The 553,506-nt window shown below is 43.2% G+C and overlaps 70 protein-coding genes, 9 long non-coding RNA genes, 6 other non-coding genes and 1 pseudogene across 132 annotated transcripts; 48 read left to right on the top strand and 38 right to left on the bottom strand.

The window, feature by feature from the left end:
• Positions 1–29,503: 29,503 nt before the first annotated feature.
• Positions 29,504–30,943, bottom strand: LOC6903097 (malonate--CoA ligase ACSF3, mitochondrial-like). The gene is made up of 2 exons (XM_002132773.3): positions 30,463–30,943; positions 29,504–30,391 (listed from the first exon to the last, which is right to left on the bottom strand). Exons 1-2 carry the CDS (start codon positions 30,569–30,571, stop codon positions 29,622–29,624), a joined length of 879 nt encoding a protein of 292 aa, XP_002132809.3. The 5' UTR covers positions 30,572–30,943; the 3' UTR covers positions 29,504–29,621.
• Positions 30,944–56,964: 26,021 nt separating this feature from the next.
• Positions 56,965–57,700, bottom strand: LOC26534110 (uncharacterized). Its single transcript, XR_004469382.1, has 2 exons — positions 57,487–57,700; positions 56,965–57,426 (listed from the first exon to the last, which is right to left on the bottom strand). It is a non-coding gene; the product is annotated as an uncharacterized lncRNA (long non-coding RNA).
• Positions 57,701–60,026: 2,326 nt separating this feature from the next.
• LOC6903093 (uncharacterized) lies at positions 60,027–62,181 on the bottom strand. 4 transcript variants are annotated; one of them, XM_033379962.1, is made up of 2 exons: positions 61,441–62,181; positions 60,027–61,176 (listed from the first exon to the last, which is right to left on the bottom strand). In XM_033379962.1, the coding sequence occupies exons 1-2, from the start codon at positions 62,039–62,041 to the stop codon at positions 60,203–60,205; spliced, it is 1,575 nt and encodes a 524-aa protein (XP_033235853.1). In that variant the 5' UTR covers positions 62,042–62,181; the 3' UTR covers positions 60,027–60,202. The 4 variants fall into 4 exon arrangements, with proteins under 4 accessions (XP_033235853.1, XP_033235854.1, XP_033235852.1 ...); XM_033379963.1 differs by having other exon boundaries at positions 60,027–60,546; XM_033379961.1 differs by having other exon boundaries at positions 60,027–61,195; positions 61,460–62,181.
• phr6-4 ((6-4)-photolyase) lies at positions 62,105–64,412 on the bottom strand. Its single transcript, XM_015180780.2, has 4 exons — positions 63,629–64,412; positions 62,503–63,571; positions 62,333–62,437; positions 62,105–62,271 (listed from the first exon to the last, which is right to left on the bottom strand). The coding sequence occupies exons 1-2, from the start codon at positions 64,293–64,295 to the stop codon at positions 62,637–62,639; spliced, it is 1,602 nt and encodes a 533-aa protein (XP_015036266.2). The 5' UTR covers positions 64,296–64,412; the 3' UTR covers positions 62,105–62,271; positions 62,333–62,437; positions 62,503–62,636.
• A 157-nt stretch (positions 64,413–64,569) lies between these two features.
• Positions 64,570–65,867, top strand: LOC4817297 (sperm-associated antigen 7). The gene is made up of 2 exons (XM_001356835.4): positions 64,570–64,736; positions 64,816–65,867. The coding sequence occupies exon 2, from the start codon at positions 64,859–64,861 to the stop codon at positions 65,657–65,659; it is 801 nt and encodes a 266-aa protein (XP_001356871.3). The 5' UTR covers positions 64,570–64,736; positions 64,816–64,858; the 3' UTR covers positions 65,660–65,867.
• A 692-nt stretch (positions 65,868–66,559) lies between these two features.
• On the top strand, positions 66,560–69,171 carry LOC4816933 (transmembrane protein 230). 8 transcript variants are annotated; one of them, XM_033379971.1, is made up of 9 exons: positions 66,560–66,700; positions 66,852–66,915; positions 67,095–67,134; positions 67,321–67,362; positions 67,537–67,592; positions 67,767–67,824; positions 68,010–68,055; positions 68,342–68,812; positions 68,906–69,171. In XM_033379971.1, the coding sequence occupies exons 8-9, from the start codon at positions 68,612–68,614 to the stop codon at positions 69,092–69,094; spliced, it is 390 nt and encodes a 129-aa protein (XP_033235862.1). In that variant the 5' UTR covers positions 66,560–66,700; positions 66,852–66,915; positions 67,095–67,134; positions 67,321–67,362; positions 67,537–67,592; positions 67,767–67,824; positions 68,010–68,055; positions 68,342–68,611; the 3' UTR covers positions 69,095–69,171. The 8 variants fall into 8 exon arrangements, with proteins under 8 accessions (XP_033235862.1, XP_033235861.1, XP_033235860.1 ...); XM_033379970.1 differs by having other exon boundaries at positions 68,240–68,812; XM_033379969.1 differs by having other exon boundaries at positions 68,120–68,812.
• Positions 66,953–67,026, top strand: LOC6903092 (small nucleolar RNA Me28S-Cm2645). The gene has a single exon (XR_053117.2). It is a non-coding gene; the product is annotated as a small nucleolar RNA Me28S-Cm2645 (small nucleolar RNA).
• On the top strand, positions 67,172–67,244 carry LOC6903091 (small nucleolar RNA Me28S-Cm2645). Its single transcript, XR_053116.2, has one exon. It is a non-coding gene; the product is annotated as a small nucleolar RNA Me28S-Cm2645 (small nucleolar RNA).
• Positions 67,399–67,471, top strand: LOC6903090 (small nucleolar RNA Me28S-Cm2645). Its single transcript, XR_053115.2, has one exon. It is a non-coding gene; the product is annotated as a small nucleolar RNA Me28S-Cm2645 (small nucleolar RNA).
• LOC6903089 (small nucleolar RNA Me28S-Cm2645) lies at positions 67,628–67,700 on the top strand. Its single transcript, XR_053114.2, has one exon. It is a non-coding gene; the product is annotated as a small nucleolar RNA Me28S-Cm2645 (small nucleolar RNA).
• LOC6903088 (small nucleolar RNA Me28S-Cm2645) lies at positions 67,860–67,934 on the top strand. The gene has a single exon (XR_053113.2). It is a non-coding gene; the product is annotated as a small nucleolar RNA Me28S-Cm2645 (small nucleolar RNA).
• On the top strand, positions 68,098–68,169 carry LOC117184284 (small nucleolar RNA Me28S-Cm2645). Its single transcript, XR_004469612.1, has one exon. It is a non-coding gene; the product is annotated as a small nucleolar RNA Me28S-Cm2645 (small nucleolar RNA).
• A 438-nt stretch (positions 69,172–69,609) lies between the features above and the next one.
• On the bottom strand, positions 69,610–74,759 carry brun (trafficking protein particle complex subunit brun). Its single transcript, XM_001356833.4, has 10 exons — positions 74,081–74,759; positions 73,264–74,022; positions 72,333–73,204; positions 72,032–72,275; positions 71,415–71,971; positions 70,897–71,351; positions 70,648–70,841; positions 70,395–70,586; positions 70,125–70,332; positions 69,610–70,067 (listed from the first exon to the last, which is right to left on the bottom strand). Exons 1-10 carry the CDS (start codon positions 74,271–74,273, stop codon positions 69,806–69,808), a joined length of 3,936 nt encoding a protein of 1,311 aa, XP_001356869.2. The 5' UTR covers positions 74,274–74,759; the 3' UTR covers positions 69,610–69,805.
• Positions 74,760–74,834: 75 nt separating this feature from the next.
• Positions 74,835–77,610, top strand: LOC4816930 (eEF1A lysine and N-terminal methyltransferase homolog). The gene is made up of 8 exons (XM_001356832.4): positions 74,835–75,004; positions 75,067–75,189; positions 75,252–75,488; positions 75,545–75,752; positions 75,814–76,432; positions 76,493–76,685; positions 76,740–76,879; positions 76,937–77,610. The coding sequence occupies exons 1-8, from the start codon at positions 74,913–74,915 to the stop codon at positions 77,344–77,346; spliced, it is 2,022 nt and encodes a 673-aa protein (XP_001356868.2). The 5' UTR covers positions 74,835–74,912; the 3' UTR covers positions 77,347–77,610.
• A 173-nt stretch (positions 77,611–77,783) lies between these two features.
• Positions 77,784–83,696, bottom strand: LOC6903087 (uncharacterized). Its single transcript, XM_015180779.2, has 5 exons — positions 83,506–83,696; positions 83,198–83,418; positions 80,545–82,580; positions 78,809–79,505; positions 77,784–78,743 (listed from the first exon to the last, which is right to left on the bottom strand). The coding sequence occupies exons 1-5, from the start codon at positions 83,637–83,639 to the stop codon at positions 77,950–77,952; spliced, it is 3,882 nt and encodes a 1,293-aa protein (XP_015036265.2). The 5' UTR covers positions 83,640–83,696; the 3' UTR covers positions 77,784–77,949.
• Positions 83,697–102,672: 18,976 nt separating this feature from the next.
• On the top strand, positions 102,673–105,298 carry IKKepsilon (I-kappaB kinase epsilon). Its single transcript, XM_001356831.4, has 6 exons — positions 102,673–102,838; positions 102,907–103,933; positions 103,994–104,273; positions 104,339–104,411; positions 104,476–104,600; positions 104,667–105,298. Exons 1-6 carry the CDS (start codon positions 102,755–102,757, stop codon positions 105,235–105,237), a joined length of 2,160 nt encoding a protein of 719 aa, XP_001356867.2. The 5' UTR covers positions 102,673–102,754; the 3' UTR covers positions 105,238–105,298.
• A 401-nt stretch (positions 105,299–105,699) lies between these two features.
• Positions 105,700–108,091, bottom strand: LOC6903086 (malonate--CoA ligase ACSF3, mitochondrial-like). Of its 2 annotated transcripts, XM_033379960.1 has the most exons (4): positions 107,718–108,091; positions 107,468–107,660; positions 106,112–107,396; positions 105,903–106,071 (listed from the first exon to the last, which is right to left on the bottom strand). In XM_033379960.1, the coding sequence occupies exons 1-4, from the start codon at positions 107,805–107,807 to the stop codon at positions 106,041–106,043; spliced, it is 1,599 nt and encodes a 532-aa protein (XP_033235851.1). In that variant the 5' UTR covers positions 107,808–108,091; the 3' UTR covers positions 105,903–106,040. The 2 variants fall into 2 exon arrangements, with proteins under 2 accessions (XP_002132804.1, XP_033235851.1); XM_002132768.3 differs by having other exon boundaries at positions 105,700–107,396; positions 107,718–108,090.
• A 597-nt stretch (positions 108,092–108,688) lies between these two features.
• Positions 108,689–112,821, top strand: LOC6903085 (uncharacterized). Its single transcript, XM_002132767.3, has 2 exons — positions 108,689–108,799; positions 111,703–112,821. Exon 2 carries the CDS (start codon positions 111,708–111,710, stop codon positions 112,503–112,505), a length of 798 nt encoding a protein of 265 aa, XP_002132803.3. The 5' UTR covers positions 108,689–108,799; positions 111,703–111,707; the 3' UTR covers positions 112,506–112,821.
• Positions 108,764–109,913, top strand: LOC4816866 (uncharacterized). The gene has a single exon (XM_001356830.4). It carries the CDS (start codon positions 108,800–108,802, stop codon positions 109,595–109,597), a length of 798 nt encoding a protein of 265 aa, XP_001356866.3. The 5' UTR covers positions 108,764–108,799; the 3' UTR covers positions 109,598–109,913.
• A 1,844-nt stretch (positions 112,822–114,665) lies between the features above and the next one.
• On the bottom strand, positions 114,666–149,059 carry Hr38 (Hormone receptor-like in 38). The gene is made up of 5 exons (XM_001356829.4): positions 148,091–149,059; positions 119,855–120,198; positions 118,019–119,188; positions 116,621–117,719; positions 114,666–116,543 (listed from the first exon to the last, which is right to left on the bottom strand). The coding sequence occupies exons 2-5, from the start codon at positions 119,873–119,875 to the stop codon at positions 116,287–116,289; spliced, it is 2,547 nt and encodes an 848-aa protein (XP_001356865.4). The 5' UTR covers positions 119,876–120,198; positions 148,091–149,059; the 3' UTR covers positions 114,666–116,286.
• Positions 149,060–162,046: 12,987 nt separating this feature from the next.
• On the bottom strand, positions 162,047–163,769 carry LOC4817097 (uncharacterized). The gene is made up of 3 exons (XM_001356828.4): positions 163,144–163,769; positions 162,380–163,086; positions 162,047–162,319 (listed from the first exon to the last, which is right to left on the bottom strand). Exons 1-3 carry the CDS (start codon positions 163,679–163,681, stop codon positions 162,263–162,265), a joined length of 1,302 nt encoding a protein of 433 aa, XP_001356864.3. The 5' UTR covers positions 163,682–163,769; the 3' UTR covers positions 162,047–162,262.
• A 366-nt stretch (positions 163,770–164,135) lies between these two features.
• Positions 164,136–168,164, bottom strand: CarT (Carcinine transporter). Its single transcript, XM_001356827.4, has 7 exons — positions 168,072–168,164; positions 167,779–168,003; positions 167,241–167,426; positions 166,854–167,112; positions 166,208–166,799; positions 165,745–166,143; positions 164,136–165,678 (listed from the first exon to the last, which is right to left on the bottom strand). Exons 1-7 carry the CDS (start codon positions 168,162–168,164, stop codon positions 165,393–165,395), a joined length of 2,040 nt encoding a protein of 679 aa, XP_001356863.2. The 3' UTR covers positions 164,136–165,392.
• Positions 168,165–168,545: 381 nt separating this feature from the next.
• On the bottom strand, positions 168,546–171,859 carry TM9SF2 (transmembrane 9 superfamily protein member 2). The gene is made up of 5 exons (XM_001356826.4): positions 171,491–171,859; positions 170,783–170,977; positions 169,738–170,720; positions 169,518–169,677; positions 168,546–169,458 (listed from the first exon to the last, which is right to left on the bottom strand). Exons 1-5 carry the CDS (start codon positions 171,632–171,634, stop codon positions 168,955–168,957), a joined length of 1,986 nt encoding a protein of 661 aa, XP_001356862.2. The 5' UTR covers positions 171,635–171,859; the 3' UTR covers positions 168,546–168,954.
• A 342-nt stretch (positions 171,860–172,201) lies between these two features.
• Positions 172,202–177,038, top strand: Fs(2)Ket (Importin subunit beta Fs(2)Ket). 4 transcript variants are annotated; one of them, XR_001451233.2, is made up of 7 exons: positions 172,202–172,626; positions 172,782–172,987; positions 173,508–173,749; positions 173,805–174,833; positions 174,910–175,842; positions 175,901–176,354; positions 176,483–177,038. XR_001451233.2 is itself a non-coding variant. In XM_015180774.2 (6 exons), the coding sequence occupies exons 2-6, from the start codon at positions 172,930–172,932 to the stop codon at positions 176,297–176,299; spliced, it is 2,661 nt and encodes an 886-aa protein (XP_015036260.1). In that variant the 5' UTR covers positions 172,202–172,526; positions 172,782–172,929; the 3' UTR covers positions 176,300–177,038. The 4 variants fall into 4 exon arrangements, 3 of the variants coding, with proteins under 3 accessions (XP_015036260.1, XP_015036259.1, XP_001356861.1); XM_015180774.2 differs by having other exon boundaries at positions 172,202–172,526; positions 175,901–177,038; XM_015180773.2 differs by having other exon boundaries at positions 175,901–177,038.
• Positions 177,039–182,162: 5,124 nt separating this feature from the next.
• Amacr (Alpha-methylacyl-CoA racemase) lies at positions 182,163–183,543 on the bottom strand. Its single transcript, XM_001356824.4, has 2 exons — positions 183,360–183,543; positions 182,163–183,307 (listed from the first exon to the last, which is right to left on the bottom strand). Exons 1-2 carry the CDS (start codon positions 183,465–183,467, stop codon positions 182,294–182,296), a joined length of 1,122 nt encoding a protein of 373 aa, XP_001356860.1. The 5' UTR covers positions 183,468–183,543; the 3' UTR covers positions 182,163–182,293.
• A 155-nt stretch (positions 183,544–183,698) lies between these two features.
• On the top strand, positions 183,699–185,976 carry Ns4 (Nucleostemin 4). Its single transcript, XM_001356823.4, has 4 exons — positions 183,699–183,989; positions 184,093–184,421; positions 184,489–185,683; positions 185,742–185,976. The coding sequence occupies exons 1-4, from the start codon at positions 183,911–183,913 to the stop codon at positions 185,870–185,872; spliced, it is 1,734 nt and encodes a 577-aa protein (XP_001356859.1). The 5' UTR covers positions 183,699–183,910; the 3' UTR covers positions 185,873–185,976.
• Positions 185,885–189,637, bottom strand: Rhau (RHAU helicase). Its single transcript, XM_001356822.4, has 6 exons — positions 187,657–189,637; positions 187,216–187,599; positions 187,038–187,151; positions 186,496–186,768; positions 186,310–186,438; positions 185,885–186,074 (listed from the first exon to the last, which is right to left on the bottom strand). Exons 1-6 carry the CDS (start codon positions 189,516–189,518, stop codon positions 185,996–185,998), a joined length of 2,841 nt encoding a protein of 946 aa, XP_001356858.2. The 5' UTR covers positions 189,519–189,637; the 3' UTR covers positions 185,885–185,995.
• A 1,369-nt stretch (positions 189,638–191,006) lies between these two features.
• Positions 191,007–201,510, top strand: dia (diaphanous related formin 1). Of its 3 annotated transcripts, none has more exons than XM_015180772.2 (5): positions 191,007–191,262; positions 193,670–193,986; positions 197,991–199,937; positions 199,997–200,527; positions 200,591–201,510. In XM_015180772.2, the coding sequence occupies exons 2-5, from the start codon at positions 193,671–193,673 to the stop codon at positions 201,061–201,063; spliced, it is 3,267 nt and encodes a 1,088-aa protein (XP_015036258.2). In that variant the 5' UTR covers positions 191,007–191,262; position 193,670; the 3' UTR covers positions 201,064–201,510. The 3 variants fall into 3 exon arrangements, with proteins under 3 accessions (XP_015036258.2, XP_033235490.1, XP_001356857.3); XM_033379599.1 differs by having other exon boundaries at positions 191,007–191,578; XM_001356821.4 differs by lacking the exon at positions 191,007–191,262 and adding an exon at positions 193,479–193,605.
• LOC117183948 (uncharacterized) lies at positions 192,832–193,728 on the bottom strand. Its single transcript, XR_004469094.1, has 2 exons — positions 193,628–193,728; positions 192,832–193,529 (listed from the first exon to the last, which is right to left on the bottom strand). It is a non-coding gene; the product is annotated as an uncharacterized lncRNA (long non-coding RNA).
• Positions 201,511–206,831: 5,321 nt separating the features above from the next.
• Positions 206,832–224,531, top strand: cad (caudal type homeobox). Its single transcript, XM_001356820.4, has 2 exons — positions 206,832–208,075; positions 223,132–224,531. Exons 1-2 carry the CDS (start codon positions 207,310–207,312, stop codon positions 223,602–223,604), a joined length of 1,239 nt encoding a protein of 412 aa, XP_001356856.3. The 5' UTR covers positions 206,832–207,309; the 3' UTR covers positions 223,605–224,531.
• A 320-nt stretch (positions 224,532–224,851) lies between these two features.
• Positions 224,852–227,715, top strand: LOC117184154 (uncharacterized). The gene is made up of 2 exons (XR_004469395.1): positions 224,852–225,109; positions 227,025–227,715. It is a non-coding gene; the product is annotated as an uncharacterized lncRNA (long non-coding RNA).
• Positions 226,957–228,080, bottom strand: LOC26534325 (uncharacterized). Of its 3 annotated transcripts, none has more exons than XR_004469392.1 (3): positions 227,752–228,078; positions 227,582–227,685; positions 226,957–227,520 (listed from the first exon to the last, which is right to left on the bottom strand). It is a non-coding gene; the product is annotated as an uncharacterized lncRNA (long non-coding RNA). The 3 variants fall into 3 exon arrangements; XR_004469393.1 differs by having other exon boundaries at positions 227,398–227,517; positions 227,752–228,079; XR_004469394.1 differs by having other exon boundaries at positions 227,399–227,520; positions 227,620–227,685; positions 227,752–228,080.
• A 2,425-nt stretch (positions 228,081–230,505) lies between these two features.
• Pomp (proteasome maturation protein) lies at positions 230,506–231,296 on the top strand. The gene is made up of 3 exons (XM_001356819.3): positions 230,506–230,660; positions 230,724–230,989; positions 231,046–231,296. Exons 1-3 carry the CDS (start codon positions 230,658–230,660, stop codon positions 231,176–231,178), a joined length of 402 nt encoding a protein of 133 aa, XP_001356855.1. The 5' UTR covers positions 230,506–230,657; the 3' UTR covers positions 231,179–231,296.
• On the bottom strand, positions 231,296–240,326 carry vari (MAGUK p55 subfamily member vari). 2 transcript variants are annotated; one of them, XM_033379947.1, is made up of 9 exons: positions 240,217–240,326; positions 240,048–240,145; positions 234,567–234,719; positions 233,853–234,350; positions 233,000–233,260; positions 232,729–232,939; positions 232,335–232,666; positions 232,187–232,261; positions 231,296–232,004 (listed from the first exon to the last, which is right to left on the bottom strand). In XM_033379947.1, the coding sequence occupies exons 1-9, from the start codon at positions 240,323–240,325 to the stop codon at positions 231,828–231,830; spliced, it is 1,914 nt and encodes a 637-aa protein (XP_033235838.1). In that variant the 5' UTR covers position 240,326; the 3' UTR covers positions 231,296–231,827. The 2 variants fall into 2 exon arrangements, with proteins under 2 accessions (XP_033235838.1, XP_033235839.1); XM_033379948.1 differs by lacking the exons at positions 240,048–240,145; positions 240,217–240,326 and adding an exon at positions 237,712–237,756 and having other exon boundaries at positions 231,828–232,004.
• A 1,599-nt stretch (positions 240,327–241,925) lies between these two features.
• On the top strand, positions 241,926–263,191 carry LOC4816935 (protein FAM107B). Of its 2 annotated transcripts, none has more exons than XM_015180769.2 (3): positions 241,926–243,058; positions 262,477–262,681; positions 262,749–263,191. In XM_015180769.2, exons 2-3 carry the CDS (start codon positions 262,530–262,532, stop codon positions 263,026–263,028), a joined length of 432 nt encoding a protein of 143 aa, XP_015036255.1. In that variant the 5' UTR covers positions 241,926–243,058; positions 262,477–262,529; the 3' UTR covers positions 263,029–263,191. The 2 variants fall into 2 exon arrangements, with proteins under 2 accessions (XP_015036255.1, XP_001356853.1); XM_001356817.4 differs by lacking the exon at positions 241,926–243,058 and adding an exon at positions 257,810–258,117.
• A 441-nt stretch (positions 263,192–263,632) lies between these two features.
• Positions 263,633–266,175, bottom strand: LOC6903084 (uncharacterized). Its single transcript, XM_002132766.3, has 6 exons — positions 265,357–266,175; positions 265,119–265,291; positions 264,973–265,061; positions 264,242–264,553; positions 263,902–264,178; positions 263,633–263,844 (listed from the first exon to the last, which is right to left on the bottom strand). Exons 1-5 carry the CDS (start codon positions 266,052–266,054, stop codon positions 264,095–264,097), a joined length of 1,356 nt encoding a protein of 451 aa, XP_002132802.3. The 5' UTR covers positions 266,055–266,175; the 3' UTR covers positions 263,633–263,844; positions 263,902–264,094.
• Positions 266,176–266,219: 44 nt separating this feature from the next.
• Positions 266,220–267,262, top strand: LOC6903083 (uncharacterized). The gene is made up of 2 exons (XM_002132765.3): positions 266,220–266,398; positions 266,458–267,262. The coding sequence occupies exons 1-2, from the start codon at positions 266,345–266,347 to the stop codon at positions 267,178–267,180; spliced, it is 777 nt and encodes a 258-aa protein (XP_002132801.2). The 5' UTR covers positions 266,220–266,344; the 3' UTR covers positions 267,181–267,262.
• Positions 267,263–270,926: 3,664 nt separating this feature from the next.
• Positions 270,927–274,174, top strand: LOC4817449 (glyoxylate reductase/hydroxypyruvate reductase-like). 2 transcript variants are annotated; one of them, XM_015180768.2, is made up of 5 exons: positions 270,927–271,025; positions 272,393–272,812; positions 272,877–273,214; positions 273,275–273,400; positions 273,883–274,174. In XM_015180768.2, exons 2-5 carry the CDS (start codon positions 272,415–272,417, stop codon positions 273,999–274,001), a joined length of 981 nt encoding a protein of 326 aa, XP_015036254.2. In that variant the 5' UTR covers positions 270,927–271,025; positions 272,393–272,414; the 3' UTR covers positions 274,002–274,174. The 2 variants fall into 2 exon arrangements, with proteins under 2 accessions (XP_015036254.2, XP_001356851.3); XM_001356815.4 differs by lacking the exon at positions 270,927–271,025 and adding an exon at positions 272,132–272,232.
• Positions 274,175–274,494: 320 nt separating this feature from the next.
• Positions 274,495–275,976, top strand: LOC4817036 (glyoxylate reductase/hydroxypyruvate reductase). Its single transcript, XM_001356816.4, has 4 exons — positions 274,495–274,993; positions 275,160–275,491; positions 275,548–275,673; positions 275,735–275,976. Exons 1-4 carry the CDS (start codon positions 274,569–274,571, stop codon positions 275,851–275,853), a joined length of 1,002 nt encoding a protein of 333 aa, XP_001356852.4. The 5' UTR covers positions 274,495–274,568; the 3' UTR covers positions 275,854–275,976.
• Positions 275,977–276,265: 289 nt separating this feature from the next.
• Positions 276,266–279,230, bottom strand: Oseg5 (intraflagellar transport protein Oseg5). Its single transcript, XM_033380362.1, has 6 exons — positions 278,793–279,230; positions 278,272–278,728; positions 277,985–278,212; positions 277,541–277,920; positions 276,949–277,476; positions 276,266–276,888 (listed from the first exon to the last, which is right to left on the bottom strand). The coding sequence occupies exons 1-6, from the start codon at positions 278,927–278,929 to the stop codon at positions 276,285–276,287; spliced, it is 2,334 nt and encodes a 777-aa protein (XP_033236253.1). The 5' UTR covers positions 278,930–279,230; the 3' UTR covers positions 276,266–276,284.
• A 2,941-nt stretch (positions 279,231–282,171) lies between these two features.
• On the top strand, positions 282,172–293,048 carry LOC6903082 (uncharacterized). Its single transcript, XM_002132764.3, has 3 exons — positions 282,172–282,527; positions 288,143–288,328; positions 292,457–293,048. Exons 1-3 carry the CDS (start codon positions 282,458–282,460, stop codon positions 292,672–292,674), a joined length of 474 nt encoding a protein of 157 aa, XP_002132800.2. The 5' UTR covers positions 282,172–282,457; the 3' UTR covers positions 292,675–293,048.
• Positions 293,049–293,389: 341 nt separating this feature from the next.
• Positions 293,390–294,470, top strand: LOC4816793 (uncharacterized). Its single transcript, XM_001356813.4, has one exon. The coding sequence runs from the start codon at positions 293,405–293,407 to the stop codon at positions 294,398–294,400; it is 996 nt and encodes a 331-aa protein (XP_001356849.4). The 5' UTR covers positions 293,390–293,404; the 3' UTR covers positions 294,401–294,470.
• A 3,161-nt stretch (positions 294,471–297,631) lies between these two features.
• On the top strand, positions 297,632–303,164 carry twit (target of wit). The gene is made up of 3 exons (XM_001356812.4): positions 297,632–297,913; positions 302,168–302,380; positions 302,446–303,164. The coding sequence occupies exons 1-3, from the start codon at positions 297,844–297,846 to the stop codon at positions 302,661–302,663; spliced, it is 501 nt and encodes a 166-aa protein (XP_001356848.1). The 5' UTR covers positions 297,632–297,843; the 3' UTR covers positions 302,664–303,164.
• LOC4817153 (uncharacterized) lies at positions 302,990–303,930 on the bottom strand. The gene has a single exon (XM_001356811.4). It carries the CDS (start codon positions 303,899–303,901, stop codon positions 303,155–303,157), a length of 747 nt encoding a protein of 248 aa, XP_001356847.4. The 5' UTR covers positions 303,902–303,930; the 3' UTR covers positions 302,990–303,154.
• A 3,673-nt stretch (positions 303,931–307,603) lies between these two features.
• Positions 307,604–309,559, top strand: LOC4817460 (uncharacterized). The gene is made up of 3 exons (XM_001356810.4): positions 307,604–307,760; positions 308,223–308,399; positions 309,183–309,559. The coding sequence occupies exons 1-3, from the start codon at positions 307,700–307,702 to the stop codon at positions 309,389–309,391; spliced, it is 447 nt and encodes a 148-aa protein (XP_001356846.4). The 5' UTR covers positions 307,604–307,699; the 3' UTR covers positions 309,392–309,559.
• On the bottom strand, positions 308,258–309,232 carry LOC117184053 (uncharacterized). The gene is made up of 2 exons (XR_004469227.1): positions 309,143–309,232; positions 308,258–309,039 (listed from the first exon to the last, which is right to left on the bottom strand). It is a non-coding gene; the product is annotated as an uncharacterized lncRNA (long non-coding RNA).
• A 2,665-nt stretch (positions 309,560–312,224) lies between the features above and the next one.
• LOC6903080 (uncharacterized) lies at positions 312,225–314,964 on the top strand. The gene is made up of 3 exons (XM_002132762.3): positions 312,225–312,385; positions 312,450–312,626; positions 314,559–314,964. The coding sequence occupies exons 1-3, from the start codon at positions 312,325–312,327 to the stop codon at positions 314,765–314,767; spliced, it is 447 nt and encodes a 148-aa protein (XP_002132798.1). The 5' UTR covers positions 312,225–312,324; the 3' UTR covers positions 314,768–314,964.
• Positions 314,965–316,174: 1,210 nt separating this feature from the next.
• On the top strand, positions 316,175–318,767 carry LOC4817216 (uncharacterized). The gene is made up of 3 exons (XM_001356809.4): positions 316,175–316,728; positions 317,110–317,283; positions 318,241–318,767. Exons 1-3 carry the CDS (start codon positions 316,677–316,679, stop codon positions 318,465–318,467), a joined length of 453 nt encoding a protein of 150 aa, XP_001356845.3. The 5' UTR covers positions 316,175–316,676; the 3' UTR covers positions 318,468–318,767.
• A 364-nt stretch (positions 318,768–319,131) lies between these two features.
• LOC6903079 (uncharacterized) lies at positions 319,132–320,062 on the top strand. Its single transcript, XM_002132761.3, has 3 exons — positions 319,132–319,409; positions 319,517–319,693; positions 319,814–320,062. The coding sequence occupies exons 1-3, from the start codon at positions 319,361–319,363 to the stop codon at positions 320,038–320,040; spliced, it is 453 nt and encodes a 150-aa protein (XP_002132797.2). The 5' UTR covers positions 319,132–319,360; the 3' UTR covers positions 320,041–320,062.
• Positions 320,063–320,731: 669 nt separating this feature from the next.
• On the bottom strand, positions 320,732–376,305 carry sky (GTPase-activating protein skywalker). Of its 15 annotated transcripts, none has more exons than XM_033379994.1 (13): positions 376,221–376,305; positions 374,453–374,704; positions 356,084–356,721; positions 335,928–336,130; positions 335,665–335,869; positions 327,586–327,710; positions 327,175–327,503; positions 326,940–327,111; positions 326,540–326,569; positions 324,870–324,956; positions 323,418–323,576; positions 323,134–323,354; positions 322,909–323,050 (listed from the first exon to the last, which is right to left on the bottom strand). In XM_033379994.1, exons 3-13 carry the CDS (start codon positions 356,232–356,234, stop codon positions 322,909–322,911), a joined length of 1,824 nt encoding a protein of 607 aa, XP_033235885.1. In that variant the 5' UTR covers positions 356,235–356,721; positions 374,453–374,704; positions 376,221–376,305. The 15 variants fall into 15 exon arrangements, with proteins under 15 accessions (XP_015036242.1, XP_015036248.1, XP_015036245.1 ...); XM_015180760.2 differs by having other exon boundaries at positions 376,115–376,277; XM_015180755.2 differs by having other exon boundaries at positions 326,540–326,566; positions 376,115–376,277.
• On the bottom strand, positions 340,225–346,858 carry LOC117184025 (uncharacterized). Its single transcript, XM_033379997.1, has 2 exons — positions 346,544–346,858; positions 340,225–340,410 (listed from the first exon to the last, which is right to left on the bottom strand). The coding sequence occupies exons 1-2, from the start codon at positions 346,841–346,843 to the stop codon at positions 340,396–340,398; spliced, it is 315 nt and encodes a 104-aa protein (XP_033235888.1). The 5' UTR covers positions 346,844–346,858; the 3' UTR covers positions 340,225–340,395.
• An 803-nt stretch (positions 376,306–377,108) lies between the features above and the next one.
• Mtp (microsomal triacylglycerol transfer protein) lies at positions 377,109–381,361 on the bottom strand. The gene is made up of 6 exons (XM_001356807.3): positions 381,122–381,361; positions 379,320–380,116; positions 378,323–379,253; positions 377,726–378,266; positions 377,486–377,653; positions 377,109–377,414 (listed from the first exon to the last, which is right to left on the bottom strand). Exons 1-6 carry the CDS (start codon positions 381,201–381,203, stop codon positions 377,264–377,266), a joined length of 2,670 nt encoding a protein of 889 aa, XP_001356843.2. The 5' UTR covers positions 381,204–381,361; the 3' UTR covers positions 377,109–377,263.
• Positions 381,362–382,269: 908 nt separating this feature from the next.
• On the top strand, positions 382,270–390,430 carry Sptz (zinc finger FYVE-type containing 26 spastizin). The gene is made up of 8 exons (XM_002132758.3): positions 382,270–383,002; positions 383,055–384,821; positions 384,962–386,252; positions 386,316–387,988; positions 388,050–388,308; positions 388,372–389,471; positions 389,526–389,653; positions 389,708–390,430. Exons 1-8 carry the CDS (start codon positions 382,919–382,921, stop codon positions 390,174–390,176), a joined length of 6,771 nt encoding a protein of 2,256 aa, XP_002132794.2. The 5' UTR covers positions 382,270–382,918; the 3' UTR covers positions 390,177–390,430.
• Positions 390,431–390,613: 183 nt separating this feature from the next.
• Positions 390,614–392,360, bottom strand: LOC6903075 (aspartate aminotransferase, cytoplasmic-like). Its single transcript, XM_002132757.3, has 4 exons — positions 391,869–392,360; positions 391,309–391,783; positions 391,081–391,249; positions 390,614–391,021 (listed from the first exon to the last, which is right to left on the bottom strand). The coding sequence occupies exons 1-4, from the start codon at positions 392,265–392,267 to the stop codon at positions 390,676–390,678; spliced, it is 1,389 nt and encodes a 462-aa protein (XP_002132793.2). The 5' UTR covers positions 392,268–392,360; the 3' UTR covers positions 390,614–390,675.
• A 338-nt stretch (positions 392,361–392,698) lies between these two features.
• On the bottom strand, positions 392,699–393,784 carry RPA2 (Replication protein A2). The gene is made up of 4 exons (XM_001356806.4): positions 393,656–393,784; positions 393,534–393,595; positions 392,913–393,472; positions 392,699–392,850 (listed from the first exon to the last, which is right to left on the bottom strand). The coding sequence occupies exons 1-4, from the start codon at positions 393,666–393,668 to the stop codon at positions 392,772–392,774; spliced, it is 714 nt and encodes a 237-aa protein (XP_001356842.2). The 5' UTR covers positions 393,669–393,784; the 3' UTR covers positions 392,699–392,771.
• Positions 393,785–393,824: 40 nt separating this feature from the next.
• Nthl1 (Nth-like DNA glycosylase 1) lies at positions 393,825–395,327 on the bottom strand. The gene is made up of 4 exons (XM_002132756.3): positions 395,129–395,327; positions 394,577–395,071; positions 394,344–394,514; positions 393,825–394,284 (listed from the first exon to the last, which is right to left on the bottom strand). The coding sequence occupies exons 1-4, from the start codon at positions 395,231–395,233 to the stop codon at positions 393,868–393,870; spliced, it is 1,188 nt and encodes a 395-aa protein (XP_002132792.2). The 5' UTR covers positions 395,234–395,327; the 3' UTR covers positions 393,825–393,867.
• A 1,425-nt stretch (positions 395,328–396,752) lies between these two features.
• LOC6903072 (GPN-loop GTPase 1) lies at positions 396,753–399,228 on the top strand. Its single transcript, XM_002132754.3, has 3 exons — positions 396,753–398,097; positions 398,368–398,724; positions 398,786–399,228. Exon 1 carries the CDS (start codon positions 396,851–396,853, stop codon positions 398,015–398,017), a length of 1,167 nt encoding a protein of 388 aa, XP_002132790.2. The 5' UTR covers positions 396,753–396,850; the 3' UTR covers positions 398,018–398,097; positions 398,368–398,724; positions 398,786–399,228.
• Positions 399,229–399,417: 189 nt separating this feature from the next.
• Positions 399,418–400,847, top strand: LOC6903071 (vicilin-like seed storage protein At2g18540). Its single transcript, XM_002132753.3, has one exon. It carries the CDS (start codon positions 399,515–399,517, stop codon positions 400,493–400,495), a length of 981 nt encoding a protein of 326 aa, XP_002132789.2. The 5' UTR covers positions 399,418–399,514; the 3' UTR covers positions 400,496–400,847.
• A 983-nt stretch (positions 400,848–401,830) lies between these two features.
• LOC26533108 (uncharacterized) lies at positions 401,831–413,059 on the top strand. Of its 2 annotated transcripts, none has more exons than XR_004469232.1 (3): positions 401,831–403,180; positions 411,386–411,633; positions 411,740–413,059. It is a non-coding gene; the product is annotated as an uncharacterized lncRNA (long non-coding RNA). The 2 variants fall into 2 exon arrangements; XR_004469233.1 differs by lacking the exon at positions 401,831–403,180 and adding an exon at positions 407,186–407,646.
• LOC26532186 (uncharacterized) lies at positions 411,206–426,004 on the bottom strand. Its single transcript, XR_004469230.1, has 3 exons — positions 424,912–426,004; positions 415,010–415,165; positions 411,206–411,567 (listed from the first exon to the last, which is right to left on the bottom strand). It is a non-coding gene; the product is annotated as an uncharacterized lncRNA (long non-coding RNA).
• Positions 417,138–418,115, top strand: LOC117184054 (uncharacterized). The gene is made up of 3 exons (XR_004469229.1): positions 417,138–417,554; positions 417,631–417,679; positions 417,743–418,115. It is a non-coding gene; the product is annotated as an uncharacterized lncRNA (long non-coding RNA).
• Positions 418,546–434,685, top strand: LOC26533278 (uncharacterized). 2 transcript variants are annotated; one of them, XR_004469231.1, is made up of 4 exons: positions 418,560–418,781; positions 418,843–418,933; positions 431,625–431,839; positions 431,898–434,685. It is a non-coding gene; the product is annotated as an uncharacterized lncRNA (long non-coding RNA). The 2 variants fall into 2 exon arrangements; XR_001451225.2 differs by having other exon boundaries at positions 418,546–418,781; positions 431,625–434,685.
• A 3,054-nt stretch (positions 434,686–437,739) lies between these two features.
• On the top strand, positions 437,740–441,019 carry LOC4817014 (protein-glucosylgalactosylhydroxylysine glucosidase). The gene is made up of 6 exons (XM_001356805.4): positions 437,740–437,883; positions 438,597–438,973; positions 439,033–439,720; positions 439,792–440,310; positions 440,371–440,867; positions 440,927–441,019. The coding sequence occupies exons 1-6, from the start codon at positions 437,780–437,782 to the stop codon at positions 440,974–440,976; spliced, it is 2,235 nt and encodes a 744-aa protein (XP_001356841.3). The 5' UTR covers positions 437,740–437,779; the 3' UTR covers positions 440,977–441,019.
• LOC4817013 (U4/U6.U5 tri-snRNP-associated protein 1) lies at positions 440,960–444,594 on the bottom strand. The gene is made up of 5 exons (XM_001356804.4): positions 444,275–444,594; positions 443,062–443,957; positions 442,448–442,995; positions 441,386–442,379; positions 440,960–441,321 (listed from the first exon to the last, which is right to left on the bottom strand). Exons 1-5 carry the CDS (start codon positions 444,486–444,488, stop codon positions 441,166–441,168), a joined length of 2,808 nt encoding a protein of 935 aa, XP_001356840.3. The 5' UTR covers positions 444,489–444,594; the 3' UTR covers positions 440,960–441,165.
• A 21-nt stretch (positions 444,595–444,615) lies between these two features.
• LOC6903069 (uncharacterized) lies at positions 444,616–445,146 on the top strand. The gene is made up of 2 exons (XM_002132752.3): positions 444,616–444,709; positions 444,771–445,146. Exons 1-2 carry the CDS (start codon positions 444,695–444,697, stop codon positions 445,005–445,007), a joined length of 252 nt encoding a protein of 83 aa, XP_002132788.1. The 5' UTR covers positions 444,616–444,694; the 3' UTR covers positions 445,008–445,146.
• Positions 445,005–446,040, bottom strand: zuc (Mitochondrial cardiolipin hydrolase zuc). The gene has a single exon (XM_001356803.4). The coding sequence runs from the start codon at positions 445,890–445,892 to the stop codon at positions 445,170–445,172; it is 723 nt and encodes a 240-aa protein (XP_001356839.3). The 5' UTR covers positions 445,893–446,040; the 3' UTR covers positions 445,005–445,169.
• Positions 446,041–446,779: 739 nt separating this feature from the next.
• On the top strand, positions 446,780–447,693 carry dgt2 (dim gamma-tubulin 2). Its single transcript, XM_001356802.4, has 2 exons — positions 446,780–447,089; positions 447,147–447,693. The coding sequence occupies exons 1-2, from the start codon at positions 446,882–446,884 to the stop codon at positions 447,632–447,634; spliced, it is 696 nt and encodes a 231-aa protein (XP_001356838.2). The 5' UTR covers positions 446,780–446,881; the 3' UTR covers positions 447,635–447,693.
• escl (embryonic ectoderm development protein escl) lies at positions 447,646–449,751 on the top strand (the record flags this gene model as incomplete). Its single annotated transcript, XM_001356801.4, has 3 exons — positions 447,646–448,136; positions 448,197–448,389; positions 448,458–449,751. Coding segments are annotated over 3 exons (1,584 nt in total), but the record flags the coding sequence as incomplete, so codon positions are not given.
• A 125-nt stretch (positions 449,752–449,876) lies between these two features.
• On the top strand, positions 449,877–451,078 carry Ada1-2 (transcriptional Adaptor 1-2). The gene is made up of 2 exons (XM_001356800.4): positions 449,877–450,784; positions 450,850–451,078. The coding sequence occupies exons 1-2, from the start codon at positions 449,994–449,996 to the stop codon at positions 450,974–450,976; spliced, it is 918 nt and encodes a 305-aa protein (XP_001356836.1). The 5' UTR covers positions 449,877–449,993; the 3' UTR covers positions 450,977–451,078.
• On the bottom strand, positions 450,990–452,411 carry LOC4817357 (mediator of RNA polymerase II transcription subunit 15). 2 transcript variants are annotated; one of them, XM_001356799.4, is made up of 2 exons: positions 452,209–452,411; positions 450,990–452,153 (listed from the first exon to the last, which is right to left on the bottom strand). In XM_001356799.4, the coding sequence occupies exons 1-2, from the start codon at positions 452,283–452,285 to the stop codon at positions 451,091–451,093; spliced, it is 1,140 nt and encodes a 379-aa protein (XP_001356835.3). In that variant the 5' UTR covers positions 452,286–452,411; the 3' UTR covers positions 450,990–451,090. The 2 variants fall into 2 exon arrangements, with proteins under 2 accessions (XP_001356835.3, XP_033235714.1); XM_033379823.1 differs by having other exon boundaries at positions 450,990–452,163; positions 452,209–452,360.
• Positions 452,412–453,024: 613 nt separating this feature from the next.
• On the top strand, positions 453,025–474,489 carry Ccdc85 (coiled-coil domain-containing protein 85). Of its 2 annotated transcripts, none has more exons than XM_015180751.2 (4): positions 453,025–453,838; positions 471,737–472,972; positions 473,037–473,282; positions 473,349–474,489. In XM_015180751.2, exons 2-4 carry the CDS (start codon positions 471,839–471,841, stop codon positions 473,847–473,849), a joined length of 1,881 nt encoding a protein of 626 aa, XP_015036237.2. In that variant the 5' UTR covers positions 453,025–453,838; positions 471,737–471,838; the 3' UTR covers positions 473,850–474,489. The 2 variants fall into 2 exon arrangements, with proteins under 2 accessions (XP_015036237.2, XP_002132787.2); XM_002132751.3 differs by lacking the exon at positions 453,025–453,838 and adding an exon at positions 465,538–465,615.
• Positions 474,490–475,281: 792 nt separating this feature from the next.
• On the top strand, positions 475,282–478,349 carry LOC4816806 (uncharacterized). Its single transcript, XM_001356798.3, has 3 exons — positions 475,282–476,330; positions 476,397–476,816; positions 476,880–478,349. Exons 1-3 carry the CDS (start codon positions 475,880–475,882, stop codon positions 478,157–478,159), a joined length of 2,151 nt encoding a protein of 716 aa, XP_001356834.2. The 5' UTR covers positions 475,282–475,879; the 3' UTR covers positions 478,160–478,349.
• Positions 478,350–478,753: 404 nt separating this feature from the next.
• LOC4816947 (lactosylceramide 4-alpha-galactosyltransferase-like) lies at positions 478,754–480,467 on the bottom strand. The gene is made up of 3 exons (XM_001356796.4): positions 480,308–480,467; positions 479,656–480,243; positions 478,754–479,597 (listed from the first exon to the last, which is right to left on the bottom strand). The coding sequence occupies exons 2-3, from the start codon at positions 480,225–480,227 to the stop codon at positions 479,015–479,017; spliced, it is 1,155 nt and encodes a 384-aa protein (XP_001356832.4). The 5' UTR covers positions 480,228–480,243; positions 480,308–480,467; the 3' UTR covers positions 478,754–479,014.
• Positions 480,468–480,711: 244 nt separating this feature from the next.
• Positions 480,712–483,969, top strand: Prp40 (pre-mRNA processing factor 40). 2 transcript variants are annotated; one of them, XM_015180750.2, is made up of 7 exons: positions 480,712–480,856; positions 480,917–481,306; positions 481,380–481,612; positions 481,672–482,726; positions 482,784–483,149; positions 483,206–483,286; positions 483,347–483,969. In XM_015180750.2, the coding sequence occupies exons 2-7, from the start codon at positions 480,951–480,953 to the stop codon at positions 483,635–483,637; spliced, it is 2,382 nt and encodes a 793-aa protein (XP_015036236.1). In that variant the 5' UTR covers positions 480,712–480,856; positions 480,917–480,950; the 3' UTR covers positions 483,638–483,969. The 2 variants fall into 2 exon arrangements, with proteins under 2 accessions (XP_015036236.1, XP_001356833.1); XM_001356797.4 differs by having other exon boundaries at positions 480,712–481,306.
• A 129-nt stretch (positions 483,970–484,098) lies between these two features.
• On the bottom strand, positions 484,099–486,156 carry LOC26532247 (lactosylceramide 4-alpha-galactosyltransferase-like). The gene is made up of 4 exons (XM_015180749.2): positions 486,060–486,156; positions 485,718–485,956; positions 484,864–485,650; positions 484,099–484,805 (listed from the first exon to the last, which is right to left on the bottom strand). Exons 3-4 carry the CDS (start codon positions 485,424–485,426, stop codon positions 484,223–484,225), a joined length of 1,146 nt encoding a protein of 381 aa, XP_015036235.1. The 5' UTR covers positions 485,427–485,650; positions 485,718–485,956; positions 486,060–486,156; the 3' UTR covers positions 484,099–484,222.
• Positions 486,157–486,407: 251 nt separating this feature from the next.
• LOC6903067 (lactosylceramide 4-alpha-galactosyltransferase-like) lies at positions 486,408–487,754 on the bottom strand. Its single transcript, XM_002132750.3, has 2 exons — positions 487,103–487,754; positions 486,408–487,044 (listed from the first exon to the last, which is right to left on the bottom strand). The coding sequence occupies exons 1-2, from the start codon at positions 487,669–487,671 to the stop codon at positions 486,462–486,464; spliced, it is 1,152 nt and encodes a 383-aa protein (XP_002132786.3). The 5' UTR covers positions 487,672–487,754; the 3' UTR covers positions 486,408–486,461.
• Positions 487,755–488,473: 719 nt separating this feature from the next.
• Sf3b2 (splicing factor 3b subunit 2) lies at positions 488,474–491,199 on the bottom strand. Of its 2 annotated transcripts, none has more exons than XM_001356795.4 (5): positions 491,058–491,199; positions 490,342–491,006; positions 489,309–490,278; positions 488,998–489,242; positions 488,474–488,920 (listed from the first exon to the last, which is right to left on the bottom strand). In XM_001356795.4, exons 1-5 carry the CDS (start codon positions 491,079–491,081, stop codon positions 488,548–488,550), a joined length of 2,277 nt encoding a protein of 758 aa, XP_001356831.3. In that variant the 5' UTR covers positions 491,082–491,199; the 3' UTR covers positions 488,474–488,547. The 2 variants fall into 2 exon arrangements, with proteins under 2 accessions (XP_001356831.3, XP_015036234.2); XM_015180748.2 differs by having other exon boundaries at positions 490,342–490,997; positions 491,058–491,192.
• Positions 491,116–492,401, top strand: LOC4817009 (histidine protein methyltransferase 1 homolog). Its single transcript, XM_001356794.4, has 3 exons — positions 491,116–491,254; positions 491,311–491,893; positions 491,957–492,401. Exons 2-3 carry the CDS (start codon positions 491,381–491,383, stop codon positions 492,365–492,367), a joined length of 924 nt encoding a protein of 307 aa, XP_001356830.3. The 5' UTR covers positions 491,116–491,254; positions 491,311–491,380; the 3' UTR covers positions 492,368–492,401.
• Positions 492,400–494,229, top strand: GABPI (zinc finger DHHC-type palmitoyltransferase GABPI). Of its 4 annotated transcripts, none has more exons than XM_015180746.2 (4): positions 492,400–492,486; positions 492,711–492,841; positions 492,929–493,822; positions 493,873–494,229. In XM_015180746.2, the coding sequence occupies exons 3-4, from the start codon at positions 492,972–492,974 to the stop codon at positions 494,057–494,059; spliced, it is 1,038 nt and encodes a 345-aa protein (XP_015036232.1). In that variant the 5' UTR covers positions 492,400–492,486; positions 492,711–492,841; positions 492,929–492,971; the 3' UTR covers positions 494,060–494,229. The 4 variants fall into 4 exon arrangements, with proteins under 4 accessions (XP_015036232.1, XP_015036233.1, XP_033236737.1 ...); XM_015180747.2 differs by having other exon boundaries at positions 492,711–492,852; XM_033380846.1 differs by having other exon boundaries at positions 492,471–492,486; positions 492,539–492,852.
• LOC4817355 (uncharacterized abhydrolase domain-containing protein DDB_G0269086) lies at positions 494,191–497,162 on the bottom strand. Its single transcript, XM_001356792.4, has 5 exons — positions 496,887–497,162; positions 495,476–496,818; positions 495,029–495,419; positions 494,442–494,965; positions 494,191–494,380 (listed from the first exon to the last, which is right to left on the bottom strand). The coding sequence occupies exons 1-5, from the start codon at positions 497,109–497,111 to the stop codon at positions 494,230–494,232; spliced, it is 2,634 nt and encodes an 877-aa protein (XP_001356828.3). The 5' UTR covers positions 497,112–497,162; the 3' UTR covers positions 494,191–494,229.
• Positions 497,163–497,304: 142 nt separating this feature from the next.
• Positions 497,305–499,108, bottom strand: SerRS (Seryl-tRNA synthetase). The gene has a single exon (XM_001356791.4). The coding sequence runs from the start codon at positions 498,970–498,972 to the stop codon at positions 497,467–497,469; it is 1,506 nt and encodes a 501-aa protein (XP_001356827.1). The 5' UTR covers positions 498,973–499,108; the 3' UTR covers positions 497,305–497,466.
• A 91-nt stretch (positions 499,109–499,199) lies between these two features.
• On the top strand, positions 499,200–500,635 carry LOC4817138 (uncharacterized). 2 transcript variants are annotated; one of them, XM_033380847.1, is made up of 2 exons: positions 499,200–499,391; positions 499,457–500,635. In XM_033380847.1, exon 2 carries the CDS (start codon positions 499,503–499,505, stop codon positions 500,517–500,519), a length of 1,017 nt encoding a protein of 338 aa, XP_033236738.1. In that variant the 5' UTR covers positions 499,200–499,391; positions 499,457–499,502; the 3' UTR covers positions 500,520–500,635. The 2 variants fall into 2 exon arrangements, with proteins under 2 accessions (XP_033236738.1, XP_001356826.1); XM_001356790.4 differs by having other exon boundaries at positions 499,201–500,635.
• cnir (cornichon-like protein) lies at positions 500,538–501,511 on the bottom strand. Its single transcript, XM_001356789.4, has 3 exons — positions 501,318–501,511; positions 500,935–501,257; positions 500,538–500,869 (listed from the first exon to the last, which is right to left on the bottom strand). Exons 1-3 carry the CDS (start codon positions 501,393–501,395, stop codon positions 500,797–500,799), a joined length of 474 nt encoding a protein of 157 aa, XP_001356825.2. The 5' UTR covers positions 501,396–501,511; the 3' UTR covers positions 500,538–500,796.
• A 647-nt stretch (positions 501,512–502,158) lies between these two features.
• LOC6903066 (uncharacterized) lies at positions 502,159–503,166 on the bottom strand. Of its 3 annotated transcripts, none has more exons than XM_002132749.3 (2): positions 503,021–503,166; positions 502,159–502,953 (listed from the first exon to the last, which is right to left on the bottom strand). In XM_002132749.3, exon 2 carries the CDS (start codon positions 502,950–502,952, stop codon positions 502,314–502,316), a length of 639 nt encoding a protein of 212 aa, XP_002132785.2. In that variant the 5' UTR covers position 502,953; positions 503,021–503,166; the 3' UTR covers positions 502,159–502,313. The 3 variants fall into 3 exon arrangements, with proteins under 3 accessions (XP_002132785.2, XP_015036231.2, XP_033236739.1); XM_015180745.2 differs by having other exon boundaries at positions 502,159–502,964; positions 503,021–503,163; XM_033380848.1 differs by having other exon boundaries at positions 502,159–502,964; positions 503,017–503,124.
• Positions 503,167–503,969: 803 nt separating this feature from the next.
• LOC26532958 (ficolin-2-like) lies at positions 503,970–505,038 on the top strand (annotated as a pseudogene).
• Positions 505,039–505,216: 178 nt separating this feature from the next.
• Positions 505,217–517,994, top strand: LOC6903065 (hemocytin-like). Its single transcript, XM_002132748.3, has 16 exons — positions 505,217–505,362; positions 505,416–505,978; positions 506,047–506,334; positions 506,447–506,890; positions 506,947–508,897; positions 508,961–509,625; positions 509,720–510,268; positions 510,335–511,603; positions 511,665–511,749; positions 511,875–512,872; positions 512,931–513,090; positions 513,147–513,430; positions 513,496–514,867; positions 514,939–515,731; positions 515,790–516,744; positions 516,799–517,994. Exons 1-16 carry the CDS (start codon positions 505,274–505,276, stop codon positions 517,902–517,904), a joined length of 11,571 nt encoding a protein of 3,856 aa, XP_002132784.3. The 5' UTR covers positions 505,217–505,273; the 3' UTR covers positions 517,905–517,994.
• The last annotated feature ends 35,512 nt before the right edge of the window (positions 517,995–553,506 follow it).

Below are 553,506 nucleotides of genomic sequence, written 5' to 3'. Positions count from 1 at the left end.
GCGACGCAAACTAATTTCAAAGTAATTACGAAGCACAAAAGTGTTGATATTAGACTGCAGGCACCACTCGACTAGTCGCGGGGGGCGGGGAGGGGGTGGGGCTACGGGCCAGCTGCAAAAACAACATGACAAAATGTCGTCAGCAGGCAGACAACAAAATCAACAAACGACGAACACCGACCGACCGACGAAAAAAACCCAAAAAAGAGAGGAAAACTTGCCGGCAAAACAGCTGCACAAATGCCCGCCCCTCCCCGCTCCCCGCTACACACCAGCCCCCCTTAAACAAGCAACGAATGCGCCCCGTCAGCGCAGCATCATCAAGTGCCGTTAGCCGACTTTTTGGCGCTGCCAACTTAACAGAAAGGAGAGCAAAAACCACCCAAAAAAAAAGAGAGAAGAGAAGAGTGCAATGAAAACAGTACAGTGGCTATTCGGAAAGAGGGATGCGCGCTGTGATCGTGGGATAAACTCCTATTTGGTGACCCCCCAAGGCCCCCCCTGTAAAGCGGGGTATCTGTGGGCCGTTAAAGAACCCCAAAATGCTGTCACAACTTTGGACTTTAATGTGCGGTTGGGGAGAAATTAAAGACGGCAATGGGGAGCCCCCCCCCCCAACCCCCCCCCCTGGCAAGCCCCAGGCGATAGCCTAAGTAGCTGCTATGCGCCGCGGCCTGGCACAACAATTTTCTATTTATTTGTGTAATATTTTACAATTTCATAAAGTAAACGAACTCGGGAGGAGGAGGAGGAGGAGGGGGAGCACCCCAAAGGCGCTAACAGGAAGAACAAAACAACACACACACACACACAGACACACACACAGACACAGACACAGACTTGGCGGAAACGGAAGCTGGCAGAACAAGAAACGCCGAACGGGGGCAAAAACAAAAGGAAAATGTGGAAAAGCTTCAGCTGCAGAAAACAAAAGCTAGAACTCCGGCAACAGAAGTTGAAACAAGCAGCAGAAAATACACACCAACACACACACACACACAGAGAGAGAGAGAGAGAAGCCCATACAAGGACTCACACACTTGTCGTCCTTTAATGCACTGTTTTTAAGTAGATTTTGGTGTAGTTAATGTTTACACGGTTTAGGGCTTCAAAAGGGGCCCACAGCTGCCGCCTTATAAAGTGGATTCCTCAAACCAACTGCCCATCGATAAATCCACTCCATGTAGACCACAAAAACCTCTAAAACAAGATCTCCATCACACCTCAGGTGTGTCTCAGGTGTTCCTTGGGTAATTATTTAAAATCATCCATAAATATTTAGCAAAAAATTATTATGCCAGGAACATATTCTGATTATTTTAGACAGCCCAACAGGACTCGAAGGACATCAGCAGCAGCACATCTCTGGGCATTCTGGTCACGTTCATAAACAGGCATTTTATGTGAGGTCTGGAGACAGCTGTTGCCGCTGTCCGTCCTTCGAGGGGCACAAATGAGGGGCATAATGAAAATATTTACAAGATGAAAACTTGTTTTGGGGTTCGAGATCGTTGTGTGTGTGTGCACTAGGACATAAAATTAGCATTTTTATGCCGGCCAGCACACAATTAGAAACAGTTGCTCTTCGGCCCAGCCTCTGGCCATTCGAAAGTTGATGTGCAACTCATGAGCGCTGTAAAACGGTCCACATAAAGTGAACTTTAATGGCAGTCGAGCAGGTGGACACACAGGTTGCTTGGCTCCCATTTACAAGGACATTAAATGGGCACCCAGACAGGCTCCCCCGACCATCTCCGGCAGGGCATTGCCCAAAAAAAGGACCTCAAAGGAGGGCTAGTTTGGAGGCAACGAGGCTGGGCTTCCCCTCGCCCCTTTTTGGGACGTGTCAAACACCTCCTTAAACCAATAGTACCCTCCCCCCTGCTCTGGAGCTGCTTTTTAATGGCTTCGACTGCGCACACTTCGAGTGCCGTTAAGAGGGGGGCGATAAAATTCAGCACGGGGCGTGGATGCTGCCGGAATGGACACGGAATGGTTACGGCCATGGTTACGGTTGTGTCTGACTGACCAAAGCCTGCAATTAAACTCACACCAGAGCGCACCACAGCACAGCACACACAGATACACAGATACACAGATACATATCCCATTTCATCCTGGTCGAAGTTGCTGCATTGAACTGCATTGCCACCGCCCCCTGCCACCTGCCACGCCCCAGCTGGTGTGTTAATTGAGGTAAATTACGCCATTTTTATTCCTCTCTCTCTGTTTCTCCTCCTTTTTTTTGGCAGGGCCCCTCCGCCCAGGTTTATTCGGAAATTTATTTGTTTAATTGCATTATTTTTTTGGCGCGCATAAAAAAAAAAACATCTGCCATAAAATTGTTTTTATGGCCCTGGCATAAGCTGGAAATTTATTATTGCTGTTTGGCAACGCCATGAAACGGCTACGAGCCGCGGCGTTTAATGAAATTTCGTGATATATATGTATATATTTTTTATTCTATGGCCATTATTTAGCACAATTTTCTAGGAATTTATTCAACAAATAAAAGGCATTTTTGTGCGGCTTCAAGTCTCAATCAAAAGGCAGTAACTACTCGCAAATTCTACTCATTTCATTTGGCTTTGGCTTTTGGTCTAGGGCTTCCATTGGTGCTGGGAAAAACTAGTTGAAAGCCTGGTAATCTCTGGCAGAGCTTAGCTCTCGTTTGGACAGATTTTTGGCGTGGCATGGAGCACCCAATCAGAATCGAAATCAGAATGCCAAAGCCCCAAAGCCACCCCCAAAAAACGTATGAATCGGAGAGGATAAGATACGATGGGAGAGGCTCCTGCTGTCTCAAGCATTTAAGCCTAATTTCCAGGGGGGGTTGGGGGAGGCACAAAGAGAATGGGGCAAGAGAGCAGAGCAGGCCTCCAGGCAGGTCCTGGCAATTACAGTTAAGGCAATTTTCGCAACGTGTCGCTAGCTCTTTCAATCTACCCCCACCCCCTACCCTCCCCCACACTCTACACTGGGAAAAAATGTACTAAATATAGATATTTCCATAGATCGAAATGATAAGTTCTTATATTTCTGATGGGAATAGTTTGTTTTTTTTTTTTGCACCTTTTGCACCCCTCTTTTTCTCTCTGTTTTTTGCCGAGTGTAGAGAGGAAAGCCCCTAGAACAGACTCTAATCACATACCGACTGCAATCGGCTTTTGTGCTCATGGGGCATGCTTCTGGGGCACAGAGCCCCAGTCCGTGCCGCATCCTGTTGATGGCCTCGTTAGTTGCGACTTAGAACGAGCCGCAATACAATCAAACGAGCAGGCTCCAGGGCCCCCCCCCCTCCCCCTCCCCCACACACACACACACACACGGCAATAAAAATGAATGTCCTGGCCGAAAAAAGGAGGCCAACCAAATGCCATCAAGCCAAGGCTTTCAAGTTTTAGCTGCCATTTGCATTTAATGTGCAGTTTTTTTTCCTAAAAAAAAAGAAAAGAAAAAAAGGAAATTGAAAACTTTTTCCGGCAGACAAAAACTTTGGCAATTTAATTAAAGCGAAGCGAGAGGCAAGTCCTGATCAAGTCAGGACACCTTTTCGCGTGAACTTTGGCGTCGTTTATGGGGGGTGGAGGGGGACCACCCCCCCTGCTGGTGGCATGCAACTGGTTGCACGACATTTTATGGACCATTCAAAAGCGCTACAAAAATGAATCACTAGCGATAACAGTTAGGGGCGAAAACTTGCAGTTTCCTTGATTACAGACAAGTTGCCAAGGAAGGGGGCCAAAACGGTGGGCGGGGGGCCCCAACGATTACTCATTCACATGACAAGCAGAGGGATACGACGAGTGGGATACCCTCTAGAGAAGGGGTAGATGTCCCAGCAGTGGAAGAAGGACCTGTTCCAGGGTACACCCAGGACCTGGAGAAGGAGCCATCCAATGCTTGGATAGGATTTAAATCTTAACTGTCATTAGTGCCGCAGCAGAAGAGAGCACTCGGAAGCGTTTAAGTGCACTTGAGTGGATTTTAATGGACTCAACTGGTTAAGAGGCGAAGGCAGGAGGCGAAGGAGGAGGCGAAGGAGGAGGCGAAGCAGGAGGCGAAGCAGAAGGAGCTTCTCTTGTCACTCTAATCAAGCCTTTTGTCCCTGTATCTGCGATGTAGTGCGTAATGAGCAGAAGGCAGCCCCCTGCTCCTCTCCCTCTGTGGCCTGCCACTTTGTGTGCAATCAAGTCAGAGATTGCAGCTCTCTACAGTGTTTCATGGACCATTTAATAACCAAAAACATGGCTAATTAGGACGGGGTACTTGAGTGGCCAGGAGCCATTTCCATTTCCATTCAGGAAATCAAAGCGCTGATGCGTGAGTCCCCCCCCCCCCTCCTGCGTCCCAGGGATGGGATTCTCATGCAAATAAACAACAACTGGAACTGAAAGGAGGGGGGTGGGGGGGGGAGCACAACAATGACTGGCAAAAGTTGTAAATAGGCCAGGATTTCTTGTTACAAATGCTCCATTCAATACAGCAGAGCAGAACCCCGACTCGCCTCGACTCTCGCACTTGTATGGCCTACTTCATTAATATTTATACAAAAGCGTGACGAGACGAGAAGAGAAGAGAAGTTTCCTTTCCTCAACGCACAACACAACAAGCCCCCCCCCCCCCCCCTTCGCTTGCCCCACTTGTACTTCTGTAAATGGTTTCGCCCTGTGAATCTGTAATGGCCGTAAGGGAGGGGGAGGGGAAGGTGGAGACGGTGGCGGCTTGGGGTTTGGCGTTTGTTAACTTCTGGCATCGTTTTCACTGTAATTGAACTATAAATAGGCAGAGCTGAACATTCATATCCTTGTTTATTCGGGACCACAGTCGGCATTTTGCATACGATTTACGAGAAAAAAAACGAAGGAAGGGATTTGGGAGGTACATCTTTGGAAAGCCGAATATGCGCTAGTCGGAGAAATATAACAGATGCAAAAGATAAGATATAATATAATAATATATAGATTATTCATAATAATAATATTATTGGTAATAATAACATAACCATAATAATAATACCATAATGATAATACAATAATAAATAGATAAATAAATAATAATAATAAAAGTAATAATGATAATACGAAAATAAAAAAAAATTAAAAAAATATAATGATAATAATATAATTATAATTAAAATATAATTATTAATATGATACTAATAATATAATAATAATACTATAATGATATTAATAATAATATAATAATAGTGGCGATAATAATAAAATAAATAATATTATTATAATAATAATGATAATAATAAAATAATAATAATTAAAAAATAATAATAATGATAATAATAATATAAGAATAATAACTCTTTTAATATAATGAAAATAATAACAATATATATATATTGGATATAATATATCCAAAATATTCTTTCCTAAAGCGAGTAGGATTTTTTGCAGGACTTTTCCTCTATTCGAGGCCCATAGATTATGACTCTTTCAGAGCACAATTTCTTTATAAAAAAAACTACAAATATGGCCAAATCGGTCAAGAAATCATCTCTTATATAATTAAAAATATACATCAAATATAAATCAAAGCATAAATCACTCCCCGAACCCCCCAATTAATGAAAAATAAAATTAATCAATAAAGAATTGAAAATCAAATAAATAAATCAAAATTTACGAATTAAGATTGTGTTTAGTTTGTATTTATTTATATTTATATGCCAATTATTGGCACTTATTTATGGCCCATTGATACAATGCCATTATAGCCGGATGCGGCCCTGAAATGGAGACCTGCTTTAATCGAGGTCTTTTTGCTCTTCTTCTGCCATATTTGCAGAGTCCTTCAAACACAGACGTTGCGAATGGAATCAAAATGGAAATTTACCAATTTTTGGGGTAAGTTGACACAACGGCAACATGCAACAAACAAAGGCGAGAGCCTTTACCACAAAATTTCAAATGCAGAAAATCGCTTTTCCAGCACACACAAAAACACAAAACTTTCAAGTTGGCTGCACTTGTGTGTGTTTCGGAAAATTGATATATTTTTCGACTCAATGGAAATGGAAATGGAAATGAAAATGTAATTAAAGCAGCTTATAAGTAACTTGCAACAGCCATCAGGCTGCCCCAAATATTTGCCCTGCCCTCCTCCTCCTCCCCCTCCCCCCTCCTCTTCGTGTCATTCAAATAAACAAACTTGCAAAATTTGTCCAAGCAGAAAATTAATTTCCAAAATTTCCATTAGACGAAACGGTGGAAATCGGGGGGAAAATCAAATCAATTTTAGAAATGCTTAAATGCTTGTCTTTTAGTCCCCAAAATAAACACACTATACGTCACAAAGGCTTGATCCTTCTTAAGGGACTTTCCAGATCCACTTCCCACGGCCTTAAACCCTTTGATGAGTGCTCTAGTGGTGCTCCTTTGGCCGCAAACTTCATTTTCCGGGGCCATTTGGGTCTCCGAGAGAGAGGGCGATCCCTCCCCCCCTCTCCCGCTCTGGTAGTGCACCGAAAATGAAGTTAAAGCTCTTTTTATGGCGGGGCAGGATGTCCTTTGGCTGTTTGCCCTATGCTCTGCTTCTAGCTATCCTTGTGCCCCCCCCCCCCCCCCCCCTTGTTGTTGCAGCTGTACATCTTTGTTGACTTAGCCCTGCCCCCCTGCCACCGTGCCACACGCGTTGGAATTTAATTTGCCGCCCAGGACACTCGCTGCAAAACTTTGTTTACATTTTTGTAGGTACCTTTTGCTCCTTGGAATATTATGCAATTAATTCGTTAGACGTTGCACCTTTTTTGGGGGGAAAAAAGGGCTTCCTTTCCCTTCCCCTGGGGGGTGGAGGGGCAGAGTAATATATTAACAAAATCCGAAAGCCTGCATATGCTGCCCAGCATCAGAGAGTCCTTTCTTTAGCCCATTTGGAGAGGTGACCAGCTTGACTTTTTCCTACCATTTCCGTGTGCTGTTTGCTCAAGGATTTCCTTGTGGCCAGGACATGCACAAATATGCATGAGCAGGTTTTTTGCACTCAAATGAGAGATCTGATGGAAAGGCAATATTTTACAAGCCCAAAAAAGAAGCCACAGCTAATCCTTTTACAAGGCGGCCAAGGACTGGAAATCCTCAGGAAAAAGTGCTCATGCATATTGCATAATAAACACACACGCAAGGACGAAGGACTATGCATATTTGTACAGATTTATATCTGTGATTAAACAAAACAAAACAGGATGTGGGGATCGTAGGTTAAATACCCTTCGAAAAAGGGTATTTCCTTGAATATCAATATAAATAAATGTTAAAAGACTTTCCACAAGAAACCGGCAACCGAAAACAAATACCAACAAGCCAGTGGCTCAATGGCGTTGCAGTTGCAGTTGCAGATACTGAGATACATTTACATCTAGAATTACATGCAGGGATTTGCATCCTTTTTTGCTGGTCTGAATATTTGCATACAAAGCATTTGGATTTGACTTTTGCTGCCAGCAAACAAAAAATAAATGACAAATAAAATAAATTATATACAATGTAAATGGACAGATGGTCACAGGATAAGCTCCAGACAGTAGCCCAGGAGTCGGCATAGAAGGACACAAGGCACAACAGCCCTCTACGTGACTACGACACGACCAATTAGTGTTTTGGCCCGTCCTGGGGGCAAATTAAAGACTTAAAGCATATGTAACCCCATGCCAGAAAGCCCTGCCCGCCCTGCATGCCCTGCCCTCCCCGTACTGGGCTCCCTGGCATGTCTGTAATTCAAAGCAGGCATTGAATTCAACACCTTTTATGAAGAGCCGTCCTGCCCCTACAAAATCCAGCCCGAGAGGACGCGGCACAAAGGAGCTGTGTGTGCCATTGTGGCAGCCTGTTTGTTATTTGATGACTATTTTAAGGACCCTTTGCTGGGGCATCGTTTGGCCTAAGTGCCGGCTCACAGTCGCTCGTCGCTGGCATAGAGGATGAAATGATAACAGGACTAGACACGGTAAAAGGAGTACGCAAATTTGATGAAACTCCCCAAGAAAATTGCATTCGAGGCCCCCCGTCCTCCCCCTGAATGGGGCTTGTGTGTGGCTGATTGGAGAACACTCTAAGGGCCGTGCAATTTTCAGAAATATGAAGCCTTTTTATGGCTGATCTGTACTCCAAAGAGCACAACTATAGCTTCCATCTCCATCGATCCTGCCTTCATTTCCATAGCTCTCTCTCTGAGCACTTAATCACTCCATTAGGGTCTTACTGCCGTCCATCGGCGGGGGGTACGACAAATGAAATTTGCTCAACAGAAGCCCCAATGACAGGGCGGGGGGGGGGGGGGGGGCCGACTTCAAAGTGAATGAAAATCGCAACAAGGAAAATCCAACTTTTTGCAGAGACAGAAAGGAGGAAGAGTGACAGAGCAGGGGGAGGCAAGAGGTGGGGTTGGGTGCCAGGGAGAAGGTTAAAAAGTAAACAACCATTATGCACTCTACATAAATGGTGGGTGGATGGGTGGCTGGGGGGTGGGTGGGATGCTATCGAGAGGGTAAACGGCAGTTGGGCAGCATAAACACATTTTACGAGCCCACTCACACACACACACACACACACACACACACAGATACACACTCTCACACACACAAAGCGAGAAAAATAAACAATTTCATAAGATATGCGCAAAAAAAAAAAAGTGAAAGAGAAAAAAAAAACAGCCAGAAGAAAATGTTGGTAAAATATCTGAATATATATGAGAGAGGCCAAGGGTGGGGGGGGTAAAAGGACAACCGCAGGGGAAGAAAAAATGCAAAACAAACAGAAAAAAATATAGAGGAAGAAGGGGAAGGTGAGAGGGGCAGAGAGGGGGGCAGAGAGAGAGAGGGGGAAAGGAGACCCAGGCGACGAGACACTTTGCCGCCAACGCAAACAAACCCCCACTCCAGTCGCCAGTCCACAGTCGCCAGTCCTTCAAAAGGAAAAGCTGGTGGCGGAGTCGCCTGAAAGCCAGGGGGGTGGGGGTGGGGGGGGACCACCGGAAACTGCCGGCGACGGCAATGGCACTGGCGACATCGTTGGCCACTCAGCAACGTTTGACACTTGAAGCAAATGACAATGTGGCAAGGACAACGTAAGGACACTGCCAAAAAGGGGACAACAGGAGTCGCCAAAAGAAAAAGAAGTACTACAAAAAATATAAAAAAAGTGAAAGCCTCGACCAGGGGGTACCCTACATATTCTTTGACTGTTTTTGTCTTGGATTTTAGGGAATTTAAGGCTTAATTTTTACCATAAATACATATAAATATATATTTATGAGATATTATTCATTAAAATATAATTTATTGCAAATATTTAAAAATCCCCAAAAATGTGGATTCTGTATAACAGCTTTTTCTCCTCTTTTCCCGCCTGAAAGGCTATTAAATAATTTTCCAAATAGTTCTGCCTGTTACATAAATCCCTAAAAATCCCACATACCCCTCTACCCTCTCCCCCACTTTCCCTACTACTCAGTAAAGGGTACCCCAAAAAGGACGAACTGGTATAAATATTTCAATTTTTATGCAAAAATTTCACTTATGTATATTACAGATACATTCTGTAGATACATTTATGTTCGTTAAGTAAAAATGAAATATTGAGCGACCATAAAATTAAGCACACACACACACACACACACACATGCAAGCAAAAAGGCAAAAAAAAAGGGTAAAAGGGAGAGTGGCAAATGATAGAAGGAGGGAGGGAGGAAGGTAGGGAGGGATGGAGGGAGGGAGGGGGTGAAACGGCGGACAGTTGGCATAACAAACTGCTGATAAAGCGGAAAACTCGCACGCGAACAGCGAGGAAAAACACTGGAAAAAGAAAAACATCTGCGGGAACAAACAGTCGTAAATAAATGGAAATACTGTCCAAGAATTGTCGCCAAAAAGGGGAAAATAAATTTTCAGTTTCAATTTCGAATCGATTTCGATTCTGTTTGGGCTTCCGTTTTTGGGTCTACGGTTCCCTGAAGATACAATATATAAATATCTATCGATAGAGGGCTAATTTACAGAAGGAATGCAGAGGGAGGGAGAGAGAGAGTGCCGCTAGCTTTTAAGGAATTAGGGACATTTATTTGTGTCTGGCCTAGAACTCGGCCCCTCAAACCCCTCAATGCCTCCAATGGCGGGGCCCTTTTACTACTTTTACTCTTCCACTCCTATAGTACACCTCTGGCCTTCCAAAAGGCCCATCTGTGGGGATGAAACATCCCAGTATAGACTCGGAAAAGGTTTATTGGCCCTCCAGAAAGTAAATCATGGAAATGTCAGCTTTGGATCCGCTAATGTTCGGTATCTTTTCAGGTATTTGCATCAGTTGTTCGATTGGGGGTATTTTCCATATTCTTAGCCCCTCATTTACCGTATCAGCGTTTGGCCACGCCGTTTGCTAGTCCTCGTCATGGCCACACCCACTCATATGCCATGCAATTGCCAATTCCCCTGTCAATCAGGACTCTACGAGTAGTACTGGATGTTTTGCTTCCTTCTTTTGTTGAGCCTCAGCTGGTGGTGGCCCAGCCCCAGTCCTTGCCTCAGTCTTTGCGCCAGTCCCTGCCTCAGTCCCTGCCACAGTCCCTGCCTCAGTCTTCCCAGTCGCTGCCCCACTCCCCACTGCTTATCAATGAAGGCGCCAACTAAGACGCGCACTGAGTGGCCCTCTGCCCGGGAAGGACTGCCAGCTAGACATTTGCAAGTGTATTTGGTTGTTGGCTCTTTGTTGTAACATTGACATTTACGCAACATGTCCCTGTTGCATGTTTGCAATTTGCATTTGCAAATAGTTGCAAAAACGAACATCAAATGTGGCCCTAGACGGGGGGCATAGTGGATGGGGGATAGGGGGTGCGAATATCTATGGGTTTTTTGGGTGCCACAGAGAGTGTGGCAGTGGCAGCTGTGGCACTTGGTTTAGCTGGCATTATTTCTCCTGACTTTCCCTTCGAAAGTTTGTAAATATGCATGCAAATTTTCCTCCATATCTTCCCCCCAAGCACCCCTTTTGTGTGTTTTTTTTCGAGGATTTTCAATTTTGAATGCCTAGAGTCTGGAAAATGGTGGGTGGCACACCCACACACACACACACACACACACAGAGAGCAGTTTTAGTTACAGTTTCGGTTTCATGTTTGGCATGTTGCGGCAGCTCTTGTTGTTTGCCTCATGGCATGCATTTTGATAGTTTCGGTTGCCCCTTCAGACCATAGCCGATCCCCCCTAGCCCCTACCCCCCCTCTGTTGCATAATCAAAATGGGGATTTTCATAAATGCAGATACAATATGGGGGGCGAGGGGCAGGGGCGAGGGGCAGGGGCGAGGGGCAGGGAGGGGCGATATGTGGATACTGCAAGAGCTCTCAGATGAATTGGAATATTGGAATATTGGTTAGAGATAGTTATCTCTCGTGTAGTCTCTCCTGTTGTGCGTTTTTCTCGTATTTCTTGCTTGTGGCATTTTCCCATTTTCCAATTTTTCATTCGAATCCCATCTGAACGTGGCGTTAATTTGCATTCTCATGCCCCGCCCTCCCCCTCTTTTATTCTCCATTTCACTCCTGAATTAGCATATTGATCCCCAGTGTTGTGTGGCTGTGGCTGTGTGTGGCATGCCACACATTGTTTGCACTTCAATTAATGCCCACATTTTTCCAGGAAATATTATATATTTTGTTTGCTTTGTTCTGGTTTCTCTCGCTCAAACGGGAATATGTTTCGAAATGCCATTAGAAATGTTTGTTATGGTAATGGCATCTGCCTAAAATTGGTTGAAAATCGAGAAGAATGAAAGAAGAAGAATGCCTAGAAGAGCTATGGAATAATTTCACTATTTTTTAGGCAGAAATCATTAAACTAAAATTGTTATTTTAGCAGGAAAAATTGTATTAATTTGTAAGACTATTTTTTTGCCTTTAATTATAATTTATTATTAAATTTGTTTGGCTTGAAATTATCTTTTTTTTTATTAGATATTTTCTGTTCAACAAATCTTTAAAAACAATCACTATTTTTCTATAAAAAGTGCTGACCCAAGATTGGTGTTATTTTAGCAGGAAAAATTTTATTAATTTGTAAGACTATATCTTTGCCTTAAATCAAAGACTATACAATAGTTTTATAGTCTTTGCTTAAATGCCAAATTTTTTGGTTGAAATTATCTCTTTTTTCAGTAGAAATTTTCTGTTCAACGCATTGGAAAATTAAGAAATAAAAACTCTATACAAAAACTGAACCAAAATGGGTCTCATTTTAGTAGGAAAAATTGTATTAATTTGTGGGACCTTTTCTCTTCCTTTAATTCCAAATTTTCGGCTTCGAAATAATCTCTTTTTTGAATAGAAATTTTCTGTTTAACGAATTGGAAAATTCAGAAATAGAAACTGCAGACCCAAAATCATGGAAATCGTTCTTTAAATGCACAAGCTTTTCATTTAGAAATTCTCCAGCATCCAGCACTCGCCCTCAATCAAGTGTTTCCGCTTTTGCTAAATATTCTCGAAAATCAGAGTCAATCTCTCTCTCGCCCGACGATGAATGCAATTAAGAAACGGTTTGCCATCATTTTGGCAAATCACTTAAAATTATTAACAAACAAAGTTTCGAGACGGCTTGGCCTAAAAGCCTCGAGCCTGGTCCATTCAATATACAGCCGTGACGGTAGACGAAAATGAGGGAAAAAATCCAAGAAAGGCAGGAGAAAATCCAGATAAGAAAATCAGGAAAACCATCAGGGGGTTGGTGCTTGGGGTGGGGGTTGGTTTGGGGGTGGGGGGAAAAGTGCAAATCAGGCAAGTTTTTCCGTCTCTCCCACCTTTTTGCTGACTTAACCACAAACAAATGATGAAAATGAATGACTACATACACGAATGAATGAGTGAGTGAGTGAATGAATGAACGAGTGGGGCGAGTGAGTGTATGAGCGAGTGCATGAATAAATGTATGAAGTGATGTTTGCATGTGGAACGCGATGCTGAAAGCAGCTTACTCACGTTTGTGTAATCAGTGGGAATACCCAGGACCAAGACCAAGCCCGAAAAGAAAAACCAAATTCAGGGGGGGTCGGGGGGCGGCAAGGCTGAAGGAAAAGCGATGTTCATTTTGTCAGGGAAAGGCAGGCGGAAAGCCAGAAGGAAAGAGGGAAAGCAAGGCGAAATGGGAAGAGCAAAAGAATGCTTCAAGTTCAATATATAGACATGATGACATGGAAGCACTCCAGTCATGCCTCCTGCTCCCTGCCGCGGCTCCCCATGCTCCTCCTGCCCTTGCTCCTTCTGCTCCTCCTCCCTGCCCCTGCTCCTCTTTCTCTCTCCTTTTGACTGACACGCCGTCGTTTGGCTGATGAAAATTCCATGTGACAATCGCTGTAAGCCATGTGGCTGGTGGTGGTGGGGGGTCGGGGGGTGGGGGCGGCTGCCCTTGCTTAGGGCGTGGCCAGGCAAATACCTTCATTGTATGTCAACGTGTCAAAGTCAATTCGACTTGCGGTTGTCGTCCTTGTCGTTGACAATTTTCTTTCCTGCAATCCTGCAATCCGCCCACAGGACTTGCGCCAGGAGCTGTCTTAGATTGGCTTAACTTTTGGCCACAATGTTAGGGTCGGGGCTTTAAGGCTTTTGCTCTCTAACTGCATTAGCCATGACTCAACAACAGGCACCTCCCCGCCCCCCGCTCTCACACACACCCAAAGGCATTAAAACTACTTAACGAGCAATTAAAATCAAACCATTAAAAAACACGAAAATGCAAGTCAATTGCATTTATCAAATGCTGCCAATTAGAGCAAGAGAAAGCGAACAAAAGAACTGCAAAACTGAAGAATGGCAGGAGGGGGGGGGAGTGGGGAGTGGGTCCTGGACTGGGTCTGGGCCAAAAACAAAAGGCAAGTCAGAGCACTAAAAATTTATGACAGCAACTAACCTCAAAATGTGAATGGCACCGGCTGCAGCCAGGGGGAGGGGGAGGGGAGGGGGAGGGGGAGGGAGGGGCACATTACCAGCAGAAGCTCGGCCAAAGTTTGAGGGGGGTACCCTTACCCTTACCCTCAGAACTTTAATCTGGGGGGTACGATTAGAGTACGCTTTCGTGGGGAGTTATGGATAAGGCAGGGTATTGGATAGTACGCTTTGTTATCGAGATCAATGAGCAGGAGAGCAGAATCGGAAGGCAGCAGCAACCCACGCTGTGAAAGCTTACAGAAGGAAGGAGCGAGAAAGAGAGGCGCCGAGAATCTTGAGCCGAAGTAAGCGGCGAAGTCGAAGATAAGAAAAAAAACGAAGCCGACGACTTTAATCAAAGGTAGAGAGGGAGCAATAAAAGATTAGATTGTTTTTTAGTTATTACGCATTTTCCCGATAAGAAATTAACAGGAGAGCAGAATAAAGGCGGCAGCGGAAGACCACAAATGGAGTGGAAGCAAGAGAAAGATGAGATGAGCCACACAAAATATATATACAAGCCGATCTCAAACGAAAGCTAGACCCGAATTGCCGAGAGTGATAAAGTTATACCTCAAATGGATAAAATATACTCCTGTGTCGTATACTAAATATGTATGAATGTATATGCAATCACAGTAATCAAATCAGTAACCAGGAGACCAGCAAGGCGAAGAAAGCTTTCATATGTGGGCAGAGGGAGAGCTGAGAAAAGCTTTGATCAACAGAATGCAAGACACGAAGACATCCCTCTGCCGAGGGCCACAAGCCGAAGTACTCAGCCTCGTTTTTATGAAAGATGAGCCGACATTTGTTTATCGTGAGCCGAGCTCGAGCTGGAATTGAAGAGAAGGGCAAGGCAAGCCGAAGCTGAACAGGGGGAAAGCTTTTAGCTAGGGAGAGGGAGAGAGCGATAGAAATTGTGTTTGTTGGGAGAGTCAGAGTCAAAGCGCGCCACGTAGCCAGCCACCGAAAGCTTTTGAAGATAAGAAAACAACAAAGCAAAGAATCTCAACGAAGGTTCTAGTTGAGGGGGGGATCAGGTGTAATGGAGGAAGGCAGAAAAAATGCTGAGCACCGAGTATTTAATAATTTTTTGTTAGTATTTTGTAAACTTATTTTTTTACATTGCCTTGTTTATCAGAAAATATTTACCAATTCGATTTATGTACGACACTATAAAATGATCAGATGTGGTATACATGGTGAATGCTTACCCCAACAGCCAGAGAAAAAAGCCCTGAAAAGAGGATAAATATACATTGATTAAAATATTTATGCCATTACATTTGCACCGAGAGTGCACATTTTTAAATATTTTGACACGAGTATACAAATATTTTATCTAAATACAATATGCAACAATTTTAAATAATTTTCTTTTATCCTTAAATTAAATATATTCCACATTTAAATTAATATATATATATATATAAAGTGTTTTATATTAATATTTAATATGTATTATATTATTATTAAATTAAATATGTATTATAGTATTTTTATATTAAATATTTATTGTATTATTATTAAATTAAATATTTAATATATTATTATTATATTTATATTAAAAGATATTACATAGAATAAAAATATCTAATATTTTTTATTCCATTTAATTTCTTAAGCTTGTATCTAAAAACCGCATATTTAATTTAAATGTGGTTGCTATATTTCTTTCCAGTGTACAAACTCTTTCAATTGTGGTATTTCTTTTGAAGTGAAAAAAACCCTTGTCACCCAAAAAGAGTATTTAAGCTTCTGCTGATGCGAAAATAATTTACAATTCTCGCCGGGTTTTTGTGGCTTTTGCCGTTGGCGCCAATGATGTCGAAAGTTGATTACGGTTTAATGGCCAAGGCGTTGCACAAAGTTTTTTGTGCCCCGCCAGCCAGCAGGCAGGCAGGCATCTCTGCCCCCAAAAACACTCGCTCTCCCTCTCCCCCCCCCCTCTCTTTCGAGGAATAAAGCACATTTCTAATTATTTAATGGCTGCACTGCATGCAGTTTTGTTATGCAAATGGCCTCATGGCCTGCCAAATATTTACGACCTGGGGCGTTGCTGGTTTGCAGTACATTTCCATAGATTTTTCTGTGCTTCTCTCTGGTTTTTCTGTTTATTTGGAACGCAACTGCAAAGCGAAACTTTCCAATCATTATTGCAGCAAAAGAAGAGAGAAAGAGAGAAAGAGAGAGACGGACACACACTTGGCTAGGCACGTAATGGCCTGCCTTTGTGCAGTGATACGTGCGAGGCAACCAACAATAAAAGAGAGAGAGAGAGAGAGGAAACAAAGGGGCGCTAAAAAGACCAAGCCCCAGCCCATAACGGGTCTTAAAGTGCTCTGAAAGTAGGTGAAGAGCCATACGGGGGACGTGGGGGTGGGGGTGGGGCCGTGGGGGGGTGTGTATATTACGACAAAGGCCAAAGGTTCTTCTCACTCTGTCTCCGTCTCTCTCCCCCCCCGGTAATCTCCATTGTTTTGCACTCGTTTCGGATTTTGTTTTATTGTTGTGCAAATTTTACACCCATTTGACTCGGCATTTGATCAGATTTGCACAAAAACTCCATATAAAATGGTATTTCCGTTCACGAAAGAACCTTAAACATTCGATTCGTTGAATTGCATGAAATATTCGTACAAATATATGGGTTTTCGTAGCGCACTTTTGTGGGCGGATCTGTCCCGTCAAAGCCAAACGCTAATTGAAATTCCTCCTCCTCAAAAGCCGCACACAAAAAGGAGCTTGTGGCACATGAGTACACACACACACACACGCACACTTATGCTCGTCACATTCCCTCGTAAATGGTTATCGATGCATCCGGCAGCTGTGGCTACTTCCGCTCGACTGGCCCCGCTTTCGATTCCGATTCGGATTCGGATTCCGATTCGGATTCCGATTCCTCTGTGGGGCAGCCAGCATTCAATGAGCGCGACGGATTAGCTTCTCGCCGACCACAAAAAAGGAGAGGCGGAAAGGCGGAAAGGACATGGAGGACGAAATGAGCCTGACAAAAGCGGCATGCGACAGAGTCCGTAATGATGCGGAAGTGGACAAAAGGCCCGGCCCCGCACAAAAGGCAGTGGCCTCGATGCCAATGGCAATGCGGGGGCAATGGGGGGGGGGGGGGGGGGAGGAAAGGCATTCTAAAACTGCGGTCAATTGAAATGGCAATCAAGTTAGTGGGCACGTCCTCATCAAAAGGCCACAAGGACAGACAGAGAGAGGGACTGATGGACAGCAAGGAAGAAAGAGACACCGCCACACAATGGCCGCATGGAGGACGAGGTACAGTGCCACAATTTGTGGAAAGTCACACCAGCCGAACAAAAGCCAAAGATTTGTCATCAATAAATACAAAGGACACGAAATTAGCGTTTGTCGAATGAGAAATGGAATCAGTACTTAAAAAAAAGAAATTTAACCCAAAAAAATACTGAGAGAAAGTATATGCTTTATATATCCTTACAATATACTTTGCATCGCTCTTTGAAGCATTTACTCTCCACCAATTGAGTCTCTCTTCAAAAAAAAAACAAGCCACAAATCAAGAAAAAAAAAGCATTAAATAAAATACTCCGTAGAGCAAAAGACTCAAATTAATAGTGTCTAGAGAGTGACTACTCTCCCGCTCTCGGGGGGAGAGGGAAGGGGCCCCCACAGTGGACGGGCACCCATTTTCCCGGCCAGACATCCTGGCATTTTGGAAAACGAGCGCCGGATATGTCCAGCGGCAGCAGCACAAAAAAAAAAAGAAAGAGAAAAACATAGAAAGCCAGAGGGGGAGGGGAAGGGGGGGGAGTGCAGAGGAAAAACATCCCATTTGCGGTGAAACGTAGCCAGCTGTGGGGGTCAGAAACCATTGCCTACTTCCGGGCGTTTAGCACTGTTCAGCACTTTTCAATTTAGTTGCCATCGCCGTGGCAATTGCAACCCCGGACTTGCAACAGTGCAACAGCAAGCTTCCTCCGTTTAGCCACCATTTGATGGCCCCTTTAAAGCCGTTTCAAGCCATTGCAGACAAATCCTTTGGCCGTGCCACCCCCCACCCCCCACCGCCTCCAGCACCGCCACCGCCAAAAACAGCAAAAGACCAAAAACGCTTTGCGGTTTTCCAGCTGCCACTTCTTCGTCTTCTTTGCCGTCTTCTGGTTTTTCTCTGGTGTTCTGGTATTCCTGGGGGGTGAGGGGGGGGGGGGCTCTGCGGTGCCTGCCGCAGTTTTGTGGCAAACTTGCCAGCCAGCCCACCCGCTGCCACCATTCAAAGTGGTTTTGCTACCCCCTCCACCCCCTCCCCCCATGGACTCGGCTGCGTCTGTTCATGATTTATGTTGTCTCTGCTGCTCCGAGCTTCAAAATCTTTTGCTGCAAGTTTTTGTGAAGCGCGAAGAGATGACAACTCGACTTGTCAGTCAATGCAGTTTGCGGTAGTTGTTACGGAGTTAACCTTTCACTGAGCCAACAACAGAAAAGTCAGCGCCCAAGCCAAGGATATTCCGACTTGGGAATGCCCTTGAAAAAATATTCCAAAGGTAATTCAGGGGCTTTTAAAGATGTCTCTTATGCAGGGCTATAGTCTTGTCTGCCTCCTACGATCCAGCACGAAACGTGTTAGGTTTCCCCAAAAAAATCCCAAAAAATCCCGAAAAATCCTAAACTAAAACTCTTCAACTCCTTGCCTCTTGTGGCAGTCTCTTGTGGCTGTCCCCCCAGTCCCCAACTATTCCCACATTTGTTTGCCCAACTACTTTGAGCCAACCTAATGGGCTGGTGTCTTCGATGAGTTTATTTGTTTGCACAACTTTTGTCTTTGGCAAATTGTTTGCCTAGTCCTGGACAATTTAGTTACGAGAATTATCGTTCGGTTGTCAAGTGTGTGGACATGGCTTTCAGGACAACAAATTTGCCCGGGAGAAGTTTCCTGGAGAGAGAGTGAGAGAGTGCTTGACACGCGGCAGGGAAACGACAGCCTGCGAAAGTTGGTTAATTGAATTGAGGCCCAGAAGGTGGTCCAAAATGTATTCCAGTGTATTTTTTTGTGTTTCAATTGAATTAATCTGATATGCTCATTCGTCTAGGAAAGGCTTGAGATATTCCACACAACCCACACTGCGTATACGCAATGCACTTCCATACTAATCCACATTTTACTCATTCCGCTCTGTTTCTTGCAGGACATCAGGCAAAAAAAAGAAGAAAAACCCCGGGAAAAACTAATCTGCAACTGGGGAAACTTTGCGGGCCACTTGGTATGTTAAATCTGCGTGAATTTATCAACTTTTCTAATTAACCAGCACTGGAGGAGCACTGGAGGAGCACTCCACGCGGGTGTACTTCCCCGTCTGGTCCTAAAATCTGTTTACATTTTGCCACATGAGAAATTGTTGGCCATGGAGGCCCCGGGCGGGGCACAGTCGGACATAACTTGTTAACGGTTTCACTTATGTAAGTTCATTAGCTGAAGGAGGTGGAGGAGGTGGAGGAGTAGGAGGAGGAGGAGGAGCAGGAGGAGCAGGAGTAGCTAGCTGGCATCTGGCAATCAATCAAATCAGCATATGACCAACGTTCTGTTGGATTTTGCGGCTCGCCTCTCGAGTGGAAATAAAGAGAAAATTAGAATGCACACACAGTGCACCTGATGGGTTGGTCGATTGGCTGGTTGCACAGAGGTGTTGCATGAGCAGAGCAGATGGCCAACCGCAGGTCGGTTGCTCGGACAATGCCCGAGGGCTGAGCGCTGTCACGTGAGCGCCCGAGCAGGGCAATCAACGAATCAGGCAACCAATCAAGCGGCGTGTGACATGCAACTGAAGCGTGTACGTGCCCCAAGACCCCCCCCCCCCCCCCCCCCCCCCCCCGATGCACAGTGGTGCATGCCACGAAGATTCTGCGTGGACTATCTTCCACACAAGAACCCACAATCAAAGACTGATTATTCCACGGTGCAGCAATATAATGAAGAATGCAAGTGGGGCTCTCTTTTCCCACAGCTGGGACACAGCTCTCTCTCTCTCTCTCGCTCGCTCTCTCTCTCTCTGGCACTGCATTATGGACTCTGTGAACGTGCGTCTGTCAAGTTGCCAGCTAGCAGGTCCTTCCTGGCTTACAGACCAGTCCTTGCCGGTCCATGCCATTCCGTCTATCCTGCAGTTTCGCTTGGTTTCGCATGTCAGCACTCCTGGCCTGCCCCCCTGCCTCCCTGCCCACTCCTGTCGGTTGTCCGTTTAGTGCTTGCGACACGTCAATGCTTTCATCATTTAATTAACTGTTTCGTGTGGCTAAATGGCCAGGTGAAGTTGGCAAGGAAGGCTGCCTGCCCCTGCCCCTGCCCCTGGACTACGTGCCGGCAAGATGCAGGAGCCAGCAGGGGGTCCTTGGTGGCACACTTTGCATGTCAAATTTGATTGATCGCTCATCTGTGTGGGAGAGCGGCAGAGCGGCAGAGCGCCAGAGAGGGGCAGTTAAACGGGAAATTTAACTGTCAGTTTTGCTCAGTCGTCCGAGCAAAGGATGCTCCATCGATGGATGCTAGTGGGGTTTTCTTCCAAGGACTAAAAGTATATCTTCTGGGGGATTGTTTACTGGTTTAAATCTCTACCCAACGACCTCCTTCAGATATCCTCTTAAACTTTTTTCCCAAAGCCCAAAAACTCCGAGAGAGAGAAAACCACTAAAAGCAAACCAGCAGACTATCAAATTAGTTGGATAAACTTGTTTAGCAAATAATTTATGGTTTCCGAACAAGTCTGAACAACAAAAGGAGGCGGTCTGTGCCGTGTCCTTCCTGCCAGGCTCCTCCCTTACCTCTGGCCATATCCGTATCTTCTTTTGTACGGATTGAAAAGAAATCCAAAGCTGATTTATGTTTTTATTTTGTGCATTATTTGGGAGTTTATATTTAAAACATTAGACAACGTCAACGTCCACAGAGACAGAGACAGGGACACTGAAGAGATAAAAACAGCTGAAAGCAGCACAAATAAAACTGCAACTGCAGCAACAAAAATCCAAATAAATGTAGGTGGAAAAGCACTGCAAAACAGGGGGGGTGGAGGTATGGGGTTTCATAGATAAAGCGTCGGGCAGCAAAGGGCAGACAGACAAATAAAGCGGAAATGTTAACATCAACGAATGGCGCCGGCAACAGAGAGGGCGAGGGGGAGGGAGGGAGGAAAAGACAAAGCGAGAGAACAGCAAGAGATGTATTTTTCAATTTTCGTTCAAAGAACTCGTGGAGTACACACTTATACCCTGTAGATCCTATGGGGTCTAAAGATAGAGGTTTATATATCATATAAATCGGGGAGCGGGTCGCGAAGGAGCAGGTCCAAGGAGCCCCAGGAAACGAGCAAATCGAGTGGCAGGAATGGAGACTCTATGTAGGCCCTAAAATGTGTCAAAAGGCTGCCCAAAAAGTGAGAAATAATGATGGAAATGGCCTAGGTAAATGATAGGAAAGAAGAGGTGGAAATAAAGTGGAAAATAAAGAAAGAAGAAAGCAAAAGAGGTACAAAAACCAGGAAAAAATACTGACAAATATCAAAAGAAATCAGAAGAAAAAAAACCTGGAAGATCGGCGAGTAATTAGGCCCAAAACGAGTGCCTAAATTAGGTCTAATTTTGCCCCTTTTTTGGCACACTGCCAGCACAGAAAACCCACAAAAAAGAAAGCGAATGAATCCTAAAACACATAATAAAATTCTTGAAAAATAAACCGAAAATACTTTCATCAAGATGCTCTTTGGCAAAATGTCACCTGCTTCGGCACACAATATCTCGGCTTCAGCTACAGAAAAATCTAGAAATTTTTGTCTTTACAAAATTGGAGTCTGAGTGAAAATGAACGACTATTTTTTGTACCCCGAGGAACGCAAGTCGCTCGACAGTTGGCTCCTGCAACGAGGCATCAGACTGAACAGCCGCACTCGTAGCCTGTTCCGGGATCCACGGCCCGTGGCCGGATTGGTGGCCAAGATACACAAGGATCTGGTGGATCTGAGCGTGTACAAGGCCTGCAGCAGCCATTCGATGATCCTGAACAGCTGGAAAATATTCGAAATTCAAGTGCTGGACAAACTGAACATAGGGGTGTCCGAGGTGGATCTGGAGAACCTGGGGCTGGGCACCAAGGGAGCCATCGATCAACTGCTCTACTGCATAATGTACACCGAAACCGAAAACCTCTGAAATGATCCGCCCGCCTTCGTATTAAAGCGTTTTCCATCACCAATTCTTTTGGGGTTCCTTTCTTTCGATGGGTTTTTCCCTGGCGATTGGCTGAAAATTCCATTAATTCTTGTCATTCCTCGCGGAAATCCCTTCCCTTCTCTAGTTTCCACCGACTACTGGGTATCCAAAGGTCGAGGCCCTGCTATTTGCTGTTTGTTGACTCCATTTCCGGGCTAGCACATGGGAGCAGATTTCCCCACTCGATTAGGCGTATAATTTATGTTGCAATTTACAGATATTTTCGGGAATTCCAATCGACTGCCACTCAGGCAGAGAGATTTATGTTGCACGAACAGCTCAAGAGGCAGGTGAGAAGTTGTTGCAAGTTGTTCTGTTGACACTAATGCCCCGGAGAGTGGCATAAGAAAGAGCAACTGCCTCTGCTCGGAGGCAGGAAAATGGCGAGAGGTGAGAGGTGGCCAGGACAATGGCGCAGGACCCGAATGAAAGGAAAAGAATAGCAGTCAAGTTGGAGGGGGTCGTGGGGGGGAATGGGGGCTGCGTTACAACACAAATGTCAAGTAAATAGTTGTTTGCTCAACAATTGGCAACAGGCTGCCTGAGAGAGATCCCCTTCAAGCAGAACAATTCCCTCCTCGAGGAATACAAATGTTCCTTTCATCCTGAATCTTGAATGTTGAACGTTGAGCGTTGAACGGTTCTCAGGCTCGTAAACGAAAACTTAGGACATTACCAGCAGAATAGGAAAACAATGAGCCACTGAAAGAAGCTCGTCCATGAAACAAAGGACAGGAAGAAGCAGTTAAGCTTTTTATAGAAATATTAAATATTTAGGAAACGACTTTCGGCGAATCCCCACTGCAGAAAATGAAATGTAATAGTTTAATCTGTAATCCTTAATATTGCTATGGATATAGATACACTTTTGTAGCATTGGATGCCCTTTAATCAGCTGATTATTACCAACAGTCCAGGGTAGGCCAAGAAGGTACATATATCGATTGATAAAAAGATATGAATAAACCTGACTTGAAACTACTTTTGAGGAATTAATATCATGGTGCACTTATTTATGGGGTTACTTGTAAGGAAATCACTAAAGATCTCTACATGTTCATATTTATAAATTATAATCAAAGAACATATGAAAATATTTTTAAGATAGTCTGGAGCCAGCTGAAAAGACGCCCTATTCAAATTTATGTGTGTTTTTATTAACATTTTTATTTATTTTTGTATTTTTATTAATATGTGTATTCATATTTTTATTCATGTGTTTATCTACATATATGCGTAGAAACTCATATATTTTTTTTTTTTATATTTATTTATATTTTTACTCATTTTTTTGTTCATATATTTATTCATTTTTTATTCATATTTGTATCATATTTTTATTTGAATTTAAATTTTTATTTTTGTTTAAATTTAAATTTTTATTTATATTTCTCCTCATATATTTATTCATATTTGTGTTTATATTTTTACTCATATTTTTATTTACATTTGTTGTATATTAGTACAAATATTGTTATTCATTTTGTATTCATTTTTTATGTATATTTGTATTCATATTTCTTCTCATATTTTTATTCATATATTTATTCATATTTGTATTCATTTTTTTATTCATATGAGTAGAAATATTTTTTTATATTTTTATTCATATTTTTATTAATTTTTTTATTTATATTTTTTTGTATATTTGTCTATTTCATTTTGCACAAAATGGTATATTTTACCAATGCGAAAGCTAATTTAATTTTCTCTCGACTCTTCGTGGAACTAAAAAACCCCCAAAAACCCTTCGAATGTTCAGCGTTGGATTCGCATCAGCGGAAATGTCCAAACTTGTGACATGTCCATAAAGTCCTTGCCTTTAATCAGTTGTTCCTTCAGTGGAGGCGACAGGCGCTGTTAAAATTGACTTTTAATCCAATTATATATAGGATTTTGCAGCTCGTTCTGTTTGTCAGAAACTTTTTCCATTTCAAATATACAATCCAGCAAATGTCAGTGGAGATTTTTACTTTGTGTTTTTCAGGCATTTCTCTCCTTGTGTTCCGCTGAAGCCTGGCTATTTTAATACCGTTATCAGGTAACATGTATCTCTGATAGATTGTCCGCCGCCTGCTAAAACCCGATCCCCAATCCCCAATTCCTACCCGAATCCGAATCCGAAACCATCCACTCAGCTTTAATTTGCCTGTCATTTCGCATTCCCTGCGAGGGTCTAAGCTGACATTTGGCCCAGCCAGCTGCCCCCCCAGCCGCCGCCCCACCGCTTATAACCTTTTTCCCCTTCAGTTGGCTACATCTTCACACACCCCCTGGCCATCCCCCCCCCCCCTAGCCCACTGCCCGACAACTTTTAGCCAAGCTGCGCACAAATTTCTGAAATGTAAGCGAAAAAGGGGCGAAAAAAAGCACTGGCACAGGTCGCCCAAGAGGGGGGAGGGGGGCTGGGAGTCCACCGTGGAATGAAACTAATTACGTGGACGACTTTACACCCAGATAAGACTCGAATCACCAAAAATGAAATGAAATTTCTTTCGCCTTTCGAGCGGCGAAAAAAATGCAGAAAAAAAACACGATAAAATGGCGACTGCTGCCTCCATCCTTGAGGCATGCAAAATGTAATGTATCTAACGTCATTAGGCAGCAGAAAAGTGTGAAAGCCAACCACGCCACGACCACGACCACGAGGCAGGTTAATTACGCAACAAACAATAAATTACTGGCTCCACGGAAATGCAAAAAAAAAGGGGGGAAAAAAGGAGAAGAACCAAAAAAGAAATAAATTATGTATGGGATAGCGGACGTTTAGATACACTTTCGTTTAAGGGACATTCAGAATGTTAAAGGCAAAAATTCTGTGGGCTAATCTGCGGGGCAATAAACGATGGGGAAAAAAGTAAAATTCAATTTAATCTAAAAAAAAATTAGCATCCTTTTTCTATTTGGGTCCAATATAATTTTATAACATAATATACAAATAATAAATAATAAATAATATAATATAACCAGACGGCGCTAACATTGCACGACACGACACAGAGTGCGTGCGGGAGACATATAATTATTATTTTTGATTTTTATGGAATACATATTATTATAATTATTATTCTTGATTATTATTGAATAATTATTATTATAATTATTATTTTTGATTTTTATGGAATAATTTTATTTTTGATTTTTATTGAATAAATATTATTCTTGATTTTTATCGACTAATTATTATTCTCGCCTTTTATTGAATAATTATAATAATTATTATTCTTGATTTTTATTGAATAATTATTATTATAATTATTATTTTTGATTTTTATTGTGTAAATCTTGATTTTTATTGAATAATTATTATTTTTGGATCAAACATTTATTTTATAATTGATGCTGATAAAGAATATATATACTTTATGGGGTCGGAAACGATTCCTTCTGGACGTTACACACATCCATTTTCACCACAAACCGAATATACCCCAATACTCATTTTGAGTATCGGGTATAAAAAACATTCCTTTGATCCAGAATATGCTATGGTTTAAGGCTTCCTATACGCCCCACTCAAAGCAGCGCAAATACCCTTTACAAAAAATGAAAAAAAATATATATATATCTAATGGAAGATAAAAAAAATCTAGAAAAAGAAGAAATTAGCGAAGGTCCGTCCTCCGTGCTCCGTGCTCCGTGCTCCGTGGTCCTTTCTCGTTCCCTTCGTTAACCCTAATCAGCTTAGAGGCACCCCGCACCGCCCCTCTCTGTGTGCCACCAGTGCCCTGAAAGGATGATTAAATTTTTGTTTTCTCGTCAAATTCCAGGCAACATTGCGCATTCGCCATGTGTTGCATTTAGTTCCTGCAGCAGCCCCCTCAGCCCCTCCACCATCTGCCAGTCTTGGCTGTCAGTCTTCTAAGCTGCGTCCTGCCTGTCGTCACTCAGTTGCCTCGTGTCCTGCTCCTTTCAGTCTGTCTGTCCTTTCTCTCTCTCTGTTTTCACTTAATTTCTTTTGCTATTTCTTTTTGCTTCATTCCTCCGCTGTCTTTGTTTTTGTGAACTCGTCAAGAAACGAAAGGAATTTTTTAATTATAAAATGTGTTTATCCGGAATTAATTGTTATTTTTCCTTTTTTTTGTATTTGTATTTTTATTTTTTACCAGCTGTCCGAAAAAAAAAAGTAATCCAGCAAAATAACTATCTCTCTATCGCGCTCTCTGGATCTCTCTTTCTCGTTTCGCTTTTGTTAAATTACTCAATTTTTAAGCTTTGACTTTTTGTCGTTTGGTGGCGGAAAATAACGGGAAAAGCTAAAGGACTTTATATCTAAGAGGATTATAAACCTTTCGTTTGGGTACAAATTCTTTTGTGTATTATATTTTTTGTAAATCCTGGAATGCAAAACTCGAGAAAGCATATTTTTCTTTATTTATTTTTCTGTAAATTTTAATTGAATTATTTCCAAAAGAAATTCCTTTGCATTTCTCATCAGATGTTTTTGCCATTCGGTTGTGAAATTCTCAGTTGATTTTCTGATTTCCATAGAATAATTTGTTCAAAAATTCCATAATATTTCGAAATAGTTTTCTCTTCAAAAAGTATTGTTCCCTCCAGAAAGATGGCGCAGAACGTAGCGACACGCAAGTCGTCGGTGCCGGGAAAACCCAAGACCCCGAAGATCAGCGACTTCTCCAAGACGGTGGCCGAATCGACTGCAGCCAAGGACAAGGTGGCCCAGAGCCAGTCCCTACAGCGGCCGCTGGTCCTTCGCAAGCCGACCCCGGAGAGGGTCCAGGGCAAGAGCAGGCCCCAGGACTTCCAGGATCCCATGCAGTCGATCAGATTGACGCGATTGAAGCGTTCCGGGCACTGGTGCTATCAAGACCTAGACGTAGCCACATACCAGAGCTCTGGTCTGCCCACCCCACTCGGGGCCCCAAGGAGCGCGACACCCGTGCCCAAGCCCCAAATTGTTTCGCCCAAAAGGTCCAAGGAATCCAAGGAGCCCCCGGTCCTGGCCCAGCCCAGGTCCAAGTCTCCCCATCGCGAACGCAACAACAAGACCAAGAGCTTCTTCGACAAGTACCTGAAGTTTGCCTACGATCTGAGCACCCCCGAGGGTGTGCGCCAGCTGGAGGCGCACTTCTTCCCCGACCAATTGGCGGAGGAGCCCAGCACCAGCAAGGCCGTGGCCCCCGTTGCCACCCCCCCGGGCAATATCGTCGTCACCAAGCAACTGAATGCCACAAAGGCGGATCCACGTCCGGGCAGGGAGGAGCCGACCAAGCGCGACCATGCCATTGAGACGATTCTCGAGAAGAGCAAATTCTACTAGAAGTCGATTGCAAAATTTCCCAGTCATTAATGCTATTCTATAGAAAATTAAAGCCAACAAATTCAAGATTCGATTGGGCAGGGATTTGTGTCGGGGGAAATACGTTTCATTACCCGGCGGTATTACGGTATTACGCACTCCACCAAAGGACTAATAAGCGTTAATAACAGCTTTAGTGAGTGTGTGGGAATTAAGAGAAAACAACAGCAAAGTAATTAAGGATTAGGCAGGCCGAATATGTAGATACCCCTTAAAGGAAATATAGGATATACGAAAGATAGGCCTGGACTTTGATCTTATAAAAACTTAAAAATAAAAGAAAATTATTCCTTTTTTGGGTTACAAATATCCAATCAAAATCATTATACCCCTTGCATACCCTCTACTCTCGCAAAAGACCATTTTGGCACACAGCTTAAATGAAATTTATTGTGTGGCATACAGCCATCCCGCTCACTCCCCCACTCGCTCTTTGTCTCTTTTCGCTGTATGCAAATGCTGTATGTATTATGCTTTGTTCAACACAAATGCACACACACACACACACACGAGCGCGCGTGAAAAAGTACCGCAAGCAAGCAAGCAGGCGGACAACAAAAGCAACAAAAGCCACGCATTGGGCATTGTAAATCATAATCAAAACAATAGAACAAATGAAGCTAATGTGGCGCAAGCAGCAGCACCAGAATGAAAGCCATCGAGAGAGAGCGAGAGAGAGAGAGAGGAAGATAGATTGTGTGGGAGAAGGCGTGAATGAATGGAATGGAAGCCAGAGATAGTGGAGTGGCTGGCTAGGGTGTGGTCAGTAAAAAACCTTTAAAGTTGGCAAATTAAAATGCAGAAAATCTGTAAAAATCAGACGAAATTTGGTGTAAATTTCCAGACGGTTGTAGACTAGGAAATACCTGGGAAACAGGGGGTTTGATGGGTTTTGTAGCAAATATATATATACAGACTGCTTGTCAATAGGTTAGACGCACTCATCCTTGCTTTGAAATTTGTATTAAAACTTTTTATGAAATAATTCTTGAATTAATATGCAAAAATCTTGCTTATTTAACGATTATTCTTTGTTCTTTGTCTAACCTCTGCCGTGCAGTGTTATGTATTAATAAACCCCGAATAAATCAATCAAACAATCCACCAGGATCCACATTTAGAGTGCCCAAAGAGTGATTTAAAAATCTATATATTTATAGACAGGGTAGCCCGTGTCATTTCTCTGTGTCGTGATTGTTAAATTGATTTACTGCATGCATATTTTATTCAATTAATATTGTTTAACAAAAATAAAATAATACCCGCCCACAACAATGGCCTGTAATTAGTGGGAATGGAATTGATTTATGCGTTTGCCGTCGGTATATTGATGCGATGCAATGCTGTCCGGCAGGGCAGGGCAGCCGGCAACAAAACGTGCTTAATGAAATGCAAACAATATTCAATTTAATTCAATTCTGTGTATTTGTATGTGTATTTGTATGTGCCGCGTGTGTGCTTATGTACAACGGCTGTATGTAGCTGGTTGACATCGGGTCAGATCTATTTTATCAAGTATTTGGTCCCCTTCAACCAGCTGTATCAGTGGTTGATTCCAACAAAAAACAAAAGGCGCCAACAAATAATAAAGTGAAAAAAAATATATAAAATAAATTAATTAGTGAGCTGAATGCAAAATATTTTGCACTGCATTTAATCTTGGAAAATATTCATGGATCGAACAACAAAAAAAAAACAGAAAAACTTTCCGTTTAAAAAGCCAAGCGCCGCTGAATTCCTTCCCTATTTACATGGACCCCATTGTCATTTCCCGCTATTCGCAGGCAACGCCGTGCCGTGCATTCCAGAGCCGCTTGCTGCTATGCAAAAAATCCTCTCTCTCTCTCTCTCTCTCCCTCTCTCTCTCTCTTACAGCCGCTGCGAACGAGTGCAAAAGAGGGCTTCCTTTTTCCAAGGGGCTAGAATTTCCCTCCGCTGGTCCTTGAAAGGAAAGGAATCCAAGGTGAAAGAATGTCGTTGTAGGGATTTTTGTATGAGACGGAAATGTGTTTTAATAGAAATTTCTAATGCCTTGATTTTATTCAGATCAAAGTTTAACAAAAAAATCCCAAAGACATCTACACTGGGAATCGAATGAAGGCTAAGAGCATTAGCAGTGGCCCCTAGTTAGCGTGGAGCAGCTTTACGACTTGGGGACACTTGAAGGGCGGCAAGAGTTCCTGGCAATATGTCTCGATGGTCTCCAGCTCAATCTGGACGTCGATTGCCCCACACCGAAGCCGGGATGGCCATGCGAGAGGAGCAACTTCTCCTCTTCCGAGGCGTTGACCTGGAGACCGCCTTGCTAATGAAGTAAAAGTTGTCGTTGTAATAGGCGCATATGTCGCCGGTGGGAATGAAGATCTCCTCCTGTGCATGTGCACCATCGGCAGGACCGGCAGCAAGGTGTCGCTGGGCCCCAGGCGCCAGGTGTTGATCAGGCAGCGGATCTGGGCGTCGACATTGCGGTGGGTGAGCAGCACCGGCTTGGGGCTGTGGGTCTCGTTGGACGTGGAGGTGGACGTGGAAGCGTAGAAGTCATTGGGCAGCATGGCCTCTGGCATCAGAACGCCCGACTCTCGGCTGACCACCAGCTGCTGGGTGTACATCGATGTGGAGGAGATTTCCTTCACTGGAGGCACAAAGTCATGGTCCAGTACAATGGTGGCCGCCTTCAGGGTCTGGGCCAGTTCGTCGACAATGCTCGCGTTTTCGGGAGTGCCAAGGAACAGCTTTGCCTTACAGTCGATTGCCTGGAGACGCAACAGCTCCAGGCTTGGGCTCGTACGCAGGGGCACTGCTACCTGGCCGGACATCCAGCAGCTCCACAGCATCACAATCCACATGGCATCGTTTGCACAGAAAAATCCGACAGGCAACGAAGCGCCGCTGCCTGAAAGAACAAACTTTGAGGTGTGAGTGACCCACACTTTAGGTGCCAGGGGTTCAATGTTCAATATCTACCGCATATATTGGAGATCTGTATGGATAGTCGCTTGGCCGCCATACACAGCTGGAGGTAGGTGAACTCGCCCACATTATCTCTAATGGCCAGATCGTCCGGATAGAGCATGGCCTTCTTGTACGTTGGCCACGGCAATTTGCTGCCGCGCTCCTCCGCGTTGAAGCTCTTCCGCAGAAGGAGGACGGGTGTGGCAACTGGGCATATCGCTTGTGGAGCCACTCACGGGCGCCATGCCACACGTGGCGGCAATCCCGCAACAAATTTGCAAACATTTTGGATTTCATTTCGTATTCTTTCGCAGCACTGTCTCGCGTTTCACACGATGTTCGAGATGTTGAAAAGGATGTTAAAGCTACTATATAAAACTTTTACGAATTTTTGTAATTTTCTGTTTTTTTTTTTTGTGTTTCAGCTTAGATTATACCGATTTTGTAAATTGTATGTTTTGTGATTCGTTGCAAGTGTTTTACTACCCCCGGCTATGGGATATGATTGAGCTATTCTAACAAACTGATGTATTTTAAATTCATGGCATACTATTTTGTTCTTTTTTTCGATTTCTAGAATTTGAAAATTTAAAAAAAATAAACCTAAAAGTAGGCTTTTTGTAGAAATTCTAAAGCACTGGCCCTGAGAGATGGGATAAACATAGAGGGAAGCAGAGGAGGGTCCACAGCCGCCAGTTATGATCTAATTTCAGTTCTTAGCCGACTCTGCCAAGCGCCCTTCGAGTACTGGCTGGAAAATGCAGCTAATTTGATGAAATTCCGCCGCCCAATACCCCCGTTTCGATGTCGAATGCATTAAGACTAAGCGAATTAAGTATTTAATGTTTAAGTACGTGATATAGAGTGCATGTTGCACATTGTATTATATGCAAATATTTGTGAGAATTTCTGGCAAAGGCAAATACAAGTAAATCAAACATTTTGCATTATTGAAAGGCATTCGACTCCTGGCCAAGAGCCAGGATGGCCAATATGAGCCTGGACATGCAGTTCTATGAACGCGGCCATATCAAACAAAATGAATTTAATTAATTTTATAGCCTGAGAGGGGGGCTGGTTGGGGGGCTGGGGTGCCCAATGGCCACTCAATTAGTTAACAAGCTGCGTTGGAATTTTCACTCTAATCAACTCGATTGGAGTCCGCTCAAGAGCTGCCCAGAAAATTTGGCAAATCAAGTGATATGTAAATATCGAACCAGAATTCATTCTCTTTTAAACAACAATTAATAAAATGAATCGAATCGCTGCAGGAGAGGGTATATTTTAGGGGTCCAACTGGGGTTTGGCATATGGTAGGGTCCCCACCCGCCGAAAAGGGTATGCCTGTAAACTGCATAATCCAATTGAAAATATAAAGTTAAAGCCATGGTAGATAGAGTAGCAGCCAAAGGAGAAGAGAGAGAGACAGAGAGAGAGAGAGAGCCGCTTGGAAAAACTTGATCAAAGACAACTTTGGCCTCGGGTCCATAAATTATTCAATTATGCGCAACCCGAAAGCAATCGAATCCAAATGAAACGAATCGAATCGAATCGAGCTGAATTGAAAGTTCAAATTGCATTGAATTTCAAAATGGTCAGGCGCTTAATCAAGGCCCCAACGAAATGGAGCAGAAGCACCAGGAAAAGCAGCAAAAAAACAAAAAAAAACAGGAGAAAAGAGGAAAAAAAAAACAAAAGTTGCTTTCTCTCTCGCAAGCGGAATTCAATTTAATGTAGATTTACATGCAGGCGAGGTCGAGGCAGTTTTTCTTTATTTTTCAATGAGAACGCTTGACAAATCACCGCACAGGAGGAGGGGAGTAGAGGGGAGTGGCGGGGAGGGGAGTGGCATGGAGGTGAGGGAGTCTGCCTGCCTGCGGCCGTGTCATGAAATGAAATCGACATGAAACCAACGTGACCAACGTCATTAATTATCGCCGGCAACGCTGTACCCTGCTAATTACGACATGGCCAGGCGCCTGGCCCCCCCTCTAGCTCTCTGACCTCCCCCCTCTACCCTCCCCCGCCCTCCACTGAGGTGAGTTTAAGTGCGCAATGGCGATGGCACGGAGATGGGTTCAGGATGTGGCCGTGCCCTGTCCGTGCTGCCTGGCAACATGACGGCGCACATTTTGCATTTCGACCACGAATAAAAAGTGTGTGCGGCCTGCCGCAAATAAGTACAGTGTGCAATGGCCCCGCAGGGGGGGACGGGGAGGCCTCAATGGGCTCCGCAAACCCAAAGTTAATTCGATGGGGGGGGGGGGGTTATACAGCCGCCGTTACTCACATTATTATGCATTCGTTTCACCTTAAAAAGTGTCTGACTTCCTGTCCGTATTCCACTCGGACAGCCCCAATGGCCTCCCTAATGGCTTTTCATTTTTTTTACGTTCATCAGAGATGAAATACAATTTTAAAATATTTAAATACACCCATGGCTCAAGGATATTAGACAGTATAAAATAAGGGTATTTATTAAAGGATTTATTGAAGGACCTATTTCATATGCAAAAAGTCAAGTTATTATTCATTTATTTATCACAACACTTGTACCCTCAAAGTGTGTCCTTATTGTCCTGCATTGCCTCTCAATTTGTTTGGGAAAATGCGGTGGAGGGAAGTGAAATTTGATGGAATGCTCAGGAGCTCAATGGAGCGGTACAAAGACGACGAGCTGCTGACCGCACCATTCATTTTGTCATTTTACAAACGAGTCGCCGTAAAAGATAAGTTCCACCAAGTCCTTACGCTGCTTGAGCCACTGAAAAGCGAAAGGATACACACAACAGGCACTGCAGGAGCAGCAGCAGCAGTAAATGGGACAGCAACAGAGCTAGAAGAGAGAAAGAGAGTCCGAGATTTGGGATACCCTAGGACTCTCCTCCTTCCTCTATGAGTTATATGATGAAGTCTTTTGATTTTGATACAATTTCAGCCCATAATTCTCAGGGAAGATGTCTGGATGATCCAAGGTATAAGGCAAAAGTTCCATAAGTTCCTTGCTGATCAGGGAAAACTTCCTCCTCTGCCTTGCCCTGTAGTACCCTGTAGTACAGGACGCACACAAATAGCAACAACTGGCAGTCGCTTTCCTCTCCGAGTGCCAGCAAGCAACCGCAGTGAAAGGCACAAAGGAGCCCCAGCCAGAGCCACACCCAGAGTTATTTCGCTGAAAAAGCCCTAAGCAAAAGCATCAAGAGGATGAAGAAGAAGAAGGAAAAGAAGAAGAAAGGGAGAGGATTATTTTTGGGGTTGGGTGGCGATTCTGATGGTTCTGCGGTTATGTCAATATGACGACAATAGGATTTGCTACGATAAGCTTCTCCTTGTGGTCCTTGATTCCTTAGTGGAGTGTGATGGGGACAGCGACAGCGACAGCGACTGTCGTCCATTCCCATCCAAGTGACGGTCCTGCTGTACTGCTCTCCTGCCGTCTGCTCTGACGTCTGTGGAGCTCGTGGCTGATAAATGAAATTCGCAAAATAAATGCACTGAAGTGAGCTTAACTCGGCCTCAACTCAGTCAGTCGTCCCCCACGGCACCCCCCCACACTCCATCCTGAGTGTCGACGTCAGCAGTTCATAAATATTTTGCCTCATTTTGCCGAGAGTATTATTTTATTCCCACTTGTCAAAGCAAAGTGGAACACAATCCACACAATCCATACAATCCAACTACGAGTATAGCCTCCAGTTTGTTGTTCAAGGCCTGAACGGTACGGGATGGGACAGGGGACAGGGGAGCCTGGCTATTGCAGATATCGAGATGCGATAGAGACGATACAAGATTGGCTTCAGATGTTTGCATGGCTTTTCTGTGGCTGTGACTCCACTTGTGGGATATTAATTACTTGTTCTTCAGTGGCCTTTTGCTTTCAGATATCATCGAAAGATTTGTTCAAAGTCCATTAGGGAAAGATCTCTAGAGCGCACATCCATATAACACATCACTTAATCAAGCTTAATGGTTCCTCTAGTTCCTCTAAGATTCAATTATCTAAATAGAGCACAAAATAATAACAACCACAAGTTGTTTGTGTTTAAGTTGGAGTCAAATAAAAATCTCATTAATATTTCCAAATGGCTATAGATGACACTTTTTTTTATAATAAATGGCAAATCAAAAGATTCATCTTTTATGGTGGAATTTTTATATCCGATTCCGATTTCCGTTCCGCTCTTTCGCACAGATCAATTGATGGAATTTCAAGTATCCTTGAGTTTAATCCGATCAACTGTATTTCAAGAAAGAGTGCACTTCCATTAACCAAATTTATAGAGAATGTTCAAAAATTATCCTATATGATACAGTGCGTTGCAAAAGTGTATCTACACTTATCTGCAATTAGTGCAGGTGTCTATTTATCGCACCATGCAAATCAAACAAACCAAGGATTAAATGGCTTTAAAAACAATTTTTTAGGGCCAATTAAATTTATTAAAAGAACAAAGTTTAGCCTTAATTTGGCAAGCAATTCCATCATCCTTATATTCATGGATCCTACTGTACCGATGGGTCATTAAAAGTGATGCTCGTCCACGTTTTACCGCTCACACGTATATGAATATCCGATAATTATCGTTTGTTTTGTCACTGGCAACATTCGCATTAATTGAAGTGCAGCATGAAATATTCCCCATTTAATGGCGAGCATTTAAAATAATTTTAAATGAACCGAACGCCGGCCATTCCAGCGACCCAGAGCCATTAAAGAAATAATAAGTGGATGTAATTTATGGATTGAAGTTTTACACCACAAAATAAACATTAAAAAAAATAATAGGAGGAACGTTGTGAGTCGCAGTCACTGCCGCGACTCTACATTTATACCCGATACTCAGACAGTACTGAGATTTAGGCGCTCATCGGGACGGATAAACGGACAGACATGGTTATTGATACTAATCAAGAATATAATCAAGAAAGGCTTGCTTCTGCATAAATCTAATAAAACCATACAATCTTTTTGAGTATCGGGTTTCAAAATCTCTTAAAATCATTGGTAAGAAAAGAAATGCATGAACAGTGGGTAACAAATATTATTTCTTTCGTCTCTTTTCTCACTTACCCGTAATCTCGTACGATTCTTATGATCCAGCTGGAGAGAAGCTGGGAAGCTACGACAAAACCTCGCCGAAGCCGCAAGCGAAACGCACAAAATGATTTCCAATATGAGCGCAAAATTTAGTCATTTTATTAACATGAGGTGAGGTAGACAGGAGAGAGTCAGATCAGCAGAGCTGGGAATGCCTCACCCTATTACGAACTTCACTTGGAACGAGAGCACTCATTCTTTCGTTCTCTTCTTCACTGCATCCCACTACTACTCTCCAGTAATGGGAGTAGGAAAGGGACAAAACTTGACGTATTTTCAAGCACACGCACACACTATAACGGAACAAAAACGCATTTTATATTTTTACACATAAAAAAAAGAATTTATGTTTAAATAATATAATTATTTACATATACATATGTATGTATATCAAACACTGCACATATATATCACACATTGCTGCACTTTTCCTTCGTAGATCTGCATTTTTGCCGCCATTCTGCCTTTATTGCGCCCCCACCTTTGCCAAACACTTTTGTTGCACTAAAACAAAATTCTTTTGTACATTTACTTCACGACACCGCGACATTTTACCCATTTTCCGAATTTTCTCGAATTTAAACGCTGAGCTGACTTACGAACGCACAGTTTTACCGACGGTAAAATGGAAGTTAGAGCGCTGCAAATGCCTCTCTGATCTCCTTTTCGTCTTCTTCTTTGCTCCCTCTCGCGCTCTAATCGGGTAAATTTGCGAAAACGAAAAAAGGAGAAAACGAAACGAAAACACATTTTGTATATTTCCACAAGAAAAAAAAGGATTTATGTTTAAATAATACGTTTATCTGCATATATATCAAACATTGCACATATGTATGTACATATGTATATGTACATAGTATATCACAAATTGCTGCACTTCTCCTTCGTAGATCCGCATCTTTGCCGCCATTTTGCCTCTATTGCGGCCCCGCCCTTTATTAAACACATTTTCTTGCTCAAAAACACACTTTCTTATATACCCACAGAATCACTACACTACACTTCACTTCACACACCTGCCCAACGTTTTTCCGGTAGGACTTTTCACCATTTTCCCGATTTTCACGGCTAGAAACGCGGAGCTGACTTTCAAACGCACGCTTGGGCCGGGTGAAAAAATTAAAGTGAGAGCGTCGCAAATGCGTTCATTCTTTGATCTCTCATTCTGCTGCCAAAGGCGTAGCTAGTATTTCGCGAAGGGGGACGTGATTGTTACGCATAAGATGATGTAAATAGAAAAATTGATTGGGAATATCATATCAAATCAATTAAGCAAAACGTTGTTTTAAATATGCAGAGAAAATTAAATACACATATGTTTGCTACTATTAAGCATGCTGAAGGGCGGGCCGGCTTCCCCCTTCCACCCCCTTGGGTACGCCATTGCCAGCTTTGAGTGAGAGCGATGCAAATGCGTTCATTCTATGCTCACCTACTCCTCTTCCTAATTGCCATCACTCCTCCCACGCTCTCTGCAGCAGCTTAGGCTCATGATGAAATTACACTCGCTCCAAACTCGAAACTCACAGCAAGCTAGGTGCTTCTCTCTCTAACTCTTGGTGCTCTCAGCAGTGCGGAGCGTAATATACATAAGACTCAATAGAAAACTAGCGGATAATATGATCAAAGAGTGATCAAAGGAGTGTGGGAGTGGGAGTGAGATGGTGATGGAGAATTACAGTGCGCGGTGTAGGTGCAGCCTATGGTGAAGTTAATTAATTTAATTAAATTAACTGAATTCTCTTTGCAGTAGCAGAGGAATAAGTTTAAACATCTGAAATATATTATGGTTCCGTTGTCTCCCTATTTTCCATTTCGTTTTCGCCAAAGTAGCTAACGAGAGTGGGAGAGAGCGCAAATAGGAAGAGGAAAAGGAGATCGAAGAATGAATGCATTGCAGCGCTCTCACTTTCATTTTACCGTCGGTAAAACCGTGCGTTTGTAACTCAGCTCCGCGTTTAAATTCGAGAAAATGCGGAAAATGGTGAAAAAATCGAAGGGAAAATGTCGCACAGTTGTGTGAAGTGAATTTTAGTGATGTAGTGATGCAGTGATTAGATGATAAAATGTACAAAAAAATGTGTTTAAGTGCAAGAAAATGTGTTGAACCAAGGACGGGGCGCAGAAATAGGAAAAATGGCCACACAAATGCAGCTCAACGAAGGAGAAGTTTAGCAATGTGTGATATATGTGTGTATTCTCTGTGTATGTAGACAAGCACATTATTTTTGCATAATTTTGTTTTTCATGTGCCAAAATCTAAATTGGTTTATTGGTCGTTTCGTTTTTTTTTTCGTTCGATCACGTGAGTTCCATCTATGTATGTGTGTGTGTGCGTGCTTGAAAATTCATCAAGTTTTGTCCCTTTTCCACTCCCATTACTGGAGAACAGAAGTGGGATGCAGTGAAGAAGAGAACGAAAGAGGAATGAGAGCTCTCGTTCCAAGTGAAGTTCATGAAAGGGTGAGGCTTGAGTGAGAGAGAAGAAAGGAATTTGTTTTCTTTACTATTTATAATTTGTTTCTTTGAATTTAGTATAAGGCTTATGCACTTTATTTTTTGTTTGTTGCATATATTTTTTACGGCTATAATATTGCCTGGACATTTACATTCTTGCTGAGTTTGGCGCCGTCAAAGTCGGGCACAATGGAAATCTTCTTCAATAAATTAAATCCTGAAAATATTCCCTTGGGCTAGGGGTTTGAGGCTGTTCATCAGAGCAGCACAGCCCATCAGCTTCTCCTTCTAAGCGCTGGGGAAACTCCAACACGCGTGGAGTGCAATACCCATCCGACGGCTCCTGAGAGCGAAGCCAAAATCGAGGGCTAACTTGAATTTATGGCAGGAGGTTCTTCGCAGGCGATTGCAATCTATGAAATAAAGCTTCTGTTCCACATCCCCAAGAAGCAGGTGTCCGGTCTGGCAGCTTTTGGACGTTCCAAAACCGATCAGCGGTTCCTGGGCAAAGACTTGCTGGATCCTGGCTGTGAATTCCAACAAAAAAAGGACTGCCCTTCACAGCCCAGGTCTTCGTTTTTCAGAGTTCTTTCCTGGCCAAGCCAATCCCCCAGAAAACTGGGGAGTAAGCAGTTGAGTGCCTTTTAACATCTGGGAAGAGGTCCAAAAAGTCTTATGAATCCTTTTCTTTCAGGTGGACTTGAGCATAGAAGAGAAACAAGAAAAGATTTCCCATTTAAAGGTACAATTTCAGTTGATTTTAATTCAGATTTCCCCTTGTTTTTTTTGCAAGTGGAAAATCTCGGGCAAATAACTCACGGAAAGGACTTTGAAGAAATCTCTGCTCTCATGTCGTTTGCTTTTGCTTTTGCAGGTGATTCGGTTGTGGGAGTCCGGGCCTTAGGCTGGGAGTCTTCTAATATGGCCATATATCTTCTGCTGACATAACTTTTTATGCCCAAAAAGGACTAAAAGGACTAAGCGTCAGATGAGTGCGATGTCTCTGTCTTTGTCCCTGTCGCTGTCGCATTCCCTGTCGTGCCTGTCGCCAGGGGAGTGGGTGGGGTGGGGGGGGCGTTTCTGGGGCGAGAAGGACTTCCGGAAATACGCTTCACGTTTTACTGAATTTGAAAATTTGAAAATTATTCATGAGCATGTGGAAATTAAATTCAGGTCCACACAAAAGAGATTTATTTGCCCGCCTTTCTCCAGCTCTTCTATCCCATCTCTCTCTCTCTCTCTCTAGCTCGCTCTAGCTCGCTCTATGAAATGGAATGAAATGAAAAGGCACTAAGACCAGGGCCAACTGGCTATTTATCTGCCTGAAGCACTGTCTCCAGCTCCACCTCTGGGGCTCTTCTTGGCCGTTTCTTTGCCATCTTCATCTATTGCCTTCAATTTCTTGCTGGCCTTTTGTAATTTTTGTTCATACTCTTTCAAGGGCGAGTAATGGAAGATTTCGTGGCAGGGTAAAGTCTTCTAAAACTATTGCGACTTTAAGATCTAAAAGCCCCACAGAACGCTTGTGTTTTTGAGTTAGAAAGCTATCCGTAAGCTATAGAAACTGGTTGGAAACTCCCAATTCTTTATCTAGTAATTTCCATTTGAATTTCTTCTAGCCATCCCTTATGTGTACCCCAATCCACTGAACATCCATCCACTATTTCCAATGCATGTAATATTTTTCCATACATTATATGCCCTAATCTGCTAAGCATCCATATATTATCCGCCCCACCCCAAGGGTATTCCAAACTTCGGCCAACCGCATCGAAACTCCTCCCCACTTACTATTTTTTTTTTTTTTTGGTATTTGTCCGACTTATCGCAAGTTTTCCATTATAAAATTAGGTCAGCTGCAAAAATAATTCAACTCAACTATTTTACCAGTCGGTTTTCCTTTTTTTTTCTACATTACATATATAAGTTTTTTTTTTCTGCTGCGGTCGCCAGACAAATATTTAGTTGGCGGGGGGTGGGGGGCAAGGAAACGGGATCCGGAAAATGGAAAAAATGCTAATTTGTCAGTTTTACGCTGACATTGGTCCGAGTCGGAGTCCGAGTGGGATAGGACTCCCGGGTCTCCGATGGGACTGCCAAAGGAGGATGCCATCCCCAGGGCCATGGCCATTTGTTGTTGTTGTCACCCAATGCCATGCCCATTCCATTCCCGTTTTCGGGTGGGGTTCCTTTGGTCTGTTGTCATAAAAATTGTTTCCATTACATTATGCTGATTTCGTGCATTTATTCGGGCCGACTGCCTGGCATGCCTCTTGGAGGGTATCTGCTTTGTGGCAACTTAATTTCCATTTTTTTGTAGATTCCGCTCTGGCCAGGCCAACTCCCATTCGTGTGTGTCCACTGTAGCCTGTGTGTTTGTGTACTCTGACCAAAAAGCAATTTCTATTTTCCTCATATCGGACACAGGAAAGTTCAGTTCAGATAGCGGGAGAAAGAAACCCCTGGCCAAACAATATAAATACGTTTTCTTTAAGCTTTTCATATTTTCCACTTGGACATGGATACCCTCCGATAGTTTATCCTGCTTGTCGATAATGGAGTGGTTTTTATACAGGTACAAATATGGCCAGCTAAGCATTTGATTTGATTTGATTTGATTTAAGTAGCGGCCACTTATTTTTTGGTCAATAAATTCCTCTGAAAAAAAAATACAATTTTTACCGAATAAATATCAAAAATCAGGGACGTATCTATAATTAAGATCGGTTGAAAATAAAAGAAATTGGCGCAGAGAGACGTTTAAATTATATATTTTAATTATAAATAAACATTTTATGGGTCTTAAAATATATCAAATAAATTTATAAGATACATATTAGTAGTTTGTGTTTGCAAATATAAATTATTCATGTTAAAAATATTGTTTATTTTTTTCAGGGCAAATAAAACTCTGGTCTTTCTGGGATACCTTAGAAATCTATGGAGCGAAGATATTAAAGGCAAAAAGGAGCTTGAAATATTCCTAATAAATTCTGTAAAAATGTAGCTGTAACCCCTTCGAACCGTTCAACCAGATTTTCCTTCATTGAAGTTTTCCCATACACACCTCTATCTTGAAAAAGACACATCGAACCGAACTCATCAACCGCCAGTCAAATAACCAGAGAGGAGCCACACGAGCAGCAACAACTAGGCGATGCGGACAGGCGACAGCCGAAGGACGCGCGACATGTCAATGCAACAGCCACAACAACAGTAACAATAACCGTTAGAAGAAGGGGAAACAGAGAGCGAACCACCAAGGACCGACGTCTTAGATACTCAGACATGGGTACGCCTGAGAGATACGAAAACGGAGTGAGGAGTAAATGTGTAAATAGTCATTAGATTTGGTTAAAATTAAATCAGAGATCACTAATAGGAGCTTACAAAAATATAAAGTAGAAAAAATACATCTATACCATGTTTTTAAGAGGTGTCCTGGAATAAGATCTACTTTTATGAGCAATATTTTTGAAATAAATTGTTTTAAAATTCTCATTAATTTTCTTGTATAATAAAAATTGAAAATAAAAGTCATTTGAAACACAATTCTTGTATTATCTTCCAAATCATAGTATAAAGTTTTCGTATATGTACATATATCGTTTCCTGAACCTCTTTTTGGACCTAATGAGACCTATTTATATACCCAGCTGCCACCTACACAAAAACTACAAGGTATATGCCAACAAAAGACTAACCTCAAGGGTATTATAGAGCTAGCTTTAAAACTAAGGTATAACCGAACGGAAGAACAAAAGAACTTGTTACTATCTTATCATCCCTATCTTACGATCCCGATCATCCTTTGTTATTTCGGAGAGTGTGCTGTTCTGCGTTGAAAAATCGTAGTACTCTACCTGCCAGGGTAAACAAAAAAAAAAAAAAAAACTGTCACTTTACGCTGATTGCATCAATTGAAGCTCCACTGTGGCGCACGTCCATTCATCATCCGGTTGCTTCATCAACATGAGATGACATGACAGCGTCGGTTGGGACGGCCCTTTTTCCCGCTTCTTCGAATCCGCTCCACGCCCCCTTCCCTAGATCCACGCATGGCCCAACTAAACGAAGGTTGCAGCCAAGGCCTATTCTTATAAGGTGGGGGGATCTCAGGCGGTTAACCACCAAGGCAGATCGGATAAGGAAAGGAACAAAGGAACAGCTTGGGTACGGCGTAAGTGCCTCACCTTAAAAAAATACACCCTGGCTTCTACGAACTAAAAAAAAAAGTAAAAGAGAAATAAGAAAGGGGGGCAGGGAGTGGGAGTGGGCGTGGGCAAAAGTTTTCAACTTCATTTCGTGCTTGGGATGGACCGAGCGTTCGGGGGGGTGGGAGTGTGGCGGGGGAGGGCACACACAAAGAAAAATAACGGATTCTTGGGCAAACAGAGGACTAAACGAATTTCGAAAATAAAATTACAACTTTTTCGTCCTGGACCGAAAGGGTGCGAGAGAATTTCAGTTCGTTTGCTGGTTTCCCCTCGTCCACCGACCGAAAAATAGAAGGAATCCTGAAATTAGTGCCCAAATGAATGGCGGCAGCGGATGCGCGCACGTCTCACTCGTGCCTCGTGCCTCGTTCCCACTCCCCCTTCTCTATTTGTGTGACCATGGGTGTCAGTTCCTCTCAAAAGCTGGTTGTTACACGATGCGGTTTTTACCGATGGTTCAGGCATCGGCACCAAGGCGATTCCGATGGCATAAACTCCAGACTATTCCATCAGTTCCATCTTTTAGATAATGAAAAACATGCCCTAGAAAAAGGTATCGTGTGGGCACACCTTAGGGAGGAGTGAGAGCGACTGAGATTGGCCTGAGATTTTTTTTGTGAAGCTAATTCCTGCATTACGATTCGTTAGAGCGGACTTTGGCGAGGCTTTCAGACCAACAACAACACCAACAATTGGCCAAAAGTAATCAGGCAGGCGAAAATGAATGTGCCAGGAGTGGGCTAGCAAGCTCCTCTGCCCAGGGTCGTGATCCTGTTCGTTAGGGATGGCAAAATCTATCGATATTGAACGGATTTACAGATAGTAACTCCTCTAGGAACCTACAAAAGACTTTTTGTGCCCAATTAGATGCCCTTACAGCTTCTAGCATCTAAACGGCACACCCTTAACCGATCCTGTATCCTCTGAGAGATCTTCCCAGTTCTTTCTTGGGCCCCGCATGTGGGCCCATCTCTAATTAGCAGTCGAAAAGTTGAGCAGCTTAATTGCTTTCATTTGGCCTGGGCAACGACGCATCAATATGACGCTGATTTTTAATACAGTCGAGAAGGATACCTACCCCAAGGAGAGCGGCAGGGGAAAGTACAGACGAGAGGGGTGGAGGAGAGAGGAGTGGAGCAGTGGAGAGGACACCGTCGCTTTGATGGCTAGGAAGAAATTTTCCAGTGCACTTCACTTGGCAAACAATGATGCAAGAAATTGATTTTCAACAAGCTCAAGCTCAAGTGCGCTTCAACCAGCCACGCCCACACAAATGCAGCCCCATACACCCCCCCACCACCCCCGCACCACCCGCTCTGTGTACATTTGGCACTTGGGGGCGATGGCGGCAAAAGGCGGCTCCCTGACTCGTCTGACTTGATGATGAAACGTTGTCTAAGACAATTGCTTTTTGGTCCAAAGTGCAAGAAATAGATAAAATTAGTGAGGGGCGTGGCAGGGCAGCAGGGCTGTCCCAAGTGCTCCTTGACAATTGGAATGGAATGGAAAAAGGAGCAGCTCTCTGTCTCTCTCCGTCGAGTGGTGCTGCAATCTCGGTCTCAAGCCAAATCCCCAAGGGCCGAAATGAGAAAATCTTTTTTAAGATTATTTTCCAAATTTGATTCATTTTCTTTAAGGCGGCAAGAAATTAGCAAAATGCTTCATGTGTGGCCGGCTCAAGGGGCACCCCTTAGGTCTTGGCCTGGGACTCTTTGGGAGATTGTGGATTGGAATCGAGGATCCAGTCGGGATCGTTAGGGGCTGGCCCCTTGAATTTGGCCTTCTGGTAGGGTACCTTCTTATAGAGAATGAGGGCAACCGCCTTGGTAAAGGCGTGCTGGAAAAAGGGAAACTAGAACAAGAACTCTGGATTTCCATGGCTTTAGAACAGATTTACATACACATACATTCCATGTGTGTACATGCGTGTGTGTTTCGCATTTAGTTTAATTGGATTTTTCCACATTTGTTGTTTCTGCGTGGCTTCCAATTTTCCGCCTCGTCAGGATTCTTTGGACTGCCCCTGCCTCCGCATCCGGTCCGCCCCCGCCCCCTTGTTTGTTCTTTGAGGAGCTGCATTTGCATAATGTGCAATTATTTATAAAAAAAAACTTCTGTCTCGCTCTCTGCACTGCCTGCTCTCTCTCTCTCTCTTTCTGGCCTTAACACGACTGCAACCCCTCTGGCGATGTTAATTAAAAATTATTGTAATTTTTTAACGCGAAATTATGCTCGAGCACTCGGCCCTGGCTCGGCATTTATTTATTGAAAGTGCACTTTTCCACCACGCAAGAAAAACAAAGCCACATGCCAGAGGTGCTGCTACCACACATTAAAATACCTCTAAAACATATATAACATGCCCAACCGATGAAACCTCATTTGAAACGGATGAAAATCCACATGAAATGAGCTCCAGGAAGGTCTCACAGGCCGAACCCGTAAATAGGAACTGAGATCCCGAAGAATAGATCCCCACATGGTGGCATTCAAAACCATAAAAGAATGGGATCTGAATCAGATCATCTGATCAATCAGTATCTCTTTAAAATGAAAATCGATCGTATATACTGGACCTCAGGCAATTACTTGGAGGCATAATGGATTCTCAATTGAAGGAGCTAAATAGTCTGAATGGAATGGAGGACAGAGGCATAGACGGCGCAGATCCTGCACAGGAGAAGCGCTAAATTTGTGAGGCATTCCAGCCTAATTTATTGTAGGGTAAAATATGTGAAAAATAGACAACTTTGAAGGGTATTAAAAACATTTATTGGAATTAATATTAGTTCCTTCTTCGCAAGCTTTTGGGAGTCTTTGATCTACAAAAACAGGGCAGAAAAACATTTAGATTGGGCTTGATTTTCTTATTGGAGTCGTAGCCAGTATTCTGTAACCCAGTATCAGAGATGGGGAGATCCTTAAGAGTCATTATGTCATTGGCTAGAATTGTATATTCTGTGGTACATAGGAACTTCTGGCTTCCTAGCCAGCGACCTTCGTTACGATCGTTATTTGCTATTAAAAATCATACATAAAATAAAACACCACCTCCCTGAATTGAAAAGATATTAAAGAACGAATCCTTGATGCATATTTCAGCCCCTGCAATGGCCTGACGTACTAGAGCCCAGGACTTCGCAAGACATGCCAAAAAACATAGACTTAAATGACAGGCCAAAGCCTTGAAATGCCATCAAATTACAAACCCAACGAAAAGCTAGGAATTATCCATTTTCATATGGTGGAGAAAGCCAGCAAAATGTGCCGACAATCCACTTTGATCTGCCATAAATCTGATCAATTTTCAAACTTTAAGCCCTAGAAATGGAGGCTGTGGCCTCTTGTAGATCCCGTACCGGGCGGCCACTAATTAAAGGAGTCTGTGGGCTGTGGGAGTCTCGATTGTGCTCCAGGTGGCTGCTTTATGTCGGAAGCATTTTCGAATGCTTCAGAAAATATACACAAAAGCCTGCAGGGCAACAAAGGGTGCACACATCCACATCCACATCCACTGGCACATTTGCATCCACACTCTCGTTTATGGAAATTGTCATTATACAATGGAGCCGTGAATAATAGGCCCGACCCAGATGAGGTGCATTAACCAAATGAACCGCATCGCAAGCAATAACAATAACACACACACACACACACACACACACACACACACACACACACACACACGGAAAACATCCGCCCAGAGATACACATCGGGCCCACACTCAGATACAGCATTATATCCAGCATCTTGTATCAACAGCCGCCCACAGGGCGTATGCGTAATGCGAGCCTTCTGAAAGGAAAGGGGGCGGGTGCACCCCCGAGAGATGGGAGAGAAGAAGTGAGGGATATTAAAACATTTGCTAATCGAATAAACCAAAGAGAGACATTCAGTGTTTTATTAACTACTTTATTTATGGCTTTAAAAACAAAAATACACTCCACTTACGAGAACTAGTGAGCCAAAAAGCATCGGCAATCGGTGCCCAATTGATGCTCCCTGCAGTCGTAGTGCATGCCCTTTGGGCAGCTGCGCTTGATCCTTTGAAGATGGACAGGCTTGCACTCGCACAGCTTCTCGTCCTTCGTGTGGACGCATCTGAGCAGCGTGCTGCCCGGGCATGTGCTCGGCCCATACCGCCTTATGCCGCTCCCCGCGGAGCAGCACAAGATGATGATAAGCCACACAACAACCGAATGCATTTCCCTCAACGATAATGGAAACACTGAAGTGCGAATCCGGCCATGCGGCTCCCCGTCTAATCCGCAACGAATTCAACCTCAAATGTGGCAAATGGGTGGAATTCCTGAATTCAGCTTAAAGCGGAAAGAGCTGGGCCCAAAAGCCAAATTGGGCATGGGGCATTTCTTCTACACTTGACAAATATTTGGAGTCCTCCTAGACCTCCTAGTCCTCCGAGTCCTCCATTTCAGACCAACAAAGGCAGGCTTCTGTCCTCTTTCTATGTATATTTTCTGCGAGTGTAACAAGCCAAGACCAATTAGTCCCGGCCGCCTGGCCTCTAGTTGGAAAATGAATACGCAAAAGCCTTGCAGATCGGTTCTGGCGTTGGGGTTGGGTCTGGGGCTCTGCTGCACTCGTTGCTGGTCAGATTGGGACATGCACAAATCGCATTTGATTCAATTGAAGCTCAAAATTATTGATTGAAAGGCAGCAGCACCATCCACCGACCCCAACCGCAGCGGAGTTTTCTTTCTGGCGGCTGCGGAAAATTGCTCGTTTGCACATGAGCTCAGCTGAAAATTGCAACGCGAGACACGTAGAAACGAACCCTGGCCAAATGATTGGCCGTGTCAGAAAAACTTATCACGAATCTCTGGAACGTCCGTTGCTGCTTTTCTCTCTCTCTCTTGCTTTCCCCCCTGCCAGGGCTGTTTATCAGACGAACTCTGCGTTTTCAATTACGCTGCAAGGATAATATGCCATAAACCAGAAACAGAGAGAACTTTGCCCCCATCTCTCGTGAAGTCTTCTGGAATTGACTGCCAGTTGAAGCGGTTATGAAGAGCAATCAAATAAAATCACAAAAAGTAGATGGATACCACAAAACTCTTTAAATAAAGTCTAGGAGAATAGTCTTGGGATAGAAGAGGGAAATATATGCTTGGGAGGGAAATATATACATACTTCTTTGTTCCTGAATTTTTTAAAGGTATTTTTTGGAATTTGGAAACTATATAGATCCCACATTCTAGAGCCAATCGCTGCCACACATATCAAATACGAGCCTCCTTCTATGCCCTCCTTCAATAGGAACGATCCACCGCCTAAGCCAGGCTCCTCTTGAAATTCCAAAGGCTCCCAAGTCCTCATTGGATTGCAAGTAACTTGTTAAATTCAATTGATCTTCGTTGAACCGCTTTAGATAACGCCTTTTAAGACCAAACCAAACGAAAAATAAACCCCCGTCATTACATCAAGTTCAAATCCATTCAGAGTCTTGAAAATCTCTCGAAAGCTGCTCACAATGGCATCGTTAATGGATCAATGGCTGCAATCAGCATCCCCATCCAGCAATCAATACCCGATGACTCCGATTGCAGGCAATCCAAGCTAAACCACAAACGGAGGCCACTCGACAGTCATCAAAGCTGTTATCTAATGGAATTCTTCAACTTCTGACCACCAGACGCACTCCACAGGGGGCGGGGGGAATGGGGTGCAAGGGGTGCAGGGGGTGGCATGGACGCTGCACAGCTTGGGCCATAATTAAACATGAAACGCATTATGGCGCTCTAATGGCTAATGATGGCGGGGTTGGCGGGGGGAGAGAAGCCAATTTGCATTTTTATACCAAGGACTCAGAGGGCGAATGCGGGGTGTATTCCAGCAGGAGTTATACCGAAACTTAGCCCACAATAAGGGCTATTACTGCTTGTTTTATTTAGGTTTTTTTCTCCAGAAATTCCCACCATATTAACTATATTTATCGGCTCTAGTATATAGCATCTATAGCCCCTTTCCGCCTGGACTGCAGCCTGCAATGGAATTGAAAATTAAGCCATTAAACTGGGAGGGAGTCCAGGCCAGCAGGAAGGAGATTAATGATTCTCAAAAGGAAGGAGATGGACAGCTGGACAGAGAGATCTGTGTGGTGTCCGGTTGGGGGTGAGAATTTCCATGCAATTATTTCCATATCAACTTGAATGCTCCGTGAAAAGTCGCGCGCGGCGGAGAGCAATGAAAAACCGATTTGTTGCTGTGACAATTGTAATTTTTCACTCGCTTGATTTCATTGTTTGAGGGAAACTGATGCTGCCACAGCCAACAGGACCACTTCCTCATCGGTGGCTTTCCGCGGCTCCGCAGATAATCAGAGGTTCGTTTCCTTCGGCTGTCCCTCCAGAGCCCCTGGTTCTTTTCGTTGTGCATTTCATTTAAATGATTACGGTTTTTCATTTTCCTTTTTGCCCATTTATTTCCCCCTCTCTGTGTGTTTTCTTTCTTTGTTTTTTGCGACCGCCTGGCGACGCATCACGTGGAGGCATACATTTTTCATTGGCCGTCTTTTGGGTATATATTTGGCACTCCATTGGCAGGGTTCCTGGGGATGACCAATTGGTTTTATGGGGCGCCCATCCTCCACACTTTATGCCTCCCGTTGGCCTGTTTACGAGCCTTTTCTTTCCAATTCATTTTGTTAATCAATTTGTTTGTTGGTGGCTGACTAAAACAACATTCGCCTGCCCTCAAATGAAAGGGAAAAAGGCTGGGTTCCCCCCTAGAAGATAACTCAAACACAAAACTCTTTGTTTAAAGTAAAAGTTTCGAGTTAAATTTACAAAATACTATTCTCCATAAGAGACAAAGGAACTGTTGGATATTATTTTAAAAATAATGATGCTGCTCGGAGCAGCTTTACAAATGTAAATATACTTTTGTGCCGAAGCTATCTAGTTTCAGAGTCTTTTTTTATAACAAAAAGGGGAAACTAAAGTTGTTTTATTATGACATTTCTTCGGGTATGGAATTACACTTCATTACAAATAATGATGGAACTTGCCTCAAAAGTTAAACAAAAAGCTGGAAGGAAATTTAAGGGATCCTTTAGGCCCGTCTACACATATTATTATAACCAAAGTTTAATAAGAGCTTAATAAGTTGAACTATGTTTAAGCCACAAGTTTGATGGTGGGCAAAACTGTTTTATGCATGCAAAATAGTTGAATAGTTTTTCATTTTGCCACTAAAATTAGCTCTCCGCAAATTGAATACATCTAACCAGCATGGAAGTATATATATATCCTATATGTATATATATATGGTAGCTCATGTAAAAAATAATGTGAGGATGCGGTCCAGTCCAGCCTCTGCACATGTCAATTATGCAAATTCGTTTTTCGCTTTTATGGCCACCACGAAATGTTCCCGAAAATGTTTTTATAAATTCATTAGAAAACTAGTCCTCCACTTCAGCTCTCCCTCTCTAGAGCTTTTCCTCTTGGTCACAAAAATGTTTGCCTAATTTGATTTTCTTCTCAACAAAAAAAAAGGGAAAAAGGAGAAGCTGAAAAGATAGTTGCAGTTGGGGGAAAACTACAAAATGATAAGTTGAAAGTTTAGTTTGATTAGGCGGAAGACGAGAGTGTGTGTGTGTGTACACACGAATATATGTAAGTAAAATTGAATAAAAACGAAGAGAGAGAGAGAAATATAAATATGGAAAATGGTAAATAGCAAGAAGACAGAATATGACACTTTATATCCTGTTTCCCCAGGACATATGCTACACAGCCAGGCCGCAATGATATTCAAGGCAAAGGCTCATGGAAAAGGCTTTAAGAAAAAGCCCAGCCCTTATGGCTGGAACCCTCTTTTATATGCCATCTCCTGCTGCCCAAATTCATAGTTCTGTGAGTAGAAAATCACCCCACAATGAGCCTTGGGATCTTTTATTAAGCCCGATCTAAATCGGTCAAGTTTTGCCTCCTAAATATTCCCAAAATTTCAATTATTTAAACACCATCAGCATGCGCAAATAATGAATTAAATTTCAAATAAATTTCAATTACCAAAAAAGAGAAATAAAACAGCGACACCACAGCGTTGCAGGCCACCGACATGAAACAAAAATACTCTGCAAATGCAACATTTTTAAAATATTATCTTTTGCCCCTCCCCCTCCCCCCACCATGCCATTTGGCGGTCCCAGAAGCCAGAAGCCCAGAACCCATCCAGAAAGAGAGTGCGGTCCCACTGATGGGGCATAGAGTAATATTTATTATCACAAAACATTTGTGCAAATGTCCTTCTCGCATAAGCAACGACGATGTCGGCCGGTCCTTGGAGAACATTTATCTTATTATCTTTGCAACAACAGCAACAATGTCGCATAAATAAGACTCAGTACAGTCCGGAACAACAAGAGCAACAACAGCAACAATGAGATGATGAGCAACATTAGGCAAGGACAAACAAAAGCCAGAGAAGGCTTCACCGAGGCTCAGACAAAAACCAAAAGTCAAGTCAGGCCAACAGACCGCAGAACAGAAACAGAAACAGAAACAACAACGGCACTATACCCGTAAAAGGGCAACAGAAACAATAAAATACGAGTAAGAGAGCTATAGCCGATATTCCAGGGTCTATTTGGGATATAGGATACCCCTTTGTCAGATATATTTTCAGATACAATCAATCTTTTGGTATGAGAGCAAAAGATATACAATATTTGGATTTTACCTTGGAAAAAAGTTATTTACATGTCTAAATAAATGCAATATGCATATACTTTTTTGCTTAGATTACAGGGCAGAACAAGTCGAAATTTTTGGCTAAAGCCTTGCTACCATGACAGCCAAGGCAGGGCCTTAGGCTGAGGCAGAGCCAGAGACAGGCCACAAAAGTTGCTCATACGCCCCGTGTGCCTCTGGCCTCTCTCTCTCTTTCTCACTATTTGTGTGTGTGTTTTTCACACACAGATGGAAACTTTTTGCATGTGGAAAATTTTTTAATTGATTAAAGCCGCATTTGCATTGCGGCTTACAAGCAGCTTAACATTTTGCGTGCTCGTCCCCGTATTATTTTTGGGGCTTTCTCTACTTCAACCTTCTGTGTGCCGCCGGCCAAGTTGCAATTGAAATTTGTTTGAATTGTGCATTTGGCATTTTGGCCAAATGGAACCATATAGTAATTAAAAATCTACCGAAAGTGTGCAGCGTTCCCTAAGCAAATGGATCAACAGAAAAAATGTATACAATATTTACACAATTGTGGAAATGCTGAAAGTGATATTGTTAAGCCCATGCCAGAGTTTTTGGCCATCAAAAATGGCGAGCATCTGTAAAAATAATGGATTATATTCGAGGATTTGCCGTGCGGTTTTTTGTATCCCTTTCGAAAGAATTTTCCGTTTCTAAATGGTTTTGTTTTGTGAGAAATTTGATATGCGCGTAAATTATTCAGAACAATTCATAATTCCATGAAAAACTATTAAATATCTCTTTGATTATTTACAGAAATTTATTCTCTTATTACAGACTAAGAAAAAACGTTCCGCCTAACTAATTTTATTCATCTGAATATCTGAATTTTTTTGTATAGAAATTCCTTTAATTTTTTTCTTTAAATGTTTTAAAAATGCAAAAAATGTTTCGCTTCTCAAATAACTTTTCCATCAAATACTCGTATATTTTTGGTGTATCCTGAAACAGAAAAAAAAGAGCAGGAAAAGGTAAAAGGGACAACACAAATGGCAACCGAATTGCCCACGGGGATTGCAGTTAAGCAGGAGGGCGGATCCAGGGCGTGGAGTGCGGAGAGCACTCTCCCGGGTCCTCTGAACTGGGCCTAAGCCAATCTGCTGCAAATGGAAAAATAATAAAATCAAAAGGCCAGAAACCAAAGCCAACGCAAAACCAAAACCAATGCAAAACCCCAGCCAGCGGGGCCGCCAGAGCCAGAGAAACTTTAGCAATAAGCCAAACGGAAAACTTGGACTCATAATCAGGCGGTAAAGGTCGAACATTTTCTTGCGGCTGCCAAAAATTGCAAATAACAAAATAAGGGAAGAAAGCAGGGAATGAGTTCTTTCCTTAACGATTTGCATTGATTTCTTTGAGCCTTTTGGCTTGAGTACAGGAAAGGAATTCGGAGTACATATATAATACATAATATGCGTAGGTAGAAAAGAAGAATTGGGATTATATGTGAGAATTATGTACATACTCGTATGTATATTCGCCCGAGAGGATCGAAAAAGTGCTGGAAAATGCACCAAAAAGGGCAGATTTTATTTTGTCCCATTAGGCGGCCACTTGGTTGGTATTGGGTTTAAAAATTAGTCTGAATAATTTCTAAAAGACCAAATTAAATAAAAGTAACACATATTCAAAAATCTGTTGTTTTCTTTCCGAGTTAGTTGACGTTTAAATAGGCCATATAATCTTCTTTTATGCTCTTTTAGACAGTAGAGGTTTGAAAAGAAAGAACCCCCCTAAATCCATTTCATAATCCTATTTCCATACCTCTAATTAATCCACATTCAAACCAACTAATTCCTATAGCACTCGTAAATTTTGTAGTGTAATAAAAAGTATCTCAGTCCTTTGAAGTCTCCTTTCCTTTATTTGCTGCTGGCTTGGGGAAAATTATTTAAAGTTTTGCTTGCCACATCATTAAAGTTGGCCAGAAATTGAAATGCTGTCTGGCAGCTATTTTGCTGTTGTTGTGTGCAAAAGTGGATCCTGCCAATGTTTATGCAATCCTGTGGCCCCACAGCGGCAACTGCAACCGCAACAGCAACAACTACAGCAGCAACAACATTAGCAACTGGAACAACAGGAATAACAACAACCAAGTCATTTTCTTGTAAAACATACAAAACATTTGGCCATTTTTGACTGCGCCTGTGCTCCACTTTATTCTGGTGCACAGCCCGATAGGGTATTGCGATTTTACACAGATATATGTCACGCAGAAATGAAGGTATAACCGATACTATCGGGCATAGGTATTGGCAAAAGATACTCGTTATGGAGAGCTTCTTTGGCTTCAGGGTTTGGGCAGATTTTCCTTGGGGATTTTGGCTTGGATCGAATCCATATCGTCTCCAATTCGTAAAACATGGGTAGCCATTGGACCTGTTAGGGTATCGAAAGCCCTGCCCCACGTTGCTGTTTAACTTTGCTTTCTTGTTGTTGCTTTTGGCCATTGTTGTTGTTGGGCAATTTTGGTAGACAAGTTTTGGGCAGTTGTTGTTTTTCAATATTTGCTGCTGCTGCTGGTATCGCCCTTGTTGTTGTATTTGTTGTATCTGCGGCTGCTTTGGCTGTCTGTGTTCCTTATCGACTGGGTCGAAGGGGTATATCCGGTTGTAACTGATGGCGGAAAAAAAACACAGATGTGCCATCAGAGGTGCACACAAAAACTGGGAAATATTTTACAACCAGTTAAAGTGTTTTATATTATTATTTAATTCTCCTATAACAGATACTTATTAGTCGATTCCCCCCGGGGTGCTCTTTCCTACCATACGAGTATTACCCATTTCTTGTGTATTTTTTCTGGCGTCGATTTTTCCCCCATTCAGCATTCGCACAATTTCCGCTGCCTGTCGTGTGTTTTGTGTTTTGCTCGCTTCGCTACTAATTTTTGCCGCATGTTCATGAACCAAAAAATGGCTGTTGCTCCCATTGCCCCAGGCCACTTCCTGTCCCCACTCCCCGGGAGCCAGTTTCCCAGTGCCTGGCACACACGGCGTATGCGTGTTGTTGAAGGTTGTTTCGTGTGGAGCCCATAAAGAGGGGATTACGCGTCGATAGTGGCTTAGTTTTAATGCCCCTTTTTCTGGCTGTATCTTTTCAAAGAAAGATACATCTGCCAGGGTATCCAAAGCTTTGGATCATCCACCTGGCCTTCTATCTTGTTGTTGAAGTTTTTTCTCTTCTTGTTGGTGTTGTTGTGGAATTTTTTTGGGTTTTTTTCGTTGACAGTTGGCAGGGAAAATATTAACGATGCCAGACACACATACATTTAGATTTGTGCCTTTATGCTTTTCCTCTGCTTTCTTTCTTTTTCTTTTTCTATTTTTTGTTGTGTTGTGAAAAATATTTACTATAGTTTTACCGTTATTCTCGGTTGGTTATGTTCCTGTTTTTTCCGTTGCCGTTCGCACAGTTTTCCAACTATTTTTCCGTAATTGCGGCGCATTGTCATTGCCATTAGGTCTCTCTCTCTCTCTCTCTCTCTCGTTCACATAGCACTGTCTCTTTGTGTATTTTTTTGTATGCATGATACACTCGTATATCCGTAGTTTTTTCCCCCACAATTTAAGAACTTTTGCTCATCTTTTTACAATATAATTGAATTTATTTTTGGGCAACGTGCGTTTCAAGTTAATTGGAAGCGAAATTGACGTAATGAAATTTGTTGGTTTTTAATTGAATGCGAGTAAAATAAATAATAGATGGGAATATCATATCTCTTTTGTTTATAGATGTATGTTTTTAATAAATACTAGACAAAAAATAGCAGTATTTCCCTTCAATATATAGAGAAGTCTTCAGGAATCGTTGAATATGTTCCATCTGACAGTTTAACTTTTATTTGGTCTGAATTTATAAGATATCAAAGCCTGAAATCTATGAAGACTTTAGTTAAGATTTAAACACACGTACAGGAACTGATTTAGGTCCATTTTTCCCCTTGAAAGTACGATGGAAATGCTCCTCTTTAAACTCTTTAACTTCCTTAAAATTCTCGGACCTTTCAAGAGATCTACTATGACATGCACGCTCATTAAAGGAAAATACTGAGTAACACTCTACCGCTCTCTTCCCCTCTCTTTTGACCGCCATGTGCAGCTTCAACACCCATCAGCCAACGCACAGGAAGCTTCCAAGTAATTAAAAAATATACCCAAATTACAGGGAACAATGGGTGAGAACAACAAGGGGGAAACGGCAACTGGCAAACGGCAATCATAATGATTGCACGAACGTAATGCAATTTAATGGCCAACAATGGAGGCGAGGACAGTGCCAACTGATGGGCGTAACCACACTCGGACGGGGCTTCAAGTGTTGCAGATATTGGTCAAAAGTGCCGCCAATACTGGGCCGGACATTGAACTGCAGTCGGAGGCGGAGGCGGAGGTGGGACAACAAAAGCCACAGCAGTGCCGAACCCGTTGAGAGATAAACGCCCACATGGACAGCAATCCAGTCCGGTTCGGTCCGGTCCGGACAGGATGAACTGATGGACGGACGGCGACAGAGTGCGTTCACATAATAATAATGGAAATAATTTAACTTATTGGATTTTAATGGGATTACACATGCGCAACATGCCCGCTGCGGGTATTAAAAGTTGGTCAGCTTCCCGGACACGGACCCGGAATGGGCCCTGGACCGGACTGTAATGGCCCTTGGCCAACTCCTGCCCAACGGAAATTCCGGCCAACCCATGATGATAATGATAATGATGATGTTGATGGGCCTCATCCACCCACAGAAGCGGGGAGGGGTCTGATGCTGATTTCTGTGATTGCATCCTATTGATTTTTCGTTTGCAATTCAAAAATAAGTATATAATTTGAGCATAAAACATGGTATTGCCTTCATTCATAGTCCATTTGAAAGCCTCACACCAAACTTTCACTCTTGGCTTTCACTCTTCACTTTCCTTTAAGAATCCTATTGTAAGAGCCACATTTTTATATACAATGCTTCGGTGTGGATAGCTTTAGAAATGACTCCTTAAATACTGTTTCGAAATACCACAAACCAAAAACAGAATATCCTATAGGCTGCGTGATGTTAATCTCTGATTTCTGTGTGGGAAAAAAGGCCTTGAGTTTTTCCAACTACGTTTCATTTAAGCCCGGAGGCCCTTAGTCTGTTGGCTGACCTACTCCTGGCGGGCAGCGTTTCAAGCGTTTTCAGTTACCGTTCATTCGCCCGGGACCGAAAAAAGTTTTCCCCCCAGTCGGACGGACGGACAGTCAGTCAGTCGTCATCGGGAACACCACAGAGCAACAACTACAACTGTAATAACAACTGAAGCATCAGTACAGCACACCGCAGGAGCCACAGCTAACCACATCATTTCCAGGCGCAAACTGCCGCCGAGAGCCATGTCCGTGTCCGTGTCCGTGTCCGTATCCGTGTTTCCCTGTCCATGTTCGCTGTCCTGTCCTGTGCGGCGTAGGATATTGCTGTTGATGACTTTGATATGTATACTCCTTGTATCTGTCTGTCTATGCTTCTGGCTCTCTTCCTCCTCTCCCCCCCCCCTCGTACATTGCTCATTCTCCCGGATATAGACACACTCTATCGGAGTGTGCGAGGATTTCGATTTCCATCTTAGGAAGTGCCATCCAAAGGTATCCGGAACACAAAAAGGGAATGGGAACAGCATCTAAGAAGGTATTTGCACCTATAGGTCTTTAGGTTTTGCGGATAATAACATACGGTACGAGGAATACCTCGTATTCTCTAAAAAATATACAATTTTATTGATACAAATATATCTTGCAAATTTTGATGAAATTCAACAAGACGATAGGCACTGCCTTGGGGTATTCAATAGGTAATCTCTATCCGGATAGATACAATAAACGATCACTACTCCGATCATTTAAAGTTGGCCAGGTCCTCGGACAACTCCTTCGTGTCCTTCGACTCTGTGAGATAGCAGCCTAGACGACATTACTGCCATCATTTCCAGTGATAAAGGAATCCTTGAAAATAGTGGCACCTGTGCCGTCTCGACTGCCATCTTGCAGGACCGGAGGATGTATCAAAGGATCTGGCAAACTTTAAAATGGCCATTCCGTCCAGCAAAAGGATGTTTCATACAAAAAAACAAAGGCGTTGAGTTCCTAGAGGGACCTGGAGGCTGCCACTTCGACCTTCGACGAGGGGGAATGCGAGAAAAGGTTGCGAGTCCTGCATCTTGAACAAAATGCCCTTTGCTGCTGATGTTCGGGCGACCTATGACAGAGAGTGCCTGACAGCTATCCTGGCTTCGCAAGAGGTTTCGGGCTGCGACGAGGCGAAGATTCCAGGTTCCTTAGAAGACAAGCCACATGGAGTCAACAAACGCCTGCGGCCGTGGTCCCGCGGCGCCTAAAGTGTCGCCTATATGCTGGCAGAAGCCTCATCAATTCATCATCATCGTCATTAAGGCCGAGTCTTGGTCTAGGAAAATGTAGTGCTTGGCAAACACACCGCCATCTGCTACAGAAGGAAACACGGGTTTGATTGCATTTGACCTACCTATTGAATACCCGTACATACCTGTACAAGCCCGACAAATTAATGTTGCTGTTCTGCAACCCAAAGATACTTAATAGCCATAAGGTTCCCAGTACAAAGGATGGACCCGCACCGACTGCTTGTTGGTGGATCGTCTTTCCCTTCATGAATATATTTCAGGAGCACCTCTAGTCGAAAGATCCGACCTAGAGCCGAGGCCTATCCAGGCTCAACTAAATAAATATTTATTTCCAAATAAATCTCAACAAAATGTCACTTTGAAAAGCATTCTATTCTCCCCCGAATTTCATTTGTTTTCGTTTAGATTTTAAATTTGGTTTGGGATCATAGTAGCCCACTCTGACATCCCCTGTCGGAATTCATATTCACGTCAAAGGATTGGGCATATTGCCTCGAAATGATGTGTACAACCATCGAATGCATAATCCTATCATATCAATTTGTGTTCTGTGTGGGAAAAGGTAGTTGTTGTAGGTAATTCTCCCCCGTTCGCTGTTCATTATCAATCTGACCGACTTTTGTTTCTGGTTCCCCCCTCCCCGCCAATATATGTACATACGCACTGTTGGCTGCAGGCTCCAGTAAGCACTTGCCCATTATTTTTATTGCCTTGCCATTTTCTGACCGCATTTTAGCTTCATTTACAGTTATTTGCATTGCCCCACCTGCACGCGGGCCCACAATCCACACCACCACGCCCTGGGGCGTGCAACCGCAAATTCAATTTTGGTTTTAGAGCCGGCAAACATTTTGCAGCATGTTTATGTCCGTATGTCCGTGTGTCCTTGTGTCCGTGTGTCCTTGTGTCCGCTCTTCCATTGTTAGTTTGTTTGGCGCTGCCCCAAACCCACGCAGCGAGGACAGTGGAGCACCATCCTACGCGTTTTAATGCAATTTATGTGAAGTGTTTGGCCCCGACCCCGGCTCCAGCTCCAGCTCCGGTTGCCAATGTGACCACAAAACGATCTTTTGTGATATACATGTATAAAGTGCGCCGAGTGGGCCGTGCACCGTGGTGCGTGTCCCGTGGAGCGGGCAGACACTCGTCCAGCCGCAGGGGCAGTGCAGAAATTGGACTCTAGTTCGGTTTTCATTTAAACATGACCAGGCAGGCGCCAGCTGTCAGTCCGCCCGTGGCCATGTCCATGTCCGTGTCACAGTCGGGCAGATAATCATCGGGTCCAAGCGACAAACAATTTTGCAGTTTTGCATTTGGTCCTGTACACGTGGAATCGTATCCGATTTCATTAATAAGTGTCTGCATTGGCATTGGCGTGCAAAAGGAAGGAAGAGCACGTTTTGAACAAATTGTGGGAACTCCTTTGTGATTTTCCTTGTGGCTTTCCCTTGAACAATAATACATTTCTATTTGCCAATATATTTGCATATTTGATAATCTACAGGAAAATCTACAAACCTCAGCAGACACGAAGCGGTGAAGCTCTCGTGGCGCCATGTATCCGCCTACATTATGGGTAAATAGGGATTGCTTTAGGGTCTATCTATTAATTAATTAATGGAAGTATTCTTCCGCTGGGGTTGGTATCTTGCATCTTCTTCATCTCCTCCGCCTCTTCCTACCGTTGTCTGAAGCAGGGGGCCCTGTATGTACACCTTTTGTTGGTATACAGATCCAGATTCTTGGTGGCCAGCAGCTGCTGACCTGAATGCATACCCTGTACCCTGAATGATTGACTGAATATTGAATGACTGACCTGAATATAGACGATTGTAAGCCCATTCTAGCCGGTGGGCGTCGTCAGGTGGCTGAAGGGTATGGTGAAGTCTCCTCCAGGAATGATTGGAATGCAGCTGCCGGCCTTTAATCGCGAAGCGGCAGACGCAGAGCGCCTTTCAGCAACCGAATGTCAGCGTTTACATTGTTCTGGTGGATCATCGTTCTTCTACAAATCCTAGCATTATTCTCAGTGTATTTTGTTTTGCAGTCCAAGCATTCACTACACGATTGTTCGCATTATCTTCCGTTGCCTTCTCTTCAATTTACCGTTTGTTCACTGGCTGACCGACTGCTTTGCATGCTCATTCACGTCCCCGGCTGTCCCATTGCGGTGTAGGTGTCAGTGAGAGAGCGCTTAGGCAGAGAGACGACACGCTCAGAGAGGATCAAAAGCGACAAGATGAAGAGAGCGCGCGTTGAGCTTGTTCCTCTCCGACAATGTGCGTGGGCCAGAAAGAGAAAGAGCGACCTGACAATTGCGTCGCAGAAAATGATTGTATTTGAAGAATGGTTCTGCAATGCTCTAAGAGTAATATTATTGCATATGTAGTTGTATACATATGTACATATGTATGTATGTATATTATTGGCCACAGTTGCCTCGCAGAGCATCTCGCTGTTTTGCAATGGAAATAGATCCAAATTCTAATGAGAACCCGACATTATCTTATAAGCATATTGGGATGATAACTGCTGGCCCGAACATGGTAGATAATTCCACTGTTAGTACATGCTTCTAAATTAGATATACATACATACATATGTATCAAATATGTATATCTTTGTATATCTAAAGAAGTTTTGATAGTAAAATGCCCTCAAATTACGCTGATTAACTGATTCTTTATTATTGTAGGGATTGTGCCGGCCGGCAATTGCATTGTTTGATGCGTGACTTTGTTAAGGGAGAAATATTGTAGGCTAAGTATTGAACAAGTGTAGGTGTGTGGATCAAGCGGTTGGATCCAAGAATTCGTGTAGCAGGGAATCTATGAATCCCTACTTTTTGTCAAATTTGATGATGCGCATGTCATCGGCGAGGGTCTCCAGATCCTCGGTATCGCGGCGGAAGCGATAGGTGCCCATGTCCTGGGAAGCGGACTCTGGCAGCTTTACGGTTATCCCCTTGTACGAGAACTCGGCTTCACGGGTCTTCGGTACCTTGAGTGCCATCTCGGCATTGTATTCGTCGTCGTCGCCAATGTCGACGTGAGTGCTGTTCTGGACAGTGGGATCGCTCTCACCGTCCTGATTCCAACCATCGATCTCAATGGGATGAATTGGATTGCCGTCCAAATCCACCACAGAGCTGCTGTTGACAGTTGAATCAGAAGGACCGTCATCATCGCTAGCTGTGGGAGCCTGTGTCCCCTCGGCATCAGCAGTGGCCTCAGGCGATGACTGTCCCTTGGCGTCCTCCGTGGTCACCGGATTTTTTGGGACAAAGGGGTGCTCCTTCTCGAGCAGCGTCTGCGATGTCAGAAAGCTGCGACGGAGCTGCAGGTCAGCTTGGTCCGACTGCTTGCGGCTCAGGAGGCTAGTGGCCATTCGGGACATGGTGGCACGGTGCACGAGTATCTTGTTCCGCAATTTCAATAGATTGGCCTCCACATCCAACACAGAGCTGAATTTGGTGGTCGAATCAGAAGGACCATCACCATCGCTAGCTGTGGGAGCCTGTGTCCCCTCGGTATCAGCAGTGGCCTCAGGCGATGACTGTCCCTTGACGTCCTCAGTGGTCTCCGGCTTTTTTGGGACAAAAGGGTGCTCCTTCTCAAGCAGCGTCTGCGATGTTAGAAAACTGCGACGGAGCTGCAGGTCAGCTTGGTCCGACTGCTTGCGGCTCAGGAGGCTAGTGGCCAATCGGGACATGGTGGCACGGTGCACGAGTATCTTGTTCCGCAATTTCAATAGATTGGCCTCCACATCCAACACAGAGCTGAATTTGGTGGTCGAATCAGAAGGACCATCACCATCGCTAGCTGTGGGAGCCTGTGTCCCCTCGGTATCAGCAGTGGCCTCAGGCGATGACTGTCCCTTGGTCTCCGGCTTTTTTGGGACAAAAGGGTGCTCCTTCTCAAGCAGCATCTGCGACGTCACGAAGCTACGTCGGAACTCCATGTTAGCCGTGCCAAGATCGTGAATGTTGAGAGCGTGGCCCGACTGGTTGCGGCTCAGGAGGCTATTGGCCAAGCGGGCCATGGAGAATTTGGTGGTAGAATCAGAAGGACCTTCACCATCGCTAGCTGTGGGAGCCTGTGTCCCCTCGGCATCAGCAGTGGCCTCAGGCGATGACTGTCCCTTGGCGTCCTCAGAGGTCACCGGCTTTTTTGGGACAAAAGGGTGCTCCTTCTCAAGCAGCATCTGCGACGTCATGAAGCTACGTCGGAACTCCATGTTAGCCGTGCCAAGATCGTGAATGTTGAGAGCTTGGCCCGACTGGTTGCGGCTCAGGAGGCTATTGGCCAAGCGGGCCATGGAGAATTTGGTGGTAGAATCAGAAGGACCATCACCATCGCTAGCTGTGGGAGCCTGTGTCCCCTCGGCATCAGCAGTGGCCTCAGGCGATGACTGTCCCTTGGTCTCCGGCTTTTTTGGGACAAAAGGGTGCTCCTTCTCAAGCAGCATCTGCGACGTCACGAAGCTGCGTCGGGAATCCAGACGAACCTTGCCAAGATTCTGCATTTTGATGGAAGCGACGACGACACCGTCTGACAGCACCTGCGGCTTCTTGCGGCACATCAGGCCAGTGGCCATGCCACATTGCGAGTTCAAGCGGTTCACGACGGCCCGGTTAATGAGCATCTTGCACCTCAAATCGGGAAATTTACGAATCATTTCAAGCGTAACTATTTTCGACCGTTTCCAACTTCACAGGGACACAAAAAAAAAAAATAGATATAAAATTTACTCGTTTTTTTACAAACAAAAATTGGAATCGGAATGGGTCTTGACTTGCCGAAAATTAGGTTTAGACTGAGATTCTGTGGAACCTACAAACCAGTTCCCACAAAAATCGTGCGGAAAGTCGATTTCAAGGCCTAGTTGTTTTGAAAATTTACAACAATCTGAAACCAACAAAATGCAAGTCACAAAACCAAAGCAATCTTTGAAAAAGTATTCGTTTACATCGTTACTTAACAGATCAGACTGTGTCCAACGGACATTCCCTTGGGCTGGAACATGGTGATGGCTGACCATTCGGGATGCTTTTGTCGATTTCCCAAGCATCCACTGTACATAAATTAATAAAACTTAGCTGAATAAATGAATATTTAAATGAATTCATTCATATGCACCTTCAATATATACAATTTCTAGTCATAGTTCAATTCCATTCACAGAGATTCTGCAATCACATTAAAGATTCCTTTTAGAATAATACAAAACATGTACCCCTATTTGGGGTAGCATAACAGTTGATAGATGGTCATCATCGTTTGCGTTTGGCGGCATTTCCTATGGTCTTTGCCACCTTCCGCTTGCCTGGGGCCTCAGGCGAGTCTTCCTCCTTGCCAGTGCGCGCTTCCCGATTCACTTTGTAGGCAGCACTCATCCGCTTGATGTTCTCCTTGTGCACCAGCTCGTGCTTTACGATGCGATGCGGATAGTCAACGCCCAGAACGCAGCCGTATTCCCGCTGGTCGGCCAGCGTGGCTTTCCAGGGCTCGTAGATGCAGCCATTCGGATACTTGGCCAGCTCTGGCACATACTTGCGTATGTAGTGGCCCTGGGGATCGGTTTTCTTGCCAAATGCAACCGGGCTGTAGACCCGGAAGTATTGGTGAAAGAAGGCCGATGCCGAGAGCCACATCCAGTTGCCGGCATTGAGGGCCCAGTCCTGATCCAACAGCAGCTGCTCGAACACACGCTGCCCCTCCTCCCAACTGATCCAGAGATCGCCGCGCGTCAGGAAGCAGGCCACTGCGTGTCGGGCCAAGTGGTGTATCCAGCCCTCCTGTCGCAACTGCCGCATAATGGCATCGATGAACGGGTAGCCCGTGCGTCCATGGGTCCAGGCCTCCAGATGGTCGGCCTGCTCCTGCCAGGGTATTTGCAGGCAGTACACATTCCCGAGCATTCGGTCGAAGTTGGGCTCGGCGGCAGCCACCGTGTAGTAGAACTCACGCCACAGGAGCTGTCCGATGAGGGAGACGGGCGGCTGAGAGTGCTTGGACTGCCTCTTGAGAATCGCCTTCAACTGCTGATGGAAGAGCCGCGCACTGAGGCACCCGAACTTTAGATACGGACTGAGCACTGTGGTGCTGGGCTCCAAAGAGTTGGGAGCCGTGTTCGGCTTCTCGAAGCGAGCCACCCAAAGCTCATCCCTCAGCGATTCTTTCATGCGCCTTAGACCCTCGGTTTCACCTGGATAATGTTTATCAAAATTGCGTTACTCTTCTTAAATTATAATTGATTTCTTACCGCCAGGAAATTTATTGGGTCCCAGATCCTCTGGCCTCTTCACCAACTGCTCTAAAGTAGGACAATCGTAGGCATTGTCGTCCTGCTGCTCCACTTCATCCTTGGGTGGCAGAGCTTTCTTTGCCAATTTCTCCGGTAGCTCCAGAACCTTGGGAACCTTTAGCTGGTCCACCACACTCAAAAACTTTTGATATGTTATCGGAGCCTTGCCTATATTCTTGGCAATGACCAGCTCTGGATTGTAGATCGTATGGGAGCAGTGAGTGTCCACCTTGATGCCCTCGGCTTTGGCCAATTTCTGGACAGCTGCATCGCGTTGTAGGGCGTAGGGCTCTATGTCTGTCTCAAAGGTCAGCAGTTCAACTCGCCAGCTTTTAAAGACACGGGGGAAAACATCCACGGGCTTGCCCCGCACGACAAACAAACGTGAGTTGAGCTTCCTCAGCTGTTGGTCCAGGTCGTGGAGAGTCTGTTGAAGGAACCGCCAGCGGTTGGCGCCCACCTGCATCCAATCGAGAATACCAGGATCCAGTATGAAAATGGGTCGCACATGGAATTTCTCAGGCGCAGCGTTGGCCGCCGAAAATATTTGCGTCAAGGCGGGATTATCGTGGACGCGGAGACCTTTGCGGAACCAGTGGACAAGTGTGGCATGCGTCGCATCCATGTCAGCACGTCGCCAATGCTCTATAAGCGTATTTATTTGGATTTATTCTGCAAATTCAAACACACGGCCCGCGCCAGCTGTGAGAGAGCTGCCAACCTAACCCAATTTTAGTTATTTACACTAAAAAATCCTAACAAGTGCATAAATCGCATTTAAACTGTCATTAAAAATAAAATAAATTCATATTTAACACAGGCATGAGGACACTATTAATTGAAAGTCGGTTGTAAGAACTCTTGAAATAATTATATTCTGTAATCAGCTGTTGTTTAATAAAAATACAAAATTTCATAATACCCAACGTGTTGGCAGCTCCGTAAATTATTTGGTGCACAAGCACCGGTTGCCAATACAATTTTGTAAATATTTTTACACAAATAAAACAACTAAACTAGCTATAATCGAACAGTTTGATAAGCTCTTAATAGTCGCCGGAGAGTGGTAAGGAGTGGAGTAATATTCAGACGAGGAGAGCATGCTCAATCAACACAAATTTCCCTGTTTTTGTTTGCGGCGTCAGGCAGTAGCCCCCTCGAAGAACACACAACACAAATAGGGGCAAAATGGATCTCCTCGACTCCATACTGAACGCCATGGATGCCCCTCCATCGGCAAGTGAGCAGCAAAAGACGCTTATCAAGAAGCAGCGGGAGCTGATGGAGCGCATGCAAAATAAACAAAAGGAGGAGCTGTCGAGATTCCGCAAGTATGTGGACGAGCGAATGGCCCGTTTTGCCAAGGACGATCGGGTGTGCATCGAGTTCCAGCCTCTGGATAAAGTGCACCGATCGGTCATTCACGAAATTGCGGAGAACGGTGGCTTTATAGCTATGAGCTTCGGCCAGGAGGATGTCGATCGCCATTCGGTGGTGTACAAGAAGGAGCATGCCCCCGGCGAGGATGAGGTGACGGCGCGTCGCAATGGCGATGGCTGGAACAAGGAGATAGCCAAAGAATACGCAGAACAAAGAAAAGAGCGCCTGGCTCAAGAGCAAAGCAACAAAAGGGCTTCCACAGCAGCAGCAGCAGCAGAGGCGGGCTGCTCCACAGACCCAGATAATACAGCGGGCGAGGTGAAGCCCACGACCAATTACAAAGCAAAGTATGCCCATCTGATAGGGGAATCGGCGGGCCTGCAGGCGGCAGGCAAAACAGAAACAAACCAAAGCTATGGCTTTGTGCCCAGTAAGAACAAGAAGGACATGCGCTCCATCGAACAAACTCTTGCCGACATACAGGCCAAGAAACGCCTAAAACTCCAGCAACAGCAACAGGAGCAGCAACAGCAGCAGCAACTAGAAGAAGAGGCCTTAGAAGTCAGCCAGTCAACGACGGAGGACCCTCCTGCTGTTGATCATCAATGAAAGCAATACGATTACGTTTTAGTTCTGTTGGTTTTGATTAGTCACATGCAATGTCTCATCGACTGCCATGTAATAATAAGTAATAAGCAATGTAATTTGTTGGCTGATTAGGATGCAATAACTGAATGTTTTTAACGTTGTATATCAAGTGCAGAGTGTCCAATTCGCATTATCTATTTATATAATAAAAGCAACATTTTTAACTGTAGATCTATGAAATCTGTGTAGCGACCGCTAAGGCTTCAAAAAGTATCAATTTTCAAGGAACTGATTTCGTTTTTGAGATCTATTCGTATCATTGCATTGTTCATTGATTGCCAATATTTTAAGAGGCTCTATCTCTCTCTTCTGTAAATCCTCTCGGACTCCGTGGAGCATATAGAAATGCATAATGTTGGAAACATTCCTTCGAAATCGGTATGGTTCTGAAAATAGATCAAATATCTAAGCGGGTCTGAAGAATAACCTTATAATATTCCAAGTATAGCTTTTCCAATTTCCAAACTTCTATTCCCAACAACGGACTCGATGTTTTTAAATCGATATTGGCATTGATTTGATTGTATGGTTGTGTTTCAACTATAGTGACTGAAACACGGTCCAGGATGTGTAGGAAAGGGTCCTAACACTCCTTTTAAATCGAATAACAGAATCGAGGAATATGATTTCCGATTATGGAGAGAGAACACTTAACCCATTGTAGACCACTGGATATTAAAATATACTCCACGAAAATTATGAATTTTGTAAAATTTTAGCGCAGGTGAAGGTGAAGGATATCAAGGTCATAATTTTTTTAAGTAAAGAGAAAGGATGGATATACAACAAAAATGTACATAACTTTATTATACGAAGTTAAATTCAAGTTGATAACCTGTTTAAAAAGCGGGGGGTTAAGTGGGCTAAGTTTATTCAATGTATTGTTATCGAGCGGTCACACTGCACACCACGTGTCGGAACTCGGCGAAAAAAGATATGAATTTCAAAAATGAAATGTTTCATTTTAAGCATGATTTAAAACCTTGGTGAAAGAAAGAAAAGGTAAGTTGTATGTAAAGAAGAGCATTCCTTGAAGACACCTTTAGAATGAACATCTGACGTCCATGATGTTAGTTGGGAATACAAAAATTACTGCGCCATGCGGACAATTCTGTTTAACCACAACTAATCAAACATTAATTCTGGTTTGCAGATGTGTCAGCCATTACAATCCAACGACTGAAGGAAATACTGCAGCAGTACCTGCGATTCCTTTTGTAAGTGAACATTTTTAAGGACTGCACCACATCACGTTTTGATGTGATGATAAACTATGATAGGGACATCTGATGTCCATGACTGATTTATCTTGATAGTAGAACTGATTACTCAATCCTTTTAGTCCATGCTGCTTTTTATAAACAAATTCTAATCCCAATAAATATTTCTTTTACAGAGGAAAGTGTGATTTTCAATGGACACATCGTATCTTCCCTGTAAGTATTGCCCTATTTACACAATTCACTCCACTCTCTCTCTCTGATGATACCTTTGATAGGGACATCTGATGTCCATGATTGATTTATCATGATAGTAGAACTGATTGCACGATTATTTCTCTCTACACATGTACCCCTGTCATGAGAAAATTCTCACTTATCCATATATTTCTTTTTTTACAGAGAACCCTGGCTGGACACATCCGCAGAACAGTCATATACTTTGTAAGCAATTACATTTTAATAACTAAATATTGATACCTTTTTGTGATGATACCTTTGATAGGGACATCTGATGTCTATGATTGATTTATCATGATAGTAGAACTGATTGTTCCACTCTTTATCTTTCAATATCCCTTTTATGAAAGATTCTAATCGAAATTCATTTCTTTACAGAGAAAGGTTCTCTGCTCCATGGACACATCCATAGACTAAGCGGCTAAATCTGCCTTGTAAGTATTGCCCTTAGTTTAAAATTTACTCTACTCTTTTCCTGATGATAGCTTTGATAGGGACATCTGATGTCTATGACTGATTTATCTTGATAGTAGAACTGATTACTCAATCTATTTAAGGCATATTCCTTTTATAAGTAATGCTAATCCACATAGTTATTTCTTTTACAGGTGAAAAATGTGATTTTCAATGGACACATCCTAAGAATAGAAGGATTATATCTGCCTTGTAAGTATTGCCTCGTGTACACAATTCACTCCATTCTTTTTCTGATGATAAACTATGATAGGGACATCTGATGTCTATGACTGATTTATCTTTGATAGTAGAACTGATTGTACCACTCTTTGTCTCTCAATTTCCCTGTCATGAGCAATTTGTACTTATCCAAATACATATTTCTTTTACAGAAGACCGTGGATGGAAGCATCCTGAGAACAGTCTGATTCCATGTAATTTGTAAGTACATGTATTTAAATACTACATAAATTATGATACCTCATGGTGATGATACCTTTGATAGGGACATCTGATGTCTATGACTGATCTATCATGGTTTAACATTCTGAATATTTGTTTTGTCCAGTCGAAATGACAGTTGAAATTACAGTATATTATAAAAAAATGTTTGCTTTTATTACAGACAGGCCGTAAAGGTGATAGATCATTGGGATTCTATTGATAGCTTCGATACCATCTGTAGATTGATGTTCTCGAATTAAGACATTACGAATTTCCCTTTCAGATGCTACTGGGCATGCACAAATATATTTCGTACAAATCAACAAATGTTTCATTTTTTTGGTCTCAATCGAAACGCGGGCTGTATTTTGGGTGCTGCCAACTCGCTACAACGAACAGCTGTTTGGCCATTCCCAACAGGTTGGCAGTCTGGGCGCCATCTGTTGACAACAAGACTGATAAGGCAGCGTAAACGTCGCCGCTAAAATTGTGATCGTTCAGTCCATTCATTTTCACGGGAGATCAAGATCAACCAGTTCACAAAAATCCAAATATGCTGCCCACCAAAACGGACTCCCGTCGACGTCTCAACGTTGGGGGCTCCGCCTCACCGTCTGGCGACTACATCAAGGTGATCGATGGACAGACCGAAACGGATGGATTTGTGAACGAGCAGTGGATGGAACCGGAGTTGATTGAGCCCACGCCATGGAAAACGATACTCATCATCCTCATCCTGTTCATAGGCGGCACAGTGCGTTCAATTTTCGCCCAGGGGCCTCCTTGAGGGCCTGTCCGGTGACTCATAGCCCCCTTTCTCTGTAACTCTGTCTTCTTTTGTTCTCAGATATCTATTTGCTTTGCCACCAATCTATGGATGGCGGATATCAATCGAGAGCGTAGTGACCGTGTATGGGCTTTGTCCATTATTGGAGCACTGACCATTATACCCGGCGGCTACTATATGTACGTGCTCTACTGCGTTCTGCTGCATCGTCATGGCTACACCATGGACGATATTCGTCGACTGGGATAAGGGATCACAAATTTGTGTTTGTTTTTTGTCGTACGTTTTGTCAAATACAGTTTTATTGCATTTACTTTACACTACAATTATTCACACATTTCATTGGCATAATTATCTTAGATCCTTCGAAAAGGGTAGCAACAATTCTTAATGTTTAGTTCTTTCTATATAAATCCATGTGTATTGCCCCCGCGTCAATTGATTTTTGCAGTAGTTTTGCATTTGCTTTTGCTTTTTGTATAAAAATATTTGTAAATACGAATTTTTTATCAAAATGTATAATGCTTGAGTGGTTTTTTTCGTGCGCGAAACATTTGCTATCTATATAAATACACCACTTTGCAAGCCTAAAGCTGCATAACTCTTGATATATATATATATATATATGGACTATACGATTTATATTATGGCCATTTTTCTCTATCAAGCATTTAGTTATGGTATATATACGTTTTTTGTTTATGTTTTGAGCTTAATTATATACAATTTATGCGTATTTATTACTCGGTTTATAGTTTTGTTTCTCTTTACGAACAATTGCTTTTGATATTACCACAAGCCTAGGGGTATAACAGAGCGGGGGTCAAACTATATGTGGGGGCAGCCATTACATATACACACACACACAAGAGACTCACGCACATAAATACATATATGTAGTAACGAAATTAAACTAGAGACATTAACAAGTGTTGTTTCCTTTCCAACTCTTTCGCCGCCTCACTGCTCAACAACGGTCACCTCTATGGGCGGTATAAACTTCCAAACATGCGCCTGCTGCTCATCATAGCTGGACGAGAACATATCTAATTGACCTCCGACAATATTTGTGGCGCTCGGACAGGAACGTGCTGACGGCTGTTGCTGTTGTTGCGGATTGGTGGAGCACTCAATGCCGGCCTTAAAACGTCCAGGCGTAAAGAATATCACAGAGCAAGTGTGCTGCGTCTGCTCCTGCTTCTCCAGAATGGGGATTGCAATTCTAAAAAGGAAACTCAATCAATTACAAATTGATATATATTTATGTTTTGGTACTGACCTATTCGGCCCTGAGAAGGCCACGCGTGTCTCCAGATTGTAATTCTCCATTCCATTTAAATAGTCCTGATAGAACTTGATGCTCAACACCAGGTTCTTGAGCGGCTGCAGCGAATCATTGGTCAACTGAATGCTAAGCAGCGCCCGCTGCCCCACCGTACACACAAGTTCGCTGTGCGGCTGCACGGGCGTGTCCTGAAAGCTAATAGCTATAAGAAAATAAGAAAAGTCAGAGATTTCAAAAAGAAATGTAGACTCCAGTATAACTTACACCACTGCAAGGGCGAGACGGCAGTGAGATCCACCATGGACTGCGACAAGACTATGCCCCGCAAGGAGGCAATGCCCGCAATATCGGTGCCAGTCAGCAGCCAATTGATTTTCACCCGCTCAGCTATATGCTCCGAGCAGAGTTTGCTCAGAGCATCGTTAAACGACAGCAGCTGCGTTCGAAAACAGAGTTCTGCAAAGGAATTTAATTGGGTTTTAATCCCACACAAGGGATATAGCACAATATATCAAACCTCTCTCTAGATTCTCCGCAACTTCGGCTGCCCGTGCCGCACACACTTGCTCCAGGGAGCAACGATCCACTGGTATGGGCACACGGCAGCTCTCTTTGGCCTCGATGAGTATATTCTTGTTGTCTGTGTAATTGAGCGACATCTCTTGAGCGGTTAGATTGGATATATCCAGCACCAGGTAGAACTGTGAAGCTCTAAAAAGGCAACAGGAAAATTATGAAAGCTCTTTTGATCGTTCCTCCCACTTACATTTCGGCTGGCAGGACATCCCAGCTGGTGATCTGTGCACTGGGCAGCAGCTCTAAATTAAAGGACACTGCACACTGGCGGCAGTATCCCGCCGTCAGAGCCTCCCCTCCTGAGTATTTCAAGCGGATCTGCGCCTCAATGTGCTGCGAATACTGCGAGCCAAGGCTGGAGGGTCCTGGCTGCAGGCTCAATGCCGCCAGTGAAGGCTGCCCCCCGGACATGGTCGAACGGAAGCTGGATGTTTGCGGCTCCTGCCGACGATGCTGCGGTGAGCCAACCCTCGAGGGCAGGCTGGCATGACCTGAGACGGACATCAGGGAGGAGCCATAATCACCAGCCGCAGGACCACTCGAATGCACCGAAGACGGGGGTGGCTGGGGGCAAACGAAATCCGCCTCGGCATACACTTCCACCACAAATTCAATGGAACCCTGCGGCGGAACGGGCAGCTTGGCCTGCAAGCAAAAGGGAATTAAGAATCAATCATCAGGGACCTCTCTTTCCCTCTTGAAACTCACCAGCAATGTCTCTTCATCTATCCGAAAGATCTTCTTTTGCAGCTCTTGCTCTACATTGGAATTAATGTTCACCTCCAGATGTTCCAGCGGCAGGGTGGCGCTCTCATTGGTAATGGTTATGGTGCAGCTGGAGAACTCTCCGTTGTACAGCGTGAGGCTGGCCGAGGTGACGACAATATCCGCACTATTCAAATTACTAAATGTGGCCGTCTGTGGCAGCGAGGTCTTGACGGATATCCGCGGCAGGGCTGGTATCACCTCCACCAGATAGTTGGGCGGAAAGCTACGGCCGCGCATATGCTTTAGTCGACAGTTGGACTTGACGCCCAGCGTGTGCGTACTGTAACCCTGGAGATCCAGTTGCCCTGTCTCGATGGGCGTGCCATGCAACGGCACATAGGTGGGCACATGCGGCTGCAGGACAATGGTCTGGGGCAGGGACTCGAACACCACGCCATTCGTCAGCAGTCGCATATCGGTGACCGTCAGCTCGAATGGCAGGGGATTCCGCAAGCGCACACAGACCTCGCTCAGATCGTTTTGAACCCACAAGAAAGCTGCAACCAAGGAAGAGAACTGTGACAGATCGATTCTACATCTATAATGCTCTGGCTTACCTATTTTATTCTTATCCTTCTTCTTGTCCCTTCTATCCACGGAATTAAAGTGTATGGGCGTGAACAGAAACGGCCCGCTGTCTGCCTTGGCCACCTTGATCCGCTGCGGCCGTAAATGGGGGGGCAAATCCTTGACCTGGAAGTCCAGGCAGTAGGGCAGATCTGTGAGATTGGCGGGTGGTATCACAGTGCCATTCTCCAGCACCAGCGGAACAGGCGAGCCCTCGCACTGGGCGCTCAGATTCTAAAACGGAATTTCATTAGATTTCCCTTAAGTAATAGGTATATTTATTGGACCCACCTGCAGTTGTACAGCCATTTCGCTTTGTTCTGTGGGTGACATGTTGTCCCATTGGGTCTGCAGTAGGAACGTCATATGCCGCGTGGCCAGGGCCGAGTGTCCCAGTCGGCGGGCAGCCGTGATGAGACTCTGAACCAAATCAATCTGCAGTGCCGGCCAGCCGGCAGCATTCTCCAACACTTCCAGCGGATCCAGACACAGCCGATATCCTGTAAAGCTGCCCAACATCAGGCGATAGCTTTGATTCCAGTCCGGCGCCTGGCTGCCCTGCTGGACATGCTTCAATGCCGCCAGACGCTGAAAGAAGGCCGCCTTCCGCTGGTATCCGATCTGCTGATACAGATCCGTAATGATCTCGAATCGCTTGACGCGCTCCGGCTCGCTCATGCTCAGATTGATGTACAGAATGTTCTGCAGGAACATGGCCACGTCCAACGGACGATTCTGTTCGATGCAGATGCGCGAGGCCTTGAGCGCCGCCTCCGTTTCAATGGTGGCCGCATGGCGGTATTTGCTGTAGTTGATGATCGCCTTGCGATAGTAGTTGGTGATCTCCTCGGCCTTGAGTATGTTACCGGGCAGCTCCCCGTTGCGCTGGTTGCTCAGCGGAGCTGCCGATATTGTGGATGTGGAAGAGGTGGTCGTGGATGAAGTGGTTGGCGTGTCCGAGGCCGAGGAATTATTGCCCGTCGTCACCAGGGAAGATACCGATGAGCAGGAAGATGAGTTCGAGGTGAGCTTCTGTTGCTGCTGAACTGCCACTTCCCCATTGGCATTGGCGGCAGCGGTCGTCGTCGAGTCGGGTGCTGTCACCTTTTTGGTGGCATCGCTGGCTCGCCATTTCTCTGGCGTGTGCCTCAGCGGGGAGGTGCCTGCAAAACCCATAAAAAGGATTATATTTCTGACCTTTTGGAGTTGATTTCTCACTTACCCGCCTCCTGCAGCGACGAGTTCCTATGCAGCGTCTCAATCTCTCGCATTTGCGGATACAACAGCATGGCTGATGCCGCACACAGGCCCTCCTCGGTGGCCCCCACCCACAGGGAATCGCCTACAGATCTCAACGTCTCGTTGGCATTATGATAGAGACTCAGTGCATCATCGACGAGGCCCGCTTGCAGCGACAAGTCAGCCAGATTCTTCATCACGCGCCCAACGCAACGTTTCCGATTGTTCCGCGACTCCATGTCCAGGCCCACAAAGTCACGCTTCTCGAAGGGGGCCAGCAACAGGCTCACCTTGTCCGCCTTCTCCCGTGAACGCTCCAGCCGCCGCGACTCCAGCACCCAAAACAGAGCGCTCACAAAGTCCCCAATGCGCGACTCCAGATCCGAACATGAATCCTGCTCGCGATAGAAGAACGCCTGGGATTTAAAGTTGGAGGGCGTCGTATAATCATCCTGCAAGCGACGTGAAGCCGTGGACTTGTCTTCGCCAATGGTCTCCAGGACATTGGGATCGTCGGGTCCAAAGAAAATGGCACGGGATTCGTAGAGAGTGCTGCCATAGCGCACCTTTAGGGACTCGTGCTGGCGGCAGAGCTCATTCAACTCCGTCTGGTTGTCAAACTTGCCAATGGTGACGAGGCCCAGCAGGCGGCGATGTGTCTGAAAGTCGCCCCAATCATTATGCTCCACGGGATGATCATGGATGAAACGCACCCAAATCGTGCGTGTGTTTCCACTGGAATCTTTAAGAGAACAAGCATTTATATACATTTCTAAGGGGAGGAGCCCTCAAGCACTTACCATTCACTTTGATGCTGTTGACACGTCGCACTTTCTCAAAGGCCCGCTGGAGGATGCGTGCCCGCGAGGGTCCCACACCTCGGAGCAGCACCAGGAGGGAGCTGTGGTGCAGGGCATTCTGTTCGTAGTCGGGTCGTGACATAACTGGCTCCACGCTACCATGAGACAGCATAAGACCGACCGTAGCACGCATTTACACACACACGGCGCTCGCTAGCTCGCTCGCAATATACCTCGCCAGTTGGCCGGGGTCTGGAATTTCACATTGGTTCTCCTGTATACGATTCGCATGCACACCCCTACACACCGCTCTGCTGCCTGTTATTAATGTGCCTCTCCTCAATTGATTTCCATTGTTTTGCATTGATATGTGGAGCCAAGTGGAGCAGCAGCAGCAGAAGCAGAAGCAGCAGAAAGGCGCCTCCCCCTTTTGAGGTGGTTTGCTGTTCGATGATGTTACTGCTGCTTTCACCTCGAGAATTGCCTTTCTAGCACGTTTTCTGCTTGGGGTTCAATCTCCGCATAGATTATGCAGGTGGTACACCGCAGAATCTAGCTTCAATTTCTGTATAAATTGAATTTATGTTGTGTTTTAATGTTAATTTTACAGAGAAGTTGTCCAATCAGTGCATTGTCGCTTAGTCCGGGTGAATGGCAAATTGCAGAGATTTCTAGCGGTCTGGTCACACTATTGCTATGAAAAATCTAAAAATTACACAAAAATACCGATATTGTTTTAAAAAATACACTGTGCTTCGATAAAAATATATATATCGATACATGGATATATTAAAGCCGCCTTATTGTTTATGCATAATTCTATAATTTAACAATGAATTTACTGCCGAAAACACGCGAAGAGTTCGCGCAAACCGACTATTGGAACGAGTTCTTCAAAAAGCGTGGCGAAAAGGCTTTTGAATGGTAGGCAGACGGTGTTTTCCTTGGCAACAAAAAGCAACATGTGTTTTCTTTCTATTTCCTAGGTATGGAGAATATCTGGACCTGTGCGATCATATACACAAATACATCAAGCCAGTAGATAAGATTCTGATGCTAGGATGCGGCAACTCCAAGCTGAGCATGGATATGTATGACTCGGAATACAGGTACGAAACATTCAGTACCTCTCTCTGTAAAATTATAACCCAAAGTTGCTTTTCTTCCGCAGGGATATAACGAATATTGATATCTCCCCGGTGGCTGTGAAGAAGATGTTGGAGCAAAATGCACGTACGCGTCCAGATATGAAGTTCCTGCAAATGGATGCGACAGCCATGACGTTTCCCGATGAGAGCTTCTCCGTGGCCTTGGATAAGGGCACACTGGATGCCTTGTTTGTGGACGATGCCCCAGAAACTAAAGCTGTGGTGGAGAACTATTTCAAGGAGATTCTACGCACCATGCGGTTCGTATGCTGGGCTTTAAAGCGATTCGGATATACCATCGTTTATTCCATTTTAGGAATGGCGGTCGCTATTTTTGCGTATCCTTGCTGCAGGAGCACATTCTCAACTTTCTGGTAGAGTTCCTACCCCGTCACAACTGCATGCTGCGCATTGTCCACTGTTTGGGTGTGGAACAGGCCAACAAGGAGAAGAACGCCGACGATGCCATGAAGATGCCCGTTTTCGTGGTCATTGCCACCAAATTCAAGAGTCTTCCAATGCCCGTTAGTAGATCCCAAATAATTCCTTATTCCATAATTCCGTAACTCCCTCCGTTTTGTATAGATTTTGGAATTCGGTTTAGGTAACGATAAAATGCAAAGATTTACCGAGTCTTCCGAGCTAAGCAATGCCGTGCGTTCTGTGCAAAAGGCCGCCTTGGTGTTCAACGGACTGGCCCGCTCCAGCATTGCTGGTCACGATGAGGTGACCCTGGACCTGTATCGGGCCTCGGAGAACACCCCTCGCTATAGCATATACATTTTAGATCAGGCGGCAGCCAGAGGCCTGAACAAATATGCGGCATTTATTGTGCCGCAAGGCAGGGAGATTGAGTGGCTCTTTGGCACCCCCTCTGGACGCAAGAAGCTGCAGGCATCGGCGAATTTTCAACGTCTCGCGGTGGTTACGCTGCATCGCGACCAAGTCTACAACACGCTCGAGGAGGTCCAGGCAGAGCTGGGCGATACCGTGTTCAGTCTGGCTCCGCACGGTCATATTAAACAGATTCCCTATCTGTCGCTGGGCAGCGATGTGGGCAAGCGGGAGACCCTGATCAGTGGCTTCTCCAAGATATCCGGCGAATTTCGCATCGAGGAAGTGGAGGCCGGGGGCAAAACGTTGCGTCGCCTGATATTCCTCAGCAATCAGTTTGTTGTGCAGTCGGAGGCCTTGGTGAAAACAAGTAAAACAGAAGAATTATCCTCTTTGAGAGATTTCTAATGTTCTTCATATTTAATTTCAGTTAAAATCAAAGGCAAAAAAGAGCGCAAGAAGATAGACTTTGGTTATTTGGCCTGCCAGCATCATTTGTACATGTCCGTGGGCGTCCAACTGGCCACAACTCTGCAGAATCCCAAGAAGGATGTGCAAAAGGATGTTCTAGTCATTGGCCTCGGAGGCGGCGGCCTGTGCAGCTTCCTTCATGCCGCTCTACCGTAGGTTGACACAGTGCACATTCTACAAATTTTATAATTTAAATCTCTTTCCAGTCAATCGCGAATTACGGCTGTGGAGATAGACCCCATAATGCTGGAGGTGGCTGAGCAATATTTCGAGCTGAAGCAGGACAAACGCTTCCATGTGGTCATTGACGATGGTCTGGCCTTTGTGGAACGCTGTCGTAATGAAGGTACCTTTGATTTCCCCTGGCAAAGACGCTTCTCTAAAAGGAATATTCCCTTTTCAGATATACACTTTGATGCAGTCCTGTTCGATGTGGACAGCAAAGATCTCAGCCTGGGCATGAGTTGTCCCCCACAGGGCTTTCTAGCCCACGATGTACTCCTGCACATCAAGGAGATCATTGGACCCAAGGGTCTGTTCATGCTCAATCTGGTGTGTCGCGATGAGACCCTCAAAACGGAGGCCATTGCCAATTTGCAAAAGGTTTTCCCGGCCGTCTGCAGCTACAAACTGGAGGAGGACATCAACGAGGTGGTTTACTGTGCCAACGATGAGAAGTACAAAACTGTGGAGCACTGGCAGAAGGCCATGGGCACTGCGGGCCGTGGCCTAAACACGACCATCAAGGAGCACAAGCTGGCCAGCGAGGACCCCCTCGAAGTGGCCGAGTTTCTCAGTGAACTGAAGCTATAGAAAATGATTCGGTTTTTAAATAAATGTTAATTGTATTTTAGTTATAAATAAAAAACTAAACTATTAACTAATTGTATTGTAGAATTGCTAATAATAACAAGAGCTAAGTGTGGCAAAAAAGTATCGCAAAATGTTTTCGCTTTCAACTTAAAGTACGCTAAATCGTTGGATTTAGGATAGCAAGAATAACGAGGCTTGGAATATATCATCATATATCATAGATTATAAACTTAAGCTGGTAATTAAATTAACTCAGTTAAACGATTTCTTTCGTATCAATTTTCATTAGGTTTCGGTTTCTAGCAGCAAAGGCACACGCACCCGCACATCGTTGGATGCCAGAAAGGATTACAAAATATAATAAGTACTATACTTAAATTTGTTGTTGTTTCATTACAGTCATTTGCAGTTTAGTCTGCAACACAAAAAAGGAACTCTTCTTAAATGGAATTAGGGCCATAAAAAAATATATTTTTTACAAACAATTACTTCAACCATTTTCTGGCTCTCTTCGTGGGAACATCTTGGTGAACACAATTGAAAAGGGGGCAGGGTCTAGTGGCAATAAAAAACTCACTGGGACTTATAAAAATAAAAAATAAATCAAAAGACTTTGCGAAAGATATTATTGAAGGCGCGCTGTTTCTTCTTCGCGGTGGAGGAGGTGGTGCTGCCGCCGCTGTTGCTGCCACTGCCGCTGGCACTGCAGCTGCTGCCATTGCCATTGCCATTGGGGGTAATGCTGCTCTCCCCCGAGGAGCGTATGGCCTCGCCGAGTATGCGAAATGAGTTTTGTGTCGAGTTGGAGTTCGAATTGAGTGAGAAATTCACCTCCGACAGGGAGGAACTGTCCAGACTGGAGTTGGGCAGGCTCTTGGTCTGCTTTGAATGGTGATTCGGCTGCTGTTGCTGCTTCTCGTTGCGCTTCAGGCGATACCATTCCCAGGAGGTGGACTCGTGCACCGAATGGCTGTTCTTGATCCCGCCAAAACCATTGTAGTTCCCACCCTTGTTCTTGCTTTTGCTGAACGGCGACTTGAAGAAGCCCGGCGACGAGAGGCGTCGCGACGACTTCTTTGTTGCCTGCTTCTGGGGCTGCTCCGGCGGTTTCTGTGCTCCATCAACCGCGTCCAGTACGAGATATCCGGAGGGACCCTCTGGCATAAACTCGTTGTAGGCCAGATCGCTGGTGGGTATAAAGTTGGCCAAATCATCGTCGTCCAGCATCAGACTCTCATCGAAATCGCTCTGCTCCTCCTCGGCCAGCTCATTCTGCATCATGCTGGCCGGCGCTGACTCCTGTCGCTTGAGGGCTAACTGCTGCTGCAGGGACTTCTTTCTGCCGGCCTTGCTTCCCGCCGACGACGATGGCTGCTGCTTCTGGCTCTTCAGGGTATCTGCAAGAGGTTCTATCGATTAGGATTATTCTGCCTTGGATTGGAGTGGCATTCTTTGAGCTTACCCGCATCGAAGAACGTGTCCAGCTGCTCGGCGGCACAGGATGTCGTCGCCGCCGTGTCCAGGCTGTTGTGCCACGAATGTTTCGCTCCCTTTCGGCGGTGCAGCGAGGCTCGTAGATTGGGGTTCCCAGTCATCATATTGGCCGCAATGTTGTTGTTGCTGCCATAGCACACGGATATCTTTCGCTGCCTGCTGGACAGATCCTGGCAGCCCCCCACCAGCTGACTATCGCCACAGTCCTTCAGTATGAGCATCGCCTCCTCGCTGGGTCTCCGCTGCTTGGGCGTGGACTGGTTGAGCATCTGTTCGTAGGATTTGCGGCGATCCAGCTTCGGCTTGGGCACCTTAGCATGGCTGGACGGCTGCTCCTCCTTGAGCTGCTGCGTCTGGCGGCGCAGCTTGCGGTAGTAGACAGTGCCCAGGACGAGCATCAGGAAGATGCACGTGCCCACAATGATGATGACCAGAATGCAGGCCTGCACCTGATAGCTCAGGGCACGCACCTCGCCGGCCAGCTCGGCGCTCTGCTGCTGGTAGAGCTGCTCCTGCTCGATGTACCGCCTGCTCTGGTCCTCCAGCGAGCGCACCGTCAGCGTCTGTTGCGTAAGCGTCTGCTGCAGCTCCTCCACCTGCTTCTTGTAGCGGCGCGAGAGCTCCTCCAGATACTGCCCGGACAGCGACATGTTCCTTTCGAGCGCCTATGGAAGACAGAACAAAAGAAGGAAAGGTTTTTATCGTGGCTTTGGATTTGGATGACGTCCGTAGGCAAGGCAGCGGTGGCCTCAACTTTCTGCTAAAATGCTGTATTAGCCCTGGGGCGGAGCCCCTGAACGGGAAGTGACTCTGCTGCCACTTGTAATGAGCAGCCAACACGCAAGTGGGCCCATAAACAAGTCAGAAACTGATTGGGTCAACAGGAAACGGAATAGGGGATACTCTTTTACTCTTTTTTATCGGGGGGAAAAGCTTCCGGAAGGTGGGGCCCTATTTTGTTCTAAGGCAGCGGTGTGGAAGCTTCTTGAATTTGCATTACAACAAGAGAACCCTAAGTGTTGACTCGAGACTCGAGTTCGCAGTCTTTAATCGTCATGCACATGACATGTATTTTGCTTTTGGATGCTCGGGCATTCTCCTTTAAAGCCTTGCGCTTGTGCAGCTCAAGAGGAATGTGAATCGGTTCCAATCTTGAGTCGAGTCATGCACAAGAAATATATTTTGTTTTTTAAATCTCACAGCAATGCGAGGAAAGAAATGAAGTATCCCTCTAGGACTCCTTTGGGCAAAGACGTGATCTTTTTAGGCCAGAGAACAGCCATAGATAGAGAGAGAGAGAGAGAGAGAGAGCGACTATGACTTGGTCAAGGAATGAAGCGCGATTATTGGAATCGAATCTAATTGATTTTGCCATTCCCTCTAGACATACCCACACCTTTCCGGCTAACATTGCTGTAGGCAAAGACATGACTAAATAATGGCCTGACCCTTCCCCAAGGCCTTCTCCCTTCTATCGATTTCACCGAATTCTGTAATAAAGGTCGTACCCCTTTAAAGGGTATCATTTCGCTTTTTGTTTTCCTTCTAAAGCAAGGGCCTTCCATGGTCTTCCATGGCCTGTGTGCGTGGGTGGGTGGGTTGTTTGTTTCGTCGTTTGTTTGCAGGTGCCACGCCAACTGGTGACGCACATGCCGCAGGGCCTGGCTGCAGAATGGAGCTCGCTGTGGAGTTCTTTGCACTCACCTTGATGCGATTGGAGAGGCGTATAAAGACGCTCTCCGACTGCGCGCCATTTGTTAGCTTCTGTTGCAGATTCACATTGGATCCGATGCCTCCTGCTCCTGCTCCAGCTCCAACTCCAGCACCAGCACCAGCTCCGCCTCCGCCCAAATTGTTGCCATTTGCATTCCCCGCAATGGCTGCTGCAGTGGCGACGGCTGCACTGCCTCCTGCGGTTATGGAGGCCACTGTGGTGGTCAGCAGATTGTCCAAGCTTTCCCAGCTGGCGGGACTGCCGTCCTCGATGGCCAGCTCTGCATTGGCCAGCGGCATTTCGCTGGAACTGGGTGCCAGGGTAGAGGTCTCCCAGTCGCTGGGCGACTCCACCAAATTGGGTGCGACAGGAGCGGCGACAGTTGGCTGTGGGGCCGCCACAGGCACTTCCAGATCCTCCAGTTCGTCGGACACATTGAAGATATTCACATCTGCGGGAGTGGAGTTTGTTGTGGAGGCTGTTGAGGTCGTTGAAGGATCTGGTTTCTCACGGATTGAAGGCATCTCTTGGCTGGCCACAGCCTCGGGCGTCATGATTTCCCCGCTTGGCGGGGATTCTTGTAGTTCTTCCCGAATCACCTCCTGCTGGCTGCTGGCCTCTCCTGCCGCTGTGGCATTCTCCTGCTCTTGTTCTGGGGGCGGCTTCAGTTGCGGGGCCTCCATCTGCTGCTGCTCCACTGTGATGTTCTGCTCTGCTTGCAGCAGCTTGCACATGGCACCCACATGCTCTGCCGGCAGCATACTCAGAAAGTAGCTCTGACGCTTGGCCAGCCCGCTGGCAGATGGGTTGCCCCTCAGACTGATGCCGTACTCCTCCAGGCACACGCGGCTCTGCAGAAGATCGGACCTCAGCTGGCTGTGATTGAGGAGGCCCTGCAGCTGCTGGAACTGGCACGAGAGCAGACTGTTGATCCTCTCGACCAGCGTACTGTTGCAGCTGGAGCAGCTGAATGCCCCGAGGGCGGGTGTTCTGCAGAGCAACGACTCTGGTGACCATTTCAAGGCCTTTGTGGGTTTCAGCAGCACCTCGCCGGCTTTCTTGACCATCTGGATGACCGCATCGGAGGCGCTTTGAAAGATGCCACCACCACCGCCGCCGGCTGTGGCCTTGTGGCTGCTGCCCTGCTCCTGGCCGCCGCCACCAAAGTCATCGTCAAAGTCGTCCAGCTCGTCGCTGGGCCGAATCTCCGTCTCGAAGGCCTCAAACTCGGAGGTGCCGAACACCCGGAACAGGGAAACCGGGCAGAAATGCTCCTTGGAGTAGTGCGAATGGATGTCCACGCGCACGAACTTCCCAAACAAATGCGGATGCAGCTCGAACGTCTGCACCGTGCGCTTGTCCTCGGCCGCAAAGCGACCCACATTGCTCCAGTCGCGGGTGGGAAACCGCTTCGAAACGGCCACCGTAAAGTTCTTGGGCGACGAGCTGAACAGCTCGAAGTTGGCCAGCTCCACCTTTTGGGCCTGGATGGCCTCGCACAGCTCCACCACGAACCAGATGCGACTGCCGCACGTGCTCAGCATGTACTCGTCGCTCGAGTGGGTCAGCACGGCCCCCGTGTTGGTGGCGTCTCCGTTCGAGGCAATGATCTTGGCCCCACAGTCGGGCGAGGCGTAGTTCTTGGAGCGCAGCTTCAGCGTCGATGGCTTCCCACTCGCCGATCCGGTGTTGTTCCTCCGCTGGGCCGAGTTATTGGCCACCTGCTGTTCCAGCTCCATGGCCTGCTCGCGACTGGCCTCGGCCTCCATCTGTTTCTGCGCCCACTCGGAGAACACCGGCATGGGCACCTCTTCATTGGCTTTTGTGAGATTCGCCTTGGCCTCGGTGTCGTTTGCAGTTCCCTCTCCCTCTCCCGCTCCCGCTGCTGCTCCGCCAGTCTGCTGCTCATCGCTGGTCACATTACCAGTGCCATCGTCTCCTGGGGCGCCTACAGCCTCTGCTGAAGCAAGCAATCCATCCAGGTCGACGCCTCCCCCGGGATCATTGATTTTCGGCATTTGTTCATCTAAAGGGAAACAAAAATTTATTAGTTCTATGGAAATTTAGCAAGAGTAGAGAATTTTAACAAAAATGAATATCAGAGCGTTTGAATAAAGTTTATTTTACTTTGTCAATGAGGACAATATCTTTCAGTAACTGTTGGGGTTTGGGTTACTTATTGACAGGTTGTTTAAGGACAATCAAAAGCAAAGCAATTTCAGATACAGAGAGATCCCAAGATAGTCTTGGGAGGTTGGAACAGATAAATAAATATCTGTAAAATCGGTAAATATCGAGAAATCGAAGAGAAATAGATTTAGTACGCAAAAAGATAAATATCGCTAAAATCGATAAAAATCGAGGATGCTATTAAAGATCTATACTCCTTAGGTATTTCACTGGAATATCCCTCTCTTTGGAGCTGAATTTTCTTCAGTTATATACTCTTGAAACGCACTATACATGGTAGATCTGCATATATCGATAAATATCGTAAAATCGATGATGAAAATCTAAGATCTTCGCTCCTTAAAGAAGTTACAAACAGATTTGTGTTTTGAGCTTTATTTTCACTACCAAATAAACCTCTGAAACGCACTGTACATACATAATTGTGTACATTACCCAGAACTATGGCCTTACCCTTCTGAGGCACTTCCTTGGCAGCTTCAAACAGGGGCAGCAACGGTTGCTCCTCCTGCTCCTGCTGCTGTTGCTGCTGCTGCTGTTGTTGCTCCTCGCTCTTGTTGCTCGTCGGCGACTGTATCTCCTCGAGAATAACAGACTCCAGACGATTCTTGATACGATCCAGAGGCAGCTCCGTAACTGTGACAGTTGGCAGCTCCGTTATGATCTCTGGAAAGCTACAGAAAAAAAACCAATAAAACAATTAGTTATTAATGGAATACAGTAGATGTAATAAATATACAGTATGTAAGGATATATCCCACCTCATGAACACCGTTGATATGGCTATTATTTGCGAGAACCATATAATCCAGAAGAATATTAAAAACATGGTTAAGTTCGTTTTCAGCTTTTTCAACTCACAACAAATGAACCTCACAGCGAATTGTAGCAGCATTTTGTTACATTCGATTTGTGTGTTTTGGGATGTGTGGGGGGGCTTCGTGTTTTACAATATTTATACAGAGATTATTATAGATCAGTACGTCGAGTACATCGAGAGCAACAACAGCTGTGACCATAAGAAAGATATACTCCGTACACCCGTATATACGTGGCCACGTCGGAACCTTTTGGGTGGATTGTTGGCGGCAGCAACTTACCCCCCGGTTAAAACCCTACTGGCGTAGTCTGGAGGCAGTGTCTGAGGTGTCTCTGAAGTGTGTAAATATCGAAACAAAAAGCCTCTAAATGACAATGGATTACCCAGTACTTGGCCAGAACAATAGGTCTAGGGGATGCTCTGCTTATGATGCAGAAATGATTCCATTCTCAGTTTATTCTTGGGGTTTCACGTGGGTTTCTTTTGCGTTACAATTCGGTGTTATTTGGGGTAGTATTTCGATTTGCTTGAGTACTAAATACTAGGGTACTAGGTCCTTCAAATCTCTTTTGGGCTAGCCTTTGCCTGTGCCTCGACTTCGTCTGTTCCTCCATGCATTGGACAGCGGAGTCGGTCCCCAAATTGACTATTCGGGCTTCGGTAGAAGGCATCCCACAGTCGTAACTCCCAGTACCAGTTATTTGCCATAAAAACTACACAATAAATGCCAGAGAGCTTCGGTTCAGCAGTTGAAACAGCTGTGAGTGACGTTCCACAGAACTCTGAGCGGCAGAGAGCGAGCACTCTCGCGGAGCACTGACACGGCCCAGGAATGGCTTTCCATATTCAACGAGAAACACACAAATGAATAAATGTATTCACGAGTTAGTGTTCTTGAAGGGAAATCTCTGGGGTAAAACACACACGGTTCAAAGTGCTCTCAAATCTGATTACAGAAACGGAATTCCCGCCCATATTTCAAAACAAAAACACTTTCGAATATAGAAAATTATATTTCTCAACATTGTAAAAGTATTTTGGTGGCAAAATTTCATGTGACAGTCGGTAGATTTGACAGGCCGCACTGTGAAAGCCATCAAACTAATTAAACAGACAGAAATAAGTGCATATAAGGATATACATTATAGATCTCTGATGCATCTACCGATCTGATCTGTGTCAAGTGCAATGAAAAAGTGCGTGCTAATTGGGGGCGTTTCGAGATTATAAATAAAACATTTGCTGATTTGCTGGCGAAATAAAATTGTGTCAAGATTGTAATTAATTTTAAATGCATTTTTTTTTTCTCTGTTAAAACTGAATCTGGTCAGTGACCGACCGTCTTCCGACCAGAGAGCATTCTCCTACAATGAATTGCGACTTCATGGGGGCACGAAGAATGTATCTCACAGATGCATATACCACAGCTTCCATTATGGGCACAAATACTGGCATACATTATGTCATGGCTGCGCTTTGTTGTTGCCCATAAAAACGCCTCAGCATTTGGATTTCCTGCTTCTTTATGAACAGAGAGACACAAAGTCGCAGAGAGGGAGATCTCTCTCTCTTCCTCATAAAGCGTCTGTACTCTCTTGGGGAATTTCCCATTTCCGTCACAAGTGTTAATATTGGATTGGAGATACATACTACGGGTATTTGCACAGTCTGTTTAAATCTAGTTCAGAAACAGAAGAAAGAACAAGAGGCTCTGCCACCCTTTGAGGTCCAACCATCATATTGTGATCCGATTGTGCTTAAATTTAGCTTATATTTGTAAATATTCCATGTTGTTTTTCAAACGATTGTTTCCCTGCGAGCTGTCAATGCCAATGACGTTGATTCGCTGTACAAATTTCCCATAAACGAACGCACACACACCGGCACACGATTTGGCGCTTGTTACAAGGAAATCCCGAACAGACGTAGATCTTGTCGAACAAATATTGTCTTACAAAATGTATAAATTTGGGGGTTTGGGCTCGGGGTTTTAGATCAGTAGAGAAAAATATTTAAAGGAGCAGTAGGAGGAAGAAGAAACTGTGCCAAAACAGAGAAAGAGAGAGATCCATTGAAAGATTCATGGGAATGTCTATATCGCATCTTTAGTTGATAAGGGTCAAAAATATATACCCTTTTTTGGGTAGGAAATGCTATAGCTCTAACGAGCGGCAGGTCTAACCGAGGCTCTACATTTATAACCCATATTGACACAGTATTTGTGTTGCTACAAATACGAGGTAGAGTATGTGTGAGAGAGAGATAGCGCTACTCGCTCCTTCTGGCTATAATAATGATCCGATCTAAACCAGATTCGGTAATCTGGAAGATTTGGCCATTTTATTTGATTTGGTATTCTTGTAACTGTAAAATTGTGGATGCCACAGAATTTCGACACGTAAAATGCATTGCAATTTGAAGTTTTTCAAAATAGTTTTCTAAAAAATCATCTCAACGACTTGACATTTCCAGAGTGAGCCGAACCCCCCTTCAAGACTTTTGAAAGTCAACTGGTTTGTGGACATTATGTATACGTAAATTTGAACTTTGTAAACTCTGAGATGTGACTACTTTACTCACAAAAATATGAATAAATTGTACGGCCCATTCATCTGTTGAACAGTTCATGAATCGTTTCGTTTATCGCAAAACACTTAAATAATATTAAGCGATCTATCAATTAACGACAACTTAACGGGCTGATAAAACACACGCAACTCGAGCCATCGTAAAAAGTGCTGGGCAAACAAATCTACAATTGCCGCTGGGGCAACAACAACAAAACTAGTATCTATTAAAAAATATAAAAAATGCATTGAGCAGAAAATAAATTTCACTGCAGTGCGCTTTCAAAATGGAAAAATCACTAAAAAAAAAAAAATAATATATAAGAAAATGAAAAATATGTTATTGAAATACAAATAAATTATGAAAAATAAATACATTTTGAGGCATGAAATATACAAAGAGTACATACTCTTGAGAGGTCAATAAAGGGTCAGTAAAATTGATTCAATCTAAACTCAGCTTTGGCTTTGCGCCTCACGTGTGCTCCCACTCTCACCCTCTCCCAGTGCGGCTTAGCAGTTAAAGGAAAATTTGTTCATATTTTTCAAGAGCCACCGAGCCACAACTCTCTTCCATGCAGTAAGAAAGGAATATACTTAGGCAATAATTATAGAAAAATTTTTACTTTAAAAATTCATAAAAATACAAATTTTGATTAAAGAAAAGCTCGTTTTTTCATAGATATATATACCATATTTTGGGTGGACACATTCCTGATCCCAACTGCTCTCAGCCTTCCACTCTCTCCCCTACTCAAGCGAATGCGTGTGCCTGATGCGGCGCTTTGATACTCGACTCTAGTCTCTATTTGGATACGTCTCTATAAGGAGTGGTATTATGTCCAGCGGTATTACAATTACATTTTCCCAAGTTTTTCAGACTCTAAAATAATGAGCAAAGTGTTTTCTTTGAGTATGAGTGCTAGTAAAGCCATAAAGTCCTAGAAAGTTTGTTGATTCCTCATGTTTTTATAGTTAAATCACATAGATGACTTCAGTTACCCTTGAATTATCCGATAAACATGTAATCTCCCAATCCCAATCAATGTTCAACTCCGTGAACTCATCCTCGAGCAAAGAGTGCAATCAAATCGTTCAAAACCTGCTCTATATTTTGTGAGTTTTGCGTGGAGGAGATGTGTGCATTCCATTCCACCAAACTATATACATGTATATATATATCGACGACTATGTAGTATTATATATGGCCCAGCAGCAACAACTATGGCCCCAGCAACACCTTTTCTGCGGCATGCAACTTGAGATGACAACAAATACAAAAAAAACTGATTCAACTTTTGAGTGGTCTTGGACCTCCACTTGCACCTCACAAATCTCTCATAACGTCACCACCGCCGCGCGCCGGCCAGGCAAAGTGGTTCAAAAGTGGCTTCAAAATTTCGGCAAACCGGGGGGGAGGGCAATGGAAATTGTGTAGAGACAAGAAAAATGGGTTTCGAGGGACGACATGCAACAATTAGCGCATATTTGTATTCAGTTTTATTGCATAATAAACCAAGGAGCAGCACAAGTAGCTTTTACTCGGCTCCGCTTCAGTTTCAGCTTCAGCTCCAGTTTTTCTGATGTGTGTTTTCCGTGAAAAAAGGGTCTCTAGAGAGCTAATTAAACGAAAATTTACATCTGCAAATTGCAAGAGCGCGACGCGTCGGTGGGTCGGGTGTTTAGTTCCTCTTTCTCCATTCTCTGAAGTGGAGTGAAAAGTGTATCAAATGGGTGTTAGCCAGCACCTAGCACTGTGACTGCAGCCAAACATGTTAAATGTGTCCAATCCGTTGAAAGCTCTCTAGACTCTAGCCAGAGACACTGCCCCATTCACAAGAAGTCTCCTCCCATGGAGGGAGCCCGAACGCACACATACATGTGTAAATTTGGCTGATATACAAAAGTATTCTATAATAATTATTGGCCTGCATCGCAATTCATGTCACCGAACGCCCACATCACACCACAGACAAAAAATCCCCCCATCCACATCCGCGGCATTGCACTGCACCCGAAGAAGGAAACTACCCAGCAGCTGGGACTCTATATTGTATCTATATATGTATGTATCTGTAGTCTATGCATGTATTTATGACTTGTCTGCCAACCTCAAGTCTCAAACCAACAAATATGAATGAAAGATAGCTTCAAAATAATCATTAAGGCAATGTTTAGATACTCTTTCCACTCGGAGGGGAATATTCAAATATTTGAAATACCAGAAATAGCTAAACGAATACTTCAACAAACCAGAAAAGTACTAGAAAAAGGACAATAATACTATCAAAATATGGTGTCATAACAAAAACCAATCTTTGAAATACCAGAAAATACTAGAAAAGTCCACAAGAATATTAGACAGATCTAAGCTACATATAAGAACTAGAATTAAGATTAAGAGCAGAAAAAAAATACCGAAAAATATTAACGTATACAACAAAAATTCTAGAAAAATGTCACTACAAAAATTTTAGGAAAATGCAAATAAAAACAACTAGAAAAATACCATAAAAATGCTAGACAAAGATCTTAAAGTTAAAAGATACAAGTCTCTGATAAGAACCGAACATTCAAGAGACAACTTCTTCCCATGATTGCTATACGACAGATGGAGTATACGTTATCTTTCTTGAAAAAAGAGCAGACCATATCGCAACTTTTATCTGGATAGGGGTAGGTAGATCTTAAGAGTAAAATCAAGATCTGAGAAAATACATTCCACAAAAACCGATGAACAGAAAAACAAATAAGTCTAGGCACAGTATCGTCTCATTTCCCGATGAAGAAGTTCACTTACTAGTAGATTTTGCATGGCAGAAGTTTCGTGTAGTAGTTGCTCTAGGAAGAAGTTTGTTTCATAGTCGGAGAATCTTTTCTTTCCGCCCAACACACATCTCATCAAATGCATAGTACCCCCATTCGATCAGGGTATTGAAATGCAAACTGTCTGCCTCGGCAGTAAGGCAGTAAGCAGCAGCAGCAGCCGTCTACCGTGTTTCAATGTATCTAACTACCATGTAAGGCAGATTGGGTTAACCTGGAGCTGGAGCTGAAGCTGAAGCTCTGGCCGTTCCGTTCCGTTCCGGCACTTGAATTTTGCCTACAAGTTTGTCAGGAATTTCTGGCTTTTCTTTTGCTTGCATTTTTAATAAATTAATAAATGCAAAATATTTCAACAACGATGTGAAAATTGGTTTACATATTTTTTGTCGTCGCACAGTGTGTGTGTTCCGGTGTGTGTGTGTAAAAAGTGAAAATATTTTGCGGGGGCAAACCGCTCCACATACAAAGCTTCGATTGAGGAAATCTTACTAGACGTAAGCAGCATTCAAAATCTGAAAGCCCCAACTCAAATTAAGTATCTGCAAGATTCCTAGAAAATATTGTTCTTAAGAAATCTGTCTCTATTTTAGAAAAATTTCAAAAATATATAGGTTAAAAAAAATAAAGATGAAGGATATTCTTCGTAAGCAAGCTTGACCTAATTATTTAAAAATTACGCTACAAACATATTCCAGAAAAAATGCACAAATATTAGAAAGAGCATAACTTTTGCCATTTATGAAAAAAGTTGTGGCTTTTTGTAATTTTCTTCGGCTTTCTATGACTGCGAGTAACTATTTGGAATCCTTTTTGTCTTAATCCTGGAGCGTATTCTCCATAATTTCACGAATAAATCACTAAGTTGATTTGTAAATATATAATTGATGCATACATTAGTCGTCTTGCTGACTGCAATTTCCTGGAAATTTGATTTAAGACAATATAAATCGTAGCTAAATGATTCTGGGAAAAAGTCGGAACTGGCTATAATTTCATTAAAATAACCAATATATGTACGTATATTTATTTTTAAATAAAAATATTCCATATATAATGTAACGAACATTCAATTTAAAACAGAAAGAGTTAAAGAATAAGGAAATAAAATGTATCAATCTTTTCTTTTTCTAAAATATTAAAAAAAAAAACTAGCATTTTCTGGTCCTTTTCTAGTAGTCTCCCAGAATCTTGAAAATTTTCTAGATTTTTTGATTTTTTTTTTTTAGTTATTTCTGGTATTTTAAATATTTAATCAAAATTAATTCATCTCATAGAAAAGATCTGTTGGATATATACATATGTAGAATGCGGATAAACTGAATCTTTTCTTGATGGAATTTTTAATATTAAATAAAATATTTATTAACATTAATTGCTCTAAGCTTCAGACATAAGGAAATATATTTAGTAAAGCATTTAGGCATCGTAATGTCTAATTAATCGTATCTCTCTGTCAAAAATCACAAAAAATAAGTTGAAGTTCAACAAAAGTAAAAATAGTTCCCAAAAAGAGTAAAACATTAAGTATTGTGAATTCTGAATGCAGTTTTCTGTGTCTCTACTTTATAGATAGATGTTTCATCTGGATTGCGGCCAAGTATTTAAAGCAGAATTATTTTTTAATGTCTTTTTGTTGTTATGTTATTCTCGTTTTAACATTGAAATGTCTCAAGCACATAAAACATCACCACAAAATCATAATTTCATATATAAAGATATATTCTATGAGGTATTTAGAACTGCAAAGAATGCAAGAGAGGAAAATTGCTAAAAATTTCCACCATTCAATCACAGAAGCAACATCAGTTCAAAAATCTCGCAAAGATCCCCTATTAAATCACAAAAAATAAAAACCAATCTCGTATTTACTCCCAATTTGTTGACTTTTCTTTCGAGGAAAAATTTGCACAACTTTAAGTGGATACAAATAGTGATTAAAGTGGAGCGACAACCGTGAGCAATTCGGCTGCCTTTTGCTTTTAATTGATGGACAAACTATGGGATATAAAGATACACATTTTGCTGTGGCTGGAAGTGGAGGTGGCATCCGGTTGGCCAGTTCTCCCTCAAATATTAACTGAACTTCGCTAAAACCACAATCAATATTTGCTAACGAAAAACATCCATTCCGTTCCATGGACGGGGAAATAATTGCAATTAAGAGCTATTATTCGTATTTGTTCAATCGACTCGAGGAAATATAGTTCGATGGGCCCTGCCTTAAGGCCCGATAAAAGTACATATCCTTCAGAGGTCACAGCTGTCGTTTTTGTGGCATAGTTGGTTGCTTTTCCCTTCAAGGACCTTACATTACAATTTAGCAAAAACAAAGTTTTAGTGCACTGCAGGCACACATGAGAGACACTCAAAAACACTCGCGCTTGTTGATTTGATGCCACAAGGACACGGCTGTTCCTTTTTGCTATTGGGTCTATCGATAAGGAGGCGGCTCCTTGGTCACACACACACGCCGTTAGGAGGAGGCCACCACCAACCAGGGAGCGAGGCGAAGCGCACGATCGCACCACTGGAAATCGAAATGAGAACTGAAACGAACGTATTACAGACTCGAACTCTAGGTAATTGCGGCTCCCACGAGTGTGTGTGCAGATATATTTGCCATCTGAGACGTAGATACAGATACAAAAGAGAGCAAAACCAGCTCTGTGGACAAAGAGAGACAGACACACACAGAGAGAGAGAGAGAGAGAGCATTACCTCAACAATCGAGAGACATCGACATCGTCATCGGCATCGGCATCGGCATGCACTTGCCGAACCGACTGCAGCGTCCGACTGCATTTTACCGGCAAACTTGTCGCACCGCTCTCTGTGGCATGCCTCTCCGCCGCTCTGCCTCTGGGATCGTGTTTTTGTGCATGTGTGAAAAACTAACGCCATGGCTCTGCTGCTGCTGCTGCTGCTGTCTGCAAAATAAACCCAAATTGATGACCAGAAAGGAAAGCCAACAGCTCTGGAAGCGCTTAAGCCATGCAAATGCTGCTCCCAAAAGTGCCCCAAGTGGAGCGTCCATCAAAGAACCTCCTACCCTCTCAGGGGGGGGAAACAGTTTTCTGCAGTGAAATTCAAGTCTGTTTGAGTTTTCAGTGTGATCAGTGATCAATCAATTAATTGGTAAGGAAGTTATTCATTTCTAACGCTTGACAGATGTCGGGGAATAAGTTTGTGATTGGTTGAGGATTTAGAAATATATTTTGGAATTTCGAACTAAAGATTACTATATTTTTGATGCAAATTCAGTGACTATTATTCTTCATTTATTTCATTTAACTAGTTGTTATATCATTAACTTTAAAATGAGAACACATTTCTAATCCATTTAGGTGCTCAAAAAGATTTTAAAAACATTTTCTAACTAAAAATTTTAATTCTTTTTTGTACAGTCATTGATTTTCATTCATGCAAGGGTCTGAAACTTCTGAAAAAATTGGGTTTTCAGTACATTTGGGGCCGTAAAAGTTTATATTTGCCTCCAAGGGATCTTTCTGCCTAGAAAATTGATACTTGGTCTAGATATCCCTCATTTGATATCCTTTATTTTATATGGATACCATCAGGGATAGAATTTGCATAGATTCTTAAAGAAGCAGTTAAAGAATATTAGCAGTTAAATTTAAATTTAAAAGAAATTAAGTTTTAATTAATTAATTAATTCTATTCTTCGAAAAATTAGCCAAATAAATGGGGAAAAATGTCAATCAATAGCTTTAAATATGTCTAACATATTTTTATATTTCGGGACAGACCTTTGTATTTCCATCCTCTATCCCTACCTCTAGCATACACCTCCTTTGGCAAAAGAAAAAAACCGCTTTAAATGCATTATTTTCAAGAAATTTCAAGTCTCTTTTTGGGCAATCTCTGTCCATAATCCTTCGCTAACCCACAGTTAACTTTACAAATTTTAACATCCCTCGAATGATATGGGAAAAACCTCTTTTCAGTGGCCTGTAAGACCAGTTCCTTTCAGTTTCTCGAAATATGAATACTACTCGTATATTCCCGCACATTTGATATTGTCTGCCGTTTATATTACCTCACATTTGATGTGTCATATATTAAGCCATAACAGATGATATATGGCTGCCCGGTGTACCGAGCCCCTATAAAATGGTCTGGTAAATTCCTACAGATTTCATTCAGACAAACTGCCAGCCAACTACCAAGATTCAAAGCCAAAGAAAGAAGAAAAAAATAATGTATATATTTTATATTTTTATTGGGAATTGGGAAAATGCAAATCCACCATATTTCCCACCCACAACGGTAAAGAAAGAAAAGCCACGTTTTTTTCTCTCGTTTTCCTTATGGTTTTTGCATCTTTTTCTTCTGTCTATGTGTGTGTGTGTGTGTGTGTGTGTGCCTTGTGCTTTTTGTGGGTTGAATGTGTTTTTTGTGAGTGTTCCTTGCTTGGGGGCACAGCTGCATTTTGGGTGGCAAAAGGTGTCGGAAACGGCTTTAGCCCCCACAATGAATGCAACAGCCACAGGAAGCCTGTCCGTCCGTCCGTCCGTCTGTCTGTCTCTGGGTTTGGCCTGGACTTTTGCCTTGTGACAGGTTTATGTCTAAATCTGTTAGCCAGCCTTCAGCCAGGACCCAGACCATTAGCATAAGGCGTGGGCCAGGCCCAGAAAAAAAATACAATAAAGGAATCGGTGGCTTCTGGAGTCGTAGCTATTGATACTCTTGGAAATGCAGATACAGGCAGACAAAATACCGAATCGCTTGTTCCTCTCATTCGAAACGAATGTTTCCTTTCGCTTATGAGACATTTTTAAAAGGAAGCAACGTTTTTCCTTCCTCTTTGACCTGGAACCCCAGTTTTCCTTTCCTTTGCCACCCTTTTATCCTCCTTTTTTGCTTCCTCTGTTGCTGTTATTTGTAACGAATGTATCCTTTCACTTATGGGGCATTCGCATAGCCAAAAAACGTATCAACGATTAAAACAACAACTTCTGGAGTTCTGTTTTGATTTCCGATCCCAATCGATCATCTGTATGCCATAAAAGTAGTGATTGAACCTTTAAAAATCCAACCTTTCGTGGTCCATCCTATCTTTATTCATAGAACTATCAATCTTCTCTTCTATCAAAAAATATATTTAATGAAATGGCTCTTTGGAAAGGGTATCAAAGTGAAATAGGAAATATCTTTATATAAATAAAATGTTTATGGCGGGTACAGTCCAGGACTGTATAATATGGTTTATGGTTTAGCAGATACCGATCGATGGCTGGCGAATGAAAACAGGGAAAATTAAGTCCATAAACTTAGGCAAATATTTCGACGGGAGGATAATTGCAAGTGCAACGGAAAGTGAAATTGTTAATCGTAAAATCACAGCAGCAGCGGCGGCAGCAGCGGCAGCGGCGGCACCAGCGACAACATGTGGGTTGTTGCGGCATGGGAGACAGATTGCAACACCGCTCGTGGGGCAAATAGGGTCCATAAAAATCGGATTTGCCTCCTAATCTGAAGAGAGTGAGAGAAAGAGGCTTTGAGAAAGGGAGATACGAGAGGCACATGCAACAGAGCCGCCATTTGTCTTTTGATGATGTTGTGGCAATTTGTTTCGACTCCTTTTTGTGTGCAACGTGCAACAGCAACAGCAACAGCAAAAAGGTTACAACGGGCCAAAAGTGTCAATTGAATTGAACGATGCCAACTGCCATCGATGGCTGCCACAGCCGCAGCCGCAGCCACAGCTACAGCCTCCGCCTTCGCCCCTCCACCTCCGCTGCATGGATGTTGCCGCTGTGGCTGTAGCTGTACCTGTGGCTCTGTTGCAGTTGCACTTGTTGCCTCTGCGCTATTGCCCGAGACAGCAAACGCCATTGAAAGATAAACACTTGTAATGCGAAAGTGTTTTCGAAGCCCCCAAGCAGCCAGTCGAAGCGCTTACACAATGAGAGCCATGGCTGGTAGTAATACTCGTGTGGATCAGGCAGCACCAGCAGCAGGCAGCACCATTGAGCACACACACGAGTTGTTAAGTGGTTGACGGAGGCATTGCCAAAGCCTTCCCAGTGGGTGGAGTGTGGAGGCTGTGGAGGTGCTGTTACACGGGACAAAGAGGGGCTCCGTTCGAGAGTATCGTTGGGGAAGAAAGTTTCAGTTGCACATCGCACACCTCTCTGGGAGATTGCTGGGCGGATTCCAGTTCAGAGTTTAGGTCAAAGTAAAGCAATTGAACTTTGTGTAAAGGCAGGTGTTAGAGATAACCGCCAGATGCATAATTAAGATACGTATTTATCTTTGGCCGCTATCTACCGAAGGATAATAAAGATACAAGTCGTTATCTGATGGTGGTATCTTAAAGATATCTGAATAGATTGTAGTGATATCTGATTCCAGTCGTTGGATGATTATCCCAAAAAAGATTTTTTAAGCCAGCAACATCCACACTTGTGCCTGGGATTTTGAAGAGATTTAAACGATCTTCTGCATACGAATTATGTGTGTAGATCTAGTGACTTCCGATAGTTGATAAGCAAAGTTTCAATGATAGAACAAATCCCAACATTGTGGCTCTTTTCTCGCCTCTAGCCTCTTTATAGAGTGTCCCCCAATAGGGATTCCTGATGTACAGCGTCTCCTTTTGCACAGATTCATCCAATTCTTTCCTGTTACCATGTGCCACATTTCGAGTGGTATTTAAGCAATGAAACCACGGACATTATTATCCATATGATCTATGATCTTTCATGCTTGATACTTGAGTCGTTAATTCATAATTCATACCCAGAACTCATCTAAAACGCTTGCCAATCTCTCATTTATTGATTAACAAAGAATGGGACAACATTTTTAAAGGGTCACCAATCCATGTATTCTGCAGAATTACATTCGAAATGTTCAATATCGAAAAAGAATCGAACTCGAATGAATTTGTGTACTATGCTCGTTAGAGACGAAGACCCACGAAGGCAATATTTGTGACGGAGATTTGTAAAAATAAAGCGTATTGGTAGTCGTTGTAGTAGAGAATCAAGAAAGAGCAATCAATCAATAGGCAAAGACGTAAACTACGCAGTAGTGTAAGCCGTTATTCTTTCAATTCGTATTTGCTGAGAGCGTGGCCTGAGAGCGAAAGAGAGGCATCTCAGTCGATTGTGGGGCGGTTGTGAAATAGAAGGAAGATCAGAAAGGAATTGCTGAGAGAGAGAGAGAGAAGGCAATAGGATGATGCAATACGACAGTAAGTATTGCAGAAGATAAAAAAAAGCTGGTACAAAAAGAGAGAGATGGAAATCAAAAACAAAACAGCGACTCACTGCGCTGCTCCACGCACCTAAAAATGCAGGAAGAAGAGGAAGGCAGCCCTGCTGGACGTCACCGAAATGTAAACGAAGATTCCACAAATGAGAGTTCGAGTGTGAAAGAGAGAATGAAGAATGAGTGCCGTAAGAAGACCGCTTGTTTCGAGCACCCACACCCACACCCACATACACATGCACATACGGATATGGGTTTTCGTTTTGTTTTGTGCTATTAATGCAAATTAAATTAATTCTTGACGAAAAAGAGGAGCGATCCACACATTGCATTTATTTTGTTATCCTTTGGGCCTCCCAAGAATAAATCGTAGGTGCAGTTGAGAGCTGGGGCTATCTATGGCACTTCAAAACAGATTTCCACATTGAAAACAGCCTATAAGGCCTAGTGGATTTCATAATTAATTGCACTTATTTAATTAACAATTCTTAACCGCTATCAATGGTAACTGTTAACTTAAGTATCCACTGCATTTCAATTATATTTGCCCCCAATTTCACCCCGAAAACCCATTCCGTTACCTGCCCAGCCAAAGGCAATAAAAACCCCCCAAGTGAAGTAAAGTTTTTCCACTGAAAAGTTTCATATTAATTTGTTTAACAGCAGAAAAAAAAACACAACAACAAAAAAACAACAACAACAACAAACAAACAAACAGAAATGTATAATAACTCAAACAGTCTGCAGGCAGCGGCAGCGGCAGCAGCTGCCTTCCCCCGTCACTGCCTCCCTTCCCTCCTGACACCTACGCGGAGGTAAAACATTTTTCACTCCGCACGATGCCAAAACGTCTACACGTCCATGTCTCTGTCTCTGTCTCTGTCTACGTCTCTCTTTCTCATTTTCTATATCTCCGTGGCATTTTCGCCAGATAATCATTAACAAATAACAAATGCAAAGGAGAAAAAAAGAGACAACAACAACAGAAACAACAAAACATGAGAGGAAAAAATGCCGGCAAATGCAACGGCAAAAACCGATGCAAAAACAAAAACAAAAAAAGAGCAACAAAATATAACCGGCTTCTTTTGTGTTGTTGTTTTTTGTCTCTCTCAATTCCAGAGAGTTTTATATTTATTTTCATTTTCATTTTCATTAGAGAGGCGCCTACGACTCGTGTCTGCTGCTAAATGAATCAGGGGAAAAAAATGAGAAAAATGCGAGAGGAATGCGAATGCCTTGCAACAAAATTAAAAACAAAACAAAAGACAGAAGACAAAAGACAGAAGTGAAGGCGTACGAACAGTGTGGGGTTAATCAATGCTGTTAGACGAGATTCGCAAGAGATCCAGTAATCGACCGATCAACGATAGACAATCAACGATCAACGTGATCAACAATCAGCGATCAAAATTGATTGACGAAAGTCAATGGGCGCACGCTCACAATCAATTAAGTATCTGGACATTTGAGGTGAGGCTCCGCTGCACAGCTCCTGCGCTCCACCGATCCGCTGTTTTGGGGAGGGGAGGGGAGGGGATAAGATCATTATGGGAGGAGAGACTGGGGACTGGAGACTGCAGACTGGAGAGTGACTCCATCAGATCTCGTTGAGCGATCATTGACAGGCGAACAAGCATTTTTCTTGGCGATTGTGGAGGAGATTTGCATAAGCGTCAATTGGTTGGATCACCGCGAGATCTGTGGCCATTTTATGGGCATGTCCATTGAGGATCGGCATACATGATAATGGCTTTTTGCCAAGTTTGATTACACTTACACCTAAACAAGATCATGATGCATTTGAAAGCCTAAACTGTAAAATCTTTTTAGAGAGTCCTTTACATCGAAAGTGAAAGTACGAGTGAGCCGTACGAAAAGAAAGATTCGCTAGCGTCCCCCAATCACCTGCCAAGACACACACACATATGGTATGGGGGTATCTCTATGGTATGTGTGTATGTCTGGAAGGCTCCTCTCTCGCGCGAAATGGATTTTGATTCTGTCTACTGCGTTAAGAAAATTTATTTATGTCTAGTCTGTCAAGAGAGGGGCTGCTTTTTTTTTCGGGCTGGGAAAATCGTTTCGGGGGAAAAGGAAAATGCAAAAAAATGAAAGTAAATTTCATACTGATAAAGCCATTTTCGGAGGGGGAGCCCAGACAGACGGGAGACACAAACATGACATCGAATCGAATCCAAAAACTCTGATTCGCTGCCATTTAACACTTTTACTCCCGTGCGATAAGCAAACATCGAAACCAAACCAAAAACCGAATCGAACTCAGCCGAAAACCGATATCGAGCGATGCTCTCGAAAGCCTTTAAAGGATCTCCCCCTCCCCAAACGATTGCTGGCGTTGGCGTTTAGCGTTTTTTCTAGCGTTGCCATTCGATGGGGGGGCACCCACAGCGCCTTTGAATCGTTAAAACTTGGTTTATTTCATTTCTAATGGATACCCTTTCCGGGGGTTCTGTAGATCACCGAAAAGGTACTTTTCTTAACCAAGATTAGCGTTTCCTGCATGAACAGAGCACTTGAACTTCCTATCTTTTTATTTTGTTTTCGGATTCTGGGGACCGTATGGGGCTCGTATGGCGGAAAGTATCCTATCCATAATACCCCTTGTTGCAAGTGTATAGCCATCATCGGCCCGTTGAAGTTAGCTTTCATTAATGCCTTCTTTTTTGTTGGTCGGTTTTTGGGATGAATGAAATGGCCGGCCACCAATAGATAGGCCCAGGCAGACAGTCTGCCGGCTAACTGACTGAATGACGGACGGACGGACGGACCGGACCGGAGAAGGAGGCATTTAGAAAGTACGCGCATTTGCCGTTCCACACAAAGAGAGGGAGCCCAGAGAGGAGCCACGCAGAGCAAGAGACAGGGAGAGAGAGAGAAAGAGAGAAAAAAGCGATCGAAGGAAGGGGGAAAATAAATTGAAAAACTGTAAAGCAAATTACCGGCAAAAGGCATTGTGACAAGACATCGCGTGGGTGTCCCACCACCGCCATCGCAGCAGCTACTAAGCTGCGAATGCAATGGAATGGAATTGCTATTGGATGCCGTTGCAGCAGCAGTCAGATCATGTCCAGAGACAGGGTATATAAGTCATACATACATACATATACATGTATGTATATGTATGCCCCGCGGTTACGACACACATGAATTATTATTTAGGATATTTTACCACACGTCGTCTTTTAAATGCTAAATCCTCATTTGCTTAGGGCTACCCATAAAATATCATGCATGCTCGTACTCGTTCGGGGGTGTAGAGTAATTTCTGGCCCCAAAAACACAGTCAATCCACCACCGTTTCCAATGTCAAGATCATGTTTACAAAGCAAATGATGAGACAGAAAAATTAAGCAAAAACTGTTCTCATTATGGGAAACAAGAACCTCGCCTAGAGATAAGATAGCTGAGGGTTTCCAGTAGACTAGACTAGAGGACATATCGCATTGCGGATTCTGAGCAAAAAAGTATCCATTTAGAGCATGTGGAAGGGGTTCGGTCTCTTAACACTTTTCAGCGATCATTTAGCACCTTTCAATGTCAAGATCAGGCCTAAAATGCTGTACTATACCCACTAGAAATTCGAGAACTCACTTAGATGGCGCCTGGCACCTGTCAGCCCGTCCATAAATAAACCCCACAATCATAACAAACAATCCACTGAAATTAATCAATAACAAGAGCTTAGGCAGGCAGGCATGCCTGGGGGGAACTCTATCAATGAAAATGTTTACAACAAAACACGCATGCGGATGTTATACTATACGAAAATATACCCTATAATCTACAGGGTAATACCACGCTGGGCGGTTAACAACAACAACAGATCGCAATTAGCAACAGTTTCCCGAGCATTTCCCCGTGAGGTTGGAGTGCGTCGCGTGCAAATTTGTAAATACTCGTACGAGTAGAACTTTGTGAAAGGCGAAAGGCCTGGCCTGGCCTGGTCTGAGTGTTTTCGAAACGAAAATGAAACTCGATGAGCGCTGAGCAACAACAATCGTGGGTATCGATAATTATAATATTGGACAGTGTATATTTTTAGAAAACAAAGGCAAAAACAGTGCCAATATTGACCTTGCGAGTGAGTGAAAGGCACAAACCAATTGATCTTCCACTTTTGACGAGTTGCAGCATGTGAACGAACTCGGATGTGGGCACGATCGTGCGCGTAGCTCCGAGACGTGACAACAATAACAAAAAAGGCCGATAAGCGCCGGCGGCCCCTATGGCAACGAAATAGCTTTCAGAACTGATAAGCGCTGGCATAGTAGTACTTACTAGTACTCGTCGATGAAGGCCAATGGTATGTTTTGTAGCACACACGCTGAACCCGCTTACATCGGAAATGAATGGCGATTTAATCGCCAGTCGTTCATGCGGCGTGGGGGGCTGGCTTCGTCACGGGAGAGTGAGAGAGATAGCAAAGAGATAGCTCAGAAATGCAGTTAATCTTGTTTGCTTGTTCTCTCGAGTACTGGCTAAACAGGGCAGCAGCTGCTTGGCAGTACACGTGTCAGGGGGTGTCTCAAAATTAAGTACGATTCCGGTTCTGGAATGTTCTATGTATTTATTTTTAGGTGCAATTTTTGGTTTAATTGTGATTGCATCAAAATTGTAGCATCAGGCATATCAGATATCAATTACACAATCTTGAAAATTCTCAAATTTCGCTTGTTACACTTTGGTGGCAAACATCAGCTGCATCGTTTAAACAGTACTTGCCTCTCTTTCTCTCTCTCTCTTTGTGTTCTCCTCCTTGCACTTCCATCCGTTCAAGTTCAAGCAACTCACTCTCTCTCTGTCACTCTGTTGCTTTTCAGCCTATCCTTTTGCTAGCCTTCCGCTTCGCTCACTCGCAAACTCTCACTCTCTGACGCGTCACGGGCTCTCTTTGGGCATTTCTCACGTTCAAATTCAAGCAAATATGTCACGTCAATTGGGAAATTACTTTTAAATTGATAACTAGCATGATTACGCCACAGGGGGTGGAGGTGGTGGAATACCTTCCCACACAGAGCGAGCACACGTCAGTGGGTCAGAGCTTATCAATTGCAAACGCACACACACATATGCACACCGAATGTCGATTGCACTTAAATATGCACAAATCAATAGGCACTTACCTCTCTCTCCCCTGCTGTTTCTGTGTCTGCTTCTGCCGCTGTTGCTGCTGCTGCTTTTCCTTTGGTGGCTCTAACTGTTCAGACTCACTAACACTATGCGGATTTCCAGCATTAATATTATTATAATTATTATTATTTAATTGATTATTTGGCACTTGGGCTGCCGCTTCACTAGGTAGCTCGTGCCTTTCATTAGCAGCTAAATTCAATTCACTAGCGGGAACCGCACTAACATATTCACTATGGCTATTTACACTATGCGGCGGCGCTGATGCCGCCTCCAAGACTTTGCCACCATGCACTGACGTGTCTCTGCCAGAGGTGGTCGCCGCCGCCACCCCCTTTGCTTTTTTCGGGTTTTCACTAGTTCTTGGCTGATTGCCATAATCGGACTCCACTAGGGGCTCCCCATCTGCCGCCGCTGGATGTGTATCGGCGGTTGTGGCAGCCACCTTTTTCAGTGTTCTGTCGGGTGGGGGCTCCGGCGTCACTGTGGCTGGCTTTGGTGGCGCCTCGGGCTGATGTCGGTGCTGGGCGCTGGCTTGTTCCGCTGCCGCAGCTGTGGCTGCATCTGCATCTGCTACCCCACCACCACCACCACCGCTCTTTGTGTCCGCATCTGCTGCAGCCACATTGTCGTATAGCCAGAAACAGCAGCTGCAATCGGAAACAGGAACTCGAATTAGAGGAACGATCTTTTATTTTCTTTGGTCTACCGCTTTCTTACCTTAGTATTAAATTTATGTACATGAAGCGCACTAAATGCAGTCGTATGTGCATTTTATAAGCTGGCTTTTCTTTATTTTCCGATTTTTCTTAACTGTTTTCGCACATACGATTTTCACGGCCCCAAACGAAATTCCGGTATTACCTAAGTATCTTCCGTCTATCTTCCGTTCCGCGTTTATTGACCTTCTTTTAATATCACTTAAAAGCATTAAATTATTTTTCCTAATTTTCCGTATCCCTAAAAATAATAATAAATAAGCTGCCAAAATTTTAACGCGCACGTAAAACAACAAAAAAATCAGCGGTGTGCAATATTTTAATTAAGGAACTATCGATTGGCTTTTTGATAGATGACTATCGATAGTTTGCTTTGATGTGCATACCTTTTTAACAAAATACTCTGCAGCCTGTTGCCAACAAAATGTTGATGGGAATAACATAGGCCAAAAGAGTCGGCAATTGAATCAACCCATAGGCCAGTAGGTGGATAGCGTATAGAATATACGGCTATAAACTTTAATTTTCCAAACAAAACGCCTATACGTTTTGTTCTTCGCAAAAAAGTGCCGATACCAATCAAGCCTATATATCGATATATTGATATATCAAAAATTTAACATCCCTATAACAGAAAATTCCGATGCAGAAAAACAAAGAAAAATTATAAAAACAACAAACTGCAAACATGTCGTTTCTGCGTGGCTCGGTCAGCTATGTGTGGTGCACCACCAGCGTGCTGGGCAAAGGCGCCACCGGCTCCGTTTTCCAGGTAAAAGACTCACTGTCGCTTCCAATGACTTTCCTATTGTTGACCCTCTTTTCCGCCATCTCACGCAGGGAGTGAACAAAATTACAGGCGAGTCGGTGGCCGTGAAGACCTTCAATCCGTATAGCCATATGCGGCCGGCGGATGTCCAGATGCGAGAATTCGAGGCCCTCAAGAAGGTGAACCACGAGAACATTGTCAAGCTGCTGGCCATCGAAGAGGATCAGGAGGGACGTGGCAAGGTGATCGTCATGGAGCTGTGCACCGGAGGCAGTCTGTTCAACATTCTGGACGACCCGGAGAACTGCTACGGCCTGCCCGAGCACGAGTTTTTGCTGGTCCTGGAGCATCTCTGTGCGGGCATGAAGCATCTGCGTGACAACAAATTGGTTCATCGCGATCTCAAGCCCGGCAACATTATGAAATTCATTTCGGAAGATGGCCAAACTATCTACAAACTGACGGACTTTGGTGCTGCCCGCGAACTGGAGGATAATCAGCCCTTTGCCTCGCTTTACGGCACCGAGGAGTACCTACATCCCGATCTCTACGAGCGTGCTGTTCTGCGCAAGTCCATCCAGCGCTCGTTTACCGCCAACGTGGATCTGTGGTCGATTGGTGTGACCCTCTACCATGTGGCCACTGGAAATCTGCCTTTCCGTCCCTTTGGCGGTCGCAAGAATCGCGAGACAATGCATCAAATCACCACCAAGAAAGCCTCGGGTGTCATTTCCGGCACACAGCTCTCGGAGAACGGACCCATTGAGTGGTCCACAACCCTGCCGCCGCATGCCCATCTGTCGCAGGGTCTCAAAACCCTGGTGACGCCCCTTCTGGCTGGCCTGCTGGAGGAGAATCGCGAAAAGACTTGGTCCTTTGACAGATTCTTTCAAGAGGTTACACTCATCCTGCGGAAGCGGGTTATTCATGTTTTCTATACGAATCGAACGAGTTCCGTGGAGGTATTCCTGGAGCCTGAAGAGCAGATTGACAACTTCCGGGAACGCATCTTCCTGCAAACAGAGGTGCCCCTGGAGAAGCAGATCCTGCTGTTCAATAACGAGCATTTGGAGAAGAAGGTCACCCCTCGCACGATTGGTAAGCACAAAACGTTTCTGGGAGTCGCGTTCCATCTGCAATAAAATAATTCTGTTCCAGCTAAAGCATTTCCCACCACAACCACAGAGCAGCCCATATTCCTCTACAGCAACGATGATAACAATGTCCAGCTGCCACAGCAATTGGACTTACCCAAGTTCCCAGTGTTCCCCCCAAATGTATCCGTGGAGAATGATGCCAGCCTGGCCAAGGCAGCCTGTAGCGTGGGCCACGAGTGCAAGCGACGGGTGGACATCTTCACCTCAATGGATATACTCATCAAGAAGGGTGTGGAGCATTTTGTAGAGATGCTCATCACCACAATTACCCTGCTACGGAAGTGAGTACTGGGAACATTGATCTTCTGTGAGTACTCTACTAACAATTCCTTTTATCTAAATGCAGAAAAACCGAGAGCTTTGACAACCTCCTATCCACTGTGATTGATTATGCCGATGTGGTCCAGAGTACGGCCAAGGTGAAGTGATTGGTTTTTGTCTGTATGTGAATCCATTTATAAAAATATTACATCCTTCACGCAGACAAAGGGAGATCAGGAGCTGAAAATCCTGCTGAAGACATTGAAAAATGTAAAGAACGATTTTGATGGAGCCGCTGATGTCATCTCACAAATGCATAAGCATTTTGTCCAAGACGACGAGCTCAAGTGAGTTGGAGATATAAATTATCTGGCAGATTAAGAGTATATCTTGGGATATTTCTCTAAAAATAGCGATCAATGGACCTCGTCGATGCATGGCAAGAAGTGTCCCTGCCGGACGAGGGCCAGCGCCCAGGCTAAATATCTTGTGGAGCGGCTGCGCGACTCCTGGCAGCATTTACTCCGTGATCGTGCCACGCGTACGCTCACGTACAACGACGAGCAGTTCCATGCGCTGGAGAAGATCAAAGTAGATCATAATGGCAAGCGGCTGAAGGCGTTGCTCTTGGATAATGTGAATCCAGCGGTGGCCCAGATAGCCGAGTGCCTGGCAGATTGGTATAAGCTGGCGCAGACGGTGTACCTGAAGACACAGATCCTCGAGAAGGATGTAAGGGATTGCGAGCGGAAGCTAAATGGCATACGCGATGAGCTGTATCACATCAAGACGGAACAGAGTCTGGATGGGGACACAAATACCATGCACAACAATATACAGCTGCTCAAGATGAAGGAGCGGAACACGCTACGAGAGATGCAGCAGCATCAGCAGGAGGTGATGGCTGTAATGAGGAAAAACAGCGAACTAATCACATTTCTGAACAAATTAGGTATCGCAAATGGCAGCCTGGAAACAAGTTAGCTCTAAGTATTTAACAAAAACAAAATACATAAATCATAAGATTACATAACACACATGCCTATATGCTGTACTCCATATAGAAAACCAGAAGGGATATATTGAGCAACCCAAAGGGTCGTTGGTTATTCATCTAGCCAGGCTTATAATCACGACTTATGTGGATTGAAATGTATTTTGTAAAAGGATTTCCAAGGATCCAAGGAATTCAATTCCAGCCATGCAAAAAATCGTCTTTTACAGCCGCTCCGAACGAATCCAAACGAATCTGATTTCAAAATTATGTTGCAGAGGCCTCTTGGACCTATAAATTGCCTCCTCCCGTCCTTGGCATTGGGAAAGGAATGCAATCTAAGCTGAAAAAATGTCGTTGTAGCCATTTTTCATAAGAGCTCGCTGCTAGCCCGAAATATGTTTCAACAGAAGTTTGAAATGACTTGACTTAAAGAAAATCTCATAATCAGATCAAAGTTTAAACATATTATTTTGTTATTATTGTTTCGAGTTTTCTTGAATTTTTATGTCATGTTTTCAAAATTATTGTTTCCCACAACTTTTGGTCCGTGCCGTGTCCCATATACACATCTACACTGGGAATCGAAACTAGTTAACGTGGAGCAGCTTTACGACATGGGGACACTTGAAGGGCGGCAAGTGTTCGTGGCAATATGTCTCGATGGTCTCCAGCTCAATCTGGACGTCGGGCGAGACAATGCAAACGACACAGAGTCGATTGCCCCACACCGAATCCGGGATGGCCAGTATGGCCACGTCGTTGATTTTTGGATGCGAGAGGAGCAACTTCTTCACTTCCGAGGCGTTGACCTGGATACCGCCGACGGTTATCACATCGCACGCCTTGCTAATGAAGTAAAAGTTGTCGTTGTAATAGGCGCATATGTCGCCGGTGGGAATGAAGATCTCCTCTACTTCCATCCCGGCCGGGAGCTCCTCCCCAGAAAGACGCCTGCAGGAAATCTCCAGTCCTCCTTGAACAGCAGCTTTGGCGGGATCAAAATTACGCACTGGAATACTGGAGGCCTCACTCAAAGGCCCTGTTTTCACAGGGCCAGCGCCATGGTTCTGGCACTTGAAGATCTCTTCTCCCGTTGGACCCATCAGTCGGGCAGTGACCCCCTGGAGAGGAGACCCCAGCGTGCGCGGCTTGTAGTTGGATGAAACGAATCTGGCAGTTGGCTTGGGGACACCTTTTTCGGGAACCAATTTGGGCAGCTCCTTCGGACCCTCCTCGATGGTATGGCCCAGGACGAGGCCCGTCTCCAACGTGCCGTAGTATTCCAAGATGTGATGGCCGGTGATATCGCGCCAGTAATTGAACACCGAATCCGGCAACAGAGCAAAGCCAGTGGCCATTAAACGCATCTTCTCGCTGCAGTGCTTCTTAATGTACTCGACCATGTGTTCGTCTTTGAGGAACATCTTTTGGTATTCGGCAATCAGTTGCTTGTACACGATGGGCTTGGCCAGGAAGCAGGTGCAGCGCTTCTTGCTCGACAGGTTGACGCCCAGCAGCGAATTCCAGATGCTGCTGGCGTTGCAGCTCGGCTCGAGTACCACATTGCCGCCAACATCTAGCACTGCCCCAATGGCGATGTGCATGTGCACCATCGGCAGGACCGGCAGCAAGGTGTCGCTGGGCCCCAGGCGCCAGGTGTTGATCAGGCAGCGGATCTGGTCGTCGACATTGCGGTGGGTGAGCAGCACCGGCTTGGGGGTGTGGCTCTCGTCGGACGTGGACGTGGACGTGGACGTGTACAGCAGCATGGCTATGCTGTTCTCGTAGAAGTCATTGGGCAGCATGGCCTCTGGCATCAGAACGCCCGACTCTCGGCTGACCACCAGCTGCTGGGCGTACATCGATGTGGAGGAGATTTCCTTCACTGGAGGCACAAAGTCATGGTCCAGTACAATGGTGGCCGCCTTCAGGGTCTGGGCCAGTTCGTCGACAATGCTCGCGTTTTCGGGAGTGCCAAGGAACAGCTTTGCCTTACAGTCGATTGCCTGGAGACGCAACAGCTCCAGGCTTGGGCTCGTACGCAGGGGCACTGCTACCTGGCCGGACATCCAGCAGCTCCACAGCATCACAATCCACATGGCATCGTTTGCACAGAAAAATCCGACAGGCAACGAAGCGCCGCTGCCTGAAAGAACAAACTTTGAGGTGTGAGTGACCCACTCTTTAGGTGCCAGGGGTTCAATGTTCAATATCTACCGCATATATTGGAGATCTGTATGGATAGTCGCTTGGCCGTCATATACAGCTGGAAGTAGGTGAACTCGCCCACATTATCTCTAATGGCCAGATCGTCCGGATAGAGCATGGCCTTCTTGTACGTTGGCAAGAGCAATTTGCTGCCGCGCTCCTCCGCGTTGAAGCTCTTCCGCAACCTCTCAACGTAATCATCCTGCGCAGAAGGAGGACGTGAGTGGGAACTGGGAATATTGCTTGTGGAGCCACTAACCTTGTAGACCAGATTTAAGCAGAAATAACGCTGTGTCATCGGGCGCCATCCCACACGCTGGCGGCAACCCCGCAATAAATTTGCGAACATTTTGAATTTCCTTTCGTATTCTTTCGTTCAAAAAGTCCTTTACTCACAGCACTGTCTCGCGTTTCACACGATGTTCGAGATGTTGAAAAGGGATAAAGCTAAATTTTTGTGTAAATTTCTCTGTTGCTTTTACTTTTTTTTTTTCACCACAGATTTCACCGGTTTTGTAAATTGTATGTTTTGTGATTCGTTGCAAAAGTGTTTGACTACTCGGCTATGGGAAATGATTGAGCAATTTTGACAATCTGATGCATGTACTGATGTACGTGTGATTGTATACTCATGGAATACTACTATGTTCCTTTTTTGTTTAGTTTCTAGATTATTGTTTGCAGTCCCAGTGAATTAGAGTAGAATATTAGCCTTTCCTAAGTGCTTTAGTATTTACAGCATTAATTTTCATTCAAATTTTATAGACGAAACATTTCACATTCAGACATCCTTTTGAAAAATCAGAACTTAAAAATACTGTTTTAGCTGCAAATTTGTGCGCCACCACATCTCCAAGGAGTACATGATCGTGGGACGGCTGTGGGAAGGGAGTGCTCAAAAAAATTAAGGGAATGAGACTCCATCGTAATGGATTTGAATGCCCGCCCTACTATCGTCCACATCTATATCGACTTATATATCGCTAACTATCCACAGAGTTAAATTCCTATCGATTTTTGTATTTATATTTAAATAAGGGATAAAACGACATTTACAATACAATTGTAATACTATCCTTAAAGAAGCCGAATATAGCACTTCATTTAAATATTTACCCTGACCAAGCACTTCACTTACAGAACTATAAACTATAAAAAAATAATTTTGTGACGTCTTGCATCCCACCTCACACGCCTTCATCACCTTGAACACTATCGTTAAGATTATCGACTACTCACAAAAGTTTGACAATCGCTCTCCGAACATCATCATTTAGCACCGGCGTCATTGTTTTGATTTCGTTTTGTTTTGAGTTTGTTGTATAATTTGTTTCTCATGAAATGATGCTATACCTTCTGGTGAAAATTCTCAACTGCCTGGATGAAGCCCTGCTCCGGCCACTAGCTTATGTTATAAATAAGTTCGTAACCGGCGTGTACTACTTTGTGTGGGGCAGCTACTTTCTCGGCTACTGTTTGGTGGATGGCAGTACTCGGGCCTGGCATCTGATGATATACGCTGGCTGCGAGCTCCAACGCTATTACAACTTGCTGTACAACAACTTCCTGGATTTGGCGGACTATTTCCGGGGCGGCACACGTGGTGGACTTATAAATGCCAGAGATTTTCTCCCATCCAGTGCCTTGTTCTTTTTGGGCCTGCTCGATGACATGGGAAAAGTTGTACTTTGGGTGATTCTGCTTCTATTGGACTATATACAGGCCTTTCTGGCCCGCTGCCTGAGTTTGTTTAACAGTTTCTTCCGGATCTCGATTGTCGTCGCGCTGCTGCTGGTTCTCTACATGTTCCGGCGCTACGTGTACTTGCTACTCAACTACCAGCTGCAGCGGGCCCGCACAGAGATCTCAGAGAAAACGCAGAGCGCTTATCTGTGGACAGAACGCCAGCTAAACCGAATAAGTTGGAGTGATTCTAGCGAGGCCAACGATGGAGCCCCACCAAGTAGCGGGAGCTGTGTGGTGTGCAGGGAGCGCCGAACCAACATTGTGATCCTGCCCTGCCGTCATCTATGCCTGTGCGCAGAGTGCTCAGTGCAGGTGCAAGCGCACAGGGACACGCGGGATCACTGTCCCCTCTGCCGAGAGTTTATTGATGGCTATCTGCAGGTTTTTGTATAAAGACCTTTACATATTTTATAAGTTAGTTGAAGAATCACACCCCTACATAAGACTGCTAATTCGAATGTCAAGCTCCAATAAAACTAGCATAAGTTAAGATATATCCAAAGATATAGAACGAAAGACAATACAAAAATCCTAAAAGACTCAGGAGAAGTGTCTGCAATAATTTTAATAATAATAAAAAATATTTTTAATTTTACGCACAGCTAGAATAAAACAAAAGAGCATTCGAATCCCAGATGATACAACACGTGAACTGTTTGTAACACATACTCGGAGAAATTAAATTGATTTAGTTTTTATTTCAAACCAATTAGAATATACGATTTTTGTTGTATACATTTATGTAAATACGTTTTGGTTTGTATAACTAATTTGTTTAAAAGACAGATATAGAAAAAATGTTTCATGTTTTTATGTTTAGGCTTACATCTTTATTTAAATATAAATTTAATTCGAAATGAAATGATTTGCTTTGCTTTGTATTGAATTGAAGAGTAAATTGAATTGCCCGATACATAAATACATACATACATATATATATACCTATATATAAATATATATTATGTACTATATATGTATCTATACCATAACATTCATATGCATATTGTTTCCGATATTTAAGAGTTAAATGAAACGTACAAATTAGAATAAAATTACACAACGGGCTATATAACCATAACGCTTCTCTGTACTCATCTATATAGCATAAAATAACTGTTACACTATATGTATACTTATAGCATCTTTAGGTATTTCTTCTGGTACCGGTCTTTGCTAGTAGTAGGCGCACAAATAGGTTGAATATAGCTTAAGTTACTATCTCTGTTGTGTGTTGTGTGGTGTGGGTGAATCTCTATCTGAGGGTGTGTTTTGTGGATATATGATATATGATCTGATCTGCACCAATAGACGCATTATGTATAATATTATCTTTCGAAAAACATCTAACTAATGCTTTAAATTTAATTTGTGCCAATTTGTTTTTTATATAAAGCTTGAGGCGCTGCTCCTAGTCTAAATCTGAACTCTTTTATAGTAAAATATATATGTATATATATTTCAAAATATATAGTGTGTAGGTGTATATATTATGTATATCATTTTCATAGCATGTTTAAAAAGTTTTCTTTTAAAATCGGTTCATCGAAAAATTTCACGTTTTACGGTTGGTTGCCATTTTTTTCTTATTTGGTTTTCTCTTTTGTAACTTTATCTCAAAAATATGAATCCACACTTGACATTCACATATAGTAGTACTATATGTATGCGTATGTACATATGTATGTATATATAAAATTACAAAAAGAACAACGAACCCAAAAAATATGTATTTGTATGTTCCGGTTATGGCTATATAGTATGTATATATGTCGCATTTGCGCCAGAAGTAACTGGTAAAAGTTGTTGTTTTTTCTTTCTATTCAAAATATATGTATCTGTATATAGTATATAGTATGTATGAAGGTTTCATGTATTGTATGTTTTGTGTAGGTACAAAGTAGTTTCCTTATGACTATTATATATCATATATATGTTATTATATGTAAGTGTGTCTGTGGTGCGTGATTGATATACATTGTTGTAACGGCTATAAAATGGCATCGTTTTGAGGGTTTCGAGCCGTGGGACGGCTGTGGGAAGGGAGTGCTCAAAAAAATTAAGGGAATGAGACTCCATCGTAACGGATTTGAATGCCCGCCCTACTATCGTCCACATCTATATCGACTTATATATCGCTAACTATCCACAGAGTTAAATAATATTCCTATCGATTTTTGTATTTATATTTAAATAAGGGATAAAACGACATTTACAATACAATTGTAATACTATCCTTAAAGAAGCCGAATATAGCACTTCATTTAAATATTTACCCTGACCAAGCACTTCACTTACAGAACTATAAACTATAAAAAAATAATTTTGTGACGTCTTGCATCCCACCTCACACGCCTTCATCACCTTGAACACTATCGTTAAGATTATTGACTACTCACAAAAGTTTGACAATCGCTCTCCGAACATCATCATTTAGCACCGGCGTCATTGTTTTGATTTCGTTTTGTTTTGAGTTTGTTGTATAATTTGTTTCTCATGAAATGAAATGATGCTATACCTTCTGGTGAAAATTCTCAACTGCCTGGATGAAGCCCTGCTCCGGCCACTAGCTTATGTTATAAATAAGTTCGTAACCGGCGTGTACTACTTTGTGTGGGGCAGCTACTTTCTCGGCTACTGTTTGGTGGATGGCAGTACTCGGGCCTGGCATCTGATGATATACGCTGGCTGCGAGCTCCAACGCTATTACAACTTGCTGTACAACAACTTCCTGGATTTGGCGGACTATTTCCGGGGCGGCACACGTGGTGGACTTATAAATGCCAGAGATTTTCTCCCATCCAGTGCCTTGTTCTTTTTGGGCCTGCTCGATGACATGGGAAACGTTGTACTTTGGGTGATTCTGCTTCTATTGGACTATATACAGGCCTTTCTGGCCCGCTGCCTGAGTTTGTTTAACAGTTTCTTCCGGATCTCGATTGTCGTCGCGCTGCTGCTGGTTCTCTACATGTTCCGGCGCAACGTGTACTTGCTACTCAACTACCAGCTGCAGCGGGCCCGCACAGAGATCTCAGAGAAAACGCAGAGCGCTTATCTGTGGACAGAACGCCAGCTAAACCGAATAAGTTGGAGTGATTCTAGCGAGGCCAACGATGGAGCCCCACCAAGTAGCGGGAGCTGTGTGGTGTGCATGGAGCGCCGAACCAACATTGTGATCCTGCCCTGCCGTCATCTATGCCTGTGCGCAGAGTGCTTAGTGCAGGTGCAAGCGCACAGGGACACGCGGGATCACTGTCCCCTCTGCCGAGAGTTTATTGATGGCTATCTGCAGGTTTTTGTATAAAGACCTTTACATATTTTATAAGTTAGTTGAAGAATCACACCCCTACATAAGACTGCTAATTCGAATGTCAAGCTCCAATAAAACTAGCATAAGTTAAGATATATCCAAAGATATAGAACGAAAGACAATACAAAAATCCTAAAAGACTCAGGAGAAGTGTCTGCAATAATTTTAATAATAATAAAAAATATTTTTAATTTTACGCACAGCTAGAATAAAACAAAAGAGCATTCGAATCCCAGATGATACAACACGTGAACTGTTTGTAACACATACTCGGAGAAATTAAATTGATTTAGTTTTTATTTCAAACCAATTAGAATATACGATTTTTGTTGTATACATTTATGTAAATACGTTTTGGTTTGTATAACTAATTTGTTTAAAAGACAGATATAGAAAAAATGTTTCATGTTTTTATGTTTAGGCTTACATCTTTATTTAAATATAAATTTAATTCGAAATGAAATGATTTGCTTTGCTTTGTATTGAATTGAAGAGTAAATTGAATTGCCCGATACATAAATACATACATACATATATATACATATACCTATATATAAATATATATTATGTACTATATATGTATCTATACCATAACATTCATATGCATATTGTTTCCGATATTTAAGAGTTAAATGAAACGTACAAATTAGAATAAAATTACACAACGGGCTATATAACCATAACGCTTCTCTGTACTCATCTATATAGCATAAAATAACTGTTACACTATATGTATACTTATAGCATCTTTAGGTATTTCTTCTGGTACCGGTCTTTGCTAGTAGTCGGCGCACAAATAGGTTGAATATAGCTTAAGTTACTATCTCTGTTGTGTGTTGTGTGGTGTGGGTGAATCTCTATCTGAGGGTGTGTTTTGTGGATATATGATCTGATCTGCACCAATAGACGCATTATGTATAATATTATCTTTCGAAAAACATCTAACTAATGCTTTAAATTTAATTTGTGCCAATTTGTTTTTTATATAAAGCTTGAGGCGCTGCTCCTAGTCTAAATCTGAACTCTTTTATAGTAAAATATATATGTATATATATTTCAAAATATATAGTGTGTAGGTGTATATATTATGTATATCATTTTCATAGCATGTTTAAAAAGTTTTCTTTTAAAATCGGTTCATCGAAAAATTTCACGTTTTACGGTTGGTTGCCATTTTTTTCTTCTTTTGGTTTTCTCTTTTGTAACTTTATCTCAAAAATATGAATCCACACTTGACATTCACATATAGTAGTACTATATGTATGCGTATGTACATATGTATGTATATATAAAATTACAAAAAGAACAACGAACCCAAAAAATATGTATTTGTATGTTCCGGTTATGGCTATATAGTATGTATATATGTCGCATTTGCGCCAGAAGTAACTTGTAAAAGTTGTTGTTTTTTCTTTCTATTCAAAATATATGTATCTGTATATAGTATATAGTATGTATGAAGGTTTCATGTATTGTATGTTTTGTGTAGGTACAAAGTAGTTTCCTTATGACTATTATATATCATATATATGTTATTATATGTAAGTGTGTTTGTGGTGCGTGATTGATATACATTGTTGTAACGGCTATAAAATGGCATCGTTTTGAGGGTTTCGAACCCGAACCTAACTTACATCGCTTTCAAACTGTATTGGTCACCTGTCAACTTGTTCCTGTGTTTTTGTCCTGTTTTATTCCCGTTCCTAACCGTTACAAGTTCAGTTTGTAGTTTTAGCTTTAGTTATAGTTTATTCAAAGTGCCGTCTGCTTATGAATTATTGCTCTAAATTTCTAAATTTGTCAACTTGATCAGTGATGTAAATGTATATAATATATATATATGTATATGTAAGTTTATAGCTTCAGCTTAGCCGCATGCAGATCATTGTTTTTATTCTTAGTTTATCTTGGCCTAAGTTCTTCTTAAAGATGGTACAAAAACTACTTGTCTGAACATCATCGAACATCTGTCTCTTGTGCTACATGTACTGTAATAATTTATTAATGATCTATCTAAAATGTATATTTTATATAGGCATGCCAATCGGTTTCGTTTCGTATAAATTATATAGATAATAATAACACTTAACGGTTCTGTTCTGTGCACTCGAAAGCTTGAAGAGATATGTATGTTGCTCATATTCAAACAATTTCTTTTTTCCTTTTTTCAGTTAACATTTTAGTTCTATAAAAGTCTTGAATTTTACACATAGAAAATGTTTTCCTTTAATACAAACATTAATTGGAAAGTTGCTAAAGGCTGTACTTTGAAATTTCCTCGAAATATACTATTAAATATTTCTTGCTAGCTAACGATCTTAATTTTTTGTTTTGTTTTTGTTGTTATCAAAGAAAAGTTGTACGTATAAAATAAACCATACAAAAGTTAGACATCAAAATATATAAATTTATGCATGTATTGTATATGTATTATAGACATAGACATACTATATATTCAGAGTTGAGTTCAATGCCAATCTATCACAAAATCACATAGAGGGGGTTTCCTATCGAAATAACACACATATAGAGAGAGTGGCAAACGGATCGATCGATCCATTTGCCTTTTCTTTGAGAACTCAGTTGGAGTGGCTAAGATTAAATAAGGTTTTTTATGTTTTTTTTTTATCGTTTCTCGTTTGGAACGTACACACTATACACATATGGGTTTTGGGCTACGCTACCGAAATACTTAGGTTATGTTATATTCTAGAGATTAACAGATATATCTTTTCTTATCGGCTAGATTTGTGTGTGTTTGTGTGCAACAACTCTCTGTGTCAGACACAATCATCACAAAAAGGTACTTAAACTCTCAATGTGCACTGGTTGAGTGCATTGTTGATACATAACTTGAACCAAAGTATACCTAGTGTTATCCTATATATCTAAACCTATCTATAGATTTTACAGAAATACTTGGTTGGGGTAATGGTTGGGAATTATCTTAGCTAGAGGGCAAGCATGGCATTTCTATGATATGATCTGATAGTTGATTTTCACAAACTGGATGTTCTATCCTAAAAGAGGAAAACATTAAGAAAGCAAAACATGGTTATTGGCTATTGAATGTCTCCAATTTATGGCCATTCAACTATTATTTAGTATTTTTTTCACTTATTCTGGAGGGACCTTTCTAAGGGCTCATATATATCCTACAAATAATAATCGCATAGCTCTAATTGTGGTTTTGTAACGCTTAAAACAATTGACTAGAAGGTAGCAAAAACAAAGGCAAAAGAGCGTACTGTCCAGGCTGTGTGTCCGTGTGTCTGTCTGTCGATTTGTCGGTCGGTTAACAATGAATGTTGAGCAAGCTCAGAGCTGAGTCGGAAGGGTTGTGCTGTGAAAGTGTTTGCCATTGAAGCCATTGAAGTCCGTGGGTCTTGTGCGTGCACGCCTATTGATTTTGACAGTTGAAATTAAACAATTTGAACAATTAACGTCAACAAGTTGTAATTTCCTTTGGGCGCTGACAAGTCACGAAGGAGCCAGCAATGCACTCCGCTCCTTACGAAACTCTTTCAAATATTCATGTCCGTAATTATCCGAAGGGGATGATGGTTGTCTAACTATCTATCCTCGAACTATAGATATGGCCTGGGTCTGCTGCATACTTGCACTCACTGGGTTTTTTGTTTTCTTTTTTTTTTTCTTTTCTTTGATTTTTTTATTGGGGTTTCTACTAAAGCTAGTTATGGATTACCTAGTTCTTAGTGGGTCTAACTTAGGTCTAGGTTGAAGGAAGCAATGTTGTGATGTGGATTTGGACTGCCTAGAAGGGCAATGTGGTGACGAACATGTTCTCGATGAGGGCTGGCGCTGGCACCAGATCCTCCAGCTTCAGATAGAAGATCCGCTGCAATCCCTGAACACTGAGGGATCGCAGCTCCGGAAGTTTCCCCAGAAGCCGGCTGAAGTAGTGCTGCTTCTTCTGGGCCTCGGCATTGTAGGTGACATGATCGCGCAGACTACCAATGATCTTCATCTGCAGCTGCTCCACCTTCTTCGGCTCACGCAGGCCATGCCGCTCTAAAGGGGTTTCAAGGAAGATATATTTCAGTAAAGGACGATTCTCTTTGGGATTGAGTGGATGAGTGGATGCCTACCTGTGATCAGCGTGAGGGCACAGAGACAGGCAAAAGCTGATATGTCAATCTCCAGGCTGTGAAGACTCCGACTAAAGTCCATGATGTCGTTCAGCCACTCGCCGAAAGATCGCTGGCACTGACTGCGATGGAGCACGGTGCCGTTGCAGAAGATCATCTTGGTGTCGTCGCTGCGGGCGCGATAGGACAGACGCAGGACGAACAGCTCCAGGGAGGCCGACTGGAAGAGCAGCTCCTGATCCTCAGGCGTGAGATCCAAGTAGCCGGGTATCTTCTCCGCAAACTGTTTGATCACATCCACCGAACTGGTCAGCAGATGATAGAACTGCTGCACCTTGTCCGCCTCGCTCATCGACGGCTCCTCGTAGTGGGTGTAGTCCAGGCACGAGGGATCGGGCGTGGTGTCCACATGGCTCCTCACCAGAGCCGTTATCAGGGAAATGGGTGGGGATGGCGGCGACTCCTGTGGCGATTTCGGCTTTGAGGGCAGACGACCCCGACGTCCTTTGAGGGAGTCCGTGCGAACCACTTCCTTGACCATGCCAACGACCAGACACTTCTGGAAGCGACAGAACTGACACCGATTGCGTCTCCGCTTGTCCACCGGGCACATCTTGTCCGCCAAGCAGACGTACTTGGAGCCCTTCTGCACCGTCCGCTTGAAGAATCCCTTGCAGCCTTCGCAGGTCCGCACGCCATAGTGCTGACAGGCGGCAGTGTCCCCGCAGACGGCGCACAGCTGGGAGGCCGCTTGCAGCAGTCGTCCCGCCTGGAGATCTGCCCCTGCGGCACTTGCCGGAGAACTGGCCGACGAATTGGGCGCCGAACTCAACTGCAGAGGATGGGCGTGGGCATGGGCATGGGCGTGATGCCGCTGACCCAGCGTGATCTTGGCCAGCTTGGGGCTCTGGGCGGAGGTACCGGCGGGTGAGACTGTCCGCTGCACAGGCAACGAGGATCGACGCACCGGCGTCGGCCCCACTGAAGCAGAAATGGAGGCTGCTGCCGCCGCCTCCACAGCAGCTGTGGCCGCCGCCAGTTCCGAGATGGTGGGAAAGGTGGGCAACGAGTAGCGTTCTCCATTATGTGAATTGTAGTTCTGGGGATTAAAGATTAGAGATAAAAGATATGATAGAAATTGTATTGAAGATCCATAGATTTGGGGGAATACGAAAATAAAATGTGGCCTTTGTTCACTTTGGATTTACCCTCGAAGAAAATTGAATTCTACTTGCCTTATGGGATCGAATTGGTTCGTTTTCATTGATATACTTTTCATACTATAGGTATAAATATGCATCTATCTCCATAGATTGTCATAGAGTTTAGGTAAATTTAGGACCGAACATATCATGGACTTGTGGGCTTACTTTCAGTCTAGTTATATGGTTTACTTACATGATAGTTTGGCTGCTGTTGCTGCTGTCCGTAGAAATTATCGGAAGCGGAGACACCATTGTACTCGTAGAGGGAGCTGGCCGAGGAGCTGGGCGAGAGATTGGCGCTGGCATTGACGGCATTGAAGTGTCCGTGGTAGTTGTAGCCACTGCTGCCGCCGTTGTTGTTGTTGTTGCTGCCACTGCTGCTGCTGTTGGGATGCGGATGTGAGTGCGACATCTGGGACTGGGACTGGGACTGTGTCTGGAGCGTGTGGAGCTGCTGGAGCTGGGCGGGAGCTGGAGCCGGGCTGGCATTCCACCCGGACATAACCTCGGCGGCACTGGTCAGGGGGAAGCAGTCCTCGTCCATTTTGAGGGTCAGCACCTGATCGGTTGGCGTGGCAGCCGCCGTCGAGGAGGAGGAGGCCTGCTGGGGACTACTGCCGCTGCTACTGGTGTACTTTAGGGAGTAGGTCTCCTGGAAGCTGGGCAGGCTGCTGCCGCAGGACAGAGGGCCACCGATGGGCGAGATCAGCTGGATTTGGCCGGAACCGGGTTGCCGCTGTTGCTCCTGTTGCTGCTGCTGCTGCTGCTGGGGCTGTTGCTGCTGCTGCTGCTGCTGTTGGGCGTGGAGGGCTATGGCTGGATCACTGCTGGAGCGAAGGCTGAGCAGGCAGAGCTGCTGCTCCTGCTCAGAGCTGAGCTGCTGCTCGGGAATGGAGGAGAGCCGCTTGTCCCGCAGACACGTGAGCTTGGTGAGGTTCTCGATGGAGCTGGTAAGATCCTCGCCAGATGGATTATCCGGATAGCCGCTGGTCGTCGGCGAGAGCAGCGAGTTGTTCGAGTCCGAGGGGAAGAAGAGATCCGAGAAGAGCTCACTGTGCGATCCGGCCACGTCGTTCAGGTTGCTGATCAACTGATCCTCCTCATGGGAGAGCAGTGACTCGGTCTTTAGCAGGTGTTGTTGGGAGTTTAGGATCTGCTGATGATGATGTTGTTGCTGCTGCTGCTGCTGTTGCTGTTGCTGCTGCTGATGCTGCAGATGTTGCTGTTGGAGATGATGATGTTGCTGCTGCTGCTGCTGAAGATGATGGTGTCCAGCTGCTGCTGCGGTTACCGACGACGTTGTGGTCGTCGTCGCGGATTGCGAGGAGAAATTATCAAAGGGCGACAATGAACTAAAGGAGCTCTGCAACGAAAGACAGTCCACAGCCGACTAAATTAGTAACTGAATGAATCGCAGCCTGATAGCTAACAGAATAGGCCATGGATATGGGTATGCTCGTATGGATTGGTGGAGTCTAACTTTCCCTCAGGACATGCGCAATTCCTTGAGCCACTGCCATTGGTTCTATGCCCTGAGCCACCCTTAGGATAGCACTGAACAACTCTTTAGAATGTTTTCCCAATTGGTTATGGTCTGGACAAAATGTTTTCCAAACACATATTTCTCCTAACAATAGACATCTAATTGTTCGCTTGGTGTTGTGGCTGCCTATGGGCTGCCTTTGGGGTGTGTTATGAGTAAAGACAACTTGACTCCACTTAACTCTTCGCAGCTGGCAATTAGCGTTTCCATTCATCTTTGGATTTGGTTATGCATATGGACATGGGCAATTTGCATACCATTTTTGCACACTTTACGCTCAGGATGTTTTCTTTTCTTTCAAATAGATACCACAGCGGGATATGGGGATTGGAAATTGGCAATATTTATGGAGTTTCTGGGAGTGTAAATAAATTTAAATATTGTTTTCTCTATCAGATGATCCTACCATTAATGAATAGTTATGACTTTTTCCCATGATATCCCTGGAGTATATTTATACTTATATTTTATATATGACGATCTTACATTGGGTTGCAAAAGTAACATGCTTGTTGTCGCTGGGTTATTAAGCCTCACTTGGCTGATTTTTGTTGTATGGATTGCTGCTGCTGTTGTTGCAGTTGCACTCGCTGTTGTTCCCCCTGTTGTTGTTGTTGTTGTTGCTGCGCCTGCTGTTGATGTTGCAGATGTTGCTGTCGTAGCCGGAGCTTCTGTAGTTTCTGTTGCGCTGTCAGTGTTGCTGTCAGTTTTCCCGACTTTCCGCTCGACGAGGAGTTTCGACTTGCGGGGCTGACTGGCTGCTGATGTGGCTCCTCCTGCGGTTACTGCTGCTGCTGCTGCTGTTGCTGTTGCTGTTGCTGCTGCTGCACCTGCAAAAAGGATACAAAAGGAAAAGGTCTTTAGCAATTTAGAATACTTTCGAAGTCAAGCGGGCGTGAATGCCATTGCGGCGGGTGTCTCTGGGGTGCGCTTAATGCTAAATGGTTGGTGAAATGCCACAGAAATATATCTGCCATGACTACTGTCTCAGATATGAGAAGATTCATAAGCTGCCGTTGCCACTGTTGCCGCTGTTTCTGCTGCTGCCGTTCGTTGCCCAATTGTCTTGCGTTCCACACGCAAGCCTCCTCCGTATCGAATGTCTTAATTAGAAATGCTCAAAACTCCACCGACTGTCCACATATATAAATATATAGATGTATATGGAGAGGGTGAGGGGGAGCGATGCCTGCCACGACACCTCCCCATTGTGTCGCGCGGGGTTAGCATGAGGCAAGCTCACGTTGCAACCAAGAAACGAAGATGTTGCCAAAAAAAACTCACCCCAACCCCCCAGTAAAAAGCAACCTAAACGAAACGAGGATCACATCTCCATCTCTCGGTTAATGCGGCACATAAAATGTAATAAATTGTGTTGTCCGTTGTTGCACGTTCCCTGGCTCTGGGTTGGCTGCCCCATTGGCTCGGCCGGGGCATCGCGTTGTTCCCTGCCACGTTGCGGGTGTTCGCTGCTTTTTTTGTTGTTTTTTTTTTTTTGATTATAATAAATATTTTGGCTTATTCGCATTGCAAAATCCTCATCGAATCTGTGTGGCAGCGCGGTTCGTTTTGTGGCTTTGTGAAATCATTTTTCATAATTTGCATAATTTTGTGAAACGAAATTATTGAAAAATTGAAGAATAATTGAAGAGTATTCTCTTGTAACGATAATAGAAAAGGGAGATATTTATGAGGATTGCAATTGGGAGCAAAATGTATTAATATTCAATCGAAAAATTACACATTCTATCCTATAACTATTCTTCTATAAATTGTCTTTTTTTGTATACAAATTTTCCTCTGCAAGTCCGCATAAATCTCCAGCAAGTAATAAACTGTCATCAAACCCATTAATTAAGCCAACCCATAATTATAGCCAAACTTCAACAAAACTATTTTTCACACATGGCGAGTATCTACATACGAATACTCGTATATTGTATACCTACAATATTTCTCACTAATCAACTTTTGCTGTGTATTTAGTTATTTTTCACTGATTTTTTACCCCCGACTTTAGTTGACTTCTTGGCCGTCTGACTCTTTTGACACTTTTTATCTGCAAGAATTAGTTATAGCCCGACAAAAAGACGTAAAGAAACAACTAAAAAACTGAAAAATAATAATCATGGCCCACCACCAGATTGTGGATTGTGGATTTCCTAACGTGTGTCTCTTGGCTTGAATTTGACAAATTAATAAATGATTTTGGTTGCTGTTTGGCTGTCGTGTCAGTTGTCGTAGACCCAACAAACACCGAAAAAACCAGCAACAAACAACACAAAAACCGAGAAAAACGTGGACGCAGTTCATGGAGGGCAGTCATAAAAAAAATATGAAAAAAAATATAGATAAATGTGTGTATATACAATTTATAAATATTCATGATAGGTGCATTTCAGAGTATTGAAATATTGCACAAATTTATGCTTGAGAGATTTGTCCTCTTTGATGGGAAAGAAAAAAATATAAAATTATTGAAATTTTAGGATATTTTTGGGAATCTGCTTTTCTCTCCATAAAAAACGATCAATAAATCCACTAAATGCCTGTGTTTAAATGGATTCCACAAGTTTAAGACAAGATAAACAAATTTCACTTCAAATATAACAACTTCCCATTTAACTCTTTAACAAAATGAGATATTATATCTCTACATGATGTTGGTGAAACCATTAATCATCTTTCAACCAATTGAACAATTTTCTTTTGCAAAGAAAACCAATTATTTGGCCATAAAAAGATTACAAATAGTACAATAATTGGTTGAACGTTTTTCAAAATAATCAGCATGTACAAAATCTCTGTAAAATTAATGTTATAGGATAACGATCCTCGATAAAGGGATAAACATCAGAGTTTAATTACATATAAAATAGCTTGTTAATTGATTTAAAAAATTTTATCATTTAAAAATAAATTATATAGAACAAAAAATATCTAAAGTGGTTAAAAACTTGCTTCTATCATAAATTTAAACTTATCTCCAGATCATTCATGATCACTCGTTATCGCAATTACATTTTTCAAATTCTTAAATTACCTAGGCCCCTTAGATTTGACCCACAAGCGAAAAAAGAGCCAGTAAATTACTTGTAACATCTTCCACACACTCTAGAAAACGTTCTCCGACTCTACCAGAATTTCAAGTTTCCACCGGCGACAAATCGAAAAGGCATAACTTGCCTTATAGATGATTAAGCGCTGCATTTGGCAACCTCAAGCCAACTTCCATATGGAAAAAAACTAATCATAAATGTTGTTCTATTGGGGTTCTGTTGTGGGGTGCCCCGGGCCCGTTTCCCCCATTTTTGGGTATGGCTATATGAGAGATGGCAGAGGCAGGTCGGCACTTTGGCACTTTGGCAGTGACAAATATTCAGACATTGTCGGCGTCTCAATCGCTTTGTAGAATGCCATCTCAAAACTATGTCAAATGTTGGATTGAATGCAAATGTGTCCCCCTCCATCCTCTAGCCGATGATATAACAGACTCGCAGAAGAATGGAGTGGAGTGGAGTGGAGCGGATCTTCTGCTGGATGAGCAATTAACTATAGGCTAGACCTGCTAGACAATAGACGGAGGAAAGGTCTGAGATTGCATAAATCAATCAAATTGTCTCTCACTCTCTGTGGCAGGAACCCTGAGTTGAGTAATAGATCCAATTTCGATATGAAAATTTTCGATTCGAGGACGGTTACAGAAATTGGGTTTTTCTTCTCCTTCTACAGTTTTCAGAGTCAGCTTTTTTCTGCTCAACTTTAAATACCAACCCCATTACCCATTACCCATTGGCCATTAAGCATTGCCGCATCAGCCCATCCGCCGTATCCGAGTGCAACTACAATGAACAACAACAATTGATGAAAATCGACAATTAATAGTGAAAGTCTAGTCTCCAGACGAACGGCCTCCTCCTCATCATCATCATCATCATCCGCCGCCTCCCCAACAACAACAACATCATTATCATCATCAAAGGTACTGCAGGAAGAGACTATACCCAAAAAAAACAAGCAGGGGGAGACTGGGGACTCCTCTATGTCTATTAGGCCAAACGTCGTCGTCGTCGTCGTCGTCGTCTTCCACTGCGACTTTTGTCGCTGTCGTGGATTTCAAAGGCGATACCATCGAAGCCGCCGCCGCCGCCGCGCAGTCGCAAACGAAAACCTGCAACAAAATGAGGAGTAAACTCCTTTGGTGCCCACAGTCCAAAAAAAACACAAAAAAACTGTAGTGAACCGAACCTGAAACCCATTTGTATACTTCTCACAGATCTTCACACGAAGTCTGGCTGTGGCTGTGGCTTGTGTTGCACCCACTGACTCAATGACTGAGTGGCCAGGCCGGGCCACGGATATACGGTATGGGTATGGGTTCCCTCTGACCCAACCGAACCAAGAAGAAGACGATCCAGACTCGCATTACCATTTCTTTGGGTCACTGCACAAGACGAGTGTACCCCGGCACCCTCCCAGCATTCAGTCTGTCAATTTCGGCAGATGCCTACATGTCCAAGTCCATCCATTGATCAGGCCATTGGCCAAAAGCAAGCCCCAGCCAAGACTCTACCAACTCTGGCCAATGGAGTTCGCAGTTCAAAGTACAAGACTCTAGCCGGAGCATGAACAAAAGCCTTGCAAAATAATATGTATTAACGATATTATATAAAAAAACAGACTCTGTTGGAAAAACAAAAAAAATTAGCAAACTTATGCAATGGGCCAAGAAGACACGAGAAGAGGCAGAGCCCCAGAGAGACTCTGGGGAGGAATGGTGTATCTTTTTTTTTGGGGATTTCTCTCTCTCTCCATTATAATAAATTTGTTAACGATGCCTCGTCTCGCAGAAGGAGGCCGAGAGATGAAAATCCCCCTCGCTCCAAAGGAAAAAACAAATAAAACAATTAGAAAACTGCAATTTTTCAGGGAAGAAGATGTACGAAAAATGCATCCACTGGAAGAAGAAAAACCCCAAAACCCAACCCGAATTTGCAATTTTTTTACAGATACTCGTATCGTTTTTGCTGCGGTTGTAAATTTTGCTTTGGGGCCATCAAACACAATGGTCTAAAATGGGCAATCTTCAATGTTTATCGCGCACTCTTCCCGGTAGCTTTTTTGGCAGTAGCCGACGGTAGTTTTATTCGGGAATCTGTTTTTTTTTTTTATTTTTTATTTCTATTTTTATTTTCTTTGTTTGCGATTCGATGCCGAGCTTCATCTTCGATGAATTGCTTTCTAAATGACCCAAGGCCATATTGGGGCGAATGATATTTCATATTGATCTGGGAACAGCCCTATCCTCTGTCTGTCTGTCTATCTCTCTGTCTTCGGTGGCATTGTTTCTGGCTTCTTGTGGCACACAAAAAGGGTGTGTACCAAAAACATTGTGAATGTGGGAGCAACAGCAAAAAGTCTTGAATCATTTGCCTAAGGAACTTGACTTTTGACATCAAGTGAATATGAAAATCAAATCATTAGTGGGTCATTTCTGGGAATCAGCTGATTATCTATCCATGAAGGCAGTATGGAATGTTTCTTCATGCCAAACACTCCATCAAACACCCAACAGTTATTCCCAAACGCCCTGAAGGCATGTCTAATTAGTAGATCCCCACCCACAAATATATATATAGAGCCACACGATAATGAAACCACCCAAGCACGATCATCGGAGGCTGAGAGAGACGAGACTCTTGGCGAATCAATTATGGCACCCACTAAACCAGCCAGGCCCCAGCCCCCAGCCCCCAGCCCCCACTCGGTGGTCTTTGGTGGGGCCAATAGCCAGTTAAGTGTTGGTCGTATAAATCAAGTTATATGGAATCTTCGGGCAATTCTTGGCCATCGGCAGACATCGGCTGCGATGCCGGTGCTAAAAAGCACACACACGGTGTAACTATTAAAATCCTATAAATCCGTACAATTAAACGTAAGCGAAACTGTGTCAGCAGTGTCTCAATACCCGTACATGTTGTAGATACAGATGGTGATGGCGATGGAGATGTAGATACAGATACAAAGTGTATATAGAACTATCCATGGCAAAAGGTCAGTCAGAGTTAAACATCGAAAGTGTTTGGCTCCTCAGCTATCAAGATGAACAACAACAACAGCCACAACATCATTAAAAGACAATAACATGATTTTGTTCAAGAATTTCAATTGAATGAATGACTCAAAGCCATATCCAACAACAACAAAATCGAGTAAAAAAAGCTGAAATTGTCGCAACAATTCGTATAAATCTCTTTGCGCCACTTTGAATGCTAAGTAAACCACGAGACATCGTCATCGGTTTTTAATCGCTGCAAAAATCATCGAAGGCCATCTTGGACATTTCATGGCACCCCACAGATCCCCACCGATCCCCCTCCAGATCCCCTCGAGAGAGACCAAAACCAGAGACGACCATCCAAACGGATTGAAGTCATTTTTTGAGCGCATCTCAACCAGTTGCCCCCCAATCATGAATCTGTCTGAATGTATCTGTATCTGTATCTGTAGCTGTGTCTGTATGGGCAGTCACCTGTGTATTGGCCAATACTCTTGCTCGAACTCTTGCGTTGGCTTTGGCTCTGGCTCTGGTGGCACTTGTCGCCAACTGCAGCCAGCCTCAGGAACTTGCCCAAAAGCCGGCAATGGGTCAGAGAGCTCCACTCAGACCCAACCCAATGTCCACTTGATCATTCATTATGCAAAAAGCGGATTCATAAAAGTAAAAGCCAACGCCAGAGGCAGCGAGTAACCAAATCCCCTACAAGCTGCGGCCACAGGCTACTCAGCTACAGTGCGATCTGTAGATCGCCAAAGATATTTATTTGCATGAAATTCTAATAAAAGAATTTGCCGTTAAGGTGTTAGCCGCGGGGCCCAGTTGCCTCGGATCTGCTTCTACTCATTCTGTAAACTGGTTTAATTGAATTGTTATATCATCAGCAAAGCATCTGCATCAGCATCAGCATCATCATCTCAATCGATGTACGGCTAAGGCAGCCGTACTTTTAATACTAAAAGATACTTCGGAGAGAGTGTGTTTTCTAAAATGAATCAAGTCAGCAAATGTCTCTAAAAATAGTATCTGGGTAATAAAGATATATTGCTTGTTCGAATTAAAGTATGCGTTTGGGACAAAGATACCTTCAGATGGATTGGAAACAATCGGAACAATGTGGATATCCGATATATGAATGTATTTCAAAGGATCGAAAGGATGAAATCGAATCTGTTAAATTTGCTGTTGGATTATAAGAAGATATAAAGGAAACCCAAATTGTATAATGTATCTGTATCTATATCTGTCGTTGTGGGAATCAAATATATATTAGAAAGGTCTATGCATGAGAATAGAAAACAGGAAAAAGGTGTCACCTAACAGAATTGAAAATTGATATTCATTTCCTCATCTATCTAGGATACTTTCCATTTCCAATAATCCTTGAATTATTCAATCTTCCAATGCACCTAAACCCGTAGATTCTTCCCTCCAAATATAGTACAGTTCAATCACGACTACAATGCTCTGCCCATTTAGAAGTCTCACCCTCCATCGCCACTCCACTCCCTCGCCCACAACCAAACCCAATGCTCAATCCGAAAACCCAATCCTCAATCCCCAATTGCCGAGCTTTAGACTCTTTCCCCCACATTTATTATACAGATTGAAGCCGCCTAATTTGCATCTTGAGCGGCGCCCCACCAAACTTGGGCTGCAGCTCGACTGAAGCTGCTGGCGGGTCAAAGGTGCACATGATGCTGCAGTGCATCAGTGTTGCTGGCGACTGCCACGGAGTCGGAGTCGGAGTCACTGCCTGGGCCTGAGCCTGAGCCTGAGCCGCTGCCACCGACTGATTGACATGACTGAGACAAAGATAAATAAGCTGCCAGTTTTGGAACGCCGCTTACATAATTACGGGCATGGAATGGAACTTTTTTTTTTGCTTCCTCGGCTTTCGGTTAGACAAAAAAGGTTTCGGTCTAAGCAAAAAAAATCAAAGATTTCTTGGCTCCGTTGCCAGGCGAGCATCCGACATGGAATCGAAGCCGGCAAAGAAGGTGCAGCTGATGCGAGAGGTGGGAAGCCACCTCTTGGCCGGCCACCAGCTCCTAAAGAAATAAATAAAAACCAGTAAGCAAAGCCGAAGCTTGGGGATACCCTTCATGGCATTCGAATCAAACTTTGTGGAGATTAGAATTAAGGAAATTTCTCACAAAGATAGGATTTGCTCCTAAGACAGATATAAAATAGAGTCTTATAGTCTTGTCTTTGTCTTAACTTGAGAATCCAGGACGTAGCCTGTGTTGGGGAATGGGCTGCAACGATCAATCAAATGATTCTTTGATTCTATATTTTTTAGATGAAAGATCCCTGCTTCTTCGTATGGTAGCAATCACCATACCTTCTCTGCCAGGGTATGCACATTTTTGGCACAATTTCTTTTCTTTTTTTTGGTTTACCAGCATCTTCGCTTGTTGCATTGTGCTTCTTTTTTTCGCTCCTACTGACTGAAATATCAGCGAGCTATCAAAACACGCGACGTTGACGTTGGCCAAGTATCTAATGGATATATAGATACACCGTATCCGACTGGCAGTGGAAGCCCCCTTTCAACCGAAACTTTGACTGGGATTGGTGCCAGCCCTCTTCCTCCTGCGATTGGTACTCCCTTCCATGTCCCAGACTGGAACTGCTACTCCCTCACTTTGGAATCGTATTAGTGTTAATTTCGAGCTGCCTTCTACTCCTACCCTTTGTCCATTGTTGCACGTTTCGGAGTTTTTTTTTTGGTGTTTTCGCTTTCATTGGAAAAACAAACAGTTGGAGGAGGGCCGTGCAGCAGGGTAGGGAAGGGGCTGGGGCAGGGGGATCATTGGTTCCCCAATCGATTACCCTGCCCCTGCGATCCAAGACAGAGCTCTCCGTGTTTTCCCAGCAGGTTGCAGCAGCCGGAGCAGCAGCAGCCACAAACACCAAAGGCAACATGCATTAAAACGCCAATATTACCTTTTGTCTTGCCTTCGTATCTGTATCTGTGAGATGTACCACCAATCCCAGCCTTAGACCCACTTCTCCGCTCCGCTCCCCTCCACTCCACTCTCCCCGCTGCTCTATCAAGCTGCAAATTGAGCCTAACCCATATATTTGTCGTTGGGGGCCTTATGAAGATTTGATTTAGTGTGAGCGCCTCGGCTCGACGCGACTCCACTCGACTTTGGGTACGGGAAAATTGTTCGTTTGCATATCTAAATTTGAGTTTTGTATCTGCCAGATACAATAGATTTATCTTTTTGGGAATTTGCTTACCTTTGGCTCAGGCTCAGGCACAGACTCCGGCACTGGCACAAGGCGGCTAATGGTTAATAAAGAGATTCTTGGGAAAATGTTTTTTTTTTTTGGGGAAGGTCTACCAACGGAAATTATTACAAAGTGGATTTCGAAGATGGGTGTTCGATGAATGGAAAATTTATCTGCAGAAGCCGAAGAATCAAAGGAATAAACTGAAGAAATATGTGAAAAATATACTGGTGTAAAAATTCATCTCTAAAAGTGTCTAAATTTGTCTTTAAATTCTTGAGCAACAATTTCTAGTAATGTAATTCGTTAAGAGTTAAAAATGTATGTTTAATGCTATTTTAAGAGGGGAAACCCCTGGCCAAAACAGCATTTCAAAATGTGATCATCAATCCGTTAAGCAAATCCGCATCACCATAAATTCAATTTCAATATGTGACTTTAATTGAGCGCAATTAAAGCGTTCAATGTTGGGGAAATGTTAGGATCATCTAAGTACCATACCAAGACCATATGAGGACTCTCCAAACGAGCACCTGATCACCTGAACCCCCAGACAAATGGAAACTGAAACCGAAACCGAAACCCATCCAACGATCCCCAAGACTTTTTATTTTGCATGCCTCAACAAATTAATTGTGTAATTAAGATTCCCCTCCAACCAAATACGAAGAAAACCCAACGCATATGGAGTTGAAGATGGCTCTGGGTCTGGCTGTGGCTGTGGCTTTGCCTTTGGCTTCCTCATCGTCCTGCTAAAGTCGTGACTCTTCTGCAAAAAAGCCTTTGCTGCCTTTTTTTGTGTGTTTTTCTTTTGGTTGCTGGTGAAATCAGTTTGCGATCTTTTCACAGCAATAATGCATATTAAAATGCCACGCTAATTGTTATTATAGGCAGACGACTACTCCATACCCTCGACTCCGCCTCCTCCGCGTGGTACTCCTACGCTTACCTCTCAGGTATCCTCTATACCATCCCAGGGTTTTGGACTGGCAATTAAGTAATAGACAAACAGAGTTTGGCATCGCTTCTTTCATTTGGCGGGGCTTGCGTGTTGCCAGTCAGTGGCAATGCAACACCAATGGATGCGATACAACAACAACAACAACTGCAACAACAATCGCTACAACAACAGCCCATTGGATGGACAAATTTTTATGCACAAGTGGAGACCATAGCCAAGGCGTTACTGTCCGTGTCTCTGTCTATTAATTACCGCCAAAAAAGTCTGCAAAAATTGTCTTAAAAAAAGTAGAAATTTGGCAATAAAAAGTGTAAGAAATAAATGGAAATGGTTTTATTTTTTGTGCAGAAGATTTCCTCAGGACTGTGAGAACTTATCTCACACAGAAAAAAAGAATAAGGTATAAGAAAAAAAATAGATTTCTCCGATTGTTTTATAGCACTGAGCTTTTGCGTTCGGGGGAGCGTTGTCACGATGCTGTCCCCCTTAAGTTTTTTGTTTTTGGCTGCAGTGCGCTCGGTGGTGTCTCCACTCGTAATCCCTGCCCTAAAAGCGAAACACACAACAATGAAAACTGACTTTGGCGCCCCCCACAACCGAACCCGACCCACACGACCATAATAAAACAATTATGACAAAAAACAAAACAACAGCAAAAGCAAAAGCAGAAAACCCCACAAAACTCCACTCGAGGCGGAGAGTAGAGCGACCTATCGATGGCAAAAAATTTATCACACCTTAGTTAACCTCAACACCTTGCCGTGCCTGAAACACCGAACACCAAACATCGATGGAGACGAAGACGAAGACGTGGAGCTGGAGCTGAAGCTGGAGCTGGAGACAAACGTGGCTGAGTGGAATGTGCGCCAGACAGATCCCCGAGTGCCACAGAGAAATATTGCAAACGTCTCGACTTTGACTTACACTGACTGCAATAAGTTAATAGTTCGAATTCGATTTCTTTCTGGGGGGGTGGGGTGGTGGGACGGGGGCTTCAAGCAGGAGAAGAAGAACTTGAAGCCAAACTTGGAGTTTTTCCTCTGGCTGGAAAACAAAGCTTGTCTAATGCCAAAAAAACGACAAACGAAAAGCGAAATATCGAAACGAAAACGGAGTTTGGCTTTTGGGTGCGTTCCGTGAACTCCACGATGTTTTTTGTGTGTCAGCCGGCGTGCCACAGACGCCGACAACCAGGCGAAACACCAGGCAACATCGGTCGGCCGCAGTCACAACTGGTGCTAATGATGTAGCCCGATCATCGTCATCATCATGATGATGATGATGATGATGCTGCTGCTGATGCTTCGGGGCGCTTCGTGTGCTTCATTATTGATTTAATAACAGACCTGAAGACACGTTTAAGCTGCAGTCAGAGGCAGAGGCAGAGAGAGAGAGAGAGGAGCGAGAGCGTGTGCAGCAAGTTGCACTTCAGCTCAGAGTCAAGTTGTTGCCGGGCCTGCCTGACGATCCTCATGATGATGCTGATGATGATGATGATGATGATGCCATGCATTCCACACCACACCAAAAATATCCAAAGACACCCATAGAAAAAGATGAGCTAAAATTTAAACCAAGCCAAAAAAGACAGAGTCATGTCAATGTGGATGGCAAAGGCGCTAAGGATGGTATGATATGGTATGGGATGTGGATAGGATATGGATGTGGCTATTAAGCTGGGGTGGGGTTCGATATGAATGAGGTGGGGGTGGGGGCATGTATGTGCCGAAGTTCGGAATGGGATATGCTTGGGCTGGTATATGGATGGTTAAAGATGGTGTGATGATGATGTTTGATCATCATGTTTGTGCTTTATATCGCGACACACATACACCTCCAAAAGCAAAGTGTGGCTTGGAGTTAAGTTTTTCTTGTGGGCGGCATCAAATCAAGATGGGTTTGGGATGGTATGGGATAGTTTTCGTTGGGCATGTGAAGCAAAATGAAAGTGAAAGAGTTTTTTGGGTAATACCAAAAGCAAATATCTATGTAGATTTCGAAGTAATGCTTATTAAAGCATAATAAGGAAGCACCCCGAAGGTCGTTTCATGGATCGTATTTGTAATTTTATGGGTTTTTATGGGTTTAAAGATGGTAAAGATGCCCAAAAGGGCAGTACGTAACATTTTGGAGAGGGGGACATATGATTATACAATGCTTAAACGTTGAATATAATAAAATAATAAGAATATAGGTAGTCTATATAATTCAATAAAAGTTGCTCAAAGATCGTCATCTTTTGTTGGGGTTTCGGAAAATGTTATAGAATTAAACTTGATCTTAGTCTTATTCTTAATTTCAAAGCGAATATATTTAACCACAGATCTTAGCCACTTATCCTTATATTAATATTTAAATTATGCTAAAATTCGCAATAAAATTAAAACATAATTAGCGCCATTTCCGAAAGACATACAAATCAGTAAAGCAAATTCCACTCCATATTGTTTATGCAACAAACATTTTTAGATCTGTTAATTCTTCATTTTGATTAGCTTCAATCTAGAAATAGTTGAAAGGTAACCTGACACCGAAAAATAAACAAAAAACATTGCTCTACAAAAGAGCTCTGGCTCTGCTCTGGCCAGAAGAAATAATGATAATCTATGCGATGACAGCTCACTGAGCACGGGGTACGCGACGGACACGCAAAAATAAAGCTGTAAGAACGTAGCACCATTTTTTTTTTTTACTTTGTTTCGCTGTTGGTCAAAACCAGTTGACGATGATCTGATGCTGAGATCCATCCATGGGAAGCAAGAAGCCATTAAAATTGATTACAATTTAATGCCGATGCGATTGCGGCGGCTGCGGCTGCGCCGTCTGAGGCTTAATTTAGTCAAATCAACGCTTTTGTAGAAGAATGTCTCTAAATCTTCTATTTGTTTAGCGCACTTAGCAGCAGCGTCTCGGAGTCAAAGTCGGATCGAGCTTCAAATGAAAGCAAAAGCAAAGCAAAAGCAGACCCGCAACAAAGCACGAGCAGATCGAAAAAGAATATAAATCACTGCGAAAACACAAGAGTCACAGTTATGAAGCAGCAAAAAAAACCCCAAGAATACAAGTGAGAAGGTCGTATAGTAGTTTGGACTATAGAATACCTAGCACTGGGGACAAGTCCCCTGGAAAATAGAGAGCGATTGCTTGCATTTCTGGAAGTACACCAATAAAGTATCCCAATTATAGCCCTTATAATTATCCGATCCGAGGGTTTTTGGTTAATGGGTAGATACTGACTGAATGCATAACTTTATTAAAATATAATACCATATCTTTAAAACCCTGAATACCACAGCGTTTATCATTTAAGACAAAACTATTTCAAACTTAATAATATTATGATCTTTTGCTCAAATGGTTCGATCTCCTATACAGAAAGTCTTCTGCCAGTCACCTTACCCTCCATTAAACATACCCACTTCACTGCCCAAGTACAGGGTATCAGCACCAAAGAACAAGCCGCATCAGAAGCAACAGAAATGATGCGGCGCATGCGCAAAACATTCTTTGTTTTTACTTTTTTTGCTTTTACTCTGCCGTTGCTCTGCTGTTGCCTGCCGTCTGCGCTTTATATGGCGCGATTAAAATGCTGCGTTTGATTCTAAGTCGGTTCGGCTCGGAGCGGGATGGGGGGCTGTGAGGGTGGGTGGGTCATAAATTCAGAGACTAACTATAGAAGCGGCCCCGCACTGCGTCCGCGCTAACCGGTTGGATCACTTTTACTCTCATCGTTAGGCGGATTCAGTCGCATCGCATCCATGGGTTCGATCCACTGGCACCGGCACCTCTCTCTCTCTCTCTGCCTCTCTCTGTCTCTCTCTGAGTGTCTCTCTGTGCGAGTATGCAGTGTGTCATCAAGCTAATGCTGGGCCGTAAACCAATTTTAATTTATGCTAATTGTTCCAACCTGGCCAACGTCAATTGGGCGACAGCACGCGAGAAGATGTGGCCAAAATCGGATTCCGAAATCGCTATAATTGTTGCTCGGACTCTACTTAATTGGCAGTCACAATTTGTTAGACCTTCGCTGGTGCGGATGGATCGATGTAACCCAAAAAGAAAAACCAAATAAATTCGAAAAAAATAAAAACCGAAACCATTTTTTTTGCACGCATTTCTTTCGCTTCGATCGGATTGATGCACAAGGTCGGCATCGGCATCGGTGTCGGTGTCTCTCTACCGCTCTTTGGGGGAAGCGGTGATCGATGCACAATTGGCGGCAAGTGATGGCTGCTGTGACGATCTGACGATCACCGATCGATCTAACAGCCAATCCAACAATCCGACAATCCGACAATCCGACAATCCCTGCGATCCACCGATCACCGATTATGCTGATTGGCACACTCACACACACACACAGAGACACAGAGACACAGAGACTGGCAAATATAAAAACTTGCCCCATAATTCATCGCATTTTATTTTTATTGTACTTAGAGTCCCGCAGTCCCACAGATTTTATACGAGTATTGTGTATATTTTTCCTTCTTTCTGTGGCGTGTTAAATGCATAACAAGGTTCTTGTTTCATCCGTTAGATCCGCAATCGAAAACGGAATGACTTTTTCCCTCTATACACACGTTGGGGTCTATTTTTCTTCGCTTCTCTCCAGCCCATAAATCATTCAATGCTGTGGGAATCGAGTACGCTTCGCGAGTATCCATAGCCGTGTGTTGTCTCTGGAGATGGCGAAAAGTTCAATGTTAAGCGGTGGGGGCCTCTGTGCTCGCGCGGAGACAAAAGAATTTGCCACAGTTCAAAGCATCATTCATTATCCAATTGCGATCGAGCAAAGACCGTTTAGACCGTTAACAGTTAACGGGGCAAGTCAGCCAGCCAGCCAGCCAGCACCGAGAGCCAAAAAGGTCTAAACAAATTGAATATCCAAAGAGCTCGAACCGAAACTGGGCGCGTTTCGGATCTGCTATTTGTCTTTGGCCATGTTTTGTTTGCCTTGCTTTTGGGTTCGGGTCGGGTCGATGGTTAGTTGGACTCGCTATTTATTGTGTTATTTTATGTGGTTCAAGGCTCACTCAGCGCCAAGCACAGGGGCTCTAAGGATGTGGAAGTTGTGATGGTACTGTTGTTGAGGGGAGTGTCAGTCAGCTATCATTATCATAGTCACAGCATTTCAGCTGTATTTACTTTTTTCAGATAAATAATCGATAAAGAATCGATGAAAGTTTGTTAAGTAAAGGATATGGCATCGATATAACATCGATAAATATGAAATATCAAATGGGAACCTCAAAAGAAGTCTTAAAGTCAAACTACAGATGTGAAACTATTAAAAAAGTAATTGTACATAAACCTACGATTAATAATCGATAACTGTGAAAGCATAACTCTTCAATAACTATTTATTTAGCATATTCATATAATTGAATACATTTTAATGTTAGCTTATCCAAGAGCCGCTCAGTTATCGCTTGCCATTAAAATTTTATTGATAAATTCTTATCAACTGTGGAATACATAACTGTCATATAGTTAATCGATTAATGGGATTTGCTCTCCATACCGAATGCACTGATTTGTCACTAGTCAGATATTAATAGCGCCATAACTTAGGCCAAAACCTGTAGCCCCCCGACAATTATTTAACTTTCAAATGAACATTGTGTTGGGGTTGGGGGGATGTCTGAAGAGAGTTAATTAAATCGATTGCAAAATGAATGTGTTAATTGACACAAAATGTGTGTGTCTTCCCAACTGAAGATCAGAGGAGAGAAGCGCTAGAACAATGCCAGAGGGAATACCCAGTACGACCCAGTAGCCGCCAACAAAGTACACCGATGGTCATAAAAGTGAAGGCTTCCGATGGCCAAAACTGCAGCTGAAGCACATCTGCAGGGGAATAGCTTTGAAGCTGTTTGCCATTTGGTCAGTCTGTTCGTGAAGTCTGAGAACTTTCAAGTCATATACACAGATACAGACACACATACAGATACAGATGCAGAGATACACGATGTACATATGGGTATGCTTAAATTTTTATTTGCTGTCTGGCACATCGCAATCGAGTTCGTTGACGGCTTTTAGCATCTGCAAAATGTAACTAAGCGCCGTGTTAGCTGCTTTTTTGCTCTTCGCTTACAGCCGCTTTAATTGAGTATATGAGAATGAGAATATTAGATTTTCAAGGCCAGTGTCCGCTGGCTTACTATAGTTTCGCAACGATGCTCGGCGACTGCTCACGAATGGAGCTGGGAGCTGGAGCTCGGAGCTGGAGATGTGGTGGGCGCCTCATCAAGTATCTAGAACACAATGCGGGCACTCGGACAGAAGTCCAAGGACCAGTAGCTTAGGTCAAAGGGGGGCACACAAAGTGTTCAGTGACAACATTTAATGGTGGGAAAATGGAGCGGACTCTGGTGCTGTTTTCATAACGATATTCTGAATCATTTTGCTGTTATCTCAGTATCCCCCTTTTATGTGGCACCTCTGTAAAAGACTGCATTTAATTTAAAATAAACTTTTTGTGCACCACACAAATGGCCTGGCCATAAGTTTTATTTAATTTTTTGCTTGGTCAAGTGTGGCTCTCATTCTCCACCGAGTGTTAATTTTTTGCTAAAAGCAACTCATTAGCCAACCATATTATGATGGATATAACGAAAAATTCATTAAACATTTTTATGATGCACCAAACAGTTAGACGGGGCACCGAGCGAATAGCCGAGGACCATAAAAATGAAGATACAAGTGCAGATCGAGCTGCCCAGATACTGCTGAAAGATACAGATACACATTTCGGTTGACTTAATGTGTTCGCATAAATTAAACGCTTAATGGTGCCTGCAGATGACGCCCGGCGGCGCCCCACCACTGTATTTAGATCCTGTTCTGAATGGTTTATGAAGAGAGTGAAAGTAATACTCATAAAGTAAATATCTTTTTATATATGAAGGAGTGTCTAGTCGTTATCCTGTCTATATACCTTAACGAGCTCAATCATCCCTGATTCCATGCATCTTTTATCGGCTTGCAAGCCAGTTCCATGCCACATTCCCCCTATATAATATCTTCTTAACGATAGCAATCTTTCAAGACTGCTTCCTACAGACATGTGCGTTCCTAATCGATTCATTTATAACTGCATTTATCAGCATCTGTCCATTCGTTATGCCTGACAAACCCCCACCCGAAAACCAGACACAAATAAGAAGCATAACAGACACCTATGATCATATATAACAATTTAATATTCTCAAAAAAACCAAACCTGTTTTTCTTTTATTAGAACTGGGTTTCCAAAGTGCAGGTTTGCCCTGCTCTCCGCCCAGACTGCAGACGGGTATCGGGTATTGGACCATATCTTAGGACAGATCGGATGTCATGAGCCCAGAACTCATTTTAATCACAAAAGCATCGCCATAAAGCGAAAGCTTCGATCATAAAAATAAAACCAAAATAAAATTCTTTTCTTCGTATTCTAATTTCGTTCCGAGCAGAGCTCAAGGTCATCGCAAAGTTTGAGTCACTATTCATAATAAAAGATACTTTTTTGTAGCTCTTAACTTTATTTTGTTGCTGTTGCTGGTCAGGAAATGCGCGCTGAAAATTTATGAATTCAAACGCACAGATACAAGTTTTCACAGAGCTCACAAAAGACTTTATGATTATTATAAGCAAATTATGAAACGTCTTATGTGGAGAGAGAGAGAGAGGTGGAGAGAGGGTAACAGATACTTCTCTCTCTCTCCATTTCGGATCCGTTATTTTAATTGCAATGTTCTAAATTTTGAGCCACAAATTTATGGCACGCTCGAGCAAACACGAAAAAACCGGCTAAAAACACACACAAAAATTATGGAAATTTAAAGAAGTATTTTATACATCTTATATGGCCAGGTAGATACATATATGTGCATATATATACACGATTTCGATACAAATGATTGAGGAACGCGTTTTGCATTGAATGCTTGATGTCACTGCTGCCTGCCTGCCCGCCTGCCTAAGTATTTGACAATCTTGTCACAAACTCTCTCAAACTCCGTGTCTCTCAGTCTCAGTGGGCTTCTCCGTCTCCGTCTCCGATTCTCAGCTTGTGTTTGACTTGGTAATGAGACACGCTCGTTGTCGCTACTTCAATTAAGCCAATCTTGATGCCGTTAATGATTGTGTGCGATGGCATCTTCACTGTGATTTTTATGCAATTTGCAAGCACATATGAGTGTGTCTTTTTTGTTGTTTAATTTTTTGTTTGCTGGTTTGTTTGTTGTGTCTTCTAATTGTCAGATATGTTGGTGGCTACTGGAATCTGCCATCTGCTAAATGTTCACGGACCATTTAATTGGCCATTTAATTGCCTGACAAACTGTTGTTCTTGTTGTTGTTGTTGTTGATGATGGTTCTCCGCTGGCTTGTGTGTGCCACACGTGGTATACTCAATATTACGCATACGTAAAGAAAAAGAGAGAGAATCGGAGGAAACAGAAAACAGATAGTTTGTATTACCGTCTCGCTTCCGCTTTGACGTCATCAGTTCTATTTGGGACTCTTGGCAACAGCCGTGAAAATCCTCAAACCCGCCTCGAAACAGTCCTGCGTGGCTTTATCGATCGAATGTGAACCCAACGTCGAGTGCAGCCGCAGTCCAAAGCCAAGGACGTCATCAGTTTCAAGTGCGTGCTCTACATATATACATACATACATACATATATAAACCACGCCACAACACACCACATCCATGTATAGTATATATAGCTATACATGTTTTCTCAGCCTGACTTTGATTTGTGTAAACTTGCAAAGTGTTTGGGGTCTTTAATTATATGACTCTGGCACGAGCCGCCACCCTCCCATCCCCCACCAACAGACGTCTGCTTGGGGTCTCACTTCTATAATTGCATGTGTTGTATGGTTTATGTTGCATGTCGGTGGCATGCCAGAGAAACAGGCAGTTCTTTGACGCACTTCCCTCTACTTAAGGCACATTTGATTAATCCATGAATTATTGAACGGATACCAAGTTCTATGGTGTTTTTGTAGGTTTCTGTTCATATATTGATTGGTAATGTGTGTGGTAACTTGGACAATAGACTTACTTAAAAGGCAGGGAATATTCTATCTAATAGTATCTTTAGTATCTTTTGCATAATATTAATAGTTCAGAAATTGCATGATTTGTATCTCATAAGTAAAGCAATGCTTAGAAATAGGAAGCACGTGTTGTAGAGAACACCTCCTTTTGATAAACTTCTCCCTAAATTCGACCACTTTCTTGAACCAATCTGTTTACTGGCTTTAACTCTCTTGGTGAGACGAATCAATAAAGTAACTTCTGTGTGTATCTTTCACAAGCGAACAATACAATAACCGCTTAAGAGTCCTATCCCGCAATTTCGAATAGTTCTATATTTCATAATAAATTTCCAGCATTCCTTAAATCTCTATTGAAATCCTTTTTTTAATTTCCCTGTATTTAAGTATCCCATTAAATCACCTATGCATTTTTACTATCCCGATTTAGTGCGGTTCTCCAATTTTACTGGTAATTTCTCCATTTATATCCAATGGCAATTCCAGTTTAAATTCAAACACTGCTCTCAAGGTCCTTTGTGCCAAAGTGCCAACCATAAAAATGAAACAAACTCAAAGTTTTGTGCTAAAAGAGGGCGTGCTATATCAACAAACTGCAGTATAACCGTAGAGTGTGGGTCTGTCCCGTTCTTGTTGGGGGGTATCTACAAGTGTGAAATCATCATGGGGCCAAACAGCACCAAAGAAAGAGAGAGGGAGAGAGAGAGCGCGCAACCCAGCAACGACCTTGAAAGCAACTTATGCCACGTGAGAGTCGTGAGGCACTCTCCGGGCGCACTCCGTGGGGTGGTTGGCCCATGGGTTGGGGGTTGTTTTCCACTCGCTTTCCTCGCAGCTGTTATACAGAGGACCGGGCCCCGACCTACAGTAGTACCCTCTCAATGACGTCACAACGCGGCAAGCATGGCCTACTACAGAGGGTGGTATCTATATCTGTATCTTTAGCTCTGTTTTTAGGTGTGTATCCATGTGTGTGTGCATCTGTATCTGTGTGTGTGTTTTGTGATGATTACGCCATCAAAGTTTTTCTCTCTGGAAAGAGGGGCTCGGGTGGACTTCGATTTTTTTTCCCTGCTACGTTTTATTTTTGCACGTGAGCTCTGCCTCCGCTTCCACTCTGTTTTTGTTTTTTTCGTGGCTAAAAGGAGGAGCTTTTGTGTTTTGTTTTTGTATTTTTGTATGGCCCAAAGGGGAGGACGGTTTAAAAATAGTTGGAGCTAAAGGGCTTCGTTTTTTCATCTCGGGCAATTTCAGTTTGCTTTTTAGTTTTGGCTACTTTTGCAATTTTCATTTGCAATGAAAAAGTTTTACTGTGTGCTTTGATTTTTTGGCTGGAGTCTGCCCCAACACCTTGGCTCCCACTTGGCTTCGCTTCGCTTCAGTCTGGCCGGGTCGGGTCTGCTGTGTCTTTCTGTGGGCTGTCTGTCTGCCAATCAAAGCAGATGCTGCTGGTGCCCCTCCATCGGCGGGGAGCTGCTTCGAGCATTGCAATTGCAAATCTGAGTCGCAGCTTCAGACTCCAACAACGGCTATGGCAGCGGCTGCGGCTGCGGCTGTGGCTTCAAGTGCGCCCAAGAAAACCAACGAGCAAACAAACAAGTTACGCGCCAAAACATGAAATAAACAAGCCAATTGACAATGTAACCGAAAAACTTGGGGAACCTGGGGGAAGAACTGAGGCAACGAAATGTAGATACTCTACAAAAGGGGTCGGCCATGCGGTTCATTGAGTGTCATGAGACCCTGTTTGAGACCAATTTGCCAGCGAGATGGATTCTTTCAGAGATAGAATCTTAAGAGGACCATGCCTGGTTAGTTGAAAAGATTTAAAAAATGGCGTTACTCCATCCCAATCCCCATATACCCCTCCTCTAATAGATATCCCACACGTTAAAAATCTTTCAAATTTGAGCCTCACTTAGCCAGACGCAGCAACAACAATTTGTACAACGACTTGTTGTTATTTTTTCCCCCCTATTTTGTATGCGAATTTTCCTTTTAGACAAGAACTTGCAAAAGGCAGACATCAGACGGCAGATGAATCTTCTTGGCCAGACAGGTAGCAGGCAGGCAGCAAAAAGCAACAACTATTAGCAAACAATTTCTGTCTGATTACAAAACCAAAGATACACACGCACCCAGAGGGGGTAGGGGTAGTGGTAGGGGGAGGGGGAGGGAAAACTTGTTGGCTTCTTTTTTTCTTCCATTTGGCGAACACATTCGTCAAGGTGCCACCGCATAGGAAATCCAATGCGGCGAATACACAATAATTAAAATAATAAAATAAAATTAAACAAGCAAATATTATGGACAATAAATTTTCTTGCTCGATTCGACGCATAAATGTGTGTTTCGTTTTTGTTTCTGTTTTTTTTTTAATGCTTATGTTTTGTTGCTTCTATGCAATTTTCCGCAGAGGTTTTTCTTTTTGGTTATAATTCTTAACTTGTTTTTGGGAATTTTCTTGACTGATTGGAATTTATTGCCCGGCCTGTTCTCTGCTGAAAATTTGTTAAATGTTGTGTAATAGTTTTTACTATTTTTTTTTATAGAGTTTAATTACAGGCCGATAATTTGAATGGGTGCGGGGAATTAAGCATCAGAAGACACTGGCAGATGGTAGATGATGGTGTAAATGATGGCAAAATATATTTAAATTTACGGGTATAAAAGGGAAGCTCTTGGCAAAAGTAGTGCGATCTTTTCTGATATTATTCAGCAAAATATATCTGGTATACATATCTATTATACTTTTCCTGATTAAATGCTATTCTAACAAAGACTTGGCAATGACTGAGCCAAGGCAACCCAATAAATCTAAACGCCCAACGCCCCTCAACTGGGTCTGCTGCAAATACAAAAACCTCAAAAATCAAGACAACGCCATCAAGCTCATCAAGTGCATGGCAAAATTAAGAAATAACCAAAAAATGTACAACAAAAAGTAAGAAAAATAAGAAATAAAAAAAAATAAAAGAAAAACAAGGCACCAACAAGAGGCCAACGGCCAGGCAATCCAATCAGTTTCAAATTAAGGTTTACATATTCGTATGCGAGTGCCCCCCAGCAACCCAGGCAGGCAGGCAGGCGGGCGGACAGTCGAACAGCCGGACAGGCAGTCAAAATTGACCAACAGCCAACAAAGTAACCAAAAATTTAAGAAGCCAAACAGAGATGCAGAGACTCCGAGTGAAAGAGTGTGAAGAGGTGCACGGGGTAAAGAGAGAAACCGTCTAAAGGAAAAAACCTGCTGTCTGTGATGTCGGATGTCGGCTGTCTGAACTCTGGCGACGCCTTTGCCAATGCATTCCCATGATGCCCCATGATGCTGATCAGCAGATGATGATAATGACGATGGTGGTGGTGGTGGTGGCGGTGGTCCCGTCTTGGCTCTAGCCTCAGACGGACAGCACGTTCTTGTTGCATGCCACAGTGTGACATCGCCCAATCGCCATGTGATTTGTGGACATTGCACTCGCATTGAGGTGTGAGGAAGGAATATACTTGGTGCGAATAGAGGAAAGGAAACGCAATTGAAATCGAAATCAAAACAAATGCAAGTGAGGAATAGGAATAGATAACGACTGGGAGGTACCCATTGAATTGGTAGAGATGATACTAAACACAGGCGATGGAGAGACATGTCTAGGAAAAAGTTAGGATTCAATGAACTGAAGCATAGAAGAGTATAGGGAAGCATCTATAACTTATATTTCTTTCTAACTCTGAAGATAATTGAGTTGGAATTCATTGAAACGAAATCCTATTTATCTAGGAATCCAAAGAATATTCATCCGCTACAGGACCGCCTCCTGCACTGAGAGAATAACAAAGTAAAAAGAAAACATAACCATATTCAAAGAATAATTTGCCTAGATGTAGAATCTAAAGATTCCAGTAAACCCTCCAGTCTTTCTTTCAACTTTTACACTTGGAATCTATAGCCTTATATGTACATACATAAATATACGAGATTTACGATATTATCAACCCATTGCATTTCATGCCCCCAAGTCACAGGCAAAACTATGCGGAATTGAAAACCACTTGAAATTATTTCATCGACCCGAACCGAGATCTATTCCTGTTTCAGATAGAAAATACCTTTCCCTCTCTCTCTACACTTTTGGACATCGAGAGAAGTAGAGATCGGATGGGGAGTCGCGCTGGCTAATTACGCGGCAATTGTTTAAATTTAAAATAAAACAAACGAATTTAGAAATTATTTTAGCAATGCAGAAGAAAGCACTGCCCGACAGGAATTTACGCTTTCCGTATTTATTTTCGTTCATCAACAGATCGTGGCATCGTGTGAACCAATTGAAGAGCAGCACAGCAGCACAGCAGCCCATCGCGTCGGATCCAACGATCCAACGGATTGAATCGGACGGCAATTAATAACGAAACAAGCACACAATCAATATAATAAATACAATTAATCCAGGCAAACTATAATTATTACGTAATTGAGGTTGGTTCCCCCCATTTGCAGCTCTTTTATTATCGTCGTATTTTTCGGCCAGATTTGTGTGTTTTTTTTCTGCGGTTATCGATTGTCTTGATAAGCAGACGAAAATGGTGGGGGGACTGGAACTGGAACTAATGCTGGTCTATGGGGGGAACTGCCTCTCGTTGCGGCTCTGGCGTCCCCATGTCCAATGTCTTGGCCATCGATCAGCGATGAAGACAATAATGGCAACTCCCCTACATGCCCCTACCCATACCTGCCTCTGCCTCTGCCACTCTTTTCGCGTGTAGTATCTCTCTGCATTTTGTTATAAAATTCGCATAAATCAACACAAATAATTAAGCAGTCGCTGGGCAATCTCCATGAGACGCTAATATCGAGAGTTTCTGAGAGTTTCTGTCCCATCAGACGTCCCAAGACGCGGGCTCCGGCCATCATCCCCGTCAAACACAAAGCAAAAAAAACCACCACCACAGCAACAAAACAAAAAATCAAATTAACAAATTCGCCTTTTTTTATTGTGGTTTTTACTCATTGGCATAGTGCGAAAATGAAGAGCAAAAGTGCCAGACGAATGTGAATTAAATGCAAGTTGAGATAGGTTCGAGATACATTAGGGCCTGAACTCGGGTCAGGAACTAGGAAGCGATCAGCGCCAGAGATTAGTAAAATGGAATTCATATTTATCACAGCTTAATGGAGTATCGATAAAGATGGGACTTGTGAAATGTTATGGACTGCAACTAAATTAGAGATTGATTCATATATCGCTTACAGATCTGGGTAGGCAGATATCTTCTTTATACAATCGATTCTCACATATTCGTAGTAACTTTTAACATAATATGATGTCTATTTTCTATAAGATATCTACTACAAAATTATTCCATAGGTTTTAGCCTTTGTAAAACGAAAATCGAAGGCAGAACTGTACAAATACTGGAAAGAGTAAGTCTTGGCTCAGAGTTCAGCCCAATAATTCTTTTTCAAATAAAACCCCTTGAAATGATACAGAAATCTCTGTATTTCCTATTCCTCTAAACAGCTAAAAACGGCTAAAATGCTACAATTTTACTGCTCAAAGAATTCGTTCCGTATGGGGCTTCTACATATGTACAAATTTTACTACTAAACCTTTTTACCTCTTCTTGTATACCATTTATAGGCCTTCATTGGTTACTTTTTACTCTCTATTCCTTCAATTACATGAATTCCTTCAATTCTTTTCGTAAACCAACTCCTTACGTCCAAAAACTCATCATCTGTTCTATCAACCAAAGTTTACCCAATCTTCTTCTGTAATTCTTATACAAAACAAACGCCACATAGCAATGACCCTTTTAGGCCAAACGTTTTGAGCCAAGCTTCGCATAAACCTCAATGATGAAACAACCAACAAAAGCATTTAATTTTTATTTATCCTCTATCTCTGTCCCTGTCCCAGTCCCAGTCCGAACCAAATGACCAATTAGAGGATCCCAAATTCCCATAAAACTAAGCATCGCATACTCGCAAGAACTGTTGGGCATATACACACAGATTTGTTAGCATGTTAATCATGTTAGTGGGTCTAACACCTAAACACCGATACACCTGCTGCTGCCGCGTCGGGGTCTTTCAAGATAGAAGTAACAAACACTCCAGCGACAACAAACGCAGCTCTGGGATGGTCGACCATCGACTACTGGTCTTGTTGGTAGTCTGATAGTCTGGGCTCTATGCAAACCGGTGTTCGGGGAGAGCTCTAAGAGAGTGTGTGTGTGCGATGGCCACATCCACATTGAGGAGAGACCCCGGCAAACCAGCAGCCAACAATCAACAATGGCCATCCCGACAGCTGCCACAAAGATAACTCAAAACGCACGACGGATCGTGAATACTGCCTATACAATGGACTGCGTATCGTATCGGACGCGGACTTCGGAGTCGTCGGTAGCTGTAAGTAGAGATCTTTTGTTTTTTTTCGATTTGGGGTGTCATAGATACGATACGAGCATTTTTGCATCATTTATCAAGTCTCATTTGGCTGGGGGTCAATCAGACGAGGACGATCCATAATGATCCCATCCGAAAAATCTGCATTGGATGGATTGGATTGTACGAGGCGCCTCATGTTGAAATGCAATTGGTTACGCCCAAAAAGAGATGTGGCCAGAGATGTTTCGAATGAATAAATAAAATCAGAAATAATATTTTCACACGCCCCATAGAGTGGATGGAAAGATAGATACAAAGAAGAGAGATGGATATGGGGGTAAACAAAACCCACAAAAAATACAAAACAAAAACCTGCAGAAGAGGCTGATGACTCGTGATTATTTTAAAAGCATTTCGGCCACCTCATCCTACGGAAAACCCATCATCCATGCCCCGAACCATCTTCTCCGAACGACGTCATCAGCACGTGGCCTGGCCCCCCCTTCGAAAACCCATATAATATGCATAATAAAACTAATTCTGATCTAATTATGATATATATAGAGATGCATCTGTCGCTGACGCAGTTGCTGGCTGGCTGTTAAAACTATTTCGTCATATATTTTTGTGCAAAATTTCGTGGCAGATGATGACGTTGCTGCACTCGTGCCGCGTGCAGCGTGCAGCGTGCATCGCGTTTTCCTTCGGTTCGCAGGGGAAAATATTGTGTAAATTGTGTCCCGTGTAATCCGTTAAACTGGCTGTAACGTATTGCATTCGATTTCATGGCGTCGCTGGCGTCATGAGCCCCAGCCCTTACCCCAAATCGGAGGGCCTAGACCTCACCTGGTCATATGTTCTGTGGGGTTCTTCAACGGCAATTTGTTTCACTTTGGTTTGTCATCCGCTGTCGGGCAATTTTTTGGCGCCCATTGCCGCATTACGAGTGCACATACAATATATACCAAAATGTATAAATAGAGCGCTCATTTATGTGGTTTTTGTTTTGCTACTGCTAATAGACGTCTATAAGGAGACGCTGAAGGGTTTGTATGGGGCGTTCCTTAAAATTGCAATTAATACGCTTGTTTTTGGCAACGATTTGTTAAAGACTTTATTTTTTAGATTGTTTAAATACTGTTAGATGCTACAAGCACTAGAGTTCATTGAACTGTAGGCTGGTTTTAAGGGAAAAGGTGTTCACACTATTATTATCCATTAAACAAAAAAAAGTTGCCCAAAAGTTCCTAAAAGCAAATTTCTCAAATGTTACAGAGTATATTCTGACTATTATAACACACATTGAATAATCCACTGCTTTAGAAGCAGCTAACAACTGTCTAACCGATTTTGGCCACAACAAATGCATTGGTAATGCTTCTCAAGCCGTTTTAGCCACACACCAGCAGCGATAAAGCGAGCTCAATAAAATGGCCAAAAAATCATCCCAACCCCTGCTTTACCCCCTCTGTGTGCCGCAGAAAGCAGCCTTATATCGTCCTCCCTCTGGGTATGATTTTGTATATCCTTTTGCGGAGGCTATTACAATTTTGGACAAAGTTTTACAAACGCTGCTAGTGATAGTTCCTTAAAAAAATACGACCTGCAAGGGTATCAACTGGTTCAAACCCACAAAGGCATGAATTTCTGTCCTGCGGTATGAATGTTTGTATTTCTGTTTTATACGGTTCTTGGATATTAATAAAAATGCATTGGCAATGCATATCCCTCGATATCTTTCGCTCTCTCTCTGTGTGTGTTTGTGTTAGTATTTTCTCTGTTTATTGGGCAGCTTATAAATCATTTTGCGTCAGGCTGTGTCCGCTGTACTATCCGCCGTTTGCTCTTCTGTCCGCTGCCGTCTGCTGCCACTGGGACGCTTTGCTGACGCTGGTAAACATGTGTATTACAGCGGCAACAAAAGCCAACCCCAACAAAAACAACATAAAACGACAACGCGCCAAAGCAGAGAGACAGAGAGACAACCCACACAAATGCAAACACTACACTCACATTTGTATTATTTGTTGAATATTTTCACCATTTTTTTATGATGCATTTTGAGCACTGTTGATGAAAATTTATGTCGTCATTGTCGTGCGTCGTGCCACGCCCCCCATTCCTCAGCCCAGCCTGTGGGACATGCCCTCAAGCCATTTGGATTGAGCAAACCGTTTACCGAACGGCTGCTTCTTCTGCTTCTACTCGTATGGGGCAATGCGTATACGTGATATTGCGTATACGCGGCGTGTGCGATTAGCAAAAACCCAGCACCGAAAAATAAAGGAAAATAAAAAAGAAAAAACCAATACATACACGTGTTTCCATTGGCATAAAAGCTGGTGGTGCCACTGCCACTGCCACTGCCACTGCCACTGCTGTTGCTGTTGTTGGTGGGACTGCAGGAGGACGAGGAGCTGGATACGGAGGTGCAGGTGGATGTGGATGTGGATGTGGAGGAGGAACTGCAGCAGGCCAAATGAGTGATATCACAGCCGTCGGGAAAGAGATTGCGGCAGGGATATATCAAAGGCGGCAAGGGTGGTGGCAACAGTTGATGTTGGTGTTGGTGTGCCTGAGAGTGGTGTTGTTGGTGGTGCTGCTGCGGCTGCTGGTGCTGCTGATTGTTTAGATTCTGTCTATAGCAGGAGTTATTGTTGATCTCATGGTAGAGACTGCTCTCGTAGGGGGACAGGGCGTACAGCGAGGCTTCACATTTAATGGGCGGCTGCAGCAGCATCGATGCAGGCAGATCCTGATGGCTGTTGTTGTTGTTATTATTGGTATCGTTATTGCCGCCCTCTTGCTTCACCACAATCAGCGAGGCAAGACGATCGCGCATTATAGACCCCCGAAAGTCACAAAAAACTCAAAAGATGAAGCGTTCTCAGATGAGCAAAAGGTGCGTGCGATAATGATGTGAGGATGGGAGATATCCACAACACAAAAAGATAGAGACATACACAAAAACACACAGATCACATGGACAACACGTTTATATATCACATATAATGTATGGGTAGGCACCTGTCTGGCGCCCTAGGCGGCGCTTGTGATCCAGCACGTCGGCCAATGCGGTTTTTGGGCGACCACCAAATTCGCCGAAAGAACGTTCCAAAGTTTCACTTTCAATGATGCGGGTGGTGGTTCGGCTGTTTTCCGTTTCCGTTTTGGCACAGCTCCTGGTTGTTCTTGTTCTTGTTGTCGCTATAATCAGGCCTGACTGTAGTCGTCATTTTTTGTTGGCTTCGTCCTTGCCACAGCTGTTCTTATGGTGTGTGTGTGTGTCCTTAGACTTGAACTTGCTGAACAGTTCTCTCTGCTAAATTGCTTTTTGCTTTTCCTTTATTTCTGGACGTTGTTTTTTGTTTGTTGTATTTTTTTTGGCGTTTGCGCAAAGCCCAAAGCAAACTAACGACGTAATGACTTACGCACGTTTCTTGTGTGTGTGTGTTTGTGTGTGTATATGTAAGGCGTAGTATGTGTATATGTATAGTAGTAGGAGGCACAAGGACGTTTCAAACACACGCGGATAGAGAGCTTATTGTTCTGCAGCACGTGCTGCGAAATTATTCAAAACCCTTTTCCGAAAATGTCACCAAAGAATGTCTTTCCCAAACGTATTCCGAAACTATAAAACTGTTTTCCCATCGAGGAAATTATTACACATACGCCGAGTGGTCGACCGGCTTCCGTTTCCGCATAGAACGCATTGAAATTGAATAGAAAATCGAATTTGAAATTCAATATTCGAACAAATGACAAACGAACGAAAACACCAACAACAACTTGTTGCAATCGCGAACCAGCACTTTCTTGTGGCTTTGTTTAGTTACCGTTAAATGTTAATACTGATCGCGTTGACAGGAAGAGAGAGAGACAGTTTGAGAGAGAGGCTTTAAGTACCGTTAGTTAGAATTTTTAGTTAATAATATTTGTTTCGAGCTGCCGCCTGCTGCTGCTGCTGCTGTTTCTGTTGTGTGCTGCCACTCTGAGAGTACAGTTGTTAACAATGCGGCGTCTGTGACGCGACTGAACTTATCTTTACGGTTACACGCGACTATATTCAAAGCAGCGGCGGCGGCAGCGTCGCTCTGCCTCAGCTGGCGTCTGTATACGCCGTTGTGCTCGCTCTCGGTGCTGCGCTTTTTCGTGTGTGTTTTGAGAGAGTGTAAGGGCAAGAGTGAGAGTGAGAGAGTGAGAGTGAGATAGCGCGAGGGGACACGACCTACCTTTTGTTGCCGTTTCGTTGGCCCGAAGTCTGTCGGCCAGGTTATTACGTCATTGCCAGGCATTACCAACCAAAAATACAACAACAAAAGCTTAGCTCGTGCGAGGAAAATCGATGACGTCGTTGTTAAGGCGCCTGCGCCGGCCCCCCTGCTGATTCACTTCACTCCTTCCCTCTCGCATCGAATGCAGTGCACTGGGACAGTTTTTCCACAAGCAAAAAGGAAAAACGGAAATTATGTGCGTCATAAACCCGACACAGGCCATCTCTTTTCCGCGTACACACAGCTGTTCTTCCTCATCTGTTGTTCTGCCTTTTACCTGTTCTGTTCTGTTCTGCTTTCTCTTCTGGGCTCGGCCCTTTCTCTCTCTCTCTCTCTCTCTGTACTGTTCTCACGCCCACCTGGCAGCCTCCTGGCATCAGTGTGTAACTGTTCTTATTCTATGAGTGGGCTACATACAGATGAATGCCTCTCTGCATCTCATTCCAGGACTTCCGCCTTGCCTGTGTGGGTGAATCATGGCAGCATCCTAGGCTTTCATGGAATAAATACGTTAAAATATGTATTTCGCAGAAGATGTGGGTGCTAGTGCTACCAGGAGATAATTATTTGCACAACTTTTTGGAGAGCAACACAATTTCAAGGAAAATAAATTAGAAAGGAAGAGGATTTAATCAAGAATGCCAAAGAAAAAGGGCTTAAGGTCTGAGTGGATACTTAACCCTGAAAGATTTGATTTGTATTTAAACGCTTCTGGGGAAGCTTTAAGTTTTAAAGAGCAAGGATTTAATGTGAATGCATGTTGGGTGCTATGAAGCTATTATAGCCGGCTGCTATGAAACTATTAAAGGTGGCTGCCAGGAAACTTTTAATAATGTTTTTGAATCTATGAAGGTTTTTATTTATATTGAATTATTATAAATGCACGTTCCTAATGAGGATTATCGCAATTCGAGCAGGTACGATAGGAATTAGTAAATACTGTATCATACAAATACATTTTAATGGCTCTCTATCGGTCTATCCTCCACTCCTAGCCTCCATTCTCTGTGCAATCCATTTATTTAGTTCAACTCGAAGTCAATTGCATTTCACACCAAATCTAAACCAATTCAAGATTCGTTAACCCTTTTACCAATTTATAACAAATTTGCTCCATTAAGCAGAGCACCCCATAAACATGATCACTCTCCAACGTGATAACCATTTCCCTTCCCTTTCCCATCAACGATCCCCCTTTCTTTCTTCTGAAAAAAGCAAAAGAGGCTGCACCACAAATCATTTTTGGGCAAAATGCCAATAAACATGATCGAATTTTCCCCCCATTCGCCCTCGGAACACTGTCTGTCTCCCGATGCCCCTAATCCCCTCTTTCTGGTTTATATTTTTTTTGATTTTTTCCCAGATCAGGCTGACATCTTCCCCTTCCGCTGATGCCATTGAGATCATCCTCTGCCCGAGATCGGCATCATCTGTGCCCGAATATTGGCGACTTCCCCATGTATCCCTGGTCTACGCCCTTCCCCAGATCACGTTATTTTCTACGCCGCTAACGATCCTCTAATCTTTTACTCATCTCCGGATTTCCACAGATCTCTGCCTCTTCTCTAAAGCACCAACTGATCTTCCTCTTCGCCCCCTAATTCCGTACAGAAAAGAAGAGAGGGAATTATTAATGCACTTTACCATTGACACCGGCGTTTTCAGCTCGTAAACAGCAGAAGCAGCGGCACAAATGCACTCACACCATCGCACAAAGCTTCTCTTCTCTCCAAAGCTCGGCTTCAGTTCGAACGCCGGCTGCGCTGCCCAGCTCCACTGCCTATGAGAGTGAGAGTTAAAGCGCGAGTCAGACTCGTCTTTGAGGCGGCGGCGGCGGCTTAGTAGGTGAGGCCCGGCGGCAGCTAAATTTTCGTTTTCATTCGGGTCTGTCCTCTCTCTCGCTACTATGTGCTGTTGTTGTAGGTGTCGTCCATGTTCGTGCTCGGGTTCGTGTGTTTGGTTGCATTCGCTGTGGCTATTTTTAGACAGGTTCCAAAGCCACGTTTTCTAACTGTTGTTAGCGTACGGGGGATCGAGCTTCAAGCTTGGGCTCAGCATCAGCCTCCCCGACAAAACGTGAGATCGCAGTCGGCCGGGCCGGGGCAGCGACTGAGACTCTGGCAGCGACTGCGACAGAGACACCGACTGAAGTTTTGGGCGCAGTGGGCTCTTCCTTTCGTTTTAGCTAGATTTTTTTCCCATAATGCATTTGGTGCCTGAGCTTCGTTCGGATCGGTCTTGGGCCTGGGGATCTGAGTGCGGGGGATGGGGACTCTGCTGTGGTATGGTGTGGTGTGGCTTCTCGTGTACATATATATTAGGTGGATTTTGGGAGCGACGCAAGTGGAACTGGTCTCTGGCAGGCACCATGCATGTACGATAGTACTGCCACTCCGCACAGTGGTTCTGGCTGTGCTGGGAATGTGGAAAAAAGGGAAGTAACTTTTATATGTTGCTATGATATTCAGAAAGAAGTTTATAAATGGTGTGGTAATATACAAAAGATTAAGTTAAAGTACGAAAGTAAGTAAAGATTCATTGTAGGCTTTTATAAGAGATTTCTCCCGAAAAATTGTGTTTCATAATAAAATAATATATAACTGCATTTGTTTTCTTCGTTTGTTTATTTATGCTAGGAAAATTTGAGGTTGGGATCAAAAATTGCAAGCCTCTGTGAATTGGATAGCACTATCTCTATACAAACTGTTCTATATACATATTAAATACTGAGTGTTAATATTCCAAGTTACTAATAATCAAATATTAACTATTTAATGGAATAAAACATTCACTGGGTACCACTGTGCCTGCTGCTGTTTGCTGACCCGCTCGTGGCCCCAAAAAGTGCATGCAAACAGCTTCGCGTTGGAGTTTCTGCTGGTCTTGTTGTTGTTATACCCTATGCAGGGGGTATTATTATTTTGTTCAAACGTTTTTGAATGCTTAAAAGAAAGCATTTTATTCAAAGAGAATACAATTTATAGTAATAAGACGAGTTGTTGTAGCCATGGCTATAAAATATATGCCCTCATGATTGATCAGAAACCTGTAAGCCCAAAGAAACCATAGAAGTTTTTCTTGCTGAGAGAACCACTCTATAAGTACTACCACTCTAAAATATAAAGTGCCTTGAAAACGATGAATCAATCTGTCAGGGTATCAGCTGTTTCGGCATCAGAGCCTATCCTTTCTTTCTTGTTGTGTTTGCTATCGTTGTTGAGTTTCCTCCGAAGAGTGCCTGTTGTTGTAGTACTGTAGTTGTTGTTGTTACTGTTGGGCTGTGGTATTGTTGTTGCTGTTGGTTTTATTGGCTGTATTAAGCATGAGATGCCAAAGCCAAGCCAAGCCAAAGCCAAGAGTTGAAGCCAAGAGTCGAAGGCAACTTTTGGCACTCCTTGCTTTTGTCTCTCTGCCTTTTGTCTATTATTTATTGTTGTTGTTGTTGTTGTAATTGTTGTTGCTTTTTGGGGCACTATGATGATATTCTAAATGTGCCGAGCCAAATTTGCTTCGTTTTGGCCAAGTCTACTTTGGTTTGGCTGGGCCTTAATGCATGTATCATTTTCGCATCGTTGCGCCGCGACTTCGTGAGTTTAATTTAAGGAATTTTTGCTCTTTTTGATTGCTATTTAGGCTTTGATTTCTGCTTGGAAGTCCCCTCTCTCTCTCTCTGTCTCTCTGTCTCTCCCCCCCCTACCCACCTGTAAATTTCAATTAGCATGCGGCACTTTGGCATTGTTGTTTTTTCTGTTGCTGCCGCATTTGCAACGGCGCCTCTTGGCTCATTTGCATAAATTGCTTTTGCGGATTCGCCAACCCTTTTTTACCCAAAAAAAAACAGAAAAAAAAACACAAAAACATTACTTTCGATGCGCCTCCTGGCCCCAGCCTTGCCCAGAAATGGTTTCGGTGGATGGGGACTTCCTCTATAAAGCCCAAAAACTCCATTGACTGCTTAGCCTGCAGGTGCATTTTGTGGCGAATTATTGTCATTATTTTTGTTGGCCTTTTTTCGGCTTAGTTTCTGACTTCGTTTTGCTATTAATATTTGTAACTTTACATAAATATATATGTAGATTTTTGGTTTTGCCAATTTTGTGCTATTTTGTGCCTAAATAACATTTTTTCGGTGGGCTTAAACATGTCATAATATCATCAAGTATACGCCCCGTTCGGCATGGAGCTCTTTTCCTCGCGGACTAAAGGCGCTCAGACGATGAGGCAATGCACAACATTTGCGGTCTTAAGTGGGGTATGTTCGATGGTTAGGGAGATGATTTACGGGATCACAAGTAAATTATTGGGTTACATATTTACTATTCGGGGGAAGTCTATGAGAAGGGTTTCTGTGGATGAAGTGAAAAGCGATCAAAATTGGGATAAATAGGAAATTATTTTTCGATGAAATATGACTTTATCTTGTAAGCGATTGGGGTCGAAAAAATGTTTAAAAATTATGGCCACAAATTCATAAAATCTTGGGGATTATAAGAAAGAGACTCAAACGAAAGTGTGTTTAAAATTTAGTAATCAAAAAAACAGTTTTGATGGGTAGTTTTTATTATAAGAAAGATAAAAAGGCTGAACGAAAAATACATAAATAGAAAACTAGAAATATAGAAAAATTATATTCGTTTGGCACAAATGCATCCAAGAATTCTATTACTTCCTACAAATCTAAACCTTTTGTCAAAAGGCTCGAAATATTATGAACAAAACTGAGGAAAATATCCTACTACTACCTAATTATGGTAAACAAACGCTTATTAATATTGCTTTTATACTTCAAAGGAATTATTTAATCAAAAAAAATGTTAAATGGCGTACACAAATGAAAAAATATCTTTACATCCCCAACCACTGTCTTGTACCGATTTTCTCTACCGCCGCCATTCCTGTCTAAACCAAAAGACATATCGAACGCATTCCCATTATTCCTGTCGGCCGCAATGCGACCTTGAGGTGTGCCGCAACCATCCACCATCCAGCTGACTCTGCTGTAATGGAATGTGTAATACCCTACGCAACAATCGACACGGAATGGACACGCAATCGACACACGCAATCCCAAAACGGGGGAGCGATTCTCGTATGGTGGCTGTGGCCGGAAGCGCGGCATTGATTTTATTGTCTGCTTCCGTTGCGTCCTAACCGCGTCACGTCCTCTAACAAGCCTCCCTCTGTCCTCACTGCCTTTCCGCCGTGTTCGTCACACACGCCCCTAAGTAGGCAACACTTTGTCCTCTCTTTGTTTGTTTTTGTTTTGTTTGTGTGTGTGTGCTATCCGTCTCCCTCTCGCGCACTCGCTTCCTCCGTGCGTATTTTGTTTAGTCGCCCATTAAAAGGGTTCCGCCGGTATCTCTGTGCGGCTGCCGGCTATCAATGGAATGGAATTAACTGACGCACCTCCTGTTCCGATTCAAGCCATTCGCATACGTATATAAAAATGTATCTGTGTCCTCTACATGACGTCGACCAAAATATTAGTCAGATACCAGATTCAAGCCCACAGAGAGGGAGACCTAGCCGGCGTTTGGCATTGTGTGTCTTTGACCTCAACGGGACAAGCCCAAAATAATAGATACGATACTGGGCACGTATACGACGAGTATTAGTAGTAGCAGATAATGCGAGAAAAATCAATACCACTAGAGGAATGGTTGGGAATGTAGGGTATACATACATACATATATCCATGTATGTAGGTCTATGACGGCTCAAAAGAAGGATGGAACTTGGTTAATAACTGGTCTGTGGCCTGTGGCTTGTGTGCCTAGCCTTAATTACTTTACCTAAGCCATTTCTAAACTGAATTATAGATGAGGACTGTGATTTGCTTGGGTTGTCGTTGCTGTTGCTTTTTCAGGTACTTCTTCAAAGTCTGTTCACTTGAGGAACAAAGTTTGTGTTGTGTCATATGTGACACAAGCAATAGAGAACTTTTGATAAGGGACCACTTAACAAACTATTTAAACTATTTAACAAAGATCATTTGAGAGGCAAAAATACTTTAATAAACTCTGAAAAGTATGCTAAAAGGTAGAATCGTACTGATTTCATTCAAGAAAAGGCTAAGCATTTAAATACAATGAAAATTAAAATATAGTTTTTAATTAGTTATAGTTATTTAATAGTTATGGTTTATAGTTATGCTCCTAAAAGGATGACAGTATCAAAAACAATAGAACTCAACTGAATGTTCTCCCTGTATGTACAAATTATTGCTTTAAAGTTAAATCTTTCATTTAGTCAATTACTTAATTGTATAGCCCTTAAATACATAATTTCTCTGAATCGATTTCGTTTAAACGCTTTTAAAGTACTTCCCAACCCACTTGGTTCCATGTCATTTCATCCAACACCCAATATTCATAAATAAACAAGCTCAAGCACAGAATATGAATCTCATTAGCTCCGGCTCCGGCTCCATCTCCGTTCTCATCTCGGGCTCTGTCTACGTCTCCTTCTCAGGTTCCCCAATTAACTTTCCCGATTATCAATTTCCAGCGATAATTGGCAGGAATTATTTATAGCTGGCCGCACGGCGGTCGGCCACAGCCTGCTTTGGGGCGGCACGCAGCCAATGACGTCACTGTCGAAAGCGAGCACAGAAATCGATGCGAAACAAAGACGTCATCGAAGTGGGTGGCGCGTGGCCGTGACGCGGACATGCGCAGTGGAGCAGAGCCAGACGGCCAGACGGCCAGACACCCAAAGCCATGAATGAATGAATGAACGAATGTGTGGGTGTGGGTGTGTGTGAGTGGCAGGGTAGCACACCAGGCGGGGCAGTGGGGCATGAAACAGGTGAGTAGGCAGTAAACAGAGCAGCAGCAGCGGCAGAGCCGTGGCAGAGGCAAAAACACCGGCCGGCGGCGCAGCGTATATTTTATCTTTCTCCCTCTCTCTCTCTCTGTCGTTTTCTATCTAGCCATCCCTCTTTCGGAATGTGTGGCCTTGATGACGCCCTTGATAAAAGCCGAGTGCCAGCTAGCCATCTCGCTCTCGTCTGACGTCACTTCACTTCACAACTGTACTGGAGGGGCGAGCAGTCGCCTTTCTATTTTGAGGCCTCCCTCAGGTGACGTCACGGTATCGTTATTGTCCGCCTGTGTGTGTTTGTGTGTGTGTGTGCACTCCATTGCACCGGAAATACACGGAAATAGCCAAAGGATAACGACACGTGCATGAGGCCTGCCTGACATTCCTCTACACGACTTTTCCGACAACTTTTCTCTCCATTTTTCATTGCGTGGAGTAAAAATAGTTGGGCAAAAGCCAGAACCAGAACCAAAACAGGCACTTGGCCATAAAACTGCAGCGTGACATAAATTGCACAAGAAAGTCAAGTGGTGATGTCGGAAAAACCGAAAGGAAACTTTATAAATAGAGTTTTAAATCGGGTAAACTGCCAGTTTAGTTATGGAAAAATATATATTTAGTTGAGTGGAGTAACGAAAACGGAATGTTTTTAGATCGCATATTGGATTGGAGTGTTTCCGACTCATATTTCAGTTTATTTAAAGACTCAGATAAGGATAACTCATTCTTATACACACAATTCTGAACCCAGTTAAGGTTTTACGGATATTATTATGATTAAATCACCACATGCTCGGCATTTCATAGGTACTTATAATAATTAATCTTTATATGATATTATAGTCATGGAAGAGACTTGTATATAGAACGTTACATTTATACGTGTAGTATACATTAATATTAGGGAAATCGTTTCGATCTCCACAGATGCAGGTGATATCCGCCTCATTGGAGCACCGTCTTATTTGAAAATCACAATCAACATTTGATTTATGCAGATGGCCGATGTTCTAAAGGTTGCCCAGGCAAATGGATTGAATAACTCGAGTTACCGTCAACCCGTCAACCCGCGGCCATGCGATACCGCCATACCCATCCACGTCCACATTCCCACACCCAATCCCCGAGACCCGAGATCTAACAATGTTCTGAGAGATGCTCGCGACTCGAGTCTGGTGGGAGAGGCGAGAAGCGAGTGGGGGGCTGGTGCATGTGAGAATTGCCATAAATTAAATGGCCAGCACAATCTGTCAGTGATAAAGAGCACACGATGTTCTAGACAGAGCCACAGGCAGCTCCAATTGCTGGCCCCCTAACATGGAAGAAGATGCCACTGCACTGAAAGAAATATCGTTGAACTTGGTACCATCAAACTTTTTAGTTGAGAGTTTATGCAGCTGAGGATAACTTATGGAACTTTAAATTAAAGGATACTCTTCTCTCTGTAACAAATATTGACCAAATTTTCATATTTCGAACTTCTACGCTAAAAAAAAAACTTCCCCAAAGCAAATACAATAGTCTCTAATACTGGGTAATTAGGAAACAATTTCTCTCAGTGCATATCTAATTCCAATTGTAGACAGGTCTAATTGCTAGCTCCTAAGATAGAAAATGAAGTGACTACACTGAGAGAAATACCTATATCTGAAACGCCTAATCCCCAATGTTGGTTGAACAAAAAGTTCTCAATGAGCGCCCCCAACAAAAATACTTTGGCCAGAATAACGATTACAATTTTATGAAAATTATAAATGAATAAAACAAATGGAACTGAACAATTGAGTCCAACTCCATTTCAGAGTTTATCCATCAAGACTGGACTTCTAAAGCATTACCAAGTGCTTTGTTGGCATCCCAGGCTACGAAGATCGGGTTCTCATTTGGATGATTTTGCAGAGCTATCTCAAGTCCACCTGAAACAAATATAGAGAATGAATGTGCAATATTGTGCCGGAAATGCTAGCTACGCCCGCATAGCACTTGTCAATGGCAAAGATGTCTCAGAGGATGAATTCCCTTCGACTACGACTTCGATATACGACAACTAATGAGGGGCAATGGCGACTGCCATAGCAAATGGTGCCATTGCGAGTGGTTACGTTTCACTTTATTTTTCAATACATAGTAACCTTACCAAATTATGCTAATTTCCTAGCAATTGCTTAATTTCCTCTTCCATCTGTTATCTATCATTGGATCTATCATTTTTATTTCTTTAGTTTATTTAACTTTTTTGTAATTACGAATTTCTCAGACTTCTTCCAAAAATTTCTATAACTTGTTTGGATTCTCGCCCCCAAAATAGCTCTCAGTGTATGAACATTGTTGCAGTCTCCACCAGATGCAACTGGTTGCATGTTTGGATGCAACTAAGTGGCATCTTTTGGTCCATGTCGACTTCTATTGGCCATTTTCTCACCTGCGGCGCTTGGACGACCGACCAAAGGCGACCTCGACCTGTCTCAGGCAAAGGCAATGTGATATGTTCTAACTGTATGTACGAGAACGTACTGTACTGTCTGTACTGTATGTGTGTGTGTGTGTGCGCGCGAGAGGTTCCACTGTATTATTTATTGACATTCAGTGTGGCAATAGTTGTGGCATGTTTTTATGTCTCTATATTCGAAAATTGCATAGATTTGTATCAATTGATAGCGCAGAACAGAAACCAGAGACATAAGACCTGAGACCGGAGATCGGAGACCCGAGACCCGACAGAACCCGGCGGACTACGAGGAGTAGGAGAACTTGGTCAGCAATTGAAAGGCACAACATGCAATCGCGTTGTCTGCCAGCGGCTTTTGTCAAATTGAAGGTAGCTTCCATATAACATACAAATATCCACATATATAGCCACATATATACTTGTATACGAGTACTTACATAGGTAACACGGAGATCCGCAGTCCCCTTGGACCTGGGCCAGACCGAACCGAACCGAACCGATCCGACCAGGTCGGGGGCACCTTGACAAGCCTAAGCACGTCTTCGACTGGCAATTGGCCCGAGATGTTGGCTCAAAGATGCTGGCTGGAAGCTCACTTCGTGTGGCTTGGCTGATTGTTTTTTCTCGGCTCTCGGTTTCTACATCTTGGATTCTACTTAGACCTCTGGTACTTGTGCAGCTCAAAAGGTATATGCTATTTGTATTGGTGTATGTAACAGATTGAAGAATCTATCATATATTTAGTGAAGGGTACTCGTACTTCCGATCTAATAAGTCCAATTATTTCTTTATCCTAGATATGCCTTCTATCTATCTTAAATAAAAAATAAAATCAAAAATATGCATATTAAAATTAATATAAAATAAATCTATCACGATTAAGCAAAGGTTTATTATTTAAAATCAATGAAAATGCATTTCTTAAATATAAGTAAGTCTTTTAAAACTGGAATAAAAAACCAAATAAATAAATAAAAATCTGTACGAGCTGCGAGAACCCTGAGACCATGAAAAAAATGTATGATTGGTACAGCTATTTCTATGATCTTGTGATCTGACAAGCATCTCAATCTAAAGGAGAACAAATTCCCATTTATAAGCATTCTTTACGGAGAAAACCCAGGTATCCCCATAGTCGTTAGTTGTCATACAATAAATAACCATTGAAACTTCGTTCCTATTCTTTTATTGTATTTTTTTCATTGAATTTTTTTGGCTATTCAGAATGCGCGGAATTAATTAAACGGCTTAAATAAGATGTACTAACAATTTGTTGCTAATGTGCCAATCATTCGCTTCTCCCCCAACAACTGCACCAAAAAGTTCATCCGAAGAACTAGGGAGTGTGCATCTTTGCAAATTAACTTTTGCATCACCAGCATCATCATCATCATCATGATCAGAAGCAGCAGTGCAGCAGCAGTGCAACATCATCGACAAGTCCCCAAAGTCGTGCATGAAAACATCTCCGAAGAATCATACAAATGCATTTGGATCTGCCCCAAACAGCATCAGAGAGCATCAACAGGCAACAAAAAGAAACGAAAATATTGTAATTTTAATATTAAATTAATGTTGGCAACTCTTAGTGGCAGTTGTTAGTGTTGCTGTTGCTGCTGCTGCTGCTGCTGTGTTGCCTGCCTGCCGCTGTTGTTGCAGCATGTGGCGTGCCACAAAATAATTTGGCGAATACAAAACAAAGTGGGTCGTTCACTGCATGGGCTGTGGGTGTCTCATAAACATTTATTTCTTTCTTGATTTTTGAGCAGGGCAATAAATGTTAACCGAAAATTAAAGAAATTAAGAGATTTTTTTGTAACCTGTTGGGAGATCTCTTAACAAGCTAAGTTTTACTGAAACTGAAAGTATTAGGTTTCCTTTTTAGTAAACAGGCGTGTACTAAGGAAGGAATAAGGAAAGTTCCCAGAACTGGAATTGGAAAAATAGTTTATGTATGTAGGTTATTTCTGAAAAATATCGACCAATAATGTTCACAGATACTTTTAAATCAAAGAAAATATTATTATAGATCATATATGTAAATATGTTACATGTATGCCAATGAGGCAAGCCATCAAGAGAGAGATCATGTGTCCACCCCCGGCTCACTCGCTTCTCAAATATGGGACAACCTCGAGATTCAAATGTAATGGAGATATAAAAATATGCCATCAAACGCATATTTTTTAGATAAATTGCATAGAAATGCAACATCCCTGGATTATAATATTCCTTAATATTCTTGAGTGGATCTACAAATAATAACACTTTAAGGGCACCCAAGGCAGGCCTTAAATAATAAGGTCAATCAAAAAATGCCAAAAATGGAAAGTATTCCCTTTTTATTTGTAGCGAATGAGGCAGGAATCTCCCTTAGGCTGATTAATAATGGCCAAATTATAAAACCAAAACCGATTAGGTTAAAGATGTATGACCAAAACCATTTATACCTCTCCCTACATGCTTTTAGTGCACTTTTCCTGGAGGCCTTTTACTGCCTTTCTACTCATCGCGAAGAAAAAAAACATCGTAGCAAGCGAGATTCCCGCCCCTTTTGGAGGTTCTTCTCGAGCGTTAAGCGACACTAAAAGTTCATCCATTTGAGAGGTGTGTGCTAAGCGATAGCAAAAGCCATTTCCCATAATCGCAAGGCCCCCAAACAACAACAACAACAACAACGACAACAACACGAACGAACGACAACACGAATTTCTATGGGCATCGGAGGGGTAACAATTTTAAGGCTTGTCTCTTATGAAATAGCAGCAGAGATTTTTAAATAATTCACAGGCGTGATTGGACACGCTTCGAGTATACAATCTATCTATCTAGGAGCGGACAGACAAAAACCCTCCCTATGAAGAGGGGATAGAAAACATTCGCCGCTTAATTTGCTCTTCTCATGCAAACTCTCCGCGGATCGAATGATGGCTGGAGAAGATGGTCGATGGCCCCAAATGTCAACGATTTGGACCAGTTAAAGTACACTAATTAGTCAGCTACTCGTACTCGCTGTTGAACATGGCAGACACCTGAACATGTCAAGGCATTGGTGCTCCATCCCCCGCCCCCAACCCCTAAGATCAGAGAGTCAAAGCGATTGCTGCCGACAACCATTTAAGGAGCAAGTCGAGGTCAGAGCCAGAGCCAGAGACGGCCACCAACAATGTGGAAGCACGCAAACCAGAGCCAGCGCCAGCGCCAGCACAGAGAGGAGAGAGATTGGATCGATGACTAACCAACGGACTGAACTGAACTGGACTGGACTGGCCACAGGTGAGTATTGGTAGCATGATATAGCCAACTGGTCTATGCTTCCTGCTGCTAACACAGACATCATCACAGCAAAAGTTCAACAATTGAATGCGAAATTTATTGCCAGCGATCTCTGAATCGAATCGAATCGAATTGAATCGCGGATTCCACAACCAGACCAAATATCGTTGGGGTATTGTTTTAATACGATTTTGGATTTCTATTTAATATTATTAAATGCCCAAGTGCCGCAGCACACGCTTGTCCCAACAATTATCCCATTGCTAATGGTGTATTGTGTGTACGATCATAAATATTGAGCACAGCACTTCCTTGTGGATCGACTGGATCATGACTAAGAGCGGAGGGATCCCATTGTCTCTTGCAAACCGATTGTTTCTATTCATGGACAAAGTTAAGCTTTACATTGTTCAAGGGCGCCAGATACTCGATGGACTGGAAGCGAAAAAATGATGACAATATTTATGAAAAATCTGTGATGATCACACTACCCACCGTGAGCAGACTCTCCTTGATCTTAGTGCCCAGAACATTGATCACCAAATGGCGACGTGGTGAGGGTTTGGCCAGACAACCGATGGCATTGAGTACAAAATCATTGGTGATCTGGCTGCAATCCTTCAGGTCGATCAGCTTCAGTTGTCCGCACTTTCTCAGCAGACGCATTATACCCACGTCGGTGACGCGACCGCAGAAGGACATGCCAAAGGACTCGAGCACACTAAGATCGTTGAAGAACTTGAAATGATCATCCTCCAGGACGTCATTGCTGCTCCAGCGCAGCTCCTGCAGCGATTGCAGTTGTCCCAGGACCCGGGCATGCTCATTGCTGATCTCAAACTGGCCGGACAAATGCAGATGAGTGAGATTGCTGCCCATTTTTTTCTCGGCCAGCGTGGCCAGGAATCCGATGTTTAACTCATTGGAGCTACCCCAGGTCTTGAGCGTGCAACGCTTTAGCTTTGGCAGTTGGGCAATCACCTCAAAGTGGGTGTCACAGCCGGAGAAATGGAGCTCCTCGAGGTTCACACAACACTCGGCTATCTTACCGTACAGGCTATCGTTCATCACCTCAAAGCTGCAGTCATCCAGGTTCAAGAGACGCAATGTCCTTAACGGTATGCCAAATGCCCAATAGTTCCAGAGCAAACAATTGCGCAGTATCAGCGTATGGAGCTTGGGGAAACCGCACAGATGTTCGCCTGGTGGCAAAACTTAAGTTAACAAACAACACAATCATAACAAAGAAATCCCCCCACCCGTATAACAGCCATTGATCAGCTCAAAGTACTCCAGACCCTGATTGGGCTCTAAATCGAAGCTAAGCACATCCTCCGCATCCAAACAGTTGACGGTGATCCGCTTCAGGTGCTTCATCCGTGACATGATTGTCCGAAAGTGGAAGTCGTCGGTGACATTTGTATAGTAGATCTCCTCGAGATTAAAGCAATACTCTGCTATAAATTCCACCACCAGGGACTCCTTTTCGTACCAGTCACAGTTTACATGCAGCACTTTGATGAACGGCCCCGCCCACATAAAGAAATTGATCATCTCTGGCAGCTTCATCGTCTCCAAATCCTCCACATCGAGTATTTGTCTCTGTTTGCGGGCCCACATTCGGAAGGCCTCACCGAGCTTGGGTGCCGTACAGGCCAGACGCACCCTATCCGTCAGATCGATCAGATAATCGTACAACCGCAACATAATGTCCTGGTTTAAGTCCAATATGTGGGTCGAGCATCGGTACACAGACCGAAGGGGTGCGAGGCCGAAGTGTAATTCAACATCACCCATTTTGCCAAATGGCTTTATAACTTAAATTTTGATTCTTGGTACATTTTTGACACATACAATTTTGTATAGTAAGTATCTCAGGGGTGCTCTGATATCTCAGGGGTATTTTGTTCATATTATGTCGTGTAGGGGAACCGGAAGGTGATGTGAATAAATCAGGTTTTAAATGGATAATCATCGCTATACCAATTTATGTTGTTTCTTAGATTCAATCGACAGACTGAGGAAGATTACGAGCATATGGAATATGTATAGAGTACACATTTGTTGATTTAAAAATGTGTATTAATAGATTTGAGTCGATTTATATTTATTTTATTTAAGATTAAGTATATTTCCTATTAATATATTAAATATTAGATTATTTTTTAAGTGTTTTTTATTTATATTTAATAAGGGTCGTGTACCTTTAAATACATTTAAATTTAAATCAATGTGAATTCTATTTAATTTGTGGAGCCTAAAAGTCAGCCCAAAACACTCTACAATTATCGGGTATAGTAGTGTAGTGTTTCCCTTGATTGGCCTTGCACTTCCTATGGCTGACAGTGACCGCTAGCAGTGTGCGACCGACCGTCCAGTGTCCGTCCAGCTGTGTGGCAATTTTTCGCATTCCTCCATAAACAAGTTTTTCTTTTTGTTTGACAACAATTAATTGCATAATTGCGTGAATAAATGCATAAATCAATTGCAATGTTTGAGAAGTCGCTATTGTTGTGTGTCACACACAGAATATAATATGTATTTATATATCATAGAGACAGAGTTAGAGATATGTAATGTTGCAGTACGCCTCCTCATATATATTTATTTATTTTACCGGATATGTTTGAGGAATTAATTTTTTCGGTTTGTTACTTTCCTCTATCGGGAATGTTTGTTGTTGGTTTTAATGCTTTGTTTAAAGCTGAACTAAACGCGCCTTACAGCTAATAGCAATGCTCTACAATTAAAGCTAATATTGATATTCCATCTGGGAAATGGTTATGGGACCCGTAAGTATCTGTAAATATGGCAATTATCCTCTGACACTGTTGATCGAATTCAAAACAAGGCAATGATTCTTTGTTCTTAATTTGAGGTCGACTGAAATACAACTTAAGGAAATGGAATCAGGAATCCATTGTTTCTATAATGTTCTTTTAGTTCTGTTATACTATTTTAATGTTTTCATAGATTATTTGTTGGTATATTCAAAAAAAAGCATACAATTGCATCTAGCAGGTATTGTGCATAATTGTTGGTTCTTCGATAATAATGGAGTTTATACGATTTGCTTCTATATTGTTATAGGTTGATGCGTTCTTCTATATTTTTGTATATCTTATATATGTATGCAGTTGGTTCTCGTGTCGTAGATATTATATATATGTCTTCATGGGTTCACATACATATATAAACTGTTTAAACTACACACGTCGCTTTAGCAAAATTTCATAATTGTAATATATTCTTAAAACATCTAAATGACATATGTTTAGGCTTTACATCTTATGGAACTCTTATACCAAACTAGAGATACAAATCAAAAGCGATACAGCTGAAAACCCCTTAGGGTACTAATAAACTACCGTAATAACTGCCAACTGTCCTCCTACAACTTAAGGACACATTTCATACCAATATTTAAGTATTATTTAAAGTAAAACTACACCTGTTTCGTACTGCCTTTTTCTTTACAGCTCCTGCTATATTTATGTAGTAGAGTTCCCTAAATCCAATGTGTTAGTTGCATGGTGCCATCATTAGTTCGCTGTGTATCCATGATGCTCATCTGACGCACCAAGCGCTTCATAGACGGCCGATGAACAGGTCGACCACTTACACTGGCCATGCCCTCCAATGGCGTGAGCTCATCAATAGAGCTCATGGGAGCCTGCTGGCGGACGCGACGATTGTCGCGCAACTCCAGCTCCACCTCCGCCTCGGAGGCAGTGTTGGATGAACCACCCAAAACATCCAAATTCTCATATGATGTGGGTTGGGAGAGCACAGTCCTTAATAGGTTATTCAAATAAGGTTAGTTTCAATATTAGCTTAGACTCTTTTTTTCTAACACTCACTGTTTTTGAGCGCATCTACAGCAATCCTTGAGCTGCCAGTCCTTGCCGAACTCTTCGCCCTCCTCAATGGTCTGCGGCAGACGATGATGCAGGGTCTCCGGCAATCGAAGACCCGTCATTCCGCCCAGCATGGAAACAAAACCCATGATAACCAGCGGCAACTTGAGGTTCTCCTTGCCCAGATATGTCACAAAGGGTATGACAATCAGACCCAATCCTCCAATATAACTGGAAGCTCCAATGCCTATGCCACGTACTTGTGTCGGATACAGTTCGCCAGCAAATGGATAGATGATTAGAAAGGAGGCCGAGAGCAAGGCCTTGGATACCAAATACAGATATAGAGTCTCATCGACAGCCTCATCGGGCAACATCACCGTTATCACGCATGCCACACCCCTGGAAAGGGAACCAATATAAGTAGCTACGGTTAAAAATAATGACTCTACACATCCAGTCTTACCCCAATATCATGGACAAACTGAGTGGCCAACGTCTGCCCCAGGTGTCCATAAAGTACCAACAGCAGAGATAGCTAGGCAGCTCCACCACAGCCGACAGAAAGAAGCTCACATACTGATTGGTGCCCAGCGAGGGACCGTAGTAGCTGAGGCCCAGATAGACCGTCTCATTGGCAAACCAACTCAACGTAATCAGTATTGTTTTCAGCCGCATATTGGGCGTACGACAGAGATCTCTCAGACCCACATTAGCCACCTTTTTCTTCTCTTTCTTGAGCTTGTCGCGGCGGATTTGTGCCTCCAGCTTGCTGTGCACTGCCTCCGGAAACTGTCGTCCATTCACTCTGGCCATGCGCTCCAGTATCGTGAGGGCCTCTTCCAGGCGGCCACGCATCAGAAGCCAACGGGGTGATTCCGGCATCACAAACATATAGAAGAAATAGGCATAGAAAGGCAGCGAGGTGATGTAAGAGAGGCGCACCCAATCCCGCTCCAGATAGGTGACAACGGAGAGCAGCATAATACCCGAGGTGTAAAAGGTGCAGGTCATAACAGTTACAAAGGAACGATAGTTCTCGCCCACCAACTCCAGAGCTGAAAGATAAGTCAACTGTTAGCTAAAATAAAGCTGAGTATTCCTGCACATACATATGATGAAAGGTATCTGATAGACAGCCGGTATAGTCAGGCCCACAATGACGCGACTGCCAGCCCAAGTCCAGAAGTCCTTGCTCAGCGAAGTCATCAAACTACCCGCCAGCAAAGTGGCCAGGCAGGTGAAGTACGAAAGTCTCCTTCCAGCGCGATCATTAAGCAATCCAAAGAGATACACCCCCACGGGTCCACCAGTATTGAGTGCCGCCAAGCCAATGGTTGGATATATATCCTGATCGCACACTAAATCAAACTGTCGATAAACTGTCGGTTAGCATGGGTTAACTGATTGTTTAGGTGTGGTATCGTGCTTGGGAAATGTTTTCAAGCTTATTCCTAAATGAATTTTAATGTGGGTTCAGTCTGGATCTGTGCTCGCACATCAATCACAATGGAGGACCACACATTTGTGGTATTATATTCCCAGCCCTGACTGCACTTAACCACCGGCCAAGTGCTGTTTGGCTCCAGTGTGGTCAGGTCATTCTCATCTCCCAATGATTCGAGCAGTTGCGTCCAATTGACTCCGTACGTATGGCATTTGCTGTAGACCAGTTCATCGTTTTCCTTAAAAGAACAAGAATAAGGTCAGAAATGTATTCTTCTGGCTGTTAAACACATTTGCACAAAACTATTACATCCCTTAACACTTCGAGTATCGTTTATAATTAATGTTTGTCTTCTTTTGTCGGAACTTGAACCGAATGACCAACACACACTCGTTTCTGACGTTGAAAATTTGTGGGAAATATACCCTTACGTTTGCCCTATTTCATCATATCTATTATAACCTTGATTACTCATCGAACCACCCTCGTATCGACATTTTGTCACCCGACAAACGCATAATCAATGAGAGCTCAGCTCTGGGCTTGATTGCCAGACCTTTAGCACTCATATGGCTGCTCCTCTCACTCACCAGTTCCTTGGGTATGGCCAGATATTTACGCTGCTCCAGCTGCATGTCCAGCAGTTCGGGTATGCGACACCAATAGTCATCCGGAGTATCAGCCATAAACAGCTGATTGAAGGCACAAAAGCCGCAAGGAATGCAGGCGGGCAGGCAAATGCCAAAGACCAGAAGCTTTTGATACTTGCCAAATTCCCCAATGGTCGGCAGCAAATCATCCAAATCGAAGGCCTCCTGGAAGTACCAAAAAAAGCCGAATAAGTCGCGTTTAGAATTGGAGTTTTGGAATATATGATACGAACATCCACTGAGGGTTGGGTTTGGGGCTTCTGGCGTTGTCGCAGCTCCGATAACTCATCGTATTCATCCACATCGCTGTCCACAGTCTCTGACATGGCCAAACTCTGAGCTGGAAATGTCTATTCGCACACTGAGTGGGCGCTCGAGAGCTTGCAGAAGCCATAGAACGGGGTACGGTTCTGTTCTGACACTTCTCAAGGGTTGAACAAATAGCAAAACAAAAAAGAGAGAGTGCGCGAGCTTGGGTTCCATTTTATATGTTATATATTTTGTTTAATCTTTAGTCGCAAGTTTTAAATTTAAATAGTTTAAACTAAAGTATTTTTAAATATTACACACACTTGAATTCAATCCTTGCTCGAATTATAGATAAGACGAGCCACTAATTACAGTTGTTAGGCTTTGATATTACAGAATAGAAATCGGTATAGAAAGGTGGATTCAAGTACTTTCTTACAGTAGTACTTTCCTCTGTAAAAGTACGAAATATCTGGCTCTAAATTGAATACGGTTTTTGGAATCGATCGTTTGGGGGATATTGGACATGGCTAAACTTTAGATTCAGAGAAGGTGTGAAAACTATACAACAAATGTGGGGATTCCATCACTTACATCATCGGTTTTTTACTTAAAGATTATTGCGCGCTTCGTTCCACTCTACGGGATTGGTTTTTTAGCCTGATACACAAGTACATGTGTACATGGATCGATCATAAATATAATAAACAGAAAACTGTCGCGTGCAGCAAGTAGGCGCACAGCGCAGAAATCACACACACACGCACATACATTAGGCTTAAGTGTAAATTTGTGGCTACTCAATACAAAAATACATTTGCACACAATTCTCATCATCATCCTCATTGTCATCCACATGCATTTAATTTAATCCACCTTGACCACGCTGTAGATCTTCCGTATGAACCAGAAGCACGCAAAGAAACCAATTGTGCCGGTAAGCAAAAAGAACAGGAATACCATAATGGCCGTATAGCCAAAATACAGGAACGTCGAGGCACTATCCTTGATCGAGAGCTTCGTGATGAAGTAGTGACAGCAGTAGATGAACAGATAGACAGCCGTGAAACCCGATGTGAGAAAGGAGCGCCACCACCAATGATAATCCTCGGCACATAGATGGAAATAGCACAGCAAAATGGTTGTCTCCGAGCACGTGATGACCAGTATAAGAAAGACCAGGAAGAGGAAACCAAACATATAGTACATCTGACTGGACCACAGTGAGCTCAGTATAAAGAAGAGCTGTATGAAAATGCAGCCAAAAGGCAGCACGCCGCCCATAACGATGCCGGGTATCGGTTGTGTGTAAATCGATTGATCGGGTATCTGTCGTGGTATCTGATTGGTGCGCACCGGATGCTCCAAAGCCTACAAAATACATTCAGAAATTAAGAATCAAAGTTTACGGTCTCTAATGAGATACTTACGCGTTTGCGGAAACCGAAATAGGCACCAACAAATGTCAGTGGCACTGAGACGCCAAACCAGAGGGCTAGCAGGGCAACCAATGTGCTAAATGGCACAGCACCCGAGCTATTCTCAAACCATAGCACCAGATTCATCACAAAGAACAGAGAGAAGACAACACTGTATGGAATATAGCAGATAAATAAGCAAAGGCATTACAAATTATCAGCCACTACTCACCCGGGACACACAATCGAGGTTAGAATCACATTACTCTTCCACTTGAGACCGCCAAAACTCTTGTAAATGCGCGCCGAGACATAACCAGCGGGTGTGCCCAGCGAAACGAACAAAACCATCGAGCAGGTCATCAAAGCACCACGATTGGCCGGCGACAAGAAGCCCAGACAGGCAAAGGCCAATGTAATCATAGACATAACGAGCACCTGAATGCCAGAGCCCAGGAATACAGACAGAAGCATGCCCTTGCGTGGCGGCCTAAAGACATCGCCATGGACCAACTTCCAGCCGAACTCCTCTTGGGCATCCTCGCCGCTGTCCATCTGATTGTATCTGGCTATGTCCTTGTGCAGAGTGCGCAGCATTATCATTGCCACCATACCGCTCAAGAAGAGCACAATCACCAGGGAATTGAGGATGGAGAACCACTGGATATTCGTATGGGGCATGGACTCTAGAATGTAATCCCAGCGTGACGACCACTTAATGGCATCGTTCTTCACAAACTTGACGCTGTACGTGTACACAATGTTCAGCTGCTCGCCGGTCTTCAGTGAGGTTTCGCTTATGGCCAGCGGCTCGGTGCTCAGGCAGTTCGGAGCCTTCGGATCGGTGTGCTTGATCGATTTGGGTGTGACCTTTACGGAAATGATACGTCCACTGTTGCCAAAACCAATGCCCCAGTCCTCGAGTTGCCCACTGTGATAGGTGATCTCCAGATCCACATGATTGAAGGGATAGTAGTGCATGGGCTGATTGTAAATAGAGTTGATGGGACAGCCCTCGCCATCGGTACGCACGAGGCAGCCCATGGGGAAGCCAGTGCCACAGTATTGTTTGCCATTCTCCAACGGATAGCACCAGGTCACCGGCATATTGTCCACAATCCAATGATGTTGATAGTTCAGGCTGATGCCTTTCTTCAGGACCATCATGCGACGATTGCTGATGGGATCACCACCCTTGTACTCCTTGGTGCAGGCCTACGGTTTACACAGAAATCCTAGAGTTTTGCCTTCGAGATTTACGTGTCCTGTCTACTTACCACAGAACATTGCTGATTCTCCAGGAACTGGATTTTATAGGGACCCGGGCGTATGCGCTCGCCAAAGACCACCTGTCCCAGATTCTCCACGGGGGAGTTCTCCTCTTTGCCCAGACAGAAATCAAAATGATGATATTCATAGGGTATGACCGATTCCTCAGTATTTAGGCGATTAACATACAAGATAACATCCGACTGGAAGGAGAGTGTTATAAAAAATATAAATAATACATCAATCAAGAATGTGTCCATGCGGCAATTGATGAATTTACGAGAGTTTCTATTGAATGCTATCTGGGCTCTACTTTTATCTGCAGACTATTGTTTGAAAGCGTACAAATGTGTGCCATAAGATTATCAAGAACATAAGGCAGTACAAATAAGGTCTAGATCATCATAATGATATCTTTGAGCAACTGAGCCAACAAGACGGGTTTGATATTAGAGCAAAAGCAACGTCAATCGTAGGAGTCAACGTCAGCAGTATCCAGCGGACACCCGCAATGTTGGGACCTTATCAGAGTGCTTCCGCCGTTTCCACTACTACTACCATTGGTTGTATATTTATCAGCATTGCACTGCCCTTTCGCTAATTGTTAAGGCATGAATTAGAAACAGAAACACAAAAACACACAACCCACACACACACACACACACAGCAGCGACACGGACACAAAGAGGGGTATGAGTATGCATATGTGTACACACCTTGCATGTCGTGGACACTTCGATTGTCTTACAAAAGTTAACCGGTGCCAGGCCGGGCAAATAGAAGGCGCCTCCAAGGGTCAACGTGTGCAGCAGCAGGAACAACAGAGCCAGGCCCCGTGGCGGACCAGAATGCAGGATCATCTTTGATGTGCGGCGAATGATTCGAGAGAATTGCTTTGCCAATTTATGCAGTGTCGTGGCTGGTTAAAACACGTTGCACACTCACAGAGGGGGCAAGTGCAGCAACTGTTTTGCGTTTATTGCTGTGTGTTTTTCGAAATATTTCCAAATAATATTAACTTTTCCACTACGTTTCTTTTTAGGTCCGAACGTCAGCAGTGACTATCGATGATGATATCGATAACATGACAAATATACCAAAACATACCTACTTATTTTACAAATATACCGTATATATACTGACGGGTTATTCAAGTTCCTTCCTATTCCTCGTTTTCCGCCGAATATTACTAGCTCGCAAGGACCCTCAGCTCTCAACTCATAATTTTATCCGATTATAAAATCGGTTTTCTACAAGACTGGTTAAATTTAAGCTTTCATCTTTATTGCATTGCGTATTAAATAAGGTTTGAGTAAAACCGGTCAACAAAAATGTCCACTAAATTTGCTACATATTAACTACATTTTCATGTAATTAATAACGGCGACACCTGAAGGGTGTCACAAATATACCAAAATATACCGTAAATACACTGACGAACTCAAGTTCTATTGGAACTATTGGATTTAACATCATGATTTAGCATCAGTGTGTCGAAATAACTTTTCGTATAAATATTTTGGCTAGCATTTATGTTGTATTGAGTTTTTATTCTTCGTCGGTCCAAATTCAAATACAACTGCCAGCGTGTGAATAGCGTTTAGAGTTGCCATCTATTGCGAGGCTTCCATGTGTGTGGCGATTACTCAGAACCGGCCTGTTTCGCTTTCAATTCGTTTTAAGGCAGCCAAAAAAAGAGCCATCTAACCATATTAATCCCCAACTTGACCGTTCACTTAAATACAATCCTAAGTAAGTGGATATAATCACTGGCTTGCATCCGCGCGTTTTCTGACAGGTGGGGAAGGTTGCAGAAAAGACAAAGGTGAATCGCGCAAAGCAACAGAAAAAAGTGAGTTTTTACTGCGTGTGTGCGTTTGTTTCGTGTAGAGCTGAAAGCGAAAAAATCAATTCGCTGACGTTCAAGGTGTTTGTGCAACCTTCCCCCGTCTAGTGTTCCAGCTACTCGAATGGTTTTATTAATTCGCTATTTTATCCGTTTTATAGTTGCTCTCGGACAATTGTCAAAAATTACGCAAAATTCCCACACATACACCCATACCTGACATCCCCCGCCCGACCCGACCGATTGCCTGGCCTCTCTAGACGTCTGCACGAAATAGAAAGTAATAAAGAAACAAAAAAAGAACGCAAAATGACTTCCGATATAACGCTGCAGTTGATTGCTATTTTGGAGAAGACAGTGTCGCCAGGTGAGTGCACCCCCTTCCAATCACAATCCCTTTGGGCATAAATTTTCCATGGCCATTTTTTTTGGTCGTTTGGCGGGAGGGACGCGCGCCGCGCGTTGTATGTTGCGCAGGGTTGCAACGCGGGTCTCGATAGCATATGTTTCGTTGCTAGGTGCACACGCATACCCACACAAACACAGCCATTTATGAATGTATATATCTGGATATGTGTGTGTGCAATGATTAAGGATTTATAAACTGCCACGAACCTAACCTCAAACAGGGATAGGGAATGCAGATCCTACAAAGAGTCGGACCCCTGCCCAAGCCACCAAGAAAAGGTTTCGCTGGGTGTATCTCATACATACACACATGCATGTGGGTATTGGGTGGTTTTTTTTCCTACTCTACTACCCCGATAAGTCCCACAACCAGTTCTTCCGGTTGGTGATAAAAACAAAATGCTCTGCGCGAAGCCCCATTACCCATTTTAAGACCCCGAACTAAGCTATAAATAAATGCATTGCCCTTATTTATGTAGACAAAAATGAACTCTTGTCGGCAAAGAACTTCTTGGAACAGGCAGCCGCCAGCAATCTGCCAGAGTTCCTTAAGGCACTGTCGGAAATTTTGGTCAATACGACAAACAGCGCCGTGGCACGCATGGCCGCTGGTCTTCAGCTCAAAAATCACTTGACCAGCAAAGATGAGAATGTACGGCAACAGCATCAGGAGCGTTGGCATCAGTTCCCCACCGAGATCCGGGAACTGATCAAGAACAATGTGAGTAGAGGAAATGATCGCCAATCAACAAATTTTAAAAATTCTTTATCTATAGATTCTTAATGCCTTGGGTACTGAGAATACGCGTCCCTCTTGTGCCGCGCAGTGCGTGGCCTATGTGGCTGTCATAGAGCTGCCCATCAATCGCTGGGGCATGGTCATCCAGACCCTGGTCAACAAGGTGGTCAGCGAAGGATCGAGCGAAATGCATCGCGAGTCTGCCCTTGAGGCCATTGGCTACATTTGCCAGGACATACGCTTTGGCGTGATGGAGAATCAATCGAATCAGGTGCTCACGGCCATCATTCATGGCATGCGCAAGGTCGAGCCAAGCAACCATGTCCGTCTGGCCGCCACCACGGCTCTGCACAACTCGCTCGAGTTCACCAAGGCCAATTTTGAGAAGGACATGGAGCGCAACTTCATCATGGAGGTGGTCTGCGAGGCCACCCAGTCCACGGACACTCAGATCTGTGTGGCTGCCCTTCAGTGTCTGGTGAAGATTATGACACTGTACTATCAGTTCATGGAGCCCTATATGGCTCAGGCCCTCTTCCCCATAACGCTGGAGGCCATGAAGTCGGAGAACGATGCCGTTGCCCTTCAGGGCATTGAGTTCTGGTCCAACGTCTGCGATGAGGAGATCGATCTGGCCATCGAGAGCCAGGAGGCCACCGATCAGGGTCGTGCCCCAGCGCGTGTGTCCAAGCATTATGCACGCGGTGCTCTGCAGTTCCTTACGCCTGTACTGGTTGACAAGCTAACCAAACAGGATGAGTGCGATGATGAGGATACCTGGAGTCCGGCCAAGGCTTCGTCGGTGTGCCTCATAGTGCTGGCCACTTGTTGCGAGGACGAAATAGTGCCCCATGTGTTGCCGTTCATCCAGGAGAACATTGAATCGCAGAACTGGCGCTTCAGAGATGCCGCCGTCATGACCTTTGGCTCTGTGCTCAGTGGACTGGAGACCAATACGCTGAAGCCTTTGGTGGAGCAGGCCATGCCCACGCTGATACGTTTGATGTATGATTCGAGTGTCATTGTGCGTGATACCACAGCCTGGACTTTTGGACGCATTTGCGATGTAAGTTCTTGGCTCCTTGGCCCCTCCTCCAATTCCGTTTTGCCACTAAATTTTCGACTTTCTCTCTCTTCTGAAGATCATTCCAGAGGCTGCCATCGACAAGACCTATCTACAGCCGCTGCTCGAGTGCTTTGTAAAGAGCTTGAAGTCGGAGCCTCGTGTGGCCGCCAATGTTTGCTGGGCATTCATTGGCCTCTCCGATGCCGCCTACGATGCGGCCTCCACCGGAGAGCGCGAGCGCGAGACACCCGAGACGTACGCGCTGTCGCCGTACTTTGAGTTTATTATCACACAGCTGCTGGAGACCACCGATCGTTCGGATGGGGCCCAAGCCAATCTGCGTGGAGCTGCCTATGAGGCTCTCATGGATATGATCAAGAATTCGCCCCTCGATTGCTATCTGGTGGTGCAGCGCACTACCATTGTGATCCTGGAGCGTTTGAACCAAGTCATGCAGATGGAGTCGCACATCAGCAATCACAGCGATCGCCATCAGTTTAACGATCTGCAGTCGCTGCTCTGCGCCACGCTGCAGAGTGTCCTGCGAAAGGTGCACGAAGAGGATGCCCCACAGATATCCGATGCCATCATGAATGCCCTGTTCATGATGTTCCAGTCAAGTGCTGGCAAATCGGGAGGTGTGCAGGAGGATGCCTACCTAGCCGTGTCTACACTGGTGGAGCTTTTGGGCGTACAGTTTATGAAGTACATGCCGGCCTTCAAGGATGTCCTAATCATGGGCCTCAAGAACCATCAGGAGTATCAGGTATGCTGTGCCACTGTCGGCCTCACCGGCGATATTTGCCGCGCCCTCAAGGAGCAGATGGTCCCTTATTGCGATGAGATTATGTCCGTAATGATGACCAATCTGGCGGAGCCCACGCTGCATCGCACTGTCAAGCCGCAGATACTCACGGTCTTTGGCGATATGGCTCTCAGTATTGGAAGCCATTTCCTGAAGTATCTGAACGTGGTGTTGGAAATGCTGCGTGCCGCTTCCAATCTTCAGGTGAGAATTCATCGTCAGACTTATTTGAGAGTAGATGTAAACAGATATATATTTAAAGACGGATGCCAGCAACTTTGACATGAACGAGTACATTGCCCACCTGCGCGAGAGTGTTCTCGAGGCATATACAGGCATCATTCAGGGCCTCAAGGGTCTCGATCAGACAGCCCATCCCGATGTGATGCACATGGAGCCGCATCTGATGCACATTATTGGCTTCATCAAGCGCATTGCCCAGGATGGCGAAGTATCCGACTCGATGATGGCCAGTGCTGCTGGTTTCATTGGCGATCTGTGCACTTCCTTCGGACCCCGTCTTCACACGCTATTGGACGATGTCGTAATCACACAATTCCTGTCCGAGGGCAAGCGCTCCAAGGGTCAGCGCACGAAAATGTTGTGCTCGTGGGCCCTGAAGGAGATCAAGAAGATCAATAGCCAAGTCATCACACAGTGAACGTCTAACTAGAGGTTAATGTTTCCAACAATACCCACAATACAAGAATGAACTGGTAAGTAGATTCTGATCCGAATTCCCATCATTCACACATCATCCACACTCCGATGGACGACACACACATATACACACACACACACCGAAAAATGATTCAAACATTTTTTAATTTGGCTTAAATTTCAGTCCAGTCCGAATAAATCTCTTCTTAACTACTAAGTTTTGTTTGTCCGATCTACAATGTATATATTGTTGCTGTGCAACGTGTAAATGCTAAGACACATTGTTTATAAAACTAAATTAATTTTAAGTTGAAGGAATGGCCCGGCCTCCTCCGCCCTCCCAACCTAAATAGTGATTACAATTTTGTTAACCTACCAAACAGATTGCCCATTGACTTATTATTATTATTATCTATTATTGTGGCCGAAAGCAAATTATGACAAATCTTTTGGGCATTCTGTTTGGAATGGCCCCCGATTTTAAGCATCACCAAAAGAACTTATCAGAAGTTGTTAATCGAAATTATGTCAAGCCTAATTTAAGTGTGAAAATCGGTAAAAACAAGAACACAAAACACACATTAAATACATTACAAATTCCTTGGAAACATTAACTTGTTGTTAGCGGCTATCAAAACAAAGCAAAAACAAAAACACACCCTAATTTATAAGACGCCTATAATTATATGTAACCCAAAAAAACACCTTAGAAAAACTTAAAATTACAGCAAAAAAAAAAACAAAAACTTATGAATGCCTGTGTGAGAGAGATTTTGTGAGATATTGAAGAAACTGAATTTGATGTACGATTATGATTAGGTGAATGACGGATGATATATGATATATGCCTGTAATCGAGAGAGAGAGCGTATGTATTTGTCTACTTACAAGAGTCTGAGTGCCTGGCCAGTGTGCGAATCTGTCAAACTGCCTTATAACCTTCCTAGATCCCCAGGGAAGACAGAAAATAAACCCCCAATTGTCATATTCAAGTGTGAATCTGTGATGGATGCTTCTGCAAATGGTATTTGTGATTGGGAAAATGGCTGAAAAACCTCTCCGCCCCTCCACCCTCACATTTTCTTTGGCGCGCGTGTGTTGGCGTGTGTTGTGTGATATTAAAAAAGTAAGCTTAAGAGTTTTTCTAGTGAATGATTTTAGTCTTAAGCAAAAAACCAAACAAAAAAGATTTTAAACGGATTTCAATTTAAAATTTACACACAAAAAACCAACAAAAACGAAAAACAATTGTAAGACTCAAAGACGACTGAAAACAAAAAAGTAACGTGAAAAATAACTTAGTAACAATAATGGAAAAACGAAATACAAAAATGACTTAGGGACGTACAAAGCATGGGGCGTGGCGGCTTAAAAATACCATACCCTGAAATACAACAAAAACAGAATAGAACGCAAAACATCTCAAGATAAACCTAGTTTAAACTTAATTTTTGATCAAAGTACAGTTAACATTATTTCGCTACGCTCCAGAAAAATATACCTTAACTTAATGCAATTTTGTACTATTTTTTGCTCGCATTAATTTCAACGAATGACGCTTATTTTGCCGGAACGACTTTAATTCTATTTTTTGTATTTCAATTGTGTAAAAAAAGCAATAACAACCAAGCAACTACCTGCAGCATACACAAACATATAAATATATAAATTAGATAACCGAAAGATACTAAAACTCAACGAGCAACGGACCAGGGTATACAACAACAACAACAAAAGCAAAAACTAAAAACTTAGCGAAAACGAAAAACCCGTACTTTACATTTTACTTTACGTGTAGAAAACGCGCTGAAAGACAAATATACATTACATTTTACATACACAATCGACTGATAGGACGAAAACTAGGAGACGGAACCAAGGCCGTGTTTTTCCCCCATACGTAAGAAATAGACTAATAAATAAATTGCAAAATTATAGCTTAATTTAATAAATAGGTTCAGTAGTTAGAAGTTGCACTATAATCCTAAATTTAGTTCTTCTATTCACTGTTTATAGCTTTTATCAATTTTTGTATACTCAAAATTTTCTAAAAAGAAATACTATCCTTAATTTTCTACCACTTTTAGTTACACATACAAATATTTTTTTAAAGAAAGCTGCATAGCTAAAAAAATTTAATGACATTTATTTACCAAATTAAATTTCAAACTTATTTAAAAAATTCAATTGTAAATAAATTGTAATTATTTAACATATTTGTTACTTTATTTTCGTAGCCCATGCAATTTAAAACTATCCTAAACACTAATATTAAATATTAATTTTGATAAATAACACATCCCCACAAAAAAAAAATGTCGTGCGCGACTGACCAGAGTATCCTATCCCTATTAGTGTTGTGTTGCTCATGAGTGAGTGAACAAAAAAGAGTTGTTCACTTAAGTGAGCAACTGAACATGTTCCTTCCAAGCTGTTCTTTTTTGTTCACTTGTTCTTTGTTGTTCATTTGTTCTCTACTCACTTTTTGCGCAATTTTGCTCCTCAAAGGGCATTTTGCGATCTGGCAGCTGTTGCTTATATTTACGTTTACTTCACACTTTTTGTATTACCGGCAAAGCTGTATACTCTTTCAAAAATTCGGTATGTCGCTAAATTGAAAGTATGGTGAAATTTGGAACCATCTGTGCATGAATAGTGAACAACTGAGAGAGCAAGTCAGCAACTGAGCAAGTGAGTAACTGAGCAATCTAAGAGAGCAATATGAGTGAGTTGACTCACTAAAAAAGAACAAGTGAAAATGTTCACCAAAATGAGCAATGTTTACCCCGAATCCAAGGTCAGATTTGCTCCATCCCGGCAGGTTTTTTTCTAGCCTCAAAAAAACTAATTTGGTCAAAACATGTTGGAAACTCATTTGAAAAATTTATCGAATTTGCTTGAAACTCGTCAATGGGGGCTTTTGGGGTCGCTGATTACGAATTTGAGTTTTCTTGTTTCGAGATGTATCGAGTTATTTTCTCTTCAAAAGATCTATTTAAAAGGGAAAGATCTAGATGCAAGGCCGGAGAATTATTCGTTTTAAGTAAGTCCGGTCTTATTTGATCCGCCATTTTGAATTTTTGAAAACTGAATTAAAATTTTTAATTGCCTTTGGTCAGCCGCGCACGACACTTTTTTTTGTGGGGATGTGTAATTTATACAGAATGTTTTGGAATATCCGCTTTGGCAATCGTGCCTATATAAAGCCCGGACCTGATTCCGTTTCTATACAAAAACAACGACACTCACATACTTAGGACCATTTACCATAAGTTCATTTACACTTCCATACATACAAACATAACCAGAAACTACCTTACGAAAAAGACGCGACTGTGAACGAGGAGAAAAATAACGAAGGAAAAAAGAAATCAAATGAAAAACTAACCGTTTAAAATCTTTTCCAAACATTTCAATACACTTACAATTAAAACTAAGTATAAAAGTGTGTCGAAAACTGAATGTAAAGCAAACTATTGTGTGGTTAGATACCGTAGATAAGCATTAAAAATTATCTGGTTTGTAATTATAATGTGGAATTCATTAAACAAAGCTCAACTGGAATTAAACTTGAGCTTTTTTCAATGAACACTCCCTAACAAGTTGTCATTTCAAAAAAAAAATATCTAAAAGAAAAACAATTGGTAAGTTTGCAATTGAAATATCGCACAGCCGTCCAAACGAGAGCAAAACAATTTGAAAATTTAAAAAAAATACCTTTCAACATATCAAAAAGAAATTCATTATTAAATATTGAGTTTTTGAAATGACAACTTTTAGAATAACAACGATATCAACGAGACAATTTGAATTGCCAAAATGAAATAATTTAATATGTACCAAAATTAGCTATGAATGATAGATTATGAATTATGATGAAGAATGGTGATGTATGTCTATGTCTGCCTCTTGAATGACTTTTGGATGATTCTGAATCTATTGAAGATGAGCCTCAGCCTGAGCTTTGCGAAGGCCGCCGCCGAGAGGATCTTGCACTTTATGGCTGTGGTAAACAAAATGTAAGTGATGCATAGAATTTTTAAATTCAATTTATCAAAATAAGTTAGTTACAAAAACAAACAACCGATAAAAACCTGCGCACAAGCGTCCCACACATACAAAATATTTTGCTAATAATCATATATTTCTTTTTTCTTTGCACATATTTTTCACAGGTGTGTTGATTAAGTATGACTTGATGAGTACTTGAGATGATAAATGATGCTTGTGCGTGCGTTGTATGATGAAGAATTGATGATGAGAATTATGTGATGATTGACAAATGGTTGTTATGCAAAAGTAGTGTTGGGAAAGAGAAAGAGTTTCGAGTGAATGGATGGTACATCACACCCAGTACTAGAGAAGCACTCATCTAGCACAAATTTCTAACTTTTATACATTACATATTAAATCTACATGCCTGTGCATATGTATAGATCTATTATAATGTAAGAACGTGTGTGCCCGCAACTGTGACTGAGTATTTCTGTATGTTATCATTCCAAAAACGAAAAAAACAACAAAAAAAACCCAAAAACCGAAACCTCTTCAGAATTTCAAGAAGCTTGTAAAATTTTGATTTTCCCTCATTAGGCTTAAAACATATAAGCTAAGATAAAAGTTAAATGAGGGTTAAGATGCCAGGCTGCTCCAATTTTTTTTTTTTGGAGAATGGACATTTTAGCCGTTTTATTAAATGTGTGAATAGGGTGTAGGTCGCGTCGTCTGTTCTACAAAAAATGCCAATTGTGCTACAACTATAACTGTAAACATTGCCTGTGATTTGATAAACTGTGTATGCTAAGAATGTGTGTGTGCATGTTCGTGTGCGTGTACGGGTATGATATTGTGTGCAAGTATTGAAGTAAATAAAAAAAGCACCACGCGCAGCAGAGCAAAGTGAAATGTAAAGAAATTATGATATTTTTAATGTAAAAACATAAACTAATACTAATAAACTGTACACAACGGTAATTGTAAACGAAACGAAAACAAAAAAAAACAAATTGAAAACGTAACATATGGTACTGATTTTATACTGAGAACTGAGACTTACTATTTATACAAATACGAAACGAAACACTTACTTAAGGACTTACAATGAATTACTTTACCCGGGACTAAGCGACATATACGGAACGTACTACTACATACTACAAATAACGATGAAATTATAAAAGGTATGGACAACAGGCAAAAACAGCCAAGGAAAATTGAAAGGCACCTACGAACCATTTGGAAATGTGGATTTCGTCTTCAAGGTATGATAAGCAAAAGAGTTGCATTTTACATAGCATTCGTTGCATCATTTTTTGTTGGTCCGTTTGGCCTATTGTCCATAACCTCTTTTTCACAGCAATTTCCCAGCGGGCAGATTTTAATGAAACTGCCTGCAGCCCAAAACCAAATCAAACTAGTGAAATTTACATGAAACATACATACATAACTACTTATGCATTACATATACATTACATACATATGAGCATTATAATAAATGAATTGTATTAAATATATATATGACGATATATATTTAAACGAAACTAAGAGAAATCGAACTACTGGTAACGCTGACGCGCGGTGCTTTTTAGAGAATATTTCTGTGCTAATTCTGTATGCTAGTATAGCGAATAAGTAGAAACAGCGAGAGAGAGCGTGTACGAAAGCGATAAACGAAAAATCGGAATTTAAACGATAAGATAGTTTCTATTAAATTATACTGTATTATCACTCCTCCCCCCCAATCCCTAATAGTTCGGCACAAACCCGTTCATGAACAAATTGTATGACTGATAGTTTGTACGCGAAAAATTTAGTAAATTTAAACTGTGTTTTGTGTGCAAGAGCGAGAATAAAAGAATTTTGAATGCAAGAGCAACAAAACAATAAAGTCTTTTATTTAAAACAACAATCGGAGAAATCTTGGGGCGGCTCCCAATACGGATGTAAACAATAAACGGCACTTCGAAGCTTTCAACAAGAACTGTTATACGACAGGCTAGAGCTTTGCTCGATCTGGCAACGTCAGCACTCCCGACTCCAACAATCTTTTCAGTTCTTCGGGTTTCAACTCCAGATCCCCTATCAGTTCTTCCTGCTTTGTGCTCTCTGCCTTGGGCAGTTTTCCAGGAGTACGACTCAGTCGTGGCGCTGGACGCGGTGCCACTGCATCACCGAGCAGCCCGAAGGATTGCCGCTCCTTGTTGTGGGCATGTTGGTGGACTTTTGTATAGTCCAGCACGGGATAAACGCAAGCATCTATGTCTTCAAAGATCTTCGACCATTGCGCCTGGGTTTTTGTTAGAAATGCTTCCGTTAATAGCCGCCTGCCCCGCTCTTGATGCTCGTCTCCGAACTGCGGCAGATCCTCGGGCAGTTCCAATCGCTGCCTGAGAAGCTCAAAGAACTGCGGCTCCAGCGCGCCCACAGACATGTAGAGACCGTCTTTTGTTTCGTAGTTATCGTAGAAATATGCCCCGCCATCGAGGATGTTGTCGCCACGCTGCTTTCCCCAAATATGAAGATCCCGCGACAGGAACAACCAGCTGGCCACATAGGCAGCTCCTTCGACCATGGCCGCATCCACGACCTGGCCACGCCCAGAGTTATGGCGTTCCAGCAGGGCCAGGCAAATGCCCAGGGCACACATCACACTGCCGCCCGCGAAGTCGGCCAAAAGATTAATCGGTGCGGTGGGCTTTTCGTCTCTGCGTCCCAGCATGGACAGAACGCCCGAAATGGCTGCATAGTTGAGATCGTGACCAGCGCGTGCCGCCAAACGTCCCTGCTGGCCAAATCCCGTCAGACGGGCATAGATCAAACGCGGATTCTCTCCGCACAACTCGGCGGGACCCAAGTGGAGCTTCTCCATGACGCCCGGTCGAAAGGGTTCGATGAGTACATCGCTTTTCTTGGCCAGGCGGCGCACAAGCTGCTGCCCCTCAGGATCTTTCATATTAACGCACATTGTACGCTTGCCATGTTGCAGTACATCCAACTGATTATCGAGGATCTTTAAAAATGTTAAGATGTAGAAAGATCAATGATCGAATTGGAGTGTTTACCTTGTCAATGCGGGTGACGGTAGCCCCAAAATCGGTCAGGATTTTGCCACAGAGTGGACCAGGGGCTAGGCCAACGAATTCCAAGACTTTGATGCCTTTCAGCGGCATTTTTTAAAAGCTACAAATCTTAATTCAAGCAAACAAGTTGATTGCACTTTGGACGCCATTATAATAGTGCTGCCAACTTGGCTTTTTAAAATCTAATAATTGCATATGAACTGTAGTATATTTAAAAATTCAAATTAAATGTTACTGTCTTATGTGCCACTTTATGTAGATCAGCATTATTAAATATTTTATAGTCGTGTTCCTTAATTTTTGTGTGTTTTTGTTTAAATTTCGTAGTAAAAACAACTTTTTTAAGGTGGGCAGCACTGATTTTTTAGTGCCCACTTCTTCGGAGCTTTCGAGCAGCCTGGCAGCCCTGGCCAGACTCATCAACGGAATGTCGGCGCAAAAGAGAAGCCGCAATAACATTTAACCAGAATTAAATTAATGAAATTTAGAGAGCTACAGAAGCATAGGAAACCAAACGAAATTAACATTCCGCAATGCCACAGCAGAGACGCAAGGTAGCCTTTAGCGGCAAGAAGAAGAAGGATCAGATGTTGCAAAAACGCAACACAAAAGGTACGTCAACAATTCCCCCCCTCTACCACTGATATTTGTGGGAGAAAAGAAATCAAATCCCACGAGCCACACCACACTAACGATGACATTGATTGCCGGCCAGGTCCGCCCAAGTATTTACGCAGTGCCCAGGAGTCCTACGAGGACAGCGATGTGCCCGAAACGACGCGGAAGCTCATGGAGCAGCCGTTCGCTAGGGGTGGAAATCGCAACAAGAATGTGAATCGTTACAATTTACAATTCTACCAGGAGGGCAAGAAGGAACTGGAGCAGCTGAAGCTGGAGGGCTTCAAGCCCCTGCAGTCACTCAGTCCCACGGAGCGCGAAATCGATGAGCGCTACTTTGCCGGCTGTGATTTTCCCCTGCGTCCGGCCTGGAGTTTGTCGAGCACCAAAGAACAGCTGGACCGCTGTGAGAATCGTTACTTTAAGGTAGGTCATGGTTCATGGTTCATGTTTACTGGGATATTTGCGGCATTTCATTAAGGATTAATCCTAGGATTATGTGGACGGGCTGCAAAAGAAGCAACGCAGTGGTGACACCAAGGAACTCTCGCTGTTCGAACTGAATCTGGAAACGTGGCGTCAGCTCTGGCGTGTTCTTGAATTCTCGGACATACTGCTCATCATTGTGGATGTGCGTTATGCCACCCTGATGTTCCCACCCTCCCTGTACGACTACATCATCAACACACTGAAAAAGCATGCTATTGTGGTCTTCAACAAGGTTGATCTCGTCGAACCACAGGTGGTTGTGGCCTGGCGTGCGTACTTTCAGGAGCGCTATCCCCAGCTGCCGATCGTTATGTTTGCCTCGTTCTTGCCACGCTCTCGCAAGGGCTGCCAGCGTGGTCCACAGGCCCACAAGCGCAGCATGGAGGGTGTCTACAACATCTATCGCGAGTGCCAGCGCTATGTCCAGTCGGAGGTGGATCTGTCCGCCTGGGAGCAGAAGATACGCGAGGATATGCGGAGCGATCAGCTGGACATTCTGGAAGATGTTGCAGCAGCCGTGGAAGGTGAGCTGAAGATCAGCAGCAGCATCGATACCACGCCCCATGAGCATGTCAAATATCACAGTGGCGTCCTTACCATCGGCTGCATTGGCTTTCCGAATGTCGGCAAGTCCTCGCTAATCAATGCCCTCAAGGGGCGCAAGGTGGTAAGCGTTAGTCGCACTCCCGGACATACCAAACACTTTCAGACCATATTCCTGACACCACTCGTACGGCTCTGCGACTGTCCCGGCCTAGTCTTTCCCTCGACCACGCCAAAGTGCCTGCAAGTGCTGCTGGGCAGCTTTCCCATCTCCCAGCTGTCTGTGCCCTATCGCTCACTGAAGTTTCTCGGCGAGCATGTAAATCTGCCGGAACTGTTGCGTCTCCAATTGCCCGAAGACTATGACGAGTGGTCGGCTGTGGCCATTTCCGATGCCTGGGCCTACAAGCGAGGCTTCCTAACGGCTAAGGCGGCCAGGCCGGATCGCTATCGGGCCGCAAATCACATTCTGCGCATGTGCCTGGCCGGACAGCAGCAGCTGGTGCTGCAGTTCTATCCGCCAGGGTATGAGGCGCGCCGCGAGCACTGGCTGCAGCATCCCGATGTTCCGGAGGTCAAGAAGTACCAACAAGTGGAGCTGCAAGATGAGCCAGAGAGCGAGACCAATGGCGATACCTCCTCCGTTTGCTCGGATAGTGAGATCCCACGAAAAGTCTCTATATGAAACCCTTTTCTAAATTTCCTCTTTTCCAGCTGCTGATAGCGAGGACGAAGACGAGGACAGCTCCAACGATGAGACCAATGCCGACGAGGATTCGTGCGCCATCGAGGAGGATGAGGCACCACGTTCGCGCAATGTATTTGCCCTACTCGAAGACGAATAATAATCCTTCGAACAAACACACATAATTTATTTTTGATTATACATATATTTTTTGGTAATATACCTTTCGACTAATGAACCACAATAAAATGGAATTAAATTATGCTCTGAGCCTCTTCCGCATTCAGATATCATCGATTTCGTCGGACGAAAACGAATCGTCATCCAATTTCTCGTCCAATGAAAGCAGCAACTCAATTGCTCTGCAAAAGAAAATGAAATCCGAATGAGAAAATTTCTACAAAAGTGTTCTTTGGCAAAGACTATAAAGCACCAAGATGTTGCATGAAACGGGCACGGGAACTGGTGCTTAAATTATCTTTTGGACTATCCTTCGGGGCATAACCAAAACCCCTGACCCTGAACCCCTAATAGCTTTTTGGTGCCTCTTAAAACATCTTAATGATTGAATAGCCTTTGTCTTAGTTAATGCCATACTTGATCAATTGCTTCTCTTCGCCATTCTCTTCGATGGGGGCCGGACAGAGAGCCTTTTTCAGCAGCAATCTACCCAGATTTGTGCGCAGCTCAAGCACCACTTTGGCAGTCTCTGGATTGCATTTAAAACTGAAAAGAAATAAACATTAAAACTAGCCATTTATCTGTAAAGATATCCCCACTCACAAGTATGTATTGGCCACGGATAGGTAGGGCACTCTGTCTTTGACACCCGCCTCGACGCCATCGCCGAAAATAATGAGAGCCATGGGAAAGACCATTGTGGAATCGAGTAAATACAGCGATGAGGACTTCTGTCGCTGGTAATACACGAAATAATCCGAATCAAAGCTGGATTCCCCGCTGTTCACGGACGAAGGATGAAAATTCACACGCTTGCCGTCGTCCGTGGACATGTTATGAACAGCACGCACTGAATTCCGTATGCGACGTGTTTTGCTGTTGGATAATTATGGTAAATTATAGTACTTTTATAGGATTTCGATTAATAATTGTCACGTGTCCACTACAATTCACATCAAAACCGCACATCATTAGTACACTTTTCGACTTTCAAGAGATACTACGTCCAAATGTTATCAAAGTATTGAGCCCTGGTTATCGGTCTCAGTGTCATGACCAAGCAACGCATATTGCTTGCCAAGAAATTGCGATCTTGCGATCCGACATATTCATCTAAAGATACAGAGTTGGTCTCTTGATCTTACCGCATGTATGCCATATTCGGATAGAGACCGGCTCCAATAATAGCCCTCAGAAGAGGAATCTTGTCCGAATTAATGTTGGATGACTTGTCTAGTAAGCCGGGTGAACTAAGAAATCTACAAAGGAGAGAGAGGATTGGTAGGGGGATGCTAAGCTTAAGGATTAAACCTTTTGACCTACTTGTAGTTGCACAGCAGTTCTGCAAACTGATTCTTCATGCGCTCCAGCTGCTGCAGCGTCATGTAGCTCAAATAATTCGTATAGCAGAAGTTGCGATCACCACGACTCTTACGATACGAACAAATTGTGTTGTGCACCATCAGATGATCGCTGCGCATGTTGTGGGCCATCTGCCGTTTCACCTGATCCACACGGCTCTCCAGCCCCAAGGGCGTGTAGAACGGCGACTTGTATGAGAGTGCCGCTGCCGCCGAGGTGATGGGATCCAGGCAACAGAATAGGGCTGACATGAGCATCATTTTGCCCATTTGCGGATCGACGGGAAGCTTCGCCAAATGCACGCCCAGCGGTGTAAGAATGCCCTCTTTGTCCAGGGCACCCATGCTGAAAAAAATCATTTAAATTTTGATGATCATTTGACTAGAATTCATTCAAACTTACCGCATCAGGAGAAGAACACCGTTTTTGATGGCCTCCTGTTCGGGGGCACTGATGAGAGTGCCCAGAAATTCATAGGGATTATCAATGTGCAGCAGTTTCAGGCTCAAAATGATTGACTCCAGCTTGGAGCGCAGTATATCCGGTGTGGGTATATCGGCCATCTGATCCTCCCTGGCCCGACTGAACAGATTGTAGCAGATGCCCGGCCTTACACGTCCTGCACGACCCTTGCGCTGCTGGGTATTTGCCTTGCTCACCCACACTTCGTCCAGGCTCTGGATGTTGCTGGCAATGTCATAGTTGCTAGCCTTGGTGCGGCCGGAGTTGATGACATACACCACATCATCAATGGTCACCGATGTCTCGGCTATAATGGTGGACATAATAACCTTACGCTTGCCGGCCGGAGGACGACGGAACACCGCCTGCTGCTCGACGGAGGGCATCAGGGAGTGCAGGGGATAAAGGACTAGACTTTGGCGCCAGCGTTGGCCCTTGAACGAACCCTGGGGGTTCTCCAGAGCTTTGTTAAGTTTGGAGATCTTGTCGAAGCCGGGCAGGAAGACCAGAATGGCACCCTCTGGCTCGTTTTCGCAGATGTAGTAGACCAGATCCGCGATGAAATCAATGTCCTCGCAGCCCTCCGACTCGGGCAGGCGCAATTGGTCGAGAACCCTTCGATCGTACATGTGACGGACGCGACGCACATACGGCAGGATCATGGCTTCGTGCGCCATCAAGGACTCCTTACGCTCCTGATTCGGTTTTTTTTTCGTTGTGCGCAAATTTTCGAACTGATAGTTGGTGAGGGAGAGGACATCCTCCAGGTAGAGCATCCGGACGGGAAACATCACCCCCTCAATGCGGAACATGGGGCAGTTCTCAAAGTAGTCACAGAAATCCTGCTCTCGAACGGTGGCACTCATCAGAATCACCTTCAGGTTGGGCCTGTGCGGCAGGATGACCTTCAGCAGGCCCATTAGAAGGTCCGTCTCCACGCTGCGCTCGTGTATCTCGTCCAGAATGAGCACACTGAGGCTGTGCATCAGGGGATCCGACTGGAGCTGCTGCAACAGCACTCCCGTTGTGCAATACGTAATGGAGGCCCGGTCCCTTGGCCGGCGGCTCTCCAGGCGTATCTGATAGCCCACGGAGATGCCCAGGTTCTCGCCACGCTCGTAGCTCACTCGCTCGGCAATCGTGATGGCCGAAATACGACGCGGTTGAGTGCAAATAATGCGGCAGTCTGAGGCACAGCCCTTGACAATGCTGTGATCGAGCAGCAGTTGAGGGACCTGTGTGGTCTTACCACAGCCGGTGCTGCCGACAATGAGAATGACTTGATTCTGCTGGACGGCGCGTATAATCTCCTCCGCATGCTTCATGGCCGGCAGCTGCTGACGTGCGTGCAGACGCTCGCGCATATTTGGTGACTGGAGGCGCTCTCGATGCTCCTCCATTAATTTCGTATCCAAATTCTGGTTGATGTAGTTCAAAGTGTTGTTCTCCTGCTTTTTCTCGGCAATAAACTGGTGGAAATTGACGCTCAGCAAGTGACGAAACTGCAGCTCGAATTGCGCATCCACATCCGAGTGCGAGTCGGATTTCCTGGGCGTCTTGTTGAAGGCCTGCATGAATTCCTTGACGCGCTCCAGCGCGCCTCGTGGCACAGTGACACTGCATCCCAGCCGGATTTTTGGCTGCTCAATCATGTCCGGCCCGCCATCCTTTTTCATTTTCTCGCGCTCCTTCGCGCGCTGGCGACCGAGGTCGCGGTAATACATGCCAATTTCCTTGCCCTTCAGCCCGGGCGGACGATTGCCCTTGCGGGCATGGGAGTCGGAATCGCGATCACGATCCATTCAATCAGTTTAAATTTAATTTGAATTTAACAAATTAAACAACAAATCCTAACATCCAACAACATGACACTCAAATATGAGAAGGCTGCCAGCCCGTTGAAAAAGTGGGACTGCCAGTTGAGCAGATGTGGCAACACTAATTTATCAGCGATGCTCGAAAGAGCGACAAAAAAAGTTAACATATTCTTTAAGAGGGTTTAAGAGGAATCGAGATGGTTATACAAGACACCAATCTTATGCATGTATATGTCTAAGATATATCAGTCTCAGAAAAGGTCTTTATTAATTACGTTTTAAAACAGTATCTTTATATAATATTAACGAAATAGGGTATACAAATGATCATACTGTGGTTGACAGCAAATGCAACACTGCGAGTGTTAAACATTTTTGTTGAAACCGTGGTTTTGTTAAAACAAAAAACATGCCAGTGCTTAAAAGTAGTTAATCCTGATCAAAATTGATTCATCAATCATATAAAAGTATCTGGGCAAAACTGAGAGATATATAGCTGGGAATATTCGACGGAATAAAAGCAGGAGTTTGTCGTAATAACCGGTTGACAACAATAATTCCCGGCAACACTAGTTCTCATACCCTAGGGAAAAGATATTATACAATTGAGAAAATGTTTGTCATCCCAGGCTCCGTAGGTACCAGGATCTCGATAAATATATACAAGATACTAATAATATACATGAATATACATATCAAATCATGAAAACATATCAAGTTGAGAATAGGTTTTTATAAATTGCGTTTTATCTTGATATAAAATTAACGAAATAGGGTGTATAAAGGACTATACACGCATCATGTGCTCAAATACCAGCAACATTGCGACTGTACTTTGTTGAACTATTTTGTTTAAACGTTGTTTTAGCCAAAATATAATAAAAGCAAGGAATAAAAACTAGCCTATCTTGTAGAAAGTGTATTCATCAACGGCTTAAAATGATCTGGGCAGAACTAAGGGTTTTAGTTAGCCAGAATTATTCCACGGAATCTCTAAATTGAGCAATATGAACGAATTCTCTCCTTAACGGAGAACGATTAACCCATTGTTAGCGAAGAGGCTATTTTAATATTCCACCCAAAATAATGCAAATTTAATAAATTTAGCGCGGTTCAGGTGAAAGATATCGTGTTTTTCTTACGTAGTAGTAGTAGAAGTAGTTGAACTATTTAAATAGAGGGGGCTAAAGATAGCTAAGTTCGTTTTTTCATCATAACGAGATGCTATATTGTTGTTGAGGAGCAAAAACAGCAATCGCCGTAGCAGGAAAACAAGTCATGTATTTAAAATAAGACAGTCAAGTAGAAAATTGATTCATTAATCGGATAAAATTATGTTGGCAGTGCTGAGAGTTCTATATAGATAGTAATATCAAATCGAATATCAAAATCGACGAATATTGGTACAACTTGGGTAATTCGTCAGTATATTTACGGTATATTTTTAAAATGAGATGGTATATTTCGATATATTTCTGAGGTTCGATAAATCCGATGAACCAGTCACACTGATCCGCTGTATGGCGCTTGCATTTTATAAATTTTTGCGTATTGTTGAGAGTAAAGGCCAACAAATTACGTGTTAAGTTGTTTATAACGATTCGCCAAGTGTGTGTTTGATTATACGGCACAGCGGAGCCAACAGTTGGTTGTATATTTCATGTGTGAGCTAAGGCGGGACAGCAACAAGTGGTGGCCCAGCGATCAAAGTAAAAGCCAGCAATAAAAAATAAGCAAAAGCAAAACACCACTTGGCATACACCAAATATTTTGGGTGTAGTGTACAAAAGTTGGTTAGTAATTACCACGCAAAAGTGTTTTTTGTGTTTGAAGCGGTTTGCGCAGCTTAACGTTAGCGTCAACGTCGGCGTCGCCGCGTACAAACAGAAAGCAGGCAAAGCCGTTTGATTGTGTCTGTATGTTTGTGTCTGTTTATGTGTATGTGTGCCCCAAGCCATTATTTTTCTGTCTTATGACGTAAACCACCGAAAAAATCAAAAGTGAGCAGCAGGCGACACAAATATATATATAAATATATAACGAAGGTGAGCGCATATTTGAATTCTCGGTTTGTAAACGCTTTTTTGAACTGCCTCTTTCTTGGAATTCCAGGCATTGCCAGGCCCGTTTCAATTTTGGAATGGAAAAGAGGCTTCCTTTATCGTGCTAGGGCTTGTTTACATTTCGTCTAATGTTAGGGTACAACAGGGTATACCCATTTGGATGATGATTTTGATGTTTGATCAAAAGTTGGGGTCGATGCCCGTCTGTCTGTTTGTTCACTGAATCATACATGTAGTTATAGAAATTTTGGTTCCGCAAGGGTAGCAAAAGACGTTTCTTTTTATTGTGCTTTGGTTTTGTGTCTGCTGCAGCGGCCTCTGAACTATTCACACAAACAAACACACACACACCAATGCAGAAAGTGCAGCCGTGTAAACAAACTAGAGAAAGAGATTCCACAGACTGAACGCAACCCCCCCTGCTCTGCTGGACATGAGGCAATTGCAACAGCAACCGGCTCGGTAAAATTCTTAAGCAAAAGAAACTTGTTGAAAGCATTTCCTCCGCACATGCTTAGACATGAAAAGAAATTGTGCTTTGCTTTGCTTTGCCCTGGCATGAACTTGTCGCTCCACTCTGCCATTCGACGTGGACGCTCGAGCGCTGGCTTCCCACACTCTCTCACGCACACGCAAACACACAGCCACACTTTGTCAAACACATCATTCACATTGGCATTAAATGTGATTTAAGCTTGACAATTGTGAATGATTTGCGTACGTTTTGCACGCTCATAAAAGAGGAATGGAAGACTGGAACGAAGACTGGAATCAAGGCTCTAGATACCCTTGCAGTTGTGCGTTGCAAACTTCTAATAAAAATCATAAGACAGCGCCATTCAAGGGTATAAAAAGTGGAATCCGCCAAACCTGTTGATCGTCTCTACCTTTTTCTGCTACATCGACATACTTCTATTTCTGCGTCGAACTCCGGTCCGATGATGTGATTCGATTCTATTAATGATTCATTAGATGGATGTGTTGTCTAAGCATTCGTTCCCAGGCGATCCTCGGGAATGGAGGCCAGCCACTTCAAATCTTAACAGCTTGCATTTTGGCCTAACCGCATGATTCACACAATTACCCATACACACACACACATACGCACAAATATCAGCCATAAACATTCATATTTACCTCTCTCTCGAGCTAACACACGGTTTGCCCTCTCTCTGTACCCTGGATTCTTAGAAAAAAAGGGTACATTTGTTTTATGTAGAAGGTAGCCTTTTGGATAAGATGTATCTATAGATTGAGATTTATTTAAATTACGATGTCCAGGCATATCTCTGAAGAATCTTGACATACGTTTCTCACATCTATTTAATCACATTAAGGTCATCTATTATTAATAAGTAATGTAATCATAGGGTAAGCCATAGCCGAATAATCAGGCTGTAGCATAGTCTCTCCTGTTGAAATTTCCTATTTTGGTTCGACACGATTCCAATCATCATCACATCATTTTGTAAAATTAGTTTGCGCGATTATTAATGTGTGTATTTATCTAATTGCTTTGGTTTATTTTCGAGTTTTTGTTTTGTTTATGATTTTAATCCGGCAGTTTTCACGCTTCGAATGAGCCACCGAAAGCCTGTGCATGTGCTCTCTGGTCCCATCCTCCCTCTCATTATTTACATGCTAATTGAAAATTCCACATTGAGATGCGAGATGTTCAGAGATCGAGGATGTGGTGGTGGGGGAACTGTGCCTCCCCAGATAATTGTAAATAAACCACAAACTGATAATGATTCCACTCCATTCCCCCCACAAAATCGTACTCCACCATCGACCGTTCGTGCACCATCTCTCATCATCGATTGCATTCGTCGGAGAAAACCCATCATCAATCGGTTTCTGCAGCTCGACAAATTCAGTTCTCTTCTCTCTGTCTCTCTGTAACTAACTGTAAACAAAGAACAGCTGTGGGGACCTGCGCATGTCCCAAAAAAACAAAAACAAAAAGCAATAAATCCATTTGTCGGCAAAATGCGTCTCAAGAAGCTTGGGTCTGCACACGTTTTTCCTTACCAGAAATTAAATATTAATTGGTGACTATTTTAATAATTCCAGAATGTCTCGTCATGAGAAAACAAAGTCCACAGGTGGTGGCATACTGGAGACCTGGTTTGGACGACCGTCCAAGTCGAAAGGCAATAGCTTCAATAGCGGCACTCTGACTCACGGCGGACGGCCCACCTCTCTGGACAATGAGGGCGTGTTGAGCGTCGAGGATGTGGAGCATTACATTCAGGAGCTGAGCGAGGCTCAGGTGGATGCCAAGTTCTTGGAAATCATCGAGGATATGAATATACCCAAGGACAAGCGGGAACCGCTGCTGGCCAAGTCCAAGGAGGAGCGTCAAAAGATGATACTCTGGCACCTAAAAGGTAAACGAATCGACTTTTCGTTTCACCCTTCCTATCCACCTTTCTCCCTTGTGTTGTGTGTGTGTTCCAAGTTTATTGCATTCCATTCTGATAAGATTAGCCAAAAGACCTAGTGGGTATCTACTGGGGTCTCTACGTGTATTTGTACGTGTGGTTATCGGAGTGCGTGTTTGTATGCAGTCTGTCTGATTCTCGTGAAATTTCTCTGCTGTCTCTGCTGTTCTCTGTTTGTTTCTCCTTTGTTTTATTTGCCAATTTGCTTCGTACTTGTCTCCAGTTGAATTTTCTTTTTTTTTTAACGAGATATCGCTATTTAGCGGCTTTTGTGATGAACATGATGTCAACGATCTGCTATTGGAAATGGTGCAATTTTTTGTCTATACAAAATAATGTACCAGTTTTAAAAATATCTCGCTAAAAGTTGGCACAGATTTGGTATTTGGAAGAAGTTAGTATATAAAGTAGAATCAGAACAGTATATCATCGTCAGGTGCATCATATATAGCACCAATCAATATTTTCTTTTTGGATAATAGGGCATTCTCTTTTGCACTTTTCAAGGACTTTTTAAAAGAGTATCAGTAGGCACGAAAGCGATATAAAACGAAAAGAGACGGAAACGAGTATGGATATTGTATGCCATGGAAGATCTTTGGTAATTTTATAAGCGTGGATTAAATTTCTAGAAAAGCAAGAAAAATCTAAAATTTCGCATTAAATATTTCATACAGAAATTGGCTAATACATTCCATTAAAGTGTGATCACAAATGTCGAAAAATCTATAGTAAAAATTGCCCTGAAAGAATATCTAAAGGTTCCATTCCCTATATAAGTTTTTAATCTAAGAAAGTCGAAAGGTTCCATTCCCTATATAAGTGTTTCCTTTAATTTGTAATCTATTTTATACTTATATACTTCATTTCCACTTTGAATCAATGTTGATCTGCTGTGTTTCCTTCATCAGTTTTCGCATTCTTCCTCTAAGCCTGCACAATTATTTATGAACCAAAAGCAATTACCACTGTAACGAACTCATTTCGTATCTTGAAGATATGTTCTCAATGCCAACATCAACAGAAAACTCTTCTCGTCTCGTCGCGTCTCGCTCCAGTTAATTGCCCATGTGGTGCCCATGGCCCATGGTCCATTATCAACTTAGAGTCTCAAAGTAAATGCTCTCGACGCAATCAAAGCTGCTCTCTCTTATCGTTTGTAACGGTTACTTGTGCGCTAACCTTGACAGTACTGTACTTCTTCTCATTCGTTTTTCCGCTCTCTCCCTTTTTTGTTTATCAAATATTATATACATATACCAAATATAGTCGTACATCGGTTCTCGTAAAAGCATACGAGCGAATGCGTGACATAAAGTCGTATGGAAAATATACATATTTTGAGCGTACGACGAAGACATTGAAAATTAAAAATGTACCCATGCATATTATACAATTTTAATTACGTCAAGTGTCAGGCGCGTGAATGTGGCATATACGCTTGCTGCCGGGGCCGCTGCTCTGTGCTCTCCATGGGTGCTCGTAATCGAATGAGCAAGTGCATCCAAAATAGAGGGAGACTGAGGGAGAGAGACCAGACCAGACCAGAACAAGGTGAACCTCGCATATGACTGAATGATTTAGCATTGTGCTGACTTCTGTCTCTCTTCTGTCATCTCTAAATTTTCACTCTGCTTGTACCCGGTATTTGGACAGTGAAAGGGTATATTGCATTCGTTTAAGTTCTTGTTAGAGGCAGAAGAAAGCGTTTACCTATAATTCTATAAGGTATTGCATGACATATTTCTGTAATACCGGAAGAATATACCAGAGACAGAAACACATCGACTTTCACCACCTCATCCGTTTTCGAAAATTTAAATAAAAAATTTTCTGAGGTATACAGAGAAAATACTTAAGAAAAGAATAGGAAAAATGTTTATTGAAGAAAACAAAAATATATTTGGCAGTACTGTCATCTCCTGTCCTCTCATTGTATAGGTGTTTTTGTTGTTATCGTTTTTTGAATCCTGGTAATACAAGCAATAATTATTGCTTCCTAGTTATTTCTAGTTAGTTAGTTCCTAGTTATTATGGCTTGCAATTGCTTCTTATTTGTTCTTCAACAGCAGACGCATTAGAGAAAATTTCAGAACAGAATGGCTGATAATTAAAAACAAAATATAAGTCGTGTGCATGACGAAGCCTCCTCATGAGTTTGGCCATTGTAGTAGTAGGCCAGTAGTAGGGTATCTTATATTCGAGAAATGCAACCGTAACGTTCTGAAAAAGTGAATATTTTTGTAGAATTTTTCCACCATAAAATTGCTATGCATATTTGAACGAGTATATGAAAACGTTAAGTAAATTTATGACAAAATCGGCTTAAAATAAATAATGATGATGATGCCAATAATCACCAGGCTTGAGGTGGAGCTGCAGATCTACATGAAGTGTGGATGTGGGGATCTACAGGTCGTAAGGGGGAGGGATGGAATATTCAAGTAAACAATAAATAACCGAATATAAAGTAAACTTTTTCTTTATGGGTCGTGTTTATCGTGGCAGAACCATACCCCCCGGCCCGTACTGCCACCTGCCGCTTCTAGGCAGCCTCTGCCACTTGTTTGCGAAATGAACTGAAAGCTAAAAAAACGGATTGACTGGATGATGATGATGGCCAACAAACAGCTGAAATCCGTTCATTAACACGCTTCGGTTGGCTCTCGGAGTTAATTAATAAAACAGTTAGTGTGCGAGTACTTCGGGGGCTCTACTGAGGCCACTTGTATCCATATCAAGTGTGTGTGCTGCTGCTTTTGCCATGGGGGAGGGCCAATTTAAATGTTTTTTTTCGTATATTGCATATTTAGTGGAATGGTTGCGGTTGGTGTGGTGTTTAGGAGAAGGTCCCCTCTCTTCAAGGCTGATATTGTGGATTGTTCGAGGTTTAATTTGCCTAACAAGTTTTTTGCGATAACACAGTTACACAGTGGAGCTTCCACAGATGGAAGTTCTGCTAATAAGGATTATATTTTAGGGAAGTTTTATAGATTTAGTGTTCTCCAAATAGCATAGTCTTTAATGGTCAGATTTATACGGATGTATAGCTAGCTAAAATTCTCAGAAGACTAACTGACACCCATCACGATTATTATTTTATGGGTATAACTTAAATGTGTTTACGTTATGAAATACTATTAAAAATTCCCCCAAGGTGGATTCTGAGCGATACAATGCTTTCTATTTATTGTAAGAATCAATCAAAGATTGCATTTCGCGTGCATGTCTCGTAATTATATTGTATATGATGACTTTCAATTGGAATTTTGAGATTATTTTACGAGCCATAAAAAATTCCAAGATCAAGTTATGGTCTAGGAATGTATATAAAAAGCAAACAGAAGAAGGTACTAGTAAAGTAATTATGATAGTTCTTATGCGTAGTGTCGCGGTCGAGGCTCGGATCCGAGTTTCCAAATACATCGTGTGCATGTCTAAATTGAAAAAGCGTATGCGGAATAGATAGCTAAAAGTTCTTATTATCAAGTTTCCACTTTACTTGTACTTTGTAGTCGTACGCGTACAGAAGTGTGTTAAAAAAGTATGTCGTATACATTAGAGGGGGCCAAAAGATAAGGAGGAGTGAGTCACCCTCTGATTATCACAATATACGAGTATATCCTGTGGGAACGCAGTAGAATGGAACTCTAAGAAGCACCAGAGGTATCTTCTGTACAAATATAAAGTTATTGCAACACAGATATTGATGCTCTAACTAGATATATGTACATAGGTATGCATATAGATATACTCGTATTCTTATCAAATCAGTTATGATTCGGCAAAAATTGTGTGAAAGTATGAGGTCATTCGATTAATCATCCATTCCGTGTTAATGGGATTTAATTACGAGCTTTTTCTGATAAGATACGCAACCCACTCGATATATTCTAAAGCCATACTAAACCAATATCTCTGTATCTGCATCTGTAACTTTATTCAACCAGGCAAAAACTCACTGGAGCGCAACACGCACTCCCGCTTCGAGAAGCCCATCGACTATGTGGAGTACCTGCAGAATGGGGAGCACAGCGAGCATAAGGTCTACCAGTGCGTGGAATCGCTGCGCGTGGCCCTCACCAGCAATCCTATCTCGTGGATCAAGGAGTTTGGGGAGGCGGGCATCGGACAGATCGAACAGCTTCTGTCGAGAGCTAAGAAGGATCGCACCTACGATCGCATCGAATTCGAGGCGATACGATGCCTCAAAGCGATCATGAACAACACGTGGGGTCTCAATGTGGTGCTCGTGCCCGATCAGCACAGTGTGGTCCTGCTGCTGGCCCAATCTCTCGATCCCCGCAAGCCGCAGACCATGTGCGAGGCCCTCAAGCTGTTGGCCTCCTTTTGCATCGTTTACGAGCGGAATGGCTACGAGAAGGTGCTGCGAGCCATCACCACGATAGCAGCCACATCGTACAAGTCCAGCGAACGCTTCCGACCGATTGTGGATGCACTGTTTGCATCGGACAAGCAGGATCCCAAGCGAGAGCTGGCCTGCCACAGTCTGATCTTCATCAATACGCTGACGAACACACCCACGGATCTGAACTTTCGCCTGCATCTGAGGTGCGAGATCATGCGAATGGGGCTGTACGATCGTCTCGATGAGTTCAAGAAGATCGTGGAGACCAGCAACAATGAGGCTCTGCAGCAGCACTTTAAGATCTTCAGCGAGATTCGGGAGGATGACTTTGAGGAGTTCGTGCAGCGGTTCGATAATGTGACCTTCAACATGGACGATGCCCAGGACTGCTTCGATGTGCTGAAGAACCTCATCACGGACACCAACTCGGAGCCGTACTTCCTGTCCATTCTGCAGCATCTGCTGTACATCCGCGACGACTTTTACTTCCGACCCGCCTACTATCAACTGATCGAAGAGTGTATCTCGCAGATCGTCTTCCACAAGGGCTACTGTGATCCGAACTTTGCCAATCGCGACTTTAACATTGACACCTCGCTCCTGCTGGACGATATTGTGGAGAAGGCCAAGGCCAAGGAGTCGAAGCGCTCGGAGGAGTACGAGAAGAAGATCGAGGAGCTGGAGAGCGCCAAGCAGGAGGCTGAGGCCAAGGCCGCACATCTCGAGGAGAAGGTCAAGCTGATGGAGGCCAATGGTGTGGCCGCTCCATCGCCCAACAAGCTACCGAAAGTTAATATACCAATGGCGCCGCCACCACCTGGTGGAGGAGGAGCACCGCCACCGCCGCCGCCTCCTATGCCGGGTCAAGCGGGAGGCCCGCCGCCACCACCGCCAATGCCTGGCATGGGAGGACCCAGACCTCCACCCCCGCCGCCTATGCCCGGAATGGGTGGTGGTCCACCGCCCATGATGCCTGGCATGATGCGACCTGGAGGTCCACCTCCGCCCCCCATGATGATGGGGCCCATGGTGCCCGTGCTGCCGCACGGCCTGAAGCCCAAAAAAAAGTGGGACGTAAAGAATCCTATGAAACGGGCCAACTGGAAGGCCATTGTGCCGGCCAAAATGTCCGAGAAGGCGTTCTGGGTCAAGTGCCAGGAGGATAAGCTGGCCCAAGATGATTTCCTCGCAGAACTGGCCATGAAATTCTCCTCAAAGCCCGTGAAGAAAGAGCAAAAGGATGCGGTGGACAAGCCGACAACGCTGACCAAAAAGACGATCGATCTGCGTGTACTCGACTCGAAATCCGCCCAGAATCTGGCCATACTGTTGGGTGGCTCCCTCAAGCATTTGTCATACGAGCAGATCAAGATCTGTCTGCTGCGCTGCGATACGGCCATAATGTCCTCCAATATACTGCAGCAGTTGATCCAGTATCTGCCGCCGCCAGAGCAGCTTAAGCGTTTGCAGGAGATCAAAACAAAGGGAGAACCACTACCGCCCATTGAACAGTTTGCAGCAACCATAGGTAAGTGGGGATCTGCTTTAGAAGAACACAACCATATAAGAATCATTCCGTTTTTTTAGGTGAAATCAAACGCCTGTCGCCGCGCCTTCACAACCTGAACTTCAAGCTGACTTACGCGGACATGGTGACGGATATCAAACCCGATATTGTGGCCGGTACAGCAGCCTGCGAGGAGGTGCGCAACAGCAAAAAGTTTTCCAAGATCCTGGAACTGATACTCCTGCTGGGCAACTACATGAACACGGGCTCCAAGAACGAAGCTGCCTTTGGCTTTGAGATCAGCTACCTGACCAAATTGACCAACACCAAGGATGCGGAAAACAAGCAGACGCTGCTCCACTATCTGGCCGATCTCGTGGAAAAGAAATTCCCCGATGCCCTCAACTTTTACAGCGATCTGTCGCATGTGGACAGGGCGTCGCGTGTGAATATGGATGCCATACAGAAGGCAATGAGGCAAATGAATTCGGCGGTAAAGAATCTGGAAACGGATTTGCAGAACAACAAAGTCCCGCAATGCGATGATGACAAATTTAGTGAAGTGATGGGTAAATTTGCCGAGGAATGCAGACAGCAAGTCGATGTATTGGGTATGTCTTGGGATTCCCTCCAATAACTTGTTCATAGATAATACAATTTCGTTCAATTTTCAGGCAAAATGCAACTGCAAATGGAGAAGCTTTATAAAGACCTGAGCGAGTACTATTCCTTCGATCCCATCAAGTACACCATGGAGGAGTTCTTTGCCGACATCAAGACCTTCAAGGATGCCTTCAAGTCGGCCCACAACGATAATGTGCGCGCTCGCGAGGAGCAGGAAAAGAAGCAGCGCATGCAGGAGGCTCGCGAACAGTCGGCCCGCGAACAAATGGCCCGACAACAGCAGAAGCGTGCCCTGGTCGACATGGATGCGGCCCAGGCGCAGGAGGGCGTCATGGACAGCCTGCTGGAGGCGCTGCAAACGGGCTCGGCATTTGGCCAGCGCAATCGACAGGCGCGCAGACAACGACCCGCGGGGGCCGAGCGACGAGCACAACTCAGTCGCAGTCGATCCCGGACGCGAGTAAATAATGGCCAACTAATGACCCGCGAGATGATATTGAACGAGGTGCTCGGCTCGGCGTAGTTTGGACACAGACACCCACCCACACACATACACAAGCAATTCCCCCTCCTCCCTCCTTCTCTGTACATATATAAATAGACATCTGTAGCGATCTAAGGGCCTAAGACATTAGCCATGTACATCTGTATCTGTATATCTGTGTATCCGTATCCGTATCTGTGTAGCCTTGTGTACATATCAATTCGATTGGCATGTGTACGGGTGGAGTTAGCTAAAGCAAAGATATCTATTTTAACAAAGCCGCAAAGTACTAAATAAGCTCTGGGCGGTAGCTCTCGTTGGAGAATCGATTTAAATGATGTGAAGCATTGCTGAAAGTTTTTCAAGTCACAAAATGGAAACATTTTTCTACATTAAACTAAGGGCTTGTACAAGGGCTATCTATACACTTGATTAGATATCTCTATTTGAGGATTTTTAACGAAAAGATAAATTTGTGTATTTTTACTATACTAAAGAATAATCGAACATTTTTGTTTAATATGTGATCCATGAGGAATAAGAAGACGAAGAACTATAATGAAAATAGTTCATTTTTGTTTCTATATAATTTCTAAAACAAATCTAATGCCTTTTTTTAAGACTGTCTTTTCACTACTTTTAAATTGAGAAATCTAAAGCTACGTTTTAATCTGTATCTAACAAGTATTCTTTGTCTACTTTATTCAGTCTTTATTATGGAATGCAAATATTATTGAATCAAAGAACTTAAATCTATGTTTATTTAAACTAAAACGAAATTAAAATAACTTAAATCTATTTCCGTATTGGCATCATTCTTTAAAACCTTTATAAATATCAGTTTTGTATAAAAATTATTATCAAAATTCATTTAAATTAGTTAAAAAACACTTTTGAGACCTGATTGAAAAATGAATTATTAATTTATTAAAATTAAATGGCCTGCCATATTAGTCCCAATGTCTGAATCCAATTAAAAAGCAAAAATTAAGTTCATTAATCAATCGAATCAATCACAAATGATAACCTTGTATAAGACTGTATCCTACAATTGTACTCAATTTTCTCAAGAAATGTTATGCCCATTCTAGTTCACAAATCAGCAAATGCCTCAAATCGAAATCAAACCAACTTTTGACTACCCCCAAAACGACAAAAAAATTATATATTTTTATACGCTTTTACTACTGAAACTGATAAATTGGTATATGTTGCCTGTTCTTATGCTAGAAACTGAGAGACCAGTCGGGGGAAAACTATCAACTAACTATCTTTATTTTGTGGTTCTTCCTGTCGTTCTGCTGTGGCATGTTTCTCCATCATTTTGCTGTGCACTTCGTTTTCGAGGCACTCGATGTGTGATGATATCTAAATGAAATGAAATTTCTTTTGTATTTAATTTGTTTTTAAGTGGAACTTTTTAAATCGTGTTTATTTTTACCTTTCGCGCTACACTTAACAAATTGTTAATTTATGCCTATTTTTTGTGACAATGATAATCGTAGAAATACATTTTGAAAAATAAAAAATATATTTTACCAAAATCAAATATAATCCATAGTGCAAAGAATGTTTTAATGATTGATTAAAGTCTGCAACTACTGTCTAGGAAAACCCTATTCCATTGGCTATCATTTCGAAATCCAAAAATACCTTTTGGGTTTTCCCCACAATTGTATTTCGTCGCGTTTCGTTCTTATTCGTTTTAATTTGTTTTATTAACAAAGATATTTTATCGCTAATGTCGCGGCACCCATAAAGCTCTATGGAGGTGCTGGAGGTAGTACGATTACCTTCTACAACGCACAAAATGCACTTGCCCTGTAGTTGGAGGGGGGGACAGTGCTCGTATGAGAGATGTAAGGAGTGTGCGGAGTGTGGGGTTGGTCGTGGCCAATGGCCATAAAACTCTCCAAAACGTTAAACGAACCGACAAACAGCAAATGCCGCACGACAAAGCCATTCCATTCCATCTGTCATCGTCCATAGTCTGGCGACGGTAAATACGTTATTCGTTATACGTTCTACATATGTATATTCGTTATAATATCTGGTTGGGCTCTGGTTCGACAGTTGTGCCCTGGTCATATCTGGCTGGGACCTGATTGCCTCTCGAGTTTCATTTTTTTGGAGTCTGCTTTATGGGACATGCTTGGACATGGCGCTTGCTTTGCTTTCTTTATGGATTTATTAACATAATTGAAGAAAAATATATAAATATTTTTTTTGAGTTCTTTACAATCTGTTTATGTTCCACAAGGGACAGATTCTAATTTATGATGATTGGATAGAGATGCATTAGAGTGTTTTAGAGATCATAGATCAGTTTTTATTGGAACCGGGAAAGGTTGAGTGTGGCATAATTCCCTGAGGATCGGTCATCACTTAGGATAGATCAATAGATTGATGGACCTGCATTAAAAGGATTTTAAATTCATGGAAATGATTCATAGTAAATCTCTTGATTTTTTGGAAACTATAAACTGAATGCTAGTATTCCTTAGATAGTTGTAATGATTTAATCAATTTTCGTGCACCCAGACAAAAAGATTATTCAAATTTAAAATGTATATTAATTTGTAAGTGTATGGGTCGTGTTCAATTAAAGTTTATTTATTTTCACTATGTATGTATTTAAAAACCATTTTCCTCCGATTGTCGTAATTTAGGGAAGAGGTTTTCATAGCTTTCTAATAAACAGAGGAGAAGGATTCTTTGATATACATATCTTAAAGATTTGAAGATTCATTCATATCTAAACTATAAGTTTAGCTGGCATTTGTACCTCACTTTAGAAGGATAGATAGAGAAAATTAAAGGGAAATATTAATATATAAGGGATCTGATTAATATATCTACAGATCTATACTGAAATTATAACCTTGTTGGAGTGGTTTTGATAGCCTACTAATAAACAGAGGAGAAGGATTCTTTGATATATCTTAGAGATTTGAAGTAGGAGAGAACTAAGCAGAAAAACGTCTAAGTAATCATAAGGAAAATCGGATTAATATGTATTTGTTTGTTCAAATATGCCGATAGCTACAGAGCTGAAGACGACCGTATAGGTCCTTCCTTGAGATCTTAATAAGACTCTGATTTAGAAAAAGAGAAGCTAAATTAGGCGCTTATGTTGAGTAAAAAGATGGATTAAAAAAAGCCAGAAAAGTATAAATAGTTGTTTAATAATACAAACTTAATTTAAATGGAGATGGTTTATATTTTGACAGATAGTTCTGTACACATCATAAGGAAAGTATAAGCAAATGGTAGACTCTGACCCTAATCTATACAAAATTGATACATTAATAAATATGTATGATGTATATTATGCTACTTTATGTTGAAGATGATCTTTCGAAACGATTGATTCATCTAGAACTCAACTGGAATGAACTGGGCATATGTTTATGTACATGCATACCTCCCTTTCGGATTAGCCTTTGTAAGCCCCTAATGACTTCCAGGTAACCTTCTACCTTGTTACATGACTTGCCCGTGCCTGACACAACCCAACAGAAACCGTTTTGAACCTCACCTCACCTCACAGAACCAGGCCCCTGCCCTACCCGTTGCCTGGCCCAGCCCACGCAGTAAATTCCTTCGAATTGTTGACGATATTTGCGAAAAAAAGCGAAGAAAAAATCTGGGCTGTGGCTGTGCCTAATTGTTGTGTGAACTTTATGATCTCAGCCCGATCAGATGCGATCCCAACCCAACCCAAACGCAGCCCATCTATCTGTATCTGTATGAGCCTTGTTTGGTGTCCCCGAAACCGTTACGATCGTGTCCTCCTGCTCTAGGTCGCGTTCGCGCAATCATAAAACTTTGTGTTTTGTTACCGGCCCTTTCAATTGTTTTACAATGTTTTGTCTTTACGGGCACTAAGGGGTTTTTTGTTTGGACACGATGATCCTCGAACCGAACCAGTTTCTGGTAGATCACATCACTCTCCTTCGCCAGCGTTAATAAGTGAATTTTAAGTACATCCCATAACTCGCGAGGCCAACGGCTGTCGATGCTGTTGCTCCTGGTCCTGCTGCTCCTGACCATAGACCATCCTTGGTTCCATTGTCACAGCTGTATTCATTTCTAATTATTTGACGCGACATTTGCAGTTTTACGATAGGGGATCTTGAATGATCAATGAATGTATTTTTTATAAAGATCCTTCTCGAATTTCTGGAATTGCTTGGGATTACTCAATCGGCGCGAGTAAGTATATTTGTGTTTGGGATTAGCGAGGGAGTTGACTTTTCTGAGAAAAACGATGTAAGGATTAGCGATAAACTGGTAGATTCGGTGGGTTTTTGTAACGGTTTTCTAGATCTAGATTTCCTTTGATCTCGGTTATTTAATATCTTAGCAGTTCACTAAAAGTTTGTGTAAGATTTGATTGTTCTATATATAATTTCTTTAAACCTGTTACAGGAGGAATAAAGGATGATCGGCATGAAACTAGCCCAAAGTATCCTCAGAATTATAATAATATAATATATTTTGTTATTTTTCATTTATAATATGTAATATAGTTATTGCCAGAACAACAAGGCCTTCAAATTGCATCTTGATGTCTTTTGATGTTATCTAACTGATAATTTGAATCTTTCTCCAGAATATTGAAACTTGAGTTAAGGAAGTTCGACTTTAGATATTCAAGAATCTAATGTTTAATTCGTCATATATAATGTACTGAAATTTAAAAAAAGAATTCAGTGAAATAAATATTGTAATATTATTTTTATAATAGAATCTAACTGAATTGTTTAAAGATATATGAAGGTCTTTTGCATGTAGAATAAAGATCTCTTCAAAATAACATACGTTCTTTTGGTCGTCAATTAAAATAAACCTTTTGTAAACCTTCAGAAGCTCAGCAAGAATCAATCTACTGAGTTAGAATACAATCTGTTCGATCCTCAGGGTAAATGCACAATAACTATCGTATATTTAGACGATTAAGAATAGCTTCTTATCGAAGCCCTTCGGTTGCAGACCACCTTAACCCCCAGACAAGTACAAACGTGCCACCTTGTCAGTATCCTAGCCGATCCATAGGCAGTTCTCTGACTATAACAATTATAGGGCAATTAGAGCCCAAGTCATATAATCGTAGAGGCGCCCATATAAACGACAATTGCTTGACAAATAACAAATATCTGGACAATGGAGCAAACACTACGCCATATCAAATACGATAATACAAAAGTACTATATATGGAGAGTACAAGTATATGCCTATAAAACTCTCAAATCTGAATAGTAAAGCATTGATTGGCACTTGGGGAGTGGTAAAAAAGAATAGGAAATCCCTTTCATTCGAGATGTTTGTTCAAGTCAAATAAAACTACATACAGCATAAATGAAATGAAATCCCCCTGGTTATGGTCGTAGAAATATGATTTTATAGCCACTAATTGCATAATACACAGCATGCAATTACTTAATTGGCCAACGGCAATTGCAATTAAAGTACAAATCGAATGCTTGTACAACAAGCCGTAAAGTAAAAGGTGAAGAAAACCCCTTTTCTTGAACCCATCCACAGACATGGCTTACACGGTTTTACCTGCCTGCAACACCGAGAGGCGTGGTCTACCTGCCAGCCATCGCAGGGCCAGAGCGAGACAGCAGCTGGGCCGAAGAGAAAGAGACCAAGCGGGCAACCAAACATAAGCCATCTTGAATTTCGAATCCACAACGGAAATGAGGGTTAAAAAATACCACCTTATGGCAGAGTGCCTGGGTGTGAGCGAGACAACTGGTGTCTGTGGGCCGAAGTGGTGGGACGACTGCCTTTCCATGGGGTTTTTTATCAGTTGCGTTTGCTTTGCTTTCAGTTGCTCTTAACGTCGCAACACGGCAGCACGCAACGGAGAAATTAAATAACCACAAAGCCTGAGATACCAACCAGCGCGAAAGTGAGTGCAAAAATACCAACATTTACGCGGAAAAAATACTTCAAACCACAATCGATTAGCGCTGCAAATTGCAAGCTTGAGTGCGGGAGCAGAGTGCGTGTGTGTGTGAGAGAGCGAAAGAGAGTGCAAAGGAAGATCAGCGAAAAAGTGAGACTCAAAGTGGAAGCTAACGGAATACGGATGCTCAAATAAACTTGAGAAAATGTGCAATTACTTGTAAAACAAAAACAGAACAAAAAGCATTTAGAAAACATTTAAGGATTAAGTCAACCATACAGCTGGAGGACTCGTGACATCACAGCCGGTCCAGAGCAAGAACAACAATCGCGTTTAACCTCAAATTGAGAGAGGTCCAGTCGCCAAAATGGTTTCACACTACTACAATACACTGCCCTACACGCAAAAGCATAGTGCCGCCAATCTGGCCTATGCCTCCGCCGCCGGCCAGCCCTGGAACTGGACGCCCAACTATCACACGCCGCCGAATCACCAGTTCCTGGGCGATGTGGACTCGTCGCATGCGGCCCATCATGCCGCCGCTGCCCATCAGATGTACTACAACTCCCATCACATGTTCCACTCGGCGGCAGCGGCCGGGGATTGGCATTCACCCGCCTCCAGCTCGGCGGCGGCCGACAATTTCGTCCAGAATGTACCCGCATCGGCACACCAACTGATGCAGCAGCATCATGCCCATGTGGGTGGCGGTCTGGCCAGTGCCGGATCCAGCAGTTCCGCCAGCTCAGGCAGCAGTTCCGCCGGTGGACCAGGACCCACTGTGGGTGGCACGCAGCTGAACGAGACGAACAGCAGTCTGGGCGCCGAGGCACCGCCCAATCACTCCCAGCAGCAGCAGCAGCAGCACATAGCCGAAGGACTGCCATCGCCACCGATTACCGTTTCGGGCAGTGAGATCTCCAGTCCTGGTGCACCCACATCGGCCTCGTCGCCGCATCACCATCTTGGCCACCATCTGAGTGGTCCTTCTGGCAACAACAACAACAGTCCATCCACCCACAACAACAACAACAGTGTCTCTGTAAATAACAACAACAATCGAACATCGCCACAGAAACCGCAGTACTACGAATGGATGAAGAAGCCCGCATATCCAGCGCAACCCCAACCCGGTAAGTGTTCATCAAAAGTTCATTTTTGTTAGATATAATTTTGATTGGATCTTGCAAAAATAATCCAGAATTTTCCGTCGGATATAGATTCGTTGCTTGTCCCAAAAAAGGGGAAATTTTAGTAGAGAACTTTTTATACCCGATACTCAAAATGAGTATTGGGGTATATTAGATTTGTGGTAAAAGTGGATGTGTGTAACGTCCAGAAGGAATCGTTTCCGACCCCATAAAGTATATATATTCTTGATCAGCATCAATAGCCGAGTCGATTGAGCCATGTCTGTCTGTCCGTCTGTCCGTCTGTCCGTCTGTCCGTCCGTCCGTCTGTCCGTCCCCTTCAGCGCCTAATGCTCAAAGACTATAAGAGCTAGAGCAACGATGTTTTGGATCCAGACTTCTGTGATATGTCACTGCTCCAAAAATATTTCAAAACTTTGCCCCGCCCACTTCCGCCCCCACAAAGGGCGAAAATCTGTGGCATCCACAATTTTGACGATACGAGAAAACTAAAAACGCAGAATCGTAGAAGATGACTATATCTTCTAGAGTGCAAAATCTGAACCAGATCGTATAATTATTACAGCCAGAATCACGAAAACAATTTCACTCTTTCTCGCTCTGTCTCACTCTAACACACAGGTTTCATGGTCGGTTTTGCCAATTGCAAAATATGAGTTCAAGGATCTCAGAACCTATAAAAGCCAGAGCAACCAAATTTGGTATCCACACTCCTGTGATATTGGACCTTGACCGTTTCCTGTCCAAATTTCGCCACACCCTTTTCCGCCCCCGCAAAGGACGAAAATCTGAGGCAACCGCAAATCTCAGAGACTATTAAGGCTAGAGTAACCAAATTTGGTACACACACTCCTTTAAGATGTCACTATAAAACGTATATCTCAGAATTTCGCCCCACCCCCATCCGCCCCCACAAAGGACGAAAATCTGTTGCATCCACAATATTGCAGATTTGAGAAAACTAAAAACGCAGAATCATAGATAACGACCATATCTATCAGTTTGCTGAATCTGGATCAGATCAGATAATTTTTGTAGCCAAAAGGAACAAATCAATTTGCAGTGGCTACGCAGCGTCCGACGTCACGCTCAGACTGATTTTCTGTCTCTCTCGCACGCACTCTTTGTCGTGTCGCTTAATATTAGCGGCGTCTGCCGGAGGAGAGCCATACTGACTTAGTATCGGGTATAACCGTAGAGTTGCGGTGTCCGCAGCAACTCACAACGTTCCCCCTCGTTTTTTCTGTAAAAGTTTCAAAGGAAATAATCATACTATAGTCGTATAGGAGATCTGGAATTTCGCTTCTATAAAACCCACCTATAAGACACCTTCATTGCTTATTCCAAATTCTTAGTCATACATTAATCAATTTCTGTGTTTGCCCTCTGAAATTCGGATGACCTTCGCTGCTTCTTGGGGTTTCTCCCAAATCTCCCGGATCCTCCTCGACACATTCCAAAGCACAGAGCTGTGCATTGTCTTTATGTCAAACTCTACCTTCAGCTCGTGCGGTTCGCGCTTTTCTCCATCTCCATGTATAAGTATCTCCGTCCCACACTGAAAGATGTATAATTTTATAAGAAATCGTTTACCTGCCATAGATCCACGTCCAATGGCCAATTAGCTCATAAAAATCAAAATTTTGTTCAAGCTTCATTTTTATGATATACCATTCGGGCTGCCCCCAAAAGTCGAGGGCGAGAGATTGATCCCAAGAGACGCCTTGATTTATGTTCCTGGCACTCACGAAATGTGTGCTGCCAGCAGCTTGCTGTTTGTTTGTTTGTTTGTCTGTGGATTCTATTGACTAATTTCGTATCGTAAATCAATTTAACTATAAAACATACATACCATACCAAATGGTTTGATCATCTTCTCAAAAACTTGCAGTATTTAATGAAAAATATAAACAAAAGTTGAAAAAGGAGAGGTGAATGATAGTGAAGGTGGAGTACGAGTGAGAGAGAGAAAGAGAGAGCAGAATAATCTCACAGCAATTAGCATTGCGGGAGCTCTCTAATTGGAGTTTTTGAAGTGTGGAGATATGTTGTGGGGTCTGTTTGTTGGTTTAGTTATGCCTTCGGAAAAGAATACAACGAATATTTGATAATAATGCAAATATTTGATTGGGAATACATATTTCATGGGTAGAGCTACGCTACTTTCTTTTCGAGGAAGTTCTTCCTTGGTTTGTGAAAATCTCTTTCAGACCAACAATCAGGCGATGAAGGAGAGTTCGGTTCCCCTCTTATTCGATAAGGATTACACCCAATTAGTGGTTTCTCTTTCTTTAGCTTAATTTCGCTTCCAATTTACATTGAAAGCTTGACTTAAGCAAAGGTAAAGCTCAAGCAGAGCTTTGCCATTCGATTTTACTATGGCTTATGGTCCCCTCTAGGTCTCTGTCCTCCTCTACCCACCAGCATTCCTCAATTTATATTCAAAGCTTAACTCTAGGAAAGCTCTGGCTCTTTCTTTAGTAGCTTTCCCTATATTACCATCCCTTTTCTTTCCCCCTGCTGCCGCCTGGTGATGCAAATTTTGTGCATATGCAGTTTTTGCTGTTATCTTTTCATGTTTTGTTTGTCTCCTTGTCCTCCCCGTCTTTACGAAACTTCGCCGCAAGCCGCAAAGCCACAGAAACAACAAGAGAGATCAATGCAAATGTTAATGCACACACACGAAAGAGTGAGACAGACTAAATACACACAAATGGAGAGACACACTCACACACGTGAACACGCTTACGATTTATGACCCGAGAGCGCATGTCAAGACGAACGACATCGACGACGATATCGACAATATCGACGATATCCATTAAGCCCATAAAATCTGTTGGTATGCAATTAACGTTTATGGCCTTTGCCCGTTGCCGTTTTTTTGTTGTCGGTTAATCCACCTGGTCAAGCCGACAAGGCAACTTAAGTTTACTTTATTTATTATTCAAAGAGTTGGCTGGGTATTATTGTCTGGGACCCCACTCTCTTTTGGTCTGAGTAATATTTTCTGATTACTGTTAAGGAAATCAATTAAAGAATACAGTCGAGTTTCGATTACTTAAAATTACACAATTGCAGAGCTTCATCCTAGAGGTTAAAGCCAAAAGTGGTAAGATGAAAACACAAAGAGTGCAAAGCGAAAAAAAACTGAGAATAATAGACGAGGAGTCCTTCTACATACATATGGATCTACATTACAAATCCATAAACTTTAAATCTCTTTTACTTGATAGTATACAATTCTCCAACAGTTCCGTTTCACTAGTTTCTGTGATCTACCATATCTCTAATTTAAAATCTCCATTAGCATTTATTTTTCATATGTTAGATGCTGTTCCTAGTCAGAAAACTATAACTGTAGTTCTTTAGAGAACGGGCCTATTTATTTTGTCGAGGCATGTGCCAGGGTACGTCACAGCGCGGCCCACTTGATTTTGGGGTGTGGCAATAAAACAATTCCTCTGGCTCTGCCCCTTGGTGGGGTGGCTGGTGGTGCCTGGCCTGATGCCTTGTACTTTTATTTCAATGGCTGGCTGGCTGGCTGTAGCTGGTGGTGGTTCGGTTCTGGCAGGTTTTTCGCGATTAGATTAGTGAGGGGGAAATCAAATAAACGCCCGCCCTGTCAATAAGTCCTGGGCTCTCCTCTCACCGATGGTTACGAGTTCTATTTTCTGTTGCTTCAATAATATTTCGAGTGATATGGAAACGTGGCTACAGCGCTACGAGCGAGCGTTCTTTTTTGTCCCCAGGCGTTATCTGGGGGGAACGTCAAAAAGCATTGGTAGATAAGCTCGATTCCGTTGGGTTTGCGGCGGGCATATTGATTAAAACAATATAGGGCCATAAACCAATAAAAATTAGTATTACTTCCAATAAAAACTAAATAGCGACATTTACGATCAAATCTATGCAATCATTATTAAACGGCAAGAAATGGCAGTTTTTTCATCAGCTTTTATTTCGAAACATTTCTGGAATTTAATTCGGGGAATTTCGAAGAGGTCTTTAAAAATTTTGATTTTTGTTAGAGGTACAATTTGTTCTATATATTTATTAGTAGGAATTCCTATTAAATGTACCCAAAGTTCTACTGGAAATCCAAAATTACTCTCTACTTTTATGAAAAGTTCATCAATCATTTTTCTAGTTCCCGATTTATTATCATTCAAAGCTTTCAAGTAAATGAATCATTGAACAATTGCAAATCATATATGACTATAATGGGTTATTAATATCCTCTGATATGATATGATATCTTTATGACTTTCTCCAGACGTACGTATGTTCCAGACACTTCATGATAATAGAGCTTTGATATCTTTCTTTCGAAATTTGAAGGAATTTGTATATTTGCCAGACAAAGAAATGGGCACCAAAATTCGTACATTGCATTTATAAGAAATCAGTGCCCATTTTTTATTCTAAAGAATTTATAAAGATGGTACATCTATCACAACAAAATTTACATCTTTTACTAATATGTCCATCCATAATCCTTTAATTGTAAAGATTATATGTACATATATAAACGTTTTCCTTTACAAAATTATCATATATACATACATATGTATGTTCATTCATATATTCAGCCATTTACAGAAATGGTTTCCTTAGAATATACTTCTAAATAAAGCATAGAAATTCTTTAAAATATCTATCTCCTGTACTCTATCTCTCCTTCATTAGATGTTCATTAACAAAATCAGTCTATCTCACTCATTAAAACCAAGGAGTGGAGTTCCTACTAGAATTGTCTGTTCATTTAATCGTCATTGTCCATGTTTGGGGCATATAAAACAGCCTAATGCCACATGACACATTGAGATTTAATGTGTCAATATGCACAGAAAATTTATATCGCGCCACATAAATAATCGAAACGGAGACGAGACACAGAAAAGGTGAAAGAGAGAGAACCCCCCCGAAAAGAAGAGACTATATGCCAGAGCATAGATTTATATAGCAGTACCACGATCTACTATGACACATCTGAAATTATTACAGCACCCAGAGATATGGATAGAGGATACCTACGAGTATTTTTTAGGGCGGGATGGTCTCAGCTGTGGAGCGCACACTCGTCCCTGATAAGCCATTAAAAATGGCCACTAGCTGCAGTTGGAAATTGGTTCGATTTGGGTTCGGTTTCGGATCGTTATCAGGCACTATCAACTATCAATGTTTGCTGATGACATTTACCCTTCCAGACCAGTCCAGTCCACCCCCTGCCACCCGTGCGTGTCGAAAACTGAAGTCAAATTTCAGTTTGAGGCTCATCTAGGTCTGGTGTTTCCTCGGGCATAATACTTTATGTATGTGATTGACATGATGGGATTAGCATAGAACTCCTCGCTCCTATACGTACTCGTACGTACTCTATTTCTATTTCTCTTTCTCTATATCTCTCTCTGTTTGTCACGGACTTGTTACCATTGTGTCATTTACTTTGGGCTTAGTTCTTCAAATACAACACACACAAAAAAATATAGTTTTTCGTGTGGTATTTGTATTGGCTCTGCTCTCTGATATAAGTAATAACCAGAAATTCTGTTGTGTTGTCCGCCAAAGCCCTCGGGACACACACACACAGACATTTGTACATATCTATCTGTATCTGTATATAGTATATACGAATATATATGATGTTCAATTTATTTTGATATACCATTCAAGTGTATCGAGTTTATATTGGAGGCGCCCGGGATTTTGTAGAGCTTATTTTTGGTTTAGAAAGGGTTTACTGAAAAGAGGTGGTAAATAATATTGGTGGACTGTTGAAAATTTCGTGATTGTTATAAATGATGTATGGAAATATTTGAGGCAACAATTGGCAGAAATTATATTGGATTGGGGGATTGATTTGATTTCTTACCTATCGTTATACCCATAAATCATATATTGTTTTATCTTAAGATCCTCCTTTTGTGTTTTGATGAGAAGAGAAGTGAAGTCTCTTATAAATTGTTAGATGATCCATCTAAACTTTCCTTAAGGAGTTTTCTCAGAGAACTGCAGTAATAGAAGTTTAATTTTTTCATCAACTATTCTTCAGTGGCGGTTTTCTCTTTTTTCTATATTTTTTGCTTTAAATTTAGTTGCTTAATTTCTGCTACATTTTATAGAATACTCTTCTTTAGCCTTCTCTTATTATTTCTATATAAATATAAATATATATGTTCTTTATATTCTTTTTTGCCTTTATTACCTCCTTCTATCCATCTTTTATCCCTTTCTCCTATCACAATGATTCCTCAACCCATTTCGCATTCCATGCTTCCCCTTAAATAGATCTTACCAGTCCTGCCTCAAGTTGTGTGGGGCCGGTAGGTTTATCAATGGAACAGTAAACACGAGCAAGCGAACAGAAAATATAAACTATAAATTAGAAGCCACATTTCCTGTTCAGTCATAAACCATAATATCATAATGAAAAAACGAGACTGGCCGGCAAAAAACCTTCTCCACCAAAACGCGACATCGAAATCCGATTGTCAATCAAAAATTCGTCGAGAGCTTCATTCGAACAGCGACGACGAGGACGATGACGATGACTGCCTGGATGACACCTGTTTATATCTCAGGGCATAAGTCAGAGCTGATTGACTGATTGACTGACTGACGACTGACTGAAAACGAAACCCAAACAAATTGTGATTTCATTTGGCGATTCTTTTTATGATATTATATGGGGGTTTACGATACGGTAGCAAAAAAGCGGAAAGAAAGATTTGCCATATTCATACGCGTATACTCCGTGTAGTACTACTATATTGTGTGTGTGGGGCGGAGAGAGGAGGGGGGGGGGGGGGGGGGGGGCACCCGTTAATCGCTTAACAATACAATAAAGTAGCAATAATTATAAAAAACTAAAATAAATGCTGCCTCCCCCATATAAATGAAATGACCCATAACCATGAATGAAATGAGAATATATATGATTGCCATATTTGTGATTTTTATTTCCAACTTTGATTAGGATGATTATACGCTTGATGAGGGGATTACTTATGCCTAGGCTTCCCCATTCGGTTCTCTCTTTCTTTCCGGGTAATTGTTCTACAACCTGTCCCCCACCCACTCACTATTCTGTGTGTCTGTGTGTTTGCTATGTGCAACATTTGCTCAGTTTCACCCCAGAGTTTAAACAAATATTGTTGCACGCTGACCCGAGCCGAGCCGAGCAAAGTCGTTTGTCTTGTTTTTTAACCCACTGAGATAACACTCTGCTCTGCTCTCTGGGAAGCTGGAGAGTAGCTAAGACACTTCTACTGGCCTCAGAACATTTATAGTTTACTTCCAGAACTGAGAGAATTTATTGCATATTAATTTGTTTATTGTATTTATGAGTATATATCGGTATATTATTGATCGAACAATCACGAGGGAATCGTTCAAAGCTAATTTGTAGAAAATGATTTTCCGAATTTTAAAGGAATAACATTTAACAATTAACATTTGGTAGAATATTAGGTTTGTCTTGAAATTCTAAAAGACTCTAAGAACTAGAGCAAGCGAATTTTGTGTACAGACTCCTATTATATCAGGATTTCAGACCCTTAAATCGTGAATTTCTGTGGCCGGCATAATTTTAAAGATACAAGAAATTCGAAAACACCGAATCATATATAAAAATACTAGTTTTGAAAAACAAAACTCTACAAAGACAAAATCAAATATCACCAGAACTCCGATACAATTCTTTATATGCAGAGTCTTTGAAAATATACATATATTTCCTTTAACATACAAACATTTAGTGTACTCTTTTGATGAAATAATCTTATTCTAATTATTCTATATGTAATCCTTTTGGAAAACCCTTTGCAACATTTGGCAGACCTGTGCAGCACTCCCAATTTAGAGGATCTGAGCGAATTGTTGGACGCAAGCGGTAGGAGGCGGAGGATCCATAACAAATGGATCCCCACAAACATTTCCCACTAATTATTAAAAAGTTAACTTTCCTTTTTGAATGGTTTTTTGTTGTTGCGGTCTAATGCGATTTTTGTGTTTTGCGTTTTGCTGCATGCATTTTTTCTTGCATTTTTGTGGTTGGGGGATATCATAAATAATGGACCCTACCCTCCCCACCTCTCTATACCATGTAGCCCAGCCCTCCCCTGCTCCCTGGCAGTATTCCTCTATATCATATATCCATAAAATTTATGGCATGCATCGTCGTCGTCGTGGCAGTTTTTCTTTCTTTTTTTCTTTTTGTGGCAAATAATTAACGTACATTTGAAAATAATTTTGTTGTGGCCCAAAGAAACGGTCCGCCCTGTAGCCCTCTAGGCTCTACTTCTCCTGCTTCTATCCCAGTCTCTGTCCCCCATCCTTTCCTCTCTTTCTATTACTGGCCTTTGGGTATTTATGGCTTTAATGGCGACTCATTCAGGCCATAAGCAGCAGGCCAACATTTTTCTGGTACGCCGATGGCTGCCATTTTATTTTGTTGGTCCCCCTCTCACGTATGGCTGTCTCTTTCGCTCTGGCTACCCCTCTCTCTTTCCCGCTTTAAGCCATAAATAAAACGAGCTCTAGAGCTGACTCAGAGACTCAGACTTCGGTTTGGAGTTGGAGTTGGAGTCGGAGCCATCGCTGCCATTGGCGTGCCTCGTCAAATCATTCCCCAACTCCATCGGCAACCCCTTCCGCCCCTTCGTACAGCTGCTGCCTGCCTCTCTTGGTTGCGTGCCACATTTGGCCGGGGCACGTACGCGAGCGGCATTCGTTTGTTGCACGCGATCTGATAATATTATTATTTCTTTTTCCTTTTTCGTTTTTTTCTGGTTGGAATTTATAATGCTGCGTGCCAGGGCGCGGTCTGCATCCGGCCAGGGATGGAGCAGTGCTGGGAGTGGTCTTAGAGAAGGGGGTCCTACATTTGCATATGTATGTGTAGCGTACATATACACACATATATCATATACATATATATGCATGCCATATAAAGTGTTTGCATGTCGCATGTTTCATCTTGATGGAAGCCATTTTGAATTTCTTTGTTTTATACTCCTCTGTGTGTGTGTGTGTGTGTCTGTGTGTGCTGGTTATTTATGATCCGTTCTATTATTCAGGTTACACTTTTTTCTTGACTGTAATTTGATGCCATTTGGTTGATTACCGAGAGCTGAATGTAAATATTTAAACTTAATTATTCGAAGTCGAATTTTATGTTCATATTGTGTCATATATATTTAATGGAGGTATAATGAAATAACACTAATTATATCTAGTTAATGATAGATATATGATCAAATATAATAATTACCATCCTTCCATAAATTCTCCAGGTATTTATAAAACCACAGTCTTATAGGAACCACAATGCTATGATGGTATTCAAAGGAAAACCCATACTAAATATACATTTTAAAGATTTTTTGTCCACATATTCTCCAGTACCTTTCCTAAATAACGATAATTATTCTTCATTTCTTATTGTTAATGGTGTTTAATTTCCAAATGGTTTTTAATTCTAACATATTTCAACAAAATCCCTATGAACACACACAAGAAGGATAGACCCTTGATACGACCCAAACCATTTACATATTCCTTATAATATGAAATAATATATGTTATTTTTATCCTCAAAGCTGATCCTTATTATATGCTATTTCATTACTTCCTCTACCACAATTACAACCATAAATTTCTCCAAAACAATTCCCATTACAAGGAGCGACCATATAGCAAATGTCAGCCTTATTTACAAACCCCCCAGAAAACAGCAGCTAAATCTTTGCCATCTAAACCCTTGCCCAAAAACCCCAACCCCAAAGGGTAATATACGGTTATGGTAGGCTCTCTCGATCCCCAGGAAGGAAACGAACCAAAGCCAAGAGAAGAGCAAGGAAAAAGGAAGAAAACGAAAAAAATAAACGTCAAATCGAATCAAATGATTTTATGATGTAATTTGAGCTAATATTTACGATATAAGAGCAGCTAAAACAGCAGCAAAATGCCAAATAAATGTTATTGTTATATTGTCGCTTGGGTGGTGTTGCTGCCGAGACAAACATATACCACTTCGCACTCTCTCTCTGTTCCTCTCCCACCCACATTTATGGTGCTGATGCTGAGAGAGAGAGGGGAAATAGCAAAGAAAAGAGTGCAAAATTATTTGCCAGACTTTAAGTTCGAGCCAGAGAGGGAGATCTGAAGAGGGGGTTTACCCTCCCCACCAGGGAGGAAGAAGGCAGGCAGAGTGTCAGAAAAGTCAAGTGTTGCTGTGTTGTTCTGTCAATCCTCCGGGGTGCCATAGACGAAATTGCTCTTTCGGTTCGAAACAAAAGTTTCTGCCTGCAAAAAGCTTTAACGTTTCCATCCACCCGCCCCCAAAAACGTTTAAATCCGAACAGACCAGACCAGTATCGGAATACGAATACGGAATACTGGTGTAAGTCAGGTAACAAATGTCTCCCAAAAGAATTTTCACAGATCTGTCTGGCATGGCAAACGGGACAAAGATGTCACAGGGGCTACTCAACGCTAGTGCTTATCCCTTGCAAGTGACAAATTAACGCTCAGCGGGGGATGGGGCGGGACAAACCACCACCACATTGAAAGACCCTTAACGGTTAGCCGTAACTAACCGCAACAGTAACTGTTACATCCGCCGTAGCGTAACTGTATCTGTAACTGCAACTGTCCTTGTCCTTGGCCCGTGATTTCTCTCCGGGGAGCAGACCACATAATTGCCCAGCAATCAACAGCTGTTCCAATTGACAGGAACAGAGGTAGGCACGGCACCAACCTGATATAATTTATGGCCCAAATGATCTTTACTTTTGCTGTACTACTATTTCTGTATTTGCCATTGGCATGGCTCTTAAGTCATGTTCTGTGCTGTTTAAACAATTCGCCTTTGTCGGCATTTGAAGTTATTGGAAGTTATGGGAATCGATCCATAAGCAATTGGACTCGATTGTTAGGATTGTTAATGTTTAAAGATGGCCCAGGCAGGAATTATAGAATACACTGGGAGATCCTTCAAGAGACATTCAAGAGATATTCTTTAGCTGAAAGGAGAAAAGGATTATACTAGAGCTGAATGTATGAATTGGAAGAGATATATCAGAATACATATATCAAAACATATAGAAGAACCCCAAAACGAAGACCACATAGTACAAAACTCTGTAATGGTTTCAATTATAGTTTTTACATACATATCGGAAGCGCAAAGAACCCCAATTTTCGCACAGTGCCTCATTCTGCACTAGCAATCAATAGAGAGAACCCAATCAACTATCCAAACCCCAACCCCTATATCATATTGTACGCACTCGATGAGTGCAGAACAACCATTAAGGCTTATCTGGACAAAGTTTCACTCCCTCCGATTCCCTACACCCGATTGAAACTCTACAGTTTGTAACTCCATTGATATTGATATAGACCTCAACCGGGATTAGGATAGTGCGTGTGTCGTCTGCACCCTAGAATGGGATCCAATTGGTTTTTGAACTATGCCGACGGGCAAAGCCCAGCCAAACTAATCTATCATTATAAATATAGAGAGAGAGAGAGAGAGGGGGATATATATAAAGCAAACAAACTCCAGTCAATAGTATTAGAAGTTAAAGAAAATCAAACTTTCAATTAGGCAGAGCCTCGTATGGGTGTATCGAATACAGAGCTCCATTTGATATAAATTACGAACCTTGGTACACCACGCAGGCAGGCAGACATGACGAGGCCTCCAGTGACAAAGCCATAAAAAATGTCACACCTTGACGCACAATTTTTTATTTAATTACAAATAAATATATTTGTATGGCTAAAGCCAAGCAACATACTCGTTATAAATATATATGTTGTTAAGTATATCCCCTGGATATATATCAGAAAGATTTTGAAACGAAATTTATTTGTATAAATGACGAGGTTTTCATGATGTTTTTCCCTGCTCTTCTTGTGCTTTTTTTTTGCCATTCATTCATAATCTTATCTGATAAAGCCACAGAGCGTAAGAGTGTGTAGGAGTTAGGAAGATCTTAGTGGGGACTCAGACAGTTGGCTTTAGACTAAGTATGGTAGGGGCAGACATTAGCATTAGCTCTACTTGATCTACATTCATGCATGGTGTTTGTTTGGCTTTGTTTATGGACCCCAATAAAACACTCAGTATTGTGGGTAGGGATATAGTGACTTTATAGTTTTATATACAATATACGTATACGTATACGTATACATATACAAATTTATTAGATTATGACTGTGAAGGTCAGTGGTGCCACCCACTCCATACCCCTTCTAGAGCTTGTGCTCCAGTTTGTCTCCTTCTAATTCTGTGCGGATTCCATTGTTTGCAATGCGTGGCTCTGGCTCCGTTTCAGGTGTGAGAAATTGGGACCTCAAAGTGGTAACTAGATAAAGCTCTTGTGTGCTTGTGGCAAAGATAGAGATAACCCCGTTGTGGTACAGCTACAGCGCCTCAAAGAGGTTGCTACGACAAATCCATAGTAATGGGGTCGTATTGTGGTAAAAACTAGGGTGAATTTTGATTGACTATTTAGGAAAGAAGAACTTCTATGATCTGAAGAATTGATAAAGGAAAATACATAAGCAAATAAGGGGATATTGGAAAGCCTTTTTGCAATGCGATCTTAAAACCAGATTTAATTTTTAGATAATTTTGTAACATAAGATGATCCCTTCGATAGAATAGAAAAATTAAGTTATTTGCCAACTACTTACACAGTTTAAATAACAAAAAAAAAAGTATTGTGTAAAGTTCCTTCAACCTTCTAGAAATTTGCAAATCCAAGTGATAAATCGTCAAGTGGAGAGGGCACTTCCTTAACTATTATTTACACTATATGTATATAGTTTTTCTGCTTATCTTTCACTTTGATTTCTAGATCTTCAAGATCTTGTACCTCTTACGTAATAGCCCACACAATTCTATTTCCACCTTAGCTCCTATTAGTTTGCCCTCAGATTGCGAAATCATCCAAAAATATGTTTTATTTTCTAGAATTTACCCAGTAAATCCTCACCAAGTTGATAATATTGTTGATGTGCTGGTTTTTCCTTTTATTTGTGCACACTCTTCAGATCCGTCAAGTCTGTGTCTAAACACGTTCCGTTCTTTGTTTCGGGTTACGGTGGGGTTGGTGTTATCAGCCCCAGAGCGATGCCCTGCGCCCACTCTGAGAGCCGTGCCCACTTTATCATTAGATTTGGAGTACAAGAACACGCGCTAGATGAAAAATTGCAAAGCAGACTGGAAATTCTAAATTTATTAGATACTAGATTATGAATGTGGACATAACAGAACTAAAAGGCTTAACATTATTCGTAGTTTTTGAGGGTTTCGTTGTTTTATAGTAGTACTTGTACTAGTACGAGGTATTACCACATTAGACCAAATAAACGAGCGCCGAGGGAGAGACAGAGCGACTGTAATAAATTCACGTCTAAGCAAAGTGTAAAGAACAAATAAAAGAGCGAGAGCGAGCAGATAAGAGAGGAACAGCCACAAGAACAGACGGTTTTCAGTACCAGCTGTGGCGGACAGACAGAGATAGCATCAGAGGAAAACAGTAAGGAAAGAGCGCTCAATTGAATCTCAGAGCTTTAAAGCACTGGGTTAAACGGGAGAGCAGCTTTGTCTACAAAGCTTAGTATAGAGCCAGTCGCGCCATAACTTGGAATAAAAGAAAATACCAATATTCCACATAAAAATGCTGCCTAAGAAGCTTCTGTCAGGTTTTGCCACCTCGTCTCATGAAATACATTTCCTTATAAGTAAGATGATCGTTTAGTTTTATTTTATGTTGAAATGTACATAATTCTCATACAAAATAGATTTAAGATCAAATTTTAGAGCATCCCTAATGTCTCTAACACCTTTGTATATATTTCTCTACAATCTTTCACCTTGTCTCCTACAAATGCTGGTTCTAGTACCACTGTGACGTTGCCTTTTTTTTTGTTTTTGTTGCTGGTTGAACTTTATCATCTGTGAAAATATTTGTTTGTTTGTCTGTTTGCTCGATTTTAATTGTAAGAAGAGAAGGTACCGTACCGTACGTATCGTACATAAAAAATTAGAGCAAAATCCCCATTCCAAAAATGTTGTTTGCCCAAGAATATGCCGGTTTGCTGGTGTTGGTGGTGTGCTTATCACGTAGGCACTCTATGGCATGATCCCGTGGCCTTTTTCATGCCTATTTCTCATCTCCTAGTCTTGTTCTTCTCTCTCTCTATCTCCCGATACCCTTGCAGAGGGTATTATGAGTTTGAGCAAATGTTTGCAACAGGTCCAAAGTATCAGTTTTAAAAATATGAATTTCCAAAAAAAAAATTACAAATATCGAAATTAGATGCTTAAATGTATCATCATATGATCCTCAAGGGTATCAAAAGTTTCGGCCTCTAAAGCTTCTCATCTTTTTCTGTTTTATTATTTGTGTATTTTTGTGGTTAATTCTAGTCTTCTTGCTTTGTCACTTATTTGAATTTTGATTGACTAATTGCGCTCAGCTCAGCTCAGCGCCAGGTAAACCTACCCTATACAATCCCCTTTTCCATTACCCAGAACTGACTCTGATGATTGTCGGCTCTTTGTGAAATATTTTTCATGTTTACCGCTTCGACTGGGGGGGGCTGTGGGGTTTGCATGGTTGTTGCTGGGGGCCATGGCATGTGACAGCTTTCTATGGCTATCATAATTTAAATATTGTCATCTATTATAACAAGATGAGCCCCCCGATGAGAATGAAGCATGTTTGTCCACCTGACGCCAGTCAGTCACTCTCCCCAGTCAGCCATCCATCCATCCCAAGTGGAGTCTCGGTTGACATAGCCCCCGGATGGGTTGGCTGTTGGATGTGCCAGAAGTCGGGCAAAAGCTGACGACAGTCTCCCGCGCACATGATCTTTCATACTTTGCATGGTTTTCATTTCACTTTATTTCGCTTGATTTTGCATCTTTAAGGAATGTTTTACTCTCGCATGATTATTATATTAAATTTCGAAATGTTTCAATCTTTTCTAACCATAGTTCTCCATATTCTTTACAGGCAAAACCCGCACCAAGGACAAATATCGCGTGGTCTATACCGATTTCCAGCGCCTGGAGTTGGAGAAGGAGTACTGCACTTCCCGTTACATCACCATCCGCCGCAAGAGCGAACTGGCCCAAACCCTATCCCTGTCCGAGCGTCAGGTGAAGATCTGGTTCCAGAACCGTCGCGCCAAGGAGCGGAAACAGAACAAAAAGGGCAGCGACCCCAATGTGATGGGCGGGGTTCAGCACACGGACTACAGCCAGCTGATGGACGCCAAGGCGAAACTGGAGCCGGGCCTGCACTTGCCGCACACCCTGCACTCGATGAATCCCATGGCCATGAACATACCCGCGATGCGCCTGCATCCGCACCTGGCGGCGCACAGTCATTCGCTTGCAGCGGCAGCGGCGCATTCCCATCAGCTCCAGCACAGTGCCCAGATGTCCGCTGCGGCGGTGGCCGGCGTCGGGGCGCTGTCGATGTGACATGATTATGAGGGGGCCACTGCTGCGGCGGCCGCTGCCTCTGCTGCCGATGGACATCATCCAAGAGCAGCGACGTCGGCGTCGACAGCAATGTGCTATAGCAACAATATCATCCACAACAACAGTTATATGGATCATCATCACGAGCAGCATCCGCTAATGGGGGTGGGTGGTGGTGGTGTGAGCGGGCGGGGAGGAGATGGAGGTGGTGCGTACAGTGCTTCTGCTCTTGCAGTGGATTTGGCTTAACCCTTACGGTTGCACAGTTAGACTGTTTGTGACCCCAAGATAATGGGCGAATGTGAATGGGAGAAGGTAGTGTGGCGCAGCGATGCCTTGGAATATTGCACGTTGTTAATTTTTGTGATTGTATATTCCTGGTGTTATAACGCTGCCCCACGCTCACACGCACACAAAAACCCCTCCAAAAGCTCTCCAGTTTAATGTAAATTTGATAAACATACCTTTCCCCCACAATACGCACTTCTTGTATGTATTATGTTTGTTTTTTGTTCAAAAGTAATTTAAAGTAAATGTTTATCGTCTAAGTTTTAAATATCTATGAATCTAGTTCTTAAGCTCTTAAGCCCTGGAAAAACAAATTCACTTTAGCCGTCCCCCCGTTTTAAAAAGAGAGTTAATGCAGCAAGGGCAAGAAGAGAAATACTTAACATAATTTAGTACAAGATCGCACAAGAGATAAACCTTCAAACTTTGGTGCAACTAATTATAAAGAAAACTTGATTCTTCACCCCGTGTAAATATCTAAATAGAAAAAGTGTTTTAACGTTTATTACTTTTATATCGTAATAACAATTAGCTTATAGTGTAATCTAAAATATACCTACGAGTACTACATTTAATGCATTATTTGAGCACAAAAGCAAAATTAAAATAAAATACAATAAAATAAACAATCTAAATAAATGTAACGTTTTTGCCCACAAACAAATACATACACATACATATGTATGTAAAACCATGTTCATATAATTTAATTAGTTCAATTATGGCGGCAATTAATTTATATCTGATGTTTGTATGTGTGTATATGTGCTTAGATATTTAAATAAAATATGAACAAAAAAATACCAACACAAGAACTTCATCTTTTTATTAAGGGTTAATTTGTGGGTTAATCATTCACAATGGTCGCAACGCGACGCTCCACCTACTGCCAGCAACAACAACAACAACAACGACTACAGAAACGTCACGTCAATTGAGCAGCTTGTCAATTATTCTCCCTCCCCCGACTCTTCGTTGACGCTCTCAGCCATTGCTTGGCTCTCTGCAGCCACGCCACTATTGCCTGCTCACTTGCACTCAGGCATAACATATAACAGCAGGGCGAGAGAGCTGTCATGCAGCTTTGTGGCCATTGACTTCGTGTCTCTTTATTTTGTTTGCAATTAAAGTTCATAAAAAGTCAATTAAACACACGTGGATTGCAGTTAATATATGGAGAGAGACTGTGCAAGTGTTTGATGGTGGAAAAAGATGAAGTTAAGTTTATTTTTGAATGCAAAATTTGCTGGTGCATCTAAAAGCTACATACATATGTACATATGTATGTATGTATGTATATTGGCTTATGATCTGTGCCTTTGCTGTGTTTGCAAAGCTATAGCGCTTAAAAAAGTGGTAAACTTGGTTCATTTTGGTTTCTTATATGTACATACATTCGACTTTTTCGAACAATTTGAGGCCAGGAAAAAAAGTGTTCGTTTTTTGTTGCTTTTTAATATCGACTTCTACGAAGAAGAAGTTTCATTTCATACATATGTACATATGTATGTGATTCCTTTAACAAAGCTTCAAGTTGATATTTGGATCAACATTGACTGTACTGAATTGTACTGTTTAATCTTTTGAGTGCAAACGAAAAAGCGATGATCTTTCTATGTGAAACTTAAGTGAAGAATAAAATATCAATAGATTAAACATTTATTGCACTTATATCAAGCAAATTTCCATGAAATACTAAATGAATATATGTATATGTACATATGTAGTATATAAAGCAAATACCTTTCAAACCCATTTAATTGGCGCCCCATCGACCTGCCGTCACAACAAACAAGACGACGATCTGAAGTGCCAGACGACAACGACACCATCGATAGGACAGGATGGGTGTAGTGTTCCATTGGGTATGGGCAGCCGGAGGCTCTCAAGCGGTTGATTTATAGAGCACACGATTAGCAAAATCGGAAATGTCAAAGCCGAAAGTTAAATATACAACCTGTCCAGATTTTGATACCCGTGCAACAAAATTCAATACGTGCACTGGCCTGGGCCTGGGCCAAAAACGTTTTAAGATTAAAAACTCTGTCAGAGGCATACCGACGTAATGGAATGAGGGAATGGGTTTATATTTTCGCTTTGGGGGTTACTCTGTTTGTACACATGGTACCGACAATATTTTGACTTTATGTAAGAGCGATGCGATGCAAAAACCCAGGGACAAGTAACCAGAAATGGACACAGAAAAAACCCACCGATACAGATGCAGATAAAGGAAGTGGAGGACGGCAACGTTTTTCGCACCTACATGCTAAAAAAAAAACAGAAAAATTTGGAACCGAAATTGGGACTGCAGTCGACGGAGCCCGGAGTGTGTGTTTGCATTTGTTTGTTACGCCAAATGCACATGCCGATTCGGGTGTATGTATATCTGTTCCCCCGATGCTTGGGCAGAATTTTTGAGGAACTCAACCCGTTCCCGGTGCAGTTCTTGGTCGCTGGCCTTTGGTCAGTCTGCTGGAACGAAATGTTTGACTTTTGCCGACTCCCACAGACTGTTTGATGTCCCACTCCTGCACTCCTTGCACTCCTGACAGCCCCTTGTTTCCAGCTACTGCATTACACAGCAGGGCTGTGGCAAAATTACGGTGAATTCACAGCTTATGTTCTTCAGTGTCCTGTCCGCCATTTTGCAAATGCCATGACATTCTCAAAAATGGATAAAAAGCAGCATCCTCATCCTCTCACTCACTCTCAAGTGATTTATGGTCGGCTGTATCTGGTTTCATGTGAAAGCAGTTGGCCATTGGACGGACCAAGAGCAAGAGCAAGATCAAATGCAGGAGCGGGGTTTACAGAGACCGTATGTGGGGGCTATAAAATGTACGGAGTGATCTTACTCAGATCACTCACGAACGGGGAATAACTTTTATGGCAGGGATTACACTAAAAGAAAATACGAAAAGTATTTTTTTAGAGTGAAAATCTGTTCAATTTGTATAAAATTCAATTGTTTCTAATAGAAAATTGTATAATCTTAGTTTTATTCTTAAATTGTTTAAATATGAAGGATGCCTTCAATAAATATTTTGAGAACATTGATCATTTTTTAAACAAAAATTTGCACACCTTTCCATAATATTTTCATTATATTTTCTGTATGATTTTTCTCAGTGCCTGCACCAATATGGCTGCTAATAGGGTCCAGAGCAGAGTCTCGCATCCGTCCCCCCCTCCAGGCACCGCTTCTTCGTATCTTAATTGGCACCCATGGGGGGGGAGGAGGAGACGGAGGATCGTGCAAAGCAGCAGCGACGACCCCTATGAACATTAAAAAGAAAGAGACCCAGAGTCCCGGCCTGGGACTGGGACTGGGTTTTGGGTCTCGGCAGCATAATGCCCAATCATCTTGACTTCTGCTTACAGCTGCTTGCTGCTGCTGGCCGTCCCATTGTCCTCGTCTTTGGATCATAAAAGTTTATGACATCCGACGAAAACTAACGAAACGTTCGAAAATTCAAACTTTTTGCTGTTAACGAAGAAGCCCCCGGTTGCGTCTCCTCGCTGGGATATGCTGCCTGCCGATCAATTCCCAGTTGGCGTTGTATGTCTCTATTAGCGCTGGACAATGGAGGACGATGTGCAGCATCCAGCGGAGTGGATGTGGCTGCTGCAAAAGATTATAAATTGAATGCCATATAAGTCAGGCATCTCCATATATAGATATCTACACATATGTTCGATCCAATCAAGCTGAAACTATCCATACCCCCTCTCTGGTTACGCCTCTGTTCCCTCTTTTGTGCACACATCTTTGACTTTTATATATTTATTGCTGTGAAAAAATGTTAATTCTTGAACGTTATACTTTTATTTGACTTTTACATTTTGATCTTCTCACCCTGAGAGATCTCTCCATTTACCCGCCTCGCACATAGTTGACTCTTTCGATTGTGCGTCGTCGTCTAGTGTATGTTATATCCAAGAAGATGTATATCTGGTCGAGTCGATTCGTTTCGTACTCCTCTACTCTACTCTACTATGTATTAATTGGACGTTGGCCGCATAAAACGGAAAGTAAGCACCATAAATCAATCGCTGAAAGAGATTCGATGTGGAAAGGGTTTACAGACAGTTGGAAAGGCCTTTTTGGGGAGAACCATTTTGATAGAAATTTGTTTAAAAATATTCAAAGTTTTATGCCAAATTCTTAAATCTAATCAGAACTGAAACTGATTTGAACCCAAAGAATTTTTAGTAGTACTCATTAGCAGCCATAAATAATTATAGCCAGTTTCATTTTGTATTATATAATTCTAATATTAATTTATGTTCGTATTAGGGTATGCTTTCTTTAATCGATTTACCTCGCTTATCTGGGGAAGTCTGGCAAGCCATTTTCTGACTCATTTATAAGTTCTGAATAATCTATAATAAAGAGAAGATCGTTATAATTGTTGTAGACATACATACATACATACATCGATATTTATGGCTGCATCTGAATTAACCGAATTGCCTTATAGATGCGACAGCAGCACTAGTGGATCTACAGTCTTCTCTAGCACCGTCGATGGCTTTTATACGGACGCAGAGAATCGTTCCAAGTTGCTATTTACCTTAGAAGCATCACCAAGGATGGTGGGAATCTATCCCAGTTCACCAAGGCATTGTGCACCACCTAACACGTATTTCCCTGGCTCACGATATCAGCTTACAAAGTCGTCCCTCATTGTTCCATCTTCTTTCTAAAACACAAACTTACTCAAATTTAGCAAATCTTTATATTTTTTTGGTTGAAACTCACTTTATATTTGTTAAATATATTTAAATATATAATAATAATATATAAATATTAATATAGGCAAATCACAAAAAATGGTAAATATATGCATGAGAATTAGACTAAGAGGCACATCCTTTCTTATTTACTTATGTTTTTATGGAATTAGCAAAAGTCAGACATATAACGTTAAATAAATTATGTTAAATCATCGTAAAGTATGCATCAAAACAATGCACAAAACAGACGCCAATTTATAAATCATAGACCATACGAATATACATCACCTCTTCTCGAGTCAAAATTTGCATATGCCTTCATATTTTTCGATTTCAAAACCATTCCCAACCTTATCCGGTTATTGTTTTGGTATTTCTGGTTTTGTTAGTTTCAAGTTCAGATCGATCAGACGACTTGAGACTGGAGAGTGGCTTAAAACCGCCCCGGAGACAGTTTGTGTCCATTGTATGCGGGAGTTTGATTAACACCAAATTCATTGTCCCAGCAACGAAATGTTTATTAGTGACCATGCACTAATTAAACTCTGTCGTGTGATTTGTCGACTGTGGTTCAGCTCGGACTATCTGTTTGTCAGTTTGTCAGATTGTCACTGCAAATGAATCGCTGCTCTGTGGAGCAGAAGATCATAAATGCCGCTAAAAGGTGTGGGCGTGAAAAAAGAAAACAACAAATTGGCGTTTGTTTTGGGGCTTTGATTTGATTTGTTGATTGAATTGATTAGAGCCGTGCCCCAGAGTCGTCATGTGTGCATGTCTGTGCGTGCCAGTGTGTGTTTTTGATATTTTTTGGTTGTGGTGTGGTTGGCGAGGGTGTAATTAATCACAACACTCAAGTTCGTCATTTGACAAAAAGTGCTAACTACGCTAATAAAAGGAATTTACATAGAAAAACGCACAAAAGTTTATCTAAATCGAAACTGAATTGTACGAGTCAAAGCGAGTTATTACACATAAATTTCAGAATATATTATTTCGCATAAAATCAAATGAGATATCCATAATTTCAGTTTTTGTGAGTTCTTTCGCGATTTAAATTCAAAACTGGCGCCCACTGCTATGTAACAGCTAGTTACACAAGCTAGTTGCTACAACACACAGTGACAGGGAAATTAAAAGAAATTAAATAGAAAAACAGATCCCCAACTAAAAACTTTCAAGGACAGTAAAAAGCGTATATTGGCTTATTAATAACAATTAATATTCTGTAATCTACTATCTTTCGCTTTAAATCCAAACTCAGCATTTGGCGCCATTATTAATTGTACTCCTCATCAAAAGCTAACTGCTACAGCACTTTCGCATATCAATAAATATGCATACGTTTTTTGTTTTGACTTATTTGGTCATTTAAACATCTTCGCGCAGTTCAGGGGTAAAGATTTTGTGGAAATTTTGTTTCGAAGTAAGGAGGAAGGACATGAATAATTTACACACAGTAATATTTTTCGCTGTTTAATATAAGCTCTTCACCTGTTTAAATTAAGCGGGCTAAGTGGGTTAAGTTAATTTTTCCGTCAGTATATTTTCGGTATATTTAAAAAATGAGACGGTATACTGCGGTCACACTATTCTTAACACACCGTTTCTGGTATTTTTAATTCATTTCGATATATCGTTATATCGATATACAATATAATGGTATATTTTGTCGATTTCATCAATATATTAATTTAATTTTCAATGTTATATAGAAATCCAATAAAAGCAATTATTTAAAATAAGCCAGTTCAGTAGAAAATTGATTCATTAATCGGTTTAAATTATATGGGCATGGCTAAATGTTCTATATAGCTATTAATATGCGACGGAATATCAAAATTGAGGAATATGTATAATAGAACTTTAGCTCGTCAGTATATTTACGGTATATTTTTAAAGTAAGACGGTATATCTCTGAGGGTCGGTCACACTGCTCTACTTTTTTGATTGTCATTCAACAAAAGTTTGTAAATTTCGTTAAATTAATATAAAAACTGTTCAAATTGAATACAAATTATAAGCAAAATGGTGAGTAATGTGGTGCGACTATATTGGAGGTCTATTAACACAGTGCGAATGCGTCCCGCGTAGAATCAGCAATCGTTGAAAGTGCAGCCTAGCGAATTGACGGTGCTCCATGCATCCGGCAAAGTGGGAATGCCCACGGAGGAGAACTGCTTTAATCAACTGTCCCATGTGCATCGTCTTCGCGACTCGGAGGCTAACTACAATGAGCACCAGTATTCCCTCAATATGCAGATGCTGCGCAATCGCGAGGGTCTGGGTATTCCCTTGAAGATGGGCATGGAACGTCACTCCGCTCGCCAGGTGGGACGTCTGCCCTTCTTGCCCTCCAGGTGAGTGGTTGCCATAGGAAAATATGGGTCCTGTTGTAATGTGCTGCTTCTTTTAGCAACTTCATGGATGATGTGCTGACTGGACGCAATGAAAGTATCAACTTTGAGGACTTTTTGGGTCTGCCAGAATACAACGAGCACATGCGTCAGCCACACGCCGTGGTGGAGAAATCTCTCGGCATCTACTAAATCCACGTACTCTTAAAACGCTTAGCGTCTAGCAAACATTCAAAACGATATAATTCAGAAAATAAATTAAATAAGTGGTCCCCGGGCTAACAGATGAAAGAACGTGCGATTCCCTTAATTTTTGAGCCAAATTCATTTATTTCTTCATCGCTGTAAGGTCAATATTTAGCTAGTTTCTTTTAACTTATACACTTTATTCAAACAAAACTAAATGCTAACTGAAATATTGGCAGAAAGGATTGTTTCTTGTACTCAGGAGATTCGTTAAAATTATAAATTGGATATAAAAACATTAGAGAAAGTACAATTAAAGATTTTTGTATAAATTAAACAAAAATATAGATTGTAAAATGGACGAATTCGTTTCGTAAAATAAGGCTTACATTTAGGACAAACCGAAGAATACACGGAGGGCATTTCACTTAGGGAAACTCGAAGCATTTCAAAAACGATACAAAAAATGCATATATACATAAAGATAATCAAATTTGGATACAACAATAACTGATCAAATCAATATAGATAGTTTAAATACTCGACGTGGTTCAATTACTGGAATATTCTTCAGAGATTTATGTTGTAATTTGTTTTCGTTTCGTTATATGTATATGCAAGGAGACAATGCTGTAGCTTAGGCTGATTTCCGATTTTAGTAGATCCAATTCACGGGCACCCACTGATCTTCGTGGCTCATCTGATCGAGGGTCTCCACCACCTGGCGGAACGTCTCATCAAAGTCCTCGTTGATAATGACCATATCGAAGTATTTCTCGTACTTTCGCTGAACAAAGCTGCTCTCCTCGACGGTGGCAACCAGATCGTCATCCTGCGGAGAGAACCGATACAAATCGTATGTGTTAAGCAATGTCTGGGTATTCAGGCATATATCTAAGAGGGCTACTAGTGTGGCCTAGGGGTCGAGTGTGCACAAAAGCGGATGATCGTGTGTGTGTAATACAAGATTAATCCTTTTTTTAGAGTGCATATATCTAGGGTGGGGGACTTTACCTCATAAAGCGATGCTAACGACTCGAGCGTACGTGCCCGCCTGGAGCTGAAGCGTATGGAACTTTGACGATCAAACTGTGGAAATGCAAAAGGGTAACGTACAACAATTAAAGGAGTCTATGGGTTGGCCACTACACTAAGGACATACGGATAGATTTCTATTGGAACCGGTGGCCCGACGATCGGCATAGATTGTCTTGAGCTGATCCATGCCTGGCGCCGCAACAAATATAACAAATGGCATCAGTTCCTGGCTATTGTGAAGGATCTTGAGTGCGTTTGGTGCACAGTCCAGGATGCACATGCGACCGCTATTGATTACATCCTTGATGGACTGCAAATGGGTGCCATAAAGATTGCCATTGTGTTCGCCATACTCGAGAAACTCGTTCTGTTTGACGGCCTCCTCCATTTCCTCACGATCCATAAACCAATAGCTTGTACCATTCTCCTCTAAAGCGCGCTTCGGCCGACTTGTATCTGTTAAATAGGATGATATATAATGCATTTTTTGTGCTCATTTAAGGGGCTGTATGACTTACGAGGAATAACTGCTCCAAACTTATCCACATCGCTATTGATCAGGCGATTTTTGAGCGTGCGTCTGCCCACACCGGAGACGCCAATCAGTACCAGGGTTTTCCTGCGGAACGGCGGCATACGGGTGACCTCCTCATAGAGGAGAAGTTCCGCCTTATCGAACTCGCAATTGGCCACGGAACGGTACATGGTCTTTCGCTTTCGTTTGGAGATCTGCATCGATAAAAATGGGATTAGATAGGGATTAAATTTTGGCTTTAATGAAGCACTCACCCTCGTGCCACAGATTCCAATTTTGTGCACATAGTCCGCCTCGGGTGCCACAAAGGCTTTACGCCGCTCCTCCAACTCTTGTGAGGGAATTAGACCAATTTTATCCGATTCCGCGGTTATATTCTTGGCCTGCCACCAATTGGGGTCCTTGACATTGATGATCTGCAAAATGTCACCCGATTTGAAGGGCAGTCCAATATCCCTGCATGGCAGTAAAGAATCCTCTGAGGGATTATATGCAAACAAGGCACGCATATAGCACTGTGGATAAACAGACACATCAGATATTAATATAGGTTTGTCTAGTTTATATGTGTAGCTTAAGCCAAGATTTACTTACTTAGTTGCAAGTGATTCGAGAATTTTGAAGTGGGACTTTGTTCTAAGATTAGCTATTATTTATTCAATTATAATTTAGGAGTGTATGAGTGGAATGCTATATCGTTCCTATATGTGAATACTATATGTTTGTTTATTCATATTGCAAAAATCTATGGAATTTAGGTTTCGTTCTTAAAATGCATTCAAAAATGTTGGGGGTATAGGAAATTATAGCAAAAATTGGGGGTAACACCTAAAGCAAAAAACTTCTTCAAAGCTAATCAAAAATCCATGCAAAAAAGCAGAAAATTCTTGCAGAAATCAAAGACAATATAAATACATAGTAAGATGAGGCCCTTACATTTTAATGGTTGTATGCAGCGATGTGTTTGAGATCGTAAAAATCTAAAAACAGACTCGATTCAATCACCTAAAATGGTATACCATTAAAATGTATAGGCTACTATTTATTTTGTCTTTGGAGCAACTCTCCAATAAAACGGTAAATATTTAAAACACATCCAAAACTTACCGTTAACTTCTTGCCCGTCTCAAGACCCGCGATGCCATTCTGTTTTACCTGACCCCCACTCACGGTATAGCGACCACTCTTGATCTCCTCATCCACATTGGGCCCAATTTTCAGGGTCAGATTCTCCTTGGCCCGAGAGACCTCCACCTGGAGCTCGTCGGGCGAATGCACTGGTGTCCCATTCACCTCCAGTATAACATCACCGACATGCAGCATGCTCTGTTTATCGATGACACCCCCAGCCAGTATCCGAGCAATAACCAGCTGCTTGTACTCGTCCATTTCGACGGTGAGGCCCAGGGGCTTGCTGGGGTCCCGACGCAGACCCACCATCTTGATGGTCTCCACTGGCATCTTGCACTTTAGTATATCCTCCGTGTAGAGATACTTCCCAGATGGGCGTTGACTGGCTAGTTCTAGTTGGGTGGTTGAGCCGCCGACAGCTTTCAAACGTTGCTCGAACAAATACCCTATCTCATCGTGGGCGCGCAAGAGAGCCTAAGAAAGAAGAGAACAAATTGAGAAAGAGAATGTGAGTATGAGGCATATTGAGTGGAAAAAAATAAGAAAGAAAGCTTAGCTGTGGGGGAAAATGCTTTTGGTACAGTCGACCTCCTTTACATTGCAAACACTCGATTAACTTAAGAACCCCTCTTGAAGGATATACAGAATCTACGAAAATATGCAGGAGGAAAAACCCTTTCTTTTACTTACACGAAAATGAGGTTGGGCCAAAAGTTTAGCGAGTTCTCGCGACTCCAATCGCCTTGAGGGTGAAAATTTACGTATGATATCGTCACAGATCGGTTTGTTGTTGAGATGAGCGGGCAGAAAGACTGGCACTGGCTGTGGCTCTGTGGGATTTAGCTATAAGAACCAGAATAATAAACAGAATAAGCATCAAACATTTGTCATGTACATCTAATTAAATTCTGACTGAGGCTGGGGCTGGGGCGTGCCTGCCCTAGGTCAAGTCGAGTCATATCGTCTTGTCTTGAATCCATCCATCCAGCCACTCCATCCCATTCACTTTGGGTTAATTGAGTGAGTGCGTTAATTGGTACAAGTTCTTTTTTGGAGAGGCTCTCTGGCACTGTTTCCACCCTACCCCCATTTAACCCCGGTGACCTTTTGTGTGTGTTTCGCAAAAGACAACGAAATATTTCGAGCCTTAGGTCAAAAATTGGGTCGCTCTTGCCTTTAATTTGGGTCGTCTGAGGTCTACGAATAAAAAGTGAATTTTCTGCTTTAATTGCACATAATTTCTATCTTCCGGCTTTGCCATTCTTTTGTACCCCTTTTTTTGATTTTTTGTTTTGGAATTTGCTTTCGTCGTCGGCGGCGCCTCCTTCTTGTCGTGTATATATTATTTTTCCCCCTTTTGCAGTTTCCGCCCACGCTTGGGGAAGACATGACGAGACGGCTCTGAGTCAACCTCATGCAATATTTATACGAATACGTATACGTCTGTGTCTGTCTATATATATATATATCTTTTCTCTTTCGCTGTTTCTCTTTTTCCACTAGATGATGGAAAATACCAGGAGTGTAGGGGGAGGACGTCCATAGAGCATTATGATTATGTGGCGAAAGCTTGGTCAATTGCACTTGCTGAAAGTACATTCTTTCCATGAACTTTTATTGATTTTCTATTGAAAGAATACTTGCATTTCACAACCTGCATGAAACTACTTTACCAGATATTAGAATAATAATTTTTAATTATTTTTCTTTACGTATCCAAGAATATTCCTTCAGTCTTCCATTGAATGGTACTTTATTATCCATCAACTGAAACCATTCCTCTCCTCGTCCAATCACCTTCTCCTTAGCTTCAAACCGAATGTCATATCACACTCCACAGATAAGGTTTAGTAATCTAACCCTTCCTCTTCTTATTCACTTCCTCATTTCCTCCCTGGGATATTGGAATTGGCTTGGTGCCCACCGTCGACTGCTGTTTATTTATTTAGACATTTTTGTCTGACGAAGATCATGTTTCGGTGCCCCAGCCTTCAGTATTTCAGCTCTTTAGCTCTTCTTCCGTGTGAAAAGACTGAAGAAGCCCCACCACACACAAAGACACGCGACAGATAATCCCCATCCTCGTGAACACCCACACAAACACAAGCACACGCACAGGCGACAATTGTCATTGATACTTTTCTGCATTTGCTGTACCGTTCCTCTTTCTGTCTGTGGTACCCTTTTCAAAAAAGGGTACCATGATTTTGAGTAGATGTTACCGATTCTAAGAGTCTACTATATCTATTCTTGATCATCATTTAAGGCTTTTGAAGGGCGCAGTCTCTTAGTTTTGGATTTATGTGCATTCATTCGTATCTTTTGTTGGTAAGTTCAACATCGGATAACAATATCATATATTATATCATTCTGAATACCTCATCTAGACCTGATTAGATAGATCGATCTAGAATAATCGTTCAAAATGTCTTTGTTTGTGAAGATAATTCATAGCCATACGTTATAGAAGTTACATGTGTTTAGAATCGAAGACTATTCCATAAATATAAGATGTACATATACAAATGTATCTATCATACAAATATCCTATCTAAAATTTCACATTACCGATTAACCACTGAATCCACCAATCTACATAGCTATAAAAATTCAGTTATACATATGTAGATTACATAGGAAATAATATTATGGTAAGAACTGTGTGCTTTCTGACGCACTACAATTTCCAGATGTTAGTTTAAAATGCAGCTCTAATAGAAATGGAACAGCCATATATCTGAAAGAGTATCTAAAGCTTCGAATACCCTGTTTTGCTTGTTGCTTTTGTGCTTGTGGCTGTCTGTGGTGCCTTTTGTTGTTGTTGTTGTTCCTGATAGCCAGTAAAGGGCTTTCACCTCACCAAATGGGGTTTGTCATGACAACGACAACAGCGCAAATTGCTTTAAACAAAAAAATACACATCTTGACCGTTTCAACAGGTGCTTACTAATTAAGCAAATTGTTAATTAAACACACACCAAACACAACGCAAGTAAACAACAACGCCTCTCTCTCTGTCTCTTTTGGACAAGGCTAATGCTTGGGAAATTCGATCTACAGATGGGTATTTTTTTATTGAAATTTCCCTCGGGATCACATTATTAATTGAAACACATTTATTCCATAAGTTTAATGGTTGATTGGAAGCGCCTTTCGTTTTTCAATTACACTTTTTTTCTTGACTTTTTCTTGGTTATTTTTCGGATAGAGGTAGAGCCACTCCCAAAACGCGCGAGCGGGAGCGCTTAAAGCCAAGAAGAGCACAAAAGCGCGGAGAGAGAGAGAGAGCACTGTGTGTGTGTGTTGGTGTGTGTTCAGGTGTGAGTATCTGTGTGAGAGTTGGATATTATTTTTTTTGGAAATGCCAAAACACAGTTAAGACTGCTGTTTGTTGGCCAGGTTACACAATTCTTGTCGCGGGGGGGATACACAGCGCGACTACGTCATCAATGTGCAAGTAAACTTGGCTAACAGAAAAGCTCTCGTTTCCAAGGCAGTAATTTGGACACAACAAAAGCAATCCGATTTGCTCTACTTTTCTATTTTAGTCGACTAAACGACTGTTTATTATTGATCTGTTGATGGAACTTGGATGAATTAACACCTTTTTCTTGGTTAAAACGCACAAATTTTAAATAAAATGAAGTCAAGACGCGTTCACAGAGAGAGAAAGAGAGAGAGAGAGAGCGAACTAACTGTTGCATATGCCGCCCCGTTTAAGCCACGCTCACACACACACACACACTAGCTCAGCAAATGCTCACTGAATCGAACCAGCCCGAACCGGAACCCCAACGGACCGTAGCGCGCGCGTGTTTTGTGGATCCAACCTCACCTTAGTACTGCTTAAAAGTATCTGACTCACATGAGTTTCATTTGTACGGCACAGAGCTAGGGCTAGCGCTCGCTAGTATCCAAGTATCCAAGAGAACGGGAACGAGAGCTCGCTCTTGCCGTGTGCTTCGGTTTAATGGTGTGCGTAAAGCTCATGTTATCTTAGCTTACGTTACAACTGTACGCTTAGCAGAGACTAACACTGTTGTTTAACAGAGACTTTGAGCAGCGCTCTATCTCTCTAGTTCTCTCTCTTTCTATCTTTCTGAGAACAGTTTTAAGTATAATGTTAGCTTTAACAGTGACTTACGAGTAAGAACGAACGATGTGGTCGACTTTAAGATATTTACTAATTAGAACTATAATCAGAGGTGCAACAGGCAGGGGCTATGCAAACAAACTTTTTAATGAGAAGATTCACTGACTGCCAAAATTATAATAAGTACTCCAATGTGCTATTCTTTTCTTTTGGATATAGTTTATATTTGATTGCTCTTGTGCTTAATACGAATATATTTTATGCTATACATTTTCATTAAATCAATATACCCCTGAAGAGACCTGCGTAGCGATACGATCTGAACTTCTCTGTAAACTTTCTGCATTCGTGGTTTTAAAAATGATTTCAATCTCAAATATACCATTCTGGGTATCTTTCAATGACTTTAAAGCTCTTCTGCTCTGCTCTTTCGTAGTTATCTGAAGATCTCACAGATTCTCACACTCTGCTAAGCTTTTACGCTCTCTCTCTCTCTCCATCTATGAATCTCTCTCAGCAAGCGAGCTGCATTAGTAGGCCAACAAGTTTGTGCTTTTTGTGCATCGTTGTACCCCGTATGGAAGAAGCAGGTAACATAAAGCCACCACAGGTATGTGTTATTTACGTTGAAATATGTTTTCAAACCGGTTTTCCCTTCAAACCAATACAGATACAAAGCTTCTTTGGGACGTTGGATATTAAAGAGTTGACTCCGCGACTTGTGCCGTATTTTATGTAATCTGCATAAAATAGGGGAGTGCTCGAGGAGTGTTGAGAGAGCAGCGATGGTAGGGGGAGTATTTGGTTTGGGTTTTCGGGTAAGTGACATTTCATATTTTCTTATCTCGTGACTTGTGGTTTTAATTACTTTCACTGGCCTTTCTCAACTGCCACAGACCGCAAAAGCAAAAGCTACAGCCACAAACTATTCCACCTAGGAAAATGTGGGATTCTAATTATCCGCGTCACGCGATGTCGCTTTTGATTATTTTTGTGGTTTGGGGTTTTCCTAAAGCTGGTTTAAGGTTATGGCGAATTCGAGTATAGGTTTGGTTAAAGGAGATGATATATACCATTAAAAACCGCATTTAAGCATTAGGTAATCTTAGGGCGAAGGATTATGGAAAAAAATAATCAATTATCCAGATTTTAAAAATTGGATTCCCAATACAGAAAAAACAGATTTCTTGGGAGAACACCTTGGGTCCACATCTTTGAATATCTTTCAAGGGAATATCTACTTATCCTTCTATCAATATACAGAAAAATTCTTCGACACGCAATAGTCCTGGAACTATAGGAAAACTTGCATGCATCCAACGCCTTTATAGGGCATTCCCATTTCGGTTTTATCCTTAGAAAAACATTTCTTTTATTGTTTTTCCCAGGCAATTCGCGTGTTTGCCGCATAAACAATCCACAAATATTTACTATTTGATTAAGCTACCATTTTTACGCAGATTTTACTACGAAACTGGAAGGCATGACTTTTGTTGGGCTCAGGCAAGTCCATTATATCACAATAAAGATCTAATAAAGACCCCATTCTGTTTAGCTCAAACTCATCTTCCGCCTCAACGGGGTCAAGTTTAGTGCGAAAATAAGTGTGAAAAGAAAAGCAAAGATGGTGTTAATGTGGGGCCAAAAAATACTCCAAGAATATGCGGATAAAATAGAAGAGCTCAGAGTTGCCCCGACGGTGGATATCATTCACCCTTTAGCGGGTTATAAAGAGTCCACTTCGTTGGGGATAAATGATTTGGTAAAGCAATCAGCCATGGATATACCCCCAAAGGAAAATGATGTAATAAAGAAAGCACAGCACAGCACACCACACGCATACACACAGAGAACATACATAATATCTAGACCGAAAATCAGCATGCATTGCCATCGATAAAGTAAACAAAGATTGCCCCTGTACGGGGGCCTGTGTATGGGTGTGGAAATTGAATGGAAAAATGTGTGTGTGGAAAAAGAAGAAACGTATGCGCAATTTTCTTATTGAACAGATGCTCACTGGAAAACGGGTGTAACTGGGTCAGAAATAAATGTGATTCGTGTTCTGGTCCACTTACCATCAGCTCCTTGTGGGGCGTGTTGGGATTGCTGAGCAGCAGGCCCTTCAGAAAGATCTCATCGTGGTCGGAGAGGTCCGTGGAGTGCCGAAACGCGGCTAAGAATCGTAATCGTAAACCAATCGTAAATGACAATCGTTTCGACAGCTTAATGTACCGCTAGACCTACCGTTATCGGATGTATCATTCTCGCCGGCACTGACCCTATTGTTGCTGGCCAGAAGTTCAACCTTGTCCTGACGCGCCGCCCGACGGGACCGAGCACTCCAGCGCACCATTCTGGAGCCACCAACGAAGAGACACGAAGTGGCAGAGAGAAAGGGGGGAGAGTCGAGTCCAAAATAATGGCCACAAATGAATCAATTCGAAGGTTAAGGAACTCGAATTCGATTGTGTATTACAGGTTCTTCTTCAGGGGCATTCCGGCAGATATTTTTCAGCACACAACTTATTCCATTTATAGTCACTAGATGTTATTGTTTGGGCGCCACGCATCCGCTAACAACAAGTCGAAAATTGTTTGTCTTTCAATCTGCTTCAAGAAACCACTCTGAAAGCCAAGTTACTACGACCCGACAGCTGGGCAAGAGAGCGAGCGCCCAAATGAAAAATGATTGTAGACATTTTAACATTAACATGCAGCACTTGCAGATAGCTTTTTGGCTGCTGTTAAAAAAGCTCGATTGTAAGCGTTTGTGCTCTGTTAACTTTGCTGAATTGCTTTTCGTATCTTTTAACTTTCCGAAAAAGCTTTTAAGCTTTTTCTTTTTTTCTTAACACAATTAATAAATAATTCAAAAAATAATAAGGTCGGTTAAATTTGAAGTCTTTTTTGGCATGTTTGCTTTGCGGCAACACTATTTATACCCTAGGGAAAAGGATATTATAGAATTGCGGAAATGTTTGTCATCCCAGGCTCCGTAGGTATCAGGATCGAGATAAATATATACAAGATACTAATAATGTACTTGAATATGTCTAAAGAATGTCAATTTGAGAGATTATAAATTACGTTTTATCTTCATATAAAATTTATGAAATAGGGTGTACAAAGGCATATACACGCATCATGAATTCAAATACCAGCAACATTGCGACTGTTTCTTTTGTTGAACCATTTTGTTTAAACCGTGTTTTAGTCAAAATACAATAAAAGCAAGGACTAAAAACTAACCAATTGTGTAAAAAATTGATTCATTAATCGTATAAAATTGTGTGGGCATAGATAAAGGCCCGGTTGACAACATTTAAATTATTGTCGCTCACATTCAAAAAAGTTAGATTTGGCGCGCACCACTCGGTATATTTTTCAAATGAGACCGTATATTTCAGAGCTGTTCTGAGGGTCATACTGTAGAAACTGGTTTTCGCCACGCTCCCATGTGGTGTTTTTTAGTGCTAAATGGTATTTTTGTCAATTTCATCAATCTATTAATTTCATTTTCAATGTTATAATCCAATAAATGCAAGTATTTCGAATAGACCAATCATGTATAGAATTGATTCATCAATCGTATAAAATTGAGTGGGCATGTCTAAATGTTCTATTTAGCTGGTAATAGTCGACGGAACAAAGAATAGGAGGAATTGGTCGTTTTTTTGAGCAACAATGAGTCCCATTCCATACACAATGTTGCCACACTGTTGCGGCAACATTTCCTTGAAAACCTTATTTTAGTCAAAATAAATTACATTAAGGTAATTAAAAGATGCAATCTTGTAAAAAATGCATTTATCTATGGGATAAAGCTAAGTGGGCATCTATATGCTTGAAATATAGGCAATCCCCGATTCGCCGCAGTTTCGCTCTTGCAACAATGAGTCTCATTCTGTACACAAACATGTTGCTAAATGGAAATGGACGCCCGCCAACATCAACATTGTTGTTTTTTGTGTCTCTCTCTGTTGGCGTGCAGTCGCGATGTAAAAAATTGTAAAGCAGAATGTAAATATTGTGGAGACGAACATAAATCTCGTGTTTCTCAAGCTCTGCTACCGCCTCGAATTTTTTTCTGACTTCAGAAAATTCCGTTGATACGCCACAAATTATACCGCTATTTGAGCCAAAAAAAAACTATTTACAATATTATCAAATAAAATCGAATCTCGTTAAAACGCGTACACAGTCGTTTGTTTACGTTTAGACAAGACAGGTGGACGACAATTTTGAAAACACGCGGGCAAATCGTTGTGGCCAAAAAAAAACACATTTCTCTTATTGTTTCAAATATTGCGTGTTTTAATTGTGATTTCGTCAACAGAAATCAAAAGTCACAAAAATCAACAAAAAAAATATTCGCAAGCTCCATCATCAGCATCTTGGGGAAGCAAAAGACGCCCGCCAACAACAACAACAGCTTCCTCCGATTGTTGTTTTGTGTCTCTCTCTGTGTGTGTGCGTGTCGGCGTCGATGCTGCGAAACGTGAAATGCAAATTATTGCAATAGCAACAAACAACAATCACTGCAACAACAACGAAAACAAAACGGTTTCGCGTGTGCTGGAAAAATATTGAATTTGCAACAACAACAACAAGCAGAACAGCGTGTGAGAGGGAGACACGAAAATATTGCGCGCCAAAAGCGAGAGAAGTATTACACAAAAACCATAAAAACACAGAGAAGACCAATAGGGTAAAGCAACAGCCAACAACAGGCAATAAAGACGAAGAGAAGCTGTGCAGAAGGAGAACCTGAAAAGAAGAAAAACGCAGAAACTGAGCAGAGCCCTGGAGCAGCGAGGTTAAAGAAAAAGCAGAATCTGGAAGCAGAAGCTGCGAAAAAAAAAACAGCTACAAACAGCGGGAAGTTGGAGAAGGACAGCATCAAAAGCAGCTGAGAGGACAAACAGCCACAACAAAAACGGGAAAACAAATCAAAACATCAGCAAGAGAGAGCGCAGGAATTCCATTCGAGTATCTCTCCCTTCCACCCATCGCAATTTATTTTATCCACCAGAGCACAAAAGGGAGGCGGAGAGGAGCCAAACACTTGAAGCATTTGGGCTCTGTGGTGAGTTTTTCCAATGGTTTTTCAATTATGGACCCTATCCTATCCTCCAGCTATTAGTCTCTCCACCCATACGTCCGTCTATCCCTTCAACCGTACGACTTTTCCATCTATCGGAACTTCAATTTATCCGTACACCCCATCCTTCTATCCGAAAGTCCATACATTTGAAGCTTCTTCCATATTCCCGCCCTGTTCCGTTCGTTTATTCAATGGCCTCCGGGCAAAAACATTTGGCAAAGTGCAAAAGTCAAGGCTCCTATTCAGGGCTTTTGATTTGCGCCGTTTTGACCTTTGGCAAAGCAGAAAGAGTGTAAAAAAAATATAAAATTGAGTGTGCACAGACGACATCCCGAGTCCTTGACTGGCGACAGCGCTCCTGAAAATGCTGCACAGTGGTTGGTGTTGCACACAAAAATTGAGTAATTCCCAAGGCCCATATAATCAGCTGCACTTCCATGAGGAAATAGCAGGCATTACTTATGGGATTGGATAGTGTTTGGAAAAAATAACGAAACAATGGGGTAACACAATGCTGATTAATGCACTGTGACGAAATTGGAAGAAATGTCGAATGAAGTCAGGTAGAAAACGGCCGAGATTTCCAGCAACCCCGAACGAGATTACGTGCCTTTTTTTCCTGTTTATGCGACTGGCGGGGATCTTGATCGAATTACCTTGAGAATTGATCGTGTGTGGCGAAATGGAATGCGATTTTAGGCAGAACTTTGTTTTGGAAACCGGCTTGAACCAGGCATCTTTATTTCTTAGGAACTGCAAAAACCTGATGGATGGAAAGATCACAGTTTGTTGAGAAACCAAGAAGCATGATGCTGAATAATGAGGTTTGAGCATTTTTCGTGAAATATGTAATTATTAAAGGATGCCAAAGTGCTTGAAAACGATATTCAAATATATTTGTTCTTATTTTCTAATGCTTCTTAATAGGCTTTTCTTCTTTAAACCGGATTGATCTAATAATTCCAAACTTCTTGAAAATGCAGAACAGAAAAAAGATTATCCTAACAATCCTTAAACGGAGTGAGAAGAGATTTCCTGTTTCAAACCAGATTTTTGAAGTTTCCCATTCCTTAAAGGTTCCAAAACGGGTTGAACAAGGAATTCCCTATAGTCGCCACATTTAGTACTCAACCATGCCACAAAGTATTTTCCTCCCTAATTGTCTGGCCTGCCTGTGTTGACACTTATACCATTATCTGCCATATACCACGCCATGTCGTCATCGTGTGCACTGCATGTGAAAGTAAAAGCTGATAAGAGAACACTTTATGAGACGTCCGCAAGTCCAAGCCCAGCACGAAAAAAACCAATAAAATGGTATAAGAAATCGGGCAATTATGATTAGGGGCGAGACCCCATCCCCATTGCACAGATTAAATGGCAGCTTGGGGCACACTGTGCGGGGCAACGTCTGCTGCTTGCGACTCTCTGCTGCGCCCCGGTAATCAAACGTCTAGACAGTGTCCCGTCGTTGTTGCAGCTTCTTTAGGAGACGTTCCCCGTTACCCCTTCTCCGTTCAATGTGCAGCCGTCGGCACGCCTCGCTATTCGACAGGCTGCTGCTGCACCCTTCATTCTCTTCATTCTGAAGCCTGCATCCTTTTTACGCCCCTCTTCGCATCTCTGGCTTCTGCATACTTTTCCCCTCTCTCCATCCTGCTGCCTGCAACCGAAGCAACCCCCTACCAACAACAACAAACAACACCAGCAGCAAAAAGGGCTCCCTACTCCCGACTTTGCTCTCTCTTTCTCTCTCTTTCGCATATCTCTCTGTATACTCGCAAAACAAATACAACATACTCGTACATAATCCCGTTTTTATTGCGCCTGAGTGAGAAAAAGAAGCAAAGGATAAATAAGAATGAAAGATTTAGGGGTTTGATGAATTTGATACCCTTTCTAATGCATTTCGTATAAATTTTAGTTTTTTGAGAGATCTGCTCGAAGGATCGATATTAAACTGGAATTGGCAACATTTCCTTGGATTATTCTTACTTCTGCCTAAAAACATCTAGTCAGAAAGAATAGTACCCTCCTCTGCAAGGGTATAAAAGTACCACAGTAGTCGTGTAGTGGTCCTTTGGTCTGGTTCTCATCTCTCTTGTTCCCTTTTCTCGGCGACGCGTGTGAACTCCACTCAACTCTCCCGACCCTGACTGGGTGGCCTGACCATGCCACTCAATCATTATGAAAATAACGCTCGTAAATTACAAAACCATGGTTTTATTTGTCAAAATTTGAAACTTATTTGAACAGGCGCCAAGCAAAGGGCAGCAAGCAAAACAGCAGGCAGCAGCAGCAGAGAGAGGAGAGCAGAGCACCGCAGTCCAGTTGTTCCCCAATCGAGTTTCTTCTCTGTGTGTGTTTGTATTCGAGTGTACGGTATATGTACGTGCACCGTTCTTTTCGTTTTGTTGTGCTTGTTTCGTCGTGTTCGTGATTAGCATGCTCATTCGCTCGTTTTTCTCACTCGCCCCCATGCAAGTGTATTGGTTCGAGTGAAAGAGCCCTGGTCTGGAATGGCCAGGCATCCAGGCATCACCGAGCCCTTTCGATTAACTCACTCGGCTTTCGCTCCACTCGTATCCCAATCAGCTCATATCTCTTCCATTCTTATGTATATTTTTATCAATGAATTTCTAATTACTGTACAATTGGTGTTTTTTTCGGATTATTAACCTCCAGTCCGTCCTCTGCATATCACATGGTTGTTGGCCATTTGGGTTGGCTTGGTTAATGATTGATAAAGTGTCCGGATGGTTACCAAATGTGGGGGAGTCTGTCCCCCAAAATGGTAGACCTGATTGCCGGCTATTAATCTCCGCTTGATTGATGGACCAGCCCCAAAGCTTCTGGCACATGAATTTTTAAGTACAGAGGGAAATTTTTTCATACTTTGAACTCCCCAAAAAATTGAGGGGGAATTTAATGCATAAAAGGAGCTGAAAATTTAAAAATTCAACATTTTTGATGTAAATTTATTCCACAAAAAAAAGTGCAATATCAGTTGATAGTTTAGCATAATTTTGCGATCTTAGAGAACAGATGTTTTCATGACAAACTTGGATTCAAAATATACCATTTATTATTAGCTATAAGTACAAATTGTAAGTACATCTATTAGTTGATTTTATCTAAAATAAAATTAAAATTTTTGGGTAACGTGCAATTCCACAAAACCCAAAAGTTACCAGATGTTTTTATCCAAGAATAAAACAAAAAAGCTACAATCGTTTACATTTTGAAGGTTTAAAAGTCAACTTTGAACAGATGTTTTTATTATAAAAGAATTCAAATGAAATAAGGAATTGTAGCTTAAGTCTATTTAAAGATTCACAGTTGTTTTTTGAAGTTAACTTGAACTTATTCTTGAACACTTATTTATTCGAATTAAATTTATCGCATAATACAATTTTAATCAAAAGACTGAAATGGAGGCGTAATTTGTAAATCCCACAAAACATAAAGCAATTCAACAGATGTTTCTATAATAACTTGAACTAGACAATGAAATTGATTTAAATTTCCCCTATGGGAATTGTAAAACATTTTATATTATCGCAATTGTTATTTATACGAATAGGCGCATGCATACAATGTAAATGTATTTCCATTTGCTTAAGTGCTTTGTTTGCTCAAATTACGATTAGGTCAACTACATAGCATAGCAAAGCACATGTACATATGTAAATGCCATTGGAGCACACAAGCATTCGTTCATTCCCATTTCTGGTGTTTCTGCTTCCCATTTCTGGATTAGATTTGCAAAAAAAAAACTATAGCAAGGCCACACAAAAAACTGAGCAATCAATGGAAACAAGAACAAAAAGTAAATCCAAATGGGTAAAAGTCTAAATAGATGTACCCTAACATTTACGGGAATACATGTGAAGCACTATAGAGCAGTCTGGAAGATAACCCAATCAAACTTAACCCATATTCCAGCCTACCAAACCTTATCGTGTTGATTGAGATTAAAAGTTCAGTGCAAGTGTTCTCCAAACAATCTTCTATGAATGACTTGGATTAAGGTCTTTAAAAGGTCTTCCAAGGCAATGCATATCTTTGTTAAATATGGATAAAAAGTTCTAGAATTGGGAAAAGACATAGAGAACACTCTACAAAATATAAGGAATGCTCCTAGATCTCTATGTCATTAAACCACCTTCTAGATCTCTTTGTCTATTATAATCCCATCAAAATCCGATTTCCAGACACCCAACTCAATGCCACAGTTGACAATACCCTTTCTCTTCCCTAGAGTAAAATGGGAGCATGTAAAGGCCGCCGTCAAAACAGGCGTCGAGTGAATGAATGAAAAGTTTTTCTTCTTTTTTTGACTGTTGCCTTGTGAGGCGGGGGAGGGAGTGAAATAATTGTATCGTGGGGAGTGCGAATAAGGAGGGGCAGCCGTTGTCGGCCATGTGCTTGATACGTAATCATCGCATTTTTGTTGTGAGACCGCAAATAGCCATTTGTTGTGTGTGGCAGTGTTTGTCGCCATATATGGTCATGTTTTGTGTAGAGCTTGTGCCGTGTAGTGGTTCGGTAGGTTGATAAGCCCAAGGCTTGAGCGGCTCCTGAATGAAGAGAGTGAGAGAGGCCCCCGGTATTTCGGCTCCTGGTAAGGTGTGTTTGTGGAGAGTAACTTGAGATAGGGAGAGTATTGAATGCATATCTAATGCCTTTTCCTATTAAAATTTAAACTCAAATAAATACACCTTAAGAAGAAAAGTGTAGAGAGACCGCCGCGTAAGAGCTAGAGTGAGTGCACTGGAAAGCCTGATCTACTGCCCAAAAGCGGATGAGCAACAACTGTGTGGCATGGGAGAGGAAGATACACGTACATACATTAGTCGCCTGTACTCGTAGTCAGTGATTGTAATTACGATTCCGGCTTATGCAATTCATCATTATGGCCACAGTTTTCGCCCAAGCGACAGACCCACCATGAAACAACAGCGAAATGCAATTGAATCGCGTTTGGAAATGAATGCCACCAGCAACAGCAACACCAGCACTAGCCCCAACCCCAACCCCAGCTCCAGCCCCAGCCCCATCGGAGGAGGCGCGCAACCCGAGTAACTCACAAAATATAAAAGTGAAAACTTGTTTTCCTTTCCAGCTACGAGGGTATTATTGTTTCTCGTTGTTTTCGCAGTTGTACTTTGTTTTTTTTGCTGTTTTTTTTTATGATGTCTTGCATTTGACTTTGACTTTTCAACCGAGGCGGCGTCAACAGTCGAATTGTCTTCTACTACTTCTTCTCCCTCGACTTCGTCCGCCTTTGTTTTTCTTGCGGTCGTCGTCGTCAGTCACAGTCAGAGTCACAGTCACAGTCACAGTGTAACGAAGGCATTGACTATGGAAATTGGTTACACCATGAAGTAGTGTGTATGGAAATGAGTGATTGTCTGATTCATTCAAGGCTGATCAAAGGCTGATTACACTTTGCTGATTTTTGTAATAAAATAATAGAGTCGAGCTTCCATAGGTCGAACCAAAGAAATCGTTGGAAATCATGGAGATTTCTATTTACAGATGTAATGTGCCCCCTAAACGCTGTAAATAATAATGGGTTTTGGAAGGTTTAAAGTTGAATCGGTATTATTTGATTAAAGAAATAAACCGGAAGAAAATTCTGAAAAACCCATGCATGAGTGTGATTTTCCACTGCGGTCAAAACGTAGCAGTATTCCCACGAAATTCACAGTTTACTGCAACCGTTATGCCTCGCACTGCACTTGCCACTTGTACAGTGGGTGTTAATTGCATTAAAAGTGGTCATTAGATTATCGGGCGGCTGCTCCACACTGTGCAAAGGAGAGACCCCAAAAGCCACCACCAATATTTTGTGGTGACTGGCGGCGCTTTCGTTTTTCCCCCTCTCCCACCCCCTAATGCCGTTTGCCACCCCGCACGCATTTGCAACAACACCCCAATTTGGGCGGATGGTTGGGGGGCATGGCATCCAAGTAAATAAGCAATAAGTGCGATGGTGTGCTTGTGTGTGTGTCGAGCCGAAGGCTGTTGCTGTCTCTCTTGTCCCACCCCACAATAGCGAACGAGTGCAATGACGCGAGGCTCACAGAGCAGCAGAGAGTCAAGAGCAGAGGGCAGCGAGCGCCAGCAGCAGAGAGTCAAGAGCAGAGGGCAGCGCCACTCAAAGCAAGGTGTGTTAATAAAAGGTGCGATATTCCCCACTCCTTGAGTCAAATTAAATATTGTACGAGACACTCTTTCACTCCCTCCGAGCCATCACACTCTCACTATCTGTGTGGTCTCTGTTCAAGAGCACCTTCTATTAGCGCTTCACCTTAAATGAGCACATGCCCTGTTTCAAAGCAGGAGAGCAGAGGGCGAGCAGCAAGACACAAACACACACGCACGCGACACCCCAACTCTGTTTGTGTGGGAGAGAGCTGAAAAGAGAGAGCAGAGCAGAGCAGAGCAGTGGCGACTAATACTGTTTTTTCGATTTCGACTTCGTGCTGCACTTTTTGATGATTTCCTGTGAACATTTTGGATATTTCAACGTGAAGGAACTTGTTGCATGCGATTGCCACAGAGAGAGCGAGCGAGTGAGAGAGTGTTTCTCTAGCAATTTAAGGTGTGACGTCAGCGAGCAAGAGATTTCATTGCGAGATGGAAAAAAGTAAGACTTTGATATTGAGGAAACCTTCAATTATAGAACAAATGCAATCTATAAATTTGATTGAATCAACTTTTTATAATCGAAAAACTCTCTAAATAAACACAAAAGTGATTTCTTTCTAAATTTATGGCATTTTAAAAGTAAAGCACTTTACAATCTCTAGAGATTTTAGCGTGACACAGTTGAAAGACCAAAGGAATTCGGGAAGTTGTGTTGCTAAGAAAAACTACTAAATATAAATAAATTTTGTTTGGTATTTTATTGAAATTAAAGAAAGGAATTGACAGGTGTTTATTTTAAAAGCTATTTTTGGATTTTCTAATGGAAAAACTATGTACAAAAGAATGCGGTAAAGTGGAAACGTATCTAATATTTTTTTTTTTCAATTTATTGTACATAAATGGCATTAATGAATTTATTGCGATTTACAGGAGTTCGACTGCTGTTAAATGTTTGCTAGAATTTGGTGGAAATGGGTTTATTTGGCATCTTTAACGACTTCTCCATAAATCTTGTATGCAGATTAGTTCCCCTTTCTCTGATTCCTGTGCTGGCTGCCGTTCCGTTCCGTTTCCGGCACTGATTGATTTCTGTTTCTTAAACCGCGATATCAAATCGATCCGCAATGGAGTTTATTTTTGCCCGCCGAAAGAAGAGTGAAAGACAGGTATTGTTTTTGTGTCTTTTGTGGCTCATTTAATTGTGTTTTTTTTTGTCGGTTGCAATCTGTGTGTGTGTGTGTAATTTTATTTGTTAAGTGCTGCAATTTCTTCGAGTTATATAAATGCTGTATTTTGCCGTTTTCAAATGATTATTGTCTGCGAGCGCGTGAAATGTGTGTTTTCTGGTTATTCCTCGTCGACTGTTGCACGTTTTTTTGTTTTTTGTTTGTTTGATTGGCTAATTTGATGTTTGTTGGTTGTTTTCGGCTCGTCAAGGCCGCCGCGTTTTGTTGTAATGCTCATTTATACGCATTATGGTTTAAGCCATTTCTTGTGTGAAATATTTCAAATGGGCTCTTCGGGGAGGCGGCATAGCTCTTGCCTTATGTTGAATGAATATTAACTAATCATTTTTATGAGGCTCTCCCCCCCAACCGTTTCGATAAACGACAGCAGAGGCATTCAAATTTAACGAGCCTCCAATTAAGCCATAAATTCAGTTTCTATTCATGGTTGAATTCTTCATTAAATTGCTTAAGTTTTATGACTGAATAAAGAATAAAACTAGATCTATAGAGCTGTGATTTTTGATGGAATTCTTTGAGGATTTAATCTTTATAAAGATCTAATTAGCGACGGAACACTTTAAGAGTGAAATGAAATATTTTTGGCAGCTGATTTATGATTGAATTCTTAATGAATGATGTCATGCAATGAAAGCTATCTTTTATGAGTTTTATAAACAAAGGTATTCTTTGTGTTTTCTGATGAAATTGAGTGGATTTGATTAGTCATAAATCTGAGACCAGCAAAGATTGATATCTATAGATATGTGAAAAAACGGTCTTCTTTAATCCCAAAGATCGAAAGGCAACAACAAATAGTGTAACCCTTCCATAAATGGCAGGAGAACCCATTAAAATTTAATGATTTGCAAAATTTGACGTGCATGCAATATTCCTCAAATTTCTTATAAATTCGTGCCTGAAATATTTAAGAATAAAATCCGTTGGCATGATGTATTGGCTATTTAAAGAAGCTTACTCAAAGATTTCTTTTCGATTCGTGATGAAATTTTTGTTAGATTATATTTATCTACAGTAATATACGTTCTAAGATCTAGAATGTTTTGAAATACAACTTTAAGAATTTTCACATAAGAAGAACATTAAAAACTATAATCTCTCTATTATATGTCTGAAAGATATAATGTATTTCGTAAAAAATTTAAATATTCCCGATCTAAAAAAGAAAATTGAAGGCCATGGGCATCTGTCCATATATCCAAAAAGTGTACTATTCAAATGTTCTAAGAAGATCCATCCATTATCTTTTAGAAATTACAAAAAATGTACATAGAAGAACATCTTCTGAGTCGGGGCTCCAAGTATTTTCTCAAACTCATTGCAGTGCGTTCTGAACACTGTTAAATCATTGAGAATCCCATTATATGGCCTTCATAAACTAGCAATTTTGATGTGCTCCATTAGCCTCATAACAAACAAAAAACACACACAGAATAAATCACCCAAAATTTGTTTCAATGAGAATAGCATAAAATTTTATGATATTTACAAAACTCATTCAAAACTTTAGACATTTTGTGGAAAAAGAGCCAAGAGTTTGCTTATAGTTTCGCTCGCTCTTTTTTTATGATTTTCAAATACAACAGATAAACCACCGAAAAAAAATCTTTTTATCTGACACTGACGTCTGGGTGGGGCATGCGTTATGCTCATTCATGGCCAAATATTTGCCTAAAATATAATCTGCTTAGAGATAATTTTACTAGACTCAAAGCCAAATGCTTTTCATAAAGTTCAAGTATGAAAAGAGCAATCATAAAATAAAATTTTATTAAAACTTATTGCTGTGGCAGGGGGAGTATTATTCTGATTGTTGTTGGGGTTCTCGTTGATAAGCGTTTTGCACCCGCATCAGCATTTTTGTGTGTGTTTCGGGCTTGATTAGCTCGATGCGGGATTTCGATTACGAAATTCTCTTAATGGACTTCTCCCTACCCCCAAACCCAAACCCATTTGCCCCTCTTTTGGAACTATAAACCTACAAATTTTCTGTTTATTGTTCACAAAAATATTCTCGTTGCCAGAATTGTTTATGTTTATGTCGAATCGAATGTGGAATGCCACATGTGCCGCTTGCTGACTCTCGGTTTTCTGTATTTTTTTGTTTTATAAACAGATCGGCCGCGGCAGGCAGGCAGCGAAAAATATTCCATTTTAGAAATAAATGTTTTCTGTGTGGCGTTTTTGTTTTCTTGGAATCGCTCTTGGGGCCATAGCCAGTGTGTTGCATGCCTCTGGCTCTTCGTGGAAAGGTCAGTTTTGAGTTAGTTTTAGTTTCTCCCCGTTTATTCCCAGTACTCCATTAGGGGCCGCCGTTCCCCATGTCGAATGGCTTTCCCATTGCGCAATTTGAACTGTTTTTTCGGTTTTTGGACTTTGTAATCCTCTGTCCGGTTTTTGTTTCGTCGGATTTCTGTCCACTGGTCTTCACTGGTCTCCACTGGCACTTGTCAAGACCGGGGCCTAACCAAAGAAAAATATACTGAAATGCATTAAGACTTAGTACGGGTTATATAAGACGCTTATTATATACTCTTTCAGGTTTTTCGGGGGAGGGAGGAGCATGCATTAAAATGCGAAAAACATGTTTCCAAATATGATTTCCAAGATATGAGATATTGGAAAACACAGAGACGATTACTGGGTTAAGAGATGAGGCAATAAAATGTCATGGGATTTCGTATTAAATATGAAGATGTCTTTTAAAATATCCAATTTTTAATAACAGTTTTCCTGCGTAAATATGTGAATTTTTCCCATTTGAATAACATTTTATATCTATATATTTATATAATTTTAGATAATTCTTTTTAAATATCTGGAAAAAGAAAATATAAGCCTCATAGAAAATCTGTTCACTCATAAGATCTCTTACCCTTCCTTCTGTGCATTACAAAACCTCTATAAAAACAGGAACTACCCTCTGTAAGGGTATCAAAATTTCACGAATACTTAAAAAATAAAAATAAAAAAACCACGCACACAAATTAAACTGAAAATTGTTATTAAAAGCGCGTACAAGACGACAAACGATGTCGACGCGGAAAATTAGTGGCTCTGAATGAATGAATGACTGAATGAGGGGCTGAAATGACAGGGGGGCAGGGGGGCCACAGAGGGAAGTAGCTGATGGGACTGGGGACTGGGGACTGGGGATGGGGCTCTGGAGTGAAAGAGTGAAAGCCGGTAAGCCACTTTGCAGCACCGAATGACTTACATTGCCGAATGCTTTTTGCTGGCGACTCTCCCGACTCGCGACTCCCGACTTCCTGTGGTTGCATCTCCCGCTGGGTGATTGACCACAAACAGGGGCACCACCATCACCAGAGGGCAGGGAGTGGGTGGTGTGTTGCACGGGCACTGACAGGAGGGGAGGGACAGATTAGCTAATTTCATGAGTCACTCAACCAGGTTTCGCTGCCACAGAATATAATGAGCGGAGGGCTCACAACGACTAAACGGGGCCAATAAATTCTGGCACGCCATTAAAATTGAAAAGAGAAGAAAGAATAGTTTCATAGGCCGAAGGTGGATACCCTGAAAGATCTATTATATGATACAGGAAACTGATTTGTATAAACTTTGAAGTAAAAAAAATACTATATGACAGCTCTATGGAGTTATCTTTAGAACGCAGATCCTTTTCAGTCGTTTCTGACATGATATAGTGATCACATCAGGGCTCCAATAATTTTGAATGGTTTTTGGAAACTTTCATGTAGATATTTCTTTTTATTTTTTGCAAAACATTTCGCAAAATCATTGTATCACGACAAGGGTATAACAAATGTAGGAATTCCTAGGGAAAACCTACATACAAGCGGGAAATGGAGAGGAAAAGGTAGGTAGATTATAGGAAATACTTTGGATTGCGTGTGGCAGCGGCGGCCTCCCTTTTGTTCTTGGGGGCGACAGACAAACACCAGTCGAATGGGGCAAACACAAATAAATAGTAAATATAAAATTTCTATGACTAACACGCGCCTACAACGAGTCGAAGGCCCTCAAAGAACCTTCAAGGGAAACATTTGAGGAGGGCAATGGCTGGAGGAGAGATGATTAGACAATCCACAATTACTTAGGATCCATGACATAAGTGCGAACGGTTCGGGGAAAGCAATTAGAGAATGTTGAACGTACATATTTGTAGAAGAAACTTATACTTAGCAAGTGTAATTGGCTTAAATTAGGTATAAATAAATTATGTATTTATGGAAAATCGGTCATAGCTAACTAACTCCATTGCCACGCACTCGCAATCCCCCTCTGTCTCTCTCTCTCTTCGTCGCCTAGTGGCGCCATCTGGCGTAGTGAGCGGGATATAAAAACTGGATGGTGTTTCTATGTACATATGAATGTATTGGACCCTGCTTCCCCCTTCAAAGGTAGCTGGTTGATTGAAGATGGTCATCCTTTATCGAGTGCACCACTTTTGCAGGTGCTTCAATAAAGCAAAAAAACAATGACCTAAAAGATTAAAACCAAAGTTTGATTGAAAGTTAAACTTTGACCAAAGCCACACAAAGTTTCCCCACAAAAGTTGGATCACAAAACCAAGTTTTAAACAAAAGAAAACTAAAGTTTCAAACAAGAATTCTTATCGGTTTTTATTGAAATTTTGTAAAACTATGATTGATTATGTGGCTTCAATTTTCAGTATTCAGAATACTTTCCTCGTAGAGCAATCAAAAGGGAAAACAAAAAGAGGAATAATTACAAAAGCACACAAAATTCTTGTAGCTTTCCGCTGAGACAGCAGGCACTTTCAATTGTTGGTTTATTTATTGATCTGTTTTCCGTTCTGGCGGCGTAAATATTTGGTCTAGACACACACTCTACGAATATTTGCCAAGCAACCAGATGATATGCGTACTTAGCAAAAGCCAACCCCCCATTTCGTTTGTGTTTTTGTGGCTAGACGAAATGAAACTATGCAAAATTCAAAGCCCTACCCTGAGAGTAGTCGGCCAAGGCAACCCCCTAACCCACAGGCAGTCGCTCTTGGTCTATACAACCCCATAGTAGGGCATAAGCCCATTAGCTTTATTGGAGTTCCCACAGACTATAACCCTTAGTAGAGTAGTGAGCTCCTTAATTTAACGAGAGTGTCCGTAAGACATCCATCCTTAACACTGCGAAGACCCTCAGACCTGGGGACCCTCAAGATCTAATAGCAATAATAGCTTTCACTTATGCGTCATGCACACGACATGTATTTGTTTTTCAGATGCTCGATCATGCTATTTTACGCTGTTCTCTTGTGTATCAACCCTTAGCAGAAGGCTTTCTAGTGTAACCAGACCCAAATTACTGATTGAAATCCTGTCAGGCCGCCCAAGACCTGTACGAGCGTAGGACCCCTAGTGTCATACGCTAAGTCGGGACATTTTGTAATACAACAACACCCCTCAGCCCTGAAAAGAGCCTCTCTCTACGCTATCAGAACACCTAGTTCTAAGTAAAACACTCAACCTCCTAACCCCCAGAGGAGTCTCGCCTCAAACCAAAGCGGACCCTCCATATTCCTGTATCCCCAAACCCTAACTTTAGGGAGTTCGCTCCCCTCTGGATCCCAGCACATCCCTTAACCCCAAGTATTCTACATCCCCCTGGCAATCCCCTTGGTGGAACAGCTGATGATTATGTTGCCCCAAAGTAAACCTCCATTCCGACGCCCCCTCGACAAAAAGACGACACCTGACGAGCCCCCAACGACCACAAGAGCATCGTTGTCGTCGTCTGACTCTTGAGGGGGGGCAATGTTTATGCATGATGTAGGGTAAGGGCCTTAGGGTGTGTGTGTGCGGGGGTCGGAGACATTTTTGCGATTGTTGGTTCCGTTTGGGTTTTTGTCTACCATTTCTGCTATCCTGTTGAAAAATCAGGGAAATCTATTTATTGATGTTTTTCGCACAAAATGCCAGAGAGACAGCTAAGAGCGAGAGAGAGTGAAAGAGAGAGATCCAAGGGTCGATGTTCGGTTATGACGTCAGAGGGTTTATCAGACAGAGAGAGAGAGAGGGAGAGGCAACGAGAGCGAGAGCGCCAAAGGTAGGAGAGCTTTCGTTTAAAGCTTCTTTGCTTTGGTGCTTAATCTCTCTCCCGCTCTCTATCTGTCTGTCTCTCTTTCAGCGTACGGCGTGCGCTCTCCTGCCAGCCGGACGGCAGGCAGGTCCTTATTGCTGACGTCATTGCTCCCGTTTGAAGGCAGCGACGACTCCTGTTGCTCCTGGTGCCGTGCGGCATGCAGGCTGCCTGCTGCCGCTTGCTGCTCGCCGGTTCATTTGAGGCGGAGTATTTGAGTTAGAGTTGTTGAATGGCGGGCTCCAAAAGCCCGCCCCTTCGAACTGGGTGGCGGCACTCCAACCCAGCTACCGACCACTCCCCCCGCCACCTCTTTTGGAGTATGTTTTTCTCCTGCAGGATAGACTGCTCCTTCAAGTAGTTGCTCCACGTCTTGGCTGGCATCTTGAGTAAGGAAGTCCACGCCCAGCCTCCTGGGGGGAGTCGAGGTGCTGGTCTCTCGGCGTTTTCCGCGTTTTTGTTGGTGTTTTTGTGTGTGGAGCGGCCATTTTCTCCATGGAGCCAATTAGCACCAGGCGAACAGGAGGCAGGAAACAGCAGCCAGCAGTGTGGCGCTCTTTAGAGGGAGGTAGGATGCTCACACAAAGAGCAGGTGCCGCCCCTACAGATTCCGGAAAAGCTCAAACGGCACACAGAGAGGGAGCGAGAGGAAGCGAGATGGATGCGACGGATGCTGTGTGTGTGTGGGTGGGTGGGGGCTGTAGGTGTCCTTCTGCCGTGCAGAAGCATATGCAGCAGCGCGTGCGGGGGTCAGGTCAAGGCCCAAAGTGCCATATACATATGTGTGGGTATTGTTATATCTGCCACACGATATTCTGTGGCTTCTGTTGATGGCAGAGAGAACAAAAGAGAGCTTTCACTTTCAGAAGAAGGATTTTCTAATCCATTTTGGTTGCCATTACGTATACGTATTCGTATACGTATGCGTCGTATACATATCTGGGTCAGCTGTTTGGCTTATGCAAGTCCAGTAGTCCCCAAAGCAACCCCTTGTTTGGGATGGGGATACATAGTGGCTGCAAATGAGGAAGCCTAAAATAGCAAAAAAGCCAAACGCGTTACGTGTTGGCGTTGCACTCTGCACAAAGTTGCAGCAGCTACAGCAGCGGCAGCAGCGGCAGCAGCCACAGCGACATAGTGTGGCAGTGGCAGAGGCAACACAGCAATCGATTGCAGGGGTCCGGTTACAAGCATTTCGCTGCTCTGCTCACAGTTTTTAGCCGTTTGTTGCGTTGATAAGAACACAGGTCGAAAGCGAAAGGCAAAGCCAAAGGCGCCCTGATGTGTGATGTGTGCAAAGAACTGTGTTAATAAGATGTGAGACACAAAAGAGCAGCAACGGCAGGCATTCAAGAAAACATAGCAACCATCGATTCTGCAGTTTGAAAATCGGAAAATGTTTCTATAGTGTCAACTCAGTGTCGAGTAAATCTTTAAGTGAAAAATCTCTAACACAAATCGAAGTAAAAAATCGAAACTCAACACAACCAAAGATGCAGCGACCAACACCGAATATCTCCACGAGCATTATGAGCCGCATGTCGGTCTTTGAAAGTGAGTCGAATCAGAATTCCCTTCACACATTCACACATTCATGCATTAATTTATGGCTCTATTCAAACAATTCGTAAGTTGTCTTCGAATCAGCAAACACAAAAAGCGTCGGAAAAGAGTGAAATCTGGCATTCTTTTATGGCATTGTAAGGTGTGAGATGATTAAGTGCCTGAAGTGCGGCCAAATTTAGATGGAAAGTGTGGAAAATGTGTGGCTTATGTGAACGACAAATGGACACACGTACGGTTGATAATGTTGAACTGCTTTAAAGTTTCTGGGATTTGTCTGTTTGTTTGACGATGATGGGTTTTGGGATGCGGAGTTTGACTGCAAAGTTTCGTTGATAAATGTGGAATAGTTTCAGTCGGTACAGGGTTGTATCTAATTCTTTAAAATGTATGTACTTATGTAACAGCCAAAAACAAGAGTCGGCTGAATGCAGTGGGAGTCACATCCTTGCTATCAACTGCTCTCCTCGCTTGCACATGACTCGGAACACAGATGCTCGACATCCACAAGCGAAAAGGGCCAAAAAGAATGCCCGAGAATAGCAAAAGCAACATACACGGCGTGTGCACGACGTGTCCATCTATCAATCTTCATTGACATCTACATACTTGGTACACCCTGTACCCTGCCCGCATCCCGCATTCGTCTGCCACTGTCCCTTAACTGTTTTCGATTGAGTTCTAAACAAAGACACATTATATTTCTTGACAGAGACACATGCATAAAGTGTACAATGGAAAGTGAAACCCCTCCACCCCGTGTCTTTTGGCGACACACAGACCCAAAGAAAAGTTGCCCCAATGCCCTCTGATGAATATCATGTGGTTGGGCGCTAGTTAACCTCTCACGACAATGGTTCACGTTTAAGTTTTTAACTGTACGACTGTCATGCCTTGTTGAGCCCTTAACCCGGTTATGCGAATGGAGTTTCCACTCGATTCTGTAGTAGAAAACTTTCATTTACCCAGTACTGGGCAGGGCACTTGATCATATTTCAGAGCCTCTTTTTGCCTATCATAAATTGTACACACAATGCAGTCGTCTCTAGTGTTGGCTTGATTTATTGTATGCGCCATAGTCTGGGGGTCACTCGGTGAAAACAAATTGCATATAATTAGCATGAGTGGAGTGTAGTGGAGTGTGGGCTTTCGTAGGGCTGGGTTCGGGTCCCTTATAGAGCGCCTCTTTCGTTTATTTCATTTGCGTTAATTTCATAGCCAAACTCGGACCCAGACGAGGAAATACACCAACAGCGAGTGCACATGGGCACCTCCACCCCACCTCATTAACCCACATGGAAGCAAGTCGCGCACAATTTTCTAACACGGCCTGGGCTCTGGAGATGGGGATGCCTGTGGATGGGGGGCCCATGTTTGTTGGCTAAACTAAACAGCCAGTCGAACCACTCGATTGCGCAAGTGAAAACTTGTTGGGGCGACGATGGACACCATAAGTGAAGTAAAGCCAGCCCCAGACAGAGACCCCCCTGGCGAACTGCCCGCAAGTGATAGAAAAATACACTCCCATTGGGGCATTCTAGGCACTGGCAGAGTTTTCAGAGATCAGTAGTTTGGCGGATATAGCCCTATGTGTACGCGTTTCCGCTTCACTTTTGTTGAGATTGTTTTTTTTGCTTGCTAAGTTTAAGTGGAAAATTGTTATAGATCCTCCATGGATCAGCATTAGATCTAGAAATCCTCTTTCTAAGACAAGTGTTTGTTTTTTTATTGGTTCGTATTGCACTAGATACATTTACTAAGTACTAACTACAAACAATTGATTTAATATTATTTTTGTAGTGATATAATGTCCTTACATCCATCTTACATTGAACCTAAGAGAATAGAGTTTTATGATAAAGGACAACCTTTACGGATTTAGTTTAAACTCCACTTATAGTGGGGTAACCTTTCTGTTTATAAAGATCTCGGAATAAAACTCAAGAGACAAAGATTTTATAGGCTATAAATGTAAAATATAATCAAATTCAAATATCTTTTGGCCATTTTCCAAGGGTATACCAATCTTCAGCCACAATCTCTGTCTTTTTTCTGCGGAAACTAAGCACTCCATTGGGTCAATCCTTAGACAGTGAAGGGCCCAGACAGCCAGCGCTGTAAATGCAAATCCATAATGCAGAGAGTCGCCGGCGAATGCAAATTTCGATTTGAAAAAAATAAGAAAAATCAATCAATATGGATTTGCATACGATTTCCGATTGGGTCACATATGTATCGCTTGAATGGGACATTCAATAATTAGCATAGTGCACATTTCGTCATTAGGGTCTCGCGACATATGTTAAAGGTTAAAGGTTCGGGTTTTCAGGGTCATTAACCAGCCGCCAAACAAGAGATTTCGTTGTTCAAATGCTGAAAACAATGCGGAATGATGAACGAATGAATGAACCATAATTTGTTGGAATTGCCTGAAATGACTCTGATGAAATTTGATTGATTGATTGTCGAATGTGAACTTTGAGTTGGGATGATGATGGTGATGGTGATGGAGATGTGGAGATCGCAATTTACCCTTTGGTTAACCCCCTCTTGGTGATCTTGGCGATGCCCGATACCCGATTCGTGTGAACTAGTTTAACAATTGAAATGTCTTTTGATTGGAGGAGGGAAACGCTTGAGATATACAGAATTTGTTCAGTTTATTGTTGTTCCATGAATTGAGTCATTACAGAAGGTTCTTTTGATATTGGAGGAAATTAAGTGGTACACAAAACATGAAACGAAATGTTTCTTGATTGGTTACGATGATATGAAGACATTTGTTCATTTGAGTTCTTAATTTATTCCATATAAAAATCAAGTAAATGGAGGAATTCTTTCGGCCCTTATCCATTATGTACATCGAAAGCCAAAAGATACAAAATTAAATAATGAAGTGTCTGCTTTCAGACATTCACAATCCAAAATCTCTTTAATCTCTGATTTTGTATCTCCTTTAATTTATATGTGTTAGATTTAAATTTCTGGCACAATGCCGCGTGATCTACTCCACTTGCAACAGCTTGGTTTTGGCACAGCTCTGACGGAGTTGGAGCTGGAGTTCCCTTACAATCTGCAGCATATTGGTTCATCTTTCGCCCCCGAAGCGCTTTCAGCAATGTCATTGCCCTTTCGACGGCTTCTCGTGTCTGCCTTTTTATGCGCCTTGCCTCTCTGTCTTTGTCCCTTATCATCGCCTATTAATCTAGTTTAGGTTTTGGGCTTTGGGCATTGGGCCATAGACTGTTGCCACTGCCACTGTGACTGCCACTGTGACTGCCACTGCGACTGCGACAGCGTCAGCGACTAACTAGTTCGCACTGCCGCCCCAAATGTGGGTTAATATGATGGGTGAACAAAAGAAGTTTGCTTGGGTGATGGCTCAGAAAAGAATTTACAAAAAAACTGAACAGAACCGAAGAAAAGAAAAGAATCGGTGAAAAAAAACAAGAACAAGAAAATAACAAAAAAGAAAGAACTTTACCGCTGACTTGAATCGAGTTTCTGTTCGTGGGGTGCCCCGTCCCCTCTACTCACGTGGGTCATAACGTACTATACCCTTTCGGAGGGTACACTCAGGTGGTTTGCACAAAAGGAAGTATTTTAGAGGTAAAAAACTGAAATTTATAGAAAAATAGATGGGATTAAACATACACTATGCTCTTATACAATAGATTCTGGATCAGGCTTTCTATTTCTGTTCACGAAAAGTCATCGAAATGGAATTTAATAATTATTTGTAATAATAAACCCCTCAATAATTCTTTTCGATACGAAATGAGGTTATATATATATTCAGACGTGTCATAAATGACCTTCCAAAGAAGCGACGGTTGCAAAATAAGGTTCTTATGGAATACCTTATGCTCTAATAGATACATGTGTGTACCCATAATAATCTATCATTGTCGTAATCCCTAAGTATTACAAACGGCAAGGGTATCTGTGTTTCGTCTCGCCGAAGAAAACTTTCATTCTTTTTTTACGGTTTTACAGAAAATTTCTGCCTTGTCGGCTCTCGAGCTGTTGTGTTTGGTTTTTTTTTGCCTGCTGTTTTTTTTGTAATAACAAATTGACAATGACATGAATGAGAGGAAATATTTAACCTTAATAAACGGCTGAAGACGTTGCGCTTTAGACGTCTTTTGTTTGGTGTTTTTTTTGTGGTCTGTTTGTGGTGGTACGACGTGGTATGCATTGTTGCAGCAGGCTGAACTGATTTATGGAAGGCCAAGTGGCAATTAAACTTTGGGTGCCCAGAGATAGTAGAGACTGTCCAGAGCTGTGGCTATAGAACGACAGTCCGAGTCCATTCACCATATTAATCTCTGGAACTCTTTTCGCTCTCAGATACCGCATTCAGGCACAGTTCGGCGGAGTCAGAGAACGAGGCCGGAACGACAATGATGTCGATGAGCAGCTCCCCACCGGCTACGCCAACGGGCGTACAGACCGACTCCGAGGGCCTTATATTGCCCAAAAAGCTGATCAATCCCTGCATTGAGAACACCGATCGCAAGGAGCTGCATCGAGAGCTGAAATTCAATGCCAGAATGTGAGTAAATCCATACGAATCGAATCCCTTTCAAGCACTCTCTAATCTCTATACATTTTTTTTGCAGTGGCAAGAGTGTGCTCAACCAGAAATCGGAACTCCAGCGTGCCTACGACAAGCAGAAGGAGCGCCATGCGGCCGCCGAGCATCATTCCCCCGATGCGGAGCTGGTGGGCGGCATACCCGGCCTCAAGGGAGAGCTAGGACGGGTCATTTTGGAGCGGGCCCAGAAGCATGAGGCGGCGGCTCAGAAGCAGGATGCCGATGAGGCCGAGGATCGGCAGTATGTTAATCCCGAATATCTGAATGTACGCGCCAAACTGCGCACGGCGAATGGACCCAACTAGAAGACGCCCCTCTTGGCCCCCGACTCATCATAATTAATTTGTAAAGAGAGAGATGTAACCAAATTGGAACGTAATAAGTTTAAATGTGTTGACTTTGTGAACTGTTTTCATTTTGATATTATGCAAAACTAGTTGTATCGTTTAAACCTAGACCTAAGCCATTGACTTTACTTTATTTTACTCTAGTGCTAGCTACTAATTTTAGTTATCGTTTATTGGACTAATTTCTCCCCCCTTAATTTCGATGTGTGTGTATAAACCATTTGTATAAATCTTTCGTTTCTTAAAGAAGTCTATTCTTCCAAAAAAAAAAACAAAACAAAACAAAGCAAACAAACAAATATGTATCTAGTGTAGCTATATGTGAACGTATATGATGTATCTATATCTATATCTATATACTAGTGAGATCGAGATAGTGCTGTAAACAGGGCAAAACGTGTTAGATCGTAAGACAGAGATAGAGACCGACCCGGGAAGAATGATATTGATCTATATAGAACAAAAAACTATTTTATGTCAAAAAAAAAAAAAATACAGAACAAGCAAAGAAAAATTTGATTACAGATTACAGAACTATATACAATATATATCTATATACAAATTTAGTTTCTGGAATTAATAAATTTTATTGTAGGTAAACAGTTACATAACAATTCGTTAAATTATTTTCGCATTTTTCCGGAAATTTTTATGAAAAATCCAACAGTAAAACTAACTAAAACTGAAAGAAAGATGATAAACTGATCTTTCCATATACTATTTGGTTAAATACCATCTTTTGGTTCCTTTGGACACACATATTCTGACAGCTTCCTGCAAAAATGATACAGAAATAATTTATAGCTGAATTAAAGAATGTTTAAATATTACCCTCGAACATATTTCCGGTTCCATCTTTGCTTTGCCTGTCGGTATATTCATCTCCGAGATGATTCCTTTTTTTTTGTCTTTTTAATTTTAGATATTTATATTATAAACCCAACAGTAATAACCTAAGAAATCTTTATAGCTTTGGTCCCTGCTTTGTTTAGGGTATAATCATTTCCGAGGTTTTTCTTTTTTTTTACTTTTTCTTCTTTTCTTTGCCTTTGCCTTTGGCTTTGGCTTTTTCCTTCATGCTACTCTTTCTCGCTGCTTTTTCCTCCAGCTGCGGATGCGTGTGGTTTTTTTTTTTAGATTAAAGTTCAAAAAGATAAAGATATATAGCTACCTTTCGAAGTTTTTCCAATTCTTCCTGCTCTTCTATGGCTATTTTTGCGCGCGTCTCTGCGATTTTCACATGAAACATTTGAACCTTCTCCTGATAAGTGTTCAGATCGTCCTTGCACTTGTTCAACTTGTTCAGCGTAAACTGAACGTCATTCTCGGCACTCTCCATGTCCTCATCGTAGGCATCCTGCATTAAATTGATGCGTTTCTTGTACTCTTCGATCAATGTCGAGTACTTTATGTAAGCAGACCTCCATACATTGGTATCCGTCTTGGTCAGCTCTTGGAGTTTGTCCAGCTCATCTTGCATCGCCTATGGATATATGATAAGGTGATTGTGTTTGAGTTTGCTCAAAATAACAGGGTTTTATTTAGTTAGGAAAAGAGACAACAATATGAAGCTTGGCCTAGAACGTAGAACGGACCAATCTCTTACATGAGAAACGCTGAAAATTAGATCCAAAGTTGAATTATTGGATTTTTATAAGGTCAATTGAAACGGTAGTAATTTGTGGTCCCATATATGTTTATATTAGAAATAATGTGAATGTGGGACTTAAATTGGTTAATTATTGCAATCTATTTTCATCGGCATGAAATGACATGCGGGTAAGCTGTCATTTGAAATGATATATATTGTGGAGTGTGGAAACAAAATACCTTATAGAGCTTAGTTCTCTTGTTCTTAATAATCGTATAATCAAAAGAAATTCCATTTCATGTTAAACAAACCTTTTCTTTAATTGCATCTTCAGTATACTTCTGCTCCACCTTGTCGCGCGCCCAATTAATCTGGTACCTTGTCTCAATAGGATACTTGTCTATATAATAAACAATCCCAAGTATTATTGGAATCTACGTGACGATGAAACACTCACAATCAGTAAAAAGTTCCTGTTCCTTTTTTAGCGCTCGACGTTTTGAAATCGATTGCGGATCGGCGGCCTTGCCCTGCCTAATCTTGATGAGTTCCACGACGATATTATCGTGCTCGGTATTCATGGCCTCATATGGTTTGGCCAGTACCTCCATTATATCAACCTTAATGTCTCTGTCGGGGAAAAAGCAATAAATCTATGATATATGTAGGTAAATCTATATCATTTACAGACTCACCGCAACAAAGCCATAAAGCCCTGGCACAAATCACGATTCGCTATCAAATCTTCCTTCAAAGATATTATCAGACGAATAATCTCTCCCAGATCGACAAAAAACTTGAGAGCATCCAGTTGCTTTTCGGTTTTGCCAAACACCAAGGCATCCAAATACATGGTGTCCTCATTTTTTTTAAAACGCTCGTAATATTCACGACAGGACCAACCAAAAATGGTTTTTGATGGATTGGTTCCCTTTGGTGGAACGAATCGCATGATGACAATCTTCTTAATGAACTTCTCCAGTAGATAGTTGATGGAGGAGTTGGTCAATCCTTCCAACATCTTTTTCGAGCGGGCCTTGACCAGTGCGTTTATGTCGACGGCCGCGGTCTTCGTGGTGTCACCAATTCCCGACGGTCGTTGATATGTCGTGGGCCGTACCTTTGTGGTTCGGCGTGTACTTATCATCATATACTCGAAGTCGAGTTTCTTCGTAGCGAAAAGACCTTTTGTCGGTATCCAATCATCTTCAGTCACATTGCTTTCATCCTCGGGTATACTCTCATAGGGGGCCAGCAACGCCTTGAGATAGGCATCGCGACAGAGATGCGGCTCCGCCGGTGGCAGGGGAAAGAAACCCACCGGTGGAAAATCGTGTTTGAAAACGACTTGACCCTGCGAAGCCCTTGAGCTGCGATTCAATATACTGGTCATAGTGCCGTCCAGTTGTTCTCTGTCTCTATATCTGTATGGGGTTCTATGGATTCAGTTCGAGTTATCGTTTTGGGGTAATGTTTGTTACTGGAAATATTAAGATTTCTATGTCATTTGTAATTTCCTCAGTTTCGTTGAGGAATTGTCATTTGGTTTAACATTTTATTTGACCTCACTTCCATTCTCATTCCTTGTGTAACCACATCAGAAATTTGGAAAAATTCATCAAACATTTGTAGTATCAAAAATTGTTTTCAACAAACAAATTTTTAGTAAATCGAAATTAAACAATGTCAATCCCAAGATTAGCTAGGGAGGTACTACCCCATGTGGCTGAAGAGCAGGTAAGTGGTCAGGTCACATCATCTAAGTAAAATCCTTTTTAGCCATGAATCAACCTCAGGCACGTCCGGATAATGCCCTTATCCGCATTGAACCGCGTCAGGTCGGGGACCTACAGGCTGTCGCTGTCCCGCCCACACCACCGGCAGCTTTGATGGGACCACTCGCCGTTGACGGTTCTGCTCCTGTGCTGCTGCCCATTCTGGACTATGTGCGTGAGCTGCTGGCCAATCCCTTTCCAAGAGAACCGGAGTCTACGGACTACAGGCTGCACATCGCCTCCCACAGGCAGCGACTTCTGGAGTGCATTACTACCGTTGTGGGTATACTCCGTAATGTGATGTCGGCGATGGCACGGGATTCGCCCTTGAGTGCGGAAGAACGGAGAAACTTCCAGAAATTGCGCACACTGTACTTTTCGGCCTTCGATATAGGGAACTCTCTGCGTCGGACCATAGATGCGGCGGGACATACGGTTTATTCGTGGCCCCGGCACTATGTTGTTATGAGCCCTGGCTTAAACTCTCCCGATACGAGCTTCGGCGGTGGTTCCATGCTTTTTCCTTGGCGGAACCCTTATCTCTTCACACCCCATCTGGGTGCACATTACTTTGAGAGGGGCATGGAACAACGGGAGGCGCACATGGAAAGGGAGTTCTGGGACGAACACTATTATCTTGATGAGGCCTCAACTGGGCCACCCGACAACGTGATGGAAGACCAGAACAATGGTACTTTGGAAGAACGTGGAGATGGTGCTCCTCACAACAACCGAGACATTTAACAGTTTTTTCGATCCTGTGCACATATGTACATCTATTGTAGTTTTTTCTCCAGTAAATCTCCTCCAGTTTTTGCAATGATTCTATTGCAGCTTAGATTCCCTAACCCCAATGGCGAAAAATCAGCGAAAACAAAACACTTGCATTCCCACAATTAGCATTGCATTCGCTGTAAGAAGCAACGGTAACTGCAGTTGCTCCAGACAGAGCAGGAAAGGCACGGTGGCTTTTCGGCCGAAGCTCTGAATACCCTAGCAGATCTATCAATCTATAATCTATACAGCTCAAAATGACCTGATTCTTGACAAAATATAAGGATCAAAGTCTCAGTTCAAGATATGTATACATATGACGATAAATGTCGCTTACGATATGTGCGTTACAAACATTTGGTACAAATCGAAATGCCCTCTATAAAAGGGTAAAGAAACGACAGCCAACATGTAAATTACGGCCCGTGGCTGATGTCAGTCAATTTTAACATTTTTACAAAGCATCTTCAACAGAAGCGGCAGCGCTATTAACGTCGTCGTCAATTAAGCAACTGTAAATTAAACAGTGGCTGACTGCACAGAAAAAGAGAGAGCAGATTTGTGAAATGGGGGTATGATCACCAGGTAATACGTTGGATGCATTCAATACTCCTCTCTACAATTAAAAGTGGTGTTTTATTTGCAGAAAATCCGGAAAGTAATCAACCGAGTTTTAGCTGAGAACATTACTTAGACCCAACTGCAGAGCCTACACAATATACCCCCTTGAAGCTAAAGTAAAGGGTAGGCAACATGCATATGCACATCAACTCCCACGCTCTCACACTCTCCCACTCGCTCCCTCTCTTCATACACACACATGTACAGTGGTTTGAGCAGCTCTTGCTTTCCCTTTACGTTTCTCTCTCTTTGACTGCCTTCACTGTGACGTAGGCCCCCGCCGACCTGCGTTGGGGCGTTTCTCACTCTCCCATTCTCTCTCTCCCTCTCTCTCTCAAGCAGGCATAGACATGCACACTTGTGTCGTTTTCACTCGCTCGTTGGGGTCTGCTGGCTGGCGGGGCTGTTCGCTTGCTGCGTGGCTCTGGCCGCCTGTTCCCTCGTATCGCGTAGAGGGACCTGCCTCAATGTTGCGCGTTCACTTTTAGGGAGCCTACACCGTAAAAATTAGCGCCGCTGTGGTGTTTTTTTTTGTTTTTTCTGGATTTCCGTCCAATCCCTCCCCCGAATTGGAGTTTGGGCACCTCCGTTTGGTGGCCTGTAGAGGCGCCGCTTCGAGTTTTGGCGCCTGCGTGGAGTGCAAGGGTTTTGCAGCTTTGTCGCTTGCAGCTTAGTGGCGACTTTTGGACGACTCTGTAGCTGGGGCTATGAAGAAAGCAGAATGCGCCAGAAGGCTGGACGGATGGGAAGTTGCTTAGAAGCGCTGCCCACCCGCAAACGACCCGGGGGCCAGAACTGTGGTGGCTGTGTGGCCTTGACATTTGACTTCGACTCCTCCTTCTCCCTCCCCGACGAGTTGGATCAAGCCGTCGTGTGGCAATGCATGTCTGGCAAATGCCCTGCAAAAAATTGAGCATGTTTCATTCATGCATTTAACAGAATTTTGTTTGCTTTTAATTGAGGATAAAATTATAGCTCATAGACCGAGTCAGCCCAACCAGAATGCCCACGAAACGGCTGAAGATAGGGATGGCGTCTGGGCGGCCATGCACCATAATATCAGGATTTATTTTATTAAGGCTCTGCACCAGCCTGGGCAGATATTTCTTAAGGACATCAGCCGATGCTTCAAGACTGTCATTATTTTCGAATTTCATTTGGAATCATTCTGGATCTTAAATCTTTTTTTAACAACAGATTTGATCGCTTTTATTTCCCTTAGGAGGGAATGACATTGTCCGTCATTTCCCTTATTTGTGGAATGCTTTTTTCTTTTCCCAAAGTACTTCGTAGCCTCTTGCAGCAGCACTTTGCAGGGCCATTTTATTTGCACGATTTGCATCGGAAATTACGGCCAAGAGATTTTTTTGTCATAAATGTACTTTCTACTGCTCTTAGCACCCTCACCAAGCCTCACCTCAAGCAGTCGTGTGGCAATGCCATCGCGCAGCATAGTTGCTTTGGTACCGTTAGACGGTCGCTCTCATCTTTTGCGTTTGCTCTCTCTTTGCCAGTGGGTGTCACATCTTTTGCGTACTTGCTGGGCACTCTCTCTTTGTCTTTCTCTCTCTGGCGTTGGGTGTCATCCTTTGCAAATTTCTGAACGCTTGTTCGCAAAACCGCAGTCAGCGATGGCAATGCCAGCGGCAGCAGACGTAACGGTACATGCGACAGCCACCACGACGTTGCCAACGCCGACGACCGTCGCTACGGCCATCTGATAGACAGCTGTCTCCCGGTTACGTCAGTCAAAATGACGCATCGTGTTTTGGTAACAGGAAAGCATAAAAATACAGCAGACAATGCGACTGCTGCGAGTGCGGCTGGAGCGCGAAAGAAAAATCACCACAAAACAAAAGAATAAAAAGCAAACACACAGCACAAAGAAACAGCGGCGCAGAGCGTCACGACAAAAGCCACCCTCGCAACACACGATGTTGTTTGGTTTTTTTTTGTACTTTTCAAATTAGACAAAGTGCAGCACCAGCACTGTATCTGGCAAAACTCTCCAAAAGAACGCAAGACTGAGAGGAGTTAAACACTTTCCTTCCCTCTCCTCTCTTTAGCTGAAACCCCGCTCAAAATCTTGCAACCACAAAAGCAACAGCAACCACATAAAGAGAAATTTTGCTTCGGCAAACGGCACTTGTAATACCCTTGCAGACATATTGTTACCATCCACATGCGTTAAATGTATGGAAAATGTATATATGTAAGTGCTCGTAGGTGAGTCTTGGTCTAGTTCTCTGTATCGCAACCATCTTCCTAACATAATAGTACTTTATTAAAGGGTATAAAAGCAACGACTATCGCCAGTACGAAACAATTCTTGCTGCTGCTTTCACACACACCAGACAGATACGATACCGAAATAAAAAATCCAAAGTGAGCCGGCAGCGTCCGACTCTGGGCGCCTGCTGCTTTGCGGACAAAATTTGAGCAGATCCGCTCACAAAAAAAACGGCATTATGTACAAAAAACTATAAAATAGTGCTTGTGGTGGGGCTTTGTGGTCGGTCTGTGGTGCGATTTGCGGCCGGTAGGTTCCACAATGTTCCAACGGCGTGGGCTCCACAGCTGGCATGGTCTTGGGGCCGGAACATCCCATGCCACTTCCAATTGGAAATTTGCTCTCATGCGAGCGAGCGCACACACAAATCACATGGGAAAAGTCCCCAACTGGTATTTTGAGCAGGCGCACAGCTTGCCCCAGCTGCAGGCCTCTCAAAGAGTTGGTTTTGCTCAGATAAGAAGCCAAAGCCAATGACAAAACAGAACGAGATAAGGCAGTTTAGAGTGAGAGCAGAAGAGAGCGGCTATTGATGAGAGAAATGAGTAATGAGCAAAAGAAAACAAACGCAGTCCCACCGAGAAAAAGGTCACACTAATCGATCGCGGGGGGTGATAACACTGGAATGGAAGAGCTCTGTTAAATATTACTACCACAAATAAGCTATTTATGGTATTTCATCAAATCTGAAACTTCTCTCTGACATTCAATGACTTTCCAGATAGCTCCAAAAACTGTTTCATCAAAAATTATTCAGCTTATCGCTTGTCAAACTTTTTTTATTAACTGATAATTATTTAGCGATATGGGGGAATTTCTATATAAAGGCTTTGCCTCGGAGTGTCCATTCAGTCGTACGGCAGTAGCAGCCAAGTATTCTAGTTTTACCCATTTAAATCTCACGGTAAGAGTTTCATAAAAGAGATTTCGTAAGAGAACGAGAACGATCGCGAGAGCTTGCAATAAAAGCTTTGGTTTGTTGGCCCCCACCAAAGTTTTCAGTATAATTCTGTCCCTGAGCGAGTACGGTTTTCAAGTGTAACTCAATTATTAAACATTGGTGCTCTTTTGGTAAAAACCCAAAGCACTAAGAGAGTTTGAAAGAGAGTTCAAGTGTGTTCTTAAATGACATTGGGAATATGAGTGGAAGTGTAATTAATATCAACACAGACCAACCCGACCAAACTTTTCCACTACCTCATAAACAACGAGAGAAAAAAGCATCAAATTGTCAAACTGTTAAATGAATGTTGTGTCGTGGACAAGCGATTAAACGGCAACACACATTGTACATATTTATCTGTTCTTTTGGAATTTCACCATAAATTTAGGGGGGATCCAGGTCTCGTGAGATAGTGAGTGGAGGAAGCGCTTCAACATGGTATAACCCTTTTGACTTTGGTCTTCTTCTCTGTGATAAATGTTATCAAAGGGTTTTGTTTTGCTCTTTCTGAAGGACATTTGCAATGTCAATTGATCTTTTTTTTACCAAAAAGGTGGAAAATCAGTGGATGGATTAACATTTAAGGCAGTAGTATTTATGCTTTGGTGCCAAAAAGTATCATTAACATGAATTTGCTATGTATACATGGTAATCATACATACCGTACTTATTTCTTTAAATGATCCTTTTCGTTCTTTAGTTGCTTTTTACTCTTCTTATTATTACCAGCCTGATAGTTTTCTGTCTCTGATTTTATTTTCTTAGAGCATTTGTGAAACTTGAAATTGTAATTAGTATCAATTTTAAGAACAACAAAGAAAAAGATGTTAATCCTAATTTATTAGCAACTAAACCCAAAAATAACTGAAATGTTCAGTTCCCTTCATTAAAAGTTTATTTTAAGGCCGGTAGAGGTAGGGGCTTCACTTCCATTCTCTCTTTTGGTCTGTCTCTTTCAAGACTCATTCATTCTTTCCCAAATGAAAACCTGTTGTTCGTCTTATATGTACCCTGTAGAAGAGAAATCAATAGAACAGCTGCTGTGGAGCTTAAGATTACGGAGAGACTAAATTAAATCGAAAATGCTGAGCAGGTTCATTGGTGTATCGGCAACTATCATCAGCAGCAGATCTGGCAGCATTCTGTCCAGATCTCTGTATAAGTCGGGGTGCGTATGCCTCTTGATCAGTTTCTTTTCGAGACCGATTCAGAACACACCGTTTAAGTGCTCGCTCTCGGCTAACCATGGCTTTCAAAGCTCAACTTTTACTCCCACTTCTTGTGGCCTTGTCAATAACCTGTAACAATGCTTCGTTTGTCATACGCAGAGGCAGGAACCACACACAGACCATGTCTACAGGCAAGGCTTTTAAGGTGCTGATCACCCATCCCGAGGTGCCGCAGGAGGGCATCGATCTCTTGAAAGAGAACTGCGAGATCATCCAAGTCCAGAGTCTGCCCGTCGACCGGGCCGAGCTTCTGCAGAAGATCAGGGGCGTTGACGGTATTTTCTGGGGCGGACATGAAGCCCTCAATGCCGAGGCATTGGATGCTGCCGGTCCCCAATTGAAATCGATCTCCACCATGTCAGCGGGCATCGACTATGTGGATGTGGCGGAGGTGAAGAAGCGCAAGATTCCTCTGGGACACACCCCAACGGTCCTGAATACAGCGGTGGCTGATCTGGCTGTGGGCCTCTTGATCGCCGCTGGCCGCCGTTTCCATGAGGGACGCAAGAAGATCGAAACGTGAGTCCATACGGCATTTCCTTACCATTATATTCTACTCCAAGATCTTCCCGTTCCTTTTCAGCAATAACTGGGAGAACTATCATCTCAACTGGATGCTGGGTCAGGATATCCGTGACTCCACCGTTGGTTTCTACGGTTTCGGGGGCATTGGACAGGCTATCGCCAAGCGTCTGTCCGGCTTTGACATCGACCAAGTGCTGTACACCACCCGACGACGTGTGGACAAGGAGATCGAAAAGGAGTTGAATGCCAAGAAGGTGGACTTTGACACCCTCCTGGCCCAGAGTGACTTTGTGGTCATCGCTTCTCCCCTGACGGCTGCCACGCAGGGCGTGTTCAATGCTACCGCTTTCAACAAAATGAAGGAAACCGCTGTTCTGGTCAACATCGGTCGCGGCAGTAAGTTGTAGATCTCTTACAAACTTTTTTGAACGGTATAATTATTAAGTTGCTTTCTAGAAATTGTCAATCAGGATGATCTTTATGAGGCTCTGAAGTCCAACAAAATCTTTTCCGCTGGCCTGGATGTCACAGATCCCGAACCATTGTCTGCTAAAGACAAACTGCTGTCACTCGACAATGTTGGTAAGTTGAGCAATGGCAATAATTTTAGATTGTTGATATCAGTCAGCATCGGGTCTGATTGCGAGTTCCCCTGGTAGGAAGTATTTCTAGCCTTGCTATCAATATTTTGATTCCGTCTTATCTGTGCAGTTGTTCACTGCGACTGAAGTATTTCTGAGAGATTTAAGTCATACGTGGGCGACGGTTTGGTAAGGTTTTATGAAGGTTATGAAGGAATGAAGGTATGTTCAGATTTCCAAATAAAAGCAGTATTCAAAGACATTGTGGGATAGATAATTACAAATGTGACAACAAGACAAAGTCTCTGTACCTTTAAATCTTTATTATGTCGACCCCTTTAACCTTTCTTTAGTATTTTATGTAGCGTAATCTTGCCAATTACTTGAGAAAGTCAAAACAAAACAAATACTCTTATCTCTATGGCTAAATTCCTTATCTAAAACAGCACCTCTAACCACTCGACATCTCCCTCTTTCTAACAGTTGTCCTGCCCCACATAGGCTCTGCCACGAAGCGAACCCGTGCCGAGATGGCCACCATTGCCGCCCACAATGTGCTCCGCGGATTGGTTGGAGAGCCCATGCTGTCGCCCGCGTACTAGGAAATGGAAATGTTAATGGACCGGGAACTAAAGTGGATTTCCACTCTCAGTAAACTCTGATTATTGTGCGGGCAACGAAGCCAGTGAAGTGTGAAAGGTTGCCAATGGCAAGGCCATGGTTCCAGATGTGAGAATAAAAATGTTAATTAAAGCAACTAATAATGTGAAAAATGGCAACAGGCTTCAATACACTTAAGACATGAGAAATGGAAGACTGGCATTGGGTTGCCTACCCATTAAATTACAGAATTATGTAGCAATATATTCTACAACAACTTGTTAAACTTGGTTGAATTACGAGTGTCTTTAACATAGAAAAGGGGACTAATTGTAATACCCTCTTCAAAAAGTTTACATGAAATAGAATTTGAAATACTGAGCTTAATTTGAACAGCACTCTGAGAGGCAAAACTATTCCACAAAAAAGCTTAACAGCACACACACTCAAAGTTTAAGAGAAAGAGCAGGCAGGGCTGAGTGCGAAAGCTTGAGTAATGGGTGGGTTGGGTTGGAGAAATTTCCATTGAGCATTTCGTTTTTGCCTCTCTTCGCGATTGTTCGTTGTCCATGTCAACAATGTCGACTGTTCGCGCCGCCACCGCCGCCGCCTTCAAGGTGCTCGTCTCGCATCCAAATGTGCCGGCGCCCGCCTTGGAGCTGCTACGTTCCCGCGGGGCAGAGACAATCATCTGCCAAAGTGTGCCGCCCTGCAGGGAGGAGATTCTCCAGAAGGTGAGCGGAGTGGATGCCATCTTTTGGGCGCACTATCAGCCACTGAATGCGGGAATACTGGATGCAGCTGGAGCACAGCTAAGGTGCGTCAGTACTATGTCATCAGGAATTGATTTTGCCGATGTGCCGGAGTTTAAGCGGCGCCAGATCCCATTGGGTCACACCCCTGGAGTGGTAAAGAACTCGGTAGCGGATCTTGCCATTGGCCTGATGATTGCAGCGGGTCGTCACTTTCATGCCGGTCGCAGCGATATCGAAAGGTGAGTGCAGTGCAGGCAACAGCTGGTTGAGCTTTGTACTTGAGCTTTTGACTTAGCTTTTGTCATGGAAAAAGCAGTGGGGCTGCCAACTTGATTTGAGGATTTGAAATTCATTTTTTTAAGTGTCGTACTAGCTACTCGTGATTCAAATTTTTAATACCCTTAGTTCCCAGTGGAAGACGGAACTGATTGACTGGCGCATGGGTCAGGAAATACGCGACTCTGTGATCGGTTTCTTTGGCTTTGGCGGCATTAGTCAGGCCATTGCCAAGCGTCTACAGTGCTGGGATGTGGCCAAAATCCTCTATCACACACGCACCCGCAAGGAAAACGACTGCGAATTCAAGGCTGAGCATGTATCCTTCGAGCGGCTCCTCCAGGAGAGCGACTTCCTGGTGGTGGCCGCACCCCTCACAGACGAATCGCGAGGAAAATTCGATGCGAAAGCCTTTGGACAGATGAAGTCTAACGCAGTGTTCGTAAATGTGGCCCGAGGGGGTAAGTAGCGGAACTCGAAGATCAGAAATAGTGTAATTTTAGAGCCCTCTTCTCAGGTCTCGTCATTCAAAGCGATCTGCACGAAGCACTCACCAAAGGGCAGATTTTTGCTGCGGGCTTGGATGTTACCACGCCCGAACCACTGCCTGCGGATGATCCCATCTTGAAGCTGCCTAATTGCGGTGAGACCTAATCAGATATATTTTGATATGGATTATTTTCTATCGTATCTTTCACTTGTAGTTATTCTGCCCCATCTGGGAACGCAGACAATGAAGACAACCATCGAAATGAGTCTTCTGGCGGCTAACAACATCCTCAATGCCATCGAAGGAAGGCCCATGATTAGACCGGCATATTGAAAACTTATAGGAGGAAGTTTTCAGATAAAAATTAAGATATTTGAAATCTGAAACAAGTACAAAGGACTTGTAAACTTTATATCAGATCATGGTGATCTGTAGGATGAAAAATCATACATTATATTATGATTACGATATTAAAATTTTACTCACTTACTGACTGACATACTGACATTCAGACACTCCGTCGATCAGGATGATCCGTATGAGCCTCTGAAATCCAACAAAACTATTTCCGCTGGCTTGGATGTGGTTTATAAAGGTTATGATTTTGTAGTCATCCAAGTATGGGCTATATGAACCCAAAGTTCTTGTCATTCATATAGGCTATGCCAGCGGAAACCATGGCTGCCCACAATGTGCTCCGTGGAGCTGCCCATGCTGTCGCCCGCCTACTAGAAAACGATCTATAAACTTTAATATAAGCTTCTTTATTCGCTAGAATTGCCCTCCTTATCCACCAGAACATGGGGTAGGTATACAGGATCCCACTCATCCCGCTGCAGAGCCTTAAGGTACTTCCGCCGCTCCTCCAGGACTTTCTGCAGCATATCCACGCCCAGCTCATCTGCCTGGTGCTTCTGTGCGATCTCAAGGGCTCGTCTCCAGTTGTGCATGCGCAGGGCCAGACCCACAGCCTGCTGGTACTTTCGATTGTGGAGCAGGATTGTCTCCGCCTCCAACATCCTTCCCAGCATCAAGGAGTTCTCGGCCATCTGCTCGGCACTGGACGGGGTCAAAGTCTTTAGGTGCTGCAGATAGCTGACCTTGTCGATCTGCAAAGCAGCCGAGTATGCCTCCTCGCTGAGCTGCAACTGGTGCTTCCTCGTGGCCACTGCGGCCAGAGTGGCCCACAGACTAGAATGCTGCCCCATCCGACAGATCTTCAGGGCCTGCTGCCACTGACCCTCGATGAGGGTGCGATGGAGCACTTCGCAGTAGATGCTCACGTTGACGGGGAGCAGGGCGCCGGCGCAGCGAAATGTGACAACGGCATCCTCGAAGCTGTCGATGGTAATGTGCTTACCGAATTCCCTGAAATTACAGGTAAGGCTTAGCTAGGGTTGAGAGGTTATAGATCGTCCTGCAACTTACGCCGTATCCAGGGTAATGGTCGTCAGGGCTATAATAGTCGGATCAGAGGCCCCTTCTCCTGGGCAATACCAAATGCTGTAGCAAGAGTCATGAACTCCCACCAGGATATTCGTTTCGCTGGCCCACTTGATGGCTGTTAGCTGGGTTCCGATCTTGTAGATCTCATCCTGACGCTCACCACTCAGATTCCGCGTCTCACTGATGTACAGCTCCCGATTGTCATCAATGAAGGCCACGAATTGATCGTCCTGGCTGCCAGCGCGACAGGCGGCGATATCCGCCAACTGCTGCTTGGCTTTCAGAGAGTGCGGATCGTACTGCCTGGATGCGCCAGGCATCAGGTCAAACAGATGAAGCAGACTCGTGTCGGAGTTGTCGCGAATCGCGAGGACATCGAGGCCCAGGGAGAGAGAGCGCCAGGTGAGCAGAGGGAGCTGGGCCTGAGAGCCGGGATAGCGAGGGTTCAAGTGCAGTCGACCTGTATAGGTATAGACCCAGATCGAGGAGGCATCCAATACCATGAAGTACCTGAAAAGAAATTCCGGGAATTAGTTTCCAAAAAGGAATTTTAAGAAGATGCTGGGTAACACACTTTTTTCCCAGTTCGATGACCCTTGTATCGTTCCTGCCATCGATGATGATCGGTGTATTGATGTGCTTCTCGTTGTAGATGTGGATCTGATGGGTGGTGGCCACCACCAAGTGTCCATAGCCAAGGCCAAAGTTGACAACTCTCTGAGGAAAGTCCAATACATCCTGACTGCCATTGGCAATGTCTCTGAGGGCAATGGACTTTCGACTGGTGCTGGTTGCCTTGAGATTCCTGGAGATGAGCTGCTGTTCCACCGCAAAGGCTACAATTAGTTGACCCGTGGAGGTGCCGCACGCCACCTGAGTACCATCCGAGGACCAGGCAAGGGTAAAGAAGGACCCCACACTGGGTGCTGTAAAGCGAGCACTGTTGTACGACCACTGAATAAGTGGAGAGTGTGAGAGATTAGATGTCTACTAAGAACTGGTTTCTTATGGGACTCACCCCTGTGCTGTGGCACAGTTTCAGCATATTAAAAGTTCCCACCAGCAGGAACTCCTTCTCCGGATTGAAAGCCACACTTGTGATGGCATACTCCTCCGCGGCGCTGGTAAAGAGATTTGCGCCCTGTGCATCCCAGATCTTAAAGCGAAAGTCCTCGCCTCCAGAGGCTATAATGTTGGACTGCGCGGACCAGCTCAAGGACAACACCAACCCATCATGAGCACGCCACTAAAAGAAGAAAGTATTGAGATGGGTCCACCTAATCGGAGATCCTTTTGCTGACATACCCTGATCGACTTGCTGTTGGCAGCCAGTGGCTTGATGGATATATGTCCGCCCTGGCAAAAGACAATCGATGTGGAATTCGGGGCCCAGCGAGCACAACGGATCGCCTCCTCGTTCTGTACGACCGTGGAGCGCAGCATGCCAGATCGCGACCAGATCTTGATCACCCCATCCTCGCCTGCCGTAAGCAATCCAGCCCCATCAGGACTCCAGCGACCTGAACTGATGGCTGCACCATGTGCAGAGATGCTCCGCTCTACACGTGCGCTCTTGTTTAGGATAATGAATCGCCCATCGTTACTGCATATGAGCAGGGTATCGCTGCCCTTGCCACCGCCGCTGTTGCGTCCACCCAGCAGCAGCCAATGAAGATCCGTTGGCACAAAGTCATCTGGCAGTTTGGCCACCTCCACCGAATCCCGGCTCACGTCGCTCCACTTGAATATCTGATGGTCATCGCTATGGGATTGTAAAGAAATCCGTAAGATTGTAGACACGTAGTAGAAAATTATATTTTTTTTACCTCACAAAATAGATTTCCTCGTTGCTACTCCAGTCTACACAACTGAGGGGATAATTGGTTGCCTGTGGAGTGCTGTTATCCGTGTTTTCTGCAGCCTTTATGGAGCTCTTCTTGCAGAACCGTGTTCTTAACTTCATTTTGGGAACATCTGTTGTGACTGAAAACAGAAATATATTTTTGTTTTGGTAGGCAAGTGAAAATGGTTGTCAGGGTGCAATGTTTGTTGACCATTTAGTTGCTAGGGGCTACCGACCGCGGTTCATACATCGGCTGGTTTCTGCCCAGACTAAAATATTTTATCACAGACTAAAAGATTTCCTCTTTTTCCCTAACTTCATTTCTTTGTTTTGTTAGTCCGCTGAGATCATCGTATTCATATACAGATGTACGTAGCTTCAATATTTCTTAATTGGTTTAATTTCTGCACAGCCATGTAATTACAAAATTCCGTTTCCGCTGTTTCCAGATTTGCTGTAAGCAAATGGCTTTAGATAAGGAGCGCTGGTAGTGAGTGAATAGTCGCATTTTAGATGTTTTCAAAACGACCAACCTGTAATTAGAGTTTATTATTTAGCGAGGCAAGCGAAACTGTTTTCAGCAGCAATTTGCGATAATCATTGCGATCGAGTGAGTCGCAGATGACATGGCAATTGTTTAGGCAAACAAGATTTGCTGACGGAAACGCTAAAACGTGACAAGATCTGATTGAACACGAAGGGCGAACATCATCGTGATGGACAGTGAAACTTTTAAGTTGTCCATAGAGCGAAACCATAAACAATTAGCTTCTCCTTGTACTAATTACTTCCTTTTTCTTTTAATTACAGTCACTAAATGAGCTCCCAGCATAATGACCAACATAAAGTCTTGGTGCGCACGACTGTGTCTATACCTCATCCTAATCGATTTCCAGAAAGGTTGTCCTGGCACAGGCTTCAATTATTTTCTAATTTGTTTGCAGTCATTAAAGGAAATTCATCAATAAATCGAATGAATCTGACTAATCATCGTTCAACGCACCCCCAAGGGTCCACACACATCATAGCCCCGGTGCAAGTCCAATTTTATTGCGTTTGCATATCTGTTGAGCCCCATCTATCATGGCGCTGGGGTTGTCTCCACCTTTCGTCTTTGTCTATTTTGTCTATGGAGTGGAGTTTCTTTCTGTCCTTGTCAGACATGAGTTTGCGTTGTTTGAGTTCGAATCGAAGTAGTAGGCGTAGTTTATTGGATTTACTTGACACAATTGACACATTTCTTGTACAATGAACCTTTTCCGTTCATTTTGTTCCGAGGGGGAGTACGATGACTTGGTTTGTGTGTTATTGGAATTGTGGTATATATATGAAGAGGGTGTTTATGGGGCTATACTTATTTCTTGAATATGAGTCCAAGTCATATATTTCTGCTTAATTTTCTAATTTGTTGGCTGGGCATTGAACTGGCTAGCCCTGGATTAGCCCTATAATTGGGATTAGACGAACATTGTTCTATAATTATAATATTTTTATTGACGCTGTGAATAGTTATATAGATTCATATCAGAATATTGTCACTATCACTACACTACAGCAGTAAATCTTAGGATTAATCTTTATCTGTAATTAGGGAAGGATGGCGATAAAAGAATATGAAGAGGTTACTCCCTGAAAAGTTAAAATCACCATGCAGCAGGTGCAGAAATGTCCTTAAGTCTTCTATCTTGATCTTTCGACTCCAGCTATTCGATGGTTATTTCTTGTTTTTGGGGCGGTTTCGGTTTGGGCCACTGGTTCCTTGGAGCCCACGGCCACCTTTGGGTAGGTCTTCATCGCCATGCGGCAATACCTGATCAAATTGGGGTGTCCTTCGGCTTCGGCCACTTTCGCCTTTCCTTTTTCTTTTTAGATTGGGCTGTGGAGAAGGGTCTATGTGGAATGGCCACAGCACGAGTGGAGATTTGCGCATTTATTTTGATGATCCCTCCTTCCTATTGAGCCATCCTCTTCGGACCACTGCATGGTCACCATGTCAGTGTGTTTGGTTGTAGATTATATAAAATCTTTAAAGAGGGTGTGTTCTCTAAATCCGAACAAATATTTTATGAGGTCTCTTTTTATGGACTTCTTGGGAAAAACTATCTTTGCTCGAACTATTTTATGTTTAACCAACTCTCGCCAACTCTGTTCCTTTCGTAATTTGGTCGTAAAATTTTTAAGACTCGGAAGACTAAAAAATAACTTTATTCAAATCGAGGACACTCGCTCAAAAACAATCGCACTAGACGACAAAACACAAGTCCACCGCTCATGCACACTCAATCACTCTGCCACTCCACACTCCCCCTCTGGGTGCAGTTGAAAACGCATAAAATATTTGCAACACATTTCGTGGGCCCCCACCCATTCCCCTCTTCTCTCCCTTCGTACGAGCTGCCACTAAGCGAAGTGCGTTGCCCAAGTGCCAACATAGCATTTCCTTATCAGAGACTTGCACTTGATTAGACGACGGGTGACGATGATGGCCAAATCGAACTCGGCATTCAATTGCTGGTGACGACTGTCTGCGGAGGAACGACGACCACGACGACGATGGCAGCCACAGCCACAGCCACAGCCATTAAGCGGCAAATGGTGTGGCAAAACGCACTGGCTAACCGCACAGTGGGACAATAACAGATTTATGCTGTATGCTGGTAAGTTTTACGTATAGATAGACTATAAACATACATATTTAATTTCGCAGACAAAGTAAGCTAATAGCGAGAATACATTTCTTCACGTATTCCTTTAAATAAGGTTTCCAGTTTGCATTAGTTTGACCTTTTAAATGTACTGAAATCTTTTTCGACCGACCCATTTCGCAATATACACATTTTTGAAAAAATCGAATAATGGAAAATATTGTTTCTGGAGTGCCAATTCGTAGCGAAAGACGTTTGACCATTTGAAGATCTTGCATATTATTTTGGAAAATTAACGGTGTAACAACCATTAGTATGCTACCTGTAGACCTGTAAAATATCACTTAATTACCATTCTAGCACCACTGTGCCGCCATTGAAACTGCAAGTGTTGGCGGCCACCATTAAAAAAGTGCAGCCATATCGTTGAACAGTAAACTCGTAAACCCAACCCAGCCCCACGCTAGGCAGCTCCACTGTAATCCCCTCACCGTCGCGTACTCTATCCCTTACCGCCCAACCAGTCGGCATTCATTCTCCGGTTGAATGAAACGCTTTCAACAGCTCTCTTTCAACCAGCGACAACACAGCCGATTCGACGATCTCTCGTGGTGACTCGTGTGCGTTGGGGTTGGGTTCGGTTTTGTTATTGGTTCAACTGTCGCGTCTGTCGGCATTCAATACTCAGTGCCCACTGTACACTGTACACTATTCAATGTTCAGTATTCAGTCCTCAGTTCGCGTTCGCTTCGGTTCAGTTTTAGTTTCTGTTTCAGTTCGCATTCAGTTTGTCAACGCGTCGCATGCGTGTTCTTTCGGGCAGTCGCATTCCCCATCGCCGTAGTGAATATTTTTCGGGAAATTTCAACCCAAACCGAGCTGAAGAAGTGCTGTGCACCCTGGCTAGAGTGAGCTGTGTGTGAAGTGTATTACTGGAATATTCAGTTGAAAATTTTCGCTGTGAAAAACAAGAAAACATAAAAGAAAACTCCCTCCCAGGAACATGCCGTCCAACCGTTCAACAGGCTGCCTGATGCTGGCTGTTTTTTGCATGCTGCTCTGCCTCAATGCAGGTGGGTCTCAGTTGTACTCCTGTCGGTTCAGAGTCCTCCCAGATTTCCTGGACTTGCATGAAAGTGCAGCTAATTAAGTGGAGTCTGAGGGAGGTGTTATGTAGAGCGTTAAGTGCGTGGGCGTGAGTTTCCATTTAAATGTGCAACAAAAAGCTAAGCTCGAGTTCGCTGAACCATCACCGAAAGGGGTTCCGCAAAAGGGGAGCCAGTAAAAACCAAAAGAAATGGCTTAAAGGGAAGTTTTCCATGCTTAAAGTCTTAGGGAGCTAAGGGGAACTTTTCTTCGCTTAAAGTCTGAGAAAGACGTTTTAAAATCTATACGTATTCAAGTGCATCCTCAAGAGGTCAAGTTTTCTGTGATTGAAGCCGATTGGTTCAGCTTAATTACAAAGAAAATCGTTGAAAATATATACACAATCAATTGTTTTTCTCGGTCTGACCTCATTGATAAGATGTATGTGAATGGCATGTCTGAACTCCATTTACTTATTTTTGCATTATCATGGCAATTGTCTTGACAGTCTCAATAAGTACCCTGGCAATACCTGAAATGGTTGAGAGAGTGGGAGATATCTGCCACAGATTCACTTGTGATTTATTAGTATTACTCGCAGTGCACTCGCACTTGCACGCTGCTCATTTTCTGTATATTTTTACCTCAAACGTTCGACGTTGAGCACAAATATTTCCACAACCTTAAAAACTGAACGGAATAACAAAAATATTATAAATAGCCAGGAAAAACAGAGAAGAAAATGTGAATGGAATGGCAAAGAGGTGCAACTTTCCCAGAGAAATATATTTCTTGGCTGATCTTTCTTTCCCGGTTCTCAAATGGGTCACTAAACTAAATAAAACTAACCAATTGAAGGCCTAGAAAACTTTGTGAAGTTCCCTCGATGTGGATTTGTGGATATGCGTGCCACATATCGGGGGGGCTTGTCATCAACTAAGAGTTTATTTGTGTTTATGCTACAGGGGCGTGCCGCGAGTAGGCGAAGCAACTGCCAACTTTGAGTGGCATAAGCCGAAGTGTCCGGCCTCTCATGCTACTCGCACTCCACCATATAAAGTGACACAATAGATCCGAGTGGTGGATGATTTTATTGAGGGCAAGGAAGGGGAAGGATAGGTATTATGTGGAACGCAACTTGGACACTCATGCGACAGCCATAAAGAGGTAGAGATTGTTTTTAGATATAATCATTTTATAGCACCTGATATTTGTACTCGTGCAAGAAATAAGTTAAAAAGATCCTATGTACATGGAATGATATTACAGAATATAGAACTCATGCAACCACCATAAAAAGTGACTCAACTCAACCATTAGACGATTATCTGCGAGCATGATACATGTGCTACATGAATGGAAATTGTAAAAACTTAACAAAAGCACGCAATTACCATATTCCAGAAAACATGCAATTATTTATACAATTCCGTACAACACATCTGTGTGTCAGAGCCCCAGACCCGATGAGGCATCTTCATCCTTAACCTTGAGATCACTCAGATAAATCTTCTCAATTAATAATTCGCTGCTGTTGTGGTTGCCTAATTAAATCCATTCAGCCGCTGTTGCTGATTCAGTGCAATTCACTTGCCATATTTACTATATAGACGATAATATGAAAGAAAACTGAAATCCCTCTGAAGGCACACCCACCCACAAAACTATTTAGAGAGCATGACAAAATGCCTGCCTTTCGTTTGCATTTCATAATTTCAAATAAACTTATTTTGTTGCAAATTTCTACTTTGATTTGTAATTGTAAGATATATGTACGATTTCCATATGGGATTGGCTGCCTCCAGGGTCTAAGTTATGGATGTGCTTTCGTAAGGGGTTCAGGAATTTCATGGAAATACTCGTAGTAGGCACATTGACACATAGAGGCCTGGCATCTTGGTTACCTAACGTAAGGGAGCCTGAGGAATTTCAAATGGTTATTTCAGATAGGAGTGGTTGGAATTTAAGGGTGTACTTTCATGTACTTAAGAACGTAGGTGGCTCCAAGGGGGGAATTTGAAAGAGAAATAGTGCTGCTTTGGGGTACACTAGAGTAGGTTCAGGTAGTTCCAAAAGAGATTTATAAAAGGAGTGCCCTAGAGACTAGTCAGGGTAATGTTAGGGGGGATTCAGAAGCAAGCCCAAAAATCGTGGGTCTATTATTTCTTAGGAAATCTATTCGGTAGACCTCTGACATATCAATTAATTTGCATAACCATTCTCTTCACATTCGCAGCACTCCTCTCATTCAGAGCTCTCCTAATTATTGAGGCATTCAGGCCAATTTTGATAAACGTTCGAAAGGTTTTGCATTTGGCACTTGGCATTTTGCCAGTTGAATGAACTTCGGTTGCATGTCAGTCACAGTCACAGTCACAGGCGAAGCGCAACTTTCTATCAAACCTGCTGCTGCTCTGCTCCCCCGTAATCTCTGTTGCATTTTAGGGCCACAAAGTTCCAGCTCCCATACCATCCCACACCACGCACACCCCACTATCCCCAGCCATACACTCGTACTCGTAAGTTGGCAAGTTTAATGGGGAATGATATGGAGCGGCGGGCACTTTGGAAGAGTTTCTTTTTTGAATGGGAGAGGGAGTGGGAGCGGTATCCCTGATAATCAACATACTTCTTCTGGGGCGCAGAGTCGTAGGGTTTGTGGATTTATGTATTATAGATGTACCGGGGCAGATCCCAAATGTTGCAAGTCGCGACTCTGTTGTCACTTGCCTCAAGTTGTGCTGCCTAATGGAAAAATTGCATGTGAACCCCGACATATGTGTGGGAAACGAAACTGTTCGCTTGCCCCATTGTGGCATGCACTTGTGTACGTACGCGTACGTCTGTGTCATATGTGGCAATTCCATATGCAGATATGGTAGCAGCTATAGGGCGAGGGCAATAAACTCCAGCGATGGCTTAGGCGCAGTTTTTCTGTGGCTTACGCAGAGCTAATGAACCCATGAAGGGGGAAAGAAATTGCCCAGAAAGTGGTTGTAATTAAACGGATTGGAGCGGTATACTACTGCCAAGGAATGGAAGGGTCATAGGATGTTGTAGGCATATTTCGGGCAGCCCTATTTTAAGGACAGTAACGAGTATATGTGGCTATTAGTGGGATTTGTGGACAGTAGTAAATAAATAATTAAATGCAATAAGAACAGGCACATAGAACTTGAGTATAGTAATTACTGTCTAACCGCAAGGAATGATTAATGAAGGTAGGACAGTGTAGGGTATTTATTTTCATATTCCTATTGTTTCTTAGCGTAGAAGAAGAACAGAAATACTACCAGAAAGCTAAGTAAAGAGGGGATCAATATGCACTAAAAATGACAGAAATATTAGGATAAGGGATACTGGATAGGATAATATAATAAGGGATAATATAATATTTTTATATTCGTTTGAGGCATAGACTAACATAAAATGAATGTATGTACCTATTGGTACGAGTATCTGTACGATTCTCAAACCTTTCCATGCAGCTTATATAATATTGGGTAATACACATATCATTCACCCTGCTCAGTTTTCGCAAGTTATACGCCAGCTAACGATTTCGCGTGGTTGGATGGAAATGTTCGATCTGTCCCCAAAGCCCCCCGCTCCGCTCCAGTCCACTCCTCGCCGCTCCGCTCACTTTTCCATCGATGATTAGAGGCGAATTCCATTTGCCAAAAGTATCGGCGAAAACATCTCGTCCAACAAATACTTACGCACTTGCTAACTCGTATTCGGGCCCCGAATGTCTCTGACCATTTTTGGGACGCAGTTGCAACTGCCACAACATTTGGCATAATGCAACCGCCACAGCAGTCAGTGGTGGTGGCAAGCATATACTCGTACGCGTAGCTGTGGCAGGGGCACTGCCACAGGCCGCACAATATCAATTTTCAGTTTCAATAGAATTACAGTCATTACCATTAGTAAACTGCCACTGGCCCGTGCAGCGGACGGACGCACAAATAAACAATTCTGCAAACGATCTGACAATTCAACTGTCAATTAATTTCAATATATTGTAAATGATTATAATTTCCATCCAAAGAGACTTCGTTTCGGTTTAGCAGTTTCTCCATTTCTCAGTTTTTCAGTGTTTCATTTTCTCATTTTTCTTAGATTTCTCAGTTCTCGATCCGAGCGGGTCTCGAACGCAAATTGTAATGTTTATGGCCAAATGCGGTCGCTGGCCGAAAACACGTTTCGGCCAAATGCGTTGTGCGAGTGCGAGTGCGTTGGCACACTTCTCCCCCGCTCCACGGACCCTCCTCGGACCGCTTATCTAGGCTTTCGCTTAAACGCGCCTCAAAGTGTTGGTTAAGTGCATTTAACCCGAACGTTAACGTTTGACGTTTAAATTGGCCACCGAAACGAGTTTTATTGTCGCCATCATAGCCATCATCATCATCATGATCATCGTCGTCATCCGTTCTCCAAGACCGCCAGAATCGATCGAACGGATTAATCAAATTATTATTTACACACTTTTCGCGTAGCCTAATCGCACGCATAAACCAGCCAAAGCCCAGGTTTTTGACACTTTTATAAGGCAGTTTCCCATCGACTGTCGCATAAATAACTCCGCCGAAAGGCTCCCGGTGTCTAATTAATTTCGTCTTGGCGATATTTCAAAGAGCTCTCCGCCAGCGGCACACAGCTCAGAGCACGCAGCAGGAAGCGCTTTCAAAGTTGCATTATGGATCGATTCGATTCATTAGCTGATCGTTTCGGGATCATCTTTATCGCTAGAATGGCGAATGGGAAAGCGAAAATTACTTACTCACTTTACGATGATTTGATTGCGCAGATATGCAGTTACGAAGAGCTAACAAGTGTTTTCTAATGGGTTGGAATGGGGTTTAATAAGACGCGATACTCCTCATGGTATGAAATACGAATAAGAAAGACGCACAAAAGCCCATTCAGTTATACACCATTTTATTAAAGGTCTTTGTTAAGCAAAAGCTTTTTCACGAGCTGTTGCTAATTAAAATCAAAAGGTAAAGGAGGATCCATATAACATTTATGTACATATGTACTTTTTTGTAATATACATATATGTTGGTTGTATGAACGATCGGCGCAAAACTAAAATGCAAGGGCTTACCGGCCTAGAGAAGAAGAGAGCAAGAGTGGCCGAAAGATGCAGAGCGTCACAGCAGTTCGGGGCTGCTGCGAGAGAACTACTAGATACTATAGCTGTAGAAACGAAACGAAGAAGGCAGGATAGAACGACGAAAGATCGACCGCTGCAATGATATCAGTCTGTAGATAGTTATATGGTTCTCTAACCTATTTCTTGTGCTTTCTTCTTGATTTATTATATATCCTTTGTGAAAATTCTGATTGCGATCTGTGGGGATATTTATGTGTATAGCTTTCAATCTTCAAAACATATCTCTGAACATAAATCTAATGAAGAAGTTGAATATTGAATATTTCTAACCAGTTTTGATAGAAATACCTACAAATTGTAGCCGAAGATGAAAACTACAATACCATTATTGGTTTATCAGTCTGAGAAATATATTTAAATTATCTGCGCACCCAAACCAACTTTATATTCTGTAATTAATTGTAAAAATTCCTTCTCTTCCAGCTTCTGGGGTCCTCCGCTGCTGGCGTTGCTCGACGGACGTCTCGAACGGGGAGTTCTGCAACGATCCCTTCCAGCCGGACAGCATCTCGGAGCAGCAGCGCTACTGGAGCTACGTGAACTGCACCTACTCGGTGGGCGTCAAGTCGGTGAATGCGCGTCCCGTGTGCAAGAAACTGGTGCAGGAAGGTGAGATCAAAGACCCTCGGTATTCCTCCTTCCCCCTTCCTCAGGCATAACCAATTATTCAACCCGTTGCATTGTTGTGACCGCGTGTGCGGTCTTTGGACAGCTTTGGAGATTGGGAGATTGAGAGATCGAGAGGGAGAGGCACCCCCGTCCCCGACCACTCACACCGGCTCACATGCGGCTCACACCCGGCTCTGGGACTACGACTGCCACAAGAGACTCAAACGAGATTGAAATTTATTGCCCCGACAAAGTCCAAACAAGTGCAACAACCAGCGGACAATTGCAGGCCGCAGCTGCCACGCTGGCTGGGCGTTGATCGGGGGCGTGGCAAGTGGCAGGGGCAAGGCACATATCGGTGCGGTGCACTGCGGTGCAGAGCGACAGCCAACAAGTGGCGACACTTTGGCCCACAGAGTTGCATGTGCCGCTAATTTACGGCAAATTTATGGGGAGAGACACACGCGGCGTATGAGTGATATTTGCGGCGGTCTTAAGCTCGATTCGAGCCTGGGTCTATATTGTTGCTAGGCGTGTTTTATTGTTGCCCTGTGGCCAGAGCAAATTGTGCATTTGCATACGACAAGAAAGCACAGAAACAGGCGACAAAACCAAATCAAGATAGGACTACTGAAAGACACATTCGGGGGACGACGATTTGTATACCCATGAAACCCAAGAAACAAACCCAAGACAGTTCTTCAGCCAGTTATCTTTAAATCTTAGGCAAACAACAAGATCCCCTTTTGGAGTCTGAAACTCTTTCTTCTATTCGTGACATCTGCTCAAAATCATAATACCCTCTGCCAGGGTACAACAAAGCTAAACTGAAAATGAAACTAAAATTGAAATGGAAATCCGCACTGTTTGTCCAATTTGCCAAACGATCCGTATCGTTGCATTTTGATCTGAATTAGCTTTCGGGGCTAGGGCTGTCCCGAATCAGCATTCACCTGTGTCACGACAGCCGGTGGCACATAAACTTGTCAAAAGCAGACGCGTCGGGCCTGGCCAGTAGGAATACGTTATGTGGGTCAACAAGCCGAACAATGAAATGCGAAAAAATGTTAACATTTAATGATGTAATAACAATTTGTTATTGTTATATGGCATTCAAATAAACAATAGATAAACAAACAACTATGGAGAGGCAAAAAATACAATTTTGTTGCAAAAATAAATATGCTTTATAGCAATCTGGCTAATATTTTAATAAATCTAAATAAAAGTCGCTACGCGTAAAATTACTCATAAATCTAAGGCAGTTTTTGGTGCCTTTTAGGCTTATGACGAATCAATTAAAATCAATTTCGTGGAGATGGTGAGTGGATGTTGTAGATTTTCGATTATACATTTATGGATATTTTGACAAATCTGTTTGGACTTCTGCTCTATATTTGTACAGAAGTTTCAATGGGTATGCTGTGATTTATTACAATAAATATACATTAAAGTCGCGTTTAGAAAAGATCATTAATTAGAGTCAAATTGAGTTCTACTTTTATGGATATTGAAATGTCGAAAAATTACATATTTTATCAGAGATTCAAATCGAAGCATTAATTAAAATATTACATATCTCTATGCGAATATCGTAGTTCCCTTTAATGATATTCCACCCACTGAAAATTCTCCATATCTACCCTTTTATAATCCACTTATTTCGCCATTTCAAATGTCCAAAAAGCGTTTAGCCATCATTGATCGTTGATCCATAAGCATGACATCAACATCAACAAGTGCAGTGGCAGGGATTTCTCGGACAACATTTAAGCAATTTCTTATGGCCAATTAATGAACACCATTAAATTTTTGCAATCAAGCGTCTACAAATTGGCTCGGCGTATATTTGCAAGATATTTCAGTTGGCAGTTTGGCAATTAAAATTGCAATTGCAATTGCAGACTCTCGACTGAGTCTCTGAGTCTCAGTCTCATTCCCCAAAACTGAAACATGAGCAGCGCTTGTAATGCGAAAAATACATAATATACGATCGGAACGGACTCGGGTTTCGGGGCTCGGGGCTAAAGGGGGGGTGATCGGGCAAAAATACATATAAATTAATTAAGTTGTTGCACAGCGTGAAGCGCTCAATTACGGGCCATAAGAAGACGGAACCCGGGCCGGACAACGCCAACGCGCGGGGGGACGTGGCAGCAGAATGTCTGAGAAAAATGCAACTAGGCGATGCAACATGTTGTTGCAGTAACGAGTATATGCGATCAATTTATATGCCGTTAAATTAATTGCCACTGAAGCCATCGCCGAGACGAGTGGCAAGGCTTTTGGCCAAATGTCAAATTAAAAAAATGTATTCCATAATTTTCCCCGCCAGTTTCCAAAAGGCCAAAATCTGAAGCCAAGCAATTAGCTGCCGGCTGTTGCGGTTGTACCAGTTGTCTGTTGGTTGTACGTCACTCGGCCAAAAATTTTGTAACTTGTTGCATTGCCATCAACACACAAAAAGTTGATGGCTAGCTGGCAGCCATTTTTGGCCACTAACAGCTTATTTCGTGCACTTTTCTCAGGGGAATTTTCAGAGCCAAAAGGGAGCGACATTTGGCAAAGTCTGATATATATGTTTCGTTGATGAGTTTGTTAGAAAATGATTTCAAATGTGAACTTTTGTAAGTGTTTTCTGAATCTTTTACACCATTTTCAACTGCAGATCTGTTCCGTAGTTCCTTATGATGTTTGATGTGTGAGGGTATACAAACTTCGTGGCAAGCACCACCACTCTTTCGGGCTGGCTTTTCTTTTTTGTCTTTAGTTTTTTCTTTATTTTTTGTATAAAAAATCCCCAACAAGCCATAAATAATTAAATTAATTAAAATTTAAATTTATGACACTGTGTGTGCGGCAAACAATTTCAAGCATTTTTCGTTGATTTGTGTTGTTGTTGTTGATGTTTGTGGCAAGCGGAGCACGCGGCGTATGCGCAATGCGTCCCTATATGCGTATGGCCGCTGCATTCTGCGAGCCTTGTTTGATGCCGCGGCCGTGATAAGGCGACAATTGTCAACAATTTTATTAACCCATACTCGTGTGCATGTACGTGTGCATTTCATGGCTTTCATGGCCCAGTGTCGCGCGGGTCCGTCCGCATCCGAGTCTGAGCCAATCACAAAAATGGTCAACGTTGACCATTTCAAGCGGCTTTTAAACTTCGATTTTGCTTTATTTCGTTTGAAATGTTTTCAGTATTTTGTCGTTTTGTTCTATTTGCACCACAGACACACATACGAGATACGACTGCGGAGAGCTACACACGCAATGAAAAACGCAATTTGTTGTGGATTTTTTTGTTTGTTTTTTGTGTGTGATTTGCTCTTTCTGGTTTTCATTTGCTGTTTGCTGTTTGATTGCAAATTGTCTCGTATCGCCGAGTTTCACGTTCGGTTTTTGGCAAATCGTGTGCGTTTCGCAGGCAGCCGCGTGGAACCTCTAGACATAGACATAGACACAGGCCTCATTTTGCAGTTGGAGCCGCGTTTTTCTGTGTTGGAACCCCAAGCAAATGTATGGCGAGCCTTGAACCTATTACTCAGGTTGGGGTCCGCCGAGATAAGGCATCGCAATGGCCCACTCAAATTACTTTCTTTGGCGAATGAGGAATTTCCAGACTTCAACTGGAGGATGCTATTACTTTATGTTGTACAGAATGCACATCTGACTATGTGGTGAAGTATAAATGAAGGTGACGGACGCAATCAATCTGAAAGACAAAGATTTTGCTCACTTATGACATTTTTGGTCCAATTTCCAAGCATCTGACAAACTAAAGAACCCCCACGACAGTTTATGACTAAATACCCGTGCTATTCATCATTCCCTGGCATTTATCCAGCCGCAATGACCACATCGAAGCCAGCCCCAGTTGACATGGGGCACTGGCACTGGCACTAGCACTTTGCCTCGTGGCCATTTCAAATGTCATTTTTGAGATTTTTTCATGGTTCGAGCAACAACCAGAATGGCAGAGAGTCAAGCCCACGCCAGGCACGTACACATAAATTAAATTTAATGCGCACACAGCTCTCCTCTGTACGTACCCCTCCGCCTGCAGTAGGCATTAATTAAAATGGTTTAATGAAAATATTTAAACTCTTCTCTTCTTCCCTTTTGCAGTGTACGGCAAGCGGGTGATTTCACGCTCATGTTTTTACGAGGATATGGACGATCCGGCAGACAAGTGCGCGATGGACCAGACCTCGTCCTACATCAAGACCGTCTACTGCCGCACCTGCACCACGGACGGCTGCAACGGATCCGGGGGCATATCGCCGCTGATGGCTCTCCTGCTGCTGCCCCTGCTGGCGGCCCTGAGGCAGCTGGTATGCAAATGAGAACCCCAGGAACCGTCTATGTTCTGGGAGGCGGACTTAATTACGGATGTGCGAACTGAATTTCCAGCCATTAGAAGATTTTCAGAATTTGCGCATATTTGGGTTGCCCGGAACTAAGGGAATTTCTTCATCGAGTTTTTAGTCACTATGCCACATGCAACACACATACCACACACAGATTCACAAATGCACGCAGACGTAGAGAGTAGGGAGAGAGATGTATCTGTATCTCCAGCACATCAAGTCACATTCGTCATCATCAAGGACTGAATCATGTACAATACATGTCACTTGGTCACCCTCTCAATCAATCAATCCCAACTATTGTATACACCTCGAATCGCATCACACACACTCTCACACAAACACCAACACTTAACTTTGTTGTAATATGTATGTACATCTTTGTAATGCCTTTAATATTGTATTTGTAATTGAAAATGGAAAACGCGCACACACACTCGTCCGTCACGCGGTGTCTGTGTGTGTGTGTCACGTAAATAAATAAATCGTAATTAGATGGTACGAAAATTAAGGATTTTCCATGGGACTTTAAAGTTTTTGAATAGAATTATAAACTTGTACTGCCGACAATGATAGCTCCAGTAACCTCAAGAGGTAACCTCATTGTTTATAAGGAGATGAATAAGGATAAGGCTCCTTGCACACAGATCGTGGCATATAAGGGCATAACTTGGCATTAAGGTCTACCAAAATCCGGGAGCTCAACATGAATATAATTGAAACATCCCATTACCTTCCACTTACCTGTCTGATCCTACCCCGAAGCTCAGTTCAGTTGAGTTCTACCGAATTCCCATTCAACAACTGCCAGATTCTGGGTCCTGTCATGGAAAGTGCTTCAACAAAGTCCCCCCAACACCAAGACCAAGTCCACGACAAAAATGAAGATCCACTGCCGGTATGGAGCCGTCTGCTGAACCGCAACGCGGATGGTCGTAAGCGTAGTAACAACTACCGGACCGACCAGTACCAGGTGGAGATCTCCGACCGGCTGTGGTCGCTTTGGGGCAGTGCACAGGTCGTGGAGGAAGTTTCAGATCTTCCTAGTACGTCTGGCGAACAAATTGTTTCGGGGACACAACTTCGTGGTAAGTCTGCCGAAACTCAAGTGGTTCCGGGACGGACTCTGGCCTGCTGTGTGATGGCCTGCTGTGCCAGCAACTTCCGGTCGCTGGACTTTTGGAGCTCGCATACGCTGGACAGGATCGTTGCCAATGGCCATAAGTACCACAATGCCAGCGCAGCGAGGATCAACAGGCCGGAGCGGGCTGCAGAGCTGGTCCTGGAGAATTTGCTCACCGCCTGCTCCATGGACAGGCACCACTTCTGGGTGAACACTGAGAAGGTGATCACTGGGATACTATACAACAGGCACAAGAGCCTTGGGGCTGCACTCAGCATCTTCTTCAACCATCAGCAGAAGACGGGTATCCTGCAGCTCAAGAATAAGGCCTTGGCCTTTGGCTTCATCCCAGAAGCAGCGGCAGGTGGGGCTTTCTTCATGTTCCATTGCCAGGCCCAGGGCAAGCCCATCTTCAAGGACTCTGAGAGCGCTCCGTATGTGCTGCGGATGCGGCAACTGCAGCAGCTGCTCCATTGCATCCTGACCACACTAAACGAACGCTCGTGGAACGTACCCTTCAAGATACACAAGGTGTCGTGTGTGGCCAGGAATCGATCGACGTCGAGTGGCACATACTAGGCCCGGTTGGGGGATTCGGTAGGAAACGAAAACAAATTAAAAACTATTTTCAAAAGTGATATGTTTTGGATTAGAATTAGGTGAGCGTAGCTTAGAGCAATCAGCAGTGACTAATGATTGGACCAATGACCTAAGTCAAGGAAAGCTTGAGTGTAATATCAGATCAGATCCCAGTTCTCCTCTGAATACACAAGTGACTCAATTCTTAACCATCCTCTCGTACACATGTACGGCCGACTTGCCCTCTTTCTTTGCCCAATCAAATGCAATTTTGCAAAGCCAAATCAAAAGTAATTGTCTCACATCACTGCGCTTGACATTGTGCGGATCGTAAAGAATGAACGTTGCCCAGCCTCTGGGATAAGACATACATATGTACATATATGCTTATGTGTGGATCAGCCACCGCATCGAAGCGGAAATGAGTTGGCATTCAATTCGCAAAACATTCCTTAATTGCCGACCACGCAAAGGCTTCCTTTGGCTTTCTCTGTACGAGTATCTCCCTTTTGTATAGTAACCTTTGACCTTAGCTAATTGAGCGTAGGATTTGCGGGGAATACGGATTTTAGGCGGAGACAAATTGCTGCTATGTTTTGGGTGCCGCCCATGTACGAGTAGCGTGATAATTCCATTATGATTTAATTAAAATCGCATGAAAATAATAACGAAAATAAATAAAATTTGTCACATGGCACGTACAAAAAACCGAAAGCTGTCATAAAAAAGAAAAACACTTAAGAAATACGAGTAAAATGAAATAAAATGTGATAAAATTCAGAGAAAAAATGGGTGGCAACTAAGCCACGAATAAACGTTTTGGCCATTTAAACTTGTCGCACGGCTTTTATTTGGTTTTTTTTTGTTTATTTTTTTGTTGGCTTCAACTTACATATTTTCTCTGCTGCGAAAATGTCGTACAGAGTTTTCAATAAAACTGGCCATTTATCAACGGCAAGGGGCAACAGCAACAGCAACGGCATCGGCACAACGGCTTTTGAGAATCGACAATCGAATGTTGCGCATACGCCCCGTGGCCCGAGGGCAACCGTTGGCTGCTGGCTGCACATGCGCATGCTCGCTCTTCGACTCCAACGCTTACGATGTGATTCGAGTTCGAGCTCGGATTTGGATTTGAATTTGGATTTGATTTTCTATTGCTCAGGCCTTAACCTCAGCCCCGCCGATCCAGCCCCTGCCAATAATCGACATCCATTCGATCGAGCAAGTCGCATTTTTCACGCTTTGTCAACTTTGGCTGCTTTCTGCTTCAGGTAGCCGGCTATGGCTCGACTATGGGGAGGAGCCTCTAATGCCGCAGATTAGTGTCAAGATTTGCATACGAAATCGTATATCTGCTGCCAGGTGCGTGTGTGCTCCACACACAGCACGGCTTTGGCTCTGGCTATGGCTAATTTGGCAAGAGTGTGGCCAAATTTGGCTAATTCCGAATGAATGCAGTTGCCAACTGCCAAATGTGCGTCCTGCCCATGAATCATTCTCGCCGAACGGCCTGAACGATGGTGATGTGAATCATTTGCTTGGAACATAAGGGGCAGATCTAGATATGTCACTACTGGCTAAATGCATGACTAAACTCTTAAGCAAAGCCGACTTAACATGACCATAAAGTGGCGTAGATTATCAGGTGATTAGGTTCCATTGAAGGCAGCATTATCTGCTGCTGATAAATCTCTTCGATTCAAACTATTTTGTATGGCTGATCCAACTCTTTGAACTTCTGGTGCACACTTTGATGGTTGGTTCCAACAACTTGCTGCGTTTCATAAGATCTACCAAAAGAAATTTACAAGCCTCGTGATCCTAAAAGAGTCTGCTATGCCTTGATTGGTTTATATTTAGCCGATGTACGTCTATAGGCGAAATTATATCAATCCCCATCCCCTCTTATGGTATAAGTAAATATTTGCTTGGAATTATTTATTGCATCTATCTTTAGAACACAGTACAGATCTGAGAACCCATTCTGATAGGCTCCACCATAAATGTAAATATAAGCAAATCCCTTCTCTTCGTTCCCAATTGCAATCTATGTGGCTGCTCCTTACAGCGGTAAGTAGATGGATAGCTTGGAATATTATTGTTGATATCAGATTATACATTTCCCCAGCTAAGATGTGAAGTGTGGCGGTGACGGTGATCATAAATCTGTCACGCATCTGGCATCATCTAGAAGATCTTCAAGATTACTAAAAACCATAAATTATGAATATTTACTTGAATTAAGGGTTTTTACAACAAATTAAGAGTCGATAAATTTAGCAAAAAATAATATCAATATACAGTATTCTGCAAATAATAAAAATAATTTGAATTTGAATTGAGCGCATAGAAAATCTATTCGGCAGCAGCCCTGGTTTGACCGCGAAAAAAGCTAAAAAGAAATTTAGTTCCAATTATTGCCGCCATATTCCATAGTGGCGCCTTTTTTGGCCACTCGGCCAGATGGCGCCACACCAGTCATCTTAGTTCAGTTAACAGCCAATACTTTTTGAGCTGGCGTATTTTGAAACGGAAACGGCCAATACCAAAAGCAACGACTGAAAAGGAATGCAACAAAGAATAAGAATGCGCCCATCGTTGCGGAAACCACCCACACAGGAAGTACATTTGCGGCCATTGAGGTCCAGCACGCTTCCCAATGATCATTGCTGCAATAGATCGGCCATCTATTCGCCGTTAGCATAGCATACATATAAAGCAAGTGTACTACTACAGCCGTTATTTGGTAAATAAAATGATAGACCTCAAAACTTTACTATATAGCCTCTTGAAAAAAATTCTCAAAAGTATACTGAATATTTTTTTTTAGTTAATCTTTCTAAGAATAGTTTTTAACATATCAAAGATAATACCTCTTGAAAATTGAAATTCACTTCAATTCATTCCACGCTGACATGATAGATTGTAGCCCATAGATCTACATACATATATTGTTTTTAAACTTCTTGCAGCCGATGCCAAGAACTGCATAGTCAATGGAGCTGCATAAAACTTCCTCCAAGAAAACAAAACAAAGCAAAAACCCATCCAAATAGTACTAGTGTCTGGCTAGCTGTCTGGCAGCGGCAGCATGGGGCATCCCCAAGAATCGACGTCATCGTCGGGAGTCCACGGTAACAACAAACGGCGCTGCTGGCATCAGCATCAGCAGAGACATCCAACGCCGGCGCCAGCGCCGCAGTTGCTTGGTTGTGGGGCACTTTGACTGCGAAGCCTGCGAGTGGCAAGGCACAGTCGTTCCTCGGCCGAGCAACCGTTTGCATCGCGCGCGCAGTTCCCGCAGCTCTCTCTCACTGAGTCTCTCTCCGCTTCGAAGGATACAAATACAGTGCAAAAAGGAGACCGGCGCCACAGAGTCGCCTACCAGTCCCGCAAGGATTCGCAGTTATCATTCCAGTTGCAGCTCCCCTAAGGAAGCCATGACGGCAGTGCCCATGAAAGCCCTCATCGCTGGCGTCTTCTTGCTGGCAAATGCCTGGCACATTTCAGGTGAGCCACAGAAACTGAAGCAGAGACCCTCAGGTGTTGCCGCTAAGTGTCGATCAGTACCAGAACATGGTCCATAATGTCTGTGTAAACATAATCCCGCAAGAACAGTACACATTTTTCATTAATTTCTGTTTACGTGTAATTCCATCTGCCCCCACAAGGCCGCCCCAGGTTGCGATTAGTTTGGATGGTGGTTGTGTCGACTGTGATGGTTTCCATATAGAGTCCATGAATGAAATTTTCCCAATTTTACCATTTTCCCCATCTCTCGATTTTGTTTATGTAGTGGCTGGTCTTCCTCTTTTCGTGCGATTCGTGCAAAAGTTTTTACGATTCTCCTTTGCGGTGTTTATGAAAATTCTTTCAGCTCTTCCGTCGGCACAATATTCTTACAACTTTCGCGTTCATTTCATTTCATTTAATTTCAGGTAGAATCTATACAATTTACTTCACACATTTCACCCAGAGATTTTTATGCTTTTTGCGATTTGCTCGAAGATTTATGAGCGACAGTTTTCCTCGAGCACTCAAAATGATAGAGGTGTCCGCTGTTTTTATCTGTCATAAACAAATTAATAGCGAATGGCGAATATAATGATATATTAATGGGGCAATATGTGTTTAGAGACATGGCTCTGTTTATTGTGACTGGGGAACACGTGTGGAGAGTGACAGCGGGTGGAAGATAATTGAAGATTCTCTAGAGGCTTGATTTGTTTCGGGCAGAGTAAACTGAAAGAAATATATCAATGCATAGAGCATCTGTTATTGTTGATCCATAGATGTGATTGTTTATAAAGGAATTATGGCGGTACAACTAAACTAAAAGTTAAACATCATGAATTGAAGGCATCCGTAAACATATTCCCTATTTCCACAAATAAAGCATTAAATTTTGAAACATTTTAAATTAAATATGTTTTTTATGAAGTCCTTTGACATCCATGGTTTCAATTCAAATTGAAAGAATGGGATGTGTTCGATCTTAGCTTTACGGAAGGCAGTTCCGAACACTTCGAGTACTCAATTGCTAAACGTTACTCAACTTATCGATCTATTGAAATCAATCACATTTTAATGACACTTTACAGCAATTGATTAGGAAATTATACATATTCTAAGTGCTGGAACCAAACTCATTTCTGATCTTCATAACTTAAATCTCTCATTAAATTAATCGTAATAATTTTTTCTATTCCCTTAGGCGTCCAGTCCCATCTTTACACCTTGTCACTCTCAGCTTTTTCCGCAATTATTCTTTTGAAATAAGAGAAAAAAAGGTGGGTCATTGCTTGCTTAATGAACATCGCTGTACTCGTACCTCGTACCTCGTATATATCTGCATATAGCATTTTCTGTTCAGTGATTTTCACGCGTTTTTCAGTGATTGGCAACCTGCATGGCATAAAAACCAAATATTTTCCCCGACTGCCAGACAGCCAGACGTTTGCACAATATTTATTTTGATATTTTTCGTTTGCTTGGTTTCACTTGGTTTCCCGAAAACAAAATCTATAAAATGCTGAATGCAAATTCCATAATTGGAATGCTGAATCGACTCTGATGAATGCATCGTGATTGGGCCATTAAATGGTGAATCGAAGCAGTGGCTGGGTCTGGGACTGGGGGCCCTCCTGTTGCTCTCAATTAGCCTTCCTTTATGTCCTGCAATTATCTAATTGCTTTGTTTTTGCCACTGACTGCCTCTGCCTCTGCCTCTGCCTCTGGTGCGCCTTCAATCTGGACTCGGATCGAGAGTGCGCATGTCTGACTGGCGCCAGGATGGCGTCTGCTCCAGTTTCCAGCAGCGATTGACTTACTCCCGCTGTCTTTCTCAGCAGCATCCATATCTGGCATCTCCAACAGTGCCCAGTCCCCAGTGCCAGCGACAAAGTGCTCCTATAGAAACTATGTCACATTCTGGTGTCCTTCTTTGGGGGTTAGTTCTCTTTTGTTAGAGCCCCTGTTCAATGGCAGGAATTGCGTAACTTTCGCCAGCCGATAATGAGGATACGCCCAGGGAATGGGCATGGTACTCCCACAAAGGAAGTGACACACATCCGATCCGTATCAAATTATATTTGTTATTGTCTGGATACAATGTTTTTATGGGGGTGTTAAATTTACTTTCGCTTGAAAGCCTGTTTACAGGGTAATTTCTGGGGCTTTGGGGGTGGATGGTGGTATCAGAAGAAACCATCGAGTATAGGGTTGCAGAAGAACTTCCTTCAGACAAGTCTCAACTTTCAATTACCCGAAACCCGAAACACGTTTCGAAACAAGAGGGAAGCCAAAGCAATGCCAAAGCAGTGGCATATGCGTGACCTTACCAAACGCTTAGAGAATGTTAAGCACAACCGTTAAAATCCGACCTTGAGCTGGCCATAATGTTGAGGCAGTAAAAAACAATCAATTACTCACACTATCACACCATAAAGGGGAAAACTCTGCGCCAATTACCTGAAATTGCATGGCAAATTCCAAAACAAAATACTTTGCAAGGCTCTAAAGGAGAGTCTGACAGTTGCTGGGCCTAGTTTATGCATATGTCCAGTCAATAGTGGGTGGAAAGCAGCACCTGAAGCAACCAAAACACCCAAGGAACTTCCATTCCAAGCAGCCCCGTCTGACATGCCAAGGACACACCAATTGGCGCTAGAGTTAAGACTGAATGGTGGACTTTGAGCGTCTACGTAATATCTTCAGCCAGGGTGTAATAATGTAATTTAGCGAAAACTTTACAAAAATGAAATACAAATGTTTTACAGTCAATATTTGACAGGCACTCCTCCTCGTTTGGTGTCAGGGACTGGATTGTGTGTTCAAGGCAGCTGTGGCAGAGGGGGCACGTGCCCAAGTGGCATGTTTGCCTTCCAAACAAGGAAAACGGGGCTAGTCCTGCCAGTCTTGACCAGCAGGACATGCAAAAACGTTCTCAAGGACTCAACCCGATCTTGATTCACTGTCAGGCCAAATCACGCAAACTTCTCAAGCCAATTAGTGGGGGGCTTCTCTCTCTTCGGGCCCACTTTTGAATGAGTCTTGAATTAATTAATTCATTTGTCTAATCCTATAAATAGTTGCAGAATTCTCATGTTTTGTGCGTGAAAAATACATACATACACATATTCGAGGTGCGAATCGAATGCACCACGAAAACAAATTATAAAGAAAACCAAATAAACATTTGTTCGGGAATAAAAGAAATGATCATTATGGGGGATATATAAAGCTATATTTATGTGAGGAGATCAATCAGGGATAGTTATGTGGCAAGAGGGGGATAATTGAAGAAATTGCAATGACTTATTGGAAGAGAAAAATGAAAGCAGCGAGGGGAAGTGGCAACAAAAAATACCGATTCAATAATAACAAACATTATACCAAAAGAAAGAGAATAGTGGAAACAAATGAAAGCTTTTTTAGTACAATTTGTGTGAGTAATACTCCTGAAGGAAATTCGAACAAGAAAACAAGAGGTTGATTGATTTGCTTGATAATTAATTAAATTATTTAGGAATATATAATAGACTAGTATCGATAAGAAAGCACAATGGAATGAGGGGTATAGAAGTTATGAGAATATTTAGCTCGAACTCTTCACAAAGGATCTAGACTGTTCAATCAGATTACGACATATGTGTATGAATATGCCTAAAACATCACGCATATGGGAAATATTGATAAGGTTCTGAACATTAGGTACCATAAAGATGGATTTATTTCCACTTTAAAACCTTTTTCTCAGTCAAATTAAAGTCGAATCTCTCACTTTCCCCATCACAGCTGCAATTTGCTGTACCCCTCCTCCTATAAGCCACGCCCCGCACCGCCCAAAATTGACGCACCATTTAGCCGCATTCTCAAAGTAACTTCAGTGAATCGCCGTCATTCAGAGACTTGATGGCGTATACGTAATAAAATTGGGCTATGGCGCCGCCCCGACTGTCCACGCACCACTCCACTGCCAGCAGTGGGCGGCACATGAACCCAGTGGCTGGCTGGCAATGATGACGATGATGATGTCAACATCGTTGTCGAAGAATCCTTCGACTCAGTGCCATGGATACACACAGAAACCGCCCCATATCGAATGGTGAAAGGAAACTGTGTCACCCTCGAGTATTTTTAGAACGCAAATAAAGTTCTCAGCTTGCCAAGAATGAACCTATGTCAGAGTGACCCTTTCAAAGGTCAACCGAAGTACGAGTGTGGCTTATTGAAATCCTCCTTCTTTCTGTTTCTGCCTTGCAGCCGGACATGAGCAGCAGCATCAGCGGCATCTGCAGTGCTGGCACTGCAGTTCGGACACCATTGGGGCAGAGGACTTCTGCGATGTGACCTTCCAGGAGGACAACATACCCACGGATCTCATCAAGGAGCGGAACATCAATCTGCTAAGGAGCTGCAATAGCACCATCAACTCGGATCACGAGCGGCCCGTCTGCCGCAAGACTGTGGAGGAGAGTAAGTCCATCGGAAGCATTTGTCATGTGAACTCTATAACTCCTTATAACTCCAATCCCCTCTAGACAATGGCAAGATGATAACCAAACGCTTCTGCTACTACACCAACAAATCGGATCCCGTGGAGCTGTGCAACGTGACCAGTCCCGAGAAGAATGTGCGGCGGATATTCTGCGAGGACTGCCTCACAGATCGTTGCAACAGTGCCCCCGGATTGGTGGCGATTATGACGGCCATTCTTATGATACCCATCCTGGGTCTAGTCCCACAGCTGGCCATATAAATGAAGGACTGGACTGGACTGGACTGGGCTCAAGGAAGGTCCTTCTGTAGCATCTCTCTCTCTTTATCCTGTATTTTAGTTGGAACGTGATATTTTGCCTGGTCCATGGAGCCGGGCTGTTGCTGATTAACGATTTAGTTAGTTTAATTTACTCCTTAGCCTAGATTTCCCTCAAAGATTAAGTAATTATATTAAGTTCTTGTACGCGTTTGATTTGCCTGGCTGAGTGCCAAAGTTAGCCAAGCTCAAAGCCCCCTCTAAAAGCCTTTCCACAAATAAATATAAATATCCCAAAAATACCCCTAATACCAGTAAAAACAGTATACTATGTGAAACATATTTTAATGTAAAGCAAACAAACACAAAACAAACAAAACATTCTATGTAATTATCACAGTTGCAACAAAAAATGATGACTCAAGAATTAACACAAAATACTCAAGCACACACTCACTCAAACACCGAATAAAGTTTACACAATTGAATCCTCCTCAGAGATAACCCAGGAGATCTATTATCGCGTCCAGCAGGCGCTGCTTGACGGCTTGATCGAGGGTCGCGTAGGGCTCCTCCATCTGCAGGCTCTGCCACATCTTTGCCATGTAGCTGCCGAACTGTGGCCTCTGTTGGCCACCGCTCTTGTAGCGCTCGTAGAGCAGCAGCTCCGAGTAGACCATCAGCTGGAAGGAGTCTTTGTTTCCCACCATATACAGCTGGTAGAGAAACGCAGCCATCGCGCTGGCCTTTTCCAGTCTGTACAGCCGCTTCAACACGCTGCCGATGATTTTCTGCAGCTGTGCCGGCTTGAAGAGACAGTGGAACCTCCGGGAGTGCCGCCCGATGGCCAGCTGCCACTTTCCCAGCTCGTGCTCGGGCGACTCCAGGGCTTGCTTAAAGAGCGCCGTGCTGTTTAGGGTCTCCAGATGCTCCCGGATGTGCTCGCGGAGGAGGTGCCCCTGCAGGTGCTGGCTGAGGGTGATGTTCTTGTCTTTGCTACACATCACATGTTGCATGGTCTCGTCCAGGTCCTCGATCTTGGCCACATCCCTCGGGTAGTCGGCCCGGAGCTTGCCCCAGGTGAACGCTGCCAGGGAGAGCTGCTCGTCTACGGTGCCATTGAGACCCTCGATGAGGGACAACATCCGCTTGTTGTCGTAGCAGACCACTTGGGTGCCCAGGGCCTCTATAATAGATGGCCCAAGAAGGAGGAGGAACAACGGAAGCGATTTACCGATCATCCCTCGTGTTTCAAAATAGAACTGAGCTCCGCGTTTCTAAATCTCAAACGAGACCCGTTTTGGGTTATCAATAATCGCGGCTTATCAGCCAAGGTCTGCCCCCATCTCTCTCACTGAAAGTCAATCCGTATCTCTCTCCCCTTCTCGTTTTGTATGTCAATCCGTATCTCTCACAGTGGGGATTGCTTCACAAATCCAAACTGACACTCGGATAGCCATAGAAGTTTAATCCAATTATGAGCCTTACATACGACTACGAAACAATGCAACCCTCGTGACTGGTTTCCTTCTTCCTACGTTATCCTTATTCGGCGAGGCCTCCCCTATCGCAGTCCTCAATCTCAAGCAGCGATGAGTGGCAGTGGCAGGAGGTTGCATACCATTCCTAATTAAATTTATGCAAATTGTCGGCTGTCCTTGTTGATTACTGTTGCCTTTGGGCATCCTGCTAGGCCTCTCTGTCCTCTATCTCCGCCTCATTAACCATCGAACTTGCTCAATAAGATAGGCAAATCAGTATTTTTTGTGGCCACATTGTTGTTTAAAGCTTAAATATTATTCCTCGATTTCGGCACATTTTGAGCATATACAGTGAGCAAAAGTGAGTACATACTCATAATCACTGACTTTTGCCGCCCATAACAGCCCTACCAATAAAGCCATGCAAACCAAATTCCCCATATCAATACTTGTATTCTTAACAAATAAACAATATTTCAACAGTCTGGATCCCCACGATCCTGGGAAAGTTGGTCCTGCCCCGATCAGGCCCTATTTGTCTGAGATTTAGCTTCCCGAAAAGTTGGATTTTGCCTTTTATTAGAATACTGGTTTTTCCGTAGGCTATAACTCTGCTATTCGTCAGCCGATCAGAGTGCGGCATGTCTTTTCGTGATCGGGAGAGTCCTGCCAGTCGACTGCCATCGGAAAAAAGGGACATCCATTTTTTCACGATTTTCGCAAAAAATCATGATGGTTACATCATTAAATTTGCAAAAAATCGGCCCCATATTCATAGTCGAGATTTTGATGCAGTTCGACAGTCTGGATTCTCACGATCCTGGGAGAGTTGGTCCTGCAGCGATGTGGCCCTATTTGTCTGAAATATAGCCTTCTGAAGGCTTGCATATCATTTAATATTGTTACTTTATTTAACTCTTCCTATTATCTTGGCAGATCGCACCCTCGGGTGGCTTGGAATACCACTTGCGTGCACCGGAGACCGATATGCCCTCCATCGTTGACCAGGGGCATCACCCTTTTGGTCTTCCGGTTCATACGACGATGACGATCCACTCCAAACGCATGACCGACTGATATCGCAAACTCTCCACCGGCTCCTGCACACGGGGCCACGATGACATATTTCTTGTCGCGCGAGGCTGTGTCCTTTGGTCTGGGCGACCTTTGGATCCGGCGACTGCCATGGCCCTCTTTCTTGCGTCCCACGCTCTTTTTTCTGCCCTTGCAGTCCGTTCGCCGTCGGTACCTCATTCATCCGCAGTCGAATCAAACGCTGAATCAGTATGTAGTTGTGCTATCCAAGCATTACCGAGGCGTATTCGAGACAGACCGAGTCCTATTGCAGCCGGACAGTTCCAGCAGTACAGAAGCGCACCCCTTGCAAGATCCGAACCTAACAAGCCATCGTCAACCGTCGTCGTCAAGCCAGGACTTTGACTATGGCAACCAAGGGAGGGGCTACGCGGTGTACTAGACTCTAGATAGATATAGTTGTTGTTAGGTTTAAGGATAGACGCGTCCATATATTTTGATAGTAGATACAAATGTTTTCCACTTGTTTATTTATTTATACTAAGCTAAGCTATGATGAATAAAACTATTGAAAAATCATCCTTGCTGTATCCTGATTTGGGGCAAATATAGCGGGGAATGTAGGGAAAAAATAGCACAGAAAATTTAATTTTGTTGATTCTCTAAAATGTCCTTGATCCTTGAAAAGGACTCCATTAAATCAGGGACAGTTTTTCGATCACAGGATGCCGTTGCACGCCCAGATCGGCCCACAAATAACGGAGAAAACAACAAAAGTTATTGTTGACAATTGTTGTACAACAAATTTTTGTTGTTGTACAACAATAACTCCCAACAGGCAACCGCTCAAATGGCCAAAGTCGAGAATTTGAAAACTGGGATACCAGGCGAACAGAAATCAGCAGAAGGTCGCTGGATTTTTTAAAATTTTTTTATTTCATTTTTCCGCTTCAGTTTTTCGCTTCAGTTTTTCAAACCCCAAAAGTATGCTACAATATTTTTTCAATCGCTAAAGTTGCTTGCTGCTCATTTCTGTTCGCCTGGTATCCCAGTTTTGAAATTCTCGTTCATGGCCATTTGAGCGGTTGCCTGTTGGGAGTTATTGTTGTACAACAACAAAAATTTGTTGTACAACATTTGACAACAATAACTTTTGTTGTTTTCTCCGTTATTTGTGGGCCGATCTGGGCGTGCAACGGCATCCTGTGATCGAAAAACTCTCCCTGATTTAATGGAGTCCTTTTCAAGGATCAAGGACATTTTCCCCAATCAAAAATATTACATTTTCCCTGCTATTTTTTCCCCTATATTCCCCGTTATATTTTCCACGAAAAAGGATACAGCAAGGATGATTTTTCAATAGTTTTATTCATCATAACTTAGCTTAGTATAAATAAATAAACAAGTGGAAAACATTTGTATCTACTATCTAAATACATGGACGGGTATATCCTTAAACCTAACAACAAAGATATCTATCTAGAGTCTAGTACACCGCGTAGCCCCTCCCTTGGTTGCCATAGTCAAAGTCCTGGCTTGACGAAGACGGTTGACGATGGCTTGTTAGGTTCGGATCTTCCAAAGGTGGCGCTTCTGTCCTGCTGGGATAGTATTCTGTCTGGCTGGAATAGGACTCGGTCTGTCTCGAATATGCCCAGGTATTGCTTGGATAGAACTCCTTCTGGCGGGAGGAAATCGAATACCACACGTTTTTTGCCAAAGCGTAGGAGGTCTTATTTATCCTCTGTGAAGGATCCTCTGTACAGGAACCTACGGAATGTAAATTTTATGAATTTTGTTAGATTTTGTACTACAACAACAAAAAACACTCAACTTGCAGTTGCTCAAATGGCCGAAAACTTGAAAAAAAAAAACATGATAGTCCTGCCAATCGACTGCCATACATTTGAGTGCAGTTTTCTCTGAGCTAAAAACCACTCCATAGGGAGAAATCACATATACTAATTAGTGGGTTGATTCTGTCACTTGAATCGAATGCCATTGTTCGATAAGCAAACAACAAATTTGACGCTAGATGTTAATAGATCTGTAAACCTGAGTCATTACTCTGTGAGCCCATGACATCAACCCCACTACACTCCCCGGTTTACTCTCAAAATATCTCTATCGTAACTTGAGTATCTTTCCACGCGCTAGTCCCAATCATTACTGACACTTTTGAGATGCACTCGGACATACAAATTGCCTTATTAAATGATCTTGGCTCTCAGATCTCTCCAGCCCTCATAAAGTACCACTCAAATAAAACAAATTGCTTAGAACATAATTAAATAAAACTTGTTTCTCAAAAACCAAACATCAACTGCACATCGAGCTGTATTTCCACTCAAAACAAAGCGTTTTTTGAGCCACATGTTGGGGTGCGACTGCGACGCAGTTGAGATGGGGCTTGTGCCGCTAAGTTTTGAAACGAACGGCAGAGTCAGACGTGCAGCAGACATCGTTGAAAGCGGTTCAGTTTTAAGAGTTTTCAAGAAAATACCAAATCAAGCGCTAACGAAAATGGTGTCCGCTCTGAAATGCAGTTTGGCCGTAGCGGTCATCATCAGCTTTGCCTGTTCGGGTGGGTAGAGTTGGGAGTGGAAGTGAATGCAAAGTGCAAACGGTCTCTGAAAAGGCCTTTGGAACGGTTCATTCAACATACCAAAAAATGAGTTCAAGGAGAACAAGCTAGAGAAGTTCTCTTGAAAAAAAAGAAACTGTAGAGTTCCTATAAAGTTTTAGAGGAAATACATATTGTCCAACAATATTTACAATAATGTAAAATAAAATCTTCATTAAAGATCCAATGAAAACACTTTCACTTGTATAATAACAGCAAAAATATATTTCAAAGATAAAAGAATCTCTATAATGAAAGGACTTCTCGAAAAAACCACTCCCCAAAATGTAGTCAAAATAAAAAAATTTATATTCAAAAGGTCATCACAGACCTGTTTCACAGTTCATTCCACAGTTTACTGTAAATCTATTGCTCTATCTTGAATAATCAACTATGTAATCCTATATCCCTCCCCTCTCACAGCCTATGCCATCAAGTGCTATCAGTGCGAGTCGCTGACCATGCCCAAGTGCGGCCTGAAGTTCGAAGCAGATGAGAGTCTCCTTATCGACTGTGCCCGGATCGGACCCCCGCGCTACCTGCAGAACTTCTTCCCCCTCCGCAACGCCACCGGATGCATGAAGAAGACCCTCGAAAGCGGTAAGTCAAACCATCCCCAAACTTAGCCCTTAAGCCGAAACCCTTAAAAGTTCACCCAAATATGTTGAGATCATCAGAGGAAATCGGTTCAGGTTTTCAGTTTCTGATGTCATGCGTAAATACGGGTATTTCTGTTGTTGCTTTCATGCTCTTTCTTTAGGTGTATTTGTCTCTCACGTTTCTCGGTCTCTGTTTGTTACGTGTAATTACGTTGAAGTTGAAGCTTAATTTGGTTTTGTATGGAAATAATAATAATAATGACGTGATTGTGCTATGAATGAATGCCGCAAGATTCTCTGTCTGTGAATTTCAATTTGCATTTTTGAATATATTTGCAAGGCAAACGAATCAAAAGATTATTCAGTGGTAAATATTGTGATCATCCTATGCTCATATTTCAGTTTGACCAACTTATGAATAGAACTCTTAGCTGAGAGAAATGAACTGCATGTGGCGAACCAATTGGAAAATTCGTAGCAAAATTTAATTGATTGGAACGATGAGAAAACCGCTTAATCAGTCAGCTGGAAAATTTCGGAATTTACTTAACTTAATGCGATGCCTTGAGAGTGTTTTGTCTTGACTCGTCAGAGGGCTCAGTGGGGTTGCTTTAGTACAATTAGGTACAGTCGACAGTCTACTGTGGAGTCATAAATAAGTGTGAACAGCAATTAACAAGTGTTCCGTTTTCACGGTGAACAATCACTCCATTTACTGCCAGTGAAAGCTATTTGCCGACTTACTCATCCGTAATCAACATTCAACATTTTGCTCCCATTCCAGTGGTCGGACATCCGCAGATCGTGCGCAGCTGCTACTTCGGTGACGTCTCCAACATCCAGAGCGGCTGCCAGTCGGATCCTTCTCTGCCCTTCGTGAAGCAGCTGGGATGCGATGTCTGCACCAAGGACGAGTGCAACGGATCCGCTTCCCTGGCTCCCGTGGCCGGTGCCATTCTGCTCTTCTTCGGACTGGCTCGCCTGCTGGCATAGATCTTACCTCCATAGTTCTTAAGTCTCTTAATTCCTTTGATAGTAGTATGTGTATCTCTCTTGCTCATGGATCTTAAATTGTAAAATTTTTTGTTTAAATTTGATCTTATTTAAATGATAATAAAAGATGGAAGAAAGCGTGTCCTTGCTAATATCCAAATGAATTGTTTGAGCCGCAAATGGAAACTGAAAATGAGACATAGAACTATTTAAAACAATAGTAGAATTGTCTGGCTTCATTCACAACTATAGAGTAGAAACGAATTAGAGCTATTAAGCCACTTATTGACTGCAGTCTGAAGTAGTAATAGAAGAATTCTGCATAGTTTCTGTTGTATAAAGAGGGATATAGGAAATCAATAGTACCAAGTATTATTTAAACGATTATGGAACATATAATAACTAATTTTCATATGATTGGTTAGAAACCACTTGCAATTCCCCCATTCCCATCCATATGATAAGATCGGATATCTCAGAAGAGGAGAAACATAAAAAATTGCTTTTATTATGATTGTGTTTGTCAGTGTGAAGGCTGTGTACATACGTACATCCGTACATATATCTAGGTTCATGATCATCATTATAAAATGTATGTATTTAGGCTGTTCCATTGACGCTCATGACAGTCCCGTCCCCGTAAATCATACACTAATTCGATCAGATGTGTCTAATTACCTCATTTTTTATTTTTTTCCATTTTCTGAGTAGCTTAAAGTTCTGACTCCTAACCAAACCCACTCAGAATGTACTTAAATAGAGGAAAAAACGTTAGTAGATTTGCCTTTGGGATGTATGATATAAGACACTCGAAGGTGTTGCTCAGATAAATTCACACTCAGAATGTACGTGGGTAAGTAATAGTTAAATTTCCCTATGGGATGAATAGGGTAAGTACCCCGGGAAATTCCGAGGAACAAGTGAAATAAAAAGTCTCTTATTTGCAGTACCTGAACCTTGTAGCCCAGCCCAACTGGTAGCTTCAAACGAACCGAAGTGAGTAACGCTCCAATATTGTAAAACAATGGAAATAAGTAAAAAACAAAAAAAACATCCGTAGACCTTCCCGAATCGCAATTTGTACGGATAATTCATCGCAGGCAAACGCTTGTCTGCCTGTTTAATCACATATAATTGAGTTCAATTTCATTTTGAAGTCAAGTTTCAGTTTCAGTTTCAGCGTTGCTACCCTTCGGATTTGAGTTTATTAAGTGTTAAATGCGTTTCTGAAAAGTTCAAAAAACTCCAAGACCCCGAGAACACTTCCACTTCCCCAGATCAGAGAGTGTTCTTGATGCTGGGGGCTCACTCCGCCTGCGCTTTCGCCTCCGCCTCCGTCTCCGACTGCTCAATTAACCCAAACTCATTTGGCATAATTCGAAAAAAATTACTTAATTGAAGAAAATAGAAAATTATAATAAGACTTGTGGGAATGCCACTTAAAGAGGAGTTCTGTCCTCCCCTGCGCTCACAAGATTATGAAATTTCGTTCACGAAAAAACTTGGACTACAATAAATAAAACGATTAAAATCGAGAGAACTTCAATTGGGAACTGACAAGCGGACTTAACAGTCGGGGAGCTAGAAGATCGATTTTTATACGAGTAGAAGTAAATGCAGACTGATGGAAATTTCAAGGAGAATAGAAACTCTTGACTTAGAGGATGTTGGAATGGGATTGAGCTTAAATACGAACATATGGAAATATTGACTTTTAAACGAAGGAGGAGTGTCACAGATACATTAGAATGAAATAAGAATGGAAGAATTTCGGAACAAAGCTTGAGAAAATGGAAAAGGAATCTCACAATGGTGTTCCAAATGAAACAATATCAAAAATATCTTTAAATTCGAAGCCTGGCTAAACTTGATTTCTATAGGTAAAATCTGTATGGATCTAGTCTTCCTAGGAAGTGAGTATACAAATATTGAATGCGCAGTTTTTAGATTCAAAAATGATCCATCAGCTGCCATTGAGCATGGATCGAAAGATACCCAAGTGTGGGTAGGTTAAATATACGGCATTTAGATGTCATTGATGTCCGACAGTGACATATACTGTACCGACAGTGTTCTAACGGATTCGAAACTCTCGATCCATCGGCGATATTCGCTGGCTGACAACCTCTACAGTTGTTAATTGTTGCACATTTACACATCAATGAGAACTTGAAACCGGCATACTCATACTCATACTCATACTCATACTCACATAGTGAATAATTTGAGTATATTCCCAACTGCGCATTAGAATCGAAACGAAACGAATGAATGCTGGTCAAAGCGAACGATGACGTCGCGCTTACAGGGCATAAAAACGGGTTCGCATAACAAAGCATAGAAAGCGTATAGGATAGGGCATAACTCAGGCTTACATAATACTCAAAAAGTATATTAGAAAATAAAAGAAAAAAGAAAATGAGTGTTATCAAGAGCTACGACATGGTATGGCGTGACGGGTGCGTCTGAATTGTCTCAGGCGGAGAGTAAAAACACAAACTGAAAATAAATAAAACACTAAACGTCTCTGACATCACCCGAAACAAGTCGGCAAAAATTCTTCATACATATTTACATATACACTACGGGTATATACGTTTGTAAACATGGAGACGCTGTGTGTTTGTGTGTGTATGGTTTGTGTGTCACAAAACATTATGTAGCAGCCCGACTATAGAAATTTCGAAAACAGTATTCAACTAGCAGACACGCAACGAACATGAAATTCCACTCAAACTCAGGCACCGCCATGCGAGTGGAAGCTTTCGAGTGTACTCGAATGAGTGCGAGCGCGAGCATGGTCACTGGGGCTCGGGACGCGTCTTTTCGATGAGCCATATATTAAACACTCGTCAGTCGCCGTACCGTCAAGGTCTGCCAGTCGCAATCGAAATATATACTCTTCAAATCAAGAATTTACCCTGTCAGTGAAAATGGTGTCCAGTGTAAAGCTCATCTTGGCCCTGACCATCTTGGCCACTCTGGCCTGCACGGGTAGGAAATCCCACTCCCCTAATCCCATTTGAATTCATCTCTAGAGATAGATCTCTTGTTCCAGGCTATGCCATCAAGTGCTACCAGTGCGAGTCGGTGACCAATCCCAAGTGTGGCGAAAAGTTCGAGTCGGACGACAGTCTGCTGCTGGACTGCGGCAAGATTGCCCCGCCACGCTTCCTGCAGAGCTTCTTCCCCGTCCGCAATGCCACCGGTTGCATGAAGAAGCTCATCGATACGGGTAAGTCTGCAACCAGCAACCAGCTACCAGCGATCACCAGTGACGTCACCCCTTGAACTCGTCTGCTGCTCACGCAGACGCAGAGTCCTCTCAGTTAACCAATTAGCTTGATTAACATTAATTAGAATCGAACCCATGGGCTTGGGGGCGTGACCAAAGTAATTTTTACGCAAAAAAAACACGGCTAAGACTATGATATGTGTGGGAATATAATTATTAGGCTTATGGTAATGCCTAACTTCTTATTCAGTTCTATCGCAGTCACGAATGATAGTTTGAATATCTATCTTGGTTGCTTTATAGTACGAATACCTATTCCTATAGAGATCTCAAGAGAAGTATTTCAATAGTATGTTCTTTGAAAACTTTTAAAGGTTTTTACTGAATAAAACGATGACAACATGCCACAAACAACTGAGAGGAAGATTTCCCGCAAAATTAAGAGACCTTACAATATATGCATGTACATTATCGTATATGTATGATGTTTGCCTATAGATAAAGAGAATCTTTCCATTTGTTTACCCTTTCCACATATTCAGTGTCATCTCATTGAGATTTCGGTTTATAAATAACTCATAAATACGAGTATCTCTCCTCTTTTTGATGTTTCCCTTTTCATTTCAATAAAACATATTTCCATAATCTTGCATTTACATTCAGAAACATTTCTCAACATTTTATAAGAGCTTAATGGCACGAAAGGCACATATATTTATGCCCCAAAGCCACACCCCATCCAGACCAATCCTACGCGCAGCAATCTGCTCATTTCATTATTAATTCAACAAGTGTTATTGAAATCATATGTGAGTTGCTGGCTTGGCATTTTAACTCACTTATTCGAATAGCACAACGATTGTCGCGGATTAAAATTATTCCGAAATGGAACGATTCGAATATTTTCTGAATATTTTATGGATAGGAATCGGAGTATTTATGCTTGCTGACCGCAACATCGCCTCGAATAATTGTTTGTTAATTACATTAACAGTCGACCTACGCCCCGTTTCCCAACCCCAGAACAATCGGGGGGGCTGTGACAGGGAGTGGCAGGAGCAATTAACTGACAGACGGGCACAAGTCACGGGTACACAAATTAGTCATAACTATGGACGAGTACTCATACATATCTGCCCTCTTAACGATGTTAAGGGAGGGAAAATATGCTAATTTGAATACATACTTGAGTGTAATTAAAACCTACAATTAAACAAAAAAAATGCAATGCACTACAAAAAAATGTATTAAATTTATATAAATATTACTTCTGATTACACTCTTTACTATATATGAGTTATTTGTTCTTGATGATCGGAAACGTTATATATTATATATATATGTATATACGATTCTGTATATGGTCAGTAGTATAGGTAGTGGATGAGCTGCAAATATAATTGAGAAAACTCGGGTGTGGCTAAATGTATTTGATAAATAGGAATGGAAATGATTTATCTGGGCAACTGAACGGACTAGAATACCTCACTTGGGTACTATATGTAGTCTCTTAAATAAACGATGTACACATAGCCACCCTCGACGAATATACATATACGGCATTCAATTGTAAATAATAATTGTTGCGGCTATAATTGTCTGATCGGGTAATCAAATTGCAGTTTATTTCATCGAAACGATCGCAACCATAATGGAACATTACGTTAACGTGGAAAAGCAATATGATGAAAATTCTCAAGTAATTAATTTAAAATTCCAGCACGTTCACAATATGTGAACAATACATCCATCGTATATTGTATATACATCAATTTAGTCAAAATAGTGCGGCACCTTTTAAAGAAACAGATGGTTAAGCTTCAATGACCAGGCGAAATCTAGTAGTGAAATATTCCACCATAAGCACAACGATATCAATGTCTGAATCCGTATAAATGATTCTCTAAACACACACCTTCTTTCTTTCTGCAGTTCCCGGACACCCGCAGGTGGTGCGCAGCTGCTACTTCGGGGACATTAGCAACACCCAGACGGGTTGCACCTCGGACCCCTCCCTGCCCTTCGCCAAGCAGCTGAGCTGCGATGTCTGCACCAAGGACGAGTGCAACGGATCTGCCACCATCGCCCCCATTGCCGGAGCCATTCTGCTCTTCTTTGGCGTGGCTCGCCTGCTGGCCTAAGAGACCGGAGAACCGCTCTCTCTCTTTCCATATCCGTAGTAGATGTTGTACGCTTTTTTTGTTGAAAGCTTGGAATGGATCCGCTTGAATCTTCTTCTTGAATCTGAATCTGGATTTATTGTTGTACACTCGTCGAACATTTTTTGTCCGCATTCGAATCGCTTTATTTATTTAGAATAAAAATTTTGTTAATCGTACAACTTCTGAGAGACTGTGAAAAGAATGGGTTGGAATAGTTTGTATGGGTGAAAGTTTTCAGAGATGAGATACCAATGGGTAGTAAATTAATTATTTTTTTGAATAGAATAGTGGAAATTGGAAATCGATAGGTATGATAGAAAATACGTACCAAAAACTTTTCTCGTTATTTTCAAGCTTTTTGCCTTAAACAAAAATTGTAAAGCATACTTTAAGGAAATGCATGGCTTGGCTGTGGATCATATGACCTGATCTTCATTACATATGAAGGTACGACAGAATTCCACACTTCAATTCGAAATTCCTAAAAAAAATGGTTCGATGTTATATGTGATCGATTGAGATCAAATACATTAAATATATTTTCATCAAATTCGGTCCGAAGAAAAGTGGAGGGGCTTCAATCTATAAAAGGACTCCGCACAAGGCCATACTTCTGAGCTGGCTGAATGACCTATGCCTCTGCTTCTGACATTTCGTTAAATCTTCCTCCATACATGACACACATGGGGCACCCGTTTGAATATCAAGTCTAAATTCCATTCGATTTCGTTCTCTTCTGCCTTTGACTCATGCTGCAGCCGGCCTTGCTCTTTGGAACTCTCTTTCCTGCCGATAATAGAACAGCAAGCCCAAGGTGCATAAATACAAGGTGAGGCATTAGCCAGCCTATATATTGTGCTCTTTGTGCGCTTATCTTGTCTTGTCTTGTCGCTTACGTAGTCACAGGGAAGATGATGTTTCGCTATATACAGCAAACACCGTTCATAACTGGAGGTACTCGATGAATGGGTAGGCTCTGTTTCTGCGTCGGCAAAGTGCAGTGCTGCAATGCAATACTTTCAAGCCTTTAGCGTCGCCATAAGGGCTCCCACCTTGTTCAAATACACCTTTTCTTCTGGTCCTCTCACCCAGTCTCTTCTTTCCACTCACTCCCACCCCCCCAAACATGTGGGGTACAAATTCCCCCCAGCCACTCGTTGGTAAAGCCCAAAAGCAAAACGTTCATTAAAATTAGACAAATTAAAATGGTGAGCGATGACGCCAGACGAAATGGCCATAAAGTTTCTTCCGCACCAGCACTCAAAAAAGAGAGAAAGAGTGGCAGAGTGGCAGAGTGGCAGCGTGGCAGTGGGGCTGTGTGGCAGTGGGGGCTGTGTGGGAGAGGGCAAAGAGATGCAGAAAGAAGAGGCAGAGAGACAAGGAGTTGAATTTGGAAATGCTTTTCGGCATTCTTTCAGTTCGAATTCGTTGGCGGCCGCGTCGACTGGCTGGCATTTAAGCGGGAAATTGAGGGAAAAGTTTATAGAAAAGAACAAAAAAAGTAAAGGAAAGCGAAGGAAAGACGCGTGTTTACGTTCGCGTAACGTGCCCCCTCTAACAGAATTATGTAGAAATAATTTATAGAACCAGAGAACACATTTCTTTATATTGTGGATATACATCTATTACGTATACGTATTGTATACATATGTGAAAATGTTTTATATTTAAATCTCAAGTGGATCGTTCGTTGAGTCGCGGGCGACGCGTGAGAAGAGTTATCGTTATAAATAAGCGTTCAACTTGAATTATTCTCCATAAAAGCCATCCAATAAAACACAATCCAAAGGAAACTTTCCCTCCGTCCCTGAGAAAAGTGGAAAAGTGCCTTTGCCTGCCTCCTGTCCGTCCCAACTACAACACTGTCTTTGCACTCCCACCAGCAAATATGCGGCAATATTTACTTCTGTTTGGCGCGCTGTTCTCTCTGCTGGCCTCAGGTTTGTTCCGCTTTTGTTTTGGTCTGCAGTTGGTTTTGGCTTTTGATACCCTTCCGTAAGCTATCACAGACTTGACAGGGTGTTAAAAATGCAACAAAGTGCACACATGATGAATCGATTGTACCTGTTTGTGATACTCTTAGCACAAATCGTAAACTGTTAGTCGAACTGCAAGGGTATCTAAGCTTCGGTTTCCCAACGAAACTCTTAGCTTGAATGCATTTTTCATTCAGACTTTTTTTTGGTTGGATTTATTTGATTTTCATTTTACTTTTGTGTTTGCTGCCTGTCTGTCTGTCTCCTGTGGTCTGATCTCATTTTGGCCATAAATAAGACGTAGCTTTTCATCTTTTCGTGTTTTCATCTTTCCAATGCCAATAGCTTACGCCATCAAGTGCTATGCCTGCGAGTCCGTCTACGAGGAGAGCTGCGGCGAGGACTTTGATGTCGAGAACCATTTCAAATACGACTGCGCCTTCATTGCGCCACCCCGGTTCTTGGAGAGCGATCTGCTCAGCGTGAATGCCACGGCGTGTCTGAAGCGGGTCTTCAAGGGTGAGTATAGCTGCAGGGGTACTCGAATTTGGGGGATTGCAAGAAAGAGTTATCGTAGGAGTCTTAGGAATGAAAGAAACACATTGAATTCTTAGGAGTTGAACCATAATAATCTGTCCTGGGAGTTGGATTGATCTTTGATTCAGAGAAAAGAAATAAATTAGAAGGAAAATGTGTCTGTAATTAGTATCAGATAGGAATTCCTGGTATACATTTGCATCTGTTCCTGCACCGATTATTCGATGCTATTATTGAAAATAAGTAGAGAAATTACACCAAAATAGTTTCTAAATGTTTCAAGATGTTTAACGCACGTAAAGATGATTTATGACAGTTTCATTGTTTTTAAGAAAATATATGATAAATGTTCAAAAATTATTTGTATAAGTTAAAAGAGATATAATGCATTTTCAGGTGATTTATGGCTATTTTCTTTGAGAATAATGACTTAAAGGAAAGTTTAGGGTAGTTTTATAATTATAGAACACTAGATAAAATTATTAAATTAATGATTGGTGATTAAATGAATCATGATTAATGATAGACTAAATATAGATGTAGTAAAAAGTTTCCTGCCTCTGAGAATTTATCACTTTAAATTTATTTAAAAGAAATGAAAATCCAAAACATCCAAAGTCAGACAGATACTTATAGGATATACTGTCAAGAAATTTGTATCATTACAGCAAACTTTCTTCAAAATAAAGACTGAATCATACCATACAAGATCACAATGAATAGATAGTTTGTCGCCACTTTGTTGATATAGAATGATACATATTTGAACAAACAGCTGTCGCACTACATCAAAAATTTTAATAGATTTCCCAGACGACGGCTGATGCTCATCTTTCGTTGATAGTTTTGGGGGCTCCATTTAGAATCAAACATGGATTGGGCTATTTAGCCCGAAAGTAGACTAATCCGAAAACGTATGTCTATTGTATGTTCCAACAGAAAATGGCGTACGCAAAATAGTGCGTGGCTGCTACTTCGGAGAGGTAAATGACACAGAATTGTGGTGCAGAATGGACCCTACTCTGGCGGCGGTGCAGAATGCCAGCTGTCATGTGTGCGACAACGAGAACTACTGCAATGGAGCGGAGGTCATTGGGGTCAATCGGGTGGAGACGTGGCGAATGATATCACTAATTGTATTTCTTTTGGCCGCCCAAATAGCCTGAATGAAGCCGAGATCCATTGAGAATACCTAGTCAAATTTAGTCACACCTTTGTATAGATTGTTTGCCACAAAAACGAGTTCTTAGATGTGTAAGTTGATCCCCAGTTAATGTCACAATTTCAGCATTAATTAAGCTAATGGAAATATGAAGTATCCGCCCCATTGTGTTAACGTTCAACCAGTGCGTATGAGCCACACATTAGTCCGTTCTGCCGCCCAAATACGAGTATGAGCCGAAAAGATGGCAAACAACAATTCGGAGAGCGAAATACAAACTAATAAAAACTAATTTTACACAGAACGCCAAATTGTTTATTTGTTCAAATGCCACTAATGAACTTTTGCTTTGCCTGCCACCGATGGATGGATGGATAAATGATGGAGAAGGGCAGGAATGGCGGCATGCCCCTTCCACCACACGGCTCCACATCCATTCGACCCACAATGTCAACACGAATGCGGTCGGTATTTCGGCCCCCACTCCACTCCATGGGATATACTCGAAGGTACGCTCGTATAAATGCCAGGAAACCGAAATGAAATGAAATGAAAAAGAAATGAACAAGAAAATCTGTTTATGAAAATCACATTCTGAATGCGATTGTTCGCTCAGCTCTCAGTTCTGTTTGGTTGCTGTTCAGTCTCAGTCTCAGTCTCATGTGTGCAACGGTTCGAGTCGGTAGTCGGTAGTCGGTAGTCAATAGTCGGGTAGACACTAGCTGTAGACACTATATATAATGTGATTGCCATCGGCATCTGTGAAGACTGTGAAAAACATCTGTAGCACAGATCGCATCTGTATCCGTATCGTATCTATTGAATCACCTCAATACTCGAGCACAGCCCCATTAGCGCAGTGGACAGTGGCGAGTGGGGATCGTTCGGAACGGAACAATGCGTGTGTTTGTCGCTCTGTGGCTGCTCGTCACGCTGGTCAGCACAGGTGAGTCCCAGTCCCTCCTCCTCCTCCTCCTCCTCCTCATCCTCCTTCTCTTGGTTGACACACATATTTACGCATGTCGTCATCGTCACCCCTACTCTGGCGAATAGCTCTGGCGATTACCTGCTTCGAATGCGATTCCGTGAACGAGCCTGGGTGTGGGGAGAGCTTCTCGGGCGATGACATAGCCAAGACGGATTGTAATGCCGTCGAAGTCCTGGGCGACATGCGATCCTACAACCCCCAGGGCGTGGAACCCACTTGCCTGACCAAGTACTATGAGGGTAGTAAGTATACATATATGCACAATAAAACGTTCTACTCTACTTACATGTATATATGTACATATACCATATACATACCTAAGAATGATGCATTCCAATGTTTTATCGTTTATTGTTTGGCAGTGCCTGGAAGTTCGCGTTTCGTTCGGCGCTCTTGCTTCTTTGGCGATTCCTCGCCGGCGGGCTTCAGCTGCGATGAGTCCCCGGATCCGTTGGTGCCCTATCAGAGCTTCCTCGGCTGTACCCTCTGCAACAGCGATCTATGTAATGCAGCCGGATACAGTGTCCCCTCCATGCTGCTATCTTTTGTTTTCTGTGCGTATGGCTTACTATTGTTTCTCGCAAATTAATCAGAAAAAGGAGAAAAAAAAACATAAGAAACTTTACCAAAACTCAAAAAATATAATGAACATAAGGATAATTATTTTGAAACTACAATCTTTTTTGAGAACTCCCTTGGAGAGACAATAGTATTTAGTTTGTTTTAATTTTCATTTATTTGATTTTGTTTCCGTTTTTTTACACATCCACTAAAATGATTTAACATACATATATATATTTATATAATAGGTATTCTTGTTTGTTTAATAATATAATTTATTGAATAAAAATTTACTCGTCTCCTACTATATATGTGTGTGTATGTAAGTAAGTGTCTGTCTGTGTGTGTATGTGTGTTTTGTAATTAGGATTTATCGATTAAAAATATGCATAAATTAAATAAAATAACATTTGAAAAACAAAACACACTCGTCACTCTTTCAATCAGCAATACACACTCAATTGATCTTTAAATATAATATTCATATATACTCTATTGTATATATTGTACACAGGATGTACATTTAATTCCAGTTTTGCTGCATAAATTATTGTTTGGGTATGTGGGTACATAGATAACACACGATCACTATAGCATGATTTATGGGGCTTAGGCTTAGCTGCTGGCTATATCCTATATCTATTCATTTCAGGGCTTGCAGGGCTACACATAAATAACATTCAAATATAAATATATATGTATATGGGTAATTATCTGTATATAATATATAGGCATATATCAAATAGTATAAACTACACATTGAGAACAATTCAGATAGAAAACAGTTTTTATGTACAAAAGATTTAGTGTTTGCTTTACCAAATACTGTCCATGTAAGCGTTCCCTTCATCCCAGCAGAATCTCCGAGAATCCTCCGGGTGGGAGTGGAGCGACTGAGTCAATGCCACAAACAATCCGCTCCAAGCATTCCACCGTCTTAAGCTCTATAAACATTATCATATCATCGATCGATTGTGTAAGAATTAGTCAACCAAATAAAGTAATTCACATTCAGAAACAAGTAACAAACGGATTTCATTCTCTTATTTATCGCTTAGCATTAGCTCGTGTATCAACATCAGGGATCAACTTGTTCAACTATTTGCAGCTGGTATTTTGTAATGTATAGATCGGTTATTTTATTTCATAGGCCATATAATGCTGCGCTTACGTACATACACATATACAATTGAATCATAGTAACAACAACAACACAGAGAGTTTATTTTAAACCTAAAGAACTATTCATATTTACTTGTAGCTTCAACTGCCACTCTCTCTCTCTCTCTCTCTCTACCTATGTATACCCCACAGATTGCATTAGATCTTGTATGGGGAAAGGATGGGGATTGGATTGGATTGGATAGTGGGGTATTGTGGAGTACCAGCCTCCACAATCGTTGTGGAGTGTTGCCTTGCCTGTCATTTGGTGCAATCTGTGGCCCATGTCTTCAATTTCCCTTCAATTTTCGTTGTGGCTTTTCCATTTTTTAGTTGTAACAATTCGCTTGAGTAGTGCAATGATCGTTCCACTGATCCAACAGAGTCTGTAATCACTCAAAGTCAGATCAAGAGAGGCATACACAGGAAGAGACCTATCCCACACATCATATTCGTATTTTTTTTCTTTCTTTTTCTTTAACATAAAAACTGACTAGAAAAGTGTGCAAAAATTTCGTGAGTGCGCGGGTGTTTGTGTGTCTGTGAGCAAAGAATTTCGTTGGTATTGAATATGGAATGGAATCTTAAAATAATTATTGAATTTCCATCGGGTTTGTTTATGCATTTCATTTCCATGTAGCCTTCAACTTGTAATACATTTCTTTCTACATTTTGTTTCCATTTTGAGATCAATTTGACATGAGTACGTGGGACGCTCTCTTACTCTCTCTGTGAACTTTAAGCAGATTACAGACTCTTTTGGCTAAGGACATTGGCTTTACATTTGTATCAATTGTGGGCTATATATCGTATTGTGGGTTCTAATATATGGTATATGTTGTATCTGAGCATATCATTTGTAGCTTTAATCGAAACATGGTTTGGGTTTTGCTTTATCTATATATATTTTTTTAGTTGCGACCAAATGGAGGAGTGAACCGTTCAGAGACACATTCGATTGGGTCGGTCTCAATGCAATTTATACAAGGTTTACATACACTTTCTATACACATAGCAATAATAATCTTAACAACATTAATAACGAATTCAGTCAAGTCAGTAAATTTGGTTGGTTTACAGAAAAAAGAAAAAATAAAATACATGCTAAACGAAATTATAATAAACAATAATAAACATTTCTTTTCCATTCTCCATTCTCCATTTTTCACTTTTCCATTTTTCATTTTCAATATTATAGGTTTATCCTTTTCAACATTTTTCATGGCTATAGAAATACGGATTTACATTTAGTTATACACATATTATATAGTAATTGTTTATGCATACGTATAGATATATGTTTATGTATAGTATATATGGTATATGTGTATAGGGGTTATTACTGTATAACAACTATTGTATTGTATTGTAATTTCAAAGCTTTGCGTTTTGAAACATGAACTCACAGAGTATTTCCATTATATAATATATAATTTGTATGTTTTTATCAATCAATTTTTCATTCATGTTGAAACATTTAACATTAACACGACGGCTAAACTGCTGCTTTCTGCCACTTTCGATAAATTTATTTATAAATAGGTTTTTATAAATGTTGAAACATTTTACGATCATCTTCCGCCAGGAGTTGCGGAAGGAAGTGTGTTTGTATTGAAATCTTTAGGTTTGAGTGGTTTTGGTGGTGGTGGTGGAGATGCATAAGGGTAGGTTTTGGCTGAGCACTTGATCGTCGGCGGGCAATATTGGTTGAATTGAACAGAGCTTCCGATGCCCCTTAGATGCCCACAAAGCCATAGACCTCCAGTACGCGGATCTCAAAGTCACCGGATGGACAGAGCGGGGGATTGTTGAAGGTCTTGCAACCATCCGTTTTGCCAAAACGTATATTCTCGTCCATCCAGATGGCCTGACCCTCACTAAACAGGAAAGAGCACAGGAAAGAGAAGCCATATATTAGTGGGTGAAACAGGTACAGTATCGATTCAACGTCACGACTTACCCTCCACCGATTGTAATCATTTTGGAATCGGCTGCCATAAACAGCTCGGAACTGTGCCCCAGATCCTTGTCACCCTCAATGCCCACCCAGGGGTACTTGGCTCGCTCTGGATACAAGGAAAACAGGAAGGTTTCGCCGGTGCCAAAGTAGGCCTGCCGCTGGCCCTTGTCATCCTTGACATTCCTTTCGAACCAGCGCGATGAGCAATAGGCGCCAAAGACCTGCGATTATAGAGAGGAGTTATTACAATATATTTTTGATATGTGGTTTTTCTTGAAACGTACCTCATTATTGCAAGTCTTGATCATCAGCAGCGTGGGCTCGTGCTGCTCCACCCGCACGTAGAATGTGGTCAGAGAGCAGCCGTGCTCTTCTGTGGTGTACAGCAGCACCGGTTGGTACATTGTTATCCGCACAGGCAGCCACGACCACAACGTGAATAGCTAAAGGAACACAGATATCATTTATCAGTTTTGTTATATTACCAAAAGAGCAGGTGTCTTTGTTGCTACAACTACTCGTACAAGTAACTGATTTAAGAGGGTAGCAATTAGCCAATGACAAAACAAAGTAAATACGTATTGTAGTAGGCGTAGGGTATCAAAAAAGACGTGAAATAACATGAACTATAAGGCCAAAAGCCAACGAAAACCAACTAAAAGCCAAAGTAACATATATATGTATATACGGGTAAAAGAACTCTCAACAGATCTATGGGGTAAGGGCGACTCTAAGGATGGTCTAAGAGGTATGACTACGGCGCAAATTCAGCAGCAGCTCAAACTGTAGGCAGCAGCATTGGTAGCAGCAGCAGCAGCAGCGCTTGTAAAACTTCCATAGTTTTTTTTTCTGATTTATGAATGGTTGATGAGATTTTATCAGATGATCCATAGATGATCTCTATAGTCTAGGCGGGACAAAGACACTTTTACATAGACAAAACATTTGTCCAAAACATTTTCTAAGACGGCACGAAATTGAAATTTTTCGGTTGGGAAGTACAAATGGAGGGAAATTGCATTCATATGGAAGGAGACATGGAGAGGGGAATGGCAAATGGAAAAGATATTGGAGTTTTTTGGAGGAGTGGGGGATTTGTTTTTTTTTCTCAATATGCAATGCAATGCTTACAAATTGTCTATCCGTCCAGGTTTTTATGAAATTCTTTGTGCCCGGCAAACCAAAATGCTATGAAAAAGATATATATAGATGGATATACATATATATTGCAAAACGAAAGAAACCAAAACAGAAAAAAAAAATAGGCGATATGTCGGATGTTGGGTGGGGTCTTGGGGTATAATAATGAAAACGATATGGGGTAGATCATCTTCAAATCTTCTCCATTTAATAATCTATATCTTAAGTATTTCCCACTCAAGAAAATCATATGGGGGCATAAAAAAAACAACTAGCAAATATTGAAGTATAAAAATCAACTAAAATCATCATTAATTTCTATCAAATTGAAACCGAAATCGTCTTAATTTTCTATCAAAATTGAAGTCAAAAACGGATTGATGAAAATTTCCAGCATTTCATGCATAGTTTTTGGAATATGGAATCATAAAGTGTGTGCACAAAAGCTTTTAATAATTTAGCTATGCTTGGATATATATTTAGATAATAGATGTTTATAAAACGTTTCATATGTAATTGAAATGTTGTTGTGTGCTGGGAGGGTTCTCTGTAGAGTGGAGTGGTTTTTTTGGAGTTTGACTTTGACTTTCACTTACATCTTCGTTCTTACAGACTTGACTTTTCAGATTGTGTATGGGATAGACGCCCATCGCGATAGCTCTATGACCGGGCGACTTTTCGCCCTACATATGGTAAATGGAATATATATTTATATATATTTATATGTGTGTGTGTATGCACCCATAATGAAGAAAAATGAACCCGCAGAAGTTAGTTGTTTTTTCATCGATATCGAATATGTGAATATACATTGATCAAAGCGTACGCAAATGTTATCAGATTTTGATTTTGATTTTGATTTTTTGATTCATTCATTCGTTTGCCAAGGCAGCAAAAAAAGGGTACAAGAAAAATAGAAATAACATTTTTATAAAGATTTTTGTTCATATAAAGGAGCAGGATATTATATTGGTTTCTGGTTTTCTGGTTTATTTTGGTTTATGTATATTTCTGTTTTAGTGAGTATATTGTTTTTTGGAATATATTTTTAATAGAAAAGCTATGTTTGTATATAAAAAATATATATGTATATTTATATGTTTATAAAGCTGTATGTTGTATGGTTGTGTGTATTATAATCATGAGTGGTTTTTTGTTTGTATGTTTTTGTGGCAGTGCTTTAGCTTTGATTTGATAAGTAAAACAGAACGAAACGAAAATTTAGTTCATTCAGCAAAAACAAAATGGAAATAAAATAACAAAAAACAAAAGTCAAGTGGCAGCAGAACGAACACAAAACTTGAGTCGAATTTGTCAATTGCGGGAAAGTTTCCAGAGAGATATGACGATGCCTTTGGCATTGTATAACTCGGGGAAGTCTTTGGCTTTCAGATTAAACCAATCTTAAGATCTCCCACACATTGTACAATGTTCTCAAAACAATTGCAATTTGCATTTGATATCGGTTATATGCTAATGCTATCAAAGAAATCGTTCACTAAACGGAGATCTGAATGCATACAGAAATCGTTTTTATCGATAAACGATCAATCGATATTTGAAATGTTGATAGTAGAAAAGGTCGATCATTTATTTTGAATTCTATAAGGCTTAGGTAGAAAATATTTATTTTATTATATTGTCTCTTAGGTAGAAGTAGTCCCGATAATACATCGATTCATTGTTTTATTTGTTATCAAAAAAATCGATTTGTAAACTATCAACAAAATATCGAGAAAGCACATTAAGTTGTTGAGAAATGATGAAGAATCTGGTACCTTTATACTCGTATTATAATCTTTGAAGATTGTAAAGCAGAAGACTGTACAATTTTCTATTACATGAACACCTGCTTGTATACAATTTCCACTTTGAAAGCACTTTGTTTTGTCTTAGAAATACGACAAGCATTATATTTGTATGCCTCTGAAGTATAAAATTTCTAGACGGGTATAACAGATATTAGCACATAACCGATATTCACGTATTCTTTGTATCCCTCATCTAAGCTTCATGCATTATCTTCGGTCTAAGGCTTTTTGGTTCTCGACTCGAAGCATCGGTAAGCAATTTGATAGCTGAACAAATGAATTGAACTGAAACTCATTCAATAAACATTATCATACAATATGTATATGAAAAGAAATATGAACAACCGAACAGGAACAGAACAAGCAGATTCAATCCAACATCAGCAATTATATAATTATCATTATCAGTATGAGTATTTTGTATAATTTGGAATAATTTGCTTCTAGCCTCATACCAAGTTGCGACAGCTCTCGGAGTGCAGCTTCTGGTTTATGGATTTACATAAATATATTTTGGTTTTTTTTTTGTTTTTGTTTTGTTTGTTTGTTGGGGGCGTGCGTTCAAGTTGTTTCAGAAACATAACCAGAAGAAAAAAAAAGATATATATAAAAAACAGATGGAAATAAGAGTTTACCATTAGACAAAAGTGTTTCGTATTTGTGCTGTGTAGTAGAGAGTATTTGTTTGGGGTTCCAGAGATAGTAGTACTAGGCCTAACATCTGGCTGGGCTATGGTTTCTCTTTGTTTCTTTGTATATTTGTACTTTGTGTGATGGTGGGTTTTGGTTTGGTTTGGTTTGGGTGGGGGGCGGTAGGGTGCAGGGAAACTCTGGATTGGATTATGGATTACATACCTCACGGATGGTCAATGTATGCGACATCATCTGAATGTTCACCTGCGACTGACTAGTGGGCAGATTATCACTTGAACGCGATTTGATTAATTGCTTCGAACCGCTATTGAGCACGGAACGGCTTTTTAGTAGCATTTCAGTCTTGATAAATATTCTAGAAATATACTGGGTACTGCAAAATGGATAACAGGAATTATTTATATGGAATTCTACTCTGTTTCAAGAGCTACCATACCTCAGTCCCCTAATACTAAACGCGGCATGGAGAAGTTTCGCCGGCGACACTGGTATCTTCTTGCAGAACTTGATCAAAGCGTTGCCAATGTCATTTTTAATATTATCCGGACTCCATTCGTTGTTCGACTGGCACTCCTTGTGGAACAGATTGAGCACGACCAGGGCCACACGGTACAGGACCTTGATGCCCTCGTGGAAATAACAGTCCATGATCCGCACCAGATGCTGGAAGGGTAGACCGGCTAATATCCACCAGCACCAGTCCATGAATACGCGCTCCAGCTTCAGGCCCGGACAAATACGTTGGAAATACGAAATTGCACTTTTCTATTTAAAATACAAAATTATTTGATTAACGATTGATTGATTGATTGATTGCTTGGGCGATGATTGAGGTGAGTGTGCTTACCGTGTGCTTTTTGGCTATCTGCATCACCGTCTTCCAGGTGACCTCATGCTGTAGTTTGGTTTGATTGATGAATACCTTCTCCTTGCTGCCCACCAGACCGGCGAGGCACATGTAGGCTTCCTCCTCTGCAAATAAAAATCAAGAATTGACGAATATTAGGAAAGCTGTTGGATCTGTGGATGATTATTCATCTTTTCATCGCATTTACTATGTGTTAAGGGAGCACTTCGAAGGCCTATAATTGGTTGCAGCGATCTCTCAAACAATTATCTGTAGCTTCGTATTATCGATGATTGTTGACTGCTAAGCTTATAATAGAAATTGTTGTATTCAAACACATTCAATCACTTGTTATGGTTATAAATATATTCATATACTGAGTAAGATTTTATATTCAATAGACTGTGTCAACTGGTCAAGATCTAATCAAAGTTTTCTTAGCAACTATAAATGACAATCCTAGAAACTAAAGAACTTTCCAGATTCCATTTAAGATATTTCACACTGTCATTTAATAAAGTGTCACATCAAGATTGAATCTCCTGCCGTATACATGGGGGACAGCATAAGTGAACCCCTAACAGGATTGGGGGAAAAATACCCATCTGGAGTCTTCTACAATGTAAGTGGGAACTACTGTCATATCTCCCAAATTGTAAAAACCACATACATTGCGTGTGCATGATACGGCACAATGATAAGTGATTTTTGTTGTTGGTCTGTTCTCAAATTCAAAATGTCAGCCCACCTCTGTTCTATATAATCCCCCTGCTAATCACAATCTTAGGTGCCTTAGACCTTGTAATAGTAATAATCATTAAAAAAATGAAGATCATCCTAAAGGCTAAGAGGTTCCTTAAGAGTCAACAGAAGTTTTAAGTGTTGAAAATAACTTTTAATTGATTATGTGCCCAGGATTCAGCAAGCACTCAATGGTATAAATCCATCATACACTCAGCGAATGCTCTGTTTAAATATGATCCATCAAATCTAACCAATTTATCGCGTTGCATATGTAATAGATGGTAAACAATATGCCCTGGCAGTCAGTCAGTCTATCGCAGTGATCAAATTGCAGTTTTTCCTAACAATTATCAACCTTATGACGGGCCTAACCTCAACCACAATTTATCCAGCCTTCCACCTCTATAGAGAACACCCCACCCCCGTCCATCAAACACTGTACAATAAAACCGAGCGGGTTTCTAATTTAATTGTGGAACTACTGCAGCAGCAGCTCAAAGCTCAGGGCGATGGGGGATCCATCTCCATCCAAGTGTTGATTGGATGAGAGGGAGGTGGTATATGGTATACGGTATATGGGTTTGTGGTTCTGTCGCTGACTACGAGCAAATGCATTACCGCAATGACGCAGAGGAAAATTGAATTGAGAGCTTGCCTTGAGACTCTGTCTGGGATGCACTTTGACCAGCACATCACAAATGCCATTTTCCATCTCCATTTGCCCCTCTCTTCAATTGCGAAAAACCATAATTAGCAGGGTGGCAATTTGTACTCTCTGTGTACACTCGGATATAATACATGCAGTATGTGGTGCCTGATTATTTGATTACAAAATTAGATCAATTTATGCAATGGCGAGTGCTAAAAATAATTCCCATTCCGCAGAAGAGTTCGTGGGGGATTCATTAGCTGTATTATCTGATGTTTGTAAAAAGAACTTTGATTACAAATCAGCAGTGTAAATGTGTAAACATTTCATATAAAAATGCAACCATCAATTAGCAATCAGTCGATTAGGGGGACTTTAAATTCAATTTAGATACTGAACCGAATTGAACCTTTCTTTTCTGGAGTGCGGATGATAAGGAGGAGGCGCCTCCATATTGATTTGTGCTGCTTGTGGCTCCTGTTTTGCATTACAAAGTTTAATTGCTTTCAAACGCTCGAGTAAACAAAAGTCGATCTGCCGCGCCGATGTCGTTATCAGTGGATTGTGCCGGGCAGGAACTTATCAGTGGATTACACTAGCCTAAGGCGGTTTGGCTTAGTTTATAAGAGATTGCTTTTAATTATAATTGGCTTTTCCAAAGCGTTCAGCGGGGAGCGGAAAGCCGAGTCGGGAGAGCAGCGTCCCCTGCGACCGCCCATTGAACTTTATCTGTTGCGGAAAGCCTCCAACCCAAGTTGGCAAACATTTGATAAGTTTATTAAATATCTTACGGGCAAGAGTCGGAGAGCGGGCATGACGCAGAGTCATATTCGCCGACTGCAGTATTCGGAACTGGCATTGGCATTGCAATGGCAATTGCAATGTGGGCATTAATCTGCAAATATTTGCATTCCACAGGCGACAACTCAAATTTTAATGAACCATCATTATCAATAAGAAAGAGCAAACGAGAGCGGCAAGATCAAGCTAAAGTCAACGATTTCGAAGTGGAATAAGAATGAACGTTGTAGTAGATAAAGTAGTAGGACTTTAGGATACCCTACTCTAGCCAGGAAATACACATTTATACATTGCAGAAGAGAGAACAAAGAAAGAGTAAAAGTATTGTACTCTTTGTCCTGAATAATAGCTTTATATGAAACTCTAGTAAATAGTAGCCCGGTATCTTTTGCTAAGAGAAAAAAACATCAGAAATATACACAGAACTTTGTGATCCACTGACTGGCAGAAAAACTTGACTATATATGTAGATCCTTTGCCTTTTCCCTGACCTTTTACATCCAACCCCACAACAGCAATATACCCTAGAATAAAAGCCCCGACTACCGTGCATAGTAAAGTAAACAATTTAAAGTAGAAATTAATCAAAGAACTGTCTCGCACACACCAATGAGCCTCTAATTAGGCAATTAAGCTCTGGAAAAAATAATCACAATAAAACGCTAAACTATAAATCGCTAGGGTTTCCATATGTATTGTGTGTCCGATAAGGTTTTGAGCTACATTTAAGTGGGTTGTGTATACAAAATACAATGGGCTACAGTGGCTACAGTGGCTAGCAAACATCCAAAGGTTGAACTGCCATCGGACAATGGAGCAGGGAGAGAAGGGGGCAGAAAAAGTGCCATTATTTAGACGTTAGCGAGCACGTGCCGAGTTATTTATGAGCCAGTAGGTGAGAGACCAAAAGATACAGTCGTAAACCCGTCTAAAAATAGTATCACATCTAAACAACCTCAAGTTAAGATAGAAGACAGAAAACAGGAATCATCCGTTTCTGCCTCCGCCTTAATTAGCTCAACAAACTCAAACATAAACAATGCAAATATTTCCAAGACCGAAAGACGGACAGACGGGCCGCAGAAACACATAATAAATTTAAATAAAAGCGAAAATAACATTTTTTCAATTGCTAAATGGGGGGGTAGACTGCAGAAGTCAGCAATGAAGACACCATTGAATGCCCTGCAAAAGAGCTTTCACACACCGACAGAACAATGAGAGAGAGCTTTCCATCAAAATTGTGCGTAGCGGTGCAAAGCTTACTAATACATTAACGGATGGTCATTTGTTTGTATGGTATACACTTTAATTTGTTTAGTTAGGTCATGGATGAATGGGGCTTAATCGCTATAGCATATACCACAGTGAAAGTTCTCCTCGATCTAAGATCTGAGATGGGGATCTAAGTGCCCTTACAGATGTTTACTATACCCTTAAATGCCTTGCGTCCAAATGGATTCTTTCACTCTAAATATTCACCTTTTTTTTTACCACTCCCCACCTGCCTCAAGGCTGACGTCAAAAAATAGCAAACCATCGAAATAGAAGTACATACTCGTGCAACACGTATATATAGAATATGCCATATATTTTAATCTGAATTGTGCGTGCCTCGAATCCCCAACTACTCGTATTCGTATATATGTACATATGTAGATTTGATGATGAGTCGCAGCCACACTCCTCCATATAAGAACCGTGCAAAATAAATATGCATGAGGCGAGAATGTTTGGGCAGGGCACACACCCGCAACGCCACAAAACAGTGGGGGAGGCGGAACGACATGGAATGAGATAAACATTAGGAACAATAGAGGAACAGGCAATGGAATAGGCAAACAAAGCCGTCATAAAGGAAAGAGTACAAATATGCGAGCATTTGTTTTGTTTCTATTCTGGGTTTTCAGTCTACGTTTTATGCGAATTTTATGCTCACGTGTTTTCGTCATTAGCCAAATCACAGCAGAGCAGAGGAAAACAGAAACAATAGAGAAGAGCAATTCTAGAAGAACATACAGTAAGAGCTCTGTTCAGGCTAAAAGTTTCCTTGGAGAAGAGATCTCATAGGAAAGAGAAATGTTACACTCCCGACAATCGGTCTTAAATGAAAATTTTCCTATGAAAGGAGCTTTACAGGAACTTTTTTTTATATCCCGAAAGCTCTGCGGCCGTGAATGCAATAATAAAGTTTAAGCTCTTTCTTTCCCTCTCTCTCTCTATTTAGAAGGCTCTTCCTTAAGCGGAACCTTACGATCTCTCTCTTTATATCCTGAAAGCTCTGCGGACGAGAATGCAAAAACAAAGTTCAGGCCGCGTTTGGGTACAATACCGCAAAAATAAAATACGATGCCATTTATTTCTCAGTCAGAGAAATCCCTGATACTACTCTACTCTAGGGCGCACTCCTGTCCTGCCGTCACTGTATTATCAAGCACCTAAGAAAAGTGTGTCAGTAAACTACGAATTGAAGAGAACTCAAGTGGGAGATAGAGACAGAGAGTAGAGCAATGGGGAAGAAGCCTTGAGAATCTTCCACCACCTCCTCCTTCGTTTGCCTTTCTGTTTACTTTAAGTGGGGTAAAGGCGAATCGAAATTCGCAAATTGCAGAAAGAGCCCCCCAATCGAATCGAAGCGAATCGAGTCGAGTCGTACATATGGCAATGACGTCAGAGGCAGCAAACAGAATGCAAACAGACAGAGACAGATACAAAGATACGTTTGCATATGGTACTACTATCTATATCACTTTAAACATTTGCTTATGTACCGGCGGCGTGGCGGCAGACTCTTGAACTTGAAAATGCACACAAATACACAAACAACAAAGAAGAAGGAGCGGAATATTCAATATGGAAATGCGTTGATTGAACATGCAGCTCATCGCCACTGCCATGCCACTGCCACTGCCATCTCATGCCCTGTCAGTTTTTCCATTCATTTTCATTTTGATTCGTTTCGTTTGATTTCGATTTCGATTTTGGAGTGTCCTTCATTTGGACACTTTATGGAGATTTTTATTTTTTGCAGCTGCCCATTCCGTTTCTGTTTCTTTTGATTCTGTTTATTCCACACAGTTTTTGGGTTTACAATATGGAAAAAGTATTAAATTTTCAGTTTATGGTTGGAAAAATGGATGGAATATTCAAGGGAATATATATGTACATAGATGATATATATTCAAGTACAAGGAAGATCTGTTAAGATTTTTGCTTTAATTCGTCTGCCACTCTTCGGCTCCTTCAAAATTCTAAACACATCGTTGGCGGCCAAGGCATAGGTTATCTTCCATCCATGAATTTCCGCTGTTTGGCCCTGAACTCTCTCTCTATGGATGTGGGTCTGTAGGAGAAACACGTCGCAATGCCGCCATCAAATATGTGACGAATGCAGTCCGGCTCTCATCGAATATGCAATCGAAACGGAAATTATGGCTCACCAGAAAACGCTGCAGGTCCACGTGACAGCGTCAAGGAGTACATAATAAAATTCTCGGAAATAATAAATAAATAACTACAGTCGAATTTCCGTACAACAAAGTTCTCTATATAACAAATTTATTTCCAGAACACTGCAATGCTATGTATATGCTGCAAAAATTACTTCTGTATTACGAATTTTACGTAAAACGACTTCCCCTTGAGTTTCGACTGTACTAGTATTGTTTACCATTCCTTTAACGGTATCCCTTTTTTAATATCTCTAAAGATTTTATGGCAGATTTATGAACCACAGAAATTTGGAATTCAGTTCAAATTGGATTGAATGGGATTTCTATAGCACGAATACATTCAGACAACGTTGTTCTGTGTACAAAATACGAAATCATAATAGAGGGAGAGACAATACTCTGCCTTGAGATCTCGACCGGAATTGAATTTTAATGTCTGCCCCAGACAGACAGATAGACAGATAGATAGACAGATGGGAAAAGGGGCAGTAACAAAAATTTCGTTCAGTGTAAACAAACCTTCAGAATGACAAGCAAACGCCGCCGGGTCTGACCTCTCCCCCAATCGGCTTATCAGCAGAGAGAGGCTCTCCCCCCGCCAAAAGTAAGACGCATAAGCCTCCCTCCTGTATGTACATTAACACTATATATAGACCCAACGAAATTCGAGATAATTGGGAATAAATATGAGATAATAACGGTCATAATGGGAGGAGCGATACTTAGAAACTTGAACGATCGCTCTCTTGCCTCTGTTGTTCTATGAATGGGGTCTGAACTGATCTGATCTTAGGGTTCAATAGCTGCCGATGGAATAGATTAGGGGCCTACCTATACGTTGCAGTATCGATGAGGTCTCGGGGGTTATCATCGCTTATAGGCACATGACCAGCTGTTTGTTTAATCTGTATTTTAAGCCTGGGAATCGCTTAAACAAAAGCTTCCGAAATGCATAGATCTCTGAAGGTTAAAGATGATTACCTTTCACTCCTCCTCTTCCTCCAGCGTCTCCTCCGTTTTGTTACTTGGAAATTTCCACTAAATTCCCAAACAATTGTCTGGATTTTGCCAGAATTGCACACATCTATGTCCACACCTGACTGGATTTAACCAATTTCTGTACAAATACTGTACTGTACTGTACTGTGCTGTATATATTAAATAGATTAAGCTACAAAGACTGTGTGCGCCCCCGACAATGCTGAGCAGCCTGATAATAAAGTAATACAAACAATTACAAAAAACAACAACAAAACATCCACCAAATGCGGAACTACGCGTACAGCAGACTGTTAGACGTTGATCATTTGACTACGGTCAAGAACGAGGTTCACTGGAAAAGGTTCACTGTTCACTGTGCGTTGCGTGATTGTATGTCTGGCAAGCAGTTGAACCTGTGCTTCCCTTTGACGACAACGGGATTTATTGAATAGAAAGAATCACAATCACAGTCCGATCCGATTGGATCACTATTGCAATTTCGATTACTATTAGTTTTGATTCGATTACCTATATCGATTATTATCAAACAGAGTTTTTGGTTAAATTTTAGAAACTATTCGACTCCCCAACTTAAATCTGGATGTCCTTAATTATTTCCTCAATAAACTAAACTAAAAAAAAAAAGAATTTGCTCCGATAACTTTACCCATTCGATAAATTATTTTCTGAAAATGCTATATACGTGAAAAAATCACATATTCAAAAAACCTTCAGTATGTTCTTATATCCACACCATATCGATCGCTAACCTTTAATCTGCCCTAAAGCCATGAACTACACTGTACTGTCAAAAGTTGTACAAAAGGAAGAGAAGAAAAGACGAAATTTACATTTGTAATTACGCATATTTGATGGCCCGGCTCATTGCATGTTGGCCAAATCAATTAGCCACTAAATCACGATACATCAATTTGCAATGAGCTGCGATACTCGCACAGAGAATCTCCCATATTCCCCTCCAATATATAGAAATTAAGAGAGCGAGAGAGATGTATAGTAAGAGTAGAGTGAGAGAAGGCAGGCGGCAGACTGAGTTGCCTTACAATTGTGCCACTTATTTGTGTATTTTGTTGAGGCGATAAAAATGACTTGAGCAAATATTGACACTTCACGTGTGTGGTGTGGAGTGGAGTGGATTGGTGTGGAGTACCCCCCTATCCTATAGATAGAACATCCAGAAAAACACAGAAACAAGTAATAATGTTATACTTATTAAAAATGTAAGATTGCGCAGGTTTGTCATCGGAGGGATGAATGGAAAATAAGGAGGACAAGGAATATAACTGAGCTCGAATCTCAATACAAGATAGGAACATAATGATTCAAGTTTTATGTATACTATATATATATATATCTGTAAAATCCTGGACACCGATTTCCTCTACTATTGCTCCCCAACTCCCAATTAATGATCGTTTTTCGATAACTTACCCGACATGAAATGCAAAAGTATCGATGTAATGGGATACAATACTGGACTGTAGGTAATATCGGGGCAATCATAGCCCAACACATTCACAATGCGATCGGCAACGGCACGGCCCGTGCTGGTCAGGTGATAGGGCAAACAGTGTGTGGCATCCACAAAGGCGGGCAGCATAATCGGTTTCTCCGACAGCTCTGTGGTGCCAAAAACCTTGGAGATGACAAAATTTATATACCATTCATTATTTAGTTGGGGTTCGCTGATTTACCTGATGGACCATCTCCCAGTAGAACCCATCGAGCATTTGCTGCTTGGTCAGGTGCTGGCCGCATAGCATCGGCCATAGCTGGGCACGTATGGGCGAGTTGATCGGCCAGGAGTTCTCTCTGAGTATGTTCTTTACGTCACGCTTCTTGCCCTGCTGCAGCAGCTGTTGGATTTCCGTGTAGGAGCGCAGTGCCGGCTCCTTGCCTGTAAATATAGATCGATTGTACGAATGCGATTAGCAAGGGTTTGATTACGGATTAAATATAGTAACATTTCAATTGATTAAACAACAAGCTAATTCCACTTAGGTAAGGTCATTACTCTACGCACTGAAGCACTGAAGATCAGGCCATGGTCCAAAGAAGTGTTTGAGGCTGCCGTTTCAGCTGCCACTTGAGGGCCATCTAATCATATGACATGATTGTTATTGTTATTTTCTATTTGTTTTAGGGGGGGCTCTTGAGTGCGCAGGAACCATTCTTTCACTATCATCAAAGTCGCAACCTGCACGCAGACCACTGCTCAAGATATAAATACACGTATATTCGCACCGATAAGTAGTTAAATTTCGCCTGTAAGAGCGGCGTGTACGTAATGTTCGAAATTACTCATTCGACAAGTGGTCAAAATAAAATACTTGAGAAAATGCATCAGATAAGTTTTGATACTTATATTGATAAAAAAAACAAAACCAAAAAAAAAAAAAACAAAAAATAAATAAAACACCAAACAGAATACTCCATGAAGTGCTCCACCAATTTGCTAAGGTTCACTGGAACTATAAATATTTAATGGTAATTTTGGTTTGAAGCAAAACATTTCTTGGGAAATCGTTTATCAGAAAAGAGTTTATAGGTTTGTCTACCATCACCCATAGGAGGTACACGTAAAAATCATAAAATAAGTTGAAATGTTGAGCAATTGATATTGAAAGGGCGTTATTCTCATGGATCAAAGTACAACTTTGTGAAATATTTCAAGCAAAAAGGAAAAGTATTTGGATAATTCAGGCAAATATCAAATATCAACTGAGAAATAATGGATTAATGGGTGGGTGGATTTACCCATTAATATATCACCGATGGAAAATAAATTAATTCTAGAATTACTATTTGCTACCGAATTTATTGATTATTTAATGATTATCGATAATCGGATCCGTTTATCCTCATTAAGGCTAACATATATTAATTATTGATTATTAATTAATTTGTTAGAAATTAAAAACAATTAAATCAAAAGAGACGACTTATCGAATTATTAATCGATAAATTTCGAAATTTAAATATGTCACTCATTCGAGATACTTCCTTCAGCTTGCAGTCATAAATACTAAATTATAGAAGAATTCATGTAATCGAATACCAAAGATCTATTCAAATGTAATTATCTGGCGTTCCTGACAGCCATTTTACCCTCTCTCCAAACGATATAGCAACCATATGACAACCGTAGATCGATGTTTGGGGTTTGTTTCTCTATCGCTCTGGTCAGCTGGTCATCAGCCATAAGTAGGACAACAGTTCCCCCACAATTCCCCCGATTACCCTTGAACTACTACCCGTCCAATGCCACATTGAATCACATTCGGGGGGGTGCGCTGTATCTGTATCTGTAGCTGTGGCTGGCTGGCTGCCATATTGATTAGCTATCTGGACGGGGTAATTGATTGCAGCGCGCGGACAACTCTCATTACAGCAAACGACAGACAGCTGATCGATTTTTGCATGACGTTCCCCTCGGTTTACCCCTCTCTCTCTCTCTCTCCCTCTCTATCTGCTATCTAACACCTGGTGTTATCACTCGCTACTGATAAGCATGGCAAACGGTAAACGCAGCGCCGGCCAGCGCCATATCAATATCAGTCATCAAAAAATCAGATACAAAGTTGGCAACCCTTTGATTTATTTACTCTTTCGGACTCTGTAGTTTTTTGTTTTTTATAATGAAATTCTCGTTAAAAACTGTATAAAATGTCATAAAAAATCATTTAGGGTAAATGCATTTGCAAATGATAGAAGAACGAACGATAAGATAGAAGATAGGAAGGGGGACGGTGGATGTGGAGAGTGTTCATTGCTGTTTGAAATGCAATAACAATAAAAACTGGTATAATTGAATGAGCCATCCACTTATTCTTTCTCTCTCTAAGGTCCCCACAGCTTGTGTGGGTAATTAATCCCCTCCCATTTGTACGGCATCCAATCCACAGCGATCCATTTGCATTTTCAAGCAACAAATATGGAAATACTGGAACTGGAGACTGGGGACTGGAGAATGGGGGGGACTATATGTACATATGTATGTGTCTATCTTATACAACATTCCACTCACAACAGATGCGGTAATTTTCCTATCAACGCAGCAATCAACATTATTTGTTTTGTGGCAAAAAGTAAAACAAAAGCACACAAAATGCATTGGATGCATAATTAAATGTATTATGATGTTACACAGATCTTAATGGGTCTAATCGGTGTTTTTATTATTCACATATTGTAAATCCCAATAAAATGCTGCAATCCCTAATCAGACATAAAATGTTTTGTCATTAAATTTAGCAATTACTGAAACAGATCCAATCTGTATTAAATAGCTTTATTTCTTTCTTTTTTTTGTTGTTCAAACAAAATACTCGCGTATCATTTGTTGTTGTTTTTCTTAATTTGGTTTGGTAAAGCATTTTACACAACCATTTGATTGATTTTAATTTTTTGTTTAAATGATTTTTTTCTTCATTTTTTTACTGCTTTTATTTTACTGTTTATATTTCCTTGAATTTACGGCAGCGTTAATTTTTTCCATTTGTGTTAAACATATTAAAATTTTGGTTTGTTTTGTATACATTTTATGATTTTTTCTTCTGTTGATGGATTGGAAACAATGATCGGATCGGGATCGGGACTTGTGTAAAGAGATTTATGAATGTTTTACATACATCTGTAACCTTGGGATCCTTTTGTATTATTTTCATATGTAAAAATTCTGATCATAATAATTGATCTGTTCTCTTCTTTATTATCAAATTTTATAATGTTTTAACTTTTTCTATATATGTATGTACCTTTGAATCTTCTTTTTTTACCACTTTTCCCCATTTTACTTTGCAATTCTCTTTCTGGCGTCATCTTGATCTTCCTAATTGTTATTTTGTTTAACTTTTCAGTTTCCGTTTAAACAATTCTCAGTATCACAGTGAATCATTGATACAAAATGCAAAATAAATAAAGCATTTTTTAGCGTTCATAATTAAATTAATATTGAAATATAACCTAATTAGCATTTACGTCTTTTATAAATGAATGGAAAATGTATTTTAAAATTTCTAAAGGAATGTAATCAATATATTCCCTATATGCACATGCCTTCATATTGTTCATTGTTCATCAAGTGAAATTATTTCAATTTGTTTTCAATACAATCGAAACGTATGAATTCCTTTCTTACAGACCCTTTTTCCCTTCAGGAAATATATGTATTCATATTACTACACGGATCATTAGATATCTAATTGAAATCGAAATACATGAAAACCAGCCTCTGATTTTGGTTTATCGCTTGTTCCTCTAATTCCATATGATTTCTTCTGATTCTAATTTAGCTAATTTCTGCGATTAATTACTGTCATTCCTCTGGATTCTGATTCTGTGCTAAATTTCCTTTCTAGGGATTACTTTAATTTCATTAAATTAATTAACTTTTGCACACCCGGTTCTAAATATTAACATAAATTTCCTGCTTTTTTGGCTAGTTTTTAGTTTTAGTCTGGAGTTTTTATAGTCTGATCTCAGCTATCGGATGGATGATGTGTGGACTTTTATTACCTGGACTGAGCTGCCAGCACTGGCATTTGGTTGTGATATCATTCGAGCTGGCAGCTATGAAGAGCGGCAGCTCAAAGAACTTTTCGCACTCGGGATCGACGTAGACGCTGCTCCGACGGCTGCTGAACTGCTCCAAGTCTTTCAGGCCAAAGACTTTGCCAACCATCTTTTTTTGTTGTTGTAACGTTTTGATGTTTCTTTTCTGTTTCTGCTTCTGTTACTGTTTCCTTTCCGTTTGTGTTCCGTGTGTTTCTCGGTGTCTTTTCCGTTTCTGTTCTGTTTCTGTATTTCTGTTCTGTTCTGTTCTGTTGTTCGATTTACAGTCTTGTTTTTTTGATCACTTGATTTTTTGGCATCGAGAACTTTTCGCGCACAACAACACCAGCAGCAACAACGACAACGACAGCGACCACCACATTTATGTAGATTTTGCCAGTCTCCTTCTCCTCAGCGTTCTCCTTCTTTTTCGTCTCTTCTCGACTGCCTTTTATTGTTTTAATTTATTGCGATCTGCAATTTGCTTTTGTCGTTGTCATTCGTCGTGCCAGAAGCAGCACTTGAATTTAATTTGCAACACATTTAAATTTTCAATTCACATTTTTTTCTTCTTATTGTTTGGGTATTTCAAAATTAATTTCAATATTTTTACACATTTATCGACTGTGGGGAGGGTTGAAAGATATCGTTAAAAAGCGAAAGGTGCGAGCGAGACAGTCGCGTCTCGTCTCGTCTCCCTCTGTTGCCCTTTGGCAAGCAACAACAAAAATATACGGGGGGTTAGGCCTACGTGCGGAGCGTTCGAATGCGTTCAATGTTCTCATGGGGCGGCCCGGCGGACAGGCCGGTTTCATGCTGCTTTCTGAATGAAACCAAAAAGCTTAAATGGGGTGGTGGAGAGAGCGAAAAAGAGAGCGCTAGTGCCTAGAGAGAGTGCAAGAAGGCGAGCGCGTAAAGCTCATTGCGCATGGGAATGGGAGTGAGTGAGAGTGCAATAAAACGAGCGCGTAAATCAAAGCTTCACGCGCATCGTGTGGGCTTGGCAGAGAGCGAAAATGAGAGAGCGTCACTAGAGTGAGAGAGTGCATGCGGTGGACTACACTAAAAGACAAGAAAGAAAAGAGGCTGCTGGGAGATTGATCGTTTTTATTGCAGCTTTAAAAGTGATCCTATCTGTGGCGTTCCGATCAACATATTCTCAGGCCCAACCACATAGCCCGATTCTTCATTGTTTTCTTAATATGTATTGTAAGTGTCCCAAAGAAATGCACGAGAAGGAATGTGGTATCGGGAGTGTGTGAGTGTGAGTGCAAGCAAATAAGCTTTTTACATCAAAAGAGCGCGCCCTGTGACAGATCACAACCTGGTGGCGCGTGCAAGTTTTGTGTGAGCTTTTTACTGTTTATTGGTCTCTCTCTCTCTCTCTCTCAGTCTCTCTGCTTTATTCTATTTTCTGCCTATTTTTATTGTTTTTGTTCTTCTTTTGCGAGTGTGTTTTGTTTGTTTCGGATTCTCGGCAGCAGCGTAGCGCTTGTCGGCGCCATAGAGCAAACAGCTGTTTTCTGTTGTGCTTTTTCTGATCTGATCTTATCGGCTCTCTCTGCTTTTTTCTCTTCCCATCTCTGCTTTGCCACAGGACAGAGACGAGAGGGGGTTACGGTTTACCCAAATCTTAGTGTAAATAATTTTATAAATAGCTTTTTGTGGGAAATGTCGTAAGCAAATGCCCCGCTTGGAAAATCCCAGGAAATATTTCTTTGCTGTAACCATTTTCGCTGGCATTCTTTTCGTATACGTAATGTGCGTCTAGCGCTGCGCTGCCATCTTATTTATGGGGGGAAAGTACACACATAAAATTTATGAGCATTTTTCTTTGGGTTTGCTGTAAAAATTGTAAAAATATTTGTGCGCCACGGCATGGAAAATTTCTACATTCCTCTACAGCACCCCACTTCGAACGCCTCTGAAAGAAAATTTATGGGAAACCTCAGTTGCGAGGAATTTTCCTTTTGAACAGGTGTTTGGGAGCCGAAGAGTTGCGTGTGAAAAGTGGGCTTTTTGGGGGTATGCCGGAAAGCAGACGAGACCCAAATTCAATTAGAATATTTTTTTTAAGATTCTAAAGAATTTCCTTGTGTATCTTTTCATTAGCAAAGTTGTAAAATGTATTGCTCATAAAGAAATAAATATCAATCATACAAAAATAATAATGTTCGAAGGTTTTCAAACGCCCAAAAAAATAAAAACTCAAATAAAAAATACGAAATAAAAAAATACTAACTCTAAGATCTCAATGTACTCAAATAACTGTATAATCTCAATAAACTGAATAGACTGAAGGTAATAAGTACTACATTTAGTAAAAACTTTTCATATTAAAATATCTACACACAAAAATTAGTATTTTAATACAAAAATACTAAACAATAGAAAACGAAATAACAAATAATATAAAAGTCCCATGTGTAAATTATGTGTAAATTTTTAATATTTTGCATTGATCTAGAGACCTAAAGACCTCGTTTTGCGGTTGGAGATTTGCGCACGAGGAAACCCAAAACTCAATTTACCGAACAACAATTTCCAAACAACCTCTCACGTGAGAAGCTTCCTTCCTGCCCGCCGGCCCCCCTCTCTTCGATACATAGCATCATAGCCATCATCTCAAACGCATTTCAACACAATTTTCGTTTCGTTTGTTTATTTATTTATATTTTTTCCTACACTGTTGATCTGTTGATCTTTTTTTAGCGTATACGAAAATTGATTTTTCACATGTTTCGTCAGGCGAAATAAAATTAAGTCAAAGCTAACGCGATTCTTGGCCATTTTGTACGGAACAGAAATGTTGAACGCAGACCAACGCGTGCCCAATGTGCCGGTGGCGGTGCCGATGGCAGATGAAAAGCGATTTTCCCGTGGCAGGGGCAAAAGATTAATTAACCAAAATGTTTTGAAAGAAAGAAAACCCAAAAACAAAATAAGCCTGATGACAATTATCTTCGACTTGGCTATATCGGATTCTGTTTTATATTCTCCGTATTTTTTTGGGAAGGGAAATTTATGAGAGAGTGGAGATTGCCAAGAATTCTGGCGACACTTAAGTGTTGCCCCATCAAACAAACACACCTCCGAAAGCAAATTTCAAAACTATATATATACATTAATGTATATGGCAATCTGCGTTCTGTGAGTCCCCTAATTGGTCAATCATAAGTGATGTATGAAGGTACAAGTCTGGGGAAATCAAGGAGCCCATAAAGATTCTACCAAAATACGCCATCATAGCACCTAATTGCACTCTAATTGGTATCAGTGAAGTGATCGTAAAACAATTATAGATAAAGATTTCCCTGGCCATATCTTTACGATCCAATGCTGACATCTTTGACTGGCTCAATAGCAGAATAATTCGAATGCATTTACATAAGAGTCCAGAAGATGTCAATTGATTCTTTGATTAATTTGAATAGTAATTGACGTAGTTTATTAATCAATTCGTGAGTTTCTTCTAATCCGATTGGCACGAATACCTTGAATAATCGTTAATTGTGGAATCTTGAACCTTTTGGATCCTATTATTAGATGATAAATTCCTACGATGCGATTGGAAAACCAACGCAAAAGGCGCCGTAACGATTCTCAATAGAGATTTTGGCAAACAAATCTGTATATCTGTTTGGATTGTATGTAAAATAGAATCAAATTATTGTGACATGATCTAATGTGCAATTTTTAGTTGGCGGAAACAATAAAATTAAGCAGAATCGAAACGAATACGTATTGTACGTAGAAGGGGCAACACATTCTGGGCATGCAAATTGCAAATGCAATTTATTAGATTTTGTTCCCCTCTCTGACGGCATTTGTCACCGAATCGGGTGCCAACAATAGCAACAAAATGAAAAGCAGGCTTTCCTCAGGGGTCGAAGCTTTCAATACCCTGGCAGATCGATCGTTTCTGTGTTTCTCTGCATAGAAGATATAGATCAACGGATCTCACTTGACGCTGATGTTATAAGAAAAGATTGCAAAGGAGAATGCCCAAGAATAGTACTAAAACAACATACATTGCGTGTGCATGACCAAACATATTGCTGCTCGATTTAAGGCTGGCATTCGACTGGCACATTTTCGTATTTATTATAATTTTATTGTTTACTAAAATTGAAAAATCCCTCCCGCCGCTTATATAGTCATCCGATTTAGATCAGAAATTTTCAGAGAAGCCAGAGTCTGTGGAATCCTCCAGATAGCATCAATATTAAAGGACACATTTTTCATGGTATTCTGATATGATTCTGTTCAAAATACTAGAATACCCCCCAATAGGGTACAACAATTGCCGACTGCAGCTAAATATAATTATTCCCCCAAGGGAACGGAAACCCACGAAACAAGCAACGTTCAACCGATTTTCCTTTTGGCAAACTGTGCGGATTAATGTTGTTATTGCCGAGTGTTTGTTTGTTGTCTCTTGTTTTGATTTCCAAATTGTAGACGTATTTTTCGGTTTAATTGCATCAAACGGCCACAGCAGGCGTCATTGGATGTACGGGTGTGGTGTCAAGGGATTTTCAGAAGAAACTGTTGGGATTTATCTAGGGGGAAAGACCTTCGAAAGGTGTAGAGGAAGCGTACGGCATAATTTGGTACAATTATTTTATTAATTAGAAAACAAGATGAATCAGGAATGGCAAATAATATTCCTAGGAATCATTTTTAGGCAGAAAGATGTCAAAGTTGTTCTATTAGAGACGATTAGGAGTCGATTTATGTATCGATTTGCACATCTATCGTTTATCAGTACCTGATAACCCAAAGATATAACCTTTCCCATGTTCCGTTATTAAAATTGACCGTTTCGTGTTTAAAAGAATATTATTACTTTTCAAGGAGTGTAATTTTATTTATAAAAGCTGTTCTCGAGACTTGCAAATTAATTCGTTTATCGTTGAGTAATTTTGTAAAACAAATTTGAATATTTATCCAATTTATTTTTATAAATTTTGATTTACTTCAGATACAGATACAGATACGATATGTGATACATACATAGGTAGTATTCACATCAATTTAGCTCTGGCTTGAGGCAGGCAACAGAGAACAGAGAACAGGGGAATGGTCAACGAGCCTGCTTGCCGCTGCTGCTGCTGCTTCTGCGGCTTTGGGGGCTGTCAGATTGTTCAGATTGTTTAGCGAGTGCTATAAATATCTTTGACCGATCGTGAGTTTCCTATTTGTCAATTAGCAGCGTATTCGCTTCATATTTTCGTTGTATTTTGGACTATATTACGAGGGACGAGGCACATGACAGGCGCGACCTTTTTGATCTTTTTTTACGAGTACGCCTATATCTCTCAGCTGCTTCGGAGTGGGAGTGCCTGTAGAGGGGCAGGAAACGTGGGTTGAATATTCGCAAATGAATATTAATTGAGATTCGATGGGGATCGTATAAAGTCCGCTTTAAGTGGGCGGTTGAGGGTGGTTCTCTTTGGTTCTCCGATTTGCCACGGATTTGCCACGAGTGGGGAATATGGCATATGGGAAATTAATCAACTTATTGCCGTGTTAATTGCATTTATTAGATGCCTGATTGGCGCCTTTTTGAGCCTGGCACAGAATGTTGCTTTGTTTTTTGTTTGTGTTTATTTTTTTTTAAGATTTTCATTTGAGATGATTTTTTGCAGTCGCCTGCATTTGGCATTCGTTGAACAAAAACCCGTTTCATCGGTCAGCTTCTGTTATTGCACTTAACTGAAGTCATTTCGGAATTATATATTCAATTGATTCGATTCTCTTTATATGGCTTCTCCCTCTCTCTGTCTCTCTACAACACGTTTCTTTTATTATGGGCATAATTTTGCATTCAATTATTGTTTAAAGCACACACAAAAAACCCCTCTTCAATACATTCAGTTTCCATTGTTGCGGTTATATTTTGCTCTAGAAAAGTTTTATGAAGAATATCGTCTTTAAACGACAGATGTTCCTCCCTGGAAAAGGTATGAACCCATATGGAGGCTAGAAACGCTGTAATATCTGAAATTTATAAGATATTGAGCTGATATTCAATATATTTGTGCACAATGCTCTTTTCTAAAAATCTAGAAAAAATCATCCTGATTGGATAAGTATTGAAGACTGAAAACAGTAAAATGTATTTGGTATATTTTGGTATTTTTCCAGAAAATCAACCAAAACTTGCTATGTACGCTCTGTGTATTTAGAAATCCTGTACACTGTGTTTGATATTTTCCAGTAATATAAGATTTTAGAGACCCATTTAGATCAATTTTTAATGCACAGCAAAGGCACAAGAGTATTTCTGTTAGAGGGCGACAGCACTTGAGGCGCACACATGGCGTATGCGTAATCGAAAGCAACGCGCATTCATCAAGCGTACGAGTACATATATTGTAGCAATGACTGACTGCTTGATTGACTGACTGACTGACTGACCATTGAACGCAACGCACGAGACTATTTGCACACAACCAAAAACTGTGTATATAATCGTATACGTATATTTTGTTGTTGTTTTTGCTTATCGTACTCGGTATTTTCTTGTTTATTTTAGAGTTTGGCAGCTAGGCGTGATAATTAACGAGCCGTGATTTAAAAGTCGATTCGCTTTTAATGTGCATTTCAGATTGCAGTTTTTGGAGGCTGCCCCATACACACACACACACACACTCGCACACTGGCACGCACAAGTTTACATACACTCGGACACACACACTGTGGATTGTATTTGTATAGGCACACGCACTATATAAACATTTAAGGTAATTACGTTGACACGCGACTTGTTTCGAAAACTATTCCGAATTTCAATTGATCCGCCTGTCTGTCGGTAGGTCTGTTTTCTCGCTTTTCCTTTTCCACCCTTTCCACTTTTATTTGTCGCCTTCTTTCTTTCTTTCGTGATTTGACAGTTGACAACTTTTTGGGCTTGGGGGCAGCACACGGCGGCTAGTGAGAGCGAGCAGTGCAGGAGTGCGACAGAAAGCGACCGCAACGCCCGAGGGTTGAACTGAGACTGACTGAGGCTGAGACTGAGGCAGAGGCAGAGGTTGAGCGAGCAAGCGATCATCGCCGTGTGTGTTCGGGAGGGGAGAGAGAGAAAAAACAGGTGAACGATGCAGCCGCGCGACACACTTTTCTGCGAGTGGTGGATCTATCTGCAAAGCTCTTGCAAAAGCTCGCTAATTAAAAGCTCTCAACATGTTTCACCTGAAGTTGTTATTTGTTTCACTCTCCAAAGGTTCGTTCAACTTCGTTCGGGCTGGATATTTTCGGGGGCGCGTCTAAGACGGGCTCTGAAACGTGGGGCGTGTTTTTGGGGAGTATAACGTAGATTTAGGCCTAGTTCAGGAGCTTGGTTTAGCACTAGTATACAAAGCTGTTTTATTAGGTTTAGAAGCTGTACAGTAGTCGATGAGTCAAAGATAGACTTTGAGTTGTTCTGGTATTGCTTCGTCCAAGTCCAAACAGCATGTAGATCTTTGTAGTTCAGAGATTAAAACGTTAAGTGGTTCATGGTTTGGTTATGGGTGCACTTTCTGCAAGTACTGTATGCATAACAGCTGCCGGAACTGATTTAAAAATTCCCTGCAATTAGCCTTCCAGCGGAGGTGTGTGCAATGCAAATGCCATACATACTCAAATCAAACAAATCATTCGCGTCGTAAGCTATTTATTCAAATCGAAAATAATCATATTAATCGATTGATACTACGATTTTAATTGCTATTGAAATGAACCTCATACTCGTATCTACGTTTATTGTGTACTATAACTGACCTTTGCTTGTTTTTCTCTGTGAATTGTAACATCATGAGGTGATCTGAGGTGCGGTGAGATCAGAGAATGAAAAGAGTTGAGACTCAGGAAATCAAATTGAATGCGACTAGCTATTGGAGGGAAAAGGAAATACGCAAATGAAGACCGTTTGATAATTATAACTTTTATGCGGAGCACTCATAGTTTTTTTGCATCAATATCTTAAACAGGCATCTCATTTACTTGTTAAGAATGACGTTTTTTCACTATTTGCCATCCATTTATTTACTCATATTGAGTAAATGCTTTCTGGTGATCCGCAATCATCTCTTATCCAAAACAATTCTCTAACAACTTATTCAAATTCTTAAAAACATCCTCAGCTTAAAATAAAATTAAAATTAATAAATTAAAACCCACAACAGCCTTTATTTAATTTCCAACAGCCATCGGCAATATTATTTAGCCGACAGTGTGCCACACTAATGTCCCGAAATTACCATGCCACCGGCACAGGTAATTAACAAATTTAAAGCATACTTTCGGGCAGTTCATTAAAATACTGCTACCAGCAAGGCGAAAAGGCAATTATTATGTGAACATCGTGCTTAAAACGAATGAAAAATTAATTAAATGGGCGGAGAAAGGGGCGGGGATGGAAGTGCAAATAAATATAAAGTTTTATGAACCAAAAGTAAAAGCAAAAGTGTGTTCAAAACTGTCTAATTGCAGAGGAGCATTGCAGGCAAAAAATTGAAATGAATGAATTGGTGCTGGTCTGCCCCAACAAATGTTTCCCTGTTATCTAAACAGTGCGCAATACAAACACTGTTATCGGTTGGATCTCAGAAGAGAACGAGAGAGAGAGAGAGGAAGCACTGAGCGAGCAATCCGCCGGTAGATTTCTTTCCCTCTGCATTGCTTTAATGTTACGAATTTTACTGTTACAATAGCAACAAAAAGAACAGTTTCAATACCCTGTAATCAGGTAGGACAAGGGTAAAGCATACTATATCGTACATTTATGTAACAAGCAGAAGATTTCTGAGTATTTATGGAGGAGGGAGGATTTATTTATATAAAATTTATCATTGACAGAATTTTTATTATTATTATACATATAAATATAAAGAAGAAATCAGCACAATCAGGGCATCGCATAGTCCTAATATTGGCAGTGGCATTCCTATCTATTTCGCCTCTTTTTTGTTTCGTGTTTCGGCTTTTATCAACGCAGAGAAATTTGAAAATCAAAGAGCAAGTAAACAAAGCCAAAAAGATTACCTAGTGCGTGACGTTCGGCTGCTTAGTGACCTCAAAGAAATACGACACACGTATACGTACATAGTCGTACAAATATATGTATATGTATATATACTCGTAGCATCTGTACATACTATATCTAATTAGAGGCGCCGCTGTTGACAGGAGGGGGCCATAAGAGCTAAAGAAAAGAACATTAGAAAATCCTACAAGAAATTACATTTGAGGGGCACATTTCTGCCGATTGTTTGATGGATTTGCTCATTATTTTCATCGATTGTTTGATCGACTTAGAAACCTTTCTAAAGATTGGGGAATGTGTGCGTGACGTGCAGCGAATTCCAACAGATGTTCAAATATTTATTGATAACTTTCAATTGGATTTTATAGGTGTCTATTTTAATGGAAAGTCAACCATTTTTCGCGTCTATCTTCGTCAAATAAATGTGTGTCAATCAGACAAGGATTTCTTTGATAACTTTTATAAAAAAAAAATATATAAAAAAACAATACTCTTCACTGACGAAAAGACCTTCCGCTTGGCCCTAATTACAAACAAGAACAAACCGACGAGCATGCGATCTGTCGTCACGCAGAGTGTCGTGCTCGGGGGCGCACGACCATATAGACCGTCAGGCAGACAGGCGTACGACAGACCCCTCATAATACTATACATACATCCACTGCCCGCCCTATCTCTTGCCACCTTCATCAACTTTCAACAGCCCAAAGCCGTCGTTGATTGTTTTATGCGACCCAAAGATCAAAAGAGACCCCAACGACATGTGGGCGTGTGATCTGTTGCTTTTTCGACAACGGATGAGATCCGATGGATTGGATTGGGGTGAAGAGGGCTTTAGGGGTAGGGCGTGCGCATCTGAATTATTGCGGATTTGATCTCTGAACTCACAAAGAAGAAAAATACGTAAAAATACGATAGAATGGCGGGAATGTTAAAGAATCTCTGGTTAGATATTGGGAAATACTTTGACAGTTTTAACAGATTGTGCAAATGTTTTGAGCAAAACTTAACACATGTTTCAATCCTTTTTTTTAAAGATCGTTGAGATGACAGCACAGTGATTGATGATATAGTGATCGGATGTTGGAGAAACTGTACTTACGTTAATGTATTGTGAGAAATAGTGCTCTGAAACTGGTTACTGATTCAGCAATTTGTAATTTGTTTACAAAATCGCAAACAGATCTTTACAAACTGAGAATATTCAGCATAAAAGCTACAAATGCTACAAAAATTATACCAAAGACCTTTGAATATTTGATAAAAACAAATTCACATGGCTAAAAATATTCCTTCAAGTATAATAATTTCTTAATTGTGTTAATCTAATCAAACTCGAATCAACTCCGAAATAAAAGCCAACCAAAATGAGAGCAAATTCAGTTAGCAACTCCCCCAAAAGACTGGCTGTCAGGGGGTTCTGTTCTGCGTTTACTTGAATTTTACTTTTATTTTGGTTCAGCGGTCAAATCGGTCAAAAGATTCGCCAAGAACAAAAAGATTCGCCAGCAAAAAATCCCAATGAATTATACATCAAGAATGTATAGCAAAAAAACAAAAACAGAAATTTTGGTGACTATAAAATATGCGAGCAAGTGACTTGCATACATACATACATAAACGATATACAAAATGCAAAACAAAAATTGTAAAAAAAATAATAATAATAAAAATTAACCGAAGAATCCTCTTGAAAATGAATAAAAACAGAAATGGACTAAAAATAAAGACAAAAACCAAAACAGAGAAGGAAACAAAGAGAAAACGAAACGAAACGAAATATAAATAAACAAAACCCGACACGGAAAAGCTAGCTTTAGGGGAGACGAAGCTGCAGATACCCTTCGAGATCGGTCGTTTCTAAGGATCATCCTCGTTCACTTGGTCATTCACCAATATGATCGTCGGTGTCCAAGATCGACCAATGATCCTTCGTTCGATCTTTGCACAGTAAGCTAGAGATTTTTGAATTCAATGCGAATATCTTCAGTACCAAGAACATTTTGTTTCACAAAGACTTCGCTTCGATATGATATAGTGATTCGATCTTGTCGGTTCTGATCTATATAGGTCGTGGATCAATGAGATAGTCTTGTAGAGTTTCATCCAGATGGGTCTTAAACTAAGAAACAGACGCGAATATGTAAATTCTTAGACGATCCCTCTCTGCATTGCAAATATACATATATCTGCCGAAAATCCATAGTACCCTCTGTGAGCGTATAAATGCTGAAAGAAATTCGCGAAAACCAGTTTGTGTCGGTTACAGAATGCTGAGAAAAATCTTTCGAGGCACACTTTTCGCATATTTTCAGAGGCAGAGGCAGCAGCACGTGCTTTCTGGCCAGGCAGATGGGGCAAGGTGTCCGCGAAGGGGCGTGTGCCACAAGTTTTTAAACAATTATTGGGACTATCGAAAATTTCTCATACACACACACACAAAATATGTATACAAATATATGTATGTATATATAGAAGATCGCCTGATTGCCAGTGGAAAATTTTTCATCCGAAATACAAATATTTCTTAGATGATTTTTTGGAAAAAACATTTTCCGATCTCACAAGTGGAACATAAAAAATTCCTTTAAATTAAAATTTATGCCTTTAGTTTTTGTTTTCTTTTTTTTTTTGCTTTGCCTAAAACATAATTTCATTTGGCATTAAATAGCAAAACAAAAACGTATTTTCCTAAGGGGTTGCACGTCAGCGGGGGAAGAATTGGGGAAGAATATTCTGTTTCCATTTCGCTTGCGTAAGCAAAAATGTTATTATTGCTAACAAACAACAAATAAATTCTCGACTTTAAGCCATCAAAATGATTATTTCTATCCGAATTGTTGCTGCAGATGGCACGTGGCCTGTGCGACACGGAAAATACCACCAAAATATATCTACATATAGATATTTAAAATTAGCCAACGATGTACGACTATAGATAGATAGATACTATATGTATGTACGCTTCACAGATGCGATTGATCATGCTAGTTGACAGCCATCAGAGTCTTTCATTGGGTATCTGCTGTATTTCATCTATGGAGTGTTCGGTTTTGTTCATAATTTGCATTAAGGCAATTATTGAACATTTTTAACATTCAAATAATCCAAGTAAACTTCTTCGTACGATTCTCATCGGGGTTTTCAAGACAAATACACTCCAGGAACCTTTTTTTATGATATCTATTGAGTTAGTTAAAATTTCCAACAGACATATGTATGTATGTGTATAGGGTTTGTGCATAAGAACTTTTTATGGTTCCATTAAGAAGGGAATCCTTCATAAACCCCTAAATTATATGGAAATTCTTTGGTTTCCTTTTTCGAAATTCCTTTCAACATATCTTGTAAATTCTTCGAACAATTTGTGATCTAATATTTTTAACTTTATCATTTTTTATTCCTTGTTTAATTCGAATTCATTTTATAATGTCAGACATCCATCAAAATATATCCATATTTTAACATATCTGCAACGCAAATTTTTCTTATTAAATTTAAGCGAAAATAAATACAAAATGTTGCCGCCCCCATAATTCTCCTGTGGAATAACATATTTTATCTCATTATCCCATTCCCAATCACATGCTCAGCAGCAGATTTAAATTGGGGGAAAAAACTTTTATCAGAAAGCCAGAAAACATAAGCAGAAAACCACAACAGGAGGAGGCAAAAGTGATGATGAAAATTGCATTTATTTATAAACAAATTAATTGGATGCCGGCCAAGAGTACCATAAAAACGTGAATATTTTTATTTGTTTGCCCACTCACAGCGGTCCCCGATCCACGATCCCCGAGAGAGAGAATCATCTGTGGAATCTTGGTGTCTACGTGTGCATCAAATATTAAATCTTATTTATGAAATATAGATAATATCGAAAAAGTATAGACCCAATGGAAATTCTAGTCAACCTACGCAGTGCCTCAAAAGGAACCCGTGGCGTGATTTTATTCGATTAATCAATTTGCATTGGTTCGTTTCGCAAAGAACAAATTTCTTCCATATACTTCCATATATAATTGGGTTTTATCCATTTATCCATTTATCCATATGCACACACTCGTAATGGAACTGTGTGTGCACAAGGCTCATTATTTTGTAAATCAAAATCAAGGCCAATCTCGATGTCGATGTCGATGTCGACAGGCGTCGCGAGGGAGGAATTCTGGCGTTATGGTTCCGAGGGGATATGGGAATACGTGGAGGATGGAGACGGTAGAGTGCCCCACTAATGGTTCGATTGGCTGGGATCGCCTGATTGCATTTGGAATTGAAATTGCATTTAGTGGATTTCGCCATTTGGCATTCTGACAAGCGCGTTAGCCCACAGCGAGGGTGGTACGAGCAGTTACTTATGAAGGCGGAAATTCTTGGAAAAACTCGAAGAAGATAGCCAGTGTGTACTCAATCGAGAAAGTTCTTTTGAGCTGATGCGTGTATTTTTAGTATTTTTATCCACTTAAACGATGTTGCAGTATATTTTCTGTGTTTTCATCCCATCAAACATTTTAGTGTAGTATTTTGTATTACTAAATGCTGTATGCAGTAAATTCAGTATTTTAATAAAGTAGTATTTTCAGTATTTCTGTCCGCTCTAGCGATATTTTGGTATATTTTTAGTATTTGTATCCTGTCAAATCTCTTGGCATAGTACTTTTATTTAGTAGATTCAGTTTTCTTTTTAGTATTTAATATTAATTAGAATCTCTTATGAAGGAATGTGTTATTCTAGTAAGAGATATCTTATCTTAACGATGTTTAAAAACATTCATGATGGTTCTCCAGGCTTTTCGGATCCCAAGCATGTAAAAGTATCCCCATAGCTATCTTCATTCTGAAATAAGACTTACCTAACCCAAGACCCTTCTTTCGCCTCTCTTTCGAACCAATACAAAATCAAATCATACGAGTACGAGTACAAGTATATTCAATATCCATATTCATTCGCCCCACCATAAACCATAATCGAATGCAGCGTAAACAGAATTTTTGTAAAGCTGTTAAATGCAATTGGCTTTGATGGCATAACTCGCATGGAAATGCATCGAATTTGCAGTTTTTCTGGCAATCATAAGACGCAATTATATATCACTTTTGCTTTGGTTTTCCTTCGTATCGAAAAGTGTATACATGCATATATCCATAAGTATGTATCTATCTGTCAATATTATTGTTTGTGCTATTTGGGTCAACACTTGTTGGTGTCTTGTACCCTTTTCGAATCGTGTTATTTCCGAGATGGATAAGCTTTCGATTGTTTGATGTTTGGTTTAAGTGCGAAAATTCTCGGACCCTGTTCACTGTGTAAATAAGGTTCGAGCAAGGGCAGAAATTTCGTTGTAAAAATCACATGTAAATTGCAATTTGCATTTTCAAAAGAAAAATAAACAGAAATAATTCCATTTTCCGAAGGAAATTCTGATTGAAGAGCGAAAAGTGTAAACAAAAAGGAAAATTTACTTGGGGCACTTGTAGGGCAGACACAAAGCGATACTCTATAAACATGGAGGGGTTTTCAGTATGATTTAAATATAATTTAAACAAAGTAGTCATCACTGATGCAGATTCTTGGACATTCAGACTACTCTGGAGGGGCTATTCAGGATTCCGTTGTATACCCCCTGGAATTCAGGTTATAATCCTTTTTTGTACCAGTTCATGTTCAGCTAAATTAAAGTTATTTCTTGTGGTAAAAACAGGATATTGCTTAAGAAATCGTAGAATAACTATTCTCCTTGTTCCCGTTCGATTAGGGACACTTCTTTCCGTACAATCCTATACGAAATCCTGTCAATTATTTTAACTTTTTCGTTAACTGTACGACTCTGTATTTAAATAAAATATTTTTCTGCCCTGGGCAATATTTACACAGAGCACAGAGCGGACTGCATTAATTTGACAGTCGGTTGCCGTCGGGTTTTTCATAAATAACTATAAATATTTGAATTTTATTTCATTTTACGCTTGCGTGCTGTAATAGCCAAAAAAATCACAAAAAAAACTGAAAAGAAACTGCTGGTCCGAGAGATCTCTCGAAATGGTTCTCCAGCGAAAAATAAACCCGTTGGGGTTTCTGGCTTGGGGGCAGGCGACTGCAGAGTGGAAATATTATTATTGCCTTTGATTATTTTTGCAAATGCCTATAATTAATTTATATCTGTATTTGTTTGTTTGATTTTTGTTTTCTGCTCTTCTGATTAATGTACTCGAATTTTGCCCGAAACGCAATTAAAAAGAAAACAAATATTCCTTTCGGGAAAGATATAAATTAAAATTGTTCCCACACAATAACAAAAGAACATGTGCTCGAGGATCGTCTGTGGATCATATGATACGTGTGATTCTTTGGCGTGGGCACTACCTTCAGGTACCTGAAGAATCGCTGAAATATACGACCTCTTGAGGCGATTTTTTTGTTTTTGCACTGAGTTTCCCAAAAATAATCATTTAATTTTAATCACCAATTGTTTTTGGCTTTTATTGGGATTTATGTCTTGTTTATTTGCATCAATTCTCATTTATATCTTTTGCATTTGTAAACAAAAAAGGATATAAAATTGATGAGAGGAAGTGAAAGGGCTATCATAATTTCTATGATTCCGAAATTGTTTTTCGGTATTGATATATCTATAGAAATTTGTATTTATTTATAAGCATAATAAATGTAGCCTCTTGATACAAGTCCCAATCGGTAGTATAGAGTCACGGTAATCACGAGATAGGCCTCATCAATAAACATCTCCAGTTCTTCATACTCTGATAATCCAAATCGTAATACTTATGTATGCAGTATGGAACCTTCACGAATTTCATCGCGCAATCCACAGTATATTCATCCGAAGGCTCCAGGCAGTATACACACACACACACACACACACACACATGTGGAAATGTAAAGTACGACACCAATCATCAGAAATGTGGGCGGAAAAATAATCAAAACCCGACCCGTGATGCCGAAAGATGAGATGACACGATCCTCACTTTCAGTGGGCAAACGGCCAGAACAGATCCTCTCGCACTTGATGTCGTCTTGGAATCTGTTTCACACCTCGTTAAAACCTCAGTAACCTTTTTCAAGTCTTTTTTCAAACATGACCTAATTTTTTACAGCACGACCTTTCCCAGGTGCCAGAAAGATGCACCAGCGTGCGTGGACGCAGCTGTGTGATCTATTTGTGGCCCGAGAATGCAAAAACAAATTTTTAAAAGCCCCCAGAAATATGGATATTATATAAAAACCAAAAAGAAGACTTTACTTACCGGTTGGCTTGGGCAGATTGTAAAAGTCAAGGGTTTTGATTTCCGAGGTCTCGACATGCGGCGCAAACCCCTCATACAGATCGCTCTCCTCCACAATGCCGCTCAATTTGTCGGCCTGTGCCGAGGCGTCTCCACTCCGATGGTATGGCATCTTTTTGGCCAGGTTTGCAGTCGTGTGTGTGCCCTCCTTTGGGTCACTTTCCGTCGCTGTCAACTTTTTGATTTGGGTTTTGGCTCAGAGACCACTCCAAGACCTTACACCTTACTTCGGGTTTCCGTTTCTGTTTGTGTTACTGTTTTGGGCAGGAGGCAGTTGATGAGTAAATCTCCTTCGTTGTTTCTTTTATTGTTTGACTAGAAAACTTTTAGATATTTATACAATTTTGGTGTTCCTTTTGATTTGTTGAATTTGTTGTTCCTTGTTTTGATTTATAGAATTTGATGTTGTTTTTTTTTTCTTTCTTTTTAGTATTCAACTTTTGATGTTGGTGTTTCTCAGCAAACTTATGGAGACAGAAATACTCCAATACGATGATGCCGCGCAGAATTCATTATAGTGAACGATTTAGGACAAATACAGCGAGAGCATAGCTGTGATATACTTTAATCAAATCGAAGGTGTGGGCGCGCTTCCAAGTCTGCAAATAAACGTAAAAGAGAGGCGGAAATTTGTTTATTATTTCATTCCGATTGTTTTCCAATTGCATAAACAATCAACAATCAACTCTCGTAGTCAATCAACATCAATCAATTAGACAAGATATCATTTGTGGAAGGAAATCCTTGCCATTTAGAATACCGAATGTTTATCCACCGATCCGTAATCGGTTCAATGACATGACCCATCTACATACAAGTTAATTGTAGATAATGCTAAAGGCGCCATTGGCCCATAAAATACTTGGCCGGGCATTTATTGCGGGGCCAGTCATAAAAAAAAAAAAACAACAGCCAACTGGTCAGATTTATAATATATATACATATACACTCGTACATTGTATGAGGTGGCTCTGACTTTGCTGAGGGTGGCCGCTGACAGCAGCACCAGCAACAGCAACGGCAGCAGCCGGTTTGATTTCTAATTAAACCAAACAAAAATCCGAGAATGAGAATGAGAAAAACCGGCACAAATATTTCATTTCGCCATACAAATTCTCCTCACTTATAATATACTACGAATTGGTAAGCAATTTATTTAAATAAACAATTTCACGTGATTTTTTATTGTACATTTTGGTAAATTTCGTTGATATAAATCAGATAAGGACTGCGAGAAACAGCTTCAAATAAAGATGATGACAAGAGACGATGACATGAAAAATAAAAGATACTAGTATGAAATAAGATTCGTAATTAAATACAACAAATTTCAGAGAAAATACCAAAACATACCGGAAAATACTAAAAATACCAACAAAAAAATACTTAAAATTTTGAAAAACAATACAGAAATAATACAATACAATAAAGAAATACGAAAAAAAAACTAGAAATACCAAAAACTTCAAATATCAGGAAATAACAGAAAAATACTAGGAAATACTAGAAATAACATAAAAGCGGCATAGATCCCATAATATATGCATTATTCATAACAGAGAATACATAATTAAATATACTAGAAAACAGATCTACCATAACATACTAGAAGCACCAAATTCGTTTGGCATTGGAATGGTATGGAACATAAGGGTCTTTCCCCCAGAGTCTTAAGGCTTAGACGCATCAACGTCTATGCAGTCATTTGGCTTCAATAAATTCCAAATTAACTTTACATATATTTGAAATTACCCTACAAAATGTTGTAATATTAAATTAAAATAAAATACCCATCTATTCCGCCTGTGAAAAAGTTGCGTATACTTAATATTCCCCCAAATTATGCTCAAATTTTTCTTCCAGAATTTTTTACCGCATATCCACACCTGGTGGCAGTCTTTTAAGCTCCAGGCTATTTATCATAAAGCATTTGTGTGATATAACCAAAAACTTTGGTCTCAATTACCCCCCACCAAACCACTCGACGCACGGCAATTACTCGGAAATGTTTTGCTGTTTTTGTCACAATTCGCATGCACAAAGTGAGCGCCCAAGAAAATGAAAAATTAAATTGCAAATTTCTAATGAAATGCTAAGTGCATACGCATTGAAAAATAAACAACAGAACAGTACGCCCAAGAAAAGTACAGCAAAAATAAACAACACCAGCAACAATTTTGCCACGTATTTTTTTGTTCTCGTGTTTTATTTTTTCATTTTCATTTGACACTCTTAATGATTTTCCCCCGTCAACTGCAGGCTACTCGTAAAAAACGACAGAACCACATTTCACTTTGGGGCGCTTTGACGCTGGTCTAGGGGCGACGGAAGGGGGTGGTGGGCTGGGGAGACAGACATGTCTGATAGATCGCTGCGTTTGCTTGATTTCTGATGTCCGATAGAAGGTGTCGCAGGCGGACGACGGCTGCCGTCACTTTAGTTTTGAGGCTAGAAGACAGGTTGTGTGTGTGTGTGTGTGTGTGTATGTGTGTATGTGTGTGTGTGTGTATGTGTGTCTGTGTGTATGTGTGCGTATCCAAGGCGGTTCAAGAGTGTACTTTGCTATGCTAAGTAGATAAGAATATGTGTAGTACGAGTACTCGTGTTCATATGACTGAAATGACTTCTAATTAATATGGAACGTTGCTTGATGATGCACGATGTCAAAGTCAAAAGAAAACTTACAAGCCTAGTGGGTTACATTGTAATGATGATCCCAAAAAACATTTGTGATAATTGCGTTCACCATTTTGTGTGGAAAAATATTGAGTTTGGGGTCACCACTTTTTCTATTCTACATATTATTCGTAAAATGTAATTACAAAGGAAATTGTTTGCTGGGGTCGCCATTATACTCATTTACCTCTCCGATTGGGGTCCACACTTTATGCAGAAGCATTTTTAAGGGTCACCAAGCCATGGAAAAGATTTTGTTGGGGTCACCATTCCGTAAAGTTAAAATTTATTCACTTTAAGTCCCACATTTTCTTTTAAATTTAATCCCTAAATTAATTCGGAACGGGGTCACCAAAGTGCCTCTTCGATAGCAACCTATCTTATCCACTAATGAATTAATGCACCGAAGCGCCAACCGAAAAGCAAACCTTTTCTACTCCATGGACATGCCCTATCTGAATCACATAATAAGCCTGCAAATAGAGAACTCCCCTGCGGCTCCTCTTCGAAAGAAATATTAAAGCACTTAAGCCTCATTAATTGCCTAAACAATTTCCATTTTGTTTTACATCGAATCTCGACTCAATTGAGAACTCGATTTGTTTCGTTTCGTTTCGCTTCGTTTCGATTCGGTTCGACTGGTGTTGATGTGCAATTCTCTCATATGTATGTCAATATTATGCTACGAGTGTGTCTAGTTTTCCTCAAGGTGCCGCAGGTACACACACAAAATTAAAGTCAACAGGTATATATGTATATACTTATAAGCACGTATGTATATAGAGTTATTAACAGTCTGAGAACGGGCATTAGCCCCTGGACTTGAGCGGACTTATCTAAATGTTAAAATACACCCAATTTAAGCTAATGAAATCAAACGGAGCGCAACTCAATTGAATTCAATTGGACAGTTTACAATGACTAACTTAACTAAACTGAAAATCGACACAAAACTAAGCAGAGACCGACTGTGGGCTGTGGGACTACGACTGAGCACAGAACAGAAATGTTGCGCCATGAATCGATTAACTCTCTCGGGTCCAGCGGCTGCTAATTAAAACGTTTATGCTAATGGCCTGACACGATGTCATGTCGCAGTGTCGCGAGATGTCATCCAAAAGAAGCTGAGAAAAGCGGCGAATGTCACAGAAATATTGACATCCCGGAGGTCAAATGAGCCAAAAAATGACTACACCAACTGCCATTCAGTACAGACACGCACTGTAAGTCCCTCTCTGTTTCTCTCTCTCTCTGTTTGCCTCCTGTTTACCTCCTCTCTTTTCTTTCTATTGGACTTTAGCGCAGATTAAACATGGCGTCTGCCGCGGGGCGAATGTCAGGCAGGCGAAACATGGCAGACATCAACAACTCAATTAGAGGCCCAAAATAGCTCGTTTTACGCTGAATAAGCATTTAAATCATGCTAAACAGGTGTTAAGCGTTTCTGGTGCTAATCATTGGACACAATGGGTTAATCGCCCCGACAATTGACAGACCAGACCCCGAAAGACATGCCACAAAATGTTGTGGGCGGCGTGGAGTGACGCAAGTGCAACAGAAACAACGTTTGGGTCAAGACTCAAGTCGAGTCGACTCTCGCGGCCACACACGTAATGCTTGCTGCAATTTGCGTCAGTTAGCAAAGAGGGGAAAACTTTTGAGGCTTCCAAGTAATTTTCCACTACACCAAAGCTCCACCACCCAAGTTATTAGCTTCAACGGGGACTCGGAGGCTCGGAGACTCGGAGGCTCGGAGACTCGGGTACTCGGGGAAAACTAAATTGTTTCTGTTCGTACTTCAGGCAGCCACAGAACACAAAAGTTAGTCCCCCGTCCCGAGCACGGGATCATGATGGATTATAATAGAATCAAGTGTGGGCTGTGGGGAGGAAAGTAATCCTCATGAAAGGAACTCGAGATAACAAAGTTGTGCAACTAATCAAGTTTTAGGCGGGTTCTGCTTTCAACATCAAGACACACTCGGCCCTCGATTGAATATTGTCTAAATGGGAAGTATTCAATTGGAAACTAATTAATTTAATATTTAATAGCTCTTGAAATTTATGGATTCGTTTTAAATATACGAGTATGTTGGATCTTACTTATTTTAATATGACTAAAACCAATTTTTGGATGTGCTTTCCATCGATAAAGGATCAATACCATCGATAGTTTTCGATAACTCTGATCAATTCTCAAGATATCTTATATATATGTGAATAAATTATACATTTTCTAACCGATAACGCCAATAAATTATCTATATACTATATATTAAAATCTATAAATCATAGATATCTATAAATGTCAAATAACAACGATACATTTCGGTATTTCATAGTAAAATCATCGAATGACACGAAATAAACATTATGTATAATAAAAAGAAATAAGAAACTCCCATTAGGGAATATTTTTCCTCTAATAAAACCTAATTTCTTGTGGCAAAACCTCAAGTAAAGTTTGAAAACCAACAGCACCAACATCCTTACGAAAGAAATCCTTTGAAGCGATGTTTACATAATGAAATTCCTTCTACGAGCATTGCACAAAACCAACCACAACCTCAACATCAAATAGTTATGAAAGTCAAAGTTAGCAAGTCTCCTTGATGTCCTTAACAAGTAATTACAGTACCGAAACAAGTGACATTTTGTGAAATAAGTGGGTCACCTGTTGGGGAGTGAAACGAACACGAGTTCCCTTGAGGGTTTCGCCTCCTATTTGCATATGATATGAGTGGGTGGAAATCGGTTTAGGCCACGCCTTAAGTGCGTTTCAAAACGAACTTTGAAACGTGTTACATGAAAAACTGGGCCAAGCAGCTGTTGGCTTTCTGCACGGAAAAGTCCTTCTCCTTGAGTGCGGCGAGTGCAATGACTTTGTCCAGTACAGCACTCCTTCGGCTTGGGTCCTATTCCTTAGAATTCCTCGCCCTCTCTATTCATTCTGAAAACTGTGTCAAATCGGTTCGTTGCGGGGGGTAGGACTTGGAGAAATTATGCCATTGCCTGGTCGCTTGGTAAGCCCTTAAAGTAAGGGACGGCATCGACATCACAAAATGTGGGACAACATAAAACCCATTGTGTGTGGGTGTGGGCAGATGTCTCCCTGCTACGCAAGTGAATGAATGTTTGAGCGAATGTTTGCGAGTCCGTGAGTGGGTGTGACAGGACATTTTGCGTCAGCAGCAGACTATAAAAAAAATGACGAAAATTCTACCCTTTGAGTGTCGAGGCATGCAATACCCTTAGAAGATCCATTAAAACACACTCGAGTCGAGCATTATTGGTGTATTTTGTTTTTGCACTCTCGGGTCATCCCTATTGCGTCTTTTCGCTTGTGCCTCTGAAACTTTCGACCTTTTTAAAGTTTCAGTGCTGTAAATAGCGTAGTACCCTCTGAAAAGGGTATGCGAAAACACGCACGAAGCTGGAATTGCGTTGTTGAAACTGGTATCCGGGGTGTGTGTGCGGCTCCAGTGAGCAGACTGGCTCCTGAATCAATGAATGAATAAAGTAACGCGTCAGTCGCACGCATGTGCAAAAGAGATGGTGATAGAATCAATTTAAGGCTGGGGAGAGCAGCGAGGACACAGAGGGCAAGCAGAGGACATGGAGAAGCAGCAGCAGGAGGACAGGAGAGGACAGGCGGAGGCCTGGAGCCAAGCGTGGAGCCTTAAGTGAGAATTGATTGGCAAGGAAATCAAGTTCCAGTTTGGCGCAAGGACAGCCACTTCTGCGACACTTGCCACACAGAGAATTTGTCAGGGCAGGCGGCAACAGGCAACAATTAAAACAGGGCCCGAAGCTGTTGACCTGATTTCCAGTATCTCCCCTTGCCCCTTACCCCTCCCATCTTTGCCCCCGTTTTGAATGTATTGTTGTTGTTGGCTGTTGTCTCTGCTGCCTGGCTTTTTGGCGGCAGACTTCGTGACGGCTGAAAATGCCAGCCGCAGCAGAGACTTGACTCGACTCCGCGAGGCACAGCTCATGGACACGCAAGGCTTTTTTATGGGCCTTATTTTGTGTGTACCGCACCCTATGGCCAGCGAGGGGTATAACCAAAAGGCAAGCATTTCGGGGGGTGGCTAAGACTCGGTTTCATGGGAGTTTCTTAACTTTCGAAAGTGTATCTCAAGCGTCGCCGCATTCGAAATTCATTTTCCATAGAGTTTCTTCTCGGTGTGTTGTGTGTTTTTTTTTTTTTTGGCAACACAAGGAAAAACCTGTACAATGCACTTGCCACAAAACACAATCGCAGCAGCTCTCATGCTCGACTTGGGGGTCATTGAACCTATAGAAAAAAAACTGCAAACTGCAGCAGCAGCAACGGCAACAGCAGCATTTTTATTTCATAATCATTACATATAAGAGCTGTGGCAGCAGCAGCAGCAAAATCACGTGAAATGCGGGCCCTGAGCCGGAGGCAGGCATACAGATATTTATATGGCCATTTGGCCACGTCTCTTAGCCTCCTCGCTGCCTTGGATTGTGTCTCATAAGTCCCGGTCCCTGGCCTAGACAGAAGGCAAAAACCAACTGCCGCCAAATGACAAAGAAATAATAGAGGCAGGAGCGAGAGGAACTTGAAACCAAGAGATCCCAGAGATGGGCTAAGATAAAGTCTATAAAGAGGGCTTAAAATGGGGCCATAGATGCTGTTAAAAGATGCAAAAAAAAGATGTGTGCAAAGACTGGCCTAGAGAGTGAAGAGCACCAACAGAACAGAGGCTGGCTAGAGAGAGGGAAGGAGGGAGCATGAGACTAGCGATGGGCTAAAAAATTCCCTGATGAAACTTTTTCCTGATAAACTATACAATGACAAAATTTTCTAGAAATAGCAGTCCAAGTCTGAAGGAATAAATAGACCCTGAAAAGGGTTGTAGATCCGCGGTGGGGCATGTCTGTATATTGTTTTTGCATTTTCGAGTCTTCTCTTTTACACTTTTCGATACAGCATACTGCATAGAGCGTACCCTTGTAGATGGATTAGAAGAAAGCGAACAGGAAATACTCTCATCTCTTTCTCGGGGAATAAACTCTACAAATCCACACAAGAATAGTGATCCCCACTCTCCATTTGATTACCGTACAGACAACCCTCGCGCTGATGACGAGGCGGCGTCACTCAATCGCAGGGAAACAAAGGCAACGACGTAACCGGTAGCCACTTGGCCTCCAGCCCCCCTCCAGCCACCTGCATGCAACCCAAACTCCCCAAAACGGGGACGGGCGGGCCCCCAAACTTCGACCAAATGTGTGTTATGTAAGCGCGCATTTTCAACATATTTGTTGCTTCTTTTTTCCAGACATTTTTCGCCTCTGCGCTTCGCTGGTGCAAAAGTTCGCAATGCAGCCCAGAAAATTGCAACCCAAAAAAATACGAAAAAAACCTTCAACAACGAGGAAAAATGGAGGAAAAAATGTATGGAGAAAAGTGCAGCGTTTGGGCGTTCTGATGGCGGAGAGAATGTTGCTGGCTGCGCGTTTGCTGGTGAAATGGAGCAAAAAGTGAATCATCAGAATTTTTTTATTTGGTAACCTACAATGTTTACTTTATCGTTTCAGCCGCCATACGCCTCACGGATGGATGGATGGCAATAGATTGGTACATTCTAAGGGGTATTTATATGTGTCGTATTTGATGAGCAATACATAATATTTCAGCGTTACTCATACGACACGTGGATACGGCAAACGACTCAAACATACGTCTAGAAATGCCGCGCCCTCCGTTTGAGTTTCTGTGAAATGATATGTTTCTCACCGGTGATCTTTTTTTTGTATTCACACAATTCCCTGTTCTCATGTATATCCCACTGGAAGCACGATCAGACATATTCAAGGAAATATTATCATTTTGTTTCGATACACAAAAAAAAACCAAAAATACTAGATAATACTCGAAATTAGCCCCTAAAAAAAATATAAATCAAATAATACTAAATACTACCAAAAATAATAAAGAAAATACCTTAAATATTCTAAATAATACAAACCAAAAATGTTTAAAGCTATCAAAAAATACTAAATTCCATTCAAGAAATACTAAGAAATATCAACAAATACCGCTCAGAATTTTAATTTTAAATATTAACAACCAAAACAAATACTAAATTATACCAAATAAATACTAAATACGTACTACGTATACAACAGAATGGCTCTAATTTCCACCAATCGAAGGAAAATTTTGCATAGGCTTTCCATTTGTCTCTGATTCGATTCCCAAGAAACGTTGGTGGAGAAAGTATCGTGTAACAAACAACAATGGCAGTGGTTGGGTTTAGGTTTAAGCCTCTCAAATATCCATAAACCCCGGAATAATTACTTAATTGCCGGCGACATTCGATGCTCGCCATATGTCCAGATGGCAATATTTCACCAAAAATACTCAAATTGTATACATTTTGTGGGTAATTTGCCACTATTCGACGGCACTTAATGTGCATGTAAAATGTGTTCTCTTTGGCCATCAAGGAAGGCCCCATACGAGGGGCCTGGCCTGGCCTGGCCTGGCCTGGTCAATGAAACTTTTATTGAGACATTCAGCTGTGAGAAGCAGAGCAGCAGCAGCAGTTCCACTCAAATTATGGCTAATTACATGGACAATTTAATAGATATTTTTCCCCATATGTTTGCTCCAGCAAAAAACAAAAACAAAGGCCAAAAAACAGAGCACTCTGGCTGTGTTATATAATGCAAAACTAGTGTAGAAAAAGTCTGGCGCCAGGTCTGCTGCTACTACTGCTGTCAAATCCCTTTTGGGCCAGGGCCACACAGAACACAGCGGGAGGCGTTGACCAAACATCGGTTATGTAAAAAGCATTCTTGTTGCAACACCCAGAGACCAGAGGGGCCCAAAGGCCCAGAGACCAGGCCACACTTTGAGTAAACAAATGTGTTTATCCATAAACTTTTACAGTATAAATATGCTGTAAATATGAATATATGTTAGCAGAGAATTCCATGTTTTTGTAGAATGATTTTTTGGTTGAGCTTTAGAGTTGATAATACAATCGGTAATCTAAGTATATGTATAATCCTTGAAAACGTGGAAATGATAAGCAGACATACGCATGTATTAATTTCTATGACATTTCATATTCTCCAAGATTGGGAACAAATAAACCAAATAGTCTGAAAATAGAGATCTATATCATTCAAAAATGTGTGGAACTTAGTCTTTACTCTTTTCCAGTTGCTAGAAATCTAGCTCGGATAAAATGGGAAAACTAGGAACATTTTTAAAACAATCGAATCTATGCGAAGCTTTCTTTCGCTCTCAGAAAATTGAGTATAATTCTTGGCAAATCTTTCAACCTCTTCTAAAGGCCGTTTAACACATTATCCCTTATCCGCTGTAGTTTTTATTCCCTGATCACAACATATATTTTATCCGAATGACCCCAAAACCCCTTGACCCTTTCTATGCATCTTTTGTGCAATATTTTTCATATTCTATAGCACAACAATTCAGTATTCCCCGATGAAATCACACAACCTGTAACCGTGAACGATAAAAATCGTGTCAATTGTTTAGCCGTGCGACATAAGCGACATAAATTGTGGGCTTGGAACACGACACGCGTTGATGGCATAAAATATGCATACTACAATACACACAATATTTATGCCGATAAGATACGACGAGGGCGGGGGGGAGGAGTAGGTAGCATTAAAAAGAATACGAAATTTGCTGATAACGCGGCGTACTATGTATTTTGTATTTTGATTTTGATTTTGAGCGAAGGAGAGAACTTGAAGCTTTGAGTATTTTTTTTGGCAGGGCAGGCATTTTTTGATAACATTCGATGGATGATAGATGGAGGGAGGCAGCACTGTGTCACGAGCTGGAGGAGGCCATAACCATAGCGAGAGAGTGCTACTACTATTATCAGTCGTAGCCACTAAAAATAGTTGCCTGACATTGGCGGCGGGTTGTAAATCTCAGCGGCAATGGCATGCCTCAATGGGATTGGGAGTGGGAGTGGGACTGGGAATGGGAATGGGAACGGGGGATTACTAGACAGAACTTCATCTCTGATTGAATGATTGCCTGATGATTGCCTGATGACTGCTTTAGCTTCTATCATCTTTTATGCATTCTCGAGTTTACTCTCAATATCTCAAGCAACACCGGTTCGATGCCATCATCATTGGCATCATAAATATAAATGTATTTGTATGTATTTTTTTTTATATGGCAATATTTTTGCAAAACTCTGCCATCCGCCGCGTGACTCAGAGACACAGACACAGAGTCGCGGGGGGCTCATAAATGCTTTTGGTGGGGTTTGCGATTGTCTGTACACTTGTTTTCGGCATTCCAGTGAACCCCTCCGAATGGTATTGGATATACCCAATCCAACCGAATCCAACCCAAGCGATCGGTAGCGGCCAGCTGAGAGCGCGGCTCGAATCGGGTTTCGGTATTCGGTGTTCGGTATTCGGCTTTCGGTATTCAGCATCACGTGCTTTTCGAGTTCGATTCGGCTTTATCGGCGCTTTTTCGCTTACATTTTCTTCGTTTTGTTGTAAACAATGGGGAGGCTTGTTTCTAAATATTTATAGCGTGTTCATTTGCGTGCAATGCAAGTGGCTCTGAGGGCTCTGGGGGCTCTAAGGGGTCTCTGCTCTGTGTGTAATTCGGTATCTCTCGCCGCTTATTATACAATACCATTTTGGGTTATCCACGAGTTTTATTTACTTTTTTTTCAGAGTTCATTTCGCGCTCTTCGGCTTAGGGGGGTTGGAGGGGAGCGAGGGGTATGTGGGTGTGTTTTTTCTTTACTTTTTTAACTGCTTAATACCGCCCTCTTATTGTGCGATCACGTTCCCCATGTGAGTGCGTGGGTCGACAGACTCTTGCTAATTTCATAGACATGCAAAAAAATCCAAGACGCTGACTCTTTGTCAGACTTTTGCGTCAATGGCGAGAATGAAAACATCCAGTAATGGAATATTTTACAAAGCAAATTATTTTTCTTTGGAGTCGACACTTATCCGATGTGGCCATAACAAGCGGATAAGTAGGGATAAGATTTTGCATCGAAAAAATAAATAAATTGGCTAAATGGAAAATTTTATAAGGAATATTATTTTTCTTTGAACGCAACACTTATCCGATGAAACCATATCACGCGGATAAGCAGAAATAACAATTCAATTCAATTATAAACTGAAATATGAGATATCATCATCAGTTTTCTAGCCATGGATATCACCGGATAACAAGTTTTGCATCTAAAAGACATTAAATGGTGTATTTTACAAAGTAAATGATTCTTAACACTTATCCGATTGACTGGGATAACGATCACAATAGTTTTCTAACCGTTTAAATGAGTCTAAAATATTTTTCGGTATATCCAAAGTCAATGAAATAGATACAAATTAGTTAGCCCAGCTTATCCGAGTAAATAACTAACGGATAAACCCTTAATCAAAGCGAATTTAGCCATGAGAACCCAAAACCATAATCCCACTATTTTTAGAGGCCTCCCCCACACAGGGAGGTGGGAGGTGGAATCAAGCGTTAAGCTGGAACAAATTGAAAGCAGTAAAACGGTTTTCATGGCCCCATAAATATCCCATCAAATTGGCTACTGCTGCCCACTGCTGCCCCGTGGGGGAATTGCCTAGAATTCTGCAATAGAAACGAAAGCAAAGCAGAAGCAGATGCTTGAATAATTTGTGACCATGAGTGACACTTCCGGAGGCATCAGAATTTGCATCCAACAGCGGGCACAAACAACGCCACCCCCTGCCCTAAAAGCCCCCAGCGAAATACGAACAAATATTAATTAAAACAAATCTCCGCTGACCTCTGCCCACGCAGCATTAAATTGAATTATTATCCCAACGGCAGTCCGGCAGTACAGCCGTACGGCCGTACGGCCGTACAACAGCAGAACAGTAGGGCAAAAAAAAAGGCGAATAATTGAATAACTCGACAATCGAAAGCGCTTCAAATTAGTCCCCGGGAAAATAAACAACGGGCATAAAATATGCAAGCGAAACAAAAAGGAAAAAGAAAAAAAGGAACCAGCTAAAAAAAAGATTCAAAGACAAGAGACAAAAGAGGAATGCTTTAGTTCCGGGGGTATCGCTAAGGCGAGTACCCCTTAGTTCAGAGAGTTCCTGATTTTGGAATAATTCTTCATCAAAACTCAATTTCGAAACATATTTTTGGTTGATATCATTTTGCAAAAGGGGTCGATATGTTTTCAGTCTCACTGAGAAAGGATAGATAGAGGGTATAGAGGATAATACAATAGCTTTAAGATTTATCCTAGCCTGGGAAATGGTTTTCTTCATTTTGGCTGTAGAAAATATTAAATTTTAGACTGGTCTCTGAGTTCTGTTTGAGCACTAAATCCAAGAAAACGTTTCTCTCTGAATGTACCACGAATATACCCCACTCTATGCACTCTATGATTACCAGGTAATACAGCAAAAGACTGAGAGGCGTTGGAGGTGGAGGAGGTGAAGCCCAAGAATGTTTTTTTTTTTTCGCAAATCGTACAACTTGAATTCCGTTGATGGCTCCTACTGAAATATTTTCGTTTCGTTTCGTTTTGGGCTTTGCTTCGGTTTGGGGTTCAGTTTTCAATTCAATTAAACTTTTGGCTGGCGCACGGCACGGAGGAGGAGCTGTTCAGAACGCATTGCTCGGAACCTGGCGGGCGTCTGGACCTTTTTGTTGTTGTTTCTTCCATGTCTGTGTCTGTGTCTGTGTACGTAATTCACTTTATTCAAATATGTAGTATAATAAAATAAATGCCTGGGCCTGCCTGTATGCAAAATACAATAAGCAAAACAAGTAAACTACGGGGCTGGCTGGCTGCCTGGGCCATTGTCGAGCCAAAATCTGGTTGCTCTGCCGTTTGCTGGTTTGCCTCGAACCTCGCGTCTCGCGGATACCGATACAAAGGCTAAGGCTGGAGCTGGAGCTGGAGCTGGAGCTGGGGCTTGAGCCTGAGGGCAGTCTTGGGCTTTGTGCTGTGCGCCGGATGTTTTTTTCACAACCAAGTCCCCAACTACAACAGCAGCATTATGCGAATTGAACTTATCTTCAATGAAGAGTGACAACGGCGACAACAGCAACGAGTGCCCAGGGATGAGAGGGAGAGAGAGGGAGGCTCTCGAGACTGCGGCTGGGGGTGTCGCACTGGATAAATAACGGGACAGTGCACTCTAATGGCAGTCTCTAGTGGCTATCAGTCCGCCAAAGTATACACCCACAGCCACGCCATGCATAGCAGTGGATAAGAGTGATTCCAAGTAGATTCTCGAGGGATCTGAAGCTGAGCCTTGCATTATTGCACTCAAATTAAGTGCTCGGATAACAGCGGATAAGGGAAATGAACATTAATTTGCATCTGGTGTGATTTTCATGGAATATTTAAATTATCCGTCACAACAAAAGGTCAGGGATAAGCTATAAATAACATTAAATAGCTTAAGTGCTTGAATTATAGTTATCCCAGCCTTTAAATAACTCTCGGATAACAAATTAAAGTATCACAAGTGCTGGCATAAAAGCAAATAAAGGGAAAAGCGTATAGTGTATTTCAATTATGCGTCTCAATTACAAGTAAAGGATTTTTAGCTATCCCAGGCTTTAAACAACTCTCGGATAACAAGGGATAAGAAATTAAAGTATCAACTATCAATGATATATTCTTTTCATAAAGTATTTCTATTATCCGCATCAATAGAAGATCAGGGATAAGAGCCAAGGTCAAAGTTAAGCTTTAAAAGCCTTAAAAATATTTATAGAATGATATTGAATTATCCTAACTATCGGATATCAAAGGAGAATAAAACAAAATAGCTACAAGAATTAAAATATTTCAATTGTAAAGTATTTTCTATTCTATATTCGTCTTGATTGGAAGGAACAGATAAACCTTAATAGATACAATTCAACTGATAAAGAAATGACGCAAAATGTTAGAACAAACCAAAAGGAATTCGCAGAAAATTCTTATCATTTTCGAAAGTTTCCCTTAGAAACGCATAACTAACCCACATCGATATGATTTACATACATTTACAACACTTCCTACCGAATAAATGACACTGATAACGATATAACCAGATCTGGTCATTGATTTACAACTTATCCGGCTTACGAATCCAAGCACGGATAACGTTTACAGCACAGAGGCAGGCAGGCAGGCAGGCAGCAGGCAGGTTTTGAAGGTTATTTAATCAAGGGGAAAATGGACAAATATTTACCCCCCCTGATCGCGTTCTCAGTTATTAGATTTTATTCATTAACGAAAATATATAGCTATATGTAGGTATGCCACGATATATAACGATACACACACACATACATACATATACGAGTATTTAATATTTTGTTTTTTGTTTGTTGCAGCTGTGAAGTGAAGCCCAAGCCCCCCACCGAATGAAATTACTTGCACAAATTAATGCCGCAGACAGAACAGACACACACAAATTGATTGTTTGATATCTCGTCGAGGCATATGCTGTACACAGTCAGCTGTATCTGTATCTGCTGCTCTCTATATAGAGCATTTCTACTCGTATATGGTGGGAGAGAACGCATTCATATCGCTTAAATTGCTTTCGGTCGCTTCGGTTTTATTTTAGTCTTTATTTTTTATGCTTGTCGGTGGGCGTCCGTTGTTTGTTTCGCTTCTCTGTTCTGTCATTAACACACATCGCACGGATAGGTACTTGATTTAATAAATTTGATTAGGATTTACGACTCGGTCAAGTGTGTGTGCGGGGGTTTTCAATTTCAGACTGCAATAAAGGCAAAGCCAGATCCAGCGAGAAGCCAAATGTGCGAAGTTTTTCCTGGTATCTGGGTATAATTTCATCATGTGATCGTCTCCAATAACGTATTAGTAGAGCAGGCAAACTTGAAGATCAATTATTCAAAATTGTTACACAGATGTTCCTTATTTACTTATTTATTATATTACAGAGTAGGAAAATTTGTGGAATACTCTTTCAGGTTCAACGAATACATCATTTTAAGATCTTTTATACATCTCTTTGTTAAACTTTTTACAGATTTATTGTTCCTTTTTAATAATTCATCCAGCTTGGGTGTCTGATCTTCCAGAGTCCCAAAAGTTTAGCCCCAAAAATCCTTTGAGATGTTGGACAGTACTACAGGATCATCCTTCGGTCACATTGTACTCGTATCTACCTTGCAACATTATAGAAAACCGTGTAAATATTTGGTATTTTAATTCCATATAAATACACTAGAATCGGGGGTTTTTTTCAGCTTTTCCACAAGGAAACTGTGCCAGGGAATAAATATATTCGCTTTCAATCTAAAAGACTATCCATGCATATACCCCTACGTACATTCAGGTAGCAACAGACCCAGAAACAAGTCTACATACATCTCGTACATCTGTATACTCGTACATCTATTCGTAGTCTCAGTTTTCCCATATAAATACTATTTTTAAACCAAAAGCTAAAGCAATTACAAGTACACATCCGCTAAAAACATTTCAAGCCAACCTCAGTTGCAGAAACCAATTAATTTTCTGGTTATTTAACATAAACCCAGTTGCATGACAACCAAAATATATTCAGAGTTTTTGTGCAACATTGTGGTGGCCACAAAGCGTGGCATGGCCATAAATATAAACAGAAGCACAAATGAGCCGAAAATTATTGATTTTCCCTGAAGAAATGGGGTTACCAGGCGATGATTTGATTGTGGATTGTGGATCCTGTCGATGAGGTGGGTCAGTCCTTAGGTTGTCCTGAGTTGAATGAACCCTTTGGGCTTTGTCCGTCTCAGAGACATTGAGTTGTTTGTTGGATTTGCATTTGTATCCATCCATAATCCATAATCGCGAGTGAATCATCGAATAAATCACGCTGTCATCGTCTAGGCAGTGGCACGTACACACAAATCAGAATCTCTGAATATTCGATATGGATAAATATGCCCCTACTGGTAGATGGATTGAATGTGTTACTGAGGGATTGAGTGCCTGCCTGGCCTGGCCTGGCGACACGTTGACTCGATTGAAATCGATTGATTCCGATTCTCGGTACTTTTCTGGTCTTTTTATTTCTTTTTTGCTTTTATTTCTGCCGGATCTGTCTGTAATTGCAAAAGTTTGTTTGTCGCTGCACGACTGAGTGTTTTTTTATTTTCATTTTGAAAGCATAACCGATTTGAAAAGTCGTTTTGCATAACTTCTCGACTGGCGGCGATTGACTCACGTGAGCGAGCGATTTGCTAGGTCCCTGGTGACAGATAGACAGCCAGACAGATACAATTTGTCCATTGCCAATCGTCAAATGTATTAATGATAAAAACGAATATTCGTACGAGTGCTCATGCTCGATATCCGTTTATTTAATTGGGTCGCTGGCTGGGAAATCACAGATAAGATAAAACCAAAGCAGAAATTGAATTTTCTTATTGCCAAATGCTTGTGTTTTGCGAAGAATTTTCCAAGAATTCTAATGTCTGTAAGGCCTTAATAAATATTGTCAATTCATAGTGATCGGATACAAATGATTGTTTTAACTGTGACTCATTTAAAGAATTATAACGAACACGAGGGTACATTTACCAACGTCATATCTGATTGAAGTCAATCCCACAAAAACCCCAAGTTATATCTAAAAAAATGAGTCATCAATAATAGATAAATCTTAACAAGCATTCGCGGATACCACAGAAACATAGAACCATCTTTATCTTATTTCGATTTCTTTGAAGATTATAAAATACAACATGAAATATCTATACAAATACTAAAGTTGTCAACAAATAACTCACGATATCGAAGCAAAAAGACATTGCACCAATTTAGAATTCCCCCTTAAAGCAAATATAATAAATAACGAAACATCTCATCTTCACTTTAATCAAGGGTTAACCCCACTATACCCGTCGAAACCCTTCTTTCCACTGCCATTATCTACCCAGAAGACATCGTTTTAGGGCCGTCATAAATTGTGCAAGGTTGGGGAGCCAAACATACTAAAAGTATTCTATCTAATCAGTTACGTTATGTATAACAAAAGCGGAAAAACCTAAAAAGAAAACCAAAGAGAAACTAAAAAGGTTCAACATGAATTTGGTTTAAAACAAAATTATGTTTAGAACTGTGATTCATTTAAATTATTCATCCTTTTAAATGTTTGAACCTTTAACCCAATGATTGGCACAAAAATTATTATCAAAGAAATGGTTGGGTTAACATCGATGAACAAGTGAATCATGGAAGAAGCGAGAAGCACAGCTCTCGAAGATAAGAAAAGAACCCAAAAACCAGACTGAAACAGGAAAGAGAGTGGATAGCGAGGCTATTGATACCCTTGTAACTCTTTAACACTTGGGGATAGAAACCGAAAGACATATAATGTTGCCTGGTCCTGAATATTTATTTCAAAAATCCTTCCAAACACAACAGCTTGTCAAAGTCTTCATACTGACTCCCTCCATTGGGTATACCAAAAATGCAACGAAATATCAATTTCAGGCACAAGGAAAAAGGAAAGGGAAAGGGATAGAGCCATAGAGAGGAGGAAATGGAAAGAGATAGAACCATAGAGAGTGGGAGATGGCCAGATAGGGAGATAGAGTGAGGCTGAAAAGAAGAGACTTTGGTGTTGCTTCCCTTACCTGTCAATTTTCGTTGTGTTTTTTTTTTCGGTTTTTTGTTGTTCTCCTTGTTTTCGCCTGAGGGCCACCTTGTCCCTTCGTTCGTTGATTATTTTTATCTTTTTTTATTCTCTCTCTCTCTCTCTTGTGTTCTGCTGCGTTTTGTTCTCCTTCTTTTTATTTTCACACACACACGCGGGTTTTTTGTTTTGCTTGCCTCGTTCGTTCGTTTCGTTCTTCGTGCTGTCACGTTTTCACTTTCACAGTTAAATTCTAAAGGAAAAGGGAAAAGCAAAAGAATTTATGCTCAAGTGCAGCCGGGGGCGGGGTACCAAGCACCTTGCACGGGGCTGTGGCGGGGTCGGTTTTTGCACTGGCTCTTGACTGCTCTTTGGCCTTTGCACAAGTGTGGGTGGCACGAGAGAGTGTGACGTTTGTTGGCAGAGTGTTCGTACGGTTCGTACCAGTGCTGAGTGCTGCGACGACGGACCACCTTACACTGCCGAGCGTTGAAATTCGAATGAGCGCCAGCGATGGATGACGTTGGGTCCAGAGCGCGTGATACCGTTACCAGAGCGGGGGACAGCTAGAGAGAGCGCGAGCGCCAAGCAAGAGCGTGCGCAAGTTTCTGTGAGTGGGAGCCAGGGAGCCAAATATGCGCAAAACGGTTCACAAAAGCAATTCATGGAAATTCAAATTTGGAAAATTAATTTACATTCCTGTAATGGGGTACAATAAACCGACACAATTAGTTCGGTTAATCAATCAATTTTTGACAAATAATTTATGTCACAATAAATGAAACTTTAAAAAGACAGTGCATGGCTTCAGGATTCATGTAATTGAAACTTTCAGTTTGAAACACAGGTAAATCGGTCACGTAATTTGATTGCGGAACCAGTTTCGGTTCAGTGAGAGCGAGAGAGCAAACTGATCAGCAATCAATCGCTCTTCTCTTCGCACTATTTCAGGCGCTACTCTTCATATCCACATACGCATGTACATATGAATGTGTTCGGGTGCGATATTGATAAAATACAAATGCTAATTTTGCCGGCTAATTTATGTTAAAAAGCGATATTTTAAACATTTTTCGAATTGTTACGGGAAACCGCTTCTTATTGTAGATCGCTGCACAAGAGCAGCTGCATTTTAGATCTCTATATTTTTGCACATAAATTGCAGGGCACTTCCTCCACACGTGGTTTTTCTCCTTCTTTAAGGCAACAACAAATTTGAGGATTTTTGTTCTCTCATCTTCGCTCATTTGCTCTCTTTCCCACACTCTTCTCTCCCAATTGTGAACATTGTCGTACGTTTGTGTGTGTTCGTGTGAGTGCCGAAAAAGGAAAGAAAAATTATCACGAAAAAGATTCAATTGTTATATGGGTTAACACTTAATTTGGGCTTTTAGTTAGCGCATTTTTTATAGTTCTTCACACAAACAATTTAAACCTTAAGCACTTGTCGAATATGTGTTTATATTCGTGTTCACAGCGCGACAAATCTGGTACGTTTATCTACATATGCATTGGTATTTCTGTGGCTGTGTCAGGGCGCCCACAAGTGTGTGTGTGTGTGTGGAGACGGGCCTCCGAGAGCAACAGCATTAGAAGGCGACATTTGTTGGCCTAATTTCATGCGGATATTCCCGGAAACTGCATTTAATCCGCCAGCGTTTACCTCTGCTCACGTTTCAAACCCCTTTAACTTTTATTGAAGATATCGCTAATATTATTTATAAAATTTCTTCTTTTTGTTTTTTGTGCACTTTTTGCCGCGTTCGTACCGATGAAAAAACTTACTTAACCCACTTAACCCCCCTCAATTTAAACAGGTGAACAACATGATTTAAGCAGCGGAACCTACTTCTGTTTTTCAATTCTTCATGTAAATCCATTCTTTCTTCTTACTAAGAAACAAAATCACCACGATATCTTTCACCTGAACTGCGCGAAAATACTTCAAAATTCTAAATTTTTGTGAAGCGTATTTGAATACCCACTGGGCTACAATGGGTTAATCGCTTATGTCCCATGATCAGAAATCATATTTCTTGATTTTGATATTCGATTTGATATTACTAACTAGCTAGGATCCTCAGCCCAGAACACATAATTTTACCTGATTGATGAGTCAATTTCCTACACGATTGGCTAATATTAAGTACTTTCTGTTATTTGGTTATGTCTAAAATAAGGTTTGAGCAAAGAGAGTCACCGCAGAAAACGTAAGTGTGACGGAATGAAACGTGTGGGAAATGCTACGTATTAATGCTGCGTATGGACATTTGTATACCCTTTTTCTTCTTAATTCTGTTATCCAAGCTGCTTTTAAAAGTAATTAATAATGTTTTTTTCACAGATTGGAATATTTTTGACCTATTCATGAAGTTAATTAGATTCCCGTTTATAAATCTCGATCCCGCGACTGCAAGAAGACTACATACATATGTACATATGCATGTATGTATACGCAAAATTTTTTTTCAGATAGCTTCTAAAAAATTTAGAATTGGAGCCAGAGATGACCACAAATTCTACATACTTATTCCTACAAGGGTATTTCTTATTTCGATAGTGAAGGTGCAAACAAATATCGTTATATTTGTGCAATAAACTGTGTAATAATTAATTCAAATTAATTTAGTGTACTTTTTTAAATTAAAAAAAACCGCTTTGGCATTGAAAATTATATTGTCTTTGTTCTTACAAGTTTACAACTATATCGAGTCTTAATCTCTGCGCTTTTTACATAGCATTTCAGTTAAATTGATAAAAGTTATGGAAGCAATCTCTCAAATCTCATTTTGTTTCTTGGTTTGTAATTCTACTAATCGCTAAATATCAGGTTGCACATCTCATTGTTCTTCTGATTGAGGGCAAAAGTGCAGCCGGGCGTCCGATGGTTGATTGTGGAGTGGACATGTTTCGCATAAGACCGCCCCACTTCTTGCAGAAACACCGAACGAGTGCTGGTTTGCCTGGTAAACAAAGGGATGGGATTATATATAAAATAAAGGAAATTTCGAGTATATTTCCGTGTAAAACTCACTTGAGTAGCTGTTCGGGTCGTTGCAGTTGCATGCACAGCTTGATGCCGCTGTAAAAGTCCAAATCCGCCTGCAGACTCAGTTTCGGTTCGTGCCTCAAAGTGAAATCCTGCACAAGTTTCGCATAGGTGAAGCCCACAGCCACATGTCCCACGACAGCGCTGCCCGTGCTAAAAAGAAAAGAGAATCACATAATATTATTATAATCCGCAAAACTCCTTTTTAGATGTTCCTGCACTCACTTTTGCTGTATCTCCGTCTGGGCATTGCGATTCCACAAGCTGAATCCCACCTTTCCATTGAGATCCACACTGCGGGCGCCGAGTACCCTCCAGTGGAGGCTGGCACCCGATGCCAGGACAATGTAGTGCTCATGATCCTGGGCCAAAGTGGTGGCCTGATACGCAGGCGTCGAGTCCGAAGCCGTTCCGCCCCACACATGACCCATCAGCTCTGTTTGGCCGCTGAAAAAGATCAGTGGACGCAATTGAGAGCCCTGCACACTGATCTCCATGCCAGCGGTGACGCTCTCCCCGCTGTCCAGCTCATCATCGGCGGGAATGGGATCGCTCTCATCGCTAGCGTCGCCATCGCCCACCACCGCACCCAGGCCGGCTGTGTAGATGCCCAGCTTAAAGCTGCTGGCCTGGGCATGGCCCGCCTGCAGTAGAAACTCCACTGAACCCCGCTTTAGAATGCCCTGCTGCACCTCCTGGGTGCTAAGCAGCGATTCGTTGAAGGCGGGCGACTGGGAGAGCTGTCGCCTGAGGACAGTGGTGAGGCCTGAAATAGGAACTTCCTTTAGCTTTTGGTCCTTGGATTTACTTTCGTTTCCTTACCCTTTTGTCCCATTACGTGGTAGTTGTTAACCTTAGACCGCTTGGCCAGCTCCTGCCTGAGGAGTCCCCTAAAACGTGGACACACCTCGGCCAGCATGTGCAGCTTCTGCAGCACATACGTTTTAATCTCAAACTGTCTGTCTGTTGAGGATAAATAGTCGAGGATGTGGCCCAGCTGCTCGGCCGAGGGTCGCAGGGCCAGCAGCACATCCAAAGCCAAGGTGCGAGCAGAGCTATCGAAGCGTCGTCGTCGCTGGTAGAAGATGCTCTCGAACTGCTGGCGATGCGAGACATTGAAACTTCTCGCAGGGAACGATTTCAGGGCCTGCAAAGCGGCCACCGCGAGATTGGGCTCCTGCCGTGTCTGAGCCTGCTCTAGCAGTGCCTCAATAGTGGCCACATCCTGGAGATTCTGCAGGGCGCGTATGTACAAAATGGGCTGCTTGGAGCCAAGTCCCTCCAGGAGGAAAGCGCGCACTTGCTGCAGCAGCAGATCGTTGCCATCGAAGCCACTCTGTCGCGTCAACGTGGCCAGCGTTTGGATGATACTTTCCCTCAGCGCTAACTGCTTGTTGGTGGCATCCACCTTCAGGAGGCCATACAAATGCTCGATGATTCGTCTTTCTGGATGCGTGGCCACGGCCAGTGATTGCAGATACTTCTCCAGCAGCTCCAATTGCTCTGTATTGGTCGCTGCATCGCTGTAGAATTGACTAAAGGTGGCATTGTGGGCCTCGAAGGTCTGCACTGCTCCGAGCAGATCCACCAATTGGGGCAAGATTTTCGTGTGCTTCTGGAGCAGCTTTTCGAACTGAGGCTGCTTGGTGAGGCGTGCCAGCGGCAGTAACTGGACGTACAGCAGGGCCAGCGAGGATTTGCCCACGTCATCGGCTTGCAGCTGATCTTCCGATTGTGCCAGCAGTTTTTCAAGCTGAAAATGAACAAAAAATAGACATTACCAAATACTTCTTTAAAAAGGTTTAGCCCTTCTGCTCACATTTTGCTGCTTTAGCTCACTAATGCTACTGTCCACATCCGCCTCCAGCTGAAACACGCGATACCACTCCAATAGACTCTCAATGGCCGCCTCCAGGCTGGGTACATCAAGCTGTGGCACCTCTTCTGCTCCCTGGTACGCATGCTGTAGGAGCAGGCTGCTTTGCACAGTGCTTCCAGCATCTGGCTTGGCGACCAGGGTCAGGCGGTGCGTCTCCACAGACTCGGCCCGCAGCAGGGCTCCATCTGCGGACAGCTCGTAGCTGACTTGCTCTTGGGACAGCTGAGATACGCCCAGAGCCTCTTCCGGATGGTAGTTTACGCGCAGATCCCAGAGCGCGCAATCCATCTTCCTTTTTTCCACGCTCGTCGACGATTTAACATTGTACGCGACACGACAGTGGCCAGACACATCGAGCTCCTCGCTGCCCTCGAAGCGTAGCTGCAGCAGGGAGGCGATGCCCCGCTCCAGATTCAACAGGGACTGATCCCGACCAGTGTGGGCAATCACTTGATGCGGCTGTCCCTGGACCAGGCTGATGTAGAAGGGTCTGTCGGGTATCTGGCTAATCGGACGCTCCACCTGATGGTCCAGGCCGGGCGCACTCACGCGACTCCCGCTGAAGGACACCTCCAGCAGCTGATCCTCGCCCTGGCTCCATACCGAATTGATCTTCAGTTCGGTCTCGAAAGTGTATCTCGTCTCCTCGGTGCCACTTAAGCCCTGTAGACTCACAGTATTCTGCAGCTTGAAGATTTGCTGACTGTTTGGAGGCACCAGTGCCGCTTGTACCACACCTGCGGGCGACAGTGAGGGGGAGCGGGAATGGGAGCATAGGAAAAGAAAGAAACACAATGGAACACGTCATTAGTAATAGAATTTGTATAACTTTCACCCAAGCAAAAGCTGATCAGAAATTTCAATTCCTATTCAACATGTGGCCTACGGCTGAGGTTATCATCAACAAGTGGGCCCCCTCCGCCGCACAGTGGGTGGCTCTAGCGATCTTGTGGAATAAATCAACTCGGAAGAATTCCAGAAAGAGATAAGCAAGGAATGGGATGAGCAGATAGGGAGCAAAGGTCGTACAAATAACAAGAAGCGATGGAAAGATGGTAAATAGTTTTGGAATCACTTTCTCCTAATCATAAAAATGCATTTCAAAATTTTTAAGATAAGATTAAGATACGCTGCCAAGGTCGTTCCTTGTGGTTTTTTTTTTTTTGTATTTGTTAAGCAAACAAATTGGACAGGATTAACACAAGATAGAATAAATATTTCAAAAGAAGATAAACTACATTTTTAAGAAACTGAATATCGAAGATGAAGAACAGAAAAGTGGCAAGTGTGCTCTTCAAGGCAGATAAAAAGTGCGTTTCAGAATATTTAAACTTTTGAATAATACTCTACTCTATGGATTTTTTAAAATGAATAATTTTTCGAATGCAATTAAATCTCAAAAATTCCTGTCCTAATTTGTTCTGATCTTAACAGTTTCGTCGTTTCCTTACTTGCCTTTTCCATATTGGCCCACTGTGCAGAAACAGCTGCTCCAATTGAGAAGTGTGTCAGATAAACGGTCTTGGTCTTGGCTTTGAATGTGTGAGTGGATAAATCTCTGAGGGAGAGCAATGTCAAAGTCTCTCTCTCTGTCGCCCAAAATGAGTGGGTGAGAGAGTTCTTTGAGTAAAAACCGATACAAACAAACAAAGTTCATTCAACTTAAAGTTAAGTACTTTCTACGTGCTTTGCATATGCCAAAAAACCATTTAGTAACTAAATATTTGCTTAAAGAACCTTACCCAAACAGCAGACAGCGAAGACACCGATGAGGAGCAGAGATCGCAGCTCTGGATTGTTCGTTTTGCTTTTAAATTTCTGCATACTTGTTGCTTTTTGTATTGCTTCACTTGGCACTTGAGTATTTCTAGGTGTTAAATCATTGATAAGACTAGTGTTAAGCCAACTTGGTGACTTTAAATCGGCGACCGCCCTTTACAGAAAACGAGAGAGAAATGTGTTCGCGACCGGGGGTACTGGTACTCAGTGCTGCCATTTTAGCCTATTTGAGGCTAGAACTAGCTTATTTGAAAACGGATATGCTTGAAAAATTATGAACATGCCTATAGCCTTAAATCTAGCCATTTTTAATTTCACTAAAAAGTTCACTTAGTCCCTTGGAAAAGCACAGATGACACTATAAACTTTGGTCAGAAGTACATACTGACTTATAAAGATTCTGACAAAAACAAACCTTTTAAAGAAATCGCTTAATTTGTCATTGTAATTTTAAGTCTACAGTGGTCAAGTGCTGTGATTGAACGGGTGAAATGATTAAAATGAATATCGTTAACACTAAACTTAGGAACAAAATGACTATTAATCCCTTAAACTTAATATTAAATATAAGGTTGGTTTTTTCTAAAATTCTTTTGAAATTGAACGGATATGGATTTCGCCGTCATAGGAAACTACCAATTACCCGGATAGCCTTTTAGCCTGTTTTATACATTTTGTAGCTTTATCTAGCTATTATTTTTGTGAAATCTAGCATATTTCGACGCTCAAAATCTGGCAGCACTACTGGTACTACCGGCTGAAACGAAGATGCACCAAAATTAGGCAAACGCTTGCACAAAAATACCACCAGTGCTGAAAGTGCAGCTATTTTATAGCTTGTTCTGGCTATTTTCACAGTACGATATGTAGACATATTTAAAAATTGCTGTAACCTGTTACCTGTTGCTATTGCTACTAGCTATTCTCTTCTGTTGATAAAATTGAATTTATAAATTCTGCCGCAGAAGTAAATACATCAAATTAATAGTATGGTTGCTACAGGACGGATAGTAATGACCAATTTGTCAAAAAAAATTAGATAAATATGTACAAAAATCGATCTTCAAAAGAGGTGACTATTTCTAATTGGAAAAAAAAATAGTACTTTTTCTTCTAAAAAGTTGTCAGCACTGAAACACCTGCAGAAAAATACCACCGAAATTTGTGCTGTCCACTCAGCTGTTCTCTTTCAAATCAAAATCGGATTCCACTCCATAGATAATACATTTTATATCATCTTTTCCTCCCACGATGCGCCAAAATAACTTGTCATAAAATTAATAATGGAATTAAAGAACAGAACCTCGATTTTTTGCATGTTACTTGCCTAAATTCATATAAGTTGGCAGCTCTATCCGCTGCGCTGAATTTTACACAAAAGTCTTTGTTTTTTTGAGAGGTCCGAATCCGGATTAATTTGATCAACTCTAGGCTGTACGGAGATAATATGCGGGCGTCTGTTATCACTCGCACTTGTGCCAGTGGAAGTCGCCAGAGAGCAGAACAGCTGCTGCCCAGAAACAAAAGCAAAAAGCGCAGCAGCGAGAGACCCGTCGAGCAATAACAATAGTCTAGATAGAATCGCAATCAGCAGAGCCACAGACCCACAGAAGTCACATTCATTCGGTGAGAGAAGGAGGCCTACTTAGAACTCGCCCACAGTACAATGAACCGCTCGTGAGACGGGAGCAATCACACCCAGAAGAGCATCAGACTTGAGCGGCGGAGCAACCAACAGGTGACCCTAGCCTACCCCCAAGATGACGGCAAAGCAGGATCAACAGCATGAGGATCTATGCCAGTTTTTGGCCTTACTGCCACCCGAACACCGAAAAGTCTTTCAAGTGAGTTCCAAAAGTATTCTGATTATTTTTTGTTATTTTAAATCCCTTTCAGGACTTTATCCAATGCCTCAATGGCATTTCAAGCGGATCTGTGCAGTCCTATCAAAGCCGATTGCAAGTATCACTCCACGATGCGCCATATCCCACGCTTCAGATACTGCAGATACTCCACGAAAGGTCAAAGTTGCACATTGGAAAGATCATTAGTGCGGTGCTCAATGAAATACTGGCAAACGATATCACATCACGTTCTCTTTGTGTGCTGGCAAACTTTCCGCCGAGCATTTTAGAGGCGGCTACGTTGCGGCAGAAGCTTATGACGCGTCTTGTGCATGAATCAGCCACCAGCGAGCACTTGATACTCGCTCTTTTAGCACGCCAGGACGGAGGACAGCTACTGGACCAGCTGCTGCGTGAGCAACAGCAAGCCATTCGTCAGCAGTGCAGCGAGGGGCCACCCACAAGGCAGCTGGTTCTGTGGCTTGCTCTTGACGAGCGGGAGAACTTTGTTCCGACGCTGTGCCGGCAGCTGAAGGACTTTGAGTGCTTGGCGGACAAAACCTTGAGAAATACTCTGCTGATCCTGAAATTGGCCAATGAATTTGCACTCGGACCGCAGACGGTGGACGAGTTGGGCTACCTGGACAAGGCTCTGGCCGCCTTTGATGTGGCTGCCGTTCCGGACGAACTTCAGCCCGTCCATCAGTTCTTCTATGCGGATTTCCAACGTCTGTCGGTGCTCTTGCAGTTCCTGAGCGTGCGAGAGGCCAGCAAATCGCTGAAAGTAGAAGCCCTATTACGGGCCCCGGGCGTCCTTTCCCTGGTTCATGACCACAACATCCGGTGTGATAGCCAGGAGCTGTTCAAGCTGGTCGGCGACACCTACAAGTGGCAGCAGCAGACTCCTGAACTGAAATGCTTCTACCAGCAGGAGATGGAGACTCTCAGCTACTATACGGCTCTCGGCCACGTCTACAATCTGATATTGGACCAGGATGAGGGGTCCACCATCAAGTCGAACCTGCTGCAGCTATCCAGCCAGCTGCGGCAGATCCATCAACTGGGAACCCTGTGCTCCTTGCTCGAGGACATCTTTCTGCTTGTATTCCTGCGCTGGGAGCAGCTGGAGCAGACCAAACAGCGTCGGTGCGAGAACAACAACGACAACGACGAGGAGGATGATGACGATGAGCAGTATGTGGATGACGAGGCACCACACACGTCACCACGACAGGCCCACATGCCGGCCCAAAGGATAAAGTATGGCTTCATCTGTAGAGCAACCTCCCTGCGAGTCCTTTTCACATTCCTCAAGAGCTTCGTCACCAAAAAGCTACACTCGCAGGACTACAAATGCGCCACCGACCATCAGCCGCGATTCCAGCGACTTGTGGATGCCATCAGCGAGGCCATTTGGAAGTTTGGTGTCCTCCAAAAGATCGAACAATCTGTGGCCCAGTCTGCTCCTTCATTGAGCTGCCTCCTGGAGCCGGAGCAATTGCTGCAGTTGGTCCAACTGCATAGCAGTACCAGGGAGAAGGCTTCCAGCGATGATGAGAGCCGGGAGCGCAGCAATCATGCCTCCAGTCTGACGCGGCGCAAGGCTAGAAAACAGCGCCGGGCAGTCAGCTTTAGTGGGACTGCTGACATGGAACAGTATAGAGCTCGTGCGCAGATCCTGAGCGGAGACAGCAGCACAAAGAGAGGCGTCGCCCCTAATGAACGCTCCATCATTCCAAAAATGCTGAGCACGCCCGAACAGCTGGCCATCATGTCGCTGGCCTTGAAGAACTTTAAGGATGTCAAGCAGATCATAGAGGTATGAGATCTTTTTGTTATATCAGCGACTATAAAATTACCAAGATATAGCATCAAGAAAAAATTCCATTTGAATTCCGCTTTGAGCTATCCTTCGTCTGTTCGTCAATGGTATTGTATAATCTATGTTCCGTTTTGCAGACCTTTAGCCTGGAGCACAGCCAACTAAATCGAGAACTGCAGTTCATGGAGCAGCAGCAGCTTATCAAACAAAAGCTGGCCACCATTTATTCAAACTATCGGGCACTGGAGGCCAGGGCCGGCAGCCCTGCCGGCACCACTGTAGAGCAGATCAAGGGCGTGGCAGCCAAGGGATTTGAGCTGTCAAAGATCATCAGTGTGGTGGACAACTTCGCGCAGGCCCAGGCCCAGCGGCTGCAGCAGAGCCCCGAGCTGAAGAGCCTCATCCATCGGCACAGCGGCCATGGACAGTACGGATTCCTGCAGCAGTTTGAAGAGCGGAATCTCAATGCGTTGATCATTTGTGATCTGATCGTTAATCTGGGTTTCAATCGGGAGATTACGTGCAATCTGCTGCTGGTTATACGCCGCCAGCAGAAGCAGCCCGCGACAGACGAGGCAGCAGCAACACCAGCATCTTCTGAAATTGGAGCCATGAATCTCTTGCAGAATTTGTGCGAATGCATGCGCCTGTTGGAGCGTGCTGGCCGCCAGCCGGCACTCAACGAACTGCTCTCCCTGCAATGCCAGCCCCTGCGACCGTCTGTGCTGGCTGTGCAGCTCCAACGGGAGACTGCTTTCTTTACCCTGTACGGCAAAAAATCCTCGGACTACGCCCATTCCTCGGAGCTACGTGCTAATGGAGTGCACTTCCAGCAGCTTCGCTCGCGCCACAATTATTACGCTCGATTCTGCGGGTACATCCAGCAATTGGCACGTCTCCTGCAGCTGCGGGATCCCAATCTGGAGTACCACAACAGCCAGCTGCTAAGGAATGATCCCTACGATGTGATTGGAGAGCTCATCTACGAGTGTGACATCACTCCCCTGGAGATTGAGGGCAATGTGGCTGCTCTGCATCTGAATCTGGTTCACGTGATTGCTCTGAATATCTGCCCCCAATTGGGAGAGGGTCTGCGCAGCCGTAAACTGCCACGTGTGGTGTCGCCACAGAAGCAGGAGTCCATCCACAACTACATGGCACAGCACAACCAATTGCTGGCCCAACTGCTGATGGCCGTGCAGCTCGGCCAGCAGCTGCCCGAGTCCAGCGAGGGAGGATTAGACTTTGCCTGCCTCTCGCAGCTCATGCGGCTGCCAGAGCTAGAGATTCTGGCCACGATGCACGAGGGCAATCGGTTGCTGGCTGCCTTGAGTGCCTATAAACTGGATAGCCATACCCTGGCGGAGGTGGTGACCAGCAAGGAGCTACTGCTGCAGATTCTACTGCTTGGGATTGGTGGACAGGCGGGTGAGGAGTATATTTCTTGAAAAAGCCCTTTCCCTTTTACATTTCATTTCGGTCCTGTTTCAGAGTCTTCGGAGGAGCTTAAGTCCCGCATAGATCATCTCATACGGGATCTGATCGAAGAGGATCCTCGTAACATACAGCTGGTGGTGCACATGAATGACCTGGGCCAAAGGGCGCGTCTGCTGAAGCAGCACTTTACCAAGATACCCAGCAGCCAACTGGCCAAAGAGCTGATCGAGCGTACGCTGCAGCATCGCCAGGCGGCGGATTCGATCCAACCGGCGCTGCGCAGCCAGCTGGAACACACGCTGTCAGACATAACGATATATGCGCGCGTGTCGGCCCTGCTGCAATTCGAGAGCTGGCCGCAGGCCTATGATTTTGGCCGGCAGACACCGAATGTGATCTTCGAGCAGCTGCTGCAGCGACGTCGCTATGGATTGTGTCTGGAGTGGTGCCGCGTGGTGTTTCATTCCGGATCGGAGGGGCAGCAGAGGGTTTGTCTGCTCACACTCTTGGATGCCCTGCTGGAGCTGCGGGATGGAGAGGAGCTGGACCCCTCATTACTGGGCATCGTTGAGATGTTTCCGCCCATGTCATTGGTCAATTTCCTGGACACGCACAAGGACAAATTCCGTTCGCTGGCACTGCTCCAATGGGTGATTGACTATCTCAAACACCATGCACGTGATCCGCGTCCTTATCGCAATTACCAGCTCTCCTTGGTGCTGCTCGGGCACATGGAAGGGGTCGAGCGTCAGCAGTTCTGGCGTCTGCTAAGGCATCCGCTGCTGATCGTCGAACAGTTGGTGATGAACGCCCGCTTTGAGCTGCTCTCGAAGCTCCTGGAAGCGGCACGAGACCGACTACAGCGTGAGAAGCCTTCGGGTCCGTGTCCCTACTGCTTCGAGAAGCGTGGACATGCGTACGATGTGCATTCGACAGCCACACAGCCGGGAAAGCTGCGCTTCCAGTTGGGTCAGGCCACATCGGAGGCGTTTATTCTGCTCAACTTTAACTCCTACCAGCAGGATCATTTTGTAGGCCCGGAGTGCCTGGATCTGCTGCTGAGGATCTATGCCAGCAAAGCGCTCGACTACCGTTCAGTGCCCTCCTCCTCCTCCGAACATAGCTCCCTGGGCACGGATCTGCAGCACTCTCTGGACTCGCTGTGCGGGGCTTTTGTGATGCCCAAGCAAGCGCCCGCACGACAACAGTGGACGCCAGATGAGGCAGCAAGCCATTGTATGTGCTGCCGAAGGGCAGCCTTTACCATGCTGATGAGGCGCCATCACTGCCGTCGTTGCGGGAGAGTTGTATGCTTTGCCTGCTCCACACAACGCATGCGGATACCAGAGCTATACGATGAGCTGGAGGTGCGCATCTGCAACGACTGTGCCAGTGCCATCAGCACCAACGGTAATGGAGAGGGAGATCAAAGCGCATCGTGGGAGCAAAGCACTGTGTCGGGCTGCTCTTCGCTGGTGGAGTCAAGCAAGTGGCGCCTTAGCGGCAACATCACCCACGACAAGCTGATGCGCGAGGAATTCTCCTACGAGCATGCCCCCAGCGTGGCCATGAGTCTGTCTATACTAAGACACCATCAGGATCAGAGGACATGCGTAGAGCTGTTGCTCTACCACTGTCGAAAGTTGGAGAAGCTGATCGACCCGAATCCAGAGGTGGACTACGAATTGGTGGCCAAAATGATCAATTGTCTGGCATTTGCAGCAAAGGTTTAATAGCGAGGATATTTTATATGGAGTGCAAACTAAACCCTTATCAACTTTTTCGTAGGTTCGTGGCGCGCCTGGAGAGTTTGAAAACATACGCGAGCACTCGGAAATCATAATGGCTGTGGTGCAGCAGGGCTGTGAATCCCTCCTACCCGTGGGAGAACTCGGTAATCACAATTTACGCAAGCTAGCCGATGCTTTGGTCGAGGCCGAGCACTGGACCTTGGCGCTCGAAGTTCACCTCAAATGCGGTTTTGCCACAACGGGCGTGATGGCAGCCCATGGGCTGGCCTGTCTGCGTGCTGGCTGCTACGATGCGGGTAACTCTCATGATTCCACGTCCTCGTAGATGCCTCGTATATATTTACAGTATTATTCCACAGCTCGTGAGAAGTTTGGGCATTGCATGACCCATCTGTCCAATGAGCAGCTCAATAGCTGCATCTACAAGAGCATATTCGGCACGGGAACGACTCAAACAGACCCCGTGCTGCTGCCGAGAAAGCGACCGCAGCGGGGGCCTGCTTTGCTGCAGGAGATCTTGCAGTTGATTGAAACTTTGCCACACAGCCAGCCCCAACCGGAGACCCTCCATCGAGCCTCGCTCATCCGCAATTCAAACACTTCGCTGGCCTCGCTCTTCACACGACGCCGCGAGCCCTACATTCAGCAGCGACCGCTCCAAGAACCCGCTTTGAATGTGATGAATGCTTTGGCCAATCTGAAGAACATTGCCAAGGGTCACTACGGGGGCCATGGCCATGCGGTGGTCAGCGATGAGAGTCGCCGCCAGGAACGTGGCTTTGAGGAATCCCTCCACTATGTCCTTACCTACGGCAGCCAAGGAGACATCCTGTCGTTCCTCATGCATCGCGAAGAGCTGCGCGCCGCCCTCCGCTACTGGCAGCAGCAGCAACTGGACACGGATCTGTTTATTCAGCACATTTTTCAGCTGCAATTGGCCACCGGCAATCTACCTGCTTTGGTGGAGGAGCTGCAGCAATTGGATGATCCACAGTTGGGGGCCTGGCGGCTACCTTTGCTCCAGACCTGTCGCCATCTGGAGCAGCAGCAGCAATTGAATTCACTGTACCAGCTCCAGCTGCTGCTCAAGGATCCCATACGGGCGAGCATGACCTGCGTGAAGTTCTATCCACTGCAGTGCGAGAATTTTCAAAAGTTGCAGGCCAATGCCCAGCACTTGCTGGCTGCGCACATGCATCTACAGGGAGAATTGGACCTCGCCGAGTGGGAGCACCTACAGAGACAGCAGCAGGGACGACGCGTGAGCGTCGTGAGCGCCCAAGGGAGCAGTGGCAGCAGCCATGGGGCCTGCTTTGCCATGCAGATGGATGCACGTGCACTTAACGGACACATCAACACCATTCGACGGCAGATGGAGGTGGCCAAATTCCTGTCGCAGTGCGAGAGGGAACAGTCGCCCGACGAGCAGCCCCTGAGGACCCTGCAAATACTGAAACAGGTAACATAATCTTAAATCTGACTTGAGGATTGCTAAAGTCCACTCTTACTGCAGATCCGCCTCGAGTCCAGTCGGGCTACGTTGCCTACTTTATTTGAGGGAGCAGCAGACAGAATTCAGCTGTGCATCCTGGTCCTCCTGTGCGGCAAGAATATTGACGAGGGTTTCGGACTGGCATACGGGTAGGTGTCCATGTCCATTCATTATGCAAATAAACCCATTCCATTCCATTGCAGCATCATACAGGACTACAAACTGTCAGCCATGAAGGTGTTTGGAGCCACAGCCAAGTATTTGGCCCGGAATCAACGCCTCTCGGAGGTGGACCGTCTGCTGGACTGCATTGGGAGCAACAATGGTGGCGCCATCACCTCGGAATCCGACGAGATTCTCTCGATAGCCATCAATGCGGCCGTGCATAGCAATTTGCCTGAGACAAAGCAGACCCTGGACAGGCTAATCAAGCGCATCTCGAATGTGGAGCTGCGCATTTCCTCCTATATATATATTGGCCAGCTGAAGTCCGCCTATTTGCTGGCCAACAAGCACGAGCGACTGAGTGATATACGTAAAATTCGCTGGCAGGCCGAGCTCACCAATCAGATACACATCAAAAAGCTGTGCGAACTGAAGCTGCAACTAACTGTTCCGCCAAACGCGGCAGCCTCAACGTCAACGTCAGCTTCAGCGCCAAAGCCTCTGTGATAAAGTGATAAACAACCCCCCCTTCATTATACGTTATTAGTACCTATTTTTGGGATAGAATATAATAATTTTTAGTAGCTAACATTTACCCTAGATCAATTTTAATCTTTCCAAAGTCCCATCCCATGGCATAGGCAGAGGCAGTGTCATGCTGCTGCTGTCCAGCAAGTATTCTCTCATCAAAAAAACAGCTCAAAGACTTGCTTAAGTAACCAAATTATATTATTGTTTGTATTTTATTGTATTTATCTCAATTTTATCAAAGTTTTTTATTTTATTAAATCATGTTATATATTCCCACAATCCCAGTATCGCTACATCATCCTGGAGATTCATTGGCAAGCAATAAGCGGAGATAGCCAGCTCTGATCTGGATTTATGCATTGGTTCCCAGCAAACTAGAATTTCTTCAAGCAGTGTTGGAAGTTTTTCTCTGACTGTTTTAAGTTGAATAATAATTTTGTATTACGAGTATTCTGGAAAGTGACAAGTACAAACTTCAGACAGAGTGAAAGTATTGAGTGTTAAATTTATCGGCTACAAAGTAGTTATCCGAGGAAACGTCGCCCTTAGTGGCTTGCATCACATCGTTGAGGGCTGCAGCTAAGCTATCCAGGTTGGTGGGGCTCACTGAAGTGAGGTTCATGCGACCCGAGCTCGGGACATAGATGTGTCTGTCCTTCAGCTGGCGGATCTGAGAACGGCTTGGATTCCAATATAGATGATATCCGTTCTGTTTCACCAAGTTCTGCCAATTTCCGGGGGTCTTAAGTTCTGCTAGCTTCTTTCTTATCTCGCCGCGCATTCGAGAGACCCTCTGGTGCATGTCCTTTAGGGTTTGGCACCTGGAAACGGAAAATCTATACAAAATGGTTCCATTTGATGGTTCTCTATAAATTCTTACCACTCTGAGCGGAGCTTCTCATCGGTCAGAATTTTTGCTACAATTCGACTAGAATGCACGGACGAGCACTCGGCATTTTTGTCCAACAGCATCGACTCAAATTGTCCACGAAACGCATGCACTTGGGCAACGTTTGACAGCACAACCATCAAATGCCCAACTGTCTCGTCTGGGGGTGGAAACAGTGATTAATGAATGACATTGGCTAGGCACTTGAGCTCTTCTTACTGTAGAGTCCAAAGTTCTTAACAAAAGACTGTGCACATAGCACATCGATGCCGCAGTCGGAAAAGAATCGCACTGGCCAAGCATCCTCATTGGGATCGCCACTGGCCAACCCAGGAGAGTCCAAGTGGATCAGGGGTAGCATTTTCTTGCACTTGACAATGTGGAAAAGCAGCTTCCATTCGTCCACACTGGGATCCTGTCCGGTGGGATGCTGCGAACATGCATCTAAAACGACCACTGCCCCATCCGGCGATGTCATCAAATCGGCCACCAATCCGTAGATGTTCAGCTCGCCTCTCGCATCGGAGTAGTACTGATATCTTTGGCAATTGAAGCCCGCCTCCTTGAATATCTGCCAGTAGATGGGGTTGCAGGGACGGGCGAGCAGACAAACGTCCCGTGTCGTCTTGTGGCGCAGAAACTGTGCGGCCAGGGCCAAGGCATCGATGCTGTTTTTTGTTTGTATGCCAACAACCTGACGAAAGAATATGCAATAAACACTCTAAAATCCATTCAGACAAGTGTGGCCTCTTTCTTCAGTGAAGAAACGATTAGCTTACTCGACCCACTGCTTGTGCTGGAGAAGACTTTCCGAGGACCATTTCAGTAGCTGCATGGAGAAAATCTGGATTCCCCAGTGGCGGAAGCGGTTCGCTCGAATTGAAATCATTGCAGGCAATACTGATCTCAGCCTTTTTCACCGCCTGAAACGTCTGAGCCTTGCCAACCTCATTTCGATACACCTCATGTGCAAGATTCATCTTCCGCGGCGATGAATCCAGCTGGTAGTCTTGATTAAGGTTTTCCATCTCGGTGGGCGTGGCTCGCTTAAGGCAGGCAAATGGCGATAACCTTTCTCCATCATTTCGGCGTCTTCCTGTGGCAGCACTACGATGACTTGAGGACTTGACAACGGTCTGCAGCAGAAGACTATGCCACACGGATAAGATCGCACTCATTTTGAGTCAGTCAGCCAGAACAGCGATAAGGTCGAGATCGACTATTTTGAATTTAGTCCGTAGGTGGGAAAATCTAAACAATTGTGATGATATTAATACCAAAGGGTACTGAATAGTAGATAGTAGGTGATGGCTACAAATCGGACTCAAGCTGACAATGTTGCATCGCAACACAGTAACAAATGCAAATCATAAGAAGTATGTACATCAAGGGGGTCAGGACTAGAGTAGATGATGATCTGCTCTGAACGCAATACCGTTATCTATAACTATATCCCTGAGTGCTAGAGGTACGGTTAAATGTTGGGCGCTAAGACATCTCCACACTTATCTCTTCTTCCGATCCATTACAAACCAAACCAAACCGCATAAGCATTATTGGTAATATGGATAAAAGTAATATGCTGAAAAATAGCAACAATAGGGAACGCTTGCTTTTCTGGAAACTTAATACATTTATTCGATTAATTATAAAGTTAGTGGATATTGTTGAACCAAAACATTTTACATGGTGCAAATAAAATGATCAGCATCTATGCTCGAGTAGATATGGCCCTCCGAAATCATAAAGTCCAAAATGTTGCTAAAAATTACCAAAATACTTAGAAAAAACATCAAGGAAATGCGCAGAAAATGTTTGCTTACGTCAATTCGGAATCACTGATGTGGGAAAACTTGGCCTTCAGCTCCTTTCGATTGATTCCCTCCTCGGACATGTTGCTCTTGATGGCCTGGAACACCGCCTGCTGCTTGGGATCCAGCCCATTCACAATAGCCGTGCTCTGAGAGGCGGTGAAATCAGGGACCATGGCAGACGAACCGCCCTTGTTCTGGTAATCCTCCGCCTTGTAGCGGGCATTCAGAGCCTCAAGTAGGTGGGTGCACACCTCATTGGGATCCAGGACGGGCAGCAGCTTGAATACCATCAGCGATTTCTGGCCCGCCTGCGAGCGTGTGGTGCCATAGACCTTGACGTAGTTGTTTAGCATCACTTCCGGTGCCTTGAGGGCGTCGCCCTCCTCCAGCCAGTAGTGGGCATCGATCCGACCACTGTGGTCCTCTAGCGTATAGGTTATCTTGGTGGAAGAGGTCTCCACATTCCGAACGATTGCCACCAGACACGCCATGCCAAATTGCATGCCGAATAGCTCAATATTCCCTTCGGGTGCATCCACAATCTGCTTTATAAACAAAGGCACAATTCCCTAAGAGATTTGAGGCACATTAATACACGGATTCTAATTAATTGTGCTAAAATTCACTCACCTCTCCTTTTTGATTGCTGGCGGCGCCCGCCGGTGCCGTCTGTGTGGCATTGAAATCACCAACTAAAATATGAAATAAACCTTAAGTTCTTTTATTTCCTTAATGGATAGTATTTAACTTACACGAATCATTCATTTTGCTCAGGTGTTAATAGTTTTCTAATAATTTCAGAAGTGAGGGTTCCGTAAACAACAAAATGCGCCAAAATGCACTGCAATAGTGTGACCGAGTGTCGAGACTAGAGAAATAGTTATTTTTTCATATAAGCCGACAAGAGGAAAAACGCGCGTATTAAAGAAATACTGTTTGATACTAGATTTTTTTATTCTCCTTTCTACCTATCCTTTTTCTTTGTGGGAGTGACCCCCACTTTTGCAGATGGACAAATATCTTTGTTCAAGCATTGACCACAGTTGGGCTTCAATGGCGTACAAACTGTTTGACCGAATCCCACAAACAAATGATTGACCTCCGCCCAGAGAGTGGAGGGTAACCAGCTCTCTAGAGCAACACGGGTTTGCTCCGGCTCCTTGGTGGGACGTGGTAGCCAGCCCAGGCGGTTGGATATACGATGGACATGGACATCGACGCCGATTCCAGTCAGCTTGTCCCAGGCAACGGCCATGCAGATGTGGGCCATTTTGGGTCCAACGCCGGGCAGGGCTATCAGCTCCTTGGCATTGTTGGGAATATCCGAATCGTACTTGTCGATCAGTATCTGTGTGGTTTGCTTAAGGTACTTGGCCTTGTTCTGAAATGGTTTTTCTTAAATGATAGAGATCTTCCAATGCGCTATAGGAAAGAATCTACCTTATAGAAGGACACGGGATGTAAAAGGGTCTCCAGTTCACCAATTGGCATGTCTTTCAAGCTGTCGGGGGTAAGTGTGCGCGCCTTCAGGCGATTCATTGCCTCGTAGGTAGTTTGATCTTTCGTCTGACTGGAAAGCATCAAAGCCACCAATTTCTGGAATCGTTGTGTCTGTCAAGGCGAAAGGATGATACAGAAGTGTGAGGTAGAAGATGTACATATGTGATATGTACTTTAAAATCAGCAGTTGTGTCGGCACATTGATGACAGCCCATTGTGTCAACAGGGGCAGCATTTAGACTCCGCATGGAACGAATGTTCTCCAACTGACGATACCACATGGACTGGGGCGACACAACTTCTTGGTTTACCAGAGGATCAATTTCATTCTTTTGCTGTGGTTCAATCATCTTGACCTGCTCTTCTACTTTCTTCTGTTTCCTTGGTTCAACTTCTTTCTTGATCCTTGGCTTTGTATCCTTCTTTATTGGAGCTTCGGTCTTAATTGAAGGCGTTTCTGCCCCACCCGAAGCCAAAGCGACAATCTTGTTATTATCCACAAATGAACGCTTTTTCTTTTGGGGCACTCGAGGAGTCAAAATCTCCTCCTTGGTGGAAGTTTTTCTAATGGCCTCGCCATTTAGTAAGCGCTGCTTTCGTGTTTTTATGGGAGAAAAATATAGGGGACCAGTGGACGGTGCGGCACCTCCTACCAGATCCTCAATATCCTGTGGACGATAAAATACGTCTTGACTTCGATTTCAATTCAAAATCTCCGCACTTACCCCCACACTGCCATTTTCCCTCTTAGTTATTGTTTTTGGCGAAATTACGGCACCCTGTCTGGCCAATTTGCTGGCCAATGTGAGTTTCTTGACATTTTTGGCCATATTGCGTGAGACTTGTGCGGGTTTTTTTATGTTCACTTTGATTTTTGTTTATAAAAAAGCATGTAGTGAGAGTGAGAAGGATATATGTATGTATGTAAACAGTTTTAAATTGCAATCTGGTCACACTCCTTGATTGTCTTGTTGATGTTTTCAAAGTGAAATAGGTTTAATAGAAAGGTTCCAATTGAACGAACAGAACGAGAAAGAGCGGTGCAGGAAAACTTGGATGATCAGTTCTAAGCGATACATAATATCGACCAGGAGAGAGCAGAAGGCAACACAAACCTCTTCGGCAAATGAAAAAAGCAAAAAAACACAAAAATCGAAAGTAGATTCAATCAGCCATACAGCACAAAAACCTACAGTAGATTTAGTCATTCATTAATGCACAAAAATCTGCTGGAGATTCAATCATCAATACAGAAAAGAGTCCTGTGATAGATGCCATCAGCATGGATCAGCATAACACTTGCGGTGACAAAGTGGTGCATCAAGAGCTGCCACTCATTTGATATATTTGCCGTTGAAGGCTTGCATGATCTGTTGCGTGTGTTTCTTAAAGCCTCGTCTCGATATGGACCTAACATTGACATAATGGAGAGCCTGCCGCATCCGACATCAGTCGCCCAGGTCGCTTCGGAGTCATTTGGACAAGTGCTTTCCACAATTAAAGGAGAACTGGCTCAGATCAAAGAACAGGGCTTCAGTATTACGTCTGATATATGGACTGACATGTTCTTAAAGCGGTCCTACATTAGGGTGAGTATACACTATATACACGAGCACAAACTCTTCAACCGACTGTTGGCCATGCGTTCGATGGACGGAGAGTCGTTTACAGGTATTTACGAGTATTAAAGTCAGGCAATTTGAATATATTTACATATGTGTAACAATCGCAGACCAACAAATTCAGAAGGAAGTGGAGGACTGCCTACATGACTTTAATCTCGATTTGGCTGGACCCATCATTGTGACGGATCGTAGTTCGGAAGTGTATTCTGCATTCAAACACTTTGATCACATTTATTGCATCAATCATTTATTGAATAACGTTGTGGAGAAATCATTCAGAGATGTCAAGGAACTGGAAGATATGAAGCTGCAAGCGACGGAACTCGTTAAATACCTGAAAATATTACTGGAAAATGTTAATCTAAAGTCCAGCCTACAAAGTGATTATCCCACTCGGTGGAATAGCATATTCTATACACTCAAGTCCATTGAACGACTATCCACTTTCGTTTTTTTTTGTATGACCATTTTCGTTAAAACCTTTTTTTACGTAAAATCCAATAAAACCAAGTATTTAAAAAAACCCAGTCAAGTAGTAAATAGGTTCATTAGTCGGAGAAAATCATGTGGGCAGGGCTAAGAGATTTAAAAAGCTAGTAATATTCCAAGGAATATCAAAATAGAGGAATATGTATAATATAACTTGGATTCGTCAGTATATTCATGGTATATTTTTAAAATGAGACGGTATATTTTGGTATATTTCTGAGGGTCGGGCGGTATATTTTAGCGATAAGCCCGCGGCCACACTGATCCCTATAGAGCGCACGTTTTGTTTTGTTTCCTCAATTTCGGTGAAATACGAAATAAAAAGCCACGAATATGGCTGCCAAACCAGCTAGCAGTGAGCTCAGCATGGAGAACATTTCACTGGAGGCCCTTTCGCTGAGCGAAGGCATCCAGGACTCGCCCGTCTGCATTATTGTGCTGGGCATGGCTGGTTCCGGCAAGACGACTTTCACGCGCAGCCTCATCCAGCACGCCCAGGAAAAGTTCAACCCGTATGTAGTCAACCTGGACCCCGCATGCCGCGAGGTGCCGTATGCGACGCACATCGACATCCGCGACACAGTAAACTACAAGGAGGTTATGAAGCAATATCAACTGGGACCCAATGGCGGTATAGTGACGGCCCTAAACATGTTTACCACCAAGATGGCCAAATTCGCAGAGCTGGTGCGTCGGGCCGGGCAGCGTGGCCACAAGTGGTGCATCATCGACACACCTGGCCAGATTGAAGTTTTCACCTGGTCGGCCTCGGGCAACATCATTACCGAAGGCTTGGCTACCATGTTCCCCACCATCATTGTGTATGTTATGGATGTGGTACGCTCCGCCTGTCCCACCACCTTCATGTCCAACATGCTCTACGCCTGCTCTATTCTCTACAAGACCCGGCTGCCCTTTCTTGTGGCCTTGAATAAGATTGACCTTAAGGACTGCAGCTTTGTTCAGGAATGGATGACGGACTTTGAGGCCTACCAGGATGCCCTCGAGCAGGAGCAGAGTTTCGTGAACAACCTCACACGCACCATGTCCCTCACTCTGGACACCTTCTACGAGAACCTGGTCACCTGCGGTGTCTCGGCCAAGACAGGCGTCGGCTTTGCCCAGCTCATAAAGCATGTCCTCGACTGCGTGACGGAATACGAGAAGGACTACAAGCCCGTGTACGAGAAGATGCGAAAGGAGCGCCTTGCCGAGCAGCAAGCCACGCTACAGCCACCTTCCACGGTTGAAGATTCGGGTACTGCAGTTCCCATGGGCCTGGACCTCAAAGATCCTCCTCCTTACTCTGGCAACAACATGTTCCTGATGGCCCCTGGCCTTGTGCCGCAGCAAATGGATTCTGAAGAGTTCGAGGATGATATGGAGACTGATGCCAAGGGCAACACCGAAGAGCAGAACTTTCAGACATTTGTCCAGAGTCACCTGACGGCCCAGAAAACCAAGCGCAACAAATTCATTCAGGAGCAGCAAAAGCCTTAACGTGATATGCAGAGTTGAATATAAATATTTTGTAGGACTTAACCATAACTTGTTGTTCCGAAGTGACCCCCAAACTGGAGGTGAGATAATATAATATAATATATTCTATGTAAAGAATGATAAAACATAGTGGATCCAAATCGATTTACTTTAACTTTCAGCAGGCTTGAATTCTCTTATTTATTGAATGTCTTGAGCTCGTAAAGCCGTCTTCTAAAGAATCTGTTTCCATATCTTGTCTTGTACCTACATATACCCCACATGAATTTATTTATTATTTCTCCTAACTATTTGCGGTTGAAATATTAAATTTCGTTCATGGGTTCATTGGAAATTTCCACTATTTTTAGTATGTCGCCATTGCTGAACTTCTGCTCGTCAACAGCACCAGCCACCAGCTCCTCGTCATTTTTAATTTTTTCAACCGACACCGCCTCTAGGATCACGCGGTTCTGTCACATAAATGAGATGCTGACATTGAGGAACAAGATGCGTTCTCCCGCTTGGGAGGAAACGCAAACATGCCCCAGGACGCAGTCGGAGATGACCTAAACCAAGTATCGTATTCTTGATTCCTGCGATTTCTTTTATATGAAACTTATTCAGTTTCTTGGAAAACAGTTTGCCTTGAATAAAACTTGACCGAAAAAATGGTAAAATATATACGCTTGTCACAAAAACCCCAGATCAACTAAACCGGCAAATTGGTAAAAGATGGAAAAAGCATATTTATTTTTTCCGCTTCGATAAAAATTCCCCATTTCCTAGATATTTAAGCAAATTATAATGTTGCCCAAGACGCTGTTGACCTTCGGGCGCCGTCTCGTTCATCAGAAGTATATTTTTAAGGGTCCCATACTCCGAGCTCTACGGGAACCCGAATGCAACTCAATTGAGGTACCGCAGGTGGAGGAAGATACCGCTACAGTGCAGCTGCCTGACTATATAGATCCAAAATGCCTCCAGCCCGTGACGGCTGGGAAAGGTGTGCGTCTAAAGAAAACTGTCAAGCATCAGGACGAGAAACAGAAAAGCTATGACTACAAATATCACTCCTACTCTCTATACGATTTACACGAGGCCACAACGCGTTTGGCTGCGGAACAGTCGAAGAAGAAAGCCAAAAATTAGTAATTCTGTAAAGTTCAAAATGGTAGTCAACAAAAGTAGCGACCAGAAATCTAGGCAAATAATAAAATTTTGAAACAATACACGCAACAGCTCTATTAAACTGAAAACTGGATTTTCGAAAACCAATTGCTTGATTGATTGATTCAACTTTTGTTATTATTAGTATTATGTTTTACCACTAGCCATACAGTATACTTACTATACAGTATAGTACAGTAGTGCCCAATTTAATAGAGATATTTTCTGACGATATCTATCAAACGTAAAAATAATATTTGTTGAATATGAAGTAGCCTTAGTAAATTCATTCAAAAGATAGTTGCACCCTCATATATTTTCCAAATCAGATCAGAAAAGCACGTAAACATGTACAAGTTTTTCTCTCGTCCTCAGCTCCGTCGCCAGTTTAGCGACAAGGCGAAGATGAGTAGCAAACTCTCAAATACCAAACGTCCACCTAAGGATCCCCCAGATGAGGGTTACGAGCCGACGAGTATCGATCATGATGGTATTAAAGTGCCGGACTATGTGAGACCAGCAGCCTTTCGTCAGTTTTGTGGACCTGATGAACAGCTGGGACCAGGAGCAGGGAGAGGTTTAGAATACAAGAATGGCCAATATTTTGGCTACCATCGATTCTCTTTTGCTGAGCTGCAGAACCATGCCTTGGAGATGCGAGACGACCGCCGACTCAAAGGGGGAGTACACGACACAATTGAAGAAGATGAGGAGGAGGAGTGCGATTACGTCAGTATGGAGAACATGAAGAAACTGGAAGCGGAGTGCGATAAGATAATCGCACAACAGGCCAAGGAGCTGGAAGAAGCCGAACAGAGGGCTAAGAAAAAGCAGGAGGAACTCTGCAAGGAGCAGGAAGAGAAGCAACGGTGCGAAAAGAAAGCGGAAAAAACAAAAGCTGTGAAGGTCAATGCATTGCTAGAGATGACAGATGAACAGCTCAGAGAGTGGTGCGATAAGTCCCTCCAGGCACAACTGGTGGAGAAGAATCAAGGGAAAGAGAATAGCCAGACGGCTAAGTGCGAAGCAGAAGAAAAGCAGAAAATGGAAAAATGCGCTGAAGAAGAACAAAAGAAAGAGCAAGAGGAATTGCAGATGAAATGTGAGGCGGAGCAAAAGAAGAAAAAAGACGAGGAGTTAAAACCTAAATGTGAAGTGGAAGAAAAGAATAACAAGGAAAAATGCAAGGAAGAAAAACAGAAGAAAGAGCAAGAGGAATTGAAGATGAAATGTGAGGCGGAGCATAAGAAAAAAGAAGATGAAGCTAAAAACGAAAATGAGGATAAGCCCCCTTGTGGAACAGATGGGAGCAACAAAAACAAGACATAAATATAAAAAAAGCAAACAAAAAACAATCAAATTCCACACATTCTGTAATTGTGTCTCAAAATTCATGGTTTCAATAATGCCGACTTCTAGATAACTCAAACGATAAAAAAAATTCGGTATAAACGTTAGAAGTGGTACGGATTTACATACATATAATGGCGATCATCAGTACATTCAGTAAAGACAAGAACCACCGAAAACTCTCCACACTGGTTGGGGTCTCCGCTTAATCAGGCTCAACACCTATACAGTTTGAGAAGCACCCATCAAACGTATTCTTTCGTCATTAATCCGCCTTGAGTTTCAACTTCCACTGGCAATTTGAATTGTTAATAAATTCGCATAAAATCAATCGATTCGATTTCTCACAGCTGGGTATAACGGAAACCCCAAAACGGGGACGGGGTTGCTGCACAATTTCAGGGACAAATCCAACGCCCAGAGCAAAGCCGCCTTAGGGGTAGTGTGGCGAGAGTTCTGTGACGCCATACATTCATTCATTCCAGTATGGGAAGGGGAAGCTTAGGAATTACTTTTGCGTTGATCTCTGTGAACCGATATGAAGAGTCATTGTTATCACGTGTACCGCGCTCTCTAATTAACGCTAGGAAATTCCCCGAACCCAATATAGTAGAGAGTGAGAAAGAGCGGATCTGTACTCAATTCTGTTTCGTATATCTCTTTTAATTGGAGTGTAATACAAAAATCAGTTTATCTTAGCTAGTGTAAATCACATTTATAATTAAAGAGCACTAGAAATAGATTTATGATCAATCTCAGTTAAAAATTTACGGACGGAAACCGCTATATCGATTCGATTTTGTCTAAATTCCACTTTAAAATGTCTAAAATAGTTTCATTCTGCTATCATCCTCTACTATAAACAATATGTGGATGTACGCAATTAGCTTTCCAGTGTATATATGTATGTATAATAGCCCCAAAGAAGAGCTCTTTCCAAATGAATAGCGCTGAAGAAGGGAAATAAACCAAAGAAAAGCCTCTGGCCACCGCCAAAAGCTGTTGGGCATCTCGTTTTGCAGGCATTTAAGCTGAAAATTGCTGCTAAAATATTTGCACAGTATAGGTAGGTATAGGTTGCACAGGTATAGCTTGGGGCTATATATTCTACCCTAGCGAAGAGTATTTTGACTTTGAGCAGATTTTTGAAGGGCAGAGAAGGAATCATTGTCATTAAAAATAATAGGGCGGAAAAAGTAGGCCTTGCAGATCACTATATCACACACTAATTCGTGTTAACAGTTAGGAATCACACTGTGCACAGTATCAAACCATGATTCATGTATCCTTTTCCCACTATTGTATATAAAAACAACAGTTGCCATTGAAGCGATGAATCTGCAAGGGTATCTATAGCTGTGGCTCCAAAGCTAGCCTTTCTTTCTTTCCGCTTTTTTTTTGTAGCAGGTATCTTTTCCAGCTGCACTGATGCGTCGCCAAATGTTTACCCTAGGCCCATAGCTGTTGCACGCTCTCTTGTTGCTGCACTTAGCTATGCAATTTTCTGAGCCACCGCCTGTAGAGTGGTGCTCTCCCTCTCCCTCTCTCAAGCTCCGATTCTGGCTGTGTGCTCCGTAGCCTCTCTCTCTGTTTGGCATACAAAATGCATCTAATTTTGGGCCTAACGACAACTTGTCGCTTGTCATGGTCTCCCGGTCTGATCTATGTTGCTGTTGCATTCGTTGTTGCTGTTGCTGTTGCTGCTGGTGGCATGCCTCATCATCATTTGCAACTGCTGGCGGCAGCAGCTGCCTCACTTGGGGATCAACTGTTCAACTGTGCTTTATCTGTACAGCTTTTAGCTGCGCCTCGTAATCGCAGCTCATAGATCAAAAAGCGCCAGAGAACAACAGAAGAGCGAGACGTGTGGCTGCATCTCTTTTCCTTATGTGAACCAGGTCCAGTTCCCATCAGGCACTCGAGAGGCAGTCCAGTCAGGCAGGGGTTGATCACATTCCAACGCACAGCTGCTGTCGTTCCAGCCAGTGCTGTGGCCAGTGCCCACCCACGCCAATGGACAAAAAAAAAAAATAGAAAACCAAACCGAGTTTGGGCCACGTTTTCCCACTGACCAAATGACAGGATTGCGGCCATTCCCACAGTCCATGCAACATTTTCCAGCCAATTCCGGCAAATGCAAATTAGCCATCTCATTTTCGCTCTGATTAAAGGTAATTTTCAAATTTCCCCAACAACCCTCTGCGACACCGGGAACGGACAGCAACAACAGCAGGCCAGGCGGCAACTTTGGCACTGCCGGCAATTTCGATCTCGCCTGTCGTCCATTTAATGATTTCAAATCGGAGCAGCAGGCCCAGACCCAGACCCAGGCCCAGGCCCAAGACCAGAAACTTGTTGGATGTCTGGTGGTGCACCATGTTGCGCGACCGGACCGGACAATGTCTAGGGGCCATTCCTGTGTCTCTCTGGTTCCAGCTGTGGCCGCGGGAAATAGGAAAATTGCCGAAACTAAAACCAAAACGCGTGCGCATTGAATTATGCAAAAATTTTAACCATTTGCCGCCAATCAATTTGTATTGCCTACCATCTGTGGGATTTTCCCCGACAAACCAGCATAATATTAAAACAATGGATGTGATTGGTTGGCCCCTAAATATGCCATTACATATCGGACATCTTTATCCTTAACTTACTTGGTAGCACGTGAGTATGGACATGGTTTACTTTGTTTCTTCAAATTAGAATTGGTTATCAAAGTAATCAGCCGAAAATACATTATTCGGAAATATTTTGAATCGTGTGTGGTGAAGCTGTCATTAAAGAGTGAATGAACCTTCCTTTTCTTTGATTTTACCAGTTTATTTAATGGTTTTGAAACTTTTTTGCCAAGTTTTGTTCCAAAGATATCACACACTCGTAGATTTTTGGGTAAAATATATATATTTCAGGAGTTGTTTTTGTGTTCTGCTGTTATATAAAGCATTAATGTTATATTAAAATTCGGTAAAGGTTGAAAACCTTACGATATTCGTTACATTTGTTGGCTTACATAAAATCGGATCGTGTCGGATTGTGTGGGAAGATGGTGTTTTTGCGTGCATCATACTATATTTCAAATTTAACTTTGAAAGAAAAACCAAAACCATCTTAACAACAAGGTCTTCTTAGGAATTTACAAATTACAATCTTCCATTTTAGGTTTAAGTGAATAATTGCTTCCACATCTCGATCTCACCTAGCCCTGTATTTCTCAGTATTCTCTCTTGACCATAGATCAAAAGACACCGAATCGACTCGCCTTCCCTTAATTAAGTACACATTTCAATTGTAACTCGAGTACAGACTTATCAGCGCAAAAGGTGTCTCATAAATACACATACACGGACACTGGCATGTATGTATGTGCTATGTGCCGCCGCCAAACAGGAAGCATCATCATTATCTGCCCCCATCCAGACGCCTTCCCTCCAGAGCAGTCGGGCGGAACTTGTCCAGAAGGGTACTCGCACTCGTACCCACAACAAACAGAAAAAAAAGGTTGTGCAGGAATTTATTTGATTCTTGCTTTGGCAGAGTGCAAAATTTTAAGCAAAACTACAAAATTTATGCATGACAAAACCATTCAAGCAGGAAAAGGGTAAAAGACGGGGGGAATTCCCCCTCGGCTGGGGAGGAACTCTCTCACACTTGCAGGGCCTGGGCCCCCGTCCATTGTAATGTGTTGTAATTTGTTGCTGTTGTAGTCGTTGTTAGTGCTTCCTCTTTGGCATACTTAGTGCTAAAAGAAAAATAAGAAAAAAGAAGAAAAAAAGTTAATTATCTTTTTTACCTCTCTCTCTCTCTGTGGCCTGCCTCTCTCTCTCTTTCTCTCTCTGGTCGTCTCTTGCCATGGGCATTGGCATGCCCAACAGCTCCATTGGGTTATTATCCATGGGTTTTGTGCTATTCTCCGGGAGATTGGTACTTTGTTCGTTTCTTCTCAGTGCTCAGTGCTGACTTTTTTCTCCTCTCGCTCTGGCTCCATCCGCTGGTCTGGAACAGTGGAACGACTGGTTCATTGAACTGCTAATTGTGGGCACAAAATAAAAATAAAAAAAAAGAACAGAACAGATTCGAGAACTCTAGGCGGTGTGAAAGGTGATTTTTCAAGGCTGCCACCATGTCCGGTACCTAGTGCCCCATCAGGTTCCCAGACCAGACCACACCACTCCTCCTCTCACTTCTTTTAATGCTGTAAACTTCCATTTTTGTTCGTTGCCTTTATTTTCCTATTGATTATTTTTGAAAGTCTCTTCTCTCTCTCTTGCATACATTCGAAAATTTATGAATTAGATGGTCTGAGGTTTGAGGAGGGTTTAAGGTGCTAATGAGTCCGGTTTAATAATTAATTTCCCACACACAAAAAAAAACAACAACAAAAATTTCCCTTTTGAGTAACCGATTTAATGCAGTTCACACATTAACACAATTATCAACGTTGGTTGCGATTGAGATTGATTGAGATGAGTCCCGCACCATAGATGCCACTAAGAGATCACGGGTTGTATTGAAAAACCCCGTGAATTCTTCCAGTGCCATTAACTGTGCCGGGATGTGGATACACTTATGAGTTTTTCACTTCTTATTTCACTTTTGTGACTAGTTTTGATTTAACTTTGATTTAAGGTAATCTACTCACCTGATACCCTTCGTTACGCAGTACAAATCTGAAATATATGGAGTAAAGTTCCCTTAAAATGGGAGCCATATAACAAAGTTAGACTATAATCTAGAAATTTCATCTTCTGTCTTTCAGAGAATCTTCATCTATGTAGATTCTCTGGCTCCATTCTTTCACATTGTCTCACCCATTCTCCCACAAACAACTGATCTGAAAATCAAGGCCGGAATATCTTTCAAATACTATCCCACGTTTGGGGCCTGGCCAGGCCCCGACCAGTTCACCTGCTTGGCGAACTTTTGATAAGATGGCTTTGATCTATCCCACGATTTAATCAAAAACGCAAATTTTTGTTGTTGTCTTTTTTTCCTTCTCTTCTGCGGCTACTCGCGGAAGTTGCTTTTGCCTCTACTGTGAAGATATAGTAGAGAGACTGCTTCTTCATTTTTTTTTTTGTGCCTCTCTTGATTTCCATTCATTGGGGGCATGCGTGGGAAATCCATGTTGCATGTCTCTCTGGGGGCACCGACTGCGGTTGGCCGCATAATTTGCTGTGAAAATCATTTTGCGGCTGCGTGTTGCATAAAATTACAATTGAAATTTTTCTCTCTCCCTCCATCTAGACGGTCTCTTTTTCGTCGTCATCTTTCGTGTTTGTGGCGGAGACCAAGCCAATTAAAAATTATAATGGTGGATAAACTAATTAAGCAAAAAAAGTATTGAGAGCATTTCCATGCTCCAGTGGAAAAGTGGGAAAAAATTCAGTCTTAGAGCCAACTTCATGGATCGGAACTACATATTATCTGGGTCCGATTAAGTGTTACTATATATCCATATCCAGCGAAGCTTTTCAAGATCATTATTTGCGAATCGAAATGGTAAGCTGGAAATGGTTAACTTTTTCATTGAATAACTTTTGATTTGAGTTTAGAAGATCATCGCGATGAAGATCTTACCCCTAGACATGCTAGGCTACCCAGGAGGGGACTTCGGATCCCAAATTGACTTGTCGTTGCCCAAACAAATTGTAACATCAAATTGCTTTGGACATCTCTGACCCCTGGGACCTCTGTAATGATCCGGAGATCTCTGGGAAAACGTCGCCAGTCACGAAGAAAGCTCGGGTTTCATTCCCCAACTCTTTCTCTCTCTCTGGTTTCGTTTCATTTGGGTTTTTGCTTTTCTATCCTCTAGTTTTTTTTTGTTTTAGGCCAATTTATGCAAATGCCAAATGCTGCTCCACTTGAGGTAATTGCCACTCGTTTTTTTCTCTCTGGTTTCGGTTTCTTTTTTTTTTTTTGCTTATCAGGTAACGGTAAATCAGTACGGCTGTGGCATAGACATGCCGAGCATGCGCCGTGAGGCGACAGCCATCAATCAAATTGAGAGGCCGGCAATCAAATGCGAACGCAGGAAAGAGACGCCACAACCCAAACAGAAACAGAAACTGTTAAAAATCAACAGCTGCCTCTAGTTGCTCTTTCTCCCCAAGGGGGGGTAACCTTTTTTTTTTTTCGCTATTAAGCATCAAGGAAATATAAAATATTTATTACAATTTTTAGTTTTCCTGCATTAATCAATTTCAAGCCCCCCTTAATGAAACAAAAAATATCCTGTCTACACCCCTGTCTAGGTGTATAATCGCGTGTGTCTCCATTGCCGATCTCAAACATGATTTTTAACGACAAATTTACGCGCTTAATCTCGACAACAAAATATGCAAATGTGAGCGGGACGAGGCGGCGGCTCGAGTAGGAGGATAAGCCAAGGAAAGGGTAAAGGAAAGAAAGAAGTTGTTTTTTTAACGATTCGCCATGTTCATTAGTGCCGACACTTGAGTACACACTCATACGAAGAGCCAGAGGACCCCCGACCAACAGACAACCGACTCTTTAATGTTTAAGTGCGTTTCATTAATTGAAATGGTCAATTTGTAGTCGGAGATAAGAGAGGAAGTTGCTGGCAGAAGTAGAAGCAGAAGCTGCAAGTGGCAGATGCTGTTGAGGCAGTGGCAGTGGCAGTGGCAGTCCATCCTCGGCTGTGGCTGTGGTTGTGGCTGTTAGGTTGCATTGATATTTCCACGGAGGAGGAGTCGATCGGCTTGCCGTTGCCCTATATGGTAAGATTGTAAGAGGAGTTTGATAGTTCTCTGGTTTGTGGCGCCAGCAGACTTCCATTCATCAGGCGGCGGTGACAGTGGCATCTCGAATGCATATTAATAGGAATTCCATCCAGAACGAACTGGGAATACCCTCCTATGGAATGTTGATTGATGAATGTGTATAAAAGAAATAATTAAATATTAATTAAATTAACGGCAGTCGAAATTCTCTGTTATCGATACATTGATTGTCATTCTTGGCCACATCCGTTACAAACCTTATGGAAAAGCTCAGTAAATTAAAATCTGTGAAGAGCATGACACACATGGGACCCAAGAAACAACAACTGTGTACATCCACAAGTCATGGTCATGGCGACAAAAACAAAAACAACACATCACCCAACGGTAAGCGGTCAACGGAAATCTCTCTCTCTCTTTCTGACTTTCCTGCCATCCCATCTTCCTCTCGCTACTTCTCTTGATATGGGTGAAGCTCTAACTGTTTATCTAGCGGATCGATTTAACTCTCTCTCTTGCTGTGTTCTGTTCTCTTTCTGCTACATCTCCGCTTTAAGTACTGGGAAAACAAGGCAGCACCTGCTTTACAGCATATCAAATAAATTTCATGCTGGATTTTAACCCTTTATAATATAATAATCATATTATGCTGTTTGTTCCGTTTAGACAGTACCTAATAATCCCTCTTCTTTGTAGTCAAATGCTCGAAAAACGAAATCTTATATTGTCTTGCTCTAATTGTCTAAGATGACAATGCTGATTGTAATCGGGAAAAAGATGATGGAGAAGGTGGAAAAATGGTGTCGGGTACGCCAACACAGGCCAGCGGCATAACGGTACAAAGAACGCACACTCAAACAAACACACGCCGAAACAATTGGTGTCCAGCTCGAAGTCGAACTCGAATTCGAACTCCAACTTCAACTGGAAACCAATTGGCATTTCAATCACGCATCAATCTGGCACGTTTTTATGATGCAGATCACAAGGCGAAGCGAAGCAGCACAGCACACAGCACAGCACAGTCCCCAAACAACAACAATGTTGCTCATGATTATGATCATGATGATCATGATTATTATGTTGCTGTGGAATGAGGATGACGAACTGGACACAGCACGAGGCAGCAACAGACTGGACTTGACGTGAGACTCCTCCTATAGTCGATTCCCTTTGCAGAGAGCAATACGATTTTAAACAGAATTTTGTAACAGAAAGGAAGAAAATCTTCCACCATAGTATATATTCGGGAATAACTTCAACAGTGAAACGATATATGTACCAAAATGGTATGACTAGATCGTATGATCAAATCCGAATCACTACACTCCGATATCATAGGAATGATGGCTGCAGAGTATCACAAAGTTCGGTTCGTTTGGTAAGCCTTCCTTTCCTGCCTTTCTTGTTGAAAAATGAAATTTTTATTGGTCGGTTAAGTTTTCGTTACATTTCGAGGATTGTTATAAATTTCATTGATAATTGCCATATATTGATGGCATGATTATGTGCATGATTGTCTGATTGTTACTGTTACTGTTGTATCTTTCGGTGTGGTTTCTACGTGCGTGGCATATGCACTGCAAAAATTTCTCATTTTCTGTTGATCTTTCCTTCAGCCCCCCTTCCCCCCCATGCCTGCGTATACTGCTCCCCTTTGATACGATCCATGGCTCTGCAAAATTGTTTTCGTCGAAAATTGTTGCACGAACCCCAAACGAGACACAGATGGAAATGGCAGGGGGAAATATCAATATGAAGGGGGAATATGTAACGAGGATATGTACATATCTGTATAAGTGGAAGTCATATATAGGTCAGCAGCCTCTTGATTGAGTTGCAAAAAAAAAATTGATTTTTATCTCATGGTAATTTGAAATTTCTTTAATGGTACGATTCAATCAGGTCTCACGAGGTTCCCGTATCGGATTGCCCGAAATGTAAAGCTTTATATTGCTACACTTTACAAGCTATCATCAGGGGATTATTCTCAAAAACAGTCTACTTAAAGCTATTTCGTGAATACCTATTTACATATTTTATTATTCAGTTAGCAACTGAAATGTCTGCAAATTTCACTTCACCTTTGAGTGAGTTTTTGGCCTTTTAGCTCCTCCAATTCCTAGTTCCCATGCCTCTCCACTTCTTGTTAATCATTCTGTCCGTCTGTCCGTCTGTATGTTTGTCCTCCCGTGTCTTTGGCTCATAAATTTAAACAGAAAAAAAAGGCACAGACGAAAAAAAGACTCTCGTAAGGTACAACTGTCAACGGACAATGTTTGGTGGTATGTTTGGTGGCCGCTTGGAAAGTCGAACCACACAAAGCTGGACACCAAAAATGGCTTAATAGTTAAATTTAATGTTTGGCCATAACTAAAAGCTCAGGCTCAAGACAAACTGCCGTTCAATATGCAAATGTGGCACAGACAGACAGACAGATAGATAGATAGAGAGAGAGAGGAAGAAGGAGTACGAGTAGCTGGAGCTACCAGTACACAATCCCCAAGCCACAATCCCAAATCTGTTTGTTTTCCTTTCTTTCGTTCGTTTGTTGTTGGTTAAACAAGTCTGGTCGCCCCACTCCATTCTCCGAGGAGGTTCTTATCAGCTGCCCGAGCGGAGGCTATCAAAAATAATTGACAACTAAATGGACCATACAAAAGTCAATGGCGTGAAAAAGAGGCATTCAATGTGGCTGGGGAAATTGTCATTTGACAAAATCGTTAGCCCTGATAAGACAACTCAAGTTGGTCTTTGTGTGTGGGTCTCCTCTTCCACTCTTTGAGTGTGTGGGCTGTTTGTACTCGTACATAGTTCTACCCCTGATTTGGTCATGAGTGCTCGGGCTCAGGCTTAGGCTCGGTCTCGGCTACGGAGCGACTCGAGTTCGTGGCCTGAGTCTTTTGTGTTTCGACGCATTTCGTGTGCGCTCTGTGCTGTGTGCTGTGTAGGGGCCCCCATCATGATTCACTGACCAAGCTGGTAGATCTCGGAGGAGTCGGACCGAATGACGAGCTGAGCGACTGGCACGACCACCGCAATTACATCCGGTAATTTAATGTAATTTTATATTTCATTTCAATCGCATGCGAGATAGCACAGCAGCAAACTGAAAACAAGTAAGGAATGCTATATTCGCTATAGCGACTATGGGATACCTACTAATCAGGTTAAGCAAAACAACAATCCTCTGGGTATTTCATTTGTTGTCGACATATGGAAAGATATTGACACAGCATCGTTTTGTAGATCTATAGCTATTGCTCCAGATTAAGAATGAAAAAACATCCATTCTACCTTCCGTCACAGATTCAACGCAAATACCATATACTCGTACCTTTGTACTTTTCCACGATTACCGATTATAATACAAGTGTCTATCCGCCGCTTAATCATAGCCGCTTGACTACGCTGAGATTTTGTCAACATTCTCCACTAACGTGATTTCGCAAATTAACATTTAAATAATGGCCCAGACGTGCATCATCTGTTGATAAGACTCTGGCCCAAGTCCGAGCTCTAACAGTCTCTAGCACAGATGGTGGTCGGTCATAAAGGCCATACGTCTTCGAGGCGGCTTCGTTTGATAGCAAATGATTGATTACTTAATTTTCCTGTCAATCTTCTGAGAAACTTAGAAATTTGTCAACAGCTCCAAACGATCCAAAATGAGGGAAACATTTCTCAAATTTAACTTTTATTTTTTTTTTCTATGATTAATTGCCTTTTAGTTTTTGTTTTGGGGAGTTGGAACGCTCAGACAATGGCTCAGAAAAGTAGTTTTCGAGGCAGAAAAATATTTCATTAATTAGAATTTCGTTTGTGAGACCATTAAACTGGCCTAGGAACCAAGCCAGGCCAAGATTAATAAGCGGCAATTAACCAAAAGAAACAAAAATCAAACAAAAACTAAAAAAAAACTGAAAAAAGAAAGAAAAAACAAAACTGTTAGAAAGAGGCGTTGCTCAACGGTTTAAAAACGCATTTGGATATCTTTATGTTTCTGTTTCTGTTGCTGTTTCTCATTTTTTCCTTTCCATTGTGTATTTCTGTTTTGGTTTGGTTTAATTATGCGTGGAGTTGTTTCAGTGCTTCTTTCCATTTTGATAAATTGGTTTGCTTTCAGTCCGCTTTGAGGTCAACTCGGGGTCGGGGTCGGGGTCGCTCATTAAGCTAGACCCAGAGCCTGGTCCAACGTATCAACTTACCCGAACAGGAAGCATTCGATGCGACGACCATTTCCAGTTCCAGTTCCTAGGCCCCATCACAGGCCAATTGATTGACAAGACGAGAGTCCACAGCATTTGTCTGCAAGAAAAGAATGGGGAATGGTAATTGACATAAGTATCAATGAATTCAGGCGAGGGTCGATACGTAAGTTGATCAAATTAAGTAACAATTAGTTGCGAAGAGCTGAAAACCTCTATATAATATTCTTATCATATAAGAAAGTATAACTACATATGTATATCTTTGATAGATTTCAATGCTCTTTGGTTGAGACTGATGTAACCCCATCGAACGACCCTCGGTGGTATCCTATCCGCTTACCACTTACAGCTCCCATAACGACAGGAAACGAGAGCAACAAAAACTTGCCTCAATAAGTTGCCACAGCGTTACATGCGGCCTTACCTTACCCCTTTTTTTTGCCATGCCCGATGCGATGCCAGATGCGTAGTCCAAAAACAGTGGACAAGAGGGTTGGGACCCTGAACTTAGCATCCAGTTTGACTGGAACTGGAAGCAAGTTAATTGAATTAAGGCTGTCCGCGAGTCACCCGTCCCCCAATCTACTGGCCGGACTACGCTCCTGCGTTGATTTATGTGAACAGATCTGGTAGGGTGGTGGTGGCTGACTGGCTGGGGCTACAATTGACAATTGCTCGACTCGGGTCGACTCTGATCGGTTGGTTGACTCAATGGAATGCAGTCGGTGGTTGCAGCTGCAACGAGGCAGAGAGACGGAGAGCCAAAGAGCCATAGAGCCAGAGAAACAGAGAGGAGTTGTTGCCGACTGCCACATGCCATGCCACAAATGAAATGCCTGGCATTTCGTCTAGCTATCGGGAAAGTGTGGTACTGGTACCTCCAGTGGTAACCAACCAGTGTTGAGTAAGTCACTTATTAAGTGTCATCTCCATGTCGCCAAAGGCGCCGCCTCGCGCCAAAATGCAAATGATAAACTGACAGCCTTATGACAGCATTAAGCAAATTGCTCGCCAGCCGCCCAGACGATAAGCAGACATCGGGGATATCGCCATAGGAATGGGCTCGCTCCGAATGGAAGCAGATGCAGATGTGGCATGGGGCATGGGCAGTGGCAGGCGCACAAGTCGAGTTAACGATTGGCTTAATAAAATGAAATATTAAATGCGATTAAAAACGCAAAGACGACGACAACGACAACAGCGAAGACGACAACGTGGAAGGCGACGATGCAATAAATATATTGGGAACAGGCCAAACAGCTACTGGACTTGTGTGTGGACACCAGACGCCGGACGTAGTAGCACAATTCCAGCTCCAGCTTCAGCTCCAATTCGAGTTTGGGCTCGGGTCGGGGTTGGGGTTGCCCCTCTCCGAAAGACATGATAAAAATGTGAAATGCATGCGTTCATTAAATTAATGCGCATGGGGCAAGGCAAGCAGCCATGGAGCCTGAGTCTGAGCCTGAGCCTGAGCAGATAATTAAATGCGTGTTTGTGGCATGGTCAGTGGGCAATGGGGCAAGGTGCTCGTAATGACATTAAATATGTTTAAACATGCATAAATAAAAGGAGGCCGGAGACCCCGATCCCAACCCGAACAACTTTACTTTAAGCTGATGTTTTAATCAGGGCGATTCTTAGACTGCAGCAGCAGCAGCAGCCATAGCCATAGCAGCAGGAGAGAGACGAGACGAGACTCGATCCCGACCCATTGGGGCCTAAGCTTGTTGCAACAACTGGTTGAATTAATGACGCAACACGAGCCTGGGCAACAGTCGCCTCCTCGAAGATTTACGACGATTCAAATTGCTTGGCGATAAATTGTAAAGTTAATCGCTTGTCAAAGTTTTCGCGGTCGCATTTATCTTCTCCCCTTCAGGTCGCTTCAGTAGCAGCTGCATCGAAATCCGTATTAGATAGCTGATAGTCGATAGTCGATAGTCGATAGCCGATAGCAGATAAAGATATAGACAAGATTTATGCATCACCAGAGAGCTGTGGCCTAGGTCTGCGGGCACTGCACGCTTTATAATTTGTTTTGATTGTTCAGACTATAGTCTTTGATTCTTTGATGCGGTTTCATTGGGATTTTATTGGTGACGTTATCAGTGGGGCTATAAGTCAGGCAAAACAAAGTACAATTGATGGATTGCTTGCTTTATCTTTGGTTATCTTTTGAGAAATCTAATGGAAATATTCCCATGTATTTCAATTCCATCTATCTTCTGAATAGTATAATGATTGGATCGGACAACTTCCTCCAGGCCTGCAAAATTTATTGACTGATAAGACATGTGTCTTGTGCAACGTCACCGACTATCGAATGGGGAGGGGGGGCATTCTCCTCTGCAACTCAACTCCAACTTCTACCACATTCCTCTTATCGTTTTCAGAGTAATTACAGTTGTTGACTGCTACTGCTCTGTCGTCCGCGTACTTGTCCGCTCTTGTCCGTTCTTGTCTGTTGTCTGTGCCTGTGCCTGTTCCAGTTCCAATTGAATCAACGAGGCGAGACAACAATTGTCCATTTCATGAATTGAAAGCGCCGCGCAGGTAAGACCCCTGCCCTCCCCTCGACTTGTTTGCTGTTTGGCTGTCCATTGTTTGGTTTTCCTTTCGGGTGGAGGCAGGCTGGGCTGCTGGAAAATGTCATTCAAGTTGCCAGGCAAGTTGACAAATTTGTCAACTGATATGGATATGGAAGCGTACTAGTCCTCTGAATCGAGGGGGGCTAAGGCCACGGCAAACATGTGTAGATTTATGGGTTAAAGTCCCTCTCCTTTCCTCTGATTGTTGTCTGCCATGGTTTGCATATGCATGAAGAGCTCCATGGCTCTGATCGGTGGAGAGGAGAACGTGAGGCGTGCGTGTCACGAGTCACCGAGTGTGGGATTCGTTAAAGAAGTAATTTTGTTAAAGTGATACGAACATGAAATGCGTCTCATTACTTTGCTTTCCATACTAATTTCTTCGCTTTTCATTTCTGTTTCAAATGAGTTCTTCGTGACTTTACTGCATATCACGCATCCATCTCCAATGCTTGGCATTGCCTACTGTTTCCTCTTCGGAAACCTCATGTTTATTTGCGGTTTAAGTGTTATTTGTTGATGGTGGCCCATGTCTATGTCTGTGCCACGTCTCAAGTTCAGTTCACACGCTTTCACTGGATTCGAAGCGTCAATTTGAATTTGATGTCAGTCAGGCAACACTTTGATAGATAAGGCCACAAAGAAAAGCCACACCGTCAAACCCTGCATAATTAGCAGGTCCACAAAACTCAAACTCAAACTGGAACTGGAACTGGAGTGAAGTGGTGTGGTGAGGTGTGGTGGTATTATCCATGTGGCCTAACACTCACTGTGGTACAACGTGGGTTATCTGGGGACCGCGTGGCTTCTGTGAAAACGGCTTCCACGTTTGATGGCGGCGGCGGCGGCATGCCCAACAAATTGCCGCTAATGAGGCGCACCAATGTTGCCCCCGTTTAATTAAAACCATAAACAGCATTGGCTGCGAGTTGGAGTTCGAGTTCGGCTTACCTCAGAGGTGCTCTGACTCTGGCTCTGCTCTGGTTCTCGTCAGCGGGGGGTTTGGCCTCTGGCTCCGATACGGTTCCGCTGAAAGGACTCCTGGGAATCATTGCAATCGCTGTACGTCTTTGATGATGTTGTTGTTATGGAGTGCCAAGAATTTGACTGCAAAGGAAATGCATTTTTTGTTTGAAAAAGGGTTGTTACATGGGTAAGATGATTGCTTGATTAATTGGTGCATCCATCAAAGAAATGTTAGAAAACAAAAGGAAAGCGAAAAGAACCACTGGATTTCTTGAGCAATAAAATTCTCCCATGACTCTTGTTCTCTAATCAAACTCTAGCGAAATTCAATTTATTAATATATTATCAATCCCACATTCCATTCATTGATAGCTACACCCAAACCCCCAAGGAACCCACCTGCCTGCCTGCCTGCCTGCCCAATGTTTCTCCCCAAAATCTAATCGACACAACATTTTTGAGCCGAATTTTTCCACAGATAAATGTCGTTCCCAGGCAAGCAAAAAAATGCCAAGAGCTTGCCCCAGCATGGGCTTGTCAACAGCCACAATGAATCGTAAATCAATGAACGGTGCTCTTGTACGCACACAATTCACCCTCACTGTTCTTCTAGACGTTGGCCATTGGCCGGACGGCCGACCTGCCTCATAAAACATTGAAAATTATGATTTAACGCAAATTTTTGTAATTAATCTTGACAAATAAAGGCGGCCGGCGGGCAGTGCGGGTAACGTGGAGTGGTTTGTGGCAACTGGCAAGTGGCAAGTGGCATCTTCATCTTCATATGTTGCACGGCTCCTTTGGGTTGCGCGCGGGCATAAATCTTTTCTCCACTTCTAGACGAGGCTTGGGCTTGAGTCTGAGCTTGGGTTTGGGCTTGGGCTTGGGCCTCACCTGATCATCATCATCATCATTATCCTTCATTACGTTGGCCGAACCGGTTGGAGGTTTCTTTTGCAACTTTTTTTTGTGTTTTTGCAAAAATATTTCATAATTGTGCCAAGCTATGCATTTTTTTTCACTTTATTCTCTTCTTTTTGGTTAAAATATGGCCTTTTAAGAGGCAGAGACAAACAGAGACAGAGACAGAGAGAGAGGGAGAGAGAGAGAGCGAGTGAGAGAGTGACCTTTGTGGAGACTCAATCTTAATTATACGGTTTTGGACCGGGGGGCTCACGACAAGCCCGATGACGACCAGTAGCAATTATTACCTGCAACACTCAACACTCATCATTCAGACACACACACATCCAGCCAGCCAGCCAGTCAGCCAGCCAACAGCAACAACAAGAAAGCAGAGAGCTGCAGAATGATATATGACCATATTGCGTATACGCCACCAGGGACAGCCGCAGAGATAGAGATTGAGATGGAGAGAGAGAACTAATTGCAGACAACCTGAAGCTGTCATTAAATCCAATGCAACATCATACTTAATCCCTCCCCAAAATACACCGACAACTTCCTACTCCCCAAAGATTTGAGTGCCCCACATGATACGCTTTTCCGAGTATGGCATGAGGATTGGAAGAGATGTTTGCCATAAAAACGACGGATCTTCCTAAGGGTATCCACAGCTTCTGCTACCGAATCTAGCCTTCTTTTCTTCTTTGGAGTGTCTAATCTGATTTGCTGGAATTCAGCTGTTGAGCGGCTACCATACAATCTTTTGTGTACTATTAAATATATTTTTATGATTTGTTGGCTCTCGCACGATGCGTCAGTGGTTTTTTTTTTTGGGCGCGAGGTCTGCTCGATTTTCGTTTATGTGTTTTTTTTTTGTGGGGGTCTGGCCTGGTCTGTTCGTACTTTTCTTGTTTTGTCAGCAAAGTAAATAAAGTGAAATAAAAAACGTGACTGTTACGAAAAAGTCGTGTATGTGATTTTTGTTTTGTCTGTTATTTTTGTTCAGATACTCGTATTGTACGTGTATTGCTTTTCTGGTTTCAAGTAGTTGACAGTGAGCGAGAGAGAGAGAGAGAGAGGTAGGGCCACAATGTACTCTACCTATAGTCATCCCGAGCCCCGAACAATGCGCACAATTTTCAATGCGTTGGCAAAGCGTTCGTTGGTTGGGCCCATTGTCTGACTGGCTCTAATTTGTTGCATGCGAAGATATCGATAGGCGAGACCCTAGAAGCGCTGAGAGGAAGGTATTTTTTTGAACAGAGTGGCAGGGCCAAAATTTAAGGGGAAAGGTTAGCGAAGAGTGGCCACCTGGTCCTGGAGAGTTAGAGTTCCGCGCGCTCTCCGGAGCCGTTGTGAGAGGATTTCCGATCTCAGCCCATAACGGAGTCCCGAAGCCAACTCACCCACACCTAAAAGAAAAGAGAGCCGCCAGCAGCCCGAATCAGGCCATGCCCTTGAACCTAGTTCAAGGGCGATAGAAGAGAGAGCCATGGGGATCGGCAGCCGGGAGCATTAAACAGAACATCCAAGAGGGGGTTCAGAAAGAAAAATTCCCGCAACGGAGGAGCATGCGCGCCGGGCACAGTGACTTAGCGATTTTTTTTGTGTTCTGAAAGAAAAAGTGAGTGGGATGAGGATGGAGTAGTGGCCATCACCCTGCAAAAAAATGAATAAAATATAAATAAATGTGATTCCAGGGGATCCAGATCAGGGAAAGACCAGGAACCAGGACCAGGAAGCATAAGAGTGAGTCCGCTCCAAAGGGGGAGTAAAGAAACCCCAAAATTTATTTTTTTTTGTTGGCCGTAGGGAATAGGTCACAGCTCCGCCACCCTGGCTTGTTTTTCCTGCTGGTCTCGAAGGATCAGACCTGGCCACGTAGTGCGGGACCCTCGCCCACTTAGGGAGAAGAAAAAAAAAGCACATCAACTTATTTACTCCCATTAATTATTTTTGTTAGACGTCTCTAGTTATAAGTATATGTAATTTAAGTCCGTCCATATTTATTATATATATGTAACCTATTTATTTATATTTATTATATTATTTATTCCTATTAATCTAGTTATTTATTAACCGCCAGTAGTACTAAGATGAGGGGGGGATGAATAGGCAGGCCTAGTTTAGAAATGATATCGTGTGAAAATAGGAAATGAAGTGAAGATTATAACGAAGAAATGAATTGTTAAGTGTTTCGTATGGGGGGAAGAGGAGCCACAGCAACGAGAGGGTAAGGCTTTTGCCAATGGCAGGGAGATCCGGAACGTGTGATTCAGATCTCAGGTAGGGTGGGTGCGTCGGGGGTAAAACATCGACACCTCGTCCTGGTCCAAGTCTGTGTTGAGGGAAGACTGTAATGGTGTTTGTCGAGTAGAGTCCGTTTTTTTCAGTTTTTTTTTGTCGGTTATTTTTGTTGTTACATTTTGTTCGAGATGTCCAATCAGTTGGTTGTTGTGCGACCTGAGGGCTTGGGAAGTATCCAGCCCTGGGATGACTGGCTAGCCGGCCTTGCCCCAAAGAAAAACAAAGGTTCGTAACAAATTTTTGTATTTTTTGCTTACTTTTTTGTATCTGCTATGAGCTTGGTGTCGTGTCGAAATTTATATTAATTACTATGGCACACACACGAAACCAAACCATCTTTTTTCTCTTCTTCATTAGCAGTTGAACAAAAGCTGATGAGCAGCTTAAAGGCCTACCTACCATCTCGGGAATGGGGGGTATCTATCTTCTTAAAGATAGAACAAAATTCTTCATTCTTCATAGACTATAACCAGTTCTGTCTCGCAATCGATGAACTTCACAAATCAATCGAAACGGATCTCGACATTCACCAAGCATTCTACGAGTATGTATCTTTAATTATTGATGGCTTTAACAGACTAACCGCCATATTTACTATCTGCCAGATCTACCATTCTCTTTGCCTCTCTTTTGTTCGATAAGTTGCGCCACGCTCCACGTACAATCTCTTTTGGTGTTGTTTTTACAACCTTTGCTGTAAGTTATAGATTTTTAAGATTTTATTGGGTGATCTTTGATCTGACTGTTATCTTGATATCTAAGGTGTGTAGCCTTTGAATGGTTGGTTGAATGGTTCGATCTTTTCAACCTGTAAGAGGGCATTTTCATTTTCCCTACAATGCTACTCCCCATATAGGATCCCCTGCCATTGCCAACCAATTTCTTTTCTAAATTCTTTCCACAGACACTATTTTACCACCGAAGAGAGGCAATCAAAAGGCTGAAGATCAGCTTCTGCTGTGTACCAGACCCTGGTTTGGGTCTGGTTTGGTCTTTGGTCTTTTATAGTGAAGTGTAGTGTAGTCTAGTGGTTACTCCTCCACACAGCGATCACAATGACGGTGTTCTTCGGCCCCTCGAAATATCAGGCCGCCCATGTCCATATTTAGACAGCGCACAACGATCTCTATGGTCTCCGACTAGCCGGGAATTGCGCGGTTTTTCGAGTCTTGTTGCGTGGGTGCAGCCTTAGAGACTCAGAGACTCAGAGAGAGAGATATCAGAGCTCCTCGTACCAACCAAAAAGAAAGAAAAAAGGGGAAAAATACAACAGAAAGAAAACACAGCAATTTATGTTCGTTTGCCCGGCTCGACTTGACTTTGGCTGGCCTGGCTTTTAAGGCAGGGCCTGGGACTGACCAGATCGATCTCTACCTGTACCTCTACCTGAACCTGTACCGGTAGTCGCCTCCTCTTACTCCGCTTCGTGCCTCTCTGCCTCTATGTAGCAGTCTCTGTTTAATATTCGATAGTTAATCAATTAACTAACATAATTTCGTGCAAAACTAATTAACTACCTCTGGTCCGGACAAATGTTTGCTGTCAAGAGCATTTAGTGTCATTCATTTTGCGTTCAAGCGCGGCACGGTGCGGCGCCCACTTGGACACGGAAAAAACTTGTTTTCTGCCTCCCCGTATCGCATCCCAGCCACCCATCCACCCATCCCAGCCACCCAGCAACTACTCATCCCGGACTAAACTCTGGATTTTAATTTGTTTGAATTTAATAAGTTTTCTCGAGAAAAGCAATAGGAAAACGTATCCGCCGCTTTTAGGGCGAAATCAAAAATCAATACATAATTCTTTTGACATGCCAATCGCACATTTGTGGCATGCAACCAGCAACCAGCAACAACAACATGTTTGCCCGACTCATTGAGATAAAAATGTGCAATGTGCCGGGGAGATCGATCCACCAGAGCCCCGGAGTGTGAGGCAGATGGGGCGGCAGATGGAGGCTGAAGCGGAGGCTTGCAACAAAACGACGACAAGGCAGGCAACATAGGCAACACTGGCGCAACAGTTGCAACCGTTCAAGCTGCACCTTCAACACACACCACACACCACACACCGTACACCAGTAGGAGAGCAGGAGGATACAAAAACAAAAAACAGGATGAAAAAAAAAAACAAAAAACTGACATCCCAACTTTGAGGCTAAGGAAAAAGTGAAATCTGCTAGAATTGATCTTGTGGGGAGTCGAAGTCATCGTCGTCGTCGGCGTCGTCGGTTGTTGGGTTCGTCGGTTGTGGTCGAGACTCCAATGGGCACCAAAAAAACTGGTTTACACATCTGGCAAAGAAGTTAGCCCAACGGCAGAAAAGCTAACCCATGAACAGTGGAACAGTGATTAAAGATGTGCCCTCAAATTGAAAGAAAAGGGTACCTTAAAATCAATGCAAAAGACTTACAAGACTTACAGAATTTTTGAATAATATTTATGGGCCATTTAGAGAGAAGATCCTCCCTCCATAAGTTCTAAGTAAAAATCAAATCTTTTCTTTAATATTTGTCACACTTTCATCTGCCTTTCGACCACTGTGGCTTGGGGTTAGCTCTTCTTCGGCGAGGTCTCAGTTGCAGTCTCTCAGCCAGAGCCTTTCATTCGCTGTCAGCATCAATTGAGCCAGCTCTACACCGCAAAAGCCTTGCCCTCGCCTTCGCCATCGCCTTCTTCGCCCTCTGGTACTCTGGCTGTAGAAGCATCTTCTGGGTCCTCTGGCAAGAGCCATTCAGAGCCAAGATATATGAGCCAGTGCTATGTTGTGACTGCTGCCCGCTGTGCACCTGTGCCCAAAGAAGAACTGGGGGATGAGGATGTGAGGATGAGCCTCTGAGCCTGCTCTGCCCTGCTCTGAAGGTGAGGCTGAAGATGTTGCGTTTGCTTGGAGATGAGCAGGCGGAATGGAATGGACTTTTAAATGTTGCCATTTGTTGCGTGAAAACGCAACCGGTAGCCCAAAAACGTTCAGGCATTGCCGATTGCCGTTGAGGAGGGTTCAGGTTTAGGTTCAGGTTTTGGGTTTTGAGTTTGAGTTTAAGTTCGAGTTCCTTTCAGCTATTAGGCAACGTTTTCTCATCACTGATCCTCAGTCTCCTCGTTGCATGCCCAGCGGCGATCATTAACGCCAACGGTTTTTGCGGCGCTTTGAACAACATTTTACAACTTCTCCCGAAAAGCAGAAGCAGCAGCAACAGCAACAGCAGCCAGAGCACTAGCAACATCGACAAAAAGGTCAGCTACCGTCAGCACAAACAAACATACGAGTACTGCTCGTATAAAAAAAATAACATAAAAATAAGATAGAGACAGGGACAGGGAGCAAAGACAGAAAGAGAGAGAGAGACACTGCTGTTCTGCGGCCATTCCAGGAAACCCAACAACTTTTTTAAAAGTGCCCCGAACAGAAAACAGGGAAAACAGAACAAGTGACAAGCCACTTGAATGGGAAAGAAACCTTTGGCCAGTCAACCTAATAAAAATGTTGTGGCTGTGGCTGCGGCTGTGGCTGCGGCTGCTGTTGGGAACTGCCTGCCACTGGGGGGTTTAAGCGGAAGAGAGGTACGGCAGGCAGTCCGATTTTGGTCAACTTCCCAAAAACAGTTTTGGAATTAGCTTGAAAATAATGATGTAAGCAAATCCGTTTTGCTGAAATGGTAGCTCTTTCCAGAGACCAGAGACCAGCGACCATTTGTCAGCCCCGTCGGGCCAAACTGTCAGCTCACCGAACATGACCACGAGTGGTCTGCCACGAGTGGCGAGTGGCCTAGGCCTAGGCCTATCCTATCATCAGCCAGATTATAAGTAGATTCTATGTCGGATTTGTGTGTGTTTAAGACGCTCTCAAAGTCGCTCTGTTGCATGCTGTTGATGATGTGGATGTGGCTGCTATTGCTGCTGCTGCTGCTGCAGAAGTCGCTGATGTGTTGACCCGCTGGCAATTATCACCCAGAGCCGCTGGGGCTGACAGGTGGCGGTATTCACACGGACCTCGAGTGGAGAGTGAACCCTGAGAGCCTCTCACACTCCACCAACTTGACTGCAATTAGACATGCACAACGGCCAGCGAGAGATAGAGAGGAAGCCAAGGATACCGACCATGGTAGCCAGCCATGCTGGCCCGGAGATGGCCGAGGAGCACTTAGGGGTCAACAGACCTCCGGCAGACTCTGTCGGTTCTGACTGCCCTGATGGATTGCCACGGACTTGAGATATTCCACTCTCTTGGTATCTCTCCCGGTTCTGTTGGGTTCGGTTCGGTTCGGCTTGGGTCGCTGCTGGCCCTCTCTGGTGGTTTGGCACATCACACAAATCACGCACTTTTTATTTGCCAGAGCGGATGAGGCGGCCTTTTAAGGCTGCATCATGAGTTTGCAAATTGTTGTTGCTGCCGGTTGGACTTGGTTTCCTGCTGCAACTTTATGGCAATGAGTATGGGGCATGTCGGTGCCACTGGCAGTGGCAGTGGCAAAGGCAGTGGCTGGTACTGGCACTGGTACTTGGTGGTGGTGGCTCTCTGCTCTGATCGCTCTGGGTCATTTTCTGTGTGAGGATGAGGATGAAGTCAAGGCAAATGCAACATGAAACTTGTGAGCGCAAGGAGCATAAGGTGTCCCAGCAACAACTGCATGCCAGGCCCCACGAGATCATAAGAGGGAATCAATCGACTAAAGGTTACTCTAGCAATCATTAAATTACTGGATTTTCTAGGAATAGCCACTTTAAACTCACGTTTAAAAGAGAACATATATTTGCTTTAGGAATATCTTCCAAGTAGTTCCCGATTTATAAGGATTTCATTGAAATGGTAGCTCCAGAATGCGTTTAAAATTCGAAATCAATCAAGACGAGATTTAGCATCTATAAACGAGATTTTACGTCTCTAGAATTTGTTTTTATATTACCATTTCCAAATGGGTTTACAATCCTCTGGCTATCCTCATATACCCTTCAAGATTTCTGCCTCTACCCTAACTGAAACCAGTTACTGCTCACTGCTTACTGCTTACTGTGCTCCTGTGGCATGCTGTAATTGATATTGCAACTGTATGCGTTGAGCGGGTCAGAAAGAGAAGAGAGAGAGATACATATAGATAGAAGGAGACGAGACGAGAAGAGGCGATCGTTCGTGGGTTCTTTCGCCCGGCTGGCCGTCTTTCGCTGTTCGTCTTCGATCTGGCCCTGGTCCCGGTACACTGGTACTCTGGTACTGCCGGCACTCACACGTGTTGCTAATGAGACATAACTCAAGCATCAAGCATCAAGATCAGCTTTAGCTTTGCTCTGGCCTGGCCCTGGTGTCTGTCTTGTGATAACCTAATAAAGTCATAGCAATTAAAGCTCTCTCAGATATATATGTATATACATATATACACAGACTCTGTACAACTTGTTTGGCAATATCTGTCCCGAGCGGAGACTCAAAAATAAAAGTTGTCCAAAAAGCCAAAAAAAAAAAAAAAAAATGATGTCACTCGATGCCCCCGATGCCTCGGCTCGCAATTATAGCCAACACTCCACGAGCACTGAGCAGCTCACTGAGGCTGCCTTTTATTATATCATTTTTTTTTGTTATAAACTTTACTCTTTTTTTTCCTTTGAGAGTGTTTTTGTAATATACTTCTTTTTTCTTTGTGGGCCGTGTTACCTTTTCTGTGTCTGTGTGTGTGTGTGGGGGGGGCATTCGTTTTAGGCTTTTGGAGATCTCGACTTCTTTTTAGGTCTTTTGAAAAATCATTATTTTAATCGTTTATTGACTTGTTTAAAGCGCCGCTAAATGTTTTCCATGCCATTCCGAATGCTCCTCCGAATGGCCTGCCCTGGCTACAAATTATGTGAAATGATTGGGCAGAAAATTGAGGGATTTGTTTCCCCGCTCCATTTCTGGGTTTGCCAGTTTTGACAGCGGGAATTATGGCCTGAAAATTATTAGCGGTTTTGGGCTTTGTGCGAACGTATGAGAAGAAAGCATTGTGCCGGTTATAGGGGGGGTTTTTTTTCTTTGAGAAGGTTCTAAAGGGAAGCACCTTAGCTCTTAATTGTAGACATTTTTGTGCTGTTTAATATGGTTACAAGGGGGCACACACTTCGCAGTGCTTCCTGGATCTATAATTTGTATCTTTTATAAGAAATGTTTAAACCACTCCTAAAAAGAAACCTTTTAAATCCACATCTTAAAAAAGAACATCAAACATAAGAAATATCACACTGTTTTACTTCTTCTTTCAAGCCCAATTAAATTCTAGAAAATATGCTAATCAAAAAGCTATCTCTCACTTGTGCCTATCTCCATCGTATATGTACCTACTTCCTTTGAACGAATTCTCCTACCCCGCGGTACCATATCTCTATCTAGGCCCTGCTGTTGCCAAGGTAAACTTTCGAAACCATTCGTTCGAGCTGGTGCTATGAATGGAATCAACTGTGGCTAGATCAATTAGTTTTCAATTTTTCCCTCTCTTTTTTTTCTAGCTGTGCCACAATCGATTTCAATAGATTTTCTTCGGCTATGGCCGAGAGAGATCCATTAGGTTTTCCAGCCTATTGCCGCCACGCTCTCGGTCGTCGGTGATTAATGATGATGCACCCAATAATCATAAAACCAAAAAAATACAACAAAAACCAAAGAAAAAAACCAAACTCTATATAAATTTTTTTTAATGTTGAACTCACCTGCCCTTTTACAGGCCAAGGACATGAAAGCATCAAGCCTCGCGTCTCGTCTCGTCTCGACTCGTCGCCATCGTTTCGGTTGGTTATTTTTTGTCGACATTTTTACGATCATGGCTTTTGGGGTCTCTCGGTGAGGTGTACGAGGTATGGAATACAGCTATATGGGTATATACTCGTATACACGCGCTTCTATTAGACCTTTTGACTGATGGCCACGCTAATTTGTGTCTAGTCTGGTCTCGTCTAGGCCACCTCTCTCTCTGTCTCTCTCTCTATATATATACATATATATATATATATATATCTTCATATCTGTATGGGACTCTGTCTCCAGTTCAGTTCCGTTCAGTGTTTTCAGCGGTTTTCAGCTATCTTTCCGCTGGAACTTTTCGTTGAAATTTGCAAGTGCTTACTAATAGAACGTTTTGTGAGTTGTGTTAATGAATTCGAGAGTTTTATTGACACTTTACCGCTATGTTTAGTTGGGGTTTTGTCTTTTCATTTTTCGCTCGCTGTTATTTCGTATCGGTATTAGTTGATAGATATGTCTTTTGGGTTTAAAGATATACGAGTGTATATGTATTATTTATAGGTGTGCGCCACGTTTCGTTTCTGATTGCAAATATTCTTTTGGGTTCTATTGTATTATCAGTTTATCAAACACTTTTTTTGTTCTTTGGTATCTCTGCGATTGCTAGTTCTCTGGATGTGGGGTTCGGCTCTTGTTGCTGTTGTTGGGTGCGCGCTCTGCTCGTACGAACCGAGCGCGCCGCTGGCTGACGGTGCACTGATCAGATCGTCACAAACGTGGCCAACACGACAGGTAAGCAACGTACACAAAAGCAGTCAACAGCCAGCCAGCCACCAGACCCCAGTCGAAGTCCGACAAACTCTCAACTCTGTAGAGTTCTCTTCAGGGCACTTTTGGATATGTATTTAAATAGATATATATATATACAGATATATATACATATATATATATATACTGTATACTGTGGGTATAGATTCCGCGTTTTGGTTTAGCTCGTTCGCCTTTGCGTTCCACTTTGCGACTTGCCAGCACTCGACGACGACACGGGGTTTTTGTAACCTCGCAGCCAGCTTGCGACTCTCCAAATGTTCGCCGACACTCTAGTGGTCTCGCTCTGGCTGCTGCCGCGCAGCGAAGCGTATTAGCACAGGTGTAATTACCTGTTAGGCTCCCAGCTATAGCTATCTCTTTCGGCGGCCAGACAGAGAGAGAGAGAGAGCGAGAGCTTGAGCTCTTGATCGTGGTGCTCTCTTTAAGGTGAGGCCATCTCGCTTCCACAGTCGAAGAGAGCCACGCTCTTTGATCATAATGATCATGTCTGTCGCTGACTCACACGAAAGTTGGTCTTGTGAAAAAGCTGCCTTCTCGTAGGTCTCTTCCGACTTTTTTCTGGAGAACTACTACTACTACTGCTGCTGCTGCTGCTACTGTCGTTGACATTTTCGTGGCAGAGGTGCCAGCGCTGGTCAACACTTCCGCTCTCCGATCATTTTTTTAATTTGTATGGACATTACCAAACCGTTTAAAGCAATCTTCTTAACAGCACCTATAACCGATCTGTGATCTGCGATCTGCGATCTCCTTATCATTATGAGCAGTTCCAACCGGAACTAGCTTCCTTTGGGCGCATTCCTTTGGGCCTTGCACAGGGCCCAATCGGATGTCCAGCACGAGTCTAATGGGCCTTCAATCGATTAAAGGCTATTATCATTATGGAAATGGAATCCTTTACCCCAGAGACTGGTACCTTTTAATAGTTGCGAACTTCCGTCGGTTGCTTGGAGAATGTTTTTGCAACTGCAGTCATGTGGAAATTTTTTAGAGCTACTGTTAGTTCTTGGGTCGGGGTGATCTATGCTTTGATTTCGTTGGAAATAACAACAAAAATAAGAACTATAAACATGAAAACGAGGTGGTGTCTTTGTGACCGAAGATGGAGGTACGCTTGCTAAAAGATTAATCTCCTATTTTGTTCAAAAACGGCAGAATCATGTTAAATGAATTTAAAAGTAAACCAGCGAATCTTTACCTTTACCTTTACCTTTAGAAAAACTATTTCGCTAAGGGACTTACCCGTTGAAAGCTTTTTTAGGCGCGAATTTCCTTTTCCGGAAACTCCATTGCTTTTTTTAATCTCTGTAAGCTCTCAGTTCTCAAGAGGAAGTATTCTTTTGGCTTGAAAGTCTACTGTACTGGAACTTCGCTATCTGTGTATTTCAAACTTCTGTGCAGAATTATAATGCCCCCGGCAAGGGTATCAAAATACAGAGAAATAAAACACAAAAAAAAAGAAAAAACTCCATTTGTCGTTTTTCATGCTGCTTAACGGAAGCAGCCGCAACCGTTAGACGAGCTGTTGCCAGCGATGCCAGCCAAATGCAATTAGTTGCAGCAACAAACTGCAGCTGCCACTGCCACAAGCTGCAAGCGGCAAGCAGCAAGCTGGGATGTGCCACTGACGCTGAGGATGGGCTGCAACAGTAACAGCAACCGCTGCAGAAGCTTCGGGCCTGGCTTTCCATTTGGCTAAGCAGCAGCCTAAATACGTTCTGCAAATGATCTCTGGCAAAATATAATAAAGGAAGTTGGCGAACATACATTTATCCATCTAATGATGTGATCCCGATTCATCCTCTCTCTCTCGAAGAAATAGGCCAAACAGAAGAAGAGTCAAAATTAAGTGCAGCTTAAATTTACGATCATATGGACATTCGTGTGCTATCAAAACTTTAACAAAAAAATAAAGTAGATTTATTGTTTGAATTTCTCCTTTCAGGTTGAACAAATTAGGGGTAGGGGGTTTTCGTTGGCTATAAGCTTAAACGTTTTCATTACAAATATTTTATGTGAAATATAAAATCCAAACAAATCACTGTGTTTAAAAAACGATTGCTTTAGACTTTATCTTCATTTAAACAAAGTGTTCGACTATAAATTGGAGATCTACAAATACATTTGGGAAAATACATTTTTGAAAACCCAATAACCATTGAGGAATATATTATAGCTATATATTCAATATATTATACTAAATTAAAGCAATTATTTTGAACTTAGATTAATCCAAAATAAAATATGGAATGAGTTTGAAATTAAACTTTAGATAATTTCGTAAATTTAAAAGCCAAACGGAATTGACTGGCACATCAGTGGCTGTCGCCAAGCATTGTTCTAACAAAAAACTAAAAATATTTATAGAAATGTGTATTAGAGAAACAGCTAGCATGATGCACAAACGTAACTACTATTTTGGCCAGACAACAGACGACAGACAACAGCTAACAGCTCGTTGAATACCGGCACAAAAGTCGAACTATTCGCAGCTCATGTGTTTCAGTTTTATTTGTAATTCTCTTTTATTTTTCACATACTCATCGAACCGTGACGATGCGATGTTGTTGTTGTTGTTGTTGTTGTTGTGTCGTTGTACCTGTACCTACTACTGTATAGGTATGGGTATGGGTATGGGTATACCTGAGTCTAACCCCCGCAGAAGCTGATGATCTAAGTGTAGAACATGCGATAATGTTTATGGCTGTCGGTTCTGTTCTACTCTCTTCGCATAGGGGTGCACCTCGGAACACGATTCGACTGTGGATAAATATATACATGTACATACGAGTACATATATACATATGTATGTATGTACGAGTAGGTGGTGCGCCTGCATGACAACGTTGGACGGAGGTTGTATCGAAACGGTAGCCCCCCGAAAAAGGGATAATTAATTATGCCCGTGGGCTGCTGCTGGTGACATTATTCTTTTCACCTTTCGATAAGGAAATGACGAGGCGCAAAATAGTTTCAACAAAATGCTTCTGGCATGGATGCCCCATAGAAACTCTAGCCCCTTCCCCACCTCCCATCTCGCTGTGTCTCTCCTTGCGGAAGTTCTAGTTTTTGGGAAAGAACAAAATTTCCGCTTGTGAAATTATTTTTTCTGTCGCTTCAGCATATGACTGACACCCCAGTGGCAGTGCCAGTTCTAGTGTTGAAGCCATATAGATGATATAGTTTTTTTCTATGAAATGAGTCAGCTGAGCCAACGGCGATTTGTTTCGGCTAATTGTGCAATTTTGTGATTTCGTTATTGTTTTTCTTTCTTTTCTTTTTCGCTGCTTTGTTGCAATCATTGGCCAAGACATTTAGCCAAATTGCATTTGGAAAAGCATTTGGGGAACGGAACTGTAAGTGTCTCGAGACTTTCACCATATGGATTGCTGGAAATCCTGCAAATGGTTCTCCCTCTCGCTCTCCGCCGAGTTTCTGGCACTGCAATTAACAGTCTAATGAACTTTCACCAAAACCAAACCCCCAAACCCCAAAACCGAAAAAAAAGAAACAGGAAAATCATTTCCAGAACCCTACCTAACGGATGTGCCAAGTAGCGAGAGCACTGGGGGTTCGGGTCAAAAGCAATTGACCGCCCAGCAAGAAAAGCCAACACCGAAAAAAAGGGCCTAAAGCTTAATTTTGGATCAACACGGCACATGGAACAGAACAGTAGTCGTCGGAGCATTCGGGGGAAGAAATTGTGGAACTCTGAAAGGTACATATTGCCTGAGGACTTATTGATACCTTAGAGTGGTTAAGATTGTGCCAATGAATAGGAATATAAACAAAAAAACGAACCTTAAATACAATGAGATCTATAAAAGAGATCAGTGTGGGTTGTAACACTCTGAAACCTTCAATTGGTTCAATGAGCTATATAAATATATGATCCGATTTCACTTCTCAGGTGAAAATCTGCCCTAGTACTAGCCTTCTTACTCTAGCTAATGTTATGCTCCCGCAAACGATCCCCAGTTTCTTTTACTAACCACCAAAGCTCCTCTTCTATTGAGTAAACTCCCTAAGACGGAAGCTACCCTAGCCCTTCTGCTTTTTGGTCAGTTACCTACTTTGTAGTCGACCAGTGGACCCTTCATTTATGCTCATAACGTAAGAACAAGCCGTCTTTGTATGCTGGAATACTAGAAGTAATAATAACAATAATAACCCACATGCCCGAGTACAGGACGGGAGCCATTTGACTTTAAGTGAAGTCATCAAAACACGCCGCATCAGCGACAAAACCGAACTCTGAATTCTGTGAAACTTTTGCCAGAGAGCCCCGGACATACTAAAAACCCAAAATGAAAAAAAAACAGAGCGACAAAATATTACAGAACAGAACTGTAAAGAGGATTTCTTAATTACTCAAGAAGTGGAGCGGGAGGGAGACAACAACAAAATGCTGCGTTTAGGGTCGGTTCTTGTATTGGCCTCATCATAATTACAGGGCACTCTTCCACTTCTACTTTGATCCATAAGCCAGGCACAGACCTAGGGCCCTGGCCCCGGTCCAAGTCCGTTCATCAGGGCAATGATATGTGTCGCGCTCTAGTGCCAGCAGCTCCAGTCCGGCAATTATTTTACGACCTAACTGAAAACTCATCCAGAGACCAGAGACCAAAAGAACAACTCATAGCGATTCAGTGAAAAGCATTTGGCCCGGCTCGGCTCTTTTTTGGGTTCTAGTTTTTACTATACGAGTAGTACTATATATGAAATTCTGGTTACGGACGGCTGCCTTTGACAGATCTACGATAGCGAAAAAAAAAAAAACAAAAAAGAAGATCTTTTTGAGCATGTCCGCCGGTCCGAGTCTCAGCCCAGTGTCGCACGTGTTTTCTTTTGGGGTGTCGCCGAAAGTGCCTACAAGTCGTTACAATTTTCCACGATTTAGTGGGACAGACCCCTTGCACAACCTCTTTGAGAGTACAGTTGCGCTCAGTGGTGGATGCAGCGGAGCCAAATGGTTCCATGCAACAACATATCAAACTCAACGGAGCAGAAAATCAAAAAAGTGCAAAAGGCAGAACCCATCAACAGGTTGCCACAGAGTGAGACAAAGAGGTTACCCCCATAGACATAGAGAGAAAGAGGGAGAGCAGAGCGCCCTACAAGTGTATGATAATAATTTAGACGCTTATCTCTTGATAGAGCTGGCCAACATGCAATATGGTGCCCGGATGAATCCAACTCCCGAGTCAGGCTCCACAACCACGGCAACAGCAGAATGCAAACATTATTTTTCCGCTGCTTTAAATGGAAAATTGTGAAAGAATTATGTGTTAAACACGCAGCCGGGCCGCCGCAGAAGCAGCAGCAGCGGGCACAGCATTGGGTACAGTTACAACAAAATGTAAAGCACATTCTTGGCTAATGCGAAGGAACGAACACTGCACAACAAAATCTAACTTGGTTGAGGCTTCAAAGAACGTACATATGTAGGTGGAGAATGCAATTGTAACGAAAATGGGAAGAAAAAGATGATTCCATCGAACATGATAGCCGATCAGGATAAGGTTCTTAAGCATGCAGTGGAGAAACCAAGATGTTTTGGAAATATTTTCGATAATATTTTAATAGGTTATGTTAGATGCCTCCAGGTAACGTTAAGTTTTACAGATGAAGTGACCGTAATCTTAAACTTTACCGTTAGTTCTATCATATTTCGCCTACTATTGTTTATTCCATTATAAGACCTGAAATTATAGGATCCAATTCGAATAATAGTAGTAGTATCCGCAAATAGTATTCTTTAGAAATGTATAACCAGGAGTTTTCTTTGTTTTAATAACTAAAATCTAATCAAAATATTTATTATACTATAATTACTTTACTTTCATTTCAGTTTACCTCAACCCCAACCCCAAACGCAAACCATGTACCAAAAAGCTTTCTCAAGACCTGTTGCCTGTTGGCTGGTGTAAGGAAGTGCAGATGGCGCCTTAGACATGACTTCAATTAAAGTGCAATAACAACTCTATTACTAGCGAATGGCTGTATCAATAAGAGTCTTCTTACAGTCGGACAGACGGGCAGGCAGTCGGCAGCTAGCCAGATGACGTGAGATATGAAGAGCTCTAAAACAATAAAAATCTGAAATCAATTTCTATAAAAGCAGCTCCAGCAGCAGTAGCATCACAATCGGCCGAGCAGATGGAGAAGCAATGATGCGTAAACGTGTTGGGGCCGAAGATGATGGGGGTTGATGGGAGGGGTGGGGGCCTCGGCTACCGGTTAAAGTCGATTCATGTTCCAAAAGGGGTCTCCAGTCCCGGTCTCTGTCCCTGTGTTCCTGTGGCGGAGCCGAACCAGGCTCACACCTTAAATGGCGACTGGGACAAGCTGCAGCTTCAAGAGCCTGTGATTATCTGAGAAAGAAGCGAGAAATATTTATGAACTGATGGCCCCAGTCATTGATGAGGATCCGATGCTGTCCGGAGTGCTGAATGGACTGCAATGATGCTATCACCAGGCCATCTAAGGGGAGTTTCTCTGTCTCTCTAGATCTACCTCCAACTCCAACTCCATCTCCATCTCTAGCTCGAACTCCATCTCCTACTCCAGGTCCATAGGCCACAATGAGTTGATGGATAGTTGCGTAGCAGGAAGCACGCTCCAAGTAACTTATGAAAATGTATAAAGAAAAAAAGTAGTAATAATAAGAAAGAAACAAATCTTGGGACGGGGTTTCGGTGACCGAGCTCAACAGGTGTAATAATTGGAATCTGTTTTCCATCTGGCATCTCCATGGCGGCGTAGACCCTAATCATGGTGAGTGAGCGCGCGAGCCAAAAGATACTAAATTCTGCAGATACTTTCCGGGCAGTCTTCCGACTTGCGGTTACGCTTCGTGGGCTGTGTCTAGGCATTAAACCAACCAGCAGCTGTAAAATTACATCAAATGTTTAACCAACCCCCAAGTGGGGAGAGCTCCATCTACTCAACCTCCGAGACAAATTTCTGGTATAGACCGCACAGAATTTTACTTTATTTTGAGTGATTACCAGAACCGTACCGAGCCGCACTATCCTTGCAGGAGACTCAGACGAGAGTCTGACGCTTTCCCACGCTCAGAGCCACTGCTCCTGACCTGCCTCTAATTAAAGAGGCAGCCAAGCGTTGCCACATGTCACACCCAGTTCGCTGATGTTGCAGTTGCACTTTCCAGCTCTTCTCCTTATTTCTGTGTATTTTTTCGTGGATGACTTACGCATTACAAATGAAGCAAATGGGAATTTACATATCAATCCCCAAAACCTGCGCCTCATGCTGATAATTATCTTTGCACACCAAGTGCCAGGCTCTCGTTTTTTATTATTATTTTTTTTTTTTGCTATTTCCCTCTCTTTCTCTGTCTCTTTCTGTTTGTAATTGAATTGGAGTGCAGCCGCGAAAAGGTCACAGACACTGCACATGGGCCAGCAAGCGGAGTCAGCAATAAGCCAAACACCAAGCTACAAAATATGGGATATACAAAAAGAAGTGCGGAATATCTTAATGTCGAGACACGTGAACCATGAGAAAATTGCATATTAAGTGAATGATAAATTTGTGGCTAATCTTGTACATTGCAAATTATTTTATAGAGCTCTCCTCCCTCTATTTTATTTGAATCAATACCAGATGCAATTGGAAACTTCCATTAAATATATTTACATATCATATCGTACATTTCCTTAGAAATGTTTGTTGTTGTATACTTTTCCTATGTGTGGAGACTAACTTGAACTTGAATGATTATTTGTTCATCTTGAAATAACACTCCTTCTGTCTAGTGTAATTAAAGCCAGTGCCTTGGCGCGTGAGATCAGCCATGAATAAGGCAGGAGCCGTGGCCATAGCCATAGTTGTAGATGTATCTCCGGCTGGAGCTAGAGCTGGTGCTGGTGCTGTAGCTGGAGCCACCTGTGCGCACAAAAATAATGCAAATTATCAGCTGAAATTGCACGAATGGTCAGGTGCATCGTCATAATGAAGAAACTTAGGACGAGGCAGAAGGCAGAAGCAGAAGCAGCTGGGGAAGATGGGCCAGAAGTCGCCGCTTCTTTCATAATTGAGTTGCAAATGTTTCGGGGAGTGTTGCCTGCAGAAGGGGTTAAAGAGTGGCACTTTTTGGCTTTTTGGTTCCCATGGCCGACAGAAAAGCGGGCTTAAACACTCCGTTTCATAGATAATCATCATAATTATCTGGCATACAATAAATATAATATCCTAGGCAAATTACAACAATTAGGCAGCTCCCAGCTCACAGTTGGAAAACACCCAAAAAAAAAACCCAGGGGGAAAGCAAATGATCGTTGGGCTGCCTGTATTTATATTCGAGTATAGTATATGTATCTCTCTCTCTGAATACAATGTATTGTATGATCTGCTCTGCAGTGGGCCACAATGATAGAGACAATGGCTGTGCGGCCGCATAATAGACATAATTTTCACACGCGTTTCATTTCGGGGAGAGCAGCCCAAATTAGGCAGAAAAACACTCTGCGGCGACGCGACGGGACCTGCCTGGCCAAAAAGAGTAAAACGCGAGCAAATGTTTAAGCCACAGCGGGGTAGGCAGGGAAGGGCCCACGAGGGCTGGGGCAGAAACATTTCAAAAAGGGGAAATATCATTCGGTAATTTCGGGTCGATTAGAAAGTTGATGTGAGAAAGGTTATGCCACAGTTACCTCAGGTTAGATTGCATAAGACAGCTGCCTTACAATGAATAATATGGTGTGTAAAATGGTTAAATCGGTGTATAAATGTTCTTAGATATAAGAAAATCCTATCGGATAAAGCCATACCCAGAGAAAAAAGCCCTAAAATTGTAATAATCGTTTTTATACTTGGATTTCAAAATGTATACCAAGAAATTTGCTTCGAAAGTGGAAATAAAGAAGTTTGGCTTCTCTTTATTGGTATAAGATTATGTATTGTATATTTTACTTCAAAAAAAACCCAATATTATCTCTTGTACCCAAAGTTCTTGGACAATTCCCTGTTTCTTATAACCCTCTACTCAACTATAGGAACTTCTCTGTCCACCCGCGCAGCTTCTAAAAATCCTCCTAAAATATACAGAGCTTCTTCGTTTTTGTTGTTGCCGACATGTTGCATGGCTATACGGACATTGGATGGCAACAGCCCACGACTAAGCCCAATGCCTCCAAAAGCGGAAACTCATTGGCAACGCTTCGTTGCGTAAATTTCTCGACGCGACTTTTTGGCCAACAGGTTGGCAAAACAACAACAAAAAAGATACACACACTCGTACACTCGTATACCCGTACAAATAATACGAGTGGAGTACATAAACCGAAAAGAAAGAAAACAAAAATCTGACGCCAAACCAAACCAAACCAAAATGGCAAAATGGCCGACAACAAAACAACAACTGAAAATGGGGAAAAAATTGTTTTAATATTTCAGTTACGCTCCGGCAAGCGACAACATCGCGATAGAGCCTCCCCGACTTTGACTTCTTGAATCGTATATACAGTATATATAGGAGTACGAGTACTCAATCGTATGTGTGTTTTGGGGGCGGGGGATGATGGTATGATGATACTGGCACAATGGAAAAGGGTAAATCACAGAGGAGATCCAAACAGATGGAGATCTCGTGCCAAGCCACACCAGACCGCAAGTACAGAGAGGATTGGGCTGCCGGTCGGTCCCCCGGAGCCATCGAGCGAACACCTGAGCATTTCTTTATGGATCTTGAGCAGAAAACCTATCGCGGCGTAACGTCATTAAAATTAGTGCTATGCTGAGCTGAATTTAACTTAAAGAATGAACATATCGGGCAGAGAGAGAGGGAGCCCATAGTCTGGTAAGATACGGAAACATACAAGTATAGGGAGGATAGGGGTAACACACGTTACAGATGGGGTTTTAGTCACGAACGCATATCGGTTATAGTTAGTCGCTTCGGTTGTTCGGTTCCTTGCTGGTTACGCTTCGTTGTCAGAGCCTAAGATGGCGTTGAATATTTCGGAAATGTGGAGGATGGTACTATAATGGTGGGGGGTAGGAGGTAAGACCCATCCATAGGTAAAGCTCAGCAAGGGCTAGAGTTAGAGCAGCCATCCCATGTGGGAATGGGCAAACGTTGACTCTCAGGTAATTAGAGTCTGCAACAAAGGCCATAATTACCTTGTAACTAGGAATTATGAAAATATAATAAAAACTGAAAGACAGATGGACAGAGAGACACAGAGGGAGAGGAATGTAGTCTAGGGCCACGGCCACCCAACCACAGAGATCTGGTCTGTGCCGCCGCCACCTGACAGTAGTCAATCTTTAATGACTCTTATTTTTATTTTACATCTGACTTCTCCTCTTACCTTTTGGCATTAGAAGATTTCTCATGATTGTCTCCATTCAGCAGCAGCACTCGTCTGCCAAGATCTCTTTGGGTCAGGCCTAATCTCTGCTCTGATCCAAGTCGATTTCTTGTCTGCCCATTCAGATCTCTCAGTGCAGTGCAGGGCAATAAAAACGCAGACACTCGTACTCGTGTACTCGTACTCCTCTCTGTTCTTTTTGGTTTCTTTTATTAGTTTTATGTGCTTGGGAAGAATGCCAATTGCCTTTGGACATGGGACAATATTATCGGCTTCCCGGGCTGGGCTGGGGCAGTGGAAAACCTCACTCAATGCCCATAGGCATTCCTCCTCTTCAATGTTTTTGCCCGATTTTATGAGCACTTTCCCCCCAGATCCTCCGTCATGGCCAGAGATAATAATGCAGCTGTACGTAATGAGTTCATCAATAGTCGAAAGAACAAGAATTTATTACAAAGACGAAGACAGGAAAATAATGTTTGATTAATCAATATATGTGGAAATAGTCATATATGCTAGATGGGGAATATATTCTACTTCTATGATATACTTCTATGATAATTACGAAATATATAAGTGTTGCATTGGTTTTTTGGTTAAGGAAAATAAAACACGAAACGGTGGGGAGACTCTTAGTGATTCAAATTATGTTTTCATTACCTTGTAGATACTTATATTACTAAATCTCTATGGGTACAGGGGTATAATAATATAATATATGTATATAGCACCCATTGCCTCTATCGCTGCGAGAATTGAACAAAAATGTCTTTGCTACCGAAGTTCGATCCCCAGAATCCAATAACAAAATACAGGACGTGTGTAATTGCTGCTCGATTGGAGACTCCCCCCAAATTTTGTTGTTCCTAAATTGTATCTACTAGATTGAAGAAACTGGATGATCTATTCGATCAGTATTCTATCCAAAATAAAGAAAACGTGGATAGACGGTGGGCAGAAATATATTTTATAAGATGCATAAATTATACCTATGATTACCGATATTATGACACAGGCTTTCAGTAAGTATATAGATATAGATACCGTACTAGTTATGAGTTTGGAAGACTATTACTCGAACACTTGAAAGACGAGTACTGGGGAAAGTAATTTATAATATTTCCTTCTTCAATGTGTTCCAGCCTGAGGACAGACATTTCTTGTCGAGCAAGGAGTCTTAAATATGTTAGCTGTTATTCAAACTAATAAAATTGATTGATAAGGTGGCTCCAGAGAGTCGATCCCCCATTAAAGTTAATTCCTTTGCCGATTTGCAAACCGATAACAGAGCACTCAAGCCCTTGATAATGCAGAGATCCGACACAATATGATGGGAATGCAGCTCCAAAGATTATACCCACTCAGTTCAAACACCTCCGAAAATCCCCTTTTACAGATTAAGGATTACACTTAGAGAAAAAAGTTAAATTTGTAGGAAATGTATTTAATTTAAATAAGAAGAAAGCTAAAACACTTCAATTTTAATATTTCAATACTCGGTTCCAAATGAATGGCATAAATATTTAAATCAAAGTGAAAATATTTCAAAATCAGCGAGTTTTCCTCTACGTGTATGTATTATCAACGCCCTTATCAGCCACAAGTCCCTTGCAATCGACGAGGGAACGTGAGACACACTCAGTATAGTCGGACCATTGCTGCAAAGCGGATGGCAAAAAAAATGCTGCATTTTCTTTGGTTTGTCGTGATCCTATCGGTGCTCCGGGTCTGCACTGCTGTGACCCCGGAATCTTACCTGCTTCAGACCTACAGGTGTGGTACAAAAGTGGTTTTAAAATATAAAGAAAATACATAAAACTATTGCTGCATGTTGTATTTTTACTTATTGTGATGTGTATGTGTTCGGAACAAATTGTATCAATGGTAGATATTTCTGTGTTTGGAATTTATATAGTACTTCAAAGATGTATCGAATGTGTTCAATTGATATTGAAGTTCTTTGGAATTATTTTACATCTTTTTGGAAAGAACATATTATCAAATAATAATAAGATAACATAGAAAAACAAATATGAGTTTTTTTTACGCAGTTTCAAGTTGATATATATATACATATATATTCAGTCTTCATACGTTAAGAAATATTTGCGATTTAATGGGGTTTAATATGGCTCATCTAATCAATCAAATATACGAGTACTCGCACTGAAGAGCAAATAATTGAAAAACTCCATTCTCTAACGTTCTAATCTGAAATACGATAATGTGAATTCTCAACAGCTGGAATATCTTTAGTGTATTTTCAAGTATGCAGATCCTTGAGCCGTCGCCTTCAGTTAAAGACTTTCTAGTACTATGTATATACAAGCATAAATATATGTACAAGTAAACGATTATACTTTTAAACCTTTATTATAAATACTTAAACATGTTAAGATTCGGATTACTAGCTAAACTAAGAATCTTATTTAGTATACGATTCAAAATCTCTCTCTCTCTCTCTGTTTCTCGCATTTACTTTGCAGTCTCCCCTCGGACCTAAACTTTATGCCCACCCTGGGCAATGGTCATCTGGGCTATACGGTCTTCGGGGATTCCATCTTTATGAACGGAGTATACAATGGGCCCGCAGGCAACAGCAAGCGCGCTCGCATACCCAATTGGCTGAATATCACGACGGAAGTTTGCGATCGTTTCGGTTGCGCCACAGACGCGGATGTGGCCGTGAATGGTACTAGCTATGAGATGGATCTGCGTGATGGCTACTTCCGTTCTAAAACAACTTACAACTCCCTGGGACTATCCATAGAGCAAAGAACATATCCGCATAAGTTCTTCAATAGGGCCTTGGTCTATGAGGTGGTGGCCAGCAGAAGCACCGCATATGGCACCAGAGCGAACTGTAAGTAAAAGCAAGGAAAGGAGGTAACACACTGCCTGATGAGGGGATTCTCTTTGTAGCACCTCAGTTCCTGAGACTTAGCCAACACCCTGGTAATGCCAGCGATGCCTTTGAGTTTGTGGTTGTTTCCAATGGAAGCAGTGCTAGCGGAGATTATCGTACCATTCGAGGTCGCACGGATATCATCGAATTCGAGCGGTTCCAACAACAACCGCAAGAGATCTACATAATTTTTAGCCAATCTCTGGAGGAGCCTCTGCAATTGGAGTGGCCCACTTGGCAGGCGGAAGTGCGTCATCGCGTCATCATCTGCATAGATCGGGAACAGAGTGTTGCCCTCAAAGAGCTGCAGGATGTTCTACAATTGAATGCCAACAGCATGCTGCAAAGACACACAGACGCCTGGCACAACTTCTGGGACAGAGACTTCTCCATCGAACTGGTGGGCAATGTTCTGGAACTCTCGCAGATCATCAATGCTGGTATCTTCTACTTGGCCAGTTCGCTACCTTCCCTAAGCACCAACCAGGTCAACGAGCCCTTCTACGGCCTCAGCCCCACTGGCCTGGGACGTGGCAACCTCGAGGCGGACTATCAGGGTCACAACTTCTGGGACACGGAGATCTGGATGCTGCCGGTGGTCACTCATTTTGGCTTTGAGTATGGCAAGCAGGTGCTGGACTATCGCAGCAGGAAACTCGAGGCAGCCAAGTACAATGCACGTTCAAAAGGCTACAAGGGAGCCAGGTGAGAACTCAAAGATTTTGGTTCTCCGTTAACAGATGTAGAACAGATCGGAATCATCACACTTCCTTTAGGTTTCCCTGGGAGAGCGCATATACGGGCACTGAGGTGACGAATCCCTGCTGCCCCGAGGTAGCCCAGCAGGAGATCCACATCTCGCCCGACATCTCATTTGCCCTACAAAAGTTTTTTGCCCACTCGGGGGACTACGCTTGGGTCTGCGATAAGGCCTGGCCGATTGCCGCCGAAGTGGCCGAGTTTCTGGTGAGCCGAGCTGCCTGTGAGGAATTCCGTCCAGTGTGCCACCTGCTGAATGTGATGGGACCCGACGAGGATCATCCGGATGTCGATGACAATGTCTATACGAATGCGGTGTCCAAAATTGCCCTGGAGTTTGCCGAATGGGCAGGCGAGATGTGCGGAAATGACAGTACTGAACTATTTGAGAAGTGGCGCCGTGTCAGCGATCGCTTGTTGATTCTACACGACACTGCGCTAGACTATCATCCCCAGCATGTGGGCTATGTCGTCAACACCACCATCAAGCAGGCGGACACCATTCTGCTGGGATATCCCCTGCAATACGATACAAGGTAGAGTTGATCCTTAGTTCTAGAGGAGGTCTAGTGATAATCTTGTGATACCCGATACAGAACCACTCACCTGAACGACTTGAGGATTTATTCCAATGTGACCAGAGAATCGGGACCGGCCATGACCTGGTCCATGTTCGCCACCAACTATCTGACCAGCAGTCAGGAATGGCTTGGCCACGAGTATTTCGAACGGGGCTACAAGGACTACGTCCGTCCCGAGTTCAAGGTGTGGAGCGAGACACCGTTGGGCTTTGAGGGTTCCGCGAACTTCCTAACTGGCATCGGTGGCTTCCTTCAAGCCATGATTTACGGCTATGGTGGCGTCAACTTTGTCCGAGATAACAACAAGACCACGATGATTCTTCGTGTGGGCATGTCGCCGCTGAATGTGGATGAGGTGCATGTAAACTATTTGCGCTATGCACGTAACACATGTCGCTGGGTCTTCGGGCCTAGATTCTCCAATATGGACTGCGGCGTCAGATCGGGGGCTCAAGGCACCTTCGAGATGGTTCAGGGCAAGAAGAGAACTTTGTTGGGAAGATCGTTCAATGGTGAGTCTATCATACAATTCAAAAGTGTAACTCCCTTAAAATTATGGAATCCTTTGCAGTGACTCTCGTGAAAGGTGATGAGCCTGTGTATATCAGTTATTTGGAATAAATGAATATATTTTATTATGTGAATAAATATGAAGAGAACTACATATTTGGGTGCTGTGGTTGCATATTCGTGGGAATTCTAAATTAAAATATTTAGTATGACGTTTTTGGGAAGGATCTATTGCATTTGGTTATGGCTATCTTGGATTTGGTGGTTAAAACATCCCATGTGTGTCTGTGTGTTGGCCCCCTACTTAAACTTGGCTATCGATGAGCCACTTACGCCACCCGCATTCTTGCTGTTGCCACTGAGAACCACATAGGCGGTCTTGGTTTCTTTTTGCTTATGCTGCAACATGGTTAGAGTGCCCAGTGGGGTGTCCGTCGAACTCATTGTCTTCATTAGCTATAGGAAAAATGATTTCAGACATATATTATGAAGAGAGATATATATTAAATGGTTGACTTACCCCATCTTGCTCCATTTTCTTCAAACGTTTCTCGATCTTGTTCTTGCCGGGCCCCTTGCCATGGAACTTGTGTGACAGATAGCGGAATGCCTCTTTGAGGTTCAATATGCGGCCATTGTCATCAATGTAGTCCAACTTGACGTTGGGTTTAAAGGTCTCTTTATCCTTAAAGTCCATAATGGGTCCGCAGTGGAAGCGATCACGACGGCCAACCTTTTCGTCTTCGCCAGCTGCTTTGTCCTCAATAGAATAGTTCTTGGCCTGCAGATGTGCCATTTTGGTGTTGCTGGGCCTGTTCTTTTCCTCCCTTTCAAGGTAACCCTTGGACAGGGCCAAGCGCAGGGCATTCGCCACACCAGCGCCCACATCAGGCTCCTCATCCAGAATGGCACGGTCCTCCAGATCATCGCCAAGATTGTCCAAATCAGCTGGCTGCATAACCTCATCGGGATTCACCGAATTCCATGTACCATGGCTCAGCGCTGGCTCATCATTGTGCGTATCCATATTATCGTCCAGCTGCTCGATCTTGTCAAAGTCCATCATATCATTGGAATCCTCGTTACGATTTCCGGCCATGCCATACGTGGGAATGTCTCCCAAGGTGCGGCAGAACTCAGCCGTGGCATTGAGCACGATGTGGCCATCCACACTACTGAGCACCACACCCGAACTGGCCTCATCGATGATCTCGGGTTTGATATCCCTCTGAATGGACTCAAACTCAATGGGCAAGGATTTCTTGATGATGTTCTCCTTCTGCTTCAGCTTGCGGGCCTTGGATAGAACACGCTCGAGATCATCATCCTCATCGGCCTCATATTTAACCTCTGGCTTGGTCTCCTCCATATCAACATCTTCTGGATCGCGATGACGTCCCTGACGGCTACCGAAATTCGACACGCCTGATGTTCCGGCCTCAGCCAAAGGCTCGAGGTCTTCGGCTTTCAGTTTCTGCCGAAGCTTCTTTACCTTTTTCTTTGGCTTCTTGAATCTAAAGGGAATGAGATTATTTTGGAATGAAGAAGGTATATAATTATTAAAAAAAAGTGCAAAACTTACTTGGCCAACTCCTCCACACTGAATGTATCCGATGCCAACTTCAAATTGGTATCCTCCAATGTTTCCAGACGTTTTCCAGCCAGCTTTGTTTTGATTTCCAGAAGTCTGCGTCTGTTCTCACGATCCTCCTCGGAATTTTCGCCAATCACAAAGTTCTTGCGCTTCTTGGGCTGTCCTTCGATGTCCTCGTCATATTTCTCCAGCACGGAACGCTCAATGGGGTTGCCCAACTCGTCGTATTGCTCTTCATAGACATTGTAGCCATAGCTGAGGGGATTCTGTTTTTTGTTGACAACGTTCTTCTTGTAGCGCTCATCGTCGAGCATGTTAACATTGACCAGCGTGTCGCCCTCTTCCTCATTGAGAACGTCTTGATCTTTGAGAGTTAGGATAACCGTGCGACCTTCCCCAAAGTCATCCATATCGTGCTCCACACGCAACCCCTTCAAATTGTTATCGCCATAGGCACGCTGACGGGCCTTTTGCTTCTCCTGCTCGACCATCTCTGGGATGCCAAAGGTCTCATCAAGCTCCTCCAACTCTTTGGCCTTGGGGAAAATATAATGATTTTTATTCGAATTAAAAAAATTAATTGTAGATTTAATGGTGCTTACCTTCTTTTTTGCCTCTTCGCGTTCATTGACTACTCGCTTGTTCTTGTCCACCCACTTGGTGACATTATCCGTCTCCTCATCGGATTCCCCCAACGTTCTGATGCGTGCCAATCTCTCTTCCAAGAAACGTTTCTCCTTGCGCTGCTTAAGCTTCTCACGCAGCTTCTCCGCCTCTTTTTTCTCCTTTAGGTTGTCGGCCGGCTTGTGAAGGAACTCTCCCCACTCGTCCTTGTACGAGGAGAGATCGCTGTCCCCACTCGACTTTTTATTCTCGCTTGTCGAGGCAGGAGTCACCTTGCTGGGCCCACTCTCCACCTCGAGGGGCTTCAGACCTAGCTTGGCACGAAGTTTGTTGGTTTCCTGAACTGAGAGAACATCGCCAGCTCCATTTTCGGGTATGGGCGAATGGGAGCGTCCGAATGCCTCGCGTTCTCGGTTTGCTGGTCCAGAGGGCTTGCGTCCTGACTTGGACGGCGACTGAGATCGGGACCGTTCTCGGTTCCCTCTATCCCTCTCCCTGCCAGCACGCTTGCGAGCCTCTCGCTCGCGTTCGATTTCTCGCTCTCGGCGCCCCTCATAGTCCGCGTGTCTGGATATTTGTGGCGGAGGTGGAGCCGACAGCTCACCATGCCGTTCGCGCTCACGGTCCCGATCACGCTCCCTTTCACGGTCCTTGGGGCGCTCCTTTTCGCGATTTCTGTCGCGTTCCCTTTCACGCTCCCGGTCACGGTCTCTTTCACGCTCCCTTTCCCGTTGCTGGTCTCTCTCGCGTCCAGCATCTCTATCTCGAGCAGATGCTCTTTCTCTGACAGGCGGCTCTGGCTCGCGCACTCTTTCCCTGGCGGATGTCTCCCTTACTTTGCTCTGCTCCAGTGGCACCTCCACACAATCCGAACCTGCAAAGAAGAGGTACAGGTTAGAACGGGCTATCACGATGCTGACGAATCGCTCTTCTTATATCAAATTTTTTGGCTTTCTTCTCTCCCACTCACAATCTGCGGCAGCAGCATCGGAGAACCTGCAAAAACAAGAAACGGAGTGAAGAACACCAAAATTTAGTACGTCCAGAACTAGGATAGTGCAGCACCAAGGCAATTGCCGGTCCCCAGGCAGTCCAACACAATCAAAGAATCGCTTTTCCAGTTGGGTCTGTCGGCCACGGCAATCGCCCTTGAGCTTGGTCTGCACCAGCATCCCATCCGGCCACACTTACTATCCGAATCGGACTCCTCCAAGGAGATAACCTCGCTGGTACGCTCCCGCTCTTTGTGCTTGTGGTGCTTGTGACGGTGCTCCTTCTGCTTCTTGTGTTTGTGATGTGTCATATCCTCGTCTTCAGTGCCCCGTTCCTGGCGTTCCTCAGATCGCGAGCGATGCCTGGCCTTTTTATCCTTCTTGTGCTTTTTGCCAGACGACGACGAGCCCATTTTTTCTTTTCTGATTTTTTTTCACGAATTTCACAAAAAAAAGCTATATATATCAGAGTAGAGTGACCACAAATTGCTTGTTGAAAAAAACCCGGCACGCGATATTGAAATACTGAAAAATACTTTTAAAAAAGAGTATCATAGCTTCTTCTTCACTCGTTCGCCATTCACAACGCATTCATAACAAAAGCAGCACGAGGACAACAATGGAGATCAGTAAAGTATGTTTAAAATCTATTATGAAGTAATGCGTACTCATAATTGCATTACCTCTCTCCGCAGAAATCGAAGAAATCAAAGAACGCGAAGAAAGACTCGACACTCACACTAAAGCTCACGGCACTCCAAAAAAAGAAAAAAGAGGTCGCACGCGTTCTCACCCTGAAACACGAAATCCTTTTCAAATCCTCTGTTTCCTATTTGGAGTACCTGGAGCTGCGCGCCGAAATAGAGCGTCTCAATGGCCTCAAGGATAACTTTACGCGACGCGTCGACAAATTAAAACAACAAGCTAAATAGTCTATAAATTCTTCGTAGTCGTGAGGGCTTTAATGCCTGTTGTAATGGTTAAAGAAACTTAATCTAGGAGGAGAGTTGTACACAATATAAGGAACATTTGATAATTGTCTTTACTTTTTAATAAAAGTACTAGATATTATAGACGCTCTTTTTTAGGAACTCCTACTCCTTCACCAAAAAAGCTTTCCACATGCGGTTGAACTCCTCCTGGAATTGACAAGCCAAAATCTCGTCTGAGGTAATCGTGCAGTTCTCGAAATTTCCAACGAATCCATTATATGTCCAGTTGACAGAGCCGCTTATCAGGACGCTTTCGTAGGGCCGTGGCCATTTGCACTTCTTGAGTCCCATAATCTCTTGCACCCGGGCCACGCCGTCGATCACGCAGAATTTGTGGTGCATCATGGATTTGGTTGTGAAAGGTCCGCGCAGGGGCACACCGAGGTTAGCCAGTTTCAGTACCTTCGATTTACTGGAATAGGCCATTTCGTGATCGCTGATCATGCGAATGGACACTCCTCGATCCAGCGCGCGGTTTATGGCCAAGAATAAATCCGTACAAGTGAATGTGTATATGCATATATCAATAGAGTATTGAGCCTCATCGATCAGCATAGAAATCTTCTCCAATTGTCTCAAGCTGCAGTGCTTGTTTTTGCATTCAAAAGTTTTGGGGGCTGATTGCGTACCGTGGCTCTGATGCTCCTTGTTACAAATTTCTCCCAGTTCGTTGAAAAAGAGAACCTCGTGGACCCGACGGCGTCGCGTCTTGCTGCGTACATATTTTATTGCTTTCACTATTAGCTCCGCGGCTAAGCCGGTGCTTGCAAAAACTGTGACGGTGGCCACAATCGGATGATTCTCAAAAATCGCAACAATGTTCATTATTCAATACTTCTGATCGTTGAGCAAAAAAGGTTTTAGCAAAACAGATCACACCAGAAAACTATTTAGCGAAAAGGGTCACACAAAAAAAACGAAAGAGGATATCGTTCATATTGTTATATTTTTATACGATAAGATGCGTGTATAGGCATTTTTACACCCTATTTCAATATTTTGATATGAAGATGAATCGTAATTTATAAAGACCTTTTTCAAATTGATATTCTTCAGACATATTTAAGTACATTATAAGTATTTTGTCTATATTTATCTCGATCCTGATACCTACGGAGCCTGGGATAACAAACATTTTCTCAATTCTATAATATCCTTTTCCCTAGGGTATGAAAATTAATGTTGCCGGGAATAATTGTTGTCAACCGGTTATTCACCAATAAATACTTGTTTATTATCTTCCGTCGAATATTCCCAGCTATATAGAATATTTAGCCATGCCCACATAATTTTATACGATTGATGAATCAATTTTCTACTTGATTGGCATAATTTAAATATTTGCTTTTATTTGATTTTTATACAACGTTGAAAATGAAATTTAATAGATTGATGAAAGTGGCTAAATTTACCATTATATACCGATATACTGTAAATATACAGTCGGTTCAATTTTGACCTAAATTTTCAGGTTACAAATAAGGTTTTTACATTTCCACTACACCTAAACTACACATTTGCTACAAATGAACTACATATTTACGTAATTACCAAAAGGGAACCTGTAAGAGAATATGTGTAAACAAATTTCGGTTTTATTTCATATAATCGTCATGGAAAACATTGAGATTTTGGATGCAAACGATCAGGTATTTGATGTCCCCTCTCCGCTCAAGCTCAAGTTGTTCATTAGTTTTTAGAGATTTTTAATGGTGGGTTAAGGGTGTTAAGGCGAACTGTTTGTGGTTCATGAACCAAAAACAAATTCAAATAATTCCATTTTCCCTCTTTTTTATTTATGATCAAATCGAAAAATGAAGTCTTCAACAATTTTGCCCACTGACACCAAGGAGTTGCTGGAAGCACGAGAAAGTGAACTGAAGAAGGTCCTGCAGTTGAAACTTTTGCTGGATGTATTGCGCCGCTTGGAGCCTGCAAATCAGAGCCCCGAAATTAAGCGAGCTCTCAAATTGGTGTCCATTGGGGAATTTGTCCGACTAGACGATAGCGATCACGTACTTGGTAAGATCTGCTACAGTGATATCTTATTCTCTTGGTCATATTTATGTTTTTTTCCAGACCTACAGGACTACAAAATAATCCCGGCCCTCTCCTACACGGACCGCAAGGCCGTGCGCACCAATCTGACGGCCCAGCTGCAGGCCAAGCTCCTGCCCATTACCGAGCTGGGGGATCAGATACGTGAGGAATTCCCTGAAGTATTCAGCAGCGACTTGGAACTAGACCCAGGACAAAAGGAGATCATCAGGCTGGAGGTAGAGCATCGCACCAGCATGGAGAAAAGGGGTCAGCTGCTCAGCCGCAAATGCGCGCTGCTCAATGATGCAGCCGACCTGAAGATGGGCACCCACCTGGTGAACGAGCTCCAACTAAAGCAGTCGTCGGCGAATGTGACGCAGACCAAGGCGGAACTGCTGTGCAGCTGGTTCATCCACGAAATTGCGTCGCGCACGGAGCACAGTGTAAAGGCTATCAAGGAGGTAGAAGCACATCTGGATGAGCTTCTTAGTGCCAAGAACACCCTCACCAGCACCGAAAGACGGTGAAACTACATTAAGAGCATTATAAAAAAATTAGTTTTAAATACATTGCGAATTGTCCAAGACAGGGCTGTTCCCCATCGGTGGCAGGTGGCAACGCTGTTGCACAGCCCAATAGTTGGCAACGCGGCAACCAAACAATTTATAATAAGAAAAAAACCTTAAAAACGCTTTGGACTCCTTGGCGGTGCTGGTGGATTCAATTGACCATGACCAGTCCTACTGCATCGGATCCCCAAGCGGAAGAACAGCCGGCAGATGAGGAAGCTTTGGCCACTGAGACACTGCCAGACGCTGCGCCCACTCCCTCAACGAATGGCGACGGCGGGAACGGATTGGGCGCAGAGGAGGAAAACGATGCCACCTCTCTTGACCGGGACGACTCCGCCAGCCTGTTTAGCAATACGACAACGACCACCAGGAGCAAGTCTCCGAATACGCGCAAGCTGAACCGTCTGTGCCGTCGCGTCAAGGCACCAAAAATGGTTCCACCGCTGTACAAGTACAGGTGAGCGGCTCTCGCCAGGTGTGACGCTTCGTGCGTGGTGTGACTACCTGCCTTTTGCAGCTCCCACGTGAGGGAGGACCACAATCACCAGATCTTTGGTGTCCAGTTCAATCCATTCCTAGAAAGGGGCCAGCCGCAGGTCTTTGCCACCGTGGGCAAGGATCGGGTGTCGATCTACGAGTGCGTCAAGAGGAACGAGGAGGAAGACACCAACGGTGGCCTGCGCCTCTTGCAGGTCTATGCTGATCCCGATGTGGGTAAATTTACATAAATAAATCTCTTGAACGTAAAGATTCGAACGCATTACCCTTCCCCTTTCAGACCGATGAAAGCTTCTATACGTGCGCCTGGTCGTATGACACCATCTCTGGCGACCCAGTGCTAGCCGCTGCTGGCTATCGCGGAGTCATACGCATCTTCAATCCCATAAAGCATCAATGCAGCAAGAACTACATAGGGCATGGCCATGCCATCAATGAGCTGAAGTTCCATCCGATTCGGCCGCAGCTTCTGCTGTCCGGCAGCAAGGATCACTCGCTTCGTCTGTGGAACATTCAGTCGGACGTTTGTGTGGCAGTGTTTGGCGGCGTTGAGGGACACCGCGACGAGGTGCTTTCGATTGATTTTGATCTGCGCGGGGATCGGATCATGTCCAGCGGCATGGACCACTCGCTGAAGCTGTGGCGCCTGGACAAGCCCGACATCAAGGAAGCTATCGAGCTGAGCTCAGATTTCATTCCCGGCAAGACGACAGCTCCATTTCCGACTATCAAGGAGCACTTTCCTGACTTTTCCACGCGCGACATCCATCGAAATTATGTGGACTGCGTCCAGTGGTTCGGCGACTTTGTGTTCTCCAAGTCCTGTGAGAACTCTATTGTCTGCTGGAAACCCGGCAAGCTGTCGGTCCCCTGGGACGAAATCAAACCGCAGGAGTCCGCCACCACAGTCCTCCATCACTTTGACTACAAAATGTGCGAGATTTGGTTCGTGCGCTTCGCCTTCAACTCGTGGCAGAAGGTTCTGGCCCTGGGCAACCAGCTTGGTACCACGTTCGTTTGGGAGCTCGACTGCAACGATCCGAACTTGACCAAGTGCAGCCAGCTGGTGCATCCGAAGAGCAACTCGACCATTCGACAGACATCCTTCTCCAAGGACGGATCCATTTTGATTTGTGTCTGTGACGACAGCACTGTCTGGCGCTGGGATCGGGGAAATTAGTTCTTGTAGCATTTATTTATTTATCTATACATAACTTATTTTATTTAAAAATATATACACATATGTATTACATATATTGTAAGAACCCAGCGAACCAAACGCTCACAAATCAAATGCGAGACTTATTAGGAACAAGAACAGTGGAAAAAGGAAGCCAAAAACGTAGAGATCAATCTGCAAAAAACGGAAGGACCGTTTTAAACTGTAAAGGACGAATCTGATACTGCATCCCGCCAGAAAACGGTTAGACCATTGTCGACCAGAGGTTATTTTTTTACACACACAAATCTTATTAAACTTGAAGAATTTTAACGCAGCTCAGGTGACAGATATCGTGAATTTTTTTATAAGTAAAGAGCTAAAATGAATCTAAAAGAAGAATTTAGAAACAGCATTATTTTCTGCTGTTTAATTCAAGTTGTTCAACTGTTTAAATATAGGGGGCCAAGTGGGTTAAGTTCGGTTTTCCATCGGTGTATTTACGAACGCGGCACAAAAAAAAAAACCAAAAAGGAGAAATTTCATAAATAATAGACTTGTTTGTTTGTTTAAAAGGTTTTTAAAAAATAAAAACAATTTAAAGATTGTTGATTGCAAAATCGTCCGATTTTTGCATTTATTTCAATTGGTTGTAAAATGCTGACTGACAGAGTGATAGCCACCAAGGAGGCTCTGGTTGTGGCTTTGGGCGACAACTGGGAGCGCTACAGATCAAACATGAAGAATTGGTTTCGCAATCGCTGGAGCAAAGAGGAATTTGACTGTGAGTGCCGTAAGATCATGTCTCCGGACAAGTTGCATCTCCACAACCAGTTTCTGCTGGCGCTGCTCAACAAGATTGATGCCTTTGCCCCCGTGGAGACGACGCCACCTTTACAGGCCAGCAACAGCAACAGGAGTAAGCGGCGAAAGCGAAGCACGCGAACGTTTGCGGAGCGTTTGAATTTCGAAATCTTGGAGGTGCTGGATTTTGTAGCCGAGGACAATATGCAAGTGATTCGACCACCGCCCACGGTAAGTGGCGACCAGCCGATGCAGCAACACCCGCCAACCCAACGATACTGCGCCCAGGAACTTTTCCTGCCCGATGCTGGCTTCATAATGGGCCGTTTCCTGATCGGTGCCTGGGAGATTGGTCTCGTTTCTGTGGACGACAACGTGGCCGAGTATGTGGCCATGGCTGTGCAAGTGCTGCTCAAGGATCTGCTGGGAACCATCATCAAGAAGCGTAAGCACTACAAAACCAGCGGTGAAGGCAACTTTTACTACGATGTGGGCGCCCCAATTCGAGATCCCGCCCTAAGGAACACTGTGACCCGCCAGAAGGTGGACGACAGTCTACTAGAGTTTGACAAGGAGCTAAATACGGCAAACTTTATGAGAAGGCAAAACGATGATGTTATCTTTCTCTCTGCTTGCGAAGAAGTGTAAGATGAGTTCTCCCCTTTCCACTGTTGGCTCTACTTAACTTTTTCTCATTGACCATTTGCAGCATGCCCAGCGAACGGACTCTCATCACCCTCAAGGATTGCCAGCTAGCCTTTCGGGATCGCAACTTGATTGGCTCCCACTCGGTGTACTCGATCAACATGGAGCGCCTCAACATGATGATGCATTAACTTAACCAAAGTATTATAGAAACCTATTTAAAATCAGTTCTATTCATGTAGGTGTAGCACAAAGGGTGCTCATGCAGGGTATATACACAGCTTATACTATTACGAAGAAGACTTTTAACAAAATTCGCGTGGCGGTGGATTGAAGGGCACGTGGCCTGGCAGAAACTGATCCGCCTTGAAGGCTTCAATTTCAGCTGGAGTCAAGGATTCCAAGAGGCTGTACACAGAACTTCCCCCTGGCTGTGATTGCTGCTGCTGCTGCTGTTGTTGTTGTTGTTGTTGTTGTTGATGCTGCTGCTGCTGCATCAATTGATGTTGTTGCTGCTGCTGCATCATTTGTTGTTGTTGCTGTTGAAGAAGTTGCTGCTGCTGTTGGGTATTCACTTGCTGCATCATCTGTTGCGCCTGCTGCTGCTGCTGCTGATGCTGTTGAGGGAAGCCTACTGTCTGGGCCGCTTGGGCAAACAATCCACTCGGCGGCTGCTGTGGCTGTTGAGCCACCTGGCCAAAGATCCCACCACTGGGATTGACTGCAGCTTGACCAAAGACACCTCCTGGCTGCTGCTGTTGAAAACCACCAAAAGGCATTTGGTTCGGGGGCTGGGCCTGCGCCTGAGCGAATATATTGCCTCCCTGAAAGGTCTGCGGTCCGGCTCCCTGCTGTTGCTGTTGTTGTTGCGGTTGTCCAAAAACACTTGTTGCTCCGGCCACGCTCCCGCCGCCGAATATGCTGTTTCCAGAGTTCGCCGAAGCCATGGAGCTCCCAAAAAGGCTTTGTGTGTTATTGACTTGATTGCCAAGAGTCGGCTTGCTGAAGATGGATCCAGCGGTATTGGAAGCCGTAGCGGCAAATGGATTTTGGTTGGGAGCACTGGACACGGCGGAGGCACCTTCTGGAGCGTCGTAGATCTTGATCATTACATCGACCATCTGTGGGGTCACCTGGATCATGGTCTTCATCTTGTTGGTGGCCTCCATGACCTCCCGGTTGAACTGTTGATGAAACTGATCGAAGCTGTTCAGACGCTTCGCCTCGTAGCAGAGCAGGCGGACCTCCTCGAACGACTGGTCCTCGATGAAGTTGGGAATGTTCGCCTTATCCTTGAATGGGCCGTAAACAGAGAAAGGCCACATCTTCCCATTAATGCTGGCTTCCATGTCATTCTTCAGCACCACTCTAATATAATCTAACATGTTATTTATTTATACATATATTGTGTCTGTTTCCTTACTTGATGTCAAAATGTTCGTTGCTGCACTTGGTCCCAAAGCGGCAGGAGCCCTGCTGGAAGAACCGACAAACTACCATGCTTATGCTGTGAACTTTTTTAATTAATTTATTCTCGAAAAATTTATAAACAAAAAAATACGCAATAGGGATGGGCAGAAAACTTCCATTCACATGTTAGCGTTTGATATCGAAAAAACGGCACAGCAACAAATCAAGGCACCTACGTACCTCACCTTTCATCAACAATATACTGTAAGCAATCGGGTATATTTATTAATGGGGTGGGTTTCACCTGCCTGTTGCCTCAAAAACGAGGATAAATGTATGATGGAAATTGAATTCGTCAGTTTACTATTTTTGTGTGGTATATTTTGGTATATATCTTAGGATCCGACGGTTTTCTTGCTACCACGTCTAGCTCACACACCTTGCAGAGTTGATAATTTTCATAGTATTTTCTAGTATTTTCAGACGCGTTATGGTTTCACCCCCTTTTCCAATGTAGAAACCGTGTAGAGATACCACTTCGAGCCATGTCCCAGGCCACATCGAATACTAGTTCGTTATCAGCATTGAATTCCTGATCGTTTGCCATCAAAATCTCAATTTTTTTTAAATGTCGGAAAAAATGCATATCAAAAAGTAGATAACGGAGATTTTTCCCACTGGCGCTTCCATGGGGCTTATATGAAAAATAAACGGGCAAAAATACACATTTCCATTTCAGGTGTCGCCTTTGGTAATTACATGAAAATGTTGTTAATATGTTTCGAACGTGTAGTTAGCGTGTAGTAACCATGTATGGAAAATACTTTAGTTGAAATTGTTGTTGACCGGTTTTGCGCATTTGAAAGGCCTTCCTTGCCGCCTCAAGTATCTCAGAAATTGTTCGGACGCGGCCAAGCAAACACAGTGTCGAATTTTTCCTATATTCAGAAAAGGAATCCAAACATTCGTGTGACTATTTGCACCTAAAAAGAGTTATCAATTTGATTCGGCGCGTATGGTTTTACGCCTGCGCTTCTTGTTTTTTGCGCAGTTTGTTATTGTTTTAATTCGTATGGATCATCAAAGTGGGTGGCATTCTCGCATCAAATGACACGGACACCGGCAGGAACGGCCGCCTAAGGCTAGGAATACCGCTTCCAAAAACGCGCTTCGATAGTTTGCAAATAAAATAAACGGCAAAACGCAACAGGCAACAACGCGAACGCGTCTTTTTGGCTTGAAAAGGGCATTCGGGAAGGCAGGAAAATTCAAGCCAATAAAAGATACATACAAGAAAAAATGCAAAGAGTGCGCGAAAATTGAATGCGTGTGCGAGCGTGTTAGTGTGTGCTCGTGTGTGTCTGCAGCCAAAAAACAAACAAATAAAACTAGTGTGAAAAATAATTTGTGTGTTTTGTGTTGTTTAAACAATTAGCCGCAAAAACCCTCGCGTCTCTTACTGTGTCCGTGTGTACGTGTGTGTGTATCCCTGGAATGCGGCAGTCGGCGGCGCATGCGCAAATATTTGTGATTTGTTTTTGTTTGCGCGCAGAAGCTAAAAGAGAGGGAGCGAGAGGCTGAGAGAGTGAAACGGGAAGCCAACATTGGAATACCACATCGATATCGATGGCCGTTTGCATAAGGTTAGTTATACTCTTTAGTTATGCTTCCATTTTCCAACCATCCCACGGGATGAAGCCCACGTAGCCCCCAGAGACCCTGCCCACTCGAAATTAACCCATTCCGCCCATGCCCTCTCCCTGGCTGATCCCGAAAATTGCTCTATTCTCTGGCGATGCACAGTGACGCCCACTTTGTCAGCGCAACGCCCACACTTTCCATTATATTTATTTCTTCTTTTGTCTTGTATTTTTTTTCTTTTCCAAACCCATTTTCCCTTCCTTTTCTCCACTTATCTTTGGACACTGACAATAAAGAAAAATGCAAGTAAAGAAAAATCAATTTCCCAAAAAAAAAAACAAGCAGGACAAAAACAAAGGGACGGGGGAGGTTAAAGAAGATGTGAAGAGAGAGAGGAAGAGAAATCTGAAGAGTGGTATCAGGATCGGTAGAGTGGATTGGAGTGGAGAATGAACGACAATAACATCAATTTTGAGGCATTTATATGCGCCAATAAATTTAACAAGAGAAACAGAGACTGCGATAGAGAGAGAGACAGGGAACGGGAATGGGCTGATTGTAGGAGGAGGAAGAAGGGGAGGGGGAGAGAGAGGATCAGGGAGAAGCATGGGGAGAAAAACCAACAAATAACAAGCAGAAAGATACACGACAACGTGCAACAATAAGACACAAGATCAAACAAAACCAGCAGCCTCTGCCGACGATGCAGCAACAGCAACAGGTAAAAGCAGCGACCGAGGCGCAGGCGCAGCATTGCAAGGTGTGCTAATAAAGAGGTGAGGCATTCCCAGGAAAGTGCCATCACAACAACAGCAAAATTTTTATCAGTTACAGTTTAATTTGATCGACGTACTTAGTTCAAGAGAAATGCTAATTAAGAAATAAGACAACTCGGGAGGGAAGAAATTCCTTACCTGTTCAAATAATACACCTTGGCAGCATTTCGAAATGTGCAGCAAATCAATACATATATGTGTGTGTGTGAGTGAAAGAGGCTGCATGCTGGAGGCTGCGCTGGCATGCGGGGGGCAGCAACAACCTGTTACATCGGCGCTGGCCCTCTCCGCACCGCTGCCTGAAATATGTAAAGTCAATTTCGTGTATCGGAAAACTGTAACTAATGCCAAAGCGTCAGCGCAGCAAACAACCAGCAGCACCCATGGGGCAGGGACAGGGGCACAGTTAGAGGCAGCCGCAGCAGCCTTAACCCATTAACGTAGATTGGGGAAATTAAAGCGAAATAAAGAGGAGTACTTATCAGAAGAATGGGGAATAAAGAACATTTTTAAGGTTCTACCTCTCTACATTTGAGCCCAAATGGATTAATAGATTCTCTGCCTTTTTATCCCATTTACACACATGGAATGGATACATAAGCAGCTGTAAAGATCAGGAAAGTTCTGGACTTTATAATAGGGTAAAACAAAGTTTTTTAAATCAAATTATACAAATTTCCCACTGGCTGGGGCTAGTTAGTTACCCTGGAGTTTCCATGTCTAAATAAAACGAGGGGGAACGTTGTGAGTTGCTGCGGACACCGCAACTCTACAGTTATACCCGATACTAAGTCAGTATGGCTCTCCTCCGGCAGACGCCGCTAATATTAAACGACACGACAAAGAGTGCGTGCGAGAGAGACAGAAAATCAGTCTGAGCGTGACGTAACGCGCTGCGTAGCCACTGCAAATTGATTTGTTTCCTTTCGCTATAAAAATGATCTGATCTGATCCAGATTCAGCAATCTGATAGATATGGTCGCTATCTATGATTCTGCGTTTTTAGTTTTCTCGAATCTGCAATATTGTGGATGCAACAGATTTTCGTCCTTTGTGGGGGCGGAAGGGGGTGTGGCGAAATTTTGAGATATACGTTTTATAGTGAGATCTAACAGAAGTGCGGATACCAAATTTGGTTACTCTAGCTTTAATAGTCTCTGAGATTTGTGAATATCCCCAGATTTGCATCCTTTGCGGGGGCGGAAGGGGGTGTGGCGAAATTTTGAAACAAACTCGTCTCGGTCCGATATATTAGGAGTGTGGATACCAAATTTGGTTGCTCTAGCTTTTATAGTCTCTGAGATCTAGGCGCTAATGTTTTACTCTAAGCAAAGCCGCCTATGCTACGTGTGTGTTAGAGAGAGACAGGGCGAGAAAAAATGAAATTGTTTTCTTGATGCTGGCTATAATAATAATACGATCCAATTCAGATTCCGCAGTCTAAAAGATATGGTCATTCTCTACGATTCTGCGTTTTTGGTTTTCTTGTATCTTTAAAATTGTGGATGCCACAGATTTTCGCCCTTTGTGGGGGCGGAGGTGGGCGGGGCAAAGTTTTGAAATATTTTTGTAGCAGTATCACAGAAGTCTGGATCCAAAACATCGTTTCTGTAGCTCTTATAGTCTTTGAGCATTAGGCGCTGAAGGGGACGGACAGACGGACAGACGGACGGACGGACAGACGGACAGACGGACAGACAGACATGGCTCAATCGACTCGGCTATTGATGCTGATCAAGAATATATATACTTTATGGGGTCGGAAACGATTCCTTCTGGACGTTACACACATCCACTTTTACCACAAATCTAATATACCCCAATACTCATTTTGAGTATCGGGTATAAAAATGTAAAAAATATACATATGTACAAATTTGCCTACGCAGGGCATCAATGGGTTAACAGGGGCCACTTCTCGGACCAAGTTCGTTGCACGCGGCGGAAAATAAAAGACAACAAAGTAAAAAAGTTTTTGTCAATGAAAGAAGAAAACTTTCTTTTGGGCTTATCCACGCAAACATCGCCGACGGCTTTTGGCTCGGTCTGGGGGCCTCTCTTTCGCTCTCTCTGGCTCTCTCTTTCGCATACCAGTATACCCTTTGCAGAGGGTATTCTAATGTTACTGCCCAAAAGATATCAGAAAAGTATCTGAGTAAATAAATCATAAACCATCTCCAATTATGAAATGATGTCTTCGTCCGTAAGGTTATAAAACCGAATTATACCGAATTTGCGATAGGAACGAGTAGGGGAAATAATGTTGTTAATATTATTTTATATTACTTTCAACATAATTGAGTTAGAGAACTATTGTATTATGTAAGCTGTTCAATAACCTAACGTCTCTAGTTCCGACGAACCAAAATCGAACCTAATGAATTGTGTCTTAGGGCGTTAATTTCTTAAATTCCAACTCCAGAAATCGTATAGTCTATACAATTCTTATACTAGTCTGCAAGTGCATCCAACATTCTAGCATTCTGTGCTTTAATGGGGCGGCGTTTTGGCTTTACGCGCCTGCTGTTTGCTGTTGCTGCTGCAGTATCAGGTCTCGGCCCTGTTCGGCCCCAGCTCCTTGGGGCTCTTCATGGTCCATTAAGACGATTTAGGTTGGCTTCTCTTTTTTGGGGCCGCCCGCTGCCGCTCCCAGTTGGAGGGCGTCACAGCTGCGTGGGAAGATTCCGTTGCTGGTTCGAGCTGTTGTCTCTGTTTGTCATTTCTGGCCTCCAGGTCTGATTGCCAGCCAGCCAGCCAATCTCTGGAGTGTAGTGTCCACGTTGCTGCAACAAGTGTCCCAGTTTATGGCTTCGGATGGCTAGAAGCCACAAAGAGCTACTACCACTAGCTGCTGGCTGCTAGAACTAGTTTAAGTTTCCTGTCGGAGCGGCTCACATAGTCACATAGTCACATACTTACATAGTTGCGCACGCTTTTTCCTTTAGGCCCGTTGCTGCCGTTTGTTGCGGTTGCCGCACCTTGGCCCCCACCACACCACACCACACCACACCACACACCCCACTGACTGACTCTGACTCCCCCTCCCGATCAGCCGCCTGTTATTAACCGTTTGGCCACATTTTCTCACACAGAGAGCGCAGAAATGCTTCGCAGGCCACTCTCTGCCAATTGGCGCGCCTCTGGAAATGACAAACGGCCATGGGCATGGAGCAGTAGAAGAGGAGGCAGGCGGAAGAGGCAGGAGGTAGAGGAGAGTTAGTGTGGCAGGGAGATGCGACAGAGGAGAGGGGAAAAAAGCAGCGGGAGCCGACTCCAAATGGGAGCTGCACTAAATTACTGAAATCAAAAAATATTTCAAGTATTCCAGTCTGGAAAATTGATTTGGAATAACTGTATATTGAGATGGAACGAGTATTTCTTGGATGGGTGTAATCGAAACGGGACTAGCTGCACCGATCTAGCTCATCCAGTTATCGTTACAATCAAATTAACTACGATAGTTCGGCATTCTATGATTAGAAAAATGTTAAGATCAAGATCATAAATGCAAAGCTGAAATCTGTCTTTTTTTCAATCCAAGGTTATAGAAACTTTCAGTAGCAGTCTGACTACTGACTGTAACTCATGGATATCCTTAATATAACAGAGTTCATAAGAATCATATTGAGATCAAGTGATTCCATCTTCTATTAGACAATCCCCTTGATTCGATGGTACAAGTTCGACAGATCATGCTCAAATCAAAGATCAAAACGATTGCATCTTCCATTAGATCATAAGTATATGAATTAAGCTGAAGCATTTTTCGTTCAACTTTCAGCCTGGAACAAGTTTATCAAAAGAGGAGAGCGCAGTGTGCTGTGCTGTGCTCCACATCAAGTTCATTAGCCAAAAAGCCTAGCCAACCTTCCATTTGGTCTGCTGCCTCCTCCCATAACGGGCTGCCAACCGTTCTCCTTGCGGCCCAAAGAGTCTCACGTAACTGTAACTGATTTGACCTCCCATCACTTAGCTCAGCTACCAAAAAAGAACCTCCTCCATCCAAAGATTTCGCTGCCGTTCTTCCATTGTGAATGTTGTGGTTGTTGTGCGGTCGAAGGGAGGGGACGGACTGTTTGTTGTGACGGTTTTGATGCTTGGCTGGAAAAGCGGTGTGACCTCGACAACAAATTTCTATTGCATGCAATTTGGAATATCGCATGCGCAAATGAACATTAACACTTTTGGCCATGCGCAGAAGAAACAAAACACTGAAAACTTGTTTCTACAATACAAAAGTAATGACAAAAAGAAAAACAATCGTCATAAAGGAATAGAGATGGAGAATAGTGTATGAAACCGATTCGATGATACTCTAACAAAGTCAAGGATTCAATTCAATATTGCTCTGCGTCATGTACACGACATGTATGTTGTTTCTGCCAGGCATTCTCTTTTGCAATATCATAACTCTCTAATGTTCAATTTTTAGGGGATTGGATTCTCTGATGAACACTCATTGAAGACCTCTGATGGCATCACCATCACTCCAATGCTGTGATTGTCTTTCGCTTGGTTAGGGTATAAAGCCATCAAAAACGGCAGCCAGGCCAGGGACCAACAAGAGAGAAAAAGTACGCTTAGAAATTAGAAAGTACGCGCGAGCGGTCTTGGGGAGAGGCTGGGGGGCCTAAAAACGTGGCAAGGCAAGGCGAGGCGCGGCGGTGGGTATATGTATGTGTGTGAGTATAACTCGATTTGTGACTGTCATAAATGGCGGAAATTGTGGGGCTCGAGACAAGGCGGCAGGCGGCAGGCGGTGGTAGCGGCAGTGGCAGTGGCAGGCTGTTGGTGGCAGTCGGCCTCAACCGACTTGGGGCACTGTCTCTCCGGCTAGCTTTCTACAGCCTGCCGCCGGTCTTCAGCTTTAGAGCCTCGTCTTCTGGTTCGTTTTTTCCTCTTTCTTGACTATAATTTGTGCCATCAGCATTTTGTTGTCGTTATCGTTAGCAAAGCGAGCGAGTGACAGACAGACAGAGAGAGAGAGAGAGAGAGAGGGAGAGAGCAATGAAGCGTAAGTTTTGACATTTCACCAACTCTCTTTTCGCCTCTCTCTTTTAACATGCTCTCCATAATTAGCCAAGCAGAGAACGCGCTTAGTGCCATCATTTTGACAGATTTTTATTAATTCTTTCCCTTTTTTCTGCGTACCGTACACTCTTTATGACTTACTCAAGGCTAGAACGCTTTTAGCCGAAGCTTTAATGCCCTTCTACGGACTCCCATCGCCCCTAGATGCACAAGAGGGAATCCCTGACAGAGCATGCAAGTAGATTTCCGCGGGAGAGACTGGATATCGAGAATAAAGGAAACAACATACATGTCGTGTGTTCGACTCGATTCGTGCAGATAAGGGTTTGTGCAGCTCAAAAAGCCTGCCCACCCCTTGGCTTAAAGAATGAAGTAAACTTTTTCTTTGCTGAAAGGGTATAGAAAGCTGAGAGAACCGGCTCCGAGCGTTCCCTTCGAACTGCGTTTATTATTACACTTAATGTGACTTGATTTATAAACAAGAGCAGAGCATCCACCGAAAGACGGCTACACCTCCTACTCCTGCCTCTCAATCGCCATCTCCCATCTGTTTCGGAGAGACAAGCAACGACATGCCTGAGTGATCAAAAAAAAAAAAACAATATATGTATGTATTGGGTTACCACCCCACCCCAAAAACGCACTTCTGTTACCTCTGTTACCTTTACTGCTATCCGAACTGTCTTTTAATTAGTTCATACACTTTGTATGTAAGGAAACTGCAACGCAATTTCTACACGTCTCGCCATCTCTCCATCTCTTTTTCACTCTATCTCTCTCTCTCTTTGGTATATGCATAACACTTCCCTTCTACTTTCCTCCATCGCCCCATCCGTTCCTCCTTTTGATCGTGTCTTTCAATAAATCGTTCAATCCGGAAGTTTGTAGCGCGCTCACACAAAAGAAATACCGCGAACAGTCGCCTCCTCCCCGCCCAGTAAGCCGCTTTTGTGCCCAAGAAAGGAAATAGAATTTTCTTCCATTTGCTTCTTCCTTCTGGGCAATAGAGATTCTCAAAGTCATTTTAATGGTTTCCGCTTTTTATGGCATTGCTCGGGTATTATTATTGGTAAAAAATTAATAGAAATTTAATTGGATATGGGAGTGGGGTTCGGTTCGGTTGAAGAAAGAAGAAGGGGAGGGGTTAGGGCATTTATTGCGCATGCGCGCCGCCATCTCTTCCTGTCTCTCTCTCTCTCTCTCTCTGCCTCTATTGGAGGTCTTTATGGTTCGTTCACGGTTTGTTCTCCCCCCCCCTCTCCCACTCTCCGCGCGTACATGTGTGGGAGTGGGAGAGGTTAAAGCGTGCTAATGCTTACATAATGCTTTGTTTTCGGTCGTTTTTAGTGTCGCTTTTCTTTTGGAGTTTCGTTCGCTTCTCGTTCACGTACGGCGTAGTGTGTACGTGAGGGGTAGGCTTTGAAGAAAGTTGAGGACACTATAAATTATGTGATTTGGGTTCCATAATCTCCCCCGTATAGGGTACAAGATTGATATTTCGATCTAGTTTTATGGATTTATGGGCCCAGATATGGAATGATAAGCATAAATCAATTTGGACTGTAATTTGTTTGGTTTTTACTGGATGGAAAAACTATTTGGGTTAATTTGGGATCATTTCAAGTAATTTTAGACCCTCTTTGTGACCCTCTCAAGAAAAATATGATGCTAATATATAGCAAAGTCTGCTTTTTGATTTTTTATATAGATTTTGTATATAAATACTATATGAAGAGATAGAAAAAGATACAGAAGAGATATTTTATTGTATAGATTGTATATCGATTTTAAAGGATTTCGATTTCTATAGTGAAATGCGGATATATGTACATACCTCTGATCGATAGAAATTCTCATTCCGATATATGTATTTTGAGTGTATTTACCCGTACAATACATTAATGAAACATAAATCTAGGAAAATACGAAGTTTAAAGTCACATATCGGAAGTTATTAACCCAAATTCCAATTAATTTTCAAACGAGTAAACAAATACATACACATAAATCTGTTTCAAGCTTTAAAAATTTCAATATTTGAATCACTACAAATTTCAGCTCATAAGAGACAAAATCCACTCACAGATGTGTAAATATATAATCCCCACAAAATCACACCATGTACAGCACGCGCTCTCCGTTCTCCCGCATTCTCCGAAAGCAGCTGCCGCCCACACACGTACAAAGTCCACGTTTAAGGAGTGTGAAGGGGCTCTCTAATAAAGTTCTCTACAAAGAATGGACCACAACAAAAAATCGAAAGTAGCTGTCGAGCTATAGAAAAGAATTTCAGCAGCAGCAGCAACCCAAAAATTAATGAAACGAAATCTGTGGCCAGACAAAAGGTAGAAACCAAACATTAGCATAAATGAATTTATTCTACTTCATTATGTTTGGATGTTTGTGGAGTTAGGAACCACTATACTGGATAGAGGTTTTAGGTGTGGGGCCGCAATGAAACAACAATTTTACACCGAACGATGAACGATGAGAAATGTTTATTTTCTTTTGGATATTTTTTGATGAAGAATGTTTTGAGAACGCCCCAAGCCACATGATAATTAAATATTTGTACATATGAACTTTACTGGGTTACGGGGCCAAACAGCGATGGATAGAAATGGAGATGGAGTTGGAGTTGGAGTCGGGCCTGTGGAGTCTCTTTAGAGGTTTCTTCTTTGGAGATGCTTTGCTTCTTTTTTTTTGCTGCTTTTGGCAAGAGTTTTGCTAACAAGTTGTTCCACTCATTTGATGTTGGCCTCAAGATAAATGTACAAACGTCTGTACTCTAGCCGTAGCTGTGGGTCTAGGAAATTTGCATATTTCAACAATTTGTTACTTGTTCTTTGGATGTTGTAACTGTTTTGTGCCCCTTTTTGAGGGCGTGTTAATGGTGGGTTCGGTTCTTTGCCCAAGAGATTCTCATTCGGCGATAAATTCGAAAGTTACACATAACCAAACCAAAACCCATTTGCTGTGTTTCAATCGTTAGGTTTGGGTTTATTTTTCGTGGGTTTCTGTTAATTTACATGCATAAATAATTTGCACAAAAGTTGAGAGTTTTTGCGGCATGAAATGGATAAGTTTATGTCTATCGACGGGCGGTCCTCTCCCGTCTCCGTCTACGTCTCCGTCGCCGGAGTGGAACTGTCGTCGTAAAAATCAAATATGCGCTGCAGACTTGACGCAAATGATACCCATAAACCATAAAACCATAAAGTTAAGAAATGGAAATTGTATTCGAACGGATTGAGGGATTGGCGAAGGTAGGGTTTTCGTTTGGTTTTCGATTAGACCGGGTGTAGTCTGCGGGGAGTGTCACAAAAAGTTATTCCGGTTTGGATAAGGGAACCCACTTAGATGTAGAAGCTGTTATGGATTGGATATAGCAATAATTTAATCTACATATTAATTTTGTTGAGTTTTGTCATGTGCCTCGGCACAGGTTCAGGTTCAGCACATAATTAAGCAGTTTATAATCCAATAGACCCCCCTCCGGGGAGGGATCATTCGTTTGAAGTTTGCTAGAGATCTGGTTAATGGAGAAATTGAGGAAGATTTTAATACACAGCATCGAGAAATATAGAATGGTGTATTTTATATACTGATATATCATTAAGAAAGTTTTCTACAACGACGAATTTTATATAATAGACACAATATGCTTTCCCTGGATATCGTTTCTTTATAATCGTTACCTCTTATACTCGTTCCATGATATACATAATTTCTTTGATATATTTGTACTCGTTGTATAGTTTTCTCTTTAGATCATCTACTCATTGAATGAAACATTAGATGTACGACTTATTAACTGAGATGCACCCTCGATATATAGCACTGCATATATTATATATATCGCCGTATTATACAGCCAGGCCAGTGTATCTACATTTTAAAGCTTTACTTTCATATCTGGTAATATTTATGCATGTGCACTTAATCCCACATATAACCCATCTTTAAAATCGTAAACTTTCTTCTAAAATCTCTCCCCCACAAAACCCTACTCTTTAATCCATTGTGGCAAAGCCCGGCTTGGCGTAGTTTTCCCACAGCTTGTGCTCCACTTAAGGGGTTTTCATTAGGGAAAAGTCGCTGCATTTGTAATCAGTAATCCCAGTAATCCCCGCCCTCCCCTGGCACATTCTCACCGCAAAAGCTTGACTTATCGTTTAACCTTCGTTTGTTTATAATTTTTCCAGTTCTTCAAGCTTCTAGCTTCAGGCTTTTGTTTTTTTCGGTTTCTGCTCTGCCTTGCTTTATTTTTTTGTATTTTTTTGCATTGTTATTAAGTTTTTGTGTGTTGCCTACTGTGCTACACATGGCCTTTAATGACGGCTTGCCACGTTTATGGTTTACCATAAAAAAGGGCACCATACAAAACTTGTGGGTGGCCCCTAGATGTCTGTCTGTGTCTGGTCTTTGAAATTTATAGTATAATAATATTTGATTTCGTTTAAGAATCAGAATCGTGGAGTATGCATTTCAAGCATATCAATTTACAGAACCGTGGCTAAAGTTCTCCCACAGCATTTCCGAGAACTCTGGCGTGGATTGATAAATCTACTCGTAGAGTCAACGGAGTGTCACGTGCAATTTAATCGTCTTTTGATGGTTACAAATCTGCCTCAAAGATGAGCGGGCGCTGATAAATGGAACTTCCCGAAGAATACAGCGTGGAATCGTGTGAGTTTTTGTTTGGAGGTGTTTGAAAATACCCTATAATCGCGGAAGGGGTTTGTATTTGTAACAGGAAGATCTTCTGACCAAGTGCTTAATCTTAAAGGCATGACAGATCCAACAATAAAAATGTGTTGCATTTCCCTTACTTATTGCATTTGTGGAAAGTACTCTCTTTACAAGCAAATCGTTTTAGTGGGTATCCCATAGTCGGGATCTGCTTTTTTTTCGCTCGGCTTTTGTCCCGCGCTCAATGGTTGTGTGCATCCTTTTGTCTCCGTCTTTCGGTTCAGGTGGGTTCATTCATGAAAATTTTGCGCCTCTCTTCCGCCACAGTCGAAGAGTCATCTGTCTGACTTAGCGTCGACTGGTGGACGGACAGTCGACGTTTGTCGTTTGTCATTCGATACAACCAATGAAGGCGTTTGATATTTATTTCGTTTTCCTTGGTTTGTTTTTGTGGAGCAGAGCAGAGCATTTGAAAAACGATATATGGAGATGGTGGGGACGGCTAAAGCACGGATTGTATATGGGATACCTTATACCACGCGTTTTTTGGTGCGTGCAATGCAAATGCAATGGACCGTGGACCCCGGAGCTTTGGATCGGGTGATTGGCGGCAGAGAAGTCTGGTTTCTGATTTGGCTTTTCCGTTTTCCTCTCATTCTCATTTATTTATTTCTTTCTTTTTTTCTGTGTGGGTGTGTGTGTTGCTGTGGGGGTTTTCTTGTCTCATTCGAGCGTCTCTGTGGATGTCTGCAGTTGAGTAGTGGGTGGCTTGGTGGCTAGCAGGGACGGAAGGAGGCACTAGTGGGGGGCTTCGCTATAATTGAATGAAATTTTCGGTTGAATGCGAGAACTAGTTCCGTCGGAAAAAAGCTCTCGCGGCATGGTTCCAATCTACAGCAGCGGTGGGGAGCAGATAACAGCGAAACTCGATCAAATAGCCGAGTCATGCACACGACATGCATGTTGTTTTTGTACTATTCTCGGGCATTCTCTTTTGCAGCAATGTATAATGTCGAAGCGATGGGAGCACTCTCTTTTTGGGGCTCCCATCCATGGCTTATCCACTATGAAAGTTAAGCTTCATTTGACTGCGATCAGCATGTGCCATTTGATCATTTCGGTTCGGGTACCAGTCGCGCAGCCCTGGTAAATCCTCTATGCCACTTCAATCTCCATCTGGTCGGCCAGTTATCGTCGTCGCCAGTCGTCGCCGAAGCTTTTGCCTTTTCAATACACATTTCATTGTCTGGGCGCGCGGTCAGTCGTTGGATTGTTGTTAAGTAAGTGTACTTAACCCACATGACTTGCGGTTTTCCTACGTGTACCGGGTATTTCTGGCCCCCCGATTCGCGCTCTGTTCGGCTCTCGCTCTCTCTGCTCGTATTCGGATTCGGAATCGGAGTCTGGGGGCCCTCTGTCTGTCTGTCATCACCTCCGAAAAAGCTGTCATTGCCTGGGATCTGATCACCGACGTGTGCGTGCGTGCCTGCTAAAGAGATTTCTTAACCTTGAATGACTTTGGGCATTTTTCAACCATCCATTCCATCCATCCATACCTCGTATTTATTAACCAATTTTTGTGTTTTTTTGGGTTTATTAAATTACTGTTTGCACATGTGTGTCCGTCTATAGTGCTCCCTCCATATGCGTGTCTGTTTACCCCAATCCACGCTCATTTCCTTAATTAAACACTTGTTTCATGGTCTGTTGGGCCATTGCCTTAAAGATATGTACATTTACCAGGTACTCCTAGAGCCAAGCAAATATGCCGACTCCTAAAATAATATTAAATTCAAGAGCAACAAAGAAAAATGGCAATTTGCAGAAATAATTATGCTCGGACAGCAAAAAATAATAAATTAATAAAGATTATGTAAAAGTGATCAAGGCAATTTTTTGTATGGTTTGCGAAAATCAATCAAAAATTCAAAAATAGTTGCTTAATCATTATGTTTAGAGTGCGTTTGTTGTTCAAAAAAGAAATGATGAAACTTAATGTACGAGTATGTGGGGTTTATATTATTATTTATAAGGTTTTCGCTTGTAGCCACTTTGCCTTTAGCCGCAGAGCCACGCATATAATAAATTCCTTGGTTCCTCCTGAAATGCCAATTTGGTGACAACAATTTCCCAAGGACTACTTTCACGACGGTTCTTTTATCGACTCGCTTCTATGATTCTCTCTGAGCGAGCATACCCAATGCGCTCTCTCACTCCAGGCAAGAATAACGGCCAGAAAATTAACAGAGAGGGCACATATTTAAGAGAAGAGTACACACAGCCAGTAGAAGATTGAAAATATTCTCATAGTCAACTCATTCCACAGTCCTCTGATCAGACACATTGAGAATAATCTTACGACCCGTACACATCAATCAAATCATCAAAACAGGAAACATTATCATTAAAAAACCTTAAGTAATGTCAAATAAAATGTTATTTATGGTTTATTTTGAAATAAATTGGTTATTATATACTTCAGGTTGAGGATTTTAATGGAACAGAATATGAATACATCTAAGGAATCTAAATCTTCAATTGCGAATATCATCTACAAAATTATTCATAAAAGATCTCCTACCTTTTCAAAGTCAGTCTCTGGTAACATTGTTTCCCCGCTCTTAGTGGAATCCCCTTCTTCGAAAATGATATCCCCTTGAGGTGCAGCCTATCAGGCGACTACCATCTACCATCTATAGCAAATAAATTCATGGCTAGACCCATTAAAAACTTATTATACTTTTTAGTATGCCACTCTTGTTTTATTGTCCATTGTCAAGTTAAGATCTGAAATAGAATTCCCAAAGCACCACCCACTGTGCATGGGAAAAGTAATTTTCATAATTTTGCACTCCAACACCTTTCCCACTCCCACTGCCCAAAGAAGAGAAGAAGAAGCCGCCTATGCCCCAGAGGGGGAATCTGTCTCTCGGCTCGTTATATCTTCAGATTTACATACAACCCATTCTTGTGGGGATGTTTTTCAGCTGAAGCCTCATATTAAAATGCCACTAATTATGGCAATTTGTTATTGGCAAAGCACCAAAGCCGATGCCAACGCCTATGATCTCTCGGGTTCTCCTTCGCATCAACAATGCTAGACCATTAGCAAGATCAAAAGTTTATTAGCGAAAACAAAGAGGGGTAAAGACCTAATAGACATAAGAGGTAAAACCTCACGCACAAGTAGGAAAAAGTAAAGGTAACACAAATCATATAAAGGAAAAGAAAGGCGTTATTCGGTGGACAGTGCTTTGAATACCCAAAGAGATATATCAATCTTTTTGGGAGTTTTCTATGTTTCTGACCAGATTCTGGAAACATCTGTTCATTATCGTTCATACCCTCTGCAAGGGTATACTTGAACAAAATTCAGCAGTAAGTGCGTCCAATACCGACATTCATCGCCCAAGGCCATACACGCTCTTACACGCGCATATTGAAATAAATTTTGTATTTATTTATTGTATTTCGATCCCCCCTAGTCCTCTACCCTTTAACCAGGTGATGATTTGCTATTTGCTGGCCTCGCTCCCAGTGGGAAAAGGGGAATTTCTGGTCTCTGGCCCACCTCTCAAAGATTTAAGGGGAGGCTTGGGAAAAAGGCTAAGTCGAAATCGGAGTTGGAGCATGTGTAGGTACATGTGCTACAAATTGAAGGCTTTTTATGGGTATACCCTTGCGAAAGGGCTTTATATTGGTTGTGCCATAAATTTGGATTAGCTGAGGATTATGAGTCTTTAGTTTTAGGCATTTTATAGTCGTTAATTATGGAGTAGGCCCAGTCTGAAGTCATACAATAAATGAAACCACATGCGTATATCACAGTCGTATAGGCCTGTTTTTTAAAGAACTCATTGAAGAGGTATTATCGCACAAACCACTCAAGTAAAAGGATCTGGGTTTTAAATGTATTATGATTATTCCAAAGTACTTTTCCAAATTGCTTTCATTTGTCAGACAGCATTCTCATAAAGGTAGCTGATAATGAAATTGCGACTCAAGATATAAAATTGACTGTAAAAAAGAAAGGAATCCACTAAATCCTAAGTGATAGATAAAATGGGGACGCAGTATTTCAGACGCCTATCATATGTACGTTACCAAAACTTTGATAAATTTTCCAGATGTATAAATAGCTGTGAAACCTCTGGTCTGGTTCTCCCTCCTTATAGGGTATCGTAAGTGTCTTATGCTGTTCCTAAACCCTAATTTCACTCCTTCATTTTAATGCGCTGCCCGCGAAGCTTTTCATTTGTTGTTTCCCCTCGTTTTCTCATGGCAATACCAAAAACAAAAAAAGGGAGATTGGCTGGCAGGGGCCCAGGAGGAGACTCGAAGATTGGAGGGGTGGTGGAGTGGTGGAGCGGGGCCAGTTGAGGGTTAAGTATTGGCATTTCCGACTGGGAGAGACCCGAGCCGAGACTCGTCTTCATTGAAATCGAGCTGAGAGCTGCTGAGACGACTCTCGATCCCAGTTTCAGCTTTGCTTGCGGGGGGGACAGGGACAGGGACAGACACACGGCATGGCAATCAAAGGCAAAAAATCTACACCAACAGCACAGCAAAGCACAGCACAGCACAGCACAGCAACAACAATGAGAGCAATATTTGTGCTCATTAAGCGTAACTGACACACGAAGTTTTGTTGCTGTTGTTGTTGTTGTTTTTTTGGAGGGTTTCTTCATTTCGCAAGTCGCCAAAAACTACGCCAACGGGACAGAGTTTTTTTTTGTTTTGTTCGGTTTTGTTGTTGCTGTGACTCAACGGATCTGGCCCTCCATTCTCTCTCTCTATCTCTCTCTCTGTGTATCTCTCATGTCTTCTGGGAGAAGAGTAGATTTTTTTGCTGCTGCCAGCCGCCTTCTTGCATTGTTTTTAAACCCATTACTTGTAGAGCAATTCGAAGGGCATATCCGATACGGAGATGGAATAAATATACCTATAAGAATGTCCAGTGACTGCAATATAACCTAATAGGTTGTATTCTACAATTCTGCGCCTTTTTACATCCACAGTTCTGTAATGTGTATGAAGATCCTTGTCCCTACAAAATCCCTCGAATTAAAGGTTTAGTTTCCACCAGACATTTGAATCATATTAGTTGTACGCATAAAATAGATCTTAACTCTGCCTATAAGGATAAAAGCTAGCCACGTATTCTCTCTGGCATTACAGCCAAATCCCAAACAGATTTGTTGCTCAAGTGTTTTAGATTTAGTTTCTACTGGATCGTTAAAAGATTACATGTCACAAATATTTGAATATATTGCGGGGTATCCTTCAGTCATAAGACATTCCCCCCACCAATCCGTACTTGTTTTTGCAGTTTCTTTTGTGTGGGGCTCGGTTCGTTTTGCTTTTGGGCAATTTGCAGGCGGCTGCGGCCCCCCCAAACGGCCAGCGAGCGATTGCTATTATTTTGAGGTAATTCGATGATTTACAACTGTTGCCGTGTTTTGTAAGTTTTCTTTTCAGAATATGCCCACAGATCCCACTCTCTGTCCGTCTGTTTGTCCGCCAGTCCGGCAAACAACAATGAAGGGCCAGGCCTGAACCGGGGGCCAGGCCCTCACCGCATTCTTTTGTTATGTTGCCAATTCTTTTTTTCTCTTTTTTTTTTGGTTTGGCCAAAAGGTTTTTCTTCTGCAATTTTGCATACCCGAAACATCTCAATGGGGATGTGGTTACCTTTGTGTAGCGTTTCTCATCATTCGATTCGCGGGCAACTTACGATTCACACCTGTTGTCATTTTTCTTACCCCTCGATGGACATTTGTAAGGGGAGAAGCACGCATTCGCGTTCCAGGGCTTGGGCTGATATGTAGCTGGCAAGTTGACAGCCTAAATAGCCCAAGAAAAAGGGCGAGGATCCCACTCTCTCTCTTTGTTCTGTGGTAAATGTGATCCAGATGTTCTCTTTTGTAGATTACACATAATTTCTAGATCTTAAGAGCTGTCCTGGCTGGCTTGGCAATTCCATTCTGGCTACAAGGACAAGTTCTATGTTAAAACATAGGCAATTGTTCAGCCACAATGTGAGAGAGGCACTCGCAGGAGTAACAGCTGGAACAAATAATGAGTAACGAGCTAAAATTAAGCTCTACTTAGAGTGTAATGAATGATTAGTATCCCAATTATAAGAGCACGTTCAGGTATGGTTTCTGCAGAAATATCAGGATGCTTTCTTAGGAGACAGGATCAGGGATCGCCTTAAAAATCTATCCTAAAAAATGATATCGGCTCTCAGTTTTCCCTCTGAATAAACACTGAAAAATCACTTCAAGCAAATTTTACCTAATTATTAGGAATTTATTGAACCAAAACAGATGTCAAAGAAAGTCCATTGTTTGTGGTTGTGGTTCTAATAAAGCCAACTCTATTCATTAAGCGAAAGAGTGGGCATCCGAATTACTAACATGTGAGTAGCAACATTTCAATTGTGCCTGCGCCGAGAGTCCCATCCATCAAACCATGAACTGAATTTCACTTTTTAGATACAAATGCGACGATAGACCGATTCGAGTCACTGCGATTTACTGCTGGTGCAGCGGTACTTAGTGGGCTTTCAGTTTTCAAACCAGACTGCGGAAGCCTACGTTTAAGTCAACACATAGAGACGCCATCTGGTGATTAGACGCTTCAGCGCCAGCCCCATCCCCACCCATCCGGGAGTGCTAGAGCCTGGGAGACAATACGACCATGCCATACAGTTTACATTACAATTCCCTACGTCAAATGGAGTTTTTGGCGCCGCTTCGTTGCATTTTCTTGAGCACAAGACACGTGCACTGTGAAAAATTTGGTATTCAATTACACTAGAAAATATAAATAGTAGGAATTTCGTGATTCGATGAGGATTAGCTTGGAAGAATAGCTGTATGTCCCAAAATACCTAATTTACGTGCTGAAATGTACTAAATTTTAAAGAAAATATTACTCAAACAACCAGTCCTGCTCTTTGATGTATTGCAGAAGAGAATGCGAATGAGTCCAAAAGCAAGGTACATGTTGTGAACTTTTTCAAAAGGAAGTTTTGTTTAACATAGTCTGAGATCCACTCAGTGGATATCTGGATACTTTATAGATAGATTCTAGTCGGGCGAATACCTGGTTCAAATACTCGAGTTTTTTCTCAGTGTTTTAGAGATAGAGAGGGCGGCGGCCCGGCTCGTGTGGCATGTCATGGCTTCAGTGGTGCGACAAATGCTCATTTCACTTTCTATCATCGTCTGGCGGCAGTCTAATGGAAGTTTAATTATGCTACAATGACGGCGTGCCCTCGGCTGTCGCATAAATTACATTGTACAATGCCTTGATTTATAGTTTTTTTTCCATCCATCCACAATTTTTTGTAAATTTTTTTTTGCTAATGCCTTGCCCATTTTTTATGTATTGCAGGTCTCTGAGGTCGTAGACACCACTTAAAGACAACTAAAAGGAAACAAAAACGAAAGAAAAACCGAAAATATAAGACAAGGCAAACAAGGAACCGACTCAAAAATGTCCGGCAATCAACAGCAGCAACAAAACCAGCAGAAGACATTAACCACAACAACATTAACAGCAGCAGTAGCAGCAGCAGCAACAACAAACGGAACAACCACTTTGAACAATAATTTGATAAAAACAAATAGCGTTGACAAAATTATAAGCAAAACAGCGACGCAGGCAATTAGCAAGCAACAGCAGCAGCAGCAGCAACAGCAGCTACCAAGACGCTCTTTGTTGCCACCAACAGCAGCAGCTACATTACAGCAGCAACAGCAGACAGTGCCACACTCAACGCAGCAACAAAGCGTAACGACAGCAGGAAAGAAGCAGCAGCAGCAACAACAATCACATCAATTGCAGACTGTGGCCACAATCCATCAGCCACACTCCACGCAACAGCAACAGCAACAGCAGCAGCAGCAGCAACATCATCATCAGACATTGACTTCTCGCTTGCCCATACAACAGCAATCCACTAAAGAATTGCCCAATCTTGCAACACATCAACAGCAGCAGCACCAGCAGCAGCATCAACGTCGCAGCTTCTACCAATTGCAGCAGCAGCAGCAGCAGCACTCCCTTCGCAGTCCAAACCTTAAGGCACCAGCACCCGCACACTCCATACCACCTAGATACCAGCCACCGCCACAGCCAGGCACGGGGATACTTAAACCACATTTGCCCATTAAATATCCGCCGGATATACCCCAGCTATCCAACATCTACATACCAGACTCGCTCAAGCAACAGCAGCAGCAGCAGCATCCACAGCAAACACGCTATCTGCAACATCCGGCTGTTTTAAAGGGAGGAGCACAGGATATGCTGAAGTTTGTACGCAAGCCGGAACAGGAACATCCATCGCCCAATGCCTCGGTCACGTCCAGCGGCACTGGTATACCCACAGCCAATGGAGGTGGACGCCTGACAGTGGAACAGAATCGCCAGCTGCAGTCGCTGGTGAATGAGCTTCGCACCCTTAAGGAGCAGAATCAGCGGCTGCTGGATGACAACCAGGAGCTGAGGGATCTGTGCTGTTTCCTGGATGACGATCGGCAGAAGGGACGCAAGTTGGCCAGGGAATGGCAACGCTTTGGTCGTTACACGGCCAGTGTAATGCGCCAAGAGGTGGCTGCCTATCAGGTGAGTGAAAGCAGATAGAAAATCAATTGATCCGTATACCTAACAGGAATGTGTATTCTTTCAGAACAAACTACGTCAGTTGGATGACAAACAGCAAGAGCTAATCACCGACAATCTGGAGCTGAAGGAGCTCTGCCTGTACTTGGACGAGGAGCGTGCCCATGTGGCTGCCAATGCGCTGTGCGCCGGGTGTGGTGCGGCCACCAGGAATGCCCTGCGCGACGACGGCGACGGCTCCAGCTCCAGCACCCAAGCGGATGAGACCATCACAGCCTTGCGGAACTATGCTGAGCAGCGCCAACTCCCCCAGGTGAGCAGCCACATAAAGAAGCCACCACCACCACCAGAATCATCTTATAATGTGACTCATATGCAGGATCTACGTCATGCCCACACGCTGAACGATCAGACGCTTCAGTATGTGCGCTCGCTGGAGCGACGCATCCAGCAGCTGGAGGAGGAACGCACCACGCCAACAGCCCATATGCAGCAGCCCACGCCCACGCCTCAGGCCGCCACACCAACGCCACAGCCAGCCACAGCCACAGCACCAGCCAAATCAGCGCCCTCGCCCCATCAGCAGGAGATCAACAGCAGCAGCAGCAGCCAACAGCAGGCGGTGGCTGCAGCAGCGGCAGCCGCAGCGGCCATACAGCTGCCAGAACCGATTGCTGGCCGTCCGGAGGCGGTGGTGCGGGCCCTCCAAGTGCTGGAGGTGCGAGAGCAACTGGAACGCGACCGACTGGGCAATTTGGCTGGCAGCGCCCTCGATCAGATGGACGATGGCGAGAAGGCGCTGGTGCGCGAGATGTGCAACGTGGTCTGGCGCAAACTGGAGGGCAGTCCGCACGGACCCGCTGCCCTGGAGCCGCTCTAAGCACACCAACACAGAAACACACACAGAACCTAAACCGGGCTAACACTTAGACATAAGTAAACATTTAATCCTAACTTATCCGTAATATTTAATCCTAAAACATTGTACAAAGTTCAAACCACAACCTAAGCTTAAGACCCGAGAGACCACAAAAAAGCGAAAGAATACTCAAAAAAATGTTTCAGAGTACGCCATCAACGGACGCAAAATCATGGGATAGGTATATTGTGTTCCCCTAACAGTACTTGTATAATGATTCAGCTTTGAAATCGAGCTTTAACTGGTCTTAAAGCTAACCGATTTGGATGCGAATCGATCGCACTGCTCTGCTCTGCTCTGCTCAACTCAACTGAAAGGATGACTCCACAAAATCAAATAATCAACTCCATTGTTGTTTATTTTCGATTTAGAGGAAACTTTCCAATTCCGATCATTTCATAGGATCACTTTTTTTAATTAATCTAAAGTAGCTACCCCGACGATGATGTGGATGATGATCTGTTTTTCTGTTGATGGCCGTATTCTCATAACTATTTTTTTTTACAATTATTGTAAACTTTGACTGTTATTTTTGAGGAAATACTAATGTCTTTGCTAAATCAAAATACAAAATGCAACAAATATTTCCATAAACAATTAACGATGCTACTATGGATTTCCTTTGGATACGATTCTGGTATTTCTTCTGCAGACTACCAGTACCTTTCCCACTCCCCACAAAAGGTGTAATAAATAAATCTAAGCACATTAGCAGCCTTGCTTTTGTTGGCTTTCTACGCTTTGCTGGACTGGACCGGGACCTTACATGATCGCAACCCATTCTGAGACATGTTCATGCACATACAAACGCAAATTACCACAGAGCTGTTTAACCTGATTTTTCTTGGCCAATTTGGCCCCATATCACATTTCATTCAGAAAGATCAGTGCTTCTGGGACAGGATGATGCAGCAAGAAATTGCACAAAATGCAACACACAAGACACAAAGCCCCCACTTTTTGTTGATTTTTTGTGTTTTGTTTTGTTGTTCAGCTAATTCATGCACTGTCCGGCCGCGGTTTCGGTCGCGCCTGAGAGAATCATCAGGGTGTGAACATGTGGGTTTTAAATACTCATTAAATATGCAAAGGCAACCTTTCTTTTGGCCGCTTTTGCTTTGACGCGGATTGGCTTAAACGAGGGGATAAGCATCGTATGAAAGCGTGTGAAAGGAACGGTAAGGAGATCTGTCAGAGATATGTATGTTGAAATGATAGCCAAATATGAGATGGGAGGTGCAATGTTTAAGTGATCTATCAGACGATTATTGTATTGTCCGCAGACTTACAAAATTCCTCTAGCTACAGTTTTGTTCAAAGATTTCAACCGGTGAAGCATAGAAGAATGAAGAGGATCTGGGGCAGCTTTCAGAAAGTTTGAAATAGGTATATACGAGGTATTCTAAATACTGGTACAACGTCCTCCTTTACGGTGCTTCGGTACGCCACGGATCTACCAGCGAGTCCCATAATGTAGCCCCAAAAAATAAGAAATGGAATATTTAAGTAATGCACTTTGCAGAATATCTTGGGAAAGCCCATATATGAACAAACAAACAGTTAGTGTAGAAAAGTTTAAAATGTTCGAAATGGCCTGCCTGTGTAATCTGTGTTAAATACTTCTTCTGAAATCAAAGCATCTCTTTCAATAGTTGGAAGTCTGCACTCAATACTCGACACAGTTAGAGCAGTCAGTCCCAATGACCGAGTCAGCAAACAAAATGGAACATTACACCGCCGAAAATAGCAAGTAAGTAGAGATTAGAGACGAGAAGACGGCCACAACTGGGTGAGCAGAGCAGAGAAAAGCAGTCCCGACCCGGGCAGAGACAGAAACCACAGAGACACAGCAGCATCCAAGCACCTGGAGATGTGGAGACGGGCGCACTTTTCATTCAACTTTGCAGCGAAACGCACGCGCTCAACAAAAAATACGGAGTGGTGAAGCAGAGCCTGTAGCAGAAGGAGTCCACAGCAGCTGAACACATGGCATGGACATGGAAGCCATAAAAATGCTGATGTCGCAAAGCGGAGATGCGAACAACAAGTCCAATTGCCATATAGCCGCGATATTACGAGGCAGCAGCCACAGCAGCGGCAGCAGTGAAAGAAAAAAGAAAGTTATTGCTGGAGCCGGTTGTGGCAGTGGTTCTACTGGCAACCTGCTGCAGCCATTCATTGCTACACTTTGCATATTGTTGGTGGATCGGCTGAGCCTCACTCCTGCATCGGCATCATCATTGGCGCCCGCCAATGAAACCGCCTGGCCACCCATGTATCATTATGATATTTGGAACGACAATCAAAATGAATCGGACATAGAGGAAGAGGGGGATGAGGTGACTGCCATTGAAATCCAGGAACAAGTAGAGGTGGCGCAGCCAGCCATCCCCGAGCAGAGTCTCAATCAGAGTCTGGGAGGGAATAGCAGACATGGCAAGGGTACGTTAAAGACAATCCCAAGGTGCTTTCCCAATTGAATCTCTTTTTATATCCGCACCACACCAGTGATTCATCTGTTTCCTGTGCCCGTCGATGGGGAATGCCTGTCCAACGATGGTCGTCGCATGGGCAACTGCCTGAATGCTTACGAGTGCCGCCAAAAGGGTGGCCAGGCCCAGGGTGAATGTGCCATGGGATTCGGTGTCTGTTGTGTCTTTTTGGCCAGCTGCAATGTCACCATAACCAACAACATCACCTATATCGTCTCGCCTAGCTTTCCCAGTTTCATGCCCACAAATTTCAGTGGCTGCAGTCTAAAGGTCAAAATGATGAGCGATGATATCAGCCAGTTGAGGATCGACTTTCATCACTTTACGCTGGGACAACCGAATCGACGCACGGGCGTCTGTGAGGGCGATGTATTCAACATCAGTGGAGGGCCAGGCGGATCCATCTCCCTTTGCGGTCAGAATAGTGGACAGCATTGTGAGATGATCAGTATTCCTAGATGATGATATCCTCCCTAATCTCATTCCTTCTCCACTTCAGTGTACTATGATGTTGGAGCTCGTGCCTCGCCACGTCAATCCACATTGTATGGCAGCCTACGTCCCGTTGATGCAGCCAATGTGAGCAGCCCGAGCAATGCCACTGGGGATCGCTTCATTGACATCAATCTCAACCTGTCCAATCGGTTTCTGCCACTCCGCATTTGGGAGATGAGCGTGGTGCAGATACCCTTCAGCCAGCGAGCTCCGGCGGGTTGTCTGCAGTACCACACGGGTATCGAGGGCGTCATGCAGACCTTCAACTTTGCCGAGAATGGAAGGCACCTGGCCAACCAGAACTATCGCATTTGTGTGCGCCAGGAGACGGATATGTGCTCGATTATATATCAGCCTTGCGATGAGCAGTCATTTCGGATTGGTGGAGGTGGGAGAATGGCCTCGGGAACAACAGCTTTCTCGTTGAATGACGACGGAATTGGGCCAGCTGCGAATCCTGATCCAGCTATGGCACAGTCCGATAATGCAGGTGGAGGAGGACCAGCTGCCCCAGCTAATGGGGGAACGACTACATCGGCTCCAACGTCTACAAACCTGATGCAGATGCTGGCTATCATGGCCAACTCTACCACCACGACATTGATGTCGATGATGTCGAGCAATTCTACTGCAGCGGCGTCATCGGGGACTAGTTCGACCGCCAGCAGCAGCACAGCAGCGATGACCACGACGACAACAAGCACCACTCCGGCTCCTCTACGCTCCAGCACAGTGGCCGCCACCGAAGAGAGCACATCTTCCTCTGAGGCGCCAGCTTCTTCACCGGCCAGCGATGATGTGGAAGGTTCAGGTGGGGAGGATGGCGTCGACGATGACGGCGACAACGATGGTGGCTTCCTTTTTTTTAGAAGTCCTCCAACCACAGAAGAGCCCGGTTTTTCACGACGTCCACGGCCGGTGGGCAGCAGGCCTAGTGGAGGATTCGATCTTTTCGGCTTCTTACGGAATGCTTTTGATTTGCAACTGCGACGGCGGCGTCGTCGCGAAGCCCGACAATTCTTCAGCACCTGCACGGATCGCATAACAATGCCCTGCATCATCGAAGACTTCATTGGTACTGGCCTGGGTCCCCTGCCCGGCTGTGAGCCCGTCCACTGCGGTGCCCAGTTCTGCTCATCGGGCATTCGGCCATGCCGCATCGAAAGTACCGTCACCCCTTTCTACATTGGCGTTCATTTTGGCGATGGCGTAGGTGTGGGTAAGGCAAATGCTGAAGACAATGTTGGAGCCTGTCTGCGCTTCTCCCAGGTGCAGTGCATGTGAAGGACCATATCATCAGAAAGGATGTGTAGCCACATTTCGTTTTAGAAAATGGTACAAACTATTTAGAGAACACTTTTCCACAAAAAAGGGATTGAGAATCGCTTAACACATAATTTACATATTTTTAATACAAAATTTGTTGCTCTGTACGATTGGAAATAAGCTTTTACAAATATATTTCATATATTTATTTTCTATTGTATACATCCATCAAGACTATGTGAGTTATGTGCACCATTTACGAGTACCGTACCGTACCCCATGTTCAAGGAGTTGCCTCCAAGACGATATATTTTTACAAAATATTTGTATACATTCCCCCAGATCATACGTGTTTACTACCGAAAATACTTAGGAGATATCTTACTACTGTTTCGAATTCTTATCTTTAACCTCTCCCTCGGTTTCCGGTGAATCATGCATCGTACGTACATATTTCAATTTTCGACTCACCGACTGATAGCCTTTTTCATTTTGTTCATTTGTTAGTGTACTGTTATCAGAATTAATTTCCAAGAGTACTGCAAATAATATTGTGCAAATATAAATGTGGATTCGTATTCAGCGAATCAACAGAATGAGTATTTGAGATAATAAATGTGAGTTAGTATGTATCTGAATAGCCATAGCCGTTCTTTACAATCATACCATACACACAACATGTATGTGTTTGTTTGTTATATCGGAATGCGTGGTTTGCCAACATAATAATAAGTAGACATAGTAAGAAATAAAAAAATTAGCAACACATAAAACCTATAAACGATGACTCGCTGGGCGATAATTCTTTGGACTTCAGCGGGAAATATCCATATACAAAAGACTTAAATGAAGAGAACTTTTTAGATAATACTTCTAGAAGTATTCGCCCGCCGCACGATAGGCTCGCGGGCAATTTTGTTCGGCATATTTGGCATAGGCGTTGTTTGAGCCAACCTTGATCGGTAGCTGATTCGAGTGCTTGTTCCATACATGCACCACATACGAGTCTTTGGTGCGGCCCATGGTCTCCTCCAGTTTTTCGGGCTCGAAGAAGTCCCGCCACTGCTTCCACGGCACAGCGTAGAAGGCTCCTCGCCCATACACCTTGAAGCCTAAGCAGCGTTTGCTATCCTCCTGCATCAGGGTGATATCCTTGGTGCCACAAATCTGCTGGGCCACGCGTGTTATCACGCCTGGGCCATTGTTTCCCCAATCTTTGCCTGCGAAATTGTGTTGAAAGTCGCGCAAACAGGACTCGGCAATCTCATGGCCAAAGCCAGTGGCAGCTAAGCTCATGACGCCAGCGGCAAGGTGAGTATTGGACTCGGCTCCTGTGTAATTGGGTGGCACATCCTCCATTTTCTGCAGCACGACCACATCCATGTCCAGATACAGGCCACCATAGCGATACAGTGTCAAGTAACGCAGGAAATCAGAGATGTGGGAAAACAAATATCTAAAAATATGAAGACGTTATTGAATTTTCTGATTCACTCTTCTGAGATACAGCTTACCGCGAACGAAACAGACTACCGTCCTTGAGCCATTCCTCGATGGGTGTGCCCGCAGCGTAGCGCCAGAGATTCAGATTCCTCAAATGGACATTGCTATAGCTTAAAATGGCATCGACAAGCGGCTGCTGGTTGCTGTTATTTCGCCCCTTGGGTGAAGGTCGGTAGGTGGGACCGGCGAACAAGACGAACACCTGGAAATTCGGATTATGCAATGCAGCAGATTCGATTGCGCAGGCTTGACGGGCGGTTAGCTCCAGCAATTTGTACTTTTTGTTCTCGGCCTGGTGGCAACTGGTTTCGTGAAAGAATATGCTCCGTCCAGGCGTGGGCCTGGGCTCCGCCTGCAGAACATCCTCTAGGCGGATGGGTGCCAGCGGATCTGCATCTGCATTAGACACTGTCGACTGTATTGCCTCTTCGATGTCCATGAAGCACTGCTGCAAATCATTTTGCCAATTGTATGTGAGGGCAATGCCACCTATCAGCATAACAATCAGTGCCACGAACAGCAATCGAAGTCTTCCGTTGTGCAAATAACGCGCCACCAGCAGCAAAGGCAGACGCAGGAGCATGGCGAGGGCAGGCGGGCTGGTTAAAAAATTGACACTCCTTAGAGATGTTATGGCCAAAGAAAAGGCAACAACTTGCTTACTCCGAGTGCGCGGTTACACTGTCATTGCTCTCAACATAATCCAATGCACTCTGGTGGGTAAGAAAAGAAAACTCCGGAACGTCTGTTTTACAATGTTTTGCTAATATAAATTGCAAGCCGAGGGCGATAACGACACCTATGTATGTATGTACATTACCTGTCAGTGATGCGCTGTTCGTTGTTTTCGAGCCAGATGTCTTAACGGTATATACGAAACACGCAAACTGTACATAGATATGAGTTTACTTTTACCTCTCAATTAACCTGCCGGCCGCAAGATATGTATTCCTACAAGTTGGAAATTCTAATTATATCTTATCAAGTCTTCATATATATTCTATCTATATTTTATCTTCGCTATATGATCATCGTGCAAAGATAGAAGACCCATCTCTAATAAAATTTGCATTTTGCGATATGTTATCGATAGCTGTGAAAAGAAACCCAGCGATATATCAAATGTGTGGAAAGCGGCGTTTTCATTGAATTTTTTTCATTTACGTCGATATAAAAATTCTACTGGCGGCCGCATCGCATACGCAACGACCGGTAGACGTAGTACCGCTTAAATAAAATATAGAAAAATAGTGAAATGAATGTTCCTCCTAGCGCTGGCAATGGAGCAGCAGCGGTCGGCAGGGGAATGGGATACACGCCGCCGGCTGCCATAGTGCCACAATTTCCCCCGCCCGGCTTTGCTGCTCCCCCACCGCCCGAACTGGCAGCGGCATTCGGTGTGATGGCCTCCAACACAGAGTGGACAGAGCACAAGGCCCCAGATGGACGCCCTTATTACTACAATCAAAATACAAAGCAAAGTTCGTGGGAGAAACCCGAGGCTCTGATGACGCCCGCCGAACAGCTGCACAATCAGTGCCCCTGGAAGGAATACCGCTCTGATACGGGCAAAGTGTATTACCACAATGTGGCCACTAAGGAGACTTGCTGGGAGCCGCCGCCGGAATATGTAGACATGAAGGCAAAGGCTAAGGCGGAGGAGTAAGTACACTGGCTCCACAGCTATTGACTATTCTATTTACTCACCCTTGGCTCTCCCTTGGATTGGTTTCAGAGCTGCAGCTGCAGCCAAAGCGGTGGCAGCCATGACATCCTCCAGTTTGACGGGACTGCTTCCGCATGTTGCATTGGCAAGTATTTTGCCAGCTGCTTTGCCCGCAGACCCAAGGATACCCACGCCCGAGATTCATTCGCCGCTTACGCCGAGCAGTAACGAGAACTCATCATCGGCTCTCGATCAGGCCATGGCAGCCACATTAGCCGCCATCGAAGTGCCACAACCGAATGGTGAGTGCGTCTGACCCTAACGTAACTTCGGGACTGATTGCTCTATGGAATTATTTTAGCTAAAAAGGATGAAAAGTCATCGGATGGCAGTCCTCTGGTGTTTAAGGACAAGCGCGAGGCCATAGAAGCATTCAAGGACCTACTCCGGGACCGCAATGTGCCCTCAAATGCCAATTGGGATCAGTGTGTGAAGATAATATCAAAGGATCCGCGCTACAGCGCCTTCAAGAACCTCAACGAGCGCAAGCAAACGTTCAATGCCTACAAGACGCAGAAGGTGAAGGACGAGCGAGAAGAGTCGCGGCTGAAGGCCAAAAAGGCGAAAGAGGACCTGGAACAATTCCTTATGTCCAGCGATAAGATGAACTCCCAGATGAAGTATTTCCGCTGTGAGGAGGTCTTTGCAGGGAATCGGACATGGACCGTAGTGCCTGAAACGGATCGACGGGATATCTATGAGGATTGCATATTCAATCTTGGCAAAAGGGAGAAAGAAGAGGCGCGTGTCTTGAAGAAGCGCAATATGAAGGTGTTGGGCGAGCTTCTGGAGTCTATGACATCCATCAATCATGCCACCACCTGGTCCGAAGCTCAGGTTATGCTCCTAGACAATGCCGCATTCAAAAACGATGTGACCCTTTTGGGCATGGACAAGGAGGATGCTCTAATTGTTTTCGAGGAGCACATACGCACGCTGGAAAAGGAAGAGGAGGAGGAACGCGAGCGGGAGAAGAAGCGAATGAAGCGACAGCAGCGCAAGAATCGAGACTCCTTTCTGGCACTCCTCGACTCCCTTCACGAAGAGGGCAAACTCACCTCCATGTCGCTGTGGGTGGAGCTGTATCCCATCATATCCGCGGACCTACGCTTCTCGGCCATGCTCGGTCAGAGCGGATCAACGCCTTTGGATCTGTTCAAGTTCTACGTGGAGAATCTGAAGGCTCGGTTCCATGACGAACGGAAAATCATACGAGAGATTCTCAAAGAAAAGGCATTTGTGGTGCAGGCCAAGACATCATTCGAGGACTTTGCCACGGTGGTGTGCGAGGATAAACGTTCGGCCAGCCTGGATGCAGGCAACGTGAAGCTAACCTATAATTCTCTGCTAGAAAAGGTATGGAAATGGTAAGGATTAGCTTAGAATTCGCAATACAAACACTTTTTTTTATAGGCGGAGGCCATTGAAAAAGAGCGCATGAAGGAAGAGGTGCGACGACTGCGAAAACTGGAGAATGAAATTAAAAACGAATGGCTCGAGGCGAATGTGTCTGTGGCCGAGACCTATGACAGCGCCAAGAAGCTGGTGGAGCACTTGGAGGCATTTGCTGTTTACGAGAAGGAAATCGGTGTTGAGAAAATCTGGGAAGACTTCATTAAGGAAAGCGAAGATGCCTGCAGCCATCATCATTCCCGGTCACGTAAATCGAAAAAGAATAAGAAGCACAAAAAGCGAGTGAGATCTACATCAAGATCGGACATTGAAAATGAACTGGTTGAGGTGGAAAAGTCAAAACGAAGGCGATCCAAATCCCGTTCCGTAAGTAGTTTGAAAAATTCCGAAACCCTTAATGGTTCTTACTTCTGGTTCTACAGCATTCACTGAGCTCCATTGGCAGCATCGAGAGCGAAAAGCTGCTGAAGAAGAAAAAGAAACGCAAGAACAAACTGCGGGGCGTAAGTCATACACACCAATCTTCCCGTTTTGGAATCTAATTTTTTGGCTTTTGTTTTCAGTCGTCATGTGAGTCAGATTTAGGTGGGAATCTGTCGCCTAGCCTGGCGCTCCTGCATACCGATTCAAACTCGCATTCGCCAGCCAAGAAGAAGAAAAAGGAAAAGCGTTCCAAAAAAGACAAAGAAGGCAAACGACACAACAGACACAATCGTTCCACGTCACCACTCAGTCCTGTCCAGTCCATGGATTCGGGAGGCTCACGTAACGAGGAACTAACGTTAAGCGACGGCGAACTGGAATCAAAGCGAGCAGCACTCCTTGCACAACTCAATGAGCAGCTGGACGAATGACTGCCGCCAGCGTGTACTGTACTGCCAGCTTAGACCATCATAGACAGCGTGTGGGAAAACTCCTAATTTTCTAATTCGGGTGCAGCTGTGGCTCTTCCAACGCAAGCTTAAAATCTTTAATGGTGCACCTGCATCTATCCTTGCCTTCTTGAGCCCCAGTCCTGGTTTCTGGCCCCAGCACAAGTCACACAGCAAACACGTAATGTAATTTCTTAGAAGCAATAAGTTTGATTGTATAAAAAACAAACAAAAGCATTAGAGTGTACACAGAAATGTTTTAATTTATATTTAATAGATTTTGGTCTGTGTCCCTCCAACGGAATAAAACAAAACGAAGAATTTAAGGAATAAGAATGATGATGTGGCCTACTCTCGAGGGATGTGTGAGTTAATAGCCTATTCTTCAGACGGGTATTCGTACTGCTTAGTCCCTTAGTCCATACGTAAAAGAAAACAAAATATTAATTTTATAAAAGTCCCAATTCTCCGACGTCGATCATGACTGGCCCGTTCAATGATTTACATGATTATATTTACACAGACCAAACCAATTTTAAAATTCAAAGAATCTTGAAGATAAAATTCCTAAAAGTATTCACCTGCAGCATGATAGGCGCGTGGACAATTTTTCTCGGCATATTTGGCATAGGCACAGGTTGACCCAATCTTAATTGGTTTCTTTTCCGATTGGCTGTTCCACACATGCACCGCATACGAGTCTTTGGTGCGGGCCAAGGTCTCCTCCAGTTTATGTGGATTAAAGAAGTTCAGCCACTTATCAGAGGTCACAGCGTAGAAGGCGCCTCTACCAAACACCTTAAAACCCAAGCAGCGTTTGCGATTCGTCTGCATCACTGAGATATTCTTGGTCCCGCAAATCTGTTGGGCCACGCGTGTTATCACCTCTGGGCCATTCTGCCCCCAAACATTGCCATCGAAATTTGTCTGAAAGTCGTGCAGACAAGAGGCGGCAATCTGATGACCAAAGCCACTGGCTGCTAAGTTCATGATGCCAGCGGCAAGGAAAGTATCGGACTCGGCTCCTGTGTAATTTGGTGGTATATCCTCCATACTTCGAAGCACGACCACATCCATGTCCAGATACAGGCCTCCATAGCGAAATAGGGTCAAATAACGCAGAAAATCAGAGATGTGGGAGACCAAATATCTGGAAATATGAAAATGTTATTGCATTTTGGGAGGGACATCGCTCAGTTCCAAATTACCGCGAGCGAAACAGATTACCCTCCCTGAGCCATTCTTCCATGGGTGTGCCTGCAGCATATCTCCAGAGATTTAGACGCCTCAAATGAACATTGCTATAGCTTAAGATGGCATCGAAAAGAGGCTGCTGGATGCTTCTATTCCCTACGTTGGGGTCAACAACATGACTGTATTTTCGGTCAACGAACAAAACGAACACTTGGAAATTCGGATTATGGAGTGCAGCAGATTCGATAGCGCAGGCTTGTCGGGCTGTAAGCTTCAGTATATTAAGATTTTTGTTTTTGACATCATAGCAGCTCGTTTCGTGAAAAAATATGCTCTGTCCGGGCGTGGGCCTGGGCTCCGCCAGTAGAACATCGTCTAGACGGATGCTCGCCAGTGGCTCGCTAGATGCCGCTGTCGGCTCTGGGTCCTCTGCAGCTCCCACTGTCGACTGTGGCACCGACTCTACGTCTGCCCCTTTTGGCCAATTGTATGTGAGTGTAATGATACCTATCAGAGTCACAATCAAAGTCATGAACAGCAAACGGAGTAATCCGTTGGTAAAATACCGCAGAATCATGTTGAAGGTTTTATGAAAATTGGGCACTCCTGTGTAGATTGATGGACTATCTTGCAATACCTTGCTTACTTTGAATTCGATATCAACTTCTTTCAAATTTGGACAACAAAGTAATTTAGAAAACTTATAAACATTAGTTCAGTACACTTATATTTGTCCAAGGTTCTTCCCTGAAGGCCAAAAAAAATAGTAAAGGCATAATTCGTCTTTCTTTCAACAGCCTCCTTTGGGAAATACAATTTTAAATTAGTAGTTGAATCGGATTCATAGATGTGTCAATTGTCTTCTTACTGGCGATAATACTAAAAGATGTATACAATTTATTTCAAAGGCTTATAATTTGAGCCATTCTGAAGCTTCGAATATTTATCGGGGTTTTCCCAAAATTCAAGAGAGTGACCATTTTCACTGAGTGTGTCAATAAGGTACCCTTTCGTTCGTCTGTTCTTTCTGCTCTTTTAATTCGAATGTTTATTGCTTTATTCGTTCGACGGTTCAAATGGCTCCTTTCGTCCTGGCTACAATGTTCGCTGTAATACACACAAATATATCAAAGCATACTTGATTATGTTTGCACTTTAAATGATATTGTTCACTCATTAAGTTACTGATAGGTAGGTGAAAAATATTTACCTCTTCTATGGTTCTATGGTTGCCCGTATGGGAATCAAAATAATCCTTAGCTGGCTAAACTAACATATTTCTATCTTAAACATAAAAAAAATAACAAAGTTATACATGAAACAGAAGAAAATCTATATGCAACTCTCTGATGGCTCCATTCCCCTGGCTAAAGTCAAATCGCATTCTAGCTGGCAGCGCATTGTGCTGGCGAAGAGTCCTATAGATGGGTTCATTATTGCCATAGTTGGTCCCGTAAAGATCAACCGCAAAGGGTGCATGTCTCCTTAGGCTTCTGATAGGGGTACGGAAGATAACGATCTGAGCCGCAATAGTCCTTCGAACGGGTGAAAAAGAGAGTATAAGGAACATCAATTTATTGATGAAACAATTATAAAAATTCATAAACTTCTCCTAGAAGTATTCACCCGCCGCATGATAGGCTCGTGGGCAATTTTGTTCTGCCAATTTGGCATAGGCGCTGCTTGAACCAACCTTGATTGGCACCTTTTTCGACTGCTTGTTCCACACATGCACCACATACGAGTACTTGGTGCGGGCCATGGTCTCCTCCAGTTTTTCTGGCTCAAAAAGGTCTCGCCACTGACGGGAACCCACAGGGCTGAAGGCGCCTCGCCCATACACCTTCAAACCCATGCAGCCTTTGCGATCATCCTGCATCAGTGCGATGTAATCAGTGCCGCAAAGCTGTTGGGCCACGCGTGTAATAACCCCTGGGCCATTATAAGCCCATATACTACCATTGAAGTTTTGCTGAAAGTCGCGCAGGCAGAGCTTGGCAATCTCGTGACCTAATCCAGTGGCAGCTAAGTTCATGATGCCAGCGGTAAGTATATGATCGGACTCGACTCCTGTGTAATTGGGTGGCACATCCTCCATTTTCTGCAGCACGACCACATCCAAGTCCAGATACAGGCCGCCATATCGAAACAGGGTCAAATAACGCAAAAAATCAGAGATGTGGGAAGCCAGATATCTAGAAATACGAAAATGTTATTGCATTTTGGGAGGGACATCTCTCTGTTCCAAATTACCGCGAGCGAAACAGATTACCCTCCCTGAGCCATTCTTCAATGGGTGTGCCTGCAGCATATCTCCAGAGATTTAGACGCCTCAAATGGACATTGCTATAGCTTAAGATGGCATCGAAAAGAGGCTGCTGGATGCTTCTATTCCCTACGTTGGGGTCAACAACAAGACTGTATTTTCGGTCAACGAACAAAACGAACACTTGGAAATTCGGATTATGGAGTGCAGCAGATTCGATAGCGCAGGCTTGTCGGGCTGTAAGCTTCAGTATATTCAGATTTTGGTTTTTGGCATCATAGCAGCTCGTTTCGTGAAAAAATATGCTCTGTCCGGGCGTGGGCCTGGGCTCCGCCAGTAGAGCATCATCGAGGCGAATGCTCTCCTCGACTGCCGGCTGTGGGACCTCTGCATTTACAAGTATGAAAATCAGAGCCACGAAGAGTAAAAGTCTTCCGTTACGCAAATGAAGCGACATTCGTAACAGGGCGAGTGTAGGCCAACTGGCTATCAATAAGATACTCAAATTTAGGCATTGGTGCAAGGAAAATGTTACTAACTGACTGACTTTTGACATTAGATAATGAAATATACAACCATTATCGTAAACTTCTCTTCCTTAAACGTAAAGAACACTACTCTTAAAATAATACAATAAAGGATTTGTCTTACCTTTCACAGCCTTCTTGGTGAAGGACTATGAGTAACTGATATATTAAATAGCTCATCCGGCAAACTAGTATGGAGTGGGGGTTGGCATTGGGAGCATGGTATGGTAGTAGCCCAAAGTAGCTTCAAAGTCTCTTTGATATAGCAACCAAAGATTGGAATAGATGGGGGATCATTCGTGGGATCATCGGATCATTCGGGGGAGAGCCTTAGATGTTCTTCCTGCATTCAGATTCCTTCTATCGATCTCTTACACTTAGGATATTTCCAAAGATCAAAAATGAATATTCCCTTTTCCTATAGCCTTTGCTTTTTTATTTTAATAAGATCCTATGTATGTATTTCTATATGGAATATCGCTAATGACAATTTGCTAAAATGATCGAAACAGAGAGGATTGGGGGAAGGATCCGAAAACTCTCGTACCATATGAAGCATTAAGCAGCTATAGGTGCCACCAGGTGTCTGTTGTTGTGGAACTCCAATTCCACAATTCACGCGGTTCCTGAGGGTCGAGACAAAGTGAGGAGATCCTGGAAGGAAGAAGATCCTATCAGCTGATTGCTGAGTGTTTTACCATTGTCGCCGAAATGATTTAAATCGAATATCGAACTGTCACAAGAGATCCAACGAAGAAATTAAAAATGAAGGAAGTTAATGGGGAATCAGCTCCATCGTTTTCCACCATTAAATATGGAAGGGCATACAAATCTCATTAGTTACTATTTTTAATGACATTCTTGAAGCACAAATGGAAAATTACTTTATATTGTAGAAGATTAAACTAAAACTTGAACTCCTTGTACTTCTTTGTGGCCTTTGCCGGATCCGTTTGCTGTCGCTTGCGCTTCGATTTCTGACGTGCCACATGTTCGGCTAACATATCTGATAGATCCTCCTTCTGCAGGTGATTCTGTTGCTCGCGCATCTGTTGCTCGTATCGCTGGGCCATAGCGTCATTGTCCATGTCCAATTCGCTGGGATCTAGGGCCAATTCCACTATGCCCTCACGATCCGTAGTGGTCCGAGCGGGAGGCTGTTTGTTGGCCGCATTACCACCACTAACGTCATAGACGTGCGTAGATCCCATCATGGAAGCGCCTATGCGGTCTGTGCGCTTCTCCGGCAGCACTTGATACAGCACGGGGGTTTCATTGCTAATCGAAAGGAAGAATATTATGAGATTAGTGAAGAGTCTGGTCTGGTTCTGGTCCAGCAGGATATTATCACTTACTCCTCCATTTCAGCTTCAATTTTCTTTTTACGTAGTTCAATGTTTTCGGGCGTCTCCATGCCGGCTGGCACACTGGTAAGCCCTGAAGGTGTCACAAGACCCTCGACTGGGGTAACAAGACCAGTTTCATCCTGCTGATCGCCGAGATCTTCACCATCTTCCTCCTCTTCTTCGGAGGACTCTTCAGACTCTGATTCCAGTTCGCCCCATTGGTTGCGCTCAATGTCAGCTTCATCGATGCCGTTCTAGAAGTGTTTAGGATTTCAAGATTAGATCAATACAAAAAAATGGAGAAACGTTTCAATACTAACATCCAAGTCCAATATACTGGTACCAAATACATCACCATACAAGGGCTTTCCATTCTCATCGACAGGCGGTTTACCCCAGCCGCCTGCATGATAGCCAAACGATGTCCCCTCTGGAATGGGAGCATTGAGTCCAGGAATTTTCAGATTCGGATAGGACGGTGGCGGTCCGTAGCGCTGCTGTGCAATCAACCATGGCGGTGGAATCTTGTGCGAGTTCGGTCCCACCGGCATGCCCAGAGCAATGCGCAGCTCTTCGGATAGGTCGCCCGGTTTCTTCTCCTTTAGTCGTGTCTCAAATTCCTTGCCCTCGTAGTAGAGGTCGCCATGGATGGTCATGCGGGGTTTTGTTTGCCACTTAAAGAAGGCATCGTGAAGTTTTTGGTAATCAATGTCGATCTTGCCCATCTTTGGGCGGACACGTTCACGCATCTTTGCCTTCAGCGTCTTGGCATCTTCGCGCTCTTGTAGTGATTCGCGCATCTCCATGATGCCCGTCTTCTTGATAAAGGCTGGTAAATCGAATGGTGGCTTCTCGATGCCACGTTTCCCCTGAAGATATTTCCGCTTGAAGCACCAATGCCGAGGCACTTGGACTGTATTTCGGTAGGCCTTCAATTGGACCAGTAACTTGGGATCACGAGCCGTCACGTCGTGCATCTCAACGACATCGGGACGGGAAACTAATTGCTTAAGCTCCGCCACACTGAGACGCGTCAGTTTCTTAAGCTTTCTTTTGGATAATTTCTCTTTGTCCTCCTTTTGGTCATCATCGTCGTCGCCATCATCGTCATCGTCGTCCTGCAGCTTGTCTGCGGCCTTTTTAGCTTTAGCGACGGTCTCCGAATCTAGGGCCAATTTGTCCTTTTCCACAGGCTTGGGTTTATTTTCCAACTTAAAGAGTTCAAAAACTCTGTAGAACTGGCGATACATGGGCGCCAGATCTGCGATGGTTATCTTCTCAGGCACATACCTATAAACAAATATCATTTAATTAGCTCCGGTAATGTTTCAATCGAAAAAATCCACAGCATACTCAATTGTTACGTCAAGTTTGCTGCCCTCCGCGATCTTCTTTTCCTTTTCTTTCTCAACGCTGCGATCCTTCTTTTTCCTGCTTCGGCTGTCTCTATGCTTGTCCTTTTTACTATCCTTGTCTGGCTTCTCCTGCTCTTCGTCACTGGCCGGAGCTTTAGCCTCCTCGGCCAATGGCTCTGTGGCCTCCTGATCTCCTCCTGCCTCATCTACGTGGGCCAACTGTTGTTGTCTCTCGTACTCCAGAAGCTGGCGTATTTTCCTATTCTGCTTCTTGCGGCGTTTCTTTTTTTTGTTCTTCTCCGCTTTGCTTTGCTTTCCCGTTTTATCACCTCCTATGCCGTTCACCTGGTTCACAGCATCATCATCACTGTCCTCCCCCACATCGGCGTCATCGCCGTCCTGAAGGGCTCCCCCGCTGTTACCTAGGGAATCAGCATCCACGTCGAATTCGGCCACTCGTTGGTCTTTCAGGGCAAGCACGTCCTCCAGAGCCTTGGGCAAAACCAATTCAGCGGCCGGTTTCTCACCATCAACACTGTCCTCAGCAGCGTCGCCGGGTGCATCCACTACACTGCCATTACCATTCCCATTGATCGCTGTCACTGCATTGTCGTCAAGTTGTTGGTCGAGGCGGATGGACATCAGTGGCGCTGGCTGGTCGCCCTAATTGAGTAAACATTTATTGAGGGCATATGTTTATGACAACAAACTCACTTCGTTGATCAATTGGTCCGCCATAAATTAAACAAATTTATCAGGCAAAATATTTCCTGCGAAAAAACAAGTTTTGGAGATGTGCGACACCAGGGTTGCAGCCAAAACGCAATCGATAGCCGCTATTTACTGGCACATATCGATTGACACGTCAAAAAAAGCGTGCTTGCCAGCTGACGGAGGCATTGAATTTATAGGTAAATGTTTATAAATAAATATATAACCATTTTTGATTGTCTACGTTCTATTACAGTTCCGCGTTTGAAGGCCTTTACCATTGTCAGACAGAAAGAACCGAAAACGGGTGCCTCAAGCGTTTTAAAATGTTCAAATTCAATTTTGAAGTAGAAACTGAAGTAGAGCCAGAAGAAGCAGTTAAGAGTCCATTTACAGAGAATAGCGAACACAAAACTGAGCAGGAGGATTCAGGAATTGTCAAGGATATTGTGTGGTATGAGGCAGAACAAATTAAACCGACTAAAGCCGCGTTATCTCGCCTGGATCTGTACGAACTCAATGCCAAGGATCTGAAGGTAGGCAATACGGAAATACGGCATCTCATTGCCGGGTTTCTACTTGAGGACATAAAAATCCATGGAGATCTGGAGAGTCGCGACATTAAGAAGTCTGAGGAAAGTCATTCGGATTTAATAGCAGGAGTCTATGAAGGTGGTGCGAAAATATGGGAATGTACGGACGATCTATTGCTATATTTATCGGAGAACTATGACGACAGTTACTGGAAAGGCAAGAGAGTCCTGGACCTGGGATGTGGCTCTGGATTGTTGGGAATATATGCCCTACAATCTGGTGCAAAAGTTGACTTTCAAGACTATGTAAGTAAAAAAAAAACACAGCAACAGCAACTTCCACGAAATCATGTCATTTGATGTCTTTAGAACAAGGATGTTTTGGAACAAATAACAATACCAAATGTTATGCTAAATGTGCAGTTGGATCTTTCGGATGATAACAAATTAGAATTTTTAGAGGAAAACACGAGTTTCTATTCCGGTGACTGGTCAAATTTTGCTCTTCTCACGTTGGACACAGAAAAGTACGATATGATCCTGACATCGGAGACAATATACAACATAGAGAATCAACAGAAGCTGCTGGACACCTTTAACAGTCGCCTGAGAGGCGATGGCATTGTTTTAGTTTCTGGAAAATCGCATTACTTTGGTGTGGGCGGTGGCCTTGAGCAGTTCGTAGATGTTATTAACAAGGGAAAAGCTTTTGAAAGCAAAAATGTGTGGACGGCGGACAAAAATCTAAAGCGGGGCATTTTAAAAATAAAATTTAAATAGTACCACTAACCAATAGTACCAACTATCGAAACAATCGTGACAGCGGATAGCGATTTATTTAACATGAATTACAGGGTGACCCGGGTGCAGACGATTTGTTGTTCTTGTTGACCAACTGTGTGAGTATTTTCCGCCGTCGATCAGATAAAATAATTAAAATGCTTCCTACAGGGAAGTTTATATTCACTTGTACACTTAGATTCAGACTGCCAATTGGTCGTGAATTAATCTTATCTAAACTGTTTCTGTACACGCTGCCTGGACGCTGCCATTCTTGACGTTCAATCGCCGGTCGTTTTCGCCTAATCGATGTTCGTCATGTCTGCTGCTGATTTCATTGCAGCGGCGAGGAAAGCAGAATCTGACGAAGCCCAAGCCAAGAGGACTCTTTGCTGTTGCGAATATATTTCTCAAGCCAACAACCAGAAGTCTCATCTCCTGGGATGCTGTTGTAATTGCGAGGACTTTGACTTGGTATGCACACGGTATGCAGACGGACCCCTTTAAACCACATTGAATTCTTTACAATGATCGTTTTGTTTTGATTGGATGGATCTGTAGATTAGTCACGTGTAGGCGCATTGATCCACGCAATATAGACGGCATGCTGATTGCTTTCCAAGACCGCCTGCGCCTGCCATGGCGCGGCGGGGCCAAACGGATTTCGCCGGCCGCTGTTGCCCCAGCCTTCATAATTCCGCTCATGCTGGGACTGGCCACCTTGAACTCCAAGACTGCTATAGTTCTCATGCTGACCATGGTGGGCTTCTCCATTTGGGGTCTTCAGCTGGCCAAGAAAACGGCCACACGGACCAATTTCTTTCTTAGCTGGACTGTGTTCTCCGTCTTTTACATGATCGTCATATTTGAGTGTCAGGTGCCATTGCTAGAACTTGTGCCGGAGGAGAACTATTTCCTTATGTTTTTCACCTGTGCGGGCATATATTGTTTATATCGCACGCACCGCCTGGCTCCACTCAATCTAGTTTCGGCTCAGTATGGCACCACACCCAAGGACGAGCTACCCGGCATTGCAGAAGCATCAAGCGGCGAAGAGCAGGCGGAGGCGCAAACCACACTCCAGATGGAAAGCGTACTAGACCTGAACGATGCGGACGTCGTAGACATAGACACAGCGGAGCGTGCGGGTCTGATGCATGGACAACCGAACATCTGTGAGAGTTGTCGGAAGGTGACGCCCAGACGGGCCTACCATTGCCAAGTGTGCGGCACCTGTGTAAAGAGGCGTTCCCATCACAGCTACTGGCTCAACTGCTGCATTGGCGAGCGCAATCATAGCTGGTATATATCAGGCCTATTCACATCCCTGGTCGCTTTGATATTGGGTGCTAATTTGACCCTAACTTCGATATGTCATCCCTTTCTGGTGTTGCGTCCATTCGGTTATGCCGTGCTCCTACCGGACGATTGCAGCGAAGTCTTCGAGAGTTTCGAGTGAGTACAGTACACATCTATGTAAACAATCACTATAGCTCTTTCCACAGATTGGGCATATCCTTTGTGGTGGCTTGCTATAGCCTACTCATTGCCAATTATATAACCTTCCTGCTGGCACGCCAGGCATTCTTGTGGTGGAATGATACCACTCTCCACGAATATAAACGCGCAGCCAACGCAGCAGCTGCCAATCGCAGTCGCATCTGGAGCAACTGGCGTGCCATTCTAAAGTGATCCAATTACCAAACCAAACAAAGCACAAAACTTATCGCCCAAATACTATAGTATTTCCACACACTCTCTAAATGTTCTTGGTAGTTGTAGTAGTAGTAGTGCTTTTAAGGCTCTTAAATCAAATATCCAAATCTATTCAACATAAATATAATTAAGAAACTAAAATTAAACTACCATAAACTATCCTCTCGGGGCTTGTAGTCTGGCAACAGCTCCCATATTTTCATGCGCCAGCGCTGGCGTCGCTCCTCCGTTTCCTTTTCTATTTTCAGTATCTGAGGTAGACGTTGCCAGCAGTCCAGAACCTTCCATTTCAGGTGCCTAGAAATGCAAACAATATAAAAGTTCCCTGAGGACTTTAAACACAGGAGGTTGGACATACCACTCGTGGTGGGAGATAGCCTGCTTCATCTTAGTGTCCTCAGCCATTCGACAGTGCGTGGTGTACTTGAGCCATCGGTCAAACCAGTGTTCGACGGTACGAAGAGCATGCCAGTCGATGGCCACCAGCATTTTGCTTCTTTCATTCTGCACGTACGCTATCCAGACATTGAGGGCGCGTCTCTTTAGAATGCGCTGCCAGCACTGCTCTGCCCGCACCATCTTCTCGCGCTGCCTGAATGCCGTGTACCCGCGCCAGAACTGGAAGGCATTCTTCTTGTACAATTGTCGTCGGAATTCCTCGGACTTGACCATATTCTCCCGTTTACGTTGCAGCAAACGCTTAAAGGCCGCCATGCCCACGCGGCGCAGCAACAGGCGGCGACTGAACTCTGTGGCCTTTCGTGTGTTCTCGATAAAACGCTGACGCTCGCGCTCCTTCAACACCTTGGCCATTTTCTCTTGACGGCGTTTCTCCTTCAGTACCTCGATCCTCAGGCGTTTGGCCTCTTCGTCCTCTTGGCGCTGCAATGGAAATGTACAAGTATATAGGCAATATATGCTATAATTATTAAAGATTCATCCTACCTTGGCCTCCTCCAAGGCATGCTTGGTGGCCTCCCGCTCGGCCTCGGCCTGTGCTCGGCGCTGGCGTGCCTGCTCATGTCGCACACTCCTCTCCACGGCCCGTTCCTGCATGTGCTGCAAGAACCGGGGCTGAAGCAATGCCTTGCCCTGCAGCCTGGCCATTGCTTCATCATCGGCATCGCGGAGACTGCCAATCAACTGAAGGCACTTGGCCTTGGCCTTTGCCTTGGGATCGCCGCATCGAATGACTGTCTTCAGCTCCTGCTTTAGATCCTCGCGTGCCTCTTTGGCCTCGTCGCTGAGTTTGCTTAGCTTCAGCTGCATGATGAGACGTTCCTGCCGCTCCAACTTGATCCTCTGCAGGTCAATGATATCCTGTTGCACCTTCAATCTTTTGGACAAATGAGATAAACCACTGATTGAAAGAGCAATAAGTGGAGGTCATACTTATTCTTGAACTGCTTGGCCATCTTGACAGCCTCCTGGCGCTGTTCCAGCGACTGCTGAGTGACCTTGTTGACCTCGCTGGACGTGTCCGCCTGCTGGGCCGTGCGTATGCGCTTTTTCTCCATCCGCACCTTGTCCAGAAAGGCGTTGATCTTTTGTACGCGATTATCTCGCGCTTGACTAGCATGTCCCTGCTCTCGCTCGATCTTCTCGAGGGTTGTATAGTGTATCCACTTGAGGAAATATTTTCGCATCAGCACGATCTGTGTGACGGCCCTGGCCTGGAACAGTTGCTCGATTATCTTCTGCTTCTCATGGGTCGCGGCCAGGTCGGTCTCATCTTCACTGGAACTGGACGCCTCTTGGGTGGGCTCTGGTTGCTTCGGCTTAACCACCACCAGCACTTTGGGAAGCTCTATGCGGCGGATGAGTAAGGGTTCTAGCTCTGGTTCAGGCTCAGATTCCTCCACAGTTGCTATGGGAATGGGTGTAGGTGTCTTATTCGGCGGCAGTTGGAACTGCACATGCTTCGTGGGTACCGCCAAGTCCTTTTCCTTTTCTTTTTGTTCTTCTGCCGCTTCCATTTGCAGTTCGTACAATGCCTCCTCAGCCAGATCGGATATGACCGAGTCAATGCCATCGCTTGTATTGGAGCAGGTGGAGGGTTCCCTCTGCAGTTTTGGTGGCGGCTGCTCTAACTGCTGCTCCTGCAACTCTTCCTCGTGGCGTATTGTGCGAACGTGGAGCATCTGACGCTCGGCAGCAGCTCGCATTGGTTTGAAGAACTCCTCGGTGGAGGTCAGCGGACTGGGTGTACGGCAGCGCAGGAGAAGCTCCTTACTCTGATCCACTTGAATTTGTTTGGCGAAATTTCGATACTCCAGGGAGTCCATGGACAAGGGTTTTACTTGCTCCACCCTAAAGTCGGGCAGTTCCTCGACCAGAGCCTCTTGCTCTAGCCACTCGTGGTCCACATCCGCCTCCCGTTCGGCCCCCAGCTCGTGGAGCAGGCTTGCGGTGGCCACACTCTTTGTGGTCGAGCATATCTGTGCCGCCTGTCCCAACGCCTGGACAGGAGTGCTATAAAAATCATCAATGTGCTGGGCGGCATGGGTCAAACTCTGCATCAGGGGACCGTTGTTCAGTTTGAAATCCGGCTTGGTGGGCGGCACTCGAATGGCCTTGTTCCTCTGAGGTTGCTGCCTGGCCAGCTGCTGGCGAAACTTTTGCAACTGATTGTTGATATAGCGCTGCTCCACCTCCAGATTGTGAGCCTTGGTGGACTCTAATGAGCAGCCATGGGCCAGGGTAGCTAGCGGCAGCTTGTGCGGTATTTTCTGAAACTGAAATATTCGAAAAAGAGACCCATTACTCTCCGGTATTCTATTATCTGGAGAAGCATCCGTCTCACCATCTCATGGCGCATGTCCATGATCACACTGGGATTCAATTGCTTTCCCTGTTCGCCCTCTATCAGCAGTTTCTCGTGCCGCTTGCCCACGTAGTCCACTTCGATGAAGCGACGCACTGCATCTGTCTTCAGGCCCAAAGAATTCGCATTTAGATGACGCTTACGTATGCGATCCCAGCGTGTATCCTTGGACATGGACTTTTCGCGACGTTTTGCATGAGACATCTTTTATTGAAATATATTTTCACAAAGTATAAATTTCCAGTTTTCTTTAGTTCAAATATGAAATGTGAAATAAAATTGATAGACAGACAGGGTAAACAAGTTTCAAACGTTGCCTTGGAAACATGAAATTCTACCGGCCGTTTCGGCTGTCCCCATAACAATCGTTGGACCTATAAAAGTAATAACAATTGAATTGCATTCGAAGCACAGCTTGATCCATTTTAATTTATAAGAAGTGTTCACATAAATGCCATAAATAGTAGATAAGTCGTAAAGATAAGCAAAAGATTTTGAGGACTGTGCAAGCTTAGTTTTAGCAGTTATTAATCATAACGGGGCGCGGATAGGTATTCGGTTAACCGGCAGCTGGATCCTTCTTGCTCTTGTCCTTCTTTCCCTTCTGTTTCTCGGCCGCGGCCAGCTCCAGATCGATGGGAGCGGGCTTGACAAACGGAATCTCATCTTGGAACTTAGCCGGCATGTATTTCTTGAGTGGTTCCGGCACCTTGATGCCCGTCTCTGTCTGATGCGTTTCCAGAATGGCGCAAATGACACGTGTGGCAGCGCACATTGTCGCATTCAACATGTGTACGTAGTCCACGGCGGCGTTCATCTTCTTGGTTTGGCCAAAGCGAACCAGCAGACGACGCGCCTGGTAGTCCAGGCAATTGGAGCAGGAGACGAGCTCTCTGTAGGCACCGCTGCCGCCAAACCAGGCCTCCAGATCTAACTTCTTGGAGGCGGCATGATTGAGGGCACCGGACACTATGTTCACAACGCGATATGGAATACCCAGGGACTGACAGAACTGCTCGGCATTGCCAATCATCTCGTCCATCATCTCCCAGGATTTGTTGTCGTGTGGGGAAGTGAGCACAAACTGTTCGACCTTCTCAAACTGATGCACGCGGAATATGCCACGAGTGTCGCGGCCATGGGAGCCTACCTCCTGACGGAAACACGTGGACAAGCCGGCATATTTGATGGGTAGCGAAGCCTCCGGGAGCCATTCGTCGCGATGATAGGCGGCAATGGGCTGCTCAGAGGTGGCAATCAGATACTTCTCGTCGGTGCCAGCCTCTTCAGCTTTCTCGCTTCCCTTGCCCACCACCTTGTAGAGCTCCTCGTCGAACTGCGAGAGCTGGGCCACCTCTTGCATCACCTCCTTGCGCATAAAGAAGGGCGTATATAGGGGGACATAGTCCTTAGCGTACAGCAAGTGCAGGGCATGTTGAATGAGCGCCTGCTCAAGAAAGACAGCGGCACCGGTGAGGAAATAGCCGCGTCCCCCAGATACCACAGATCCTTTCTCGGCATTCATGCCATCAATCATTACAATCAGATCCACATGCGAGTACTTGCCACGCTTTTCGCAATCGCCAAAGGTCCTCTCGACGCGGTTCTCCTCTTCATCGTTAGACACAGGGACCGAATCGTGAAGGTGATTGCCGACCTCTCGTAAAGAGGTGTTTCTGGTCTGCTCCGCCAGCTCCAGGGACTTTTGGTTCTCCGTCATGGCATCGTCAATGAGCACGCGCAGCTGCTTGATCTGGTTGACCGTCAGCGGCTGCAGAGTTTCGGGCACAATCTCAGTTAGGCTTGTGGTTACCGCAGCAGGCAGCTCCTCGCTCACGGCACCCACTGGCTCCTTCTTCTTCATCTTCTCGCCAATCACCTTGCTGCACACATTCTTCACCTTGTTCAGGTTGTCGGCCCGATGACGGCACTGACGCCACTCGGTGTCTTTCTCAATCACAGTCTCCACCAGGGCTACATCTTTGAAGCGCTTCTTCTGGTTGTCGCGCACGGCATTGGGATTGCCGCCCTTGTCGCTGCGAAACAGATCCAAATCCAGCACCATATCTGATATGCTTTAATTTAGTTAGTTTTTCGATTCGGTCAGATTTTTGTCGGCGTTTTCACAACGTGGCTGAGTTTTTGCGTCAGCTGTGCAGTGCTGCAAAGTTCCCAAAACCGCGCACGCAAGCACTAAGTTGCAGAAGGTGACGCAAAGTTTTCTTAAAAAAGATTTAATATACCTGAAACTGATATTGGCAATTAATGTTTTTACTTTATTTCCGATAGAATTGGAAAGTAATTAGTTGTCAATGTTTTCGTTTTCCAAATTTCCTAACAAATTAATTCTTTGCGTCACCTTTTTACAAATAGTGCAGGCGAACAGCTGTTCAAAAACAGTCCAATAAAAAAAGAAACAACAAAAAGCCACTAATCAGAATCCAACCCACTTCAACCTCCAATATGGACTTTATTGAGCAGGAAGTTAGTGATTTTCGATCTAGCTGTGAGAAGAAAGTGCCGCATAGTAGAATCATCATTTGTTCCAGCTCCCTGATAAGAGTTGACATCTATCCTGAACGACCAAATCGCTTGATGACTGTCTGCTTGCGGTTCCCTGAGGATTACCCAAAGAGTACACCCATTCTGGTGGAATTAAAGAGTCGGGCGTACTCGGAAAGGCTTCTCACCGAGCTGACCCGCCTAATTGATGACCATGCCCGGGATTATTTGGGAAAACCGCATGCTCTGCTGGTCGTGTCATTTGCCCAGCAATATCTATCGGATAATCCCTTGTGCGTGTGCCTCGACGAAATAAAGCAGTTGAGGGTGGATATCAAGACTCGAGTGGTCTGTCCCGAGCTCGCCGATGGAGAGTCTCCTCATGTGGAGAGTCAACTAAAGTTGCGGCAGAAGAACAACAGCGTCGAGTTGATAGCCAGAGGCGGGAAATATACCTACAGGGTTACGGCAGTCGTCCCCGACAGCTATCCTGTGCAATGTGTGGAGCTGAAAGGCCAGGAATCTAATTTGCCGGCAGTTCTCGTTCGCTACCTCAACGGACAGTCCAGGGAGATCGCCCGACAGTGTGTGGAACCTCCGCATCGCCTAAGCAAAGATGAGTTGGCCAACTTTCGTCCAGCCAAGAGCATGTATCGTTCACTAAAGTTCTGCCTGGAGGCCACCCGGGACTTTCATGTTGAACGTTGTCCCATTTGTGATAGCACTGTTTTGCCCAACAATCCGGCGGATGTTGAGCTGGAGGAGAATGCCGATTCCTACATCGAACGTGTCTACTGTGGTCACGTGTTTCACCAAGGCTGCCTTAAGCAATACCTGGCCGAACCTCCATTCCCCCGAGGTGGGAAACTCTGTCCCGCCAAGCGACGCCACCCTAGATCTGATGCCCAAACCTACATGGGCAGCAGGGCGGGTTCGGTTCAGGGCGTTGCAGCGTCAGCAGCCAGCTCTAAGCATTTGGATAATGCTGTGTGTGGCATTAAGTTGGCCCACGATCGTTGGGTGGTTAGCGTGAAAACGGCCGAGGCACGCTGGGCACAGAAACAGGCACGCCAGCGTGAGCTGGAGGAGGTGGTGGATTTTCTACAATAAACAAAAGATCAGCTAGAGTGCGTTGTTGAATTTGTATAGCTATGTATTTTGTGATGTCTTATCGAATACGCTTATATTACTAAAAATGGAATAAATAAAATGATTATGAAGTGCGACTAGGATGGTTAATTTTTTGAAATTATAAACTCTGCTTATTGCCGAAGAAGTCAAAGAAACAATAGAGTGTTGAAATCGCCGACTTTGTGTAAATTCAGATAACAAAAATGTGCGTTCATCTGGAAGCCCTTTGAGTCGAGCCTTAGTATTAAGCTAAAATTCAAAAGTCTGTGATAATTTCATCATCCTCGTACCGCTTAATGGGATCTCCCTTGATTAGCGATGAAATCAGGCTATGGACAGAAACATAAACCAAATCGTTATCTGTTACAAACTGAATTTCGAAATTTGTACTTACCAATACAACCCCACAAAGAACATGACAAAGTAGTAGCCCAAATAGATCATGCAGTTCCTTAAATGCACCTTTAACAATCCACGACTATGTATATCCACGGGGTCGTAGACGCCTAAACTATCCCGCCGCTGACGATGCAGCTCGTAAAATAGCCAAATGACCATGGGCAGATTTAGCAAAAACATTATCCAGTGTCCGCCCAGCAAGAGAAGGCCGCAAAGCAGGGCGTGGGAGCCAAATTTAGGTATTACCCAGAAATTTAGCCGTCGACAACACTCCTGGGCGTTCAAATAGTCGCACTCCAGGTCTGCCAATGTCAGAACCTGTATGAAATTGTTTGTTAATAAATTTTCCATATATGAACATATAGATATACAGCTCACATAATAGATTAGCAGCAGAAGTATGGCCCCATAGACCAGCAGAGTGATGCAGAAGATGGCTGTTTCGGGCAGAAACATAATTGCACTAAAGATTCACTTTTTCACTTATAAATAAAACTATTTTAAACTATTTTAGCATTTTGCATTGATTTGTTTTCAATTAAGGGACAGTGTGACCGTCCGACCGATACAGGAAGATACCGACTCATTCGAAAAATATACCGTAAATATACTGACGAACTCAAGTTCTACAAGCAGTATAATTTTCGGTATTTTTGGTATTTTAAAAATTACAAAATAATCATAACTAATCAAATATCGATTATTTTAAATCATCGATATAAACCATCGATTTCAGCTGTCACGACCTATCGAAGCACTGCCATCTCAATTGGATTTGTGGGGAGATTTTCCGTGGCGGCCATTTTGAAGACGTGCCGCGTCCTTTGGCGCAGTTGTGGCCCACTATTCCGCGCCCCCAGACCACCCCGGAGCAACAATCCGACCACAGAGAAGACCCACACTGGATACCGGCAACAACATATTCCTAAATCTAACTGTGCAGTCAATGTGGCCGGCGCTGCCCTAGCCAACTCATCCAACTGGCATCCGGCCACACGAACCTGAAGCGCGTGACCCTGGAGTTGGGCGGAAAGTCCCCCAACATTATCCTTTCTGACTCTATCCGTGGAGACCTCCCAATTCGGCCTCTTCTTCAGTTCTGCTTAGTTCTGCTCACATATTTTCTACAATATTAACTGATGGCCGGCGGTAACATGGTTTTATTTGTAAAATACCTGTCATCCGATTAAGCCAAGCTGAAACAAACCAGAAAGAGCGATTATTTTTACCAGGAATTTTTATTCATCTCAAATTCGAGCGCGATCCCTAGTAAAGTAATCAGTGCAAATGGATAAACTGTCATTGCCGAAATCTAATTGAAAAGTATTGTAAAATGGGGAGACGAAGACTTCTGCTGCAGGCAAGTTGCTTATACTATTGGAATCCGTAGACCATCTGGTGGATTTCCACATCTCTGAGCATCGTCAGGCGGTCGCCGTAACCGCTCTGCAGGAGCTGGTACTCCAGCTCATCGTCAACGGTCAGCACCTGGTGGAGGGGCAAAGACAGATGATCATCGGTGCGCTCGTACAGCTTGCGTGCATTCCAGCGAAAGAGTTCCACTTCTTTGATAAATTTCGAGTGCTTCTTGAGAAACCGCTTCTTTACGTTTCCGGAATGAGTAAGATTGAGAAGGTGACGTTCCTCTACTAAGTCATTAAATGCTTTCAGCAGACGCATCATAATGAAGCGACGATAGCGTCGCTTTACTTCCGAGATGGGCATGTCGTTCTTCTCCTGCTCCCTGTCTATCTTTTTCGTGTAACTCCAAAATGTCATGAATAGGATGAGTGACACTTTAAAAGTCACAATGTAGAGCAAAGCAAACATGGGGCCCACTTTCAGGTCGGTTAGCTGCTTCTTCCACCACAGCAGATCGCAGTTGCTCTTCACGTAGCTATAGTCCAGAATCCCCACCAGCATCACGAACATAATGGTACACTTACTCAGGGTATCGTGGTTGTGGCGAAACAGGCAAATGATCTGCCGACACCACTCTTTGATAAAAACCATTCTGAAACGGACCTTAAGTTTTATTTTAGTGACCGAAAGCTAATTACGAGGTAATGGTTCTTACGCACAATCGAAATTTTTCGGATTTAATTTAGATTTGAGTGTTACAAAAATGTGTATATACAAATACATTGGACGAAATTTGTGTATGATCTATCAAAATTTAGTTTGATTTCAAAGTCCTTTCAAAGTGGCAGGTTACTTTGTTGTTATGATGCTAGTACCTAAAGTACGAATACAAAATTTCGAAAACAAGTTGTTGTTGTTGAAAAAGGACGTCAGTTAGCAGCGCATCGAATTCAGAAAGCTGGAGAAGTCCGATAGTAAGTACGATAATATATTAGTCAAAACTTATCCTCGGAAGCATTCTAAGGAGTATGACCGCGGCTCTACATTTATACCCGATACTCAGCCCGAGGGAGAATGTGTGTGTGAGAAAGAGACAGAGAATGAGTTAGCGAGTGGAAGGCGTTACGTTACCTTGTAAAAAAAAAGAGAGGCACATTTTTAATTTGAGCCGACTCGCTCGATGCGATGCAATCGAGGCAACAAACAACAACACATACCTTGCCACCATCCGATCGATTTCTATAGCACAGATTCCCAAAATTGATCATATTTATCTTAGCTTATAGCTTGTGTAATTTACGTAATATATTTTATGTGTAGTTTGCTATTGGTATTCGCGAAATGGAGGCATTGATTTTTTACCAAAATATAATTTAATAAAAATCGGTCGAGCCGTTTATGAGATTTGTATATGTATATTAGATTTGATCTGTTTCCATATATTGGATTGTATTTCCACAGAGAAACAAAGGCCGGTGGCTTCTGATTGAAAGTTCAATGCATTGCAATGCTGGCATACGACAGACCATGAACCCATATCATCGCAGTGAAGTTCAATGTTGTCGATTGCGGAATCATATCCAAGGCGTTGTTTCTGTCCTTCTTTATTGTTCTTCTTTCTTAAAGCTTTAAATTTCTTTTTAGATTTATCAATCAAATTTCCTTTTACACAATACATCGACTATGTCAGACATTGAAAACAGACAACAAGTAATTGGAAGATAAGAAGAATTAAGATTAGAAAGTGGTATAAAGAGCCCCAATTTGATGGCACTCGGTAGTCAATCATCAGCCGATTATGATGGAGTCAATATCAATGTGGATCTACTGGTTTCTTGTTTTTTTTTTCTGCAAAAGCACAGGTTCCTACAGGTAGGAAACCCAGAACCTTTTCAAGTTTCCTGCGATGCAAAGATCGCTGGTCCCGGTTGGACTGTGATAGCCCGTCGAACAAACGAAGATCTGTACTTTTTTCGCGCCTGGCAGGCGTATAAGAGGGGATTTGGGAACATCACAGGCGACTTTTTCATAGGAATGGATAAACTGCATGCCATAACAAAGTCACGGCCCCAAGAGCTGTACGTACACCTGGAGGATTTCGATGGAAGAACGAGATATGCGAAATATAATGAAATCATCATCGAAAGTGAAAATGATTCGTATCGGATGTCAAGGCTGGGAAGTTTTAGTGGATGATTCGATGCATAAATGCAGGAATAAAAAATTTACGACCTACGACAGGGACAATGATTCCTGGAAAAAAGGTAACTGTGCAACGGAACGCAGGGGTCCCTGGTGGCACCAAAGCTGTGGTGATAGGTATGTAAATACATAGATACATATTTAAATTTTTTGACTTAAATCTCATAATTTCAGTAATCTTTTCGGCTTGTATGTGAGGGGAACCGTTTCTGGCATGAAATGGAATGGAGTGACATGGGACTCTTACCGAAATGACTATTCAAATAAAATAATTCAGATGATGGTTCGTCCAATATGAAGATGCTTTATTAAGAAATTAAATATATATTACACTGCAACGTATTCCCTTAATGTCGTACAGAAACCCAAGCCAAAGTCATGGCTAGAACTTAAAGTCGCTCTCAAACCGGAAGTCCTTTAATCTGTTTATACTCTAAGTAACAAAAATTACCCCATTGTAACACCCCTATCTTTGTGACGCACTAAGTAATTATTAAGATTGGTGTTTCTTCAAATATTCTCAAACAATCGAAAATAGCCAAACGATATCTGTGAAACCTTCAAAAATAAAAGAACAATGAGTAGAGATGCAGTATGAATGACTCTGATAACACCAGATCTATTGTTCCACAGCTCAGTTTTTCTGGGTATAAAAACCACTGCCCAGAGAAACTTCCTCTTAGTCGTAATTCTGTGATTGATCCGTGGAAAAGTGAACACAAGGAATAACTCACAGGTAGTCCTTGCAAAGGACTGAACCCAGCTGGTCCATGGATACAGGACTGTGCATCCTGGCGGCATCCCTACTCAGCAGTGTGATCTGCTACAGTGTGGAGCCAACACGTACCTGGGTGGCCGAGTAAGTGAAAGGATAACCAATTGGAGATCGTCTCTCAATCTTTGCGTTTCCAGCAACCCGAACTGGGGTCCCAAAAAGGCACACGACATTTGGTTCAGCCAAGTGAAGAAACCCTTTCCCAACTGTCCCGAGTACAAGTTTCCGATAAACACAGATGTGAACTGTGTGAAGACGCCGGAGGGCGGCGAGTGCGAAGTCAGTTGCATCGGCAAGAACCACTTCTATGGGGAGCGGCCGACCGTCCGCAAAATGATTCTTTCGTGCAGGCGCGGCACCTGGGGCATTAAGAACGGAGCGCCCACGGCAAAGACCATACAGCACTGCGATGGTGCTTGCATCTGCCGCAACGGTGGCATTTGCAACGGCGAGAAGGTGTGCCACTGTCGCAAGGGCTACGGCGGAGTCAGCTGTGAGAAGTACAAGGAGTTCGCGTGTCCGGAAGAGCCGCCTCAGCTGCCCAGGAATTCGAAAACCGTTTGCCGTGGCGACACCTGTGAGGTACAGTGCTCCAGAGGATTTTCCCTCGCCGATGGCCGCAGTCGGGTTCTGCTGAAGTGTGAGGGTACCAAATACATTGATTTGGCTGGAGGCCACACCAAGATATCGGATTGCGAGGGTAAAGAAACAGCGGGCAACAGGCTCTCCCACTTAGACGGATTTTATGAAAAACTCATCATTTTCCAGCAACATGTTCTCCGGTTTGCCTCAACGGCGGCAAGTGCATTGCGGCCAATGTCTGTGAATGTCCACCCAGCTTCCGGGGCAAGCAGTGCCAGTATCCAGTCTCTAGCTGCAACATAACCACGTTCAATGGCAACTTTCAATGCGACCACGCCCCAGATCGCTCCGAGTGTAGGCTGACCTGCCCATCTTTACCCGGAGTCAGTGTCCAGGGTACGCTGCAGTCGCTATACGTCTGTGATTACAGCACTGGCCAGTTTCAGCCCACACCAGCGGTCAAGTGCATTTATCGTAAGTGTTGCATTTATAAATATCAATATTTCTGTAACCGATAAGATAGTCGGAGTGTGAATGAAACTTTTTTTTGCTCAAATAAGGAACAAAATATTTCTGTTTGGAACAGCTCCCAATAGAAACATTTCGCAGCACATCAGCACTTCCGACACGCAGACAAATGGAACAGTAACCATAACTGGTGGCCACGTCCTCCCATGGCCGGATAATCTGATCAGCATATGTGACCAATATGGTCGTTACAACAACAGTAATGACTGGATCTCTGAGCGGCCAGATGTTGATGACATTGATGGGGCCCACAGATTGCGTCCGAAGCCCCGCAAGGATATTGTTGTGGCACCAAAGCCGTCGGTTTGCAGTTCTTGGAATGGTCGAAATATACGAACCTTTGACGGATTGCTGTATAGGGTGCCACTGAACTGTGCCCACACTCTGGTCAGTGACAAGATCTATGGGGCATTCCATGTGTCCATTAAGAGCCCCTCAAGCACATCGCCACTGACTATTCAGATCCAATGGCAGTCCGTGCAATACACGCTGGAGAATCTCAGTAAGTGTGGATAAATATGCTCCCCAAAGAGGATTTTATATGAGATTATATTACAGATGGAAGTGTGACTCTTTCCACGCCCAGTAAGAAGCTTTCGCTGCCCGTCCAGGTGCTGGGCATGAAGATAGTGACGTTCGCTCAGCACATTGAAGTCGACCTTGAGTCGGTGGGTCTGCAATTAATCTGGGATCACCATCAGCAGCTCGCGGTGCACGCCAGTGTCGATCTCTGGCAAAAGTTGGGAGGTCTCTGTGGGCATCTCGATGGCAACTGTGACAACGATCTAATGAGCCGATCAGGCAGCGTGTCCAAGGCAATTCGCACTTTTACCGACAGTTGGCGCAATGCTGACCAAACGTGTGTCCTCGAGCCCGATGAGGATTTGGCTCAGTGCCACGGAGATCGCCATAAGAAGGCGGTCAGCAAGTGCAAGGATCTGCTGTACAATCTTAAGCTAAAGTCCTGTCTGGAGCAGTTCAACCAGGAGGCTCTACTGCGTACCTGTATCAGTGACCAATGTGCCTGTGATGATGGTCAGGACTGCAGCTGCAATCTCCTGCAGTCGCTGGTGGACGAGTGTCGGTTTGAGGGCCTTGAGCCAGCCAAGGATTGGCGCAATCTTCAGCTGTGTCCCATCAGCTGCAGCGGTGGTCGCATCTACCAGACGTGTGGTCCGCAATCGCAGCCCACCTGCGAGAATGAAGGAGTCAGTGCGCCCGGTGAATGCTTTGAAGGATGCTATTGCCCCGAAGGCAAGCTGCAGTACAGGGATACGTGTATCGAACGAAAGATGTGTCCCTGCGAGCTGCGGGGACGAGAGTTCCAGCCCGGGGAGAAGCACCAAAAGGACTGCAACACGTGCCTCTGCCAGTCGGGGAAGTGGCAGTGCACCGACAACAAGTGCGACAAACGCTGCTCGGCCTTTGGGGATCCCCACTATCGCACCTTCGATGGCAAACGTTACGATTTCCAGGGCCGCTGCCTCTACTACCTGCTCAAGACTTCCAGTCGTTCAGTGGAGGGCGAAAACATCAAGTGCTCTGGGGCCATCGATGAAGCTGTGGAGCCATCGCCCACTGGACACTCCTGCACCAGATCGATAGTTCTGCGTTTTACCCTCAGAGATGGCGGTCCAACGGTCATCAAGCTGGACCAGAAGCTCCATAGCTCTGTCAACGGTGAGGCTGTGACGCAGCTCCCACTGGAGTTGGGTAACTGTGAAGTGGTGCTTCGACTGGCCAGCCATAATTTCCTGACGGTCACCTTTGACGACGGCCTGGTGGTGTGGTGGAACGGCCAATCGACAGTCCACATTGATGCACCCTACAGCTACTTTGACAACACGGCCGGTCTCTGTGGCACGTTCAACGACAACACGAAGGACGACTTCCTCACGCCCGACGGTGACTACGAAGGCACCGCTGTGGCGTTTGCCAATAAATGGCGGACCAAGGAGATGTGCGCAGAGCCAGAGCCACCCGTGGCGCCCACACCCTGCTCCGAGAATCCCCAACAGCTAAAGGTAGCCGAAGAGATGTGCTCGCTGCTCAGATCCGACACCTTCTCGCCCTGCCACTGGGCTGTAGATCCTACCAGCCACTACGAGGACTGTATTGCCGATATATGTGCCGCCAAGGACTCCACCACAAGTCCGGCTACAACCAACAAGGCCTTGTGCGAGCTGCTTGCCGACTATGCACATCTTTGCGTGCGGAATGGCATTCGCACCAGCTGGCGGCAATCGATCAAACAGTGCTCAATCAAGTGTCCCGATGGCCAGGAGTACGACGAGTGCGGTGACTCGTGCGCCTTGAGCTGCCACGATCTGCAGCATCGGGATCAGTGCAAGCGCCAGTGCATCGAAGGCTGTCGCTGTCCCAAGGGACACTTCCTCAACGACGAGCAGGAGTGTGTTCCGCAGAAGGCGTGCTCATGCCACTACGAGGGGATTAGCTTCAAGCCAGGCTACAAGGAGGTGCGACCGGGTCCTCGGGTCCAGCAATTGTGGTAGATATATATACTATGAGTAATTGATGAGATATCCAATCCAAAGCCAAATGTCTTTTCTAGCACCTGTTTGGATGGCCTTTGGCAGTGCCACGATGCGGACAAGGATGACTTAATCGTTTATCCGCCATTAGGCAACCTTCGCAAACAGTGTGCCAAGACTCCCTACGCCAAGTTCGTTTCCTGTGCCCCCAAAGAGCCCAGGACATGCAAGAACATGCATGACTTCAAGCCGGACACTGCCGCCTGTCGTCCCGGCTGTGTCTGTGACGATGGCTACGTGTACGATGTGACGCGCCAGCAGTGCGTGCCATCGGAGAAGTGCTCCTGCTACCATGCGGGAAGGAGCTTTGATGACGGCGACACCTTCAAAGAGCTGTGCAATCTGTGCGTTTGCCAGGGTGGCTCCTGGAAGTGCAGCCGCAACGATTGCGAGTCCTCTTGCAGTGTCTGGGGTGACTCTCACTTCAGCACCTTCGATGGTAAGGACTTTGACTTCCTGGGCGAGTGCGATTACATACTGTCCAAGGGCGTCAACGATCAGGGCCAAGGCTTCTCCATTGTCATACAGAATGTACTGTGCGGCTCATCGGGTGTGACGTGCTCCAAGTCCTTGGAGATCAATTTGAGCGGCAAGGCAAGTGAGGGTAAGGGCCAGGGTCAGGAGCAGCTAAAGCTGAGCGCTGGCGGTATTTATGCAACGGATTCCAATACATCGACTATAGCAGGTTAGTGCATATTGCATCGACAAACCATTTTATAAAATGTTGGGTTCTTTGGCCAAAACACATTTCTACTCCGTAAATATATGTCCTCTTGTAGGTCTTCGCAAGCAGATAAGCTCTCATTCCTCCAGCTCATTCCACATCTACAAGGCGGGAGTGTTTGTTGTCGTCGAGGTACTCTCGTTGCATCTGCAGATCAAATGGGACGAGGGGACCCGCGTCTATGTGAAGATTGGCAACGAGTGGCAGGGCCGGGTGGCCGGCCTATGTGGCAACAACAATGGCAATAGCTTGGATGACTTCAAATCCCCATCGGGGGGACAGGAGACAGAGCCCACGCTCTTTGGTCACTCGTGGCGGACGCATCAGCAGTGCGTGCTGCCCCAACAACTGTTTGATTCGTGTCAGCGGAATCCACAGCGTCGTGCCTGGTCCGAGTTGCAATGTAGTGTCCTGAAGTCGCCCCTATTCGCAGCCTGCCATGTGGAGGTGCCGCTGGAGCGTTACCTGAAACGCTGCATCTTTGACACCTGTGCCTGCGATCAGGGTGGCGACTGCGAGTGCCTCTGCACGGCTGTGGCTGCCTATGCCGATGCTTGTGCCCAGAAAAGCATCAACGTGCGTTGGCGTACGCCCCACTTTTGTCGTGAGTACTACAGATCCTTTATCTTCCCTTGATATCCCATGCTAAGATCTTCCCCTTCCCGGTTAGCCATGCAATGTGATACCCATTGCTCGGACTACAGTGCCTGTACTCCAGCTTGTCCTGTGGAGACCTGCGATAATCTGCTAGATCAGGGAGATTCGGGGCGTTTGTGTCATCACGAGAACTGCGTCGAGGGCTGCCTGATCAAGCCCTGTCCGCCGGGTCAGATATATTTAAACGACACCCACACGGTGTGCGTGCCCAGGTCGGAGTGCAAGCCAGTGTGTCTGGTGCGGGAGGACATCACATACTACGAGGGCGACATCACCTACACGGATGACTGTGCCACCTGTCGCTGCTCCAAGAAGAAGGAGGTGTGTAGTGGCAAGCCCTGTCCACCCGTCGTAACCACTGAAGGACCATCTGTCACGGGCACAGGAACAGTGCCAAATCTAGATCGGGGCAAGAACTGTGTGCGCGGCTGGTCGCGTTGGTTGGATCGTGGCTCGAGTGCGGGTGGCATTAATCTCAACGATGTGGAACCGCTGCCCAAGTTCGATCGCTTCGAGTCCATTTATGGCACCTGCAATCGGGAGTACATGACCAGCATCGAATGCCGCGTTAAGGACACCAAACAGTCGTACGACCTTGTGGATGATAATGTCGTCTGCAACCTGGATCGGGGTCTTGTCTGTGTGGGTAAATGCCACGACTACGAGATTCGAGTACATTGCCTGTGCGATGATGATGGATACACCACCGCTAAGCCCCCACCGCCCCCACCACCCACAGAGATCTGCGATCCGTCGTTCCAGATGTTCAAGGAGTACCCTGGGGACTGCTACAAGTATCTGCGCTGCGAGCACATTCCTGGGAATACAAACTGGCACTGGGTGCCCGGTCTTTGTGGCACCAATCTGATGTTCAATACGGCCATCGGTGCCTGCGATCAGGTCTCAATAGTATCACGGATTAGGCCGCAGTGCCGCAAGATAACCGACCGTTGTCGCGACGATGAGGAGTGGAACGATTGCGCCAACCAATGCGAGCACACGTGCCACTTCTTTGGCCAGCAGTTGATTAAGCGAGGGCTCTGCAATCCCGGCGAACACTGCAAGGGCGGATGCGTGCCTAAGAAGCGGCCGGATTGTAGGGCCCTAGGTAAGTTCTGGCGCGATGAGAACACCTGTGTGGATCAGGATGACTGTCCTTGCCTGGACGACGACAATGATAAGTACGTGCAACCACATGGGATTATTATCAATGATCAGTTCGACTGTCAATGTGTGTTCAATCAATATGTGTGCGTCCCAAAAAAGACCACCACGGAGGCGCGTAAGTAAATATACTTACCCGGAAAGAGGCACTTCATTGACATTTCCTTCTTCATTTTCAGCACCGATTGGAGGTCACACCACAACTACAGCATTACCTTTGATACCCACAACTCTTACTCCGCCTGTATTGTGCCCAACAAATAGGTACGTATAAGCAAAGACCATTACCAAGATTTTGCATGAGGCACTAAAAAGTTGTTCTTGGGCAGCTGAGTCGGTCCCCAGAATAATGCAGTGTTAATAAAGTGATACCTCTCTTTTCTGTGCAGCATGGTTCGCTTCTTTACGAGGGAACCCTCTATAAGCGACAGTGCCTTCAGTGCTTCCAGCTCGCTGAGCAACGACCACGTGGCGCATTTGGCCCGTCTGCACCGTAAGCCCAAGCTCAATGCTGGGGCTTGGACACCGAAGATCAGCGATCAGTCGCAATATTTACAGGTGGACTTTGAGCGGCCGCAAGGCATCTATGGACTGCTCATTGCCGGCGATCCACACAACGACAACTATGTGACGCTCTTCAAGGTGCTGTACAGCCTGGATGGCGAGGGCTATCACGAACTGATCGATCAACGAGGAGAGCCACAGGTGCTGATAGGACCTAAGGATTCGCGTGTGGCCCGTGCGCATGTTTTCCAGCGCCCCATCGAGGCCAAGTCTGTGCGTCTCTATCCGCTGAGATGGCAGAATGCCATTGCCATACGCTTTGATCTACTGCTTTGCAACCATGTGCCAACCACCACAGCTCCAGTGCCCGATAGGACGACGCCTCTGCCGCCCACGAAGCCACCACTCGACAGGCTGATCTGTGACGATCCTCTCGGTGTGGACAACGGAAAACTGCAGCCCCATCAAGTGACCGCGAGCAGTATTTGGCTATCCTCGCAGGTTGATAGCCAGGTGGGTCTCTTGGACCTACTGCAGTTCCGCTCCCAGCTGGGCTGGCGTCCACTGGCCAACAAGCAGGACGAGTATGTGGACTTTGATTTCCTGGAGCCACGCAACGTGACAGCCGTACAGACACGGGGCGGAGTCCACGGCTGGGTCACCGCCTATCGCGTACTCTTCTCCCTGAACAGGCTGGTGTGGAACGAGCTGCCTGGACCGAATGGAGATGCTCATATCTTTGAAGGCAATCGGGATGCCCAGGGTATTCAAACGAATGGCTTTGTACGACCGCTGGTCACACGATATCTACGACTGGTGCCCACGGGATGGGAGAAGAACATCAACTGGCGCATTGAGCCGCTGGGCTGTTTCCTTCCTTACCGTAAGTGATAGAGATATACAATCATGATAAGCTCTTCATCAACTTCTTACTTATACAGCCAACACTACTAAGCCCATTCTGCGACCCTGTACCATCTGCAAGGGCATCGACCTGCCGTCTTTGACTGGAGGCGATTGCCCTTGCAGCGATGGTCTCTTTTGGACTGGCTCCAAGTGCATCGAACGTAATCTCTGCCCCTGCATCGACAACTTCACGCCGTAAGAATCTAATTGAGAGAGTGTGTCCTTCGTAGTCTAGCTGTTGTCTTTTATAGCTATCCCATTGGAACGAAATTCGAGAATAAAGACTGCGAGGAGTGCGTCTGTCTGTTGGGGGGAATCATCAGTTGCAAGCCACAGACCTGCCCACCCTGTCCGACCCACATGCGGCGTGTCCGCAATGGCTGCCACTGCGAGTGTCAGCTGTGCCCGCCCACCACGCGGCTATGCCCCACCAGCGGGGACTGTATTCCAAATGAATGGTGGTGCAATCACGTCCAGAATTGTGCCGATGATGAGGATGAGACATGTGATCCTGCACAGACAACGCTGCAACCACGTAAGATTCAGACAGAGTTCCATTTTTAGTCCGTGGCTAATGTTTTTCCCTCTGTTCCGGCACAGCCACCACCATAAAACCCCCTACAGAGTGTCCTGTTATCGAGTGTCCCCCCGGTTACACCGTCAAGATTAGGGGAAAAATACCAAAAGTATTATCCGAAATGCTCTTGACCTCTGTCTCTACAGAAAATGATGACATCGATCAGGCCATCGAGCCATTGAAGGAGTGGCTATCGCAGCTGCAATCCTCGGAGAACCCAGAGATTGCTTCAGTGGTCCGTAAAGTACTTTCCTCTTTAACTGCCACTGAAGGGGAGGAGGCGGTGGTGAAGCCTCAAAGAGAGTCAGGTCTAACACTGGAACTGTTGGAGCTTAATGAATTGCCTTTGATTCCACAAAGGCCAGAGACAGAGGCCTCGCCTGCATTGCCACTGGGAATCATTGAGCTTCTAAAGAAAATTGGCATTGCAGAACCCACGATTTCCGACTATTCGGATACGGATCAGGCAGGGGATGAGCTAGAGCTGGACTCGGAGACACTGTTGCTAGTAAATGGCGTACGTGGAACCAAAGATAGTTCAGAGTTGAGCTTGTACGGATATAACTTCCAGTTGCCACGAGAGCTGCAGGCCCTGATGGGTCTCACTCCTTACATTGCCACCAGAGATCTGAAGAATATGGAGCTTTGCGACGCCTTCTGCTGCCTGCCCCAGAGCAACCAGACTTGCATGGATCCCAAGTGTCCAGAGGGTTACGAACCAATCGTTGATACTTCCAGCATTGGAGCCGGAAAGTGTCCCATCTACACCTGCAGACGGTCACGGATACCAGACGATACGTGCGACATAACCGGACGTATTTTCAGCACTTTCGATGGTACCGTCTACAAGTATGACATTTGCAGCCACACCCTGGCCCGGGATACGGACGGTAATCGTTGGTCCATCAGCACACAGCTCCAGTGTGCCCCAGATCAGCCGAGCTGCGGGGCCAAGACACTGATCATTAGCGACCAGGAGAGAGGTATTACCATCAGCATTCTGCCCAACCAGCGGGTGATCTTCAACGGCTATGAGTTCAGTGTACGCGATTTGGCCTTGGTAAACGCCATCCGGCGATCCTTCGTCATCAGCCAGATAGGAGAGACCATTGTGGTCGTTTGTCGCAAACACAAGTTCTGGGTGCAGTATGCGGCCAGTGGAAACATAAGGATTGGTGTCTCCCAGGACCTGCTCGGCCGTGTGGATGGGTTGTGTGGCTTCTACAATGGTCGAAGTGATGATGATAAGCGTACCCCTCAAAGATTACATGTGATCAGCAGCACAGACTTTGGGGATGCCTGGTATGACCGCAAGGTACCACTGGACAAGTGTCGGCCGCAGGTCTGCCCCGTGGATTTGCAGCAACGAGCCCTACAAATATGCCAAGCAGTCAGGTACGAGTGCGATCCCTTGTTAATGTAGTCCATCCTTCTAGAATATCCTTTTCCTTCTTTATCCCTTCCAGACATCCCTCGTTTGGAGCCTGCAGCGTCTCGGTTAACATCCAGGACTTCCTCAGCCGGTGCGTTGAGAATACCTGCGAGTGCCTGAAGACCAATGCCGGTGCTGAGGGCAGCTGTCGCTGCGACCTTCTGCAGCAATTCGTTGGTCAATGCCTGGCCGTCAATCGCCACTTGCAGCTGACTAGCTGGAGGAGTGTGCACCGCTGCAACCAGACCTGCCGTCCCCCTCTTATACACCACGATTGCTACAGGCAACGCTGCGAACAGCAGTGCGGCGACCTCCAGAGCGGCCAGACGGCCAGCGTTTGTCCATCCATACCAAGGACCTGCTTTTCCGGATGCTACTGTCCCGAGGGCACTGTGCGGCGAGGTGAAGAATGTGTACCCATCGAGGACTGCAAGGACTGCAAATGCACCTTGTTCGGGGCCAGCAAGTTTGTCACATACGACGGAAGCAGCTACAGCTTCAAGGGCAACTGCACCTATCTGGTTACCAGGGATCTGCTCCTGCCAGGCAGCTACCATTTCCAGGTCTATGCCACCATCAAGCCTTGCGGTCCCGCGGAGACGGAAAGCTGTGTGCAGGCGCTGCATGTGACTGCTGGAGAGCACACTCTCCACATCGAACGACACGCGCAGGATGTGAAGCTGTTGGCTGATGGCTACCAAGTCTCCCTGTGGCCTCATCAGTCCACCTGGCTGAAGGTGATTCAACAGAGGGAACAGCAACTGATTGTGCAACTGCCACAAGCCAAGCTCGAGTTGATTGTGAATCTGAATACACTGCAGTTTCAGGTAAGCTCTATCAACTGTTCTCTATCCTACCTCAAGCTCATATCTCTGCCTCCTGTAGCTGAGTGTGCCTTCGGTACGGTATGGCAGTCGCATGGAGGGTCTGTGCGGCAACTGCAACGGCCTTAGCATAGACGATTTGCACATTAATCCCCTTAAGAAACCTACGGATCAGCGTCCTTTGGGGTTGATAGACTTTGTCACCAGTTGGCAGATAGACGAACCCCGGCTGGGCATTAACACGCGTCCCTGCCAGGGCCATCAGATCTGCAAGCCCCTGCCCCGGGAGCGCAATCTTTGCTATCACCTGATCGTACAGTCGGGCATCTTTGACCGTTGTCCTTTGCTCGTAGATCCGCTGGCATTCATTCAGGCTTGCCAGAAGGACACCTGCACTGCCACCACGGACAAGCAGGTGATCTGTGACGCTCTCAGTGCCTATGCAGCCGAGTGTAACGCTGCTGGCGTCTGTGTCGACTGGCGTCCCTTTGCCGAGTGCCCGGCACAGTGTCCGCCTGGATTGTCCTACAAGTCCTGCGATTGCGACGTCAACTGTGACACTGGCGTTGATCGTGTTGATCAGAGCAATCTGGCGATCATTTTCAAGGGACGCTGCCTGCATACAGAACGTCACGAGGGCTGCTTCTGTCCCGATGACAAGGTACTTCACCACGGCAAATGCGTATCCCCCAGCAAGTGCATAACCTGCGGCGACGGCCGTCACGTGGGCGACGTTTGGCAGCCGGATAAATGCACAAATTGCACTTGTCTCGCCAGCGGACAGGTCAGCTGTGAAAAGGAGCAGTGTGGTCGCGATACGGATCACATCTGCCAGAAGGGCTTTACTCAGGTGGTGCTGCAAAGGGATTACGAGTGCTGCCCCACTCGCATATGCGTGGGAGACATTGAAAAGCCTCCTGGACACGTTTGTGAGAAGCCCAAGTTGCCCGATTGCGGTCCAGACCAGCATCGAATTGTGGACAAGGATGTCAATGAATGTCCCATCTATATATGCGGTGGGTTTTTTGTTTTCTGATATTTTACTGTAATCATTTGTGTTCCCTTTATAGAATGCAAGCCCAAGGTTCAATGTGAGCCTACTTCTCCAGTGAAACTACGACCAGGAGAGGAACTGCAACCCGTAGACGACGGTTGCTGTCCCGGACAACGAGTTGTCTGTGTGCCCAGCAAGTGCCCAAAGCCGCCTGCAGTATGCGATGAGCATCACTATGAACTGATCTCAGAGAAATTGCCCGGAGACTGCTGTGCCGTACACAAATGTGTGCCGCCCAAGGATAAGTGCCTGAGTCATCACGACAATGTGGTGCAGGCCCATCAAACAGGCGACAAGTGGCAGGATCCGCTGGACCCGTGCGTCTCGTACGAGTGCGTGGTTATCGGCAATCTGTTGCAGACAGTGAACACCATTCTCAGCTGTGACAAAAAGTGTCCGCCCGGGTACACCTACGAGCACACGAATAGCGCCAAGTGTTGCGGCTCCTGCGTGCCAACGGGCTGCCATCACGATGGCAAACTGTACAAGCCAGACGAGCAGTGGCACAGCCTGGACAAGTGCATCACGTACACTTGCGTGTCCCTCGACGGTCAGCTGATCAGACACGAGTCGCACGAGACCTGTGCGGATGTCAGCCAGTGCCCGCTTGCGGATCTTGTTGATAATGGCGGCTGTTGCAAGCAGTGCAAGAGTAGGCCCCCGACGCTGGATAAAACAGGCTGTCAGGCCGTATCTCTACCCCTTCAGCACACGGTTAGGCTGATCAGCTACAAGAGCCAGGATCATGGGCAATGCTTCAACGAGCAACCGATCCAGGGTGTCACCCAGTGCGAGGGTGCCTGCGATTCGGCCTTCAAGTACAATCCGCTTTTGATCAAGTTTGAGGATAAGTGCAGCTGCTGTGCCGCCACGGGTTTGAGAACCGTCTTGGTGAAGGTAAAGTGTGCCGATGGAAACTATCTAGAACAGTCCCTGGAAGTGCCCACAGGCTGCAGTTGTGAACCGTGCAACAAACACCACTTGGCAAAAGTGCAGCCTGTTGAGGAACCGAATCCCGTGTCTGTGGGTGAGCTCTTGGACAATGAGAAGGATAACGATGATGAAGAAGAGCTTAATCTGCAAGACTTACTCGATCAAAGCGGTGGCGTAATTACGCGTTAACCGGAACCATCCATACCCGGATAATATTATAGATTAAAAAGTATCAAGCAAGATAACTAACTTAATAAAAGAGTTTTGTGTTTAACATTATATTATCTATATATATGTATGTGGATAAATGAACATAAATGAGCGGCGGGAACTCCCCGCCGGCTCCTACGCATGCGCATCGTTAAATTTTACAAAAATCTGGAACCCTTTTTTCTGAGATATAGCCATCCGAAGGTTTTGATTTTGCATTTCATTACAATACTGGTTTTTCCGTAGGCTATATTTTTGCTATCCGTCAGCCAATCGGAGTGCGGCATGTCTTTTCGTGATCGGGAGAGTCGAGATTTTGATGCCGTTTGATTCTCTGAATCTTCATGGTCCTGGGAGACTTGGTCCTGCACCGATCTGCCCTTATTTGTCTGAAATATAGCCTTCTGAAGATTGGGATTCGTTAGAATACTGGGTTTTCTGCACGCTATATCTCTGCTATCCGGCCTCCGATCGGAGTGCGGCATGTCTTTTCGTGATCGGGAGAGTCCTGCCAATCGACTGCCATCGGAAAAAGGGACTTCCATTTCCTCACGATTTTCGCAAAAAATCATGATGGTTACATCATTAAAATTGCAAAAAATCGGCCTCATTTTCAAAGTCCAGATTTTAATGCAGTTCGACAGTCTGGATTCTCACGATCCTGGGAGAGTTGGTCCTGCAGCGATGTGGCCCTATTTGTCTGAAATATAGCCTTCTGAAGATTTGGATTCGTTAGAATACTGAGTTTTCTGCACGCTATATCTCTGCTATCCGGCCTCCGATCGGAGTGCGGCATGTCTTTTCGTGATCGGGAGAGTCCTGCCAATCGACTGCCATCGGAAAAAGGGACTTCCATTTCCTCACGATTTTCGCAAAAAAATCATGATGGTTACATCATTAAAATTGCAAAAAATCGGCCTCATTTTCAAAGTCCAGATTTTAATGCAGTTCGACAGTCTGGATTCTCACGATCCTAGGAGAGTTGGTCCTGCAGCGATGTGGCCCTATTTGTCTGAAATATAGCCTTCTGAAGATTTGGATTCGTTAGAATACTGGGTTTTCTGCACGCTATATCTCTGCTATCCGGCATCCGATCGGAGTGCGGCATGTCTTTTCGTGATCGGGAGAGTCCTGCCAATCGACTGCCATCGGAAAAAGGGACTTCCATTTCCTCACGATTTTCGCAAAAAATCATGATGGTTACATCATTAAAATTGCAAAAAATCGGCCTCATTTTCAAAGTCGAGATTTTAATGCAGTTCGACAGTCTGGATTCTCACGATCCTAGGAGAGTTGGTCCTGCAGCGATGTGGCCCTATTTGTCTGAAATATAGCCTTCTGAAGATTTGGATTCGTTAGAATACTGGGTTTTCTGCACGCTATATCTCTGCTATCCGGCATCCGATCGGAGTGCGGCATGTCTTTTCGTGATCGGGAGAGTCCTGCTAATCGACTGCCATCGGAAAAAGGGACTTCCATTTCCTCACGATTTTCGCAAAAAATCATGATGGTTACATCATTAAAATTGCAAAAAATCGGCCTCATTTTCAAAGTCGAGATTTTAATGCAGTTCGACAGTCTGGATTCTCACGATCCTGGGAGAGTTGGTCCTGCAGCGATGTGGCCCTATTTGTCTGAAATATAGCCTTCTGAAGATTTGGATTCGTTAGAATACTGAGTTTTCTGCGCGCTATATCTCTGCTATCCGGCCTCCGATCGGAGTGCGGCATGTCTTTTCGTGATCGGGAGAGTCCTGCCAATCGACTGCCATCGGAAAAAGGGACTTCCATTTCCTCACGATTTTCGCAAAAAATCATGATGGTTACATCATTAAAATTGCAAAAAATCGGCCTCATTTTCAAAGTCGAGATTTTAATGCAGTTCGACAGTCTGGATTCTCACGATCCTAGGAGAGTTGGTCCTGCAGCGATGTGGCCCTATTTGTCTGAAATATAGCCTTCTGAAGATTTGGATTCGTTAGAATACTGGGTTTTCTGCACGCTATATCTCTGCTATCCGGCATCCGATCGGAGTGCGGCATGTCTTTTCGTGATCGGGAGAGTCCTGCTAATCGACTGCCATCGGAAAAAGGGACTTCCATTTCCTCACGATTTTCGCAAAAAATCATGATGGTTACATCATTAAAATTGCAAAAAATCGGCCTCATTTTCAAAGTCGAGATTTTAATGCAGTTCGACAGTCTGGATTCTCACGATCCTGGGAGAGTTGGTCCTGCAGCGATGTGGCCCTATTTGTCTGAAATATAGCCTTCTGAAGATTTGGATTCGTTAGAATACTGAGTTTTCTGCGCGCTATATCTCTGCTATCCGGCCTCCGATCGGAGTGCGGCATGTCTTTTCGTGATCGGGAGAGTCCTGCCAATCGACTGCCATCGGAAAAAGGGACTTCCATTTCCTCACGATTTTCGCAAAAAATCATGATGGTTACATCATTAAAATTGCAAAAAATCGGCCTCATTTTCAAAGTCCAGATTTTAATGCAGTTCGACAGTCTGGATTCTCACGATCCTGGGAGAGTTGGTCCTGCAGCGATGTGGCCCTATTTGTCTGAAATATAGCCTTCTGAAGATTTGGATTCGTTAGAATACTGAGTTTTCTGCGCGCTATATCTCTGCTATCCGGCCTCCGATCGGAGTGCGGCATGTCTTTTCGTGATCGGGAGAGTCCTGCCAATCGACTGCCATCGGAAAAAGGGACTTCCATTTCCTCACGATTTTCGCAAAAAATCATGATGGTTACATCATTAAAATTGCAAAAAATCGGCCTCATTTTCAAAGTCGAGATTTTAATGCAGTTCGACAGTCTGGATTCTCACGATCCTGGGAGAGTTGGTCCTGCAGCGATGTGGCCCTATTTGTCTGAAATATAGCCTTCTGAAGATTTTGATTCGTTAGGATACTGAGTTTTCTGCGCGCTATATCTCTGCTATCCGGCCTCCGATCGGAGTGCGGCATGTCTTTTCGTGATCGGGAGAGTCCTGCCAATCGACTGCCATCGGAAAAAGGGACTTCCATTTCCTCACGATTTTCGCAAAAAATCATGATGGTTACATCATTAAAATTGCAAAAAATCGGCCTCATTTTCAAAGTCGAGATTTTAATGCAGTTCGACAGTCTGGATTCTCACGATCCTAGGAGAGTTGGTCCTGCAGCGATGTGGCCCTATTTGTCTGAAATATAGCCTTCTGAAGATTTGGATTCGTTAGAATACTGGGTTTTCTGCACGCTATATCTCTGCTATCCGGCATCCGATCGGAGTGCGGCATGTCTTTTCGTGATCGGGAGAGTCCTGCCAATCGACTGCCATCGGAAAAAGGGACTTCCATTTCCTCACGATTTTCGCAAAAAATCATGATGGTTACATCATTAAAATTGCAAAAAATCGGCCTCATTTTCAAAGTCGAGATTTTAATGCAGTTCGACAGTCTGGATTCTCACGATCCTAGGAGAGTTGGTCCTGCAGCGATGTGGCCCTATTTGTCTGAAATATAGCCTTCTGAAGATTTGGATTCGTTAGAATACTGGGTTTTCTGCACGCTATATCTCTGCTATCCGGCATCCGATCGGAGTGCGGCATGTCTTTTCGTGATCGGGAGAGTCCTGCTAATCGACTGCCATCGGAAAAAGGGACTTCCATTTCCTCACGATTTTCGCAAAAAATCATGATGGTTACATCATTAAAATTGCAAAAAATCGGCCTCATTTTCAAAGTCGAGATTTTAATGCAGTTCGACAGTCTGGATTCTCACGATCCTGGGAGAGTTGGTCCTGCAGCGATGTGGCCCTATTTGTCTGAAATATAGCCTTCTGAAGATTTGGATTCGTTAGAATACTGAGTTTTCTGCGCGCTATATCTCTGCTATCCGGCCTCCGATCGGAGTGCGGCATGTCTTTTCGTGATCGGGAGAGTCCTGCCAATCGACTGCCATCGGAAAAAGGGACTTCCATTTCCTCACGATTTTCGCAAAAAATCATGATGGTTACATCATTAAAATTGCAAAAAATCGGCCTCATTTTCAAAGTCCAGATTTTAATGCAGTTCGACAGTCTGGATTCTCACGATCCTGGGAGAGTTGGTCCTGCAGCGATGTGGCCCTATTTGTCTGAAATATAGCCTTCTGAAGATTTGGATTCGTTAGAATACTGAGTTTTCTGCGCGCTATATCTCTGCTATCCGGCCTCCGATCGGAGTGCGGCATGTCTTTTCGTGATCGGGAGAGTCCTGCCAATCGACTGCCATCGGAAAAAGGGACTTCCATTTCCTCACGATTTTCGCAAAAAATCATGATGGTTACATCATTAAAATTGCAAAAAATCGGCCTCATTTTCAAAGTCGAGATTTTAATGCAGTTCGACAGTCTGGATTCTCATGATCCTAGGAGAGTTGGTCCTGCAGCGATGTGGCCCTATTTGTCTGAAATATAGCCTTCTGAAGATTTGGATTCGTTAGAATACTGGGTTTTCTGCACGCTATATCTCTGCTATCCGGCATCCGATCGGAGTGCGGCATGTCTTTTCGTGATCGGGAGAGTCCTGCTAATCGACTGCCATCGGAAAAAGGGACTTCCATTTCCTCACGATTTTCGCAAAAAATCATGATGGTTACATCATTAAAATTGCAAAAAATCGGCCTCATTTTCAAAGTCGAGATTTTAATGCAGTTCGACAGTCTGGATTCTCACGATCCTGGGAGAGTTGGTCCTGCAGCGATGTGGCCCTATTTGTCTGAAATATAGCCTTCTGAAGATTTGGATTCGTTAGAATACTGAGTTTTCTGCGCGCTATATCTCTGCTATCCGGCCTCCGATCGGAGTGCGGCATGTCTTTTCGTGATCGGGAGAGTCCTGCCAATCGACTGCCATCGGAAAAAGGGACTTCCATTTCCTCACGATTTTCGCAAAAAATCATGATGGTTACATCATTAAAATTGCAAAAAATCGGCCTCATTTTCAAAGTCGAGATTTTAATGCAGTTCGACAGTCTGGATTCTCACGATCCTAGGAGAGTTGGTCCTGCAGCGATGTGGCCCTATTTGTCTGAAATATAGCCTTCTGAAGATTTGGATTCGTTAGAATACTGGGTTTTCTGCACGCTATATCTCTGCTATCCGGCATCCGATCGGAGTGCGGCATGTCTTTTCGTGATCGGGAGAGTCCTGCCAATCGACTGCCATCGGAAAAAGGGACTTCCATTTCCTCACGATTTTCGCAAAAAATCATGATGGTTACATCATTAAAATTGCAAAAAATCGGCCTCATTTTCAAAGTCGAGATTTTAATGCAGTTCGACAGTCTGGATTCTCACGATCCTAGGAGAGTTGGTCCTGCAGCGATGTGGCCCTATTTGTCTGAAATATAGCCTTCTGAAGATTTGGATTCGTTAGAATACTGGGTTTTCTGCACGCTATATCTCTGCTATCCGGCATCCGATCGGAGTGCGGCATGTCTTTTCGTGATCGGGAGAGTCCTGCTAATCGACTGCCATCGGAAAAAGGGACTTCCATTTCCTCACGATTTTCGCAAAAAATCATGATGGTTACATCATTAAAATTGCAAAAAATCGGCCTCATTTTCAAAGTCCAGATTTTAATGCAGTTCGACAGTCTGGATTCTCACGATCCTGGGAGAGTTGGTCCTGCAGCGATGTGGCCCTATTTGTCTGAAATATAGCCTTCTGAAGATTTGGATTCGTTAGAATACTGAGTTTTCTGCGCGCTATATCTCTGCTATCCGGCCTCCGATCGGAGTGCGGCATGTCTTTTCGTGATCGGGAGAGTCCTGCCAATCGACTGCCATCGGAAAAAGGGACTTCCATTTCCTCACGATTTTCGCAAAAAATCATGATGGTTACATCATTAAAATTGCAAAAAATCGGCCTCATTTTCAAAGTCGAGATTTTAATGCAGTTCGACAGTCTGGATTCTCACGATCCTGGGAGAGTTGGTCCTGCAGCGATGTGGCCCTATTTGTCTGAAATATAGCCTTCTGAAGATTTGGATTCGTTAGAATACTGAGTTTTCTGCGCGCTATATCTCTGCTATCCGGCCTCCGATCGGAGTGCGGCATGTCTTTTCGTGATCGGGAGAGTCCTGCCAATCGACTGCCATCGGAAAAAGGGACTTCCATTTCCTCACGATTTTCGCAAAAAATCATGATGGTTACATCATTAAAATTGCAAAAAATCGGCCTCATTTTCAAAGTCGAGATTTTAATGCAGTTCGACAGTCTGGATTCTCACGATCCTGGGAGAGTTGGTCCTGCAGCGATGTGGCCCTATTTGTCTGAAATATAGCCTTCTGAAGATTTGGATTCGTTAGAATACTGAGTTTTCTGCGCGCTATATCTCTGCTATCCGGCCTCCGATCGGAGTGCGGCATGTCTTTTCGTGATCGGGAGAGTCCTGCCAATCGACTGCCATCGGAAAAAGGGACTTCCATTTCCTCACGATTTTCGCAAAAAATCATGATGGTTACATCATTAAAATTGCAAAAAATCGGCCTCATTTTCAAAGTCGAGATTTTAATGCAGTTCGACAGTCTGGATTCTCATGATCCTAGGAGAGTTGGTCCTGCAGCGATGTGGCCCTATTTGTCTGAAATATAGCCTTCTGAAGATTTGGATTCGTTAGAATACTGGGTTTTCTGCACGCTATATCTCTGCTATCCGGCATCCGATCGGAGTGCGGCATGTCTTTTCGTGATCGGGAGAGTCCTGCCAATCGACTGCCATCGGAAAAAGGGACTTCCATTTCCTCACGATTTTCGCAAAAAATCATGATGGTTACATCATTAAAATTGCAAAAAATCGGCCTCATTTTCAAAGTCGAGATTTTAATGCAGTTCGACAGTCTGGATTCTCACGATCCTAGGAGAGTTGGTCCTGCAGCGATGTGGCCCTATTTGTCTGAAATATAGCCTTCTGAAGATTTGGATTCGTTAGAATACTGGGTTTTCTGCACGCTATATCTCTGCTATCCGGCATCCGATCGGAGTGCGGCATGTCTTTTCGTGATCGGGAGAGTCCTGCTAATCGACTGCCATCGGAAAAAGGGACTTCCATTTCCTCACGATTTTCGCAAAAAATCATGATGGTTACATCATTAAAATTGCAAAAAATCGGCCTCATTTTCAAAGTCGAGATTTTAATGCAGTTCGACAGTCTGGATTCTCACGATCCTGGGAGAGTTGGTCCTGCAGCGATGTGGCCCTATTTGTCTGAAATATAGCCTTCTGAAGATTTGGATTCGTTAGAATACTGAGTTTTCTGCGCGCTATATCTCTGCTATCCGGCCTCCGATCGGAGTGCGGCATGTCTTTTCGTGATCGGGAGAGTCCTGCCAATCGACTGCCATCGGAAAAAGGGACTTCCATTTCCTCACGATTTTCGCAAAAAATCATGATGGTTACATCATTAAAATTGCAAAAAATCGGCCTCATTTTCAAAGTCGAGATTTTAATGCAGTTCGACAGTCTGGATTCTCACGATCCTGGGAGAGTTGGTCCTGCAGCGATGTGGCCCTATTTGTCTGAAATATAGCCTTCTGAAGATTTGGATTCGTTAGAATACTGAGTTTTCTGCGCGCTATATCTCTGCTATCCGGCCTCCGATCGGAGTGCGGCATGTCTTTTCGTGATCGGGAGAGTCCTGCCAATCGACTGCCATCGGAAAAAGGGACTTCCATTTCCTCACGATTTTCGCAAAAAATCATGATGGTTACATCATTAAAATTGCAAAAAATCGGCCTCATTTTCAAAGTCGAGATTTTAATGCAGTTCGACAGTCTGGATTCTCACGATCCTGGGAGAGTTGGTCCTGCAGCGATGTGGCCCTATTTGTCTGAAATATAGCCTTCTGAAGATTTGGATTCGTTAGAATACTGGGTTTTCTGCACGCTATATCTCTGCTATCCGGCATCCGATCGGAGTGCGGCATGTCTTTTCGTGATCGGGAGAGTCCTGCCAATCGACTGCCATCGGAAAAAGGGACTTCCATTTCCTCACGATTTTCGCAAAAAATCATGATGGTTACATCATTAAAATTGCAAAAAATCGGCCTCATTTTCAAAGTCGAGATTTTAATGCAGTTCGACAGTCTGGATTCTCACGATCCTGGGAGAGTTGGTCCTGCAGCGATGTGGCCCTATTTGTCTGAAATATAGCCTTCTGAAGATTTGGATTCGTTAGAATACTGGGTTTTCTGCACGCTATATCTCTGCTATCCGGCATCCGATCGGAGTGCGGCATGTCTTTTCGTGATCGGGAGAGTCCTGCTAATCGACTGCCATCGGAAAAAGGGACTTCCATTTCCTCACGATTTTCGCAAAAAATCATGATGGTTACATCATTAAAATTGCAAAAAATCGGCCTCATTTTCAAAGTCGAGATTTTAATGCAGTTCGACAGTCTGGATTCTCACGATCCTGGGAGAGTTGGTCCTGCAGCGATGTGGCCCTATTTGTCTGAAATATAGCCTTCTGAAGATTTGGATTCGTTAGAATACTGAGTTTTCTGCGCGCTATATCTCTGCTATCCGGCCTCCGATCGGAGTGCGGCATGTCTTTTCGTGATCGGGAGAGTCCTGCCAATCGACTGCCATCGGAAAAAGGGACTTCCATTTCCTCACGATTTTCGCAAAAAATCATGATGGTTACATCATTAAAATTGCAAAAAATCGGCCTCATTTTCAAAGTCGAGATTTTAATGCAGTTCGACAGTCTGGATTCTCACGATCCTAGGAGAGTTGGTCCTGCAGCGATGTGGCCCTATTTGTCTGAAATATAGCCTTCTGAAGATTTGGATTCGTTAGAATACTGGGTTTTCTGCACGCTATATCTCTGCTATCCGGCATCCGATCGGAGTGCGGCATGTCTTTTCGTGATCGGGAGAGTCCTGCCAATCGACTGCCATCGGAAAAAGGGACTTCCATTTCCTCACGATTTTCGCAAAAAATCATGATGGTTACATCATTAAAATTGCAAAAAATCGGCCTCATTTTCAAAGTCGAGATTTTAATGCAGTTCGACAGTCTGGATTCTCACGATCCTAGGAGAGTTGGTCCTGCAGCGATGTGGCCCTATTTGTCTGAAATATAGCCTTCTGAAGATTTGGATTCGTTAGAATACTGGGTTTTCTGCACGCTATATCTCTGCTATCCGGCATCCGATCGGAGTGCGGCATGTCTTTTCGTGATCGGGAGAGTCCTGCCAATCGACTGCCATCGGAAAAAGGGACTTCCATTTCCTCACGATTTTCGCAAAAAATCATGATGGTTACATCATTAAAATTGCAAAAAATCGGCCTCATTTTCAAAGTCGAGATTTTAATGCAGTTCGACAGTCTGGATTCTCACGATCCTAGGAGAGTTGGTCCTGCAGCGATGTGGCCCTATTTGTCTGAAATATAGCCTTCTGAAGATTTGGATTCGTTAGAATACTGGGTTTTCTGCACGCTATATCTCTGCTATCCGGCCTCCGATCGGAGTGCGGCATGTCTTTTCGTGATCGGGAGAGTCCTGCCAATCGACTGCCATCGGAAAAAGGGACTTCCATTTCCTCACGATTTTCGCAAAAAATCATGATGGTTACATCATTAAAATTGCAAAAAATCGGCCTCATTTTCAAAGTCCAGATTTTAATGCAGTTCGACAGTCTGGATTCTCACGATCCTGGGAGAGTTGGTCCTGCAGCGATGTGGCCCTATTTGTCTGAAATATAGCCTTCTGAAGATTTGGATTCGTTAGAATACTGGGTTTTCTGCACGCTATATCTCTGCTATCCGGCATCCGATCGGAGTGCGGCATGTCTTTTCGTGATCGGGAGAGTCCTGCTAATCGACTGCCATCGGAAAAAGGGACTTCCATTTCCTCACGATTTTCGCAAAAAATCATGATGGTTACATCATTAAAATTGCAAAAAATCGGCCTCATTTTCAAAGTCGAGATTTTAATGCAGTTCGACAGTCTGGATTCTCACGATCCTGGGAGAGTTGGTCCTGCAGCGATGTGGCCCTATTTGTCTGAAATATAGCCTTCTGAAGATTTGGATTCGTTAGAATACTGAGTTTTCTGCGCGCTATATCTCTGCTATCCGGCCTCCGATCGGAGTGCGGCATGTCTTTTCGTGATCGGGAGAGTCCTGCCAATCGACTGCCATCGGAAAAAGGGACTTCCATTTCCTCACGATTTTCGCAAAAAATCATGATGGTTACATCATTAAAATTGCAAAAAATCGGCCTCATTTTCAAAGTCGAGATTTTAATGCAGTTCGACAGTCTGGATTCTCATGATCCTAGGAGAGTTGGTCCTGCAGCGATGTGGCCCTATTTGTCTGAAATATAGCCTTCTGAAGATTTGGATTCGTTAGAATACTGGGTTTTCTGCACGCTATATCTCTGCTATCCGGCATCCGATCGGAGTGCGGCATGTCTTTTCGTGATCGGGAGAGTCCTGCTAATCGACTGCCATCGGAAAAAGGGACTTCCATTTCCTCACGATTTTCGCAAAAAATCATGATGGTTACATCATTAAAATTGCAAAAAATCGGCCTCATTTTCAAAGTCGAGATTTTAATGCAGTTCGACAGTCTGGATTCTCACGATCCTGGGAGAGTTGGTCCTGCAGCGATGTGGCCCTATTTGTCTGAAATATAGCCTTCTGAAGATTTGGATTCGTTAGAATACTGAGTTTTCTGCGCGCTATATCTCTGCTATCCGGCCTCCGATCGGAGTGCGGCATGTCTTTTCGTGATCGGGAGAGTCCTGCCAATCGACTGCCATCGGAAAAAGGGACTTCCATTTCCTCACGATTTTCGCAAAAAATCATGATGGTTACATCATTAAAATTGCAAAAAATCGGCCTCATTTTCAAAGTCGAGATTTTAATGCAGTTCGACAGTCTGGATTCTCACGATCCTAGGAGAGTTGGTCCTGCAGCGATGTGGCCCTATTTGTCTGAAATATAGCCTTCTGAAGATTTGGATTCGTTAGAATACTGGGTTTTCTGCACGCTATATCTCTGCTATCCGGCATCCGATCGGAGTGCGGCATGTCTTTTCGTGATCGGGAGAGTCCTGCCAATCGACTGCCATCGGAAAAAGGGACTTCCATTTCCTCACGATTTTCGCAAAAAATCATGATGGTTACATCATTAAAATTGCAAAAAATCGGCCTCATTTTCAAAGTCGAGATTTTAATGCAGTTCGACAGTCTGGATTCTCACGATCCTAGGAGAGTTGGTCCTGCAGCGATGTGGCCCTATTTGTCTGAAATATAGCCTTCTGAAGATTTGGATTCGTTAGAATACTGGGTTTTCTGCACGCTATATCTCTGCTATCCGGCATCCGATCGGAGTGCGGCATGTCTTTTCGTGATCGGGAGAGTCCTGCTAATCGACTGCCATCGGAAAAAGGGACTTCCATTTCCTCACGATTTTCGCAAAAAATCATGATGGTTACATCATTAAAATTGCAAAAAATCGGCCTCATTTTCAAAGTCGAGATTTTAATGCAGTTCGACAGTCTGGATTCTCACGATCCTGGGAGAGTTGGTCCTGCAGCGATGTGGCCCTATTTGTCTGAAATATAGCCTTCTGAAGATTTGGATTCGTTAGAATACTGAGTTTTCTGCGCGCTATATCTCTGCTATCCGGCCTCCGATCGGAGTGCGGCATGTCTTTTCGTGATCGGGAGAGTCCTGCCAATCGACTGCCATCGGAAAAAGGGACTTCCATTTCCTCACGATTTTCGCAAAAAATCATGATGGTTACATCATTAAAATTGCAAAAAATCGGCCTCATTTTCAAAGTCGAGATTTTAATGCAGTTCGACAGTCTGGATTCTCACGATCCTGGGAGAGTTGGTCCTGCAGCGATGTGGCCCTATTTGTCTGAAATATAGCCTTCTGAAGATTTGGATTCGTTAGAATACTGAGTTTTCTGCGCGCTATATCTCTGCTATCCGGCCTCCGATCGGAGTGCGGCATGTCTTTTCGTGATCGGGAGAGTCCTGCCAATCGACTGCCATCGGAAAAAGGGACTTCCATTTCCTCACGATTTTCGCAAAAAATCATGATGGTTACATCATTAAAATTGCAAAAAATCGGCCTCATTTTCAAAGTCGAGATTTTAATGCAGTTCGACAGTCTGGATTCTCACGATCCTGGGAGAGTTGGTCCTGCAGCGATGTGGCCCTATTTGTCTGAAATATAGCCTTCTGAAGATTTGGATTCGTTAGAATACTGAGTTTTCTGCGCGCTATATCTCTGCTATCCGGCCTCCGATCGGAGTGCGGCATGTCTTTTCGTGATCGGGAGAGTCCTGCCAATCGACTGCCATCGGAAAAAGGGACTTCCATTTCCTCACGATTTTCGCAAAAAATCATGATGGTTACATCATTAAAATTGCAAAAAATCGGCCTCATTTTCAAAGTCGAGATTTTAATGCAGTTCGACAGTCTGGATTCTCATGATCCTAGGAGAGTTGGTCCTGCAGCGATGTGGCCCTATTTGTCTGAAATATAGCCTTCTGAAGATTTGGATTCGTTAGAATACTGGGTTTTCTGCACGCTATATCTCTGCTATCCGGCATCCGATCGGAGTGCGGCATGTCTTTTCGTGATCGGGAGAGTCCTGCCAATCGACTGCCATCGGAAAAAGGGACTTCCATTTCCTCACGATTTTCGCAAAAAATCATGATGGTTACATCATTAAAATTGCAAAAAATCGGCCTCATTTTCAAAGTCGAGATTTTAATGCAGTTCGACAGTCTGGATTCTCACGATCCTGGGAGAGTTGGTCCTGCAGCGATGTGGCCCTATTTGTCTGAAATATAGCCTTCTGAAGATTTGGATTCGTTAGAATACTGGGTTTTCTGCACGCTATATCTCTGCTATCCGGCATCCGATCGGAGTGCGGCATGTCTTTTCGTGATCGGGAGAGTCCTGCCAATCGACTGCCATCGGAAAAAGGGACTTCCATTTCCTCACGATTTTCGCAAAAAATCATGATGGTTACATCATTAAAATTGCAAAAAATCGGCCTCATTTTCAAAGTCGAGATTTTAATGCAGTTCGACAGTCTGGATTCTCACGATCCTAGGAGAGTTGGTCCTGCAGCGATGTGGCCCTATTTGTCTGAAATATAGCCTTCTGAAGATTTGGATTCGTTAGAATACTGGGTTTTCTGCACGCTATATCTCTGCTATCCGGCATCCGATCGGAGTGCGGCATGTCTTTTCGTGATCGGGAGAGTCCTGCCAATCGACTGCCATCGGAAAAAGGGACTTCCATTTCCTCACGATTTTCGCAAAAAATCATGATGGTTACATCATTAAAATTGCAAAAAATCGGCCTCATTTTCAAAGTCGAGATTTTAATGCAGTTCGACAGTCTGGATTCTCACGATCCTAGGAGAGTTGGTCCTGCAGCGATGTGGCCCTATTTGTCTGAAATATAGCCTTCTGAAGATTTGGATTCGTTAGAATACTGGGTTTTCTGCACGCTATATCTCTGCTATCCGGCATCCGATCGGAGTGCGGCATGTCTTTTCGTGATCGGGAGAGTCCTGCCAATCGACTGCCATCGGAAAAAGGGACTTCCATTTCCTCACGATTTTCGCAAAAAATCATGATGGTTACATCATTAAAATTGCAAAAAATCGGCCTCATTTTCAAAGTCGAGATTTTAATGCAGTTCGACAGTCTGGATTCTCACGATCCTAGGAGAGTTGGTCCTGCAGCGATGTGGCCCTATTTGTCTGGAATATAGCCTTCTGAAGATTTGGATTCGTTAGAATACTGGGTTTTCTGCACGCTATATCTCTGCTATCCGGCATCCGATCGGAGTGCGGCATGTCTTTTCGTGATCGGGAGAGTCCTGCCAATCGACTGCCATCGGAAAAAGGGACTTCCATTTCCTCACGATTTTCGCAAAAAATCATGATGGTTACATCATTAAAATTGCAAAAAATCGGCCTCATTTTCAAAGTCGAGATTTTAATGCAGTTCGACAGTCTGGATTCTCACGATCCTAGGAGAGTTGGTCCTGCAGCGATGTGGCCCTATTTGTCTGAAATATAGCCTTCTGAAGATTTGGATTCGTTAGAATACTGGGTTTTCTGCACGCTATATCTCTGCTATCTGTAACGTATCACCTACGCACGTCTGTGTATATAAATCCTGCCAGGCTAGCTGTTGTTCAGCGAAGGGGAGCACACGCTTTGGGTTTCCGGCCTCTGCTCGTCGGCTATTGGAGTGATGTTCTTGCCCCTCCTCCTGCTGGTGGCCTATACGCATTATACCGCGAATGAAGTAGCGTGTCACGACGAAAATGCTTAACCGGGAGACACTGTTTATCCCTAGATAGAATTGTGGATTTGTGCTGGAAAGGTATCTCAACTCCGCCTCTGGTGTTGTCGAGGTCGTGTCGCCCGCCCTACCATGGCCATTCCAAACCGTTCGATTTAATGACGGAATGGCCCCTTTGTCCGGGACGTCCTACATGGGGAATTTGCCAGCGAAAGCAAAACGGTAGATTAACACATTATAAAGTTTATTCACTTACTGGCTAAAACACTAGTATTACCCGCAAATACCATAATATAATTCCCCATATTAAAAGAGTAGCTAAATGAAAATATATGTGTAAAATTCCTACAAATACTTGGCTATGTGTAATACAAACGATATACTAAATAAGTCCGAAATGGACAAACTAACTTGCTTGCTGACTCCGTAATGTTCAGAAGCCAATTCGAGTGGGCACTTCTCCCTCCCGCTCACCGACCGGCCCTAATTCCCTTGCTTCAAGTTGTACTTTATTAATAACAAAATTTAAGTCCACTCATACCTTTTCTCCAGTTTATGGCTCCATCGGCGAAAGCGCTTTCCTCGATGAATACCTAAAGCTGCTGTGGAGGAAGAACACTTAAAATGGCACAAGGTAGGGGGAAATCATATTTGCAGATCGGCGAGAGTCACGAGAAGCCACTACCGGAATCAAATCTAATTCTCTCCTAAATAACTCCGCACCGAGATCAAAATTAATTATACATTTACGAACACGAATACAATCACTCTGTCAATCCGTTGCTTCCTCTTTTTTTCCCTATTCTATTTCTCCCGACTGTTATCTATGTTTCCTTTCCACCTCCTGGGCGAAAGGGAACCGCACAAATTCTCTTCCCCTGCTTCTGCAGGTGAAGGGTACGCGAAAGCAAAGAAAAGGCCAAACGGCCAATCTCCGACGGTGCTAGATTAACACTTTCTCTCCGCCGATCTGCTCGCGACCAAGGGACGGGCCCTCCTTTTCTGTCGCGTCGCGCTCGACTACTAAAGTGCCGACGCCAACGCCTCGGAAAGCTAGCCGCTTGGGGGGGACCGAGCGTTGCCCAAATATCTTCTCCCTCTGCTTCCACGCTCGCTTCTCCGATGGCTGAGCGCTTTCCAGACAGTCCCAAAAATTCAAACGCCGCTTTGTTAGGCTTGCGGCTGCTGTTGTCTGCTGGCTGGCTTCCTTGGACGATCGAATCCGCACTGATTACCTCGATTTCTAAGCGCCAAGACTACAAATGGGACAACTCTTTATTCTCCTTTAGCCCTTCTCTTCTCCTCCGCAGCACTTACCCCAACCGGACTCAGCGCTATACGGCTTCTGACGACTGAACAGCCCACTCGCCTTCAACCAAGAATCTCGCAGTCGAATCTTGGATTTAGCTAATTAGATTCCCTTAGAGTTTTTCTCTTCACTAAATTCTTGGTTTTTCCCTTCCGTCGGACCGATACGCAACCGACTCAACTGACTTTCACAAGGGAATAGCCGATAGGGACGCCAACGTTCTGGCGGCAAATCCTCTAACAGGTCCCTGGATGCATTTTCAACAGAGATAACCTGACGTTTTGACCTGTTACCGTCTTTTTGGTTCTCCCTTGACCTGTCGTCCGCCTGCCACTCTGAGCGTTAGATGGCGCCACAAAAACTCAGCATTCCCTGCTACAAGCGCTACAAAAGCCCCCCCGAAAGATCAGGCTTGGGGGTCACACTCCCAAGAATGATAACAGGAGAGCTTGAAGCAGTTGGCTTACTGACGAAGATCTTTCGCGTGAAACCGTCCTACATAACGATCCTGCAAATCCTCTAACTCATAGTAGGCCTGCCCTATCTTCTTTTTGACCCTGGCCTTCAGAAAGGCCGGACCCAACTTCGCGCTGTACCCTGACTGAAAATTGCTCTGCCTGAAATTTCTTCGGAACACCTCCTGACCGACATTGTAGGATATGTCTCTAGCCCGTAAGTTGTACTGCCGTTCATTTTTATCATTCTGTTTTTTCATGACTTCTAGAGCCTTGCTTCGAACCAAGTCTAATGAATCCTCCCGCGAGAAAACTGCTGACCTGTCATCCATCACCCGCAATGCTCTCAGAAGCTTGTATGTTGCCCCGGAAGTGACGAAATGCTGTCCGAACACCATATAATAAGGAGTTGCATTCAGACTTGCATGCACCGCAGAACGCAATGCGCAGCAAATGCTGCTGAGGTGCTCGTCCCAGTCCTTCTGATCCTCGCGCACGTAAGATCGGATTGCTGCAATCACCGAGCGATTTACACGTTCGGAAGCATTAGCTTGGGGTGCGTACAGGGCCGTGAGAGTGTGCGAAACTTTATATTCCCGGAGTAGCTTTTGGAATGCCTCAGACTTAAATTGTGTGCCATTGTCGGATACTATTGTCTCCGGAACCCCGAAAGCATGAAAAAGATCTTGCTGCATGTACTTGACTACCACGTCCGCGGTCAACTTCTTCACTGCCTTAAGAAACACATATTTAGAATAGTGATCGAGGACGATAAAGATGCCTATATGTCCACTTCTTGAACGGGGATATGGCCCCAGGAAATCTACATATAATTTCTGGAAGAAACGTTGTGACTCGGGCGCAATTCCAATCTTCGGTCTCTGGATTGTATTGGGGGCCTTGGTAGTCTTGCAGACATCACAAGCCTGGATATACTTCTTCACATCGGCAACCAAACCAGGCCAGTAATAATACCGCCGTATCCTTTCTAGGGTTTTGTGAATGCCTCCATGGGAAGCCAGTGGATTGTCGTGCGCGTTACGCAAAACATCAACCACTAACCCTTGAGGAATCCAGAGTTTCCAAATGAACACATCATGTAGCACCTCTCCTGTTGCGTGATCTGACCTACGATACAACAAGTTATCTACAATTTTGAGATCTGGCAACTTATCAATATTGGCCCTAACCCTTTCTACGATCTCCACGTAATCTTCTGCCTTGAATTCTGGCGATTCCAAATCCACCAACAACCCATTGCTCGCGTCTAGAGTCGCCACTTCCTCCTCATTTACGCGAGAAAGAGCATCCGGAACCACATTAAGCCTGCCGCTACGATGCTCGATTTTAAACGAGAAACTCTGCAGCTTTAATGCCCACCGGGCTAGACGTGAGTGTAAGTCAGTTTGTGACATGAGCCACTTCAAGGAGGCGTGATCAGTGATTACAGTAAATTCATGCCCCTCGATGTAAGCTCTGAACTTATTTATGCAAACTATTGCGGCCAGACATTCTTGTTCGGTGACCGAATAATTCTTTTGGGCTTTGTTGAGTTTTTTCGATACAAACGCAATCGGATATTCGTCCCCCTCCGGTGTCTTCTGCACCAGCACTCCCCCAACGCCTGTCTTGCTAGCGTCGCAGTGAACATAGAATGGTTTGCTAAAATCAGGACTACGCAAAACTGGCGCTGAGCAAAGCATCTCCTTCAACTTTTCAAAAGCCTCCTGACCCGCTGGAGTCATTGAAAATTTCTGTCTAGGTTTGAGCAAGTCCGTGAGAGGCGCGGCTACCGATGCGAAGTTGCTTATAAACTTCCGGTACCAGCCTACCATACCTAGGAAGCGACGCAGAGACTTTAGGGATTTTGGCAAAGGAAAATCGGACATAGCCGAAATCTTATCCGGATCTGTACGAATCACCCCTTCACCTACTATATGCCCCAAATACCGCACTGACTTCATGCAAAACTTGCTTTTCTCCACATTCAGCGTTAACCCTGCCGCTTTTATGTAACTTGCCACTTCACTCAACACCCTCCGATGTGACTCAAAACTGTCCGACACAATCAAAAGGTCGTCCAGGTACACAAAAACTTCATTTCTTAAACTGGCCGGAATTACCTTGTCCATCAGCCTTGTCATGGTCTGCGAAGCGTTAGTGAGACCAAAAGGCATCACCTTATACTGGTAGAGAGGTTTGCCCGGAACCGTGAACGCTGTTTTATCGCGTGAGCTCGGCTCTAAGGGAACTTGCCAATAGGCATCCTTAAGATCCAGGCTCGAAATAAACATCGCCTTAGGAAGACGTCCTAAAATCCCATCAATTTGTGGTAACGGATACGCGTCCTTTTTGGTCACCGCGTTAACTTTCCTACTATCCAAACATAGCCTCACCTTCCCTGGCTTCTGCACCAATACTACCGGTGATGACCACGCACTATCGGATTCCTCTATCACCCCTAAGCTGAGCATCCGATCTATCTCCGCATATAACAATTTCTCTACCGCAGGAGATACAGGGAAGTGTCTCTGCTTCACGGCTTTTGCATCACCTACATCAATTGAATGCGAAAGCAGGGCCGTCTTTCCTAGACCGGAAACGGAAAACGAAGGAAATAAATTGATGGTCGCTTGCAACTGATCCATTTCCCCTCGGCTGAGGTTCTGCGGTTCATGAACTATCTCTGCCAGCGACATGCTGGGTGGCAATAAATCGAAACTCGACCAAAAATCGATCCCTAAATACAGGTCCTGGCTGAGCGATGGAATAATGTGCAGCTCAAGGTCCTTCACTGCACCCTTATACTGCACCGGTGTCCGCAGTCGTCCCACTACCTCTTGCCTCCGTCCATCCGCAGTGGAAGCATTTAGAACTCCTCTCTTAAAAGGAATTCGGCTTTGGATTACGCGTTCTGCTAACTTTCCGCCTATAACACTTATAGCTGCTCCGGTGTCCAATAGACCAAGGACCGTTTGATCCAACAGGCGAACTTCCGCATATGGACGCTTGTCCTTCTGCTTGTAACGAATGCAATTTATCGCTTTCGCCGCCTGCCGGAACGCTCTCATCCTTCTTGCACTCCTTGTGAGGGACTTATTACTGGGTTGGTCGTTGGTGAAAAGCGAATGGGATCTGGCATGGACTAGTTGTGGCCAGACTAAAGCTTGGTGTATGTCGGATTCTGATTTCTCAGACGGAAACTGGGCGGTAGTTTTAAGTATCCCTACTGGGATTTCGCCTCTGCACTCGACTGCTTGCGCTGAACACTGACCGGCTGGCGAGGCTGGGTGTTCACTTTGCCGTTTTTTTGGCACTTGCTACACGACGGCTTATATTTATTAGGTGCTCCGCACCCAAAGCAAAAAATTTTCCTTTTGCTATCGCAATCGTGGTAGCGATGCCCCTCCTTTCGGCAATTCCAGCAAATCAGTGCCACGGCTGCCACCTCGTCCTCTTCTTCTACATCCGAGAATTCGGAGGCCTCCTCTAATTGGGCTTCCCCTACCACTCATTTTCAAAGTCGAGATTTTAATGCAGTTCGACAGTCTGGATTCTCACGATCCTGGGAGAGTTGGTCCTGCAGCGATGTGGCCCTATTTGTCTGAAATATAGCCTTCTGAAGATTTGGATTCGTTAGAATACTGAGTTTTCTGCGCGCTATATCTCTGCTATCCGGCCTCCGATCGGAGTGCGGCATGTCTTTTCGTGATCGGGAGAGTCCTGCCAATCGACTGCCATCGGAAAAAGGGACTTCCATTTCCTCACGATTTTCGCAAAAAATCATGATGGTTACATCATTAAAATTGCAAAAAATCGGCCTCATTTTCAAAGTCGAGATTTTAATGCAGTTCGACAGTCTGGATTCTCACGATCCTAGGAGAGTTGGTCCTGCAGCGATGTGGCCCTATTTGTCTGAAATATAGCCTTCTGAAGATTTGGATTCGTTAGAATACTGGGTTTTCTGCACGCTATATCTCTGCTATCCGGCATCCGATCGGAGTGCGGCATGTCTTTTCGTGATCGGGAGAGTCCTGCCAATCGACTGCCATCGGAAAAAGGGACTTCCATTTCCTCACGATTTTCGCAAAAAATCATGATGGTTACATCATTAAAATTGCAAAAAATCGGCCTCATTTTCAAAGTCGAGATTTTAATGCAGTTCGACAGTCTGGATTCTCACGATCCTAGGAGAGTTGGTCCTGCAGCGATGTGGCCCTATTTGTCTGAAATATAGCCTTCTGAAGATTTGGATTCGTTAGAATACTGGGTTTTCTGCACGCTATATCTCTGCTATCCGGCATCCGATCGGAGTGCGGCATGTCTTTTCGTGATCGGGAGAGTCCTGCCAATCGACTGCCATCGGAAAAAGGGACTTCCATTTCCTCACGATTTTCGCAAAAAATCATGATCATTAAAATTGCAAAAAATCGGCCTCATTTTCAAAGTCGAGATTTTAATGCAGTTCGACAGTCTGGATTCTCACGATCCTAGGAGAGTTGGTCCTGCAGCGATGTGGCCCTATTTGTCTGAAATATAGCCTTCTGAAGATTTGGATTCGTTAGAATACTGGGTTTTCTGCACGCTATATCTCTGCTATCTGTAACGTATCACCTACGCACGTCTGTGTATATAAATCCTGCCAGGCTAGCTGTTGTTCAGCGAAGGGGAGCACACGCTTTGGGTTTCCGGCCTCTGCTCGTCGGCTATTGGAGTGATGTTCTTGCCCCTCCTCCTGCTGGTGGCCTATACGCATTATACCGCGAATGAAGTAGCGTGTCACGACGAAAATGCTTAACCGGGAGACACTGTTTATCCCTAGATAGAATTGTGGATTTGTGCTGGAAAGGTATCTCAACTCCGCCTCTGGTGTTGTCGAGGTCGTGTCGCCCGCCCTACCATGGCCATTCCAAACCGTTCGATTTAATGACGGAATGGCCCCTTTGTCCGGGACGTCCTACATGGGGAATTTGCCAGCGAAAGCAAAACGGTAGATTAACACATTATAAAGTTTATTCACTTACTGGCTAAAACACTAGTATTACCCGCAAATACCATAATATAATTCCCCATATTAAAAGAGTAGCTAAATGAAAATATATGTGTAAAATTCCTACAAATACTTGGCTATGTGTAATACAAACGATATACTAAATAAGTCCGAAATGGACAAACTAACTTGCTTGCTGACTCCGTAATGTTCAGAAGCCAATTCGAGTGGGCACTTCTCCCTCCCGCTCACCGACCGGCCCTAATTCCCTTGCTTCAAGTTGTACTTTATTAATAACAAAATTTAAGTCCACTCATACCTTTTCTCCAGTTTATGGCTCCATCGGCGAAAGCGCTTTCCTCGATGAATACCTAAAGCTGCTGTGGAGGAAGAACACTTAAAATGGCACAAGGTAGGGGGAAATCATATTTGCAGATCGGCGAGAGTCACGAGAAGCCACTACCGGAATCAAATCTAATTCTCTCCTAAATAACTCCGCACCGAGATCAAAATTAATTATACATTTACGAACACGAATACAATCACTCTGTCAATCCGTTGCTTCCTCTTTTTTTCCCTATTCTATTTCTCCCGACTGTTATCTATGTTTCCTTTCCACCTCCTGGGCGAAAGGGAACCGCACAAATTCTCTTCCCCTGCTTCTGCAGGTGAAGGGTACGCGAAAGCAAAGAAAAGGCCAAACGGCCAATCTCCGACGGTGCTAGATTAACACTTTCTCTCCGCCGATCTGCTCGCGACCAAGGGACGGGCCCTCCTTTTCTGTCGCGTCGCGCTCGACTACTAAAGTGCCGACGCCAACGCCTCGGAAAGCTAGCCGCTTGGGGGGGACCGAGCGTTGCCCAAATATCTTCTCCCTCTGCTTCCACGCTCGCTTCTCCGATGGCTGAGCGCTTTCCAGACAGTCCCAAAAATTCAAACGCCGCTTTGTTAGGCTTGCGGCTGCTGTTGTCTGCTGGCTGGCTTCCTTGGACGATCGAATCCGCACTGATTACCTCGATTTCTAAGCGCCAAGACTACAAATGGGACAACTCTTTATTCTCCTTTAGCCCTTCTCTTCTCCTCCGCAGCACTTACCCCAACCGGACTCAGCGCTATACGGCTTCTGACGACTGAACAGCCCACTCGCCTTCAACCAAGAATCTCGCAGTCGAATCTTGGATTTAGCTAATTAGATTCCCTTAGAGTTTTTCTCTTCACTAAATTCTTGGTTTTTCCCTTCCGTCGGACCGATACGCAACCGACTCAACTGACTTTCACAAGGGAATAGCCGATAGGGACGCCAACGTTCTGGCGGCAAATCCTCTAACAGGTCCCTGGATGCATTTTCAACAGAGATAACCTGACGTTTTGACCTGTTACCGTCTTTTTGGTTCTCCCTTGACCTGTCGTCCGCCTGCCACTCTGAGCGTTAGATGGCGCCACAAAAACTCAGCATTCCCTGCTACAAGCGCTACAAAAGCCCCCCCGAAAGATCAGGCTTGGGGGTCACACTCCCAAGAATGATAACAGGAGAGCTTGAAGCAGTTGGCTTACTGACGAAGATCTTTCGCGTGAAACCGTCCTACATAACGATCCTGCAAATCCTCTAACTCATAGTAGGCCTGCCCTATCTTCTTTTTGACCCTGGCCTTCAGAAAGGCCGGACCCAACTTCGCGCTGTACCCTGACTGAAAATTGCTCTGCCTGAAATTTCTTCGGAACACCTCCTGACCGACATTGTAGGATATGTCTCTAGCCCGTAAGTTGTACTGCCGTTCATTTTTATCATTCTGTTTTTTCATGACTTCTAGAGCCTTGCTTCGAACCAAGTCTAATGAATCCTCCCGCGAGAAAACTGCTGACCTGTCATCCATCACCCGCAATGCTCTCAGAAGCTTGTATGTTGCCCCGGAAGTGACGAAATGCTGTCCGAACACCATATAATAAGGAGTTGCATTCAGACTTGCATGCACCGCAGAACGCAATGCGCAGCAAATGCTGCTGAGGTGCTCGTCCCAGTCCTTCTGATCCTCGCGCACGTAAGATCGGATTGCTGCAATCACCGAGCGATTTACACGTTCGGAAGCATTAGCTTGGGGTGCGTACAGGGCCGTGAGAGTGTGCGAAACTTTATATTCCCGGAGTAGCTTTTGGAATGCCTCAGACTTAAATTGTGTGCCATTGTCGGATACTATTGTCTCCGGAACCCCGAAAGCATGAAAAAGATCTTGCTGCATGTACTTGACTACCACGTCCGCGGTCAACTTCTTCACTGCCTTAAGAAACACATATTTAGAATAGTGATCGAGGACGATAAAGATGCCTATATGTCCACTTCTTGAACGGGGATATGGCCCCAGGAAATCTACATATAATTTCTGGAAGAAACGTTGTGACTCGGGCGCAATTCCAATCTTCGGTCTCTGGATTGTATTGGGGGCCTTGGTAGTCTTGCAGACATCACAAGCCTGGATATACTTCTTCACATCGGCAACCAAACCAGGCCAGTAATAATACCGCCGTATCCTTTCTAGGGTTTTGTGAATGCCTCCATGGGAAGCCAGTGGATTGTCGTGCGCGTTACGCAAAACATCAACCACTAACCCTTGAGGAATCCAGAGTTTCCAAATGAACACATCATGTAGCACCTCTCCTGTTGCGTGATCTGACCTACGATACAACAAGTTATCTACAATTTTGAGATCTGGCAACTTATCAATATTGGCCCTAACCCTTTCTACGATCTCCACGTAATCTTCTGCCTTGAATTCTGGCGATTCCAAATCCACCAACAACCCATTGCTCGCGTCTAGAGTCGCCACTTCCTCCTCATTTACGCGAGAAAGAGCATCCGGAACCACATTAAGCCTGCCGCTACGATGCTCGATTTTAAACGAGAAACTCTGCAGCTTTAATGCCCACCGGGCTAGACGTGAGTGTAAGTCAGTTTGTGACATGAGCCACTTCAAGGAGGCGTGATCAGTGATTACAGTAAATTCATGCCCCTCGATGTAAGCTCTGAACTTATTTATGCAAACTATTGCGGCCAGACATTCTTGTTCGGTGACCGAATAATTCTTTTGGGCTTTGTTGAGTTTTTTCGATACAAACGCAATCGGATATTCGTCCCCCTCCGGTGTCTTCTGCACCAGCACTCCCCCAACGCCTGTCTTGCTAGCGTCGCAGTGAACATAGAATGGTTTGCTAAAATCAGGACTACGCAAAACTGGCGCTGAGCAAAGCATCTCCTTCAACTTTTCAAAAGCCTCCTGACCCGCTGGAGTCATTGAAAATTTCTGTCTAGGTTTGAGCAAGTCCGTGAGAGGCGCGGCTACCGATGCGAAGTTGCTTATAAACTTCCGGTACCAGCCTACCATACCTAGGAAGCGACGCAGAGACTTTAGGGATTTTGGCAAAGGAAAATCGGACATAGCCGAAATCTTATCCGGATCTGTACGAATCACCCCTTCACCTACTATATGCCCCAAATACCGCACTGACTTCATGCAAAACTTGCTTTTCTCCACATTCAGCGTTAACCCTGCCGCTTTTATGTAACTTGCCACTTCACTCAACACCCTCCGATGTGACTCAAAACTGTCCGACACAATCAAAAGGTCGTCCAGGTACACAAAAACTTCATTTCTTAAACTGGCCGGAATTACCTTGTCCATCAGCCTTGTCATGGTCTGCGAAGCGTTAGTGAGACCAAAAGGCATCACCTTATACTGGTAGAGAGGTTTGCCCGGAACCGTGAACGCTGTTTTATCGCGTGAGCTCGGCTCTAAGGGAACTTGCCAATAGGCATCCTTAAGATCCAGGCTCGAAATAAACATCGCCTTAGGAAGACGTCCTAAAATCCCATCAATTTGTGGTAACGGATACGCGTCCTTTTTGGTCACCGCGTTAACTTTCCTACTATCCAAACATAGCCTCACCTTCCCTGGCTTCTGCACCAATACTACCGGTGATGACCACGCACTATCGGATTCCTCTATCACCCCTAAGCTGAGCATCCGATCTATCTCCGCATATAACAATTTCTCTACCGCAGGAGATACAGGGAAGTGTCTCTGCTTCACGGCTTTTGCATCACCTACATCAATTGAATGCGAAAGCAGGGCCGTCTTTCCTAGACCGGAAACGGAAAACGAAGGAAATAAATTGATGGTCGCTTGCAACTGATCCATTTCCCCTCGGCTGAGGTTCTGCGGTTCATGAACTATCTCTGCCAGCGACATGCTGGGTGGCAATAAATCGAAACTCGACCAAAAATCGATCCCTAAATACAGGTCCTGGCTGAGCGATGGAATAATGTGCAGCTCAAGGTCCTTCACTGCACCCTTATACTGCACCGGTGTCCGCAGTCGTCCCACTACCTCTTGCCTCCGTCCATCCGCAGTGGAAGCATTTAGAACTCCTCTCTTAAAAGGAATTCGGCTTTGGATTACGCGTTCTGCTAACTTTCCGCCTATAACACTTATAGCTGCTCCGGTGTCCAATAGACCAAGGACCGTTTGATCCAACAGGCGAACTTCCGCATATGGACGCTTGTCCTTCTGCTTGTAACGAATGCAATTTATCGCTTTCGCCGCCTGCCGGAACGCTCTCATCCTTCTTGCACTCCTTGTGAGGGACTTATTACTGGGTTGGTCGTTGGTGAAAAGCGAATGGGATCTGGCATGGACTAGTTGTGGCCAGACTAAAGCTTGGTGTATGTCGGATTCTGATTTCTCAGACGGAAACTGGGCGGTAGTTTTAAGTATCCCTACTGGGATTTCGCCTCTGCACTCGACTGCTTGCGCTGAACACTGACCGGCTGGCGAGGCTGGGTGTTCACTTTGCCGTTTTTTTGGCACTTGCTACACGACGGCTTATATTTATTAGGTGCTCCGCACCCAAAGCAAAAAATTTTCCTTTTGCTATCGCAATCGTGGTAGCGATGCCCCTCCTTTCGGCAATTCCAGCAAATCAGTGCCACGGCTGCCACCTCGTCCTCTTCTTCTACATCCGAGAATTCGGAGGCCTCCTCTAATTGGGCTTCCCCTACCAATTCCGCAACCTGTTTCCGGAAAGGAATCAATTTCTGGTACCCATGACTCCGCCTAACGTCGTCGAGAAAACCCTCCCTTCTACGACAGACTTCTCTCAAACGTTCTACGGAGTCGATTTGGACATTCAGTAGCTCATGTCTAATTTCCGGTCGCAAATTGCGCCGTAAAGTTTCCACAATCGCTTTCTCTGACATGGGAGTTTCCAAATCATCCATCAGCTGTATCAGGGCGTCGTGGAAGGAATCGAAACTTTCTTTTTCTTTCTGCTTCCTGTCCCTTATCGCTTCTCTGATATCCACATCGGTTCGAGAATCCCTAAACTGCTTTCTTAGGGCTTGGCATAACCGGTCCCATCTCATCGATCCGGAAGTCTTGTGGTAACGCCAATAAAAATCTCTGGCCTTTCCGTCAAAAAGCAGACTGGCGTTACTGCAAAGAACTGGAAAATTTCCTTCAAGAGTCTGATGTGTCAAAGCCTCTACCCTATAGAGAAAGTTATCAATGCTCAATCCTTCTTGGGTCCCATTAAAACGTAATTTCCAACTATTGAGGATATGGGCGACTTTGTCCGGTCGCTGACTCAGATCTGAGACTGCACTGCTTGGACGGTCGTAGCTCGGAAACTGTGCTAAATACTGACTATTCAGCCCCTGTCGGAATGTTTCCCCCACTTCTCTGTCCCTATTTTGTTGGACCGGATTATCCGCTTCCCCACGTCTATTCCCTTGAGGAATACTATTGCCAGTCTCTTGGAAATGTGCTGCTATGCTGGACTGAATGATTTGAGCCATTTTGTCCGTGAGCTGGGCTACCACCTCGTTTTGCATCGTGCTGATGGCCTGTGTAACTATGCTACTAACTCTTTCAGCGGTTATGGCTGCTGCCTCGTTTTGCTTGGCCTGTGACCTGGTATTATGAGGAGTACTTCTATCGACGCATAGCGTCTTGCATGTGGGACAGGTAGTATGGGTCTTGACATGTGACTCAATACAAGTTTTGTGAAACTCGTGACTGCACTTTGTTTTCAATGTAGGAGCCGAAGCCAAAGTTTTCCCACACAACTGGCATTTTGGCGCCGGAGCCGGTTCAGGCTCATTATCGGGGTTTTCCATTGTAAAAAGAAATAAATCAAACTTAATTCCTAACTGTCCTGACAAAAATATGCCCCACAAAAACTACACGACAAAACCTAAACACTTGCTTATCAAACGCAGACAAAACCAAAGTTAAAAATGTGTTAATAGTAAAACTAAATTAAATATTCTAGTTAAAAGTCAGATAACTTATGCTAGCAAACCTAAGATGACTTAAAAATTAAAAAATAATAGGTAATTTTACGTGAACTCAAATTACAAAGAGAACTGATTCCTCGTGTTATAATTCATAGCTTCCTACGTTGCCAACTTAGGGTCAATGGCCCTGCAAACGCCACAGCTGTTCTCAAGTCTCGCTTCCCTTGTACAGCGAGAGAGCTAGCAAATCAACAGCCCTACGAAATAACACACATGGAATGTAAACCACAAGAATAGAGCGCAAAGAATATGATACGATAAAATAAAGTCATAAAAATTTTTGCCTTACGCATAGCTAATCCCCATGCGAATCGGACCCTATGCTAACTGAGACCCCAATTCCTAAGCACAAAAGAAAATGAAAAGAATGTGTACGCGCGCAGACGCCTTGCACTTGTCGCTGTCTAATTAAAACCAACAACAACTGCATGCGCGAGCCGTGGCCAGCTGCTGCTTTGATTCGCGCCGCTGTTGTCCAAACACCTCGGCTCGGCACTCTACACTTGAAATGAGCATGCTGCTTCTGATTTCACTCGTGGCCCACGGAATTCTATAATCAAGATTAATCCGGGTATGTCCAACGCGCTAAAGCTCATCAGCAGCAACGGCTAAGCCTTCCGCACAGTCCTTCAGCCGTGGGCAGGGTTCCGTAAGTAAACGAGATTCCCTCTGCAGTCCTATGCGCCCGAAAGACCATGTTTAAGGCTCCTGCCTCAGAAAAAGTAGGGTATTATTAAGATCGATGCACTTTTCGAAACGCTCCTCAGACGTGGCCGGATGAAAAGTCAAAACTTCTGCTTCCGTTTTCCGAATCGACTGACGAGCCCTCTACTTGGTGTTGAGAAAAGAAGGTATTCTTGAGCAATGACCACTTCCAGAGAAACAATTTTGGTCAATGCCGTCTATGCTGAATCGGGAAGTTTTAAAAAACAAAAAAAAGGATGTCACAGTGTTAATGGTGTCACACCTGAATAGGTGTGGCCCCACGTTGGGCGCCAATTTTTAGTTATAATACTATATCTATGATTCATAAATGTAACGTATCACCTACGCACGTCTGTGTATATAAATCCTGCCAGGCTAGCTGTTGTTCAGCGAAGGGGAGCACACGCTTTGGGTTTCCGGCCTCTGCTCGTCGGCTATTGGAGTGATGTTCTTGCCCCTCCTCCTGCTGGTGGCCTATACGCATTATACCGCGAATGAAGTAGCGTGTCACGACGAAAATGCTTAACCGGGAGACACTGTTTATCCCTAGATAGAATTGTGGATTTGTGCTGGAAAGGTATCTCAACTCCGCCTCTGGTGTTGTCGAGGTCGTGTCGCCCGCCCTACCATGGCCATTCCAAACCGTTCGATTTAATGACGGAATGGCCCCTTTGTCCGGGACGTCCTACATGGGGAATTTGCCAGCGAAAGCAAAACGGTAGATTAACACATTATAAAGTTTATTCACTTACTGGCTAAAACACTAGTATTACCCGCAAATACCATAATATAATTCCCCATATTAAAAGAGTAGCTAAATGAAAATATATGTGTAAAATTCCTACAAATACTTGGCTATGTGTAATACAAACGATATACTAAATAAGTCCGAAATGGACAAACTAACTTGCTTGCTGACTCCGTAATGTTCAGAAGCCAATTCGAGTGGGCACTTCTCCCTCCCGCTCACCGACCGGCCCTAATTCCCTTGCTTCAAGTTGTACTTTATTAATAACAAAATTTAAGTCCACTCATACCTTTTCTCCAGTTTATGGCTCCATCGGCGAAAGCGCTTTCCTCGATGAATACCTAAAGCTGCTGTGGAGGAAGAACACTTAAAATGGCACAAGGTAGGGGGAAATCATATTTGCAGATCGGCGAGAGTCACGAGAAGCCACTACCGGAATCAAATCTAATTCTCTCCTAAATAACTCCGCACCGAGATCAAAATTAATTATACATTTACGAACACGAATACAATCACTCTGTCAATCCGTTGCTTCCTCTTTTTTTCCCTATTCTATTTCTCCCGACTGTTATCTATGTTTCCTTTCCACCTCCTGGGCGAAAGGGAACCGCACAAATTCTCTTCCCCTGCTTCTGCAGGTGAAGGGTACGCGAAAGCAAAGAAAAGGCCAAACGGCCAATCTCCGACGGTGCTAGATTAACACTTTCTCTCCGCCGATCTGCTCGCGACCAAGGGACGGGCCCTCCTTTTCTGTCGCGTCGCGCTCGACTACTAAAGTGCCGACGCCAACGCCTCGGAAAGCTAGCCGCTTGGGGGGGACCGAGCGTTGCCCAAATATCTTCTCCCTCTGCTTCCACGCTCGCTTCTCCGATGGCTGAGCGCTTTCCAGACAGTCCCAAAAATTCAAACGCCGCTTTGTTAGGCTTGCGGCTGCTGTTGTCTGCTGGCTGGCTTCCTTGGACGATCGAATCCGCACTGATTACCTCGATTTCTAAGCGCCAAGACTACAAATGGGACAACTCTTTATTCTCCTTTAGCCCTTCTCTTCTCCTCCGCAGCACTTACCCCAACCGGACTCAGCGCTATACGGCTTCTGACGACTGAACAGCCCACTCGCCTTCAACCAAGAATCTCGCAGTCGAATCTTGGATTTAGCTAATTAGATTCCCTTAGAGTTTTTCTCTTCACTAAATTCTTGGTTTTTCCCTTCCGTCGGACCGATACGCAACCGACTCAACTGACTTTCACAAGGGAATAGCCGATAGGGACGCCAACGTTCTGGCGGCAAATCCTCTAACAGGTCCCTGGATGCATTTTCAACAGAGATAACCTGACGTTTTGACCTGTTACCGTCTTTTTGGTTCTCCCTTGACCTGTCGTCCGCCTGCCACTCTGAGCGTTAGATGGCGCCACAAAAACTCAGCATTCCCTGCTACAAGCGCTACATATCCGGCATCCGATCGGAGTGCGGCATGTCTTTTCGTGATCGGGAGAGTCCTGCCAATCGACTGCCATCGGAAAAAGGGACTTCCATTTCCTCACGATTTTCGCAAAAAATCATGATGGTTACATCATTAAAATTGCAAAAAATCGGCCTCATTTTCAAAGTCGAGATTTTAATGCAGTTCGACAGTCTGGATTCTCACGATCCTAGGAGAGTTGGTCCTGCAGCGATGTGGCCCTATTTGTCTGAAATATAGCCTTCTGAAGATTTGGATTCGTTAGAATACTGGGTTTTCTGCACGCTATATCTCTGCTATCCGGCATCCGATCGGAGTGCGGCATGTCTTTTCGTGATCGGGAGAGTCCTGCCAATCGACTGCCATCGGAAAAAGGGACTTCCATTTCCTCACGATTTTCGCAAAAAATCATGATGGTTACATCATTAAAATTGCAAAAAATCGGCCTCATTTTCAAAGTCGAGATTTTAATGCAGTTCGACAGTCTGGATTCTCACGATCCTGGGAGAGTTGGTCCTGCAGCGATGTGGCCCTATTTGTCTGAAATATAGCCTTCTGAAGATTTGGATTCGTTAGAATACTGGGTTTTCTGCACGCTATATCTCTGCTATCCGGCATCCGATCGGAGTGCGGCATGTCTTTTCGTGATCGGGAGAGTCCTGCTAATCGACTGCCATCGGAAAAAGGGACTTCCATTTCCTCACGATTTTCGCAAAAAATCATGATGGTTACATCATTAAAATTGCAAAAAATCGGCCTCATTTTCAAAGTCGAGATTTTAATGCAGTTCGACAGTCTGGATTCTCACGATCCTGGGAGAGTTGGTCCTGCAGCGATGTGGCCCTATTTGTCTGAAATATAGCCTTCTGAAGATTTGGATTCGTTAGAATACTGAGTTTTCTGCGCGCTATATCTCTGCTATCCGGCCTCCGATCGGAGTGCGGCATGTCTTTTCGTGATCGGGAGAGTCCTGCCAATCGACTGCCATCGGAAAAAGGGACTTCCATTTCCTCACGATTTTCGCAAAAAATCATGATGGTTACATCATTTAAATTGCAAAAAATCGGCCTCATTTTCAAAGTCGAGATTTTAATGCAGTTCGACAGTCTGGATTCTCACGATCCTAGGAGAGTTGGTCCTGCAGCGATGTGGCCCTATTTGTCTGAAATATAGCCTTCTGAAGATTTGGATTCGTTAGAATACTGGGTTTTCTGCACGCTATATCTCTGCTATCCGGCATCCGATCGGAGTGCGGCATGTCTTTTCGTGATCGGGAGAGTCCTGCCAATCGACTGCCATCGGAAAAAGGGACTTCCATTTCCTCACGATTTTCGCAAAAAATCATGATGGTTACATCATTAAAATTGCAAAAAATCGGCCTCATTTTCAAAGTCGAGATTTTAATGCAGTTCGACAGTCTGGATTCTCACGATCCTAGGAGAGTTGGTCCTGCAGCGATGTGGCCCTATTTGTCTGAAATATAGCCTTCTGAAGATTTGGATTCGTTAGAATACTGGGTTTTCTGCACGCTATATCTCTGCTATCCGGCATCCGATCGGAGTGCGGCATGTCTTTTCGTGATCGGGAGAGTCCTGCCAATCGACTGCCATCGGAAAAAGGGACTTCCATTTCCTCACGATTTTCGCAAAAAATCATGATGGTTACATCATTTAAATTGCAAAAAATCGGCCTCATTTTCAAAGTCGAGATTTTAATGCAGTTCGACAGTCTGGATTCTCACGATCCTAGGAGAGTTGGTCCTGCAGCGATGTGGCCCTATTTGTCTGAAATATAGCCTTCTGAAGATTTGGATTCGTTAGAATACTGGGTTTTCTGCACGCTATATCTCTGCTATCCGGCATCCGATCGGAGTGCGGCATGTCTTTTCGTGATCGGGAGAGTCCTGCCAATCGACTGCCATCGGAAAAAGGGACTTCCATTTCCTCACGATTTTCGCAAAAAATCATGATGGTTACATCATTAAAATTGCAAAAAATCGGCCTCATTTTCAAAGTCGAGATTTTAATGCAGTTCGACAGTCTGGATTCTCACGATCCTAGGAGAGTTGGTCCTGCAGCGATGTGGCCCTATTTGTCTGAAATATAGCCTTCTGAAGATTTGGATTCGTTAGAATACTGGGTTTTCTGCACGCTATATCTCTGCTATCCGGCATCCGATCGGAGTGCGGCATGTCTTTTCGTGATCGGGAGAGTCCTGCCAATCGACTGCCATCGGAAAAAGGGACTTCCATTTCCTCACGATTTTCGCAAAAAATCATGATGGTTACATCATTAAAATTGCAAAAAATCGGCCTCATTTTCAAAGTCGAGATTTTAATGCAGTTCGACAGTCTGGATTCTCACGATCCTAGGAGAGTTGGTCCTGCAGCGATGTGGCCCTATTTGTCTGAAATATAGCCTTCTGAAGATTTGGATTCGTTAGAATACTGGGTTTTCTGCACGCTATATCTCTGCTATCCGGCATCCGATCGGAGTGCGGCATGTCTTTTCGTGATCGGGAGAGTCCTGCTAATCGACTGCCATCGGAAAAAGGGACTTCCATTTCCTCACGATTTTCGCAAAAAATCATGATGGTTACATCATTAAAATTGCAAAAAATCGGCCTCATTTTCAAAGTCGAGATTTTAATGCAGCTCGACAGTCTGGATTCTCACGATCCTGGAAGTGTTGTTCCTGCAGCGATCTGGCTCATATCATCATCATATCATTTTCATTATCATTAAAATACTTTTACTTTATTCAGGAATACCTTTTGCATGCCGTGGTCACCGATTTGCCCACCATTGTTTACCAGGGGCATCACCCTTTTAGTCTTCCGGTCTTAAGAGCGAGTATGAGCTCGATGACGGATATCCCCTCCAGGCGCTTCACCGGCTGACATCGTGAACTCCGGCTGGCTCCTGCGTACGGGGACAAGATTGCTGTCCCCTCACAGGACAGAGTCCTATCCAAGCATTTCCGAGGCGTACTCGAGACACACCGAGTCCTATCCGAGCCAGACAGAATCGTATCCCAGCATGACAGAAGCGCACCCCTGCAAGATCCGAACCCAACAAGCCATCGTCATCCTTCAACCTGGCCATCGACAACAAGGACCTTGACTATGGCAATCAAGGGAAGGCTACGCGGGCTACTAGACTCTAGATAAATATCGTTGTTGTTATGTTTAAGGATATATACGTCCATTCATTTAGATAGTAGATACAAATTTGTTGCACTTGTATATTTATTTATACTAAGCTAAGTTATGATGAATAAAACTATTGAAAAATCATCCTTGCTGTATCCTGATTTGGGGCAAATAAAGCGGGGAATTTAGGGAAAAAATAGCAGAGAAAATTTAATATTGTTGATTCTCTAAAATGTCCTTGATCCTGGATAAGGACTCTATCAAATCAGGGACATTTTTTTGATCATAGGAAGCTTTCGCACGCCCAGATCGGCCCACAAATTATCGCGAAAACTAAATATGTATGGTGGGGTTGTTGGATTCCTTACCGAAGGATCAAGGACATTTTTTCGATCACGTGGGGCCATGGCTCGCCTCGATAGCGACACACATAAGGCATAAAAGAAGATATATAGATCTGGAGAAAATATCCTTGATCCTTGGTCCATTGTAAGTTTTCCTACAGATCAAGGATGTAATTCCGAACCCAGGAAGCTGTCGCACGTCCCAATCGGGCCTCAAATAACGGAGAAAAAACAAAACTTGTTGTTGTCAACAAAAGTTTGTTTTACAACAACAACTCTCAAGTTGCGACCGCTCAAATTCCCAAGAACGAGAATTTCAGATCTGGGATACCAGGCGAACAGAAATCAGCAGAAGGTCGCTGGTTTTTTCTTTACAAAAATGTGTTGCATACTTTTGGGGAGTTTAAAAACGGAAGAACAAAAAAATTTGTAAAAAATTTAAAAAACCAGCGACCTTCTGCTGATTTCTGTTCGCCTGGTATCCCAGATCTGAAATTCTCGTTTTCGGCCATTTGAGCGGTCGCAAGTTGAGGGTTGTTGTTGTACAACAATCGACAGCACCAACTTTTATTGTTTTCTCCGTTGTTTGTGGCCCGATCGGGACGTGCGATAGCTTCTTATGATCCAAAAAATGTCCCTGATTTGATAGAGTCCTTTTCAAGGATCAAGGACATTTTAGAGAATCAAAAATATTACATTTTCTCTGCCATTTTTTCCTTAATTCCCCGATATATTTCCCCCAAAACAGAATACAACAAGGATAATTTTTCAATAGTTTTATTCATCATAACTTAGCTTAGTATAAATAAATATACAAGTGGAACTAATTTGTATCTACTATCTCAATATACATATGGACGCGTACAGATATCCTTAAAAACTAACAACAACGATATCTATCTAGAGTCTAGTAGCCCGCGTAGCTTTCCCTTGATTGCCATAGTCAAAGTCCTTGTTGTCGTTGGCCAGGTTGAAGGATGACGATGGCTTGTTAGGTTAGGATCTTGCAGGGGTGCGCTTCTGTCATGCTGGGATACGATTCTGTCTGGCTGGGATAGGACAGGTGTGTCTCGAGTACGCCTCGATAATGCTTGGATAGGACTGTGTCCTGTGAGGGGACAGGAATAATATACCCGTGCGCAGGAGCCAGCCGGAGTTCACGATGTCAGCCGGTGAAGCGCCTGGAGGGGATAGCCGTCATCGAGCGCATACTCGCTCTTAAGACCGGAAGACTAAAAGGGTGATGCCCCTGGTAAACAATGGTGGGCAAATCGGTGACCACGGCATGCAAAAGGTATTCCTGAATAAATAAAAGTATTTTAATGATAATGAAAATGATATGATGATGATATGAGCCAGATCGCTGCAGGAACAACACTTCCAGGATCGTGAGAATCCAGACTGTCGAGCTGCATTAAAATCTCGACTGTGAAATTGAGGCCGATTTTTTGCAATTTTAATGATGTAACCATCATGATTTTTTGCGAAAATCGTGAGGAAATGGAAGTCCCTTTTTCCGATGGCAGTCGATTGGCAGGACTCTCCCGATCACGAAAAGACATGCCGCACTCCGATCGGATGCCGGATAGCAGAGATATAGCGTGCAGAAAACCCAGTATTCTAACGAATCCAAATCTTCAGAAGGCTATATTTCAGACAAATAGGGCCACATCGCTGCAGGACCAACTCTCCTAGGATCGTGAGAATCCAGACTGTCGAACTGCATTAAAATCTCGACTTTGAAAATGAGGCCGATTTTTT

Source organism: Drosophila pseudoobscura, chromosome 4 (assembly GCF_009870125.1).
Source record: "Drosophila pseudoobscura strain MV-25-SWS-2005 chromosome 4, UCI_Dpse_MV25, whole genome shotgun sequence".
Lineage (NCBI taxonomy): Eukaryota > Metazoa > Arthropoda > Insecta > Diptera > Drosophilidae > Drosophila > Drosophila pseudoobscura.
This window is presented reverse-complemented; position numbering and strand designations above follow the sequence as displayed.

Coding starts and splice junctions, on each gene's coding strand:
- LOC4816947 (XM_001356796.4), bottom strand. CDS start 480,227: ATGCTCCTGCGTCTGCCTTTGCTGCTGGTGGCGCGTTATTTGCACAAC. Junction 479,598..479,655: donor GGTAGTCTGTTTCGTTCGCG/GTAAGCTGTATC, acceptor TCATATTTTTAG/ATATTTGTTTTCCCACATCT.
- LOC6903079 (XM_002132761.3), top strand. CDS start 319,361: ATGCGTGTGTTTGTCGCTCTGTGGCTGCTCGTCACGCTGGTCAGCACA. Junction 319,410..319,516: donor CGTCACGCTGGTCAGCACAG/GTGAGTCCCAGT, acceptor TCTGGCGAATAG/CTCTGGCGATTACCTGCTTC. Junction 319,694..319,813: donor GACCAAGTACTATGAGGGTA/GTAAGTATACAT, acceptor ATTGTTTGGCAG/TGCCTGGAAGTTCGCGTTTC.
- LOC4817013 (XM_001356804.4), bottom strand. CDS start 444,488: ATGGGCTCGTCGTCGTCTGGCAAAAAGCACAAGAAGGATAAAAAGGCC. Junction 442,996..443,061: donor GCGAAGAGGCAAAAAAGAAG/GTAAGCACCATT, acceptor ATTTTCCCCAAG/GCCAAAGAGTTGGAGGAGCT. Junction 442,380..442,447: donor AGTGTGGAGGAGTTGGCCAA/GTAAGTTTTGCA, acceptor CATTCCCTTTAG/ATTCAAGAAGCCAAAGAAAA.
- phr6-4 (XM_015180780.2), bottom strand. CDS start 64,295: ATGGATGCGACGCATGCCACACTTGTCCACTGGTTCCGCAAAGGTCTC. Junction 63,572..63,628: donor ACCCAATAAATTTCCTGGCG/GTAAGAAATCAA, acceptor AACATTATCCAG/GTGAAACCGAGGGTCTAAGG.
- GABPI (XM_033380846.1), top strand. CDS start 492,677: ATGTTCGTCATGTCTGCTGCTGATTTCATTGCAGCGGCGAGGAAAGCA. Junction 492,853..492,928: donor TTTGACTTGGTATGCACACG/GTATGCAGACGG, acceptor ATGGATCTGTAG/ATTAGTCACGTGTAGGCGCA. Junction 493,823..493,872: donor GAAGTCTTCGAGAGTTTCGA/GTGAGTACAGTA, acceptor CTCTTTCCACAG/ATTGGGCATATCCTTTGTGG.
- LOC4817355 (XM_001356792.4), bottom strand. CDS start 497,111: ATGTCTCATGCAAAACGTCGCGAAAAGTCCATGTCCAAGGATACACGC. Junction 496,819..496,886: donor TGGACATGCGCCATGAGATG/GTGAGACGGATG, acceptor CGAATATTTCAG/TTTCAGAAAATACCGCACAA. Junction 495,420..495,475: donor GCCAAGCAGTTCAAGAATAA/GTATGACCTCCA, acceptor TTTGTCCAAAAG/ATTGAAGGTGCAACAGGATA.
- dia (XM_001356821.4), top strand. CDS start 193,586: ATGCGTCTCAAGAAGCTTGG. Junction 193,606..193,669: donor ATGCGTCTCAAGAAGCTTGG/GTCTGCACACGT, acceptor TAATAATTCCAG/AATGTCTCGTCATGAGAAAA. Junction 193,987..197,990: donor GATACTCTGGCACCTAAAAG/GTAAACGAATCG, acceptor TTATTCAACCAG/GCAAAAACTCACTGGAGCGC.
- LOC6903080 (XM_002132762.3), top strand. CDS start 312,325: ATGGTGTCCAGTGTAAAGCTCATCTTGGCCCTGACCATCTTGGCCACT. Junction 312,386..312,449: donor GGCCACTCTGGCCTGCACGG/GTAGGAAATCCC, acceptor CTCTTGTTCCAG/GCTATGCCATCAAGTGCTAC. Junction 312,627..314,558: donor GAAGAAGCTCATCGATACGG/GTAAGTCTGCAA, acceptor TTCTTTCTGCAG/TTCCCGGACACCCGCAGGTG.
- twit (XM_001356812.4), top strand. CDS start 297,844: ATGACGGCAGTGCCCATGAAAGCCCTCATCGCTGGCGTCTTCTTGCTG. Junction 297,914..302,167: donor AAATGCCTGGCACATTTCAG/GTGAGCCACAGA, acceptor TCTGCCTTGCAG/CCGGACATGAGCAGCAGCAT. Junction 302,381..302,445: donor CCGCAAGACTGTGGAGGAGA/GTAAGTCCATCG, acceptor AATCCCCTCTAG/ACAATGGCAAGATGATAACC.
- LOC4817097 (XM_001356828.4), bottom strand. CDS start 163,681: ATGGGTGATGTTGAATTACACTTCGGCCTCGCACCCCTTCGGTCTGTG. Junction 163,087..163,143: donor GATCAATGGCTGTTATACGG/GTGGGGGGATTT, acceptor TTTTGCCACCAG/GCGAACATCTGTGCGGTTTC. Junction 162,320..162,379: donor TCAAGGAGAGTCTGCTCACG/GTGGGTAGTGTG, acceptor TTTCGCTTCCAG/TCCATCGAGTATCTGGCGCC.
- SerRS (XM_001356791.4), bottom strand. CDS start 498,972: ATGGTGCTGGATTTGGATCTGTTTCGCAGCGACAAGGGCGGCAATCCC.
- Rhau (XM_001356822.4), bottom strand. CDS start 189,518: ATGGATCGTGATCGCGATTCCGACTCCCATGCCCGCAAGGGCAATCGT. Junction 187,600..187,656: donor GGTGTTCTTCTCCTGATGCG/GTAAGTTTGAAT, acceptor GATTTTTTTCAG/CATGGGTGCCCTGGACAAAG. Junction 186,769..187,037: donor CCGAATATGGCATACATGCG/GTAAGATCAAGA, acceptor ATTATCCAACAG/CAAAACACGTCGCATACGGA.
- LOC4817014 (XM_001356805.4), top strand. CDS start 437,780: ATGGCAAAAAAAATGCTGCATTTTCTTTGGTTTGTCGTGATCCTATCG. Junction 437,884..438,596: donor TACCTGCTTCAGACCTACAG/GTGTGGTACAAA, acceptor TTTACTTTGCAG/TCTCCCCTCGGACCTAAACT. Junction 439,721..439,791: donor AAAGGCTACAAGGGAGCCAG/GTGAGAACTCAA, acceptor CACTTCCTTTAG/GTTTCCCTGGGAGAGCGCAT.
- LOC6903067 (XM_002132750.3), bottom strand. CDS start 487,671: ATGTCAAAAGTCAGTCAGTTAGTAACATTTTCCTTGCACCAATGCCTA. Junction 487,045..487,102: donor GGTAATCTGTTTCGCTCGCG/GTAATTTGGAAC, acceptor TCGTATTTCTAG/ATATCTGGCTTCCCACATCT.
- vari (XM_033379947.1), bottom strand. CDS start 240,325: ATGGTGCGCTGGAGTGCTCGGTCCCGTCGGGCGGCGCGTCAGGACAAG. Junction 234,720..240,047: donor CGCCCCACAAGGAGCTGATG/GTAAGTGGACCA, acceptor TGGTTCTTATAG/CTAAATCCCACAGAGCCACA. Junction 233,261..233,852: donor AGACGGGCAAGAAGTTAACG/GTAAGTTTTGGA, acceptor GTTTATCCACAG/TGCTATATGCGTGCCTTGTT.
- Ada1-2 (XM_001356800.4), top strand. CDS start 449,994: ATGCTGACTGACAGAGTGATAGCCACCAAGGAGGCTCTGGTTGTGGCT. Junction 450,785..450,849: donor CTCTCTGCTTGCGAAGAAGT/GTAAGATGAGTT, acceptor GACCATTTGCAG/CATGCCCAGCGAACGGACTC.
- Oseg5 (XM_033380362.1), bottom strand. CDS start 278,929: ATGAAGTTAAGAACACGGTTCTGCAAGAAGAGCTCCATAAAGGCTGCA. Junction 277,921..277,984: donor AACTGTGCCACAGCACAGGG/GTGAGTCCCATA, acceptor CCACTTATTCAG/TGGTCGTACAACAGTGCTCG. Junction 276,889..276,948: donor ACCATTACCCTGGATACGGC/GTAAGTTGCAGG, acceptor CTGTAATTTCAG/GGAATTCGGTAAGCACATTA.
- Pomp (XM_001356819.3), top strand. Junction 230,990..231,045: donor CTGCCCTTCTTGCCCTCCAG/GTGAGTGGTTGC, acceptor TGCTTCTTTTAG/CAACTTCATGGATGATGTGC.
- TM9SF2 (XM_001356826.4), bottom strand. CDS start 171,634: ATGATCCTGCATTCTGGTCCGCCACGGGGCCTGGCTCTGTTGTTCCTG. Junction 170,978..171,490: donor AAGTGTCCACGACATGCAAG/GTGTGTACACAT, acceptor CTCTCCTTCCAG/TCGGATGTTATCTTGTATGT. Junction 169,678..169,737: donor ACCTCGATTGTGTGTCCCGG/GTGAGTAGTGGC, acceptor TATTCCATACAG/TGTTGTCTTCTCTCTGTTCT.
- LOC6903082 (XM_002132764.3), top strand. CDS start 282,458: ATGCCGTCCAACCGTTCAACAGGCTGCCTGATGCTGGCTGTTTTTTGC. Junction 282,528..288,142: donor GCTGCTCTGCCTCAATGCAG/GTGGGTCTCAGT, acceptor CTTCTCTTCCAG/CTTCTGGGGTCCTCCGCTGC. Junction 288,329..292,456: donor CAAGAAACTGGTGCAGGAAG/GTGAGATCAAAG, acceptor TCCCTTTTGCAG/TGTACGGCAAGCGGGTGATT.
- LOC6903071 (XM_002132753.3), top strand. CDS start 399,515: ATGTACAAGTTTTTCTCTCGTCCTCAGCTCCGTCGCCAGTTTAGCGAC.
- LOC4817216 (XM_001356809.4), top strand. CDS start 316,677: ATGCGGCAATATTTACTTCTGTTTGGCGCGCTGTTCTCTCTGCTGGCC. Junction 316,729..317,109: donor GTTCTCTCTGCTGGCCTCAG/GTTTGTTCCGCT, acceptor CAATGCCAATAG/CTTACGCCATCAAGTGCTAT. Junction 317,284..318,240: donor TCTGAAGCGGGTCTTCAAGG/GTGAGTATAGCT, acceptor ATGTTCCAACAG/AAAATGGCGTACGCAAAATA.
- cnir (XM_001356789.4), bottom strand. CDS start 501,395: ATGTTTCTGCCCGAAACAGCCATCTTCTGCATCACTCTGCTGGTCTAT. Junction 501,258..501,317: donor TTCTGCTGCTAATCTATTAT/GTGAGCTGTATA, acceptor AATTTCATACAG/GTTCTGACATTGGCAGACCT. Junction 500,870..500,934: donor TTCTTTGTGGGGTTGTATTG/GTAAGTACAAAT, acceptor TTCTGTCCATAG/CCTGATTTCATCGCTAATCA.
- IKKepsilon (XM_001356831.4), top strand. CDS start 102,755: ATGTCGTTTCTGCGTGGCTCGGTCAGCTATGTGTGGTGCACCACCAGC. Junction 102,839..102,906: donor CCACCGGCTCCGTTTTCCAG/GTAAAAGACTCA, acceptor CATCTCACGCAG/GGAGTGAACAAAATTACAGG. Junction 104,274..104,338: donor ACAATTACCCTGCTACGGAA/GTGAGTACTGGG, acceptor ATCTAAATGCAG/AAAAACCGAGAGCTTTGACA.
- LOC6903083 (XM_002132765.3), top strand. CDS start 266,345: ATGTCAATCCCAAGATTAGCTAGGGAGGTACTACCCCATGTGGCTGAA. Junction 266,399..266,457: donor CCCATGTGGCTGAAGAGCAG/GTAAGTGGTCAG, acceptor AATCAACCTCAG/GCACGTCCGGATAATGCCCT.
- brun (XM_001356833.4), bottom strand. CDS start 74,273: ATGCGTGCTACGGTCGGTCTTATGCTGTCTCATGGTAGCGTGGAGCCA. Junction 71,352..71,414: donor TAGATGAAGAGACATTGCTG/GTGAGTTTCAAG, acceptor TTTTGCTTGCAG/GCCAAGCTGCCCGTTCCGCC. Junction 70,842..70,896: donor GATGTCCTGCCAGCCGAAAT/GTAAGTGGGAGG, acceptor TTGCCTTTTTAG/AGCTTCACAGTTCTACCTGG.
- sky (XM_015180759.2), bottom strand. CDS start 339,916: ATGGTTGGCAAAGTCTTTGGCCTGAAAGACTTGGAGCAGTTCAGCAGC. Junction 327,504..327,585: donor AGATAGCCAAAAAGCACACG/GTAAGCACACTC, acceptor TATTTTAAATAG/AAAAGTGCAATTTCGTATTT. Junction 323,577..324,869: donor AAGTCTGTAAGAACGAAGAT/GTAAGTGAAAGT, acceptor GTGTTCCTTTAG/CTATTCACGTTGTGGTCGTG.
- LOC6903075 (XM_002132757.3), bottom strand. CDS start 392,267: ATGAGTGCGATCTTATCCGTGTGGCATAGTCTTCTGCTGCAGACCGTT. Junction 391,250..391,308: donor TAAGAACTTTGGACTCTACA/GTAAGAAGAGCT, acceptor TTCCACCCCCAG/ACGAGACAGTTGGGCATTTG. Junction 391,022..391,080: donor GAGAAGCTCCGCTCAGAGTG/GTAAGAATTTAT, acceptor TTCCGTTTCCAG/GTGCCAAACCCTAAAGGACA.
- LOC4817357 (XM_001356799.4), bottom strand. CDS start 452,285: ATGGTAGTTTGTCGGTTCTTCCAGCAGGGCTCCTGCCGCTTTGGGACC. Junction 452,154..452,208: donor AACGAACATTTTGACATCAA/GTAAGGAAACAG, acceptor AGATTATATTAG/AGTGGTGCTGAAGAATGACA.
- LOC4816806 (XM_001356798.3), top strand. CDS start 475,880: ATGGACATGGAAGCCATAAAAATGCTGATGTCGCAAAGCGGAGATGCG. Junction 476,331..476,396: donor GAATAGCAGACATGGCAAGG/GTACGTTAAAGA, acceptor GCACCACACCAG/TGATTCATCTGTTTCCTGTG. Junction 476,817..476,879: donor TCAGAATAGTGGACAGCATT/GTGAGATGATCA, acceptor TCTCCACTTCAG/TGTACTATGATGTTGGAGCT.
- Amacr (XM_001356824.4), bottom strand. CDS start 183,467: ATGCCGCTGAAAGGCATCAAAGTCTTGGAATTCGTTGGCCTAGCCCCT. Junction 183,308..183,359: donor CCGTCACCCGCATTGACAAG/GTAAACACTCCA, acceptor ACATTTTTAAAG/ATCCTCGATAATCAGTTGGA.
- LOC4817153 (XM_001356811.4), bottom strand. CDS start 303,901: ATGATCGGTAAATCGCTTCCGTTGTTCCTCCTCCTTCTTGGGCCATCT.
- LOC6903097 (XM_002132773.3), bottom strand. CDS start 30,571: ATGCTCTATCCGGACGATCTGGCCATTAGAGATAATGTGGGCGAGTTC. Junction 30,392..30,462: donor ACAGATCTCCAATATATGCG/GTAGATATTGAA, acceptor TTGTTCTTTCAG/GCAGCGGCGCTTCGTTGCCT.
- CarT (XM_001356827.4), bottom strand. CDS start 168,164: ATGTCAGAGACTGTGGACAGCGATGTGGATGAATACGATGAGTTATCG. Junction 166,800..166,853: donor TCAGATACCTTTCATCATAT/GTATGTGCAGGA, acceptor CTTATCTTTCAG/CTCTGGAGTTGGTGGGCGAG. Junction 165,679..165,744: donor TGTAGATGCGCTCAAAAACA/GTGAGTGTTAGA, acceptor TAACCTATTAAG/GACTGTGCTCTCCCAACCCA.
- LOC6903087 (XM_015180779.2), bottom strand. CDS start 83,639: ATGCTGCTACAATTCGCTGTGAGGTTCATTTGTTGTGAGTTGAAAAAG. Junction 83,419..83,505: donor ATATCAACGGTGTTCATGAG/GTGGGATATATC, acceptor TTTTTTCTGTAG/CTTTCCAGAGATCATAACGG. Junction 78,744..78,808: donor GGACACGTTCTTCGATGCGG/GTAAGCTCAAAG, acceptor AACCTCTTGCAG/ATACCCTGAAGAGCCAGAAG.
- LOC4817449 (XM_001356815.4), top strand. CDS start 272,147: ATGCTGAGCAGGTTCATTGGTGTATCGGCAACTATCATCAGCAGCAGA. Junction 273,215..273,274: donor GGTCAACATCGGTCGCGGCA/GTAAGTTGTAGA, acceptor GTTGCTTTCTAG/AAATTGTCAATCAGGATGAT. Junction 273,401..273,882: donor GCTGTCACTCGACAATGTTG/GTAAGTTGAGCA, acceptor TCTTTCTAACAG/TTGTCCTGCCCCACATAGGC.
- LOC6903086 (XM_002132768.3), bottom strand. CDS start 107,807: ATGTTCGCAAATTTATTGCGGGGTTGCCGCCAGCGTGTGGGATGGCGC. Junction 107,661..107,717: donor GCTTAAATCTGGTCTACAAG/GTTAGTGGCTCC, acceptor CCTTCTGCGCAG/GATGATTACGTTGAGAGGTT. Junction 107,397..107,467: donor ACAGATCTCCAATATATGCG/GTAGATATTGAA, acceptor TTGTTCTTTCAG/GCAGCGGCGCTTCGTTGCCT.
- LOC4816933 (XM_033379971.1), top strand. CDS start 68,612: ATGCTGCCCACCAAAACGGACTCCCGTCGACGTCTCAACGTTGGGGGC. Junction 68,813..68,905: donor TCCTGTTCATAGGCGGCACA/GTGCGTTCAATT, acceptor TTTTGTTCTCAG/ATATCTATTTGCTTTGCCAC.
- LOC4816793 (XM_001356813.4), top strand. CDS start 293,405: ATGAATATAATTGAAACATCCCATTACCTTCCACTTACCTGTCTGATC.
- RPA2 (XM_001356806.4), bottom strand. Junction 393,473..393,533: donor CCAGCAATCAAAAAGGAGAG/GTGAGTGAATTT, acceptor CAAATCTCTTAG/GGAATTGTGCCTTTGTTTAT. Junction 392,851..392,912: donor ATCAGTGATTCCGAATTGAC/GTAAGCAAACAT, acceptor GGTAATTTTTAG/CAACATTTTGGACTTTATGA.
- LOC4816866 (XM_001356830.4), top strand. CDS start 108,800: ATGATGCTATACCTTCTGGTGAAAATTCTCAACTGCCTGGATGAAGCC.
- Sf3b2 (XM_001356795.4), bottom strand. CDS start 491,081: ATGGCGGACCAATTGATCAACGAA. Junction 489,243..489,308: donor CCAGTATATTGGACTTGGAT/GTTAGTATTGAA, acceptor AAACACTTCTAG/AACGGCATCGATGAAGCTGA. Junction 488,921..488,997: donor ATTGAAGCTGAAATGGAGGA/GTAAGTGATAAT, acceptor CCTTTCGATTAG/CAATGAAACCCCCGTGCTGT.
- LOC26532247 (XM_015180749.2), bottom strand. CDS start 485,426: ATGATTCTGCGGTATTTTACCAACGGATTACTCCGTTTGCTGTTCATG. Junction 484,806..484,863: donor GGTAATCTGTTTCGCTCGCG/GTAATTTGGAAC, acceptor TCATATTTCCAG/ATATTTGGTCTCCCACATCT.
- LOC6903072 (XM_002132754.3), top strand. CDS start 396,851: ATGGCTGCCAAACCAGCTAGCAGTGAGCTCAGCATGGAGAACATTTCA.
- LOC6903085 (XM_002132767.3), top strand. CDS start 111,708: ATGATGCTATACCTTCTGGTGAAAATTCTCAACTGCCTGGATGAAGCC.
- dgt2 (XM_001356802.4), top strand. CDS start 446,882: ATGAAGTCTTCAACAATTTTGCCCACTGACACCAAGGAGTTGCTGGAA. Junction 447,090..447,146: donor CGATAGCGATCACGTACTTG/GTAAGATCTGCT, acceptor GTTTTTTTCCAG/ACCTACAGGACTACAAAATA.
- Sptz (XM_002132758.3), top strand. CDS start 382,919: ATGACGGCAAAGCAGGATCAACAGCATGAGGATCTATGCCAGTTTTTG. Junction 384,822..384,961: donor ATGTCAAGCAGATCATAGAG/GTATGAGATCTT, acceptor TCCGTTTTGCAG/ACCTTTAGCCTGGAGCACAG. Junction 387,989..388,049: donor GTCTGGCATTTGCAGCAAAG/GTTTAATAGCGA, acceptor ACTTTTTCGTAG/GTTCGTGGCGCGCCTGGAGA.
- cad (XM_001356820.4), top strand. CDS start 207,310: ATGGTTTCACACTACTACAATACACTGCCCTACACGCAAAAGCATAGT. Junction 208,076..223,131: donor TCCAGCGCAACCCCAACCCG/GTAAGTGTTCAT, acceptor TATTCTTTACAG/GCAAAACCCGCACCAAGGAC.
- Ccdc85 (XM_015180751.2), top strand. CDS start 471,839: ATGTCCGGCAATCAACAGCAGCAACAAAACCAGCAGAAGACATTAACC. Junction 472,973..473,036: donor AAGAGGTGGCTGCCTATCAG/GTGAGTGAAAGC, acceptor GTATTCTTTCAG/AACAAACTACGTCAGTTGGA. Junction 473,283..473,348: donor AGCAGCGCCAACTCCCCCAG/GTGAGCAGCCAC, acceptor ACTCATATGCAG/GATCTACGTCATGCCCACAC.
- Mtp (XM_001356807.3), bottom strand. CDS start 381,203: ATGCAGAAATTTAAAAGCAAAACGAACAATCCAGAGCTGCGATCTCTG. Junction 380,117..381,121: donor CTTCGCTGTCTGCTGTTTGG/GTAAGGTTCTTT, acceptor TGTCGCCCGCAG/GTGTGGTACAAGCGGCACTG. Junction 377,415..377,485: donor CGACCCGAACAGCTACTCAA/GTGAGTTTTACA, acceptor TTTGTTTACCAG/GCAAACCAGCACTCGTTCGG.
- zuc (XM_001356803.4), bottom strand. CDS start 445,892: ATGAACATTGTTGCGATTTTTGAGAATCATCCGATTGTGGCCACCGTC.
- LOC6903066 (XM_002132749.3), bottom strand. CDS start 502,952: ATGGTTTTTATCAAAGAGTGGTGTCGGCAGATCATTTGCCTGTTTCGC.
- LOC4816935 (XM_001356817.4), top strand. CDS start 258,057: ATGCAGCGACCAACACCGAATATCTCCACGAGCATTATGAGCCGCATG. Junction 258,118..262,476: donor CCGCATGTCGGTCTTTGAAA/GTGAGTCGAATC, acceptor TTTCGCTCTCAG/ATACCGCATTCAGGCACAGT. Junction 262,682..262,748: donor CTGAAATTCAATGCCAGAAT/GTGAGTAAATCC, acceptor TTTTTTTTGCAG/TGGCAAGAGTGTGCTCAACC.
- LOC4817009 (XM_001356794.4), top strand. CDS start 491,381: ATGTTCAAATTCAATTTTGAAGTAGAAACTGAAGTAGAGCCAGAAGAA. Junction 491,894..491,956: donor AAGTTGACTTTCAAGACTAT/GTAAGTAAAAAA, acceptor TGATGTCTTTAG/AACAAGGATGTTTTGGAACA.
- LOC4817297 (XM_001356835.4), top strand. CDS start 64,859: ATGGATCTCCTCGACTCCATACTGAACGCCATGGATGCCCCTCCATCG.
- Nthl1 (XM_002132756.3), bottom strand. CDS start 395,233: ATGGCCAAAAATGTCAAGAAACTCACATTGGCCAGCAAATTGGCCAGA. Junction 395,072..395,128: donor GGGAAAATGGCAGTGTGGGG/GTAAGTGCGGAG, acceptor TATCGTCCACAG/GATATTGAGGATCTGGTAGG. Junction 394,285..394,343: donor ATCCCGTGTCCTTCTATAAG/GTAGATTCTTTC, acceptor AAACCATTTCAG/AACAAGGCCAAGTACCTTAA.
- LOC6903084 (XM_002132766.3), bottom strand. CDS start 266,054: ATGACCAGTATATTGAATCGCAGCTCAAGGGCTTCGCAGGGTCAAGTC. Junction 264,554..264,972: donor AAGATGCAATTAAAGAAAAG/GTTTGTTTAACA, acceptor ATATATCCATAG/GCGATGCAAGATGAGCTGGA. Junction 264,179..264,241: donor AATTGGAAAAACTTCGAAAG/GTAGCTATATAT, acceptor ACGCATCCGCAG/CTGGAGGAAAAAGCAGCGAG.
- LOC4816930 (XM_001356832.4), top strand. CDS start 74,913: ATGAATTTACTGCCGAAAACACGCGAAGAGTTCGCGCAAACCGACTAT. Junction 76,433..76,492: donor GGAGGCCTTGGTGAAAACAA/GTAAAACAGAAG, acceptor ATTTAATTTCAG/TTAAAATCAAAGGCAAAAAA. Junction 76,880..76,936: donor GGAACGCTGTCGTAATGAAG/GTACCTTTGATT, acceptor TTCCCTTTTCAG/ATATACACTTTGATGCAGTC.
- LOC4817036 (XM_001356816.4), top strand. CDS start 274,569: ATGTCAACAATGTCGACTGTTCGCGCCGCCACCGCCGCCGCCTTCAAG. Junction 274,994..275,159: donor GGTCGCAGCGATATCGAAAG/GTGAGTGCAGTG, acceptor TAATACCCTTAG/TTCCCAGTGGAAGACGGAAC. Junction 275,492..275,547: donor CGTAAATGTGGCCCGAGGGG/GTAAGTAGCGGA, acceptor CCCTCTTCTCAG/GTCTCGTCATTCAAAGCGAT.
- Hr38 (XM_001356829.4), bottom strand. CDS start 119,875: ATGTTACTTTTGCAACCCAAT. Junction 119,189..119,854: donor TGTTACTTTTGCAACCCAAT/GTAAGATCGTCA, acceptor CTTTCGTTGCAG/AGCTCCTTTAGTTCATTGTC. Junction 117,720..118,018: donor AACAGCAGCCAAACTATCAT/GTAAGTAAACCA, acceptor TTTAATCCCCAG/AACTACAATTCACATAATGG.
- LOC6903065 (XM_002132748.3), top strand. CDS start 505,274: ATGGATACAGGACTGTGCATCCTGGCGGCATCCCTACTCAGCAGTGTG. Junction 505,979..506,046: donor CAAGATATCGGATTGCGAGG/GTAAAGAAACAG, acceptor ATCATTTTCCAG/CAACATGTTCTCCGGTTTGC. Junction 514,868..514,938: donor CAAATATGCCAAGCAGTCAG/GTACGAGTGCGA, acceptor TATCCCTTCCAG/ACATCCCTCGTTTGGAGCCT.
- LOC117184025 (XM_033379997.1), bottom strand. CDS start 346,843: ATGATCGCTTGCTCGCTCAACCTCTGCCTCTGCCTCAGTCTCAGCCTC.
- Prp40 (XM_001356797.4), top strand. CDS start 480,900: ATGAATGTTCCTCCTAGCGCTGGCAATGGAGCAGCAGCGGTCGGCAGG. Junction 481,307..481,379: donor GCAAAGGCTAAGGCGGAGGA/GTAAGTACACTG, acceptor GATTGGTTTCAG/AGCTGCAGCTGCAGCCAAAG. Junction 481,613..481,671: donor CGAAGTGCCACAACCGAATG/GTGAGTGCGTCT, acceptor GAATTATTTTAG/CTAAAAAGGATGAAAAGTCA.
- Ns4 (XM_001356823.4), top strand. CDS start 183,911: ATGCCACAGCAGAGACGCAAGGTAGCCTTTAGCGGCAAGAAGAAGAAG. Junction 183,990..184,092: donor GCAAAAACGCAACACAAAAG/GTACGTCAACAA, acceptor ATTGCCGGCCAG/GTCCGCCCAAGTATTTACGC. Junction 184,422..184,488: donor GTGAGAATCGTTACTTTAAG/GTAGGTCATGGT, acceptor GATTAATCCTAG/GATTATGTGGACGGGCTGCA.
- LOC4817138 (XM_001356790.4), top strand. CDS start 499,371: ATGGACTTTATTGAGCAGGAAGTTAGTGATTTTCGATCTAGCTGTGAG.
- LOC6903093 (XM_033379962.1), bottom strand. CDS start 62,041: ATGATTCGTAAATTTCCCGATTTGAGGTGCAAGATGCTCATTAACCGG. Junction 61,177..61,440: donor GGCTCCCACAGCTAGCGATG/GTGAAGGTCCTT, acceptor CAGCTAGCGATG/GTGATGGTCCTTCTGATTCG.
- LOC4817460 (XM_001356810.4), top strand. CDS start 307,700: ATGGTGTCCGCTCTGAAATGCAGTTTGGCCGTAGCGGTCATCATCAGC. Junction 307,761..308,222: donor CATCAGCTTTGCCTGTTCGG/GTGGGTAGAGTT, acceptor CCCCTCTCACAG/CCTATGCCATCAAGTGCTAT. Junction 308,400..309,182: donor GAAGAAGACCCTCGAAAGCG/GTAAGTCAAACC, acceptor CTCCCATTCCAG/TGGTCGGACATCCGCAGATC.